Source organism: Stenella coeruleoalba, assembly GCF_951394435.1.
Source record: "Stenella coeruleoalba genome assembly, chromosome: 2".
Lineage (NCBI taxonomy): Eukaryota > Metazoa > Chordata > Mammalia > Artiodactyla > Delphinidae > Stenella > Stenella coeruleoalba.
In genome coordinates this window covers 103,369,332-103,946,047 of record NC_137147.1, presented here as the reverse complement: position 1 = coordinate 103,946,047, position 576,716 = coordinate 103,369,332, and the positions used below count along the sequence as shown (strand labels likewise).

At 41.6% G+C, this 576,716-nt stretch overlaps 3 protein-coding genes, 1 long non-coding RNA gene and 1 pseudogene across 24 annotated transcripts; 4 read left to right on the top strand and 1 right to left on the bottom strand.

Moving 5' to 3' along the window:
* Window positions 1–161,290: 161,290 nt before the first annotated feature.
* Window positions 161,291–491,992, bottom strand: TJP1 (tight junction protein 1; the record flags this gene model as incomplete). 18 transcript variants are annotated; one of them, XM_079914047.1, is made up of 31 exons in its annotated part: window positions 161,291–162,997; window positions 165,609–165,752; window positions 166,886–167,103; window positions 168,595–169,075; window positions 172,110–172,285; window positions 177,993–178,220; window positions 179,481–179,578; window positions 179,727–180,590; window positions 181,434–181,673; window positions 181,999–182,349; window positions 185,578–185,678; window positions 185,979–186,189; window positions 186,787–186,869; window positions 190,401–190,496; window positions 190,597–190,781; window positions 191,063–191,282; window positions 192,254–192,362; window positions 194,658–194,808; window positions 197,958–198,063; window positions 198,984–199,123; window positions 210,497–210,644; window positions 210,949–211,117; window positions 211,699–211,802; window positions 216,099–216,375; window positions 226,244–226,346; window positions 227,031–227,155; window positions 252,522–252,578; window positions 397,088–397,220; window positions 468,548–468,667; window positions 486,555–486,678; window positions 491,844–491,992. In XM_079914047.1, the coding sequence occupies 27 exons, from the start codon at window positions 252,567–252,569 to the stop codon at window positions 162,903–162,905; spliced, it is 5,271 nt and encodes a 1,756-aa protein (XP_079770173.1). In that variant the 3' UTR covers window positions 161,291–162,902. The 18 variants fall into 18 exon arrangements, with proteins under 18 accessions (XP_079770173.1, XP_079770167.1, XP_079770177.1 ...); XM_079914041.1 differs by lacking the exon at window positions 491,844–491,992 and having other exon boundaries at window positions 486,555–486,778; XM_079914051.1 differs by lacking the exon at window positions 491,844–491,992 and having other exon boundaries at window positions 165,648–165,752; window positions 486,555–486,778.
* Window positions 166,593–168,698, top strand: LOC307182638. The gene is made up of 3 exons (XR_013827224.1): window positions 166,593–166,615; window positions 167,766–167,801; window positions 168,647–168,698. It is a non-coding gene; the product is annotated as an uncharacterized lncRNA (long non-coding RNA).
* LOC307182637 (large ribosomal subunit protein uL23-like) lies at window positions 227,181–228,869 on the top strand (annotated as a pseudogene). The gene has a single exon. The product of its transcript is annotated as a large ribosomal subunit protein uL23-like (transcript).
* Window positions 491,993–505,787: 13,795 nt separating the features above from the next.
* On the top strand, window positions 505,788–558,333 carry TARS3 (threonyl-tRNA synthetase 3). Of its 3 annotated transcripts, none has more exons than XM_079914063.1 (19): window positions 505,788–506,253; window positions 507,193–507,258; window positions 507,970–508,166; window positions 514,723–514,846; window positions 518,110–518,231; window positions 519,799–519,916; window positions 521,477–521,541; window positions 524,437–524,515; window positions 525,415–525,561; window positions 526,391–526,489; window positions 534,955–535,121; window positions 537,027–537,189; window positions 543,267–543,404; window positions 545,563–545,640; window positions 545,725–545,825; window positions 552,430–552,534; window positions 554,751–554,823; window positions 555,451–555,565; window positions 556,887–558,333. In XM_079914063.1, exons 1-19 carry the CDS (start codon window positions 505,951–505,953, stop codon window positions 557,033–557,035), a joined length of 2,409 nt encoding a protein of 802 aa, XP_079770189.1. In that variant the 5' UTR covers window positions 505,788–505,950; the 3' UTR covers window positions 557,036–558,333. The 3 variants fall into 3 exon arrangements, with proteins under 3 accessions (XP_079770189.1, XP_079770188.1, XP_079770190.1); XM_079914062.1 differs by having other exon boundaries at window positions 505,788–506,319; XM_079914064.1 differs by lacking the exons at window positions 552,430–552,534; window positions 554,751–554,823; window positions 555,451–555,565; window positions 556,887–558,333 and adding an exon at window positions 550,769–551,476 and having other exon boundaries at window positions 505,788–506,319.
* Window positions 558,334–559,248: 915 nt separating this feature from the next.
* TM2D3 (TM2 domain containing 3) lies at window positions 559,249–571,208 on the top strand. Its single transcript, XM_079913508.1, has 6 exons — window positions 559,249–559,356; window positions 559,750–559,842; window positions 561,348–561,505; window positions 566,685–566,859; window positions 568,319–568,394; window positions 570,309–571,208. The coding sequence occupies exons 1-6, from the start codon at window positions 559,266–559,268 to the stop codon at window positions 570,472–570,474; spliced, it is 759 nt and encodes a 252-aa protein (XP_079769634.1). The 5' UTR covers window positions 559,249–559,265; the 3' UTR covers window positions 570,475–571,208.
* Window positions 571,209–576,716: the final 5,508 nt, after the last annotated feature.

Genomic DNA, 576,716 nt, shown 5'->3' with positions numbered 1-576,716 from the left:
AGAAATGGTGAGTATTTGCTCCAGCTTAGAGGTACTCCCTCTGGACGCTGCCTGTCTGTCCACATCCCACAAGAGCATCCCAACCCGAATGCAAACCCTCAGCTTAACGGACAACACTCATCAGCAGGAGCATCTCCAAGTCCACGTCCTGGTCTCTGAGGTCTGGAGGCACAGAGATTTGGGGCACATTCATGTAATCAATAGATACTAATGAAGGGCCTGATTGGTGGCCAGCACCGGTCCAGACCATGGGTGGACAAAACAAACAACAATCTCCCCTTGTGGGGCTGACAGTCTATACGAGAGACGTCCTAAGTAAGCACCTAAGGAGGTGATGAGTGCTCCAGGGGAAAAGCAGAGACCAAATAAGGGGACCAGGGGTGATGGGGGGAGGCCTAGGTTTCCGTTTTCATTTTTTCTATTGTGCTAAAAGAACACATAATGTAAAATTTACCATCTTAACCATTTTTAAGTGTATAGTTCAGTAGTTAAGCACATGGACACTGTTGTGCTATGAATCTCTAGAACTTTCTCATCTTGTGAAACTGAAACCCTGGACCCACTTCCCCACCCCCGCCCTGGCAACCGACACTCCACCTTCTGTCTTTATGAATCTGACTGCTCTGGGCGCTTCGCGTAAGTGGCATCATACAGCGTTTGTCTTTCTGTGCCTGGCTTATTTCATGTAGCAAAATGTCCCCAATCTGTGTTGCAGAATATGTCAGAATGTCCTTCCTTTTGAAGGCTGCGTCCTATTCCACTCTACGGACAGATCACAGTTTCTTCATCCATTCGTTCTATCCGTCCATGGACACTTAGGTGGCTTCCACTGAGCACTGTAAACAGTGTTGCCATGAACGTGGGTGTGTGGGTGTCTCTTCAAGATCCCGTTTTCAGGGAAGGCCTAGTTTTAAACAGGGCAGTCAAGGTGGTTCTCATTGAGAAGGTGGCATCTGAGGAAAGACTTGAAGGTGATGAGAGAGAGGGGGCCATGCACTGTCTGGGGGCAGGGGGAGTGGACAGGTCATGACCAAGGCTCTCAGCTGGGAGCATCCTGGTGCAGTGGGAGGACCAATAAGAGGGCTGAGAGGCTACACGGGTAGGGGTGGGGGATGGGGGAGAGAGATGGAGACAGAGATAGAGAGAGACAGAGAGAGGGAAGAGGAGACTCGAGGTCAGAGCGGGCTGACCACGCAGAGGGAAAGGGGGACAGACTGATGTCCACGTTAAAAGAGGTTGCAGGCAGGGTGGAGAGGTACTGCAGTCATCAGACGAAGATGACCATGGCTCAGACCTGCAGGGGCAGCAGAAGAAAGAGGCAGACAGTCACCTTCAGGTGGACTTTACGTTCCCATTAACAGGGGGATGTGGGGTCAGGGTCAGGTCCCAGGTGCGCGGCCTGGAAAGAGTGGAGCTGCCCGCAGCTGGGGCAGGAAGCCTTCCCAGGGGGCGGGGCGGGTAGACACCCAGCCCGGGCTGCCCACCGATGTCCCTGTCACTGACCCGCCCCCCCTCCTGCCCCCTCCCCAGGCCCTTCCCCCTTCTCTCCTTGCACGGCCTCTGTGGCTCCGTGCCACCTTCAGTGGAGGTGACAGTCCCCACTGTTAAACTATTTCCAGTCACTCTCTCATCAGTAGCTCTGCACCCTCACCCACATTTTCAGAGCAGCTCCCACAGACGTCCGTGAGCGCAAAATCACCTACTTTCTAAAGACGGATGTCTTCAAAGCCCAGGGCTGTTCGGGCCAGAGTGCATTAAGAGAGTAAGGAATGGAGATTGAGAAAATTAGTTATGGACACAGCAGACGGCTAAAGATCTTCACAGGCAATGTCAGTCCCCACCCCCTGCAAGACATCCCCTTGTACTTTCCCTGTCCGGGTAAAGGGACAGGATGCCACCATCTCAGCAAGGCCCCACTGTCCTCATTTCCCATGAAAGAACAACCTTCAGTAGAATCGCAAGGTCCGCATGAAAAGCCAGGTTAAAGGCTTACTTTAGAATTTTGGAAAGAAAAGTTGTGACACCCATTCAAGGAATTCTAGGAATTCACAATTAAAGGATTTCTTAAAGTTCTGAGTAATCACGATGCAACCTACTCAGCCATCCTACAAATCCTGACTAAGGGGCAGGACACGAGGCGGACAGTGCAGGGGCCAGGATGGGTGGCACCTGAGTCCTGAGCTTCAGCCCACACCTCCTGGTGGGAGACAGGAGACTCCACAAGCTCACAGTGAACCTGGCTGTGGGGTACGTTTATACTGAGCTTCAACAGTGATGCTTAAAATCGTTTACAGTATTACATGCAACAGTGATAAAGGAGACAGTCACCGAACCGTGACCCTGAGACATGGCAGACAACGGCGACCCAGTGGAGGAATCGGAACACAGCAGGTCAAGACTGACTCTGAGCTGAGGATGCTCCGGTCACGGCCCAAGAAGGGCACGGAGCCAAGAAAGGACGCACGCAGGACTCACCCTTCAGGCCAGCACGCACAGGTGAGGGCACAGGTGACACCGCAGGGCAACCCACTCTCCTCGCTCTGCCAACCGACGACTTACAAAGTCAACTACGAAGGAGGAGGTCTTGGAGACAGAAAGGTTGGGCCCGCTCCTTACGCAGCACAGGAAAGAGTGTGAAAATAACACACTCGCATCCTCATCCTGACGCTGATGCTGCCACTGATGAGGTAGTGACGTCCACTATGAGTCTCAGTCTCAGAAACAAGCCCCCAGTGAGTCAGTTGCCTGGTCTGTGATGGTGGCTGCGTTAACCTGATGAGGATTTCAAATTCCAGGAGACCTCCTTCCCAAGAGCTCTCATTTCATATATAAATGTATACACATACATATATATATGTATTGTTTTAATTTGACTCTAACATTAAAATTTACCTTAAAGGCGACCTGCTTGGAGAAGGAGCTCATCAACAGAGTCTGACTTCCCTCCCCCACTCCCCTCCACCTCTCCCTGTGCAGGGGGTGGGAGGGGACAAGGAGGGGGCCCTGCAGCTGCCCCTGGAGCCGCCCCGGGATGGCCCCGTCCCTGACAGAGGTTTGGGGGCAGGGAAGTGAGTGATCTGAGGGGCGAGAAATGGTTAAAAACTCAGGGTGACAGGCTATCAGGTCCAGAACTCTTGGCCTCATAGTATTTCTAGTGATTGCCATTCAAGCTATCCATATATGTTGGACTTGCAATCTGAGAAGAAAAACAACAAAATACCTTGTTTGACTTTGTGGATATATTAATTGGAGAAATGTGATTGTTCTTAATTACTAAATCTATGTTGTAATACCATGTTTTTCATTAAACACATCAGACTGAATCTCATGGGTTTTCATTTCAGCTCTAAACCCCAGTTCACGTCCTTTCTTCACAGCCTTGCTTTCTTCACCATCGATTTACTGGACACCTACTACGTGCCAGCCACTGTTCCAGGCACTGCAGATACAGCAGAAAACAAAACAGACAGAATCCCTGCCTTTGCAGAAGAGGAGCAAACAAAAAATAGTAACCAAAAATAATAAACAATACCCCCAAATAGTAAACAACCACAGCAACACATGGGTTCTGTAGCGCCTTAAACCAATGAAGTTGACAGTCTCACAGTCCTGGAGGCTGAAGACCGAGATCAAGGCGTCTCCAGGGTTGGTTCCTTCTGAGGGCTGGGAGGGAGCGTCTGCTCCAGGCTTCTCTCCATGACTTACAGGTGGCTATATCCTCCCTCTGCCTTCCCATCATCCTCCCCGTGTGGGTCTGTATCCAAATTTCCCGTTTATAAGGACACCAGTCAGACTGGATTAGGGCCACCCCAAGGATCTCATTCTACCTTGATTACTTCTGCAAAGACTCTACCTCCAAATAATGGCATATTCTGAGGTGCTGGGGGTTAGGACTTCAACATATGAATTGGCAGGACACAATTCAACCATAACAACAGGAAACAAAAGTCACCCTAAGAAAAAGAGAGGCATTCAGACAACCATGGATGTTGTGGTCCCCTCTCAGCATCCATTCCTTCCCCCACCACCCACAAAAATGAAACAGCCATACTGAGGACAGACCCACCCAGCTCCGGGAGCTCCCTCACAGGTGCAAGCCAATCACCATAAACTCTTCCCCTGGCCAGAGCATTGGACGTGGGATGGACATACTCTAGGACCTGAGCAAAGGTGGATTCAGGGCAGTCCTTGACCACTGTGACGGTCAGGGAGTAGGCCATGGCCTAAGTTGGCCCACTTAACACAAAGTCTAAAACGCTTGCTCAGACAGGGTGGTGTGAAGGTGTGAGGCCTGGAACTGTTGCAGCCATTTTGCCGCTGCGAGGCCAAAGCTGAGCCTCAGAGGAGGACAGAACCAAGAGAACAGCAGAGAAAAAGAATCTAATCTCTGATTAATAAACCCACTTGAAGCTCATCCTGCCTGCAGAGATCCACAAAGCCAGGGCGACAGGAATGCCAGGAAAATCTGATATAAAACTATCAACACAAAGCTTTTACAGGTGAACTTAATCACATTTAAAATAGAGAACTCATCACTCTCACTAGTATTCAGGGGATAGCTCTGTCCACTCGCACTGGCGAAAAAGTGAAAGAGTAATAATACTAAGTGCTCATGAGCATGTGGATAAAAAGTAACTCTCAGACGCAGGCATGGATGTGTAAATCAGCATGGACCGTACAAAAATGACCCCCTTCTGCCTCCCTCCCTCCTGCTTCATCAGAAGATGCCTACACCCTAATGCCCTGTGACTATGCAAAAGAGACCCTGAAAAGACGATAAAGGTGAGGGATCTTGAGATGGGACGACCACCTTGGACTATCTGGGTGAGAGGATCCATCTAACCCCACAAGCCACGAGAGCCCTTAGGAGCAGAGAACTTTTCCCGTTGGACTCAAGGTTGAGGCAGGAGAGATGTGAGAAGCCACTGCTGCTGGCTGTGCAGACAGAGTTGGAGGCCACTAGCCAATGAATGTGGTGGCCTCCAGAGTCTGGGAATGACTTCGGCTGACAGCCAGCAGGGACAGAAGGATCTCAGTCCTACAAACACCAGAAACGGAATTCTGCCAGCAATCGGAACTGCTGGAGTAAGGAAATGGATTCCCCCCAGGGGTCTCCAGGAAGGAGCACAGCCTGCCCAGGCCTTGACCGTAACCCAGTGAGACATGCCACGGGATTGCTAACAGAACAGTGAGACCATAAACCTGAGTTGTTTTAAGCCACTAAACGTGGCAATTGCTGCAGCGGCCCGAGAAAACACAGACAGCTGCCTGGAAAAGCAGCACATCCGAAGCCAGCACAGCCAAGGAGGGGCCTCCCCTGCAGCAAGTGCCCACCCAGGTGTACACCCTACAGCAAGTGCTCCTGCCACCACTGGTGGGACTGTCCTACACCTGTGGAGGCACCAGCCACTGAGGGCTCTTAGGCACTTGAAAGGCAGTTAGTACAACTGAGGAACTGCAGTCTTTTTTTTTTTGGTACGCCGGCCTCTCACTGTTGTAGCCTCTCCCGTCGCGGAGCACAGGCTCCGGATGCACAGGCTCAGCAGCCATGGCTCACGGGCCCAGCCGCTCCATGGCATGTGGGATCTTCCTGGACCAGGGTATGAATCCGTGTCCCCTGCATCGGCAGGCGGAGTCTCAACCACTGCACCACCAGGGAAGCCCCTGCAGTCTTAATATAGTTAGTCTAAATTAACTTAGACTGTAACCATCACAGGCGATGCGTGGTTCCTCCATTGGATGGCGGTGCCCACAGCAGAGATTCTCTAACACTGCTGCACATTAAAATTTCCTGGGGAGATTTTTAAACGCTGATGCCCAGGCTGTGTGCCAGACCAATGACATAGAATACCTGGGGGTGGGAGCGAGACACATCAGCATTTTTTTTAACTCTCCGGGGATTCCAATATACAGGCAAGTCTGAGACCCAGTGCCCCAGGGAGACACCCCACAGGAGCACACGTGGTCAGATACAAGGATGGTGGCTGAAAACCCCCCCCGCCCCCGCCTTGTAATAAATACTAAACGGAAAACTGTAAGGTTCCCATTCATGCAATGGAATATTAAGTACACAGCATTCAAAGTAAACGATGAGATCTACACGTATCACCACGGGTAAGTCTAGAAAGCAGCGTTGACTAAAATGAAGTAGAGGGAACACCACTGACAATAAAATACCATTTATATGAATTTTAAAAATACACCAAACAATGATACATGTTGATTATAGACACACACACAGAACTGATACCAAGTTCAAGATGGCAGCACCTGCTAAGGAAGGAGAAAGCGGTGGCTGGGGGCCATGTACAAAGGGAGCTTCAGTTGCATGTGAACTTACTTCATTTTAAAAGATTTGAAGCAATTACAGCAAAATATTATTTGTTACAACTGGATGTTAGGACCCAAGTGCATATTATATATATTTTCTCTACACTCTTCTGATGCATTAAATTTTCCATCATCACAAAAAAGAGGACGGAGGAGTAGATCCCATGGTGGGCAGCACAGGGGATGGTGTTTCTTTGGTGGGGGAGGGTGGGGGCGGGGCGGTTGGCTGGACTATATTATCTAGAGGGAAAGAAACTAATTCCTAGTGTTCCTTCAAGTGGAGAGCCAATTCTCTTCAAGAATTTAAGGACTAAAGCAATTATGAGCCCTTCTTAGAGAAAAAAAAACTACTGGATAACAAAATCTGGCCATGCACACGTCAACCAAAATAAGGGAGCTAGGGATGCCCTTGGTAAAGGAAGCAACTTCGGAGGATAGAGGCTGTGGTGCAGGGCTGCTGGGGAGCACCAAATGCCCTCAAATATGGGATGATGGTGAAATGCTGCAGCCAGTAGGGGTGCAGAGGAGAATACAAACGTTACTAGCCCTGCCCCTATAAACGCTAAGATCTAACTAGCAAAAAACAAGCTGAGAAAGGGGAAATAACAGTGTTAATATATATCAGACACAGCCTATAAATTATAATACTAACTCCACCTTCAAAATAACTCTGTGACAAAGATACTGTTACTACTTCCATCTTACCAAGGAGGGAAATGAGTCACAGTGAGGCTTCACGATCTGCCCAAGGTCAAGCAGGCAGTGCACTTGGGCAAGTGCCCGAGGGACTTGCACCCAAGCTGTCTGGGTGCAAGTGTTAACCCCTGTGCTACACTGTTCCCTGAAATACAGTGTGCGTCTGCTGATTCTCTCTGCAGTGGTATTCAAGAGACAGTGTGCAAATCTGAGCTTCTAGTTTTTAACTTCTAGTTAGAAAAAGAATGACTGGATAAACAACAAGGTCCTACTGCGTAGCGCAGGGAACTATATTCAATATCCTGTAATAAACCATAATGGAAAAGAATATGAAAAAATATATGTATGTATTGGGTTGACCAAAAAGTTCGTTCGGGTTTTTCGTAACATCTTACGGAAAAACCCCAACGAACTTTTTGGCCAGCCCAATATAACTGCATCACTTTGAAGCAGAAATTAACACAACACTGTAGGTCAACTATACTTCAATAAAATAATTTTTTAAAAAAATATTTAACTGATATAGTGTTAAAATTTTTTAATATAAAGAAATAAAAAAAATGACCCCAACCACTAAAGATTTCTCATAACCTTTTCTACTGGACTGTAAAGCATATTCATATTCTATTTCCTGTTAAATTAAAGCAAAACCAAATTTACATTTTAATATTCATCCTTAAAGTAAAACATAAATACAGAACTCTCTATACCCATCCCCTCTGCTTACATCCATGCACAGAGGGATGCCTGAAACGCTGCTCCCCAGGCATCATGGGTAGGCTTGTTCTTGAAGGCGGCATTTTGCATGTGTGGGTTTTTTTCCTTTATTTTCTTATACCTTTCTATATGGCCTGAATGTTTGATAATGGGTATTTATCATTTTTCACAACAAAGTTACTCTCAATACAATTTCCACTTGATGATACTTTGAAAAGACCAAGTAAAAAACACCAGTCAACGTGCCTCCTGTAGAAACAGAAGGAAAAGGAGGAGCATATGGACATTAAGAGGAAGAACATTCCTCCAAAAATAATCACAGGATCAGAAAGGTCTTTCAAAGACTGGCATCCTGCATGCGCTGCAGGCACACAGCACCCTGTGAGCCCAGGGCTCCTTCAAAGGAGACGGCAGACTGTGCTCAGAAGGCACCGGATAAAAGAGCAGGCATGCCACGGAGACTAAAAATGTAAGTTCAGGAGAAGAGTCCACAAAGAAGGAAATACAGATCAGAACTTACACCCTGCAAAACCAAACCACTGGTAGAGGGAAAAGCTTTGGAAATTCTATCAGACTGCAAAAACAAAAAGAACGCCACTTGACAAAAGACTCCTGTAGTGAGACAAAACAGGAGATGTCACAGAATATGAGAACAAAATGTGTAGAAAAAAGTGTTTCACGATGAGCTGCTATTTTCCAAAAAAATACAACTGTGGTACAAAAGCAGACAATTATTTTATGGAAGAAAATCTCTCTCCACAAGCATGTATTATAGATACTGCCGGAAATGCTCTCTAGGCTGTATAAAGGGACCTGTTTGTCTTACCATGTCAAGAAAACATGTCGGTACATTTACTTGGAGCATCACATTTCTTGGTATCTAAAATAATAGACACTTACCATTGCAACAAAAAGAATAAAATATCTAGGAATAAACCTACATAAGGAGACAAAAGACCTCTATGCAGAAAATTATAAGACACTGATGAAAGAAATTAAAGATGATACAAATAGATGGAGAGATATACCATGTTCTTGAATTGGAAGAATCAACATTGTTGATGACTCTACAACATTGAAAATGACTCTACTACCCAAAGGAATCTACAGATTCAATGCAATCCCTATCAAGCTACCACTGGCATTTTTCACAGAACTAGAACAAAAAATTTCACAATTTGTATGGAAACACAAAAGACCCTGAATAACCAAAGCAATCTTGAGAACGAAAAATGGAGCTGGAGGAATCAGGCTCCCTGACTTCAGACTACACTATAAAGCTACAGTAATCAAGACAGTATGGTACTGGCACAAAAACAGAAATATAGATCAATGGAACAGGATAGAAAGCCCAGAGATAAACTCACGCACATATGGTCACCTTATCTTTGATAAAGGAGGCAGGGATGTACAGTGGAGAAAGGACAGCCTCTTCAATAAGTGGTGCTGGGAAAACTGGACAGGTACATGTAAAAGTATGAGATTAGATCACTCCCTAACACCATACACAAAAATAAGCTCAAAATGGATTAAAGACCTAAACGTAAGGCCAGAAACTATCAAACTCTTAGAGGCAAACATAGGCAGAACACTCTATGACATAAATCACAGCAAGATCCTTTTTGACCCACCTCCTAGAGAAATGGAAATAAAAATAAACAAATGGGACCTAATGAAACTTCAAAGCTTTTGCACAGCAAAGGAAACCATAAACAAGATCAAAAGACAACCCTCAGAATGGGAGAAAATATTTGCAAATGAAGCAATTGACAAAGGATTAATCTCCAAAATTTATAAGCAGCTCATGCAGCTCAGTAACAGAAAAACAAACAACCCAATCCAAAAATGGGCAAAAGACCTAAATAGACATTTCTCCAAAGAAGATATACAGACTGCCAACAAACACATGAAAGAATGCTCAACATCATTAATCATTAGAGAAATGCAAATCAAAACTACAATGAGATATCATCTCACACCAGTCAGAATGGCCATCATCAAAAAATCTAGAAACAATAAGTGCTGGAGAGGGTGTGGAGAAAAGAGAACACTCTTGCACTGCTGGTGGGAATGTGAATTGGTACAGCCACTATGCAGAACAGTATGGAGGTTCCTTAAAAAACTACAAATAGAACTACCATATGACCCAGCAATCCCACTACTGGGCATATACCCTGAGAAAAACATAATTCAAAAACAGTCATGTACCAAAATGTTCATTGCAGCTCTATTTACAATAGCTCAGAGATGGAAACAACCTAAGTGTCCATCATCGGATGAATGGATAAAGAAGATGTGGCACATATACACAATGGAATATTACTCAGCCATAAAAAGAAATGAAATTGAGCTATTTGTAATGTGGTGGATGGACCTAGAGTCTGTCATACAGAGTGAAGTAAGTCAGAAAGAGAAAGACAAATACCATATGCTAAAACATATATATGGAATTTAAGAAAAAAAATGTCATGAAGAACCTAGGGGTAAGACAGGAATAAAGACACAGACCTACTAGAGAATGGACTTGAGGATATGGGGAGGGGGAAGGGTAATCTGTGACAAATCGAGAGAGTGACATGGACATATATACACTACCAAACGTAAAATAGATAGCTAGTGGGAAGCAGCCACATAGCACAGGGATATCAGCTCGGTGCTCTGTGACCACCTAAAGCGGTGGAATAGGGAGGGTGGGAGGGAGGGAAACGCAAGAGGGAAGAGATATGGGAACATATGTATATGTATAACTGATTCACTTTGTTATAAAGCAGAAACTAACACACCATTGTAAAGCAATTATACTCCAATAAAGATGTAAAAAAAAAAGAAATAAAAATATTGAATCACAAAAAATAAATAAATAAAATAATAGACACTATTCCCTCCCTTCCTCCCTCCCTCTCTCTCTCTCTCTCTCTCTCTCTCTCACACACACACACACACACACACACACACACACACACTCACACTCGAGATAAGAAGGTCCCTTTAAGCTAAACAGGAGCTCAAATATAACTTGAGGATTGTCAATAAACATAACTCCATCACATGAATAAAAATGAATAGCTTAAAAAAAAACAGTGGTGATGTGATGGCAGCAAGATGGTGGAATGGTTGTCTATAATCATTCCACACAGAACATCGATTTTGACCCACCACCCACGGACAAGAGTACCTTTGTGGGAGTTCAGGAGTCCAAAAGTTCCAACACAGCATTGAAGCAAAAAATCCAAGAGCAGAGGCACTGAAGAGAGTAATAGGAACAGTTTCACTTTGCCCGTGTCACCCTCCCACAAGGTGGCAGTGCTCAGTGCCAATGAAGGCCCCTCAGCCTGCAATGTCTTCAGGAGGGAAAATTAGAGTTTGAGAGGGCTCCTGGCTTCCCCAGCTCTGCAGGACACAGTCCTAGAGGCCCACTCCTTTCTTGCCCTGCCCAGAATACTGAGGTCATCTGCTCTTAGTACCTGCCCTGGCTTTGCGGGACTGAGAGATGGCAGACAATCTTAAAAACTCCCCGCCAAGGGGCTTCCCTGGTGGCGCAGTGGTTGAGCGTCCGCCTACCGATGCAGGGGACGTGGATTCTTCCCCCGGTCCGGGAGGATCCCACATGCTGCAGAACGGCTGGGCCCGTGAGCCATGGCCGCTGAGCCTGTGCGTCCGGAGCCTGTGCTCCGCAGCGGGAGAGGCCACAGCAGTGAGAAGCCCGCGTTCCACAAAAAAAAAAAAAAAACAAACAAACAAAAAAACAACTCCCCGCCAAGAAGGAACAAAAAGTATGGAGGAGGCATACCCACAGAAAAGGTCCGAGAAAGCCTCAGAATCCCTAGCTGGACTGACTGGTGAAGCTATTTCTCCCCCAAAGTCAGTCAGTAAAGACCAGAGGAGGTGACTGCTTCTTCAAATGCAGGAACAGGACAAGGATACCCACTCTCACCACTTCTATTCAACACAGTACTGGAAGTCCTAGCCACAGCAATCAGACAAGAAAAAGAAATAAAAGGCATCCAAATCAGAAAGGAAGAAGTAAAACTGTCTGTTTGCAGATGATATGATCTTACAAATTAAAAATTCTAAAAACTCCACCAAAAAAAACTGTTAGAACTAATAAATTCAGTAAAGCTGCAGGATACAAAATCAATATACAGAAATCAGTTTTGTTTCTGTACACTTCACAATGAATTATCTAAAGAAAAAATTAAGAAAACAATCCCATTTAAAAGAGAATATATATATATATATATATATATATATATATATATATATATGAGTAAATTTAACAAAGGAGGCAAAAGACCCGTACAATGAAAATGATAAGACACTGATGAAAGAAACTGAAGAAGGAACACATAAACTAAAAGATATTTCACGTTCATGGATTGAAAGAATCAATACTGTTAAAATGTCCAAACTACCCAAAGTGACGTACAAATTTAATGCAAATTCCCAATCAAATGCCCTGTCAAATTCCCAATGGGATTTATCATAAAAATGGAAATAACAATCCTAAAATTTTTGTGGAATCATAAAAGACCCTGAATAACTAATGTAAACCTGAGAAAAAAGACAAAACTGGGGCATCACACTTCCTAATTTCAAACTCTATTACAAAGCTACAGTAATCAAAACAGTATGGCATTGGCATTAAAACAGACACACAGACAAATGGAACAGAATAGAGAGCCCATAAATAAACCCACACATATATGGCCAACTAATCTTAGACAAGGATGCCAAGAACACACAACAGGGAAGGGACAGTCTCTTCACAAAGTGGTGCTAGGTAAACTTGATATCCACATGCAAAAGAATAAAACTGTTCCCCTATCTTACACCACTCACAAAAACTTACTACATATAAACTAAAGACTTAAATGTAAGACCTGAAACTAAGAAAATTTTAGAAGAAAACATAAGGAAAAAGTTCTTTGAGATTGGTCCTGGCAATAATTTTTTGGAAATGACACTAAAAGCACTGACAACAAAAGCAATAACAAAGAAGTGAGACTACATCAAACTAAAAAGCTCCTATACAGCAAAAGAAACAATCAACAAAATTAAAAAGCAAACTGTGAAATAGGAGAAAACATTTGCAAACCATATATCGGATAAGGGATTAATATCTAAAATATACAAGGAACTCACACAACTCAATAGCAAAACAACAACAAATAATCCAATTTAAAAATGAGCAAAGGACTGAATAGACATCTTCCCAAAAAAGAGATACAAATGGCCAACAAGTACATGAAAAGGTGCTCAACATCACTCATCATCAGGGAAATTCAAACCAAAACCACAATGAGATATCACCTTATGCTTGTTAAAATGGCTTCATGAAAAAGACAAGAGATAACAAGTGTTGGTGAGGATGTGGAGAAAAGGGCACCCTTGTGCACTGCTGGTGGGAATGTAAATTGGAACAACCATCATGGGAATGATTGTGGAGGCTCCTCAAAACATTAAACATACAACTACCATATGATCCAGGAATCCCACTTCTGGTTATTTATCTGAAGGAAACAAAATCAATGTCGAAGAGGTGTTTGTACTCCCATGTTCACTGCAGCATTACTCACAATAGCCACAACATGGAAACAACCTATATGTTCAGCAACAGAGGAACTGATAAAGAAAATGTGTGTGTGTACCCACACACCACACATGGAATATTATTCAGCCATAAAAGGAAACCCTGCCATTGCGACAACACGGATAAACCTAGAAGACATTATGCTAAGTGCAATAAACCAGATAGAGAAAGAAAAATACTGTATATGATCTCACTCATATGTGGAATCTTAAAAAAAGATTTTTTTTTAAATTTCAACGGATAGAAACAGAGAATGGTGATTTCCAAGATGTAAAAACATCTTCCCATTTCCCCTAGAGGGTAGGGGAAATGGGAAGATGTTGGTCAAAGTGTGCAAACTTTCAGTTATAAGATGAATAAGTTCTGGGCATGGTGACTATAGTTAATAATATTGTACTGTACACTTTAAATTCACTAAAGAAGTATATCTTCAGCATTCTCACCACAAAATTTAAAAAGGCAACCCTGTGAGTTGATGGATGTGCTATTTAATTGTGGTAGCCATTTCACAATGTATACATATATCAAGTCTTCACATCGTACACTTTAAATATATACAACTTTATTTGTCAATTATACCCTAACAAAGGCGGAAAAAACAACGGCAAAGTCCAAAATATATAAACTGAAGATAATTCTGGTTTTATCTGAAATATTAAATATTATAAATAAAATAATATAGAATAGAAATAATCTCAAAAAAGATGACAAACAGATGTATACTTTACAAGTATTAGCTAAAGCTGACAAAAGTAAATAATCTTTTATTTGGATAATTAGAGAGCAAAATGACCATCAAACAGCCATTCAACTCTGTGAACTCACTTCCCACTTTCATCCTTCCAGAATTATTTACATTACTATTTATAATGGCCAACAAAAAAACAATGCAATTCCAAGCCTGGCAAGTTGACCCTGTATTAAATTTACCCATCAATTCTACACAAACCTCCCATGTTTCCTATGAAAAAAGAGATTTTTCATAAAAAAATAAGAGTCATCCACATACAACTTAAACCTAAAAAACAGCATTGAAATATTTTAAATTTGAAAAGCCTATTGTAGAAATCTACAAGAACTAATAAGTGAGTTCAGCAGGGTTGCAGAATACAAGATCAATACACAAGATGCAGCTGAATTTCTATATATTAATAACAAGTACTCAGAAACTTAAATTTAAAAACAACATTATTCAAAAATTGTGAAATAAACAGGGGTAAGTCTGACATAAGATGTGTAAGACCTGTACACTAAAAACTAAAAAACACCTTTGAAAGAAATTTAAGACCTCAATTAAAGACCTAAATAAATGAAGGGGTATAATGTGTTCATAAGACATAAAACTCCATATTGTTACAACATCAATTCTCCCCAAATTGATCAGAAGTGATTTTTCAACACGGGGTGACTTTGTCCCTCCGGGAGATATCTGCAACGTCTGGAGACATTATTAGTTGTTGTAACTTGTGAGCAGGGGATAGTTCTGCTATCTAGTGAGCAAAGGCCAGGGATGCTGCTAAACAACCTGCAATGCAGAGGACAGCTCTCATAACAAAGCATTATCCCCGCCCCAAATGTCAACAGTGCCAGTGCCAAGATTGAGAAAATACTGATCTATAGATTTAATGCAATTCCAAAATCCCAGCAGGCTTCATTATAAAACTGAAACACTGCATCTGAAATTCACATGAAAATCCAAAGGATATAGAACAGCTAAGACAGCTCTGAAAAATAAGATCAAAGTTGGAAAATTAATACATCCTGATTTCAAGGTTTGATATAAAAGTTACCGTATGTTGAGAGAGAATTCTCCATTATTTCTACAGTCTGGGCTTTCTGAGCAATCAGCATGGGAATAACACAGTGAGAGGGTGATGTGAATGTCTTGAAAGCCAGAGAGAGATTTAGAGAGATTTAGAGACTCATCTCCCCTGTAACCATTTGCTTATATTCCAGTGTAATAAACCTGGGAGAGAAAGAACAGAGATGCCAGCCACCCTACATGAATCCACAGCTCCTCTCCTAGGGTGCAGCTCCCCCATACTTATGGGGAACAGCTGGGACTCACCATGCCGCCCCCCAGGGGAACTGACACAAGATGCGCTATGAGTAATAAAACGTTTGTTCTTGGCTCCAGAGACCTCATTTCCACACACACACACACACACACACACACACGCGCACACACACACACATGGGTTTTCGGGAATTTTTTAACACAATAATCAAGGCAGTGCGGTGTTAGCATCAAGATAGACAAATAGACCAATGGAGCATTGCAAAACTAGACCCACAAATACAGGGACAAAAAATGTTGACAAACATACGAAAGCAATTCTGTTGAGAAAAGCCAGTCTTTTCAACAAATGGTGCTTGAAAATTGGATCTCCTTATGGAAAAAAATGAAATAAACTTCAGTGTTTATCTCATACTACAAAAAAAAGAGTTAATTTCAAATGACTCACAGACTTCAATGTACTATAAAATTTGCATCAAAAGAACAAGAGAAAATCTTTGTGACCTTGGATCTGGCAAAGATTTCTTAGATACAATACCAAAGCATGAATCATAAAAGAAAAAATTGAAAAACTGGACTTCGTAAATATGTTTAATGTTTTGTTTTTTAAAAGTCTTAGTGTCCAAGACACTGTTAAGAGAATGAAAAGACAAGCCATACAGTAGAAGAAAATAATTGCAAAGCATATATATTGCACAGGATTTGTTCCCAAAATATATAAAGAACTCAGAAAATTTAATAAAAAGAGGTATGACGGCAAAAGCAGCAGAGTAAGGACCAATGAAAAGTCTCTCCACCATAAAAGCAATGAAAAACTTGCTTTTTCATGGCCAAAAAAGGTCAGAATCAACTTTTCCAGAACTTTAGAAATAAATAAGAGGTTTGCAGCAATCTAGTGAGTATTTATTAAAGAAAAACAGCTCTATCTCAGTAAAAACAATGAGCATTTGCGGCATTTTAGCTTGCCCTATTCCCATCCTACCTCCCAAGCTCCACTGTAGCCTTGAAACTAACAGCCCACAATCATGGTGCATACCAGCAGTCAGGCAAAGCACAGCAGAAGCTGCCTCAAAGCCCCATTCCCAGAGAACTGTCACAACGTGACCTGTCTGCTCGTTCTCTGGAAGAACCCACTCAGAAGGCTGCCTTTATTTGACCTGATTCAGAGCCCACTCAGCATGAAAAGTCTTTTCCCTGGGAATATTTGTGGGAAACAATGGAAGAAAACTTAATAATCACAGCTACTAGAAGCAATGGATAGATAACAAAGGGGCACAAAATAGGCTGACCAAAAAGCTTAAAGGAAAAAGCCATGGAACGAGACGTCCATTAGGCCTTGGAAAAGCTCCAACATACTCCTGAAAATCTAGAAAGCCACAGCATGAAAAGGGTTATGCACGAGACAGGGACTGTGCACGTGCTCAGGAAAGGCCTGAGAAAGCCCTAAGCACTTGTCTCTGACTGACCTTGAGGTTCTGTGCAAGCAGGAAGTGAATGGAGCTGTAAGCTAACTGGTTGCGTGTAGAAAGTATGGCTCAATATTTACACACAGCCCTTCTGTAAAGACCTCTAGGACTCTAACTCATTCCAGGTATTTAGGAAATTTCTGTCTGATCATTGGTTGACCCCTAAGCTAACTGAGCAGAGAATTCAGTAGTGACACATGACAAAGAATACTAACTTTACAGAATCAGTTTAAATCACTGAACAAGCAACAATAACAAATAAACTAGGAAGGGGGAATGACCAAATATCCAGAGTTGCCACATTATATTATTTAGAATGTCAAATTTTCAACAAAAGATTATGAGGCATACAAGTAAACAAGAAAACATAATCCACATACAGCGGAGAAATACAGTAATCAATAGAAACTTCCTGAGGAAGCCTAGATGTTGGACATACTAAATAAAGACTTTAAATAAGCTATTTTAAACATGTTCAAAGAATGTTGTCTCACCAAATAGAGGATATCAATGAAAACATAAAAATAATAGAAAGAATGAAATGGAAATGCTGTAGTTGAAAAAAGTACAATAATTTAAAAACTTCAAATCAACTGCAGATTTGAAAAGGCAGAAAAAAAATGAGTGAACTTACAGATAGGTCAATTAAAATCATGCAGTCTGAGGAAGAGAAGAAAAAGGAATGAAGGAAAAGGAACACAGTCTCAGCCTCAGAAATCTATAAGACATCATCAAACATACCAAGACACATATAATGGGAGTCGCAGAAGGAAAGGAGAGACAAAAAAGGGCAGAATGGATATCTGAAGAAATAATGGCTCAAAGTTTTTATGAAAAACATTAAATAGGAGGTATAGCATCCAAGAAGTTCAACAAATTCCAAATAATATGAACTCAAAGACAAGCACACCTAGACAAAGCATAAAAAAGTTGTTGAAGGACAAAGACAATGAGAATATGAAAAGCAGCAAGTGAGAAGCAACTGATCATGGACAAGAGAGCCTCAATAAGACTAGCAGTTAATTTCTTATCAGAAGGCAATGAGATGAAATATTCAAAGTGCTGAAAGAAAAACTCTGAGCCAAGAATTTTATATACAAAAAAATTATCATTCAATAAGGCGAAATTAAGAAGTTCCCAGGTAAACTAAAACTGAGGTAGTCTGTCACTAGCACACTTGCCCTACAAGATATACTCAAAGGAATCCATTAGGCAGAAATGAAAGAACACTAGATAGGTAACTAAAATCCACATGAAGAAAAAAAAGCACCAGTAAGGTAACTACATAGGTAAATATTAAAAATGGTATAAATTTTTGTTTGTAACTCTTTTCAACAATCTGATATAAAAGACATCTACATAAAGCAACACTTAAATATCTCTGTTGATGTAGTTCACAATAGATAAAGATGTAATTACATAACAGGAACAGAAAAAATGATGGGCAAGGAATAGGGACACATAAAAGCAAAAATTCTGTAAGCTATTGTAATTAAATTTACTTGAACTAGATTCCTATAAATTGTTCATTTCAATCTCCAGTGCAACCACTATAAAATAACTCAAAAATGTAGTAAAAGACAAGGGAATAAAATGACACACCGGAAAATATGCATTTAATGCAAAAGGCGGCAGTAACGGATGAACCAAGAAAAAAAGAAGACATAAGACATATAGAAAACAAACAGCAAAATAACAGATATAAATACTACCTTACTAATAATTACATTAAATGTAAATGGATTAAACACTCAAATTTTAAAAGGCAGACATTGATAGAACAGATTTTTTTAAAATAACGCAATCCAACTATAAGCTATCTCTAAGGGAAACACTTTAGATTCAAATACACATATTGATTGAAAGTAAAAGGATGGAAAAAGATATACCATGCAAACAGTAACCAAAAGGGATCTGAAGTGGCAACACTAATATCAGACAAAATAGACTTTGAGAGAAAAGATATTACTGGAGACCCCAAAAAATTTAATAATGATAAAACTATCACTCTAACTAGAAGATATAACAATTGTAAATATATGTGCACCTAAAAACAGAGCCCCAAGATATATAAAGCAAAAGGTGGAAGAATTTAACATAGAAATAGATAATTTGACAATAACAGTTCCAGCGTTTCCACCTTGAAAATGGATAGAATATCTAGACAAAATATCCACAAGAAGATAGCAAACTTGAACAACTCTGTGAACCAACTCAACCTAACGGACACCTATAGAACACCCCACTCAACAAAAGCAGAATATATTCTTCTGAAGGGCATATGGGACGTTCTCCAGGATAGACCACATGTTATGCCCTAAAACAAATCTGTGTAAATTTGAAAGGACTGAAATCATATAGAGTATGCTCTCTGACCACAATGAAATGAAATTAGAAATCAATAATGAAGGAAAACTAGAAAATTCACAAATATGTAAAAATAAAACAACCCACTACTAAATAATCAATAGGTCAAAGAAAAAAATCTCAAGAGAAATTGGGGGAGGGGGGGCCCAAGATGATGGCTTAGGAAGATCCTGAACTTACCTCCTCCCACAGACACACCAAATCTACAGCTACACATGGATCACTTCTTTCTGAAAAAGTTCTGAAAACTAGATGAACTGCTTCTCCACAACAGATAAAAAGGCCAAACTGAGACAAGTAGGAAAGGCAGAGACATGGTCTTGCAAAAATCCCACCCCTGGTGCAGCAGTGTACAATAGGGAGGGGTCTCACCACTCCAGCACTTCTCCCGGAAAATCGAGGGGTTTGTGCCCCACATCAGGCACCCGAACCCCTGGGATCTGCATGAGAGAGACAAGCACCCCAGATGTCTGCTCAGTAAACCAACAAGGGACCCAAGTGCTATAGAAAACTGAGATTCCCCCTTTAAAGGGCGTGCATGCAATCTCACTCACCCCAAGACCTAGCAAAAAAAAGCAGTTTGAAAGGCGCTTAGACTATACGTGAAGAACACTAATTCTGCTAATCTAAAAGCATACACTGGAAGGGCAGGGGTCGGCTGAAATTCTTCTTGGAGACAGAGGTGCTGATGGACACTGTTATTCCACTTTCCACCTACCCTGCCAGCACAGGCGGGCGAGATTGAAGGCAGCACCACCTCTCTACCTCACTAAGACAGGCAGGGGTGAGTGTTGGTAGCACTATCCCACTGCCTTGCTAAAGCCCGAGAGTGTGGGCAGGTGCAGAATTCCCCCACTCCCCGGCTGGGGAAGGTGAGCAAAAGTGGCCATGGCATTCTCTGTTCCCAACCTAAAGCCAACATGTGCACAATGGCAAGGCACTGTCCCAATGCACTGCTGAAACCCGGGGGCACGTGTAGTCAAGATGTTTTCTCATTGCCTTGCTGAAGCCGGGGAACATGTCCTGCCCTCTGCACTCTTAGGCTGCCTTGCTAAAGCCAGTGGGCCCATGCAATCCACACAGGGGGCACCCCTTGACCACCTGGCTCTGGTGGCCAAGGGGACTGGCGTTACTGGGCTCCAGGGGGCTGTAACAATCAGAAAGACAGTTCTCGACAGGCCACCCCCCCCCCCCAAGGCACTGCAAAGGCAGCGGACTGAAACACAACCCCAGTCTTCTTATGAAAGGCCTGTTTAGTCAGCCTGGAGCTTTCCCCTGAGGCTTCAGATTTCCCACACATCTGGAGGCTAAGGAGGCACTCCCAGGGCACATAAGTAGGGAGACATCACTCTTGCACATACCTCTGGCCTCACTACAGATCAACAAAACCACCCAGAAAGGAATTATTGCACTCATCTGGAGACCGGATTTTCGCAACTGTCACCGAGGGGACACTTCCAGATCTCCTAGACTGGAGGCCAGAAGGGATTATGACCACGGCCCCACAGGGGCCACGTATGTATTTTCATACTTTAAAAGCTGCTGCCTGAGGGTGTGACTCCCAGTCAGCCTGAAACTAGGTGACAAATAAGATTCCTCCCCTTGGAACACTGACAAATCTTGGCACACCCTCAACACAGGGAATATCAAGAACAAACCAGGCAATTTAGACAATCACAAAGGTACTAGAGACAACCAAAAGCTAGGACAAGGTGGAACAAGAAGGTTCATCATCCAAGCAAGGCCACTCCTTCAAGGCTGAGAGAGGTAGCTGTTTCCTTTAATACAAAGACACAAACGCATGAGGAGACAGAGAAACATGTTCCAAATGAAAAAACAAGATAAAACCTCAGGAAGAGATCTAATGATACGGAGATAAGTAATCTACCTGATAAAGAATGGAAACTAATGGCCATAAAGATGCTCAACAAACTCAGGAGAAGAATGGATGAAACAGCGAGAACTTCAAGAGATTGAGGGCTTCCCTGGTGGCGCAGTGGTTGGGAGTCCAACTGCCGATGCAGGGGACACGGGTTCGTGCCCCGGTCCAGGAAGATCCCACATGCCGCGGAGCGGCTGCGCCCGTGAGCCATGGCCGCTGAGTCTGCACGTCCGGAGCCTGTTGTCCCGCAATGGGAGAGGCCACAACAGTGAGAGGCCTGCGTACCACAAAAAAAAAAAAAACATGTATGGACCTAGACTGTATTATGCTAAATGAAATACGTCAGACAGAGAAAGACAAATACCACATGATTCCACTTATGTGTGTAATCTGAAAAACAAAACAAAACCCAGACTCATAGATACAGAGAACACATAATGGTTGCCGGAGGTGAGGACGTTGGAATGGGTGAAGAGGATCAGGAAGTACAAACTTCCAGTAATAAAATAAATAAGTTATGGGGATATAACGTGCAGCATGGGGAGTATATAATAACATTGTATTAACTTTGTATGCATGTATGCATAGTAACTAGACTTATAGAGTGGATTATTTCACAACATACAAATACTGAACCACTAATATAATATTGTATGTCAATTATATGTATGTATGTTATATATATGTGGAAATTGGAAAATGCTTTCATATGGATGAAAACAAAACCACAGCATACCAAAATTTATGGAATGTAGCAAAAACAGTGCTTAGTGGTAAATTTAGAGCTATAAGTGCTTATATTAAAAAAGGAGAAAAATCTCAAGTCAACCTAACCTTCTACTTTAAGAAACTAGGAAAAGATCCAACTAAAGCAAACAAAGGAAAGAAACAGTAAGACTTAGAGTGGAAATAAACAGAAAATTTTTTTAAGTAGAGAAAAATCAATGAAACCAGAATTTGGTTCTTTTAAAAGATCACATTTTAAAATTGAAAAACCTTTAGATACACTGACCAAATAGAGAGGACGAGGGAGGGATAAAGAGAAAGAGAAAGAGGACTCAAATTACTAATGTCAAAAATTAAAAGTGAGCATATTACTACTGATCTTACAGAAATAAAAGAATTACAAGGGAATACTACAAACAACTGTATGCCAAAAAGTCAGACAACACAGATGAAATGGATAAATTCCTACAAAGTTACAAACTACAGAAACTGATTAAAAAGAATAGAAAGTTTGAATACACTTATAATAAGAAAAGAGATTGAGTTAACAATCAAAAACCTTCGTTTAAAAAAGGCCCAGAATCAGATGGCTTCACTGGAGACTTCTACAAAACATTAAAGAAGAATTAACATCAATCCTTCACAAACTCTTCCAAAAATTAAAGAGGGAATAGTTTTCAACTCATTCTGTGAGACTAATATTAGTCTGATACCAAAATCCACAAAGACATCACAAGAAAACTACATAACAATATTCCCCATAAATAAGACTGAAAACACTCTCAACAATGTATCAGCATATCAAATCCAGCAACATACAGCAGGATTATGCACCATGACCAACTAGAATATATCTCAGGAATGAAAAGTTGATTTAACATACAAAAATCAGTCAATATAATACAAAATATTAATTAAAAACAGGAGAAGGAAATGGTATGGTTATCTCAATATACACAGTAAAAGCCTTTGTAAAAAAACAACTTTTCATGATTTAAAAGGAAAAACAAAACAAAACCTCAACTACTAAGAAACAGAAAGGAATTTCATCAACCTGATAAAGGGCATCTACAAAGAACCTACAGGCTACTTTAGACTGAAAGCTTCCCCATTAAGATCAAGACCAAGACAAGGATATCTGTTCTTACCACTTACTCTTTTCTATTCAACATTATACTGGTGGTGCCAGCCAGGGTAATTAGGCAAGAAAGTGAAATAAAAGGCAACCCAATTGGAAAAGAAGAATTAAAACTATATTTTCAGATGACATGATCTTCTAGATATAAAGATCTTCAGGAATCCACAAAAATATTACTACAGCTAATAAATGAGTACAGCAAGGCTGTGAGATACAGAAATCAATAAACAAAAATCAATTGTATCTCTGTACATGTGCAACGAACAATCCAAAAATAAATTTCAGAAAATAATTCTGTTTACAACACCATAAAAAATAAAAAAGGAATAAATCTTTAGCAAAAGAAGTACAAGATGTGTACACTAAAAACTACAAAATATCATTGAAGTAAATTAAAGAGTAGTTAAATAAAAGGAAAGACAGCCTTTATTCCTGGACTAGAGAACAGTGGTCTCCAACTTTTTTGGCACCAGGGACTGGTTTCACGGAAAACAATTTTTCCATGGACCGGGCCGGGGCAGAGGGATGGTTCACATGGTAACACAAGTGATGGGGAGCGGCAGATGAAGCTTCGCTCACTCAACCGCCACTCACCTCCTGCTGTGCGGTCCACTTCCTAACAGGCCACAGACTGGTACCAGTCTGTGGCCCGGGGGTTGGGGACCCCTGGTTTAGATGGTGATACTCCCCAAACTGATCTAAAAATTCAATACAATCCCAGCTAGACTTTTTGCAGAACTGGATAACATGGATCCTACAATTAATATGGAAATGCTAGGGATAAGAATAGCAGGATTCACATTTCCTGATTTTAAAACTCACTACAAAGCTACAGTAATCAACACAGTGTCATACTTGTATAAGGATAGATAAATCAATGGAAAAGACCTGAGAGTCCAGAACTAAACCTATACATTTATTGTCAATTGATTTTCAACAATAGTGCCAAGAAATTTCAATATGGAAAAAAACAGCCTTTTCCACAAACAGTGGAATAACTCCATGCAAAAGAATAAAACTGAACCCCTATTTCACACTATATATAAAACCTAAGTCAAAATGGATCAAAGACCTACATATAAGAGCGGAAACTATAAAAGTCTTAGAAGAAAACATGGATAAAAACCTTCATGATGTTGGATTAATGGTTTCTTAGATGGACACCAAATACAAGCAACCAAAGAAAAAAAAGATATTTAACCTCATCAAAATTAAAACTTTTCTTGTTCAATGGACACTATAAGAAAGTATAAAGACAATGCACAGAATTAGAGAAAATATTTGCAAAGCATATATCTGATAAGGGTTTAGTATCCAGAATATATAAAGAACTCTTATAACTCAATAATACAAGACAAGAATACAAGGTGTGTTCTTCCCCGGGAGAACACACGGTGCGCCTCAGGCTGGTGCAACATCACTCCAGCCTCTGCCGCCACAGGATCACCCTGCATCCGTACCCCTCCTTCCCCCCCCCGGCCTGAGTGAGCCAGAGCCCCTGAATCAGCTGCTCTTTTAACCCTGTCCTGTCTGAGTGAAAAACAGACGCCCTCAGGCAACCTACACACAGAGGTGGGTCCAAATACAAAGCTGAACCCCAGGAGCTGTGCGAACAAAGAAGAGAAAGGGAAATTTCTCCCAGCAGCCTCAGGAGCAGAGGATTAAATCTCCACAGTCAACCCCATGTACCTTGCATCTGTGGAATACCTGATACACAACGAATCATCCCAAATTGAGGAGGGAAACTTTGGGAGCAAAGGTATATTCTTATCACTTTTTCTCTTTTTGTGAGTGTGTATGTGTATGCTTCTGTGTGTGATTTTGTCTGTAGAGCTTTGCTTTTACCATTTGTCCTAGGGCTCTGCCTGTCCATTTTTTTGTTGTTTTATTACTTTAAAAAATATTTTCTTAATAATTATTTTTTATTTTAATAACTTTATTTTATTTTACTTCATTTTATTTTATCTTCCTTCTATTTTTTCTACCTTTTATTCTGAGCCATGTGGATGAAAGGCCCTTGGTACTCCAGCCAGGCGTCAGGGCTGTGCCTCTGAGGTGGGAGAGCCAAGTTCAAGACACTGGTCCACAAGAGACCTCCCAGCTCCACGTAATATCAAATGGCGAAACTCTCCCAGAGATCTCCTTCTCAACACCAGCACCCAGCTTCACTCAACGACCAGCAAGCAACAGTGCTGGACACCCTATGCCAAACAAATAGCATGACAGGAACACAACCCCACCCATTAGCAGAGAGGCTGCCTAAAATCATAATAAGGCCACAGACACACCCAAACACACCACCAGACATGGACCTGCCCACCAGATAGACAAGATCCAGCCTCATCCACCAGAACACAGGCACTAGTCCCCTCCACCAGGAAGCCTACACAACCCACTGAACCAACCTTAGCCACTGGGGACAGACACCAAAAACAAGGGGAACTATGAACCTGCAGCCTGTGAAAAGGAGACTCCAAACACAGTAAGTTAAGCAAAATGGGAAGACAAAAAAACACACAGCAGATGAAGGAGCAAGGCAAAAACCCACCAGACCTAACAAATGAAGAGGAAATAGGCAGTCTACCTGAAAAAGAATTCAGAATAATGATAGTAAAGATGATCCAAAATCTTGGAAATAGAATAGAGAAAATACAAGAAACGTTTAACAAGGACCTAGAAGAACTAAAGACCAAACAACCAGTGATGAACAACACAATAAATGAAATTAAAAATTCTCCAGAAGGGATCAAGAGCAGAATAACTGAGGCAGAAGAACGGATAAGTGACCTGGAAGTTAAAATAGTGAAAATAACTACTGCAGAGCAGAATAAAGAAAAAAGAATGAAAAGAATTGAGGACAGTCTCAGAGACCTCTGGGACAACATTCAACGCACCAACATTCGAAATATAGGGGTCTCAGAAGAAGAGAAAAAGAAAGGGACTGAGAAAATATTTGAAGAGATTACAGTTGAAAACTTCCCTAATATGGGAAAGGAAATAGTTAATCAATTCCAGGTAGCACAGAGAGTCCCATACAGGATAAATGCAAGGAGAAACATGCCAAGACATATATTAATCAAACTATCAAAAATTAAATACAAAGAAAAAATATTAAACTCAGCAAGAGAAAAATAAGTAACACACAAGGGAATCCCCATAAGGTTAACAGCTGATCTTTCAGCAGAAACTCTGCAAGCCAGAAGGGAGTGGCAGGACATACATAAAGTGATGAAGAAGAAAAACCTACAACCAAGATTACTCTACCCAGCAAGGATCTCTTTGAGATTTGATGGAGAAATTAAAACCTTTACAGACAAGCAAAAGCTAAGAGAATTCAGCACCACAAAACGAGCTATACAAAAAGTGCTAAAGGAACTTCTCTAGGCAGGAAACACAAGAGAGGGGAAAGACCTACAATAACAAACCCAAAACAATTAAGAAAATGGTAATAGGAACATATATATTGATAATTACCTTAAATGTAAATGGATTAAATGCCCCAACCAAAAGACATAGGCTGGATGAATGGATTAAAAAACAAGACCCATATATACGATGTCTACAAGGGACCCACTTCAGACCCAGGGACACATACAGACAGAAAGTGAGGGGATGGAAAAAGATATTCCATGCAAATGGAAACCAAAAGAAACCTGGAGTAGCAATTCTCATATCAGACAAAATAGACTTTAAAATAAAGACTGTTACAAGAGATAAAGAAGGACACTACACAATGAACAAGGGATTGATCCAAGAAGAAGATATAACAATTGTAAATATTTATGCATCCAACATAGAAGCACCTCAATACATAAGGCAAATGCTAACAGCCATAAAAGGGGAAATCGACAGTAACACAATCATAGTAGGGGACTTTAACACCCCACTTTCACCAATGGACAGATCATCCAAAACTAAAATAAATAAGGAAACACAAGCTTTAAATGGTACATTAAACAAGATGGACTTAGTTGATATTTATAGGACATTCCATCCAAAAACAACAGAATACACATTCTTCTCAAGTGCTCATGGAACATTCTCTAGGATAGATCATAGCTTGGGTCACAAATCAAGCCTTGGTAAATTTAACAAAATTGAAATTGTATCAAGTATCTTTTCCAACCACAATGCTATGAGACTAGATATCAATTACAGGAAAAGATCTGTAAAAAATATGAACACGGGCTTCCCTGGTGGCGCAGTGGTTGGGGGTCCGCCTGCCGATGCGGGGGGCGCGGGTTCGTGCCCCGGTCCGGGAGGATGCCGCGTGCCGCGGAGCGGCTGGGCCCGTGAGCCATGGCTGCTGGGCCTGCGCGTCCGTAGCCTGTGCTCCGCGACGGGAGAGGCCGCAACAGTGAGAGGCCCACATACCGCAAAAACAAAAAAAAAAAAAAAAAAAAAAATATGAACACATGGTGGCTAAACAACACACTACTTAATAACCAAGAAATCACTGAAGAAATCAAAGAGGAATACAAAAAATATATAGAAACAAATGACAGTGAAAACAAGACAACCAAAAAACTATGGGATGCAGCAAAAGCAGTTCTAAGAGAGAAGTTTATAGCAATACAATCCTACCTTAACAAGAAACATCTTGAATAAACAACCTAACCTTACACCTAAAGCAATTAGAGAAAGAAGAACAAAAAATCCCCAAAGTTAGCAGAAGGAAAGAAATCATAAAGATCAGATCAGAAATAAATGAAAAAGAGACGAAGGAAACGATAGCAAAGATTAATAAAACTAAAAGCTGCTTCTTTGAGAAGATAATCAAAATTCATAAACCATTAGCCAGACTCATCAAGAAAAAAAGGGACAAGACTCAAATCAACAGAATTAGAAATGAAAACGGAGAAGTAACAACTGACAGTGCAGAAATACAAAGGATCATGAGAGATTACTACAAGCAACTCTATGACAATAAAATGGACAACCTGGAAGAAAGGGACAAATTCTTAGAAATGCACAACCTGCCAAGACTGAGCCAGGAAGAAATAGAAAATATGAACAGACCAATCACAAGCACTGAAATTGAAACTGTGATTAAAAATCTTCCAACAAACAAAAGCCCAGGACCAGACAACTTCACAGGAGAATTTTATCAAACATTTACAGAAGAGCTAACACCTACCCTTCTCAAACTCTTCCAAAATATAGCACAGGGAGGAATACTCCCAAACTCATTCTATGAGGCCACCATTACCCTGATACCAAAACCAGACAAAGATGTCACAAAGAAAGAAAACTACATGCCAATATCCCTGATGAACATAGATGCAAAAATCCTCAACAAAATACTAGCAAACAGAATCCAACAGCACATTAAAAAAGATCATACACTATGATGAAGTGGGGTTTATCCCAGGAACGCAAGGATTCTTCTGTATACACAAATCAATAAACGTGATACACCATATTAACAAATTGAAGGAGAAAAACCATATGATCATCTCAATAGATACAGAGAAAGCTTTCAACAAAATTCAACACTCATTTATGATAAAAATCCTCCAGAAAGTAGGCACAGAGGGAACTTTCCTCAACATAATAAAGGTCATATATGACAAACCCACAGCCAATATCATCCTCAATGGTGAAAACCTGAAACCATTTCCACTAAGATCAGGAGCAAGACAAGGTTGCCCACTCTCACCACTCTTATTTAACACAGTTTTGGAAGTTTTAGCCACAGCAATCAGAGAAGAAAAGAAAAAAAATGAATCCAAATCAGAAAAGAAGAAGTAAAACTGTCACTGTTTGCAGATGACATGATACCATACATATAGAATCCAAAGATGCTACCAGAAAACTACTAGAGCTAATCAATGAATTTGGCAAAGTAGCAGGATACAAAATTAATGCACAGAAATCTCTGGCATTCCTATACACTAATGATGCAAAATCTGAAAGAGAAATTAAGGAAACACTCCCATTTACCACTGCAACAAAAAGAATAAACTACCCAGGAATAAACCTACCTAAGGAGACAAAAGACCTGTAAACAGAAAATTATAAAACACTGATGAAAGAAATTAAAGATGATACAAATAGATGGAGAGATATACCATGTTCTTGGTTTGGAAGAATCAACATTATGAAAATGACTCTACTACCCAAAGGAATCTACAAATTCAATGCAATCCCTATCAAACTACCAATGGCATTTTTCACAGAACTAGAACAAAAAATTTCACAATTTGTATGGAAACACGAAAGACCCCAAATAGCCAAAGCAATCTTAAGAAAGAAAAACGGAGCTGGAGGAATCAGGCTCCCTGACTTTAGACTATACTACAAAGCTACAGTAATCAAGACAGTATGGTACTGGCACAAAAACAGAAATATAGATCAATGGAATAGGATAGAAAGCCCAGAGATAAACCCACGCACATATGATCACCATATTTTTGATAAAGGAGGCAAGAATATATAGTGGAGAAAAGACAGCCTCTTCAATAAGTGGTGCTGGGAAAACTGGACAGGTCATGTAAAAGTATGAGATTAGAACACTCCCTAACACCATACACAAAAATAAACTCAAAATGGATTAAAGACCTAAATGTAAGGCCAGACACTATCATAGAGGAAAACATAGGCAGAACACTCTTTGACATAAATCACAGCAAGATCCTTTTTGACTCACCTCCTACAGAAATGGAAATAAAAACAAAAATAAACAAATGGGACCTAATGAAACTTCAAAGCTTTTGCACAGCAAGGGAAACCATAATCAAGACGAAAAGAGAACCCGCAGAATAGGAGAAAATATTTGCAAATGAAGCGATTGACAGAGGATTAATCTCCAAAATTTACAAGCAGCTCAATTTCAAAAAAACAAACAACCCAATCTAAAAATGGGCAGAAGACCTAAATAGACATTTCTCCAAAGAAGATATACAGACTGCCAACAAACACATGAAAGAATGCTCAACATCATTAATCATTAGAGAAATGCAAATCAAAACTACAATGAGATATCATCTCACACCAGTCAGAATGGCCATCATCAAAAAATCTACAAACAATAAATGCTGGAGAGGGTGTGGAGAAAAGGGATCACTCTTGCACTGCTGATGGGAATGTGAATTGGTACAGCCACTATGGAGAACAGTATGGAGGTTCCTTAAAAAACTACAAATAGAACTACCATATGACCCAGCAATCCCACTACTGGGCATATACCCTGAGAAAACCATAATTCAAAAAGAGTCATGTACCAAAATGTTCATTTCAGCTCTATTTACAATAGCCAGGACATGGAACAAACCTAAGTGTCCATCAACAGATGAATGGATAAAGAAGATGTGGTACATATATACAATGGAATATTACTCAGCCCTAAAAAGAAATGAAATTGAGTTATTTGTAGTGAGGTGGATGGACCTAGATTCTGTCATACAGAGTGAAATAAGTCAGAAAGAGAAAAACAAATATCGTATGCTAACACATATATATGGAATCTAAGGGGGAAAAAAAAGGTCATGAAGAACCTAGGGGCAGAATAGGAATAAAGACACATACCTTGGCTTCCCTGGTGGTGCAGTGGTTGAGAGTCTGCCTGCCGATTCAGCGGACATGGGTTCGTGCCCCGGTCCGGGAAGATCCCACATGCCGCGGAGCAGCTGGGCCCGTGAGCCATGGCCGCTGAGCCTGCGTGTCCGGAGCCTGTGCTCCGCAACGCGAGAGGCCACAACAGTGAGAGGCCCACGTACCGCAAAAAAAAAAAAAACAAAGACACATACTTTCTAGAGAATGGACCTGAGGATATGAAGAGGGGTAAGTGTAAGCTGGGACGAAGTGAGAGAGTGGACATATATACACTACCAAATGTAAAATAGATAGCTAGTGGAAAGCAGCCGCATAGCACAGGGAGATCAGCTCAGTGCTTTGTGACCACCTGGAGGGGTGGGATAGGGAGGGTGGGAGGGAGGGAGACACAAGAGGGAAGAGATATGGGAACATATGTGTATGTATAACTGATTCACTTTGTTATAAAGCAGAAACTAACACACCATTGTAAAGCAATTATACTCCAATAAAGATGTTAAAAAAAAAAGACAACCCAATTGAAAAATAAGCAAAGTACCTGAATAGATATGTCTCCAAAGAAGATATTCAAATGATCAATAAGCGCACAAAAAGATTCTCAAAATCTTTAGTCATTAGGGAAAAGCAAATCAAAACCACAATGAGATACTATTTCACAACCACTGGGAGAGCTAAAATCAAGAAACTGCAAAATACAAGTGTTGGTGAAGATGTGGAGAAACTGGAGCCCAAAACAGTGCTAGTGGACATGTAAAATCACGCAGCCACTTTGGAAAACAGTTTGGCAGTTCCTCAAAATGTTCAACACAGAATTACCTATGACCCAGCAATTCCACTCCTAGGTAAACATCCAAGAGAACTGAAAACATATGTTCACTCAAAAACTTGTACATAAATATTCATAGCAGCATTAGTCATGGTGGCCAAACAATGGAAGCAGCCCAAATGCCCATCACCTGATGGATGGATAAACAAATGTGGTATATCACTACAGTGCAATTTGTTACATGCTACAACTTGGGTGAACCTTGAAACCATTTTGCTAAGTGTAAGAAACCAGACACAAGAGGCCACAACGAAGATGTCCTTTAATAGGTAAAGATAAACTGTGCTGTATCCATCCAACAGAATACTACTAGGCAATTGAAATGGATAAGCTACTGCCACATGCAACAACATGGATGAATCTCAGAGGCATTATTATACTGAGTATAAGAGGCCAGTCTCGAAAGGTTACGTACTGCGTGACTCCATTTAAGTGACATTCTCAAAAAGACAAAACTGTCGTGATGGAGAACACGTCTGTGGTTAGCAGGGGTTGGAGTGGGGGAGAGGGTGTGAATATAAAGGAGCCACATGAGATAAGGGTGCTTTTTCAGGTAATGGAACTGTTCTCTATCTGATTTTGATGGTGGTTATAGGAATCTATACATGCGTTGAAGTTCATTGAACTGTACACCCAGCCAGGAAATAAAAACGAAAACGTAACCACAAACAGAAAATAAAGAAACAGGAATAAGTCCCTAACATGCACATTCTTATTTTTGTTTGTTTTTTTTGGCCGCACTGTGGCATGTGGGATCTTAGTTCCCTGACCAGGGATGGAACCCACGCCCCATGGAATGTAAGAGCAGAGTCTTAGCAACTGGATCACCAGGGAATTCCACCATGCACATTCTTTAGTATTTAATTGGAAGAAATGTTCGCAACTCAAAAAAGAACAGGTTTGAGACTTATTTCAAAAATGAGCTAATCCATTAAGTATGTATTAAATCCAAACGTTTCCAATGGGTAGATGTAATACGCTATAGCAGGCAAAAGGTGCAGGCTATATATTGAAGTACAAGAATTAACTGTTGAAGTGTGGGTGAAAAAAGTAAAATTAAAATTCCATGTATATGACATAATGCTAAGCTTGGGGAAAAAAGCCTTCCTATATAGATTGAACTGAAAAGCCTTTGCAAACATTTCAGTCACCTGATAAAAGAAAACAAAAAGAGAAAAACTAGGGTCACAACTCTGCACTATGATAGTGAAAATGTCCCTCTTCCTAAAATCAAGCACTCCCCTCAAGCTTCTAGAAGATGGTGTTTCTCTTAGGTAGCCTCGGTCTGTCCAAATCACCCTGCCCAACCCCACTGACAAATTCCTGGCTTCAAGACAAGCCCTCTCCCCCAGACGGCTACCTCTAACTGCCTCCTGAGCAGACACTTGAGAGCAGCCAGGTAGCAAGCCCCCCCCCAATGTCCCAGCATGTCACCCCACACCCACCTTGTGCCACCCCATTTTTCTAACGTTGCCAGAGGACCACGTCTGCTCCCGCGCTCCCATCCTCTCGTCCATCATTCCCATCTGGCTGTATCACCTCATCTTCCTCAAAACCTGTCCTGCAATAGTCACCAACCATCTCCGTGCTGTGGGACCCAAGGGATGCATTTCTGTTCTCTTTGCCCAACTTCTCAAATGTCATCAACCCAGCTGAACGCACATTCCCATTTTCTGCTCTCAGCCTCTTTTACACCCCATTCTCCTGGTGTCTCCTGCTCTGGCCACTCTGTTGGCCGCTTTTGCTGACTCAGCCTGCTCCCCTGGGCTTCTCGATATTACAGTGTTTCAGGTTCCAGGCAAAGTCCCTCATTTCTCTGCACTCTCCCCTTTGTGGCCCACCTCTCCTGCTCCCGGTGCCACCTTTATGCCCCTGCTCAGTTTGTTTCAGGATGTTTTCTAATCAGTCTGAGATCTGAGTAAATGTTGCAATAAAATGAGGGTTGCATTAAAAAGAGGGAAAACGAGCTTGAGAAGTACTGCTTCACGTGACCCTCTCCTCAACGAAACGAGTAGAAAAACAAATACGTCTAAAACATTCTTAGAAAAATAAACCAGTCAACCAGTTCTCTGCCCTCTTTCACCCAGGTATTTGGCAAAACTTGCAACCTTCTTCTCATCTGCTCTTACTGAAATTTAGTCCTCTGTGAAATGAAAGACAGAACTTACTATGGTCATCCCTCAGTATCTGCGGGGGGTTGGTTCCAGGATGCTGTTCGGCCACCAAAGCCTGCGGATGCTCAAGTCCCTTATATAAAAGAGCACAGTACAGCTGGCCCTCCGTGTCCATAGATGGGGAACACCTCCCTCGCTTCCTCACCAGGGTGCAGAATCAGAGGAGTGCCGACAAGAGGGCTCTGCAGACCCACCAGTTTTACCACCTGAGTTCTTTGTGGGCCGTGGAAAAGCTGACGAAAGCTGTGATGCTCTCCTCAGAAAAATGAACACACACACAAGACACAAGCTTCTGTGCACAACGTCAAGGGTCCACGTGCTCAAGCTCGTTCCCTGACCCACAGACTCAAGCTCAACACCCTGGACTGTGGATTCCTGGGGGCTCCCCTAGACTCACACAGACCTCCACCCTATCAAGTTCACTGCTAAGACTACAAGAAACGAGGCCCAACGAGAAAGATCATCCACAACATAACCAAGACCTGACACGTCCTGCAGAGACCATGCCATCCATTCACTGAGTCCAGGTTTCCTGAGCTCATCTTACATCCCAGGTGCTCTTCTAGTTGAAGAAGACAGACTCCAGGACCCCTGTCCTCAGGGAGCAGACATCCTAGTGAAGGAGTATTCTTGATCTTGGGTGGTCAGTGGTATCACTTGACAGCCTTTGAGATTCCATTCCATAAAAAATCCCGTCAAGATGTGTAAAGCATCTCTAAGTCCTTCAAAATAAGAAGCTATCGTCTCAATGTTAAGGGTTGACTGAGAAGAAGAAATAAAAAAAAAAAAAAGATGAGCTGGCAGAGCAGCTGCATATCCTTCTAAACTAATGAAGGGATGCTCATCCTCCCAGATGCCCACTCCCAGCAGAAATCTAGCCTCCATCACCAAGCGAGAGTCACACATTTCTGCCACAGTCACAGGCATCTGGTACGATGGCCTCGTGCCACTGCAGAGACAATGAGCCAGTTCCAAATGGTAAAGGAACCCAAAACTAAAGACGTAAAATCAGAGACCCTAAAATGAGCCAAGTGATACTTCCTCAGCAAACATCTCCTGATGGCAAATCAAGCACAAAGGTCTCATTAACAAAGAACTGTAATTCTAGACAGTGGGAGAATTAGTTCCACCATGAAAGGCTATATGCCAAAGCTCTTGTTTAATTCATTTAATTATAGGTCTCTGCATTTGAAAATTATATTCTTGTGTTTCAGATAGCCCCAAAAAATGAAATGCCTAAACTCCATCAGTAAGAGAACGGTTACATAGATGATGTTTTATAAAACAGAGTAATATGCAACCATTAAAAATAACTGGGTACACACTACTATATAAAATAGATAACTAATAAGGACCTATTGTGTAGCACAGGGAACTCTACTCAGTACTCTGTAATGACCTACACGGGAAAAGAATCTAAAAAAGAGTGGATATACGTCTATGTATAACTGATTCACCTTGCTGTACAGCAGAAAGTAACGCAACATTGTAAATCAACTATACTCCAATTTAAAAGAAAACTGGGTAAACCCCTATTACAGTTGACCCTTGAACAACGTGGCAGTTAGGGGCACTGACCCTTCATGGAAGTCCTTGTATAACTTTATAGTCAGTCCTCCGTATCTGCTGGTCCGCATCCTCGGGTTCAGACAACCATGGATCGTGTAGTGCTGTATTACTGAAAAGAATCCACATATAAGTAGACACACAGTTCAAACCCATAGTGTTCAAGGGTCAGCTGTATATTACTCAAGTGACGTGTATTGTTTTATCCGCCTAAAACTTTATTCTTCTCATAAACTCTCCTTCATCCCTTGTGATTCTACCTGGAACTTGCAAATCATACGGCCGCTGTGACTCATCCTGGGATAGGAATCACAGCATGAAAAAATAAGCTATTAGTCTCCCTTAGGACTTTCCCACCTGGAAAACAATTATGGGGCTGTGAGCACATGAGCTTACAAGAGCTTCGAGTGGCAGAAACCCACATAAAGGGTGTGTGCACGTGTGTGTGTGTGTGCGCGTGTGTGTGCGTGTGTGCCATCCCAGTATAAACATAGGATGACTGCCCTTACACAGGTTTTAATAGTGTGGGAGGCAAAGACAGAGGAAATGCTCCTTCTTTATGAAATTCAAAAGAAATTTTAGGATTATCAGTAATATTTTTCTTCCTCTTTAATATGTTTCAAATTAAAGGAAAGGCACCAGTGTACCACTGTCAAGACCCCAAGCTGCATTCCGTAACTCCACTTAGGCGTCGGTTGTTTGGAACTGAAAACATTTTTCCAGAGAAACCCTGCTACAAACAGCTGAGGTTAGAGCCCAAGCCAAATCCATAAATGCTTACTTAAACCATCATTTACTTTGGGAAAACTACATTTGTTAAAGTCCTTCCTATGTGCCAGACATTACGGCCTCCAAAAACATTAACTCATGTATTTCTCGAAACAATCACGGATGGGGTTTTACTTCCTAAAATGAGCATCTGTGAAGCATGAGGTAACAGGCCCCCTGGAGCTCCAGGTGATGGGTCTTCACTTCATTTCCGCCATAAACTCACCCACAACTGGGACGCTCCCCGGGGTGGGGGGCACGGTAGATAGAGCAGAGCTCCCCTCCGGTGGAGACCAGGCTCCCAACATGCATCCTGGATCCTGGGCCTCCGCTGGTTTCCTATGACCCTCCTCTCTACTATCTGTACAAACGCACACCACCATTAAGCCCTGCCCTGCCTCCCCCTCCAGCCACCCTCCACTCCCTCCTTCCTGTCTCCCCAATCCCACCCCTCTCCGCATCCTAGCCTCTCTCGTGCCATCCAGCTTCTGCCCCAGCTGCTCGGGCCCTCAGTCCTTTCCTTGCCAAACCCAGTGGATGGATGCATTGTGGTCCTCAGATGCTCTGGCCTGTCTGCAGCATGGGCACTGCCGTCACACCTCCCCTGCCTCCTGCAACACCTCTCTCCTCTTCTCCCAGTCCTGGGACCACTCCCCCATCTCCTGCTCTCATTTCTCTCCTAGTTCTCCTTAGGACACCGCTGGTTCCTGGAGTCCCGTCCTCGGCCATGAGTTCCCATCACACATGCTCTTCTCGGGTAACTGCATCTATTTCCAGAGCCTGAGCCCCCCGGCACGGAGACAAAGAATCCCAGATCTTTATCTAGGGACCTGCCAAGAAAGATCCATCAGGATCAGGAGTCAGCTGCCTCAGCCCTAAAGACCCCAGGCTGAAACCAAGATCCCTTTTCCACCTGCCTCCCGGCTCGGATCCTGTCCCACTTCAGGAAGGCCACACATCATCGGCATCTCAGTCTTCAGGCTTGCAAGTACTATCATGCACATTCTCCCATTCAATCCCCATGAAAACCTGTGGACAGGCAGGACAGGCATCGTGTTCCAAGGGTTCCCGGGATTTGTTTCTATCAGGCACGGTTAGACATGCAGACGCAAAATGCCTCTCACAAGGAAAGAGCTTCGAACTCAGTTTTCTAGAAAGAGGAGGCACAACAGACCACGCAGGGCCACACAGGGAGGCACCAGTGTCGGTCAGGAGGCAGAGGGATGGGAAGCAAGGCCTTTATTGTGGACTCTGCAGGACGGAAAGGGCGAGGCAGGGTGAGGGGATTAGCCTTGGCTGATTTCGATAATTGCAGAGTGCTCCAGGGGGTAGAGGCTGTCCCGAGTTGTCTAGTACCCGGCCCTGGGGTGGATACAGCAGCTGGACAGGCAGACAGGGGTCCGGAATGTCAGAGCCCCATAGAGGAGGGGGTTGGGAACACGCACTCTGGACTGGCTGGTCTGGCTTTAAAAGCCCCGCTCGCAGAGGAGTTATTTGCCATCTCTAGGAACTAGCTAGTCCTGGGAGGGGCCGTCTCTCCAAGGTCGCAAGATGTCAAAGCATCAAAATATAGAAAATAAAAAGGCATGATTAAGACACACTGAAACCCTGTCTTACAGGGAACATCCTAAAAAGTGGTTCACTTTTTTTGATGTCATTTATTTTTCTTAATTAATTTTTATGGGAGTATAGTTGCTTGAGGTTCACTGATGTGACCAAGTTCAAATGGGCTAATAAAAATCCTACCTTAGAGTTTATACAGCATTTACATACATTAGATACATTCATTTTTTTAATTGAAGTACAGTTGATTTACAATGCTGTGTTAATCTCTGCTGTATAGCAAAGTGATTCAGTTATCCATGTATATATATTCTTTTTATATTCTCTTCCATTATGGTTTATCACAGGATACTGAATATAGTTCCCTGTGCTATACAGTAGGACCTTGTTGTTTATCCATATATAATACTTTGCATCTGCTAATCCCAAACTCCCAATCCATCCCTCCCCCATCCCCTCTCCCTTGGCAACCACAAATCTGTTCTCTATGTCCATGAGTCTGTTTCTGTTTCACAGATAAATTCACTTGTGTCATATTTTAGATTCCACACATAAGTGATATCATATGGTATTTGTCTTTCTCTTTCTGACTTAATTCAGTTAGTATGATCATCTCTAGGTCTATCAATGTTGCTACGAATGCATTATTTCATTCTTTTTTATGGCTGAGTAATATTCCATTGTATATATGTACCACATCTTCTTTATCCATTCCTCTGCTGATGGACACTTAGGTTGTTTCCATGTTTCGGACATTAGCTCTGTTTAGATCTCACAAGAACTCGAGAGCATGGCAGCTTTATGACCCTTCTGCTTCTGAGGGGAACGGAGCTCAGAGGTTGACGCAGTTTCCCCTACGTCCCCGACTAAGGAAAGGCGGGACTGAACCTAAGCCAGGCCTTCCCTTCCAGCCTTTGCATGAGGGCCTTGCCACACAGCCTCCCAGACCCCAGGCCCCATCAGAAGCCCCGGGGTGTATCACGCATCTCTCAGTTATGAGAGTGTCAGCAGGGGTTGCCTTTCCCGCTGTCGTCTCCCACACTCAGATATGCTGAAGACACCTCTGTGGGGATAATATGCTTCAGATCATGCATTTTTATTCCAGAACAAGGCTTCAGATTCAGTCTGGAGCTGTGTTCTCATCCAGGGAACAGGACTGGACAACACACTACTCCCTGAGCCCAGCCCCACAGCAGTGGTTTCTGGGGGGTAGGGGTGGGGGACTGTGGGGACCCAGAGGGGTCTTCATATGACCATGCTGTTCCTGGCATTTGGGGAACAGTGTCCAGGCCAGAATGGTGACCATCCTTCAATACAAGAGGCACTAACCTTTAAATATTAATGTGGGTGAAAACATCAGTTTATATAACAATCTCAACCCAAAACTCGCTTCCACAATTAAACCCAAGGTGTTTTCCATTGTTCTACACACTGGAGTTGCCCAGGAACGCAACCCCTACCGGGTCAGTCGAGGGAACTGTAGTGTTACCAAGAGCTAGGCACCCTTCTGGCAAATCCTATCATTGGCGACAGCACCTCATCCTGGCTGCAGGGGCAGCTGTCACATCCATGGTGACCGTAGGCATAGGTGCAAGGACGTGGTCATTCATTATGTGTCTTAGTGGGGGCTGTCCTAAGCAGCAAATATGTATTATTTTATTGAAATGGACTTTCATTTATTTTTATACTACATTTAGGGCTGTATCATGCTTTTCGGAAATCATAAGTGAGACTATATTAGGCTTTCTACGACTCCCATTTGGGGAGATAACAAAAATATTGTATCAATGGGCAGTGGAGTTGGATGGGGTTTGGACCACCTGCAGCCTTTCCTCTGGGTCCCACCCTGGATCCTGTTAGCATTTCAGAGCTCAAATGCAGATCCATCTCCAAAATGGCTCTCCACATAGGTCTGGGATCAGCAACAGAGAAAGAAAAGAGAAGAGAGAACTGCATTCCTTTATTCCTCCTCTCTGTGTCCCGAGCACACTTGTCCCTGTGCACATTCTCTGCCCCCAACTGGCTGCATCTTATCGTCCTCTAAGTTTTCTTACTACCTGCAATGGCTCTTTATCACTCCTGCCTTTGCAGATTCTTTGCTTATGCCTGACTCTCCTTGAGGAGATGGGGACACAGTACGGAGGGGAGCAGGCAGGTTTTTTTTATTTTTATTTTATATAGGAGTATATAGTTGATGAACAGTGTTGTATTAGTCTCAGGTGTACAGCAAAGTGATTCAGTTATACATATACCTATAATCATTCTTTTGCAAATTCTTTTCCCATTTAGGCTATTACAGAGTATTAAGTAGAGTTCCCTGTGCTATACAGTAGGTCCTTATTAATTATGTATTTTATGTATAGTAGTGTATATATGTCGATCACAATCTCCCCATTTGTCCCTCCACCTCACCTTTCCCCTTTGGGAACCGTAAGTTTGTTTTCTAAGTCTGTGAGTCTGTTTCTGTTTTGTAAATAAGTTCATTTGTACCATTTTTTTTTGATTCTGCATATAAATGATATCTCACTTCACTTAGTATGATAATCTCCAGGTCCATCCATGTTGCTGCAAATGGCATTATTTCATTCTTTTTAATGGCTGAGTAATATTCCATTGTGTGTATATACCACATCTTCTTTGTCCATTCATCTGTCAACGTTCATTTAGGTTGCTTCCATGTCCTGGCTATTGTAAATAGTGCTCCAGTGAAAACTGGGGTGCATGTATCTTTTCGAAGTATGGTTTTCTCTGGATATATGCCCAGGAGTGAGATGGCTGGATCATCTGGCAATTCTAGTTTTAGTTTTTTAAGGAACCTCCATACTGTTCTCCATAGTAGTTGCACCAATTTACATTCCCACCAACAGTGTAGGAGGGTTCCCTTTTCCAGGAACAGGCAGTTTTATCCACCCATGCAGGAAACATTTTAAGTGCCTAGTATCTTTTTCACCAGAACTCCTCACAGACATTCCAGACTCTGAAATTGACCATGAAATGTAAAATAATTCAGATTTTCACATTAAAAGTGTTTAATACTTGGAAAATGGGCAGGTGTGGATTACCAGCCATCTTCCACCTTGAGGAGGGCCTGGGAGGTCAGGCAGACTCCTGGCTCAGAGCTCAAGAAACTTGAAAGAAAAAAAGCAAAGCTGACTTGGGAAGAGCCAAACCCAGGGGAAGGATGGTTGAAGGCTCAAAAGCCTGCCTGAAACCTTCCGTTTTTAATGTTTATCCTATATTATGGACAGCAGTTTTGAACTTCTGTCGCTACACTGTAACTTAAACATTTTATTCAGAAAACATCACTGGTAAACAAAAAGCTCACGAAGTGAACTTGGTTTACTAAAACTGGCGAGTACATTTTAAATATGTTCTGCAAGGATGAAATGCAGTTAACACAAGAAGGAGAGGGTGTTTCTAACATGGGGTATTCACCACTGAGACGCACGATAAAAAAAAAAAACCTGCTTGATGATTTAGGCATCTCTTCAGAATCACAGGCATAAAACACGACCATACCTTCCCACTGGCAGACACACAAAACCAGAGCCTCCCAAACACTTGCTGTAGCAGCTCCAACACCAGCTGTTCCAGCAAGTTCTGCGAGAAGCTGCAGTCACAGACGGCCCTGGTCACTCATGTGCCAAACAGCAGCCTCTTCCAACCCAAAGCTAACGTCTCACGTTAACAAGTGGGCTGAGCAAATTAAATGAGCTAAACCAGTGCTTAGCCTGAGTTTCAACTTTTACAACTTTCTGTACATGCTGTACAGTCGTCCCTTGGTATCCGCAGGGGGTTGGTTCCAGGACCCCCATGGATACCAAGTCTCTCATATAAAATGGCACAGTATTTGCACAGAACCTACACCCATCCTCCCACACACTTTACTTGTTTTGAACTTGATGAATTGAACTTTATTTTTTTACTGAAGTACAGTTGATTTACAATGTTGTGATAATTACTGCTGTACAGCAATGTGACTCAGCTATACATATATATATTCTTTTTCATATTCTTTTCCGTCATGATTTATGACAAGATACTGAATATAGTTCCCTGTACTATACAGTAGGACCTTGTTGCTTATCCATCCTATATATACCAGTTTGCATCTGCTAATTCCAAACTCCCAATCCATCCCTCTCCCACCCCCAACCCCCTTGGCACCCACCAATCTATTCTCTATGTCTGTTTCTGCTTCATAGGTAAGTTCATTTGTGTCATATCTTAGATTCCACATATAAGTGATACCATATGGTATTTGTCTTTCTCTTTCTGACTTACTTAGCTTAGTATGATCATCTCTAGGTCCATCCATGTCTCTGCAAATTGCACAATTTCATTCCTTTTTATGGCTGAGTAATATTCCATTGTATATATGTACCACATCTTCTTTATCCATTCCTCTGTTAATGGACATTTAAGCTGTTTCCACGTCCTGGCTACTGTAAATAGTGCCGCAATGAACACTGGGGTGCATGTATCTTTTTGAATTATGGTTTTCTCCAGGTATATGCCCAGAAGTGAGATTGCTGGGTCATATGGTAATTCTATTTTTAGTTTTTTTAAGGAACCTCCATACTGTTCTCCCTAGTGGCTGTATCAATTTACATTCCCACCAACAGTGAAAGAGGGTTCCCTTTTCTCCACACCCTCTCCAGCATTTATTGTTAGTGGATTTTTTTTTTCCTGCGGTACACGGGCCTCTCACTGTTGTGGCCTCTCCCGTTGCGGAGCACAGGCTCCAGACACACAGGCTCAGCGGCCATGGCTCATGGGCCCAGCCGCTCTGCGGCATGTGGGGTCTTCCCAGACCAGGGCACGAACCCGTGTCCCCTGCATCAGCAGGTGGACTCTCAACCACTGCACCACCAGTGTAGCCCCTGTTAGTGGATTTTTTGATGATGGCCATTCTGACTAGTGTGAGGTGATACCTCGTTGTAGTTTTGATTTGCATTTCTCTAATACAGATTTACATCATTTTAACAAAAAAGTAGAGACTGGAATTTATCCCTACTAGATTTCAAAACCTACAAAATCCAAGATCTTCCCAAGAATTAAAAGCAATTCTCAGATTAACATACTTATCAAATAAATAAATTCCATTGGTATTTCAAAGAAAATGAAGAAAAGACATTAAACAGAAGGACAGAGATTACAGCCAAGATTCTCAACTATCACCCTGAAACTGGGTGGCATATTCACCACCCAAAGACGGCAGACCCCTCCATGCTACTCTGGTCTCTGCTGGAGCAAAAGGAGGGGAGCATGTACTAAGCACCTGTTCTGTGCCCTGTAGACAGACTATTTCACTGAATTCTCCAACTTGGGGTTTCCCACAGGGCAGGCTCCTCATCACCACTCTGCAGGGGCAGAAACTGAGGCTGGGCAACTCGCCCACGGCTGCCCAGGCAGGAAGCGCCAGGCGGGTCTAGTGAGGCCTCCATCCTTTTCCGGGGCACCATGTCCATCTGCCCCTAAATCCACAGCATATCAAACTTCAACTCCAGAAGAATTCCAACCAACCTATGTTTTTCTCCTACCATAAAAAGTATGCATTTTGGTTATAGTAAGTAAGTATACACTTTAAATATAACAGATGCTGTGACCCTAAAGAAGGGCTCTGGGCTGCAGATGTACTTGTAACCAGTGGGAAGAGAGAAGCAGTAGCCAGAGAAGTGACCACGAAATGGTTGCTGGACCAGAGTCAGGGACAAGAGATACCTCTTTAATGTTTTCCAAATGAAATACTTCTCAGCCTACGCCTGTCAATCTGGTGGGAAACTCAATTTCCCCATGTCGTGTAAGAATCCCAGGGTGGATTACGCAGCCCAGAAAAATGTGGGGAAAGGTCCATGACAGTCATCACTGAGCCTCTCATGTTCCAGATCCATATGGTCCATCCCAAAGGCACTGATGGTGGCAAGGATTCTGTCTCCAGACATCTACAGCCATCCACACTGTGGAATTTATACCCCAGCAAATAAGAAGAGTCTGGCATTTCTCCCTGAGAGAAAGGGAACTTCCCACTCTGGCTGACCAAGGCTCAGTGCTCTCCGTGAGGGGCAGGAGAAGGGAAAGACCACCCCTGCCTCAGGAATGCGCCAGGAGCAGGCGTGGCCCAAGCAAAGAAAGCAGGTCCACATTTGGGTCTGTTTTAAATTGTGCTTTGCCAGGACCCCAGGAGGCCCCAGGACTCAGGCACTAGAGAAGACGCATCAGGCTGAACTGCACACCGCTGCCCATACTGGACCACATGTGACCCACAAAAAGGGCAACTTCTTAGATTCAGCCCAAGACCACACAGTACAGGTGGCCCTGGGCTGGTGTGGTCTTTTCCAATAAGGAACATGTGGGGATGTTTGAGCCAACCCAGCTCTGACTCCAATCTTCCTCTCACAATCCTAAATACTGAGAATCGACTCCTCGCTGGGGCCTTTGAGAGGATGGATAGGCCCATAACTAAAAAGAGTTCTGTGGCAACATTGGGTTAGACTTTATAAATGTGGCTCAAATTCCCGGGCAGCCCACTGGTTAGGACCTTGCGCTTCCACTGCAGGGAGCACGGGTTCGATCCCTGGTGTGGGAACTAAGATCCCACATGCTGCGGGGCTCGGCCAAAAAAAAAAAAAAAAAAGTTATATAAATGTGGCTCACGCATCCCAAAACCCGTAAATAGAAGACTGAGCTGCCAGGATATTATGATGACGGTTTTGTACTTAACTCTTTTATTTACATGCCTTCTTGTTCTGAAAAATATTTCAGGGGTTTTATTTCACCATGACAAAAGGGTTGCTTTAGCCACAGTACAGAAGGAAAGGATAAAGAAGTATACTTCTTTTTTTTTTTTTTTTTTTTGGTACGTGGGCCTCTCACTGTTGTGGCCTCTCCCGTTGCGGAGCACAGGCTCTGGACGCGCAGGCTCAGCGGCCGTGGCTCATGGGCCCAGCCGCTCCGCGGCATGTGGGATCTTCCCGGACCGGGGCACAAACCCGCGTCCTCTGCATCAGCAGGCGGACTCTCAACCACTGCGCCACCAGGGAAGCCCTAACAGTCACTTTTTAAATTGATTTTATTAAGGTTTTTTAATTGTGGTAAAATATAGTACATAACATAAAATCTACCATCTTAATTCTTTTTAAAAAATTTATTTTATTGAAGTAGAGTTGATTAACAATGACATGTTAATTTCTGCTGTACAGTAAAGTGACTCAGTTATACGTATATGTATTCTTTTTCATATTCTTTTCCATTATGGTTTACCACAAGATATTGAATACAGTTCCCTGTGCTATACAGTAGGACCTTGTTTATCTATCCTGTAAATAAATAGTTTGCATCTGCTTAACAACTCTTAAGTATTCAGGTCTGTGGCATTAAGTACATTCATATTGTTTGTAGCCATCACCACTCTCCAGTCACAGAACTCTCTTCATCCTACAAAACTGAAACTCTGAACCCATCAGACACTAGCACCACACGCCCCCTCCTCCCAGCCCCTGCCACCCATTGTCCTACTCTCTGTCTCTATGGATTTGACTAGTCTAGGGCCCTCCACCATATAAATGAAGTCATACAGTATTTGTCTTTTTGTCTCTGGCTTATTTCACTTTACATAATGTCCTCAGAGGTCATCTACGTTGTAGCAGACTTCTGCATTTCCTTGCATTTTTTTAAGGCTGAATACTATGCCATTGTATGTATAGACCACAGTTTGTTAGCCATTCATCCATCGATGGACACTTGGGCTGCCTCCACTTTTTGGCTACTGTGAATCATCCTACTTTGAACGTGGATGGGCAAATATCTCTTCGAGTCCCTGTTTTCACTTCTTTCGGGTGTATACACACCCAGAGTAACTTCTTACTTTTAAAGACACCCTCTACACTGAGTCAGTCATATGTGGTTTACAATAGGAATCCGGCACAAGCTGAACGAAAAACGACTGTGTCAACTAAAGCAGCACGTACACCAGGGGGCTCCCACCGTGCCTGTGAACAGACGTTGACCCCTGCTCCCGGGACACACCTCCGGGGCTCACACCTCCTGGGACACACCTCCGGGGGCTCTCACACCTCCTGGGACACACCTCCGGGGGCTCTCACACCTCCTGGGACACACCACCGGGGGCTCACACCGCAGCTGACACAGGTCATGACCTCAGTTCTAACATGCGACATAATTTGGTCTTAGGAACCTGGTGAGATAGTTTCCATTTTTCCCTTCAAAGTTACCTAGTGGGGAAAAAAATGCTGTCTTTGACTTTTTTTTGCAGAATTTAAAATTTAGCTACCAATTTAAAATTTAGAAGCCAATGACACATTTCAGGCTTAGAAAAGACACCAAAAATTTCCCCCAAAGAACTCTGCTCAAACCTGCAATCTCTCTTTAAATTTCATAATGAAGGTGACCAACAAGGTTGGCTTGATTCTACTACCAAAAGAGTCTCAAATTTTCTATCCTCTTTGTTCTTTTTTTTAAATTATTATTCATATTTTCTGTAAATAAGTGTTTATTTTTTAAAACATTTTTTATTTTTTTAAATTATTTATTTTATTTTTTATCTTTTTGGCTGTGTTGGATCTTTGTTGCTGCGTGTGGGCTTTCTCTAGTTGTGGAAGCGGGGACTACTCTTCATTGCAGTGCATGGGCTTCTCATTATTGTGCCTTGTCTTTGTTGTGGAGCACAGGCTCTAGGTGTGCGGTCTTCAGTAGTTGTGGCATAAGGGCTCAGTAGTTTTGGCTCATGGGTTCTAGAGCGCAGGCTCCGTAGTTGTGGTGCACGGGTTTAGCTGCTCCGCAGCATGTGGGACCTTCCCAGACCAGGGCTCAAACCCGTATCCCCTGCATTGGCAGGTGGATTCTTAACCACTGCGCCACCAGGGAAGTCCCAATAAGTGTTAACTTTAACTAGAGGTGTTTACAAAACACATTCTCTTAAATATAACTTTAAAAAATTTTTATTTTATTATATATTTATTTTGTATAAATTTACTTTATTAAAATATTTCTACTCTGCATAATTTTATTCTACACACTTAAATGTGAAAAATTGATCCAGGGCCCTTTAAGGAACTCATTAATTTTATAAAATACAGTAATACTGCAGAAGAATGACTCAGAACATTCTCCAAGCCAGATAAATAGATACTAGAGTAAGGATATTTGCACATTCAGTATTAAATGGCACACAGAACAAAACAATCCATGGCTAGTTCAAATTCAAATTCATAGAGACAGAATGTAGAATGGTGGTTGCCAGGGGCTGGGGGGAGGGGAGGGTAAGGAGTTGTTTAGCAGATATGGAGTTTCAGTTTTGCAAGATGAAAAGTGTTCTGGAGGTTGGCTGTACAACAATGTGAATGTGATTAACGCTACTGGACTGTGCACTTAAAGGTTAAGATGGTAAATTTTATGTTATGTGTATTTTACCACAATTTTAAATTTTTTAAATTTTTTCAAATTAAAAAAATAATTATAGTTTTTGCATAACTAATGCTAGGCAGGACTGGCCACTGGTCAGCAGGAGAAGACTGCTCACAATTACTCATAACTCCACAGGCAAGAAGCAGAGATCCTGGTTAGAGTAAGGTGTTAACGTCCACTTTGGAGAAGAAGGGGTGCAGCTCTGAATTCAGTCCTGGATTTCCTTAAGTGTAACAGTGACATTTCCTTACACTTAACAGTCCTGATGCTAAGGTGCCTCACGCAATCAACGTCAAATAAATCTGCTACCTGCTAAGCAGATGTGTAGATTGAGAAAGAGCTGTGGCTGGCTGTGCATGCATAAATGTAACCAGGCATGAAAGGTACTGGTTCCTAGTGACACATATCTGCACTGGTGGTACCAGGTGGTTGAATGTGAGCTTAAATTTGAATACCTAACTGGCCCTTCGAATTTCTTCAAAAACAGTCCCTATGATATATAACTAAAGCTAAATATTATCCTGTGGACAGAAGGTTGCCTTTCACACATCTAAGCTGTACAACTAAAATAAGCAACAGCTGCCCAGTCTTGTGGGTAGATCATAAAATGTTCAAAGTTGGGACCAGTTGATGAAATTGACGGATGCACTGGGACACTTCTCTGTCCAAAGTTCCAGCTGACTTTCCAGAGCAGCTGTTTAATTTCCACAGATACATAATGCAATTATGGAAAAAGGCGAATTCAGAGATTAACCAAAGAGGGAATGCAGGCATCTCATAATTTTCAGTATGCCTTGAAATTATGCTGTCAATCCTAAAACTGTGCGAGAGGTCAAGAACAAGAGTATGGAATATAAAAAGTATCCTGATAAAGGCTGCCAACACAACCATAGTGGGCCAAAAGAGATAACAGAAAAAATTATACTATGAATGATAGGAGAGTTTAAGACTCAAACTTTGTGACAGTGAAGAAGAAAACAGAATGAAGTGAGGGGATAAATGCAGCTACCATTGGTTAGTTATTTTATGGAAACGACATTTATTATAGTGTTTCTTTTCTCCAAAAAGATGCTGCTTAACAGAGGGTGGTCTTTATAAGAGAAGGTATGTCATTGGTTTTACGCTATGGTCATTTACTATGTGGTGAGCCCAGTCACTTTTGCCATAATGAAGAACAGTTTGTTGCTGAAGGCCACACTGTCTCTCACTTTTTTATTATTAATGTGATGCAAACTCTTCTGATGAAGCGAGAATACAGACTTTTTTTTAAAATCAGTCAAATATGGACACTGTAAAGTCAACCTCTAGTACTACTAATAAACAACTGTTTAACTGAAAACTGTTACTCCTAAGCAGATCCTAAGCATTATTTAACATGTTTAAGATTGGTGTCATTGACCACGCTTACCTGAGAAGAAAACACGTGATCAATTTAGGAAAACACTGAAAGTACACGTAATAACTCTACATCACTACTAGACATTTAAATTTCACAAAGACAAAAGAACTGGGAGTAGGAACCAAATTTGGAGTAAAGATAACAGAGGCAAAGAAAGGTGAAGGACCAGATACAAGTGGCAGACTGGTGAAGAGGAGGTAGATCTCACCAAATACATGGCCAAGGGTGCTGTCACTTCATGAGAACAGCAGAAGAAGGTGTGATGGAGCTATGAAACTATGATTAACCTATCTAGAAACGCAGATAATAATAAAACTAGAAGATAGAAAACAGGAAATTTTTAATAATAAAAAGCAATGGAGCAAGAGATAAAGAGCATTCAAGAGAAAGTCATTCGGAAGACAGGTAAAGAGGGTCCAACATATATATATCTGGAGTTCTCAGCAAAAAGAAACACTAAAAATTATAATTCCTGGGTTCACTAAAAACTATAATTCCTGAAGTTAAAAAAAAAGATTTAAAACTAGGTATCAACTCAATTTTTTGAATGGGTAAAGTACTTGATTAGACATTTCTCCAACGAAGATATACAAATGGCCAACAACATGAAAAGAGAGTCAACATCATTAACCATCAGGGAAATGCAAATTGAAGCCACAATGAGGTATCACCTCAAACCCATTAGAATGAGTACAATAAATAAATAAATAAATAAATAAGTAAATAACAAGTGTTGGCAAGGATGGGGAGACCTGGAATCCTGTGCACTGCACATGGGAATGTGACATGGTGCAGCCACTGTGGAAGTTGCATGGCTGTTCCTCAAAAAATTGAAAACAGAATTACCATATTACCCAGCAATTCCACTTGTGGGTATACACCCAAAAGAACTGAAAGGAGGGACTCCAAGAGATACCTGTACATCCATGTTCACAGCAGTATTATTCTCAACAGCCAAAAGGTAGAAACAACCCAAGTGTCCACTGATTGATGAACAGATAAACAAAATGTGATCTATGCATACAATGGAATATTATTCAGCCTTAAAGAGGAAGGAAATTCTGACACCTGCTACAACGTGGATGAACCTTGAGAACATGATGCTAAGTGAAATAAGCCAGTAACAAAAATACGAATACTGTATGATTCCATTTATATGAGGTCCCTAGGAGAGTTAAATTCATAGAGACACAAAGCAGAATGGTGGTTGCCAGAGGCTGAGGGGAGGAAGGAACAGGAAGTTGTATAGAACTTCAGGTTTGTAAAATGAAGAAGTCCTGGAGATTGGTTGCACAGCCATGTGAATATACTTAACAAGACTGAAATGTACACTTAGAAATGGTTAGGATGATACATTTTATATTATGTATATTTAACCACAATTTTTAAAAACTAAATTAAATTAAACTACATATCAAAAGAGCACATCATGTAGCTAAACACAGACACACACACACACAGACACACACACACACACAAACATACATGCAGCAGACCAGCCACACTAAGACATATTCCAGCAAAATCATTAAGGAAGAAAGGATAATGGTACTACAGAAGCACAAAAAGTTACCTCCAACACTTTTATACTTTAGTTCTTTGGGGAAAAAAACTGTACCTTGATGCAAGTAAGAAAAGAGTTATATTTTTCATTGTAGGAGGTACATAAATGGGGATTTATTATATTACCCTCTATGCTCATCTGCATGCTTGAAATATTTGATCACACATTCACACCTATTGGCTCCCATAACTGAAAAGGTCCGAGATTAATGCTGTCTTCAGGACAAGTTTGAACCAGGAACTCAATGTCACCAGAGTCCCAATTTTTCTCTACCTTCTGCTTTGAAGTCTCATCCTGGGCCCCACAAAGAAATCCTCAAGCTTTTCTTTTATGGTGACTAAGTATCTGTGGTGGTTCCCAGTCTCAAACCACCGTTCCATAGCAAGCCAGAGCATTTCTTCTAGAAATTCCATTTAGGTCCTGGAATTCACTCTCTCACATTGACTGAAGTTGGGTTCCTGAAGCAACTGCTATGACAAGACAGTGGGTACAAAGATGAGTTTAAACTTACTAGGACCCACTCATGGAGTCAGAAGTGGGGTCAACCCTAAGAATGGAAAAGGGAAACGGAGATGAACAAAGGAGAAACGGATTCCGTGAGGCACCTGCAGCATCTCTGACAGGGACCGTTGTCCTTGTGGTAGCTTCTCAGCTTCACAGACACTAGCCCTCTGCTGACCCCTCTGGGACCCGCAGACATGATCAGACACACCTGTGTTTGCTGTGAGGACATACGAGGCCCCTGCTTTGCTACACATATATAGTAGCATTCATATAAAAAGCACAAGGTCCTTTAGAGATAGGACAACTTTTATAATACTCACCTGAGGAAGACAAAACAAATTAGAAATAATTTTCCCTCACTTCCTCCTAATCCTGACCAAGAAAAAAAATGAAGGGAAAGCCAGCACATAATTAAAATAGAGTTGATAGTCAATGAACAAGTCCTACTCAAAGATGAGAGAGGCTGAAAACTTCCCCTGGGTACTCACTCCATGAATACTCATTCATCTACTGCAAAAGCAACTCATCAATAATTTAACTCACTTAAGAAAGGCTCTTTCCCATTATTTTATCTGGGTGCTATCTTATCGTGATGTTTGGAAGTCTGACAGTTACCAAAGCAGATAAAAATACTAATGCTCTAAATGCTAAGCTGATCATTAATAATACATTTGGACTGAAGCTTTCTTGATGACTTTTGCTTCCTTGTTCTTGCCATAAATTAGCTTTTTTTAAAAAAGCTAAAATCTAAAGCATTTGCAGGACTCTAAAACCACCAGAATGTAACTGAACTAAGTCAGAGAAAGACAAATATATGATATCACTTGTATGTGGAATCTAAAAAATGATACAAATGAACTTATTTACAAAACAGAAATAGACACACAGACATAGAAAAACAAACTTACGGTTACCAAAGGGGAAAGAGGGGGAGGAAAATACTAGGAGTTTGGGATTAGCAGATACACACTACTATACATAAATAGATAACCAACAAGGACCTACTGTATAGCACAGGGAACTAGAGTCAATATCTTATAATAACCTATAATGGAAAAGAATTTGCAAAAGAACGGATTTATGCACATGTATAACTGAATTACTTCTGTACACCTGAAACTAACACAACATTGTAAATCAACTATACTTCAATAAAAATAATAATAGTAATAATAAAAACCCACTAGAATGTAAGCACACTCTATTTATTTTTTTATTGGTAATATTATTTTTATTTATTTTAGGCTGTGCTGTGCAGTTTGGGGACTCCCAGCATTGCTTGATCACCCCTCCTACATCTGGACAATGTCCCCAAGGTAGAAGCAAGATGCTGCTGTGCAGGATCTAGTTCCCCGACCAGGGATCAAACCTGGCCCCCCTGCACTGGGAGCACAGGGTCTTAACCACTGGACCTCCAGAGAAGTCCCAGCACACTCTAATTTAAAACAAAATTCATCACCAAAAGTTAACCCACCTAATAGTGATGTTCTTCATGCTCATTTATCTTTCTCCAAGGCCCGACTGACAACAGACTCATTCATTCATTCAGGCGGCAAACATTTACTAAGTGTCTTACACGTTCTGGAAGGGATCTGAAACACCACACTTCCTGAGCCCTTTTTCACAGATGAGGAAAATCAGGTCAAAGAGTGTAAGTGATCTGCCCACAGGCACGGAGCTAATAAACACGAGAAGTCACAGAAGCAATCACGTGTCCTCAACTCCGCCTGATGCCCTGGCCGTCCTGGCACGCCTCCTCCCTTGTGCCTCCAACTCGGTCCTCCTCCCGACAGACAACACTACTATAGGAGGCGTTACTATAGGAGGCGTCTGTCTCCAGTTTGGGGACTCCCAGCATTGCTTGATCACCCCTCCTACATCTGGACAATGTCCCCAAGGTAGAAGCAAGACCTCATCCAGCCCCCTTGCAGTTGGGCCTCAGGCTTGTGACTCAGCTTTGCCATCGGTGGGCACAGCGGGGAGGCAGCGGTGGCTGGTGGAGCTGCTGGCACTCGATCCCCAGCAAGCACGGTGTCTGTGCTGAGTGGTGGTCACAGAGCTGTCTTCACTTGTCACAGCCCAGCGCAGTGCTCCTGGCACTGGTCCTGGCTACATGGAGTTTTGCGAAATTGGCTACAAAAACGGACTCTGTTTTTGGCAACTAAGAACCCTGACTGCTATTCCACCTATGTACTCAATTATCCAAATGCTCAGCAGATATGCCTCAGAGCTATATTCAAAGTAAAGGGAGCCTCTGCTCGGAACTTCACTATGCATCCCCAGTTCTCATCTACCTACCCAAGTCACAAACCTTAAAAAATATAAATGCTTCTTTTCTATAAAAAAGACAATGATGGAAAGAGAGAATGGGCTTGTGCCAAAATGTTCCTGTAGGCATATTTGGGGAACCTGTACTTCTTTGCTTTATCGAACAACCTTTATTCATCCTTTTATAAACAAAATGTCCCATTCATAATTGCAAAAACACTTTCCTTCAGTGCAAAAAGAGTTTTTTTGTTCACATTTTCAATAAACTTATATAGATCAAAAACAGACAGAGGGGGACTTCCCTGGTGGTCCCGTGGTTAAGATTTCACCTTCCAATGCAGGGGGTGTGGGTCCAATACCTGGTCGGGGAGCTAAGATCCCACACGTCTCATGGTCGTAAAAACAAAAAATAAACCAGAAGCAATACTGTAACAAATTCAATACAGAGGGCTTCCCTGGTGGCGCAGTGGTTGAGAGTCCGCCTGCCGATGCAGGGGACACGGGTTCGTGCCCCGGTCTGGGAAGATCCCACATGCCGCGGAGCAGCTGGGCCCGTGAGCCATGGCCACTGAGGCTGTGCGTCCGGAGCCTGTGCTCCGCAACGGGAGAGGCCACAGCAGTGAGAGGCCCGCATACGGCAAAAAAAAAAAAAAAAAAAAAAAAATTCAGTACAGACTTTAAAAATGGTCCACATAAAAAAAAATCTTAAAAAACAAAACAAAACAGTACATGTACTTTTAGCAATATGTACTGAATTGTCAAATGCCTCCTTACTTTAAAGAAAAAACATTCAGAAGATGGCACAGTGAAAACCAATACCAAATATCTTTCCCCCCAAATTTAACAACACAGCAAAGCTGGGCCCAAGCCGCCATCCGAGCTGCACAGCAAGTCCCCACAGCTCCGGCGCTGCCCTCCTTGGAAGCAGGAAGCAAGCGAGAAGCAAGTTAATAAAATCCTGAACAACCTCACTAACAGCCACCAACTTCAGAGAATAGCGGAAGGGAAACAGCTGATGCAGCCTCCAGAGAATAAGGAGAATTTCCCCCAACACTTCTGTGTCATCCCAGAAATAGAAAAAAAATACTGCGACTCCCACAGAGAGGAAAGCAAGACACTCTTTCTAAGGGTTACAGCAGGGAAATGTTTAAAAATGACATTGCAAAAGGAATCGTCTTCTCAACTGGACAGGATGGAGGGGGGAAGGCAAAGATGTCTAAGGGCCTTCATTTCCTCGTCTGTCTAAGATAGGGCCTAAAACTGGTAAACCCAGAAAGAGTCTTCAACTTGGTATTTAAAGTTAAAATGTAACAACAATAACAACAACAACACAAAAACTAAAAATAAGAATATAAGAAACAAAACTCAGGAAATAGAAAATGTGATAATTTTTTCATTTTCATAGCAAGCAAACAACATATAATTTAAGAATTGCTAAACCATGAAGGAGAAGGTTATATCTAATAAATACACAGATTTAGACCAGTAACCACTGTAAAAACTAAAAGGAAACTAATGCACCAGGAGAAACACCACAAATATACACTCAGGTAACAAAAAAGGAGGAAAAATGCAATTAAAAAATGAACGATATGGCAGCCAGGGTGATAGAATTCGGACCCAATGTATCTGTTTTATCCCCAAATGCAAGTGACACAGAATTAGGGTAACTGGCAAATGATAGGTTGCATCTGGTAAGCACAAGAGAAAAGAGAAAGAGAAAGAAAATGAGAAAGAAAAAAAAAAAGAAAGAACCAAGGGGGAAGGAGCACCATCACATTTTAACACATAGTGAATCGAAGTCCATCCATTAATTCATTGAACAAATGCACATCAACTGTGTACAGGTTCTCACAGGCCAGGCTTTACGGGCAGAGTAGTGTACAGAACCTTCGTCTTTATGGGGTTTCAATTTTAGTGAGACAGACAAACAAACAGAAATTAACAAAAATTAATTTCAGGTAATATTAAGTGCTCTGAAGGAAAATAAAAATCGGGATAAGAGAGTGGAAAGAGGATGGTCAGGGCAGGCCTCTAGGAGGAGGTGATGACAGAGCAGACCCCAGCGAAGGGTTTGGGGCTTTCCCACTTACTTGCTAGGTTTATGAACCATGCAGCCTGTTCTTGGGGCAATTTGCAAAATCTGCCTCAATCTAAAATGCACGGACCCCTCCACCTAGAAATCTGCTGGCTAGGAAATTCCCTATGAAGGTGCTTACCCAAGTCAGCATATACTTTCAAAGTAAGTTTTAACAGGAATGGAAATCACCAAAGTGTCAGATCAATAGGCGTTTATTAAATAAATGATGTTCTAGTTATTCAATAGAGCACCACGAAGATTTAACAAGAAGTACGCTGAAAACCACAGAGCCACATCGTTTAGTGACAGTAGGAGGCTGAGAACAGGGCACAGGGTATCTCCCCTTCTGACTCACCCAGGGACCAAAAGACGTCCTCTTCCTTGGAACACCTCTGGGGAAGGGAAGGAGACTTCAACCTCTCATTCTGTACCTTTCTGAGTCCCTTGAATTTTCTAACAAGATGCTGTACGCTTCCCGTTTGTCCTGTAAACACCCACAGCAGTTATCTGGGCTGTGGATACAACACATGTGACAGCTGGGGCTGTGTGACAGCTTCTCCCCAGGGAAAGAACTGAGGTTGCCATAGAGGCGTGTTTCCTCTTCTGGGAGTCTTTATATTCTCAAAAACTAACAGAATGATAGTTTTTAAGTAGAAAAGATTTAAGGAGAAAAGCACTCTAACAACAAAAGACGAAATGGTGCTGAAATGCTGCCATTCTCTTGATTATATGAAAGCCTGCAAAATCCTACCGCAGAGCCCAGGCAGTGAACACTGCTCTACGTAAAGGCAGCCCTTCCCCACTGTTCAGAGGACCCCTACCCCAGTGATCCGGCCCCCGACGTTCAGATCCCCCACCCAGCCCCGCTGGCACGTGCCAACCAGTTCAGACCTGGGAGAGAAGAGCTGTGGGCCAGGCCCTCCCGATGACCCTCCGAGGGCAGCCACTTCTTCCCCCGCCCCCCCCCCCCACCGTCCCCTCTTTCCAGAGCTCAGCAGGACCTGGGTCTCCCTGAGCAAATCAGACACACCTCTGGTGATACACGGAACAATTCTTTATCCACCACCGCTCTGCCCACACCCTCCGCTGCAGCCCCCCAAATCTTCTGCACGTGGGCGATAGCTTCTCCCCAAAGAAAGAATCAAAATTCCCCAAGAACAGAGACAATAAGTATTTCCCAACTCATGGGTTTATTCAGTATTTTCATCACCAGAAAACGTCAGGAACCAGTTTTTCCACGAGTGGTGAAAACAAAACTTTACACTGAGCCTTGCCTGCAAGATCACTCGGGGTAACCCCCCAACCCCCCGGCTGACTCGTTCGTGCAGGTGTCTGGCGCCCTGACCTCCTCCGATTTTCCTGTCTCCATCATGATCTCCTCCTCCATTCAACGGTTTCTCCCCTGAAGGGTTCTCTCCCCTGGCTTCAGCCCTACGCGGTCTCTACATACACAGACACCTGTAGCACCGAGAATGTTCGGAAGTTCACCACTCCAAGTGTGACTCGGGGGGCCGGGCTGTCGTAGGGCGAGGACTGGAGCAGCCATCTCAGGCCCAGAGCCTCTGTCCCATGACCAAAGGGATGGACACTCTGTCCCTGGACACCTGGTTGTGCATGATACACCGTGTGGCCTTTCAAATGTGTCCACATGCAAATAACCCAGGAAGAGCTAGCTTCACTCACTTACAAAGAACACAAAAGTACAAGACGAGTCTTTCTACTGCTTGCGTGATGTGAGTTCTAGGCGGCTCCTCATGTCCAAACCTGGCAGCCCCTCCCCTCCCCCCCATGCCCCACCCTTGCATTGAGGGAGGGTCCCCAGCCAGGCTCCCTGCATCCCGTATGGTGCCCCCACTGGGCTCCCGAGGGCTCTTTCAGGCCAACAGACTCAGATCAACACCACCTTCGGTGACCCTGACTTTGACTCGCAGGGAGCTGGGGTGGGGTTTTGGTTTCTTGCTCTGAAAGCTCAGAGCCAGATGCAAACGGATCCACCCCATTCCTCGCCACTGGCTTCGCAGAAGGGGTGGCAAAGGGTAGAGCAAGAGTGAGACCCGCTCCCATCCCCGGCCCCTCTCCCCACCTCCAAGCCCTCCCTGCATCGATGCAATGAAGGGACCCGTTCCAGACTCTAGCCGGGATAAAGCAGCTGCCCCGGAGCGACCCAGGTCTCCATGTGACACAGGGGAGGAGGGGCTGGCAGGACTTCTCGACGCCCACACCCACTCGACAGTCCACTCGACAGGCGGTGTGCAGTGCTCACTCGGGACCGAGGGGGAATACATCACTCCTCGTTGAAGGGTCTGCAACGTGAGCCCACCTCAGTGACCCTGCTCCACTGCCAGGACCCTGGGGCAGGAGCCGGGCCCTCCGCAAGCTCCCCTGGGCGGCCGGGTTCCCACGCTACCCCCTTGCCAGAGCACCGGGGTCACAGACCTGCCCCGATGCCCAGAAACCTGTGCCCACTGCTCTCATTTATCTTAGAAGGTTACGCTGTTTACATTCTCCAGTAAGCTTAATGAGTAAAATGACCATTTTCTATGTATTTACCAACCTATAGCAGAGTCTGGCTTGGAAACAGACTCAGATCCAGTCCCCACTGTCCACAAATGAGAAAAGCGGTGCTCAGAGGTGAAGAATTAGCCAAGTCTTTCTTCAGTCAGTCCAAAGACTTTTTCTTAATTATTTAAAAAAAATTTTTAATTGAAGTATAATTGATTTATGATGTGTTAGTTTCTGGTGTACAGCACAGTGATTCTGTTTATATATATAATATATATATAAGTAATATTTTTCAGATTCTCTTCCATTATAGGTTATTTTAAGATACTGAGTATAGCTCCCTGTGCTATACAGACGCTCCTGTTGTTTACCTAATTTATACACAGTAGTGTGTATCCACTAAACCCAAACCCCTAATTTATCTAGTTCTTAAAGGCTGGGTTAGTCCAAACTGCTGGGTCCACCACCCCGGAACTCATGTGACCTTTCACATATGCATTTTTCAAGATGACTCTGGACAAGGTGTGAAGGGCAGACGGGGGGACAAGAGTGGAAGTGAGAAGAAGCCAGGTAGGGGCCATGGGAATGATCTGGAAAAGAGACACACATGGGGGACAGGCATAGATACTTGAGAGGAAGAGTCAACAGGACTTGGGGACCGACAAGACGTGGGTTAGCTGCTTTGAGGAACCAGGTGGGTGTTGAGTGGGGAGTGGTGAAAGCACCCCCGAGACCCAGGAAAAGACACCTGCATGGAGGGAGGATGAGGAACTTGGGTGGGGACTCCTGAATTTGGTGCTGAGGCTCGTCCAAGTGGAGATGGGAAGGGGGCAGTGCGTGTCTCAGAGGAGGGAGAACGGTCTCAAGTGCGAAGAACTCTGTGAGTGAACCAGGCGCCCACTGGTGCAGGGCGAGAGGAGCCCCCCGGAAGGTGTAGCCCACCCGGGCGCATCCCCATCCTGCAGGGTCAGCCCCGCCCTCGGCGAGTCTGTGGCAGAGGTGGACCTCAGGGGACAAGGCAATGTCACCAACCCCGGCGAGCGTACCACTGGCCCTGCTGCCTCTGCCCCAACCTCACCGCATCTTGTGGGGTGGTCCTGAGGATCCTAAGCCTGGGCCATGGTCTGCACAGCGCCCACTGCAGATGCTCTGACCTATCATCTCATCTAGGGGCGTCTCTCTGCCTCCACCGAGGGGCCCTCACTCCGAGCTTCCTCTGACATGCCTCACATGTACACAGAAACCTCCAGACGTCTTTATCCCACACACGGGCCACGGGAAATCTCGGGCCCAATCATTTAGATGAGAGGTGAGCAAACAGTGGTCCGTGGGTCAAACCTGGCCTGCTGTGTTTTTGTGAACAAAGTTTTGTTGGGACACAACTACACCCATTCACTTACGAAGTGGGTAGGGCTGCTTTCACACTGCAGTGGCAGAGTGGAGTCCTTGCCATGGAGATCACCCCGCCCACAAGGCGTGAAATACCTACTGCCCTGGACAGAAAGGTTTCCTACCCTGGTCTAGACACTTCCTTCCCCAGCGATGCCTTGTGGCTCCTGCATCAGACTGGAAAGCATGAAGGGTGAAAGGGCTCCAGCAGCCCTCCGAGAGGGGGGGCAGTCTCATCCACCCACCTGGAGTCCGCCATGTGCAGTGGGGTGAGATGCCAATGTACCGTGTCCCTTCTCGGGGACCCTTTCTCTTTAATTTCAAAAAGAGTCTTTTAATTGTTCAAAATTGCACAAAACAACATCATACCATGGTAATATTGAGTCACTGGGGTTACTCTACAATAGATGCACGGCATACCGTTTCCAGAAACGAGAAATCAAAGGGCGCTCGGGTAAAGGGACGGGGTGTGGGGGGGGGAACAATGGGACCAGGTGATGGGCTCCAAAGTAACTAAACGTGATGTTTCCACAGCAAAGTACACTATAAAACAACAAACCAGAGGCCAGAGGGAGCCAGTAGGGGGCAGGGGTTGCAGAGGCTGGGGTCTCCGCAGCCACAGCTGCGTCTCCAGGGCAGAGAAAGGGGCTTTGAAAAGATTGGCGTAGCCTCTTCGCTCCAGCTTCTCAGGGTTCTTCTCTTACCCCCAGAGGGCTTTCTGCCTCCCCTTCCTGACGGCGTCCTGCTAGATGGAAAAACGCTTCCATCCTCCGTTTACCAACACAGTGCTTAAGACTAAAACAATCTTCAGGCCTTTAAGCTTTGCTCTCAGTAGATAAAGAAGAGCTCCCAGCACTGAAAGATTCCATTTCTCGTAAAAACGCCTGGTTTTCATGACTGTTGTCTCTCCAGAGACTCAAGGAAGTCAGTGTTGGGACTCAAAGCTGAGGAATGAGTTCTCTGTTCTCTTACCCTAAAGCCATGAATGTCCTCGAATGAATGGGTGAAAGAGCTGCAGGGTAATATGATTTACAGGAAGTTTAAAAATGGGTCCCTTTAAATTCTCAGAAATACTGTTCTTGCAATAACTAGAGTGAGGGCCAGAAAGTTGACACCAGGCAGTGGAAAGAGGGGTGCAATGCAACTTGGGGAGCTAGCCCAGGATGCAAGGGAGGAGTTCTGCCATCCAGTCCCAGATCGTGTGAGCTGGTCCCCCTGAAGTTCTCTGCCAAGGCAGCTAATCTGGGTGCCAGAGAAGAAAAACAAGATCACTGAAAGATGTGAAAAAAATTTAAGCTCAGTTAACGGTGAAGGAACCGGAGGGAAGATTCTGGATCAGTGTATATGTGAGAGAAGGTTTTGGAGATGAGACCCCAGACCACAGGTCCCAAGGGCAAAAGCAAGACATGGGACCCAAAGAGCAAGTGACTACAGTCTGTCTGCAGAACTACAGATGGGCCTCAGACCCCCAGACCCCCTGCTCTCAACCCAGACTTACAGCACTGGTGTCTGCTCTCAGGCGGAAACCAAAAGAATGCTGTACGCACCAAAGAAACGAGCTTTCTGCCTCGTCTGCTTCCAAAGCGAGAATTCACACCCCAGAGCAGATGCTCTCTCAAGCACATGGGAGGAGAGTTCCCACCCAACATCCAAAGGTGAAGCTGCCAGGTGACCTGCTTTGCCCACACCTAGACAGAGCGAGGTCAAGCCCCTGTTCAATGGGTAGGACAGGAAAGCAAGGAAAACATGCCAAGCACTGCTATGAATCAACTAGTCCCTCAATGATAAACCCCAAAGGACACCAAGAACAGCCAGACCATTAGGGATAATCAAAACCACAGAAGAGGCAGATTCAGAAGAAAAAAATAGAAAAACGCTAGAGCAAACAATTCGAGAATAAGAAGAAACCTTCTTGACTTAATTAGTACCCTCAGGCAGAAATGGAAAATAATGCAAACAGAAAATAAGAGGAATATTAAGAAAAATTAGCAGAAAAGATGAAAGACAGCATCACAATCTTAATTATGGTTACTGTATCAATACAGGGTTCATCTCCCCCGGGTGGTTACCAAGCTGTGCTGGTGTCCAGAGAGGCTTGGAACAAGGGTGCAGACAGTTAGCCAAATCAGAATGAAATGCACAAACTTGCAACTGATGTTGACCCATGCTGGAGTCCCAAACAGAGCAGGGGAGACCTACACCACTTTGTCAGATGGTTTATAGAAAGTGTTTGCACCTGTTCTCTAGGTTTTTGTTTTTGAACCTGGTAGCCTCGTTTTGGCTCTGTAATCAGAAGGATAGAAAAGACCCCGCCTCAGATGAGACAGTTGGTCTCAAACACCTTGGACTTCACAATTCAAAGTGCATCCTGTGTGGCAGAGGAAGGCCCCTGGGTGGGGGCGGGGGGGGGGGGGGGAATCCAACTTCTGTGATATCTGCTTCCCTTGCCCTTCAGAAAAGCCTTGGGATTGACATGTACACATTACTACACTTAAAATGGATAACCAACAAGGACCTACTATAGCACAGGGGACTCTGCTCAATATTATATAACAACCTAAATGGGAAAAGAATTTGAAAAAGAAGAGATATGTGTGTTTGTATAACTAAATCACTTTGCTGTACACCTGGAACTAATACAACATTGTTAATCAACTATGTTCCAATATAAAAAAATTAAAAGAAAAGGGAAGGCTTACTCAAGTGCAGCCTGCAGACCCCCAGGGAGTCCTTTCCATTGGCCAACCCTGTCTCTGCTGCAATTATTTTTTAAAATTTCAACACCTGATCCAGAAGCTGAAGCTGAAACTGAAGAAATCTCTCAGAGGATAAAGTAAAAAGTAGTGGCATGGCAAATAGGAGAGAAAAGTTAAGATGCCCAGAAGATCAACCCAGGAGGTCAAACAGCCAACAAACAGAAGTTCCGAGAAAATAGAAATAAGGAAATAATCAAAGAAAAATATTTCCAGTATCAAAGGGACACACTGAGTGCCTAAGTCCCTTCACGAAATACTGTGAAATAATCAGGACACCAAGAATCAAGAGTAGACCCTAGAAGCTTCCAGAAAGGAAAAACAGGCTAGGTCACCAACGGAAGAAGATGAATCAACACAGGATCAGACCTCTCGTCAGTGACATCTGATATAGAGACAATGGCGCACCTGCCACCAAAGAAGTAACAACAGGGGGCTTCCCTGGCGGTCCAGTGGTTAAGACTTCGCCTTCCAATGCAGAGGGTGCAGGTTCAATCCCTGGTCAGGGAGCTAAGAGCCCACATGCCTCCCAGCCAAAAAACCAAAACATAAAACAGAAACAATATTGTAACAAATTCAATAAAGACTCTAAAAATGGTCCACATCCAAAAAAAAAAATCTTATAAAAAAAAGTAACAACAGAAAGGTTGAAAATATTTAACTCCAAGGAATGGGGAAGGCGGGAGCTAAGGGTTCGATTTAGCACTTCGATTTGCACCATTCCATGCTGTTTTAATTTCCATGAAATTAAGTCAATAATACTTTTATCATCATCATCACAATCACCATCAAAAAACAGAGAGAGATACGTTGCGTGCTTTCACCAGAATATGTGATATCACGGCTCTTTCTCTTAAACTCTGATTTTATGCGTCTCACCTGAGAGGCACACCATCTGGACCACAGGTGTAATTCTTGAAGTCAACGGGCAGGTGCCTTGCTCAGGGGCTTTCTGGCTTTTTGTTTCATTTTCTTTTGGTTTTTATTATTCTTTATACAGAAAAAAGATAAAGCATCATATATATATACACACACATACATATATATGTATTATATTTACACATTCTCTTTTTTCGAAGAGAAAGTCAATCTTCAGAAGCTATTTACCACTAGTTATGACAGACTCCAGCTCTCTTAATCCACTCACACCTCTTGAGTGTTACTTCCTCATCTTGAAAAGGGTCAGCTCTGAGCCTCACAAGCTGCCTCGGCACCAAAAGGCAATGACAAGCATGGAGAGAGGCCCCGGGGACACCAACGCTGAATTTAATGAATTGGCAGGTGAAAAGCAGATGCTTTGACTTTTTCTGAGACTGGGTCAAACGTTAGTTTCTACAAAGGCAGCATCCCTTAGTGAACAGTTGTAAAGAGCTCTGGGGGGTATAATTGAAAAAAAAAGATGTATTCTTTTTAAATCACAAGATTCTGATGAGTATATGCTCTTTATTATACGTATTATACTTAATATACATATATAGTATATGCTGCTTATTAACATGTTAAACAGGACCATTCTCAGAGTCCTTTCAAATTCTGAGGGTTCCAAAAATGTATTTCAAAATCGTTATTTGTATCACTATCAAAGCCATTAGCTACAATTTCTCATTATAGATGAGAAACAATACCCATCATTACGTCGCATCAATGTTTCAAAGAAAAATTTGCTTTTTCGTGAAGTCCTAAATTCTCTATACTTTTTCTGTAAAAGGATGAGCTGAAATGTTAAGGGTTTATCTTCGAACAATTAAGTTGCTTGTCTCTGTGATAGATAGTTACGTAATAGGCTCTGGTAGCTGCTGATGCAAAAGAAGTAGTTTGTTTCCATTTATCATGTACTTGACTGAAGGCATCCCCCTCCCCACAAAATGCCAGTATCCCCAATTCCTGTGGTCTCCACCTCACTGTACCGCACCCTTTAAGTGAAATAGGACACTTTCATCGTCACTTGGATGCAAAGGAGGTAAGAGCAGGCCATAACGATCAACTGAAGCTATCAAGGTTAGATGGGTAAACTGCCTAAATGCAGAAACAGAATCAGGCAGGCCTGAGCCTGGGCATGTCTCAGACAGTGGGCCCGGAAATCTCACCTTCCCTAGGAATTGTACCTCGTCGCTGGAAAGGAAGGTCTCAGGGCTGCACTTGGTCAGCACACAGGCAGGCGTGCCTCCAGAAAAGAGAACAGGGGCCATTACACGTATGGCCCCTGTGGGGAAGGTAAAAGTTGTTCTCCCAGGACCAGAGGGTCCTCACTTCATCAGGCAAACTTCTCAGCAGAGGGTGTGGTCCTGCAGGCTGGAAGGCAGCCCTGTCACAGCCGCCTCTGCATCTTCCCTGCGGCCCACCATCTCTCCTTCCATCACTGTCACCCCAATGCCAGCTCTGCAAGAGCAAAGTGCTCGCATGTGGTTTTAACTCATCAACAAATATGGAAATAATACAGAGTCGTCTTAAGAACCCATCACCAGCTTTATTATATTTTCCTGACTCTGCAATAAGACCCTAGGATACACTACTTTTTGAACTTTTCAAGATTCAAATTCAAACTTATCCAATAAAAGACTGAAATCTGAAGCAAAAAAAAGTTCTCCCTCACATACTCAAATTATGTAGACTATATAATGTTCAAAGTCTGTTTTCTTTTGAACTCATCTTTCAGAATGAATCAGGGACACAGAAAAGTTCCAAAGGTTTCATCCTGTGGGGTTTGCAGGATAGGAGGCGAGGGGGTGGCCAAACTAAGGGATGAGAAATTACAAAGAAACCATTTGGCTTGAAGGAGAAGGCTAGCAATGATATCTATCATTCAATTGGGTGTGCTAACAGAAAATTCAGATTTCAATCGATTGTCAAAGATGAAAATATAACTATTAGGAGAATGGAGACACACAGGAGAAGGGGTCTGGGGAATGGAATAAAAATCAAAATGGGCAGAAGATCTAAATATTTCTTCAAAGAAGACATACAGATGGCCAAAAAGCACATGAAAAGATGCTCAACATCACTAATTATTAGAGAAATAAAAATCAAAACCACAATGGGGTACCACCTCACACTGCTCAGAATGGCCATCATTAAAAAGTCTACAAATAACAAATGCTGGAGAGGGTGTGGAGAAAAGAGAACCCTCTTGCACTGTTGGTGGGAATGTAAACTGCTACAGCCACTACGGAGAACAGTATGGAGGTTTCTTAAAAAACTAAAAATAGAATTACCATATGATCCAGCAATCCCACTCCTGCACATATACCCGGAGAAAACCATAATTCGAAAAGATACATGCACCCCAATGGTCATTGCAGCACTATTTACAGTAGCTAGGACACGGAAGCAACCTATATGTCCATCACCAGAGGAAAGGATAAAGAAGATGTGGTACATATATACAATGGAATATCACTCAGCCATAAAAAAGAATAAAATAATGCCATTTGCAGCAACATGGATGGACCTAGAGATTATCATACTAAGTGGAGTGAGTCAGACACATAAAGGCAAATATACAATATTGCTTATATGTGGAATCTAAAAAAAGGGTACAAATGAACTTATTTACAAAACAGAAGCAAAGCCACGGATGTAGAAAACAAACTTATGGTTACCAGGGGATAAGGAGGGGAAGGATAAATTAGGAGATTGGGATTGACATATACGCACTACTATATATAAAACAGGTAATAAGAACCTGCTGTATAGCACAGGGAACTCTACTCAATACACTGTAATGGCCTATATGGGAAAAGAATCTAAAAAAAAAAAAGAGTGCATATATGTATATGTATAACTGATGCACTTTGCTGTATACCTGCAACTAACACATCATTGTAAATCAACTATACTCCAATAAAAAAATTTTTTAAAAAGCAGCTTGAAAAGAGATATGTGTACACCCGTGTTCATAGCAGCATTATCCACAGTAAGCCAAAAGGTGGAAGCAACCGAAGTGTCCATCAACAGAAGAATGGAAAAACAAAATATGGTCTATCCATACAACAGAACATTATTCAGCCCTCAAAAGGAAGAAAATCCTGATGCGTGCTATCACATGGATGAATCTTGAACATATTATGCAAAGTGAAATAAGCCAATCACAGAGGAAATACAACTGTATGATTCTATTACACGAGTTGCCTGAAATAGCCGAATTCACACAGACAGGAAGTAGAAAGGTGGCTGCCAGGGGCTGGAGGTGGGGAAATGAGGAGTCATTGTTTAATGGGGACAGAGGTTCAGTTTTACAAAAGTTCTGGAGAGGCTGGTGGTGACGGTTGCACAATCGTATCAATGTTCTTAATGCCACAGACCTGTATGCTTAAAATGGTTAAAATCATAAATTTTATGTTATGTGTATTTTACCACAATTTTAAAAATACATATTTTTTTAAAAAATTAATTTTATCAATCCAGCAAAAAGAAAACAGAAAACAGTAAAGTATAATAATAAAGTAAAAAGGAATGACTAAATCTATCACACATCTTAATAAATGGGAATGGCCTAAATTCCTTGAGCTGTCTAACTTAGAACAAATCTTTCCTATGCTAGTCCGCAGAAAAATACGGAGAGCTCACCAATTTATGTTACAAAGCCAGCACAACATAACAAGGTTTAATAAAGATAGTGTATGCTTGTGTACATGTGTGAACGCACAAACTCCAGACCAATTTTGTATGTGGCTATGGAAGCAAACATCTTAATATTACAGCACATGGATTCTAACAATATCTTAAAAGAATAAGTGATAAGGATGATTCCAGAAAGCCAAGGATAATTCAACATTAGGAAATCAATCAACATCCTTCAGTACGTCAATTACTGAAAGAGAAAAACCAAGGGATTACATAAATAGATGACACCTGAAAATTTCAGCAGTCATTCCTTGTAAGAATTCTAAACAGGAAACTACGTAAGTTTGACTTTTAAATTCTTAATTTGAATACTGGACTAGAGAGCAGGTGAGGGGAATATTTATAAAGAACATTCTGGGGACAACTGGCAAAATTTGAATATGGACTGTGGATAGTGTTGTATCGATGTTAATTTCCTCACTTTTACGGTGGCTTCACGTTTATGTAATGCCTATTTAGGAAATATACACTGGAGTATTTAGGGGCAAAGGGGCATGCAACGTACTCTCCAGTGATTCAGAAAATATATGTAGATGGAGGTATCAATCAGTCGACCAATTGATTGTTCAGGGGGTTTGGGGGTCTGGAAACGACAAAATGAAAGGGGCAAAATGTTAATAATTGGTGAATCTGGGTTAAGGATATATGGCATTCTTTGTACTTTTTTGCAACTTTTCTCCCAGTTTGAAATTACAGCAAAATTTAAGTCATCAAAATTACCTACCTAATAAGAAATAAAAGCAATGAAACTAAAGCTTTTCCCAGTAAATTCAAGAGCAAGACATGAATGCTTCCTTTCACAGTACCATTAAAACTGAAGATTCCGATTAATGCAATAAGGACAGGAGTACGCAGCATATGACAAATATTGAGATATGAAAACACTGAATATAAAGAAACAATTATTTATAGATGATATGGATGTAGAAATGGAAAGCACAAGACATTTACTTTAAAAAGTAGAATAAATAATTTCAAAATAAGAGAGAAAAGTCAACAGTTTCTCTGTATAGGAGCAGTAAGTCCTGGAGAAGGGGAAATTTCAAAGACAACACAAACACACACCACAAAAGCTTGGAGCACATTTGACAAGAAAGGTACAGCAGCCATAGGACAGAGGGTTAGAACACTGCACCTGTTCAAATATTTAACATTCATATTAAAAACGTTAATCACTGAAGCAAACTACAAAGATCCAACATTACATTGTATCACGAATAAGCAAGAATATATGAATCCTACCTTGCCTGGTACCAAGAGTGAGGCCTCAGACATAGAGAACAGACCTGTGGTTGCCAACGGGGAGGGGGATAGGGGAGGGAAGGATTGGGAGTTTGGGGTTAGCAGATGCAAACTACTATACATAGGATGGATAAACAACAAGGTCCTACTGGATATATAGCACAGGGAACTATATTCAATATTCTGTAAGAAACCAAAATGAAAAAGAATGTGTATATGTGTAAAACTGAATCACTTTGCTGTACAGCAGAAATTAACACAACACTGTAAGTCAGCTACACTTCAATTTAAAAAGAGAGAGAGAGAGAGAGGCCTGCTTTCTTTTTATTTGAATTTGCCCGGTATATCTTTTCCAGTCCTTTTATTTTTGGCCTTTCTAAATCTCTTCATTTTAACTCTATCTCCAGATCTTGCTTTGTTAAGTCAACCTGAAAAACTTTTTAAACTAGGTGAATTAAGCCCATTTATATAATGTTAGTACAGTCTGTATGTGTGGCATCAGCTTTGCAGATTTTTAGCCTTATATTTATAACACTGACGCACAAACTCAGTCTTTTTGTCCGTGGGCTGCAGTCTACTTGCTTCTCTCTCTGTGTTTCTGTAGGTACGTAGGAAGGATTTGGTTCTAGTTGCTCCTTTTATATTACTACCTTATATAACTCCCTTAGCACCCTCCACTTTTAGATATCATTACCTCCCTCCTATGAGCAATAATGTAATTAGCTAGTAATTGCTTCTTCATCTCCCCCCGCCCCCTGTCTCCCCACCCCCACCCCCGCCACCTGCTCTTCCTAAAGCATCCATTTTAGTCACCAGTATTCAATCTGCTGTTAATCTGTATGGTCTTCAATAAACTTAACCTTCCACTTCTTGCTTTGTCAGTTTCCAGAGACATTTTTCCATCCCAGCTCACCCCAATGTGCCAATTAAGGAGCTGATTCTACTTCTCCCTCATCTCCTTCCATTTATTTTTCTAGCTGTACGGTTCCACATAACCCAAACGTCTAATGCTATGTATTACTCTGCCTCCCTTATTGCTATCTTTGAGTTTTAATTTTACAGTGAAACCTAGTCATTGTTCTTCACTAGACCTTATGAAAAGCTTCACCATCATTGAACAGTTTTCTGAAGCTCACTCTCTAGTACACAACTATGAAAGGGCTCACTAGGGGGAACCAGTCCCAGAGTTCTTGCAAATTCATAACCCTCTCTCTGTTCCTGCTTTGTAAATAAGTTCATTTGTATCATTTTTTTTGATTCCTAGAAGTGATATCATGATATTTGTCTTTCTCTGACTTCACTTAAAGAATCTGAAAAAGAATGGATACATGTATATGTATAACTGAATCACTTTGTTGTACATCTGAAACTCACACAACATTGTAAATCAACTCTACTCCAATACAAAATAAAAAATTAAATTTAATGAAACAAAACTCTATGTCTCTGGCCTTTATATTTAAAGGACAATTCTCTGAAGACAGGATGCTTGGCTCACAAAGGAAGCAGATTAAAAGCACTGAGGTTTTATCCCAGGTGGAGGAAGCACACACCACCCTGTGTCTCCCACTGATTGCAGCCGTGGACCTGATGGGATGCAGAGAATAGACCACTGGGAAACTCAGAGCAAAACAGCAGGCAGATGGGTGGAGAGCGATGGAACTCCAGTTACCACCACAGTGGCAGAGGGTTGTCATTGCTCCCTCTTGAGCATGCATCCCCCAGCCAAAATGCAACACAGCCCAAAACCCACAATTGAGCATGCGGGCAGACAGACAGGGCCCGGGAGAAGCCCCCGAGCTCTGGCTCAAGGATTTGGAAATCGGCTCCCTAGTGCCCAAAGAGAGTGAGCAAATCCCCAGTGTTTTTGCTTCTGGGTTTCTCTCTCTTCTCTCTGCAGCACTCTCACACCCCAGCACCCAAGCAACACCACAGCAGAAACAGGAGCTGGCAACGCACAGAAGACCCTTCCCCTTTGCCTGCTCCAGAGGAGGGGCTTGGTCCCAAGAGGGCGGGACAAAGCCTTGTTGCTGGTTCTCTCGCTTTGTCCCCCCACTGCACAGCCCCTAAGCAAGACAAGGTAAAGCCCTAGCATTCTTTTGTTTATTTTTATTTCCATTATTCTAGGATGTGGGTCGAAAAATATCTTGCTGTGATTTACGTCAAAGAGTGTTCTTCCTATGTTTTCCTCTAAGTTTTATAGTGTCCGGTCTTACAAAAGGGACCTAATGAAACTTAAAAGCTTTTGCACAGCAAAGAAAACCATAAACAAGACAAAAATACAACCCTCAGAATGGGAGAAAATATTTGCAAATGAAGCAACAGACAAAGGGTTAATCTCCAAAATATAAAAACAGCTCATGCAGCTCAATAACAAAAAAACAAACAACCCAATCAAAAAATGGAAGACCGAAACAGACATTTTTCCAAAGACATACAGATGGCCAAGAGGCACATGAAGAGATGCTCAACATCACTAATAATTAGAGAAATGCAAATCAAAACTACAATGAGGTATCACCTCACACCAGTCAGAATGGCAATCATCAAAAAATCTACAAACAATAAATGCTGGAGAGGGTGCGGAGAAAAGGGAACCCTCTTGCACCGTTGGTGGGAATGTAAACTGACACAGCCACTGTGGAGAACAGTATGGAAGTTCCTTAAAAAACTAAAAATAGAATTACCATATGACCCAGCAATCCCACTCCTGAGCATATACCCAGAGAAAACCATTAATCAAAAAGACACATGCACCCCAATGTTCATTGCAGCACTGTTTACAACAGCCAGGATATGGAAGCACCTAAATGCCCATCGACAGACTAATGGATAAAGAAGATGTGGTACATATATACAATGGAATATTACTCAGCCATAAAAAGGAACGAAATTGGGTCATTTGTAGAGATGCGGATGGACCTAGAGACTGTCAAACAGAATGAAGTAAGTCAGAAAGAGAAAAACAAATATCATATATTAACGCATCTATGTGGAATCCAGAAAAATCATACAGGTGAACCCGTTTGCAAGGCACAAAGAGACACAGATGTAGAGAACAAATGTATGGACACCAAGGGGGGAAAGGAGGGGGTGGGATGAATTGGGAGATTGGGATTGACGTATATACACTAATAAGTATAAAATAGATAACTAATGAGAAGCTGCTGTATAGCACAGGGAACTCCACTTCGCTGCACAGCAGGAGCTAACACAACATTGTAAAACAACTATACCCCAATAAAAAAAAACGTCACGCATTACTCCTAAAAAAATTTTTTTTAAATAAACTTAATATTTACTTGAAAAAAAAAAAAAACAAGCCCTAGCATTCTTGGAGGACTGGATAAGAGAAGCCCCAGGGAAACAGAAAACATCAGGAAGATCACAGAGGGAGGAACTGCGGGAGGTGATCCCTGAAATTTGTTTATCAACTAGTGGGCTCATCCCTGAGGTGAAGACACGACCCTAAACAGAATCCTTTCTTGTTTTTTTAATTTTTATTGGAGTAGAGTTGATCTACAGTGTTGTGTTAGTTTCAGGTGTACCGCAAAGTGAATCAGTTATACATAGACATATATCCACTCTTTTCTAGATTCTTTTCCCACATAGGCCATTACAGAATGTTGAGTAGAGTTCCCTGTGCTATACAGAACTACAGGAGAGATCACCATCCCAGAACCAGACTGGCCACTGGGCGTTGTATGTGCAGGACAGGCTGAAAACTACTACAAGGACTTTGAAAACTGGACTGACATCAGAATGACAATCCACAGAAGGCTGGGCTCCACATGGTCTAAATCGGAGAGAATGGATAGCCTGTTAACACAAAAATAGCAACATTCTTTTTTAAAAAATTTTATTGAAATATAGTTGATTTACAATGTTGTGTTAATTTCTACTGTACAGCAGAGTGATTCAGTTATACATATATAAATATATATTATTTTTCAGATTCTTTTCCATTATGGTTTATCACAGGATATTGAATACAGTTCCCTGTGCTATACAGTATGACCTTGTTGTTTATCTATTCTATATATAATAGTTTGCATCTGCTAATCCCAAACTCCCACTCCATCCCTCCCCCGCCCCCTCTCCCTTGGCAACCATAAGTCTGTCCTCTATGTCTGTGAGTCTATTTCATAGATAAGTTCATTTGTGTCATCAAAAATAGCAACATTCTTAATTGCATTTAAACAATGTACAGAGACTCACAACATAATATTCAAAATGTCCAGGATATAATCCAAAGTTACTCAGCCTACAAAGAATTAGGACTGTCAACTCCCAGGGGAAAACACAATCACTGATAGATCTTGGAATGATCAAAGACTTTAAAGCAGTGAAGATAAAAATGTTCCAGTAAGTAAGAGTGAACGTTTTGGGAATGAATGAAAAGCTACAAAAACTAAAAGGAAAAAAAAAAAACGAGTTGATATGAAAGGAAACCCATGGAAAGTTTTAAAACTGAAAAACAGACTAACCAAAGTAAAAATTTCACTGGGTGAGTTTAATAGCAGAATGGAGATGAAAGGAGAAAAAGTCAGTCAACTCACATGGGAACAACAATTTAAATTACCATGGACTGCTCATCAGAGAATACGGAAGACAGAAGGAATTGAAAGAACATCTTGCACCTCCATTCTGCTTTTCATTCATTTCCAAGAACGCATAACCCAAGAGTGGCCATGAGGATAAACCGGATGGACCCAGGTTCAGGGTCATCCTATGGAATAATAAGGCTTATACTCTTTAAGACTATGGAAAACACAAAGGAAGACTGAAAAGCGCAAAGAGAAATGAGACACGCATATTCCTGGATAGGATCCTGGGCCAGAAAGGGGAAAGGAACACTATTTGGACAGTTGGTGAAATTGCAATGGAGTCTATGAATTGGGTGACAGCGTTCTTTCAATGTTGATTTCCTAGTCTGGAGGAGTTTGTGCTGGTAATACAGAACAGTATCCTCGAGTGGCGGTGATATACTCTGAAATTATTAGGGGTGATGGGGCATCACGTCTGCAGCCTGCTCCCAAAAAGGTCAAGAAAAAAACTAATGATAATGGATTTTTTTTCCCCCACTGAGGAAGAGAGACAGGGTACACAAGGGCAAGCCATGGGGCAAATACAGTAAAACGGTTACAATCAGGGAACTTAACTGAAGGGATACAGCACAGGAGTTCTCAGTTCTGTTCTAAAACTTTTCTACAAGTTGGAAATTTCAACTTTTTCCCCCCAAAATTTACTTTTTAAAATATTGCTTTGGGCTTCCCTGGTGGCGCAGTGGTTGAGAATCTGCCTGCTAATGCAGGGGACACAGGTTCAAGCCCTGGTCTGGGAGGATCCCACATGCCGCGGAGCAACTAGGCCCATGAGCCACAACTACTGAGCCTGCGCGTCTGGAGCCTGTGCTCCGCAACGAGAGGCCGCGATAGTGAGAGGCCCGCGCACCGCGATGAAGAGTGGCCCCCGCTTGCCACAACTAGAGAAAGCCCTAGCACAGAAACGAAGACCCAACACAGCAAAAATAAATAAATTAATTAATAAACTCCTACCCCCAACATCTTAAAAAAATAATAATAAAATATTGCTTCACCTTTTCTAGCAAAGAATTTATTTGGCTATGAGAATTCCAATGCACAATACAAATGACTAGGACTTTTTATCTGGATGCCCAAAGGATTTTTTCCTTATCTTTAACATTCATTATTTTACAGGGATATATCTCAATGTTGATTATTCTGCATTGATTTCCCACCCACCCACCCCCAGTTACATGGTAGACACTTTAGGTCTTCTTTTATTTTTAGGAGAGTTTTCTTGCATTATAGTTCTAAATATTTATTTTATTCCATTGCTTTATTCTTCCTGTCTTAGACACTCTAATTGTATATATACATATATGAGATCTCTTTTGCCTGTCTCCTATACTTTCTAATTCACTCTATCCCTTTCTTTATTGGCTATTGTTTTCATTTTTCTCCTTTTCATCCTGTATTTTTACTCCTGTGCTGTCTATGGAAACCATTTGCTTTTGTGTTCCTTCTGGACACAATTTAGCCTTCCTTCCTAAAATTCATTTTTTCCTAATTCTTTCCTGACATCAATCTGTTCTCATTTCATAATTTTCTGTTACCTAGCCATATCCTTTGTCATTTCTAAATTTCTGCTGGATGTTACTCTTTCAAATTGTTTTTTCTTTTAGCTTATCTTGAAATATTAGTTTATGATTTTTCTGGTGTGCTCTCATTTTCTGTAGCACCATTATGTTCATTTTCATCATTTTCCTTTGAATCTATTTTGCATAAAGTTACCTAATGTTCCATTTTTTGTTCCCCATGTATGAATGAGGTGGATTTTCCCGATGTGAGAAGAGAAAGCTCCTAAAGAAGGGAGGATGGGCTAGGACAGCTTTCCCAGCCGGGCTCTATGGATCTGTAAAGAACTCAAGTGTGAGATCTCTACGTATCCACTTATTTGTTTCTCAGAGTTAAATCCAGAACCCTCATAAAGCTCACTCCCACCCTGGCCCTTTGCTCCAGCTCTAGACCCCCGAAGTCCTTAATTTCCAAGACCACACTCTCTGCTCGGGGTCTTCTCTTTTGCTGCTGGAGCAGTTTCTGAGATCTCTTTCCCCCGACCTGCACCGTCTGAACCTCCCCTGCCTTGCCGTCTGTGTACCCGTCCTGCTCAGTTTGGTTTATGTTTCCAGTCATTCAGCTCAGGGTAAGGCTCTGACCTTCTAGGAGAAAAGACTCACTGTGCATTTGTCGGATGCTCCCAGGCTTGTGCTCCATGTCCCTGCACGGCTACTGTTCTCACCCACAACCAGAAGCCCCAGAGCACCTCTCCGGCGCCCACCCACTTTGCCGCTTGAGTAACTCGTGGTGATTTTGGTTCCCACAGCCTGTCAACAGCTCCCGTTCACTGCCCACCACCCACGCCCCGCCTCCCCTGCTGTTCATCTGCAGCTCCGGCTGCTGCTGGTAGACTGGCTACACCGTCTATGTCCTGACCTGTGGGCGTCTCCCATCTTTCATCAACCTGTCCTTGCTCAGCTTTTTCTAGGATGATCTTAGAAACTGGTTTACTTTTCAAAAGCAGTTTAGGGGAGACTGAAAATCTGTCCCCATGAACGCATCCCCATAAAAGATTTTTCTGAAAGGTATAAAGACAAAGGACAAAGAAATGAAGATGCAAACCATGTTCCTGAATTGGAAGTTTTCATATGATAAAACTGTCAGTACTTCCAAAATTGATCCATCAATGTAATGCAATTGCAATCCAAATCCTAAGAGGGTTGGGCTTCCCTGGTGGCGCAGTGGTTAAGAATCCGCCTGCTAATGCAGGGGACACGGGTTCAAGCCCTGGTCCGGGAAGATCCCACATGCCGCGGAGCAACTAAGCCCGTGTGCCACAACTACTAAGCCTGTTCTCTAGAGCCCGCAAGCCACAACTACTGAGCCCACGCACCACAACTACTGAGCCTGCGCTCTAGAGCCCACAAGCCACAACTACTGAGCCTGCGCTGTAGAGCCCGCGCGCCAAAACTACTGAGCCCACGCTCCTAGAGCCTGTGCTCCGCAACAAGAGAAGCCACTGTAATAAGAAGCCCGTGCACCCCGCTTGCCACAACTAGAGAAAGCCCGTGCACAACAACGGAGACCCAATGCAGCCAAAAAATAAAATAAATTTTAAAAAAATCCTAAGAGGGTATTACTGGAAACTACTAATTTATGAGTAATAAACACAGATATTTTAAAGTTAATACAGAAGAAGAGCCAAGGCACTTTTGAAAAAGAAAACAGTATGGAGGGACCTGCCTGACCAAACAGCAAAACTCACCAGGATGTTGCCTTAATCAGAAGTATGCGGTATTGACCCTAAAACAATGAAGAGAGTAAAGTTGTCACGGGATGTGACGTACAGTATGGCGACTATAGTTAACAACAATCCTGTACTGCATGTTTCGAAGCTGCTAAGAGACTAAATCCTAAAAGTTCTCATCCCAAGAAAAAAGAATTTTGTCAACTACGATATATATATGGTGATGAATATGTAAGTAGACTTATTGCATAAGTAGACTTATTGTGATCATTTTGCAATACATACAAGAATCGGATCATTATGTTGTGCACTTGAAACTAGTATAATATTCTGTGTCAATTACATCTCAATGAAAAAAAATAAAAGACAGTAAAACTGAATAGAATCCAAAACATAAGCATAGGTACATAGGAACTTTGCAAGCAAATAAAGTTAGGCCCTTTTTTCATACCATATGCAAAACAAATTCTGGATGATGTAAAATTTGAATGCAAAAAATAAAATAAAAACATTAGAAGGAAATGTAAAGGAATGTTTGTGTGACCTCTGTAATGACAACCATCTTAACTAAGAAAACAGCCCTCACACTGCAGAAGAGAAAACTAACAGATTTGACTACATAAAAAGTTTTAAAATTTTATATACGGTAAAAGACACCAAAAATTAAGCCACATGAGAAATGAAAAACTGCAAGAAAACATTTGCAACATATGAGAGAAATAACCATGGAAAGTCAGATCAAGTGAAAACAATGAAATATGTTTTTCTTCATCAGAGGAATAAAATGTTAAGGAATGCTAACAGCCTGGGCTGGTAAGAGGGTGGCAAAAGGGCACCCTGGTGTCATGCTTCTCTGGGCAGGTATGACTGCAACCTTTTGTGGAATTAATCTGGCAATATCTAATGAAATTCCAAATTTGAATACCCTCCGACAAGCCATTCCACTTTGGGGAATTTATGCTCAGAAAACAAGCACTGGTCTCTAAGGCTAGATAAGCAGCATTGTTTATAGAGACACAGAACTGACACAGAGTATTCCCAGCAGGAAAAGAACTGAATAAATTATAAAAATTCATACTATGGACCCTTATGCAGTCATTAAAAATAATGGGAATAATAAGAATAATAAATTATGGCTGGGAATATTTATTATACACGAAATAAAAGAAAAAAAAGAAGCCACGGAGTAAGGTGTGTAGTATGACCTCTTGTAAAGATTATTTAAAAGAAAACAAACATATCCCACACATATACATAAATCCTAATATTTTTGTGATTGTAAAGGAAAGTATGGAAAGGTCACATGAAACAACACCATCAATGCAGGTTACCTGTGGGTACAGAATTGGGAAGGAAGAAGGCACTGTCGCCATTTTCTTTATACCCTTCTGTGTTTTCAGTTATTGCAACAAGCATCTGTTGCTTTTGGAGTATAGTGTTGCTTTTAAAGGAAAAAAAATACATACACACACGTGCATAAACAGTCAGCTCCTAAGGGCTATGTCTGGCTATGTCTTTATCAACACGGGTAACTGGCAATGTGGATAATTCACAGGGTACTTATTTGTCGCTGATGTCCTGGGCATGAAGAGAACCTCAAAGAAAAAGAATGAGGCTGGTCTATCAAAGGATACCTACTCAAGACCTCCACTAGTGCCAGAGGCAGCACTGCAGATTTCCTTCCCCTCCCCTTTAATTCCATTTTTAATATGTTTTATTACATATACTAACCTGTTTAGTCTATTCTATGATATAAGGTTCACTTTTTTAAAAAAAACTGAATTCGATGATCATTTAAAAAAACACACACAGCCCTGGTAGTCTTCTAAACTGTTCATATAGATCATCATCTCTCAAAACGGGCCAAGCATTTATCCCCTGGGGAAGTCAGCCCACCCCTAATTTCCAACTGGATGGCAGGGGCCCAGAACAGGACCACCATTTGCAGGTGGTTCTCAAGTCACTGAAACAGCAGCTGCTCCCTGTCCAGACCTGCCGCCCCTTCCCGTTTCCAACCTTGCCAAGGACCCCCCAGCCTTGTCCCCGATCCTCAGACTTCCTCAATTTCCCTAATTTCATGCCTCCCCAAAGTGCTCTTGAATCATCACCTTTCTACACATATTTTGTGCTTTTCCTAAGAAACAGGTGTGTCCTCCCTGTGGAGGCTCTACCTTTGACCCTTTACACCTGCTCTATTCCACCACCCCACCACCCCCATCAGCCTCTGCCTGGGGGGCAATTAAGTCTAATGGCTAGGACTGTGGCCTCACAAGTCAGAGCAACTAAGCGCAAACCTGCGTCTTTATTGCTGTCCTGCTCCTAGGTTCATCAGAACCATTTTTTTTTAGATTCCATATATATGTGTTAGCATACAGTATTTGTTTTTCTCTTTCCAACTTACTTCACTCTGTATGACAGACTCTAGGTCCATCCACCTCAGGGAGATCAGCTCGGTGCTTTTTAACCCCCAGAGGGGTGGGACAGGGAGGGTGGGAGGGAGGCGCAAGAGGGAGGGGATCTGGGGATATATGTATACAGACAGCTGATTCACTTTGTTGTACAGCACAAACTAACACAACATTGTAAAGCAATTATACTGGAAAAAAGATGTTAAAAAAAAAAAAAGTGCAAACCTGACATTGGCCAGGTGTGACCTTGGGCAGGCATGAAGGTTAATTTTATGTATCCACTTGACTAGACGAAGGGGTGCCCAGATAGACAGGAAAACATCATTTGGGAGTGTGTCTGAGAGGGTGTCTCTAGAAGAGATTAGCACTGAAATCAGCAGACTGAGTAAAGAAGGTCACCTTTATCCACGCAGATGGGCCTCATCCAAGCCAGTGAGGGCCTGAGTAGGACAAAAAGGCGGAACAAGGGCAGATTCACTCTCTCTGAGCTGGGACATCCATCTGCTCCTGCCCTCGGCCATCAGCACCCCGGGTCCTCAGGCTTTGGGGCCAGGCTGGGAATTACACCACGGGCCCTCCAGTTCCTGGGCCTTTGGACTTGGACTGAATTATACCAGCAGCGTGCCTGGGTCTCCAGCTTGCTCACATTTATTGGTTCTCTTTTTCTGGAGAACCCTGACTAATACAGCAAGTTCCTTAATCCCTCTTCACCTCAGTGGACTCTGCAGAAGCTGCCAGGACATCTCAGGGCTTAGGCCTAGCCCTGGAGACAGCCTTAGTTCTGCTGCATCCCACTGGCTAAGGCCAGTCAGAGGTCCAGTCCAAGTTCAAGTGCAGGGAACTGTGCAAGAGCAGGGGCGCCAGGGGCCACAGACGAAATGTGCTATCGCAGCACGAAAAACACTCAGCTTAACGCCTGGCACACAGTATGTGCTCAATAAATGCAAGCCATTTTCTTGGGTATTGTTTTTTCTTCAATAAAGGAAAATTATTTTTACAATGGTTCTTCACCATGGACACACCACAGAGAAGGCCTAGCAACCTAGAAAGTGCTAAAGAGCCCACACTTCTTATTTCAGGAAATGCAGAGGAAACACAGGGCAGCCCTAAACCACGCAGAACAGATTTTGGTGTAAAGCCGGCCATCTTAGTCACCATTCGTAAAAGAAAACTATCCTTGCAAAGTGGTTTCCAGGTCCAGGCAGGCAGGCACATCCATGGCAAGGGGCCAGTGTTAGCGCCGAAAGCCACGCCAACATGCAGACCTGTCCCAACATCACTGGAACCAACCACCATGTCTGCAAAGGGCAGAGGTCATATGTAAAAAATGGTATATACTGTTTGGAAAGAAGTGTCAAGGTGCATGTGGTAGATTCAGTTTCAAGAAAGAAAACTAGCACATGAAACAGTGGGTGTAAAGAGGCGGGGAGCAGGACGTGGACGGAGAGCAGAATCTACAACCTCTAAAACGTAAGCAGAGAATGTTGTTCACTGTTGTCCCCAGAGCCTAGAGGCACGTCTGCACACAGCAGACACGTGTGGAATTATTCTGAATCGCAGGAAGTTAGGACTAATAGGTTATAGCTGTGGAAAGGAATAACCATGAATCACCCAAACTGAATCCATGGATTACATATTTATTTAACTCTTTAGACTAAAATGCAGTGAATGTACATTTTTCACATAAACAGCTTTTCTACCGTTTTTGACGAGTGTTTTCCCTTCTAAGTTTATTATTAAAAGGCAGCTCTTTTTCCATGCCCTTTGAAAGTGCCAAAGCCACATAGCTAGGACTAGGTGGAGAAGCAGAGGCCCAGGGAGAAGCCAGGAAGAGAAGCTCATTTACCAGTCTGCCACCTGTAGGCCGCTCCAGCAGACACAAACTCGCGCCCACTAGACAGACCACATGGAAACAATGCATACTAAATCATGCTAAAAACTGAGCTACAGAGGTAGGAAGACTATACAGGGGCCCGTTTTAATCATGATTTCTGAGTCTTGCTTCCAAACCCCTGTCTTTGATTAGAACACTGCGAGCTATGGCCTAATTAGCTATAGCTGATGTCCTAATCAGCTCTCAAAGACTCACCCCTGGTCTGAAATAAGCTTTGAAAATTAATACCCCCATTAGGATGAACCACCATACCTGTATCGATCAGGGTGTCACAGAGTCAGTTCTGCTCAGATCTCATTTTACCAGCCGGGCATCGGACTTAGAGAACAAAGGCCATTACAAAAGAACAACAACAACAAAAAGCGAAGCTGGACAGAATTTTTAAATTTCAAAACTCAACAACAAATAGCAAACATTCGTCACAAAGGCTTGGTTTGGATTTCTGGAGATGGAACTTAAACACACTGGGTTTACAGTTTAAACCTATAAGATGTACTCCGGCACCAGAAACCAAATGTAGTTACAGATGTCAAGAGTTCGCAGGACAAGTGCCTCTCTTTATAAAGACTATCTGCTCTGCATCGATTATTACCGTTTCCATATGTCCGTTCTTTACTAATACAGGAAAATACAACTTCAATCAAAAAAATACCCCCCAAAATTAACTCTTGGAGACAATCATTTCCTTTACTGGGATTTCCTGGTGGTTTTGCTCCTATGGAGGTTTGTCAGCCACTGGATTCTCTAATTTGGGGGTCAAAATCCTGAAAATCGGTCACCCTCGCGGCGACGAAGCTCACTGAACACGCCCCCCGACGCCGCCAGCATTCGCTCGCCCAGGCCCGCCGCCCGCTGAGCTCGCCGGCCCGTTCCCGCCAAACGCGGGACGCGCCAAGTCCTGGACGCCAAGCGGGTGGGCGGCCAAAGCGGGTCCGGCCGGTTCCCGCCGCCTCGACTGACCCGCGACCCGACGCGACGCGCCCTGCTCCCCAGTGCCCGGCCAGAGCCGCCGCGGAGGCCCCGCGCACGGAGCCGCGGCCCGGCACCAGGCTCGCACCCCTGCTCCCGCCTCGCTCAGGGCCGCCCAGCCCGCCCGGCGGGTCTCCGGCCCCCGGGAAGCCGGGGGCCCCAGGGCGCAGCCGCCCGCCTCGGAGCGCGCCCGCCGCCCACCCTCACCCGAAGGCCCCTCGGGTGGTCGCGGGCGCCTGGCTTCTGCTTCCTCGAAGAAAAGTTACTCCGGGACCAGCGCGATGGGAAAGGGAAAGCCACGCTCCCAGGGCGGCGAGCGGTGAGTCGGGTCCCCGGAGTTATCCTGCCCGAGTTTTGAACCGCACCCCGGGCTGCGGCAGCTCGCCCGGGCGCTTGAGCCCCGAACCTGGCGCCCGCGGGTTGGTGGGCTCGCCCCCCCCGTAGCCCCGTGCGCGCCCGACGCCGACACTCACCGAGAAGCCGGCCCAGAAGGGGCAGGAGTGGCGGACGCGGGCCGAGGTGGTGAGCGCCAGCGCAGCGAAGCTGACGGCCACGATGAGGCATCCGAGCGCCATCTGCGTGGCCCCGAGCGCCAGCACGATGCGAGAGCGGCCCGGGCACTCGCGCAGGCGGGACAGGCTGCGGGGCAGCGCGGCGGGGCGCGGCGCGCGGAGACCGCCGGCCGGAGGCATAGCGCCCGCACGCCTCTCCTGCTCCCGTCCGGCCCCGCGCGCCGCCCCTCCTCACCGAGGGTCCGAGGCAAGTTGCTTCAGCTGCGGGGTTGGCCTCCCCGCGAGCCGCGGGGGCTGCGACGGCAGCGCGCTGGGAGCGGGCCGGGCCGGGCGGGGAGCCGGGCACCCGCAGCCCTCGCCGGTGCCCGCGCCCATGCCGCCGCCGCCGCTCAGCAGGGCCGCCCGCCGGCCGCGCCGCGCTGCGCCCTCTCCCGCCCGCCCGGCGCGCTCCCCAGCTCAGGCGCGGGAGCGAGCCGCCGCCGCCGCCTCTGTCCCCGGGCGCGAGCCCCGCCGCCGCGCGCGGGGCCGGGGCCGGGGCCGGGCCCGGAGCTCCAGCTGGGCCCGAGCGGGGCGGGAACGGGCTGGCGCAGGTGTGGTCCCAGTGGCTGGGCCTCGGCGCTCGCGCCCCTCGCCGCGGAGGGGAGTGGGGATCGCGGGCGCTTCAAGGGCGAGGGCGGCAGGCGGAGCCCCGGGCCAGCGGCGGGTAAGGGGCCTGGGAGCCGGGCCCGCGGCCCGGACAGGGGGCGAGCCGCCGCCTAGCCTGGGGCAGGCCCGGGGCGCCGGAGGGGCGTGCGTGGCGGGGCGGGGGTCGGGAGGATGTGAATTCCGAGCGCTCCGTCCCAGGTGTGGCGAGCAGGAGCCGCTCTCGAATGCGGAATTCCAAGATCCAGAATTTCTGCAGTTCCAGAATTTCTCAAGGCACCACTGAGAACTCGGCCCTGGAGGGCTCGGCATTTAGAATATTCTCAGCTCACGAACGGATGTCTCTTGCCCACCTTCCATTTGCAGGGCTTTTGATACAAGTAAAAAGTTGGGGCTAAAAACAAATTGCACAAAACGAATTTAAATGAACTGTATCATGAAGGACCTACGAAATCGTCTCTACTCCCTTTTGCCCGTATTAGGTTTTAAACACCTGACTGTTGGCTTCCTTAGGGTACCAAGAAAGCTTGGAAGTTTTGTCACAATTTACCTTGTGGCCCTGTTGATGTGACCACTTTAAGACTGCCAGTGTTGAAAAGGCTTGTGTTGACATGAGAGGCCCACGAGTGTCAGGCGACCTAAGGAGGTTAGACACAAAGAGGCAACGTTCACAGTAATAATAGTGGGAAATGGTGGGTCAGTCTTACACAGCCTCAAGGCGGGACTGAGGGAGTCCGCCTGTTGATCTGGATCGGCGACACTGCAGCGTCTCGCCCCCAAATATTTCAGTTGCTGTGATGGAAAATTACATCTTTAGAAGAGATACTGATTCCTTTGGGGCTGATGAGCCTCTATTAAAATGCAAATTCCTCTTGAAGGGGCAGTAGCTCAAGCCTTTATCAATCAACACCTGAGCAGGGGATGGGATTTATTTTCCAATTCAAAGGGATGGCCCAAGGATGAACAGGTGTGGGAATTCCACAGGTGAAGTGGCTGACCTCAGAACGCTGGCCTGTGGCCAAAGCTACTCCTCCTGCAGTTCTTACCTGTAACAGGACTGAGCCTCTGACTGGCATGGTTCTGAGCACTGGAGTACAAATTCAAATTTCCTGGAGACATTCTCTATCTAGAAATGTGCAGGCCAGCACTTTTTAAGGGCTTGGAATTATACCAAACAAGATCCTGGACTGCCAGGAAGTTAGGTTCTCACTGTAGTCAACTCACTCATTCATTCATTTATTCATTCCTCCAACAAAAGATCACAAAGGGCCCTCTAAGCACTGGGCCCCCTTTTAGGCTGTCAGAGAACATGGGTGAACAGAACAGCCAACCCCTTGCCTTCCAGGGGCAAGGTGAGAAACAGATAACAAGCATAACAAATAAGTAAGTTACATAGAGTTTATTGACATTATGTAGTATTTTAAAAAATATGTTAAACACTCACCGTGTACCAGACACTGAGGGTGTAAGGATGAGCAGAAGCAGACCAGCTTCCTGTACTCAGAGACCTTTCAGTGTAGTGGGGAGACCAGCAGCATATGGATAATTGCTCCAAGGCCAATTGCAAATGGTTCAGTGTTACGGAGAATTCTACACGGTGCCAAAAAACAGATGATAAGGAGCTTTGGAAAGAGCTTTCTGACCACAGTATAGAAAATGGATTAAGGGATCCCCAAGGGAATGTAGAGAGATGAGATGCTGTTGCTGTCATGGAGGCAAGAGGTGACAGTGTTTTGGATTAACGTGGAGAATTGGATGGATTTGAGGCTGTATGGCAGGTGTCAGTGGTGAATTAAACATGGACTAAAAATATAGGGGGCCGCCAGTTGACACACCATGGGAAGAGTGACCAAGAGTTGGAAACCTCCAGTGAACTCCCATTTACGTATTAGATGTGCTTCCAAAATATATGTGAATCAATTCCTTCTATGTATAAATGACATGGAAAAAGCTCCAGGCAGGACAGCAGGGGATTTTGGTGTAGGTGGGTTAGGATAGGGATCTACCTCCTTGGTGAAATTTGATTTGGGGGCTGACGGAGAGACTGATCTAGAAATTTAAATTACTTTGCTCTTTTAAAAATCAATTCTGTATTTTAGAAAATCTTAAAGTTCTGTCGTATTAAATGCAATAAATAATTAAGGTGAGTCAATTTCCTAGAAGTGAATCATAAAGAAAGGAAGGAGGGAGGAGGGGAAAGGGGAGGAGAAAAATAGGGAGGGTAGGAGCTGGCAACTCCTTGGCCCTCTTTGCTCCTCAGTGCTTTTCTCTTGTGAAAGGTTGTAGTAATACATGTCCTAGTGTTATGGGAGATTCCTGGAGACCCCTGGAACCACCTTATAGCAACTTTTTCTTCTCCCTAAATCAGATAAGACTAATAGACCATTGTTCTTTTTTAAAAAATTTTATTGAAATATAGTTGATTTACAATGTTGTGTTAATTTTTGCTGTACAGCAAAGTGACTCAGTTATACATATATATGTGTATATTCTTTTTCATATTCTTTTCCATTATTGTTTATCACAGGATATTGAATATAGTTCCCTGTGCTATATAGTGGGACCTTGTTATTTATCCATTCTGTATGTAATAGTTTGCATCTGCTAATCCCAAACTCCCAATTCATCCCTCCCCCACCCCCCTTCCCCTTGGCAACCACAAGTCTGTTCTCTATGTCTGTGAGTCTGTTTCTGTTTCATAGATATGTTGATTTGTGTGGTATTTTAGATTCCACCTGTAAGTGATATTACATGGTATTTGTCTTTCTCTTCCTGACTTACTTCTCTTAGTATGATAATCTCTAGGTCCATCCATGTTGCTGCAAATGGCATTATTTTATCCTTTTTAATGGCTGAGTAATATTCTATTTTTTATATATATATATGTATATGTATGTGTGTATATATATATATATATATATATATATATACACACCACATCTTCTTTATCCATTCATCTGTCAATGGACATTTAGGTTGTTTCCATGTCTTGGCTATTGTAAACAGTGCTGCTATGAACATCGGGCTGCACGTATCTTTTCGAATTGTAGTTTTGTCTGGGTATTTGCCCAGGAGTGGGATTACAGGATCATATGGTAGCTCTCTTTTTAGTTTTTTGAGGAACCTCCATACTGTTTTCCATAGTGGCACCCACCAACAGTGTAGGAGGGCTCCCTTTTCTCCACACCCTCTCCAGCATTTATTATTTGTAGACTTTTTTTTTTTTGGCGGTACGCAGGCCTCTCACTGTTGTGGCCTCTCCCGCTGCAGAGCAACAGGCTCTGGACGCGCAGGCTCAGCAGCAATGGGTCACGGGCCCAGCCGCTCCGCGGCATGTGGGATCTTCCCGGACCGGGGCATGAACCCGTGTCCCCCGCATCGGCAGGCGGACTCTCAACCACTGCGCCACCCAGGAAGCCCTATTTGTAGACTTTTTAATTATGGCCATTCTGTCCAGTGTGAGGTGGTGCCTCATTGTAGTTTTGATTTGTATTTCGCCAATAATTAGTGATGATTAATGGGGAGCAGCTTTTCATGTGCCTGTTGGCCATCTGTATGTCCTCTTTGGAGAAATATCTGTTTAGGTCTTCTGCCCATTTGTCGATTGGGTTGTTTGGTTTTTTACTATTGAATTGTATGAGCTGTTTGTATATTTTGGAAATTAAGCCCTTATCGGTCGTATCATTTGCAAATATTTTCTCCCAGTCCGTAGGTTGTCTCATTATTTTGTTTATGGTTTCCTTTGCTCTGCAAAAGCTTATAAATTTGACTGGGTCCCATTTGTTTATTTTTGCTTTTATTTCTATTGCCTTGGGAGACTGACCTAAGAAAACATTTATGTCAGAGACTGTTTTGCCTATGTTCTCTTCTAGGAGTTTTCTGGTATCTTGTCTTATGTTTAAATCTTTAAACCATTTTGAGTTTATTTTTGTGTACAGTGTAGGGGAGCATTCTAACTTCATTGATTTACATGCAGCTGTCCAATTTTCCCAGCACCACTTGCTGAAGAGACTGTCTTTTCCCCATTGTATATTCTTGCCTCCTTTGTCGAAGATAAATTGTCCATAGGTGTGTGGGTTTATTTCTGGGCTCTCCTTTCTGTTCCATTGATCCATATTTCTGTTTTTGTGCCAATACCATGCTGTTTTGATTACTGTAGCTTTGTAGTATTGTGAGACCATTGTTCTTAAGCAAAGAAGGTGGCTGAGCTTTTTGTGAAAGGCAAGCCTCACGCCTTCTTGCACAAAGGGGAGATAAGTAATTCTGATGCCTCCCTTACAGGCCCCTTGTTCCAGATTCCTGCTCTTTTCAACATATACCTCTCCATAAATGGATGAGAAATGAACTTGTCCCTTTGTGTCTCCTATAAGACAGAAGAAATTTGTACTTGGATCTCACAATCCCTACCTCTGGAAAAGTAATAATCAGCAGAGAACTCCTCTTCCAGGAACAGCAGGCTAGCGAATTCTCCTGCTGAAGACAACTAAGAAGCCAAATGAAATATTTTTTAAATATGTTTTTTTAAAGCATCAAAGAATTATGGGGATAATGAGAGAATACCAGGCCAAGATCTAGGAGGAATCCAGAGAGTTATGCAGCACTTGGACAGCTTCTGCCCTGAGCACTTGCATTCTGGCTCTGGCAACCACACAGGGTTAGAAAGATGAGTTTTGAGTCCAGGTCCCTCCAAGGGTGGGAACCCAGGAAGCCAGTCCCCTGCTTTGTGATGGGCCCCCAGATGGCTGTGCCTGGGGATTAAGGGAGTAAGCCAGCCTTCTCTCTGGTTGCAGGTGCCCAGAAATCCCAAACTCGAAATTTGAATTAAAATAATTCTGCATTGCTGAAGCCTCTAGGAGCTGACAAAAGCAACTGAAAATCGTCTCTGGAGAAAAATAACACCAAAATAACATCATCCTAGGCCTCAAATTATTTCTAAAAATAACATTTTAAAGAGTCACTTTCCTTTAACTTCTTCACTATGATAAAGGACATTTATGAAAAACCCACACCTAGCATCATACTCAGGGTGAAAGACTGACAGCTTTTCCACAAAATCAGGAATGAGATAAGGGTGTTCATATTCACCACTGCTATTCAACATTATACTAGAAATTCTGACTAGAGCAATCAGACAAGAAAAAGAAAGAAGAGGCATACAAACTGGAAAGGAAGAACTAAAATTGTCTCTGTTCACAGATGATATTATCCTATATTTATAGAAAATCCTCAAAGAAGCCACAAGAAAGCTACTAGAGGTGATAAATTCAGCCAAGTTGCAGGATACAAGATCAACGCACAGAAGTTAGTCATTTGTTTATATACCAGCAAAAAACAACCTGAGGAGAACATTAATAAAGCAATTCCATTTACAATACATGTAAAAGAATAACATACCTGGGAATAAATTTACCCAAGGAGGTGAAAGATTTGTATACCAAAAATTATAGAACATTGCTGAAAGAAATTAAAGAAGACCTAAATAAATGGAAAGACACCATGTTCATGGATAGGAGGACTTAATATCAAGACATCAATACCCAAAACACTCTACAGATTCAATGTAATCCCTGTCAAAACTTAGATTTTTTTTTTTTTTGCAGAAATGGAAAAGCCAATCCTCAAATTCTTCTGGAATTGCAGTGGGCCCCAAATAGCCAAACAGTCTTGAAAAAGAAGAATAGAGTTGGAAGACTCACACTTCTGGATTTCAAAACTTACTATAAAGCTACAGTAATCAAAGCAGTGTGGTAGAGGCATAAGGATAGACAGACCATTAGAATAGAATTGAGGGTCCAGAAATAAATCCATCCATTGAACACCAGTCGAGTTTTGACAAGGCTGCCATTCAATGGAGAAAGAATAGTCTCTTCAACAGATGGAGCTGAGACAACTGGATTTTCACAGGCAAAAGAAGGAAGTTGGACCCCAGCCTCACACCATGTACGAAAATTAACTCAAAATGGATCAAAGACCTAAATATAAGAGTGGAAACCATAAAGCTCTTAGAAGAAAAAATAGGTATAAATATTCATGATCTTGGATATGACTGTGGATTCTCAGCTATGACACCAAAACCATGAGCAACTAAAGAAAACCTAGATAAATTGTACTTCATCAAAATTAAAAATTTTTGTTCATCAAAGAATACTATCAAGAAAGCAAAGGGACTTCCCTGGTGGTGCAGTGGTTAAGAACCTGCCTGTCAATGCAGGGGACCCAGGTTCGATCCCTGGTCTGGGAAGATCCCACATGCCGCGGAGCAACTAAGCCCGTGCTCCACAAGTACTGAGCCTGCACTCTAGAGCCCACAAGCCACAACTACTGAGCCCACGTGCCACAACTACTGAAGCCCACATGCCTAGAGCCCATGCTCCACAACAAGAGAAGCCACTGCAATGAGAAGCCTGCACACTGCAACAAAGAGTAGCCCTCGCTCACTGCAACTAGAGGAAGCCCATGCACAGCAATGAAGACACAACACAGCCAGAAAAAAAAAAAAAAAAGAAAACAATAGACAAACTATAGAATGGGAGGGAATATTTGCAAATTATATAGCTGATAAGGATTTAATATCCAGAATGTATAAATAACTCCCACAACTCAAAAACAAAAAGACAAACAACCCAATTTTTAAATTGACAAATATCCGAAATAGACATTTCTCCAAAGAAAATATGTAAGTGGCCAATAATCACATGAAAAGATGTTCAACACCACTAATTAGAGAAATGCAAATCAAAACCACAGTGTAATACCACTTGGCATCCATTAGGATGGCTATTAACCAAAACAAAACAAACAGAAAATAGCCAAGTGTCATTGAGAATATGGAGAAATTGAAACCCTTGTGTGCTGCTGATGGGAATGTCAAATGGTGCAGCCACTGTGGAAAACAGTATGGAAGTGCCTCAAGAAAATTAAACATAAAATTACTATACCCAGCAAACCCACTTGTAAGTATATACCACAAAGAATTGAAAGCAGGGACTCAGAGAGATATCTGTACTACTATCTCCTGAACCTTGAGGACATCATGCTGAGTAAAATAAGCCAGTCAACAAAGAGACAAATATTCTATGACTCCAATTATATGAGGTGCCTGGTGTAGTCAAATTTATAGAGACAGAAAGTAGAATGGTGGTTGCCGGGGGTGGGGGGAGGACAGATGAGGAGTTAGTATTTAATGGGTGCAGGGTTTCAATTAGGGAAGGTGAAAAAGTTCTGCAGATGGATGGCGGTGATAGTTGTACAGCAATGCGAATGTGTTAGGTATATTATACCACAATATGAAAAAACACAATGAAATACCACTTCACACCACTAGGATGACTATAATAAAAAATTAAAAATGAAAAAACCCTGCAAATCACAAGAGTTGGCAAGGACATGGAGAATTTGGAACCCTTGTTCATTGCTAGTGGGAATATAAATTTATCACATGACCCAGTAATTCCACTTTTGGTGTAGAATTGAAAAACAGTGACTTGAACTTGTTCCCCAGTACCCTCTGTTCATCACCAACAGCTCTGGAGCATGTTTGTTCAGATAACTGTAACTGGAGGGGTGAAACCATTACAGGCATCTCTGGGCTTTGATAAGAGAATAACTCATGTATGAAAACTTTGACTTGTCTCTGTTCATTGGGTTATAAAATGTCTATCTCATTATCACCTGGGAATAAATTTAACCAGGGAGGTGAAAGATTTATACACTGAAAATTACAAAACATGGCTGAAAGAAATTAAAGAAAACATAAATGGTTGGAAAGACACTGTGTTCATGGATAGGAAGACTTAATATTAACATGTTAATACCTAAAATGTTCCACACTTAAATAAAATAATTAAAGTACAATTTAGTACAGAGAAGGAAGAAATCTAATTTTGACAGGCCTTGAAACACTCATAAAACCTCATAGTTTCTGTGATGAGATTTAAATTAGATCGCAAATAGATAAAAGTATTTTGCAAACATAAAAGCACTTTGTGAATGCTGGGTGATGTTATTCCATCAGTAATGAGTTCCTTATAAACAGGAACACAGTTTCATTCATGCTTTCAATCCCTTAATGTACCTGGCATAGTCCTTAGCAGATTGTAGTATTTAATTACTATTTATTTCAATTGAATTCTCTATCCTAAACTCTATGTTAAAGTTAAATTTTTTATATATAGAAAGGATAAAAAACAAGGTCCTACTGTATACCACAGGGAACTATATAGTCAATATCCTGTGATAAACCATAATGGAAAAGAATATAAAAATGTATGTATGTATAACTGACTTTGCTCTACAGCAGAGATTAACACAACATTGTAAATCATCTATACTTCAATTAAAAAATGAAAAAAAATGTAAAGATAAAATAAGTAAATCCAAAGTTAAGTCTTTAAGACTTCTGAGCTACTGACTAGAATTTTGTGAGAAGCCCCTGAGAAATAAATGATGTTGGATTACTCAGGAAGGGCAATGAGGCTAAGAAGTAGGTTCCCCTTAAATTAACTCAACCAGCACCATTAAGTCAGGTTATTAGAAACATATATTGTAATGATTTCGTTAGAATAAGCAGTTATTCATATTCACACACACTGACTCAAACAAAATTATGCATGAAAGAAATGTTTCGCCTTCAGGGAAAATGTATCAAAATTACAAGTCAAGCCACATGAGATTTGGTAATTCTCAACCATCAACTGAACAGAAAATAATGGAGTAAAATTTGTCATTTGGTTTTGAAGGATGAGAGTCACCTTCAACGAGAACTCCTTGAATAGCTTTTTTATTGTTTAAGTATGAAACAAAAGTAAAGCACTTTGCTCACGGATAAATGGGAAGTCCCTGGAAAAATAAACATCAGGGCTCACTGATCTTCAGTGTCAATTACGTCATTGGCCCCACTTTTCACAGTGCAGATATAATTCTCAGGGGATAGTTGGCCTTTCTCATGCAAGTAAGCTGTATGCTCAGTGACAGCTCAGACCATCCAGCAGCCCCCACTTCTCTCTCTGCTCTCCCAGACATGTTCCCCAGCCCTCCGCTCCAGCAAGGCACTGGCCTCTGCTTTTTTAGCCTCTGGATATCAGTGGGCCATTCCTGCTGAGAATGACCTACTTCATCAACTATGCAAACTGTATCTCTAAATGCTTTCTCACATCTAAAAGGCAGGCAGGCCAGCAGAGTAGTTAGGGCATTGGTGCCTTAAATGCTGGTGTCATACGGCCTTGGTCCAAACCCCAGCTCCATCACTTCCTACGTAATGTAATAACAGTACCTGCCATATAAGCTTCTTGTGAGGATTCCATGATTTAATTCATCTAGAGTACTTAGAACAGCACTACCATACAGCATACACTAAGTGCCCATTATTCTTCTGTGATCGTGACACCGTCCTGTATGAAAGCAGTCCTGTTGGGTTCAGCTGATCCTGGCCCAAATCAGCAGAAAAAGTTAGGTCAGAAAAGACCAAAACGTAAGTTAGATGCATAGGATATGAAACCAGAAGGTGAAGTTAGGTTAGGACCCAAATGCCAAACCAAACCAAAATAGGAGGAAGGGTAAGCCTTAACACCATTGGTAGACAGAGCAGAGTACAGATGTCCAGCAGAGGTGACTTGGTATCTGGAAACCACCTTCCAGGACACTGTAGGGAAAAACAAACTAAGCTGTTTCCTCAAATACTGTATAGTAACTTTAAGGAGAGAATTCACAGTATTTCTTTGGATTTCCCACAGTTCTCAGAATAGTGCCTTATTAGAATAAAGCTATAGTAAGTATCTTTTGTTTGATATTGATACAGCTTTCTTAAAATAATTTATATTTTTCCTGATGTCATCCATCTATTCTAAAATATTATTAGTGGTATATGTGCAAAGCATTGTCCTAAACATGTAAAGATCAATAAGACTCAGTGCCAGACCTCATATTTATTTTTTTAATTTTTTTTTGCGGTACGTAGGCCTCTCACTGTTGTGGCCTCTCCCGTTGCGGAGCACAGGCTCCGGATGTGCAGGCTCAGCGGCCATGGCTCACGGGCCCAGCCGCTCCGCGACATGTGGGATCTTCCCAGACCAGGGCACTAACCCGTGTCCCCTGCATCAGTAGGTGGACTCTCAACCACTGCGCCACCAGGGAAGCCCTCATATCTCTTATGGATTAATTTCTATCTAGAATTCAAAAGGCATTATTGTAAGGCCTTTATTAGTTCTACTCTTCCAACTATACAATATTCCGATAACTTTAGGATAAATGGACAAAGTAATGAAACTTCAGAAATCATTGAGTGATTTAAATGTGGGATCCAGACCAAAACCTCTTCCTAGGAAGTTCCAGACTTGATTATAATGATCCCCCTAACCTGGAAAGGTGGTAGAAGTCCCTTTTCTACTCTTGCAGAATTCCTTCTTGTTCGGGGCAGTGGGGTGGGGGGGGACATTCTTTGTTCTAGTAAGGCCTTCAACTGATTGGATGAGGGCCAGCTGCCTTATGGAGGAGAATCTGTTTTGCTCAAAGTCCACTGATTTAAATGTTAATATCTTTCAAAAAATACCTTCAAAGAAACATACAAAATGATTTTTTATCACATATCTGGGCACTATGGCCCAGCCAAGGTGACCAGAAAATTAACCATCACAATGATGAAGTCAAAAAATACCTAAACAGGGACTTCCCTGGTGGTCCAGTGGTTAAGACTCTGTGCTTCCCATGTAGGGGGTGTAGGTTTAATCCCTGGTCAGGGAACTAAGATCTCACATGCCACATGGCAAAAAGAAAAAAAAAAGAACTAAACAAATGGAGAGACACACTGTGTTCGTGGATTGGAAGATGCAACATAGTAAAGATGTCAGTTCTGTCTGAATTTCCCTATAGGTTTAATGAAATTCATGTCAAAATCCCAGCAAGGCTTTTTTTAGACTTAATTTTAGATTTGTGTGAAAAAGCACAGGCCCTAGAATAGCTAAAATAATCTTGAAAAAAAAGAGTAAAGTGGGAAGGATCACTGTACTCAATACTGAAACTTACTATAGAGATATAATAGTCAAGATATTGTGGTTAGGGCAGAGGGATAAACACACTGAACAGTGGAACTGAATAGAGAACTCAGAATAGACCCAAAACGGTATGTCCAATTGATTGTTAAGATAGATGTACAAGCAATTCAATGAAGAAGGAGGGATAGGCTTTTCAACACATGGTGTTGGAGCAATTATCTATAAGCAAAAAAAGTGAACTCCATGGGCTTCCCTGGTGGCGCAGTGGTTGAGAGTCCGCCTGCCGATGCAGGGGACGCAGGTTCGTGCCCTGGTCCGGGAAGATCCCACATGCTGCGGAGTGGCTGGGCCCGTGAGCCATTGCCGCTGGGCCTGCGCGTCTGGAGCCTGTGCTCCGAGACGGGAGAGGCCACGGCAGTGAGAGGCCCGCGTACCGCAAACAAACAAACAAACAAAAAAAAGTGAACTCCAGCTTAACTTCACACTTTATACAAAAGTTAACTAAAAATGGATCACGGGATTAAATGTAAAACAGAAAAAGAAAAAAAGAGAAAAAAAAAAACAGAAAAAGAATAAAAAGATTTCAGAAATAAAGGCTATGCTAGAAAAAGTTACAAGAGTGAGTAAATACAATTGCTAATAACCTGAGAGAAATAGTAAAAAGGAAGATGAAATTTAAATCATTGGGACTTCCCTGGAAGTCCAGTGGTTAAGATTCTGGGCTTCCAATGCAGGGGGCACGGGTTTGATCCCTGGTCGGGGAGCTAAGATCCCACATGCCACGTGGTGTGGCCAAGAAAATAATAATAATTAAATCATAAATAAAATAGGTAAGAAAAGATTTGTGAGAAAGCATATACTGAACAGTATTAAAGAAGATCGAACATATGACTGAAAGGAGCTCCTGAAAAAGGAAACTAAAGAAGATCGAACATATGGCTGAAAGGAGCTCCTGAAAAAGGAAACTAAAGCAAGGGAACAACACAAATATTAAAAACTATAATTCAAGAAAATAATACTAAAAAAAAGACTTGAAATTGCATATGGAAAGAGTACACTCTGTGCAAGAGACTATCAAACCAGTATGGTCATTACCAAGACATATTGTAGTAAAATTACTGAACTCTAAAGAAAAAGGAGATATCCTTTGGGTATTGAGGCAAAAAGAGCAAGTGGCTCTTAAAGGAAATAATATATTTAACAATAATGCATTATGCCAGAAAATCAATGAAGAAGCATTTCTAAGATAGTCAAAAGTAAAGAAAATGTCACCCAAAGATTTTATATCCAGAAACTGAACTTCAAGTATAAAGCTCACATATAAACTATGATCAGTGTGCAAGAACTCATGGAATATTGTCCCATGAGCCCTTGATGAAGAATCTTATTCGTTCATGAACCTCGAACAAACAAAATAACTAGAGAAACTTTAACATAAGTACAGGCTGAAGAGCAATAAATATAAATTTCCTTTTAGAACTAAGACTAAATGAGGACCCTACCTCATAACATATATAAAAATTAACTCAAAAATGCATCAAAGGGCTAAATATTAAAACTATGAAACTCTTTGAAGAAAACATAGCTATAAATCTACGTGACCTTGATTTAGGCAATGGTTTCTTAGCAATGACAAGCACGAGCACCAAAGAAAGAACAGATAAACTGGATTTTATCAAAATTAAAAATTGTCTTCAAAAGACATTATCAAGAAAATGAAAAGACAGTCTATGGAAAGGTAGAAAATATTTACAAATCACATATCTTATAAGAGTCTAATATTCCAGAATACATATTCTTTTAAACTCTTGCAACTCAACAACACAAATAACCCTATTAAAAATGGGCAAAGGGGGCTTCCCTGGTGGCACAGTGGTTGAGAGTCCGCCTGCCAATGCAGGGGACACGGGTTCGTGCCCTGGTCCAGGAAGATCCCACATGCCACGGAGCGGCTGGGCCCGTAAGCCATGGCTGCTGAGCCTGTGCTTCTGGAGCCTGTGCTCTGCAACGGGAGAGGCCACCACAGTGACAGGCCCGCCTACAGCAAAAAAAAAAAAAAAAAAAAAAATGGGCAAAGAATCTGAATTGACAATTCTGCAAAGAACATATAGAAATGGCCAATAAGCACGTGAAAAGATGTTCCACATCACCAGTTGTTAGGGAAATGCAAATCAAAACCACAATGAGATACCACTTCACAGCCACTAAAAGGGCTGTTATTACAACGATTACGAGAGCAGGTATTGGCGGGATGTGGAGAAAATGGACACTTTGGATGTGCTGGTGGGAATATAAATGGTGCATCCACTTTGGAAAACCATTTGGCAGTTTCTCAACGTGCCCAGCTTAAGTTACCACAGGACTCAGAGATTCCACTCATAGGTAAATACCCAAGAGAATTGAGAACATATTTTCACACAAAAACTTGTACATGAGCGTTGATAGCAGTATTATTCATAGTCACCCAAAAATGATAACAGCCTGTGTATCTCCAACTGATGAACAGGCAACATATGGTGCATCCAAACAATGAAATGTTTTCAGCCATAAAGAGGAATGAAGTAGTGAAAAATGCTATAAGATAGATGAACTTTGAAAACATTATATGAAAGAAGCCAATCACAGAGGACCACATAATTGTATCATTCCATTGATATGAAATGTCCAGAAGAGGCAAATCCATGGAGACAGAAAATAGATTAGTGGTTTCCAGGGGCCTGGGGAAGGAGGAATAGGAGTTTCTCCTAATGGGGACAGGTTTCTTTTTCAGGTGATGAAATATACTAAAATTAGGTCGTGGTAATGGTTGCATTCTGCTGTGAACACACTAAAAACTACTGAATTGCACATTTTAAAAGGGTGAATTTTGTGCTATGTGAATTATATTTTAATAAAGCTGTTCTATTTCAAAAGACCAAATGAGTGTTAAAAGAAAAAGTGTAGTATGTACTGGTTATGTGCTCCACTATAAACTGAATGTTGTGAACCTCCAAAATTCATATGCTGAAACCTAATCCCCAATATGATGATATTTGGAGGTGAGCCTTTGGGAGGTGATTAAGTCATGAGTGTGGAGTCCTCATGAATGGGATTAGTGCCCTAATAACAGAGACCCCAGAGAGCTCCCTCGCCTCTTCTGCCACGTGAGGACACAGGAGGAAGATGGTCATCTATGAACTAGGTAGCAAGCCCTCACCAGACACTGAGTCTTCTGGCACCTTGATCTTGGAATTCCCAGCCTCTGGAACTGTGAGGAATAAGTGTCTGTGTTTATAAGCCACCCAGTCTGTAGTCTTCTGTCATAGCAGCCTGAATAGACTAAGACATGCTCTGACAATGTAGCTATAATACGACTATTTTTTAAAACTGGGGTTGAATGGGAAGAGCAAATGCAAAAGCTTTAACTGTGTCCAGTAATTAATTGGTTGCAGTAGGATTTGCATTATTATTATGAGACTCTTTGCACATAATACCAGATTAAGCAAATGAGGAATTATGGGACATTCTAATTCTATCATTTTTTGTGTCCTTGAGAACTAGGATTCTCAGTGTAGAGAAAAGCAGTTAGAGTTGCAATATAGATGTTAGATAAAATTCCTGCAGTCCAGAATTTGAATTGGAAATAACAGTATGAATTTATGAACTATTTTGTCTATCTGTGTAGCTTACTCTGTGTGTGTGTGTGTTTCTCTTCATTCTGTCCCCTGAAAAAGCCTAGAAACAGTGACCAACCCAGTTGCAATGAATATCCCTAGTGCACTGATTATGGTCTTAAAATACCAGTTCTCAGTAAAAGAATTGGCTGATCCCAGGTTTGGGATCATACCAGATAGCAAAAAGCCATGAGAGATTATTAGAGTAATGGCAAAAGGAATCAGAGCTGACTTCAGAAGTTTTTACTTGCTAACAATGGGAAATTTTGAGTGTCAATTAAGATGCTCATTGCAATGCATTGGAACTTATCAAATATGTTTAAATCCATAGGTTCATGATGATATTTTTTAAAAACTCATTGGTTGCTCTCAGAGGATGATAGGGAAATAACTCATAATCTTAAAAACTGGCAAATAACAAGAAAATTATCAGGCATTTATCCTGTCTTTCTTATATAAAATGTACCCTTGGGTAATCAGATAGTAGGTGAGGGGAAGTATCATTGTATAATAATATCAATTATTACTGACAAGTGATCATTGAAAAAAATATTGAATTAAGATATCGCCACTTTGCATCCCACAATGAATTAATAGATACAGGAATTGAGCACCAACAGCTGCTGACATCAAAAAGAGAGTGAGGGCTTCCCTGGTGGCGCAGTGGTTGAGAGTCCGCCTGCCGATGCAGGGGACACGGGTTCATGCCCCGGTCCGGGAAGATACCACATGCCGCAGAGCGGCTGGGCCTGTGAGCCATGGCTGCTGAGCCTGCGCGTCCGGAGCCTGTAACGGGAGAGGCCACAACAGTGAGAGGCCCGCGTACCGCAAAAGAAAAAAAAAAAAAAAAAAAAGAGTGAAAACCAGACATGATGGTCCTCCTGATGGAAGGACACATCATTTGTATCTTGTGAAAGGGATTGAGCCTGACTCCAATCCAGTCTTTGGATCCAGCTGCCAATTGACAGGACACCCAGAAGGCAGAGTAACATATTGAATTGTACCATGAGAATGCAGTCAGCAAAAGCCAGACTGTCAGATAGTCCAGGTTCCTCCACAGATAAATTGTAGGGAAAAGAGAAGGATGGTGGGAAACCTGGAGATTGAGACTTGAAAGACATTACAAAATTTTTAATGGGCAAGACTAGCCTGTAGTGTCTAGGGAGAGATGCTTGAATGTTAAAATTACAAAGAAGTGAAAGGAAGTGATGACTACAAGTCAGAAAGTGGTTACTTTGGAGGAGGAGGAAGGGGTTATCATCAGGATGGGGCAGGTGGGGGGAACTCTGGTGTCGTTTGTGGTTAATTTCTTCACCTGGGGGCATGGTTACAAGGCCACTCACCTTATAATAACTTACCCAGCTCTACACTTGATGTGTGTGGTTTTCTGTATCTGTTTTCCCTTCCCTTCCCTCCCCCACCCAAAGCATGTTTATTTACATGAGATGGAAAACCTCACATTCTTGGCTTGTCAAGTTCGTCATGACCTTCCTGTACCATGACTTTTGTGCCTGTATCGGAGAGAGGGTGTGAATTTTTAAACAACTCCATTTTGTGTCTGACATCCTTGAACAAAGATGTATGTGCTGCTCTCCTGCGACGTGCCTCTGTGCGTCTTCATTCATCCTGGAAAAGGGGCTGCGTGTCATCTGCCAGATGCTTCTTGACAAGCAAACCCTTCATAGAACGAAAGGAAGCCACGGCTGGGAACACCTCCTTCAGCCCCGCCCCCCGCCGCCCTGCCCCACCTCTGCAGTCTTGTAGATGCTAACGTACACTGTGTGCTGTGCCGTGGATTTACAGCTATTTGGATGTCGACTCTTTTTTTTTAATTTTATTGAAGTGAGTTGATTTACAATGTTGTGTTAATTTCTGCTGTGCAGCAAAGTGACTCAGTTATACACACATGTATATATATTCTTTTCATATTCTTTTCCATTATGGTTTATCACAGGATATTGAATGTAGTTCCCTGTGCCATACAGTAGGACCTTGCTGTTTATCCATCCTATATATAGTATTTTGCATCCGCTAATCCCAAACTCCCACTCCATCCCTCCCCCATATTCCCTCCCCCTTGGTGACCACAAGTCTCTTCTCTATATCTGTGATCTGGATGTCAACCCTTTATTCCTCCCAGACTTAATCTGCAGCAGATTTGTCAAAACAGGCAGCTGTGAAGCAGAGTGGGAAAAAGCAATAAGTTTGGAATCCAAACACATGGCCCAGCCGGCCACCCCTCCCTGCCCTATGACCAGGGCCAGGCCACGTGCCATTCCTGCCTCCATCACCTCATCTGGAAGGTGGGGGTGACTCATTGGGTTTGAGGCTTCAGTGAAGAGACGAACATAAAAGCAACTTGTAACCTCAGCCGTGGAATGTCTGCCTCACTCTTCCACACTTCCAATGAATTTCTTTCTCTGTCAGTACCTATGACTCTACAATGGGTCGCATTATAACTCTGCCCATCAAACACAAAAAAATGGCCCAAAGAGCTTGACGCCCTCGCAGCAAGACCACTGGGAAACCGAGGATCGAGAGGAAGAGCCTTGGGATGTGAAGACTCAGAGCCATCCGGCCCAGATTGTCAGGCGGGTCCCTCCTGAGGAGCCTGGGGTTCACGGCCAGCGGCCACAGCTGCCTCAGGGCCAGGAAGAGGAAGCCAGCCTCTGACCCCACCCACTTCTTCCGGAGCTGTTCTGCGTCATCCAATCTATTTCTTGGTGCCCTGTGTACGGGTTCATTCTACAGGTTTTGAAAAGAACACAAAACAGAACAGAAACATAGCCATTCTAATTCTCATTTTACAGATGAGTACAAAGACCTAGGAAAGCTTAGAGACTTCTCCGGCATCTTCCAATGAGTGACAGGCACAACTGTGGCCAGAATGTAGTTCTTCCAGATTCCAGGCCAGCATCCTTCCCACCAGGTCCCTCTCCGTGGTGCCTCAAGGCTCTGTCTTGCCCTCATGGACAAGAAATTGAATGGGCAGCTGGGCCACCAGGGGTGGCTGTTCCCTGCACAAGGACACCCTGCCCAAGGATGCCCCGTCAAGGGGGCTCGGTGAACCGAGTGGGTCTAATTCACCCCCACTCACCAGGCCAGGCACCCTGGCCTGGCGCTTGTCCCTTTCTCATTTTCTGCTTGGCACCAAGGTGCTGTGCATACTGGCCTCAGCCCTGGCCACCAGTGTGACCAGCTCTGTGTGCCACAGCCCTCCTGCTTTGCTCCTCGGACCACTTTCAAGGTGTCCTTCCATCCAGCCTGCAGCTGATGTGTGGCCATGCAGACAGGTGAGTTTTGGATGAAACACATCAATAGAGTTGTGAATAGAAGTTGTGAAGTCACTTTTCCAACAGGCGATGTCCTTGAAATACTGGTAGGACTGGAAACTGTAATAGCATGTCCCGGCCACTAGGGTACCATTTAGGAAATTACATCCTCAGTAAAATTTAGTAAATTATGGTTGTAGTTTAGTAAAAGTAGGCTACTCTTTGGTAAATTAGTGTTTCAGGGCAGTGGAATCATTTACTGTACAGCATAGTATCCAAGTGACCTAAAATCCTTAATGCTCCTTCCAGATGAGCCTGTACAAAGGAGAAAGCTTCCGTGTCGGAAAAAAAATACTCAGTTTAATTATAATTCATGGAGAAGGGAGAAACCAAGGGTCCTTGGAGGTCAGAGGATCCCCCTGTGTTCTTTAAGGAAGACAGCTCAAAGCACAGTAACTGTGCGTGTAAATGTCTCCAGAATGGATCCAAGATGCTAAGCCTTCCACAGCCTCACAACTTCCAGGAAAAATTAATTTGGGGGGAGGAAAGAAGGAAGAAAGGGAAATTTTTCATGACTGATATAATGGGTTATTTAAAGATGTAACACAAAAGGCTTTTAAGGGATCCAAATATTCATAAACATGCTGATAGGATGACTGTGCTTTACAAACGCTCTAACATAAATTATTGTTAATATGCAAATAACACCCCAGAGGACCTATAATTTGATTCTCCTCAGAATTTTAACAAACTGCTGTGTCAATTAGCTATGAATACTGTCTCCATTAATCTTATACATTAATTAAACCTTCAAACGTTACTGTCATTTATCTTTTGCCAGTCTCCCGTCAGTCATTATTAAATACAACTTCTCATTTCTTTCTTCTTAAAAAACATTGCTTTTGGGCTTCCCTGGTGGCGCAGTGGTTGAGAGTCCGCCTGCTGATGCAGGGGACACGGGTTCGTGCCCCGGTCTGGGAAGATCCCACATGCTGCGAAGCGGCTGGGCCCATGAGCCATGGCCGCTGAGCCTGCGTGTCTGGAGCCTGTGCTCCGCAATGGGAGAGGCCACAACAGTAAGAGGCCCGCGTACCGCAAAAAAAAAAAAAAAAAAATCGCTTTTTTTCTTAAATCTTTCCAAAAAGGTGTACCATACTAAAAGAGTTGAGAAAAATCTGTCTTTGCTAAAAGATGCCCATTGCAAGTCGATTCCTTCGAAAATAATTAGTTTTCTTGAAATCAATGCCTAACTCATTTTTCAGTCTTCTTTGAAAAGATTCACTTAATTTTAGAAGACTCTTGTAAGGAGAACTTCTTTCCTGTCTTCATGTCCCCAAAAGGGCTGTATGGCATGCACAGTTCAGGTTTGTCTACTTCTTTGCTCCTCCCCATAAGAGAGGAGTGAGTTACTTGGTTAGTGATTGGACCACATTACCTGTAGGACAGTGATGCCCATCTCACCTGCTATGCATTGAATTGTGTCTCCAAAGAGGGTGTGTTGATGTCCTAAACCCTGGTACCTGTGAATGTGACCTTATTTTCAAATAGCGCCTTTGCAGAGGTAGTCAAGTTAAGATGAGGTCATTAGGGTAGACCCTGATCCAGTGTGACTGGTGTCCTTATAAGACCAAGAGAAGAAACAAGATGCACCTACAAGCCAAGTGGTGCCCAGGACTGCTGGCAAACACCAGCAGCTGGAAGAGGCAAAGAAGGATCTTCCCCTACAGGTTGCATAGGGAGCAGAGTCCTGCCAACACTGACCTTGGACTCTTGCCTCCAGAACTGTGAGAGCATAAATGTCTGTTGTTTCCAGCCACCCGGTGTGCAGTACTTTGTTACAGTGACCCTAGGAGACCAACATGCCACCCTTGTTCCCTCTGCCTCTTGGATCTGTTTGCACCCAGCACGGTGACGGCCTGCTCCAGCCACATCTGATCTTTCTGATACAGCTCTCACCCGTTGCAAAACTAGGAAAATCAGGGTCATGAAGTGCTAAAAGTCTAGGTTGTGGGAGAAGGGTCCCTGCCCTCTCTCTAATCCACACCTGTCACTTACCAGAGGTGCTCCAAAACTTTGCTTCACTTTGTTCCTTGTGTCCATTTGCAGATGCTTATAATGGGGAGGCAGCTGCTGCTAGGCTGTGACATGCTCCCCATTTGTGTCTTCCTGCACACCCTGTGCTGGTTCACAAGTTTGAGTCAGCCCCAAATCCACCCGCTAGGCTCTGCTCTGCATGGTGGGTACATTCCAGGGTTTCCTGCCTTCTTCATCCAAGTCCTGCCATCTCTCGAGTAACTTCAACATCCTCATGACAGCCCAACCAGCAGCCTTGACCTCTCACCTCCTGCAAAGCCTCACCTCCGTGTTCTGCTCCACTGCATCTCAGCCACCCCCCTCCTGGAAGCACACCCAGATTTTGCCTTCACCAGAAGCAGCTCTCTTCCAAGATAATGACCATGAAACCCATCCCCTCCCTGAAGTTTCCAGCTTGATCACTCAACCGTGACCACCCTTGGACCGCTGTTTCTCCTGTGGATTCTCTCCCATCTGTCCAGGCCCCTCCACTCTGCACAGCAGCAAACATGTCATATTTGGTCAGGTCACTCTGAGCATGTCAATCTGCTTCTTAAAAAGTAAATCATAAAAAAGTATATAGAGATGGAGAGCAGAACAATGGTCACCAGGTTAGGGAGAGGATGATGGTGGGTGTGGCTACAAAGAGGTACCACAAGGAAGCCTTGTGGTGATGGGACAGTCTCTTGATTGAGGTGATTACATGAGTTTCCCTCAAGTGATTATTTTTTTTATATTTCTTTAATGATTAGACTGGGGCAATATGTTTTTGGGGAGAAAGACCACAGAGGTAAATCATCATTCTCAGCACATCTTACCAAGGGGACATACTATCAATAAGACCCATCACTGTTGATGTTGACCTTGATGACCTGGCTGAGGGAGAGTTTGTCAGATTTCTTTCCTGTGAAGTGACGGTTTCCCTCTCCCATGCTGTGCTCTTTGGAAGGAAGCCACCACACACAGCCCACAATTAGGAGTGAGAAGTTATGTCCCTCTCCTTAAGGGCTGGGTATCTACATAAATTACTTGGAATTCTGCCCGGGAGATTTGTATCTTCTCTGCTATTTACTTATTTATTCAATCATTTATATAAATGTGGACTCGTGAATATTCATTTTGTGGTTTGTATACTACTTAATTTTCTTGCTCAGATTGTTCCAACTTGAGCCACTGGGAGCTCTTCAGTTGGCTCCTGTGTCCCTAGGACAGGCCTTCATCACGGTGGGTATTTGGGTTTTTTGAGCACTTACTTTCTGGACCACAAGATGCTCCTAGCTCATCTCATATATTTCAAGCCTGAGTCCTGGATTTAGCCATTCTCTGGGGAGCCCTGGTCCCTTCTGTTGAAGAATGGTATTAGAAACCAAGGTCCGGACAGTAGGCATGCTCATTGCTGCTGCGGAGTCACTGCTTATAGGCCCTCAGCTCACAGAGCAAGGAAATGCGTGTGTGTATACTAACCTGTGTACATACACATATCTATAAGTATTTCTATATGTAACCATCTCTAACTGTATTAAGATAAACATGAGGTCTCCAATTCTAATCCATTACCACGTGGATCCCTCTAGCTACTGCCCTTGCTTATCTGTAACCTCTCACTCCTACAGTGAGAAACCTAACTTCTACCATGTACTTCATTAATCATTTAATTCCAGGAAACCTGTACAGTGGTTTCAGAATTGTTCACTCATACCCACACGGGGAACAACTCTGTTAGCTAGAGTACAGCACTTGTGCACGGTTCTTTGTGCCTTTAGTCTTAGAGACTCCATTCATTTCCAGTTACTTAGGTCAGCACTTTATTCCCTACCCTCTTCTGTGAACTCGTTTCATACATTTGTTTTATATTTAGATTCTTTTGACACATTATGCATTTCATCCTAGGACCCCCTAACCTCCTAAATTTTTTTTTTAATTTGCGTAATTAAGGTTTACTCTCTGTGCTGTAAAGTTCTTGGGTTTTACCAATGTTTGTCTTCACCATTATAGTATTATACAGAGTAGTTTCACCACTCCAAAAAAATCCCCTGTGCCTCACCTGTTCAATCGTCCCTCAGACTCCTAAATTTCTGGCAACCACTAACTGTATAGTTTTGCTTCTTACAGAATGTCATATAATTGGAATCATACAGAATGTAGCTTCTTTCACTTAACACTATGCATTTAAGATTCATCCATATCTTTTTGTGGCTTGACTCCTTCTAATTGCTGAAGATACTCCATTGTCTGGTTGTACTACAGTCTGTTCATCCACTCTCCCACTGAAGGACATCTAGGTTGCTTCCAGTTATTGGCTATTATGAATAAAGGTGCTCTAAACATTTGCGTGCAGGTTTTTGTGTGGACATAAGTTTTCAGATTAGTTGGGTGATACCTGGGAGTGTGATTGCTGGATCCTATGGTAAGACTATGTTTCATTTTGTAATAACCTGTCAAACTGTCTTCCAAAGTGGCTGTATTTGAGTGTTGCATTCCAACCCAGCATGGAATGAGAGTTCTTGTTGCTCCACATCCTCTCTAGGAATTGGTGTTGTCAGTTCTTTGGATTTTAGCTGTTCTAGTAGGTATTGTATGTAGTGGTATCTCGTTGTTTTGATTTTCAGTTCCCTGATAACAAATGATATGCTACAGGTTAATTATTCTAAAATCATCCCTGTGAGCAGATACCCCCCCATTATTTAAGTGACTTACAACTAATAACCATATTGATTCAAATATTGATTCAGCCAGTTACTGAAGGGAACGTTTTGCAGCTACTTTTGCTTGGACTGTTCAACAGTTTATTACATGGTTTAAAGTTGGTATTCTATATTTTTTTATTGAAGGATAGTTGATTTACAATATTGCATTAATTTCTGCTATACAGCAGAGTGATCCAGTTTTATTTATATATATATATATATATATATATATATATATAAATTATGGCTTTCACAGGATATTGAATATAGTTCCCTGTGCTATACAGTAGGACCTTGTTGTTTATCCATCCTATATATATAAGAGTTTGCATCTGCTAATCACAAACTCCCAATCCATCCCTCCCTCACTCCCCCTCCCCCTTGGCAACCACAAATATGTTCTCTATGTCTGAGTCTGTTTCATAGATAGGTTCATTTGTGTCATATTTTAGATTCCACATATAAGTGATATCAGATGGTATTTGTCTTTTTCTGACTTCACTTAGTAGGATAATCTCTAGTTACATCCATGTTGCTGCAAATGGCATTATTTCATTCTTTTTAATGGCTGAGTAACAGTCCATTGTATATATATATATATACCACATTTCTTTATCCATTCATCAGTCCATGGACATTTAGGTTGTTTCCATGTCTTGGCTATTGTGAATAGCACTGCTATGAACATAGGGGTGCGTGTATCTTTTTGAATTACAGTTTTGTCTGTATGTATGCCCAGGAGTGGGAATGCAGGATCATATGGTAGCTCTATTTTTAGTTTTTTGAGAAACGTCCATACTGTTTTTCATCATGGATGCACCAGTAAAGTTGGTATTCTGTAACTGCATTACAGAGATATTTTTATCACCAAGATTATATGTGTTTTAAAATTTTCAAACCAAAATGACTGAATGTATGGTAAAAATTTGAGGCTTCAATGATCTATTCATCCATTGCTGAAGTGACTAAAATCTTAACTCTGCAAAGTTACTCCCCGTCCCATCTCCATACACGAATGTTCCTCCTTTCAGAACCCTTTCAGCAAGTCCATCATTTTTCATAAGTGGATTTTGAACCACCTACTCATTAAATTATGCAACCCTGAACATAATCAGCAACATGCTTCCCAAGACTCGTCAGGGAGGACACCCTCAAAGGCACTGCTGCTGGACACACAGGAAACTTAGGTAAGAGAAACAGTAGTAATGCGGCATTACTTGAAGGCTACATTGACCATCCACTCATTTAGACACATGAGAACAGAAATAGATTAGAATTGATTGTCACAATGACAATGCCCTAAAAAACAGACCATGAGGTCGTGCTTCCCAGATCCTCAGAGCTTTCCTGGTCCATCCAGGCTCCTTTGGAGCCCTGGTGGTTGAGATTTTCATTTGGTTCTTACAGCTGATAGAGCAAACTTCAGGAAGCAGAAGTAGAGGAGGAAAGATCATGAAATTAGGCACTGGATGACTGGGCCCAGCACCTAATACCAGAGCTTCCTTGGGCAAGTCACTCACGCTCTAGAAGCCTGTTTCTGAGTGTGAAAATCAGAAAGTAACTGTGTTATAACCTCTGCTTTGTCAGGATTCAGTGAATACTACATACAAAAAACAGCACCATCGTCTGACAGTCTCGCAGCCTGAGGGAGCACAGAGATGTGCTTTGTTTGCCCTGCTCCGTGATACATTGTTTGAAAGCTGGAGTCAACCTCTTCAAATTGGGAAATTTCATGTATAGCTGAGATTGCTGGCTTCTTTTAAAATCGTTAATGGACCTCACAACTCCTGGGCCTACATTTCCCAGAGCTGAGTAGGAGCCTTGCCCTTTAGACAGAGCGTAAGCCCTCCAGAGCACCTGTACAATTATAAGTTGTTGTTATTGTTATTCTTGGAGAGAACTTAGGGCAGACTTCCTAAAACCTAAGAGGCCACTGGACCTACATCTTGCTCAGAGTAAAGCTGAGAGTGGTCTCTCCAATGAGAGAAGGCGCAGTTCAGTTGGTTGAGCGGAATCATTTTGTGCTCCACTATTCCACATCTCTGCTCTGAGCATGCTCGGCGTGAACACCACTTTTTAGGCAACACACTCTGACGTCAGGCAAGATGCTTGAACAAATTCCACAGCCAAGCAACCCACCTTGTTAACATTGTTCCTAAGGCAATGGTATTGCATGGGCTGCTATGTTGTTCTGCTCATACCTTTCCATGCTCCTGCCACCTTTCTTTCTCTGGGTTTGTCCAAATTGGAACTGTTGGCAGTGTCCACATTCCCATGGTCAGCTCTGTCTTCTGTGAGTCCCTGATTTGTTCTAGAATGCCAGTCACATCCAGCTCAAATTTCACTTCCATCTTTATCGCTTTGTGTTTCTTTGTTGCGCTTTCATCTTTGTTGGCCAATTGTTTCTTTTGATTATCCATTTTCATAAAGTGCCGGCTGATCACTGAGAAGCAAGGAGGCACCACAACTGCACACTTCGCTGCCAGTGCATGAGCTGAATGATCTGCTGGAATCAGGAGGTTCGCCCGGCAGTTGGGGTTTTCACAGCTCTCTGGGGGATTCTGACTCTCGGTCAAGTGTGAGATCCACTGGAATAGGTGATAGAACAGAGAGAAGAAACTCCAAAGGCAACTTCTGAACGAGGGAGGCTCCAGCTGAGAGCCTGGGTGGTAGCTATTCTCTGCCCAGGGCTGGCTTAAAAAAGCAAAAACAAAAACAACTCTGTCAAACACAAAGCAAAAAGACCACAGAAGCCCTTCTTAAACTCTGATTAACGTGCAACTCTGATTTTCTTTTCCACAGGACCCAATTGACAACCTAAAAATTAAATATTTCTATATGGCAAGATTTCTCACCAAAAATTAAGATGAGCAACAGGAGAGAAGATACTTGTAGTTACAATAGGGGGAAACGATCACTATCCTGAATATGCAAAGAACTCACAGAGAAAACTTAATAGAAAACTAGATAAAGGATGTGAGTGGGCATTTCACAGAAAGAAGAAATACTGGCTAATTCTGAATGGAGAGGTAAGCAGTTGTGTTAGTAACGAAGTAATGCAGTCATGGCAACAGGATAGGCTTCTTACCTGTCAGAAGGCAAAATAATTTTTTAGGGCTGATAACATCCAGTATTAGAGTTTCAGAAAATTGGGTGAATGGGCCACATTCTGACACTGTTGGTGAGAATATAAATTGGTACAATTTTTGGTTCTGTCAATTTGATAATCTTTTAAAACTTAAAAATGCACATTCTTTGTGAACCAGAAAAAAAAAATTTCCACGAGACATGCACCACAATATATTTTAAAGAAATCAGCTATTACACAGTTTAATTTCAATAAGATACCTTCTTATTCATAGCATATTATATCAAGTAATTCTCAATTTACTTTCTGAGTAATTGTGTCATAAATTCCTGAGGTCATGGTGCCTCTCACCCAGGGAATTATTATATCTAGCAATAACAAAAAGCATTGAAAAGGAGTAACCTACTCAGAACATTTCAAATATTTTGAAATTCAATGTGGAATTTAAGCTGAGTGTTTTTATTGCTTTTGGTGTCGTAACAGAGAGCTATTTTCCCAGGGGAAAAAAAAAAAGCTTTGGTCCCCTATTACATCCAGTCCATTCTAAAGAAGCCAATTAGAGGAGAGAAAGGAGTGTGGTGAGTGGGGTAGAGGGGGTCCTGGAGCAGAGAAGGAGACAGTCCCTACTAGTGGGTAAGAAAGGCGGGCAGTGGCCATGCCCTGTGCACTCTGGGCTCACTACACAGGGGACACGCGCCGTGGTGTTTATAGGGAAATTCAAAGGCAGGCGAACCCCAACCACTCCCAGAAACGTGCAGAGAATGTTTTGGGGTTTTTTAACATTATTTATTTATTTGGCTGCACCGGGTCTTAGTTGCGGCACACGGGATCTTTAGTTGCGGCATGCAGAATCTTAGTTGTGGCATGCGGGATCTTAGTTGCTTTGAGTGAAGTCTTAGTTGCAGTAGCGGGATCTAGTTCCCCAACCAGGGATCAACCCCAGGCCCCCTGCATTGGGAGCGTGGAGGCTTAACCACTGGAACGCCAGGGAAGTCCCCTGGCTTTTTTATAGACTCACTTTCTGTAAGCTGCTACCTGGTTATCCAGTGGTATAGCTCATATAGGAAAGACAGGAAAATGTTGGATTCTTTCCTTTGATTTTCAGGTTTTCAAGATAAAAGACTTGGTGCCCTAACATCTGAAGGTGATCAATTCTTTTTGTCTTAATATTACTATTAATTCATGGATTTAACATATTTGATGGATTTCAATCCGTTTCAATGATTATCCTTTTTAAAGCTTAAATGGCTCAATCTTGGGCCAATCTTTGCCTCTTCAAGTTGGCGCCTAGGTCCCTATGATCTGACTCTCCTGGTCCTCGACAGCTTCTCTGCCGTCTGGTGTCACAAGATGTTCCAGCCTCATCTTGTATGTTTCCTGCTCCAGCCCTCAAATCAATTATTTTGAAGCCCTTGTTTCTTTTGCTAAGAAGTAGTATTTCAATGCCATAGAATGGGTCATTATTTCTGGGCTGTTTTGGCAGACAGGGTTAGAAAAACAAAGTAAATAAATAAAATACCTCTTGAGTTTATATTTATATTAGGCAGGGTTCTCCAGAGAAACAGAACGAATTGGAGAGATATAGATAGATATGTTTGTGTGTGTGTGTGTGTGTGTGTGTGTGTGTGTGTGTGTGTGTGTGTGTGGTGTGTGTAGATAAAGATAGATAGATAGATAGATAGATGGATAGGCAGATAGGAAGGAAAGAAATTGGCTCACAAGATCACATGATTCTGAAGGCTGAGAAGTCTCTATCTCCAGCCAGCTGGAGACCCAGGAGAACTGATGGTATAAGTTCCACCCTGTGATTTATGTTATAGACTCCACACATGGGAGGAAGGGAGCTCAGGGTCTTCTACTCCACTATCTTGTCTTCTGCCTCTAAGAAGGAATTGTTAAAGATGATATTTATGAGTCCCACCACACACCTGCAGATTCATAACTTCTTAGAATGGGGAGCTGATCACAAAGGGATTTGTATTCACTTTAAAGCTTCAGAAAAACATGTTTAGGTAAGTGGTTACCTTCCAGTTTCCCATCAGGATCAGATGAGCCGTATTAAGAAATAACATCACCTGTTCCCTGCCCACAGAGTCTGTTTATTCCTCCTGTGAGAGAATCAGTGTTGTACTAATTAAGTGCTCCAGGTGATTCTAAGGTGAGGCCAGGGTTAAATACGTGAGCTCTTGGTATATTTGTGAGAGTTAAGCCCAAGCTTTAGTCCAAGGAGAAGCAACAGTGTCTGTTCTGAGTTTGGAAGAGTGTCAGTGCATCCCACATACTTCATTGTAGTGGAGTTTTTGGACATCTATGAGGAAAGAATGTGTGTAGACAACAAAGGGAAACTTCAGTGTGGTCTCCATGTAAGACCTGATTATTCCTGAATCTCTCCTGAGACCAAGCGTGGGAGAGGTTGGCCTTTTCAGCATTTCAAGGTCCTTCTCCCTGTGGGTGCAGTGGGAGCAGGTGAGGAAGCTGTGCTGACACCTTTGAAGGTATTCAGTATATTCTCAAGATGCTGTTGTGATTCCTCCACATAATACTGGTGAGAAAACAACCCAGAGCAGGAGGAAGAAGAGGAGGAAATGGCGGCTTCTCAGGTAACTGTCCTGTCCTGGGTCAGAGGCTCTGCTTGCTTTTCCTCCTGATATGTCTTGGATTGAGAACCTGCAAAATTTTAATTATCTCCTTTTGATCTTTCTGCCTCATGAGGTTGTTTTCAAGTACTTATTTTTCTTTTATTCTTATGACCCTCAGGATCAGCCTTTTAGAATAATTCTCTGTTATTTCCCAGAGCCTTATTTTGGTAGTCGACCTCCTTGTTTCCTATAGAGTCTGAAGAATTCTCACCATGATTTAGTGACATCCAAGTATTGAAAATATTCCCTTTGTGAGCGATTAACACAGAAATTCATTGACATCCAAGATTCCCATAGGGATGTGGTTGGGTTTTGGGCTCCTAGGGTAGAATGAGAAAATGTAGTTATTCTCTCACATCCGGATGCAGGGTCAGCTTTTTGGACAGGATTAAGAAAATGCATGTATAGTTAGGATGACCTTAGTGATCTTGAAGTTCTCAGACTTATGGAAAAAATTAAGAAAGTAGCAGAGTCTTTTCCCTATATTGATAAGAATGCTTTACTTTTTTTTTTTTTTTTTTTTTTTTTGTGGTACGCGGGCCTCTCACTGTTGTGGCCTCTCCCGTTGCGGAGCACAGGCTCCGGATGCACAGGCTCAGCGGCCATGGCTCACGGGCCCAGCCGCTCCGTGGCATGTGGGATCTTCCCAGACCGGGTCACGAACCCACGTCCCCTGCATCGGCAGGCAGACTCTCAACCACTGCGCCACCAGGGAGGCCCTGTCTTACTATTTAAATGCACTATTTGGAATACAGAACATGGAAGGCATATAAGGATTAAAATTTTCATAAAACTGGCCTTTAAAAAAAACTTTATTGATGTATAGTTGATTTACAATGTTGTGTTAGTTTCTGGTGTACAGCAAAGTGATTCAGCTATATGTATATACACATTCTTTTTATTTTTAATATTCTTTTCCATATGGTTTATCATAGGGTATTGAATATAGCTCCCTGTCCTATACAGTAGGACCTTGTTGTTTATCCATTCCATGTATAACAGTTTGCATCTGCTAATCCCAAACTTCTAATCCACCCCTCCTCCAAGCCCCTCCCCCTTGGCAACCACAAGTATGTTCTCTATGTCTGTGAGTCTGTTTCTGTTTCATAGATAAGTTTATTTGGGTCATATTTTAGATTCCACATATAAGTGGTATCATGGTATTTGTCTCTCTCTTTCTGATTTACTGCACTTAGTATGTAATCTCTAGTTGCATCCATGTTACTGCAAAGGGCATTATTTCATTATTTTTATGACTGAGTAATATTCCATTCTATATATGTACCACGTCTCTTTATCCATTCATCTGTCAATGGACATTTAAGTTATTTGCATGTCTTGGCTATTGTAAATAGTGCTGTTATGACCATAGGGGTACATGTATCAGTGTCTTTTGGATTATAGTTTTGTCTGGATATATGCCCAGGAGTGGGATTACAGGGTTATATGGTAGCTCTATTTTTAGTTTTTTTAAGGAACCTCCATACTGTTCTCCATAGTGACTGTACCAACTTACATTCTCACCAACAGTATAGGAGGGTTCCTTCTTTTCCACACCCTCTCCAGCATTTGTTATTTGTAGACTTTTTAATGATGGCCATTCTGATTCGTTAGTGTGAGGTGGTACCTCACTGTAGTTTTGATTTGCATTTCTCTAATAATTAGTGATGGGGAGCATCTTTTCATGTGCCTTTTGGCCATCTGTATTTCTTCTTTGGAAAAATGTTTATTTAGGTCTTCTGTCCATTTTCTGATTGGGTTGCTTTTTTGTTGTTGAGTTGTATAAGCTGTTTGTATATTTTGGAAGTTAAGCCCTTGTCGGTCTCATCATTTGCAAATATGTTCTCCCACTCCTTAGGTTGTCTTTTCGTTTTGTTTACGGTTTTCTTTGCTGTGCAAAAGCTTATAAGTTAGATTAGGTCCCTTTTGTTTATTTTTGTTTTTATTTCCATGCTTTCTTTTTTATGATGTGTTTCCCCCAAATTAGTTAATTTCACTTTCTTTTTAACCTATATTTCATGACTGTAAATGATAATTTTCAACTCAGTACACTTAAGACAATGTGGTGTTGAATTCAAATCTGACTTTTCCATATGTCTATTGCCAATAAAATATGTGATTGTTTATTCTTACCCCTACTGTTTACCTGATTTATCAATATTATTTGTCTTCTTGGTTAATGACCAGTGTTTGTTTTATTCTGACTTGGTGAGTAGTTATGGAAATAATCTTAATCTCTCATCTATTTTTTAATGAATTTATTATTTTTATGAGAAAATTTTGAATTAAAAGTATTTTTTTAAGTTTTTTACACTTCTATTTTGGGTATTTAATGTTTAATTATGAGAAACATATCACAATATGTATCATCTTCACCATTTTTAACTGTACAGTTCAGTGCATTAATTATATTCACGTGATTGTGCCATCCATCTCTGGATAGTTTCACCTTGAAAAATTGACTGAATACTCGTTAAACAAACACTTCCCCATTTGCCTCTACTCCAAGCCTCTGTCAACTAACATTCCACTTTTTAAAATGAGGTTAACTACATTAAGTTGCTCACATAAGGGAAATACTATACTTTCTGTCCCTTTGTGACTATTACGTATCACGACATAACGTCTTCAAGCTTTATTCATGTTGTATCATGTGACAAGATCTGTTTCTTTTTCAAACTTGAATAATAATACACTGTATGTATATGCTACATTTTCTTTAACCATTCTTTTATGCATGAATATGGGGCTGTTTCCTCTGTTACTGATTTTGTGAGTAATGCTCCAGTGTAGCTGAGTGTGAAAATGTCTCTAACAGATCCTCCTTTGAAGTTCTTTATATACATACCCAGAAGTGGGAGAACTGGATCATATCATAATTTTATGTTTAATATTTTGAGAAAACTCCATATTGTTTTTTATTCTTGTTATATACTTTTTTATGTTTCCTTGAACAGTAAATAAGGATCCTAATTTCTCCATATCCTTGCCAACATTTGCCATATAAATATATCATAGATATAATATAGATACATAATATAATATAGATAGAATATAATATATAAAATATATGTGTAGTGGTCATCCTAATCACTGTGAGGTGATACCTCATTGTGGGTTTTTTATTTCTCTAATAATAACTTATTGTGAGCATCTTTCACGTTTCTGTTTTTATTTGCATATCTTATTTGAATTAATGTCTGTTTAATTCTCAGCCCATACATTATGGTACTTGTTTTTTGAAGTTGTGTTCTAGGAGTTATGTATGTATTCTTCACTTTGCTTCCTTATCAGATATTTGCTTTGCAGAATTTTCTATTCTTCCACAGGTTGCCTTTTCACCCCATTGATTGTTTCCTCTAATGTGTACAAGTTTTTCATGTGATGTGATCCTTTTCAATGCCACTGCTTTTGTGGCTTGATCTTTAATTTCATATCCAAAAAATCACTGCCAAATCAAATGGCATAAAACTTTTCCCCTATGTTTTCTTCTAGGAGATTTATAGTTATATGTTCATATTTCAATCTTCAATCCTTTTTGAGTTAACATTTGTATGTGGTATTAGTTAAGGGTCCAACATCAGTCTGTCACATGTAAACATCCAATTTTTCCAGCTCCATTTCTGTATGAGACTATCCATTTCCATTTGCTTGTGATAGGCACCCTGGTTGATGATGATTTGACCATAAACATGAGAGCTTCTATCTGTGCTCTCTATGTTGATCCATTATTTTGTTTCTGTCTGAGGGTTTGTACTACCCTTTTTTTGGACAACTGTTGCTTTGTAGTATGTTTTAAAATCAGGACATGTCATGCCTCCAACTTTCTACTTTCTTTACCAGGTTATTCAGTATTTTATGATATTCCACATACATTTTAGAAGGAACTTTTCTATTTTTGCCTAAATTGTCATTGGAATTTTTTTTTTCAGTACACGGGCCTCTGACTGTTGTGGCCTGTCCCGTTGTGGAGCACAGGCTCTGGACGCGCAGGCTCAGCGGCCATGGCTCATGGGCCCAGCCACTCCGTGGCATGTGGGATCCTCCCGGACCATGAACCCGTGTCCCCTGCATTGTCAGGCAGACTCTCAACTACTGCACCACCAGGGAAGCCCTGTCATTGGAATTTTGAAAGAGAATGTTCTGATTCTATAGATCCCTTGAATAGTATTGACAGTTAATGATATAAGTATTCCTATCCAAGAGCATGGAATGCGTGTCTGTTTATTTACATCTTCTCGAGTTATTTCCAGAAATATTTATAATTTTCACCATACAAGTCTCCATTTCCTTCATTACATTAGCTCCTAATATATTATTCTGTTTTAAGCTAGTGTAAATGAAAATATACTCTTAATATCTTTCTTGGATTATTTTTTGTTACTGTATAGAAACACAGCTAATTTTTGTTTAATTTTGAATTTTGCTAAATTTGTTTATGATGTCTATGTTTATTTGCTTTTTAACATAGATGCTTTAAGTTTTTCTATGTAAGATTTTGTCATCTGTAAACAGAAGTATTTTACTCTTTCCTTTTTTTCTTTGCAGGATCATTTTGATTAGGCAATCCAGTACGGTGTTGAATCCAAGTGATGAGAGTATGAATTCTTACCATTTTCTGAAATATAGAGAAAAAGCTTTGTCTTCTACTATTGAGTATACTGATAACTGTGGCCTTTTTGTATGATTTTTATTACATTCTGATAGTTTTCATTAATTCCTATTTTTAGTGTTTTTAACATGAAAAAGTCCTGAATTGTCTATTTGTCTGCATCATTTGATATGTAGTGTGACCTTAATTCTTTGTATGTGCTCTTAATATATTTTTTAAATTTCCATTTGTTGAAATACTTTTGAATTCTACAAATAATTCTGAATTTTATTGGTGTACAATCCTTAAACGTGCTTCTGAATTCATTTTTCTAATATTTTATTGAGGACTTTTGTGTCAGTATTCAGCACAGTTATTGGCTTGTAGTTTTTTTCTTTTCTTTTTAAATTTGTAGTATCTTTGTCTTTGATATTGGGTAATGTTGGCCTCATAGAAAGTGTGATAATTTCTCTCCTCTTCACACTTTGGAAATATTTGTTGAGAATTGGTGCTAATTTTTCTCGAAATGTTGCTGGAATTATCCAGTTAATTCATCTGGTTCATAGATTTTCTTTGTTGGGAATTCTTTAAAATTGGTATTTTGTCTACTTAATAGTTGTAGGTTTGTTGTGATTTTTTAAATTCCTTCCTGCTAAATTCTAAGTAGGCTGTATCTTTCTAGAAGTCCAATTAATTATTCATAGTAGCCTCCTTTAATTTCTTTTATTTCTATAGTATCATTTTTTTATCTCTGCTTTCACTTCTGATTTTAGTTGAGTCTTTTCTGTTTTATCCTTAATCTAGCTAAGGGCTTATCAGTTATACATAAAATTGTATGTATCTTCACCGAGATTACTAGGTGGGATAATTTATTATTTGGTATCTTTCAGCTGTATCTTCTCATGATATCCAGGGTTTGATGCCAAAAAAGCCAGGCATAGAGGATTTATTCCAAACCATGCTGGTCAGAAAATATGAAAGCTATTGCCTTGGAAATTTAAACTTAATGAAAGACTGGGAAAGTAAGGGGTCATGTGAAGGGCTGAAAGTATGTTATTATGGACATAATCATATTGGGACAGTTTCCCATAATAAAAGCATTACTGCCAAAGGAAACCAAGGGTATAAATGAAAGTGGGAGAAACTATACTTTACGTCAATATCTTTGGCAGAAAATTATGTTTTTGTAAGCAAAGACCCACATCATTTTTTTTACCATACACATTCTCTGAATGGAAATTTGGAAAACCTGTAAAGTCATCTAGTCTATACTGCAAATACTCATTCAGGCAATTACGAATATAGGCTTGGATTAAACATTCATTTAAACTTGTCTGAAGACAAGGGATTTTATTTTATTTTATTTATTTATTTATTTTACGTTACTGCCATTTATTCCCTGGGCCCCATGCAAATTTTTTTTCAAGACAAAAATCAATTTATTGTTTTGTTCTCATCTCCTCAAATTTAGTGCATTTTCACTTACATTCAGTGTCCAATATTTTACAGCGCTTGATTAAAAGGTACACACTCCTACATAAAATAAAGACAAGAGATTTTAAAATGAAGAAAAACATCCCAATGTGACCAATTTGAGAGATCCTTTTGCAAGTGTTCTTAATTCCCTAACCAAGAAATATTTTCTCCATGTTCCAAAACCTGTAATGTTGATAATAATGGGAGAGTCGTTATTCAGCCAGCATTGTTCAACAGGTATCATAGTGTAGGTAATATGTAACAACTCTTCTTGGGTAGTAAAATGAGTAAGGCCTTAAGCAAGAGTTCTATTTTCAACAATCACAGGAGTGTTTATAATGGTGCAAGAAGTTATCCATGCATTGAAACTTGGAAAAACTTTGACCAAGACTCAAATCTTATGAGACGTCAGAATTCAACTTTCAGAGAACCATCTTAAAAGTAATAAATGTAGAAATGTCTTTTATCAAAGCTGAAATCTTACTGTGTATAAGAGTGTTCATATTGGAGACAAGGCTTACAGATGTAGTGAATACGGTAAAGTTTTTAACCAGTCTTCAAAACTTACTCAACATCAGAGAATAGAGAGGAGCATTACAAGTGCAATAAATGTGGGAAGGGCTTTAAGCAGTCATTAAATCTAAGAAGACATAAGAAAATCCATACTGAAGGGGAATCTTACAAATGGAAAGAATGTGGTAAAGACTGTAAATTGTGTTCAAACCTTAGTCAACATCAGATAATTCATCCTGGGGAGAAACCATACAAATGTAAAGAACATGGCGAAGCCTTTACCCAGGGCTCAAATCTTAAGCAGCATCAGAGCTCTTATATTGGAGAGAAACCTTACAAATGCACAGAATGTGGCAAGGCTTTTAAAAGGCATTCAAAACTTTCTGAACATCAGAGAACTTATATTGGGGAGAAACCACAGGACTGTAAAGATTGTGGCAAAGCATTTACCCAGGGCGCAAATCTTAAGCAGCATCAGATGCAGCAGAAAAGCCTTACAAATGTACAGAATGTAGCAAAGCCTTTAAAAGGCATATGCACAGTTTACTCAGCATCACAGATTTCACACTGGGGAAAAACCATACAAATGTAAAAAATGTGGCAGACCTTTCTTTAATCAGCGTTCGTGTCTTACTCAGCATCAGAGATCTCATACTGGAGAGAAACCTCCCAAGTGTAGCCAATATAACAAAGCCTTTAACTGGCTCTCGAAACTTTCTAGACATCAGAAAATAGGTACTAGGGAAAATCGTACAAATGTGGAGAATGGGACAAAGCCTTTAACCAGAGTTGTCACCTTGCTCGACATCAGAGTCCATGGTGGAGAGAAACCCTGCAAATGTAATAAGTGATGAAAGATGTTTGTCTTAAATACATACTTTAGGAAACACCTGAGAGTTCATAATGGAAAGAAATTTGAATGACAAAAAAAAATTAAGTCATCAAAAATAAATACTAATCCAATGCCAGAATACATAGTAGAAGCATTCAATCAATACCGCTTTTCTGGCATTACCCTAAATCAGAATATCGTAGAAAATAATCTAAAGACAAAACACTTATAGAATTTATTTGTTGGTATTGATTACGGGATAAAGGGGATGGATGTTTGGACAAGTAAATCATTATCAATACCTTTATTTATATCAGCACTACTTGAGATTATTTGAAAACAAAAGTTAATACAATTCAACTCTCAAATGACTACATGTTATGCTTTTCTTTCTAGTGTGAATATATACTTATTTTTTTTTAATAGATCTTTATTGGAGTACAGTTGCTTCACAATACTGTGTTAGTTTCTGTTTTACACCAAAGTGAACCAACCATATACAGACATATGTCCCCATATCCCCTCCCTCCTGAGCCTCTCTCCCATCCTACCTATCCCACCCCTCTAGGTCATCACAAAGCACCAAGCTGATCTCCCTGTGCTATGCTGCTGCTTCCCACTAGCTAACTATTACGTTCGGTAGTGTATATATTTCGACGCTAGTCTCACTTCGCCCCAGCTTCCCCCTTTCACCCCGTGTCCTCAAGTCCATTCTCTATGTCTACATCTCTATTCCTGCCCTGCAACTACGTTCATCAGTACCTTTTTTTTTTTTTTGCAGTACGCGGGCCTCGCACTGTTGTGGCCTCTCCCGTTGCAGAGCACAGGCTCCGGACGTGCAGGCTCAGTGGCCATGGCTCACGGGCCGAGCCGCTCTGCGGCATGTAGGATCTTCCCGGACCAGGGCATGAACCCGTGTCCCCTGCATTAGCAGGCGGACTCTCAACCACTGCGCCACCAGGGAAGCTCTGTTTCTAGGTTTTTTGATAATAGCCATCCGGACCGGTGTGAGGTGATACCTCATTGTAGTTTTGATTTGCATTTCTCTAATAATTAGTGATGTTGAGCATCTTATCATGTGCCTCTTGATCATCTGTATGTCTTCCTTGGTGAAATGTCTATTTAGGTCTTCTGCCCATTTTTTTTTTTTTTTTTTTTTTTTTTTTTTTGCGGTACGCGTGCCACTCACTGTTGTGGCCTCTCCCGTTGTGGAGCACAGGCTCCGAACGCGCAGGCTCAGAGGCCATGGCTCACGGACCCAGCCGCTCCGCGGCACGTGGGATCCTCCCGGACTGGGGCATGAACCCGTGTTCCCTGCATTAGCAGGCGGACTCTCAACCACTGCGCCACCAGGGAAGCCCTTCTGCCCATTTTTTAATTGGATTGTTTGTTTTTTTGATATTGAGCTCCATGAGCTGTTTGTATATTTTGGAAATTAATCCTTTGTCTGTTGTTTCATTTGCAAATATTTTCTCCCATTCGGAGGGTTGTCTTTTTGTCTTGTTTATGGTTTCCTTTGCTGTGCAAAAGCTTTTAAGTTTAATTAAGTCCCATTTGTTTGTTTTTGTTTTTATTTCTGTTACTCTAGGAGGTGAGTCAAAAAAAAGATCTTGCTGTGGTTTATGTCGGTGTGTTTCCTATGTTTTCCTCTAAGAGTTTTATAGTGTCTGGTCTTACATTTAGGTCTTTAATCCATTTGGAGTTTATTTTTGTGTATGGTGTTAGGTGGTGTTCTAATTTCATTCTTTTACATGTAGCTGTCCCATTTTCCCAGGACCACTTATTGAAGAAGCTGTCCTTTCTCCATTGTATGTTCTTGCCTCCCTTGTCGTAAATTAGGTGGCCATATGTGTGTGGGTTTATCTCTGGGCATTCTATCCTGTACCATTGATCTATATTTCTGTTTTTGTACCAGTACCATATTATCTTGATTACTGTAGCTTTGTGGTATAGTTTGTAGTCAGGGAGCCTAATTCCTCCAACTCCTTTTGCCTTTCTCAAGATTGCTTTGCCTATTCGGGGTCTTTTATGTTTCCATACGAATTGTAAAATTTTTTTGTTCTCATTCTGTGAAAAATGCCATTGGTAGTTTGATAGGGATTGCATTGAATCTGTAGATTGCTTTGGGTAGTATAGTCATTTTCACAATATTGATTCTTCCAATCCAAGAACATGGTATATTTCTCCAACTGTTTATGTCATCTTTGATTTCTTTCATCAGTGTTTTCTAGGTTTCTGAGTACAGGTCTCTCACCTCCTTAGGCAGGTTTATTCCTAGGTATTTTATTCTTTTTATTGTGATGGTAAATGGGATTGTTTCCTTAATTTCTCTTTCTGATTTTTTGTTATTGATGTATAGGAATGCCAGAGATTTCTGTGCATTAATTTTGTATCCTGAAACCTTACCAAATTCATTGATTAGTTCCAGTAGTCTTCAGGTGGCATCTTTAGGATTTTCTATGTATAGTATTATGTCATCTGCCAACAGTGACAGTTTTACTTCTTCTTTTCAAATTTGTATTCCCTTTATTTTTTTTTTCTTCTCTGATTGCTGTGGCTAGGACTTCCAAAACTATGTTGAATAAGAGTGGTGAGAGTGGACATCCTTGTCTTATTCCTGACCTAAGTGGAAATGCTTTCAGTTTTTCACCATTGAGTATGATACCTGCTGTGTTTTTGTCGTATATGGCCTTTATTATGTTGAGGTTGTTTCCCTCTATGCCCATTTTCTGGAGAGGTTTTATCATAAATGGGTGTTGAATTTTGTCACAAGCTTTTTCTGCATCTATTGAGAGGATCATATGGTTTTTATTCCTTAATTTGTTAATGTGGTGTATCACATTGATTGATTTGCATATATTGAAGAATCCTTGCATACCTGGGATGAATCCCACTTGATCATGGTTTATGATCCTTTAATGTGTTGTTGGATTCTATTTGCTCGTATTCTGTTCAGGAATTTTGCATCTATGTTCATCAGTGATATTGGTCTATAATTTTCTTTTCTTGTGATATCTTTTTCTGGTTTTGGTATCAGGGTGATGGTGGCTTCGTAGAATGAATTTGGGAGTGTTTCTCCCTATGCAATTTTTGGAAGAGTTTGAGAAGGATAGGTGTTAGCTCTTCTCTAAATGTTTGATGGAATTCTCCTGGGAAACCCTCTGGTCCTGGACTGTTGTTTGTTGGAAGATTTTTGTCTTTTTTATAAATTTATTTTATTTTGGGCTGCATTGGGTCTTTGTTGCTCTGTGCAGGCTTTCTCTATTTGCAGTGAGTGGGGGCTACTCTTCATTGCAGTGCACGGGCTTCTCATTGCAGTGGCTTCTCTTATTGGGAAGCACGGGCTCTAGGCGTGCAGGCTTCAGTAGTTGTGGTGCACAGGCTCGGTATTTGTGGCTCACGGGCTCTAGAGTGTGGGCTCAGTGCACAGGCTTAGTTGTTCTGTGGCATGTGGGATCTTCCCAGACCAGGGCTTGAACCCATGTCCCCTGCATTGGCAGGCAGATTCTTAACCACTGCACCACCAGGAAAGCCTGGAAGATTTTTAATTACAGTTTCAATTTCATTGCTTGTGATAGGTCTGTTTATATTTCCTAATTCTTCCTGTTTCAGTCTTGGAAAATTGTACTTTCGAAGAATTTGTCCACTTCCTTGTGGTTGTCCGTTTTACTGGATATAGTTTTTTGTAGTAGTCTCATAATCCTTTGTATATCTGTGGTGTCAGTTGTGATTTCTCCTTTTTCATTTCTAATTTTATTGATTTGCGTCCTCTCCCTTTTTTTCTTGATGAGTCTGGCTAAGGATTTATCAATTTTGTTTATCTTCTCAAAGAACCATCTTTTAGTTTTATTGATCTTTACTATTGTTTTCTTCATTTCTATTTCATTTATTTCTGCTCTGTTCTTTATGATTTCTTTTCTTTTACTGACTTCTTTGGGTTTTCTTTGTTCTTCTTTCTCTAGTTGTTTTAAGTGTAGGGTTAGATTGTTTATTTGAGATTTTTCTAGTTTCTTGAGGTGAGATTGAATTGCTATAAACTTCCCTCTTACAACTGCTTTTGCTGTGTCCCATAGGTTTGGGGTCGTTATGTTTTCATTGTCATTTGTTTCTATGTATTTTTTTAATTTCTTCTTTGATTTCTTCAGTGATCTCTGCGTTATTTAGTAGTGCACTGTTTAGCCTCCATGTATTTGTGTTTTTTTACAGTTTTTTTCCTGTAATTGATTTCCAGTCTCATAGCATTGTGTTCAGAAATGATGCTTGATACGATTTCAATTTTCTTAAGTATTCCACGGCCTGATTTGTGACCCAAGATGTGGTCTATCCTGGAGAATGTTCTGTGTGCACTTGAGAAGAAAGTGTATTCTACCACTTTTGGGTGGAATATTCTATAAATATCAATTAAATCTATCTGGTCTATTGTGTCACTTAAAGCTTGTGTTTCCTTATTTATTTTCTGTTTGGATGATCTGTCCATTGATGTAAGTGGCATGTTAAAGTCCCCTACTATTGTTGTGTTACTGTCGATTTTTCCTTTCATGGTTAGCATTTGCCTAATGTATTGAGGTGCTCCTATGTTGGGTGCATAAACATTTATAATTGTTAAATCTTCTTCTTAGATTGACCCTTTGGTCATTACGTAGTATCCTTTGTCTCTTGTAATAATCTTTATTTTAAAGTCTGTTTTACTGGATACGAATATTGCTACTCCAGCTTTCTTTTGATTTCCATTTGCATGGAATATCTTTTTCCATCCCCTCACCTTCAGTCTGTATGTGCCCCTAGGTCTGAAGTGGGTCTTTTGTAGAAAGCATATATATGGGTCTTGTTTTTGTATCCATTCAGCCAGTCTGTGTCTTTTGGTGCATTTAATCCATTTACATTTAAGGTTATTATTGATATGTATGTTCCTATTACCATTTTCTTAATTGTTTTGGGTTTGTTTTTGTAGGTCTTTTTCTTCTCTTGTGTTTCCCACCTGGAGAAGTTTCTTTAGCATTTGTTGTAAAGCTGGTTTGGTGGTGCTGAATTTTCTTAGCTTTTGCTTGTCTGAAAAGCTTTTGATTTCTCCGTCAAATATGAAGGAGATCCTTGCTGGGTAGAGTAATCTTGTTTGTAGGTTTTCCTCTTTCATCACTTTTAATATATCCTGCCACTCCCTTCTGGCCTGCAGAGTTACTGCTGAAAAATCAGCTGATAACCTTATGGGGGTTCCTTTATATGTTATTTTTTGTTTTTCCCTTGCTGCTTTTAATATTTTTTCTTTGAATTTAATTTTTGTTAGTTTTATTAATATATGTCTTGTTGTATTTTTCCTCGGGTTTATCCTATATGGGACTCTCTGTGTTTCCTAGACTTGGGTGACTATTTCCTTTCCCATGTTAGGGAAGTTTTCGAGTATAATCTCTTCAAATATCTTCTCAGACCCTTTCTTTTTCTCTTCTTCCTCTGGGACCCCTATAATTTGAATGTTGGTGCGTTTAGTCTTGTCCCAGAGGTCTCTGAGATTGTCTTCAATTCTTTTCATTCTTTTTTCTTTATTCTGCTCCTCAGCAGTTATTTCCACCATTTTGTCTCCCAGCTCACTTTTTCATTCTTCTGGCTCAGTTATTCTGCTATTGATTCCTTCTAGTGTATTTTTCATTTCAGTTATTGTGTTGTTCATCTCCATTTGTTTGTTCTTTAGTTCTAGATCTTTGTTAAAAAATTCTTGTGTTTTCTCAATCTGTGCCTCCATTGTATTTCTGAGATTCTGGATCATCTTTACTATCATTACTCTGAATTCTTTTTCAGGTAGATTGCCTGTTTCCTCTTAATTTATTTGGTCTTGTAGGTTTTTACCTTGCTCCTTCACCTGGAAGATATTTCTTTGCTATCTGATTTTTTTTTTTTTTTTATGAGTGGCATTGTGTTCCTGTCTTACTGGTTTTTTGGCCTGAGGCTTCCAACACTGGAGTTTGTAGGCTGTTGGGTAGAGCTGGGCCTTGGTACTGAGATGAGGACCTCTGTGAGACCTCACTCTTGATGAATATTCCCTGGCGTCTGAGGTTCTCTGTTAGTCCAGTGGTTCCGACACAGAGCTCCCACAACAGGAGCTTTGGCCCAACCCCCAGCTCGTGAACCAATATCCCACAAGCTGTGTGGGGTGGCAAAAAAAAAAAGAGAACAATAACAAAATAAAAAATAAAATTAGACTAGGAAACTAACAGATATGTTAGAAAAAATATAAAAATTAAAATACAGATGAATCAACATCCGTAAGGTACAACAGTTCCACAATAGCAAGAAAGAGGAGGGAAAAGAAAAAAAAAAAAATGGGGAGCTTCCCTGGTGGCGCAGTGGTTGAGAGTCCGCCTGCCGATGTAGGGGACACGGGTTTGTTCCCGGGTCCGGGAAGATCCCACATGCCGCGGAGCGGCTGGGCCCGTGAGCCATGGCCGCGGAGCCTGCGCGTCCGGAGCCTGTGCTCCGCAACGGGAGAGGCCACAGCAGTGAGAGGCCCACATACCGCAAAAAAAAAAAAAAAAAGGGGGTTAAAATGGGCTGTGGAGGGTGGGGCCTAAGCAAGGGCGAGGTTTGGGCAGTGGGCAAGGCCTTTGCTTAGGACCCACAGGGCTGGAAAAGGCTTTGGGGGCTGTGAGGGGTGAGGCTTAGGCTCAAGGAACAGAAGGGGCGCAGGCGTGCCCCCCACCTCTGGTCTCACGGGTGGGGGATCTCAACCGGGAGCCCAGCAGGCTTCCTGGGCTCGAGCGGGTCGGGCAAATGCCCTCCTCTCCTGTCCTGCTCCTCCTGTCCCGGAGGGCCCCTCCCACCTGCCTCTCCGGATTTCCCTGGCCTCCCTCCTATGCCCCCAGGACCCACACGGCCTGGAGGGTCTTTGGAGAGCAGGGGACCGGCCTGGGAGCTCAGCAGGCTCCCCAGGCCAAGTGGGCCAGGCGATCTCCCTTTTCTCCTCTCCTGCTCCTCCCAGAGGGCCCCTCCTGCCTACCTCTCCTAATCTTCCCAGCCTCAGAGATGCTGATCCTGTCTGGCCTCCACTTCTTCTCCCCTCTCTGTCCCCCTACATCCTACCGGTTCACTTGGGGGTTCCTCCCATCTCCTTGGGCGTCAGGGTCCCCCACCAGCAGCCGGCAGGTGCCCCAGTTGTGGGGAGACGCTAACTCGGTGTCTTCCCACACCACCATCTTGACTCCATCCTCTACACACGTTTTTGATTGTTGATGCCTCCGAGGTAAGAGAAGTCCTTCTATATTAGGTGGCAATCGTTTATTTTTACTACCATGTGTGTTTAAAGACCCTGTAATGTAAAATGTACAATGAAAATCTAAATGGACATGATGTTTGTCATTGATTTAAATCATTCCTGTAGATCCCCGTTAGTTAAGTGTTCGGGGAATCATTCTTTGTATTAAAGACAGACCACTCTTAAGTTTTAAATAGTTTTGCCAATTGCTTTTTGGGATAAAAAGATGGCAGTTCATTAAAATCCTGATAAACATTCACTGAATCAATAGATAGAAGTCATGAATATTAGTTGGCATGGTTTTTTTTTTTTTGGTTTTGGGGTTTTTTTTTGCGGTACGCGGGCATCTCACTGCTGTGGCCTCTCCCGTTGCGGAGCACAGGCTCCGGACGCGCAGGCTCAGCGGCCATGGCTCACGGGCCCAGCCGCTCCGCGGCGTGTGGGATCTTCCCGGACCGGGGCACGAACCCGTGTCCCCTGCATCGGCAGGCGGACTCTTAACGCCTGGGAAGCCCTAGTTGGCATGTTTGAAATAAACACATCTTCATCCATATCCAGAAAAGCATAGGTAAACCTTGTATTAGAGATTATAAAATTCGTGTACATCCATGTTTACTAAATAATTAGCCTCCCTTTTGTAAACCATCCAAATCATAATTCTCAGATCATTCTACCAGGAGAAGAAAAATGCTTCTGAATGTCTGTAATCTGTATTTTGATAGAGAATCATAGGTGGATTGTTAAAGGTTTATTTAGGCTCTATGTGAACTTGTATGTTAATTAACAAAACTGAATGGTTTTTAGTATGTTAAACTTGATGTGTAATGAATGAAAATCAACTTCTCCCACATTATTTAAGCATTATTTTGGGTAACAAATAACCACAAAAAACTATCTGAGAACATACTGGGGTGACATCTGTAGTAATCCCTTTCCTGTTGGCCTTAAAGCTCAAATAATTTGAGATTGTATTTTTCATAATTTCTATATTGTATTTTTCCTCCTTTTTGTAACTACTGGCACATTGTGGTGGTTATAATAAGGATAATACAGGAGGATTGTTGAGAGCTGCCGAAGCTACTGCCTAATACTGCTTCCTCAGCAATTTTGTGTAGCCAGGCAGCCTCCAGGTGCCTTGAACTGACACCAGCCATTCGTATGAGCACGTGCACTAGAAAGCAGGATACAAACTCACACGCAAATGCAAGTTCTTGCTGTGTCTTCCCCAGTAGCCCTTGTGATCAGCAGTCTTCCAGAAACCCTGGTCCCTCCTCTCAAGTATCCTTTCAGTAAGACCCTCAGAGCTTATGAAAATCCTGCTCAGTTGGTTTTAATACAACAATACACACTTAACCCTGGAAACCGTAAGAATTTCACCCATTGTCATAAAGGCATGAGCCCAACTACTGTGACGCTCTCTGCCTGCATCTTGCCTTGGCCTCCATGAGTGAGCCTTCAAGGTTTGCTATTAATTATTACAGGACCTGTGAGTAATAAACTCATTTGCTTCAATTTCCCTTCTGGTCTTTTACTAAACCTGGATTCACCGCGCATTACTGAGAGCTTTATTTTTTTAAATGTTAATTTAGCAAAGTCACAAGTATAATGAAAATCCATACTTTGAGCCAATATTTTAAATTTTGACACTATATTTTTCTTTGCACACGTTTCTTTGCTCAGCAGATGGAACACAAACTTTTTCATGATTTTGATATACAGGGAATGCAATATGTAAATATATGGAGATATATTTAGGAGTAAGAAAACTAAGAAGGAAGAGTGTGTGTGTACACATAGTATTAGAAAGAATTTAGAAATAATGGATCATAACTGGTAATTTCAAAATTGTGGATGAATTACAAACTCGACACAGATATGTAATATCTATTTTGTCTGCTTTACATTGAATTCATTTATTTCCATATGTCACAAGTCATGATTGAGATGCTCTCAAACCATCTTGTTTACTTGCCTGTTTATCATGAAAAATCTAGTTTATGATTTTATTTTCAAAAATTCGTAAACAATTGCTTTCATGATATGCTGAGACATTTTAAGGATGGTTTTCATTAAATTTAATGGTGTTCAGAAATTAATTTAAAGATGAGAATAACTCCCCAATGAGCATATGAAGTTGATTTTGTTTAATTAATACATTATTACTTCTTAACTGGAGAGGAACACTAAAATGACTTTTCTTCAGTTATTGTTTCTTCCACTTCTTATAAGTAACATTATCAAAGTTATTCATTTTAGTGTGACAGTTAGATCAGGTGAAAACCTGGAGACTTCATGAGTCATGGGATTGTTTAGGCATGTGCGTGAGGTGAACAAACACACCTGATGGTGATGGGTGTTTAATAGATATTGTAAAATTAGAAAAATATTCTAATTTGAGTGAGACAGAAAATGTGCAAAAGAAAGAACTGCGTGAATCCTGCATGTGGAGAGAGGAGACCTGTTCTCTTGTTGCACAACTGACCCTCAGAGTTTAGGAGAAAAATCTACTTGTTTCGTTTCCTGATTATTTCCAGGTTTTTAAAAAATTTAACCTTGTTGTCATCCTTGCTAACCATGAGTCCCAGTCATTGTCCTTCCTTGCCTTCATTATGGACACAGAGTTCTCACTGCTTTCCTCACCCCCAGTCATCCATGCAGGGCCTGGTAGTTTCTGATGTGTACTTTCAATTTTTTCTAAAGCAATGAGAAACTTAAGTGATGAATTTGAGGTCACTTATAAGATTCAAGTGCAACGTTGCGATCACTTAATTGTGGTAAGAGTGGAGCAGCTTCAGTGGACCAGGAAGACCTGGTCCTGGACCTGGACCTGGAAGCTTCCAGGACTCAGAAAGTTAGCTCTAGGAGACGTGTGAAGGCTGAGCTCTGCTCAGTACTCTGTAACAACCTAAACGGGAAAAGAATCTGAAAAAGAATAGATACATGTATATGTTATAACTGAATCACTTTGCTGTATACCCAAAACTAACACATTGTTAATCAATTATACTCCAATATAAAATAAAAATTAGAAAATAAAAAATAGACACATAAGACTTGCTGAAAGTACATATGGGGAGTTCTTTCAAAATGTAGGGAGGCAAGCACAAGGGGGCTCTCTTTAATTCTCTAAGGTCCTAGGCAACTGGTGGTGGTGTGCAAATGACAGAGATGGAGACTTGCCAAATGTGCTGGATTCCTGAGAATACAGGAAATCAGATACTGTCCTCTTTATTTAAAATATTTCCTGGGAAGTACTGAGGACTGGATGCTGTTAGTAGAGATTATTACATTTTCCCAGGCTCAGATCAGTGGCAGTTGGATGGAGAGGGGTGTGGAGTGAAAAACTTTCTTAACATAGCTTTAAAATGTCCTGTGGCAGACTAGATGTGGAGATGAGGAAGGATTCTGGACACTGTGATAGGCAGGTCAGCACGGCATGTGCTGTGGTTTTACAGAAACCTAGGTGCCAGGTATATACCTGCAACATAAATTATATCTCCTTTAAATGAGTGACCTTCCAGGGAAGCTGACCTGCAGATGTCAGGGACCCTTCTCACTTCCTCTCAACAGAGTGATGGTCTTATGATGAGTTCTGGGTTCTGTACCAAGCGTCACTTAGTTGGGTGAGAAGTTCACCATAAGAGGCAGTGAGCATTTCTTTTTCAAACAGTTTATTTAGTTTTTAAGCTAGAAGTTCTCAAGGTTTTCACAGCCCATTTTTTCTTTTAACGCATCTTGATTGGAGCGGAAGGACAATATTTTCAGTTGTGGTAGTTGATACAATGGAGTTGGTATCAGGTTATGCTCATGTTTAACATTGGTATAAATGAAATATAAGAATCTGTGTTTTTCTGTAACTGGTAGTTTGTTTTCAGTTATACCAAGAACAGACTAATGCATATGTATAGAAAAGAAGATGTATATTTGGTGCTGTGTACACAGGGAATAGGTAGACGTTCAATGGCTGCGAAAACAAAAGGGACCTTTTCTTCACTTCTTCTCTCTGACATGGTTTACATGCAGTGTTGTGCGTGTTTTTGTTCTCTCATAACCCCAGTATGTATGGTTGCCACACTGTCAAGCATCAAACCATGTTCCATGCAACAAGAAGGAAGCTGTGTGAATCTGATAGGACATAGGGGTTTTGATTTGAAGCCACTCCTTTTTGATTTGGGGAACAACATCCCCCCCTGCCCTTCTCGCCCCGTATCATTGTTCAGAATTCTATCAAGTGACCACTCTAAGGAAATACGTGTTCTGTAGCACAGGGAACACATGAGAAGATATTTGTGAATGGCTGATGTTACTTGCACTCTTTCACAGAGCCTGACACAAAGGATATTACAGATGGTTAAATGTTTGAATTCAGGATTGTGTGGCCAGTGCAAAAAGGAGGGGTGTGTAGGGGACTTTGGCTTCATTTGGGCCAATTACCTTTCTCTGTTGTGAGTTCTGATGTCACCCCTTGAAGGACCATCAACTGTCAGGAGAGGTTATGATGATATTGATGATGATGACAATGATTTGTATGTCTTTGAACTTAAGAATAAAATAGTTTCTAGTATAATTGTCCCAGAAAATTGTGTTTATGTTAAATTGCTTTTATTTCACTATATAAAATAGGCAGGGAAGTGACTAAATGGGTTCAAATAGTGTGACTCTGGAGGTTAAGTTTCTGTTGGTCAGGCTTAGGGAAGGACGGTGAGGGAATGCCCCGGAGAGCCGGCGAGAGCAGTGCAGGGAGCCAGCTTCTTCCTCAGCCCCGCCCAGATCTGCCCCCTCAGGAGGCTGCATCCAGGTCTATCCTCACCCTGGGTCCTCCCCTCGCTGCACAGGTTACAGGAGATCAGAGTTTGGTTGGCTGTTCCTCCCACACTTCAGTGGCAGATGCTCCCATTTTGCTGAAACCCAAAAGCAGATATGTGAGAGCAAAGACCTGTATGTTTTGGAGTCTTAATTTCTCATTAAATCCTGCATTTCAAGAGCCATCCCATCCAGTACCCTGCTTTCCATTCCTGCAGATCCAGTATTTGCTCAAGTTCAAAAATGTAAATAAACATGTATGTTGTGAAATGATTTCCACATTCAAGCTAATTAACCTGTCATCTCACTTATTTGCATTTTTTTCTGAGAACACTTCAAATACACTCTCTTAGCAAAAGTATAATATACCCCATAACTAACTGTTTCACCAGGCCGTACTTAGATCTCTACAATTCATTCACCCTGCCTAAGCAAATTTTTATACCATGTGACCAACATCCCCTGTCTCCCCACAGCAAGTTCCTGACAATCAAATTTCTGCTCTGTTTTATGAGTTGCACTTTAGTAGTTTCCACATATAATTGAGGTAATACAGTATTTTCCTTTCTGTGTTGCCTTATTCCACTTAGCATCATGTCCTTCAGGTTCATTCATGTTGTCCCAAATGGAAGGATGTTCTTTTTTTAAGGCTGAACCATATATCACATTTTCTTTATGTAATTATGCTAGTCACCAGGGGAACAATAGTGAGATGCCACTTCAAATTTCTAGATGCCTAAAATTAATTAATTAAAAAAAAAACAAAAACAGGGCTTCCCTGGTGGCGCAGTGGTTGAGGGTCCGCCTGCCGATGCGGGGGACACGGGTTCGTGCCCCGGTCCGGGAAGATCCCACATGCCGCGGAGCGGCTGGGCCCATGAGCCATGGCCGCTGAGCCTGCGCGTCTGGAGCCCGTGCTCCGCAATGGGAGAGGCCACAGCAGGGAGAGGCCCGCGTACAGCAAAAAAAAAAACAAAAAACTGGTTACATCAAATTTTAGTGAGAACAAAGAGGAACTAAAATTACCCTGTATAGGGGCTTCCCTGGTGGCGCAGTGGTTGAGAATCTGCCTGTCAATGTAGGGTATACGCGTTCGAGCCCTGGTCTGGGAAGATCCCACATGCCGCGGAGCAACTAGGCCCGTGAGCCACGGCCACTGAGCCTGCGCGTCTGGAGCTTGCACTGCGCAACACGAGAGGCCGCGATAGTGAGAGGCCCGCGCACCGCGATGAAGAGTGGCCCCTGCTCGCTGCAACTAGAGAAAGCCCTAGCACAGAAACGAAGACCCAACACAGCCAAAAATAAAATAAATTAATTAAAATTACCCTGTATTGCTGATGGGGGTATAAAAAAATACATCCAGTTAGGAAAACTGATTGGCTTTTACTTATAAACGTAAAACTATACGTAAAACTTTATCTACCCTATCAGAAAAAAAAGTAAGTAGGACACAATGAAAACTCTCTGAACTTCTAAGATACCCTTCCTTTCTGTATTCCTCCAGCCATCTATAGAGATCTTCTGTTGTATGCAAATACTTTAAAAAACCAATGATAGGGAAACAGAAGAAGAGACAGAAATGTGAATCCCAGTATCTGCATCGTCATGGTTACTATGAGACTCCTAGTGCCCAAATCCCAGGGTATTATGAGGGTTAACTCCAATAATACCTGTGAGGTCCCCAAAACAGTGCACCATAATCTACTTGTAAACACATAGTAGATGCTCGATAATCGTTGCACTAATGACTATATACATGTTGTCGTTTTCCAGATAGAGACTTACTCAGAGGTTACAGCCTTTATCGGCCTTGTGTAAACTTTAAAGTGCCAGCAAAACTTGTGGTCCTTCAAGATGGTGATGGTGGTCGTTAGTGGAACCAACAGTAGTCGTGTTGAGATAAGCTGGTTGGTACAAGGGGCTGAGGTGTGGTGTGCCTGCTTTCTCTAGTGTAAGGACACTAAAAATGGGTCTCGGAGAGTAGCATCAGCACAAGGAAGAAACCTGATAAAGATGCAATCCATGGGCCGCACTCCAAACCTGCAGAATCACAATTTCTTCAATGGGTGCTGGAAAGCTTTGTATCATAGGAAAGTTTGAGAGGCAAGATTTACATACGTGCTTATCACTCTAGGCTTACAATAAAGATGACATGGTGAGTTTTAATAAGTACTATCACCTGTGACCTCCCTCACAGATTCTGGGTGGGGGTGGTTTTTTAAATGAAGTAGAGTTAGTTGAGAGTCCGCCTGCCGATGCAGGGGACACAGGTTCGTGCCCCGGTCAGGGAAGATCCCACATGCTGCGGAGCAGCTGGGCCCGTGAGCCATGGCCACTGAGCCTGTGCGTCCGGAGCCTGTGCTCCGCAACGGGAGAGGCCACGACAGTGAGAGGCCCGCGTACCGCAAAAAATAAATAAATAAATAAAATAAAATATTGTGTTTGATTCAGGTGTGCAACATAGTGTCAGGTGAACATAATTTATATAGATTACAAATAACTTTGTTTTGATTAGGTGCTCCAGGCAATTACAGGGTGAAACCAGGGTTAATCAAGGTGGCTGTCAGGTGTATTTGTGGTGTGAGAGTTGAGTCCAGCCTTTGGTTCAAGGAAAGGTAATAGAATCTGTGTGGGCACATCAGGTCCTTGCAACCCACGTGCGCCATTGCTATAGTAGAATTAGTTGTTGACTGTGGGACAGGCGGGCCTGTGAAAACAGGGCAGGAGAAAACACGTTTTGCTTTCCCTGGAGGAGCTCATTTTTTTCTGAATCTGTCACGTGACCTTTTCTGCATTTCAAGATCCTTCCACCTCTGACTGGGGTCGTAGCATGTGAAGGGGCTGGGCTGATGCCTTCAAAGAGGTACAGGTGTGATTTCTCTCCACAGTATCGCCTGAGAAAGAAACCTCAAAATGGAGGGGGAAGAGGAAGCAACGGCAGGTTCTCAAGTAAGTATTGTGACCCAGGTCAGCGGCTGTGTCACCTTTTTTTGCTGAAATACCAAGCATTTAGAACTTGCAAACATTTACTTCTGTAGCTCTGGTAGTCCTAACAAATTTGTCTTTGATATTTTTCTGTCTTTCCTAATGACAGCCATGGGTAAGTCTTCCGGATATTCCTCTCTTATATCCCAGAGACTTCTTTCTGTTTTCTCCATCCAAACTCGCTTTACAGCATAAAGAATGCCTACCGTGAATTGCTGACTTGTAAATGTTGAAAATGTTCTCTTTTTGTCAAATCAGCTTGGGGGATGTGTTGATACACAAGATTCCCACTGAATATGGGGTTGGGTCCTGAGATATCAGTGAGGAAGGAGAATGTGTAATATTTAGGTCCTGTCTGGATCCAGCATCCGTATATGTAGACTAGGATTATGAAAATGCACCAATAATGCAGATTGATATATGGTCCAGGGTAACTCAAAGTTCTGAAAAAAAACAAAAACAAAAAAACCCAGAGCTGTCAATTGCCTCAAGGAAAGACTTACTTATTTAAAATACACAAGAATACAGGATATCAGAATTATGTGTGGCTTTAAATGTGCTTCACCCTGTTCTCATAATTAGATTAATTTTTTTTGTTTGTTTGCTTATTTGCAAAACTATCATAGCAATGATGAGTCCTGCGTGCATGGGGCAGCTGCTATCAATTTGTCCCATTATAGTTGATGCTAATTTTGTTCACTTGGCTCAGGGCCTGTCTGCCGTATTCCTTGACTGAGAAGCTAACAATTTTCCAATTATCATTAATAGGGTCTTGGAGGGATTTACTGAGAGATGTGCATAAACCATTGCATTTAATCTGAAAACTCCCCCTGTCTAGTTCATTTCCCTTTACTTGTAGATTGCTTTGGAATGGTTCTCACCTTTGTTCAGCCTTTTGTTAGTAAATGTTCTGTAAATTCCCTTTCTTTTTTTCTTTTTGCGGTACACGGGCCTCTCACTGTTGCGGCCTCTCCAGTTGTGGAGCACAGGCTCCGGACGCGCAGGCTCAGCGGCCATGGCTCACGGGCCCAGCTGCTCCGCGGCATGTGGGATCTTCCCGGACCGGGGCACGAACCCGTGTCCCCTGCATCGGCAGGCGGACTCTCAACCACTGCGCCACCAGGGAAGCCCTATATGCCTTATTTTGAATAGAGTAGTATTTGGAGGTAGATTTGAGCATCTGCAGTTTAGAAATACTTCCTAAGTGTCTTAAAGGGGCTGTCAGGAAGTAGTATTTGGTGAAGTAACTTTCTATGACTTAGAATGTCCTCTCTTCTCTGTTGAACACAGTATTGGATTGAAAATTGTAGAATTCCCAGGATGAGTCATGTTCCTTTTTTTTAATAAAAAAGGTCTTGCTGTCTCGAAGGGGAACCTGGCCACTTTTTTGAACAGAGAAAAGAACCCCGGGATGTGAAGAAAAGGAGACAACAGTCATACACCCAGGTATGTGGGAATGAATGAAGCAGATAGCAAAGGTATGATGTCCAAAGGTGAAGGAGGAAGCTAGGCTTTAAAATGTGGGTTGGGAAGCTCTGCTTCAATGGAAATTATTTTGAGAAGCCCAGGTTTATGTCTCTTGCTGTCACAGAGGTACATCTCCGTCTCCTGTGTGAAGGTTTGGGCTAAAGAAAAGGCAAAAAAGCGAAAGGTTGTCAAAAACCCTAGGGGTAACAACATGGGTCAGAGGGAGAACTGGTCTGTGCTACAGATTGTGGTACCAGCTTCCAGCTTGCCTGAACTGTGAACTCTAGGGTGTGGGGCTCGTTGAAATGGGATTCAAGACTGGTGAGCTGGAGCCCCGCCCTGGGGAAGGGAGGAGACTGCGAGTGGAGGTTCTGGCCCTGGGCGGGGCTGGTGTGTGCCACAAGTCCTCTGTGCGCTGCTCAGCATGAGGTGGGAGACTCAGTGCGGGCGTTGTGGTGTTATTATCAAGGGTGGAGTCTGGTCAGGTGAGGGCATAGCGGTGCTGGTGTGTTGCTGGCGTGAGAGAGTGGGGGCAGGGAGAAGTGGGCAAAGACATCACACTGAGTCCTCAGGCCACGCTGCACCTGGGTGAGGTGTTCAGGGACTACGTGAGGAAAAAGCGCAAAAGGAGGTGTGGCTCTATGTGGTGTTAAAGATAAAATGATGCACATTCACAGTTTCAAGAGTTAATTTGAGCATCCTTCTACTCAGTTCCAGTAGCCTCAAATCAAAGGTGGTTAGGAGCACTTTATCTGCAAAAGCTAGGGGAGAGGTTTTTCCAGAGAAGACACCACATCAAAGCAAGGATAATATTTGACTGTATCTTTACCAGTCACCTTGTGTTTGGAAAGCCTAGTTGGCTGTGTGTGATTGGTTGTTCTTAATTTATTTTCTCAGATTAAAGTGCCTTGACTCTGGATTAAGTTTTGTTTGCTTATTATAGGCTACCAAAGCATGAAAGTCACCTGAACCTAATGGCCTCCTTGTTTAATTACTTTAACACTGGAAACGCAGTGTTATAATGGGACATTATACTTTTCACTCATTCGCACAGTAATTTAGCAATGCTCCACATAGTGTAGAAATGCACAGTCACGTTGGTGCAAAAATTTCATGTCCCAGAACCACCCAAGATAAGCCACATGTGTACAAATCAAAGATCCACGTTCTGTGATCACAAGAGAAAAACACATGCAACTATGCAAATGCATAACCAGGGAGTGTCTCAATAAATTCATTTTATTCATAATTACCATGGAATATGATGTCGTGTGTTTGGGAATGCAGGAAACCCATTTCTACTGGTGCGACGATATCACCTTCATATGTCATTGGTTAAGGAACGTAATCTGATAGAAAGTTTGATTTGACAATATGTATGTAAATATTCAACCATGTACATAATATTAAGTGTCTATGTGTGGATGCATATTATACAAATTCAAATATAATTTCAGTTACACATGGAAATGCATAGCAAGGAGGATATACTTGGAACTGATGATGTTATATCTGGAGAGAAAACTTTTATTGCCTTTGGGAATGGTTAATTAATGGGCACTGTTACTTGACTTTTGTTTATATTTTACAATATTTTATAATGTTTATTATTTTATAATTAAATTCATTCCTATGCATAGTACTTTCCTATCACTGCCATCACATATGACCACACATTTAGCAGTTTAAAAAACATTCTTCAGTTCATAAGTTAGAAATCCAGTTGTTTTTGCTGGGCTTTCTGTTTAGGGTCTTCCAAGGTCAAAAATCAGGGTTTCATGAGGCATAGGTTCTTATCTGCAACTTCCAGGGTAAAATCCACTTCCAGGACCATTCAGGTACTAGACAGAATCCATTTCAATCTGTGAGCCCTCTGTGGTGACACTTTGCACCCGATGTCCCTAAAGGAGAGAAGAAATATTGTATCATTGTTTAATATTTTTTTTCTCTAATCCTTTACTGTGTATTCAGTTGAAGGGATCATCACGAGTATTTTATATAAATAAGGTTATTACCTCAAGGTCTCAAATTAGAAACTATTCACAATTAAGTTATGATTTGAATGCAAATCATGGAATTAATGAATAGGAGAAAAAATGAGTGACCTTCAGTCTACCCACTGCAACTACCATCACCCCACCTCCACCCCTCTGCTCCATCTTTCTCTATTCCTCTGTGACCTTTATCTCCAGAACTAATTCTTCCCCTTCTAGGCATCTTTGTTGCTCTCCCATGTCCATCCTGTGCACTTTAGACCTCCATTCCCATGAAACCTCTATCCCCTGGATTCCAGAGCTCTCAGCCCAACCCAACTCCCCCTTCTATTGCTCCCAAACCTTTTATCCTTCATATCTTCCTTCTCCCTTGCCCTTTATCCTGCCCTCATTCCAATGACTTCAGCCCATTTCTCATGTCCTGTATGTCCAGTGCCCTCAAATGTTCCAGGCATCAGTATTCACATGTCCTTGGTTTCCTCATGATCCTGCACCCATTTCCTCCAACGCTATAATTCCTGACCCTGCAATTTCCTCTGCAAGTTTTTGGAATAGTTCGAGAGAAATAGGTGTTAACTCTTCTCTAAATGTTTGGTAGAATTCACTTGTGAAGCCCTCTGCTCCTGGACTTCTGTTTGTTGGAAGTTTTTTATTTTTTAATTTTTATTTTACATTGGAGTATAGTTGATTTACAATGTTGTGTTAGTTTCAGGTGTACATCAAAGTGCTTCAGATTAATATATACATATATCTATTCTTTTTTAGATTCTTTTCCTATATAGATTATTACAGAATATTGCATAGAGTTCCCTGTGCTATACAGTAGGTCTTTGTTGATTAGCTATTTTATATATAGTAGTGTGTAAATGTTAATCCCAACCTCCTACTTTATCCCTCTCCCCGACCTTTCTCCTTTGGTAACCATAAGTTTGTTTTTGAAGTCTGTGAATCTGTTTCTGTTTTGTAAATAAGTTCATTCATATCATTAGATTCCACATATAAGTGATATCATATGGTATTTGTCTTTCTCTGTCTGACATACTTCACTTAATATGACAATTTCTAGGTCCATCTGTGTTGCTGCAAATGGTATGATTTCATTCTTTTTTATGGCTGAGTAATATTCCATTGTATATATATATTCCACATTTTCTTTATTCATTCATCTGTCAGTGGACACTTAGGTTGCTTCCATGTCTTGACTGTTGTAACAGTGCTTCAGTGGACATTGGGGTGCAGGTATCTTTTCAAATTACACTTTTCTCTGGATATATGTCCAGGAATGGGATTTCTGGATCATATGGTAGCTCTATTTTTAGTTTTTTAAGGAACCTCCATACTGTTCTCCATAGTGGCTGCACCAACTAACATTCCCACCAGCAGTGTAGGAGGGTTCCTTTTTCTCCACACACCCTCTAGCATTTATTGTTTGTAGAGTTTTTGATGATAGCCATTCTGACCAGTGTGAGGTGCTATCTCATTGTACTTTTGATTTGCATTTCTCTAATTAGCAATGTTGAGCATCTTTTCATGACCTTTTTGGCCATCTGTATGTCTTCTTTGGAGAAGTGTCTATTTATACCTCCTGCCCATTTATTGATTGGGTTTTTGTTTTTTTGATATTGAGGTGGATGAGCTGATTGTATATTTTGGAGATTAATCCCTTGTCAGTCACATCATTTGCAAATATTTTCTCCCATTCTGTGTGTTGTCTTTTTGTGTTATTTATGTTTTCCTTTGCTGTGCAGAAGCTTTTTTATTTTTTTTTTTTTTTTATTTTTTTTTTTTTTTGCAGTATGTGGGCCTCTCACTGTTGTGGCCTCTCCCGTTGCGGAGCACAGGCTCCGGACGCGCAGGCTCAGCGGCCATGGCTCACGGGCCCAGCCGCTCCGCAGCATGTGGGATCTTCCCGGACCGGGGCACGAACCCGCGTCCCCTGCATCGGCAGGCGGACTCTCAACCACTGCGCCACCAGGGAAGCCCTGTGCAGAAGCTTTTAAGTTTAATTAGGTCAAATTTGTTTATTTTTGTTTTTATTTTCTTTAGGAGGTGAATTGAAAAAGATATTGCTGCAATTTATGTCAAAGAATATTCTCCCTATGTTTTCTTCTAGGAGTTTTATTGTATTTGGTCTTACATTTAGGTCTTTAATCCATTTTGAGTTTATTTTTGTGTATGGTGTTAGGAACTGTTCTAATTTCATTCTTTTACATGTAGCTGTCCAGTTTTCCCAACCCCACTTATTGAAGAGACTGTCTTTTCTCCATTGTATATTCTTGCCTTCTTTGTCATAGATTCATTGACCATAGGTATGTGGGTTGATTTCTGGGCCTTCTATCCTGTTCCATTGATCTATAAGTCTGTCTTTGTGCCCGTACCATATTGTTTTGATTAATGTAGCTTTATTGTATACTCTGAAGTGAGGGAGCCTGATTCCGCCAGCTCCATTTTTCTTTCTCAGGATTGCTTTATCTGTTCTGGATCTTTTGTATTTCCATACAAATTTAAGATTTTTTGTTCTAGATCTGCAAAAAATGCCATTGGTAATTTGATAGGGCTTGTAATGAGTCTGTAGATTGCCTTGGGCAGTATAGTCATTTTGACAGTATTGATTCTTCCAATCCAAGAACATGGTATCTTTCCATCTGTTTGTGTAATCTTCCATTTCTTTCCTCAGCATCTTATAGTTTTCAGAATACAGGTCTTTTGCCTCCTTAGGTAAGTTTATTCCTAGGTATTTTTTTTTTTGATGCAATGGTAAAAGGGATTTTTTCCTTAATTTCTCTTTCCAACCTTCTGTTGTTAGTGTATAGAAATGCAACAGATATCTATGTATTAATTCTGTATTCTCCAACTTTACCGAATTCATTAATGAACTCTAGTAGTTTTCTGGTAGCATCTTTAGGGTTTTCTATGTATAGTTCATGTCATCTTCAAACACTGAAAGTTTTACTTCTTCTTTTCCAGTTGGGATTCCTTTTATTTCTTTTTCTTCTCTGATTGCTGTGGCTAGGAATTCCAAAACTATGTTGAATAAAAGTGGCAAGAGTGGACATCCTTGTCTTGTTCCTGATCTTAGAAGAAATGCCTTCAGCTTTTCACCATTGAGTATGATGTTAGCTGTGGGTTTGTCATATAAGACCTTTATAACGTTGAGGTATGCTCCCTCTATCCCCACTTTCTAGAGTTTTTTATATTTTATTTATTTTTGGCTGTGTTGGGTCTTCGTTGCTGCGTGCAGGCTTTCTCTAGTTGCAGCGAGCAGGGGCTACTCTTCATTGTGGTGTGCGGGCTTCTCATTGCGGTGGCTTCTCTTGTTGCGGAGCACGGCCTCTAGGCATGTGGGCTTCAATAGTTGTGGCACGTGGGCTTCAATAGTTGTGGCACGTGGGCTCAGCAGTTGTGGTGCATGGGCTTAGTTGCTCCATGGCATGTGGGGTCTTCCCGGACCAGAGCTCTAACCCATGTCCCCTGTGTTGGCAGGCAGATTCTTAACCACTGTACCACCAGGGAAGTACCCTCTAGAGAGTTTTTGTCATAAATGGATGTTGAATTTTATCAACAAAAAGCTATATGTGCATCTTTTGAGATTATCATATGATTTTTATTCAATTTGTTAGTGTGGTGTATCACACTGATTGATTTGATATATTGACAAATCTTTGCATCCCTGGGGTAAATCCCACTTGATCATGGTATATGATACTTTTCATGCATTGTTGGATTTGGTTTGCTAGTATTTTGTTGAGGATTTTTGCATCTACGTTTGTCAGTGATATTGGCCTGTAATTTCCTTTATTGGGGTATCTTTGTTTGGTTTTAGTATCAGGGTGATGGTGACCTTGTAGAATGACTTTGGAAGGCTTCCTTCCTCTACAATTTTTTCAAATAGTTTCAGAAGGATAGGTGTTATCTCTTCTCTAAATGTTTGATAGAATTTGCCCACGAAGCCATCTGATCCTGGACTTCTGTTGTTAGGAGTTTTTTTTAATCACACTTTCAATTTCAGTACTTGTAACTAGTCTTCTTTTCAAAGAATCAGCTTTTAGTTTTATTGTTCTTTTCTATTGTTTTCTTCATCTCTATTTCACTGCTTTCTGCTCTGATCTTTATCACTTCTTTCCCTCTACTAGCTTTGGGTTTTGTTTGTTCCTGTTTCTCTAGTTGCTTTAGGTGTAAGGTTAGGTTGTTTATTTGAGATTTTTCTTGTTTCCTGAGGCAAGATTGTATCACTATAAACTTCCGTCTTAGAACTGCTTTTGTTACATCCCATAGGCTTTGGATCATTTTGTTTTCGTTTTCATGTGTCTCTAGGTATTGTTTGATTTCCCCTCTGATTTCTTCAGTGATCCATTGGTTTGTTGGTAGTATATTGTTTAGCTTCCATGTGTTTGTGTTTTTTGCAGTCTTTTTTCTTTGTAATTGATTTCTAATTTCATAATGTTGTGGTTGGAAAAGATGCTTGATAAGATTTCAATTTTTTAAAATTTATCGAGGCTCGCTTTGTGGCCCAACATGTGATCTTTCCTGGAGAATGTTCCTCATGTACTTGAAAAGAAAGTGTATTCTGCTACTTTCAGGTGGAATGTCCTATAAATATCAATTAAGTCTATCTGGTCTTAATTGTGTTCCTTGTTTATTTTCTGTCTGGATGATCTGTCCATTGGGGTAAGTGGGGTGTTAAAATCTCCCACTATTATCATGTTACTGTCGATTTCTCCTTTTATGTCTGTTAGTATTTGTCTTATATATTGAGATGCTCCTATGTTAGATGCATATATATTTACAATTGTTATATCTTCTTCTTGGATTGATCCCTTGATCATTATGTAGTGTCCTTCTTTGTGTCTGGTAACAGTCTTTAATTTCTATTTTGTCTTAAATAAGTATTGCTATGCCAGCTTTTTTTGATTTCCATTTGCCTGGAATACCTTTTTTCATCCCCTCCCTTTCAGTCTGTATGTAGCCCTAGATCTGAAGTGGGTCTCTTCTAGACAGCATATATATGGGTCTTGTTTTTGTATCCATTCAGCCAGTCTATGCCTTTCGGTTGGAGCATTTAATCCATTTACATTTAAGGTAATTATCACTATGTATGTTCTTATTGTCATTTTGTTAATTGTTTTGGATTTGTTTTTCTTGATTTTTTTTCTTCCCTTCCTCTTTTATTCTCTTCTTTTGTGAACTGATGACTAACTTTAGTGTTGCGTTTGGATTCCTTTTTCTTTTTTGTGTATCTATTGTCGATTTTCAGTTTGCAGTTACCATGAGGTTTTGATATAGCAGTCTGTCTATGAACAAGATTGTTTTAAGCTTCTGGTCTTTTAATTTCAAACATATTGCCAGTATCCTGCGTTTGTACTCTCCTCTTGTCACATTTGTTGGTTTTGATATCATATTTATGTGTGAATGATTTCCTACTATTACTGTATGTTTGCCTTTACCAGAGAGCTATCCCATTTTGTAGTTTTCTGGTTTCTAGTTGTGGCCTTTTCCACCTAGAGGAGTTCCTTTAGCATTTGTTGTAAAGCTGGTTTGGTGGTGCTAAATTCTCTTAGCTTTTACTTGTCTGTAAGCTTTTGATTTCTCCATCAAATCTGAATAAGAGCCTTGATGGGTAGAGTATTCTTGGTTGTAGGTTTTTCCCTTTAATCACTTGAAATATATCGTGCCACTCCCTTCTGGCCTGTAGTTTCTGCTGAATAATCAGCTGATAAAATTATGGGAATTCCTTTGTATGTTATTTGTTGCTTTTTCCCTTGTTGCTTTTAATATTTTCTCTTCGTCTTCAGTTATTTTCAGCTTGATTAATACATGTCTTGGCATGTTCCTCCTTGGGTTTATCCTGTATGGGACTCTCTGCACTTCCTGGACTTGTATGACTGTTTCCTTTCCCATGTTAGGGAAGTTTTCAGCTATTATCTCTTCCAATATTTTCTCAGGCCCGTTCTCTCTCTTCTCCTTCTGGGACCCTAAAATGCAAATGTTGGTGCATTTAATGTTGTCCCAAAAGTCTCTTAAACTGTCCTCACTTCTTTTCATTCTTTTTTCTTTATTCTGTTCTGCTTCAGTGATTTCCAACATTCTGTCTTCCAGCTCAGTCATCCATTCTTCTGCCTCATTTTTTCTACTATTGTTTCCTTCCAGTGTGTTTTTCATTTCAGTTAATGTATGGTTCAACTTTGTTTGTTCTTAATATCTTCTTGCTCTTTTTTAAACATTTCTTTTACTTTCTTGGTCTGTGCCTCCATTCTTTTTACAAGATCTTTGATCATCTTTACTATCATTACTCCAAATTCTTTTGGACAGATTACCTATCTCCACTTCACTTAGTTTTTCTGGGGTCTTATCTTGTTCCTTCATCTGGAACATATTCCTCTTCTGTCTCATTTTGTCTAAGTTACTGTGTTTGTGGTCTCCGTTCCACAGGCTGCCAGATTGTAGTTCCTTTTGCTTCTTTTGTCTGCCCCCTGGTGGGTGAGGTTGGTCCAGGGGCTTGTGCAGGCTTCCTGGTAGGAAGGACTGGTATCTGCCCGCCGGTGGGTGGAGCTGGGTATTGTCCCTCTGGTGGGCAGGACCATGTCAAATTGTGTGTTTAGAGGCAGCTGTAGGCTTAGGATGACTTTAAGCCGCCTGTTTGCTGATGAGTGGGGCTATGCCCCTGCCTTGTTGGTTTTTTGGCCTGAGGCCTCCCAGCACTGGAGCTTGCAGGCTGTTGGGGGGGTCCAGGTCTTGGTGTCAAAACTGTGACCTCCAGGAGAGCTCACACCAATGAGTACTCCCTAGTACCTCCACCACTAGTGTCCTTGTCACCACAGTGAGCCACAGCTAGCCCCCACCTCCCCAGGCCACACTCCAAAACCAGCAAGTAGTTCTGGCCCAGGATCCTATGAAGTCACTGCTTTTGCCCTGAGTCCCAGTGTGCATGAGACCTTGTGTGTGCCCTCCAAGAGTGGAGTCTCTGTTTGCCTCAGGCCTGTGGAATTCCTGCAGTCATGACCTGCTGGCCCTCAAAGCCAAATGCTTTGGGGGCTTCTCCTCCCGAGGCCAGACCCCCAGGCAGGGGAGCCTAGTGTGGGGCTGAGAACTCTCAGTCCTGTGGGAGAACCTCTGTGACTATTATTATTTTCCATTTTGTGGATTGCCCGTCTGGCCAGTATGGCATTTGATTATCTCATGAATGCACCCCTCCTACCATCTCATTGTGGTTTCTCTGTCTTTGGATGTAGAATATCTTTTTTGGTAGGTTATAGTCTTTTTTTATCAATGATTGTTTAGCAGTTAGTTGTGATTTTGGTGTTTTCATTAGCAGAGGTGAGCTCAAGTACTTCTACTCCAGATCTTGTCTCCAGCCTATCCATTGTAGATCCTAGCATTGGCACTGAAGGTGGAAGTGTGTTGTGGGTACCAAGGGAGAAGATGGAGGAGCAAGCTTCAAGGCCTATGGAGAGGACTGGCTGGAAGAGGGCAGGCATAACCTGGAAGTTTGTTTTTTTTTTTTGTAACTGATTCAGTGTCATTACTGGTAATTCATTGGATTATATTTTCTGTTTCTTCTTTGTTCAGTCTTGGGAGATTGTGCATTTCTAGAAATTTGTCCATTTCTTCTAGGTTGTCGATTTTATTGGCATATAATTGGTCATAGTAGCCACTTTATGCTCACTGGTATTTCTGTGGTGTCAGTTGTTACTTCTCCTTTTTCATATCTGATTTTACTGATGTGGGCCCTCTTTTTTCTTAATGAATCTAGCTAAAGGTTTATCAATTTTGTTTATCTTTTCAAAGAACAAGATCTTAGTTTCATTGATCTTTTCTATTGATTTTTAGTCTATTGATTTCTGCTTCATCATTATGGTTTTTTTACATCTTTATTGGAGTATAATTGCTTTACAATGGTGTGTTAGTTTCTGCTTTATAACAAAGTGAATCATTTATACATATACATATGTTCCCATATCTCTTCCCTCTTGCATCTCCGTCCCTCCCACCCTCCCTATCCCACCCCTCCAGGTGGTCACAAAGCACCAGACTGATCTCCCTGTGCCATGCGGCTGCTTCTCACTAGCTATCTACCTTACATTTGTTAGTGTATATATGTCCATGCCTCTCTCTTGCTTTGTCACAGCTTACCCTTCCCCCTCCCCATATCCTCAAGTCCATTCTCTAGTAAGTCTGTGTCTTTATTCCTGTCTTACCCCTAGGTTCTTGATGACATTTTTTTTCTTAAATTCCATATATATGTGTTAGCATACGGTATTTGTCTTTCTCTTTCTGACTTACTTCACTCTGAATGACAGACTCTAGGTCTATCCACCTCATTACATATAGCTCAGTTTCGTTTCTTTTTATGGCTGAGTAATATTCCACTGTATATATGAGCCACATCTTCTTTATCCATTCATCCGATGAGGGACACTTAGGTTGTTTCCATCTCCGGGCTATTGTAAATAGAGCTGCAATGAACATTTTGGTACATGACTCTTTTTGAATTATGTTTTTCTCAGGGTATATACCCAGTAGTGGGATTGCTGGGTCATATGGTAGTTCTATTTGTAGTTTTTTAAGGAACCTCCATACTGTTCTCCACAGTGGCTGTATCAATTTACATTCCCACCAACAGTGCAAGAGGGTTCCCTTTTCTCCACACCCTCTCCAGCATTTATTGTTCGTAGATTTTTTGATGATGACCATTCTGACTGGTGTGAGATGATATCTCATTGTCGTTTTGATTTGTATTTCTCTAATGATTAACGATGTTGAGCATTCTTTCATATGTTTGTTGGCAATCTGTATATCTTTGGAGAAATGTCTGTTTAGGTCTTCTGCCCATTTCTGGATTGGGTTCTTGGTTTTTTTGTTGCTGAGCTGCATGAGCTGCTTATAAATTTTGGAGATTAATCCTTTGTCAGTTGCTTCATTTGCAAATATTTTCTCCCATTCTGAGGGTTGTCTTTTCATCTTGTTTATGGTTTCCTTTTCTGTGCAAAAGCTTTGAAGTTTCATTAGGTCCCATTTGTTTATTTTTGTTTTTATTTCCATTTCTCTAGGAGGTGGGTCAAAAAGGATCTTGCTGTGATTTATGTCATAGAGTGTTCTGCCTATGTTTTCCTCTAAGAGTTTGATAGTTTCTGGCCTTAGGTCTTTCATCCATTTGGAGTTTATTTTTGTGTATGGTGTTAGGGAGTGATCTAATCTCATACTTTTACATGTACCTGTCCAGTTTTCCCAGCACCACTTATTGAAGAGGCTGTCCTTTCTCCACTGTACGTTCCTGCCTACTTTATCAAAGATAAGGTGACCATATGTGCGTGGGTTGATCTCTGGGCTTTCTATCCTGTTCCATTGATCTATCATCCTGTTTTTGTGCCAGTACCATACTGTCTTGATTACTTTAGCTTTGTAGTATAGTCTGAAGTCAGGGAACCTGATTCCTCTAGCTCCATTTTTCGTTCTCAAGATTGCTTTGGCTATTTGGGGTCTTCTGTGTTTCCATACAAATTGTGAACTTTTTTGTTCTAGCTCTGTGAAAAATGCCATTGGTAGTTTGATAGGGATTGCATTGAATCTGTAGATTGCTTTTGGTAGTAGTCATTTTCACAGTGTTGATTCTTCCAATCCAAGAACATGGTATATCTCTCCATCTATTTGTATCATCTTTAATTTCTTTCATCAGTGTCTTATCATTTTCTGCATACAGGTCTTTTGTCTCCTTAGGTAGGTTTATTCCTAGATATTTTATTCTTTTTGTTGCAATGGTAAATGGGAGTGTTTCCTTGATTTTCCTTTCAAATTTTTCATCATTAGTGTATAGGAATGCCAGAGATTTCTGTGCATTAATTTTGTATCCTGCTACTTTACCAAATTCATTGATTAGCTCTAGTAGTTTTCTGGTAGCATCTTTAGGATTCTCTATGTATAGTATCATGTCATCTGCAAACAGTGACTGCTTTACTTCTTTTCTGATTTGGATTCCTTTTATTTCCTTTTCTTCTCTGATTGCTGTGGCTAAAACTTCCAAACCTATGTTGAATAAGAGTGGTGAGAGTGGGCAACCATGTCTTGTTCCTGATCTTAGTGGAAATGCTTTCAGTTTTTCACCATTGAGGATGATGTTGGCTGTGGGTTTGTCATATATGGCCTTTATTATGTTGAGGAAAGTTCCCTCTATGCCTACTTTCTGCAGGGTTTTTATCATAAATGGGTGTTGAATTTTGTCGAAAGCTTTTTCTGCATCTATTGAGATGATCATATGAATTTTCTCCTTCAATTTGTTAATATGGTTTATCACATTGATTGATTTGCGTATATTGAAGAATCCTTGCATTCCTGGGATAAACCCCACTTGATCATGGTGTATGATCCTTTTAATGTGCTGTTGGATTCTGTTTGCTAGTGTTTTGTTGAGGATTTTTGCATCTATGTTCATCAGTGATATTGGCCTGTAGTATTCTTTCTTTGTGACATCTTTGTCTCATTTTGGTATCAGGGTGATAGTGGCCTAATAGAATGAGTTTGGGAGTGTTCCTCCCTCTGCTATATTTTTGCAAGAGTTTGAGAAGGATAGGTATTAGCTCTTCTCTAAATGTTTGATAGAATTCACCTGTGAAGCCATCTGGTCCTGGGCTTTTGTTTGTTGGGGGATTTTTAATCACAGTCTCAATTTCACTGCTTGTGATTGGTCTGTTTATATTCTCTATTTCTTCCTGGTTCAGTCTTGGAAGGTTGTACTTTTCTATGAATTTGTCCATTTCTTCCAGGTTGTCCATTTTATTGGGATATAGTTACTTGTAGTAATCTCTCATGCTCCTTTGTATTTCTGCAGTGTCAGTTGTTACTTCTCCTTTTTCATTTCTAATTCTATTGATTTGAGTGTTCTCCCTTTTTTTCTTGATGATTCTGGCTAATGGTTTTATCAATTTTGTTTATCTTCTTAAAGAACCAGCTTTCAGTTTTATTGATCTCTGCTATTGTCTTCTTCATTTCATTTATTTCTGATCTGATCTTTAGAATTTCTTTCCTTTTGCTTTGGGGGTTATTTGTTCTTCTTTCTCTAATTGCTTTAGGTGTAAGGTTAAGTTGTTCATTTGAGATATTTCTTGTTTCTTGAGGTAGGAATGTATTGCTATGAACTTCCCTTTAGCACTGCTTTTGCTGCATCCCATAGGTTTTGGGTCGTCATGTCTTCATTGTCATTTGTTTCTAGGTATTTTTTGATTTCCTCTTTGATTTCTTCAGTGATCTGTTGGTTATTAAGTGGTGTATTGTTTAGCCTCCAAGTATTTGTATTTTTTACAGATTTTTTCCTGTATTTGATATCTAGTCTGATAGCATTGTGGTCAGAAAAGTTAGTTGATATGATTTCAATTTTCTTAGATTTACCAAGGCTTGATTTGTGATCCAAGATATGATCTATCCTCGGAATGTTCCATGAGCAGTTGAGAAGAAAGTGTATTCTGTTGTTTTTGGATGGAATGTCCTATAAATATTGATTAAGTCCATGTTGTAGAATGTATCATTTAAAGCTTGTGTTTCCTTGTTTATTTTCATTTTGGATAATCTGTCCATTAGTGAAAGTGGGGTGTTAATGTCCCCTACTATTATTGTGTTACTGTCGATTTCCCCTTTTATGGCTGTTAGCATTTGCCTTATGTATTGAGTTGCTCCTGTGTTGGGTGCATAAATATTTACAATTGTTATATCTTCTTCTTGGATTGATCCCTTGATCATTATGTAGTGTCCTTCTTTGTCTCTTGTAATAGTCTTTATATTAACGTCTATTTTGTCTGATATGAGAATTGCTACTCCAACTTTGTTTTGATTTCCATTTGCATGGAATATCTTTTCCCATCCCCTTACTTTCAGTCTGTATGTGTCACTATGTCTGAAGTGGGACTCTTGTAGACAGCATATATATGGGTCTTCTTTTTCTATCCATTCAGCCAGTCTATGTCTTTTGGTTGGAGCATTTAATCCATTTACTTTTAAGGTAATTATCGATATGTATGTCCTATTACCATTTTATTGATTGTTTTGGGTTTGTTATTGTACATCTTTTCCTTCTTTTGTGTTTCCTGCCTAGCATTTGTTGTAAAGCTGGTTTGGTGGTGCTGAATTCTCTTAGCTTAGCTTAGCTTTTGATTGTCTGTAAAGGTTTTAATTTCTCCATGAAATCTGAATGAGATCCTTGCTGGGTAGAGTAATCTTGATTGTAGGTTTCTCCCTTTCATCACATTAAATCTGTCTTGCCACTCCCTTCTGGCTTGCAGAGTTTCTGCTGAAAGATCAGCTGTTAATCTTATAGGGATTCCCTTGTATGTTATTTGTTGTTTTTCCCTTGCTGCTTTTAATATTTTTTCTATTTATTTATTTGTTTATTTATTTATGCAGCGGTACACAGGCCTCTCACTGTTGTGGCCTCTCCCGTTGCAGAACACAGGCTCCGGACATGCAGGCTCAGCGGCCATGCCTCACTGGCCCAGCCGCTCCGTGGCATGTGGGATCTTCCTGGACCGGGGCACGAATCCGTGTCCCCTGCATCGGTAGGTGGACTCTGAACCACTGCTCCACCAAGGAAGCCCTGTATTTAATTTTTGATAGTTTGATAAATACGTCTTGGCATGTTTCTCCTTAGATTTATCCTGTATGGGACTGTCTGCGCTTCCTGGACTGGATTGACTATTTCCTTTCCCATATTAGGGAAGTTTTCAACTATAATCTCTTCAAATATTTTCTCAATCCGTTTTTCTCTTTTTCTAGAACCCATGTAATTCGAATTTTGGTGCGTTTAATGTTGTCCCAGATGTCTCTGAGACTGTCCTCAATTCTTTTCATTCTTCTTTCTTTATTCTGCTCTGCAGTAGTTATTTCCACTTATTATCTTCCAGGTCACTTACCCATTCTTCTGCTGCAGTTATTCTGCTATTGATTCTTTCTAGAGAATTTTTAATTTCATTTATTGAGTTGTTCATCATTGTTCGTTTGCTCTTTAGTTCTTCCAAGTCCTTGTTAAACATTTCTTGTGTTTTCTCCATTCTATTTCCAAGATTTTGGATCATCTTTACTATCATTACTCTGAATTATTTTTCAGGTCGACTGCCTATTTCCTCTTCATTTGTTTGGTCTGGTGGGTTTTTACCTTGCTCCTTCATCTACCGTGTGTTTGTCTGTCTTCTCATTTTGCTTAACTTACTGTGTTTGGGGTCTCCTTTTTTCCAGGCTGCAGGTTCATAGTTCCTGTTGTTTTTGGTGTCTGCCCCCAGTGGCTAAGGTTGGTTCAGTAGGTTGTGTGGGCTTCCTGGTGGAGGGGACTGGTGCTTGTGTTCTGGTGGATGAGGCTGGATCTTGTCTTTCTGGCAGACAGGACCGCGTCCAGTGGTATGTTTTGGGGCGTTTGTGACCTTATTATGATTTTAGGCAGCCTCTCTGCTAATGGGTGGGTTTGTGTTCCTGTCTTGCTAGTTTGGCATAGGGTGTCTAGCAGTGTAGCTTGCTGGTCGTTGAGTGTAGCTGGGTCTTAGCATTGAGATGGGAGATCTCTGGGAGAGCTTTCACCATTTGATATTACATGGAGCCTGGAGGTCTCTGGTGGACCAATGTCCTGGACTTGGCTCTCTCACCTCAGAGACACAGGCCTGACACCCAGCCGGGGCACCAAGACCCTGTCAGCCACACGGCTCAGAAGAAAAGGGAGAAAAAAAGAAAGAAAGAAAATAAAAAGTAATAAAGTTATTAAAATAAAAATTTTTTTAATTATTAAAAATTAAAATGTAATAATAAAAAAGAAAAGAGCAACCAAACCAAAAAACAAATCCACCAATGATAACAAGTGCTAAAAACTATATTTAAAAAAATAGAAAAGAAAACAGACAGAACCCTAGGACAAATGGTAAAAGCAAAGTTACACAGACAAAATCACACAAGGAAGCATAAACATACACACTCACAAAAAGAGAAAAAGGAAATATATATATTTTTTTTAAAAAAAAAGGAAGAGAGCAACCAAATCAATAAAGAAATCTACCAATGATAGTAAACTCTAAATACTAAACTAAGATAAACATAAAACTAGAAACCAGTCAGTCGCATACAGCAAACCCCAAGTCTAACATTGCTCCCAAAGTCCACTGCCTCAATTTTGGGATGATTCGTTGTCTATTCAGGTATTCCACAGATGCAGGGTACATCAAGTTGATTGTAGAGATTTAATCCGCTGCTCCTGAGGCTGCTGGGAGAAATTTCCCTTTCTCTTCGTTTGCACAGCTCCTGGGGATCAGCTTTGAATTGGCCCTGCCTCTGCTTATAGGTTACCTGAGGGTGTCTGTTCTTGGCCCAGACAGGATGAGGTTAAAGGAGCAGCTGATTAGGGGGCTCTGTCTCACTCAGGCTGGGGGGAAGGAGGGGTATGGAGTGCAGGGCAAGCCTGTGGCAGCAGAGGCCAGCGTGGTGTTGCCACAACGTGAGGCGTGCCGTGTGTTCTCCCAGGGAAGTTGTCCCTGGATCACGGGACCCTGGCAGTGGCGGGCTGCACAGGCTCCTGGGAGGGGAGGTGTGGATAGTGACCTGTGCTTGCACACAGGCTTCTTGGTGGCTGCAGCAGTAGCCTTAGCGTCTCACGCCCGTCTCTGGAGCTCATTTAGGCAGTACTCTGAATCCCCTCTCCTTGCTCACCTGGAAACAATGGTCTCTTGCCTCTTAGGCTGGTCGAGACTTTTTCCCAGACTCCCTCCCGGCTAGCTGTGGCTCACTAGCCCCTTCAGGCTGTGTTCACACAGCCAACCCCAGTCCGCTCCCTGGGATCTGACCTCCGAAGCCGGTGCCTCAGCTCCCAGCCCCCTTCCGCCCCCGCAGGTGAGCAGACAAGCCTCTCGGGCTGGTGAGTGCTGGTGGGCACCGATCCTCTGTGCGGGAATCTCTCCCCTTTGCCCTCCGCCCCCCTGTTGCTGCATTCTCCTCTGTGGCTCAGAAACTTCCCCCCGCCCACCCCCTGTCTCCGACAGTGAAGTGGCTTCCTAGTGTATGGAAACGTTTCCTCCTTCACAGCTCACTCCCAGAGGTCCAGGTCCCGTCCCTATTCTTTTGTCTCTGGTTTTTCTTTTTTCTTTTGCTCTACCCAGGTACGTGGGGAGTTTCTTGCCTTTTGGGAATCTGAGGTCTTCTGCCAGCGTTCAGTAGGAGTTGTTCCACATGTAGATGTATTTCTGATGTATTTGTGGGGAGGAAGGTGATCTCCACGTCTTACTCCTCCGCCATCTTGAAGGTCTCCCTCTTTTCCTTAATGTGTAGCTAGAGGTTTATCAATTTTGTTTATCTTTTAAAGAAGCAGATCTTTATTTCATTGATATTTTCTATTATTCTCTTAGTCTCTATTTCATTTACTTCTGATCTGATCTTTATGATTTATTTCCTTCTACTAACTTTGTGCTTGATTTTTGTTATCCTCGTTACTTTGGTGTAAGGTTAGGTTGTTTGACATTTTTATTATTTCTTGAGGTAGACTGGTAATGGTATAAACTTCCCTCTTATAACTCATTTTGCTGTATCCCATAGATTTTGATTTCGTTTTCCTTTGTCTCTAAATATTTTTAAGTTTCATCTTTGACTTTTTCAGTGATCATTAGTCGTTTAGTAGCATATTATTTAGTCTCTACATGTTTGTGTTTTTTGAAGTATTTTTCTTATAGTTGATTTTTACTCTCATGGATTTTTGGTGAGAAAAGATGCTTGATATGATTTCATATTTCTAAAATTTACTGAGCATTCTTTTGTGGCCTAGCATGCAATCTATAATAGAATATTCCATGTGCACTTGAAGAATACGTGTTCTGCTGGTTTAAATGGAATATTCTATGTGTCTAATAAGTCTACCTGGTCTAATGTGTCCTTCTATTCCACAGTTTTCTTACTGATATTTTTGCCAGGATGATCTGCCCCTTGAAGTAAGTGAAGTGTTTAAATCTCCTACTATTATTGTGATACAGTCCATTTCTCTATTTATATTTCTTAATATTTAATTATGAATTTAGGTGCTCAAGTGAGTATTTTGAAAACTTTGCTCTGAGAGAGAGAGTATCAGGGTCTATGTCTGGATGAAAAGGAATTTTTCTGGAGTGCCATAGTCACACATGAAGAGGGCATATTCCTAAGAAATGGGCTGAGGTTGTGGGGATAGACTAGAGGTGTGACATTCCACACCAATTTCTAATTGGTCCTAATATGTTTTAATATTATTCTTTTTAAAAAAAATTTATTTTATATTGGAGTATAGTTGGTTTACAATGTGGTATTTTTTCAGGTGTACAGAAGTGATTCAGTTATAAATATACAAAGATATATTCATTTTCAGACTCTTTTCCCATATAGGTTATTACAGAATATTGAGTAGAGTTCCCTGTACTATACAATAGATCCTTGTTGATTATTTTATATATAGTAGTGTGTATATGTTAATCCCAACCTCCTAATTTATCACTGCCCCCCCCCAACCATTCCCCTTTGGAATCCATGGGTTTTTTAAAATTGGATTATAATTGCTTTACAATGTTGTGTTAGTTTCTGCTGTACAGTGAGGTGAATAGCTATATGTATACATACACCTGCTCCCTCTTGGACCTCTCTCCCCCCCATCTCACCCATCTAGGTCATCACAGAGCACCGACTTGAGCTCTCTGTGCTCTACAGCAGGTTCCCACTAGCTATCTATTTTACACATGGTAGTGTATTTACGTCAAACCTAATCTCCCAATTCATCCCACCCTCCCCTTCCTACACTGTGTCCACACGTCCATTCTCTGCATCTGCATCTAATCCTGCTCTGCAAATAGGTTCATCTGTACCATTTTTCTAGATTCCACATAATGTGTCAATATACGATATTTGTTTTCTCTTTCTTAGTTCAGTCTGTATGACAGACTCTAGGTCCATCCACATCTCTACAAATGACCCAATTTTGTTCCTTTTTATGGCTGAGTAATATTCCATTATATATATGTACCACATCTTCTTTATCCGTTCCTCTGTCGTTGGACATTTAGGTTGTTTCCATGTCCTGGCAACTGTAAATAGTGCTGCAGTGAACATTGGGGTACATGTGACTTTCTGAATCATGGTTTTCTCAGGGTTTATGCCCAGTAGTGGGATTTCTGGGTCATATATTAGTTCTATTTTTAGTTTTTTAAGGAACCTCCGTACTGTTCTCCACAGTGGTTGTATCAGTTTACATTCCCACCAACAGTGCAAGAGGGTTCCCTTTTCTCCACACCCTCTCCAGCATTTATTGTTTGTACATTTTTTGATGATGGCCATTCTGACCGGTGTGAGGTGATACCTCATTGTAGTTTTGATTTGCATTTCTCTAATGATCAGTGATGTTGAGCATCTTTTCATGTGCTTCTTGGCCATCTGTATGTCTTCTTTGGAGAAGTGTCTATTTGCATCTTCTGCCCATTCTTTGGGTTGTTTTTTTGGTATTGAACTGCATGAGCTGTTTATTTGTTTTGGAGACTAATCCTTTGTCCGTTGCTTCATTTGCAAATATTTTCTCCCATTCTGAGGGTTGTTTTTCATCTTGTTTATGGTTTCTTTTGCTCTGCACTCTTTACTTAGGTCCCATTCACTTATTTTTTTAAATTTCATTACTCTAGGTGGTGGGTCAAAAAAGATCTTTCTGTGATTTATGTCAAAGAGTGTTTTTCCTATGTTTTCCTTTAAGGGTTTTATAGTGTCTGGTCTTACATTTAGGTCTTTAATCCATTTTGCATTTATTTTTGTGTGTGGTGTTAGGGAGTGTTCTAATTTCATTCTTCTACGTGTAGCTGTCCATTTTTCCCAGCACCACTTATTGAACAGGCTATCTTTGCTCCATTGTAAATTCTTGCCTCCTTTGTCATAGATTAGATGACCATAGGTACGTGGGTTTATCTCTCGGCTTTCTATCCTGTACCACGGATCTGTATTTCTGTTTTTGTGCCACTACCATACTGTCTTGATTACTGAAGCTTTGTAGTGTAGTCTGAAGTCAGGGAGCCTGATTCCTCCAGCTCTGCTTTTCTTTCTCAAGATTGCTTTGGCTCTTTGGAGTCTTTTGTGTTTCCATACAAATTGTAAAATTTTTTGTTCTAATTCTGTGAAAAATGCCATGGGTAATTTGATAGACAATGCATTGAACCTGTAGATTGCTTTGGATAGTAAAGTCATTTTCACAATATTGAGTTTTCCAATTCAAGAACATGGTATATCTCTCCATCTGTTTGTGTCATCTTTGATTTCTTTCATCAGTGTTTTATAGTTTTCTGAGTACAGATCTTTTGCCTCCTTAGGTAGTTTTATTCCTAGGTATTTTATTCTTTTTGTTGCAGTGGTAAATGGGATTGTTTCCTTAATTTCTGTTTCTAATCCTTCATTGTTAGCTTATAGGAATGCCAGAGATTTATGTGCATTAATTTTGTATCCTGCAACCTTACCAAATTCATTGATTAGTTTTAGTGGTTTCCTGGTGGCATCTTTAGGATTTTCTATGTATAGTATCATGTCATCTGCAAACAGTCAGAGTTTTACTTCTTCTTTTCCAATATGTACTTCTTTTATTTCTCTTTCTACTCTGATTGGCCACTAGTAGGACTTCCAAAATTTTGTTGAATAATAGTCGCCAGAGTGGGCATCCTTGTTTTGTTCCTCATCTTAGAGGAAGTGCTTTTAGTATTTCACCACTGACGATGATGTTTGCTGTGGGTTTGTCATATATGGCCTTTATTACGTTGAGGTAGTTTCCCTCTATGCCCACTCCAGAAGAATTTTTATCATAAATGGGTGTTGAATTTTGTCAAAAGCTTTTTCTGCCTCTATTGAGATAATCATATGATTTTTATTCTTTAATTTGTTAATATGGTGTATCACATTGATTTTGTGTATATTGAAGAATTCTTGCATTGCTGGGATAAATTCCACTTGATCTTGGTGTATGAGCCTTTCAATGTGTTGTTGGATTCTGTTTGGTAGTATTTTGTTGAGGATTACTGTATCTATGTTCATCAGTGTTATTGGTGTGTAATTTTCTTCTTTGTGATATCTTTGTCTGGTTTTGGTATGAGGGTGATGGTGGCCTCATAGAATGAGTTTGCGAGTGTTCCTCCCTCTGCAATTTTCTGGAAGAGTTTGAGAAGGATGGGTGTTAGCTCTTCTCTAAATGTTTGATAGAATTCACCTGTAAAGCCATCTGCCCCTGGACTTCTGTTTGTTGGAAGGTTTTTAATTACCATTTCAATTTCATTACTTGTGTTTGGTCTGTTTATATTTTCTAATTCGTCCTGGTTCAGCCTTGGAAAGCTATACCTTTCTAAGGATTTGTCCATTTCTTTCAGGTTGTCCGTTTTATTGGCATACAGTTGCTTGTAGTGGTCTCTTATGATCCTTTGTATTTCTGTGGTGTCATTTGTAATTTCTCCTTTTTAATTTCTAATTTTATTGGTTTGAGTCCTCTTCCTTTTTAAAATTTTATTTATTTATTTTTGGCTGCATTTGGCTTCATTGCTGCAGGCAGGCTTTCTCTAGTTGCAGAGAGCGGGGGCTACTCTTTGTTGCAGTGCATAGGCTTCTCATTGCGGTGGCTCCTCTTATTGCGGAGCACGAGCTCTAAATGCATGGGCTTCAGTAGTTGTGGCATATGCACTCAGTAGTTGTGGCTCACGGGCTCTAGAGCACAGGCTCAGTAGTTGTGATGCACAGACTTAGTTGCTCTGTGGCATGTGGGATCTTCCCAGACCAGGGCTTGAACCCGTGTCCCCTGTACTGGTAGGCATATTCCTAACCACTGTGCTACCAAGGAAGTCCCCCTTTTCTTATATATAAATTTATTTATTTATTTATTTATGTCTGCATTGGGTCTTCATTGCTGTGCGTGGCTTTCTCTACTTGCGACATGTGGAGGCTACTCTTCATTATAGTCCACAGGTTTCTCATTGCGGGGGCTTCTCTTGTTGCGGAGAACGGGCTGTAGGCGTGCGGCCTTCAGTAGTTGCAGCACACAGGCTGAGTAGTTCTGCCTCGTGGGTTCTAGAGTGCTGGCTCAGTAGTTCTGATGCACAGGCTTAGTTGATCCACAGCATGTGGGATCTTCTCAGACCAGGGCTTGAACCCATGTCCTCTGCATTGGCAGGCAGATTCTTAACCACCTAGCTACCAGGGAAGTCCCCTGTATCTTTTTTTTGTGATGATTCTGGCTAAAGGTTTATCAATTTGTTTATCTTCTCAAGGAACCAGCTTTTAGTTTTATTGATCTTTGCTATTATTTTCTTCGTTTCTATTTCATTGTTCTGATCTTTATGATTTCTTTCCTTCTACTAACTTTGAGTTTTCTTTGTTCTTCTTTCTCTAGTTGCTTTAGGTGTAAAGTTAGTTGTTAATTTGAGATTCTTCTTGTTTCTTGAGGTGAGCTTGAATTGCTATAAACTTCCCTCTTAGAACTGCTTTTGCTGCGTCCCATAGGTTTTTGATCGTCATGGTTTAGTTGTCATTTGTTTCTAGGTACTTTTAAATTTCCTCTTTGATTAGTTCAGTGATCTCTTGGTTATCTAGCAGCGCACTGTTTAGCTTCCATGTGTTTGTGTTTTTTTACAATTTTTTTCCCCTGTAATTGATTTCTAGTCTCATAGCATGTTGGTTGGAAAAGATGCTTGGTACGATTTCAATTTTCTTAAATTTTCCAAGGCTTGGTGTTTGAGCCAAGATGTGATCTATCGTGGACAATGTTCTGTGTGTCCTTAAGAAAGTGTATTCTGTCACTTTCAGGTAGAATGTCCTACAAATATCAATTAAAAGTATCTGGTCTAGTGTGCCATTTAAAGCTTGTGTTTATTTTCTGTCTGGGTGATCTGTCCATTGGTGAAAGTGGGGTGTTAATGTCCCCCACTATTATTGTGTTACTGTCAATTTCCCCTTTTATGGCTGTTAGCATTTGCCTTATGGATTGAGGTGCTCCTATATTGGGTGCATAAATATTTACAATTGTTACCTTTTCTTCTTGGATTGATCCCTTGATCATTATGTAGTGTCCTTCCTTATCTCTTGTAACAGTCTTTATTTTAAGGTCTGATATGAGTATTGCTACTCCAGCTTTCTTGTGATTTCCATTTGCATGGAATATCTTTTTCCTTCCCCTCACTTTCAGTCTGTATGTGTCCCTAGGTCTGCAATGGGTCTCTTGTAGACAGCATATGTACAGGTCTTGTTTTTGTATCCATTCAGCCAGTCCGTGTCTTTTGGTTGGGGCATTTAATCCATTTACATTCAAGGTGATTATTTATATTTACGTTCCTATTACCATTTTCTTAATTGATTTAGGTTTGTTTTTGTGGGTCTTTTTCTCTTGTGTTTCCCACCTAGAGAATTTGCTTTAGCATTTGTTGTAAAGCTGGTTTTGGTGGTGCTGAATTCTCTTAGCGTTTGCTTGTCTGTAAAGCTTTTGATTTCTCCATCAAATATGAATGAGCTCCTTGCTGGGTAGAGTAATCTTGGTTGTAGGTTTTCCCTCTTTCCTCCCTTTAAATATATCCTTCCACTCCCTTCTGGCCTGCAGAATTTCTGCTGAAAAAATCAGCTGATAACCTTATGGGGATTCACTTGTATGTTATTTGTTGCTTTTCCCTTGCTGCTTTTAATAATTTTTCTTTGAATTTAATTTTTGTTTGATTAATATGTGTCTTGGTGTGTTTCTCCTAGGGTTTATCCTGTATGGGACTCTCTGTGCTTCCTGGACTTGGGTGACTATTTCCTTTCCCATGTTAGGGAAGTTTTTGACCATAATCTCTTCATATGTTCTCAGACCCTTGTCTTTCTCTTCTTCTTCTGGGACCCCTATAATGCGAATGTTGGTGCGTTTACTGTTGTCCCAGAGTCTCTGAGACTGTCCTCAAGTCTTTTCATCCTTTTTTCTTTATTCTGCTCTTTGGCAGTTATTTCCACCATTCTATCTTCCAGCTCACTTGTTCGTTCTTCTGCCTCAGTTATTCTGCTATTGATTCCTTCTAGTGTATTTTTCATTTATTATGTTGTTCATCACTGTGTTTGTTCTTTAGTTCTTCTAGGTCTTTGTTAAACATTTCATGTATTTTCTGAATCCGTGCCTCTATTCTGTTTCCCAGATTTTGGATCATCTTTACTATCATTACTCTGAATTCTTTTTCAGGTAGGTTGCCTATTTCCTCTTCATTTATTTGGTCTTGTAGGTTTTTACCTTGCTCCTTCGTCTGTAACATATTTTCTTGTCGTTTCATTTTTTTTGATAGGTGGGGCTGTATTCCTGTTTTGCTCGTTGTTTAGCCTGAGGTGTCCAGCGCTGGAGTTTGCAGGCAGCTGGACAAAAGCTGTGTCTTGTTTCTGAGATGAGGACCTTCAGGAGACCTCACTCTGATTAATATTCCCTGGGGTCTGAGGTTCTCTGTTAGTCCCGTGGTTTGGACTTGGTGCTCCCACCACAGGAGCTCAAGCCCAACCCACTGTATGGGAACCAAGATCCTGTAAGCTGTATGGTGCAGCAAAAGAAAAAAGAAGGAAAAAAAAGAGTACAATAACAAAAAATAAAAAATTAAATTTAAATTAGGGAAATAAAAAATATATTAGAAAAAATATAAGTGAAACAGTAACAAGTTAACACAGAAGCACAAGAGCAAAAAACAAAAACAAAAACTGGAAAAGGCCTTAACTGTGGGGGTGGGGCTTAGGCGGGGGCAGGGACCTACGCTAAGGACTTGTGCCACTGGCAATGGCAGCATGGCTGGAGGGGTCGTTGGAGTGTGGAGTGTAGAAGTAAGGCCCTGGGTGGGGGTACGTGGACAGGGCTTAGGCTCAGCGCACCTGGAGGGGCCCTCTGAGTACAGAGGATCAGGCCCGGGACCGCAGCAGGGTCCCAGGGCCCAAGTGGGCAGGGGAAACGCCAGCCGCATTCCCTTCCGATCCTCCCATGTCCCTAGGGTATCTCCCCGTACCCGTTGCTCCCCTCACCATGGGTGGGCCCCTCTGGGCATGGGAACCCCTCCTGTCCCCCAGCCGCCCCTCCAGGGCACTGGTCCCATCCTGCCTCCACTTCTCCTCCCCTGTCCGCCCCCCTCCCACGTCCTACCTGGTCGCTCAGGGGTTCATCCCGTCCCCTTAGGTGTTCGTTGTCCCCCACCAGTGCCTGGCAGGTGCCCAGTTATGTGATTCAGTTATAAATATACAAATATCTATTCATTTTCAGATTCTTTTCCCATATAGGTTACTACACAATATTGAGTAGAGTTCCCTGCACTATACAGTAGATCCTTGTTGGTTATTTTATATACAGTAGTGAGTATATGTTAATCCAGCCTCCTAATTCATCCCTCCCCTCCCCTTTCCCCTTTGGAAACCGTGAGTTTGTTTTTTGTTTTTAATTCAGGCATATTTATTGAAGATAAAAAACTAGAAATTAATAAAAGAGTAAGTGGATTTCCACAAATGGCTAACACAAATGCCTGAGTTTGTTTTTGAGGTCTGTGACTATTTCTTTTTTGTAAATAAGTTCATTTGTATCCTTTTTTAGATTCCAAATATAAGTGGTATCATATGATATCTGTCATTTTCTAACTCACTTCAATTAGTATACTTATCTCTAGGTCCATTCATGTTGCTGCAAATGGCATTATTTCATTCTGTTATGGCTGAATAGTATTCCTTTGTGTATGTGCACTTCTTTATCCATTCATCTGTCGATGGCTACTTAGGTTTCTTCCATGTGTTTGCTATTTTAGATAGTGCTCGATGGACATTAGGGTGCATGCATCTTTTGGAATTAATGGTTTTCTCCTTATGTATGCCCAAGTGTGATTACTAGATCATATGGTAGCTGTATTTTTAGTTTTTTAAGGAACTTCCATACTATTCTCCATAGTGGCTGTACCAGTTTACATTCACACCAACAGTGTAGGAGGGTTTCCTTTACTCCACACCCTCTACACCATTTGTTTGTAGACTTTTTGATGATGGCCATTCTGAACAGCGTGAGGTGATACCTCATTAGAGTACTGATTTGCATTTTTCTAATAATTAGGGATGTTTGAGCATATTTTCATGTGTTTGTTGGCCTATATGTCTTCTTTGGAGAAATGTCAATTTAGGTTTTCTGCCCATTTTTTTATTGGGTTGTTTTTTTGATATTGAGCTGCATGAGCTGTTTGTGTATTTTGGAGATTAATCCTTTGTCCGTTGATTCATTTGCAAATATTTTCTCCCATTCCTAAGACTCTCTTTTCATCTTGTTTACGGTTTCCTTTGCTGTGCTAAAAGCTTTTCAGTTTAATTAGGTCTCATTTGTTTATTTTTGTTTTTCTTATTACTTTAGGAGGTGGGTCAAAAAAGATTTTGGTGCGATTTATGTCAGAGTGTTTTGCCTATGTTATTTTCCTGTATGCGGGCCTCACTGTTGTGGCCTCTCGTGTTGCAGAGCACAGGCTCCGGACACACAGGCTCAGTGGCCATGGCTCACGGGCCCAGCCGCTCCGCGGCATGTGGGATCTTCCCAGACCGGGGCACGAACCCGTGTCCCCTGCATCGGCAGGCGGACTCTCAACCACTGTGCCACCAGGGAAGCCCTGCCTATGTTTTCCTCTAAGAGTTTTATGGTGTCTGGCCTTACATTTAGGTCTTTAATCCATTTGGAGTTTATTTTTGTGTATGGTGTTAGGGAGTGTTCTAATTTCATTCTTTACACGTAGCTGTTCAGTTTTTCTAGCACCACTTATTGTAGAGGCTGTCTTTGCTTCATTGTATATCCTTGCCTTCTGTTATAGATTTGGTGACCACAGGTGTATGGGTTTATCTCTGGGCTTTCTATCCTGTTCCATTGACCTGTATTTGTTTTTGTACGAGTACCATAGTGTCTTGATTACTGTAGCTTTGTAGTAGTAGTATAGTGTGAATTCAGGGACCCTGATACCTCCAGCTCCATTCCCCCACCCCCACCCGCCCCACCAAGATTGCTTTGGCTACTCAAGGTGTTTCCATACAAATTGTAAAATTCTTTGTTCTAATTCTGTGAAAAATGCCACTGGTAGTTTGATAGTGATTGCATTGAATCTGTAGATTGCTTTGGGTAGTACAGTCATTTTCACAACATTGGTTCTTCCAGTCCAAGAACATGGTATATCTCTCCACCTGTTTGTGTCATCTTTGATTTATTTCATCTGTATCTTATACTTTGCTGCATACAAGTCTTTTGCCTCCTTAGGTATGTTTATTCCTAGGTATTTTATTCTTTCTGTTGCAGTGGTAAATGGGATTGTTTCCTTAATTTCTCTTTCTGATCTTTCATTGTTAGTGTACAGGAACGCAAGAGATTTGTTTGTTAATTTTGTATCTTGCGACTTTACTAAATTCATTGATTAGCTCTGGTAATTTTCTGGTGGCATCTGCACAAACTGCAGATTAAATCCCCATAATCGGCCCATGTTATGTTTTTCTAAAACTATAAGGGAGGAGACAAAACCATATAACAAGTTGGCCCTAAGGAACATGAATAAACACATACATCCACATACACTTACAGGCACAGTGGGAAGACTCCGCCTTCCCCCCCTTCTCCTGCTCTGTCTTCTGCCAGGATGCACTGGCAACAGGGGCTCACTCCAAATCCCCCACCCCCACCAGGACCAACGCGGCAGCAGGCAACTGGGTGATGAGGATCAGTGTGCAGGATTTTCAACTAGGATTATGAAGTTAAACAATACTAGAAATAGCGGGCAAACAGACCAAACCAGCACTTTATTTTAAAAAGTTTTATTCTGCAGATTTAGAAATTTGAGATTTTTTAATAACTGCAAAAGAAATTCAGTCACACCTACTGATTAACAGAATGTAGCGGTGTATTATCTAAACAGAAATTGTGCTGATGTGCCACAATAAATTGTCTATTAGTAAAAAAATACACTTTAGGGCACAGCATCATATCACAAATTACAATAGGGATACTTTGCAAGAATTTATTCAAACTAGAGAATTCTGAGTAACTGTATCTTTTGAATGCAGCATTTAAAAATGTAACAACTCTGTGCATTCTTTTTCTTAAAAAACTGACCTTGTGTGTGTCATAGAAATGCTGCTTTATTGCTGCAGAGGTCAAAGTTCAAGGCTCAAGAGGTACAGGAGAGAATACAAAGGTAGCCTTAAGAAACTTGGTTTTGTTTATGTATAAAAAAGGTAAAGTTTATAAAAGTTAATTTACAAACCAAGAACAAAGTGGTATGCACGCCTTATGTACAAGCATCCTTAAAACATCAAAAGTTTTTAAATGCATAGCCTAAAAAAAAAAAAAAAGAGAGAGAGAAAACAACCACTGCCCCTTGCCAAACAAACAAAACAAAAAAAACCCCACCCCAAATCACACCATTATTTTCTTCTGGGTGATTACACATTTCTGAAACCACCAAATCCACAATTCACTCAATCTTTTCATGATACAGTATCTAGATGTGCACAAAAGCCATAAAACCTTAGTAACACACAGAACGATCTAAGAATTAAAAACACAAGGGTAAGGCATTCCTGCTGGTTAGTATGTCTATGGTGATGTGGTTAACTTATAGATCCAAAGAGGCCACAGAACCAGTCTCACATGCTTTGGTGTCCTTCCCTAAGAAAAATGAGTTTTCATATACAGTAAGTAATTGTCTTCACTTGCCCCGCCCCGCCAAGAAAAAAAAAAAAAAAAGCTATAAATTCCTCTTGCTGTACATTTCTGTTAAATCCACTACACTGGTTATACATTTGAGGTGCTTTTTAAAAACGTGTGATTACCTCATGCATAATAAAAATGTGTATGCCAGGCCAGGGCCATAATAAAGTCTGAAACAGTGTACTTTGGAAAGAACAAAACTCAAATGCACCCCATTTACTGGCTGGTATTTTAACGGAAATCAATATGTGAAGTTAAGCAGTGACCATATAAAAGTACAAAACTCATTACAAAGCATCACATCGTGGAGCCTGTAGCCAACACCGACCCCCAACATGCAGCAGGCAGCATGTTTCCCAAGCACGGTTCAGGGGATGTTCACTCAGCCTCTCCAGTTCAAACAAAGCGTGTGATACTAACACACTGCAGTGTCAATTATAGGAAAAGTATATAATACTTGATGGAGTGGTTCCATTTAGATTTAGTAAGTTTAACCCAGTTTCACATTATTTAATCAAGTTCCTATATTTTAAGAATTAAAAGTGGTCAATCAAGACAGAAACACAGTTTGCTCCAACAAGATAATTTGGATCTCCAGGAAGACACTTGTTTTGCCAGGTTTTAGGATCGCCTACGAGAGAAAAAAAAGTTCATGTCATTTCTGGTTGGTTAAACTGCTATCTGTAATGCTTTGCAATCATGGGACAAACACAAACATATATATTTAGATACAATTTTCCTCTATTTCTTCAGCATACCGCACTTGTACCAAAACTCTTAGTGCTATATATGTACTTCATTGGAGACCCACTGGAATCTAATGATCCAAAAGCTGTTGCAGATTTCTCGTTTATTTTTTATGTTTTCAAGTTTGAGCCTTTTAAAAAATGAATAAAAGTTAGGGTGATCATGTGCCTGGGACAGTTCCAGTTTGCCCCTGAGTATTATTATTAAGAGTACCCTTCTTGGGCTTCCCTGGTGGCGCAGTGGTTGAGAGTCTGCCTGCCAATGCAGGGGACGCGGGTTCGTGCCCTGGTCTGGGAAGATCCCACATGCCGCGGAGCGGCTGGGCCCGTGAGCCATGGCCGCTGAGCCTGCGCGTCCGGAGCCTGTGCTCCGCAACGGGAGAGGCCACAACAGTGAGAGGCCCACGTACCACAAAAAAAAAAAGAAAAAAAGAGTACCCTTCTTTCACTTTCAAAAGTTTAGACAATAATTATATGATTACCCCATTTGAGCTGAGTATGAGAACACATTTCTCACACTTGACAGACCAAATGAAACCCTCAACACTGCAGAGTTCAGTTAAGGAGCCTCCTCCCCTTTACAAAAAAAAAAAAAAAAAAATCATTGAGACTGGGCCAGAGATTCTTAGCCCTGATCCTGCTGTACAACAAAACCATTCATGATGCTTCCAAAGTCATTGAACTGAGTAAGACTGAAGCAGGGCCTGGGCTTTGGAGTTTTTAACCAGCTTTTAACCAGGTGATTTGAGATTTGCAGCTACAGCTAAGGAGCCCTGGCAGTGGACTCAACGTAAAGAAGGCTGGGACAGCCATACACCTCTTGTGTCCATGGTAAGTGACAGTCGAAGCTGCTGCCTGTAAAGCAACAGTTCTCCACCAGGAGCAGTTCTGCCCCTCAGGGGACAACGTCTGGAGGCAATTTTGCTTGTCACAACTGGCATCTAGCGGGTGGAGGCCAGGGAGGCTGCTAAACACCCCACAGGGCCAAGGCTGAGAAGCACTGCAGACTGTAGGCTGTCCGTTACCTAAGCAACATCTGAGTCATGGTGGGCTCAGCAGTTTAAAACAGAGGGGTTTAACTTCACAGGTACATGTGGGCTTGTGCCATACTGCAGATAAATTGTTTAGGCAATGAGATAGTTACGACAACTCTTGGGAAAAACTTTAGGTTCAAAATTCTTTCCAATATACTAATAAATGCTTCTTGGAATTAAGTCAGTAGCTATCAAAATCTACCTTGACTTTTTAAAACAGAAATTTATAGTAGCAAAAGCATTCCGAAGCCACACAGAATTACATAAAATTACATTTCTCTTCTAGGTGTACATACTCAAATTTAACACAGGAAAAAGTAAGTTGTTTCAATCTAACAAAATAACATGTTCTGTGGCACAAAACAAATTATACGAAGCATACTGGTTTTTTTCGTATCTGGAAAAAAAATCGCTTATAAAACAAGTAACAACATAGTTACTTTAAGGACCCTCAACCTATTTTGGGTTAGAGGACGATCACAGCCCACACTAAAACCTGACTTTTGGAATATATGTTTTAAATGCAGTTTTATTCATTTTAATTCATTAGTTCAAACTAGGCTAATAAAATGTTTCTCAGTGGAGTTCCTGAAGAACTTTTCCCAGAAAATGGGGTAGTTGTGAATGAATATATGTAATATTTTATGTTGGGTAATAGTAAAATATGTTCTTTACACCATAAAACTCTATTTCATACTGTACCAAACTAAAACTGTATAATGCTCATCTGATTTATCAAAAATTCAGAAGAACTTTAAATTCTTTTTTTCTACATCAGGTTCAATTAAAGTGTTCTGTGCCATAAATATAGAAAGTTCTGACTTTAGTCTAACTGACTTAGTCACCCAAGGAAGTGAGAAATGTGAAAATGCAATGGAAGCTTTGAAATTATGATCTTGACAGCAATAAGCCATTTTAAAAGTGTATTACAGAAGTTATTTTGAGTTTTACATGGAAAAACCATGGCCAAGTATGATCACAGTGTAAGGTCTTTTATCTTTCAAGTTTCTCTAGTGTGTGTGTGTATACACACACACACACACCCCTACAAAGTATATATATATATACTTTGTAGACTGAGAAATAGTAACCAAAAATAGAAATTATTACATAAAGGAATCAAATCATTTTAGTATAAAGATGAAAATGCATATATATGTAGGACAATATCAATTCTTCCACCTCATCTTAAAAATTTTGACAGAATAATTTTGTTGAACACCAAGAAACAGTCAACCTTTGGCCAAATCATCAATGTTTACAAGGCAGAAGCTTCTCTACCTTTCAGTTTTCATTTACAATATATGTACCACAAATAAACTCCACAACACTGGTGATGCCTACAAGGCCACAGGAACAGAGGGAGGATCTGTGCACAGACAGCACGGGTAGCTCCGTCAGCCCACGGGTCAATCAACGACAGTACCCAAAGCCCCCAAAGGACAGAGTGAAGACAGCATACCCGACGAGGAGTCGGATGATTTTAGAGCAAAAGACCAACCGTCAGGAGTCATGGACGCACAGTGTGGTAAGCGCAGCTCCACGGGCTTCAGGAACTTGAGGCCATGGGGCCCGCACATCACTAAGGGGCTCAGCAGGGTCTCACCTGGGGCGGGGGGAGAGAGGTTTTAGACGGCTGGCTTCCTTCTAGACCCACACCCTCCTCACCCTCCTTCTAACCATATGCTTTAAAGCCAAAGAGGGTTAGTTCTCTGTAGTAGCACTGACCAAGAAAAATGTAACAGGAGCCACAGATGTAACTTAATATTTTCCAGTAGCCACATTAAAAAGGAACAGTTGAAGTCAATTTTAATATTTTATATAACCCAATATATCCAAAACATGTGAGCAATATACTGAATGTTTGAAGCTGGTGTGTATTTTACACTTCTAGCCCGTTTCAATTAAAACAGCCACAATTCAAGTGCTAAACAGCACAACGTTGCTGGTGGCTACTTCATTCAATCACAGCATTCTTATGGTATAAGACATACTCAAACATTTTACAAATGTTACTTATATCTTGTGTTTTTAATGTTGTATTTGCTACAGACGTGGTTTAAGAGATTCACGCAGGAGGGCCAACATGTTAGTATTCTGGCAAAATGTACGAAAATGAGCTAAAATAATGTATTTAAGGAAGCAAAGCACTGCTAAAATATTCTAAAAGACGTTGCAACATGGTTCATTATCATTTCATCCTGACAGATCTGGAAGACTGTGAAAAATAAGAGCATTCCTAGATTCCTGAAGCAGCTCAGAAACACACACCGCGACAGCCGATGGGGATGCTTCCTCCTCTGCAGCGTGTTTACTTGTGCTAGGTCTGCGCAGTGAGGAAGATCTGACCCGAGAGCCTTGCATTCCACCAGCAGGTGGCAGCACAGAGCAAGGCCTTTGGAGCGGGTGTTACCTAATTCATCTCTAGAGCTGCAAGGCAGGAAGGAACGACTCAAAGACAAAAATCTGGTGAGGTCGGCTAAGACTGGCGACTGGCTGGCAGGTACAGGAGTGCCCAATGACCCATCCCCTATTGTCACCGTCACAGTAAAGGTAGCACAGGCTCCCCTCTCCACAGTGCTCATTAGAGAGGCCCTCCCTTGTAGAAGGAACTTGAGGGCAGCCAGGGTGGGGGGAGAACAGAGGTCTAGGGTATCCTGTCTACTGAGCACAATAAGCTTTGAAAAGCACACAGGGCAACTCGAGTTATTGAAACTAAGCAGGAAATCACACACTCACCTTTCTCCTTATCCAAAGGCGGGAGGATGCTGTTGTCTCGGCAGACCTTGAAATAGATTTCCTGCTCGACTCCCTCAGGAATGGCTCCTTGTGGGATAATGATACTAACGCCGGTCTCTATGGAGCTCAGCACCCCGCCGTTGCTGTTAAATACGCCGCGGGCGGTGGCCACCACAGTGTGACCATCCTCATCTTCATCCTCTTCTACAGCTGAGGGACTGAGAGTTCAGAAATGGCCAATGAGTACATTCCTAGTCACATACAGGCACTTTCACTGCTAGTCTAGTCGGTGGTTTCATTCTCTTTCTCTCTCCATATAATCAAGCAGTTACTTACTTTAATAAGTTTTCAGTGACTGACAGACTTTACTCACAGGGATAACTAAGCATATTCTTCCTCGAGAAGTCAATGTCACTTTTAAAGGTAATAGTCACGTTTCCTTCATTACTGATTTTTTGCGATCAGAACATGTAAGGCCTGATACAGTGCTCACCCAATATTTTACAGCCATGAAACTGGTGTTTTAAAACTGATGGCACATCATGGTTTAATTGGTAGCATGTTTTTTCCTTCTTAGTGATACGTAAGACAGTGGTGCATCTCACAACTGATGGCATCTTAGACCTGATAAAATACACTAATTAGGCTCGCTCTCTCCTGAGGATTTCTGGTGTGCATACTATGGCCTTCCCTCCCCACTCCCTAAGCACAGACGCCCAATTCCATGAGGTAATAAAGACTCCGGTGTGGGCAATCGCTCATGGAGAGGAGATGGTCCATTCACGCGGTTCACACAAAGACGCCTGAGGCAGAGGGGATGTGGTACCAAATCTCCTTCAAAAGTGCAGGCTCTCAGGACTTCCTTTTTTTTTCCCCTCAGGACTTCTTGAAGCAAAATTTTGAGCCAGGACTAAAGGTGAGCAGAAAGATGGGCCAACAAAATGAAAGTGAGTGCAGGGAGCTGCGGCTTCACTCCTCCGTGGCCAGAGCGGTGGGCATGGGCTCCCCGGGGCAATGGTACCGCGGGGCCCCTGTGAGGGGGCCGCTCCTCCACATCCCCTGGCTGGCCTGTCCTTCCGCTCGGGAGGCAGCCTGCCCGTGGCCCGCGAGTACTTTCTGCGTCAGTGGCTTAGGGAGGTTTCTGCATGGCCAGCACGGGTCTTGTCGGTCACTGTGCAGATGAGGGGAGGGGTGTAGGGAGTGTGGCTCCAGGCAGGCTGGGTTCATCTCATTTGCTCAGCCATCTGACCAAAACTATTAAGAAAGCTCTTTTTTAAACAACCATTTTGAGGTTATTACATCTTCTTTTCAAACTCACTGCTGAATAAACAGTGGATGAGGAATACAGATACTCTATTATTTTTGAGATATTCTCCAAACGTGCCGCCCCAGCTGGAGGTCAGAGGTCATGGGAAGCCAGGGCTGGTTAGGAGTCTGGCTCTGAGGTCAGAAGTCAGACCAGTGGCTGGGCCTAGGCTCCCTGAGCATGGCTGTGTGACCCTGAGTGAAATACAGTGCCTCTCAGCCTGGGTTCTTACACAATGGAGATAATGAGCACCAGCTTTAGTGCCTCTTGCAGAACCTTTAGTCATTCCAACATTTTGGACAGCACCATTCAGCTTAAAGTTTGAGTTGAAATCATCAGTCAGGTTCCCAAAACTACACCCAACTCATATGAGAGACATCACCAGGCCAAGAAAAAGTCTTACCTCACGGGCACAGCTTTAGGCCCTGTGCTGATACTGTTTACTTGATATTTAGGCTTATTATCTGTGTGGACAGAGAACGTCTCAACTCCACTGTCAAACTCCGGAGGCTGCGTGGAACTGTGTGCTTTCACCAGAGTTTTCGGAGAAGTGGGGGCTTTGGAAGACAAGTCAGGTTTATGTGCAGTTTCGCTCGTCAGGAGATTGTGACTGAATTTAGGACTTTCAAACTTGCGTTCAAATGGCCGCGCAGAACTTGTATATGGTTTTGGTGTGAATCGATTGTATGCTGGAGTGATCGTTTTCTGAGTCTGTTCGGCCCCGTTAGCTGGGGCTTTATCTGGGAAACTTTTCTGGGGATAGAAAGCAGACTGGGCAGCGTCTTCTCGGTTGGCTGGTCTGTAAGCTGCTGGCTTATTCTGAGATGGAGGTGGGTCTGGTTTGGACACTAAAGAGCTCTGAAAATCCAATGACATGGAATTACCTGTAAAACACACACATATAAGTATTTCAAAAACTTCCTGAAAACAGCTACTGAATACTATGTTGTACATCAAAACTAATATTATAAGTCAACTATACTTCAATAAGAAAAACAATAAAGTACATTCGGTGGCTTGAACAAAAAAAGCATTACAAACCCATCTCTAACTGACTGTAATGGTTTGTGAGATGGAAAAGATGTTATAATGGGTCAAGAATAAAATCTATCCAGATGAGTAATTCATTCATGAAAGTTATCAACAAGTGATTCTGTGGGAGACCGTGGTGACCATGTTAAACTAAGTTTTTAGGAATAAACCTTGAAACAACTTTTCATCCATACAGAAAACAAAAACCAAAACGCCCTTCCTGACACAAGTTCTAACAGTCATCTGATGTCCCTCTCATCTTAACCTGTCCTGGTGTCAGAGTCAATGACTGACTGGGTCTGGGTCAGCAGTCTGAGGACACTCTTGACCCCTGGTGGCTGTGTGTGATGCTGAGGGGCCAGGAGGTAGCAGGGACACCTGGGACAGTGTTCATGTACCTGCTGCCTGGAGTCAGGGTCATGTGGCTGGGAGTCCTGGCCTCCAGAGACTGGCATCGGAGTGACCCCGCTCCAGTGTCCACAATAAATTAGAAACAGAATGACAAAACTGGCCATGTTAAAAAAAAAAAAAAAATCAGTACTACAAAACTTACCATAATTAAAGTTAAAAAAGAAAAGTCACAGATTGGCAGAAGCTATGTACAACACATATAACTGATTTTAAAAAAAATTAGGATCCAAAACCTATGAAGAATACCTATACATCCATAAGAAAGAACCAACCAATAGGAAAATAGGCAAAGACCTGAACAAGCAAAAACGCAAGTGAAGACTAGACTAACCAGTAATCATACAATAAGATACTCAACATCACTATTAATTAGGAAAATGCAAAACAAAAACAAAAAACATCATTTCACATCCATCAAATGGGCAAAACTTACAAGTCTGGTAATGCCAAGCATTGGCAAAGATGTGGAATAACAGAAATTTCCATGTACAGATCTTCCTCGACTTCCCAGGGGAGGTTCAAAGTAAAAAATGTGCTTAATACACGGGACCTACCAGAATCGTAGCTCAGCCCAGTCTCCCTGAACGTGCTCAGAATACTCTCACTAGCCTACAGTTGGGCAAGATCATCTAACACAAAATATTATAATAAAGTGTTAAATATCTCATGTGATCTATTGAATACTGTCCTGTAAGTAAAAAACAAGACTGGCTCTCTGGGTCCAGGACAGTTCAAAGTGTGTCAGTTATTCACCCCCGTGATGCAGCGTCTGACTGGGGGCTCTTCTCACAGCCGCTGCCCAGCTTCACGAGAGATTGTATTGCTTATTGCTAACCTGAGAAAAGATCGAAATTCGAAGTAGTTTCTAGTGAATGTGCATCGCTTCTGCACCATGTAAAGTCAAACCGTCATAAGTCAGAGACCCTCTGTACCGCTGGTGGCAGTGCAAAATAGCACCAACTGAATTCTATGAAATAATTAAGGAAAAAAATCATATCAGTGCTATACAAACTCTTCCAGAAATGAGAGAAAGAGGGAACACGTCCCAGCTCTCTTTCATGACGCTAGCACAACTTTGATACCAAAACCAGACAAGGACATTATAAGGAAATTATAAACCAAAGCTCCTTGTGAACATAGTAAGATAACTTATTACAGAAACAAAATGAAGGAGACAAATCTTAGGATCGTCTTCGTGCGTTTGGCCCTCTGTATCTGCGGATGCAGAGCCCATGGACACAGAGGGTCGACTGTACTACACCAGTTACACAGGGGACGTGTGTATCCGCAGATTTCAGTGTGCGTGGTGGGATGGGGGTGAAGTGGTGGTGGTGGTGGGGGTCCTGGGATCAGTCCCCTGCGGATACTGAGGGACAATGTACATACAAGAAAAAAACAGTTGACAAAATGCTTTCAGCAAACTAGGACTAGAAGGGAACATTCTAAACATAATAAAAGGCACCTACAAAAACCCCTACAGCTAACATTGTAACGGTGAAACATTCAATCGTTTCTCCCCACAATGGGGAACTAGCAAAAGATGTCTGCCACCATCATTTCAACTCAACATTTTACTATGATGTCTCAGCCAGTGCAAAAATGGCATAAGGTTTGGAAAGTAAAAATTTAAACTTTATCGGCAGACATGATAGTGTGTAAAGAAAATCCTAACATAAAGTAATATCAAATTATACCCCTGGGATTGGACTCCTACATAAATACAGAGGAGCACTGTCTCTAGGAGCAAAACATCACCAGGAGATGGGTGAACTGTGGTGTACCCTTTGAAAGCACCAAATGAGAAGAGAGATGTTGGTTGGGAGGGTGGAGGCAACAGTCCCTTCCAGGACGTCTAATGGCTGTGGAGCTGGGAAGGTGGCATGAGGCAGTGGCACTTACTGGAAGGCAAAGGGAAGGATTATGGGGAAGGGGAGAGGAAGATGAAGGAAGCAGGAGAGCGGGGAGAGGAGCTGGGCCAGTGGCCCGGGAAAAGAGGCAGTTACTGCTCAGAGATGTGAAGGAGAAGACGTGGGTGCACACGCAGGGACGCCACCCTGAGGTGAGCGCTCTGGAGCTGATGGGATCTATCTTGATGAGCCTCCGCCACAGAACACAAATGCAAAGACGAGGTGCTCAGGGACACGTATTATGTGAAACTCTACGGCCGCCCTATATCCACATGCGAAGACGGACATCACCATAATTTTTACGAACCACCATTCAAACATTTAGTTTTGGGCATACTGGTAAACAAAAACTACTTTCAGAAATTAAGCTATGTTAAGGAGGCAGGTTAAAATCTATTTAGCTAAAAGGCTTGTCCGATATAACTGTCATTATCATAAAAAAGAAGAGGTACTTTTAACAAAGCCCCTTATTTTTCGCTGTTCTCAGCCCAGAGATTTCTAGCACGTACTTTTCATCTTGTAAGTGTGAGTCTATTACAGTGGTCCTGCCAACTCCTAAGCCGCCTACCTTCGCCGAGTGTCCCCTTGGTGTGTGAGTGGAGGCTGAGGGTGGTGCTGGGGCCGGGCTGGGTGGCCTGGCTGTACTGGGCGGGCGGCGGCGGAGGGGGTGGTGTGGCCTGCAGTGGGTCATAGCGCTTCTCCCCAAACGGCCTGTCCACAGCTTCAGCCTCAGCAGACTTCCCCCTGTGGAAAAATGAGGAAATGCCAACACCTACAGACGGATCCACATTCACAAAGCAAGTTCCCCTTCTTCTAAGTATCCCTGAGGGGTTTTTTTTGAGAATTTCACAGTTTACCCTTATGAGTGTGGGTACTCTACCAAAACACACAAACAAGTCCAACCAGTCACCAGCACAAGAGGTGTAAAGGCAGCACAGGTATTTTAAGAATATTAGTAAAGCATCCAAAAGACGGCAACCAAAAGGCAGATGGAATTCGGGGTATACTTGTACTATTCAACACTGTGGTCTACAAAAAATAGTAATGGCTGGTAGGTTTAATGAAGTCGTCCAAATATTCTGAAAAATATTTATTGGCCCAAATCCTCATTAGATTCCCTTCTGGTGTAGTGCCTAAGAAGGCATGAAGCACCAGCTTCTGGTGCAGGCTAGGCACCACAGAAGGTGACGTCACGGGCCAGGGGCTGGCAAGCCCTTAGTCAAGGGCTGACAAGAAATGCTATCAGCTTCTTGGCCATACGGCCTCTGTCACAGCTATTCAAACTCTGCCCCAAAGCAGCCAAAAACAGCTTGTAAATCAAAGGGTACTGCTGTGTTCCAGTAACACTGCACCTTTTTTTTACTTCAAAATTTATCCTGGATTTACCAGATCCATTTTTTGTTTAGCAATTGCTAGAGCAGCAAATACTGCTTGATTTTTAAGGCTCATTTAAATCAAATTGTGAATGTATGCTTATTTTTTCAGATTCCCAATTGTTAATATAGAACACATAAAATTCACACAAAAGAAATCTTTAAAACAGGACCCATAATTGCAACACTGCCCTCTGAGCTCTGCAGAGCCAAAGCTGTACACTGGCTTTCCGTGCACACGCAGTCACACAGACGCCTAGAATGTACTTTCACAGAAGACTACTGTCGCGGAGTCTAGTCATGATCAGCTTTAAAGCCGCGCCATTATCTCATTTTGGGTGTCTGGACTAAGCACTGAAGACGACGTTAACACCTGCAAGTGCACGTAATGCCAGTGCCACAGCGAGGGACCCTCACGTCACAGCCTCACACCAGCGCCCCGTCTTACCACATGAAGCTCCTTTCCAAGTAGTCAGAGCTAGTATAAGAGCCAAGAAATCTAGGTGATGGCAAAGCAAGCGCAACAGAAAAATTAAAGAAAACGATCAATCTAAGTTTGCAGCAAACAGAACTCAAATGTCATTTTAAAGCATCAACCAAAAAACACACATCCACCATTTCAGCATACTTCAGTCTATAAAGGAAACCACCACTGGCTCTCATTTAGCTCGGGACACCAGCAGCCGGTGGAGACGTGGAACGCAGCTAGGCCCCGCCCGCCCACCCTCCACACACATGGGGCTCTGGTGGGCAGCAGTGTGGCTAAGCTTCACTCCTTGGCCCGCTGCCCACTCCTGGTGCTGAACAAAGAAATGAAATAAAGCAGCGGGTTCTGAAGAAGTGGGGGTGAGTGCTCTGTTGAAAGAAAGGGGGCTAGGCACAGAAGTCCAGAGTGAAAACACAGAAGTGATGCAGCACCACACCTAGCACGGTACGGATACACGATCAACACGTGCTCCTTCCGAGCCTGACGCTGAGCCCCGAGGTGGGCAGAGCTGCCACGCTGACTCCCTTGGTCTCCACCTCTCTCATCTAATAATGCTACATGCACACAAAACCACCTAACGCCAATCTTATGCTTAATTCTTGTAAGCTGAAAACCACCAACATTTATCTTGAGACCTGGAAGTCTCACGGTAGGCTGCGTCTTCAGAGGTAGATATTCCAGTGACAGAAATCACATTAGATGCCCTGAAGGAGACAACTCAATCTCTGAGCTGCAGCACGTGCACAGACCCAGATGGAGCCTGCTCTTCTAGCCCTGGCCTGGAATCCTGGCAACTCCTAACTTGCTTTGGAGGTGATGTCAGGGCTGCTGTCTCCTCACCTCTCCAGCATCAATGTGGCTCAACAGACTGTGAGACTGGGTGACAGCTACCTGCTTCTGGGGCACTTATCCTGTGCTATCAAAGACTTCTCCCTGCTCTAATTCCCTCCATTTTTAAGGTGTGCTTTTAAGTGGAACAAAAGCACGCATTATCTGGAAGACGGTGACTTTGTTATTTCTATGTTTTACTTTAGAGAATAAGGCCTGTAGGCAATCTATTGGTGACAAACAGTAAATAGTTTTGAAATGTAAGACAAAGAGGGCCCCATATTTTAAACTATTTTCCAATTATTAAAGTTGTATTAATTGGGCAAAAGAGTAAAACAGCATTAGAAAGGGAAGGCATAGAAACAACTTCCTGCTGAGTTATCTTCTAGGACACTCGAGTCTCCTTTCCAACTCTCTAGCCATTAAAAACCTATATGGGAGGGCTTCCCTGGTGGTTCAGTGGTTAAGAATCCACCTGCCAATGCAGGGGACATGGGTTCGAGCCCTGGCCCGGGAAGATCCCACATGCCGTGGAGCAACTAAGCCTGTGAGCCACAATGACTGAGCCTGTGCTCTAGAGCCCGCGAGCCAGAACCACTGAAGCCCACGCACCTGGAGCCCATGCTCTGCAACAAGACGGCAATGAGAAGCCCACGCACCGTAACAAAGAGTAGCCCCCACTCGCCGCAAATAGAGAAAGCCCGCATGCAGCAAGGAAGACCCAACGCAGCCAAAAATTATTTTTTTTAAAAAACCTTATTATATGGGAAAATGCAGCATTACTTTCATATACAAAGGAAGGAAAGGCATCCTAGTATCCATCTCAAGTTAGACTTTCTCACCCCATAACACTACCAACAGTAAACAGTAATATCAAACCGAGTCCGCAGTGAATCTACAGGGACAGACATGATCTCTTTCTCATGGGACCTCTGCCCAGCAAACACTGGTTCCTCCCAGGGCTGTGGACGTGAGGAGGAGTGCGCCGGGGCTTGTGCTGAGCCTTGGTCACTCCACATGGAATGACTGAGCCCCTCCACCGCCAAGTGCTCGGCAGTGTTCTAGACCATGTCTGAAAGCTATACGTCATAGATATATTACTGAGTCTTCTCTCCAGAGAACAAGATTCACACAAAACCAAAAAATACCTTGTCATCTGATTCCCTAGCAAAACTTTTAATTTACTTTTTAGACCTAAATGTATCCTGTTAAGGCTGTATTCTATTTACCAAGTATGTAAAAGGATAAATAAAATCTCTCTTTAAACTGGACTCCCTTCTGAGAGGAATGAATATGTTTAAACAGCTTCAGTAAAAGTGGTGACGCCCTTCCATCTCATGGAAGGTGAGCTTCTCAGGCTCCACGCCTAGCTCATCCTGGTCTGGACTCTCTCCAGATGCACTGGGCACCTCTCTAGGCTTGTGTTAGGGGAGGCTCACAACACTCGTGCAAGACTGTCTGCTTCAAACAGAGCCCGAACTGCACCACTCACAGTTCGCAGCTGTGTTTCTCATAAACTGCTTTCTTCCGTAGACAAAGATTTAAATGGATAACAGTGGAAAAGGTTTTAAATCTTCACTTTAAATGATGTCTTAGAAAGCAAGTGGTAATTGAAAGTAGGTTTTTAGGGACTTCCCTGGTGGTGCAGTGGTTAAGAATCCGCCTGCAAATGCAGGGGACACGGGTCCGAGCCCTGGTCCGGGAAGAGCCCACATGCCACGGAGCAACTAAGCCCGTGCACCACAACTACTGAGTCTGTGCTCTAGACCCTGCAATCCACAACTACTGAGCCCGCGCACCTAGAGCCTGTGCTCCGCAACAAGAGAAGCCACCGCAATGAGAAGCCGACGCACTGCAATAAAGAGTAGCCCCCGCTCGCCGCAACTAGAGAGAGCTCGCGCGCAGCAACGATGACCCAATACAGCCATAAATAAATAATTTTTTTTAAGTAGGCTTTTAATATTAGAGGTTTTAAAGTATATTCTAAAAGAATTTTCACTGATCAGCAAGTGACAAATGATATGTTCAGACAGTCCGAAGCATCTAATTCAGTAAAAATCTTCATGATTTTAAACTTAGGCACAAAAGCGATTTGTGGTTGCTTTTTTTTTTTTGCAGCACGCGGGCCTCTCACTGTTGTGGCCTCTCCCGTTGCGGAGCACACAGGCTCCGGACGCGCAGGCTCAGCAGCCGTGGCTCACGGGCCCAGCCGCTCTGCGGCATGTGGGATCTTCCCGGACCGGGGCACGAACCCGTGTCCCCTGCATTGGCAGGCGGACTCTCTACCACTGCGCCACCAGGGAAGCCCTGTGGTTGCTTTTTAATGTCTCATCTTGGCCACGCAGAACTACAGTCCCAGTTATTCACTCAAACACTAATACGGGTATCCCTAGGGAGATTATCTAGATGGGCCCTTCTCAAGAGGAGTTAACAGCTTCCCTGAGCTCCGAGACCACTAGGCATTTCCCTTCCTGCCCTGCAGACTTAGGACTTGCTCAGCCTGGCCCCACAACTGTGTAAACGAATCCCTTGTAATAAATCCACATCTACTTCCATTCTGTGGGCCTGTTCTGCTCAAGTATGAACCCACCTGTGCCTGTGTGTGTTTATACTCCACTCTCAGAACCAAATTCACCATTAGTCAGGGCTCAACCAGTGGCAGAACCAGAACGGGATACAAACTCACACGGGCACATGTGGGTTTGTAGTTTGTACCCCAACAAAACACACAAGAAAGAAAACCAAAAAACCCAGTAGACAAGCAAACAGAAGGGAGCAGCACAGACAGGAAAAAGACAGCAGGAACCTGGGGCTCACTCCTAGCTCTGCCCCTGTCACAGCCCCTCGCTGGAGCTTGGGTTCCTCATGTTTACAGCTAGACCAGAAATCTCTAAAGTCTCCTCAAGCTCAAACAATAATAAACGACAAGTTTTCTCTTGACTTGGAAAAAAATTTTTAAAAACTCTTTAGTATCGTCCCTCAATGTCACTCCCCAACACAACCCTACTTTTTTTTTTTTTTTTTTTTTTCCGGTACACAGGCCTCTCACTGTTGTGGCCTCTCCCATTGTGGAGCACAGGCTCCGGACACGCAGGCTCAGCGGCCATGGCTCAAGGGCCCAGCCGCTCCGTGGCATGTGGGATCCTCCCAGACCGGGGCACGAACCCGTGTCCCCTGCATCGGCAGGTGGACTCTCAACCACTGCGCCACCACGGAAGCCCTAACCCTACTTTTATTTTTAAAAAACAAACAGAAGAGAAGGATGAGAACATGTGCTGCACAGAAGGGAGAGACTCTTAAAAATCAGGGTCTTAACCGTTTATCCTCTCTTACCTCAAAACGCTTTGATTTCAAAATCCTTTGATTTTAACATATTTTTAATGCAAAAAATTTACATAGCTGACGCTAGAGTTTAAGAACAAAAAACACACATCCCAGAGCTAGATAGAACACACACTGCTGAAATGCTAAGAGCCTACAGAAGTCATGTATTACATAGCTAACTATTTTCCTTCAAAATATACTGAACTTAGGACTTCCCTGGCAGTCCAGTGGTTAGGACTCTGCACTTCCACTGCAGGGGCAAGGGTTTGATCCCTGGTCAGGGAACTAAAATCTCGCATGCCAAGCAGCAAGGCCAAAAAACAAAACAATACACACACGCGCGCGCGCGCACACACACACACACTGAACTTTGTGTGATTAACTGCACTTTATGTTTCATCTTATTTTTAAAAGGTAAGTCTTAAACAAAATAACTCACTTGGAAGAGTAACTAGAAAACTGTGGCTGACTCTGAGAATGAACCGGCTTGGCGGGCTCTGAGAGGTGGCTGGCAGGGACATGTGCAGAAGGCTTGCTCTCAAAACTTCTTCGATCAAAGTAGGAGAGCTGTTTTCGATAGTATTCTTCATCTTCCTCAGGATCATAATGATTTGACCGAACAATGTCTTCAGGCGGCTTCATTTGAGGTTTTTGCGGTTCGGGGATCCTGATAATGAATGATAAATGAAATAACTTTTGAGAAGTTAATTTGACAAATAAAATGGAATACGTAAGTTTCACCTTGACCTTCCACTGACTGCCGTGGTTACTCAGGATCTGGCTGAGCAGTGCAGCAGTCAAGGTGGACATTCCCAGTCCCGTGTCCTCATACATTATACTCGATGGCAACACTCTCCTGGCCCGTGAGTCCTAAACACAACCTATCTATTGAGCTTGATAGTGACCTCATTAGAAGCAGCTCATCAGAAAAAGAAAAGTAAGCCAGACAGTGGAGGGCTTCCTCAAGTACATGCACCATCATCGTCAGCAACAATAAAAACCAAGAGCTGAAGAACTTTACAGCAGGATCAATAAATGATCCTCATATAAGGAAAGAGCTCGACATGTCCAAAGTTCCAGAGGACACAGGAAGCACGTGGCAAAGAAAGTACATTATCAGCAAATTAAGGCACTGTTACATAGGCCCTAGTTAGCAAATTTCAGAAACTCCGCATCAAAAATGGATAAACTTAAATACGTTTCACACCAAGAAGGGGGGGCTAAGCTTTCAGTTAGTACATGTTTACTCTGTGTAGAAGAGCTTATTTGCTAGTGATCCCAGCTAAAGGAGACATCACAGTAGTTTACATTTTCATGAAGAGCAACAGACATTAAAATCAGAGGAAAATGTACATGTTAGACAGTAGTTCCTCTTTATTACAAGCACAAATATAAGCGAATGAAACATATTAGGCCAAAGAACTGTATTCAAATGCAGCCCATCAACTTAGCAGCAGCCAAATCAGGCCACAGCTAAGAGCACAGCTGGCGGGTTCCTCTCCCAGCAACTCCTGTCAGCCTCAGCTTCATCCCTCCTGGAGCTTTCTAAAGGATTAAGTTTAGTTATCTCATAGCTATCTGAGTCTGTTTCCTCACCCCTAAAAACTAACAGTTTGCATGTCCAAAAGCACTATTAAACTAAAAAACACAGTCCAAAAGTAATTAGGGCTTTAAAAACTGTACTTTAGCCATTTGCTAGAGAAATATGTGTTCGAAAGATTTGTTAACTGAAAGAATAATAAAGATGTGTTACAGAAGGTATAATACATAAAGCTGTTTACTTTTCCTTCTAGGACCACTGTTTTAACTGCAAAAGCTGGAGGAGTTCACCTAAGGACAAGGGAGACCTCTGCCTTCCCTGCCTCCTCTCTAGTAAGAGGGCCACACTCTCAGTCAGTTGTAGGCCACAAGCCTGCAAAGCACCCACCTGTGCAGTGTTCTGTCGTGTTCAATGAGCTGATTCTGAGCAGGGGCTTTAGGACCTAGGACGGGAGCACCTGCAGGTTTAGACATGACCTCTGGAGGCTGCAGAAAAATAAGACACACGAGCCTCAGGGAGAGATCATGAGAAAACAGGCTTCGTTTAAGGGGGAGGGAACATTATGAAGCGTTACGCACAACAGTCACTGAATGTGCTCTGAACGTGAGGCAGGAGACACAATCACGTATTTACCTTGAAACCAGAGTTATGGTTTTCATCCTTCTTGCTCTCCACTGATGCAGACCTTTTGTTTTCAAACATTTTCACTCTGGTGAGCACTGACTGTGGCTTCATCGCTGGGTCTTCCTCTTCCTCCACCAGAGCTGGGGGTGGAGGCAGTGGTTTGGTACTTGCGGGCGGCACTTCCGGCTTGTGCTGAGGCGGGACAAGGGCAGCACCGTGGAGAGGCTCGTAGTGGCCCGGGCCTGCTTTGGAGGTGAAGCCTTGGGGCGGGACCTGCTCATAACTCCGTGAGTACTGGTCAAAATACTGCTTAGGCTCGGACGCCTTGGGGCCTGTGGAGGAGTAGGGCTGCGCGTCTGGCCTGTACCTCCCATGCACGTCAAACCCAGGAGCGGGCTGCTCTTCGTGCCGCAGGGTGGAGGTCCTGAGTGGCGGGTCGTAGCGCGGTCGGCTTTCATAGGACAGAGGGGTTGGCTCCTCGAAACGTGGGAAATACCCTCGTTCTGAGGACTCCTCGGGATGCTGTCTGGAGTCCAGGTCTCGCGGGTGCTGATTATCAAAAGAAGGCCGGGGCTGGTACGGCTGTTTGTCATCATAATAGGACCACTGCTCCTCATACGCAGGGATGCGGTCGTCATAGCGCAGACGATGGTCGTAGTTTCGAGGAAACTGGTCCGTGTAGTTTGAGGAGTCATATCTGTAGGCAGGCTGCTCCAGGTCCCTGCTGGCCTGTCTCTCTGCGTATGGGGGCTGCGGCTCATAGCTCAGACTGGGCTCCTTGTCTAGCCTCTGCCCTGGGTGAGCAACAGCTGGCTGCTTCAAAACATGGTTCTGTCTCATCACTTCCTCAGGATAGGGATCCTTCCTATATACCTGTATAAAAAATCCACGCGTAAGGACACAGGCTTGTTTCAAATTCTAGTCTATTTTAAGACAAACTATGATTTAATATGTAAAAATGGCATGTTCTACCATTTATTACCAGGACAGAAACAGATTAGTGGAGAAAGCCAGTTTAAGTGAAGCTCAAACTTTACAATGCAAGTAGGGGCTTTTACTTTTCAGCATACTAAATGAAAAGTGAGTTAAAGATACTTTAACTTTTTAATTATTAAGTTTAGTAGAAAATTAATGCACTGAACTGTTGATTCCACTTGATTTGGACACTGAAAATAAAATCAAAAAGAAAATTTATGGACACCATAATTTATAAAACATAAAGAAGTTTAAAATGGGTCTGAACTATAGATTAAGAAATTCTGACAACCTAAAGGGGTGGGATAGGGAGGGTGGGAGGGAGACGCAAGAGGGAGGGGATATGGGGATATATATATATATCCATATAGCTGATTCACTTTGTTATACAGCAGAAACTAATACAACATTGTAAAGCAATTATACTCCAATAAAGATGTTTAAAAAAATAAAAAGAAAAAAGAAAGAAAGAAATTCTGGAAGATTCTGAAAGCCAAACATTAAAAAATAATAAAAATATTAAGTACCAATCCCAATTAAAAGGCCTATTTTAAAATAATCAGTATATCACTGGAAGCCATGCAAATTATAGAACCGAAATGATTTGTACTGATTTGAGAACAGTATGGTGCATAAGCCCACAGTAAAAAGCAAAAGGAACACGTAAAGGGCAAAGCAAACACAATCATGTGCTAGACTGATGGAGAGCAACAGATTAGCGCAACACTGCAGCACAGGTACCTTTGCTGGATCTACATGCGACGACAATGATGGCTCTTGACCTCTTAGCATTATGTGAGCTGCCTCAGTGCGTGGTGCTCTTAAAGAATCAGCTTGTGGTGAGTCAGAGGTGAAAGGAGCTGGGGTGGGCTCCTCCAGTCTGACATTAGTTAAGTTTACATTAGGATTAACAGCAGAGGTTGATGATGCTGGGTTTGTTTCAGGCGAAAGGTAAGGGCCTGGAGATGAGGCTTCTGCTTTCTGTGAAGTGTTTAAAATATTTTAAATATAGTGTTTCTGTTTACTGCTAACTTCCCACTTCCATTTATAGTGGTTGATAGACATACATTTTAAGTGTGCTGAATAACAAAACTATGACCTCATGTCCTGAATTTTTTAAATTTCAATATACTGCTGTCTAAGATAAACACACAAAGTTTAGAATTAAGTCCTTGGTATTCTCAAGTTGAAATTAAAGATTAATTCTTAATCTGGAGAAAGGACAATATATTTTTAATTCAATCACCATATCCTAGACTTTAACAATGCACCTCTAACTGCAAAACGTTGAATGCTTGCTGCTTACCTGTTGAGAGGCTGTCTTAAGTCCAGGGGAGTCTATTCTATGAACTGGCTGTGGCTGCGCTTGTGGTGAGTAAGTAGGATATGTCTGGTGGTCATGATGCATTCCAGAGGAATCCTCTCTGACAGGCTCAGAGGACCGTGTAATGGCAGACTCCGGGGGAGTCCCCACCTCATCATTAAGAGTCTCATCTAGTTCTTGATCAGTGTAGGCCCCGCCTTCTGTATCTGTATCTTCATAGTCAGAAGTATGTCTACTGTCCGTGCTATACATTGAGTATTCACTACCTGGGGCTGACAGGTAGGACAGACGATCATCATGCAAATCAAGGTCATCACTTGTAGCACCATCCGCCTGGGTCAAATAGAAGTAAATTAAAAATTTATTCAGTAGTTCTTTAAGAGATGGCCTTTATTTTACAAGGGAGACTGAAAAGGATACTTTTCTTTGCAGAAATCACATCTGTTTCTTGAAACTTCTGGTGAGGAAAGGTCAAGAAGATAGTACAAGCACACATGCAGACACACAGAGCATCCTTTGAGATCTGAAGGGCTTGGATGAGTGGAACGTCGGCTGGCCGGCCGTGACAAAGCCCCAGAAGACAGCGAAGGAGCCCTGGCCCCACTCTGATTTTGAAACCTAGTCAGTCACTAGCTTGTCAGCCCAGAGGAGGGTGAAGAGGGAGAGTGCTGCCAGACCAAGCTCACAGAAACAAAGACACAGTGACTGACAGAACAGCGCACGTGAGAATAACCAGGAAAATAAACGCCACGGTTCAAGCTGAACAAGAGTTTATGTATATATAAAATCTATATATTAAAGAAAACAGCTTCTTAAAAAACTTGGTATTTGGCCCTAGAGCTTTATAAAACACAACGGAAAAGCATCATCTAAGTGCTGGCTGCCTAATTAAACTAAGAACTTTTAAAAATTATTCTTCACAGATGGATGCAGAGAGGGAAGTGCAGTTATGACTCTCTTTTACAGACAATTAAGAGCTGAGTTAGCCTTCAGTCTGCACTGATTATCTTCTGAGCAGACCAGAAAGAACGGAAGTATTTGAGGGAAAGGGAAGTACAGTGCTGCAGTCAACAGGCTGTCATGGATACTAATTTGAAGCTAGTACCCGTATTACACACAACAGTCCTGGAAGACCATGCCTGGACCCTGCGCCCAGAGAGGCACGAGAGCTGGAGGATCCAGAACCCAGAATTCTGACGGCATGGACTGAAGGATAAACAAGGCTCGAGCCGCCTGAATGGTGCTTCCCCCACAGTCCCAATCCTGGCTCTGCAACAGCCTGACCCTGAGCCCTCCCTTAATGGGAAAGACCAGCCTTCCGTGACTCTGGCTTTCAACAGATCACCTGCCTGGTTTGGAGAGTGAGCGCACTAGGGCTATGCTCTATGTTCCAGCAGAGTCTCTCCCACTGAAATCTCAATGGCTTGAAACCTTCTTGCTATCTACTTTGATCTCTGACTCGCGGGGTCTGGAAGACTATAACCCAGGAGCCAGCCAGGGAAGTATTTAAGGCCCTGGGGAAGAACAACTCAACTCACTAACCTGCTCAGCTTTTGCAGTGGTATGAAATGCAGCTTTTGCAGTGGTATGAAATGCAGAAGTGAGCAAGAACCAGGAGTGCTCTGAACCAGAAATGACATATGCTTACATGTTAAGAAAGCCTCCGGATGATTTTTCTTGGTTTAATAGGGAACATACAAGCCTGTCACAGAAATTGCAAAAAGGAACTCTTCCTAGCAATCAGATCAAAGTAGTTAGCTCAGGAGAGTCGATGTGAAATGAAGTGGTTTTAGTTTAAGAATCTATTTGGAGAAAATATACTTGAATGGAAGGGGGGCATAAATCAAACTTGATTTAAATTGTAACACTTTTTCTGATTTACAAAATGCATCAATCTATTCTAATAGTAAATGACCTATTAGACCTATTAATAAAGTTAATAAAATTAATTGAGATGACCTATTTTCCTCACACAAAAAGCTGGGAGAGCTAGACCTTCATTTTAAAATCCAAGCAAAGAAAGGAAGCACACAATAGTATCAAAGAAATCACAGAAAATTAAGATTTGTGGATTTAAAAAACCTCTCAGATAGGTAGACATGTATACCTTGTGCATTTATAAACTAATATTATTTCAAAAATCACCAGTGATACCGCAAAAAAAAAGAAAAGAAAAATCACCAGTGAAAGCTATTAACATTCTACCTGACCAAGGCTGCTGGCAGAACTGTGTTGTCATAGAAGATTAGTATGGAGAGGACGGTAATCCTTTTAATCAAATGCCACAAGAGTTAAGAATTAGTAACAGTGTGTCGTATAAAGTGGTGTAGTGAGTTTATTCTACCTGCCTCTGTCTATAAAGCGTCCCGGCTGATATGTCAGTTACTCAAAGTGGTCTCAGGTTCTCATGTGTACGGTCCACCGCCCAGAGTGGTACTGAGGAGAAAAGGCATGGTTCTGACACAGGACCACAGGTGGGAGCAGCAGACACTACCTCTAGATGTCAGCATTTCAACATCTCTTCTTGGCAGAGGTTGTGTTTTCTGGGTGAGGGGCACGGGGGTTCTAAGCATGCAGCATGCACGGCCACAGCACCTGGGGCCATAGCCAGGCAGAGGAAAGGAGGGGCCATGCAGGGGCAAAATACAACAAAAACCAAGCCGACAAGGAAATACAAAAAACAAAATAAGAGAACAGATATTCTCAATCTTCCCTAGCAACTAAAATATATTAATATTGTGTTGATCTGAAGGTAAAAGACATTTAAAACAAAAGATTCTTTTAACTGTATACTTTGAGAAAATTATTATCTCTCCCAACAAAATAAACAGGACTTTCCCATCAAGAACTGCTAAAAGACCAGAAAGACTTAACAACAGAAAGTAGTTATTTTAATCTTTATAAAATCAAAATTCAAAGCCAAAAGGATGTATTGCTTTGTCTAACATTTTCAGTACGTTTTAAGAATGTTAACAGGTGCTGAGTGAAAAAAAAATTCCTTAGGTAAGGATTTAGGGAAATGCTTAAAGTAGCAAAGTAAGTCCTTTACTTCAGACCTCTCAGAGCCATCACCACGCTGGTGGGTACTGTGCTGCTCCAGGGCGCTTGGTTTGCAGCACGGTGGTCCCCAACCATTCCTTGCCTTCAGAGTGCCTCTTCTTCAGGGCGAGTCCTGGATCTCACATGCTGAGCACAGCACTTTGGGGACCACTCATCTAGCCCACCCATTCCCCTTGTTTCCAGAGGAAGAAACAGAAGCCAGGTTCAAAGTCATTCCTCAGTCAGACAGGGGCAGAGTCAGAACTCAACCCTGCTCTTTTAAGTTACCCTCTGAGAATTCTCTGAGAATACCACTGAATGGTAATTCAGTGGGGAGAGAAACTTCAGAATCTTCTACTATCAAAAACAACTTTCATAACCCTTACAAATTATAAAAACCTAAAAGCTAATGCCCCAAATTACTTTAATAAGTTGATCCAATTAGAAAACAATGGTGACTCAAAGGCTTCTCTGATTAGTTATATAATTTATCAAATGGGTTAAAAACAGGAAATTTCTTACCTTTCCCTCAGAAACCCACACCAACTGGTTCTGTTGTTGCTGAATTGCTTCTTTCAATGCACCATACCAACCGTCATTCATTGAATTTAAATTAATTGTAGCTGCAAATAGATAACATTGTTCTATGATTACAACACGGCAAAAGTCAGAATTCACTCAACCATTGCTTAGAGTTCAGTCACCACTACTGAGTTATCTGACAGATAGTATTGAGGACACACCTCTGGAAATGTCTATTTTGGCACTGAACCATTTCTTTCAATCAACAGCAGCCATTAACACAACAACAAGCATAACAGGCAAAGGTTATATGAGTTTTAATATTTGAACAACACGACATTTTTGCCCACATATTGTTGCATAGACACTGTAAGCTGAAAGAAGGCCCTTAATATACTCACTTGTAAAAAGATGGTGATTATTTTTACGAAGTTTATGAGACCGCTCATATAATTTCCTGGCGCTTTTCCTAGATTCTGGACATAACCTCATCCTCATTGTTTTCACACCTTGCTTAGAATCAGGGTTAAGGAACACTACAATTGGATACCACTGGGCATAATTCAGACGATCAACTGCATTTGGTGTTACATCCAATAAAGCATGTTTATCCTGAAGACACAAGAAAAAAATAAACAAGGACGCAAGACACGGTAACTAAGAAGCATCACCTTCAGAAAGTCACAGCTGAGACTACATTCCAATGGGAATGGACGTTTAACTGTGCTCCAAAATGTCTCAGGAGCACACATTAGAAAAAGGTGTACTCAGAAGTTAATGCAATATAATTTCTAGTCCAATTTAAAAAAAAGTTTTAACTAGCTCACTTTTAAGATAGCCCAAATACTTGCAAGCAGAGAGTGAAAATAAGTGTAACAATTTAATGTTCCTGATATGGCCTTGTGAGTAGCAACACATTCCTAACATATAAATATCAAAGTGCAACCTGAATTGTCCTGATGCGGTATCAAGTCTATCGACATATGTGAACACTGTATACTCTTTTGTGGTAATGAAAGCTCATCTTTTCAGGCACGTACTACCGTTCCACTGAAAGTGATTATTTTAATGTCTCAGTAATTTACTTACGGTATACCAGTAATAACTTTAGAAAAACTACCTTCTACTTTCAGTTTAACCAAACCCATCCCACTGAGAAACACAAAATTCACAGCTTACAAGGAAACGGGTCAATTTCTAATAACTTACTTGATCTATTATTTGCTTTATTGTATGAAGGCGAATAATACCAGAGCTCCGTTGGTCAGTTCCAGCATCTCGAGGTTCACTTTCTAGTCGTGCAGTCAGGACAAAAACAAAACACCAAATTTCCACTGGTTAGGTCAGTTTCTCAACTGCTGGGCATAATGACACGCTGGGCTCCATGACGTGTAGTTGTGGGGGCTTCCCGTGCACCACGGCCTATTGAGCAGCATTTCTGGCCTCCACCCACTGGATGTCAGTAGCAGCCCCCCACCTCCCTTTTGCTCCCACGGTGACAAACAGAACTGCGGTCAAATGTCGTCTGTGGGACAGACCCACCCTGGCTGAGAACCCCGGGTTACATCAATGCTTCCAACACTGCTGGGATCAGACGGCAAGGGGGAGAACTTCCCTGGTGGTCCAGTGGCTAAGACTCTGTGCTCTTGATGCAGGGGGCCCAGGTTCAATCCCTGGTCAGGGAACTAGATCCCACATGCATGACGCAACTAAGAGCCCACATGCCCCAACTAAAGATCCTACATGTCACAATGAAGATTCTGCATGCCACAACTAAGACCCAGCACAGCTAAATGAATAAGTAGGTAGGTAGGTAAGTAAGTAAATAAATAGTTTTTTGTTTTTTTTTTTTTAAAGCAAGTGGGCCACTCACCCTGGTGCAAAATTCAAGGGAGTGCCCCCAAACCTCAGAAGTCCAATAATATTTGGATGCAATATGTTCACAAAAGCAAAATAAATACTTCAAAATGAACATTTTAAATAGAATCAGTAAGTGGAGGGACTTCCCTGATGGTCCAGTGGTTAAGAATCCGCCCTGCAATGTAGGGGACGTGGGTTCAATCCCTGGTTGGGGAACTAAGATCCCACATGCCACGGGGCAACTAAGCCTGCGTGCTCTAGAGCCTGCATGCCCCAACTAGAGAGAAGCCGGCATGCCACAACGAAAAGCTCGTGTGATGCAACTAAAACCTGATGCAGCCTAATTAATTAATTAATTATTTAAAAGAAAAGAATCAGTAAGTGGAACGTGAGCAAAAATTATTTAGGACTGTCACTTGGTCAAGAGAAACAGCCAAATATGGCAATTCTCTCAATTGAAAATAAGCTTAAAAAAAATGTAGATTTACAAAATAATATTGATAAATTTGCTTCCATTAAAACCAGAAAGGTAAAATTATAAGTTATGTGTTTGGTCTAAATAAAATATTTAAATTTAAAATGATGTCAGTTTTAATACTCATGTCTTCAAAAATTTTCCAACTATTTTCATGTTCTGGAAAAAACAGCCATTAAAAAAATATATATAATATAGATATAAAAACATGTATATAGGGATTTCCCTTTTTCTTTTGCTCCAGTGTGGCCTGGCATGGCACTGTCTGCAAACCTTTTTCACATTGTGGCATGTGAGTGGCAATGGTTCTGTCTGTATGGCACACAGATACCCTGAGGAGGCCTCCCCACAGCAGGGCCCGCCCGGCCGCAGACGGCTGCTCAATACCCGGGCAGGCCCACACTCAGCAGCAACAACTACAGCAGACTGGCTGGGGAGTCCTGGGTTAGGGACCTCTTTTCACATCAGCAGAAGGGGACTTGGGAGCAGAGAAGGCTGTAACTTGTGACTATGACACAGCCTGTGCTTTCACACTGGCAACCTGTGCCTCCCTCCTGGCGCAGAACACGCCAAGGCAGCTTGGGCTGATTTCTAACCACGCGTCTCAGAGGTCCACTGACATGAAGGCTTTCACCGAAAAGGCACAGCGATGTCTGAGGCTCTGGTCACAGGAAAGCTCAGAAGTTAGAGCTCTGGTTGTTCAGATCAGACAAAGACAGAGACATGGAAGTTCAGAGGTCAGGCTGAGGGACAAGGGGATGATCTGGGAGAACAAGGCCATCGCGAGACAGCAGGGCCAATCTCCAATCTGGTGGACATGGGAGAACGACGGAGGGAGATCAACTGGGAGGTTCTGGGTGGAGAAAATGCTACTAGTCTCTAAACTCAAAATACTCTCGTTAGGGCTTCCCTGGTGGCGCAGTGGTTGAGAGTCCGCCTGCCGATGCAGGGGACACGGGTTCGTGCCCCGGTCCGGGAAGATCCCACATGCCGCGGAGCGGCTGGGCCCGTGAGCCGTGGCCGCTGAGCCTGCGCGTCCGGAGCCTGTGCTCCGCAACGGGAGAGGCCGCAACAGTGGGAGGCCCGCGTACCACCAAAAAAAAAAAAAAAAAAAAAGAGTGGAAAAAAAAAAAAATACTCTCGTTAGATTCAAATAGGATACATAACTAAGCGATCTGAATCCCTTTCGTAAGAGTCTGGTTGTAGAGTAAACCCAATTAATCAACCAATTAGTCCTTAAGACAGAGCTTTCTAAGTCTTCACACTTGCTTTTCCTAAATTTAAAAGCCCTAAGTTTGGTTACAGGTGGTATCTATACGTATCAACTTCTTCAGGCAAAATGTTATCTATAAGCAATGACCAAAAAAAGATCTCTTCTGAAAAGACTAACAAACTGAGTGATGAATCAGAAATGAACATTTTCTAAATTGCCCAAATTTTACTATCATTTGTCTGCAAATCTTCTGAGTTTCAGAAAATATCCTCATTCAACTTCACCAGCAACCAAATGAAAAGCAATATATATAATATTAAATCAGCACTTGGGAGTTTATAGTGCCAGCAGGAACAACAGCTGCACAACCCTCTGGAAGCAGCCAAAGTTACACAGCAGCAGCCAGGAGTGCTCGTGTCTTGGGTCATTCCTTCCTATCTTTGGTAATTCTGTCTAAGAAATTCAGCATATATATGGAAAAAGCTATATTCTTGAGTATTTAAATCCTTTGCAGAACAAAAGCAAAGCATAATATGGACAGACAAAGCAAACAAAATATGGACAGATTTCTGCACCCTTTGTATTAGTAAAATATAAATTTGAAACGGACGATACAAATAACTTAAAGCAAGCCTAAGTGATAACTAAGTCTGTGTATTTAAACTACCATAATAGCTAAAATAATGAAACAATGAAAGAATCTGCAAGCAAAATCTGTAAGCATTTAAAGCACTACTTCCTCGATATTTATATTTAATACTAACCTACTATATCTGTCTGCAATAAGCAATAGCATGAATCATGCTTTTATTACTCTTCTGACATATCTGAGTATTTGTTTGCTTAATGACTGAAAGCACTGGGCTGGAGTCAGAAAGAGCTGGGTTCAGAGCCAAGTGTGTGACTCATTAGCTGGGTGTCATCATGACACCCCAACTAAAGAGGCGGGGCGGTGGTCTCCGTCACAACCACCCTACAGCTCAACTCGCCCAGCTTCAGCTGGACATTCTGACACCCGCCCCATGGGATACTGTCAGGATTAAACAAGACTGTGTGCTAAGAGATTCTCATAAATGGTGATTCTTTTTCTTATGAAAGGGAACTGGCAGAGCACAGACACAGTCACTCAGGTTTCCCTCATGGGGTCAATTGCAAATGTTCACTTACAAAAAGTGTTATTTCTATTAAGTGAATGGATCAGACCCACCCTTTAGAGAAGTAATTAGTAAAGAAACACGCTCAATCTCATCTGAAGTCCGTATGGAGACTACTTACTTGCAATCTGATAAATATCTGGTTCTTCTCTGGCCAGCTTTTCTCTGGCAACATCAGCTATTGGTCCAAAGATGGTTACAGGCCTCAGAAATCCAGCTGGGGAGATTCAAATGAAAAATAGCACAGTTTATACTTCTTCTTTCTTAGGCAAACTGACATTAAAAGGTATTAGGTTCATCTGTAGAAAACAGACTACCTTCTCGAAGAACAACTCTCTCATATGCTGGGAACTTTGTCTGAACCGGCTGGGCTGACAAATCTTCTCTGCTCTTGCGCAGATTTCTCTTGGAGCTACGCAGACCTCGGAATCTCCAGAAGTCGGCGCGGTCTCCTCCTGCCGTCTTTGGAAGTGTGTACTGTACACTGGCTAACTGCTCAGCTCTGGACAAGAAAAGACAAAAATAAAAATAAGGGTATTTTAAAAACAAAATGGAGAAAGACTTATAGTGAAACAAAATGTCAAAACACTGGATAGAACTTCACATGCAGTTTAAATCTTAATGGTTAAACTAAAATAAAGGAGTTTATACAACTAAGTCAGTTTTAGATATGGTAAATACAGTGAAAATTAATTCTTTACGTTACCAAAATTTCCCAGTGGGACTGAAATATTGTCATCATTTCCTTAATTTGTTCTGTAAGAAGTATCCAAACATTCATACCTGTTCTTATTAGGGATGATGCCTCGTTCTACCTCCTTATGATTTTTGCCAATTCGAATAGCAAGCCAAGAGCCCAGTTTTCCGTTGTACAAAGTATCCACAACACGGAACACCTCTCCTTTGTTAAAACTAAGTCCATAGGGAGATTCCTTTTCGTATTCAAAATGAGTTCTAATATAGAAAGAATCTCCTACATCTGATTCTACGATGCGACGATAAACTAAAAGGAATCAAAACAAAAAATTATCAGTAACTAGTGGGAAAAGATATTAATCTGAAGAGAATACATTACGTGAAGATTCTATTGATAATATCAACAATAACAAAAACAACAGTTTCCAACAAACGGTGGCTCCTTACTAATTACTAAGTATTCTGTCTTGTGGACATCATCATTATCTCACGAAATGGGAACTCTTAGCACTTCCATTTCACAAATGAGGAAACTACTGCAGATACAGATCAAGCAACTTGTCCAAAGCCACACATGCTTTCTATTTAAATCATCTAACTTAATTTCGCTGCAGCCCCTGCAAACCTCATCTATGTCCCATTTTCTAAATGAGTGGTTCTCAAATGAGGGCAATTCTGTTCCCCCCAGGGAAGAGCTGGCATACATGGAGACATTTTTGATAGTTGCAATTGTGTGTTGAAAGGAGGTGTGTGTGCTACGGACACTTAGTGAGCAGAGGGAAGGATGCTTTTAAACAGCCTAAAACACACGGGATAGCCTTTACAACAAAGAATTATTTGGTTCAAAACATCAACAGTGACAAGCTTGAGAAACCCTGTTCTAAATGAAAATGTATCTGCTTAATCACAGAGAAAATCAGGCATTCCCTTGCATTAATGCTAACAAACATCAGAGTATATTGCTTAGAAAACATGAATACAAAATTCAGAAGCTACCCATATGCACTTTTGTGTGGAATACTATAGGATTTTTCCATGCAGATGGCACTCTACTTCAATAGAACGCCAGAAAGGTTGGCTGGTCCTATTACTGTGCTGTGTTAACAAGCACAGTGTAAGACTGTGTGCCCCTAAATGACAAAATAAACAAAATCTGTGAGATTAACAAATTCATTTATCACTTAACTTTGATTTATTAAAAACATTACAATTAAAATTCCTATTTAAGTCCTCAAACTTCTCCAGGTTTATTTTCTCAATATTCTGACAGTATCTCACCATCCTTCTTCTTCTGAGCCAATATGGTCACTTCTTCTCCTTTTGGGAGGTCAAGTAGAAAAAGGACAGCTTCTTCTCTTATGATATTTGTGAAGTCTACATTGTTTACCTGTTAAAATACATTTCACAAATTACTACTGGTCATATTTTAAGATTATAAAAACATTTATCTATGCAGGAAACAAATATATCCAGAGTTTATCTAATTTGAAAATATCACATCTTCAAAAGCGAAAATTTTCATTTTACTTTGGAGAAAAGAATATACCCTAATTTAAAACAAGCAGGAACCAAGTAAATAAAGTGAGTGAAGGTGTAAAGTCACTTAAAGAGTAGTCACAATGCATCCCGACATTAGAGATCATGCACTGCAAAATCCAACCAATTCAGACCAAAAAAGACAACTTCTAATTCCAACTGTTTATTATTATTGCAAAATCTCGGGATTTAAAATTTTAAATTATAAGTTCTATGAATGTATAATAGAGCTCTACTTTTTACTAGGCTCTGAAAAAGAAATCAAAAGGAAACAAGATTAAAAAGAAAGAGTGCATGCATTGTGCCATCTCTGTAAGAGCATCTGTATGGTGTAAGCTCAGTGTCTGCCAAATCAATGTTTAATATTAGACGCTCCTAAGGACCAAAATGTAACTTATCAAAATGTCCCCAGTGACTATGTGCAGGATTACAGGTAGATTTTCTTCTACTCATCTTCTGGAAATTTTCCGCATTAAAAAAATTTTTTTTTTATACATGTACTACCTTTATGATATGAAACAACAAAAAAACTATTAAGAAATATTTTTTGAATGATGTATGATTACTTCAAACAGGATATGGGGTAGGTAAGAGAATAACAGGTCTGTTTAATTATCCATGTTGTATTTGAGAAAATGTAGACATCATTTGGAGGAATCATAACACAAAGTCAGGTGGAAACCAGTGAGTCAGGAGACAATGCCCTGACTTTCTGACATGTAAGTCTGAAGCGGGAGGAGGAGGACGGGAGTGGCCATAGGCAGCCAGCACAGTCTGAAGGGGCTTGCAGAGGGCTCAGAGGGCAGCTTCTGACCGCGGGCTGCTGCCAAAAGCGACCAAACCCAAGATAGAGATACGAAAGCAAGATAGAAGCAGGGGGCCGCTGACACATCCCAAGTTTTAGGAAGAATGATTAAAGAAGGTAGGAAAAGAACTGAAATGATTAGAGGAGCACCAGAAAAGCACTGTTATGGAATCCAAGGAAGAAAGCACTTCAAAAAGGACTTGTTAAGAAGGTCAAAACACTAGCAAGAAATACAGGAAAATGAGGGCTGAAGATGACATTAGGTTGGCAATGCCTCATGAAAATTCACATTCAGTCGTGGTTAAGGTGGAAGGCAGACTACACAACTTTATGACACAAGGACTGAAAAGCAAGCAGGGAAGGGACTCAACCAAACCTTCAACAAGTTCAACAGCCAAAGGAGAAAAGACAGACAATGGAAGGCTGATGAAGAACCAAAGGATAGGGAAAGAGGAAAACATGAACAAAGCAGCCATATTCTGGGGCAGGAGGAGAACGAATGCAGGACACGGGCAGGAGGCAGCCTGAATGCAGGAAGAGACCAGAACAGAGGTGGCAACGACAATCTGAGGCAATCTCCTCTGGCAAGAGGAGTAGAGCAGATGTAGGAACTCCCACTTGAGAGATCTGATCTTCCGATTAAAACAGCACATAGTGCATCTGGCAGAAAGTTTGGATATTTTAAAAAGAGGAGAGAAATAAAGATGGTACTACGTTACTAGGCGGCATTGCTTATGGAAAAGAAACAAAAACATACACAAACAAAAAACAAAAGAAAAAGACCCGATTGGCACCCTGCATCTAAACTAGGCTTTCCTGGACTCTCCCCTCTTGTGGGGTATGAAGCTTCAGAGCCCAGGCAGCTTACACATGTGCCTGATGGAAACCCCATGTCTGCACACCTGAGCCATCACCTGTGGTGAAGAAGGTCCTACAGGGCTCTGTGGGCTGCTGCAAAGACTACTCCCACTGGAGAGGAACACCCGCCGCTGCCCTAGTGGCAAGTTGTGGCCCACGGCAGAGTCTAGCCAGCCTGAATGTTTAATTGAACTTAAAATAACTGGTGGATGTTATGGGGCTCTAAGACTTACTTTTTTTAGGTTCTATGAACATGAGTGATTAACACGAGACCAAAGAACCACACTGTGTAGTAACAACACAGCAGTGAATAAGAGCAAAGGCAGGAATGAGAGACCTGATGGATTCTCAATCTGCATGCTAAATTGGTTCTAGACGCTACAACAGATTACAAGCTAACTGCGATAGTGAGTCTCCTGTGTCTGATGCCTTTTTCTAAAGATCTAAGTACTTTGAAACCACATAAGTTGACCACTGACATACCCTGAGAATCTGATCACCCTCTTCCAAGCCTTCTTTGGCAGCAGGGCTATCTTCAAGAACGCCAGCTACAAATATTCCAACATCATTTCCACCAGCCAGCCGCAAACCCACACTATCTCCTTTCCTGAATTTTACTAATTTCATGCTGGGCCTGTTAAGACAAATATTTCATTTGAAACAGTTAAGAGAAGCTTGAAGAGTTATAGCAAACTACTACAATAAAAACCATATTTAGAATAAAACAAAGGACCATCATCTCTAAAATTTGCCCTACACCTCTAATTTACTGAATAAAATTTATCATTAGAATACCAAACCAGATTTAATAGCACTTTCTTTTAATTTTTGATTAACAAAATAAGTTTCGAAATATCCAAATTCAATATGTAAGTACTGTTTTACATAATAATTATAAAATTACTTCATAACAATGCTTTCCCAACTCTGAGTCTTGGATTTATGTGGTACATTAACAATGGCTAAAAAATCTTCCATTTCTCCCACCCCAATTCATACCATATCATCTCTACTGAATAACTAAGAAGCACTATTGTACGAAGGTAGAAACTGAGCATAAACTGACAAATTTCCCTAATGCCAGAGAGTCAAAAACAGGCTCTAAGCACTGTAATCTCTATACCCAACAGACAGCGGTTTTGAAACTTTGCAGTTAGGGGACTCCTTCAGTAGTTCACACAGATCACTTACTCTGCAGCCCCTTTGAATTTTAAACAAAAAGCTTATCATCATTCAGCCTTTTGGGATTAGCCCCATATTTAAGCTCTGCCCCCTTCTTGCTAGAGAGAATGGAAAGGAATTAATGCAGGCACATTCCTCTACTATCAGTGTAGTGTCAAAGCTCTGTGACACTCCTAAAACACCAAAGAATGCCTTAGAAGAATGGCTAGACAGAAACACATCGTAACTAAGCATTACCCTTTTGGGTAATTAATTACAAATTACATACATAATTACAAATTTCCCTTCTAGGTTTCTATAACCATCCCACATTCCAAGCCAAGAAGACACACAATTCTACCTATTCTGACACGATGTGTGGGAAAAAGTCCTTTTCCTCTTAATTCACTAAGTAACAATGAGCAAATAATTAGAAACTAGTAGTAACGAAAAAAACACAAATCAAACGAATGAATGAGTTGAGGGAAGAGAGATGCCTCATTCTTTAAAACCAACTAAAGACCACCTTAGCTTTCAGAACGTACAAGGTAGTCACATTTGACCTTGTTTCTTCATGTAGAACTAACATTAGCTAGATGGAAACCTGAGAGTCTGTAGGTCAGATGAGGTCACTTACTGCCAGGGCTGGTGGTACCCTCAGTGCCCCAAATCCATTTTCTGGCTTTACCATGGAGGGTGTGAGTCCCTCAGCTGTGATGGATCCTACTTTTCCAACTGCATCAAGAGCCTTCTGACAGACTCCTCTCCCAAACCAACTGTACAGACAGCTCTTTTAAACATTTCCTTAAAGACCTTAAGGCGCCAGGTCCCTCAAGTCCTCTCCTAACACTGACCCATCTAGTGCACCTCAAAAAGTAAAATAGCTGATTGTAGTCTGCATCCTTTAGTAAAACCTGGCTTTTTATTGATAAAACCACTGTTCAAGGACAGCTCTACGCCCCATCTTAGGGTCATGTGCCCTACATGCCTAATATTTTATACTCTGCCCTGTGTTATGTCAACCACATGCAATAGCAAAAATCCTTCTGCCTCGAATCCAGTCACTGAATCTGAATGAATAACTAAACCTTTCCTGGCTAAGCTACAAATCCTGCCCACATTCTCAGTTCTCTTTGGTATCTGTCCTTCAGTGCTCCCTCAGGGAAACAGGTCTCTGGAATCTAGTTATTAAAGTTTTCGTAAAACTTACAGAGTTAGGAAAGCTCTCAGGCCATTCTCTTTTTTTTTTTTTTTGGCTGCACTGGGTGTATGCTACTGCCCACGGGCTTTTTCTCTAGTTGTGGTGGGCAGGCCTCTCATTGCGGTGGCTTCTCTTGTTGCGGAGCATGGGCTCTAGGCACGCGGGCTCAGTAGTTGTGGCGCACGGGCTTAGTTCCTCCACGGCATGTGGGATCTTCCCGGACCAGGGCTCAAACCCGTGTCCCCTGCATTGGCAGGTGGATTCTTTTTGTTTTTTTGTTTTGTTTTGTTTTGTTTCTGCGGAACGTGGGCCTCTCACTGTTGTGGCCTCTCCCGTTGCGGAGCAACAGGCTCCGGACGCGCAGGCTCAGCGGCCATGGCTCACGGGCACAGCCGCTCCGCGGCATGTGGGATCTTCCCGGACTGGGGCACGAACCCGTGTCCCCTGCAACGGCAGGCGGACTCTCAACCACTGCGCCACCAGGGAAGCCCGGCAGGTGGATTCTTAACCACTGCTCCACCAGGGAAGTCCTCAAAATGTATAATTTTAAACTTGTGATACTTTCACCTATTTCAGGAGCCATTTCTCTCTACCAAGCTAGGTCTTATGGTAATAACCCAATTTTCTTTAGCAGAGAAAACAGATGAGAGCAGAGGTCTACATCTAATCTACTTTAGGAAATCTGGTAATTTTCCATTATTCATGTCATGTCTCTTTTACCAGAGAGGCAACAAAAACTAATCTGATGATCATGATAGTTTGAAATCTGGATATAAAATCTACATCTCAATCTCAATGTATAAAATATAAAGTAATAAATGTTGTGAATATCAAAAACTTACTTGTGAGTTGCTAACTAATCTAGAACAGGTTTCTCAACCGGAGGTGATTTCGCCTGCAGGGAACATCTGTCAGAGCCTAGAGATATTTTTAGTTGTCACAACTGGGTGTGTATGTGTGTGCTACTAGCAGCCAGTGGCCAGGGACGCTACTAAGCATCCACCATGTAAAGGACAGTCCACCACAATAAACAATTATCTGGCCCCAAATGTCAACAGCGCTGAGATGGAGGAACACTGATTTGTTTTTAAAATGCTAGGGCTTTAGAATGCCTGTGAAAATTCTGATGTTTAAATAGAAAGCAATTTTCTAGTTTTGTAATTCCTAATCTAAAAACTAGGTAGAGAAAAAAACAGTGGTGAGAAAGAAGTAAACATCTTAAATGTTTCTTTGTTGTTCTCTAATCTCTAACTATTCTATCATATAAATAATTTTAAAAACCAAAACAAACACTAACCATAGCATTTAACAGTATACACTGTCTTTAAAAGCATATATAATATGGTTCGCAATTGAATTCTCAATTTAAATAATCCTTAGTAACGGGCAGAGGAGACAACACAAGTTTAAAACCACATTACCGAAGAATCCCATCTTCATGAGTTGCATTAGGCAGGATCCCATCAGATGGACTGACAGGTAAATCCACGTCTGGCTGTCCAACCTGAGCATACACAGGCTTTGGTTCTAAAAGAAAAGAAAATTTAAATTATGCAGGAATCACTTTACAAAATGGAATAACAAAGCAAGCAACCACTGAAATAACCAAACAATAAAAAGTCTGCAAAATACAGCAAAAATGTAAGTTCAGAGAACCTGATCAGGAACATATATACTACATATGCATATATCAGGGTACATTTTACAGTTATAAATTCTGGGATCTTTATAGCATGTATGCACGTTACATGGTCACCTATGCTTTCTATAGCTCCAGCTGTTACAGTCTGAAAAATATACTTTTTAGGGAAGAATAACAGAGGAAGAAGAATATAAGAAGAGAGAATCCCTACATTTCTCTGTTAAGACTGTCAAAGTAGCCTTCTTTCTTCACTCTGATACAGTTTATTTTTAAATTTGCACATTCCTGCCACTAAATAATCAGAGCAGAAACAGGTTTTGAGAGAAGGACCTGAGAGACAGTAGAACCAGGACCTCCAGGCCTGTCAAGCAACTGGATCTCAGAACCTTGCAGATTCTTATGTGTGGTCTTATATACAGGTCAGCAAGGTATACTTCATAAAATGTTTCTTAAAACACTTTCAATAGACAAGAGAACTTTAAACAGTGTCTAAAGCCAATCTACTGTTTCCCTTAATGAGCAGTACTGGAAAACAACCTCACTCAGTGTGAACAGCTGTGAACCACAAATAACTTCTATCTGGAAAATCTGAAAAACATTCACGAACGTTTACTGATATACGGCAACCTCCCACTTACAAAGAAAATGCTGGAAGTACAGAAAAATTCACACATGGGTAGTAGGTAGCAGCAATAGTAGTAGTAATAATAATTGCATCTTTATATTTTCTGTAAATATAATTCTGTAAATTGTGAAACAATTTAGTCTGAATGCAAATGCTTCCTGCACTCTAGGCTAGGCTTACCTGGAAGATTGGGTGTTTGTTTCTCATTTCTTTCAACTGTAACTTCTTCCACTGTTTTAGGTGTGTGATCATCTGCATGCTTTACAGGAGTTGAGACAGCCCCGGGTTTAGAAATTCTCTCTTCCTCTCTGCTCCGGAGACTATACATCAGTAAAATAAAAACTTATGAGCATGCCAAGACAATGTCAAAAAAGGGTGACAAGGGACTTGCTCTAAAAGATAACAAAATATTGTAAAAACTTAGTAATTAAAACTAGAGTGCTACTGCCACAGAAACAGATAAATAGATCCATGTAACAAAACAGAAAATGGAGAAATATATCCACAGTACCAAAGTTTATTACGGAAGCAGCAGCCCAAAACTGCTGGAAGAGAACACACTGTTTAATAAACAGTGTTTAGAACAACTGTCCACAAATTTAGAAAAATTAGATCTCTATGCATATCAATGACATAAGTATAAATTTCAGATAAAGTCTTAAACATAAAATATATTTTAAAAATCTTATCAAAAATAGAGGACTCTTAAAGTAAGATTCAGTGCACAAAATTAAGTGAATACATAAAAAGTTTAAAAAGGTGTGAAAATAATTTGAAAAAATATGTCTTAGGTTGAACCAAATGAATTTTTTTTAAGTTCAAACAACTGAACATTAGCAATTTGACCAAACAAATGTAACAGGAGTTCAATTTTAAGACTATATATTGATCTAACAATACATATAATAGGAATTTGATATTTAGAACAAACACACTTTTTAATTATTTTAGAATAAAAAGAGCCAATATGTGAACTCATGGACAAAAATGAAAAAGACCTTGGGCTTCCCTGGTGGCACAGTGGTTGAGAATCTGCCTGCTAATGCAGGGGACATGGGTTCGAGCCCTGGTCTGGGAGGATCCCACATGCCGCGGAGCAACTAGGCCCATGAGCCACAACTACTGAGCCTGCGCGTCTGGAGCCTGTGCTCCACAACAAGAGAGGCCGCGATAGTGAGAGGCCCGCGCACCGCGTTGAAGAGTGGCCCCCGCTCGCCACAACTAGAGAAAGCCCTCGCACAGAAACGAAGACCCAACACAGCAAAAATAAATTAATTAATTAATAAACTCCTACCCCCAACATCTAAAAAAAAAAAAATGAAAAAAACCTAGAAACAGACTTCCCATAATATGGAAAATTTCTCATCAAAGGAATAAGCTGGAAGGATGCTCACCTGTGTTAAGTGAAACAAACTACTATCTGAGGAATATGTGCAGAGCCTGATCTTTTCAAATTATTTTTAAAACACACAGAAACTCTATGATGCTAAAATGTTTGCACGAGTACGGAGGAAAGCTTAATTCAAGAAGGAGATCTGGGATGAGGTGGAGTTGGCAGATTTGGCCTATTTCACCTAGAACGTTCTAACGAGCATACAATGCTTTCATAATTGAAGATTAAAAATTAAAATATTAAAGTTACAATGAAATAGAGTTATATCTGGAGACATGAAAATAGCCCCAAAATAAAATGTGAAGAACAAACTGCAGAATATACGTGGTGTGACATCACTAAGGTATTAAAGAAAACTCTCCACAGCTACACAAACACATGTCGACGCCACATGCAGAAAGACCCAGACGGACAGAGGCGACAGAGGTTCTCGGAGTGGGGAGCAGACAAAACAGCAGCCCAGGGAAATCTGAGATTTATCTCCACTATTTCAGTTTTCCTAAGAAAATATTTACATAGTACTTATGAAGTAAAGACTGAAATGTTTTTAAATATTTTAAAATAATGTTCATTATTTAAAACAATGAATTTGATTCTATTACTGCATATTATTAGCAGTCTCGTACCAGGAAAAAATTTCTTCCCGTTATCCTCTTGAAAAAATAAAACATAAGCACTTTTCAGAGTTTCTATTTTCATGTTCATCTAACTACTCAGTGGGGCTGTATTCCAGTTTTAAATTATATGTATTAAATGAGCTGCATGTAAGTAGAACAGTCTTTCAGAAAGTAAAGCCAAGATATCTTCTAGCTCAAACCAGAATGAACTTTCTAAATCATAAAAGGTTAAAATTTTTAGCCACTGCTTATGTAATAAAATCTTACATACAATTTAGTCTAAGTATAAATAAATACAGTTAAACTCTATCCCCAAACTGCTCTAGGCACCTCAGAATATAAAGGGAAATACAAAATAATAAATTCTCCTTGCATTCTTTGCACTGAAAAATGCAAATGATGCATTCTCATTGCATCTTTATAGATGCAATGAGATGCAAATCTCATTGAAGAGAATGCGATTAAAGAACTACATAATTTTAGTAGTTCTACAGATTTTGTTGCTCTGCAACAGACTTTAAAGACTATTTGCTTAAAAAAGATCAAAAAACAAACGTTTCCAATTGATTTTCTTGTTTCTTGTAACTTAAAAATTCTAAACTTAGAATGTGACCAAGTGACATTAATGATAACTAAGAATCAATGATAATATTTTAATCTGAACGTCCTCCTCAGTGATAACCAGGACTGTCGTGCAATAGGGCTCTTGCTCCGTACATCACACGGAACTCCCGCTAGTAGAGTTGGCTAATTTTCATACTCTATACCACCTTTCTTTAATATAATTATTATGACTTAACATTGCAGATGGGTGGAACGCACATCATTCTATTAAATTTTTCATACAATTAATATTTGGAAAAATCATTGTTCATTTTTAGTGTATTTCCATTATCTACCAAAAGATGGAAGCATTATTCAATACATGCAGATTTGGAGCCGTGCTGTTAATGGAATTGTGAAGCAAGTCATTTATGTAATTTAAAATTTTCTAGAATCCATATTAAATAAATGAGGTGAAATCAATTAATACATTTTATTTAACTCAGTATACCCACAATATTATTTAAGTAATCAATATAAATGATTAATGAGGTATTTTACACATTCTTTTTTGTGTACTCAGTCATCAAACTCCAGTGTGTAGGTTCACACTTACGTCTCTATTTAAACTGGCCACATTTCAAAGGCTCCACAGCCACATGTGGCTAGTGGCAATGGTGTTGGGCAATGAAGATCTAGAGTAACAGTATAGAACAAAATAATCAACTTTTCCAAACATTTAAAATGTTCTACTATGAGCATGTATGACCATTAAGTCTATTATAAGACAAAGAATAGAATTTAGACACACAGAATCAGCCTACAATCAGGGGCAGTTATTGAAAGTGAAGCCATAAAAAAGGAAAATATATTTTCCCCAAACCTTCCTTACATAGTTCTACCCTAATGGCTCCCATGTAATATTTAAGCTTTAGTAAAAAACAACTTTTGCTATTATGAGTCAAGCCAGCTTTATACAAAAACCATCTTTGTCCTGAGTTGGACTCATGTTTATCTACCACACTCTGGCTCCTAGTAGCCTAGAAAGAAACTCCAGGCATTCTAGGGGACCTTGAGACCCTCTGAAGGGTGTTTTTGTTTTTCCCCTGGAGGGTAAGCAGATAGGTTTTGTTTTTCAGATTTTTCACTTGTACATATTAATCTAACGGTAATGATCCATTAATCTAGAGACTTTGGGCTGGTTAAAAGCTCTGCGGAACAGCTGTTAAGACAAAGTCTCTGAAAGAGAGTTTTTACAGTCACATAAATGGGCTCATTGTAAACAGAGCCTTAAATTGTATCCAGTCAACTCTGTAAGTACAGTAGCAGATTAACACACATTCAACCAGATCAGCAAAGGGTAACAGATTAAGTGCAAAACTTCAGGTGTAAAGTCACAGCTGTTTGGGACCACTTAGTGCAGGCAGAGGGCAGGCAGCGAGGTCAGGAGAGGGACCTGGAGAGACACTGCAGGAAGAAGGGGCTCTCCTCCGTCCCCTCGGCAGCCCCTGCAGGACACAGGGGCCAGAAGCACTCAGTGGCCAGCAGCTTTCCCCAGACACTTCCTAGGTTGGTTTTACAGTGCGCGGTCTCTGACAAGACACCTCCTCAAGATTGGCTTTCCCAAGCCCCTTGGAGGGCAGATTTCCTGCAAGTTCATCCAGTGACACCACAGTGAATTCTCTGCCATGCAGTGGGCCTCAGGTGTTGTGAGGACAGGTGGGGAAGCTTCTTCCTTTGGCAAATCCATCTCAGCACCAGGGGAAGGACCTGCTCCTTACATCTGATTCTTATATTTTTCAGTTCTCTTTGTTTATTACTGGCGAATCCCTTGTCACTCCACTCTCGTTATATTTAATCTCTTTGTATTAAATTCGCTCTGTTCACAAGAAACTGTGCTTTCTGTCTTTTAGACGCTGATGAAATATGTCAGACTGCCAATTCTTCAAGGAGTTTTATTTCTGATTTCTAGTTCTCAAACACCTCCCCATCTGACTGGTTACATCTTATTTAAAACTAATCTTAATACAGGAAATAAACTGAGGCTGAATGTTCACTGTAATAAAAAATCCTTTTATAAAGCTAATTTCCTCTTATATAATAAATGACTCATCCTACATAAGCCAATTTATAATTTCTTTTCAGAAACTCATTTATTGCATAAAGGTAGGCAAGATCTACACAGCTTAGGATGAACACAGCAACTAGGTACCGTTTAAAGGCCACTGGACTATCTCAGCCCCAATTATCAATAAAGATAGAAACTTAGAAAGTAACTTAACCAGACTCCAAAGTTCTTCTCCACTGGCAGGGACAGTTCGGCATGGAGGGCTCCTAATACATATGAGAAAGAAAAACTAAGGCACACTCAAGTCTGACTTCTCAGAATATTGCAGCCATTGCTAATCTTCTAAATTTCATATGGAAACAGATATTTACATACTGCGGTTCCTCCTCGACAGCAATTCAAAAATTACAGCATGGCACACAGACGATTATAGGGATGAAAAAGGCAGAGAGATGTGGAGATTCTGGGCTGGTACTTGGGCAGAGAAGTGAAGAGCTGCCCAGGGAGTATGCTGAGAAAGCAGGGGGAATAATTACCTTATATCTACTTGGCTACATTTGCAAGCAAAGTTCTCACAATTTAAATTTGTTCTTTACACATTGTAATCTATTTTCAAAAATATATATATGTGTGGTGTACGTTTTTGAAAAAATATGAGTGTCTGTATTGCTCACTTTGACAAATGGCTTTCTGGCAATAACCTAGCTACATATTTATATGAAGCCTATCAGCTTGTACAGAGATTCTCATCTTGCATGTTCCTTTATGATGATAATGACTAACCTAGTCCATCTGAATTAGAAAACAGATCTGTTGTTCAACAAGTGTAATTGAAAAAATGATCAATTTTTAGTAAGGAACAACTGGGGAAAGACTAAGAAGGACCCTTCTTTCACTTAAGGGACAACAGCATCATCAGGGCTTCACTGGTGGTATGATTATTACATACTTAGATTAATATTTAGAGTAAACCAAGCCTTGATTGTGCAGTATGTTTGGCTGATTTTATAACAAGAGACCAGTGTTACCATACTCTTCATTTTTTATTAACATTCTCTCAAAGGCAATAAAGAATTGTCCTACGTTATTTAAACTAGAAATAAGATTTTTCATATACTTACTACTTTTACACGTGAGTGGAAGTCTGTTTTTATAATATTTTATGTTTTATATTGTACAAGAAAATAGTTCTCAGCTGATGGAGTAAATAAAATGTACACTTTTACTTTAAAAATAGTGACTATAAAGTATAATATTTAAGCTTGCCTTGCTGTCATTAGGTCCATGAACTCCTCTTAGGGGTTAAAATCCATCACCAATCACTGAGCACAACACTACTAGACCTTGGTCTATATTAACTAGAGAAATGTATCAGCTATGGTCCTCCCTCAGCCCTTCCCCTTACAAAGCATATGAAAACAAAACCTCAGTTTGGAGTTTTAATCCTGTAACCGAAAATTCCCAAGGATTGAAAGTAACAGTTGGCTCTTATCTGAATAACAGAAGTTCAGGATGGGTCTTTAATCCACTCACTTTGAAAGGTTAGACAAAGAATCTTATTTTAAAAAGATTTAGTAACAATTCAAGTGATAAACTTTGAAGTTTCACATTCTCCCTAACCAATTTTCCAAAACAGGAAAAAAAAAAACGTTTAAGAACTCCAAATCCCTGGCTATGTTGCCCTTGTGGTCCAGCCACACCAGTCACCTTGCTGTTCTTCCAACAAGCTGAATGTATCTCCATCTCTGTCTTATTCTGGAATGATCTTCCTTTGGCTGGCTCCTTCTCACTCACTCATATCAAGATAAGTTGACCGTAGAGAAGCCTTCTTTCTGCCCAAGCATGTCTCTAATACTGCCCCCTCTTCCTGCACTGTCACATCACCCTGATTTTCTTTACCGCTAATGCAAATTACTGTTTCATATTTCAAACGCATTTATCAGTTTTATTCACTTGGATATAAGCTCTATGGTACAAGGGATCTTGCCTAGATTGTTGAGGGCATAATTTATAATCATACACTGACAACATGTGCATTATCAAAAAATACTTCATAGGGGTTTCCCTGGTGGTGCAGTGGTTGAGAGTCCACCTGCCGATGCAGGGGACACGGGTTCGTGCCCCAGTCTGGGAGGATCCCACATGCCGCGGAGCGGCTGGGCCCGTGAGCCATGGCCGCTGAGCCTGCGCGTCCGGAGCCTGTACTCCACCACAACGGGAGAGGCCGCAACAGTGAGGGGCCCGCGTACCGCAAAAAAACAAAACAAAACTTCATAAAGGAAAAATGAGCGGGGTAATGTCAAAATTACTGGTGAAGGAAAAAATCTTTCAACCTTCACTGAAGAACACTCACTGTGCTGACTGCTGATCACTCACCATCAACTGTGCACGGCACAGGAGGCATAGAAAAGGAGGCATCAATTGTTGATTAAATTCACTAAGATTTAATAAGCTGAATCTCTCTACCTGACTATCTCTGAGGTGAAAGCGGGAGGGAAAAAAGGATGCAGGACTCCACAGCATGTCTGAAAAAGAAAATGTAATAGTACCTGCACCAAATTAATTACCAACAGTATCACATATAAATCTTGTTTTGAATCAAGCATCTTTCAAATTGGAGGTAATAAAATCTTTTCTACCTAAGACAAAGGACTAAAACCAAGGATCAGGGGAAAAAACCCTGAAATTCACCAGTCAGAAGAAGGTTATACTTCTCTACATTTTGAAACAGTAAAAAGAAATGTTCAGCTTATGTATATGGATGTTTCCACAATAATTTTTAGCCTATTGGCAAAGTTCTATGTATGTTCCAAACAGAACTACACAATATCTAACAGAAACGATATATACTAGGGCAAAAGAATATTTACAGCTCTCTAAACTCAAAGAAAACAACCATGGAAGGTGACATATAAGGTGTGTAAATAAAAAAACTAGATCTTTAATTTAAAAGCCAAGGCTTCTCTAAGGTATTTAAGCAGAAACACCATATGCCCTACATGCATGTGTATGAGGACTCACCTGGCACTCTGAGAGAACAAAGGCATGAACCTGCATTCAACCCTGATGATATAGGTGGACTGTATAGTTAAAGGATTTTTGATCCCATTATTTAACTTGATTATTTAACTTGGCTCAATGCTCGGATTTAGGCTAGAAATTCGCATTCATAAGAACAAATTTAATCATCATATATTTGTTACACCATAAGCAGTATCAATACTGACACCACTAACTTCAGAATTCAGTGGAGACATTTCTCTCAAGAGAAACAAACAATGAAACAAGTATTTTAAACTTCTACAGTTTTAATCTCTAGACTGCTTTCAAGTACTTCAGAAGCAATCATTTTTATGAAATAGATATGCTAAATATAAATCAGACTTTTTCCTGTTTGTTAAAATATACAATTCCCTAAAAACCTTAAACAGCTTATTCTCAGATGCACCTTGTCAGTTTATGGAATGACTGAGTATAAGAAATACAAAATACAAACCTTTACAATGCAAATTTTCTACAGTTGAACCTTATCCTAATTGGTCTGAGCTTTTACTGTAATAGAATTTTTTCAACAATGCGACGGCTTATGATTAATCAGTAGCATGAGAGTCACTTTTATTAAAATAGTTTATAGAACAGAACCAAAAACGTAAACATATGTTGCTCCTCTAGGGAGAAAACGCATAAAATGGATCTGTTAAATTAACTGTAAATACACTAGGGAGAGTACAATATAACCAAACAGAGGCTTAGAACACACTCTGCAAATCCAATACTCTCTAGTCATGCAGGGACTGCAGTGAAATCAGTGAAAGAGTCTTCTCATTGACAGCCCCTGACAATCGCCATGAGGCAGTGCCACCAGCCAAGGACTCTCAGTATGCCCAGCTCCCTCCTAGAGAGGGAGTCTCGGCCCAGAGTGGGCAGTGAAAAAACACCGAATAAAATATACAAAACAAACTTAGCAACAGCATCAAGCTATAACAAAATCACTGTAATAATTCTCTATACATATATTATTTTTCAATTTAAAAACAAAACTATTTTAACATCCTAGACCAGGGAAGGACTGGCAGACTTTTTCTGTAAATGGCTCTGTGGGCCATGCAGTCTCTGCCACAACTTAATTAGGATGAGTTCCAGTAAAACTTTATTTGCAAAACCAGGCAGCAGTCTGGATTTGGCCCACAGGCTGTAGTTTGCCAGCCCATGTTCAAGACAACAGTAAGGGTACACTGCTCATCCAATTATTATGAAGAAACACGCTCATGTGTTTTTCTCAGAACTCAGACCATATAACATTTGTTCTCCAAGAAAAGAACATCACACAGAGGAACATAAGTAGGTCATGACAACAATGGAACACAATGGAATGCTTTATAGATTTCTGCTCCCTTAAGTAACCTTCCACTTTTTTCTTTCTCTACACCCATAAGGTCAAACACTTAAGTCAAAAGGCCAAGAGCTTTAATCCTGGCTCTAATCTCTTGTCAACTACATAACCCTGGACTTTATCACAACCACTCAGCTTAAGCTGACTTGCCTACAAAACGAGCAAATCTTCTTAGAAATGGTTTAATATGAGCAGATGTGAAAGCACTTTTGGAAACTCTAACTGATGATACTATTACTACTACTACTAATCACCATACTAATGAGAGCAGCCAATATTTGCGCCAGGTGTTCTAATAACTAATTTAACTTTCACAACTTTGTAATGCATGATGCCTTTTTTTACAGCAAATGAGAAAACTAAAGTGCAGAGAGGTTTCAAGGTTGCGCAAGTAACCAATGGCAGGGTGGGACTTAAACCCAGGAAAACTTGCTTCAAAGCCCAAAGAAATCACTATATTCTATTGCCTCTGACAAAATGAAAGTTACTATTCTCAACAGATAACTGCAGTCTTACAAACATACGAAAATACTCAGAAATCTAGGAAGAGAAAAAGGTGGGGCTAGTGTTTTACACACTAAACTGAAACTTTTCTCACCAGTCTTTTTTGTTTCATTTTTTAAACAAGAGCATTTAAAGAACATTTGTAAAACAAAGACATCTGTACAAAATTAAATAACAAAAAGAAAATGTCCCATGTGTTTTTTAATACTAGGATTTTACTCTCTTACTATATCTAAGTTGTTTCTCAAAATGCAAGGCACCCTCTATATTAAAACTCCCACAGTTATCTGGATTTTAATATTAACTTTAGGGGGGAAATGAAAATGAAACCTTTAAGCAACTGGTACTACTTTACATCCTGTCTTTTGACAGGTCACTTAATTTTCAGGAATTATATTCTCAGTACAAACATTTGGAAAAGAATCTGAAGACTTTTTGTCTTCTGTACTCAAAATACTATCTTTTCCTTAGTATATGCTACATGTTCTAACCAGAAGTTCCCAAATCTGGTAATGTATAGAAGAGAATGCTTTCAGGAACTTTAAAAAAGTATTCCCTGCCTCCACCTCAGATGAACTGAGAAGCAGGCCCAGGATTCTGTATTTTTAAAAGATCTCATATAACTGGTGTTACCCATAAAGAATACTTGAGGTTCCCAAGAGAGTAAAACAACCCAATATAATATGAAGATAGTTAAAAAAATTTTTAAATCCTCTTCAACTTTTAAAGTTACAGATGTCAAGTGTTTAGGAAATCTAAATGGAAAAAAGTAAGTATCAGAAAGAACTTTCTAAGGTTTAGAATTTGATTACAATAAATACAAATGGCCAAAGTTTTGATGAGCATTTCTTTCTTTCTTTTTAAAGGAAAATCATGTCCAAATTGCTTGATGCCAGCCTAGCTTCTAGGTGAGAGAACTGTGTTACAATTACAGCCACTCCCCGTGACTCATCAGGGATGTTAGCTCTGTCACTGTGTACATGTTGCAGCAGCTGTCCTTTTCCAGATAAGGTCTGTACTGTGTCAGGGAGATTTTTAGAATTAATATGTTAACCTGCAGCAGTTAAAACTAATAATCGACTATAAGTCCATTTTGCATGTGACATACTATAATATTCCTTAAAAAAATTATAACATTAATTACAAAGATCAGGGTTAATACAATTTATATGTCTAAAATCTGAAATTCAGAGAGAATCAGCCTCACAAATATCTAAACTCAGGGGTGCATAACAACTGTTATCTGTATGATTTCTGACAATCTTGAGGACAGCTCTCTCCCAGGGAGGGACTTCTCCCTTGCCTCCTCAGGGAACACTCCCTGTGGTCCACCTCTGGGCGTTCTATCTATATTGTTTCTCTTGGCACTTTTAGTGACTTCTATGGCTTCAGCTAACACCCTCATGCAGTAAGTCCCAAATCACCACCTTGAATCTTAAACTGGTCAGCTCTGGACCTGAAATTTCAAGTGTCTACAGAAGATCTCCATATGGATTGCTGTTAAACCCTAGGTCCACCCCTAGGTGGCCTACAGAGCCCTGGGGAATGTCCAGAATTCTTATGTAAAGTGCTACACGTATGTGTACATGTGCATTTTTCTGGAAAGAAGAGTCATAATTTTCCTCATATTCTCAAATGTATATGTGACCCCAGAGACTATAAACTCAGGTAAGTCATATACTACTAGCATAGCAGACCCTTTGGCATAAATACCAGACAGTGTACTTTAAAGCAGAAAATAAAGTCCAGGTTAATCTCTCCACTAAAGGACTTCTACTGTATACAGTTAACTTGTCCTAAAGCTTGCTAGCATCTTCTAATGCAGTGGGTCAGCAAATTGCAGCTGAGAGCCAACTTTTTAAAAATAAAGTTTTATTGGAAAACAGCCATGCCCATTTATTTACATACTGTCTACAGTTAGTTTTGTGCCACAAAGACAGAGCTGAGTAGTGACAAGACTTGGCTCACATGCCTAAAATACTTACTCTTTGGCCTTTTATGAAACAGTTTGACCTCTGTTATTCTAGATAAGAAATACCTAAATTGATAAAGAAACACGAACCTAATTTAAGTAATCCAAAGACAACCTATCTTCTAATTTTATTTCTAAGCAAAACCAGAAACATGTACCAAGCACACACACCTGTTTTATTTTAAACAACAGAGCATGATTACCTGCCATTGCTGGGCTGCTGTGGAGACTGTCTAGAATGGTCAGAAGGCTCTGACCGCTGGTCAGGAGATCGTGATCGGCTGTGACGGGGAGGCCGGTCGTGTGATCGACCAGAATGATCTGATGCCAGTGACTGAATTTCTGAAATGTCTGTTAAACAAAAGAGTGCTGTTTATTTTCCCATGAAATGACTACAGTAAAATATAAGGTACTCCAATAATAATGGAAATAAGTTACTAAATATAACTTCATATAAAATGGTTGATTTAAGCATTAACTTAATCAGCTACTATTCGATATTGGTGAGCTGTCAACAGAAAAAATTTTTTTTGAATTCTTATATTTTGAAGGTGTCTGGCTTATAGAAAATTATCATTTCATTCTAAAATGTCAAATCTTCCCACTTTAAGAAACAGGTCACTTAAAGGGTCTCTGCAAACAGAGCCACACTCACCATCTCTCTCAGAGGCATTAGCAGAGTGGATACTGTCAGAAAGATCAGGGACATTCAGCAGGGTAGCCCGCTCATCTCTCTGAACTACCATCTTTAACTTGCCTTTAGACCTCTCTATCAATGTCTTTGCATCTGTCAATGACATATTTTCCGTCACGGTACCATTTATCTGCAACAGAAAAGAAACTATAGGTTGAAGGTAAATGACAAAAATACAAAGGTTAACTTAGTCTGACATGAACAGGAATATCTAGACTACTCCTGGGCTTGCTCTGAGAACCAAAATATTCCCTTTACACTTTTCCTAAACTATCAAAGTACTCCTCCTTACTGAAATAATAAAATCTGTACTACACTGCTGCTCTGCCAGAAAAGCCCAAATTAGCATCTTCTACCTCCTCCCCATCACTTTCTATTACTCATGGGCAAACTAACAAAACACATCAATAATATCCGGAGGAGTTATCAAAACCACTTAATGTGGAACAACAAACAAATCTATCTACAAAAGTAACTCCTATTAGTGAAAAATACACATTTGGCGCTATTAATTCTCTAGGATGACTCTATGCCCAAAGAAAAGCGTCAGTGTTGACATGTAATAATAGCCAGTGGCAAACTATCTAGTCCCCAAATACTGATTTTTAATTCTTTTTGGCAAAATCGCTTCAAGCATGAACAGGAGCTATGTGGTCACACTAGAACTTGTTTTCTACTGCAGTTCATCAAAATGTAAGAATATGACTATACCTTCAATACAACATCGCCTTCTTGAATATTGCCATCTCTTGCTGCCAAACTATCTTGTGAAATTTCCTTTACAAATATATGGCTGGCCAATCGAAGACCATATTCTGAAATAATATATTTAAATGTCTTTAGTGTAAAATCCCAAGAGTAAAATCCCAAGACTCTTAAATAGAGTTTAAAAGTATGAAACTAATAATCACCGCACAGAGTTTTTAAGTACAATCAGTAATAAGAAATTATTCTTGGCCTCCCTGCAAAGAAGACATTTCCTCTAATCATCAGAAAGTTTTCACTGTCAGTGTGAAAGCAAAGGGAAAGTGCGTGGTTCAAACAAAAGATTGACACATCGTGCTCTCACTGTACTGAAAGAGAGAAAAATCCGAAGAGATAACCATTTCTCTCTGATGGTGTCATGCTGATGCACTAGCTTCTCAGAAGGTTTAAAGAATAAAATTCTGAAAAGGAAAACTCTGGAATCCTTTATGATTTTGTTGATGACTTTAACACCTCTCTGAGAGACATACACAGAGCATCAGTGTGCACCACTCAAACGAGGGCTTCAAACAAGCCAAGCAGATGTGGGGAGGAGTTAAAGATGCCAGTCCTTCCAACAACCGACAAAGTGCCCAAAGTGCCCAGGAGCGTGGCAACATTAATTGCACCTGGGGGTGAGGGAGTGGTCAGAGTTAAAGAAGTTACCAGGAGAGTCCAGAAAACTGTCCAGGGGGCCTGCAAAGCTGTACAATGACTACAACTAACAGTATAATGTCAATAGAACAGGACTGCCCCGGTTGCGTTAGGATAAAGAGTAGGACTGAGTCTTACTGGGAAAGAAAAACAAAACAAAAACCAGAAGGGAAACAAAACTGTTTTTAAGATGGGATAAGTTAGCAGACCTGCTACTCAAGCTTTTAAAAGTTACATCAGTTACAGTTCAACTTAAGGCAAATATACAAAGAGTGTTCACAAGCAGGAATAGAATCAGGGTTAAAAAAAAGAAAATGACCTTCTAGGGGATCTAGGCAGTCAACTATGTGTGCTTTAGAAATGGTGACTATATCTCACAGAAAGAAAGTATTGATTAAAAGACTGTCCTTATTTAAGACTTAAAAATTATAAATGACCAAAATACAGAGATGACTCTAAAATATTCCTTGTATATTAATGTATTCGTTTATTCTAAGTATTTCCTTAGTAAATATTAACTAGGTGGTAGGCACTAGAGATAAAAACCAGCAATTGAGACAGTCCCTGCACTCTGGTAGCTTCCCTAGTCAGTAGGGAAAAAGACGTTACCACAATTACCTGTGTGATGAAGAGTTTGGATGGAGCAATACATGATTCTGTGCCTAGTGGGGGTCAGAGAAGGCCTCCCTGAGAAGCTAATGCTAAAGCTGAAACTCTACCTAAGAAATACTAACACTAAACCTGAGAAATGGACTTCCCTGGTGGCGCAGTGGTTGAGAATCCACCTGCCAATGCAGGGGACACAGGTTCGAGACCTGGTCTGGGAAGATCCCACATGCCACGGAGCAACTAGGCACGTGAGCCACAACTACTGAGCCTGCGCGTCTGGAGCCTATGCTCCGCAACAAGAGAGGCTGTGATAATGAGAGGCCCGCGCACCGCGATGAAGAGTGGCCCCTGGTTGCCACAACTAGAGAAAGCCCTCGCACAGAAACGAAGACCCAACACAGCAAAAATAAATAAATAAACAAATGTGGGTTTAAAAAAAAAAAAGAATATAAACCTGAGAAATGAGGTTGGGTGGGGGTGGTGGTGTGTGTGTGTGTGTGTGTGCGCGCATGCGCGTGGGTGTGGGTGTGTGCGTGCGTGTGCACACTGGTCGAGACAGAATGGTTAAAAACAAGTGCACCAGAAGGTATGAAGGAAAGACAAGACAGGTTTGATGAAGTCATAAGTGTAGGGCAAGAGTCAGACAGAGAAGAAGCAGCCCAGAGGACCCTGTAACCATGTGGAGCAGTCCACAGAATGGACCAGGGAGATCCAGAGACTGCATCATGAGGCTGGGTGAGTCACTTAATAGACAGTGGTGTGATGCTCCTCACCCGCCGTGCCCCACAACACAAAAAAGGAAAAAGTAACGATGTGTTGATTAACTTGATTGTGGTGATCGTTTCCTAGTGTATACATACCTCAAACCATCACACTGTACACACCTTAAATACATAACAACTTTACATATTAATATACAATGTCAATTACACCTCAATAAAGATGGAAGAAAAAAAAAGATGCTGGTAGCTTGGATGAGGGTGGTGGTGGTGGAGAAAGGAGGAGTAGGACAGTCAAGTGTGGTGTTTAGGAAGTTAGAAGGTGTTAACCGGGCATAGGAAAGCAGGGGAAAAAAGATGTCACGGAAAACTATACCATGCTGCCCCCGGCTGGCTTGAGAGACCGGGTAGACAGGAATATATGCAATGGGATATTTCATAAAAAACATTCCACGAGGGAGATGTGCTGTATCTGAGGGATGCAGACGAACACCTAAGTGTACATGCCTATGAGTCAGCTGGGGCACCAGGGTACACACACTGGACCTAGGGAAGGAGCTGTGCCATCATGAGCAGCCCACGACACTGAGAGACATGAGATTTCCTAAAGATGTTATATGAAGTAGAAAAGAGATTCTAGAACAGAAATCCACAGAACACTGAAAGGTAGAATGAGGACAAAGAGATTGCCAAGGATACAGAAAAGAAAGAGGGAGGAACCCCTGAAACCCACAGCATTACAGGAGCCAAGAGAAAACATTATTTCAAAAAACAGGGAGTGGTTAATTATTAGAGAAATGCAAATCAAAACTACAATGAGGTATCACCTCACACCAGTTAGAACGGGCATCATCAGAAAATCTACAAGCAACAAATGCTGGAGAGGGTGTGGAGAAAAGGGAACCCTCTTGAACTGTTGGTGGGAATGTAAATTGATACAGCCACTATGGAGAACAGTAGGGACGTTCCTTAAAAAACTAAAATAGAATTACAGTATGACCCAGCAATCCCACTACTGGGCATATACCCAGAGAAAACCATAATTCAAAAAGACACATGCACCCCAATGTTCACTGCAGCACTATTTACAACAGCCAGGTCATGGAAGCAACCTAAATGCCCATCAACAGATGAATGGATAAAGATGTGGTACATATATACAATGGAATATTACTTAGCCATAAAAAGAAATGAAACTGAGTCATTTGTAGAGACGTGGATGGACCTAGAGACTGTCATACAGAGTGAAGTAAGTCAGAAAGAGAAAAACAAATATGGTATATTAACATATATATGTGAAACCTAGAAAAATAGTATAGATGAACCGGTTTGCAGGGCAGAAATAGAGACACAGATGTAGAGAACAAACGTATGGACACCAAGGGGGGAAACTGGGGGTGGTGGGGGTGGGATGGGATGAACGGGGAGACTGGGATTGACATATATACACTAATATGTATAAAACAGATAACTAATAAGAACCTGCTGTATAAAAAATAAATAAAATTCAAAAAAAACAGGGAGTGGTTAACTATGTGAAATGGTACTGAAAAGGCAAGTAAGATAAAGACTAGAAATTTCTACCGGATTTAGTATGACCAGTTCTAGGAGCAGATACCAGAGAGAGAGGGCTGAAGAGTGAGTGGTGAACAAGGAGAAACAGCTCTGAACACAGACAGTCTGACTGAGAAGTTGGTATGGATGAGGGCAGAGGGGAGCAATAACCAGGAGACATGTCAGGTTTCAGTAAAGCGGATCAGAGCCAGCCTTCAAATACTCTTACACCTTTTTATCAAAATGATCAGTCATCAACGCTTTCCTGCATGGGAGAGACACGCCCACGGCAGCAAGAAGCCACAATCAGACTCATTTGTATCAAATGTGATTACCTGAGGGGAGGCAGCTAGGCTTCAGTTTCAAAATTTTTTGACAAACAAGTCCTTTGCTTTTAGAGCAATATCCTGTGGCGGGTCCCTCCGACTCTCCATTTAGAAAAGGCAGCCTGCCCTCCCTCCGAATCCAATGATTTCTACCCAGATGTAGGTACTACTGATCCTGACAGCTAAGTAAAACACTGAACTGCAACTTGGTGATGGCGTGACATTTCTTGTATTAGCCTATTCTACTCACAAGAAGTAATCCAAAATCCAACTACTGGACAATTTATGTGAAGTACTATCTGCTACAACAAAATGATTCAAGAAGAGGAAACAGATGACCCCTGAAGCCTGACATCACAGGATTTGATTTAAAGCAACAGGACACAAAAACGAAGATAACAGAAGACAACAAAGCAAAGATATAAAGTGATGGCAAACTTACTTCTCATTAAAATTAGTCTTAAAATTTTCATGTGAAAATGATAAACGAGTTGGTAGAAAATACCTTCGTTTTTCCGGGATTTCACCAGTGTGACTTTGGTGGGTCTGGCAGGTTGACTGGAAGCCACAGATCGCCTATCAGATCGCGGAGACAGACTCCTCTCTCGACTTGCACTTCTATCCCTGGCCCAGCTCTTCTCACTCCTCCTGTTAACCATGCCCCCACGGCCACTTCTCGGGTCGTGTACTTCCTCATCATAACTATCTTCTTCATTCTCAGATACTGGTTCAGGATCAGGACGACTTACTGGTATCTGAACTTTCTTTTTCCTTCGAATGGTCTACAAATAAGAAGGATTAGAATATGAGCTGATTTTCATATATGTACTTTCAGTTCTTAAGAGAGGAAGATCACATTTTTCTGGTCTCATACTCATTATAAATAAGAGATATAATACACAAATATAACAAATTAATAAGGAATACTTTTCTATATTGGTTATCTTTTCTGCTCTCCTGGTAAACAGATCTGGTTAAGAAGCAAATTTGGAATAGAGGGCCTAATAAAGTTCTTAATTAATTCAGAAGATCTTCTATGTGTAATAATTACAAGCTTACAGGAAAACTAATAATTACTGGTGGTTTGAATAAAGGAGGGAGCACTGTACTCTAATACAATCAAATATACTGTAGTTGTTACCACACCAGAGCAAACTTGCAGGCCCAACTTGATTCCTTAAAAATTTCAGAATCCATGAGTATCAAGGCCCACAACTGTCCTACTGGAACTCTAAGAGAGAAATTTATTGTACTTCCACACTAACACTGAACTTAGTGTTGTGTTGGAGCTAATAACTCCATGATACTCCACCAATACAAACTTTGTTTCTCTCTCTCCAAAATTTGTAATTTATGGTCTATGCATAAATTCCTTCTTCTGGCTTTCTTTACTCAATTGACTCTGATACTGGTTCAATTTTCCCTGTCCACTTATTTCCTTTACTTTCTGTAAGATCAAGATCTATTTGCGTTGCCTTCTGACTGAGTGGCCTCTTAATCCCTGGACTGCACTCTGTCTTCTCACACCAGTATGCATTTGATCTCATCAGAGATCTGCAAGATCTTCTTGAGTAACACTCCTTGTCTTCTACTTCTGACACCCTGATCTACTGAAACTTCTCCATGTCCATCTTATGTCTGACTCCTCCATGCCCTCCTATTCTCCTAGTCCATCAATTCCCTCCTGGTTTCAACTGTCTTCCTCCCAAGTTTGATGAGTTGTCATGCTTCGATATTTAAATGATTTTCTCTAGCCCCGGGATACCACAGCCCTGTACCTGCTGAGTCAGGACCCAGCCCACCCCAGTAGGCTGGCACCAGCCCCTGGACCCCCAGGGCCCTGCAGCCAGAGACTCCATGACCAGCCTGCCTACGCTGGGCACTAGCCCTGGGACACATAGGACCCTGACCCTGTCCACCAGTAGGCCGATACTAGCTCTGAAACACCTTGGACCCATCAGCCAGCCACTCTGGGATCCAGCCCCACTCACCAGTAGGCTTACAAAGCTTTGGAACACCCCGAACCCTGCAGCCAGTGATGTCTGAAACCAGCCTGCTCACCAGCAAGCCTACACTAGGACCCCTGGCCGCACAACCAGCCACCCAGCTCTACCCACCAGTGGGCCAGCACTAGAGAGAGTGGGCCCAAATCAATAATATCAGAAATGAAAAAGCAGAAGTTACAACTGACAGCACCGAAATACAAAAGATCACAAGAGATTACTGTGAACAATTATACGCAAATAAAATGGACAACCTAGAAGAAATGGACAAATTCCTAGAAATGTACAACCTCCCAAGACTGAACCAGGAAGAAATAGAAAATATGAACAGACCAATTATCAGTAATGAAACTGAATCAATAATTTAAAAACTCCCAACAAACAGAAGTCCAAGACCATATGGCTTCACAAGTGAATTCTACCAAACATTTACAGAAGAGTTAACATGTATCCTTCTGAAACTCTTCCAAAACATTGCAGAGGAAGGAGTGCTTCTGAACTCATTCTATGAGGCCAGCATCACCCTGAGAGCAAAACCAGACAAAGAGAAGAGAAAAGAAAATTACAGGCCAATATCAATGATAAACATAGATGCAAAATTACTCAACAAAATATTAGCAAACTGAATTCAACAATACATTTAAAGGATCATACACCATGATCAAGTGGGATTTACCCCATGGATGTAAGGATGGTTCAATATCCACAAATCGATGTGATATATACCACATTAACAAACTGAGGAAGAAAAATTTTATGATCGTCTCAATAAATGTTGAAAAAGCTTTTAATAAAATTCAACATCTACGTATGATTAAAAAAACTCAACAAAGTGCATATAGAGGGAACATACCTCAACATAAAAAAGGTCATATATAAGCCCACAGCTAACATGGTGGGCTCAATGGTATAAAGCTGAGAGCATTTTCTCTAAGATCAGGAACAAGACAAGGATGCCCACTGTCGCTCTTTTATTGAACTTAGTGTTGGAAGTCCTAGCCCCAGCAATCAGACAAGAAAAAGAAAAGGAATCCAAATTGGAAAGGAAGAAGTACAACTGTTACTGTTTGAGGATGACATGATACTCTATAGAAAATCCTAAAGGCATCATGAATAAACTGCTAAGAGCTCATCAATAAATTCGGCAAAGTTGCAGGATACAAAATTAATACAAAGAAATCTGTTGTATTTCTATACACTAACAACGAACTATCAGAAAGAGAAATTAAGAAAACAATCCCATTTACAAATCGCATCAAAAAATAAAATCCCTGGGGGCTTCCCTGGTGGCGCAGTGATTGAGAGCCCGCCTGCTGATGCAGGGCACACAGGTTCGCGCTCCGGTCCGGGAAGATCCCACATGCCGCGGAGCGGATGGGCCCATGAGCCATGGCTGCTGAGCCTGCACGTCCGGAGCCTGTGCTCCGCAACAGGAGAGGCCACAACAGTGAGAGGCCCACATATCGCAAAAAATAAATAAATTAATTAATTAATTAAAATCCCTGGGAATAAATCTAACTAAGGAGGTAAAACACCTATACTCGGAAATATAACGACACCAATGCAAGAAACTGAAGACAACGGGAACAGATGTAAAGATATACCAAGTTCATGGACTGGAAAACTTAATATTGCTAAAATGACCATACTATCCAAAGCCGTCTAAATATCCAATGCAATCCCTATCAAAATGCCAATGGCATTTTTCACAGAACTAGAACAAGTAATTCTAAAATTTATATGGAAACACAAAAGACCCCAAATAGCAAAAAACGAACAAACAAAAACAATCTTGAGAATGAAGAACAAAGCTGGAGGCATCATGCACCCAGATTTCAAACTATACTATATGGTTACAGTCATCAAAACAGCATGGTACTAGCACAAAACCAGACACATAAATCAATGGAACGGAACAGAAGGCCCAGAAGATGAATCCACACTTACATGGGCAATTAATCTATGACAAAGGAGGCAAGAATGTACAATGGGGAAAAAACAGCCTCTTCAATAAATTGTGCTGGGAAAACAGGACAATTACATACAGAAGAATCATACTGGACTACTCTCTCATATCATGCACAAAAATAAATTCAAAATGGATACAAGATTTAAATATAAGCCCTGAAACCATAAAACTCCTAGAAGAAAACATAGGCAGTACACTATTTGACATCAGTCTTAAAAATATTTTTTGGATATGCCTCCTCAGGCAAGGGAAACAAAAGCACAAACAGGACTACATTCAACTAAAAAAGCTTTTACACAGTGAAGTTAACTATCAACAAAACAAAAAGGCCGCAGACGCAATGGGAGAAGATATTTGCAAACAATATGACCCACAAGGGATTAATATCCAAAATATACAAAGAACTTACACAACTCAACGTCAAAAAATAAACAAACAACTCAATTAAAAACTGGGCAGAGGATCTGAATAGACATTTTTCCAAAGAAGACATACAGATGGCCAACAGGCACATGACAAGATGCTCAATATCACTAATCATCAGTGAAATGCAAATCAAAACCACAATGAGATATCACCTCCCACCTGTCAGAATGGCAATTATGAAAAAGAAAACAAATAACAAGCACTGACAAGGATGTGGAGAAAAGGGAACACTCATGCTCTGTTGGTGGGAATGTAAATTAGTCCAGCCACTACGCAAAACAGTATGGAAACTCCTCAAAAAATTAAAAATAGAACTACCATATGATCCAGCAAATTCTACTCCTATTCACCCAGAGAAAATAAAAACACTAATTAGAAAAGACATTTATGGGAATGCCCTGGTGGTCCAGTGGTTAGGACTCTGCACTTCCACTGCAAGGGGCATGGGTGCAATCCCTGGTCGGGGAACTAAGATCCTGCATGCCATGAGGCCAAAAAAAAAAAAAAAAAAAGGAGGGGAGGGAAGAAAGGAAAAGGAAAAGACATTTGCATGTCTCTGTTCATTGCAGCATTATTTATGATATCCAAGATATGGAAGCAAAGCAAGTGCCCATCAACAGATGAACGGATAAAGAAGATTTGATACACACACACACACACACACACGAATACTACTCAGCCATGAGAAAGAGTAACATCTTGCCATCTGCAACAACACAGATGGACCTGGAGGGTATTACACTAAGTGAAATAAGTCAGACAGAGAAAGACAACTACTGTATGATTTCACTTATATGTGAAATCTAAACAACAAATGAACGAACATAACAAAACAGAAATGGAGTTACAGATACAGAGAACAGGCGGCTGCCAGAGGGAAAGGAACAGGTGAGACAGATCAAACAAACTTCCAGTTGCAAAATAAATGAGTCATGGGTATGAAATGTACGGTGTAGGAAACACAGTAACTACCTAGTATCTTTGTATGGTGACATATCGTAACTAGATTTATCCTGGTGACCATTTTGAAATGTAGAGAAATATAGAATCACCATGTTGTATAACAGGAACTAACAGTGTTGTAGGTCAATTATACTTCAAAAACAAACAAATTTATAGAAAAAGAGGTCAGATTTGTAGCTACAGAGGTGACGGGGGCTGGGGGGATTGGATGAGGGCAATCAAAAGTGCAAATTGAGGCTTCCCTGGTGGCACAGTGGTTGAGAATCCGCCTGCCAAGGCAGGGGACACAGGTTCGATCCCTAGTCCGGGAAGATCCCACATGCCGCAACAACTAAGCCCGTGTGCCACAACTACTGAGCCTGCGCTCTAGAGCCCGCAAGCCACAACTACTGAAGCCGGCGTGCCTAGAGCCTGTGCTCCGCAACGAGTGATGCCACCGCAATGAGAAGCCTGCGCACCACAATGAAGAGTAGCCCCCGCAACCAGAGAAAGACCACGCACAGCAACAAAGACCCAATGCAGTCAAAAATAAAATTATTATTATTTTTTTTTTAAAGTGCAGACTTCCCTTCATAAGATAAATAAGTACTAAGGACATAATGTACAACATGGTAAATATAATTAAAGTTGCTAAGAGAGTAAATCCTAAGTGTTCTCATCACAAGGAAAAAATGTTTTTTTCTATTTCTTTAACTTTGTATCTATATGAGATGATGGATGTCATAATTTCATGAAGTCAAATCATCATGCTGCACACCTTAAACTTACACAGTGCCGTATGTCAACTGTATCTCAGTAAAGCTGGGGGGAAGTTACGTTCTCTTGACCCGTTGGTCCTGTGCCAGGTCAAACCCTGTCCTGTATTATCTTCCCCTTCAGATGGCTGCATCCCCACACCGGCTGGTTAGGTTCTCCTCTATAAATTCATTTTACTTGAAAGAATTCTTTCATTTATTCAGCAATCCTTTCATCTACCTCTTGTTGCCTCAAATTCCATGGAATGTGCTAACACAGGTATCCCGAAACCGTTCTCTGAGATGCCAGTCACTAGGCCTGATTTATAGAGATCAGTGCCACTTCACCTCCCCACTCCCACATGCTTTCAGTGTCTCATTTATTTGGTCTTCCTTCCTGGTCTCAGACAATTCGATCCTCTTCCTGCATGAACAACACCCTTTCAGAGGGGCTTATTCTCATCCCTCCCCACCTCCAAGACCTTTCCTCATCAATTACCACCCCCCCGCAAGCCAGGTACCAACAACTATAATCTCTCCCTATTTACCTCCAGTCTGTCCTCTGCCTACTAATCTGCAAACTCATCTTCGATTCCCATCTCGCTACTCATTTCCAAGCTATCATCTTTTCTCTTCCTTTTGTGACTCACTTTCTTCAAAGGGCTGCTCCACACTTAATACCGCAGCTTCTTACCACCAAGAGTGATCAGAGAAGGCCTCCCTGAGGACACATCGAAGCTAAAGGTCAACAAGCAGCAAGAGGCCAGCATGTGGAAAGGACAGGCAGCCAAGGCCCTGTTATGAATGAAGAAAAGGCTGCCTGCCTTGCTACTCTTGGTGCCTCATGGCTGAGGCCCTTCTCGGGCAACATTTACTGTAAAGCACCCCTCACTGCCTCCCTGAGTCTTACTCTCACCTCTATTTCCATCTCCAACATGTTGTATTAGAAGCAATTCTTTGTGTTAGCACTTCGATCTTCAATCGCTCCCTAGTAAGGTATAAACAAAATAACCAGTTGAGTCCTCAAAGCTTTCCCCGTCACTCCCCTAAGAGAGTGAGCACCACCTGTCTGAAATCTGCACCTGACGCACCCTCCATCTCAGATGATTTGCATGATGGCTGTGACTGTGTGTACCCATCAAGCCTACTGAAATTCAAGTTCCCTGAGGAGAAGGTCCTGGCCAGGTCATTTTAACTGTACCTGTAATGAAGTATTTGCACGTAGTAAGTGTTTAACTCATTGAAAAATATCCAATCCTGCTATGATTCCCCATTTATATTATGAGTTAAGTACTATAAACCCACTCAGGCTTGGTAATCATACTTGATTTTAACACTGAAAATTGTGAAACAAAAATTTTGGGAAAAAATGCCTACTTCAAAACAGGTCAGCTGAATTAAACATTCAAATATAAAACAAAACAATGAAATTATGTAAGTACTAGAATAAAATATAAGATATATGTTTTTATAACTCTGGTAAGGTAAAGACTTTTGTAAGCATGACACCAAAGGCAGAGCCAATCAAGTGAAAGTCTGACAGATATGACAGGATAAAAATGAAAACATTCCCATGATGATGAAATAAAATGATATAAAAGCAAACCAAAAAAACACTGTAAACAACGTACACACACTCACAAAGAAAATGGAAAAACAATATATGCAGTGTATACCACAAAAGGCTAATCATCTTAATACACACAACACTAGTGTGACAGTCATCAACATAAGAATAGGAACAGGCAAAGAAACATAACGGGAAGTATACATACCAGGTGAAGATCAAACCCACTTGTAATTTGAAATACTATGTTTAGTCCATCAGTTTGGCAGAGATGTAAGCGTTGATAAAATTGTACTCTCTCAGTAGCTTATTGGTTTTCTAATGGGCAAATTGGCAATCCATGTATCAAAAGTCGTTCATGCCATCTGACTCTAAAAAGCTACTCCTAAGAAGTTATTCTTAAAAAGTAACTGAACAAGTAGATAGAAATACGATGATCTTTATTATTTTTAAAATAATAAAGATTATTTAAAAAATAATCTTATTAAAAATAATTTTAATAAGATTATTTTAAAATAATCTTAATTTTTAAAAAAATACTTGTGGAAACTGGACATTGAAATGCCCATCAGTGAATGCACTGAGGAAGTGTGCACACACACTGAAATGCTATGCAGCCATGTGGGTAAATACTAAAGTGTTCAGAGTTTATCTCTAGGAAGGTGTTTTCGCCCATTCGCTTCATAATGCTTTTTTAGTATGTTCAGAATTTTAGTAAAAACTACAATGTTCACTATGTTATAAACAATCTTTTACTATCTTCTCTTCACCTACTGTTAAACAAAATTAAGCACATTTATGGTAGTTATATTATCAAAGGAGTTCTAACATTTTAATTCAACGGAAAAGAAATTTATTGAGCCTAATGCCCAAGGGATCTTAGTTTATGGGAAGATATAAACTAAGAACCATCAAAATATAAGAGCCCAGGGCCGGGGAGGGAAGGAGCTAGCTACTCAGAACTGGGGGGAAAAAAAACATATATAGTGACCTGAGGTTCTGGTTATGGCAGGAGATGAGTTAAGGAAGACATCCTACAATGAAAGGCCACATTTTAAAACACTACGGTTTTATTCTCAATGATGAAACCTTAGCGTATGTTGATGACGTAACCCACTCTCTTCAGACGCAGGAATGAACAGCTACCCTCTGCTGACTGAACATGCTTCCACCCAACCCTCCTACAGCTTCTCCCTGAAGAGCAAACTACTTGCCCAACCTTCCTGAGTTCCACCTTTCCAAATGATGTAGCGAAGCACAGTGAGAGGAAAACTCATCCTTCTTACATGTGCTATTTCAAATACATAACAGGTTTTGGACTGTTTCTTACAAAATCATTTCTATGGTTAGAAAAGTCTGAAGTGTAGGAGTACAACTTTCTTGGTTGTATTATTGATGTGGGGCATGTGTACTAAACATTTTGCATGGAAAAACACAAGAGTTCAATATTCCAAAGAATGAAGCTGGAGCTATGGGTGAAGCTCACAACCTCAGACACAGGGAGAAAAATCCAATTTACCTATGGTGCTCACCTTGGAATATGCAGTGACTCATCTGAAGAACACTTATTCAATTTATAAAAACCAACAAATATAAAAATTAGCAATTTGCTTCTGTAAATGCTACAATCTCATGTTATAAAAACTGTTTAAAAATTGTACCATCAACTAGCCAGTCTGTACACGAACTGCAATTTAAAACAACACTAGAGTTCCAAATGTAAAAATACAGTTACAACAAAAAGCTGTGAAAACACATGCACAGTAGAAGATGCCTGTCATCTGGAATGCAGTAACTAAACTCTGGGTCTACTGCCACATGAGAAAACTCACTTAACCAGCAAGGACACTGGTGCGGAGATGAGCCATACGGCACAGCAGCCTACACAAGGTGAGAGGGCCTCCAACTGTGGGTATACAGTCTCAGGAAATAGCCCTTCTGGCTCTCACCATAGCTCCCAGAGGTCAAAACACCATGCGGGCCTCCTCACTCCAGCCCTCTCCTTTCTGTTGGGTCCACTGTGGCTCTGACTGTCTGCTGCAAAGTAGAAAGGTTCTCAGTGGACAACGCAGGACAAACCATGTAGCCGCCAGCCTCTTCCTCCTACTCTATACACCTGAGCTAACGCCTCAAGCAGTACCTTAATTAGGCCTTTCAGAGTCTAGATAAGGCAGAAACAGGGGCAGCAAAGTGGTTAACGTGCTCCTCTATGCATTGATAGATATACATATATATATATATTTTTTTTTTTTTGGCCTCATGGCATGTGGGATCCTAGTTCCCCAACCAGGGATCAAACCTGTGATTCCTGCAGTGGAAGCACAGAGTACTAATCGCTGGACCGCCAGGGAAGTCCCTATGTAGATAAAATTTTACGTAGGATTTTAATGTTAAATCCATTCTCTGCTACATGTGCCTAGTTTTAAATGAAACAGAAGAGTCTAGCAATACACTAAAAAACATATGAACCCTGAACAACTCTATAAAACAAAAAACAGAAAAAAAACAAAACACACAGAACAACCAAAAAAATAAACCCTTACCACTCTCTCTTTCCTCAAACTATATCACAGTAACAAAGTAGCAACAATATACGTGTTCAAGGGACAACATAAAATTTGTCCACTGAACAAAACCTATAACAGAAAATACTTTAAACTGATTATACGCCAAGATTCAGTCTAATGTAAGTATTTTTTTAAAGAGGAAGCATTAAGCCATAAAGAGGTAACCATTCAACCAGGAGCTCCTTCCTTTCTTTTTCAATCAAAAAAAAATCCTGGTATCTGAGCTTTGAGAAAATACACACCAGTGACAAAACATACCACCGGTATTAGAAGAAAGAAACATTCTTACTTGTAAACAACTAACTTTAGAACTACTGTTCCAGATTTTATTTTCTTAAATGGGAAGAATGAATTCAAACACCAAAAACATACCAACAGTAAAGTTGGTATCTTTATAAAATTAAAGGTAAAAAACACTTACAATTTTTGCATTTTTTCCACTTTTCCTTAGTTGCTGAACAGCAAAAGCATGTTCAACATTATCCATTGAAACGCCATTAACCATCGCGACTCGGTCATTTTCCCTAAGGAAAAAAAGTGACCAAAATAATAACAAGTTAGACGAAACCATACAAATAAGTTTATAAAGATATTTTTAAGATAGGATCTTTAAAAAAGATATTCTAATTATGGGCTAATTAACCTGTCTTCAGATCAATGATAAAATAATGTCCAGCTATTTAATTTTCAAATCCCCCACAAAAAATGTTTAGCACTTGTAACTAACCACAGGTCATTAATTTTTTAACTATTAACACAATGTTTCCCAAAAGGACTGAACAGGTACCACAATACACATAATGACTTCTGGTGGTACAGTTACAGGCATTCAATGATACTAAGTCATAAGGCTGGAAAAAGTTATTCCTTCTTTAAAGATAAAGTCTTTCTCCTTCCAATTTTCTTTCAGTCCTCTACTCATACTCTCATTTTTTTGCTAATGTACCTTTTGCCTCTCTTTTATCTTGCTAATCTTCTTGTTGAACAAAAACACTAAGACTCAGGGTGAGAGGCTCCTGAAGGCTAGATTCTACCCCAAACTTAGTAACAAGTTTTCTTTTCACTATCTTTATTTTTTACAGTGACCTTCTATTTAAGTTTAGTGATACTAGCTTTCCATATATGACAGAGATAAGCATAGACGTATATTAATTTAGAAAAATCACTAGCATGGCATGCCAATGGCTGAGGGTAGGAAACATGCTTACTGCAGCTGCCCTTCTGCGGGTCCTCCTTTAAGCACATCTGAAATCACAATCGAGGTTTCCCCACTCTGGAAATGAGGATTATCTCTTCCACCAGATATTGCAATTCCAAATCCAAATCCAGGAGCCTAAAGTAACAATTATAGTAAAATGTTATGATGTCATACTCTACAATCTAAAAAAGTTCAAATATAAAAATTACAATCCTATTACAAAATGCTCACTCACTTGTATGGAAACACATCAGAATGACCTATCCTGGTATGGGAATGCAGGCTTTAATAAATTTAATGCTGGGCATAACAGAATATCGAAAACTGTCAATTACATGAATGTTCTTTAAGAACTAAAACACATTTAAAAATTCTGAACACTGAAATCCTGAATTCATTTTTGCTTATCAGAAGGGTTCCTGAGGGAATTGGCAGTGCCCCCCAGCCCCCCAGCCGTGATCATCACAAACACTGGCAACTGATTTGCAGAATGACAGATTTAATGAGCATATAAACCGGGTGCCATTTTATATAATAGAATATCAACAGCTGTGAAAATCAACTTCCTTCACTTACCCTAAAAATCTCTACTGAAGTAATACACTATAATGTCTTATACACACTGCATACAATAGAAAGTATACATTAATCATATCAAGCATTTTTTAATTACTTATATTGTTAATTAAACAAAATCGTAATTAATTATATACTTCTAAATGAGCTGAGAATCTTTACCATGGTGACTAAGGACAGCCCAGCACAGAAACAATCAAAATACTACCAAGTTATTTAAAAATTACCTAATCTCGCTTTTTTCACGAAGATGGCGCCAAAGGTGAAGAAGGAAGCCCCTGCCCCTCCCAAAGCCGAAGCCAAAGCAAAGGCTTTGAAGGCCAAGAAAGCAGTGCTGAAAGGTGTACACAGCCACAAAAAAGAAGATCTGGACGTCACCCACCTTCCGACGGCCCAAAACACTGCGGCTCAGGAGGCAGCCCACATATCCTCGGAAGAACGCCCCTAGGAGAAACAAGCTTGACCACTATGCCATCATCAAGTTCCCCCTCACCACCGAGTCAGCCATGAAGAAAATAGAAGACAACACCACACTGGTGTTCACTGTGGATGTCAAGGCCAACAAGCATCAAATTAAACAGGCCGTGAAGAAGCTCTATGACACTGACGTGGCTAAGGTCAACACCCTGATCAGGCCTGATGGAGAGAAGAAGGCATATGTTCGACTGGCTCCTGACTATGATGCTTTGGATGTTGCCAACAAAATTGGGATCACCTAAACTGAGTCCAGCTGGCTAATTCTAAATATAGAAGTTTTCACTCTAAAAAAATAATTAAATAAAAATAAATAAAAATAAAAATTACCTAATCTCAAAGAAATCCACACCATTCCCTAGAAAGGAAATGAAGTATTCAGAGTAGTCTGAAAGAAACAGCCAATATTCTCCTAGGGCTCCAGAATCAAAAAATCAGAGGCTATGTTTTCATATAACGTTGTACTACACTATGCTCTACAATCCAAACCACCTGAGGACAAAGGTAACAACTTCCTTCCACTACTGTCCCATCCACAAAGACCACACTCACCATGGACAGGGGATACATCATGACCTCCCCTTCTACCCCAAAGTCTACTGAAATAGCCAAAGAAGAAGAAAAGAGAAAAACTCTTATTAAAAAAGAATAAACACCAGCAATTCCACGCCTAGGTATATACCAAAAAGAAATGAAAACGTGTGCAGAGATTTATACCCACACACAGCAGCATTTATTAATAGCCAAAAACTGCAAACAACCCAAATGTCTATCCACTGATGAATGGATAAATAAAATATGGTATATCCATTAAATGAATTATCTGCAATAGAAAGGAGTGAAGTACTGATACATGCTACAAAATGGGGAACACAGAAAACATGATGCTATCTAAAAGAAGCCAACCATAAAAGACCACACATATCATACCATTCCTCTTAGATGAAACGTTCAGAAAAGACCAATCTGTATGAAACAGAAAATAGACTGGTGATTGTCGACGGCCAGGGTGTGGAAAGGGATGGAGACATTGGGGAGGGATGGTTTATGACTAACATTATTTTTTTTAGGGTGACGGAATGCTTAAAAAGTGACTCTGGTGATGGTCTTACAGATCTGTGAATATACTAAAAATCACTAAATTGTACATTTAAATGGTGAATTGTATGGTATGTGAATTATACTGCAATAAAGCTAATACCCCCCAGAAAAGGTTAATGTGAAAAAACAAATAAACAGGAAAACATCTGGGTGGCAGAAGATAATGGCAACTGCCTGAATCTGTGTCTCCAAAATAATACAAAACAGATCACTACACAAAACCATAGCCTTAATATAGCTCAAAACCAGAGAATATGCAAATCTCAAAATAGCTAGAAGTAGGCCTAAAATTTCAAAAATAAAGAAATGATTAGAAAGAAAACTATTAGCACACAATTAGAAAACTTAAGAGACTACAGAACAAGTTCAAATAAATTTGAAAACTTAGATAAAACAGATAATTTTATAGGGAAATACAGATTATTGAAATTGACTCTATTAGAAATAAAGACTTAAGCAACCCCATCGCTGAAGAGGAAACAGAGATAGTTATGAGGGAATTATCCCACAAAAAACACCAGGCACAGATGATTTCACAGGGAATTCTACCAAAACATCAATATCCAGATAGCCTCAATGCTCCATAAATTGTTCCAGAGCATCCTAAAATGAAGGAAAGCTTCTAACTCTTTTCAAGAAGCAATTATAATATTGATATCTAAATCTGATCATGACTATCCATGATAAAGACAGGGCTTCCCTGGTGGCACAGTGGTTAAGAACCCACCTGCCAATGCAGGGGACACGGGTTCGAGCCCTGGTCTGGGAAGATCTCACATGCCACGGAGCAACTAAGCCCGTGCACCACAACTACTGAGCCTGTGCTCTAGAGCCCACACACCATAACTACTGAAGACCGCACGCCTAGAGCCCATGCTCCGCAACAAGAGAAGCCACCGCAATGAGAAGCCCAAGCACCGCAACAAGAGTAGCCCCTGCTTACTGCAACTAGAGAAAGCCCACAAGCAGCAACAAAGACCCATCACAGCCAAAAATTTAAAAAAACAAATTAATTAATTTTAAAAAGACAGAGCCCCCCTCCAAATACTAAAGCCTAACATCATTTATAAAGGCCAACACCATACAAATATTCCATGACAAGGTGATTTATTTCCAAGACTGTTGTATTAGGAAAGCCACTATATCGGAGACCCTATTAATAAACGTAGAGAAAAAAATTCAGAGACTATATCCATAGACCCTGGAAAGGCCTTTGACAAAATCCAACATTCACGACCAAGGGAAAGAAAAATTCAAGAAAATACTTTCAATCTGTTTTAATATTTCATTTTATGTTAAAGTACATGAAGAACCTTACCCACACACATAGTTGAAAAGGAGAAGAGTGATTTTAGTAAACCTTTTAGATGATTATGGATACTCCTGTTTGATTTTATATCGGTAGGTGATAGTTTCTTAATGGGTGGCTACAATGTGCAACCTAAAACCGTATCAGTGGACTTTTTGTACTTACTCTGTTACATGAATACCCATCCACTGGCCTATTTTGCACTTTGAATGGATTATTTTATCCAATGTGATTTTATAATACATTTCTTGGTCATTTGGAAAATATTTAGGTAAATCTTTCAAATGATGACACATTTCACTATACAATATTTTTTTTTCTTTTTTTTTTTTTATTCTATACAATATTTTTTAAAAATCATACTTTAAGTAGTGAAAAGTACTGAGCTCATCTCATGGTGGCAGATAAATGTTTTCCAAATTTTAATTTCTGTTTTAAAATTCAATTTTCTTCATTGGCAACAACTATTATCAGAGTTGTTTTCCTTGAAGCAACAGGTACTCATCACTTGAGAAAAATGTTTGTCAAATATTCCAGTCTGGATAACCATTCCTTCAAGTGAAAGTGGTGTTACACACACAAATACACAGCTGGTTGAGCTTCCAATTCAAACAATCATGCAAGTACTTCAGTATAAAGCAGAAATACCTTATGCATATTTCCCATTTCAATATACAGATTATTTGTTAAATGTCTATTCAAAAGCTGACATGTGGTAAAATTAGTAATTTTTACTGCTTTGAGTTATTCTGCAGCAAAACTGGGATTGTTCTTATAAACTCTGAGTAAGTCCAGGAACTATTATTAGGATGGTTTGGGGCTATGAGGCCAGTTTTACCTCATACCACTGCTTTTGTACCTTCACTACAACTATCAACACAGTGAAAAAGACAAATAACATTTCTGTGCTGTTATGAAAATAGTTCGTCCTAAGCATAAAAAGACTTCAGAGGTCTTTTGGGGTCCTCAGCCCATACATTGATATTAAAAACCACTGAAAAAAGAACAAAACAAAAAAAAACCCAAAACAAACAAAAAACCCAACGAAGCAATTTACAAAAGATATGAAATGTTAAAACTCATAAGAAACGCAAATTAAAACCACACAACAACACATTTTGTTGAGGCGGCTGTAGAAAAATAGGCACCACTGCTAATGGGCATGCAAACTGCTACAATTCTTTAGGAGAGGAATTTGGCAATCCTAACAAAATTACAAAAGCATTTATGTATGTATGTATGTATGCATTTACTTATTTGTATTTTTGGCTGCGTCTTAGTTGTGGCACGCGGGCTCCAGAGCGTGGGCTCTGTTGTTGTGGCACACGGGCTCTCTAGTTGTGGCACAGGGGCTCAAGCAGTTGCGGCACAGCCTGTGGGATCTTAGTTCCCCGACTAGGGATCAAACCCAACCCATGTCCCGTGCGTTGGAAGGTGGCTACTTAACCAATGGGCCACCAGGGAAGTCCTCAAAAGCACTTTACCTTTCAACAGAGTGAACCAGTTTCTAGCAATGTACACTGAAGATTACATATACAGCTCCAAAAATAAGAAAATACATATGTACATAGTTATTTACTGCAGATTGTAACTGCAAATACTGGAAAAAACCTAAAACACCCAAGGGTTACCTCCAAGGCAGTTTGGGGAGGGGTGTGTTATTCTCTGGCTCTTTTTCCATCCTTGGAGGAGGCTAGCACTAATCTTTTATTCTGTATACTTTTAAACTGTGCATTTATATCTTGCTTGATAATTCTTTTATTTAAAAATTAAAAACATAATACAAAAATATTAAAGAGGGCTTCCCTGGTGGCGCAGTGGTTGGGAGTCTGCCTGCCGATGCAGGGGACACGGGTTCGTGCCCCGGTCCGGGAGGATCCCACGTGCCGTGGAGCGGCTGGGCCCGTGAGCCATGGCCGCTGAGCCTGCGCGTCCGGAGCCTGGGCTCCACGGCGGGAGAGGCCACAACAGTGAGAGGCCCGCGTACCGCAAAAAAAAAAAAAAAATATTAAAGAAATGCCAAAAACATAAGGACCTTTCAATAAGGAAGGCGGAGGTGAGTAGATACTTCCTAAGATTTGCTTGTGAACAAGTAAGTACAGTCTTGGCTGCATGAGCCAGGCATCAAACCCAGGCAGAACATACTGCTTCCATGCAGTGCCAGCACTCTGTGGGGCATGTCATCCTGCTGGATCAGCACTGGCTGCAGTTCATTTAATGACTACCCAGGAAGTCTGTGATTCCCAACCCTGTCTACAGATGAAAATCATTTGGGATCAGTCTCAAAACTGCTTGATGATTTCCAAACCCCCCACCCCACAACCATTAAATAAAACTGGAGGAGGGCAGATGGCAGGCGTTTAAAAAAAAAAAATCTCCTAAGTGATTCTAATGGGCAGCCAGGGCTGAGAACCCTAGCCTTAAAAGCTTTGTGAATTTAAGACCAGGGTGATCATCAAAAACTATAAAAGGTTCGACTATCTCACACTTTCCCTTCCCTCTTAGGGAAGGTTTCTCTCCAAAACCTTTTTAGGCTTAGATCTCCACACGGTCCTATTTTTGGCCTTTTCAACAGATTTCTTACCTCCACTGAACTACAATTTACCCTCCATCGTGTTCAAAGGATTATTATTCTAAAACAAACCCAATTCTGTCATTCCATTGCCCAGAGGTCCAAGTTCCTTAACATGCAATATCCTGAAATGCAACGCCAACTTGCTTCCCAGCACCCCAGTCTTTACCCTAAACACACTTAACTACTGACCCCTGCTTAACCATGCCATGCATCATCAAGTTCCAAGCTTTCACATTTCTTCTCTGCCTAGGACTCCTTTAACATCACACCCTTCAACATCCAGGTTCAACGACACCTCCTTCATAAAACCAACCTAGCTTTTCACAGGCACCAGTGGCCCATCCTGTAGGCTCTCCGGCCACATAGACACACTTCAGCTACTTAACACACAGCACTGTAAATAGCCTGGGTATCAGAGGTTCGTTTGGGAGGGGTTTACATATTCTTCTACATATCCCACCTGAGTACAACCCTGCAAGGGCCTAACACAAAGTGGCTCATCAATGTTAGGGCACTAAAACAAGTATCTAGCTAATTATTCAATTTAATTTTAACTCAATTTCCCTTTATAGAGTTGTCTTTTAAAACTCACACTAATTTGAGCACTAAAACCTCATTAGCAGCCAGAGTAGTAGCGTGGATTTGGAATTTCTTGAATTTCCAAATAAAAACAAGCAGGGCAACTATACAGCAAACCAAAAACCGTATATACAGCAAAAAAAAAAAAAAAAACCCACAGGCAACCAATGTACCCTCCTGAGGAAGCAGATAGGGATGAGCAACACCTATGAGACTTGTGTGTTCCCAAAACCTACTTGGAAAGAAAGCCACAAGGCATCTGACACACCTTAGACCTGAAGAACCTCCCAAATAACTAACAGGTATTTACTGGGAAGAACGGCAAGGCAATTTTAGAACAACAGCTGAAACTGGGAGGGATTTTGCCTCTCCAGTTGTCAGTGAGAGCAAGGAGCCTGCAGTAGGGCGTGAATGGGCTACAGCAGTGTAACCCCTAGGAATTCTCAACACAGACCTGCCAGTGGATTCAGACTAGAGAGGGACAGAACAGCAAAAGATGAAAGGGTACAAAAGGCATGAGCCTAGGAAATGTCAGAAAGCAGCAGTTATGTTTCTTTAGTGCATGCACACATACAAGAAAACTAAGCCAATTTCTAGAAGCTCAAGAAAGGTAATTTCCCATAAAATTGAGCAAAAAAGGGATTATGATCAAATCCCTTAGAAAATTACTATAGAACACAATGAGTAGCAGAATATCCCTACGGAAAATGAAAGCATGCCAAAAAGAGTACTCAAAAAAAGAAAAATAAAGGATCAAAACTGTTACTATTATAAAACAAGTGAAAAGGCATTACAAAAATACACAGGACATGAAAGAATATAAATAAGAATTTTAGACAATCACAGAAAGATAGACAAAATGAAAAGGCAGAGGACTTTGTACCAGATGAAGGAACAAGATAAAACACCATAAAAACAACTAAATGAAGTGGAGATAGGCAACCTTCCAGAAAAAGAATTCAGAATAATGACAGTGAAGATGATCCAGAACCTCAGAAAAAGACTGGTGGCAAAGATCGAGAAGATGCAAGAAATGTCTGACAAAGACCTAGAAGAATTAAAGAACAAACACCTGGAAGAATTAAAGAACAGAGATGAACAATACAATAACTGAAGTGAAAAAAAAAAGAAAGCTGGAGTAGCAATACTCATATCAGATAAAACAGACTTTAAAATAAAGAATGTTACAAGAAACAAGAAGAGACACTACATAATGATCAAGGGATCAATCCAAGAAGAAGATATAACAATTAAAAATATATATGCACCCAACATAGGAGCACCTCAATACATAAGGCAACTGCTAACAGCTATAAAAGAGGAAATCGACAGTAACACAATAATAGTGGGGGACTTTAAGACCTCACACCAATGGACAGATCATCCAAAATGAAAATAAATAAGGAAACAGAAGCTTTAAATGACACAGTAGACCAAATAGATTTAATTGATATTTATAGGATATTCCATCCAAAAACAGCAGATTACACTTTCTTCTCAAGTGCGCACGGAACATTCTCCAGGATAGATCACATCTTGGATCAAAAATCAAGTCTCAGTAAATTTAAGAAAACTGAAATCATATCAAGCATCTTTTCTGACCACAACACTATGAGATTAGAAAAGAATTGCAAGGGAAAAAAAACATAAAAAACACAAACACATGGAGGCTAAACAATATGTTATTAAATAACAAAGAGATCACTGAAGAAATCAAAGAGAAAATCAAAAAATACCTCGAGACAAATGACAATGAAAACACGACAATCCACAACCTATGGGATGCAGCAAAAGCAGTTCTAAGAGGGAAGTTTATAGCTATACAAGCCTACCTCAAGAAACAAGAAACATCTCAAATAAACAACCTAACCCTACACTTAAAGGAACTAGAGAAAGAAAAACAAACAAAACCAAAAGTTACCAGAAGGAAAGAAATCATAAAGATCAGATCAGAAATAAATGAAATAGAAACAAAGAAAACAAGAGCAAAGATCAATAAAACTAAAAGCTGGTTCTTTGAGAAGATAAACAAAATTGATAACCGTTTAGCCAGACTCATCAAGAGGGAGAGGACTCAAATCAATAAAATTAGAAATGAAAAAGGAAAAGTTACAACAGATTCTGCAGAAATACAAAGCATCCCAAGAGAGTACTACAAGCAACTCTATGCCAATAAAATGGACAACCTGGAAGAAATAGACAAATTCTTAGAAAGGTATAACCTTCCAAGACTGAACCAGGACGAAATAGAAAATATGAACAGACCAATCACAAGTAATGAAATTGAAACCGTGATTAAAAATCTTCCAACAAACAAAAGTCCAGGACCAGACGTCTTCACAGATGAATTCTATCAAACATTTAGAGAAGAGCTAACACCCATTCTTCTCAAACTCTTCCAAAAAATTGCAGAGGAAGGAACACTCCCAAACTCATTCTATGAGGCCACCATCACCCTTATACCAAAACCAGACAAAGATACCACAAAAAAAGAAAATTATAGACAAATATCACTGATGAATATAGACGCAAAACTTCTCAACAAAATACTAGCAAACAGGATCATATACCATGATCAAGGTGGATTTATCCCAGGGATGCAAGGATTCTTCAATATATGCAAATCAATCAATGTGATACACCGTATGAACAAACTGAAGAATAAAAACCATATGATCATCTCAATAGATGCAGAGAAAGCTTCTGACAAAATTCAACACCCATTTATGATAAAAACACTCCAAAAAGTGGGTATAGAGGGAACTTACCTCAACATAATAAAGGCCATATACGACAAACTCACAGCAAACATCATTCTCAATGGTGAAAAACTGAAATCATTTCCTCTAGATCAGGAACAAGACAAGGATGTCCACTCTCGCCACTATTATTCAACAGTTTTGGAAGTCTTACCCATGGCAATCAGAGAAGAAAAAGAAAGAAAAGCAATACAAATTGGAAAAGAAGAAGTAAAACTGTCACTGTTTGCAGATGACATGATACTATACATAGAGAATCCTAAAGATGCCACCAGAAAACTACTAGAGCTAATCAATGAATTTGGTAAAGTTGCAGGATACAAAATTAATGTACAGAAATCTCTTGCATTTCTATACACTAACAACAAAAGATTAGAAAGAGAAATTAAGGAAACAATCCCATTCACCATTGCAACAAAAAGAATAAAATACCTAGGAATAAACCTACCTAAGGAGGTAAAATACCTGTACTCAGAAAACTGTAACACACTGATGAAAGAAATCAAAGATGACACAAACAGATGGAGAGATATACCATGTTCTTGGACTGGAAGAATCAATATTGTGAAAATGACTATACTACCCAAAGCAATCCACAGATTCAATGCAATCCCTATCAAATTACCAGTGGCATTTTTTACAGAACTAGAACAAAAAATCTTAAAATTTGTATGTAGACACAAAAGACCCCGAAGAGCCAAAGCAGTCTTGAGGAAAAAAATCAGAGCTGGAGGAATCAGACTCCCTGACTTCAGACTATACTACAAAGCTACAGTAATCAAGACAATATGGGGGCTTCCCTGGTGGCACAGTGGTTAAGAATCCACCTGCCATTGCAGGGGACACGGGTTCGAGCCCTGGTCCAGGAAGATCCCACATGCTAAGAAGCAACTAAGCCGATGCGCGCCACAACTACAGAGCCTGCGCTCTAGAGCCCGCGAGCCACAGCTACTGAGCCCGCACACCTCGAGCCCATGCTCCACAACAAGAGAAGCCACCGCAACGAGAAGCCCATGCACTGCAACGAAGAGTGGCCCCCACTCGCCACAACTAGAGAAAGTCCTCACGCAGCAATGAAGACCCAACGCAGCCATAAATAATTAAATTAAATAAAAATTAAAAAAAAATACAATATGGTACTGGCAAAAAAACAGAAATATAGATCAGTGGAACAGGATAAAAGCCCAGAGATAAACCCATGCACCTATGGTCAACTAATCTATGACAAAGGAGGCAAGGATATACAATGGAGAAAAGACAGCCTCTTCAATAAGTGGTGCTGGGAAAACTGGACAGTTACATGTAAAAGAATGAAATTAGGACACTCCCTAACACCATATACAAAAATAAACTAAAAATGGATTAGAGACCTAAATGTAAGACTGGACACTATAAAACTCTTAGAGGAAAACATAGAAAGAACTCTCTTTGACATAAATCACAGCAAGATCTTTTTTGATCCACCTCCTAGAGTAACAGAAATAAAAACAAAAATAAACAAATGGGACCTAATGAAACTTCAAAGCTTTTGCAAAGCAAAGGAAACTACAAACAAGATGAAAAGACAACCCTCAGAATGGGAGAAAATATTTGCAAACGAATCAATGGACAAAGGATTAATCTCCAAAATATATAAACAGCTAATGAAGCTCAATATTAAAAAAACAAACAACCCAATCAAGAAATGGGGAGAAGACCTAAATAGACATTTCTCCAAAGAAGACATACAGATGGCCAAGAAGCATGTGAAAAGCTGCTCAACATCACTAATTATTAAGAAATGCAAGTCTAAACTACAATGAGGTATCACCTCACACCAGTTAGAACGGGCATCATAAGAAAATCTACAAACAACAAATGCTGGAGAGGGTGTGGAGAACAGGGAACCCTCTTGCACTGTTGGTGGGAATGTAAATTGATACAGCCACTATGGAGAACAGTATGGACATTCCTTAAAAAGCTAAAATAGAATTACCGTATGACCCAGCCATCCCACTACTGGGCATATACCCAGAGAAAACCAAAATTCAAAAAGACACATGCACCCCAATGTTCACTGCAGCACTATTTACAATAGCCAGGTCATGGAAACAACCTAAATGCCCATTAACAGACGAATGGATAAAGAAGATGTGGTACATATAGACAATGGAATATTACTCAGCCATAAAAAGGAATGAAATTGGGTCATTTGTAGAGACGTGGATGGATCTAGAGACTGTCATACAGAGTGAAGTAAGTCAGAAAGAGAAAAACAAATATCGTATATTAACGCATATATGTGGAATCTAATAAAATGGTACAGATAAACTGGTTTGCAGGGCAGAAATAGAGACACAGATGTAGAGAACAAACATATGGACAGCAAGGGGGGAAAGTGGTGGTGGTGGTGGTGGGATGAATTGGGAGATTGGGATTGACATGTATACACTAATATGTATAAACAGATAACTAATAACCTGATGTATAAAAAATAAAACTCAAAAACTCAAAAAATGAAAAAAAAAGAATTTTAAGAATTCAGAAATGAGGCTGACAGAATTCAAGAGTTAATTAGAAATTTTAAAAAGCCATTTTAGACAGGAACACAAATAAACATAATACCATGAAAGAAACAGAAAGTAAAAAAGATAAATCTTTTATAAAACAAAAAAGAAATGTTTCAGGAGATTTTTTAAAAAGGATTTGAGAGAAAATTACAAATAATGAAGACAGGCAAGAGATACAACATACGGATAGTAGGAATACCTGAAGACTAAATTGAAGTAGGAGGAAAAAAACAGTAAAACTAAAATTAAATAAAGAACTTTCCTGATATATGTATTTTATATATCCTTCCATATATTTATATATATAATTGAAACTGTATACTGAAAGGACACAAATCACTGTAGATACCTGAGAATATCAATTCAGAGGAAATGCCAAAATATATTCAAATAAAATGAGTAGATTTTAAGGCAGAAGATTCTTTGGCATCTAGGCAAAAAGAGCTATAATTTTAAAAGAAATATAAATTAGATTATCATCACACTTGGGTAGCAACACATTATGCCAAAAATAACATCGTTAAGATACTTAAGGGAAACAATGAGCCATGGATTTTATATCCAGTAAAGCTAATCTTCAAGTATAAAAGGGCACAGAAAAGCTAATAAACATATAAGAAAAACACAGGGAACACTGTTTTTCATGATCCTTTCCTAATAGAAAATAACTTTCTGACAATCAAAATGACAAGAGGCACATGGAAAGGACTGGTGATAAGCATTAAATATACACCTACTTACAGCATTAAATATACACCTACTTACAGGATTAAATGTGGATTAAAGGGAGAAAGGTTAAATTATATAATAGCTATATGGTCTACACAGAGTAAAACCATTTCTTTAAATGGGGAGAGGAACAGGATAGAATAGAGGAATAGTTAAAAAATTTTAACACTGTTTCCAGTAATCAAAATTGACAGTAGTAGAATTATTATTATTGAGGTAATCGTATGCTCTGTACTGGATTTACAAAAGACTAACATGGTGCTTTTCAGAGGGATTTTCAAAAGAAATGGAAAATAATCCATTTTTCTCATATATCTTTACCATAAGAAAATTGTAGGTGTGTCAAAATATAGTTGATTTTTATGTTTACATGAGAAAATGTCCAAGATAATGGTTTTTTTTTTTTTTTTTTAAGATAATGGTTTTTATTATGGTGATGGGAGAAGTAGTTTAAAGCAGTATAATATGATCTCATTGACCTGTATGTGCACACACACACATGATTATAGCTTTTGGATGGAATTAAATGCCTCAAAGAATTTTACTTTCATCATATTTTGTCCTTTCGACATCACAGGCAGCCATAAGCAACAATAATATGTATTTCTACCTGTGCCTGGTAGTGAAACTGAGTTTATGATAAACAAGAGGCCTGGAATCTGTTCAGTTATTTGCCCAGTTTCACTGGACACTAGCCATGCCCATTCCTTTACATTTCATTGTAACTGCTTTTGCACTGAGTACTTGCAACAGGGAACATATGGTTAACAAAGCTGAAACTATTTACTATCTGACCTTTTACAGAAAAGGTTTGCCCACTTATCTGTTATAGTATTTCTTGATTCCTTAAAAGATTTTTTACAAAAGGAAAAAAATTCCTGAAGGTTGACTGTTGATTCATTTGCAGAAATATAACTGCATAATATGAATAACCTCTCCTCCAAAGATTTTTCTGTTTCCTTCAAATATGCCCAATTCTCTAGTTAAAGATTCTCCCCGCTGCCTTTTTTTCTCCTGTTTTTCATGCCAAATTTCTACAACCAACTAACTTAATTCTAACTTTTCTCACCTTATACAGTTTTACTCCTATAGTTTTTGTAGTTTGACTCCTCTCCCCTTCTTCTCCCAATCTACCCTCAACATTCTATGGAAACTGTTCTAGTCATGTGTTTTCACAGTGAACACGGCGATCAAAATTTTTTTAAATGAATGGATCCAATTTTTTCAAATGGTTCCTCGGCAATCATTTGTTCAACTTCCTTTCTACAAATGAACTCAGAAGGCCTGGAATCCTATGTGCCACTCCACTACCTGCCAACTAGACCTTATGTAGGACTTCTCTGTGGACTTGGTCAGAGAGATTAGGATTTTATCACCTCTGGTAACATTTTAATTCTATGAGGTCCCAAGAGATCTGAAAGGCCTGTTCAAAATCAGTTAGTGGTAAGCCCAAACTAGTTCAGAAGTCACAAGACCCCTACAGTTTTTCCACTGTACCTTGGTAGTTCTCAAAATGTTGTTTAAATGTCTACGACTGTTAGACTGGTTCTTTTTTACCTCTGCGTCCTTCATCAGCCCGTTGGTTACTCGCTCTTGTGGCTCTGTTTCCAAAATTATAGCTTTCATTTCTAATTCTTATTCCACTTTCCTATTCCCAGCTTCTTAAAGGACACCTCCAATTGCCCTTCTCCAAACTGTCATTTTCGCCAAAAAACTGACCTCACCACCAATGTTCTAAACTTAAAAAAAACAAACAGAAAAAAAAACAGACAAAAAGCCAAAATTCTGGCTCCTTCCTTAACAAGGTCACTTTTTATTAATTTTATTACATATATATGTAGTTTATGTGGTAGAATTACGAGTTCTGAATTTCAGATATTATATTCCATAAGTATTTCTAATATTTAAAATTAAATTTTACATGTAAGTGAAAAGAGCATTATATGATGAGTCCAGAGACCTGCGTTCAAGATGTACCTCTTTGGGACATTTCACTAGACCTTTCTGAGACTCAGTTTATTCCATGTGGTTATTAACCCCTATTTCACAGAGAATTAAATAAAATAAAGGATTTGAAACATTCATAATACACTCTATAAATGTACACAATGGCCTTCAACCAGATAAAACAAGCCTAGCTTTGCTTACACGCTTACCTTCTACCCACCATACACTTGCCTGGAGCTACAAAACAGATATGTAGGATTCCCCTTCCCTGGCCCCTTTTCTTAGAATAGCTTTATTGACATGTAAATTACCTATCGTAAATTCACTCTTCAAAATGTACAATTCTATGTTTTTTGTGTGTTCAGAGTTGTGCAACCATCATCACAATCAACTGCATAAAATTTTCATCACCCTGAAATGAAATTCCCTACCCTTTAGCCATCATCCCTGAATTCCCGCATCCTAAAAACCACTAATCTTTCTGTCTATTCACCAGTTCTGACCATTTCATATAAATGGAATTATACAATAATGGTCCTTTGTGACTGCCTTCTTCGAGTTAGGGTAACGTTTTCAAGGTTCATCCATGTCACGGCATGTATCAGTACTTCATTTCTTTTCACTGTTGAACAATATTCCATTATATGGATATACCACATTTTGCTTATTCATCATTCATCAGTTAATGGGCATGTGGGTTCTTTACACTTTCAGGCTATCATGAGTCATGCTGCTATGAACAACCATGTTTAATAAGTTATTATGTCGGTATTTGTCTCCACTTCTCTTGGGTATATGCCTACGAGTGGAACTGCTGGGCCATGTAGTAATTCTACATATGTTTACCTTTTGAGAAATACCTTACTTAGTTTACCACAGTTGGCTCCACCAGCCAACATCCACATCCTCATCAACACCTATTATTGCCTGCTTTTGTGATTACAGCCATTCTAGAGGGCGTGACAGGGTATCTCACTGTCGTTTTTGACATATATTTCCCTGATGGTCAGTACTGTTGAGCATCTTTTCATACGTTTATTAAACAGTTCTGTATCATCTTTGGAGAAATGTTTTTCAAATCTTCAGTCCATTTAAAAAACTGAATTATTTGCTTTTTTACTACTAAATTTCTATATTCTGGATACAAGTCCCTTATCAGATATGTAACTTGCAAATACTTTCTCATTCTGTGGGTTATCCTTTCACTTTCTTGTTGAGAGTTTCTTGGTTTCCTTTGAAACACAAAAGTTTTAAATTTTGATGTGGTCCAATTTTACCTGTTTTCTCTTCTGTTGCTTTTATTTTCAAGATTGTATCTAAGAAACCATTGCCCAACCCAAGGTCATAAAGATTTATTCCTGTGTTTTCTTCTAAAAGTTTTACAGTTTTAGCACTTACATTTAGGTCTATGATCCATCTTAGGTTAATTTTTGTTCCTGGTGTGAAGTAGGAGTCAAAATTCATTACTTTCCACGCTGTTGACCAGTTGTCCCAGTACCATCGGTTAAGACTACTCTTTCCCTCACTGCATTGTCTTGGCACCCTTGTTCCAAGTTTACTTCCTATTGAATCCCCTCCCTATTTGAAACACTTAGCTGCTTGCCCTTAGATGATCTCTTAACTAGATTCCTTGCTTTCAACATACTTTCACCATTTGATTTTTTTTTTTTTTAGTTTTAGGTGTACAACATATTGTTTAGTATAGTTGATTTATAATACAATATTAGTTTCAGGTATACAACATAGTGATACAAGTTTTTATACATTATACTCCTTTTATAGTTACTATAAAATATTGGTTATATTCCCCTGTCCTATATAATATATCCCTGTAGCTTATTTATTTTATAAATAGTAGTTTGTATCTCTTAACCCCCTACCCCTATCCTGAACCTCCCCCCTTCCCTCTCCCTACTGGTAACTACTAGTTTGTTCTCTATATCTGTGAGTCTGTTTCTTTTTTGTTATATTCACTAGTTTATTTTTTTAGATTCTGCATATCCATGATAACATACATTGCCTTTTTCTCTCTAATAAGCATAATACCCTCTAGGTCCACCCATGTTGCTGCAAATGACCTTATTTTATTCTTCTATATGGCTGAGTAATATTCCATTATATATATATGTACCACATCTTCTTCTTTTTTTTTTTTTAACATCTTTATTGGGGTATAATTGCTTTACAATGGTGTGTTAGTCTCTGCTTTATAACAAAATGAATCAGTTATACATATACATATGTTCCCATATCTCTTCCCTCTTGCGTCTCCCTCCCTCCCACCCTCCCTATCCCACCCCTCCAGGCTGTCACAAAGCACCGAGCCAATATCCCTGTGCCATGCGGCTGCTTCCCACTAGCTATCTACCTTACTACGTTTGTTAGTGTGTATATGTCCATGACTCTCTCTCGCCCCCTCACAGCTCACCCCTCCCCCTCCCCATAACCTCAAGTCCGTTCTCTAGGAGGTCTGCGTCTTTATTCCTGCCTTACCCCTAGGTTCTTCATGACATTTACCACATCTTCTTCATCCATTCATCTGTTGATCAACACTTAGGTTGCTTTCATATCTTGGTTATTGTAAATAATGCTGCTATGAACACTGGGGTGCATGTATCTTTACAAATTAGTGTTTTTGTTTTCTTCGAATATATACCCAGAAGTGGAACTGCTTGATCATATGGCAGTTCTATTTTTAGTTTTTTGAGGAACCTCCATACTCTTTTCCATAGTGCCTGCCCTAATTTACATTCTCACCAGTGTACTAGGGTTCCCAAATTTCTCCACATCCTCACCAACACTTGTTATTTGTAGACTTTTTGATGATAGCCATTCTGAGGGGTCCAAGGAGTCCTGGGGCTGGTGTCACACGGTGGGTGGGGATGGGGCCCAGGGGATCCCGGGGCTGATGCCCACCCACCAGTGAGTGAAGCCAGGTTCTAGGGCTAGTATTGGCCAACTGGTGGGCAAAGGCAGGTCCTGGGGTCTCTGGCTGCAGAGCCCAGGAGTCCCAGAGCTGGTGTGGAACCACTGGTGAATGGGGCTGAGGCCCAGGGGGTGCTGGGACTGGTGCATGCCCACTGGTGTGTGAAGCTGGCCCCAGGGCTAGTGCCAACTCACAAGTGGGTGAAGCCAGGTCCTAGGGTGTCTGACTGCAGGGCCCTGTGGGTCCTGGTGCTGATGAGCTAGAGGGAGGGTTCCACAATGACTCTTGCCAGCACCAGTGTCCATGTGGTAGAATGAGCTCCCCTAATGTCTGCTGCCAATGTCTACGTTCCTCGGGTGCACTCCAGTTGTCTCCTGCCTCTCTAGGAGGCTCTCCAAGATCAGATGATGGGTCTGATACAGGTTCCTTTCAAATTACTGCTTCTGCCTTGGGTCCCAGAGGATGTGAAATTTTATGTGCACCCTTTAAGAGTGGAGTGTCTATTTCTCATAGTCCTCAGGGTCTTCAGAAAGTGAGCCCTGCTGGCCTTCAAAGCCAAACATTCTGGGGACACGTCTTCCCGGTGCAGGACCCCTGGGCTGGGGAGCCTGATGTGGGGCTCAGACCCCTCACTCCTTGGGGAGAACCTCTGCAATTGTAATTATCCTCCCATTTGTGGGTCACCTACCTGGGGGTATGGGTCTTGACCATGACTCCACCCGTCCTACCCATCTCACTGTGGTTCCTTCTTACTATCTTTAGCTGTAGATCTTTATGCCTCCAGTCTTGCTCATCAATAATTGCTCCGTAAACAGTTGTTAATTTTGGTGTACCCGTGAAAAGAGGTGAGCTCAGGGTCTTCCTACTCTGCCATCTTGGCCAAGCCTCTAACTTCTCTCAACCCTTTAATTCTTTAATACAGAAATATTCACTTAATCTTTCATGTAATTTTTTTCAGAAAATAGAAAAATAGAGATGACCAACTCATTCCTGAGTATTCATTTCTCAAAGAATTATAAAAATATGTGCATTTTCTAAGGGAGAACATCTGAAACTAAAGAAAGTTGTGGGTATGTAATGGGTGGGAGGGGTGGAACACAAGACCCTCTGGATGCAACTACCATCTCAAGCTGCAGACCTGCACTTGCCAATACTACAGCCACTATACACACAACTACTGAGCACTTAAAATGTGGCTAGTCTTACCTGAAAGGTGTTGAAATTACAAGATGTACATCAGTTTTTTAAGACTCAGTATGGGGAAAAAAAGCAAAGTATGGTATACCAATTTTTAAATATTACATGTTGAAAATGACAACATTTTGGATATACTGAGTTAAATGAGATCTATCATAAAATTCACCCATATTTTACGTTTTTCAATGTGAAGACTAGGAAAATTTTAATTACATTGTGGTTTGCATTATATTGCTACTAGACAATGCTGCTATTTGATCTCCTAAGACTTTGTTGAATAGATTGGCCTCCTGTGAAAATAAGTTTTACTGGGCATAACTAAGTACACTAAGCCCTTATCTGGCAAGACACAATATCTGTAACTCCAGGTTATTGCCAAAAGCATATAGTCTCAAATTATCTCGGTCACTTACTACTATTCCAAAAGCTCATTTGGCTCACCTCAAGGAGAATAACTTTCTCTCATTCCTTTGTCAGCGTTTCTTAAAAATGTGATGCCAGAGGACATGGCCCTCCATTTCAAACATGCATTTTTAAACATACATATTACGGGTCCCATCCCAGACCAAATGAATCAGAATCTCTGGTAGTTGGGCATGATCCAGTTGATTCCTCTTTACAATAAACCTTGAGAGCTACTACTCTAGATCAGCCGTCAGCAAACTATGGCCTGCAGGCTAAATCCAGCTAGCTGCCCATTGTTGTAAATAAAGTTTTACTGGAATATAGCCACACCCATTTGTTAACCTACTCTCTACAGCTGCTTCTGCAATACAGCTACAGAGTTGAGAAGTTGTGACAGAGATTTATGGCCCGCAAGGCCTGAAGTATTTATTTATCATCTGGTTCTTTACAGCAAAAGTTTGCTGACAGTGCTCTAGACAGTCTAAATTTTATTCTGTAACAACTCAGAATACCAAAGGAAAGATACCTGAAAGTATAGTTCTGCAGCCTCGGAAAATGAAGTCAACTGAATTATGCTTTGGCATAAGTTTCTGGGCTTACAATGACAGGTCTATTTTTAAAAACCTTCAAAAACGATTCCTGGAGGGATGGTTGTTGAGGACTTCCATTCTGTCATAGTCCCTCTCTGATGAGGCCCAGAGGCAACACAGCTCTGTGTTTCCAGCACAATAGTTAACATGTTTGAAAACCAAAGAATTATGAACTATATACTCATCTTTTCTCCATGTATCTTTTGATGACATTTTTCTGGGCTAGTACCCCCCTCCCTCAGGGCAAAAGAAAACCGAAGCACAAGAAGAGCCCAGCTACAGAGTGGAGTTTACACTGACCTTCTTTCTAGACAGGAGTTCCAGACTTGCCTGAGTATTACAACTACCATGATGAGTTGGTGTGACACTTTTAACACATTCAAAAAATCAGATTCTGTTTTCTCAACATTCAGAATCTTTTCCTACTTTGCCTAAGTTCTGTAGTAAATAACCTAACATTTCCCCACAACTGACAAAACCAGGTAAAACTGTAGAAAGGAGAAACGTACTTTAGCTAATTTAAGTGTCTTATTTTATTTTCCTTATTTAAAAACTAAGAAGGTATTAGGAAAAAACAAATGTAATGTGATACGGTCAAATTACACCTATGGTCCCAAATGATCTAGCTTCTACCTTAAGAAATCATAAAAAGAAGAGCAACTTAAACCCAATGTAAGCAGAAGAAACATTAAAATAAGAGCAGAAATCAGTGAAATACAAAGCAGAAAATAAAAAATATCAATGAAAAGAAAAGCTGGTATTTTGAAAAGGTCAATAAAATTGTTAAACCTCGGGCTTCCCTGGTGGCACAGTGATTGAGAGTCCGCCTGCCGATGCAGAGGACACGGGTTCGTGCCCCAGTCCGGGAAGATCCCACATGCCGCGGAGCGACTAGGCCCGTGAGCCATGGCCGCTGAGCCTGCGCGTCCGGAGCCTGTGCTCCGCAACAGGAGAGGCCACAACACTGAGAGGCCCACGTACCGCAAAAAAGAAAAAAATTGTTAAACCTCTAGCCAGGTTGACCAAGAAATAAGAGAAGACACAAATTACCAATATTATAAATGAAAATGGGCCACCATTACAGATCCTAAAATATTAAGATAAGAGAATGACATGAACAATTTTATGTCTATAAATTTGACAACTTAGATAAAAGGAACTAATACTTTGAAAGATACAAACTACCAAAGTTACCAAATAAATCTCCAAAAGCTAACAAAGAAAAAATACATAACCTGAATAGTCCTATATAAAATTAAAGAAAATAAATTTATAGTTAAAAGCTTTCTCACAAAGAAAACTCCAGAACCAGATGGCTACACTGGTGAATTCTACCAAACATTTAAGGGAGAAATACCTTCAGTTGTACACAAACTCTACCACAGAACACAATAGGGAAGAATACTTCCCAGCTGCTTGTTTTGAGACTGGTAGCTTTCCTTACTCCAAAACCAATAAAAACACAAGGAAAAAGTACTAACCAATATTCCTCATGAACACAGAAACAAATATCTTCATAATACATTAGCAAATCAATCCGGCAATATATAAAATGAATAATACATCACAACTAGGTAGAATTTATCTTGGGAATGAAAGGCTCTTCAACATCCAAAAAGCAAGAAACTGACCACACCAACAGACTAAAAAGAAAACTCGTATGATAACCTCAATCAATACTTACCAAAAAAGCACTGGCAAAATCCAACATCTATTCATGATTTAAAAAAAAAAAAAAAAGCCTCTTAGCAAAGTTAAGTATAAAAGGGAACTTCCTCAACCTAGTAAATAGCAAAACAGAAATACAAGGGAACTTCCTTAACCTCATAAAGGGCATCTACAAAAACCTTACTGCTAACATCATACATAATAGTGAAAGAATGCTTTCATTTAAAATTTGGAATAAGGCAAGGATGCCTGCTTACTGTCCCTATTCAACAACATCCTGGAAGTCCTAGCAAGTACAATAAGGCAAAAAAAAGAAATGAACAGCATATAGATCAAAAACGAAGAAATAAAACTGCCTCTCTTCACAGATGAGATGACTGCATAGAAAAAGGCCAAAGAATCTACCAAAGGAGTTCCTAGAAAACTTAAAGTTCACTATTTAAAAAAAAACAAAAATCAATTGTATTTCTACATATTAATAGACAATCAAAAACTGAAATTTAAAAAAATACCGTTTACAATGGCATGAGGAAACATAAAAAATATACTTGAGTAGAAATCTAACAAAACGTGTAGAATCTGTATGCCGAAAACTACAAAACCGTAATGAAGAGATACATCACATTCAGTTTGGAATACTCAATACCGTTAAAGTGTCAATTCTCCCCAAATTAATCTGTAGATTCAATGCAAACCCAATGAAAAATCCTGGCAGATTTTTTTTAATTTGACAAACTTATTCTAAAGTTTATATACAGAGACAAAGGAACTAGTCAAAATAATTAAAAATAATAATAGTAAGTTTGGAGGATTCACACTATCTGATTTCCAACTTAATATAAAGCTACAATAATCAAGGCAGAAGTAACTGGCAAAGGACAGACACACCGATCAATAGAAGAGACTAGGGAAAGGCCGACACACATATGGTCACTGATTTTTGACAAAGGGAGAAAGCAATTAAATGAAGAAAGGATAACCTTTTCATAAATGGTTGTTCAAAAAATTGGACATCCGTATTAAAAAAAATCCCCTAAAAAGAAATCTTAATACATACAAATTTTAATTAAAACAAAACAAACACAAAACAAAACCTTCCAGAAGAAAACAACAGGAAAGATATTTGGGACCTTAGGTTTGGCAGACTTCTCAGATACAAAACCAAAAGCAAAATCAATAAAAGCAAAAACGACTTTATCAAAATTTGAAACTTATACTCTGCAAAAGACACTGTTAAGAGAAGGAAAAAGGCAAGCCACAGACTGGGAAAAATATTTGCAAAACAATACCTATTAAAGAACCTGTATCCAGAAGATATTCAAGACTCTCAAAACTCAGTAACAACTTCTGTGCAACAAGGGACACAATTAACAGAGTACAAAGGTAATCCATGGAATGGGAAAAAAAACATTTATGAGTCATATTATCTGATAAGGGGTTAATGACCAAAATATATAAAAACTCCTACAATTCAACAGATAAAACCCAATTTAAAAATGGACAAAGGAACTGGACAGATGGCAAATTTTGTTATGTGTATTTTACCACAGTTTAAAAAAACAGTAAGTATAAAAATTAATAAACAGAAACCTCAATTAAAATAGAGTTGGGGGCTTCCCTGGTGGCGCAGTGGTTGAGTCCGCCTGCCGATGTGGGGGACGCAGGTTCGTGTCCCAGTCCGGGAGGATCCCACATGCCGTGGAGCGGCTGGGCCCGTCAGCCACGGCCCCTGAGCCTGCGCGTCCGGAGCCTGTGCTCCGCAACCGCAAAAAAAAGAAAAGTGAGGCCCGCGAACTGCAAAAAAAAAAGAAAAGTGAAGAAAAAAAAAAATAGAGTTGGGAGGCCAGAAGAGGGAGCACTCATGCACTGTGCTGTTAGCAGAGCCTAGCAAGAAGAAAGACTTCCTCTTCTTGCCTGCCAAGAACTCAGCCAATGACAGACTGTCACAATTCAGCCAATGAAAAACCACTACACTCTGGACTCTCAATTCCTCCAATGGACTCTGTTTACTACAGCCCTCCCAACTTCCTTTTCCCCTCTATAAAAGAGTTCTATTTTTGCTGGGGTCTTGCACTGTGTCTTGCAGTAGCTGCAGACTCTGAATTGCAATTCTTTGTTGATCCCAAGTAAACCCATTTTTAAGGTCAATATAAGAAAACAAAAAACCTAATTAAAAATGGGTAAAAGATTTGGACACATTTTACCAAAGAAAATAATGGATGACAAATAAGCGCATAAACAGATATTCAAAATCATTAGTCTTTAGAGAACTACAAACTAAGAACAATTCCATTCCTAGGAATTTACCCAAGAGAAATGAAAAGCTATGTTCATTCAAAAACCTGTACACTAGAGATTTATTCACAATCACCAAAAACTGGAAACCACCCCAGGGTACCAAGACTGGAGAATGAATAAGCAAATTATTCTACATTCATACAACGGAATACTATTCAGCCATAAGAACTACTGATATAAGTACATCACGGAGAAATCTCAAGTGCATTAGGCTAAGTGTAAGAAACCAGTTTCAAAAGGCTATGTATTGTATGAGTTCACCTACATGAGAGAAAAAGCAGGCATATAGGAACAGAAAACACATCAGTGGTTACTCAGTGCTCAGGGTAAGCGGACGGGGTTGACTACAAATGGCAGAAGGGAAAATTTCAGGGCGATGGAATTGTTCTATATTGTCTGTAGTGGTGGTTATATGACTTACATGACTAAATGCGTTTGTCAAACTCAGAACTGTACACTAAGGATGAATCTTACTGTGTGTAAATTATACCAATAAAAATAATAAAGGTATTAAGAAAATAAATGTAATGTGGTAAAACACCAAATTATTCTATAAAAACCAGCCAATTAAACATGTATAAGGTACGATGGCATATGTTTAATCTGATTTAAATATGCTATCAGCACATTTCAAATAAATTCAAGCCATACCTTAGCTTTATAAATTAAAAGTTAAGGTTAGTATTATTAATGATTTCTTTCACCGTTTAGGGAGACACAAAAAAGTCTTATCTGAAATCACTGTTTTTTAATAATTAATTTACCCACTGTCTATTATGTGTAGATTCAAAGATTCACGAGACAGTCAGGTGCAGGGTGGTTCAGGAACATGATTTTCCCCCTTTCCATTTTCCTAGTAATGGATATAGCTGGTAGAAATAGTAAGTGTAAAATATTTAAATATTCTCTAATCTCTTTCTGTACATTCTCTAAGGAGAAGGGTAATCAGTAGATTCAGCTCTCTTCAAAGGGAGGATAGGAGAGATTTATGGGAGGCACTACTTTATGTCAAGCATGAGGTGGCATAAGCCCCATTTTTAACACTGAAAACCAATGCTTTAAAGGCCGTTTGGTCACTTGCTCATTTCTAAAAGGAAGCAGGCAGTAGTAGGATTCAAATTCAGGGCAGTCTCATTTCAGACAAAGCTCTTTTTTTTTTTTTTTAAAGCTATTATTTATTTAATTCTTATTCCAGAATTTTCCATCTATTTCTAGTGCCATGTGGCATGCGGGATCTTAGTTTCCCAACCAGGGATCAAACCCACTCCCCCCTGCATTGGAAGCGCGGCGTCTTAACCACTGGATCGCCAGGGAAGTCCAAAAAAGCTCTTACTCTTACCCAGCTCACTGCGATTTGCTCTCTGCCCATCTGCAATTGCTTAAGCAAGAGCTTGGCTCTGCATGTTTCAAATCAAGGAGTATCTTTTAAGATTTTATTACTCGCATGACCCTGTTCAATTTTAAACCCCAAGCCTACAATACATACATATTACTCAGAAAAGCTGAAACAGTTTACAATTTACACGAAAATACGGTGACTTTTATCTGATCAAAGTTTTAAAAATAAACCACTTAATTTCTTAAGTCATGATTAAAAACAGCAATATACAAATAACAACCAAAAGGATATATGAAAAAGTAATCATGTTCACTTTTGACCTTAATAAAGAATTTATTGCAACTCTAATTTTAAACAAAGGAATATAGAAAAGTTCTTCCCCTTTCTTCTGGCTTCCTGACATCTGGCTTTCCTCTATTGTTTTCAAAAGCTGCCAGTATCCTGACCTACACACAGATTATTTACTTCAACAGAACTCACCCTGTGAAGTGTCACCGTGTGTTGTTCCCATATAGCTGTTTCCTCCATTGCTGTGTTCTGATAAAGAAAAAGAAAAACAATAATTATCATTTAAGAAAATGTCTAATAAAGTGAATGAGAACAGCCAGCAAACAATTTAGCACAGTAAAAAAACAAAATTCATACTTTCAATATTAGATACTCTAAAAAGAGCTTAATAATTATTGAAGGTTTTTTGCTTGCTTTTGTTTTTGTTGTAAGAGACAGGAAATTACACACAGGAACTTCCTTTGTTTTTAACTTAATTTGGACAGATGCCACTCTATATTCATTTCATGCCAGCTGAAATCAGTGTTCAAGCTAATTCTGCAACTTTATACTTAACATCAGATAGAAATGAACAGAAGTTGGAATAGTATTTTAAAATATCTAACGAACAACACATAAAACATTTAAAAGTATTCCTTAATGTTGTGCAAAGGAAGGAAACGTCAAATACCTCTGAACTCAGTAATTATAAATACACGTATCACAGGAAAACAGATAAGACCATTTGATAGGTTTGGTCAATGGCTGCTTCAGTATCAGTTAAAACATTACTGCTCTACCTAGTTTCAATTTTACTACAGAATTATCTTCAAGCTTTGTGTATAACCCTGAAGGAAAAAAAAAGGCTTTTCTAACATACATATCATGCACACATGCCCATGCCACACACAAAAGAAACAAAAAGGAAAAACAAATAACAATTCCAAACTCCCTGCCCCAAAGAACTGCCTTAAAATAAAAGTGATGCAAGCTCCAATAGAGGTGCTCAAATGTCAGTGTAGTTCAGGTTCTTCTCCTGTCAAGAACTTTTTACTGAAGAGAGAAATAAATCACTATCTAACAGATAGACACTAAAGAATTCAAAGTGAATTTCTTATAAATTGGGTTAATTGCTCTTGGAGGCTTAAAGTAATTCAATCTCTTTTAATGTTACCATTTTCTGTAATTGGGGTTCCTGAACATATATATCCACAATTTGTTTAAAGTCTTTTTCAGAGGTATCACAAGGTAAGGTAGAAGTGAGAATGCTGAGCACGATGCTTCCAGGACATCACTTGTCACCCAGCCTTATCAATGTCTATTCCACAAATAAGGTTTGTTTTCTACTGCACTGCTGTCACTACCATCATGAGAACATGTCCACCAAGGGGCCCTGGACCCATTTCTCCTTTCCCACAGCAACTTTAATCGAACATTAATGCCACTTTAGAAAAGGAATCCCTATAAAGAAAGCCTGCTTCCCTAAATACAAAGCAACTAGATTAACTTTCCTGCCAGATGAATAAGAGAGGGAGAGAAAGGATCCCTCTGTTCACTCCCATAGATAAGAACTGTCAACCAGCGTTTTGTTTCAATCTTTCAGTCAAGTGCAGCAAAACCTCCTTTTAATGAGACCTCTGCTGGAAACAAAGCTGTTTTGTTTTTTAAAAAAATTGACCAGCATTTATGTATTTTAAAATATACCTCCATCAATGTGACACAGTGATGATATGAGTAATTCTGCTAAACATCAAGAGTCCTACTAAAATATACAGGATAAAAATATCTGCAATTGCCAGTTTGTCCAATCTTAGCTGACTTATTAAAAATGAGAACTGCTTGCATGGCTTTAAGCTTGTCTTGCCTTGATCTACTTCTTAAACCAGCAGCACTGCTTCACTACCCTTTTAATTCCTTTCCTATCAGTGCAAACTGAAAGTGATCTGATAAACAGAGAGGACCTCCATAACATACTCTTTGGAACGAAAATTTATCATCCTCCATATGGTTTTAATGGCCACACAATTTACCATTTAGTAAAAGAATATGAATCAAAATGAGAAAATTCATTTAATGCGAAGGGAGGAAAAGCAGATTATGAAATGGCTTGTATATTGTTATCCTTTGTTTAAACGTGAATATGAAAAGAAAGGCTAAAAGGATATACAAAATGTTAACACAAATCATCCTCAAAGTGAAGGGATTATGGGTAATATTTTTTCATTAGGTTTTTTTTTTTTTGCTTTCCTTTCTCCATTCCCAGTCAGAATAAACTGCCAAAATATTTTAAGCCACATTCATCAAATCCCACTTGAAACTTCAAATATCTATTTTTAACTTTGCTTTTAGGAAAAATCAAGTAATATTTAAGATTCTTTTATGTTTTATTGTTAATTATAAAAAAGTATCCTGTTAGTAAGGGATTTATAGAATAAGGTCTTAATGTACAAGCTTCTAGGAGTACAATAAGAGAAATTTAGATTATTTTGTTTATATAAGGGGAAAAATAAAAATACTAAAACAATTGTTCTCAGCATTCCAATCAAAATTAATGTTTCTTCAGAAAAGTACACAACTCAACCAACTCAATGGCTTCCCCCAAATGGGTAATACAATAGCTCCCTTCTCTATTAAAGCCAAACACAGCCTTATTAGCTTGATTTATCAGAAGGGAGACCAATGTGCAAGAAAGAAGCCGAGAGAACGAAACATCAAAAAGGGTGGTCAGTTAGGCTCTTAACCTGTGCTCTAAAGCAATTGAATCCATAATATAAATAAGTTGTTATGCCTTGATGATCCTAATCACTTAAAACACACACACAGAGAAAAAAGTGTTACTAGTTTAAACCATGGACCATTCCATCTCTCTCCACTCTCAGGCCTTTGGTTTCCTTCAGTGGCAAAAGCAGCAAAATTCTATCCATGGCTGTTTATATAACTAGGCAGACTTTATGAGGAGTTCTGAAGGAACTGAGAATACAAATACAGTAAAATATAATAGTAGAATCTTACTTGACGGGATTCAAGTACCCACTGTAATTCTTTCAACTTTGCTATGTTTGAAAGTGAACATAAAATGTTGGGAGGTGGTGAGAGGAGATTCTTATTAAATCACTCAGAAACTGAAGGCTAAAATGGATATAAAAAACTTTTAGTACTACTAAATGTGATACTTTCGAAATTTGATACTTTAGATTTTAATGCTAAAATTTTGATACTTTAGAAAAAGGAGAAAGGGGATTTCCTTTGATAGAATACCTAAAAAAACAAGTGGCCTCTGGGGTGGAGAAAGAGAAATTGGGGCAGGGAGGTAGGGAATCTTACATTTTCACTGTGAGCCCTTTTGTAATGTTCTATTATGTTCATCTACTACTTACTCAAATAATTTTTGAAACATCATCCTTATTGTAAAATTGCTTACTTGTCATTTTTCTTACTGGTAAAAAAAAGCAGAATGCCTAACTGGCAGAAGGATTTTCTGGTAAATGAATAGTCTCATTCCCAAAACATTTAGGCTTGTGGGGAGACCGCAAGTAAAAAAGTGTCACTCCTCTAAGAATGATTACAGCACTATCATTCCCTATAACTATGAAAGATGCTGTTAAACAGAAAATGAACTAAGCCAGAAATATCAAGATCACAGCCCAAATCTGCCATTAACTAGGTAAGTAAACTTAGTGTTCCTCATTTAGGGAATGGTATGACATTATCTCAAGTAAAAAGTCCTGTCCAGCTCCAAAATTCTATTAGACTGTAATTTCAATTCCAAACAGGCTGCAAATTCAATAATTAGTGAAGCACTGTAGGCATCCAGAGGAACTGTAATCGTGGCCACTGGACTCTGAGTTCTACATACACTTCTAAGTCAGCGTCAACTGACCAGAATCACAATTTCTGAAAAAGCAAAAAGCTGCATTTCAGAGAGTGCCAAGAGTTTGTTTGGTTTCTTTGTTCTAAGCTCCAGCTGGCAAAGACACTACTCAGATCACCAACTCTGAAGGGCTTCCTGCCAAAACTTAAGATCCTAATTCTAGGCAGTTTCACTGTCCTTTAGGGCTGATTACACATCAAGTGGGGAAAAGACAGGAGAACACAAGAACGGACAAGAAGGGATGAACCTGTAACTGGGAGAAGACCAAATCCAAGACGGAATAAAGCCAGTGTTCTCCAAATGAAGGAAAATCTTAACTCCTCAATATTCACTGAGTATATAGCCAGTTAAAATTTACCATCCTTACGGCTGTAATTTTAAAAACAATCCATTCATTTATTCAATCCAGACATTTATGCTAAGTGCTGTAGAGGTCAAAAATAGGTCCTTCTTCCTCCTTAAGGACTCAAGGAGAGGCTTATAACACTAGATAAATGTGTATACAAGGTGCCACGGGGGATGGAGAAGACGCTGCTTGCTGAGAAGATGGGAGACTGAGTCCCCGAGAAAGAAACATCTGAGTTCAAGCTTGAAGGATGACCAGGAAAGAAAATGGGGAAAGATGTTTCCAGAGAAGAAACAGGGTATCAGCAAGGCTGTTGATGCTGCACATAAAGCTGGCTTTGATGTGGCTGAACAGTACCATTTGTGGAATAGGGAAAGGGTAAAATAAAAAGAGAAGCTGCAGAAGTACATCCCAACAGGCCTTGTAACAAATCTAACGCTAAGGACTGTAAACTCAATGGGAAGACACTAAGGAACTTTAGGCTGTCATATTCCATAGTCAGGACTCATTCTGATGGCTGTGATGTGGAAGAGGGAGTTGCGGCAGGGAGACCAGTTAGAAAGTGGAAATAAGGAGGGGGAGGAGCTAACGATGGCTGTTACAGGTTCTGAATTGACCATCTGCGTGAAAAAGCCAGCAGAAAAAGAGATTACAAATTCAGTTTTAGTCACCTTTAATTTAAGGTGCCTGTGGAAATACTGAAGCAGAGATATAGGCAGGTGGATATAGGAGATCTGGCACAGATAAGGATCTAGGAGTAATCAACAAAGTAGTATTGAATCCAAGAGAAAAGATCCAATTACCAAAGGACTAAGATGACCCTGTGCACCACAAATATTCTGAGGGGAAAAAAGGAAGAACCTAAGGAACCTGAAAAGGCACAGCCAGTGAGGAACTAATATAAAAATGTCATTTATTGTCCAGAGAATACACCAAAACAAAATATAAAAATGGAAGATACCATAAAAGAATAAAATTTTCATGTTTTTTAAATTGTTGGACCCTTACATATCAAATATATACTTTAAATAGTTTATTCAGTACTATCTCTTAAATAAAGCACACTGAGCTCCTTCCTGATGCCTTGTGGTCCTCCACTAGGAATATCAACTAGCAAACACAGAGGTAACACTGGTGGCTCTGAGTTTTTCTTCTCTATGCAAAGTTGTTATGCTGAATTGTTTCTGAATTCTCCTGCCCTCCAAAGTGTTTTGTTTTTTGTTTTTTTGCTTTCCATCCAAAATAGAAAGCAAGATTACCTACTGAGATAAGGTTGAGCCAGGAACTTAAGAAGTACAACCTAAGTTTTAGTGAATAAAACAAATGACCCCTGCCCCTCTTTGACCTTTCAGTTAAGCATTTAATTTCAAATGTGATCACTGCTATGCAAATAAAGTACAAAGAAAGAGACTAGTGTATGTGCTAAAAGGTGGGGAAAATATACATTTGGATTGATCTGAAGGGCTGTCAAGTAAACTCTCAAAATGGAGATGTCCTGTCCAAGACAGAATAAAAAAGATAAATCTGAAGTCAAATGAAGAGTGGTCTTGGAGACACTCAGGGAATTCAACAAATCTCACAAACAGGATAAGAACTCACTAAGCATAAGAACTAAAAATAATGATCAAAGTAACACTGAAGCAATTGTGGGATGACAGCCTCAACAGAAAGTAAGTAAATCGAGCATCTGACATCCCACTATTCTCATCACCAGTTAAATTTTCAAATACTTTACTGTGTGTTCACTACTTGGCTGACAATTCAGGAGACAGATGATGAGATGGATAGGATTAGAAAATATTAAGAGCTGGAAGAAGGACACAGGTGGGCCTAGAATTTTTTTGGTTGATCAAAGCTAGAGATTTGCTTAAGTAACTTCACAGATAAATTGCTATATTTGCCAATGTCCTAAGATCAAAGTGAAAGTGTTACCAAGTCCAAGCTCGCTCCGCTCGCCACATGACAGGCCAATGAATCGGAGACGAGGCATTGAGGCAAAGGAATATTCGGAAAGCCGCAGACCGAGAAGATGGCAGACTAGTGTCTCTGAAAAACCATCTTATCGGGGTCTGGATGCCAGTTTCTTTTATAGAATCAGAGAAGGAGAAGCAGTGAGGAAGTAAAGTAAAAGGGCCATCAGTCTTGCAAAACATCTCCTGGAATGACCAGCCCCATTGAGGGGATGTGTTAGTTTCTTTTTTCTTGCAGCCAACTGACAGGTGGGCAGAGTTCCCTGAGGCAGGCCATTATGTGTGATTATAATAACAAAGGCAACAAAAAGCAAAGGTTGAAGTCCAAGAAACAGATCCTACGTGGAGTCCGATTTAGCTCTTCCCTGTTACAAAAGAATATCAGCTTAAATAAGTTACCATTAAACCTTGAGAAATTCTCATCAGGGACAGTTACAGATACCCTCGAAAACTTAGTGCTTTCCAGTTATCAAAAATAAAACTTTTTAGGTTGACATTTTCTAATGGCTGAAAGTGGATAAAAGACCTTTCAAATTTTTTCCAGGTAGAAAGGGGAAAGGAAATGGGGTAGCATAGATGAGGAAGTGATATTTCTGAGTGTATCTTTTTGTGTAGCAGTATTGTTCCATGATATATTATCCTCCATATATACAAAAGTCTTTCTCCAGGGGTGAGGGGAGAAATGGGTAAAAAATTTAAACTGTTTTATGCGTATACTAGAAGTGAAGAAATAATAGATAATGAGAGCTGGGTTTCTATTGCTGGAGAAAAAAACTATAAATAAGAAAAGGAGGGAGGCTAAACTGAACTCTATGATGTGAGATCGGAATCTGAGGTCAGTATAAACCCATGGTTTTCAATACACATGCAGATAGATACAGAAATAAGAGTCTCGTAGATATGCATATGCCTACAGGATTCCTAGCTCTGTCTGCTGAGAGCCTAGAAGAAAGAAAGACTGCAATGAGCACAGCTAGCTTGGAGATCTTAATTTCTAAATACGAGTCTTTAATAAAACAAACCAGAATTTCTCAGAGAAGGGGTTGGTTGCAGGGCTGGGTCAGGAAAATGCAGCATGAACCTGGAATATCATGTGGCACTAGAAATGAAGGTACTGCTCAAAAAATTATGGGGGTTTGTCAAGAGAACACCAGCTTGAAAGAGCTTCTAAAGGCCAAAGCTGGAATAATGTGAGCAACAAAATAATATTAGACTTTAACCCACAGAATAATAACCCTTGAGTCCATACTGATGTAATCAAACAAATAAATGGGAAAGGGACAGCTCTTCATTAGAGTGGAATTTCAATTAAATGTGAAAGGAAATGGGAAAACAGAATTACCATCAGCCAAACTCCAGAAACTGTTCCAGATAAAGATCCACCCACAGATGATAAAACTAGTGGGTGAATGTTTGAGGACTAACAGTTAAATTAAGCACAGCCCCAAATTATCTCCTCCAAAATATTTATAAATTACAGAAACACAGTAACTTTACAGTGGAGAAATACCATCTTAACCAAGGTAAACATTACCAATAATAAGACAGATCAATATCATGAACCCCTTGAGATGATGAACAACATGGTTTTTGTAGTATTCTTGCCAAAAATGCACGACCTCATTCCAATGATGAAAAAACATCAGACAAACCAAGTTGAAGGGCATTCTAAAAAATAACCAATCCTCTTCAAAAAGTTATAAAAGACAATGGGAAAACTGAGGATCTGTTACAGAGTCAGACACCAAAAAGAAGTAACAACTAAATGCAAAGTGGAATCCTGGAAGAGAAAAAGGAAGAACTAGCAAAATTCAAATGTGGTGGGTAATTTACTTATTATTGGATCATTGTTCATTTCTTATCCTTGATAACTGTTCTACAGTTGCAGTTATCTAAAACGTAAGGGGAGTGGAATGAAAGATATAAGAGAACTCTAATATTTTTGCAACTTTTCTCTAACATTAACTCAAAATTTAAAAGTTTTTCCAAACACAAAACAAAAAGACAACTTACAGACTAAGAGAAAGTATTTGCAAATGATGTAACCGATAAGGGCTTAATTTCTAAAATACACAGACAGCTCATAAACCTCAGTATCAAAAAAACAACCCAATCAAAAAATGGGCAGAAGACCTAAATAGATCTCTCTCCAAGGAGGACATACAGATAGCCAAGAGGCACACGAAAGGATGCTCAACATCACTAATTATTAGAGAAATGCAAATCGAAACTACAATGAGGTATCACCTCACGAACCTGTCGAATGGCTATCATCAGAAATTCTACAAATAATAAATGCTGGAGAGGGAGTGGAGAAAAGGAACTCCTGTACGTTGTTGGTGGGAATGAAAATTGGTGCAGCCACTATGGAAAACAGTATGGAGGTTCTTTAAAAAACTAAAAATAGAGCTACCATATGATCCTGCAATCCCATTCCTGGGTATATATCCAGGGATTAACAGATATATACCACTATATATAAAATAGATAAACAACAAGGATTTATTGTATAGTACAGGGAACTATATATTCAATAGCTTATAATAACCTATAATGGAAAAGAATCTGAAGCTGTACACTTGGAACATGACCTTGTAAATCACTACAGTTAAAATAAAAATAAATAAATATTCACAGAGCAAAACAAAAAAGGAATGGTAATGACAAGATTAATAAGGAGCTGAAAATTGCTAGGTACAAAAGAATGCCATCTTGACCACATTTGCCTTGGGCAGTAGAACATCTAAGTCATATTCTGAACTATCATATATGAGCAAATTCATCAAATTCTTATCAAAATCAAGAACATTCTTTCTTTAGCTGCTAAAATGAAGAATATAATTAACCTATTAAAGGAACCTGAATGGGTAGTTAACACGTCTGGTTTTGGAGTTTCTTTGGTTATTCCTCCTCCTTACTAAATCACTATCTGATTTTCAAAAAAAAAGAAAAAAAACTAAAAAGTTTTAGGAAGTCTTTTCAATTTCTAAATAATAAAATATATGAAAAACCATGATACTTCTCTAACAAAGCACTCAATGGAAAACAGCAAATTTGTACACTCGACAGGCCACATTTCTTTAAAACCAGCCTCCTTACTTCACCTCCACCCTAAAACTATTTTAAACAAATCACAAAATGTCTAAGGTAAAGTAACAAGCTGTGTTTCAACTGCTAAGCCCCACTTGGGCACACTCCACCAGGCAGCTCCCTGGTTCCCAGACCAGGCACCTTGAGGCTGAAAACTTCACTATTACGGTGGAAGTTGCGATAGATCAAGGTTCGGTAAGAAGTAAATATACCAGTCTGAATGCAAGCTGTTTGGTTATTAAAACTTAGAACTTCTTCCATACAAACAAAGAAGCAGTATCACTTATTTTCATGTAAATCTGGGCTTTTAAAGTTAACCTGCTAATATCTATCTAACGAATCTAGTATTCACAGCCAGAAAATCAATAAAGACAAAGCACCTAACAGAAAAGATGGGCTGAGGGCTTGAGGAAGCGCTTCAAGCAAGAGGACAGTAAACACGTGGGAAAGTGCACAACTTCCTTATTCAACAGGGCAATACAAATTAAAAACACAAGTAAAGGCTACTACACAACCATACAATAAGCTAAAAGAAAATAATAATGAACACTCTAATCAAAATGCACCACTAGTGGACTTCCCTGGTGGCGCAGTGGTTAAGAATCCACCTGCCAATGTAGGGGACACGGGTTGGAGCCCTGGTTCGGGAAGATGCCACGGAGCAACTAAGCCCGTGCGCCACAACTACTGAGCCCAAGTGCCACAACTACTGAAGCCTGCACACCCATAGCCCGTGCTCCGCAACAAAGAGAAGCCACCTCAATGAGAAGCCACCTCAATGAGAAGCCCATGCACCGAAACAAAGAGTAGCCCCCGCTCGCTGCAACTAGAGAAAGCCCACACGTAGCAACGAAGATCCGACAGGGCCATAAATAAATAAATAAATAAATAAATTTATAAAAAGAAAAAAAACCTCACCACTAGTAGGAGTGTAAATTGGTATCACTGCTTTGGAAAGCTGGGTAAAATAAGCATACTGTATGTCAATCAACAGAAATGTAACATATATTTACAAGAATGTTCACAAAAGCACTATTCTTTTTTTTTTTTTTTTTTTTTGCGGTACGCGGGCCTCTCACTGTTGTGGCCTCTCCTGTTGCGGAGCACAGGCTCTGGACGCACAGGCTCAGCAGCCATGGCTCACGGGCCCAGCCGCTCCGCGGCATGTGGGATCTTCCCGGACTGGGGCATGAACCCGTGTTCCCTGCATCGGCAGACGGACTCTCAACCACTGCGCCACCAGGGAAGCCCAAAAGCACTATTCTTAACAGCCAAAAACCAAAAACAATCTAGATGTCCACCAATCATAAAAGTGAAAACAATGCAACATTCACTCAATGGAAAATTACAGAGCCATGAAATGAATAAACTCTAACTACACAAATCAATATGGATGAACACTGATCAGTGTTGAACAAAAAAAGCCAGACATAAGAATATGTTTCCCTTTAAGTTTAATAACAGGTAAAACTGAAAAAAACACTGCAAAAGAAAAACTACTAGGGGGGAACTAGCCCTATCAAGTATGGCCTCTTAATTAAGACATCCTATAAGGCATCTACAATTAAAAATGTGATACTGGGGCACGAGCAAATAGACCAGTGGAATAAAATGGGAAAATTCATAAACAGACCTTCAAATCACTGGAAAAATCAGTGTATGAGAAAGGTAACATCTCAAATTACTAAGGTAAAGATGCACTTTTTAATAAATGCGGCTAGAACATCTGGGCTGTCATTTGGAAAAAACATATATTAGATCTATATCTCACCACACACAAGAATAAACTCGAATGAATTTAGGAATCTAAAGGTAAAAAACAAAACCATACGAGTACTAGAGAAAACCTGGGTGAATTCCTCTTTAATGCTGGTGTAGGGAAAGACTTTCTAAGCATAACTCAAAATCTAATGGAAATAAAACAAAGTATGTAAAAAATTTTAAATGTCTGCTTGACCAAAAAAAGAAACACAAATACAAAACACCATAAACAAAGTCTTAAGAAAAGTGCAAGATACACCATGAGAGCCAGTATCTCTAAAACATAAAGAAGTCAAAAACTGCAGAGAAAATTCAGCAGAAAAATGGGGAAAAAAATACATCACAAAAAGGATATTAAGATTTGAAAAAATGTTCAAACTCAGTCATAATTAGAGAAATGCAAATTAATATAACACCAAGATGCCATTTCTCACCTGCCAAAGCAGTCTGAGGCCAAGACTGTGAGGCTATATTCACTCACAAATATTTCCAGGGGAAATGCAAATTCATCCTGCCTTTCTGGAGGTATATCTGGCAATACTGGGGCTTCCCTGGTGGTGCAGTGGTTGAGAGTCCGCCTGCCAATGCAGGGGACACAGGTTCGTGCCCCAGTCCAGGAAGATCCCACATGCCGCGGAGTGGCTGGGCCCATGAACCATGGCTGCTGAGCCTGCACGTCCGGAGCCTGTGCTCCGCAACGGGAGAGGCCACAACAGTGAGAGGCCCGTGTACCGCAAAAAAAAAGTAAATCTGGCAATACCTAACAAAACTGAATGTGTACCTAACCTTCTGACCCAGAGATCCCACTCTTAGGAAATCTGTCCTGAAGATAAACCTCCAAAAATGCGACTATACATATGTACCAGGTATTCATGGTAGCAATGTTGTAACTACAATACTGGGAACAACCTGTATGACCAAACTTGGGAGAATGGATGAATAAATTACAGCACATCACAGAGCGGAGTACTATGCAGTCATGAAAAATGGAAGATCTCTATGAACCGACATGGAGCAATTTCAAAGACAGACCTTTAAAAGAATAAAGCAAAGTGCACACATATCAATAGTATTCCATCCTTCATGAAGGAAAGAAGGGAATATAAGATTATATACATGTATCTGCTCATTTGTGCAAAAGAAATATAGAAATGATAAACCAGAAACTAAAGAAATTGCTTACAGATTAAGTAGGAAAGGGGTGGAAGGGAGAGGGTGGTAGGACTGAGGAAGGAATGATATTTCTTTGCAACACTGAACTACAGTAACGTATCACATACCCCAAAATAACAAATAAATAATTAAAATTAACCAGGATGAGGTGGTGGGAACCAAAATGGAATACAAACAGTAGCAGATAAACCTATCTATTACAAATGAATACCACAAGCGAAGAGGATGGGTAGAAAAACACTCAGCTAAGTAACTGTGGAAAACACTATTCTGACTGGATACTGTAATGTTAAAGACACAAAGAACTGTACACAAACACTGTACTCGAGTTAAGTCAATCTGTTTCTCAGAAGGATAGGATGGGTTAACAATCTGCTAACTACTGGACAGGTACATGAGGATTAAACAAATAACTGAATATACTGTAGACAATGAGCTGATTTCTCACTGTCAGAGAAAGAAGTTACAAGAAAGAGTGAAGGCTAGAATGAAGAGTGCTGGATAGGAATCATGGCGTCCATATAAACCCATGGTTTAAAACATACACATACAGATAACTAGATACATGAGGAAGAGGAGGCAGCTCTTCCTTACAAAGGAATGTGGAAGAAATGAGAGAAATACAAGATCACTATTTTAGGGAAAAAACATCGTAATAACTGCTGCAGGCAAGATCAAAGAGCATAACCAGTGGGCAAAAGTTTGAAGAGAAACAATCTCAAAGTATCTTGCCCAAGATATTTATCAATTACAAAGGGAAAAACAGTAAGTACCTCACCAAATGTTCAAGGTTATCACACCAGTAATAAAACATAAATATCACATACCCTTTCCTAATCTGATGCATAACCTCAATCCAATCATGAGACAACATCAGACAAACCCAAATGGAAACATTCTAAAAAATAACTGACTGGCGTTCACTGAAAGTGTCCAAGTCATAAAAGACAGGAGAAGACTGAGAAACCCGGAAGGGCTGTCAGAGTTAAAATGATAATATATTGGATATATGCACAAATAAAATATTAAAATTATTTTCACCTGTTAAACTTTTTGATGTGGTTAACAAAATTTAAATCATGTATGTGGCTCATATGATATTTCTATTAGACAGAACTGCACTGGCTCTAATCACCAATTTTCAGGAAGTACAGAGAGCAAGAAACATTGTAACTATGACAGGGAAAATCCAGACCAAGAAATTGCATAGGACAAACAATTCTGTTCTTCACCAATAAAACTGCACCGTGGGTGGGGAGGCCAGGGCCAGGGCCAGAGCCAGATGGGAGAATCCTACAGTCTAAAAGACTTAGGATGGGCTTCCCTGGTGGTGCAGTGGTTGAGAGTCCGCCTGCTGATGCAGGGGACACGGGTTCGTGCCCCGGTCCGGGAGGATCCCACGTGCCGCGGAGCGGCTGGGCCCGTGAGCCATGGCCGCTGAGCCTGCGCGTCCAGAGCCTGTGCTCCACAACGGGAGAGGCCACAACAGTGAGAGGCCCGCGTAGCGCAAAAAAAAAAAAAAAAAATCTTAAAAAAAAAAAAGACTTAGGAGACACACCAATCACAATGGGAGGACTTTATTTGGATCCTGTTTTTTCTTAAATATATTGAAAACAGAAGGTGATACTTAAGATAATTAGAAACTCCATTGACTAAATGGTGGATTTTTTAATTTACAATTTGTTTTTAAAGTGTGATAATAGTAATATAGTTATTTTTTTTAAAAGAGTTCTTATCTTTTAGAGATATATACTCAAATATTAGATGAAAAGACATGTCTGGTGTTTGCTTCAGAATAACGGGGGAGAAAGAATACAATGGGTAGAAGTATAGATGGAACAAGACTGGCCGTAAACTGACAACTGGAGCTGTGAGGCTAGCATGGGGATTCATTACACGCCTCGTATACTTCTGTATGGGCTCGAACTTTTTCCACTTAAAAAAAAGGAAGGCAATTGAGGGGACTACAAGTTAATTATTGAATCTAGAAAAGACCCAAACTAAGAATCCTACGACCAAGATGCCAGGCCATTATGCAAAGTTTCCATGGGCTGGCTCCTCAGCAGCTGCCTCCCCTTCCAGGAAAGATAAGTGCAGCAGGTCCTGGAGATGCACTAGGACCTTCTGGGAGTTTCTTGGCTGAATGTAACCTGGTCTATTACCAGTAAGTGAGCAACAGAGTGAAAACAGTGCCTCTGGTCCAGGAGGGATGTCAGATTTTAATCAAATAAGCAGCGGACAAATAAGTACAAGTTGTTGTACAGTGAAATACAGGTAAAGCACAGGGAGCTTAAAGCAGAGTTCTGAACTGTCTTCTGGGCTCAGGACAAGGTTCTCGAGGTTTAGTATTGGGACATGGCTATCTGAGGAAGACAGGTCCTCAGAGCTCTGCCTGCTCTGGCTGGGGAACAAGGCGGGCAGGAAGCCCGGTTGCAGCCGCAGCAAAATGCGGGAAGGACCTGTGGGAAGGACCTGTGGGACCAGACTTGGCAGTTCAGGGAATTACAATCATCTTCACCAGCCTCAACACTGACTTGACCAGAGGCACAAAGGAAAAGCATCTCAAAGTGAAAGGACCAGTTCAGATGTATATACCAAGACTCTGAGAATAGCTACAAGGAAAATTCCTGGTGGTGAAGGTTCTAAGACTTGGGATGGTTTTCAGAAGAGGCTCCACAGCGACTCACTGACTTGCACAGTCCTGAGATGGTTAAGCAGATTACCTCCATCAACACTGAGCCAGGAGTCAGGGCTGAAGTCACCACTGCAAATGCTGAAATCAACTTTTAATAAGTTGATAAGCACTTGTCAAAAAAAAAAAAAAATTGGCACAGATGCTGGGTGAATGAGGGACAGAAGTGGGGAAGCTTTCCAGGTAGAGAAAACAGCATGTGCAAGAGCCCTGGCGTAGGAAAGCACTTTCCACGTTAATTCAAACAATACTTGAGTTTATTATAAGCTAGACACTCTGTTAAGCTCTGCGATGACAGGACACACCAAGATGACCTTTGTTCTCATGGAGCTTACAGTCTAATGACAGAAATGGATGATCAAAAAATGTCACAACTGAATATATTACCACAGGCTTAAATAAATACTACAAAGAAAAGAATGAGTGCCGTGAGAGGAACTCAAAGACAAACCTGGCAGGAAGTTCAGTACCCGCTAGGAACTAAAATGAGGACAGCACAGGTTGAGAACAGAGACCAAGAGGGGGGAAAAGATGCAAGGTGAGGCTAGAGCAGTAGGTAGGGGTCAAATAATCCTGTAGCAGTTTACTGATCATATTATGGATTTTGGTCTTTTACTTCTGAAGTCAATTAAGAAGCCTAGGAGTTTTAGAATGAGCATGTGTACTGGGGCACAGGGAAAGAGGGGGTACTAATCAAACTTGAATTTTGAGACGATCGTTTCAAAAAGACAGACTGTAAGGGACAAGAAGGGGTATGATACTACTTAGGAGGCTATTACAGGAGTACAAAGAGAAGAACAGAATGTGTGTATGTGTGTATATATCTGTTTTGGAGGGAGGGGGGATGTAAATGGTAGAAAGTACCCATGGAACGAGTGGAAAGATATGAGGTGCTCAGGAGTTAAGAACTGAACAGAATCTGCTAATCCATCAGGTCATTCACCCTACCAGATATGTAGCCCAACTGAACCAGGTACACTGGAGTAGGAGTAGTCTTTAGTCTCTATTCCCTAATTCGTCAAACAAAAGAGTGCCTCTCTTACTTAATACTACCGTAATAAAATTTTCAAAAGTATCTCGGGAGCTCAAGGACTTTCTCTGACACCACAACACATCTTGCTGGTCTGGGACTCAACTAACCCTTTGTCCAGTATCAAATACATACATACATACCTAAATATGTAAAGTAAGTAAATGTTTTAAGAGTGCACATTCACAGAAATACCATAATTCCTATACACCTCTTCCCTGATATTAAGGTGGGCTTCACTTAAAATGTTTTTATTAAAAGATACAGCCAACATAACAGCTCACCCTGTTCTGGGCACTGTGCTGAGTGTACAACCACCCTGAGACGGGTCCCTGAGTGTACTGTGATCATCTGAGCTGTACAGATGACAACACAGTATTAACTGGTAGACTCAAGATGCAGATTCCAGAGCCTAAACTCACGTAATAAAGTAACAAAGACTTAGGGTTATTCAATGATAAAACTTTTCAGTTCTTATATTGCTTGACCTCTCTCTGTGCAGGGTCTGGCCTACCAACAGGCAGGTCCCTCTCTGGAAACTCTCTATTTCCTTGCTGGCCTTTCTCTTGTGTCACTACACTCAGACCACATTCAAATGAAGAGCTTGTATTCATCAAAAGACCATTAAGAGAACTACCACATTGGAAAATATACCTACAATATATATAATCAACTAGCTTTTATCCAAAAAAAAAAAAATACAAAGCAAATCAATAAGATAATCCCAAAGAAAAATAGACAATAGACTCAAACAGGGCATAAACATGCAAAGTTGCTCAACTTCATCTAGTCAAAAAATGCAAATTAAAATCTCCAATGAGATTCACTAAAGACCAACCAGAAAGGGCTAAAAGTATCTGCTAATACCAAGTATTGGTCAAAATGCAGAGCAACAGAAACCCTCATTCACTGATGATGACAAGTGTAACTTGGTATCATCTCTTTGCAGAAGACATCGTCTACTGAAAGTGAAGACACACTAAACAATCCAGCAGCAATTCCGTCCCCAAATACATCTTAGAGAAAAACGTGCACATGTTCACCGAGATGAACAAGTGTTCATCTTAATAGTGGAAGCATTATTAATAGCCCAAAGTAGTAAACAACCCAAATGCCCATCAATGGTAGAATAAATAAACTGTAGTACATTCACAATAAAATACTAAACAGCAATGAAGATGAATGAATTCATGATGCAAAAACACACGAATTATAAAAACATAAAGTCAGAATAGTGGCTGTCTTGGGGAAAGAATGGTGCTGGCAGGAAGATCCTAACGCAGGGGCCTTACTGTCGGGACAGTGGCTCACTGGCAGGATAAGGTTATCAGGTAGAGGGCAATGAAGGAAGCTGAAGAGCTGCCAATACTCTACTCCTTGACCTGGGTGGTGTTTACATGGGTGTTCACTTTGTGATAATTCATTAATGTACATGTGCTTTCTGCTCTTTTACATAGGTGTTACGTTTCACAATAAAAAGGTATAAAAAATGAAGTCAGCTCCCAACAAGTAAATCAAGGTAATTTACATAAAATCTGGATTTACAACCAGTTCTGGAAAAAAACGGGAAGATCCAGCCTGCTGTCTTCACCACCAGCAACAATCAGCTGGGGCGGGGCAATCTTGGCCTCCTTCAGAGGAGCTCGTGCTCTCTGACCCCACAGCACCCTCTCACTCTCACTCGCCTAACACCTAACACCATTCCATACTCGTCTCCTTGACACTCCTTACAGCACATGAACGTAAAAGCATGCGCATGTGTGAATTATAAAGCCTAGAAGCAAGTGTGTCACTAGCCAGAGCAGTAAATTTAACCTCAGATTCCTCACCTATGAAACAGAGGTCACAAGAGTACCTACCACAATTGTTAAGACCAGATGAGACAATGCACATGAAACAGCTAGCTTAGTATCGTCACAGAATCAGCACTCAGTATTAGGAGGCTATTGTTTATTATTAATACACATTTCTCATATTTACAACTAGGATATAAATCTGCTTGCCATGGCCAGAGTCTTCTGACTTTACAGGAAATACAGCATCAAAATATGGGTTGGTATACATTTAATTAAATAGTCCAACATGTATCACTGTTTAAAAAAGAAAAACAATAGGGACTTGCTGGTGGTGCAGTGGTTAAGAATCTGCCTGCCAATGCAGGGAACATGGGTTCGAGCCCTGGTCTGGGAAGATCCCACATGTCTCAGAGCAACTAAGCCCATGCACAACTACTAAGCCTGCGCTCTAGAGCCCACGAGCCACAACTACTGAAGCCCATGCACCTAGAGCCCGTGCTCCGCAACAAGAGAAGCCACCGCAATGAGAAGCCCGCACCATAATGAAGAGTAGCCCCCGCTCGCTACAACTCGCGCAGCAACAAAGACCCAACACAGCCAAAAATAAATAAATAAGTTTATTTTAAAAGAAAAACAGTAAATAAATCTTCCAAAGTTCCTTTACATGACACCACTGGGAAAGATTTCTTACAATTATACTTTGAAAAGTACACTTGTGTTTACTTGTTTTTGCCGAACCACAAATTTCTCCCTATCAGGGCTTTCACTGGTCTGATCAGCGTCAGGTAAATAGATACCTATGAAAATACACTTTAAGATAATGGATTTTAAGATCTTAGTCATAAAAAGCCCTCAAAATTAAAACTGGCTTTTCAAGGTAAACATCATATGAACACCAAAAGCAGCTCCCTATTTTTCACATAGCTGTTAGTGTTCCAACGCCTAGCCAATACACTTATCTAATTCTTGCCCCTCAGACAAGTATACAACATTTTTCCCCCAAAACCCACAAAAGTCTAATTCAAACTACTTTTTCCAGAAGCCAATCTGACAGTAAGCCCTCCTAAAATGGAAGACTACGAATTTCACCCACGAATATAATGACAGCTAATGAACTAGTCACCCACGATGTCCATCGTCTCACAGACACAACACTGAGCAAGAGAAGCCATATACAAGAGTCCACACCAGAAGATCCTGTTTGTGTAAAGTTCACAGGCAAAACCAGTGTTTACGGAATGCGTAAGTGGTAAAATTACACAGAAAAACTAGAAAATAAGTAATATAGAAGACAAGATACTTATAATCTTTGGGGAAAGCAAGTTATGATCCAGAAATGGCCTGTTAGGGATTCTAAGTGCTCATCATCATTTTATTTACAGTATTTTATTTGTTGCTTTCTGCCCACACCATTAAAATGGTCCACAAGTACAGCATAGTGATATGTTCACTGCTCTATTTCTAGCACCTAGAACAGTGCCTGGTTCATACTAGGCCAGCAGTGAGTATCTGTTAAATATAGAATACAGCTTCAAAAATCCAAATTGTTACATATTTAACAACTGGCTAGACCCTAAGTATAATAGTAACAGCCAGCTTACTGTCCATTTTCCATGTCAGTATATTCAAGGAGTTATAAGTATGTAAATAAATTCTAATTACTTTATAATTCTTAACCTTCTTCTCTATTTAGACGTTTACCAAATGCGTGAATGTATCCAGATTCAACTGAAACTTTTTTTTTTAATTAACAAGGGAAAATGCAGAAACTCATGTGTTACAGTAAGCCCAGGCTCTAGATGGGATTCTACCACCTTCCCCAACCAAAAAAGCACAGCAGAGTGCTATGCTTTTATAAGATGACCTGAAGTGTGCTCATATTTAAGAATAAAAACTCAAATCCTTTGGATCTTAAAAATGAATTACACATTTCACAACAGATTATTACAATACAGGGCAGCTAAAACCTATAAGCCTTTAGAGGACAGGGATCCAAATCAAAGTGTGCTCAATAAATACTTGCTGAACTAACAAAAAGAATCTCATTACTGATAACCTCCTGAATTTTAGCATTATGTACTGAATTAAGAGATCATAAATTAAGTTTAATTCAGTTATCAAAAACTGTGTACAAACCCAAAAGATTACTAGCAACAATTCGAAAGAGTGAAAATTCCTAAAATAACCAAGAAAAAAATGAACTTTCACTCTTTGGGAATGTACACTATTTTAAAAAAAACAAAAATAATACTTCAGCAAATCAAAAAAAATTTTTTAATCAAGCCAGGAATATGCTAATCTTATGTTCCTAATTAGCATCCCTGCAAAGTAATATTCATTCCAGTTTTCACCTCTCTTCTGGGCATGATAAACTAGAATGAGGTCACTCACCAATCAACTCACTTCCCAGCATTCTACCAGCATGAAAGAGTTAAGACTGTTCTAATATATACTGAAATGCACCTACAACACAAATTAAAACATACCTTTTCATCTATCCCAAAGTTAAGGGCTTTCTGTGATTCAGTATCAACACTACATATGTAACAGGGTATTTTGTGGTATGAATTTTGGAAACATTGGTTTCCTCATATTAAAACAGTACTCTGTGGGATAGTCGATCATTCAGAGTCCATTATTTTCACACATTTTTAGGATATAACATGAAATTCCCTACCCATGAACTCATCGCACACTTCTCATTGTTAAGAATGTATCTGTTTAGGAAGGCACGGAAATCAAGCACCTGGCTAACCCATAAAGAAGCAACCTGAAGCCACTCTTCTCTGCAATAAATAAATTAGGAAGCACTCTAGGTCAGCAGTAGCAAAAGGCCTATTTTTATTGCTGGCTTATATTAGAAATACTATACTGAAACAGACCAATTTTAGATTAAATTCAAAACTTGGTAAACTGTTCTAACGTGTCTCTTTCTACAAGATTAAAAGTTAAGCTAAGGAGGTTTTTCAAGATTGTCTTTCAAAATTCAGAGATACAAAGCAAGTTCTAGTCAAATATTTCAGAAATATCGTACTAGTCATAAACTATCTTTTAATCTTATTTAACATTTGATCAAAAACTCTACAAATAAAAAATAACTCTGCTTGTCCCATGGCTGGTCTCCAGCCCTACCACGCTCCATCAGTGCTCGATCCTGAGTGCGTGATTGGCACGGAGCCTGCAGTGAGCTGTGGCTGGGCGGCCAGGGACCAGTGGCACCACACGTGGATTTACAGCCGGACTCGTGGTCTTTCATTAGACTGAATTTTTATCATGTCAGAACTATGTCAATAAACAGAATTACACTTCCAATTTTGTCACCAAAATTATTATTTTTAATGACACTTTCCTTAGCAGCTTGGTAATGTCTTGTTTATACTCAGTTTTATTCTTAGAACTGTACTGAGTTTACATTTGGTCTCTAAATAGAGAAAAGATTAAAGATCAAGTAAAAGTCAAAGCCAGTACATTGTTACCAGGATTGGAAAAAAAAAAAAAAAAGCAGTGAAACTACTGTAATCTTTCTCCTTCAAACCAAACAGGAAACAGTACTATATATACTACATTACAGCTCTCAAAGCCACAGATTGGTTTTAACCTCATTATTTGTTGGTGGGGATGGCTGACCTCCACTATCACTCACTAGTGGGTAAGCACTGTAGATTTGAAAAGTACCTGTCTAATGGAGCTGTCCTAAAATGAACTTAAGAGTTATAAATGCAGTCAGGATTATCAACCAAGCACATAAATGACAGGTTTAACCACAAGCATCTACCATGTCAAACACACTAACATAAAAAATTAAGTCTTTACCTTAAATACTATAAAAATATTTCTAGTGAAAAACATTGTACAAATTTGGCAGGTAAAGAAAAATATTACTACAGTGAAGCCCAATAAACGTTGGCACACACAATTAGTGAATTCTCATAAAGCACAGTGAGTTTTTAATTTACCTTTAAAGCAGTATGAAGCGAATACCAATCACTAAGTACCAAAATTAAAACTACGTCATAACAGCCACTGAGGACACAATTCCTATCTATAAGGACTAATTTTGTAATTAGTTTTGTTCATTTAGCTTTATTCTACAGTTTTTAACTTTCAAATGTTAAGCTGTTAAGGAAAGTTCATTGTGCCTTATTTGATAACTATAAATCAATTCCTAAGAAGTGCTGTAAATAATTTCCATACTAAACTACATTATAATTTTAAAAATAATCAACCAGGCGAAAAAAATTCTGTTCCTGAGACAAATGGAAACTTTTAAGCAGCAAAATCAAATAAGCATACAGTACAATGTTACATTTTATTGCTTCCTCTGAAGTGAAACAGCTTAAAAATCCAGAAGCCACTGTACTTGCTTCAGCCACTTTCTGTGATTCAACAAATGGAAATGTTCCCAATTATTCATATCATTTTCTTACATAACTAAACAATTCCTTGGTGAGACAGAGAACCGCCCTCAAATTCCTGTTTTCAACTTTTGAATCATTTCATATCAGGTACACTAGTTAATTCTGTTTGCAAATTCAGATGTATATCTGAACTTTTCCTTTATTACTTAAGTTAATATCATGCACTGAGAAGCCCTTTCCAATTTAAGTATTTATTTTTTAAAAGCATCCTATACTTTCTTCTAGTATTTTATGATTTATCTTCTTTGCACTTTTTCAAACATTTCATTTGGACTTTTTTGGGGGGGGGCCCTAAAAATTTCTTTTTTTTTTTTTAAAGAGGATAACCAACAGTCCCAGCACTATTTATTGAATAATCCATCCTTTCTCCAGTAATCTTCCATGTTATTTTTATCATGCAGTCTCAATTCTCCCTCTTGCTGGCTAGGTGAATTTAGGCAAGTTACTTTATCTCTCTGTGTTTCAATCTCCTCATCCATAAACTGGGGAATAACAGTAGTACTCACTTCATATGGATACTGAGAACTACATCAGTTAATTCATGTTAAGCACTTAGAACAATAGCTGACACACATTAAATGCTGACGATCATAATCACTAAAACCTCATAAACACACAGATGTTTCTGGACTCTGTGATTCCAATGTCTATTCCTGAGCTAAAAGACTGCCTCAAATTACTTTGAATTTATAACACATTAGGTTTTCTAATAAAGTATTCTTTTTCCAAAAATTTCATGGCTATCATCCATTTATTTTATCAGATAAACTTTCTCATCAGTATGTCAAGTTTTCTACAATACTGCACTGGAATTCTATTTGGAATTGTGTTAACATTTATACACCAACTCTAGGAAATTTGGTATATTCTACAAAAGTCACTCTCCCCCAGTCAGAGAGTATATTTTCTCATCTCGTTTACTGAGGTTTTATGTCCTTTAAAATTAGGTAAGTTACCAACAATTGTTATATTTATTCCTAGGTACAACCGTTTTGGAGAAAGATTTAGTGGCGTATATCAGAATTTTAAATGCACATACCCTTTGACCCAGAAATTCCACTTTTAAGAATATGACATACAGTAATACTATATAAATGCAGATATAAAAATATAAGGCTACTTATTACAATAAAATCCTGGAAACAAATTAAATGTCTATCAGTAAGGCAATAATGACCTGCAGCATATTCATGGGATGGAAGAATATTCAACCATTACAAAGAATATAGAATCAAAGGTACTGGTTTCGAGAAGAGTTCTACAAACTATTATGCTAAAAGCAATAAAAGCAAGCTGCAAAATTAATGTCTTCACTTTTTAACTGGGAAGTGGAGGAAACAAAAATATACATACAGTATTGAGTACACAGCCTGGTTCTTATTAAGCATTTTAATCACCTTACAAAATTAAACGTGACTTGGTTGGTTGAATACTATTTCATTTCATCTATCTTTTACAGCCTGCCTTGCTCTACATAAGATTTAATGGTGGCCCCATAACACAGCATTTCAGAAAAGTAAGCTTTCAACTGACATTCTACTCATAAATATTTAAGAATGCAAACGTCCCTAAAATGTAGTGTTTAACTAGGGATATTTTTCAATATGCCATAAAATCTCAACACCATGATTCAGGAGAAAATGTATGACTCCTTCTAAATCATCATTTTACCATGGCAATCTATTGAAAACTTACTTCTCTCCATACATGAAATAACCTTTTTAGAGTGTGTGGTCTTGTATATTAAGTGCCAGAGATCACAGTGCAGGAACACAGTGACATTCTCTGTAATACGGCAACGAAGCCTTTCCTCCCAAGAAAAGTAAATAATGAAAGCTTATTTTAAAATCATGCAAAATTCTGCCTTTTATTCTAAATCTTTAGATTGTGCTTAATCAGTGTACGGTCAAAAAGGTACACATGAAAGTTTTCTTGTACACATACAAGTTTTCTTAAAGAGAGAACACTAAATTCCTTAGAAGACTTTATTCACTACTAAATGTATCCGCTAACTTCTGCCAGCCAGAAAACAAGGTCTTGAGATCAGAAACTCCAGGGCCTTATTATACCTGGTCCGAGATACTATGAATAAACATTTCAAACAGAAAAACAAACAAAAAAAATCAAACCAGTACCTGCGTAAGCACTTTGATACTGTTTCAAGTAATGAATTGATTTTTAAGGGAGAAGATTTTTACTCTTCACATTTCTCTATTCCCGCAATCGTTTAAAAGAGCAGGTACTATTTTATGGTGAAAAAGGTTAAAATGTACAAAAGGAGAGGAGAATATTAACTGATTTTTAAGAACTTCAGGGAACTTCCTTGGTGGTTCAGTGGTTAAGAATCTGCCTACCAATGCAGGGGACACGGGTTTGAGCCCTGGTCCGGGAAGATCCCACATGCCGCGGAGCAACTAAGCCCGTGGGTCACAACTACTGAGCCTGCGCTCTAGAGCCTGCAAGCCACAACTACTGAGCCCACGTGCCTAGAGCCTGTGCTCCCTAACCAGAGAATCCACCGCAATGAGAAGCCCGCGCACCGCAACAAAGACCCAATGCAGTCAAAAATTTTAAAAAATAAATAAATGTATTTTAAAAAAAAGAACTTCAGCTTTTTGATGTCATATACGAATTGGTTTGAAAGCACTGAGAAAATGGCATAATACTTCAAAGCACATGGAAAAATTGATAAGAAAAAGTGTTACTTTTTTGAGGAAACCACACGTCTTTGCCAATTTTTATTGTTTAGAGTTCATCTAATTGTCCATTTTTAAGGTTATTTTGTGGTACTTCTGAAAGTTTAATTCAAACTAAACTATTAAAAACTGTTAAGAGATTAGTTTTTTCAATGTTTCCGTAAGTAAATAAAAGAGTTAAAACAACAAAAATCCAGCCTACTCCACACGGGCTGAGTGTTTGCCGTCCCAATGTCTTGTCGCGGGCGCGCGCATACCAGCGACAGTGACATCAGATCGAAACCACACGGTTTCGCCAGGGACCAACCACTCCCGCAAAGACAGCAGCCGCCGCCCACCGGGGTGGCTCCGGCCCGACCTCCGCTCCCCGCGCCCGGCTTCCCGGCGGGACCTGTTGCGCGTTCCCGCCCGCCCTGCTCCCTCCCCGAGCAGGCATGAGCCGGGGACTGCCAGCGACGCCGCCGCGATGCACCTGCCTGGGCCCCAGCCGTCCCCACCCCCGGCCAGCCGCCCGCTCCTCGGGCCCCGGCCCGGCAGCCAGCCCGCGGGAGGAGGGAGACGGGCCCCCGGCGGGACGGGCCCCCGAAGCGCTCACCTTGGCGGCCGCGGCCCTGGCGGACATCTTGTCTCTCCGGTGCCACAAGACGCTCCTCGGACCCGAGACTCCTCGCCGCCAGCCACCGGCTCCTCACGCAGCTGCCCAGATAAACATCTCCCGGGAGCGAGCGGGGCGGGGGCGCCGGAGAGGCCCGGCCCACGGGGAGGGGACTCAACTAGGACAAAAGTCCGCGCCGCGCCAGCCCCGCCCGGGGCTCCCCGCGGGGCGCGCCCGGCCGGCACCTCCCTCCGAGCGCGGCGGCCGCAGCCCCGCCACCGGCACGGGCCCGCCCGCTCAACGCGCGGCAGCACCGAGCCCTCCGCGGCCCGCCCGCCGTCTCCCTGCGAGCCGCTTCCGCATGTAACTTCCCAGGAACGAGCCGCAACGACGGGACGTGGCGTCGGCGGGCTGAGCCGGCGCCGGCAACCACGGACGGCCACGCAAACCTGCCAACCCGACCCGGCCCACTGAGCATGCCCGGCCGGGGGGCGGGGCCAGGGCCAGGGTAGGGCCAAGCGCGGGAGGCGGGGCCGAGGCGGGGGCGGGGCCACGAGGGCGAGGGGCGAGCGGCTGGTCAGCTTCCTGTCCGGACGCGACCCCTGTTGCGGAAGGAAAAGCCCAGTTTCCGAAGTAGCTTGGAGACGGAGTTTCCTGTTTGTTCGCATCACGGGTCCGGCGGAAAGCGGCCCCCAGGAGCGAGCCTCCGTGTATCCAGCCTTTGCGACTTGAACAGAGACACACCTGGCCGCGGCCCCCGCCGCTCGCCTGCCTAGGCCTCGCTGTGAAGTGCGTCCTGGCTGTCGTTGTGGACGGATCGACTGCCCCGCGGACACTGGTCACGGGCACCAGGGGGCTCACGCACACGAGGCCTCGATATAGACCCAACACCCCCTTCTCCAGCCAGTACAGACAGGGATCCCAAAAGCATATTTTTGGCATAAAAAATGTTGAAATTCTTAGTGGCGAGAGAAGGGGAGGCGCCCAGCAGAAAAGGCTGCTGTCCGGCTGATCAGCCCGCTGTGCAAACGCCCTCGCTAGACACCAAGTATTTAAGAAACCTTTCCCGCCTTCATTATTCTACACTCTGTAAAATGTAAAGCTCTTCACAAATGTCAGGAATTCTTAGTAACATTAAATGGTAAGCTCCTGAAAAGTACCTAGTATAGTGCCATAAAAGGTACACGAGAAACAGAAAAAAGCAGAAACATCAGGTTTTAAACGATGATTTTCTCTAGAATTCAAACTGTATGAAAAGACCTAATTTACCGTAACCAAGAAATATCTGTATATCATACATAAATATCAATTAAAATTTCAAAGTAAAATACCATACATTTTGCAACCTGAAGCTATGGAACTAGAAAAAAACATTCTGCAAATCAAACCCTTATTCCTTCCTTTTTTTTCCCCATGCACAGAAATGGTTACAGTCTCTTTTGTTTTAAAGTCATGTTGGATGTAACTTTTGTTTTTGGACAAAGTATTATTTATTCTTTTAGGAACTGTAATTAAAATTTCCTTATGAACAAATGCTATTTTTTTTAAATTGTGGTGATATTTTTTTATTTGAAAAGGTGGCTGTGGAAGACCTTCCACATTATCTTTATTAGTCTTCCCATTTAATAAGATGTGCAATCAGCATGACCTGCCTAGAACTAGACATCGTACCTTTAACAGACCTAAACCTAGAAATGTTATCTACAAATGCACTGAGACCTTTCCTCTTTCCTCATTTGTCACTCTTCATCAAGCCTACCGTATGTAAGTTACATGCTAGATTACATAATGATCTGTCAAAGATCTAATACATCTGATGGCAATTTTAGTTTATTTTCCTTTTGGCATGGTTTTAAAAATAATGAAATCAAGCAAGAAATTTAACCTTGAGAATACTATGCTTTAAAAATTACATTGATAAAAATATTTCAAAGAATAATGGTATACTTTAAATTTTTTTCAATGGTAGTTATAATATCTAAATTAAGCTGTACGAATGGGAGAAAATATCTGCAAATGAAGCAACTGACAAAGGATCAATCGCCAAAATTTACAAGCAGCTCATGCAGCTCAATAACAAAAAACCAAACAACCCAATCCAAAAATGGGCAGAAGACCTAAATAGACATTTCTCCAAAGAAGATATACAGATTGCCAACAAACACATGAAAGGATGCTCAACATCACTAATCATCAGAGAAATGCAAATCCAAACTACAATGAGGTATCACCTCACACCAGTCAGAATGGCCATCATCAAAAAATCTGCAAACAATAAATGCTGGAGAGAGTGTGGAGAAAAAGGAACCCTCTTGCACTGTTGGTGGGAATGTAAATTAATACAGCCACTATGGAGAACAGTACGGAGGTTCTTTAAAAAACTAAAAATAAAACTACCATACGACCCAGCAATCCCACTACTGGGCATATACCCTGAGAAAACCATAATTCAAAGAGTCATGTACCGCAATGTTCATTGCAGCTCTATTTACAATAGCCAGGACATGGAAGCAACCTAAGTGTCCATCGACAGATGAATGGATAAATAAGATGTGGCACATATATACAATGGAATATTACTCAGCCATAAAAAGAAACAAAATTGAGTTATTTGTAGTGAGGTGGATGGACCTAGAGTCTGTCATACAGAGTGAAGTAAGTCAGAAAGAGAAAAACAAATACCAGATGCTAACACATATATATGGAATCTTAAAAAAAAAAAAAAAAAAACGGTTCTGAAGAACCTAGGGGTAGGACAGGAATAAAGACGCAGATGTAGAGAATGGCCTTGGGAACACGGGAAGGGGGAAGGGTAAGCTGGGACGAAGTGAGAGAGTGGCATGGACATATATACACTACCAAATGTGGAATATCTAGCTAGTGGGAAGCAGCCACAACGTACAGAGAGATCAGTTCGGTGCTTTGTGACCACCTAGAGGGGTGGGATAGGGAGGATGGCAGGGAGATGCAAGAGGAAGGAGATAATGGGGATACATGTGTATGTATAGCTGACTCACTCTGTTATAAAGCAGAAACTAACACACCATTGTAAAGCAATTATACTCCTATAAAGATGTTAAAAAATTAATTAAGCTGTACAATTTTTTTAATGTACCTCCTTTTCTCTAAAGAATCAAGAGAAAGTTTTTGTCATTTGTAAAAATAAAGGTAAAAGTTAGTTGTCAAGAATTAAAAGCACATATCCATTCCTACAGTTTATTTCCGGGGAGATGGTTTGATAAGAAGTGGAAAGCATAAAGCATAATCTCAGATAGTTGCCCCTTTAACAATGAAGAGTTTATCCTTTCAACATCAAAAAAAGGTTCACATTATACCACAACTTTAATGCCTACATATGGATGTGATTATAGCTCTTCTAGATCAATTATATGGGAAGAAATACAAGCAAATTTGAGATTCTCATTTAGAATTACAATAAAGTTTAACCAAGAATCTCTTTCGATAGCACAGACTATTTCTGATCATCTAATGCAAACTGAACAGGAAACTAAAAAACCACAACACTTTCAAAGACAACTTCCTGTGGGACTTTTGGTGTCTGTGGCTCAGAATGAAAAAACAGCATGTATGCGAAATCTTTATAAATCTTAGAACCATTTATTAAAACAGCTTTGACCAAATGAACAACTATAACCACACCCACATTTTACATATGTATATTTATCTTTCTGTTACCAAAAAAATCCTTAGAAAAACATAGCTATTTTTAGTATGAGCTGTGAATTTACACATGAACTATAAAGGGGAAGTATGGCACTGTGGCAGAAAGTGAGACAGTCTTGATAATGTCACAAAAGAGACATATATACAAAATACTGGAATTAGGAGAACTTTATCAGAGCACTGTAAAAACAAAATAAAATAAGTAATCCTAATCTCACTCTTATGCCATATTTTTAAACATTCTATAAACTGCTTCCAAATTTTCCTCTGCCGATAAGAGTCATATAACACTGTTAAATAGGAAAAAGTTTTTTAAGGCTCATAAAGTTTCTAGATTTCAAAGACCAGTAAAATTTCACAAAAACAAAAGAAACAAAAAAACCCACTTTAGGGGTACAATACAGAATGACCAACTTTTAATCTTATTTTATTTTGCAAAGTAAAGAACATTTAAAAACAAACATTATGAACTGTACACACTTAAAGATGTTTAAAATGGTACATTTTATATAGATTTTTGCCAGAATAAAAAAAAATACCAAAAGAATGCTACTTATCACCAACATCATTTCGTTTTTTTAAAGAACGTAGAAACACTAAAAACAAGTCATTTTTTATTCAGTTCAAAATAAAGAACAGTCCTTCCTAAGAAGAGTTCCTCCTAAGGAAGAGTGGCGCCATCCTTCCTCTGACCATGGCAAGGTAGAGCTTTCTCTTTTTAGGGTCGTGAATGTCACACAACCAGGCTGACTAGAAAGTTCATAATTCCGTGGACTCCATGACTCCAGCTGGACTGGAGGGAGCAGTCTGCCCCTCCTTCACAGCTCCTGTTTCCCACTTCTACCCTCTCCTAATGACCCCTCAAAGACCTCCTCCCCAGCCCAAGCAGATAATCCATAGAGAAAACAGAAATTGAGGAATGGAAACTCCCTTCCCTTCCTGCCAAATATGACACACCTATCCTAACATTGGCTTTTCTTCTCTTTCCCTCCCCCCTGGGCAGGGAATCCCATCTGGGGGCCTGGCCCTATCAGCCAAGTTCTCTGGCCATCATCTTTGTCCTCTCTCAGCTAAAGGATTCTACCTCTCAGAATTCAAGCTTCTCCTAGTTTCTCCCATCTTAAAAACGGAGGGAAAAAACAAAAACAAAAGCCCCTGACTCCACCCAGGCTACCTTCAAAGGTGTGCCAGCAGTGCAGCTGTACAACCCGGCGCTCAGAAGCCCCTGCACTTGGGGTTTAATGCTCTGAATCTGAATGATTTTCGCTTTGGATTTGTATTTTGTAAGTGAAGGTGGACAGAGCGCACGCTGGGGTCCTGTGGTCTCAGCTCACACTGGTCCTGGCTCCTGTGGCCTCTGGGGCGGGGCTCCAGGCTGCCTGCTCCCAGGACTCCTGAAGACTGGCCTGTTCCTCCCTCCCTGACAGGGATGGGCGAGGGCTGGGTACCACAGCATCCTGGGTGGGGCAAGAGTCCAGACAGGCAGTGCTGTTTCCCACCTTGGTAGGGGGAGCCTCTCTCTCAGCTCCCACTCGGGTACCAAGCCTTCGCGGCCTGGAGGTTTAAGGATCCCTGGTGGTTGCCGTCTGCTGTGGGCTGCAGCAGCAGGCCAGGAGCTCAATCCCCCCAGACCCTGTGCCCAGCTAGGGCATCTTGGTCAGGCAGCTTGTGAGAAGGGGGTTCTGCTAGGCCCAGCAGGCAAGTGGGACCCCCAGGGCCTTGGAGGGTCTTCTGGTTGTGAGTATCCCAGGCCCAGGGGTGCTCCCCCTGCCTGTGGGTCTCTGCTTGGGAGTGGGGTCCTCTCTCCTCCCAACCTTTCTGAGTTTGCTTGTGCTTGTCTCTTCTGGCTGGCTTGAGGGACAACTCCAGGGAAAAGCCATGAAATATCAATTGTATAATTCAACTAATTCCTCATACGAGTTAAATGTTCTGATCTTTGCATTTAAAACTAGCCTGAGGGGGCTCCCTGGTGGCGCAGTGGTTGAGAGTCCGCCTGCCGATGCAGGGGACACTGGTTCGTGCCCCGGTCTGGGAGGATCCCACATGCCTCGGAGCGGCTGGGCCCGTGAGCCATGGCCGCTGAGCCTGCGCGTCCAGAGCCTGTGCTCCGCAACGGAAGAGGCCACAACAGTGAGAGGCCCAAGTACTGGAAAAAAAAAAAAAAAAAAACTAGCCTGAGGGCTTTCCTGGTGGCGCAGTGGTTGAGAGTCCGCCTGCGGATGCAGGGGACGTGGGTTCGTGCCCCAGTCCAGGAGGATCACACATGCCGTGGAGCGGCTGGGCCCGTGAGCCATGGCCGCTGAGCCTGCGCGTCCGGAGTCTGTGCTCCGCAACGGTAGAGGCCACAGCAGTGAGAGGCCCGCGTACCGCAAAAAAAAAAAAAAAAAAACTAGCCTGATATAAAAATAAATGGAAAAATTATATGTACTGTTAATGACACTTTTTTCTGCTTTTTGAGCAAAGGGTTCCACATTTTCATTCTGCACTGGATCCCACAAGTGGCACAGGCAGCTTCGAGTCCAGCCCCTCTAGACAGTGTTCTACCGGTTCATGATGAGCTTCCCGAGAGTTCTCTCACCTCTGGGTCTCTCTGTTGTCAATGCCTGCCCTGGGCTCTTGGCATTCTTTCTTTTCCCCCTTAATTTCACAACTAATACAGGGGTACATTCCTCCTGTAAAAGACTCAAGCAATAGGTATTTTTTAAAAGTCCAACTGGCCTACATCCCCCATTTCCACTACCCAGGAATACTGGTATTTAAATCTAACTAGAGAGTGATATCCAAATGGCCTTTTTTTTTTTTTCGGTACGCGGGCCTCTCACTGTTGTGGCCTCTCCCATTGCGGAGCACAGGCTCCGGACGCGCAGGCTCAGCGGCCATGGCTCACGGGCCCAGCCGCTCCGCGGCATCTGGGATCTTCCCGGACCGGGGCCGAACCCGTGTCCCCTGCATCGGCAAGCGGACTCTCAACCACTGCGCCACCAGGAAAGCCCCAAATGGCTTTTTTTGATTGAAGTATATGCTTATTTAAAATAAAAATGCTAAACTGATACTGTTGACTTGCCAACCAAGAATATTAGATCAACCTATCCTGTTTCCCCCACCCATATGAACGCTTGATATTAATCATACATTTTTGCCTGTCTGGCAGACAAAAACAGTATATTACTTGACATTTATTCATTTACCCCCTTTTTTCTGTTAGGTTATTTATCTTACTGCTTTGTTGAAGTTCTCTAAGGATCCCTTTGTATTTAATGCATTCTAAGACTTTTTAGTCTGCTGCCTGTGTGTGTGAGTGTGTATGTGTATACGAAATAAAATTTCTTTTGGAATAATTTTAGCTTTACAGAAGAGTTGAAAAGATAGTACAAAGACTTCCTTTATACTTTTCACCCAGGTTCCCCTAATGTCAACATTTTATATAACTATGGTAGATTTGTTAAAAACCAAAAAAATTAACAATGTTACAACATTATTAACAGAAGTACATCAAGTTCTGCCCGTTTTCTCTCTTTAATTTCTCTGATATTCTTCCAATTTTGCCAAGCCTCCTCCTTTCCAAATCTTATGAAAACTATTTTGGCCATGTCCATTTTGAGCCTCTAGAATTTCTTAAGTTCAAGTCTGTGAACATGACTATGAATGAGGCAGAGGGTAAATTAAAAAGTCACAGAGGGGCTTCCCTGGTGGCGCAGTGGTTGAGAGTCTGCTTGCCAATGCAGGGGACACGGGTTCGTGCCCCGGTCCGGGAAGATCCCACATGCCACGGAGCGGCTGGGCCTGTGCGTCCGGAGCCTGTGCTCCGCAACGGGAGAGGCCACAACAGTGAGAGGCCTGCGTACCGCAAAAAAAAAAAAAAAAAAAAAAATCACAAAGGACAACACTCAGGGCACACCTGGAGTTTCATGGTTCTTATTATAGTCAAGGAACTTATTTTCTCAGACTCATCATTGTAAAAGAACTTCTGTGAGATATTTTCTCAGCCTCAAACAATAAATGGAGATCAGAAGAAATCTTTCTATCCCACTTTAGTTTGGCATCTGTCTTTCCCAGATGGCAGGGAGTACCAAACTCATTGGATTAAAAAAAAACAACCAGATATATTCCTTAACAGAAGCTAAACAGTCTGGTCTCCCAAAGTACAATGTTTGGATTTTGTTTACAGTTTATGCATGTGTAAAACCTTTACAATAGTAGTCTTTTAAAACAAATAATAAACATAAAATGTAGAAAAGTTAGTGTAACTCCACTGAAAAAGAGGTAAATATATTTTTATATTTAACATAATTTTAAAAGGGAGTAAAATATATACATATATTTGCAAAATAAACAAATAAAAGGAATTGCCTTTAGAGGAGGGAGAGACATCAATAATCTGAGACTTTTCTAGACAGACTCGATATTATAGTTTTGACTTTGGAAACAAAAATGTTTTGCATATTTTTAAAAAAATGAAATCAAGAAGAAAAAAGGCATCTGTAAATACTGGGGTGAGAAAATAAACACTACTTTCGTGCCCTAACCATACAAAGAAAAGAACTGTTCCCAATGACTTGTCCAAAGTGCTTTGACTGTATTCTCAGTGGAATATCTTCTAAGGAAAAGGGCACTGCAGAGAAATCTTAAATTTCATCCAGTAGTCTGTTAGTAATAATATCAACATTATTATTTTGAAACTTTTATCTACGTGTGTGTGCACATTAATATAAAACTGACATACTCATTAGTGTATTAACTAATATATAGAAATTAGCTGTTTTATATATGTATTAATACATTAGTATATTTAATATTTATTAGTATTATTAACATACAATAATTTACAATATTAGCATTATCACATTATGTGTATAACAGTTTCAAAGTTAAATGTAAATATACAACAGTTTCAAAGTAATAATGTTAATATTATTAGCATTAGTATATGCTAGTAATGCTAAATTATAATATATGTTTTCACACTAGTTATATATTAGTTAATATATCAATATATATTAGTGTATGTTAACACAGTTAGGAACCAAAATTTTCCACTGAAAAGAGAAAAAAGCATAAAATTGAAGAAGTTAAATAAAAATTTTGCAATTCTAATTTAAGTTAAAAAATCAGTATAACAACTTTAAAAATATACTTAAGAGAAAAAGAAACATATATATGTATCTATATGTTCCAGGACCCTTGGAGATACCAAAATTCGAGGATGCTCAAGTCCCTTATGTAGTATTTGCATATAACCTATGCACATCTTCCCATACACTTGAAACCATCTCTAGATTACTTATAATACCTAATACAATGTAACTGCTATGTAAATAGTTGCCAGTGTGCAGCAAATTCAAATTTTGCTTTTTGGAAATTTCTGGAATTTTTTTTCCAAATATTTTCAATCTGCAGTTTGTTGAATCCATAGATGCAGAGTCCACAGATACAGAGGGCTGACTATATATATATATATATATATATATATATATATATATATATACACACACACACATATATATATGTTTCCCAGCTCTTGCCATCGAAAGGACTAGAAATAATAAAAACTCAATAGCATTGAGCCCAACCAGTGCCCATACTGTAATCTCCAGCCAGGAATGGCTGATTACAGGTCTGGAGCAAGAAACATACAAGATAATCCTGGGATATACTGTGCCAGAAAGCAAGGAAATTCTCAAAGAATAATGGATCAAAAGGTGAGAGAAGCGACCAAGTAGCTTCCACTGGCCAAAGATGAAACAATTTGAGCCTCAAAAAAAAAAAAAATGCGATTGAAACACACTGAATATTGAAAACCCATGAATTCATAATACAAGCATACCTCGTGTTATTATACTTTGCAGGTATTACATTTTTTTATAAATTGAAGGTCTGTGGCAACCCTGCATTGAAGGTCTGTGGCAACCCTCCATTGTCAGATGGTTAGCATTTTTTATCAATCAAGCATTTTTTAATTAAGGTATGCACATTCTTTTTTCAGACATAATGTTATTATTGCACATTAACAGACTACAGTATAGTGCAAACATAATTTTTATATGCATTGGGAAATCAAAAAAATTCATTTGACTTGCTCTAGTGTGATACTTGCTTTATTGCAGTGGTCTGGATTAGAACCTGCCATATCTCTGAGGTCTAGCTGTAATATCAAAAAAGAGAGTAAATAAGCAAGAGAGGCCCCCAAACAACTACGTATTGAGTAGCTCTAGCTATAACTCAGGTACCAACTCCTTATGCTCTAAGCTGTCAATTAAAAGGAAAGAATATATATTCTGTCTGGATATTATTGCAGATAACCAAATGACTCTAACTGGTGAGGGAAAGTTCCTTATGAAAGAAACTCCACCTAATAAATCTGGAAGGAATGACGGAATTAGGAAATCATCGTCTTGTAACACTGAAATAACAGATTCGGGTACTGATCATCAAAGGATCAACCCACCCATCACTGTTATAGCATTATTGAAAGCAAGACAAGCCAACACTGATGCCTCTGTGTGATGCGACTGGAAGCACACAACCCTCTCTACAAAGGACACCTGCCCCAAGAGTGGCACCTGAATGAAATTCACCTATAGGGAGACTTCCACAAACAGAAATACAAGAGCTGGAGATGCACCTTAAATGACTCCACGAGGAAGCAGACAGACAAACGCAGAATGTGGGAGGTTCTATACACTATATAGAACTATACTATACTATTCCTATAGTATATAGGAAAACTCAGCCAGTTTTCAAAACAAATTAATAGGAAAAAAGAAAAGAAAAGCAAGTTGGGACTGCTATGGACCTTATGTGGATGGAATCCTTTTCAAATCTACCTATTGTAAAAAGACATTTTTGAGACAATTGGGGAAATTTAATTATGGACTAAGTGCTAGATGATACCAAGATATGATCATGGCATGTGGCCACATAAGTAAGGTATCCTTTTTGAGGAGATGCATATTGAAACATGCAGAGCTGAAACAGCACCATGTTTGGGACTTGCTTTAAAATACTTCAGCAAAGAGAAAAATTTAAAAATACAGGCAAAAAAAAAAGCAGCAAAATATTGAAAATTGTTGAATCCAGGTGATGGGCATATAAGAGGTTTAATGTATCATTCTTTTTACTTTAGGGTATGTTTGAATGTTGGTGTACATTTGAAATTTGTTATCATGGAAATCAATAAAAACAGAAATATTCCCATCAGCAAAGGTAGGGAGATGACAAATAATTGTCAGAAATTCTTGCCATCCCTGTTTGGATGCCCCATTGCAATGTGACAGAGCAGCTCTTCTCAACAAGAGGTAGAGTCTTTCTTTTCAACCTCCTGAATCTGGGTAGCAGCATGACTTGTTTTAAAGGGCAAACATGACACAAGCAGAAGCCTGAAAAGCACTTGGGCATCAGGGCTTGCTGTCTCTTGCTGCTGAGGACCCTGCAACCTCCAGGGGAAGAAGCCCAGGTTAGCCTGCTGGAGAGGTCACATGGAAAGGAAACAAGATGCTCTGGCTGAAAGTCTGCCAACCTCCAGAGACATGAGCAAGGGAATTCTAGACCATCCAGTCCCAGCCAAGCCACAAACTGACGGCACCAACCTAAGTGAGCCCAGGCAAGTCTAGCAAAAGAACCACTTAGCTGACCCGAGCCCAAACTGCCAGCCCATAGAACCATGATGATTTTTTTTTTTTTTTTTTTTTTTGCGGTACGCGGACCCTCTCACTGTTGTGGCCTCTCCCGTTGCGGAGCACAGGCTCCGGACGCGCAGGCTCAGCGGCCACAGCTCACGGGCCCAGCCGCTCCGTGGCATGTGGGATCCTCCCGGACCGGGGCACGAACCTGTGTCCCCTGCATCGGCAGGCGGACTCTCAACCACTGTGCCAGCAGGGAAGCCCTAGAACCATGATTATTTTTAAAGATGCTTAGTATTGGGGTGGTTTGTTACACTGCAAGGACAAACTGATATGTAAGGCTAAACCTATAGGAGTACTACACAAACACATGAAAAAGATTAGCTTCTTAGTACTGTGGGGTACGTGGCATGTGCTCTGTAAGTGTATCTGAATGGGAATTCCACATCGCTAGAAAATGATATATATAGAAACTGCTCTAAAGGCAAGAAGGCTTAGGTAGACTGCCTCCCTTTGTATGTATAATAAGGGCTATAAAACCAAGTAGTCTCTCCACTGATAAAGGCAGGTGTGACCGATAAACGTAGAACTTTCTGTTTTCTTCTAAGGACTAAAAAGGTCTGGCTCTGCCCCCTGGTCACCTATGATCAGACACTACACAATAGCCTTTGGGATTGCTGGCAGACGGCCCCGCCTGTCTCCTCTGACACAATTCTGCAACCCAAGTAGCCAGTACATAGAGAGAGCATACACTCTCCTGTCAGAGTCTGGCTGACCCGCTCTCCCCTAAGGGCCGCGCTGGGGCTACCCAGCACCCAGGAACACATCTGGGACACTTTCCAACAGGGCATATTTCACCCTGTGGACCCTAAGGACCCTAAACAAATCATGTTTCCTCTTTACGACAGATGTTCGCCAGCAGATGCTGGATTCAGACATAAGGATTAATTAGAGAGTGTTTAGGGTGCCACAGACAAACTAAACCAAAGTCACTGAGGTGCATAGTGATGTTTTAGCTAAGGTATTTTTTCACTAAAACAAAATATTAAAGGATTTTAAATTGACTGATCAATTTAGCTGAATCACATAGCTTTAAAATAATCTTTGTAAGGATTCTGTAGCTCATCTTAGTATCATTAGCAAAATACTGTACTTGTAAAAGAAAAATTCAACATAGTTAAATATTTCTCCATAATACTAGCTATTTATTTGGAAATATTTGAAAGTTAATTTGATACTTTAACTTTTGATGAATATGGCTACTTTCAGTACATTAGAATTACTTTTCACACAAATGCCACCCACATTTACATGCTAATTTATCCAGTCTCTTCATTTATATTTTTCAAGGTGCAGTATAATTTTTCGTAAGTACATTTTTTAAAGCACAAGAATCTTATAAGTAAATGACCATATTTTATACTATTCTGAATTAGCAAACTATTATTTAGTAAATGTTGCAAAAGCCTTTTTGGACTATGGGCTTGGAATTAACATTATTCAACAAGGTTTAATGATACAAAAAGATGGTATTGGGGAAGAATGGACTTTAAAAACTAAAAAATAAATAAGTAAATAAATTGGTGGCAGCTTCATTATTTGTGGAACTAAACTTAAAGGGGACAAATGAAAACTTGAGGCTGAGCTGAAGGTACAACAGAAACTAAGGGCAGCAGGCTGATCCCTCACTTGAGGGAGCGCTTCTGAGCTCCTGCTCCTGGCAGTTCTACCTTCTCTTTTTGAAAGGACCACACACAGAGCTAGGAAAAGCCGTTAGATTCATTATCTTTCTACTGAAAACCAAAATAAATGTTCTCTTTGGTTAACAAAGTGTGGACACACATGGTGAAGGCATCAGAAAGAACACGATGGAAATATCTGGGAAAGGTCTTCTGGGACTAAAGTTTCCTCATCTACACAATAGTGGGGGAGGGCCGTTAGGGGTGGGGTAACCCGGAGGGATTGATGTGTGGGTGGGGATGGGCTGGGTTAATTCTCAGACCCTTTCCAGCCATAACTTTCAGTGATCTGAAGAGTCAAAAGCTGAAGATCTTTTTCATCCCTGAAGCTATGAGTCCACTGTGGGATGTGGTTATTCATAGGTCTTACAAGTTTTGGAAAGATACATATTATAAAACCATATAATTTGTTTCTATGAAAAGCTAACTTTAAACAAGTTTAATTTTAAATGTGATTAATATTTCCATGAGAGTACCTTTATGAAAATGAAAAGTTTTATAAAAGCTGGGCAAATTAAAAAACATGTAAAAATCCAGCTTAACTTAAATCTGTGTGGGAGAGTGTGTATGTTTTGAAAGGGTGTGGCTTCCTGACTGGATTGTTTGGAAACATTCTGACAAAGCCAAATTCACTTCTCTGATATCCTGAAGGCAGCAACGGAACTGGCACCTAAAATAGCACAAAAGACCATATTCCTATACACATAATCAATTTAAGTCAACTGAGAACTGTGATTTTAAAAAGATTTCTAATCTGTATTCTCCTAATTCCTTTTCAGAGATAGTCTACACCAGGGGTCCCCAACCCCTGAGCTGCAGACAGGTATGGGTCCTTGGCCTGTTAGGAACCCGGCTGCACAGCAGGAGGTGAGCGGCAGGCAAGCAAGGGAAGCTTCATCTGCCACTCCCCATCAGTCGCATTACCCCTGAACCATCCCCCCACACCCCTTCCATGGAAAAATTACCTTCCACGAAACTGGTCCCTGGTGCCAAAAAGGTTGGGGACCTCTGGTCTACACAATAAACCGGATTGGAAAATTTAGCAACACTTTGCATGCTTTTCACTCATTCACTCATTCATTCATTAACTCACATCTATTCAACAAATATTTATACATCTCTTTATTTTTTACAAACATTTATACATCTCTTAGTATATGCCAGAAACAATGTCTTCTAATGTTTTTCCCAATTTTTCTTTTTCATACTCCTTTACTCTCACTTCTGCTTTTGTTAGGTATGATGCCATATTCCGATTACTCAAGAATACATTTAATGGGACTTCCCTGGTGGTCCACTGGTTAAGAATCCACCTTCCAACGCAGGGGACGCAGGTTCGATCCCTGGTCAGGGAACTAAGATGCCGAGGGGTAAATAAGCCCACACGCCACAACTAGAAAGTCCATGCACTGCAACTACTGAGCCTGCATGCTCTACAGCCCACGAGCCACAACTAGAGAGAAGCCCATGCATCGCAAAGAAAGATCTGCATGCCGCACCCAAGACCCAACTCAGCCAATAAATAAATAAATAAATAAATATACAAATAAATAAATATTTTAAAAAAAGAATACATTTACAATTGAAGTACAGTTGATTTACAATGTTGTGTTGATTGCTGTACAAACAAATAATATTTTTTTAAAAAAGAAGACGTTTAAAATGTGGTACTAAAATCACAATGCTCTCTTACTGAGGGAAAAACACACACCCCTGGGTCAGCCCCTCATGCTGCGGTATCAGGAGGATTCTTGAGTAGTTTGGTACACTCTACTATCCCCCCTCAAGGGAACTACAGTCCTGGCTGGACTTACTTATGCTTCTTCCACTATTGTTAAGAGAAGTTATTCTTGGGACGACCAACTTTTAGAGAGTCAACCCAGGACACAGCAATATAGACAAAAGACATAATAATATAATATATAATAAGTAACTATACACATGTTACTGCTTTAACATAAAAAATTAGGTGCTGATGGAAATTGTATTATTCTGCATTATTTCCCTTTCTATTACATAAATGTTATTATTTAAATAAAACAACACTAGAACTAGTTAATAGTGTTAATCAGTAGTAATTAATAGGACTAATTAAATAATGTGTGAGAAAATATAACAATATTTTTTAATGTTTCTGTCCTCTGATACAGCACTGTAACTCTTTTTAAATTATTTATTAGATATTTAAATTTTGTAGGCTTTATACTGTGTACTTTTAAGATATACGAATGTAAGACTTCTTAAAAGGAAAATATAAATACAAGGCTAAACAGATATTCCTTATATTTAACCACCACCACCACACACAGAAATATCCTGTTCCTTTCTGCTCCATGATACAGTAGGGTATTTTTACTCTTTCTGTTTCCTTTCCCCATAATACCTGTCTGAACCGCCTGCAGCTGCTGAGATACCCCTCTTCTCTTCCTGTGGTGGCAACAATGAACACAGTCACATGAAAAATTCACTCTGACTTGCCGCTCTGCCTTTGTCAGGCCCACAGGACAATGATGCCTGGTGTCAGTCCAGTGCGATGATATCAAGCTAAACATCCTCTCAACAAAAACATTTCAGCGCGGAGTAGTTACAATTTTATTTACTAGCAAGAGCAGGTTTTTAGACTTGTGGGAATTCATTTCAACCCTTCCAAAACCATCCATCCACTTTGTATCTACAGGCTGGTTTGTTAATCAGGTCGTCTGCACCTATAACTTCATCAAATAAGCTACATCTAAAAGATCCACTGTTTTATAAAACTCTTCATTTTGAAATAATTACAGATTCAAAAGAAGCTGCAAAGAAATGTACAGGGAAGCCCCGTGTTCCCTTCACCCAGCCTTCCCTGAGGTCAGCAATGAATACAACTCAGTATCACTCTGATACCAAAAATGCACACTGGGACAATCCAAAGACTGTATTTAGATTTCACGAGCTGTACGTACGCTCGTGCACGCGTGCCTGCACGCCTACACCACTTGTATAACCACACACAGCAGCCCCCACTCACACACTCTGTCTTCCCCACAGGGCTCCCTCCTGTCAGCCCTTTATAGCCACACCCGTCCGGTCCCCCCATCCCCTAACCTGGCAACTACTAATCTGTTCTCCATCTCTATAATTACATTACTTCATGAATATTAGATAAACGGAATAACATAGTATGTAACCTTTTGGAATTGGCTTTTTTCACTCGGCACGATTTCCCTGAGGTTTCTACAAGCTGTTGCATGTACCAAGGGCTCCTCCCTCCTTAGTGCTGAGCAGTGTCCCACTGTATGGATGGATCACAGTCTGTTCAACCATCACCCACTGAAGGACATCTGAGGAATTTCCAATTCTTGGCTGTCATGGATAAAACTGCTATGAGTATCTGTGTACCAATCCCTGCATGAAAATAACTCTTCATTTCTCTGGGATAAATGCCCAAGAATTCAAATGCTGAGTCTCTATGGTGAATCCACTTTTAGTTTTGAAAGGAACTGCCCAACTATTTTCCAGAGAAGCTGTACCATGTTACATTCCTCCCAGCAATGAATGAGGGCTCCAGTGTCTCTTCATCCTTGATGTTATCACTATGTTTCATTTTAGCCATTCTGATAGGTGTGTGATGATATCTCATGTGGTTTTAATTTGCGTTTCCCTAATGGCTAATGATGCTGAACGGCTTTTCATGTGCTTTTTTAAATTTAAATTTTTATTTTTATTTACTTATTTGGCTGCATTCGGTCTTAGCTGCAGGATCTTCCTTGCGGCATGTGGGATCTTTCATTGTGGCATACAGGATCTTTCATTGCGGCACACGGGCTCCAGAGCGCACAGGCTCAGTAGTTGGGGCGCGCAGGCTCTAGAGCGCACAGGCTTAGTTGCCCAGCAGCATGTGGGATCTTAGTTCCCTGACCAGGAATCGAACCTGCATCCCTTGCATTGGAAGGAAGATTCTTAACCACTGGGCCACCAGGGAAGTCCCTCACGTGCCTTTTCCTTTTTTGGTCGCACCATGCAGCTTGTGGGATCTTAGTTCCTGACCAGGAGTTGAACCGGGCCCTCGGAAGTGAAAGCAGGGAGTCCTAACCACTGGACCTCCAGGAAATTCACCCATTTTCTCATCAAATTGTTTTTTTACTGTTGTTTTGAGAGTTCCTCATACAGTCTAAATACAAGCAGTTTGTTGGATGCATGGTTTGCAAATATTTTTTCCCAGTAAATAGCTTGTCTTTTCAGCCTTATGGATCACACTTTTGGTGTCCTCAGCCCTGTTCTAAGTCCTGAAGATTTTCTTTTATGTTGTTTTCTAGAAATTCTATAGTTTTACGTTTTACATTTAAGCTTGTCTATCATTTTTAAACCATCTGAATGGACAAGTTACACCTCTCTCTCAGAGAAAATAGTTTTAAAGCAAAGATGTAATTTGAACTTGTGAGATCAAAGTTTTAGTTTAGTTGAGAAAGTTGCCCTTTTCTGATGACTTATAAAAAAATTTTAAGCAATCATTTCAAAAAACGAGTCATTTTCTCACCATACGAGTTTTTACCTCAACTAAACATAACAGCAAACAACTCAGGTACAGTCGCTCCATCCTTTTCTAGGCTTCTTATACATCATCAAAGACCATTAAGCAGTTCTAAAGAAAGAGCATACAAATGTCTGTTTTACTGTACCTCTTTTCTCCATTCTCATCTTCAATGTATTTCCAAATTAGAGAAGGACATTCTTTCTGTCCTGCACTTTGAAAATATGATTTTATGACAGGGCAATATTTTAACATCATTTGATGGCTGAGAACTACGATAGCCATTTTGTAGGCACATGTGCTAAGGAGGCTATCTCCTTCCATTTCTATAAATTCAAACATCTCATTAGGTGCTTCTAAACATTTTGAGGAAGCTGAAGAGCGACCAAACACTTGTATTATGAAAGTATCGCAGGTAAATCTTTTTTACCTCATACACAACACTCTTAAAAAGATTTACCTGCGATACTCTCATAATACAAGTGTTTGGTCGCTCTTCAGCTTCCTCAGAGTGCTGTGTATGAGGCGTGCAGGCATTTACTAGGTAAGATCATTTCAGTTTCTTTGGTAATAAGTTTATAGACTAACTGGGATTTCCAAAATTTACATTTGCACTGCCTGCTGAATAGGCCGATGGATAAGCAAAGTAGGACAAGATATCAACAATCTTGTACAGTCTGTTTACTGAGATCTCATTAAAACCTTCATAGAAATGAAGATGATCTGAAACTTCAATTTTCCAATCAAAACACCTAATAGCTGGGCAGAACATTTTTGCTGCCCTGATCTGATGCATCACTTGACATACTGTAGACGCAGGATGGTGGATGAGCCCTGACAGAATCAGCTCTACGCCATAAGGGCCCAACACATCTGGAATCAAGATTTCCTCTCTTTTTTTTGGCCCACATGGCACTTTATTGCAACCTCTGAATCAGGAAATATAACTTTACTCAGTTCCACAGAGTAACAGGGGAATAAATCCGTGATGCATTCCTATGGTATGCCCAAGATTATTCCATGCCAGTTATTTTCATTTGAGTATTGGTGTCTTTGGGGGAGATGAAAAAACTTTTGATTGATTCAGAAATATATATATGTATATACTTGCCTATCTCAGCCCAAGTTCATGAGATCCGGTGTCCCTGTGTTCTCACCCTGCCCCTCCTGATGCCCTATTCCAATTCTGCTCTGTGTATTGCACGTTACCTCTGTTTGATCATCCCGCTCCCTGATCCAGTCCTCCTGATCCTGATGCATCCCTCCATCTGTCGTTAAAACATCACAGTCATTCAGCCTTCTTTTTCAGTGAGGTCTGGGCCAAACTGTCTCCGCTATTGTAATCGTATTCATCTTAATTATCTGACTCCTTAGAAAACATGATCAGAATGTTCACAATGTTAACATTTTAACCATCCCTATCTTGACACAAAGCACAACAGTCAGACAACAGTCTGAGTCAAAGCCGGATTCTTTAACGCTCGTGGTTGCAATGGCCTTAATTACACACTTAAGTCTCCTTGCTCGCTGAGGAAACAATGGGTGATGCTTTACTGTGACCTGCAAATCATGGATGCCATCAGAGGTCAGGGTAAAAAGAGTGACAACAACCGCAGAAGGCAAATAATCCACGCAGGACCCAAGAGACACTAAAATGGCATTGTTTCCAGCCCATATTTGGGGCGCCACCTTATGGGCTTTGTAGTTTTCCCCAACCTTCAGTACCCATCACCAGAAGCCGGGGTGTTTCGTGTCCCAGGGAGTCGTTTCGTGGGACACAGGATCTTCAGTGCTAGAATTAGGACACTCCTCGCTAAGGAAGTCAGTTAGTCCCCCCACCGATACTGTAGAAGAGCCTTCTAGAGGGCCCTAGACCAGGACGGCCCCGCTCACTGGCTCCAGTCAGACCTTTCCTGTGCTCATCGTAGAGGACCGGGGGAGAGGTTTCAGAGAGCAGATAAATGGGCATGTCTCCTTCTCTTCCTCCTTCTCAGCCACATCCCCACTTCATTCTTAGTCCAGAAGTTAAAACTGGTCCCAGAAAGGAAGAGGCAGAGATCAGAGGGGCAAACTATAAACTTGGAAGGCGCAGTGTGCAGATTCCTCCAGACATTTCTACTCAATGCACAGAGAAAAGTCGCACGCAGTAGCCGCATCGTGAATACAAAGCAGCCTTCTCCATCATCCACTAATGTTTCCTTATTAGGTGCCATTCACTACTCTACACGTTTGGGATACAAGAAAGAATCTACAGTCTAGAGAAGGAGACGCTATAAGAGATAAGAACCAGAGAGCGCGGGCTAAGAGCAGGTCGGGGCAAGGGAAGCAGAGAAGAGAAGGGAGGTTTGCTTGGGTGGAGGCTTCGGGGAAGGCGTCCCTAGGAGATGGCTTGAGGGGGAGGGTAAACATGTGAAACAGAAAACCATGGACCCAAGAATAAGAGTTCCTGCATTTCAAAGTCCCTGAAGTACCCTTCAAAGGGTACCACCGGTTTGAGGGCTGCTCTTCCAAAAACAGGACACTGGCATTTCCCGTGAGCAGCAAGAAGAACCCACCAAGGGTAGATGTGACTGCCTATGATTGACAAGAAGGGGAAGCAAGCCTGGCACCAACCCCACCAGCCTGGAAGGCTGGGTTTCCACCGTGATGGTCAGGGGCTGAGCCCCAGTCTGGGCTGAAGTTTAGTCTGGCGAGTCCATGACAAAAAGCTTACCAAGCAGAAGGGCAGAGGGAAAATATTTCAGCAAAACTATTTAACTCACTGAAAATAATTTATATCTGTGTACAAACAACCTGCTGATTAAAATTGATCCTTAACTGCTCATCAAAAGGAGGTCCACCCTTCAGGACCTATACTTTGCAACACTTAGTTACCATTAAATTGGAGTTACAGTATCAGCAAAATAGAAAAAGGCTGCATTTCTTTATATGCTATAATTTTACTTTCTTGACTAATTCCAACTTTCTCTGTGCTCAATTAGTCTGACTTAGTGATGTTTTGTCATGTATAAGCTGTAAAGTCCTGACTTGTCTTTCAACTTTCCAGCCAGAAGTAGCAGGATTAGTAAATTCTTCAGATTTTTTAAAAAGGTCAAATTTTCTTTACTAATTTTAAATGACTGTAAGCTCTTGGGAAAATAATTATTTATCATCAAAAATACAATCTATATTCTTCTTGACCTCAACTTAGCTATGACTGAGAATCAAATTTGAGTTTGTGGTCTCTGTCTTATAATGTCCAGAATGCACTGTACATAATAAAGTTGGGTTCATCTGGGGCTTCCAAAGCCCAGAGACCCATTAAGAGTTCCCATAAATAAGGACATTTCTAGAGGTGGAGGGTATAAAGCAAGGTTTTCTGATCTTCTGGTAAACTTTTAACTGGGAAGCCCAACTTTAGGTTATTTTATTTTGAGAGAGGGATGAAAATTTTAGCAAGTTGTAGCTTCCCAACATAAGTATAGAAGGGAGACTGAATGCATGATCACAAGTGCAAATCTCTGACAAGGAAGTTAGGAAGAACCACTCTGCTGTTCCCTTAACACCTGCTGCCCACAGCAAAAAGAATAATCAGTTTTCTTAAGTCACACATTTCTCTGCCATGTGTGAGAAGAAAATTTCACTTCTGAAATGCTAAATTAATGTGTGGTTTCCAGCGAGCAAAGTTGCATAACGGTCCTGGCTTTGCCAGACACATGCTGTGTATGTGTGGACAAATTGCCCAACTTCTCTAAGCCACACTGTTCTTCTCAATAAAGGTGGTAATAGTCACTGCTTTTTATAAGCTGATGCCATGAGGAAGGATTAAATGAGCTCATGTATGAGAGAGTCCACCGGCACTCAATAAACATCTGCTCATTTCTTTAAGAATTATTCTTTGCTTTGTTCTTAATTTTGACATGCTACTTGCTATTTACTGATGTTCTTATTTTTCATTTTTGTATCAGTGTAAAGTCAGAAGAGTCAAGCAACCATTCTAAGGATGACACGAGTTATTTTCTAGACCCAGTTCAGTGATCAACCATCTGTTACACTCTACATGCTGAGGACTCAGCCATGGACAGCAGACAAGAAGTCCTTCCCCCACATAGCTTCTACTGCAGTGGAGAAACAGAAACAGATAAATAAGAAAAATATGCAAAATGTTAGACATAGTAAATGCAAGTGAAGAAGACTGGGGAATCCATGAGGAAGGCAGGGGACAGCTGGATCTGTGGATTCAGGAAGGTCTCATGAAGAAGGCGACACCTGAGCACGGGGAGTGAGCCCTGCACACGCTGTGGAAGACCCTCCAGGTGGAAGGGGTGGCACTGCAAGGTCTCTGCGGAAGGACGGGAGGGGACTCAGTGTGTCAGAAGCAGCAGGAGGCCAGTGGCTGGAGCAGAGGAGAGGAGACGGAGCCGACAGGGAAGTGAAGGGTGGGGCATGCTGGCCAGCAGGCTTTCCCTGTGTTGGATGCAGGCCTGCTCAGGAATTTGATGGGGTGACAACGGAGCCACTGTTTGACAGAAATGCTCTGCTGCTGTGCAGAGAACGAAGGGAGAGAGCAACAGGGGAGGCAGGGAAGCCAGCCAGGGGCACCCACAGGGGCCTGGACCCACATCAGTGGCGGTGCTGTCCGTGAATCCCATGTGGGGTCTGATGGTAGAGCCCATAGGGTGTGCTGAGAGAGGAGATGCAGGGTACACCGGAAGAGAGGAGTCTAAGATTTTTGATCTGAGCTACTGAAAGTGTGCAACTACCATAAAATAAGATCATAAACTGTGTGGAAAAAAGCAGGTTTTGGAGGCTGACATGAGGCGCTAGTTTTGGACGTGTTGAACATGAGACTTGTGTGGACATCCAAGGAGAAATGTTGGGTAGGCAGCGGGAAACGTGACTGGACTTGATGTCCAGCTGGATGCAGTGATCATCAATGTGAGATGGTCCCTGAAGCCACAGGTGGGTGAGCTCATAGAGGAGTGGGTGTACATGCAGAAAAGAGACCCAGGACCCAAGACCAAGCATGCCAGGGCCAGAGGTCAGGGAGAAGCAGCCCAGGTTACTAAGAATGAGAAACCAACAAGACAGAGGACAGTGTCTTAGAAGCCAAGTGAAGATGATGTTTGAAGGAGGAGGGGCTGATCAACTGTGAACCATGTCAAATGCTGTCACCAGGCTAAGAGCAGAGAACTGAGCAAAGGGATACCCCAAATCCTCATAAAAAGGTAAGTTAAACCAGTTTGTAATGTTTTAATAAGGTCTTACAATTAAACACAAGATTTACATATGAATTTATCTCTTTACTAAATCTCACTAAAATGACAGTAAGTTATAAACACATAAGGACAAAGAGACAACATAGGTCAGGAAGTGTCTCCTTCCTTGCCCTCTCCCCTAAAACTTTAAACAGACCCTGGAATCTATTCCAAACATTCCAACAAACAATCTGTACACCAAACAACAGAGCCTCAAAACGCCTGAAGCAGAAACTGATAAAGCTGAAAAGAGAAATGGATAAGTCCACATTTGTAGTTAGGAACTGCAGGCTCCCCTCAGCAACTGAGAACTACTAGACAGAAAATCAGTAAGAACAGAGAAGATCCACACAATCTCACAGGATCTTACTGACATATGTAGAACACTAACCCAAACTCAGCAGAATACAAATTATTTTCAAGCATTCTAGGAACATTCACTGACGGACCATATGTTGGGCCATAATCCATGCCCCCCAAAATTTAAAATAATTGCAATCATGCAAATGTGCTATCTGCCATAATGAAATCAGACTAGAAAATGATAATAGACAAGAAAATATCTAATCATGTGGAAATAAAACAACACTTATAAATAATCAATCTGTCAAAGAGGAAGTCACAAAGAAATTTTAAAAATACATAGAACTAAATGAAAATGAAAACACATTGTATCAAATATATGGGGTGCAGCAATAGCAGTAACCAAGAGGAAAACTTATAGCACTAAATACTTAAATGAAAAATGCAGGGCTTCCCTGGTGGCGCAGTGGTTGAGAGTCTGCCTGCCTATGCAGGGGACACAGGTTCGTGCCCCGGTCCGGGAAGATCCCACATGCCGCAGAGCGGCTGGGCCCATGAGCCATGGCCGCTGAGCCTGCACATCCAGAGCCTGTGCCGCAAAAAAAAAAAAAAAAAAAAAAAAAAAATGCAGAAAGGTCTCAAATTAATAACCTAACTTCCTACCTCAAGAAACTAGGGGTGGGGTGGGGGGTGGGAAGAAGAGAGCAAAATCAGCCCAAAGTGAACAAAAGGAAGTAATAAAGAGCAAAAACTAGTAAAATTAAAAAGAGAAAAGCAAAAAACAAAAGGCTGGTTCTTGGGGGAGGGGGATCAATATAAAATTGACAAACCTCTAGTGAGACTGACAAAAACAAAAAGAGAGAAAACACAAAAAAAACATTATCAGGAATGAAATATGGGACATCACTACAGATCCCACAGTCAGCGATAAGATTACAAGGGAATGCTATGAACAACTTTATACTCAGAAATTTGAAAACTCAGAGGAAATGGACCAATACCTCAAAACCCACAAACTACCAAAACTCAACCAAGAGGAAATAGTCAATCTGAATAGTCTTATCACTTTTTTAAAAAACTGAATATCTAACTTTAAAGCTTCCAAAAGATAAATTTCCAGGGCCAGAAGGATTCACTAGGGATTTCTACCAAACATTTAAGTAAGAATTAACACCCATCAAAATCCCTGCAAGATATTTATAGATATAGGCAAGATTATTCCAAAGTATATATGGATATGAATTCAGATGTCTCTGACTCCAAAGTGCTTTTTCCTTGTACAGCATGTTAGGGTTTGTGTATAATCATTTGCCTATTTCTTAAAACCCTTTGTGATGTGAGAATCCTAGTGTGCAAGAAATTAGACATCTTCCATTGTTTCACTGTGCATTTTAGAAAGAGTTGTTCCATTGTAAGCCAGTCCTCAACAAACCCATAAGTGGTTACATTCCTAAATGGGAAAAGAATTTGAAAAAGAATAGATACAGGTATATGTATAACTGAATCACTTTGCTGTACACCTGAAAGTAACACAACATTGTTAATCAACTATGCTCCAATATAAAATAAAATTTTTTTAAAGAGTGGTTAAAAAAATAGTATATATGGAAAGGCAAAGAAATGAGAATAGCTAAATTCATTTTGAAACAATAAATAAATAAAATGGGAGGAATCAAGTCTGTGAGATTTCAAGACTTATTATACATCTATAGTAATCAAGACTGTGTGATATGGACAAAGATCAGTGCAATCCACACAAATATGTCTGACTCATTTTTAACAAAGGTGCAAAAGGCAATTCAATGGAAGGATAGCCTTTTGAACAAACAGTGCTGCAGCAATCAGACATTCATGAGCAAAAAATGAACCCAGACCTGAATCTCACATCTTACACAAAAACTAATTCAAAATCAATCAGATACTTAAATGTAAAACTGTAAAATCTTTAGGGAAAAAAAAGAGAAAATCTTCAGGATCTAGGAGTAGGCAAAGATTTCCTAGACACAGCACCAAAAGGACAATCCACAAAAGGAAATACTGAAGAATTGCACACCGTCAAACTTAAAAACTTTTCCTCTGCCAAAGACCCCGTTAAGGGGATGAAAAGACAAGCCACAGACTGGAAGAAAATATTTGCAAACCACGTATCTGACAGAAAGACTAAAATATATAAGGAAAAGACATTTCATTGAAGGGGATATTCAGATGGTTATTAGCATGAAAAGATGTTCAATGTCCTTATCCCTCAGGGAAATTATGCAATGAGGTATCACTGCCCATCTATCAGTTACAAACCTACTTGGAGACAACACCGAATGCCAGAGAGGACGTGGAAAAGCTGGGTCACTCATACACCGCTGGTGGGAACGCGGTATGGTCAAGCCACTCGAAAGTCACTCATACACCGCTGGTGGGAACGCGGTATGGTCAAGCCACTCGAAAGTCACTCATACACCGCTGGTGGGAACGCGGTATGGTCAAGCCACTCGAAAGTCACTCATACACCGCTGGTGGGAACGCGGTATGGTCAAGCCACTCGAAAGTCACTCATACATCGCTGGTGGGAACGCGGTATGGTCAAGCCACTCGAAAGTCACTCATACATCGCTGGTGGGAACGCGGTATGGTCAAGCCACTCTAAAAAACAGTTTGGCAGTTTCTTATAAAAGTAAACATGCAACTAGTATACCGAGAAATTGCACTCTTGGGCATTTATCTCAGCAAAATGAAAATTTATTCTCACACAAAAACTTGTACATGAATGTTCATAGCAGCTTTACTTATAATAGCCCCAAACTAGAATCAGTCCAGATGTTCTTCAGCGGGTGAGTTAAACAAGTTGTGGTCTAGCTATACCACGGAATATTATTTCGTAATAAAAAGGAAAAAACAATTTACATATGCAACAACTTGGATGAATCGCCAGGAAATCATGTCAGTGAAATAAGCCAATCCCAAAAGGTTCAGTCTGTACTGAATGCTTGATTCCATTTATATAACATTTTGAAATGATAAAATTTTAGAAACAGAGAATAATTAGTTGTTGTCAGGGGTTAGGGACGTGCCAGGGGAAGGGAGAAAGTTGCGTGTGATTATAAAAAGGCAACATGAGAGATTCTGGTGGTGCTGGAAATATTCGGTATCTTGACTGTAGTCCCCTATTTAATTAGCCATTCTAAGTAGGTCACTGTGTGACCGACCATCCTACTCTCTGGCGGCTGCTCAGATGATGATTTAGGGGGGTGGGGGGGCCAGTGATGTTTACTCTCTAGAACTACCCAGGTCCCCACCCCCCAGACGCTGTCTTTGGTTTAAAAGACCAAAGATGGGGAGGGGACGCAGCAGCCTGGGCAACAGCAGGCTCCTACTGGGGGTTCAGGATTGGGGATAACCCTTGAGAAACGTCTCCTCTCTTCCCTGCCCTCCCTGCTCCTTGTGGGCATGGGTTCCCATCACTCACACATGTCTGTGCACTGATGGGCTGGGATAGCTGGGGCGGTGGGTGGGACTATCTCCACAAGTCAGATGCACACAACTTTTTCAGCCTATGAGACAAGTTATGAAAGTTCAGTGACCTGTATTTAATACTGACCTACTGCTATACGGTATTCTTTTTTTATATGACCTCAGAGACTCTTCTGGACTAGGACACTCTCCCTCCAGTGTCCGGCATCCAGTGCCAGCCCCAGAGCATGGGGCAGATTTGCATATTTATTTGTCTGTTTGGTAGGCTTCCATGTTCAGGATCCTGTTTAAGGTTTTAGGATGCCTTCAGTACACTAACTTTTTGAAATAAAAATATTTCCTGGGCTTCCCTGGTGGCACAGTGGTTGAGAGTCCGCCTGCCAATGCAGGGGACACGGGTTCATGACCCGGTCCGGGAGGATCTCACATGCCGCGGAGCGGCTGGGCCCGTGAGCCATGGCTGCTGAGCCTGCACGTCTGGAGCCTGTGCTCCGCAACGGGAGAGGCTACAGCAGTGAGGGGCCCGCGTACCGCAAAAAAAAAAAAAAAAAAAGTAATATTTTATATACCATATAGAAAGTATAGAAATACAAAAAAGATAGAGAAGTACCAAAAAACTATAAACAACAGAGACAGTCTATGTACTGGCAACTGCAGAATGGCTCCTGTAGTAGGGTAGATGGTGGCCCCAACAGATAGGTCCATACCCTAGTCCCCAGAATCTGTAAAATGTGACCTTATTTAGAAAAAGGGTCTTTACAGATGTAAATTAAGGATTCTGAGACAGGAGACCATCTAGATTATTATTGGGCCATAAATCCAAAAAGTGTCCTTACAAGAGGGAGGCAGAGGGAGATCTGACAGAAACAGGGGAGAAGGGATGTGAAGACAAGGCAGAGACTGGAGAGCAGGGGTCGCTAGCCCACGAACACCCAGGGATGCTGGGCAGCCACCCAAACTGGAAGAGACAAGGGTCAGATTCTCTCCTGGTCTCCTGGAGGGAGTACAGCCCTGCCAGATTTTGGACTTCTAGCCTCCAAAACTGTGTGGTGATTTGTTACAGCAGCCACAGGAAACTAATACACTCCCTTTACCAGGGAATACAATCCACACACCTGCCAATCAAAGCAAAACATGAAAATCACTATCTTTCAAATTCAGGATAAAACAGGTCTCAGGAATACCTTAGGACTCTAGCTCACAAAAGTGTGAAAATATGAAACAGAGTATCAAGGAATAACTTCAACCAACTTTGCATGGACCTATATGAAAACAAAGAAACAAAAAAGTTCATTATTATTTTATTAATTATTATTTATACTTGTTTATTTCTTCAAGTCAAGAAGTGGGACACACCCAGCTGCTGAGTGGAGGACTAAACACTGTAAGATGCAAGTTAGTCTCAAGTTTGTTTGACACAATGCAAAAAAAGTCCCAAATATATTTTTCAAAGGAATTTAAATGACTCCAAAATGCAAAGGGTGCAAAAATCTAGTGATAAAGGAAAGATCTATAAGGTAAACTAACAGATATGATGATAACAAGATCTGCTAGATATTAGACATAATATAAAGGTATAACTAACAAAACATAAGGATGAAGCTAAATGAAGCAGAACAGATAACAGAGAAATAAATCTTGTTATGTAAGAGAATTAATCTATGGTAAAACCAGCAACAGGAAAGAAAATATCAAATCAATAAGCTTTATAAGGACACTGGGCTAGCAGCTGGGTGGAGTGGGGGTAGGGAAGGATTCATATCCTTGTATCATACTGTATATGACAATAAACTACAAATGAACTGAAGACTTAAATGCTAAAAATTAAACAACAAGCCAGAACGAAGGGAAAATGGACCAGATCTGGAGGCAATGGGGTGGGGGTGGGGGGGTTAAGAGATGAAAAGGGAAGGACTTTTAAATGCAGTGGGATAAGCCAAGAGGAAAAAGATGGATAACTCTTACAAAGCCAAACTTTTTAGACTGAAAAAAAAAGACAAGCTGGAGCAAATATTTGCAATAAATAAGTCAGAAAAAGGATTAATATCCTCAATATGTAATAAGTTCACTCAGAGTAAAAAGTACATGAGAAAAAAAGAGAAAATGGAAGAAAAATATTAATAAACATATAAAAAAAGAGCATGAAGAAATCCTACAATCCAAATAAAAAGACAACCCAATTTTAAAATGGGCAAAGGATGTGAATAGACGTTTCTCCCAAGAAGATATACAAATGGCCAATAAGCCCATAAGAAGATGTTCAACATTAGTAGTCATTAGGGAAATGCAAATGAAAACCATAATGAGACAACCCTTCACAACCACTAGGATGGCTATAATCAAAAAGACGGACAAAAACAAGTACAAGAGGATGCAGAGGAATTGAACTTCCATATATCACTAGTGAAGATGTAAAATGGTTCAGCTGCTTTAGAGAACAGTCTGGCAGTTCCTCAAAATGTTAAATACAGAGTTACCAGCAATTCCACACCCAAGAGAATTGAAAACATATATCCCTATAAAAATTTGTAAACAAACATTCATAGCAGCATTATGTCACAACAGCCAAAGAGTAGAAACAGCCCAAATGTCCATCAACTGATGAATGAACAAAATGTGGTCTATTCATGCAACAGAATATTGTTCAGCCATAAAAAGGAATGAACTATTGCTACAATATGAGTAAACCGTGAAAACATCATGTTAAGTGAAAGAAGCCAGACACAAAAGGCCATATATTGCAATATTCTATTTATATGAAATGTTCAGAATAGGCAAATCCACAGAGACAGAAAGTAGATTGGTGGTTGCCAGAGACTTGTAGGAGGGGAACTGGGGGGTGACTGCTAATTAGTATGAGGTTCTTTTGGGGATGATGAAAATGTTCTGGCATTATAAAGTTTTATTTTTACCTTGTACCACGTCATGAAATAAATTTCAGTTAGAATAAAGACTTAAAAATAAAAAATAGTCTTCCCTGGTGGCGCAGTGGTTGACAGTCCGCCTGCCGATGCAGGGGACACGGGTTCGTGCCCCGGTCCGGGAAGATCCCACATGTCGCGGAGCGGCTAGGCCCGTGAGCCATGGCCGCTGAGCCTGCAAGTCCGGAGCCTGTGCTCCACAACAGGAGAGGCCAAAACAGTGAGAGGCCCGTGTACCACACAAAAAATAATAATAATTTTAAAAAATATATAATAATATAAGAATATTTCAATAATCTTTAATTGGGATGGGTCACTCTAAGCACAGCATGGATTAAAGAAATTATAAAGGATGGATAGACTTAAGTTTATAAAATTCACAAACTTTTACAACAAAAGAGACTTCCTGAATGGATACTGTTGGATTATAAAAAAAGGTGGTTTCTATTTACATTTTTTAAAAGGCCAGTATAGTCAACACCTGCTGGTCTGCCTCTTATATCACATGGATCCACCTTGGGCCTTGGTCATGTTTTTCTGCCACAAGGACAAGAAAAGCAGAGGAGGCCTTTCTGCAGACAAACAAGAAGAAGAAAAGATTCGTGTGGGAGGGAAGACACCAACTATGGGGAACTGAATGCTGATGGCGTTCAAGTTCCTGCTCCAGCCGTTCCCCAGTCAACATGCATCCTGCCTTCAGGAGCTGGGAGACACTAGGTACTCTCAAACGAGCCTGTATTTCCAGTCAGTGGCTCTTAACAAATGTTGCTTTGTTTCCAAGATTATTATTACTAGAAAGTGTTCTGTTGACAACGATGGCTTTATTTTTATAAAATCTTCAAGTGAATAGTGTTTACGCCTTTGTTTTTTTGCCCAGTGTTTCTGTATTAACATTCAAATTTTAACATTTCAGGTGGAAACAAATATACACAGATTATAATAAGTCCACTTAGTTTCCATAAGAGCTGTTTGAAAGATTCTGAGAGTGTGAAAAACAGCTTTAAAGGACAGGAAATACACTCAAGGCCGAGACGCTCTGGCATTGTTTCTGCAATGACAAACCATGGTGGCCAATAAAAATTAAAACAGTTTCAGAGCCAACAAGATTTTTCAATTTTCATGCTTAAGTTTTAGGATCCCTAAAACATCACAGTATCCCTAAAATCTGGAAGGAAAAACAAGTGAGGTACAGCCTGAGTGGCTGTGAGGTGGACTGTTTGATTTTTAAGATAAGAATGAGAAACGGTGTCATTTTCTTAAAGCCCAACCAGTAAGATCAGCTCTAACGTCACATCTGAAAGGATGTCAAATTGCTATTGGATGGTCTTGTTCATGGGTCTATCTTGTTTATAGGACCATCTAATTTAGAGAGCAAACTGTTTTGTGCCATACATTTCTCCCTATGTTGGAAATTAAATGAATTTTTTGGTTGGTTTTTATTTTTACATTTATGCTCAATGATTTTATGACTTTTTAAATGAAGTATAGTTGATTTACGTTTTGTTAGTTTCCACCGTATAGCAAAGTGATTTAGTTATGTGGGACTTCCCTGGTGGCACAGTGGTTAAGAATCCACCTGCCAATGCAGGGGACACAGATGTGAGCCCTGGTCTGGGAAGATCTCACGTGCTGTGGAGCAACTGAGCCTGTGCGCCACAACTACTGAGCCTGCACTCTAGAGCCCACGTGCCACAACTACTGAGCCCATGTACTGCAACTACTGAAGCCTGTGCGCCTAGAGCCCGTGCTCCGCAACAAGAGAAGCCACCGCAATGAGAAGCCCGTGCACTGCAACCAAGAGCAGCCCCTGCTCGCTGCAACTAGAGAAAGCCCGCACGCAGCAACGAAGACCCAAAGCAGCCAAAAATAAATAAATACATAAATTAATTTTTTAAAAATCCAAAGTGATTCAGTTATGTGTGTGTGTATGTATATATACATACACACACATATGTAATATACATATATGTATTTATTCTTTTAAAGATTCTTTTCCCTTATAGGTTTTCACAAAATATTGAGTATAGTTCCCTGTGCTATAATGATCTTATAACTTGCCAAGAAAATATCTTACGGAGAAAAATTGATTGCAGGACATCTTCAAAGATACACTGTCCACCAACCAAGTGAAGCCACAGGCACACATGTCCCGCAGGCAGGCCCTGTCTCCCCCGCTCTGCTCCCCACAGAGCGCTGCCTCCACATCACTGTCAAGGGGATGACGATCTTAGACCTGCTGTCCACACCACATCCTTGCCCTGGGGACTACATCCCACGCTCTGGCCTCAGGAGGGCGGGCTCCTTGCCCTCACTCTTCCTGGGAGTCCTGTGTACCATTCTGCCTCCCTCCCTCCCTCCTGCTGCCTGGTTCCAGACAGCAGAATAGAATCACAGGACAGCTCTGCTTTCCACTCCCTCCTCAAGTCATCCAGGGCACCCTCAGATTTGCACAGTTATACTTACATACCTAGAAAACACTTCATGCTTGCTCTAAGGTAACCCAAGTCTGTGCATTGCTAGTCAGAACTCCTGGTTTATAACATCATCATGAGTATTGCAGATGGAGCCCTAGACGTGTTCCAGTCCTACTGAATCTGAACCAAGACAACAGGACAGAAGATGGTACGTGTATACTTTAGGAAAGCTCTCAAAGGGATTAAAAAATAATAATAACAGCTTTCTTGAGATATAATTCAAATACCAAAAAGTCAACTTCTTAAAATGTACAAATTCAGTCACGTTTTGAAAGTGTACAAATTCACAAAGCTGTACAACTATCACCAGTATCTAAATCCAGAACATTTTCAGGACCCCATTAAGAACCTCATTCCAAGTAGCAGTCACTCCCCAATGTGCTCCCCTCCCCAACCTCCTAGTCCCTGGCAACTATTAACCTATTTTCTGTCTCTATGAACTTGCTTACTCTGAACATTTCATATAAATGGAATGATATAATATGTGGCCCTTTGTGACTGCCTTCTTTCACTTGGCACAATGTTTTCAAGGTTCACCGATGTTGTAGCATGTGTCAGTACTTCTTTTATTTTTATGGCTGAACAAGATTCTATCATATGGATATACCACAACTTGTTTATCCATTTATCAGCTGATGGACATGGCGGTTATTATGAAATAATGCTGCTACGAATGTTTATATATGAGTTTTTGTGTGGACAAATGTTTTCAGTTCTTTTATGTATATACCCCTAGGAATGGAATTGCATATATGCTAATTATATGTTTAACATTTTTAGGAAATGCAAACTTTTTTCCTCCGCAGTGGCACCATTTTCCATTCACACCAGCATCCATGAGGGCTCCAATTTCTCCACTTTCTAGTTAACACTTGTTACTGTTCATCTTAATTATAGCCAATCTAGTGGGTATGAAGTGGTATCTCAATGTGATTTTGATTTGTGTTTCCCTGACAACCAATGATGCTGAGCATCTTTTCACATGCTTATTGGCCATTTGAATATTTTCTTTGGAGAACTGTCTATTCAAGTCCTTTGCCATTTAAAAAATTGAGTTGCCTTTTAATAGGTGACTTGTAAGAGTTCTTTATATATTCTGGATACTAGACCCTTATGAGATGTATGATTTGCAAGTATTTTATCCCATTTTTTGAGTTGTCTTTTCACTTTACTAATGGTGTCCTTTGAAGCACAGAAGTTTATAATATCCATGAGGTCTAAGGTATCTATTTTTCCTTTGGTCACAAGTGACCAAAGAACCATTGCTTATTCCAATGTCATGAAGGTTTACTCCTGGGTTCTCTTCTTATGAGTTTTATAGTTTAGTTCTTATATTCAGGTCTATAATCCACTTTGAGTCAATTTCAGTGTTTGGAGTGAAACAGGGCCCCAACTTCATGACTCTGCATGGGATGTCCATCGTGTTGTCTAGCACCACGGGTTGGACTCCAGGTGACTATGATGTGCACCTGCAGTTAAGAACCACCAAATTCTAGCCCAACACTTCCAGTATCTTCATTTCATAGATAAGAAATTTTAGGCTCAGAGAGATTGAGGTAAAACTGCTCTGTATTTGGAATAAAGGAAGTTACAGAAAAAAAGAGAAGTTGGTTCCCACATTTTAGAATTTCAAAGTCTGGTGAGGAAGGCAAACATCACAATGTCGGAATATAAACATCATAATTCAGGAATAAGCACAGAAATATACAAAGTGGCATGAGATCGCAGGGAAGGGGCTGATTAAGTAACTGTCTGGTGATTTCAGCTAAGATTCACTGGTGAGGGTCACTCCAGCAGAAGAAAGCTCACTTATGAAACCTTTAGGCTGAAGTGCTGGGGGAAGCACACACAGTCACCGGAGCAGTGGGGTCTTAAACCAGGGCCAACAGGACAGGGAGTGATAGCAGACGAGGCTCTGTGCTCCGGCTGAAGCCCGGGCAGCAGGGAGCACTCCACTAGACATATGCTTCAGGAATCAGCGGCTGGCGACAGGGATGGCGGGTCCCGGGCAGCAGGGCCGGGAGGAAGGCTTCAGGAGATCCTGTAACAGCTCCTGACGAGGGCCCGAAGCACAGTCCTCAGCCCACAACCAGTTTTCTGATACGGCCGGCAGATAAGCCTTGTTTGGCTAGAACAGCATCTTTAAAACATCTTGAACTCAAATGCCTGCTGGGGAGGAGGGGGTGCAAGATCTCCCTGGGGTGCTGGAACCCAGCACTCCCTCCTCAGGCCTGCCCAGCAGGAGCAACCAGGGATGCAGCCAGCCCAGCCCTGTAGGCCTTTCAGTTCACAACCTGGGCCTAGACTAAGGTGGCGATGACGCGAGAGCAAGCAGCTACGGCAGAGTCCCAGGATAGCGAGAAAGCGGCTGCCGCCCTGTGCGGGTGAAGGACCGCAGGGTGAGGCTGACCTCTGGACTTGGGTGCGCCTCACGCACCCACCCACCCTGCTCCCGGGAGGATGACAAAGCCTCTGCTGAACTCACCACTCTAAATCGTTTGCACTGCTGGCTCCTGGCCTCACGTGTCAAGAATAAGAATACATGAAGTCTTTCAAAATGGCTTGTCAACTGTGGGGTTTTTTCCTGCTGAAGTTTTATGACGGAAAGCTGTGGAAAGTTCCCACCTTCCAGTTCCCTGGGGACTACAGATTTCAAATTTCCAAGGCTGTCCGGAAATGCTGGTGCTGGCCAGTGATAGGGTATTTACTTTACTTTCATCTGTCTTCAATTGATATCTCTCAAAAGAGTTCTCTCTCTCAAGATGAAAGGGTGTATCCTAGTTTCGACAGAACGGTCTGTTCTCTTCTGAAGTCTGCTCATGCATGTCCTTCTTTTAGAGCGTAAGTTCCTTAAGGGGAGGGACCGTGCACCTCATTCAGTTCAGTAACCTGGGAGCTTAATGAGGTCCCAGAGCACAAGCGGTGGTTACTGTTGAGAACTGTACAAGACTCCTACTGTCAGGACAGTTATCTGCAAGCTCTTTTTGGCTCCATTCGCCTGCAGGCCTCTGGGCCAGGTTCAAGTCCACAGGGCTCTCATCCGAATGAGGGGAATAAAGGCTGTGGAGGAAGGAACCTGGCATCTGACCCTGAGGGTCTCCAGCTCTTTTCTGTGGGACTGTGTCTCTGAGTCCTGCTGCCTTATCACCATCCCCACCTTTCTCATCAGTTGCCTCTGTGGGCACTTTCTCTCCAACAGACCCTTTACACCTGGCCCCTCTGTCTCTGTCTTACTGGGTACTGAGTGGTAAACATTTGTAGACTATTTATTAATCCTTTTAACTTTTTGCTTTACAAACACCTGTATTTTGTTTGTAAATCTCTTTTCTAAAATCAAAACAAAAGTTATATGCTAGAAAGCAAACATTACGCTAAATTTAGAAGGCTTAAAATAACCTTTTTATCTCCTTCTCCAGGAGCGACATAAGAGGGCTCTTCCAACTCTGTAATTTGAAGATTCAGGAAACCATGAAAGCTCATGTGAGCCAAGATCTTCATAGTTGGAATGGGAATCTACAAGTGAATTTTAACAGGATAAGCAATATGTAACAAGACCAGGAAACTATTCAAGGGCAAGATTAGATGGCTGTTCTTGGTTTTAGCTGCACAAGTCAACACCAATCCCTCTGACAGGATAAGAATTCCTCTTTTAGCAGTTACTGACAGCAGCAAACGGTAAGATGTTAACAAAGAGCATCCTCAGTGCACGTGGAATGAAGCAGACGATTCTTACAAATGTTAACGTAAGCTCTGTAGTTCATTCCACTCCGTCTTGTTGAAAATTTTACTCTGCCAGGTCTGGTGCAAACTCAAAATACAGTTTTCCACAAAGAATGGGGCTGCAACTTCCTTCAACTTCAGAGTGATTTTTATGTGGAAAGAAATCTGTGATATCCATAAGAACTTGGGGGATTTTCATAATATGATCATCTTCAGAAGTGCATTTTTTTATTTGTAAAAATTATCTTAATAGATATTTGGCAAATACATGAATGAATGAAGGTGCATAAAGTGGTGAAACATCTGGAAGCCACTGGCACACACCCAGAGGAAGACTGATCCAGATACACAGGGCCTTGTCAGCAAAGAGGGCTGGTGAAGATGTTCACACACCTGGCAAGATCTCTCGTGAGGTCTGAGCCAGACATCATCACCAATGCCAAGCGGGGAATGGATCTGGCCCTCCAGAGCCTTAATAGCTGTTGGAGAATGTAGAAAAGAAGTGAGGGAGTGAATTAGAGAGACAAACAGAAAGCTAAAAAGGCAGAAGTGGAGTGTTGAAGAGAAACAGGGATCCAGTCTCGTCCAGGATGAATTCTCATCTCCAGGTTCTGCCTAGGAACTAGGGGACACAATGTCTCTACTGAGAGAAGTCTTCTGCCCTTGACCAGTAATGAGACAGAAAAAAATTTGCAGATAACAACTGCAAAAGCATACTTCCATCACAGGCCCTTGGAAGAAAGGAAACACAGAGAGCTGACATAAATTTCAATGTAAACACAGCTTTAAGCATTTTTTCTTTTTCTTTTGGTGATCTGACACCTTCTCCTTTTCAAAACTAGCAGCACATTAATTCTCTGTTAAATCTTCTCTTTGAAATCTATGTTTCTGTCAGGCATGACTTTATCCCCATGTCACCTAGTCCTGCCCCCCACATTCCTGTTCCTTCTGGTAACATCCACCTAAATTTCAACACATTTTCCCTCACAAATGTAGCATTAGCTTAAATCATTAACTATATTTAGAGCTTGCCTTCACCCTTACTGAGACATAAAGGCTAGCTGCGATAATGGTTCTGTTTGTTTATGAAGAAAAAGTGTCCATTTTCAATCAGTACTTTTAAATACATCACTCTGTATTGGAACACAGCTTTGACAAATGTCCGGTGGGATGAAATCTCCACCCTGGTCAGAAAACAAACAGGCAGCATTCTTCATCTTATTATGTGAACTCCCCACAGAGCAGGCCATGTGGAATTTGTGTGGGATCTTATTTACTATATTATTACAAAAGCTGTCCTTAGTGTATGTTTTCTGCAGGACAAGAAAAAAAAAGGCTGCTTTTATAGAAGTCAAATGTCACATCAGAAAATAGTAGTCTGGAATGCTTGGAAAGCATTCTAATGCTTTGGATCCATTGAAAAATATAACGTGCTCTTCACAACAACAAATTAACTGAAGGGGAAAGGCATGTTTAATAAAAATAAAGACGTCTTCTGGTTGGGAGTGAGCTGTCAGGAGGCTGAGAAAGGAGGTGAGGCCTCCCGTGGGCCTCCTTCAGCAGCCACCCTCACCCCAGCTGGCCTGGGGGGCGGAGGGCCAGGGGCACAGAGACCGCAGGGAGCTGGCATCAGGAGCCCCCAGCCTCTCGAGGGGGAAGGGGAGGGGGAGGGGAGGAATGCTCAAACTGAGCCCAGACGCATGGTCACTCAGGTCCTGTCCTGTCCGTGTAGGGGCCCAGAGCTGCCTGTGCTTCTCGTTGCTTCTGTGCTCCCTAGGTCTTCCTGCAAGACCAAGCGAACTGGACTCAAGACATTTATTCAGAACAAATAAGATCAATCATGTACTATATAGACTGTAAGAAGTGCAAAGAGCAATTTCTGGCCAGCACCAGAGCTGCCCTGGACACAAGAAACTCCACCCCATCCAAGCTGACCAACGCCCGGATCAGATACACCGTCTGTTCATGGCCAATATTAGAACTTGGTCTTTAACTGTAAAAGCCACGGGCAATGGATAAACAAGAAATCAACTAAAAAAGATGAATGACCTAAGTGATGGCCATCACAAGAGGTGACGGCAAAACTGTAACCCTGTTTGTTGGAGAGTCCAAGCAGGCATCCCTGTAGAAAGGGGACCCACCTTGCTGCCTCACACCCGACTCAGCCCACTTGCTCAGGGAAGGAGAAAAGCATTTCCTTCCCTTCCACGACATGGAGGCTCCGAATGCAGCTCTCCACTCTTTCCAGGAGAAAGACAGGGTGTGTGTATTCCCTTGTAAACTGTCTCAGTGAGTAAAAATTATATTTTGAAAACATTTCTAAGTAGAATTAGCTGAGGATTAGAGCAACAGCTCCTAATTCCTTCTCTGTAATTTTCCAGGCATTAAAAATCACTGGTCAGGTATAAGGTTGCTAGTCCTGCCTGTGGTTGTACAAAGGCTTAGGATAAGATGCAGGAACAGTTGCTGAGGAGGCTTCGTTCCCTTTTTTGCCTTTTCTGGTGATCCGGACTCTAAATGAGCTCTGAGACCGGGCCCTGTGTGTGGCCCAGGCCCAAGGACGAGGCCAAGCTCGAGGTGCTCTCCGTGAATCCGAGGCTGGTCCTCCTCTCCGTCCCCGGCCAAGTTCAGTGTCCACACAGAGCAACACGCAATAAATGCCGAGGGAGAGAAGGCAGGAAAAACAAATCAAGAGAATGAAACTGTGTCTGGCATTGGCAGACACTAGCTTCCCAATATTTGTTGAGAAAATGAACCCCCTAAGGAAAATAGCCCAAATTTAAGTTTTTTTCAAACTTCCTTTATAGACTGGTTCTGAGGACCTAAGCGAAAGATTTTGCTACTGCTAACAAACTTTGCAAAAAGAAAAGTTTTCACCATGGAAAGAAAATCTGAAGAAAAAAAAAAAAAAGGAATGAGTAGAAGCTAGCCCTAGCTGATAATAAAACATATTATGAAGCTTCAATATCAATACAGTTTAGAAGAAATAAAAAAGAAGAAATAAACAAGACAGATGACTGGATCACTAAAAAGATTAAAATATATAAGAGAATTTAATTTACTACAAAGGTATATTATATTACTATAACACAGCATTTCAAGAAAAGAGATCACTTAATCAATGTGTTTAAATGTAACCAGGTAGCTATCTGGAAAAAGTAAAGCCAGATTCCTCTCATGCTTTATATCAAAATTAATTTCAGATGAAATTAAAGTTTCTGATGTAAACATGAGCCATAAAAGAAAGCCAGGGAGAACAGTGAATATGTGCATCATCTCAAGATGGGAAGGATGGTCTCTTTCCATGCAGGACATAACCTCAGAATCAAACAAATAGGGAAAACATTTGCAACACAGATACAAAGGGTAATTTCCTTAATCTAGAAAGTGCTCATATGGGGACTTCCCTGGTGGTCCAGTGGTAAAGGACCCACCTTCCAATGCAGGGGACGCAGGTTCCATCCCTGGTCGGGGAACTAAGATCCCACATGCCGTGCGGCAACTAAGCCTGCAGGCCACAACTACTGAGTTCTCGCACCTCAACGAAAGATCCCACGTGCCTCAACAAAGTTCCCACATGCCGCAACTAAGACCCGACGCAGCCAAAAAAAATAAACAAAATAAATAAAATTTAAAAAAAAAGAAAGTGATCATACAAACAATAGATAAATAAACCAACGGAATAATGGGGAAGACATCAGAAAATTCACAGGAAGAGAAACACACATCTCAAAAACAAAACAAAAATCGTAAGAAGATGCTCAACTTCACACATACTTAAAGAGGTAAGATCAAATAAATAATGAGATACTGTTTATTTTACCCATCACACTGCAAAATGGTGGGGAGAGCCTGGAATAACGCACTGAGACACCCCTGAGGGGAGTATATATTAAATGTAATGTTTCTGGGGAATGTGGCAATGTTTATCCAAATTTAGAAAACATGTATCTCAGCAATCCCTGGACCACGAAGAATTTACCCGACAAATATACTCCCCTGATCCAAGGTCCGTTCTAAGGTCAAGGTTGCAGAAGCAGCAGTGCTGTCTCCAGGTGAGGAACTGCGCTCAGGTTCAGCCCCACGTCCCTCAGACACGGCTCGGTATCCTCCCCGATGGTCCCAGGATGCCCTGGGCATACATCTCACCAGGCTCCAATATTAGTATACCTAATATTATATAGCCCATAGTAGGTGTGCAAAATAACATTTGTTGAATGAATGAACAAATGAATGAGTGAACGTGTCAATGAGGAAAGTTAGCTAATGAGAAATACCAGTGGGCAGATTAGAGACAGGACTGAAACACAGGTGAAAGGTTAAAAAGAGAAAATTTTAGAATAGTTCTCTAATGAATTTAACCTGAGTCTTGTGTGTAAAAACGACTTTTATATTGAGTATGCAAAATTACCTTACAATAACAGAGCAACATGAGTAGACAGTAATGATCTTACAAATGGAGCAAGCAGGTTGGGTTAGATGGGATGAAACCAAAGACCCTCAAGCTTTGGAGACGAGCTTGTTAAATAACCAAGCTCCTGTAAACAGGCAGCTAGATTTATCGTGCCCCCGGGAAACTCTCTGGAATGAGAACAGAAAATGCTGCTGTTGATTAGCCCTCCTAGCTGGCGGCGGAATGTTGACCTAAAAGGGAAAGGCTTGCCCTCCAGATTTTACATAACGTGTGCCCTTATCAACTCCCACCCGGGACTGTCCCTCGCAGGGACATGAGGAAGGCGAACCCTCCAGCCTCAGCAACAGCCTGTGCTCCCAAGAGCCTGCCACCCACCAGAAGCTGTGTACACCCGCTTGCGGACCGGCAAGAACAACTTTAAATTGAGGGCAAAAAGAGAAGGATAAGGAAGGATGAGGAAATTAACACAATGAACAAGTTTACTGACTGATGTATTCAGACAAAGAGAGGAAACCAGGGCCATGAGTGTGTGACCACCTGCCCCAGGTCATAAGGGACCTCGGGGGCAGCAGGGCCGGTCCTCCCCCCAGCCAGGCCTTCTCCGGCCACCTCGAAGGCAGGCTCAGCGGCAGGGAGGGGGCATGTCCACGAGGTACCTCTGAATACCTCGCAGTGTTTTCACTTGACAAAGCAAAGCAAAGAGGCTCCTCCAAACAAGACACTGACCACTCACTCAGAGCTGGTAACTGACGTCTCTGGCTGCAACTCAAGGCTCACTTTAACCAACTTTGGGGTTACTTCCCAGACAGTTCTAAAAAAGTACGCAAAGCAGGAAATGGAGTCAAAGAGAGATACTTCAAATCTTGTGAGAGTGACAATAAAATGAGAAGACTTTAATGTCGTAGGAAGCACTGTAAAATGTGGAAATGTCTATTGTTGGTTTTCTGGCTATTGTAGCCAATCTCCAAGGATGACACCCAGTCCCAACCCCCACCATGGCCACAGGGAGAACCCCCTGTATTCACCTCCGTGTGGCCCCCTGTCCCTGAAGGCAGCGAGGCGGAGCTGTGTGCCTTCTGAGACTGGATTCCTAAGACATCTCACAGCTTCCATCTCTGGGGAGGCCTGCTGTGGGGCGAAGCGCGCTGCTCACGAGGGGGCACAGCCCGGAGAGGGAGGCCCTCAGCCCCCAGCAGGCACCCAAGAGGCCGCCCTGGACGCCCAGCCCACATCACAGGAGCCCAGTCCCCACCCCATCAGAGCGCCAGCCCAGGACAGACCCTGGTGAGAACCGAGACAGAGAACAAGAGACAAGCCACCGAGTTCTGGGGTGGTTTCCTATTCAACAACAGATAATAAAACATTAGCTAACCACAGTGTGGAAAGTACTGAAGTAGATTTCATGCTGTAAGACGTGAGAAATGTAAACCAAAAAGGTTAATAAACGATGACTGCGCTCTTATGCTGCTTCTTTGAATGGAAGGCCTTAGAAATGCTTCTCTATTTTGGGGTCTTTTGAAGGGGCGCAGGTGTGAACACACAGCAGCGCCAGCAGGGGAAAGACGGCCAGGAGCTGACAGGACGTACTGTGGGGTAGGGAGAGAAGGATGGTGACCACAGGGGCACAGGCAGGAGGCTGGCAGCTGAAGGACTCAGGACAATACTTGACTTTCAATCGGAAACAAATTCAGCCCTGCCGGTTATTTCTCTTACAAACTCTAGAATGGTCTAGGGTTGCAGAGGTATTTATACTGTGAGCATAAATGTGCTCGTACTGTCAAATTGTGTGGCAAAATCTTTATTCTGTACTTTCTCCAGATTTATATCTCTTTTTTTAGACTTAAATCTTATTGTACTTCAAAGATGATTATGAAGTGCCTTGAACTCACGTTCAAGTTTAAAATATAAAACAAAGATGAAAGCACAGACTAGAACAGAAAATAAAAAAGCAAACAAAACACAATTCAAGGATAGTATAACCAAAACATGTTTCAGATCCTGGAGAAAGCTGGTACTTTGCGATAGGAGGTCAAGTTCCAGGGGTACCTCATCCTTAACAACCAGATGTGTCCACCAGTCACTTCGGCCAAGTCATTTCTGCGTCTCAGAGCGGCACTGAAACGGGCCTCACGGGACGAGTGGGATTTGGAAGAAAGCTGTGCAAGAGCAGGTGTTCATGTGAAAGGCACACACACCAGGGGCCTCAGGTGGTGACGGGCAAAGCTCTGAGCTCAGGAACTTCAAGCAGTTCTGAGCGTTTCTTTTGATGTCTGTTTGGCAAAAGAATTTCTTTTTAAACAGACCAACTCACCGTGTTTTGCCAAATATACTAAACACTTCTGAGACATTTTCCGGATCTTTCAGGTTTAAAAAATTAATTCTGGATATTAGTTGTTCCCAAATTCAAAGGTGACATCCCTTGCCGTTAAAACCTAATCCAGATGCGGGAAACACCTGGGGGAAGAGAAGTGACCAGGGCCCAGGGGCTGCCACCCCTCCCGTGTAAGAGCAAACTGCTCCTCAGGATGAGCTGGTCCCTTTCTGAATCAAATCAGAAACGTAAAGAAAAGATAGAGGTCTATTCACGTATGATCGAGGCAATTTTTGGCTACGCTTGATACTATTTTTCAGTGTCATGTTTTCATGTTCTCATTGAGTAGCTGTCAAGCACGGCTCAGCGGGGGTGTGAAGGCAGCTCCACCTGCCCAGTGAGGCCCTGGGCTTTGTGGCCTGGTGATTTCCTAGGGGACGGACCACACAGGTATGCTGCTCCAGATAAACCTAGAAATCTTACGGTGTAAATGCAACTGCTGTTCATTAGTCCACATTTTGCTGAGGACAAAAGTGCATTCGATACTGCACAGAGCACAGCATTAGACAAGCTCCCACCCTAGAGGCTCGAAGTCCACATTAAAACAAAACAAGGAACAGAAAAGAAAGCAGTTTTCTGTCGCCCACCTCCCCCTCTTCTACCTCCTCCTCTCCCCGCAAGTGCACCACCCACCCTTGGGGGGTTTCCTGGTCACACACTTCAGTGCACAGAGATGACATGCCACGCTCTCCTCGGGTCCCGGTTTACAGCCGTCACCACCATCACAGCAGCAACAATGACAGGGTGCGGCCACATGAGTAAAACAAGAAGGGCCTGTTCTGAGGCCACGCGGCGGGGCCCGTGTCCTGGTTCCTCTCTCTCTGAGAAGGAAGGTGACAGGGTGAGAACGGCCCTCAGGGGGACGGTGGGGCACGAGTCACCGACGGGGCTGCAGAGCCCTGCGAAGTCCCCACTGTGCACTGTCAGAACCAATCAGGCGCTCAGCTTGTTAGAAGTTGGTTGCAGAGCAGTGGGTGGCGGGGTGCAGGGTAGGGAGGGCAACCTCACCCACACATCTCAGTCACGGGGCACAATCGGGACTGGCGTTGGCAGCCCTGAAACCAGCCTGCAGTGATGCAGCCAGAGACAATGCCCCGGGTAAAGCAGGAATGCACCCTATTATGAAAGAGGAGAAACCTCAGCAAATCGTTGTCTATGCTCTTTCTGAGCTGATAAAACGGCTTTACAATGAGCCAGGGGTGGCTAGTCCCTCAAAATCCACGTTAATGAAATTTCCTAAAACAAGTAAAAACTAGCAAAATCATCCTTTTAAACAAATTTAGAATTAAAAATTCTTATTTGTTTGCAAACACGGTCATAAGCTTTTGAGATGAAAAGTCTAATTCAGCTCCTTATTTAACAAGGAGTAGCTTTTAAATACAACTTAATGCGTTGCTGTATCAATATTACAACTACTAATATACGTGCTGCTTCTAATGATGCCTATGCATATATACACACACACAGATATCATGTAAATAGTGACACCTAATTGATTTTGACATGCATATGTATAAAATAGGACCATTTGGATAAAGATCGAGTTCATGATTACAAGAAGCAAATAACACCCATTAAAACGACTTTTAGGGCTTCCCTGGTGGCGCAGGGGTTGAGAGTCCGCCTGCCGATGCAGGGGACACGGGTTCGTGCCCTGGTCTGGGAAGATCCCACATGCCGCAGAGCAGCTGGGCCCGTGAGCCATGGGCGCTGAGCCTGCGCGTCCGGAGCCTGTGCTCCGCAACGGGAGAGGCCACAGCAGTGAGAGGCCTGCGTACCGCAAAAAACACACACACACAAAACAAGAAAAACAAAAACGACTTTTAAAGGGTGTTAGATTTTCACTCTCTTCCTCAGTAGAAAGTAGCATTTACTGCTATCTACATGTTACTGGGGCTGTAGCAGCAAACACCTGACTTGGCTGAAGGATGAAATCCATTACATAAGGAACTCCTACTTTAAATGGAGGCCCCTCCCCAAGTCTAAGTCTGGCAGCCACTGCAGACTTGAAGGCAACCTTCCACTCTGTCCCAGTAAGTGTGCAGCCACAGGGGCACCATGACCATCTGCAGACCAAGCGTGAGGCAAGCCTCTAGTATGAACTTCTCAATCAATACCCGAGAGGCTTTTTTTTTTGCGGTACGCGGGCCTCTCACTGTTGTGGCCCCTCCCGCTGCGGAGCACAGGCTCCGGACGCACAGGCTCAGCGGCCGTGGCTCACGGGCCCAGCCGCTCCGTGGCATGTGGGATCCTCCCAGACCGGGGCACGAACCCGTGTCCCCCGCATCGGCAGGTGGACTCTCAACCACTGCGCCACCAGGGAAGCCCCCGAGAGGCTTTTTAAAGAGTGATTTCCACCTCGTTTTCATTGGTTTGATTTTATTCTACTCAAGTACCTTGTTGCAGTTGAAAACTACAGCTGACTTTATTATCGTCAACTTCGAGTCCTCTTTTCCACCTATAATTCTATATAAATTCCTAAAACAAATCATTTGTGCAAGTTATCTGAGGACTAACTTCTCCTGGAGATGCAGTGTTCAAGTCTATGAATAACCCCCAAGCACAGGTTGTGGGTTTGGGTCTCCCCGCAGGAGGAAAGTGTCACCTTCTTCCCTACAGGCCACATCTTCAGTGACCAAATGTAGTTGTTACTTCAGCCAAAACTTGACACCTTTGCTGTCTAACGTGGTGACCTCCAGCCACATGTGGCTATTTAAAGTCATTCAAAGTACATAAAACTAGAAATTATGTTCCTCCTACACACTAAAGCCAGATTTCAAGTGACCCACAATCATGTTCACCAGCACGGCCACACGGAGAGTGCCGGAAAGCCTCCTGGGCAGCACTGGTCTTCGTGCCGGGAGATGGCTGTGGACTTCTGGCTAATTAATACACGACGCTGTCCACCAGCACACACACAACTAGACATACCCACGGCCTCCAGAGAATTTGGGGGCACCATGACCCCCAGCAGCCCTGTGGATACAAACCTGAGGGACCAGCACACTCTGCTCAGAAGTCGGAAGTCCTCCCACACCTGCTCCTGAGGGGTCACTACCACCCCTGAAGCACTCACCCCACACATTCATGAGAACACAGTGAGGCCTAAGGAGCGAGCATGCCCACAAAATGGAAGAGTTTCAGTTCATTCAAAGTTAAGGTTAATTTGGTTTTTCCTCACTTCTGTCAATTTTCTGTACAGCACATCAGTTTCCTTTCCTGCTTTAGTGTGGCACCCTCTACACCTAACCTTAACTAATTCAGGACGTTACATTAATTGAGGCTCACTGTTTTTATAATTTCTTGTAAAGCAATAATAGATGTAAAAGATTTTAGAAGATCTGACTTAACATTTGACTCTAGGACATAAAAATGGAAGATTATTTCTTTTAAAAACAAATACTTTGACTTTTTAAATTAAAATTTGCCTGTTTTCTCTAAAAGTAAAGTATAGTTTTTTAAGAGCTGGTTAATCAAGTGCAATGTACACTGACTTGGTCTCCATGGGCAGCCTCTGGACTTCCCCAGAACCATGAATTCCTTCAAGGAGTCGATATATGCTCCAAAAAGTACTTCATTTTATGTCGGATCATTCTGACATACTCTCATTTTAGGAAACAGGCCATAGTTCAGTCTACAGCCACCATCTGTCCTTAGAATACAAATGAGCAATAAAAGGAAGTCTCTAGAAGCATCCTTTGAAAGGTGTCCCCACAATTCTAGAGCCCCACAGCTTTGTATAGTTTCTAATCACGCATGTAAGCAGCTGAAATGAAAAACAATTTCCCTTTTGTATGTGCCCGTTTCCACATTTGCTTGTACAACATTCCCATTCTGCCTGGACCAGCAGGGAAGCTGGTGTGGGAGGCAGGGCTGGCCTGGGACACGTGCTCAGGAGAAAAGGTGACCTGCAAGTTAATTAATGTCCCCTCCCCCAGCACCCCCCCCCCCACATTCATACACAAGGGGTTAAAGCAGGATAAAGAGAACAGCAAAGACAGCGTTAGTGGGGCAGCAACTCTCAGAAAGGCGGGAGGCTAAACCTCGAGGTCGGTTTGCTGTCCCCTCCTGCTCTCCGCCCGCCCCGCCCCCCAGGCGTCTCCACGACTCACTGCCTCCCCAGGGCCCACGCATCAGGCCAGATTCCCCACTGCCTTTTTTCCTCCCTTGAATATTTCCTTAGGTGTGTATTTCTAATGCTACATTTATGATTTCATCGGGTCAGTTTTAGTGGTTTAAAGCTAAGTCTCAGTTTCTAGGAAACGCCATCTTGTCATCAGCATCAACTCCAGTCCTCTGACCTCTGGTATGTCAGTAACAGGACCCTGATGTCAGACGCGCACTCTTCCACACGTGGTTTGGACCAAGTGACAGTGTTAACTCATGTATTAAAAAATATCTTCAGGGCTTCCCTGGTGGCGCAGTGGTTGAGAATCCGCCTGCCAATGCAGGGGACACGGGTTCGAGCCCTGGTCTGGGAAGATCCCACATGCCACGGAGCAACTAAGCCCGTGAGCCACAACTACTGAGCCTGCGCGTCTGGAGCCTATGCTCCGCAATGGGAGAGGCCGTGACAGTGAGAGGCCCGCGCACTGCGATGAAGAGCGGCCCCCGCTCTCCGCAACTGGAGAAAGCCCTCGCACAGAAACGGAGAGCCAACACAGCCAAAAATAAATAAATAAATTAAAAAAAAAATATATATATATATATATATCTTCATCTTGCTAGCTACTTTGAAATATGTTGAGTATTATTTTAAGAAAACAATTGCTTCTCATTAATATAGAGTTAATTTCAAAGTTACACAAGCTTTTACTTCATTTATTGCTTTCGTCTTCACCATATCCTCACTAATTTCTTTCTTGGTGCAATTTATTGCGACAATTGATTCAACCATTTATCTCTGTGTTAGGTACTTGGAGGGATTTTTGTTTCTTTGTTATTTGTTTTGTCTCTAAAAACAATGCAATAATAATAATAGTAATAATAAAACATTAATGCCCTTGTGGTCTGTTGCATCCTTTGCAGGCAGGTAGTCCAGTGAAGCGGGTAAGGAGGTAAAGCTTATAGCTTCATTACCTGAGTGCAAATCCTTCCAGTATCACTGTTTAGCAGAGGGCAAGTAACTGACTCTTTCTGCCTGGTTTCCTTCTCCCCTAATCTGGGGTAACATTAACTGAGAGACACAGGATTGCATCTACAAAGACTTTATCCAATTAATGTTCATCTCCTGTTGTGACAGTAGATTCAAATTTGACCCACAATTGGGATACTTTTCACCCCTACTCAGGAAGCTTTGTGGATATTTAGTAGTAATTCCCAGATACTCAAGTCAATGAAATTTTAAAAAGTGTTTCCGGACAATAAAGTCTGATGTCCTTGCCTCATCCCAATCCGGCCTTAAACTGCCCCAGTGCACTGACCAGGGAGACCTAGCGAGCCCCTCATTAGCACAGTTTCCCCATCACCAAGCATCAGGCAGAATTCTTACCATATGTTTTACTTGTCTGTGTCTCAGTTTGGGGAAGGGGAAAAGAGGGGTCAGCGAGCTCAAAGCTATACCACGGAGCAGACCTTAAATATGAAAATGACTCTCATGCCCCCATCACCAGTATCAACGATAAAAGACTTCCTGATAACACTTGGAGATCTGAGAGACCTTTCTAAAATGACTTTGTGACTTTCATTCTAAATCGTTAGACAAACAACTCATTCAACAGACTGCAGAAAATGGGCCACAAAATGACCAGGAGGCACATGATATCACGCAGAGAAGAGGGAACAGGGACCACAGTTAAATCTGTAACTAGGTTTAAGTACAAAATCCCTAAGAGACTTAGGTGGCCGGATTACAAACGAAGAGCAACCGTCCCTGCATGAGTAACAAAGTCCCTCCCTAACAGCCTTCCCCAAATTCACAGTCATGGGTCCAATCCAGTGTGATCAATAATCGTTAAAACAACAAAAGCAACACCACCACCACCTTTAGATCAATGTGGTGGAGGGTGATTTTGAGAGTCACTAGAAAAAGCGAAACAGACCCAAGATCTGACTAATGGGCTGCTTGCTCACTTGGTCTTGGTGGTGACTTCATCACTGTGGAATGCCGTCTCACTTTTGTCTGTGGCCTTCCTACTGCCCCTTCCGATTCTGCCACTCCCAGGACTTCTACATGGGAGGACTACAAACATGGCTAAAGCACTTAAAATTATTTTAAAATGGTTGTTTGAAAGAACTAATATAATTAATGAAAAAAAAATATGCCTCAATTTGAGTTCCAGGACTATTACTTCTGCTGGAAAAGAAAGTCTAGTAAATCTTCTTTCAGTGCTAAAATGCAGAGACCCCTGTTTGGCTGTATACAGTTTGCAGCCCACTGGCAATCTATTCGCTTCCTGTGACTACAGTCAAAGAAATTTAACTTGGAATCTAATGAAAGAAAACATTTCTTTCAAGTTGTAGGCTTGCCTTGGGGCTTAGAGTTAACACTGGGTCCACTTCCTGCAGCCTTGGAAAGCCTGCGAGGGAGGCCTTTAGGGCAAGGCTCGGGGCTTCTGTGCACAATGCCCAGAGAATGCAGAGAATGCAGAATGTTCTGTGTTCTCTCTCACTCTGAATTGTTTATACTTGCTAAATAACCTATATTTACTCCTCAATTCAAGATGACTTGTGTATGTGACTGAGGCGTAAAATGATACAATCATCTCACACACTCAATGTAGCAACGATCTCCTTACTGCGCCACCCCCCAACCCCTGCCCACAACTTTTTAGTGGTGAAATGATGTTTTTATTTCCCTTTTAATCCTGACATCATTTATTCTATCAATGCCATTTAATAAAATGACCAAATGATAAAGGAGAAAAAGAGGTATTTTGAGAAAGGGTTTCATTTCTGGCTTTAATTATAAGGATAGGGATTTTTCTTTTTTTTTCAGAGAAAAAAATTCTAGTGATAAAAGAACAGCATTTTAATGAATGCTAACTTTTAATAAATCTTTTATAATCTGTGGATATATTCTACTCATAAAATATTTACAACTCAATGAAATGAAGGAATAGACAAGCTATACACGGAGCTTGACAGCCTCATGTGCTTGGTGGTGAAATTATCACAACCATGGGCCACTACTATAATGTATTAATAAAGTGAACAAATGATAAATATGGAAACTCCTGAAAGGTAAAAATTCTTCAGAAAAAGTCTTTAGGCCGAAAGCTATACAGGGTATCCCTGCTAAAACAAGGCCATCCTACTGACCATGCCGTCCTTGTAGAGAATCTGAAGACACACCTTTTTCTACTAAATGATGAGGCACCTGCTCCTTATCTGTACTTGCGGCTGCACTGAACTCACAATAGGGAAAGGAAACTAAACATTTTCTGAAAGAAAGTAACTTTACAAAGAGATGTCCATCATGTCTAAGTGTTCTTTTAAAACAGAGCTGGAGAAACCACAGAGATCACCCTGTTCAGTGGTTCTCCACAGATGCTGCATGGACCACGGAGGGGAGCGGGGCTGCCGTACTCACACGGCTCAGCCCTGCAGCTAGGCCTGACAAATCTTGGAAGGTAGAGCCCAGACACCTACAATTTTAATAAGCACCTTATTTCATTCTTCTCTACAGTACCTGTTTTCCTAGTCCCTTTTCAAACACAGAAACTCTAATCCGGGTTGTCCAAGAAGGTAGAACCAACTGTCTCACAGTGACATCGTGGGTTTTTCTCATTCATTCTTCTATTCCACAAACTTTACTGAATGCCCACACTACACAGGCATCACTGTCACAGCAGTAGGGGCTACAGAAGTGCCCTCAGGGAGCTTACAGTTGAGCAGAGATAAGACATTTACACAAAGAGGTAGGATTCAAGGTAGCCTGCAACAAACACAACAGGAGTAGGCTAACTAAAGGGATCCAAGGCTTCTAAGTAACTAGCCCTCCTCCTGGTTCAGGTGATCAAGAAAGACTTCAGGGAATTCCCTGGCAGTCCAGTGGTTAGGACTCCGTGCTCTCACTGCTGGGGCTGGGTAAAGGCCAGACGGGCAGGAAGGATAGGCAAGCAAGGACAGGAGGGGCAGGGAGAACTCAGCTTACCGTCTCATGCGCTGCCCAGTGTGGACATCGTGGGCGGCTGCAGCCTTTATACAGAAGTGCTCCAACTGAACGGAATAGGATGGGGTGGGGAACAAGACCGTCCCTGTACACGGGGGTGGCGTCTCCCCCAGGCTGCCAGCCTGCCCCGCGGGACTGCTCTCCCTGACTCCTCCGACTGTCCTCTTCTCAGACTCTGAGGAAGATCTGGACCCTGCCCTCCCCACACCCCCAGTTCTGTAGGGAACCCCCATATTCACCAGTGTCTTACATTCTTTTATGATGTGAACCCAGGCTCAGAGGGGACTGGCCCCTTCCCTGGGGCCCCGCTCCCTGCAGGAGCGGCCTGCAGTCTTGGGTTTAGATGTCCTACCTCTCAAGCTGTGCTCCCCCAACCTCCCAGTTCTCTTTAAGATCTGGCTGTAAGGGGCTCCCTTAGACAGCGTTCCTGAGGGGAAAGGGAAACCCAAGCAGCACTTCTGAAGGCCGTGGGCTTCAGGCCTTGAGGCTTTGTTTCATCTTCCTTCTCCTTGATCAGTAAACGCCCCCAGGCATTTACTGAGCACAGGCAGCAGAGGACTGCCCTTGTGTTTTTCAGCTTTAGAACAATAACAACAAAAACTGATAAACAATCAGATTTCTTTCCTGCTTTGGGCCAGTAAATTAAAAAAAGAAGTGAGCAGGGGACTTCCCTGGTGGGCAGTGGTTAAGAATCCACGTGCCGGGGCTTCCCTGGTGGCTCAGTGCTTGAGAGTCTGCCTGCCAATGCAGGGGACACGGGTTCGAGCCCTGGTCTGGGAGGATCCCACATGCGGAGCAACTGGGCCTGTGAGCCACAACAGCTGAGCCTGCGCGTGCGTCTGGAGCCTGTGCTCCACAACAAGAGAGGCTGCGACAGTGAGAGGCCCGCGCGCCGCGATGAGGACTGGCCCTGACTCGCCGCAACTGGAGAAGGCCCTCGCACAGAAACGAAGACCTAGCACAGCCAAAAATGAATAAATAAATAAATTGAAAAAAAAAAGAAAAATCTCACTCACTTAAAAAAAAAAAGAATCCAGCTGCCAATGCAGGAGACACAGGTTTAAGCCCTGGTCCAGGAACATCCCACGTGCCACGGAGCAACTAAGCCCGTGCGCCACAACTACTGAGCCTGCACTCTAGAGCCCGCGAGTCACAACTACTGAGCCCGTGCACCTAGAGACCGTGCTCCCCAACAAGAGAAGCCACCGCAATGAGAAGCCCGTGCACCGCAACGAAGAGGAGTCCCTGCTCGCCACAATTAGAGAAAGCTCGCACACAGCAACAAAGACCCAAAGCAGCCAAAAATAAATAAAATTTAAAAAAAAAAAGTGAGGGGAGGAAAACAGAAAGCTGACCTAGAATTGTCAACCTTTTATTTTGCCATCTAAGAATATCTGGGGAAATATTTCCTATTTTATACAAATAGGAAAGTCACTATTTTAATAGAGAGCAATTCTTTAAGTAGAATAAATTCAGATTATGAAAAATATGTTTTACGTATTTTATTTTATTTATTTAGCCTTGGACTAGTGGCTGGTCCAGGTGGCCCCATCTGTAGTACTTAGAAATGAGTTCAGGCTGAGAAATGTAAACCACAGCTCAGAGATTCAAAGAGGGCGCAGAAGGGGGCTCATGAAGAGCAGGGAAAAGAGCAGAAGCATCAGAGCTTCTCAGGACAACAAGCACAAGTTCAGATCTGAAAACCCCTCATCAACTGTAATCCAGGCTACAAAACTGTTCCCTGAGCCAAGAGAACCAAGCTGGACGAGAGGCTGATTTTAAAATATAGTGTGCTGTAAATAAATTTAAACATCAGCAGTGTAGGAAAACCAGTTTATGTCAAAACATACTGTTTAATAAAGTTCTTATGGAGTGTCTCCACAAGACACAAATGTTGGCAAGGATGCAGAGAAAAGGGAACTCTTGTACACTGTTGGTGGGACTGTAAATAGGTGCAGCTACTGTGAAGAACAGTGTGGAGGTTCCTCAAAAAACTAAAAATAGAGCTACCATATGATCCTGCAATCCCACTCTTGGGCATATATCAGGACAAAACTATAATTCAAAAAGATACATGCACCCCAATGTTCATAGCAGCATTATTTACAAGTGCCAAGACATGAAAGCAACCTAAGTGTCCATCAACAGATGAATGGATAAGGAAGATGTGGACTATATATATAATATTACTCAACCATAAAAATAATAAAATTTCGCCGCTTGCAACAACATGGATGGACCTAGAGATTACCATACTAAGTGAAATAAGCGAGACAGAGAAAGACACACACTATCATATCACTTATATGTGGAATCTAAAAAAACAAACAAATAAAAATAAAAACAGAAACAAACTTACAGATACAGAGAACAAACAAGTGGCTACCAGTACGGAGAGGGAAGGGAGGAGGCGCAAGATAGGGGTAGGAGATTAAGAGGTACAAACTACTATGTATAAAATAAATAAGCTATAAGGATCTATTATATAGCACAGGGAATGTAGCCAACGTTTTTAAATAATTTTAAATGAAATATAAGCTATAAAAATATTGAATCACTATGCTATACACCTGAAACTAATAATATTGTAAATCAACTATACAATAAAAATAATAAAATTTTACTATTTGGCTTTTTAAAAAGTTCCTATTTTAAAATTTTTTTTCAGGAAATCAGTTCAATAGTAAGACATGAGAAAGAAACAAAAACTTAAATATTAAGAAAGAAGATAATTTTTGCATGTGTTTCTAGGAATCAAATGGGAAACTATTAGATTTAATTTAAAAGTGAGTGAATACAAGATACACAAAATTAAAATACCAAGTATCGGTCTGAAAATATGATGAAATGAGATTGAAACACAATCTAAAATAAATAATAATAAACATAATGAGAAATGAAAGGACCTATTTAAAGAAAATTGGAAATTTTGGTGGGAAATACAAAAAATATGATTTGAGTTAAATGCACAGTCCATGCCATGTGCTTGATTAAGAAGACTAAACATTTTTAAGTGGCCAGTTTTCTCAAAATAATTTGTAAATTCAACATAAGTATTCCAAAGTTCCTCTGAAAAAACAAACAGGAAAGAATCACAAAGAAAATTTGCAGAAGAATCCTGAAGGGGGTTAGCCCTATCAGATACTAAATTATTTAAACAGGGTGGCACTGGCAGAAACACAGATAAGCAGAACTAGAGACAACGAAGAAATAAAACCTACTCATATTAAAAATATATCACATGGCTTCCCTGGTGGCGCAGTGGTTGAGAGTCCGCCTGCCGATGCAGGGGACGCGGGTTCGTGCCCCGGTCCGGGAGGATCCCACATGCCGCGGAGCGGCTGGGCCCGTGAGCCATGGCCGCTGAGCCTGCTCGTCCGGAGCCTGTGCTCCGCAACGGGAGAGGCCACAACAGTGAGAGGCCCGCGTACCGCAAAAAAAAAAAAAAAAAAGATATCACAAATCAATCAAATAAAATGGGGGAAAGATTGAGCCAACTTGGTAGCAATTCAAAAAGAAAAAAAGGCCCCTCATCCAATTCCATATACTGAAATAAATTCCACATGAATTAAAGAGTTTAATAAGAAAAAGCTTTAAGGTAGAAAAATATATTGGATACCTAAAACTTCTGGAAAAGAAACACCAAACTGCAAAAAATATTTGCAGTTAGAAATGATTATCAAGACTAATAGCTCTGCAATAAATAGAGTTATAACATTTGTATTAGATTTGCTAGTACCATGGTAAACTAGTATAAACTTTTGGGAAGGTAATTTGGCAACACATGTAATTGGAATCTTAAATATATTCGTATCCATGATCCAGTAATTCCACTTCTGGGAATCAAGCCTAAGGAAACAATCACAGATAATAAATACTCTCTGTGCACAAAGATGCTCATCACATGGAAAAGAACTAGAGACAATCTAAAAAAGCATTAAAGAACAATTAACTGTGCAGCCTTTAAAAACGATGCTTAGGAACAATGTGCAATAATATTTAAGTTTTATAATGTTAAAGAAAAAGCCTAGGTACTAATTGCATATTCAATGAGGAACATAACTTTATTTTTTTAAACCTAGATTTATGTATAAAATACTAAACTATTTCATTAAAATATTTATTCAAACACTATATATACTCATTATATATGTGTACATATATAATGTACTATATATACATTTACATATATTTTATATAAACATTATATATAATACACACACCCATCACCTGTTTAATGCCTTTAATTTGTTAAAAAAACAAAGCATAAGGCCAAAAGTACATTAATGTAGTACCCTGACTTACCAGGGTTCAACTTAACGATTTTTCACCTTTACGACGGGGCAAAAGCAACACGCATTCAGCTGAACTGTACTTGGAATTTGAATTTTGGTCTTTTCCCAGGCCAGGGGTGTGCAGTGTGATCCTCTCCTGCGAAACTGGGCAGCAGCCCCCAGTCAGCCATGCGATCATGGGGGTAAACAGCTGATATACTTAGAACCATCCTGGACTCACAGAACCATTCTGTTTTTCACTTTCCGTACAGTATTAAACAAACTATTCAAAACATAAGCTATTCAACACTTTAGTATAAAATAAATGGGCTCTGAGTTGGATGATTTTGCCCAACTACAGGCTAATGTGAGTGTTCTGAACACGTTCAAGGCAGGCTGGGCTGAGCTACGATGTCTGGTAGGTTAGTGTGTATTAAATGCATTTTCAACTTAGAATATTTTCAACTTAAGATGAGTTTATCAGGATGTAAGCCCCACCTTAAGTCGAGGAAGATCTGTATTACCATTCATTTTGAAGGGTAATATTATAATTAATCCCAGAGCATCCTTAAGTCCCAAATTTTTCACCAAAATAAAGTCATTAAAAAAATACCCCATTATGAATTAAATGTATTATTAAATAGTACTTATATTTAAAACAACAAATCATTTAAACCTTAAATACAATTCATTAGTCTCCTGAAATGGGTGAATAACACACAAACATTCTCATAAAAGTTCTTTTTTGTTTCTGCCTCCACTAGCGTACATCCTAAAACTACATTCCGTAAGGAATGGCTCTGGCCCAGTGTGCCCAGAACTACAAGGGCATCTCCACTCATTTTCACTCCTGTCACTACAGTGACACCCCAACAGAAGCACAAGAAGAATGCCGAATGCAGTGGGATGCTATTAAAAGGACTAAACATGGGGCTGAAAGCCTGGCAAGAAAATAGGAGAAGGAGGAACCCAGGGAGGCAGCAGACAGACTGGATCTCACCAAACGCTCGAGCTGACAAATGCCCAGAAAATGTGCTCCACGGAACCCAAGGACTCCTGCTCCGCGGGACCAAGAGGTGGCAAATCCACTCCCCTGGCTGGGTAACCAATCCCGGGAAGGAAATGAGACGAGAGGCCTCAAAGTAAATCAGACTTGTAGAACAGATCCATGTATATGGTTTCAGTGTTAAGTGCAAGATAATCTCTGAGTGACTGTCATTTAAAGTGTTTAATATTTTAGAAGACCTGTCAGAATGGTCTTGTCATCTGTAAGCTGAAAGATGTACCAGAAGTGTATTGTTTATAAATAATACTGTTATGTTTGAGATAACTTGATTATTGTACTAATAGTTTACTATATTTTGTTTGTTTGAGACTTTTTTTTTCTATTGCGATTGTAAATTTGCCTCTCACACATTTTAAAGGCTTAAAAATAGAATATACTAAACCCATAAATGTAGTTTAAAATGTTGGAGGAAAATCCAATTAACTAAAATTAATCAACAATTAGTCTAATTTTATGCAAAATAATTAGATTCATTAATAGAAAATAAGATTTGTAAACTGAAAAGGAAAATTAGCTTTTTAAAAGTAAAACCTCCACAAACTGAACACCATTTTTAAAAACAAGTAACTACAAATGTCCTTTGTAAGGACAGCAGTCCCTCTGGACATTGTGACCTATCACTTACTCCTCCCCAGCCTCTCCTGCAGCCACGGGAGACTTCCTGTGAAGGCTAGCCAGGCCCCAGCCCCTCCGCAGCCTTCTCCCACTCTGAGGTCACACTAAGTCATTCATCTCACCCTCCAGGGAGACCCAATGCCAAAAGGCATGATCAAGTCATAGTCATTTTACTAAAGATTTCACGGGGAAAAGGTCAGCAAAATTAATACTTTTTCCACATACCAAAAAATTTTTAATTTTAATTTCTTCCATTAGATATCTCCTTTCTTCTGCTCAAAAATTCTCTTTCCTACCAGTTTCATTAACTCTTTTGGCCTCTCCCACACCTCTCTTCAGATACAGTTCTGACCCTCACTTGCATGCCCCACTCAGGAGAACAAAAGTTCCACGGTGGCCAGACAGTGGCCCTGCTCCCCCACCCACCCTGAGTCCACCACTCCAGTGTAAAAGCCCAACAAAACTGGGTAAGATAGGATCCCGCTGCCAAGGAAATGAGATTTTTCTTATATCATTTAAAATAAAATCACTATGATAAGCCAGTTGAAACAAAACGAGAGTTAAGGGGATACAGGCCATCATAAGGGAATAGAAATACAGCCACTCCACTATTTTGCAACGCCATCAGTTAGATCTTTATGCTACCCAAGACAATCTACAGATTCAATGCAATCCCTGTCAAATTACTAATGGCATTTCTCACAGAACTAGGACAAAATTTTTTTTAATTTGCATGGAAACACAAAAACCCCCAAATAGCCAAAACAGTCTTAAGAAAGAAGAATGGAGCTGCAGAAACCAGGCTCCCTGACTTCAGAATATACTACAAAGCTACAGTCATCAAAACAGTTTGGTACTGGCACGAAAACAGACATATAGATCAATGGAACAGGACAGAAAGCCCAGAAATAAACCCATGCACCTACAGTCAATTAATCTAAGACAAAGGAGGCAAGAATATACAATGGAGAAAAGACAGTCCCTTCAATAAGTGGTGCTGGGAAAACTGGATAGCTACATGTAAAAGAATGAAATTAGAAGATTCTCTAACACCATATACAAAAATAAACTCAAAATGGATTAAAGTCCTAAATGTAAGACCGGATACTATAAAACTCCTAGAGGAAAACACAGGCAGAACACTCTTTGACATATATCACAACAATATTTTTTTTTTGATCCGTCTCCTAGAGTAATGGCAAGAAAAGTAAAAATAAACAAGTGGAATCTAATTAAACTTACAAAAGAAACTATGAACAAAATGAAAAGACAACCTACGAACTGGGAGAAAATATTTGCAAATGAGGCAACTAACAAGGGCTTAATTTCCAAAATTTACCAACATCTTATACAGCTCAATATCAAAAAAACCCCCCAACAATCCAATCAAAAAATGGGCAGAAGACCTCAATAGACATTTCTCCAAAGAAGACATACAGATGGCCAACAGGCACATGAAAAGATGTTCAACTTGGCTATTCATGAGAGAAATGCAAATCAAAACTACAGTGAGGTACCACCTCACACTGGTCAGAAAGGCCATCATCAAAAAGTCTACAATCTGTAGACTTGTAATAACCTATAATGGAAAATAATGCTGGAGAGGGTGTGGAGAAAAGGGAACTCTTGTACACTGTTGATGGGAATGGAAATTGGTACAACCATTATGGAGAACAGTATGGAGTTCCTTAAAAAAAATAAATGAAGAACTACCATATGATCCTGTAATCCCACTCCTGGGCATATATTCAGAAAAGACTAAACTCTAATTTGAAAAGATACATGTACCCCAGTGTTCACCACAGCACTATTCACAATACCCAAGATATGGAAACAACGTAAATGTCCATCAACAGATGAATGGATAAAGAAGATGTGGTACATATATACAATGGAATATTACTCAGCTATAAAAAAGAATGAAATATTGCCATTTGCAGCAATATGGATGGGCCTAGAGATTATCATACTAAGAGAAGTAAGTCAGACAGAGAAAGACAAATATATATCACTCTTTCGTGGAATCTAAAAAAGTGATACAAATGAACTTAGTTACAAAACAGAAACAGACTTACAGACTTAGAAAACCAAATTTTGGTTACCAAAGGGGATAGCGGGGTGGGGGAGATAAATTAGGAGTTTGGGATTAACAGATACACACTACTATGTATAAAACAGATAAACAACAAGGACCTACTGTATAGCACAGGGAACTATATTCAATACCTTGTAATAATCTATAATGAAAAATAATCTGAAAAAGAATAGATATATATATGTAAAAATGAATTACTTTACTGTACATCTGAAACACAATAAATGAACTATACTTCAATAAAAATTTTAAAAAGACTAGAAAAGCTGGAAATAGGTATGGGCATTCTAAACAAGCTCAAAGCCCAGGTGAATCACTCCCACTGCAATGAAAAGCAATTACATATGTTACACCAACAGAGCCACTGTTGGTGTGGTTTCCTAATGGAAAAAATGGACAGCTGTCAAGAAATGGAAACCAGAGGAATATTTTCCCAGTTTTCAGAAAAGAGCAAAGAGTAAAAATACGGAAATTGCAAACTGGTAAATATGACATTGATCTCTAACAAAATTCTAGAACAGACAAACCAATGTTCTGCTGTGAAAGGAATAGTATATACAGTTATGTTCAATACAAAATGCATTAAAAAATTATTAGACACCCCCTCTCCCACAGCCCTTCACAGAGAACTTGATGTGATAGTAAATCTCTACACAACTGCTAAAGGAGGAAAGAGAATCCTCCTCTACTATTCCCTCATCTACTGTCAAAAAAGCAGAATCCCTAGAAAACTGATACCACAGAAGAGTGCAAAGGCCATGAGCGAGGAGAGACACTGCCAGGGGAAACGTCTGCCTGTTCCACTGCAGCCCTCCCTCTCAAGCCTGCAATCCAGGCCTCCATGCACGTGAGCCCTGCCTGGGGGCTGCAAGGGCGCGGCTCCCAGCCCAAGTTCACCCCCTCCCCTCTACACTGCCTGCCTCGGTGCAGGACCAACATCGTGCTGGGGCAGCATCCTGGGAAAGAATGCTTTCTGTGGCTGGATGCACATCTAGAGTCCGAAGCCTGGCATTCACTCCTCAACTTGAAACCCTCCCTGGCTTCCGTCCTCCTATTAAGGGTGAGAGTAAGCCTTGCAGGTTGATGGTGAGGACCCAATGCCAACAGGTATGAGGTGAACTGGACAGAGTGCCAGGCGCCACCCTGAGAAAACCCCGAGGGTCTTAGACCAGACCTCTGTGGTCTAGAACTCTAAATCTGAGATCCTGTGACCAGAGTTTGGAATCAGAAACTCTTGACTCAGATCCTTTTGGACTGTAATCTTTTCATTACAGTTAAAATTTAAAATGTGAACAACTGGAAAAAAGAGGATTCTCTGAACACAAATTTGATTTTCTATTCTTCCCATTTCATAAAGTCAACTATAAAAACAAAAGCTTCTGAAATAACTGGTTTATTATACTTGTTCTCTGTGAAAACAGTCATAAAGTCATCCTCTGCACCGTCCCTGCCCATTTTCCTCTCTGTTTTAATCAGATTCTATGAAGCCACATTTATGCAATAAGTAGATTTTTGTAAAAAAAAAAAAGGGGGGGAGGTCGGGGGGAGGATTCCTATGTGACCATGTCTTGAGAAGCAAGTTTTCCACGGATGGTCTCATTAACGATGTGTCTGGGGCCAGGTGGACAACAATGACGTCACCTGAGGGACAAATATTGAAGGATGTGCTGTGTCCACACAACTGACAGGTGGTGGTTAGAAGAGACTCCAAGTGCATAAAAGTCTGTACATAAAGGAATCTGAACACAGGACACAGCTATACAGAATCTCTTCAGATATGTTCTGAAAGCAAAAGTTCTTTCGTTTCAATCAATAGTTCTATTTAATGAATATATTTCAGAATGTTTCAAATAAAATCTATCCAATAAAAGAAATACAGCACGTTTGTTACATAATGCTAATATAATAATTCTTAAACTGGAAGAATTATTCCCACCACGAATTCTCGCAGGGTATAGGAGGCCTTGTCCGATGGGGAGCCCAGGCCTGTCCGGCCAGACATGTGGTTCCGGAAACCGGCTAAGCCTCCGGGTACGATGGCCACTGCCACGTCTGCAGCAGCACAGGTCTGCCGGGGAGGTTTAAAGCCACTGGAAGGCACATAAGCAGTTCAATTATCATAATAAATTCGTTGAAAAGGTGGGGTTTCTCTTTTCCTCCTGATCAAGGTACAGTCCTTGATGAAAATCATACAGCCAAGAGGATCCCATCCTCAAAGAAACCCACCAAATAATCATCTAATAGCAGGGAACTGGACCAGCGAATTCATTTCTTCACCAAATATGCCTTAAATATTTGTTCTGTGCCAGATGCTGTCACAGGTACTGAGGATACAGCAGGGAACAGGCACAAAGCCCAGCTCTCCTGCAGTTTATATCCCAGTAGGGAAAACACAACTGACAAAATAAATATGTAAGCACAGGGAACTCTAGTCAACATTCTTTAATGACCTATACGGGAAAAGAAACTAAAAAAGAGTGGATATATGTCTATGTATAACTGAATCACTTTGCTGTACAGCAGAAGCTAACACAACACTGTAAATCAACTATATTCCAATAAAAAAATATGTAAAACATACAGTTTACTAAACGGTGCTGGGGGCTTTGAGGAAAAAAAATAAGGCGGGGGAAAGTGAGAGGGGACGGGAAGTGTGACTGTAACGGGGGTTCTGGCACAGGTGACACTAAAGCAAGACTGAAGCACTGAGCATCCCGGTCATGCAGCTATGCAGACAGGCCGAGCGGCTGCAAGGGCTTGGCACAGTGGTGCATGTCCAGACGGCCGGGGCAGCCGCAGCAGACACCAGGGCAAGGGAAGGTGGGCAGACAAGAAGGGACAGCCACGGGCTTTACCCAGCGTGAGACGGGAGCCCTGGCGGAGCTCTGTGCGGAGGAGTGACACCCACAGCTTCCCTTTTCACAGGATCCTGAGGTCCTCTGAAGAGTGTGCTAGGAAAACTGACTGCAGGAGGGCAGCATGAGAACCGGAAGTTGCCAATGAGCCACTGCACCAACCCAGGTGAAAGGTAGTGCCAGCTCAGGCGCGGGTGGCAAATGCAGGCGGGGAGAGGCAGTCACAGGGGCATCAACTCTGAGGTGTGGCCAGGAGAGCCCTGCTGATGGACTGAACACAGCCGAGCACGAGAGAAAGGGGGCAAGGATGAGCCCAGCGTCTCTGGCCTGAGCAAGAGCAAGGACGAGGTCACCACTAACTGAGATGGCAGGTAGGGGAGAAGTCAGATCTTGGTTTTGGACTCAGTTTGAAGCGAGGGCCTGTGTGATTCTGGAGTCCAGGAAAGAGGTCCCTATTAGCATTTGGATGTACTAGGTAAGCCATGAGGCAGGCTAAGGCCAGCAGGGGAACGAGTCCAGGGCGAAGGGGAAGCCCAGGAACCAGGCCCGGGGCCAACACTGAGATGTGGGGCAAAAGGAGAACCAGAGGCGTGTGGGTCCTGGGGACATGCTCCCAGGCAGAGAGGGTTTCATTTGTGCCGAGGACAGTCCAGGAGGTGGAGGCTGGCTGACCAACACGACTGTGACCTTGGCAGCACGAAGGTCTGCCAATAAGCCACTGGTGACTTCCCAGGAGAGCGGTTTCAGGGGAGCAGTGGAGACAAGCGCCTGATTCAAGTGGATAGGAAAGAGACTGGGACACAGCCGACTCTTCTAGGCTCCAGTGCTGACTCCTGTCCGAACTGTGGAGCCTCAGAACTCCAAAGCCTCCTTTGCTCTTAATTCTCACACAAGACTTCCTTGTTTCCAATTAAACATCTCCTGTTTTAGTTTTTAACACCATTTCCTTGTATTTGGTCCTCTATAAACTGGGAAAAAATATTCTGTATCTCTCTAACATGGACAAAAATCTGTTAACGTTTTATATTCTTAAAAACAGTAAGTAGTCAAGGGACTTCCCTGGTGGTCCAATGGTTAGGAATCCGCCTTCCAGTGCAAGGGACACGGGTTTGATCCCTGGTCAGGGAACTAAGATCCCACATGCCATGGGGCAACTAAGCCTGCATGCCACAACTAGAGATCCCGCATGCTGCGACTATAGAGCCCACATGCTCTGGAGCCCACGCCCCACAACTCGAGAGCCTGTGAGCCACACAAAAGATCCCACGTGCCGCAGCTAAGACCCGACACAGCCAAAAGTAAATAAATGAATGAATTTTTTTTTTTTTAAATAGTAGTCAGTAAGAAAATAATTCCATTTACAATAGCATCAAAAGGAGGGGTTTCCCTGGTGGCACAGTGGTTGAGAGTCCGCCTGCCGATGCAGGGGACACGGGTTCATGCCCCAGTCCGGGAAGATCCCACATGCCGCGGAGTGGCTGGGCCCGTGAGCCATGGCCGCTGAGCCTGCGCGTCCGGAGCCTGTGCTCCACAACGGGAGAGGCCACAACAGTGAGAGGCCCGCGTACCGCAAAAAAAACAAAAACAAAAAAAACCCAAAAGGAATACGATACTTAGGAATAAATTTAACAAAACAAGCACAAGATTTGTATACTAAAAATTACAAAACATCCTTGAAAGAAATTTTAAAAGACTGAACTAAAAGGAAAGACATCCAATGTTCAAGAACTGGAGGCCTTAATACTGTGGAGTTGGCAGCATCGTACCAATCGCTCTACAGACTTAGCGCAGCTCCATCCAACTCCCAGCTGTCGACTTCCCTGGCAGTCCAGTGGTTAAGACTCTGCACTTCCACTGCTGAGTGTACGGGTTCCATCCTTGGTCAGGGAACTAAGTTCCCACATGCTGTGTGGCATGGCCAAAAAAAAAAAAGTCCCAACTGCCTTTTTAAAAAAAAGAAATTGACAAGCTCATCCTAAAACCCATATGAACATACAGTGGACCCAGAATAGCTAAAACAATCTTGAAAAAGAAAAAAAAAGTGGGAGGATTGACATTTCCCAATTTCAAAACTTACTGCACAGAGTGGCTCTGGCCTAAAGAGGGACACACAGATGAATGGAATAGAAGCTAGAGTCCAAAAACAAGCTGTACAAACAAAAATGTATTTATTGTCAATGGATTTTCAACAAAGGTGCCAGGACAATTCAACAATTTCAACAACTGATGCAGAACAGCTGGATAATAACATGCAAAAGTATGAATCTGGACTCCTACCTCACACCATCTACAAATTAACTCAAAGTGAGTCACCAACTTTAAATGTAAGAGCTAAAACTAGAAAACGCTTGGTAGAAAACAGAGGAGTGAATCTTTGTGACCTCAGATTTAGCAATGGTTTCTCAGATATGACACCAAAACAACAATCAACAAAAGAAAAAGCAAATAAATTAGACCTCAAAAGGATTTTTAAAGTTTTGTGTTTCAAAAGACAGCATCAATCAAGTGAAAAGACAACCGATGCAATGGGAGAGAAATATTTGCAAATAATATATCTGATAAGCGACTTCTATCCAAAGTATATAAAAAATGCCTATAACTCCATAATAAAAAAATAAATAAGCCAACTGAAAAATTGGCAAAAGATGTGAATAAACATTTATCCAAAGAAGACATACAAATGGCCCAAAATCTCACAAAAAGATGCTCAACAAGATTAACCATTGGGGAGATACAAGTCAAAACCACAAGGGAATTCTAATTCTCAGCCACCAGACTGGCTATAATCAAAAGATGAACAGTAAGGAGCGCTGGTGAGGGCGTGGAGGACCTGAGCCCTCAGACATGGCTGGTAAAAATGGAAACAGTACAGCCGCCATTCAGCAAGGCACAGAACTGTCAGATGACTTCGCAATTCTCCTCCTAGGTTTACATCCAAGAGAAATGAAAACATATGCCTACACAGCCACAAAACATACATCCGTACACAAATGTTCACAACAACATTACTCAAAATAGCCACAAAAATAGAAACAGCCCAAATGTCGATCAATTGATATATGAATAAATAAAATGTGGCACATCCATATGATAAAATATTATTAGGCAACAAAAAGGAATGAAGTACTGATACATGCTACAATATGAACGAACCTTGAAAACATCACACTAAGTGAAAGAAGAATATATTATTCCATTAATATGAAATGCCCAGAACTGGCAAATCTACAGTAGAGACAGAAAATAGATTAGTGGTTCTCTAGGGCTGGTGGAGGGGATGAGGGAGGGAACGGGCAGTGACTAAGCCCAGGATTTCTTTGTGGTGATGAAAAAGTTTTAAAATTAGATTGTGGTGACAGCTGCATAACTGTTAATATATTAAAAACCACTGAAATGTATACTTTAAATGGATGAATTGTATTTTATGTGAATATCTCAATAAAGCTGCTACATAAAAAACAGTAATCAAAGCTCTAACCGACTCTATGTTAAATAATCCCGATTTTTAAAACTCTGAATAATTTTCATTATTTGTTAACTTTTCTATGATCCATTTTTCTGGCTTTTTTTCCCATAACCTTTAAGAGATGATAGCTTAATTAAAGTGCTCATTTAATCTAGAACAGGGGTCAGCAAACTACAACCTGAGAGCCAAACAGAGCTAAGAATGGTTTTTATTATTTTAAAGGGTTAACACACAAACAAAAAAAGAATATCCAACAGACACCATATTTGGTCCACAAAGCCTAAAATATTTGCTGTCTGGTCATTACAAAGGTTTGCTGACCCATGATCTAGAACAACAAAGTGAGTCTGCACAGTACACTCATCACAAAATATATTAGAAACATGTTCACTTTGATCCATATTCATACTGTGATTAGCTATGTTTAATGCATAGAGGAGGAATAAAGGGACTGTATTAAACAAACTCCCTTTCTACTAATATAATCTATTTTAAATGTCTATATTCCAGGCTGTGAGTAACCACAGGTAATTTGGAGAAACTGTAACTATATACACAACTGCCCCGTCCAGAAGACAAAAGAGATACTGACTCAGGCAGGTGCTACAGTCGGACCTTAGAGGTTATTGTGCAAAATCCGACAGATTTTGGCCAAATCGCTTTGCGACGATAAAGTCAAGGATGTACTATCTTGACTGTGAACATGTGTGAAGGAAACCTGACTCAGAACTGGAGGCGGGAAGCTGGGAAGGAGGGTGCCGGCCCAGCCCGCAGGGCCCAGCAAGAAGGAGGAGGGTCTCCCGACGACACCACAAGCTGCAGGGTCCTTGCCTGCAGCCACGGGGAAGCCGCCACCATTCTGTGCTTTCGTTTTCCTCCAGTGACTTTTATTCCAAACATCTTCTGTCAGCCTCCTCCTTTCCTCCACAAAGAACGTTCTCCTCTGTTCACTGGACTAGCCTAGGGGCCACCAGTTTGCTTGTCTCAATGGCAATTCCTCTGCTATTCCCAAATAAATCTTTTCTGCTTAAATAAAATTGCTCTTTGCGCTGTTAGACGTTGACATGACCTGAACCCTGCGAGTTTTCAAGTGCATTATCATCTTACCATCCCCACTCTTTAGTAGGTGTAATGCTAGCAGAGTCAGGATGCAGGCTCTGCTTCCAAGCTGCACAGCCTGTACCTGTGATGTAATTTCTGACTCTGAGGATTAGATGAGTAATGAGCACAGGTCAGCACACAGCCTGATGCCGGGCACAGTGGGCCCTCAAGTTAGATTTGGGTTCAAATCAACAAAACCTACTGAATGTCTGCTCTGTGCCTGGTGCTGAGTCTGCTGGTCCAGAGATACAAACGGAGAAGATGTGGAATCCACCCTCCAGAAGTTCACAATCTAGTGAAAGAAAGAAACCTTCCTCAGTAGCACAAGAGTCAACATCTGTCACAGGAATGCGCATAGATACCAAAGTCAGGCTGGGAAGGCGAGGATGTCTAGGAGGGCTTCTGAGAAGAGGTGTCAGCAGAGCAGTGAGCGGCCTTCACAGAGGAGAAGGGATGAGAACTGGCACACCTGGGGAAAGACTGTAGAGAGGGACAGGACGCTGAGCGTCTACCACTGAGGACAGGCCATCTCCCCTTTATGTGTCACAGCGCAACAGTGCCGGTCACCCGTCCTGGAGATCACAACACAGACACAGGTCCCTCTGAACGATCCCTGACCGGCACATAGCTGCTGTTTGGTTTGACCACTCCTGCTTTCATAATCATAGCTGGGTTCAGCCAATGCTAGCCGGCAGCATAACTCTGCATTTCAGACCTCCAGAGCAAAACTGCAGAACTACAGCTGTCTGAGGAGGAGGTCCCTGATCCACACCACTTGGGCTTCCTCTTCCCATAGCTTCCAACAACCACAGAAGCCCCTTGCGCACTCTGATCCTCAGCCATGAACTAGTGTCTTTTTTTTTTTTTTTTTTTTTGCGGTACGCGGGCCTCTCACTGTTGTGGCCTCTCCCGTTGCGGAGCACAGGCTCCGGACGCGCAGGCTCAGCAACCATGGCTCGCGGGCCCAGCCACTCCGCGGCGTGTGGGATCTTCCCGGACTGGGGCACGAACCCATGTCCCCTGCATCAGCAGGTGGACTCAACCACTGTGCCACCAGGGAAGTCCTAGTGTCACTTTTAATAACATTTCTCAATTGGTGATATGTTTGCTTCATGGTCAATCATAATTCAGATTTTTTTTTCCAGTTATACATATATACATTCATATTCTTTTCCATTATGCTTTGTTACAGGATATTGAATATAGTTTCCTGTGCTATACAGTAGGGCCTTGTTGTTTATCTATTTTATATATAATATAGTTTGTATCTGTTAATCCCATAGTCCTAATTTATCCCTCTCCTTCTCCTTTTCCTCCCCTTTGGTAACCATAAATTTCCTTGCTATGTCTGTGAGTCTGTTTCTGTTTTATAACTAAGTTCATTTGTATCATTTTTTTAGATTCCACATATAAGTGATATCTAATGATATTGTCTTTCTCTGCCTGACTTACTTCACTTAGTAGGATAATCTCTAGGCCCATCCATGTTGCTGCAAATGGCATTACTTCATTCTTTTTTATGGCTGAGTAATATTCCATTGTATATATCTACCACATCTTCTTTATCCATTCATCTGTTGATGGACATTTAGGTTGCTGTCATGTCTTCTTGGCTATTGTAAATAGTCAGATCTTTTTATACTGTTCACATATTAAGTACCAGCCTATAATTGTGTACTTAATCTGATTTTTCTTAGTAACACAAAAGGACTACAAACATTTTAAATAATATGGAAAAATAAACCATGAATTTCTGTATTAACCCTCTAGTTCATGCCACCCACCCCCAAAACAACTCTATTTCCAAGGGTTGGAAGATAAATAGGAAAAAAAAATCCAGATAGTAAATGAAAATTTTAAAATGTCACATTTGGTTCTTTAATTAAACCATGGAGAGCTTTGAAATTTTATTTTGTGAGAAAATCGTAAAATGGGAAACAAACAAAAACAGGCCATAAAGAGATGCAATTTTAAAAACCTTTTCACTGAAAGAAATGCAACATTATATTTTTTCCCTTGCTGGTTATTTGAAAGTTACAGGTTCAACTGCTTGAGAAATTAAGTTAATACTTCAGTGTCATTAGTTTGTATTTTGTTCTAACAGTACAAACAGTAGAAGAAATCATTAGTAAAGTGAGGGTAAAACAAACTCAGTTAATTACAGTTAAAAACAGCTAAAAACAAACAAACAAACAAACAGTTAAAAACAATCAAGGGTCAGGCTTAATTTTAAAAAGAACCTTTCCAGGGCTTCCCTGGTGGCGCAGTGGTTGAGAGTCTGCCTGCCGATGCGGGGGACACGGGTTCGAGCCCTGGTCTAGGAGGATTCCACATGCCGCGGAGCAACTGGGCCCGTGAGCCAAAACTACTGAGCCTGCGTGTCTGGAGCCTGTGCTCCGCAACGAGAGGCCGCGACAGTGAGAGGCCCGTGCACTGCGATGAAGAGCGGCCCCTGCTCGTCCCAACTGGAGAAAGCCCTCGCACAGAAATGAAGACCCAACACTGCCAAAAATAAATTAATTAATTAATTAATTTAAAAAAATATATATATATTAAAAAAAAAAACCTTTCCAGAATGTTAAAAATCAATGTTACCTCAATTTAAAAAAAAGTTTTTAATAAAAAATAAATTTAAAAATAAAGTAAAGAAAAAGAAACTTTCTATCCAGTCACAATACTCATGTAGGTTTACGGGGGTAGATTCCTAGTCCCATATATAAACACCTTTTAAAAATGACCAGGAATATGGGAATCTTCTTCATTAATGCTCCTTTTTGACCATGAAGCAGTTCTGTTAAGACAGAACTTCTCTACTCAATAAATTGCTCTAAAGTACCATTTGCCCTGCCCTAAAGGAATTAGTTTGATCCAAAAGAAACTGATAAGAGCTAGAGAATGTGGAAACCAACAGTTCAGCAAGTTAACAACAGTTACATGCCATTCACTTCCAAGGAAAAAAACAACACAACTGCCAACCCTATTTAAGAAAAGTACGTTTTCTATCTCACAGGCCAGGTCTTGACCTGAGTGATTTACAGGCAAGCCAAGCCTCAGTGAACAAGGCCAGGCTTCTCACAAACACACCTGCCCGGTCCCCTCCACCGCTCTCACACCCATCTCCCATCTTCATACACTCAGAGGAGGGTGAGCCTGAACGAAGCAAAACTTTCCAACTCATCTATGTGTCATCTTCCCCAAGCTCTATATGAAGCTCGAGATGAATACTTTACAAAGGCACAACACGCATACCACAAATTTAATATTTAGTTTCCTTCCAGGATCAAATGTACTTATAATATTGTGTAATATTTACCTAGAAGGATCTCCTTAGCATTTGGTAAAACAGTACATAAAGATTAAAGCCTTACTCATTGAGAAATTATTAAGTGTTCACTCTGACATGTTTAATCTTACCAAGTTTCAAAATACTAAAAAATCAGAAAATTTCCCTTTGCAGTCTTGGAGATATTTGTCCTTTCTTTCTCAGGAATCGGAGTAGAACTTTTGTGAAAAGCAGCAGTCTAAGCAGATCATAGCAATGGGAAATTCCTTTATGGGAATTTAACTTTTAAAACTCCAAATGAAGACATGTATTTGCAGTAGGCAACCTGAAGGCAAAATACCACGCTCAAACAAAATGAGCTGCAGAGCTGGGGAACAGGTCTGCTCGGGAGCAGCTCCATTTGTTATCAATTCTTTGACCTCTCCAAGCTGGGTCTGAGGCCTAAAATACGCAGAGCAGATTTCAGCAGAGTTGCCTGAAGGCCTGTATCTGCAAACAGGAGGGAGGGCTGGGGCAGAGGGGCAGGAGAGGAGGGGGAGGAGGTTCAGACCCCAGGACCACAAGCGGGCCTCAGGCTTTTGTTCCAAATGTGAGCAGATCCATTGAAGGGCTTTGAGCAGAAGAGCAACAGGGTCTGATTTACATTTGAAAAGGACTGTTCTGGCTGCTGGTTGAGATCAAACTGGGTGGAGAAACAAAAGGATGGCGTGGACCTCGCAGGCAGTAGAGGAGGGGTGAGAAGTGATCAGATCCAGGATATAATTAGAGGGGAAGATGCAAGATGTAAGAGGAAGACAAAGGTACATCTCTACCTCTTTTCATAAATAAAAATAAATTCCAGATTTTTCGATGAGTTAAGGTAAACCATTGAATTGAAAACTAGGTAAGGGCTACAAACAATTTACAAAACAAGAAATACATGCAAATAACCATACCAAAAGATTTCAACATCACTAGTAATACGAATTGCACTATATAAATACAAATTAGAAAAAAAAAAAAAAAAAGGATGCTTTCCCCCCTGCTCTGATTAGAAAAGAAATTTAAAGATAATCGTAGTGGTATGGATAGTATTCCCCAAATTCATGTCCACCAGGAACCTCAGAGAGTGACCTTATTTGGAACAGGGTCTTTGCATATGTAATGACTTAAGATGAGATCATAGTAGATTAGGTGGGCCCTAAACTCAATGGCTGGGGTCCTTCTAGGAAGAGGAGAGGACACACAGAGATACAAAAGCATGGGAGAGGCCATGTGACAATGGAGGCTAGACTAGAGTGATGCAGCTGTAAGCCAATGACTAACCAGGACTGTCAGAGCATCAGAAGTAAGAAGCAGCAAGGGAGAATCCTTCCCCAGAGCCTTCAGAAGGAGCACAGGCCTGCTGACACCTTATTCTGACTTCTAGTCTCCAGAACTGTGAGAGAATAAATTTCTGTTGTTTAAAGCCCCCAAAATTGTGCTACTGCAGCCCTGGGAAACCAGTACCGTAATACATGATGTTACCGAGAGTGTGGGAGGCAGTCAAGTCTCGTTCCCCATTGGCAGAGCCTAAGTCCGGGGTACAACCTCTGGGAAAGACCATGTCACAGTGCTTACACAGTTCTAAATGATCAGATCTCTTGGACCAGGAATCCAATTTGAGAGATTTATATTCAGCAAATAATTAGCAATGTGTGCAAAGATTTAAAATGAAGAATGTTCATCCCAGGGTTACAGTTGGAAAGAATATAAATGTTCAAAAATTTGGAATTAGTCAAGTAAACTATGGTGTAAACTTACAATGAAGTATCACATTGCTATTGAAACGGATCTTGACTGGAAGACAGTTTGGTAGTTTCTTACAAAACTAAACATATTCTTACCATACAATCCAGCAATCACACTCATTAGAATTTACCCAAATGAGCCGAAAACTTAGGTCCACACAAAAACCTGCACATGGATGTTTACAGCAGCTTTATTCATAATTGCCAAAACTTGGAAGCAACCAAGACGTCCTTCAGCAGGTGAACGGATAAGCTTTGGTACATCCAGACAATGGAATATTATTCAGCAAAAAAAAAAAAAAAGAAAGAAAAAGAAAAAGAAATGCACTATCAAGCCACAGAAAGACATGAAGGAAGCTTAAATGCATATTACTAAGTGAAAGAAGCCAGTCCAAAAAAGGCTACATAGTATATGATTCCAACTATATGACATTCTAGAAAAGGCAAAATTTCAGAGATAGCAAAAAGATCAGTGGTTACCAGGGGTTAGGGGGTTGGGGAGAGAGATTAAAAGGTGGAGTGGAGCACAGGACATTTTTAGAGTGGGGAACTATTCTGTATGATACTGTAATGGTGGGTACATGTCATTACACCTTGCCCAAACCTACAGAATGAACAACACAAAGAGTGAATCCTGGAACTTCCCTGGTGGCGCAGTGGTTAAGAATCCGCCTGCCAATGCAGGGCACACGGGTTTGAGCCCTGGTCCCGGAAGATCCCACATGCCATGGAGCAACTAAGCCTGTGCACCACAACTACTGAGCCTGCACTCTAGAGCCCGCGCGCCACAGCTACTGAAGCCCGCGTGCCTAGAGCCCGGGCTCCGCAACAAGAGAAGCCACCACAATGAGAAGCCCGTGCACCGCCGCGAAGAGTAGCCCCCACTCGCTGCAACTAGAGAAAATCTGCACACAGCAACGAAGACCCAATGCCGCCAAAAATAAATAAATAAATAATTTTTTAAAAAACCCCAAAGTAAATACTAATGTAAACTATGGATCTGGGGTGATAATGAGTTATCAATGTCAGTTCACCAATTTTAAGAAATGTAGTACCCTGGTGTGGCTGTTGATAGTGGGGGCGTGAACACACGTGGGGACAGGGAGCATATGGGAAAACTCTGCACTTTCTGCTCAGTTTTGCTGTGAACGTAAAGCTGCTCTAAAAAATAAAGTCTATTAATTTTTTTTTAATTTGAAAGAAAAAAATGATCTTGAAAAAATATTTAAAGCGAAGAATATTCAAAATATGTGATGCATTGTTAACTGGAAAAAGAATATAGAAACGACCTACAGTCAGATTCTAATTTTGTTTTTAGAAGGAATATATATATTCATGTACTATTAGAGATAACACAGAGAACACTCAAATATTAATAATGGTTATCTCTGAGTGGTGGGATTCACACGATTTTTATGTTTTTCTTTGTGATTTCTTGTATTCTCCAAAATTTCTACAATAAACATGTATTACTTTCGTAGTCAGGAATGTAGAGTTAATGTCATTTACAAGTAATAACCAATGCAGGGGTCTAAGAAACCTAAGAACATTAATCTGAGAAAAAACAAACGTCCTTTAAACTCCTTTTCTTCTACTAAGCAGCCTGCCTACCTCTTCAGGGATGCTGAAATCCATGGAGTATGAACAACCTCTGATTCCCTCGCTTGCACAACGAAGTTTCCTGGAATATTCACCCGCTCTATCTTCCATTCCTCTGTCACTTACTGCTCTTTAAAAATAGAACTGAGAACAAAAGTGCTCTTGAAAACTAAAAATATGGGAGAAGGGGAAAAGGAATCAATGGAAATTTGGAAGATAAAGTTGTGAAATTATCTCAGAAAGCAGAAAAAATAAAAGGATAAGGGAGGTGGGAAATAGAGATAAAAAGAGAGAGAAATTAAAAGATAGTCCAACAGTCCCAACAAGAGAGGAAGAAAACACCACTAAACAACTTCCCAAAGTCTGGAAGATATTTTCTGGTTTCAAGTTTCTACTTGGAAGTTTCAAGTGCCCATCACAATGAATAAAAAAAAGACCTACTTCACAGCACATCAGAATACTGGGGATAAAGAGAATTTCCTAAAAATTTCCACAAAAGAGGGAGGAACAGGAACACCCAAAGGGTTGAAGATGAAAACTCCATTTAGGGACAAGACTGGAAACTGGAAGGCTGCAGAATGAGGGGGAAGTGACCTCTGCCCTGGAATGGTACCCCCAGCAACCATCCAGTGGGTGGGTGACAGGGACGTTCTCGAACGTTCAGTTTACCAAATCCTTTGACACGACAGCAGCTGACGGCCTACTCAACAACCATCCTCCTCTGTTCTTGCTAACAAACCCTGACTTTATTCCTCTATTAAGTGGTCGTCCGTTTTGCAGGAAGGGGGGCATCGGCCCCAGGAAGGCGAATCCTTCCTAGAAACCAGTTATGGCGATTCCATTCCCTGTGCTATGGCCTGAGATGCGAGTGTCTCTGTTACGCTCACGTGGTAACTCCCTGGATGGGGATGGCTTCCGGCTGAGGGCTGGGCACCAGGAAGACCAACTCTGTGATGAGAGGGCTGGCGGGACTTTCTGCTGCCTGACCTCCACGGAAGGAGGAGAGGGCTGAAGGCTGATTTCAATCACGTGGCCCATGATTCAGTCAATTGCGCTTCTGTAATGAAACCCCAGTAAAATATCTGGACCATAAAACTCAGCAGAGCTTCCTGGTTGGTGAACACACAGATGTGCCGGGAGTGTGATGCTCGCTGACTCCATGAGGAACGGCGCAGAAGTTCTGCATTCCTTCCCAGACGTCAGCCTATGCATCTCTTCATTGGGGGGGTCCTCTTTTTAATAAGACTGCAATCATAACTACAGTGCTTTCCTGAGTTTTAAGCATTGTTCTGGTAAGTTATCTAGCCTGAAGGGATAATGGGAACCCCCTCACTTATAGCCACTTGGTCAGAAGTGCAGGTGGCATCTGAAGTATTGGAAATCTTTTTGGCTACCAGGCCCTGTAACTTGTGGGGTCTGTGCTAATTCTGGGTGGTTAATTCCTGAATGGAATGGCAGGAGACCCAGTTAGGCCTGGTACAGAATAGTTACTTTGCTAAATTAATTTTTTAAAGGAAAAAAGAGTAAACCTCATCAGCCTAATCACTGGAGGGTTCTGTGGCATGTGTATGAAGGCCCACCCAAGGGTGGAGGACCACAGCTGTGGCAACACTGCTGATGGCCAGTGAGCACTCACGGCAGGGAGCATGCCTGGGGTGGGTGGGGCAGGGAATGCAGGCCTCGCTTCTGAACAAGGATGCAGAAAAGGAGCCTTCTTGAGACTTTTCATTTAATTCCACATTCTTCAAAACAAATGTCCAGTAGTCCCCTTGTGGCTGCAGTTGGCCAAAGGTAAAGTAAAAAAAGCAGCTTGGGGCTTCCCTGGTGGCGCAGTGGTTGAGAGTCCGCCTGCCGATGCAGGGGACGCGGGTTCGTGCCCCGATCCGGGAGGATCCCACATGCCGCGGAGCGGCTGGGCCTGTGCGCCATGGCCACTGAGCCTGTGCGTCCGGAGTCTGTGCTCTGCAACGGGAGAGGCCACAACAGTGACAGGCCCGTGTACTGCAATAAAACAAACAAAAAAAAACCACAAAAAAACAAAACAAACAAACAAAAAGCAGCTTGTCCTTGGGATCCTCTGTTCTCCAGGCCTTCCTTCCTCTGCCTTTGGGGAACCTCAGCATCCATCTGAGCCAAGCCCGCTGAGCTGGGCCTCTCCAGGCCACTCTCCTTCTCCTCCAAAGTCTCCCTTCCCCTGCCATCCTCCTCCCCTTTAAACCTCAAAGACCTGGATTTGGCTATCTGGTAGTGGGAAACTCATTTATTCATTCACAAATAAAAACAAGTGACTGCTTTATATAGGTGTTAACTTTTTAAAAGAAAAGACTAGATAATTTAAAAGAGATATTTCAGAGCTTCCCTGGTGGCGCAGTGGTTAAGAATCCACTTGCCAATGCAGGGGACACGGGTTCGAGCCCTGGTCCAGGAAGATCCCACATGCCGCGGAGCAACTAAGCCCGTGCACCACAACTACTGAGCCTCCGCTGTAGAGCCCATGCTCCGCAACAAGAGAAGCCACCACAATGAGAAGCCCTCGCACCGCAATGAAGAGCAGCCCCCATTTGCTGCAACTAGAGAAAGCCCGTGCACAGCAACAAAGACCCAACACAGCCAAAGATAAATAAATAAACAAAAACTTATTTAAAAAAAAAGGTGATATTTCAGAGAGAAGAGATTCTGATGCTCTTCAAACCAATTTAGGGACAAACTGGTTAGGAGTCAAAACCAAAATCATCCTTCCTGGTGCCGAGAATCTCAGCAGCTCTGGGTGTAAGACTGGCCTCCGCCGTACACGGGCTGCTGCTGCTCCCAGGACACTGGGCCCGGGCAACTCCCACTTGCACACCACGCACACATAACATTCTGAGGGGAGCTGGGCGCCCCTTCCCACCAAGCATAATGTCTCTGTGCACTGGCGCCAAGCTCGAGTCTGCAGATTAGAACCCCAAGGGGTGCAGTGGCTGAACCCTTCCAGGGCTAGCCACGGCTGTCAGGGCCCGGGGAGGCCTGGGCTTCACAGGGAACCCATCCATGGGTTACGGTGTAGCAGGCAGAGGTGGGAAATTAAGTAAGCTCTTTAAGAGTTCTTTAAGTCTTCATCGTTTATGTCTGTCAAAGCATAGTTTCTAGAAGGATCCAGATTCATGCTCCACAAAGGGCTGAGATATCTGCACTGAAATCGGAAAATGCTCTAAGAGCAACGTGATATTTGTTTGTTTGTACTACTAGAAACCAATGGAGAAAACGCCTTATCTGGAAACACAATCTGAACTTTTACTCACCTCCCCAAATCTAAATTGATATCTAATACCCACTTTCCTCGCAAAACAATAGCAGGCAGTGGGGACAGAGCCTTTCATAGTAAGAAATGTTATAATGTCATAGAAACCTGACACGATATAGATAATGGGACTTATTTTCTGTCCACTCACTTTCTCTTTAACATCAAAGCCTGCTTACATTGCTAAATACTGCAGTGGAAAGACTGACCTTACTATGTTCACTCCACCCAGGTTCATTGCTACAGTTACCTGAATGTGTGCCAAAGCGCCCGGCCTATCGCTTGGAAACCCTACATGCAGCCCTGTTTTTGAACACTTTTACCACTCCCTTAACCTTTCCACTTTAAAAATATTTTCTGATATTTTGTTTACTTTTATATTTTAACCACTGTTCGTATGAAAGAAAGCATTTTAATTAAATCAAGCAATGGAGCTCATGCTTACTACCTGCATGTAGATGTTCTATAATATTTTATTAAAGTCGAAAAGACATACATCGTAGTATACAGCTCTAACAACCCTGCTAGTAATGCTAGTGACACAAATGGACTTATGAGTCTGTTTTTAGAAGTCCTGATATGTATAATGACCAACATCAACCCCCATCCCAACGGCTCTGAAGACATGAGACTCATCAGCTCCTCTCCTGCAAACATAAGCAGGAGACACAGACACCACATCCTCAGTGATGTGTAACAGGTTGCATGAAAGGAGAGCAAGACATGCCCTGAGCCCGGATCGGTGGGAGGGACACCTGAGAGCAGGGGTGCCCAGGACTGGTCGCTGGCTGCCACCTGCAGCCCCAGGTGGCTCTGCTGCTCTCAGAGCACATGGGGCAAGTAAGCCAGGCCACGAGGATCTCAAGGAGCACGGAGGCAGACAGAGTGAAGATGAGGGGACACTCTCTCTCTAATTCCTTCCCCTGCGGAGGTGTCTCCTGCAGTAGTTAAGAATCCGCCTGCCAATGCAGGGGACATGGGTTCAAGCCCTGGTCCGGGAAGATCCCACATGCCGCGTAGCAATTAGGCCTGTGCACCACAACTACTGAGCCTGAGCTCTAGAGCCCATGAGCCACAACTACTGACGCTGTATGCCAGAACTACTGAAGCCTGCGCACCTAGAGCCCGTGCTCTGCAATAAGAGAAGCCACCGCAATGAGAAGCCCACGCACCCCAATGAAGAGTAGCCCCCGCTCGCTGCAACTAGAGAAAGCGCACACACAGCAACGAAGACCCAACACAGCCAAATTAATTAATTAATTAATTTTTAAAAAGAACTCATTAAAAAAAAAAAAAGACGATCTTGTGAGTGACAATCATGTCATCAGAGCTTTGAAAAAGTAGATGCTTTAAACAGACGGAGAAGGGGAGGGTAAGTAGATAAGCATTCTAGGTACAGGAACTTCAATGAGTTGGCAAAAAGCTATGCAAACTCACAGTATGTCAGGCAGGAGAAAGTTCGTGAAAGCGGGGAAGCCAAAAAAATGGGACAGAATTAGGTGATGGAGTTCCCTACAGACCATGAGGAAGAGACTAGAATTTATTCTACAAAGACAGTCAAGTTTTTAAGCAGGGGAGGGACATTATTACATCTACTTTGGAAAGATAGCCTTGGTGAAAATATGGAGGATTTATGTGTTGCAGGAGCTATCAGAGACAGGAAAATGGCCCTGACGAGGTTTTCTCAACCAGGGTCTGCGAATCTCTCGAGATGACTGAAAAATTGTGTGTGTGTGAGTGTGTTTGTATGTGTGTATACGCGTGAGTATACGCGCTTTCTCAGGAAGAGGGTCTATGCTTTCATCAGATACTTAAGGGGTCACAATCTCAAAAAAGGTGAAGAACTAGAGTTAACACTCATGTGCACAGTGATGGAGAAGGAGCAGTATGTGTGGAGAGAACAGAGTAAATTCATGAGAGTCTTTGTAAAGACTGCATTTCTGGACCTGCAATCAGCTAGTGGGTGAGAGTGAGAGGAGAATTTAATGATGACAGTAAAGATCCTAAAGATTCTAGCTCAGTGATTCGGAAAGTGTGAGGAGGAGAGGAACAGAGGGGGTGTCCTTACACTAAGAACAAAAATAATAACAATTCCACTTCAAAGAATCAAATACTTAATATTTTCACTTAGCTGGAGGTTTTGGCCCATTTTTATGGGCCAAAGCATTTCTGGCTAAAGACAGAGATAAGATGAACTGCAGAAGACTCTGTTTGCATATAAAAATAAAAAGCAGATGAGAAAACAATCTTCAAAGTCTTTTCCAGAGTGGTTTCTCTTTCTGTATTCTCATGGCATCAGGAAACCTCAGGGAGATGGCAACGAATTTAGCATACATAAGTAAAGTAAGCTAAAGACAGCAGTCCAAAGAGTTACTTTTTTTTCAAATGTAAAAACTTTTTGTATTACTTGAGGTTTTCACAAATTAGGGATTTGACTCTCCAGTGTGGATTACCCCTTGAATGAGTATAGGTTCACCCTTGTTTTTATACACATACCATGTATGATGAAACAAATTCACGTCTTTAGTAAACCTTTGTTAAGCATACCCTTAAGGCCCTTTTCAGTGTCCCCTTCTCTGTATCCCAACCTCCAAAGTTAAAATAGTCACTGACACACAGCAGGTGCTCAAAGTTGGGTCCAGAACAATGTAATTTCTCACCTCTAGCTTTTCAATTTCTAAGTAAAACAAAAATTTCTATGGATTTAGAAACCAATTTCAAAGCTACCTGCTTTTGTTACATAAGTAAGACATGGAAGAATTCCAACTGTAAAATAACCCCATACTGGCCTAATATGTGTTCCATTACAGGAGCCAGCAAAGTGGTCCAAGGACCATGGAGCCAAAAGGTCCAGGTGTGCTTGTTTAAAATGCAGATTCCTGGGCCCCCACCTAGACTCATAAGTCAGAATCCCTGCAGTGGGGTGGGGAGTCCAAATGGTACAGTCACCCCCACATGTTTCTTGCTCGCAGGAGTCTGAAAGCCACTGGTCTAAGAAATAGGTGGTAGGGAGAGAAAGAGCGGGGTGAGGACTAGCAGAAAAAACCAGTACATCTAGAAAGACAACAGAGAAAATCCGCCTGTGGGTCTGGCAGGAGGTGGTGGGGTTAGAGCACCACAAACTTTGATCTCCGGGACAGTCAAGGAAACTGGTCCCACAGATTTCCTTCCCGACTGTTCTTAAAGAAACGATTCTTCTGTGACTTTTTCTGATTCCACTACCTCTGAACTGGCTCTGCTGTTTGAAAACCTGTAAGTCAAGGGCTGTAAGAGAAGACGCAGCAGAAGAGGCAGGAGTAAGCACACTGTTTCCCTCACCCTCACTCCCCCCCACCCCACCGCCCACCATGGAGACCTCGCCAGCGGGTCTCCCGCTGTCACAACGCCGCGCTCAGGGCCAGCACTGAAGCGCACCTCCTGCCACTGCACCCGCTGACCCAGGCCCCCACTTTCTCTCAAGGAGGCCCTCAGGGGCCACACAGTCTGGCTGCAAAGGAGTTTGAAGCCAAGTTTACAGAGAGCTTCACATGGCCTGGGAAACACTCATTAAAACTGGGGGAGTGGAGCCCGCGTTCACTCTATGAGCGGTTCTCAAACTTCAGCCGGAGTCAACGTCACCTGGAGGGGTGGGTTTCCGATACAGCAGGTATGGGCACATCCGAGATCCTGCATTGCTAACCAGCTCCCGGTGCTGCTGCTGCTGGTTCAGGGCTGGCCCTCTGAGAACCGCTGGGCTTCACTGTCACCTCTGCTGACGCCTCCTCTTTACCACCGAACAGCTTGTTTATCAGGCAGTTTTTTGGCACATGCCAGGGAAAATGTAGATCTAGAGCCAAAAAAACACTTTAGCCCTGAGTGCTAAAGGAGTAAGCAAGGGTCAGGCAGCCGTGTCCGGACACAAGGTTCCAGCAGAAGAGGAGGAGGGAGAGGGAGCAGGGCAAAGCGGGGTGGGCCGCGGAGGGATGAGAAAGGGACAGAGAACGGCTTTGGGAAGGGGTGCCTTCCCTTACCCTGGAGTCCTGGAAGGGCCTGAAACTGCGTGAAAAGGCTGCAGGTCTATGTGTATTTTTTTCCTGCAAAGAGTCCATAGTTTCCTCATGGTCTGTGCCCCCAGAAAAGTTTGTGATCTTCTGCTCTGAGCCAAGCTTCCTCAGAACAGGGCAAATGCGAGTGACAGAGCCCACCATCTGGCCCATGTGCCACCCAGTCTGCTCCCGTTCTGGGCAAATCAGACCATCCCCAGCCAGAAGAAGGAGGCCTTTCAGGTACCCAAGGCTGCAGGCCCCTCCGAGGCCCTGATTTAGCATTCTGGCCATCCCTACATTTAAGAGCCTCCCCTGTCCTCAGAGGCTCCTGTGCCCGTAGCCTGGAAGAGGCTGCTTTATAGAGAACTGCCCAAACGACTCTGTTTGCTCTGTCTGACCCACCTCCCAGGACCGAGGGTCCAGAAAGCGCAGCCTCGGGAAGCCTGGAGAAAGCTAAAAGGCGAAGGCCAGCGAGTCTGTGTTAAACAGACAGGCACTGATGGGCAGACACCCTGACAGTGTCAGAACGCACAACGGTGCCAGGGGCTCTCTGCTTGTGGATTCAGGCTCAGCCACGCAGGGCAGGCCCCGGAGGAAGAGCCTGCCTGGTTGGGAGGCCAGGGAAGGCTGCTCCTGGAAGGAGCCAGCTGCCACGTGGAGCTGAGAGGGGCCAAGAAAGGAGACCTCGGGGAGCGAGTGCGGCTCCCAAACACTCACATCCACACTAGACAGCAGGGCCCTCCTACCCAGACTCCACGCAGCAGCTCAGCAGATCCACCACCGCCCTCACCTCCTCGGTGAGGAATCACACCCGCCCAGGACCGTGGCCCACAGCGCCCTCCCCCGCCGCCTGCAACACACATGCACACCAAGCATGCCTGCACACACACACACAGACACACGCAGGCACACACACTTCCACTCTTAGCAGCCGAGCTCTATGAATACAACCTTAGCCGACTTCACTGTTCCATTTGTACTTATTACTGTAACTGATGAACGGGTGCAAAAAGAATTGTTCAATGAATGCTTTGGAAGCACCTGATGAAGGCAAATTACTAAAAAAAAGAAAAAATGCTGTCAAATTTAGCGTGGAAGAGATTAACTGTAAAAAGGAGGAAGGGAAATTATTAAAAGTCATGAAGCCTATCAAGGTCTTTCCACTTTAAAGAAAACCCACCTGCACTATGGCTGTGCTTCACGGAAAAACAAAGAGGCAGAACTAAGCAAATCTATATTCAAACAAAAGGCCTGGGAGCTACATCCAAAAACTGGTAAATAAATGTGCATTTATAGGTACTTAATTAATATAAAATGTTTAAGGAGCATATGGAACATTTTTTTATGATTTTCTGCTCAACATTTTTTGCAATTTGCTGGCCAACTACCATAGGAATTAACCAAAAACCTAGCAATTCTCCAATTCCTCTTCCTTTTATTAATTAATTAATTAATTAATTAGGCTGCATCTGGTCTTAGTTGCAGCATGCAGGATCTAGTTCCCTGACCAGGATCAAACTCGGGCCCCCTGCATTGCGAGCATGGAGTCAGCCACTGGACCACCAGGGAGGTCCCTCCAATTCCTCTTCTGCAGGGATTCACCCCACCCCACATGACCAGCTGCTCTCCCTTTCAACTGGAAAATCCTTGGCCCTGTTACCAGACTGTACCAAAGATGATTTGCAAACCATGCAATCTCATTTACTGTGCTCTGCGTTTAGCTTTACTTGATAAAAAGGATTTTAGGGCTTCCCTGGTGGTGCAGTGGTTGAGAGTCCGCCTGCCGATGCGGGGGACACGGGTTCGTGCCCCGGTCCGGGAGGATCCCACGTGCCGCGGAGCGGCTGGGCCCGTGGGCCATGGCCACTGGGCCTGCGCGTCCGGAGCCTGTGCTCCGCAGCGGGAGAGGCCACAGCAGTGAGAGGTCCGCGTACCGCAAAAAAAAAGAAAAAAAGAAAAAAAAAAAAAGGATTTTATATTAAAACTTAAACCTTAACCACTGCCAAACCTTCCTTAACCTTATCTAATAAGATTTCATAAAACTTAGAACAGGATTGATAAACTGAATAAATATATGAAGAAGTCTATCAAAGCAATTTCTTACTGCTTATTATTATTTGTATTCCAGTTACAGAATTTTAAATATTGAAGATTATCTTTAAAAAACCTTTTAAAATTAATTTGTCAATGCAAAAATTTTGATTACTTACTTTGTTTTGATATATTTCAATCTGAGATACTATACAGTAACAAAAACATTCAAGTTGCAACTACGGAAATGAAATCTGATAAGCAACCTGTCATTTTATTGAACAATTGCCTTGCTCATGTTTTTTGAAACATTTAGTTGGAGAAGCTGTCTTCCTTTAAAAACTGATGCTTTAAAATCCATGTTATTCAAATATCGTATATTAATGCATATATGTGGAATCTAGAAAAATGGTACAGATGAACGAGTTTGCAAGGCAGAAACAGAGACACAGATGTAGAGAACAAACATGAACACCAAGGGAGAAAAGTGGGGGTGCGGTGGTGGGATGAATTGGGAGGTTGGGACTGACATATATACACTAATATGTATAAAATAGATAACTGATAAGAACCTGATGTATAGCACAGGGAACTCCACTTCGCTGTGCAGTAGAAACTAACACAACATTGTAAAACAACTATACCGAAAAAAAAAAAAATCCATGTTATAAAAAGATTACTAGGGAATAGCAGCTATTCAGTAGCTCTTCATAATGTGTTTAAACACCAATTTAATTATTCAGTACACTTCTAGCATATTTGTAAGATCTCAAGAGCACTATGGAATGCTCTGGACTGTCTTAACACACAGGATTCAATGTAACAGAGCGACTTGAGAAGCTAGAACTGGATTTCCTGACTGGTTAATGGGATCTCTTAAATTTAATCCACTGGAGGCCAACGAACGTCATCCTTAATTAAAAAAGAAAAGAGTGGTATTATTAAAAAAACATTTACTTCAAGGGATAGGCAGCCCAAATGGAAACTACAGAGTCCTGTGAATTTTAAACCATACACAAATGCTGTTACACAAACTCATTTTTCTCCGGTCTTCAAAGTGCTGCCCAAGTTTTTTACACGTAAGCTCCTGCAGACCTGAGAGGTCTGCTTTACAATGGCTGTTGTCAATTCAAAGATGAGATTCCTTTTTAAGGATCACAATTAAAAGGGCAGATGTACCTAAAAAATGTTAATATACGGCCATCATAAGTTAGTTTTGAAACGACCTCACTACTTAATTTTAGTGTATCAGTCTACAGCATCTATTAAGCAACTGGTATAAAGCAGGGGTCTCCAACCCCCAGGCCACGGACCGGTACCAGTCCGTGGCCTGTTAGGAACCGGGCCACACAGCAGGAGGTAAGCAGCGGGCAGGCCAGCAAGCAAAGCTTCATCTGCCGCTCCCCATCACTTGCATTACTGCCTGAATCATCATCCCCCCCATCTGTGGAAAAATTGTCTTCCATCAAACTGGTCCCTGGTGCCAAAAAGGTTGGGGACCGCTGGTATAAAGCATTTTGAAACCAACAACAAACAGTGAGTGATGATGTCATGCACATGTTCCTTTTAAGCCCTTAGTCCACCTTTCCAACAGCTACTACACACACACACACACAGCACACAAAGACATACACATCACACAGATCCCCCCACCACCACCAATTTTTCATGGCAACACACACCAATCTTTCATGGATATATTTATGGCTTAAATTTAGCCAGATTTTTAAAAATTTTTTATTGAAGTGTAGTTGATTTACAATGTTGTGTTAATTTCTTCTGTACAGCAAATAAATTTAGCCAAATTAATGTTAATTTCTTCTGATAACCTTGGAAGTATTTTTCAACACTCTTTAGATAATTAACAAAAAGACATTTAGGACTCAGCTCTATAAAGGTATCATTGTTGTTACTGCTGTTTTCTGTCTCCTTTAAGAACGTCCCATGCTTATCAGGACACAGAGCTGTCACTCAGCTGTGATGAACAGACGCTGCCTTGCGGGGCCTGTCACTCAGCAGAGCCTGGGTTTAGCAGGCTCCCAGGGGATGGCTGTGCTGAGGTGGACAATAATATCAACTGAAGAGCTGGCTGAAATAAGCACTTTGAATTTTCATTTGTATGTGAGTAGATTAAAGAGATTAAAGTGGTATATCCATAATTATATCATTACAGCTATTAAAAAATAGCTATGCCGACTTCTAATTTAAAAGGTAGATAGTCCATGTATGTTATCTCTTCTCTCTCCTGAATCACTGCTCCCCGCCCCCCCGCCCCCCCAAACCCCCCACCCCGCCGCAAGAAGAGATAAAGCCACAAGGAAAACAGATCCAAATGAGTGGGAGACAGCCACACATTGTGGAAGAACAAGAAAAAGCAGAGTCATCAGCCCTGGGCCTCCAGTTTGCCTTGAGACCCAGGAAAGGCTCCGGGGTCCGGGCACCCGGACCAACCGCAGGGCAGGGGGACAGGCTGAAGACCAGGGAGTCCATGAAGGCCAAGATGTGAGGACTTGGATCCCCAGGTCCCCCCGCCCCCGCCCGGGCTGCTCAACGGCTTCAATCTGCTTGTTAGTGACTCACTCCTTCATATACACTTATAACTAAGGATTAGACAAGTTTCAGTAAAACTTTCCAACATTAAAGCCAGAAACCAAAAGAAATGAGAAAAGAGTCTTGAACATTTAAAATAGTACAAATAAATAATTTTTAGCATGGTTGTATAAAAAGATCAAACGTTGCAGACAAAAGAGAGGAATCAATATTTTCCAACGTCAAATTAATAGAGAAGAAAGGTGTTTATCAAGAAAAAAAAGAAGACCTTTCTCAAAATTAGAAAATGCCAAAGGGCTTTCTAAGAGGCCGGCCAAGATGAAAATACACTGTTTGAGGCACATCACAATGAAATACAGCAAGAATAAAGAGAAGATGCTAAAAGCTTTCACGGAAAATAGCATGTCACATCAAGGCTTAGGAAATGGAACAGAATCAGAGGTCTCAACACCACCACTCAAGCCAGACCAGAGTAGAACAATGATTTTCAGGTTCAGAGGAAAACACTTTTCAAGCTAGAATTCCATAACTAAGCAAACCACCAACCAGGAAAGAGGCACGAAGGGCCTGGTTCACATCAGAGAGGCAGAGGAGCTGGCAACCCCAGAGCACAGCGGTCAGAGCAGGGTGTGGAGGCCTCCCACGTCCCTCGGTCACGTTCCTGAGGGTCTCCTCTGCCAGGGCTGTCTGTCGGGGGACAGAAAGAGCTCTCCTTCTCCCGGAACTTTCATTCCAAGGGGGAAGGGGCAACTAACAAACAAACATACCCCGTTAGGTAAAGAGCTGAGGTAAACGAGCAGGATGGGGGACAGAGTGTGACCCAGTGGACAGAGCTCTGGGGGTCGATGTGCAGTCAGTTAGGGGGATGCCAGGACCACCTGCTCCCACCAAGGACAAGGTTTCCCACTTGTCCCCAGCCATCTCAGCTCTTCCCGATTCTCTGGGAAGCTCTGCCTGGAGCCCAGGGACCAGGCTAAGTGACCCTAGTCACCACACATCTGGGCCCTGCCAGGCTGATCCTCTGTTCCCTCCCCATGCTGTGGGGACCTTGCAAGGGAGATGGAACCCCGGACAGAAGGACACGAGCAGTTAAGTCTAAAGCGGTAAGTCCAGGCCCAGACGGGTCTAGGCAACCTGCCACCCTCTACTTCCGTAGCCCTTTATGTGTGTTTCCACAAGCCAGGGAGGGCAGAGCAGGTACCACCATCTTCCTCTACAGACCAGAGACTGAGGCCCTGCCAGGCAAGGAACTCGCCCCAGCTCACAGAACACGGCTACAGAGCCCAGACGACAACATAAACCTGCATCAGAGACCAGTCCACACCGTCTTCCCATTACTCTTCATTTTCTCCACCCAGGTAAAAATGAAGCTGAAGCTGTAAGTGGCTCATGAGAACAAAAGAGCTCCCAGTTCAGCGTTTAATAAGCTGTAACTCTGCTCCTCCGGGAACTTCTCCTTGACTTGTCGTTTTCTCGCTACCCATGGTAAGAGACAGGTACCAGAACTAGGCTAGACTTAACTCCACCTCAGATAAGAAATAACTACGATTCAGGAAAGAAAAAAAAAAATGCTACAGGATGGAAAAAGGACAACCTGGAAGAAGAAAGATGTGTCAACGTTTGGATCACCAGCATCACCCAAGTCCCTCCTGGAGCCCAGCACCCTGGCCTTCCGAACTCCCCGCTCCCCTTCTCTCCCTGCCTGCGGGCTGCCTGGATCCTGAGAGCATCCGAGGGTGCAGGATGGGAGGGGCCGCCCAGGCCCACACGTGGAGTCAGCAGCTGGCCCTGCTGAGCAAGGAAAGCGGGGTGGCCTGTCTCCACCTGGGTCTGGCACAGCTCCCGGAGCTGACTCAAGAACTGAGTCGTCATTTGCAACCTGAAGTCAGGCAACTTCTTAGCCAGGTTTAAAACATCCTGTATTTCTACAGCATCTCACAGTTAAACAGTACTTTCACATTTAATCCTCAAAACTCCTGCCTGAGAGAAGCACAGTGGTGTCTGCAATTTATCTGAAATAAGTCAAAAAAGTAAAATGGATGGATGGATGGGTGAATGGATGGATGGATGGATGGAGGGATGGATATGTAACAAAACAAGTAAAATGATCATGGTAGAAACCAGGTATCGGACGTATGAGTATTCACTGTAACATGCTTTCATCTTCAGTGTATTTTTGAGATTTTTCATGATAAAATCTTGGGGGTGGCTCGCCCTGAATAATTTCAACATCCATGTGAATGATTAACTCAACAACCTGGCGTCCAGCTTTGTGGCCCTCAATACCTGGGGGGCTCCCTCAGCTCACAGACCTTATCCTCACGCAGAGCAGCGCTGCCTGTAAAGACGATGCTGCTTCTTCAGACCAAATTCCTCTCATTCCAGCTCACTGTCCTCACCCGCGCTTCCGCCTCAGGAAGAGGCTGAGGGCCCCAACCCCGCCTTTCTCCACGATTTCTCTTTCTTCCATGCCCAGCAGAGACCCCGTGGATCATTAACCAGCCACGCACACTCTTATCAGCTCCCTCAGCAACTTCCCTGAAAACAAGCAGGGCCAGGCACTGTTAGGTACTAGGGATGCAGAGGCAGGAAAAAACCTAAACAGCTCTGCCTCTGGGGAGCTTCTCTGGAGCTGAGCAGCCAGACGTCCAGCAAGCTGTTCAAGCAGGGACAGGGCCGGGGGGGGGGGGGGACCCAGCTCCCACCCTCACCCTTGGCCCCCGGCAGGCCCCGGGGCACACTTGCCTCTCCTGTGGTGGACCTCCTCTTTTCCATGGTCCATATCTTCCAGGAGAGCTTACTTTACTCTCATTTTGATAGAGCATGCCTCTCAACTGCTTCAACACTTTTTATTATGAAATATTTAAAATATACTCAAAAGTAGAAAGAAATGTATGATTAAATGCATCCCTCAAACTCAGCAACATCAAGATTTTGACAGGGACTTCCCTGGTGCTGCAGCGGTTAAGAATCCACCTGCCAATGCAGGGGACATGGGTTCAAGCCCTGGTCTGGGAAGATCCCCCATGCCACAGAGCAACTAAGCCCGTGTGCCACAACTACTGAGCCTGTGCTCTAGAGCCCGCAAGCCACAACTACTGAGCCCACTTGGCACAACTGCTGAAGCCCGTGCGCCTAGAGCCCGTGCTCTGCAACAAGCAAAGCCACCGCAGTGAGAAGCCCGCACACCACAATGAAGAGTAGTTCCCGCTCGCCACAACTAGGGAAAGCCCACGCACAGCAACGAAGACCCAATGCAGCCAAAAATAAATTAAAAAAAAAAAAGATTTTGACATATTTGCTTCACTATCTCATTTTTCTTTTTCTTTTCATTCTTTGCTGAAGTACTTTAAAGGAACTCTCAGCTTTTCGATATGCCTCTAAAAATGTGGAATTTGAAAAACATACCACAATGTCACTATCACATATAACAAAATTAAACATAACTTCTTGCTAGCATATAATACTTAGTCCACAATAAAAATATCCTGATTGTCTGAAAAATGTCTTTTTACCCAAACAGGTTTTAAGCAGGATCCAAGCAGGGTCCCCGTATTTGTTCCCTGTAGCTGCAGGTCTCTTAGGTCTCTTAGGGCCTCTGTAACCCAGGAGTCACCCCCGCCCCCCACCCTCTTTGTTCATTTAATACCATTAATTCATTGCATTTGTTCCAGCTGACCTGGACTTCTCTGCTTGTTTCCTCACCGTGTCATTTGTTTAATTTATTCCTTTCTCTCCATGTCTTCTGCAAATAGAATTTAGCTCCAGCAGCACGATTAAACTCAGGGTACAGTGTTTGGCATGTATGATTCTCGGGCAGCGCACTGTGCTTCCTCCTGCATCTGATCGGAAGGCCTGCAGTGTTGCAGGCACCTATCCTAGGATCCAGCAGTGGACTGAGCTGGTGATGGCCTGGACTCTGCACCGTGAAGCCCCCTCAACCTTTCACCCAGTGCTTTCACTACCTCCATCTGTTACCTCACCAAGGGTCGTACAGTGACGATTTTCTAAGTCTACCATCCTTTCCACAGCTCAGAGCTGGAATTCTTCTACAAAGAACAACTTTCCCTTGTGAGTTACAGTTATTTACCTGTATTACAGTTCATAACACAAAAGGCAGGACAAGGGCACAATTCTTTCCTTTTACTTACTAACTTTCAGAGTAAGACTACGACCCTAATTCTGAAATAATCCAATAGGGCCCAATGAGTTGTTTGACTTTCTCTCTTTTTTTAAAGTATTCTTATAAACTCACAGGATTTTACATATTCTTTGTTTTAATTAATTGCATTTTTATGTGTGTGACTCCCAAACAGCCCCATCTTTGTCTGATGAGAGCTCCTTCATGTTGGGTCCTATGTCTCTTGACATGACCCCATTAGTCTTTAGTAACTTCTTGGCTTTCTGGCACAATAAAATGTTCCAGGCTCATCCTGAATATTTCCTGCCCAAACCAGAACTGGCCACTCCTCCAAGGAGCCCTGGCTAGATGCTACAGTCTGGGTGATGGATGTGTTCACTGCTACAGTTATCACCGCTTCTAAGACTGTTGTGTAAAGAGAGGTAGGAGAAATAATTTTAATTTTAAAAAATCAGTTCCGGGCTTCCCTGGTGGCGCAGTGGTTGAAAGTCCGCCTGCCGATGCAGGGGACACGGGTTCGTGCCCTGGTCCGGGAAGATCCCACATGCCGCGGAGCGGCTGGGCCCGTGAGCCATGGCCGCTGAGCCTGCGCGTCTGGAGCCTGTGCTCCGCAACGGGAGAGGCCACAACAGTGAGAGGCCCGCATACCACAAAAAAAAAAAAAAAAAAAAAATCAGTTCACACTGATATTTCCAATTGAGATTTCACATCACAGGGGTTTTATTTAAGATCTGCCAAAACAGAAGATTTTTAACTCTTTCTTTCCAAGTTGTAGGCTTCTCACATTCCTGACTTTAAAAGGAAGGCCTCTAGTTTTTCCCCACTAAGTAAGGTGCTGACTTTGGGGTGTGTGTGTATGCATGCACGTGAGAACGTTTAATCATGCCAGGCTACTACGCACTGAGTCCTATTTTAAAACTGAGCATTTTTAAAGGGATGAGTGTTGAATGTTGTTAAATGCTTTTTTGGCATCTATGAAGATGATCACGTAATTAATTTTTTTCCTTAAATCTACTAATCTAATCTGATAAACTACATGAATGGATTAATAAATCACATTTGAATTCCTGGAATAAACTGTACTTGATCATGAGCTATCTTTTTTATGTACCATCAGATTATATTTGTTAGCATTTTACTTAACATTTTTAAAGTCTCCATCAGACTTTAGTATTAATGTTATATTCACTTCATTAAAAGAATTTGGAAAGGAGAGGGGAGCGGCGATCTGAGAGGACGCTGAGCCTGTGACCTCTTTCTTTCTTTTATTTAACATAAAACCGGTGTGTCCACCCACAGGGCCCCGCGGCCAGGCGGACCCAGTGCAGATGGGCTAGCTCACCTGGCCCCTTGGAAGGCGAGGCGAAGCTGCACTAGGAGAACGAGTGAGCCCCTCCACTACTTCCTCTCCTGGAGTTTGGAACTGTCAAGCTCCAGCTCCCACCCTCTCTCCAGGTTCAAGACTCCTGCGCGGCCCATGCCATGGGCCCAGCGGCGCTCGGGGGCCGGGCCGGGCCTGCCTGGCCCGTGAGGATCTGCACCAGCAGGTCGGTGGCCAGCATGTGCGACGGCTCCTCGAAGCCGGTGGTCAGCAGCTGCTCGTAGTCCCCAGGAGGCTGCGTGGACAAAATCCTGGGGGCTGGGGAGAGACAGGCCTGGATGTGAGTGCCCCCTGCTACTCGGGAGCCCCTCCCCTTGAGTGAGAGGCTGTGGCTGAGAGAGGCTTTGTTTCAGCTAGGGGTGGGAAAAACCCTGGGGGAAAGTGAGTTTCTTGTTGATGAGAAACATAGAAGGTAATGGCTCTGGGAGGCTGAACAACTCTAGCCCTGACCTGGCCAATTATCAGCTAGCTGTGTGTCCTTGGGCTGGTAATTTATCCTCTCTGAGCACCTGTTTCCTACTTTGTAAAATGGGGCTAGTAGTATAGACCTCAGTGGGTTGTTACACAAGTCTGCATAAAGCGCTTTTCAGGGCACAATAAAATGCTATCGTTATTTAAAAAAAAAAAGAATTTGGAAATTTTCCTTCTTTTTCTGTGCTCTGGAACAGTTTAAGTAGTATTGAGATTATCTGGGCTTTGAAGCTTTGAAAGAATTCCCCTGTGAGACCATCTGGGCATGGTACTTAAGTTCTTCTACAGTTTTTCCTACTTCATGTATTGCTGGGCTCTTCAGATTCTCTGTTTCTACTGGGATAAGTTCTAGTAAATTATACCTTCATGAAACACTGTCCATTTCATCTAGGTTTTCAAATATATTTGAATGGAACTGTGCAAAGTAATCTCCTGTTTTAAATTGCTTCTGTTTTGATGGTTATTTCTCTCTTGTCATATCTTATTTGGATACACATTGTTTTCTACCCCCACTTTTTTTAGATTAGGGGGGCTAGTAGTTTTTATCATTTTTGTTAAGTATTTATTTATTTATTTGGCTGTGTCGGGTCTTAGTTGCAGCATGTGGGCTCAGTAGTTGCAGTGCGTGGGCTCTCTAGTTGTGGCACTCAGGCTCTAGAGCAAACTGGCTCAGCAGCTGTGGCACTCGGGCTTAGTTGCCCCACGGCATGTGGGAATCTGAGTTCCCCGACCAGGAATCGAACCTGCATCACCTGCATTGGAAGGCGGATTCTTAACCACTGGACCACAAGGGAAGTCCCAGTTTTTATCTTTTCTTGAGCTTCACCTTGAGAACCAGATTCTTGATTTAGTCATTCTTCTGTTTTTCTGTTTACTAATCAGTTAATTTCAGTTTTTATATTTACTAATGCCTTCTTTCTGGTTTTTTTTTTTACTTTGTTGTTTATTATACCAGAGTTTTGCTGAGTTCATTTTGTTCATTTTTTGTTTTGATTTTTGTTTATGTGGCTATTTATGCTATGAATCTTCCTAAACATTGTTTCATCCACATTGACTCTGATACAGCATGCTTTTAATATTGCTATTTTCTCAGAATTCTGTTCATGTTTCCTTTTTGATCCAAGAATTATTTAATAAAGTTTTAAATGTTCCAGATTGAAGAGTCTTTTTTCAATAAATAAATGACTGTTATTTAAGACTGCACCCTGGAGCAAATGGACATTCTTACTCCACTCTAAAAATTTCCACGTAAAGGAAGTTTTGCTTTTATTTTTACTTGCTTTATCTTTTTCTTTGTGTGTGGTTATCCCTCTTCTTCTGGTCCTATTAGTTTTACTCCAAAGATGTGATGCTTCTGATGTATACTCCTGACACAAAACAAAGTCAAACCATGGCTCCATCACTAACCAGCTGTAAGACTTGTTAGTCTACAACTAACCTCTCTGGGCTTCAATATCATCCTCTGTTTAAGTAGGGCATCGACTCCAAGGTTTATTCTAGGTCTAAGTTCTATAGCTTCACTGGGAGTGATAATTACTTCCATTTTCTATTTGGAATAAATTGGCACTCAAGTAATATGCTACTCCTCACCTGTTCTTGAACTTTAAAGCAGAGGAATTTGGAGTCTTGTGACCACTTTTTGCATTTCCCTCTTGACAATCATGTTAGTATCTTCTTTGAAGACAGGCTTTAAAAAAAATTGTGGTAAAATACACATAACATGAAATTTACTATACCATTTTTAAGGTATAATTCAGTAGTGTCAAGTACATTCACACTGTGAAACTAGTCTTCTTTTTCTATTAATTTCTAATTTTATTCAGAATATGTTGATTTATTTCTTTTTTTCAAAATTATATGAAGTTTTTTAAAATCAACTAATATAAGGTCAACTGGTATCAATGATCCACGTGCACGTGAAATCAAGGTACAGTCCCCATCCCTGGGGTACACAGTTCAGCATGTGTCTACAGGTCTCCTAGCTGATCACCTACTTAGGCATCTACACCCTCACACGCTTTTGCACTTGATCTGTGTAATCAGAGAGCACGTTAAACGCCCCTACTTATCAGCATGTGCTATTCCTCCTTGCAGCAAGAGCTCCTGCTTTAGGAACATTGTTTCTGCGCTATTAAAAGAATAGATATTAAAAACTGTCATTTTTTTCATTGGAAATCATAGCTTTTTGCATTATACAGTATCTCTGTCTCATGTGATCTTTTTTGGCCTAAATTCTACTTTGTCTGATATCAAGACTTTCTTTTTACATATATTTTCCTGGAACATCTTTCCCAATCCTATATTTCTAACATTTCTCAATCGCTTTAAGTGTGTCTCTGTACACAGCAAAGAGTTAGATTTTACTTTACCAATCGGAGACTCTTTAACTTTTAATAGCAACTTAGGTCTATATACATTTATCATTATGACAGATTTCCGTAATAATACTCAATATATATTGTGAGGTCTGTTTTCTTTGCTCTGTTTTTCCTTTTCTAGTATTTCTTTTGGTACTTAGGAAGTTTTGTATTTGTGTTCTACTAGCTTCTTTATACTAAACCTCTATGTAATATTCTTAGTCATCTCTTTATTCAGCTATTACCTATTGGCTTCACAACTGGAAAATTCCAGAATTATCATTCAGAGATGGAGATAGGCTATTTTCACCATGACTACTCATGATAAAGTAACGCGTGAAATAAAAAGGAAGATTTTCGGACTTTCCTGGTGGCGCAGTGGTTGAAAATCTGCCTGCCAGTGCAGGGGACACAGGTTCAAGCCCTGTTCTGGGAAGATCCCACAGGCCGCAGAGCAACTAAGCCCATGCGCCACAACTACTGAGCCTGTGCTCTAGAGACCGCGAGCCACAACTACTGAAGCCCACACGCCTAGAGCCCGTGCTCCGCAACAACAGAAGCCACTGCAATGAGAAGCCCACGCACCACAACCAAGAGCAGCCCCCGCTCGCCATAACTAGAGAAAGCCTGCACACAGCAATGAAGGCCCAACACAGCCAAAAAATAAATTAAAAAAAAACAAAAAACAAACCTCATTAAGAAAGGAAGATTTTCTAGTGAGCATAAAAAGAATGCAACTTTTCCCTCATTCCAAAGAGGGGAAAGAGGGAAATTCAGAAAAATGAAGAGAGTAGTAGAGAAACTAAAAAAAGAAGCCATTCAGAAATATGGGAAATTAATGCAGAAGTCAGCAAAAGTTACAGTCTATTAAGTTGATATTTAGTAATTTTGGTTTGTAAACTAAGAGATTAACCCTGAGGCTATACATACACAGTGTATTTGTAAAGGGCCATGCTTTTAAGTTTCTAAGAAAATCTTCAGTTACCAGTTTAGAGTCTTCTAAAATTAAAGTAAAAAGAATTAATTAGTGTGAAAATACAGGGTTAGCCGTGTGGGAAAATGTCTAATTGAGGGTTGTAGGTTTCTTGTATCTTGAGACGAATAAATATTTTGAAGAGTAACACTGAAGGTGGCATTTTAAAAGACATTAAATGCTTATTAAAAGCCACAGGAAAAGTAGTGGAAAGGAAATGGTAATAGAACAGTCAAAGAAAAGGATAATGGAATAATAAGCAGATTAACATTAGAAAAATGATAATTAACAGTAATAAAAAGATATCACTACAATTTCAATTAAACATAAAGCAGTGGAAGGAAATACTGAAATGCTTGACTATATAAAAATTCTAAACTTTTACTTATAAACTTCCAACCTTATATATTTGAAATAAAAAAGCATAAATGGTCAAAATGTAAATTGGCCATATCCTTTCAACCACCAAATCTACTTCTAGAAATTTACCCATAGAAGACAATCACATAAATATTCAAAGATATATATGAAGCAGTGTTCAAAAGAGTGAAAACTAGGAAATACTCAAATATCCACAAACAGTGGATAGGGTAAGTAAACTATGGTACATCCGTGAAAAGGACTACTGCTACAGCCATAAAAACATACAGATGTCGGAGAAAGTCACGTTAACAAAGAAACTTAGTGCCATAAACTCATGACCATTCCTCCCAAATGGGGCCCCTACACACTCCCTCTGACCACACAGACTTACAGGTCCTTCTCCTGAGCTGACCAAAGATCTCCTATCAGCAATAGAAAGGAATAAAGTACTAACACATACTACAACGTGGAAAACCATTGAAAACATCACGCTAAGTGAAAAAAGCCAGACACAAAGGGCCACATAGTGTATGAAATGTCCAGGGCTGGGGCGGAGGGTTTGGAATGGGGGAATAGGGGAGTGATGGCTAAAGGGAGTGGGGACTGGGGGGGGAATGAAAATATTCTAAAGTTGATTGTGATGATGGATGCACAACTTTACAAATATACTACAAGCTGCTGAATCATACATTTTAAATGGGTGACTTGTGTGACATGTATTATATCGCAATAAATGTATTAAAAAAAAACAAGTTCTCCCATATGCTGAATATCTTTGCAATGCCCCGTTACCACCTCAGCACTCTTTTTTTGTTTGTTTTTTGTTTGTGGTACGCAGGCCTCTCACTGTTGTGGCCTCTCCCGTTGCGGAGCACAGGCTCCGGACGCGCAGGCTCAGCGGCCATGGCCCACAGGCCCAGCTGCTCCGCAGCATGTGGGATCTTCCCGGACCGGGGCACGAACCCGTGTCCCCTGCATCGGCAGGCAGACTGTCAACCACTGCGCCACCAGGGAAGCCCCCACCTCAGTACTCTTATCCTTACAGCTGAATATGCCTTATTTGTTTATTCTAGTATATCTGTGAGTTTTATATATATATATATATATATATATATATATATAATATATATATTCTAGTATATCCGTATGCAACAAGCCAGCTCTATGCTCATCTGTTACTCCACCTTTCTAGAAAGCCATCTGACAAGACATCCCAAGAGGTAAAATAACACTTCTAATCCATTGATTCAAATATTCTCTTTTAGAAATCTATCTTAAGGAAATATAAATTTAGAGACTTATATTCAAAGAAGTAATTTTTTAATTTGGGAAAAAAATGCAAGCAATCTAAATGTTTAACAATCGAGGAATCAATAAACTGTAATACGCACATATAAGGAATAGCAAAAAGTCATTAAAATGTCTTCAAAGAATATCGAATATTAAAAAAAGTGGAACACAAAGAGTATAGACAGTGTGCTCCCTGTTACGTACATTACACGTGCCTGCGACACGGATGTGGGGGACGTCCATGCCGTCTCTGGACACCAGCCCCCCAGCCCTAGCACCACCGTGCTTGTGTAGTGTGACCACACTGCCTTGCCACAGGGACAGGGGCTGATCTGGGGGCGGGATGGGCAGTCAGGCACCCTTCCCCGGAAATGTGCAACTGAGACCATGAGATTCAACCCGGCTGCTCCCCTGAACTGCAGAGGCCTGACCCGTTGGCTGGGCCTGCAATTATCTGAGGAATGCTGCCAGGGTCTCCGGCTCTGCCCTGACACTTGCTACACTTGAATGTTGTGTTCTCAGCGTTCACTGGAAGGCAGGGCCAGGAGTCTCCCAGCACTAGACGGCTGGTTGGAAACAGCAAAGCTCACCCCCTGGGAGCATTGCTGGCTAGAATCCACCTGTGCCAGCAGCTCCCTGCAGCATCCTCTCGTTTAACCTGCTCCAACCATAGAAAATAATCCAAGAGCCAATTCTGCTACACCAACAACTAGAGTCCAGGCCAGCGAAGCTTTCTATCCACTGGTCTAAAGCGTGGGCCGTGGGTTCAGCCACACGTCCTGTGGGCTGAGCGGATTGTGCACTCTCGCCCAGGGTTGTGGTCGGACCCTCAGGCCCTGGACATCCCGGGCTGCACGTGTCTCCCTTCAGCTTCCTCCTGTCCTGGGAAGAGAAGCAGCACAGCAGAAACAGCGAGAAGTGCCATGAACTGTGAAGGGGAATCTTCTCAGCCTCCCCAGCTAAGCACCCTTCTCCGAGAGCACTGGATCTTTGAGAACAGAGCAGACCTGCCGCTGGCACGTGGGGATGGAGAGAGGGAGGCCGTCCGGTCCCTGAAACCAGGCTGTGTCCTCTCCTGTCCTGGTCATTAAAGCCAGTCACTCAGCACCTCCAGAGACGCAACACGGGGACACAACGTGTGCCTCACCGAAGGCTCTCATCAAACAGTACTGCTCGTCCCTCTTCTGTGCTACCTCCTTTTCTATTAAAAAATACAACATTTAAAAACAGAGATACCCACTTGCTGCTGTGGACATAATAATTACAACCTGTAAACCATGGCATTCACCAACAGCCCAGGAAGTCATTCCTACACACACACACACACACACACACACACACACACACACACACACACACACACACACACACACACACACACACCTCTTCCTGCTTGTACGTATTGTACTTGGAAATAACTGTCACACTGAGTCTGGGCTTCTGGAATTCACGAGCAGGTGAGTCAGCAGTTTCTGATGCATTCTCCTTTATCTCTCTGACCGGCAGATCTTCCTCTTTTACAGCTTGATTGAGGTATATCTCACATATCATAAAATTCACCCATCGAAAGGGTAAAGTTCAGTGGTTTTTATTATTTACAGGCAGATCCTGACCAGCATAGAGTGCAAGATGATAAAAGTGTGTTCTCAGCCGGCATCTTCGTCTTCCCCTCTGCTCTCTTTTCCTGGGTGCTCCATCTAACCCCTTGCCATCTTCAGCCCCTTGGGGGCCACAAGCCTGGGAGGGAGCCCTAAGCCAGGGCAGCAGGCTTGGCTCACTATGCCGTGACCCCAACACTCCCCACGAGGGAACAAACTCTAGGCTCAGAATACATGATCTTATTGAACACCAGAAAAACAAGGATAAAAAGCAAGTGAAAGAAATAAACACTTTTGTATACTTTTAAAGTATAGAGAGCAAGTTGAGAGTTTATAAGCAAAAGCTGAGTTTTTTAAAAAGAGCTTTTTGCATAATCTTTGCCCTTATTCCTACAAATAATTAAAATCTCACAAATGACCATAGGGACCCATCAAATAGTAAAGAATTATTTACTGTATAAGGAATGAGTTATTTACAGTATAAGGAATGAATTCACATGTGTGATGGACAATGAAAGGCCCAAAGAAATGAAAATCCCAGAAGAAGCAGGGTAAAAACAAAGCGTAGGGAAACACGATAGAACTCTCTCTAAATACATCATAAATCACGGTAAGTATAAATAAATGAAATGGGTCTGTTAAAGTGGATAAAAATTTAGATTCTGTAAAAAGAAAAATAAACCCCACAAAATCCACAGAGACACATACAGAGACAGAGAGGTTAAGAATAAAAAGAGGAAAAAATACATCTATGAGAGGAATTGAGATTCTGGGAATGGTGGTCTGGGTAATTCAGATTAAGCCTCCCTCTGAACATAACTGGAAAAACATAAAGAACATTTTCTTGAAGGAATCACAGAACCAACCAGATAGCAAAGAATGGCCAAGCCAAATCCTGCGAGAATGGAGGTCTGGGAAGGTGAGCCAAGCACATGGCGGCCACTCTCCCCTGCGGGTGTCCTCTGATTCCGGGGTGTGGCTGAGCAGCTCTGTGACTCCATCCAGGAATCAAGGGACAGAAACTGGAGTCCATGGTCCACCAAGTCAGAGTGCCTGGGAAATCCTCCTTAATTTGGGATGGGATTCTGAAGGAGTGCTCCCTCCAAATAAAGAAACAACCAGGTCTTCACAGGCACTTCACAGGTTCAGTTCTGAACCACCTAAGTCCTTGGAATTGGACCCAGGAGTTGCAACAGATTCCAAGCGCCTGGCAGAAACACACACAACTGCATTGTGGAAGAAGACTAGACCTCAATTTATTTTTAATTTTTTAAATCTTTTTGGCACTCACTCAATAAAAAATAACCAGACATACAAAAAGACAAGACTCTATGGAAAAGACCTCACAAGCAATAGAATACTCACACAATCACTCTGAATATTAGAGAGTGAGACACAAAGTGTAAAATAACTTTGTTACTGTGTTCAACAAGATAAAAGACAAGACTGTTCAGACAGAGAGTTGGAAACTGCAAAGGAGGACCAAGAAACATATGAAAAGAGGCTCAATCTCATTAGTTATTACAGACACGCACACTAAAACCACAATGTGCTACTATCACACCCCAACTACGATGGCTAAAATTAAAAACCTGACAACACCAAGTGCTGCTAAAAATAGTGTAACGGGAACTCTCATGTAGCACTCGTGAGATTAAAAACTGTTTAAACCACTTTAGAAAACTGTGTAGTGTCATCTCATAAAACTGAACACATGCACAAGCTAATATATAGTAATTCTACATCTAGGTAATACAACCAGCAGATACACACGCACATATACACCAAGGAACTTACACAAGTAAACTTCTAACAGCAAAACTTGATCACTGGAAGGAACAAATGGATAACCCCAACTACCACAGTAGCAGGAGTTAACACGCTTATTTCAGTAAATTAATTGATCAAGTAGAGAAAATCTGAATAGCAACTAATAAGCCTAATGTAAAGAGATTAGAGAACTCATTATTTTCAACCCACAGGCATTTTTTAAAAACTGACTTTATTAGGCAATAATGCACATTTCAACAATTATCATAGAATAATTATCACACAGACCACATTATCTTACAACAATGAAATCAGAAATCTGGGGCAAAAAGGTAACCAATTTGTGCCCTTCTTCTTGGAAATTTATGGACACAGCTCCAAATAATCATAGGTCAGAGAAGAAACCATAAACGATATTAGAAAATAACTTAAAACTTTAATGACAATGAAAGAACTAAATATTGAAATATATAGGACTCAGCTAAATCACTACTTAGAAATCTGGTGTTTTAAGTGTATATTAGAAAAGAAGACTGAAAACCACTGAGCTAAATGTGCAACTCAAACATGAGAGGAAGAATGAGCAGAGAGTAAGAGGGTATGAGCAGAATGATGAAACTAAAAACAAACCATAACAAGAAGCAACACAATCAAAAGCTGGCTCTTTTACTAAAGAAAAATATAGAAGGTATAAAGAAGCAATATCAGGAATGAAAAAAAGGGTCACAACTACACATACAGCTGACACGAAAAAAAAAAGACAGAATACAGTAAACAACTTTTTGCAAATACAAGTGAAATTTTGAGGGAGAATGGATAGTTTTTAAGAAAAATATAACATCGAAATTAACTCAAGAAATTGAATCAGCAGTTCAATATCTACTCCTCAAAACATACTAGAAACAAACAAACAAAAATCAGCTCTCGATGATACTTCAGGCAAGTTATATCAAACATCCAAGATGCAGAAAAATCTCTACACAAACTACTCCAAAGAAGAAGAGAAGGAATCATTCCCAACTCATATAATGAAGATAGGAAAACCCAGAAACAAAACACATAAGAACAGCACCAACATCTCAGTTTCTAACAGATGTAAAAATCTTTCTAAAAATGTTAGGAAACCCAATTTTGCAAAGTCTTAAATAACAACAACAACATTTTCAAGTATAATTTATCCAAGTAACACAAAAACAGTTTCATACTAGAAATTACAATAGTAGAATTTTGTAATTCACCACATTGATATGAACATGTCAATTAAGATCAGGGGAGAAACACTGCATTATCTTAATAGGTATAGAAAAAGTACTCTTTAAAATTTAACACTCATTCATGACACAAATTCTTAGAAAACTGAGATGAGGAGTTCTCTAATCTGATGAAGGTGATCTACAAAAATATACAGCAAATGCCACCCTTATGGACGAAGCATTAGAAGCTAAGGGGTCATTATCATGGCCCCCATCCAGCCGTGCACTGGAATGCCCGGCACAGACGGAAGACGGCATGGTGGCATGAGGACTGGGACCAGACAAACCCGTCACAACACACAGGAAGCAGCAGAGTATACAGAGAATCACCAAGAAATCCAGACACTATTAGAATTAAAATGACAGGCTGCTGATTATAACACGAAAATATACAAGTTGATTACACATCTATACATCAGCAAAGTTAGAAAGTGAAAATAAAATTTAAGCCATTTACAATGACCAAAAACTCTGTAACAAATCTAACAAGTCATACAAGATACAACTTTATTGAAAACCATTTTAGAATAGATAGATGTGCTCTATTCAAGTATAATAAGAGTCCAAACTATAAGAGATTAATTCTCCCCCATTCTAATTCTATATATTCAATGTAATTCCAATCAAACTCTCATGGGTGTTTTGTGTGGAATTTGATAGATTGATTATAAAATGTGTAAGGAAGGTCGAAGGGCCAAGCATAGCCAAAGCAACTTTAAATAAGTAGGGTGAGGTGGGAAGGCACCTACCAATTTTCAAGATTAGTTGGTAAGTTATAGTAATTAACACAGTGTGGTTTTAACACACAACTAGGTAAACAGACCAATGGAAAAGGAAAGGGAGAAACACATCCACACATACGTGGGAACTTTCTGTTTGACAGACAAGGTATTACAGATCAGTATGAAACGATATAACATTCCATGTATAGTATCCATACTGAAAATAATAAGGCAATCTCTACCTTTCACCACACCCAAAAAGTAAATTTCAGGATTAAAGACTCAAATGTGAAAAGCAAACATTAAAATATTTTTAAAGATATAAGGGAGAACATCTTTATGGCTTGGAGAAAGAAAGGGGTTTTTAAACAAGACATTAAAAGAATAAAAATCATAAAGGAAAAGACCAATAAACATTCCTACATTAAAACTATGAACACGAAATAGAAAGGTAAACCACAGACAAAAAGATATTTGCAATGCATATTACCATTAGAGGACTAATAACTACAACATACAAGGAATTCCTACAAATCAATAATCAACCTTCTCTCCAAATAACTTAGCTATTTTTACAAGTGTGAAACGTCTCCATTTTTTTGCTTCCATTTTGAAAAATGAATATTTAGCTTCTCTGAGAGTATTCTTTTTCTCTTACTGTCATTTCCAACATAGAATTCTAAAACTGATTTGAATAGTATTAGAACCATTAAAAATATATTAAAAGTAATGTATTTTAACTATTTTTATGATTATAAAATAACTCATAATTGTAGAAATTTTATAAAGGTATTAAAATATACATTTGAAATATTAAATAATTAAAATGTTAAAATTAAATGGAAAAGAAACAAATATAGAAAAACATAAAAATCATTAAAAATCCTTCATGCACACACACATCTTTGTTAATATTTTGGAATTTTTTTCTAGACTTTGTTTGTATTAATATATACAGACATGTATCCATACATTACACTGTAATGTATACATTAACCTAACATGCACGACAAGTTGGGTCTGAAGTGAGGGCAGGTCATTTCAAGTGATGACACCCATCAATCAGCAGGAGATGCAAGCTGACTCAGGAGGTCTTCTTAGAGCAACAGGAGTTAAAACCACTCTTGGAGGAAGGAACTGTAACAGGAGTGAAGGCTTAACGCCGGGATAAGGACCACATTAAGATGGTGGGTTAAAGAACTCCTGGACAAACAGAAGGCAAAATCGAAGAGGTTAGGACGAGAAGCAGGATATTGTGGAAGAATTTCAAGAAGAGGATACTGCTCAAATGCCAGATCCTGCAAAGAAGTTCAGGAGAATGAGTGAAGAAAAGGCATCCAAGAGGGCCATGGTGAAAATACCAGATTACAAGGATGTGAAGAAAACAGGAGATAAAGATGTGTGTGTGGACTTCACAGTCAGCAAATCAGGCAGGAAGCGAAGGTGACAAATCAGCAGAAGTTTAACCCAATCCACTGAGAGACTGCGGATGCAGGAAGAGAAAGAAAAGGAGGACCCAGAGGCCCGAGGGCAGCGGGAGAAAAGGATTGGTGTCACCGCAGAGCTGTTCCCAAGCTGATGACAGACGGGAGGAGAGCCTCAAGCCAGGTAAACTTGGTCATTTTACCACTAAAATCTGGCATGGGACAAAAGTCTATTTGAATCAAGACGCATCCCCACCAAGCTGCTGTATCGGACAGAATACTAGAAATACAAAAGAAGAAAAACAAACCCTCATGTCTTTGCTTCAAGTCACTCATGGCAGGAGAACCAAGATTTGAGAGAAACTTCATAAATACTGATGCTAAGGGGGATTTTTAAAACTAGCTAACCACTGACACAAATGACTGACAAGCTCTTATTTCCTTAAAAGAAGGAAAGTCCTGATTTATTTAATATTATTTTTTGACAGTATCTATCCACACGACTGGAGAATGCTACACGTAATGAATGTTTCTGTGCTACCTGGTCAACTGCATAATTGCTAGTTTAAGATACAAAATTAAAAGCAAAACAATTCAAGGTGGAATAACCCAACCCATGTTTTCCTAAATATCTGTGATTGTAGCAGGAATGTGGTGACTCACGGTTCTCTGTAGGTAACAGGGACGCACGGCTGGGGCTGTGACCTTCCCAGCTCCCTCCACATCCTCTACATCCCTCCTCACCTCGCCCCACCTTGAATGACACCAAGTTAAAACACTAATGAAGACACCCCCGTGCCATAAACCCAATGAACTGGAGAAACAAGAACGCTGACCTCTTTAATTACTCCTCAAAAAAAAAGATCTAAAATTTATGCATAATAAAATTTTAAAAAGAACATTTATCTTCTAAGTGTATATCTTCTAAGCTTATGACTGAAGTATCTTGAACTTCTAAAGTGGTTTTCAACTTCAAATACAAACATTTATTAGAGGCAAAAGCTAATTAGCTTTATTACAAGGAGGGTGTGAAGAGTTGATGTGATCTGAGGAAGTAAATAAAGTTTGCAAAGATTTTCATTTGACTGTGGATTTACAAAATGTTCAATAATTCTAATTTCTGAAATAGCTGTCATCTTCCTATAGGATAAGATAAATTAGTCAGCTAAGGGTGGAGGTCTCTGAGGTAATATCAAATCCATGCCACTAGAGGGAAACTCTCAGAAGTGTCTGCAGAAGGATCTTTGAAATGAAGTCACAAAGTACCCACATCCTCCCACCTTCCACGCATGCTTCTTCTGCTTACCTACACGTGCCCCTCGCAACACCTGTGCATCTCCTAACACTCAGCATTTAACTCTCCAGTTAGTTGATACCACTCCACAAACCATTTCTTCTCTCTTCCTTCAGAGGTTCCTTATCCTCAAATTTCTCAAATTTTGTTCAATTTTAAACTCTTTATATTTACCTTCTAAACATTTTAGTCACCTCCTCTGCTCCAATCAGAGGAGCAAGTACTCGACTCTCTAAGCCCCTATCGCTTTCAGCAATTACTGTCAGACATTTTCTTAAAATTCTTGTGTCTCCAGTAAGGTGCTGGTGGCTTGACAAGAGTCGTCCAGAGCAGTGTCAAACGACCAGGGAAGGTCAGTGGGGAATTGCCATTTCACCGCCCGCGGCCCCTCACTCCAAATGACTTGACCAGCTCTGGGAGGACCCTGACCCCCACTCCATTCCAACTGTCCACTCCCAAAGCCACATCTGGTCTCAGTCGCCACTACTCCCCTGACAACTTCTTAAACTTCTACGCGCAGAACTCAAGCCAAAGCTCTTGAATTCTGCACCAAGGCCCCAGCCGCCCAATCCCTTCTGATTTCACGTCCTGGTCCCAGGGACCATCATCTCCGTCATCCTCTCACCTTTAATCTCAATTCCCCCCGGTCCTTCACTGCACACTCCCTTCTGAACCGGCCAGCCCTCTTTCCACTGCGCCCCCCAGGCTTTGGAGCCCTTCTGGAGAGAATCACACAGGCTCGCCCCACGCGGTCATGGTCTCCGACCTCTGGGGTCCCTCAACCATGCCCGGCAGTCCCTACTCATGTTCCCAGTCATTTCCTCTCTCTTTGTCCCTCCGCAGAGGTGACATCATCACCTCTCTAGAAATCTTACCTACTCCTTCTCCCTCGACTGGCAATCTCAATGCCCTCTTAGAAAATGAAACTACCTCCCAGCCCCACCTTACCTCTATACACAACTATTCATTCAGTTCCTCCTCTCTGGGGGGGTGGGGTCCTTACTCTGTGCTGTGAATTCCATCCACCACTGTCCCCCACACCCCGTCCCCACAGCAGCAGCCCTCCATCTCTGTCCCTGCTCCCTCTGGTATCTCTGAAGGTTCCACCAGGCATATAAAGATGCTCAATACTCTACCATTAAAAAAAATAGCATCTATTGAAAATGACAAACTTCTATAGAGTATGTTTAACTCTCACTAAATACAGTGGTCTGCTCACTCTTCACTGTATTATTTTATCTGTGTCGTCAGTACCTGGCTCCCCTGGTCTTTACTGTAGACACTGATGCTCATCCCTGTTGCTTTGGCTCCAGCAAGTTCCTAAGCTGCTGACCAAGCGTCCAGCCTTCCTGTGGGATCTCGAGGGCCACCCACTGGCTCTCCAAATTGAGCGCTTCTTTCTCACACCTGCAACTCTGATCACTCAACTCCCGGCTTGGTTTCAGCTTGGACTCCAGGTACCTGCTGGGACTGCAGTATGACCCTGGACCCCCACTTACTGCACTCATTTCCAACCAATGTCCAGGCAAAGGATCAGCTTTTTTCTGCTGAGGGTCCTGATTTCCTCTTAAGCCCAGGAATTATTAGGGGTTCCTTCACTCTCAATTTCACATCACTACACTTAGCTGAAAAAAACCCTGGCCTTTAAACTGCTCTACCCTGGGTTGACAGTTAGACTCTGCATTCAGGACCCTGGCTGCGCTGCTGGAGTCCAGCTACATGGCTGCTGGTCTCCTCACCCCTGGCTCCCTTGCTTGCAATTTCCTCTCATTTTCTACTGATTCCAACCCATCTCTCATCAAATCATGGGCAAACACCCATGCCACAACAGGTGGTCATTTCAGTCACTACTTATTTTAAGTTGTGGTAAGTGTTATAACCAAATTCTGAAATCTACATTACTCTTTTAGGGGTCAGCAAACAACACTATTACAGACTCTGTTATATTTCATAAGCATATATTATATATAACGTGAATGCTCTAGGATTTATGTCAGAGAAGATCATCATTTTAAGAGTACAGTATATGTGAAACTGTTCAGTCAGTCAAAAACAAAAGGTTAATATCAGGTGGTCATATACCGGAAAATCAAATCTTGAACAAAGATTTAGGGATCCTTAGACTTACAAGTGTATTGGTTTCTACTGGATTATTTCTTGACTGTCTCATCTTATACCATCCAAACAAAGGAATTGATATTATGTTTTTAAAAAAATGATCCAGAATAAATCTGAGAAATCAGAAAAATTTTATGTATTGTATATTCTGAAATGAAAACGAAGAAAAAGCCAGCATGCTAAAACCCAGTGGCACTACCGTACTTCTTCATGATCACACCACAAAGCAGAATTTAATAGCTTCAAAAAGCAGTTATCGGGGACTTCCCTAGTAGTGCAGTGGTTAAGAATCTGCCTGCCAATGCAGGGGACATGGGTTCAAGCCCTGGTCCCGGAAGATCCCACATGCCACGGAGCAACTAAGCCCGTGCGCCACAACTACTGAGCCTGCACTCTAGAGCTCTCGAGCCACAACTACTGAGCCTGTGTGCCACAACTATTGAAGCCCGCGCACCTAGAACCCGTGCTCTGCAACAAGAGAAGCCACCGCGTGAGAAGCCCATGCACCGCCAACGAAGAGCAGCCCTCACTCACTGCAACTAGAGAAAGCCTGCATGCAGCAACAAAGACCCAACACAGCCAAAACCATTAAATAATTAATTAATTGATTTTTTAAAAAAGCAGTTATCAGATACCATCTGCACAGGACATACAAAGGAAATAACAAGTATACAACCTAAAACAGACAACACTGACCCTGTCCAAGACACAAAATGACATGCAAAGTCACACTGAACACACCATCTTCCTGAGAGTAAGTCAGGAAAGGCAATGGCATGACTCTGACACTTTCCTAAAGGATGGTCTTGATAACTCAGAAGCTTCAGTAAAGCTCTTCTTTTGCCCTGGTCAAAATGCACTTAAATATGAGAAAGTACAAGGAAAAGCATTTCTCTTGACTAGAAAGAAATCTAATCATCAGATGCTAAATCCAAGTATTACACGAAAACAAAATTTAGATGAAATAAAATATGGCCCTGCCTCAAAGCATTAGCAAGTCTTGCCAGTCTCAATGTACCTCACTAACAATTTCAAGGCGGAAAAAATAAACATTTGAACCATTTAAAATTACACAGTCCATTAAACATTCTGCTGTGCACACAGAACACACAGTGTGCTTATTTTACTTGACATGTAAAAAGAATAACATTTATGTGGAAGCCAAAGGTTAAACAGATTTTAAAAATATGAACAGTAGTAACAATATACTGAATTATATAATATCCAAAATGTTGAAAATGAATTTTCATGCCAAATAGTAGGAAAATGCCAGTGATTATGAGTTACTGAAATAAAATGCAGTAACTCAAAGTATATAGTTAGATCAAAAGGAAAAATGTAAAATATTTAAAAAGCTAGTTCATGATTTTCATTCTAATTATAATAAATCTTTCAAAATTGAATAACACAATAGAGAAACAAAGTTAATAAATGCATACAAAGATGGTTCATGTTACATTAAAATATGGAAGTGACTATCAAAACATGACTTTTAAAATAATCAAAAGCTAAAGTCATGTTTGGAGTACAGGTATATAGCTAGTTTTAAAGAATTTCAACTAAGTTACTTTTTTAAAAACATCAACAAAAAAGCTTGACTTCTTTCTGGCAGCACAGAGTCCTTAAAGAAGGGTGGAAGCACTTTCACTTTTCATTGCAAAGAGGAAAACAGTCACTGCTGTCATTCTGCTACTAGTTATCCTCCAATCATCAAAAGGCCCTGGCATTTAAATCACCTTCAGACAAGCTCAGGTGGCTCCAAATTCTACTCCGCCCTAAGCAGCACCTTCTAAATATCAACAGCTTCCAGAAATTCAAACAACCAAAACAACTTCAAATTGGAAAGGCCTTCCACTTTCATTCCACATTAAAGTCCATCAGTCACAAATTTAAGCAGAGATGTGACTGTCGAGAAATACGAAGAATGAAGCTGTTAGGCAGCCAGGCCCCAGCGGCTGTCCCCGCCTGGGCGGCAGGTCACTTGCTGGGGAGCCCTGCCCCCAAGTGGCCACCAGCTGCCCTGCCCAGGGATGAAGGGAGAAGGCCACCCGGGCTGTCCTCCTACGAAGACACTCTCCCTTCCCAGGCTCAGGCCCGGTTTCCTGGACCATGTGAATGCGCGCAGGTACCTGACCAGAAGGAAAACAGCCGCCGGACCTGCAGGTGCCTCACAGAGGGGCCCTCGACGGGGATTCAGCCAACCTGGACTTTCAAGTTCTGAGCCTGTTTGTTCTGGGAGTCAGAGTGGGACTCCCAGAACAAACAGGCCACACCGAGATCTGGGGAGGACTGGGTCTTGTGCCCACACCCATATCAGGCTCTGAAGAACAAGCCCTCCTACAAGCTACGATGTCACCACTGAAGCGAAATGACTATAGTATTGCCCTCCCCCACTTGCCACAGGAAAGAACACAGTAAAGCACTGAGGACACCAAAGGCTTCCCTCCGCCTGGTGTCTTCTCTCAGGGCCGCCCCAGCTCAGGCCAAGAGCTGGCACCCCGCTGAGCATGCCTGCACCCCGTCTGCACCAGGCCCACAGCCAGCCCTCACCACTATCTGGTTACCACAAAATGTTGGGCTTCTCTAAGATAGAAGACAGCATAGAGATAGAAAACTACACATTCTGAATCTTCCATTTGTCATCCTAATGCTCAGAAGTCACGGAATAACCAAATAAAATGCTTTTACTTAGACTAGCAAGCACAGAACATCTGCTCCAAAGACAAATATAACTAATTTCTACATATCCTTGAAATTATAGTGTGTGTGCATACTGACACAGGTAAGTACATTATTTGTTATGTTCCCCAGAGATTATTTATTCTGTTCAGTAACAAATACGGAAATCAAACGATTCAGTTTCTTGAGTTAAAAGTAATGAAATAATATAAGATCACCTCTGAAAACCTGAAGCAGATCCATTTTAGATAAAAAACAATTATGTCCATAGACTTACTCATTCAGCACACAGGAACATATTCTTTTTATTTCTGGAATTTCAACCTCCTTTGGCCTGCCTGCCTGTCACCCCACTGCCCTTGGCTAATGTCACCAGCCACCTCAAAAAGCCCCCCACCCCGCTCACCACTGTAAGCACAGCACCTGGAGGGTGAGTTCCACTGCCATGTGCCCCCTTCATAGCCCTGGGGGAGGGGCTGTCAGAGAGGTGATGGAACTGTCAGAGCCCATGACATCAGCTCTGGAGATTTTGAAGCAGTGATGGCTCTCTTTGTTCTGTGACTGTATGAAAAATTACATTATTCCTCCTCTCACGATAAAAAGTAAAAGAAAAGATAAACTCTAATTCCCACTCCTTAAGTGACCTTCTCTGACCGCTGGAAGGTCCAAGTCGCCTTTGCCCTCCCCCACTATCTGAGGCTGCACGTATCTGCTGGTCACTCACTCCCTTCTGGAAACTGCCCTCCTCAGCTGCTCCATCACCCACGAATGAACTCCCCTGCTCGCTCCCCTCCTGCTGCCCACCCCTGAACTGGCCATGTCCTCTGGTTCTAGCATTAGCCCTCTTAGTTCACAGAAGCATCATCATGGCGGAATCCTTCTTTGTAAGTGAAATGGTGCACATCCCCCTGCCCTCCTGCAGCGGAACAGATAAATGCGGAGCTCCAGACAGGAGGCGGGGTGGGGGCTCAAGACTGACCCTGCCCCTTGGGGTCAGAACAACCTGTGGTCCCTCCCACGGCCCTGGCAGCTCTCAGCTCATCCCCACTCCCTGCCCTGCTCCCTCAACCTGGGGACATCCTCCCCGCTCCCTCCCCCATGAAGTCAGATGCATCCTTCAGGTCCAGTGAAAGAGTCACCTTCTTCGTGACTCTCTTCTGCACCAGGAGGGCGATGAGCACCCGTATTCCCCAGGGGTACCCTGCACTGCCTCTACTACTGTCCATGGTGTGGTGTGTTTACATTTCTGCCTTCTCTATTAAACTGAGACCATTTTAGAGGCAGGCGAGACGGTGGTGGTGGTGGTGGTGGTGTGTGTGCATGAGAGAGAAAGGTGTGGGGAAGAGGGGTCCCAGGTGAACCGAACATGAGGCTCAGGCGTGTTCTGCTGTGGGCTGGTGTCCCGCATGAAGAGAAGTGAGGCCGTGGGGCGGGCAGTGACTGGGAGCTGGAGGGGAAAGCAGCCGCTGGTCTCCAGCCCAGACAACGAAAGGAATCGAAGCCCTAGAGAAAGAGATGGTCAGGCAAAATCCAGGAGCAGCCTTCCCAGGAGACTATGAGACACAAATTAAGGCAGAAAACTAAAGGCTTCTCGTTCTCTTCTTGGTAATCCTATTTTCAATATTCTTTTCCTTAAGACCTAAATTCTAAAAGCCCTGTGTTTTCTACTCAGTTCTGATGAATAAAATCCTGCCTAAAATCAGAGCCAACAAAGTTCCCAACTAGCAGTTGTTAGTGAAAAGAAACTCTAAAGAGATAAGCAATGTGAGCATAGGTCCAAGATGGAGACAAAATTCTGAGCTCCTGAAACAATACAAAAGATGGAGGCTGATAATGTTCACAAGAAGAGTACTTGTAGCCGTTGTGTTTATTAACCATTTAAAAAAACAAATGTCCTTGTAAGGCTGTCTGTAAAAGTCCCTTAGAGATAACTGGACATTCACATTTTAATGAAGAAGTAACCATTATGGGCAAAACAGCTCCTACTAATTGGTTGTCAATTGGCAAACTGCATTCCAACTGGTCTCTGGATGCCCTAAAGTGACATAAATAGCCCGATTTTTTTGTTCTCCCTACCTGACTCTGCTCACTCTGGAAAACTGATGAGGGTGGTAATTCTGGTGGATCCCTGTACCCTCCAGCCATGCCTCTCCCCACAGAGGGTTGGGACTGGGCCACTCCGGTGTCCAGTGATGAGGCCAGACCTCAGTGAGCTGGGACTAGTGAGGACAGCCCCTCAGCTACTGGTCGGAGCACATAACCTGAGTCTGGTCATGGCGAAACACAGAACAGCCCCGGGCTGAGGATTCTTTAAAACTGCCAAGGAGGAGATATGACACCTAGAAGCAATGCATGTTCCTGGGCGGGATCCTGCACCAGAAGGGAAACAAGACACTGCTGGGACAGCAGTGCCGTTCGGATGGGATGTGTGGACTGGACAGAACTGCCGTGCCAACGTTGACTTCCTGCCTTGGTTACACGGGTTATATCATGATTAAGTAGAAACTGCCCTTGTTTGGGGGAACTAAACCCAAAAAAGTTTAGGGGCTGTGGGACACCATATCTACAGCTTGATCTCAAGAGTTCAGCAAAAGACTAATAACAAAGGGTGTATTCACACACGCACATACACATCTCTACACAGAGAGAGTGGGCAGTGGAGCAAACACTATGAAATGTTAGCAGTTGGGAAATTTGGGAGAGTGGGGTTATGGCAGTTCTCTGTACTGTTCTTACAATTTTTCTTTAAGTTTAAAAATATTTCAAAATGACATTTTAAAATTCTCCCTATTGTTCATTCTAGTACTTTTTATCTTCTCCTTTCCTTACATCTGACAAAGCCCACCAGCCAAAGACCCCCAGACATGCCTGTAGTCAAACAGAGTGAGGTCGTGAACTTGCTGCAGCCAACAAGGAAGCTGTCCACACAGAACCGTAAGTATGTTTTGCAAATTGTGGTTTCCATTGCCATTCACAGTGCCTCCTCCCGGTCTACCTGCCAGGGAGGGCATTGATCCACCTAATAAAATCTCTTCGTTCATTCAACAAATATTTATCCTGAGCTCCTCTAAGTCCTTAACATGTTAGGCATTAGGAAGCTATGTAGTTTAATGACACATGATCCGTCTTTGAAACTGGTGAGGCAATGTATAGACATAAATGATGATATAAGAGATCCTTGTAAGGCTGTACTGAAAAAACGAAGTCTTGATGGAATGAAGGAAAACCTGAGGAACAATTTGTTCTGGATAGATAAGTTTTCATAGAATTAACTGAAAGTACCACTTCAGGCACAAAATATTTTTGTATTTTAACCATCAGGTTATATATATTTTTCTAAAATGTATTATAAACTTTCCTGCCTTAAACCAAACATAATTTGATATGTTAAGCAAATTTTAGTTGTGCAAATCTCAATCATGCAACATAAAATATTAATGGTCCCATTTCATACACAAATCTGAAATTATGCAAATGCCCCAAATTAAGAGTGACCAGTGAGAATTGCATAACTTCAAACCAGCAGGCTGAGTGACCTATAGCCTATGAACTCTAACCAGACCACTTTATCTGGAAAACAGAAATAAGCCACCATATTTTGTGAGTCCTCTGGGAAAATGGGTCTTACAATTGTATGAATTTTGAATATGTAGAGGCCTCAGAAGCATACATCTTTTACTGGGGCACCCCACTGATGCTGGGGCAACATACATCTTTCATAAAATGCCATATCAATTGTAATTTAACCCATTTATGATTTGGCTTTTACTGGGGCATTAACTTTCTGGTCTGTACAGTGGCGAGTTCCAGACCTGCTAGGGTATGTAAGTGGACTTTTCTAGTTACTGATGAAATGTCCATTTCCTTCTTCTTCCTCACCAGCAGAACCCCATTTTTATCCCCTGCAGCCCTGTGCTACCAAAATTTCCCATTTTTCAACCTCCCTTAGAACTGGAGATGACAACATGACACAGTTCTTGCCAAAGAGATGTAGGAAGATGTCCCTAAGCGGGCATAATCTCCTCTGAAATAACCGGACAAAGCTTCCCTAGGACAAAGTCTGTGCCTTTACTCTGCCGCCTTCTCCTCGCTGGAGACCCAAAATATGAGGGCAGACCCACAGCAGACACGTAGAGACCACAGAAGACCAGCATGAGGACCCAGGCCTGCAAACTGAGGGCAGCCTGGAAAAGAGAAAACTAGGTCTCATCACAGAGCTGCTGTACCAACGACTGTCTACCCTGAGACTCCCACTGAGAAAAAATTCCTGGCAGTTGATTTTAAATGACTATAATTCAATCAGCCAACTCTTACATTCATATAGCTGTTATTTATGGATTTGAGGGGGTTGGGGCACTTTTTTGGTCAAAGAACCCAGCTAAGCAAATCAATACACGTGATCCACCAGGCCAGATCCTGGTCCAGGAAAAGGCTCAGCGAGAGAAATGGGAAGGAGCAAAGGGGGCTTCAGGGAAGGGTTTCCATGCTTGTAAGAGAGAGACTCCCCTTCCTTCCTGACTTTATCCATGTGGATGTGAGGCCCAGAACTGCCACACTCACCATGTGACTAGTCTACTGATGAGGTCTATGCAGAGAGGAGAGTAGACCTAAGATTCCCAGGAAAATGGAACTGGACCCATGGGATTAAATCAGGCATGAAGATCACCCTAGTAGACTTCTAGACCTCTAGGAATGTGACCTGATAAACATCCTTAATATTCAGGTCACTCTGAGTCAGCGTTTTGTAACATGCAATCAGGAACATTCTCACTACCTCAAAATGTGAAGGACCTGGCCACTGTGAGAACAGAAGCTGCCACAATCATCTCCTCCACCTCTACCTGCATCACCACCACCACCTCCACCATCATCACCTAAACCAGCATCACCTCCATCACTATTACCATCACCACCTCTATCACCACCACCATCACCACCACCCTCTCCATCACCACCACCATCACCACCCCAGCTACCATCTCCATCACCACCTCCATCACCACCGTCATCGCCATCACCTTCACCACCACCACTGCCATCACCACCATCACCACCTCTACCACAACCACCTCCATTAACACCACCATCACCACCACCACTGCCTCTACCACCACCTCCACTCTCACCAATACTACTCCACCGTCATCATCACCATCACCACCACCACCTTCACCTCCACCTCCAACACCACCAATACCACTACCTCTACCTCCTCCACCCCCACCACCAACATTACCTAAATCCCCTCCACGATGATCTCTACCTCCATCACCCCACCACCACCTCCACCAGTTACCTCCACTACCTCCATCAATACCACCACATCTACTCCGGCTATTCAAAAAAATGTCCCCCTTACTTCTTCATGGTCAGGCATGTTCATCATAAGAGAAGTCAATACATGAAGTTGCTTCCTTTTCCTGTGTGTCAAGTGAGTGATGTGATTTTACATGTCCTCTTGCTTCTCAGCCCCACCACTTTAACATTTAATGGTCGCTCAGCTTTCTTCTACTCAGCTACCAAAGTTATTGGAGCAGTACGTCAACCAACAATAAATCAGCAAATACTTAATGAGCATAGACCTGACATGCTTAGCACTGGGAAATACAAAAGACATGCTCCCTGCCTTTGAGGAGCTGAAACACATCATCAATGGAGAACAGGACACACACTAAGAGGCGAAGGTGCAGTGAGGAGATGTGTAGGTGGCCTGGGGTCAGCACCCACAATGACATGGAGATACCTAAAGTGAACGGAAAGATGCCAAGTCACCAGAGCTCAGGGTGAGAAGAGCAGAGGGCACCCACGATGCTCACTGCTGTTTCTTCTAAGCTCTCCTCCGGTGAGGTGGGTGGTGGTGATCAGAGAAGAGCAATGAGCAGGGAGTGGCTGGCCCTTCCCACCAAACCAGGAAGCAGGGTAAGCTGGTGTTCAGTGTCCTTCACGTCTTCTCCCTCTACTGACTCAGCACCTTCAGTGCCAGCTCCTTATTCATCAGTCAGGCACCAAGAAAGCACACTTGACATATGGTCAAAGTCAAAGGGATATTTAGTTTTAAAACAGGCCTCTGGGGTCTCAGCATCCCACACATCTCATAGTAGGAGGTCTTGGGTAGAGAAAGAACGAGAAAATTTCGATCACTAATATCCCGACAGGGTTGCATAGATCCTCCAGTAGCCTACACAGATGCCTCTTTACCAGGAGAAAAAAGTTTCTTTTCAAATGTGAAAAACTGCTGATCATTAAAAAACCACAGAATTATTATTCAGGCAGCAGTGAAATGTGGCATATTAGCCCCAAAAGGTAACACTCCAAATAATATCTTCACATATTTTCCCTCCCATGACAAAAACTCCTGGAAGGGGTTTGAAAAATGTATCATTTTGCCTAATGGTTCTCAGTGATGACTGAATCCTTTTTACTCAAGGCTAAAGGAACAGAGACATAAATTATTAATTAGTTCATTGTTCCTATTTAGTTCATTGTTCCTATTTATTGTATATAGAACTTCTTTGTAGTATTTCTGTTGGCAGAAAGAGAAAACTGACAATCTAGGTTTACACCCACAAAGCAAGAAATAAATTACTTAAGTTCACGTTAAGGACAGCATTCCCAAACTGAAGGAATCCCACTCAACTGGCTCCATCCTCCTATTTTAGGTAGGAGGTATAATCAAGAGAAGCTGTAAAATTTCAAGCGATCTGCTGAATTTTTAAATTACCACTTAAAATTCTTTGATAACACATTTAGAATCTGAGAGAGAGGAAGGGACAGAAGTGAAAATGCAACCTGATGACTCTAAACCTGATGGCAATGGCACCACAGTGATACGGAAGAGCTAAGAACGGAAACATCGTTAGCTAAATCTAAAGACAAACGGTTGCTTTTCTTCTTCATACTGATTATCAATACATCCCTCCTTCACCCGAAGGAAGAAACAGAACTTGTCACATGGTTTATATAGCATTTTACTCATTAAAGTGTTGAAGAAAGGCTCAGGTTTTCTAGGCAAAACACATCATCATAACAGACTTGTCCATTCCAGGCCTCGCCTAAGAAAACTGTACCAAGTATCCCTGGGACACTGTCTCAAGGACCTAGGGAGAGTGGATGGATTCCAGGCCCCCTCAGTAAACTAGGTTGTCAATCAATTACGCTGCAGTGTTTACAGAATGAACTAGAAAGCCCATCCCATTTAATCCCCACAGAGAAAGCTGAAACAATCAACTCTCCCCAGGGGTGAAATGGCATCGATCTGATGCTGGGACCAAAGCCAACAGTCTCAGCTGGAACCTGAGGCTTATCGGCCAGAAACTGGGACCTTGAAACCATGGCAAGTGGACCTCCTGCTCCACTTGCTAAGTTCTTCCAAAAGCAATGAAAATTGCATTTTTTCTCAGGCAAAGTTAAAAGCAAAATGTAAAAATATAAATGTTACTCTGTTGGTCATGCAAATTTGATATATATGTACATGACAGGAGACCATGAACTAAGTTTCAGTCTGTCTATTTTAAGGTTTTCTGTTTACTTTGGTGGTTAAAGGAAGCCATACATTTAATAAGAATTTTTACAATTTAAAAAAGTGTATAATATGACAAAATTTTCAGTCTTTTTGCACTAGAAGAACATTTATGAAGAGATACATACAATGGCTAAGCTATTTCCTGAAGAGAATAAGGGTTATGTATTCCTATACAATTAGAAGTCATTACAGACCCTTTCCCAAGGATCTTCTTCCCTTTAAACTTTGCGGCAAAGATTTTAAAATTTGGTTCTCCACGATTATATGGCATAGCCAACTGCATTAGAGAAACAAATCTGAACACTTTTTACCTCCCATGAAACCCTTTTCTAAACCACATTTTTAAAAAGCGGAGTACTCCCTTTTTTAAAAAAAAGAAGATAAAATTTTAGAAGTGGAGGGGAAGGGAGTCCCTGGTGGCTCAGTGGTTAGGAACCCACCTGCCAATGCAGGGGACACGGGTTCGAGCCCTGGACCAGGAAGATCCCACATGCTGCAGAACAACTAAGCCCGTGCACCACAACTGCTGAGCCTGCACTGTGGAGTCCGTGAGCCACAACTACTGAGACCACGTTCCACAACTACTGAAGCCCGCGCGCCTAGAGCCCATGTTCCGCAACCAGAGAAGCCACCACAATGAGAAGCCCGCGCACCGTCATGAAGAGTAGCCCCGGCTCGCCGCAACTAGAGAAAGCCCGCGCGCGGTAACGAAGACCCAATACAGCCAAAAATAAAAACAAATAAATAAATTTTTTAAAAAAGGTAGAGGGAAAAAGTCCTTTTTCAGCCCCATACCAAAGATACTCCATGTCCCTATACATTCTGAATATTATAGTATTATCTGACCATAGCTTATGGTAGAAAGTGTGAATAGCCAAGCTGGGAGAGTCTTCTATTATTTTATTTTTCAGAAAATCAGTTTATTGCTTTGCTAAAAACGGAACATGTTCATTGTAAAAATTTCTGACAATCTAAAAATGTTCAAAGAACAAAACACTAAATTGCTGCCCCACCAACCATGACTATAAGAACCTGAGACAGAAAATGAACTCAAATTGCAAAAAACCCAAATTGATTGCAGTAATTACATTTTGTTAATACATTCCCATTACTGACAAGTAGATGAACTATCAGTACATGGCCTTTCAATGCACTCTGCAGAAAGTAGAACACCAAAGTCACACACAGGACAGCTCATACAGCCGAGCACACCCCACACCAGAACCCACAGCTCTACCCAGGAATCCACTTTCCCTACCTCAGCTTTACCTCTCTTTGAACCTCAATGTCAAAACCTCTTCCCTCCAGAGATGCTTAAACATTTCACTTTTGACATAAAGTCAAACAGGAAAGATCATCAAAAAGAAATAAATTAATTCTGCACCTGGCTAGTGTTATTCTTTTCCTTGCTTGTACTGTACACTAACTTTAGCCAAACCAACTCTTTCATGGAATGAGACAGGAAATTTACTATCAATAATTTTTAGACATGTTCATCACAATAAAAAGATAACTCTATTCACCAACTTTTCCTCACAGCTGAAATAATCTATTTCTATTTCTGAGAAACTGAAGGCAATCTTATGTGAAGTTAAGCTCTTCTTCTGTCATATTCTAGAAAACTTTTAATATCTTCCCCCTCCACAATAATTCTATTTAAGCAAGTAAATATACTTTATGACACGCAAATTAATTAGTTACCTGATTATGCTTCAGTAATGATAATATTTAACATCATATAAAATAACGTGATAAAATTTAAACTCCCATTTTTATGTTCTAACAAATAATTCAAATTTGTTTCTCAATTAATTCAGTGTTTCACTTTTGAAAAGCAATTTGCTTTATTTTAAGCCAGACTTATACTTTCTTCTGTCACTTTAAGTCTACTTAGCATGAATTTACTGTCTTTTAACCCCTTTTTTCAGTTATTGCTTAAATGTCTTCTGATAGGTCACATTTCACCTTCTTGACTTATATGGTCAAGCATAGTTTTAAGTAAAATAATTGGGTAAAATTATTTTAATAAAAATAATTACTAAAATTTTTGAAAACTAAAAATATAGAGTATTCACAATTACTGAACTTTTGTTTTCATCAATTATAGGCAAAAGATGCAGTAGGGCTTCCCTGGTGGCGCAGTGGTTGAGAGTCCGCCTGCCGATGCAGGGGACACGGGTTCGTGCCCCGGTCCGGGAAGATCCCACATGCCGCGGAGCGGCTGGGCCTGTGAGCCATGGCCGCTGAGCCTGCGCGTCTGGAGCCTGTGCTCCGCAGCTGGAGAGGCCACAGCAGTGAGAGGCCCGCATACCGCAAAAAAAAAAAAAAAAAAAAAAAAAAGATGCAGCAGTCATATCCTCAAAAAAGATAGGCTTTACTTTCACACTGTTACCACCTTTTGAAACAATAATGGTCAATGGTACTTTTATAATTCTGAATTCTTCAGCGCTCAAGGGAGAAATGATCACATCTAGTCTAAGCATCCCGAACATCCATTAATTTGCCAATGAATGCTACAACATATACATGTGAATAAGACCTTCTTATAGCTAGGAAAATTCTAGTGTTTCCTTTATGGCATTGCAGTAGCTCTTCCAGGACAACACAATTAATAGAAAAGGACAGTGGGTCCTGAAAGGGCCAGTGCTCCTCTAAAAACATGCATGAATTTACCATATACCCAAGTGAAAACCTGTCACTAGGCCTGGGGAAAAAAAGGTCACTAATGTTAATCACTTAGAATGAGAAGAAAACCCCATCATTAACTGAACTGGGATCTGTCCTAATAATAAGAGAGCACCTCTATTTTCTGGAACTACAAGGAAGTTGGGTGTTTGGGGTTCATCAAATACTTAGGTCTGTACTTACGTTGATATGTGGATTTGTGATTTTCCGAGAAATTTACATTATCCACTGAACTTAATTCAATTTTTTTTTTTTTTTTTTTACAGTACGCAGGCCTCTCACTGTTGTGGCCTCTCCCGTTGCGGAGCACAGGCTCTGGACGCGCAGGCTCAGTGGCCATGGCTCACAGGCCCAGCCACTCCACGGCATGTGGGATCTTCCCGGACCGGGGCACGAACCCGTGTCCCCTGCATCGGCAGGCGGACTCGCAACCACTGTGCCACCAGGGAAGCCCCTTAATTCAATTTTTGTTGTAGAGTTCAGGAAACATTTGTTTATTTTGGTCTTTGAACCAGAATCATCATTATGAACCGCTTATCATAAATGTATCTATGGATATCGGTTAAGAAAGTTATGCTGGTCGGTAACCTGTTGGATAAACCAGTTTTTACCGAAAAATGCTTACCACAAAATAAGCCTGTTGCATTTTTATGAAAATATTTAAAAATCAAATTTTTCATATTCTTTGAAAAGGAAGAAAAGCGTGAAACAATCCACTTACAGTGAGTTCACAGAAATCGATGCTATCAAGGCTTTTGCTTCTGTGTAGTCTCCCTTTAATTCGTCTTAGAGAAGGTTTTCCTTGGCTGACACTAGAAGTAGCACCATTAGGATTTTCAGAGGATGGTGTTACCCTGCAAGAAGAGGAAAATTCTTAAGAAGACAGGTTTACAGGTGAATACTTTTCTCAAGTATGAGGTAAGCATTTACTTGAGAATAGCTTTGGAGATGTCATACTCCTTTTTCAACCAAAAAGCTAAGAATCACAGTGGAGCTACATTCTACCAGATACCTTTCTAAATATTTCTTAGCAGCTTGCTAGTTTAGAAATCTTTCGTGACAGTACAAATATTCCAACATTAAGATTCACTAAAAGTCAACTCTGTAACCATCAGAAAAGCAAGCAAGACCAGACTGAAGTTTCCTAGGTAACTGAGAGGCACTGCTTCCCTCTGGGTGGTTATTTATCTAGTGCTCAGCCTGGTGCCTGGCACACCAGTGCACAGCAGCCATCACTGTCCCCAACCACAGAAACTGTTCAGGAGGATTCTGTTAAGCATGAAAATAGCCTTTAAAAATTTAAGCATGAGACGTAGCATGGACTTGAGGACACGGGGAGGCGGAGAAGGGTAAGCTGGGACAAAGTGAGAGAGTAGCACTGACATATATACACTACCAAATATAAAACAGGTAGCTAGTGGGAAGCAGCTGCGTAGCACAGGGAGATCAGCTCAGTGCTTTGTGACCACCTAGAGGGGTGGGATAGAGATGGGTGGGATAGAGAGGGTGGGAGGGAGATGCAAGAGGGAGGGGATATGGGGATGTATGTATACATATAGCCGATTCACTTTGTTATACAGCAGAAACTAACACAACATTGTAAAGCAATTATACTCCAATAAAGATGTTAAAAAAAAATTTAAGCATGACAGTCGACACTTAATTCAGTATTACTATGGAACCAAGAAAATTCAGATAAGAAACAGCACACAAACTAAGCCATCTACAGAACGCACCCTGGGCAACGTGTTCACACATACACACACACACTCCAGACTGCCATGTGTCCTCCCATTTCTGTGCCACTGCTGGTGGCAGCCTTGGAACAAGGTGCCTTGGGAACCTGGGAGGACACTGCTCAGTGGATTATGGTTTTAGAGATAAAAAAGATTATAAAGTAATGAGGCTGATTTGTAAGTGTGGCTGTGTGGTTTGTGAAAAACATAATCCTTATTTTATGATCAGATCTCCTATTTGTAATACATTCCATGTTCATATATTTATTACCCTTCATGGCCTATTTAATCTTTGGTATTTAAAATGTTGTCTGAGGGACTTCCCTGGTGGTGCAGTGGTTAAGAATCCACCTGCCAATGCAGGGGACACTAGTTCTATCTCTGCTCCTGGAAGATCCCACATGCCGCAGAACAACAAAGCCCATGCACCACAACTACTGAGCCTGTGCTCTAGAGCCCGCAAGCCACAACTACTGAGCCCACGAGCCATAACTACTGAGCCCGCATGCCACAACTACTGAAGCCCACACATCTAGAGCCGGTGCTATGCAACAAGAAAGGCCACTGCAGTGAGAAGCACGCACACCGCAACGAAGAGGGGCCCCCGCTCACTGCAATGAGAGAAGGCCTGCACACAGCAACGAAGACCCAAGACAACCAAAAATAAATAAATAAAATAAATACATTTAAAAATAAAATAAAGTGTCTGAAAGGGATAAATGTCTCTTGTTGCTTGAAAAGGACACAAAGGATGGACTACTAGCAAAATTAATTTGACAACAAAAATAAGATAGAATACCATAAAATAGACTAGTTTAGGTACATCTACAGCTTAAAAGTACTCCATCCATATAGTCAGAATATTTGAAGAGTACAGAAAGATACAAAAACAACAAGTAAAAGCCTCCCTCCTCCCCCTCATCCCAAATCCCCATCCCTCTTCCTAAGGACAATCATTGACAACAGTTCTTTGTATAACCTTGCAGACAAATGCTCATGTTTATCTATGTATGTGTTAATCTCCTTTTGAAACTTTTAAGGCAAGGCACCAAATTGTTTATATTGTCCTGCATCTTATATTTTTCACTTAATTACCTATCTTGACGCTTTCCCCATAATAACCCATACAGATCTATTTCATTGTTTTTTTTAACGGCTAACCACTATTCCATAGCATAGGTGTACGGCAATTTATTCAATCATTCCCTTGTGATGGGCATTTAGTTTAGTTTTCAAACGTTTGCTATCAAACCACAAAGCAATGAACTCCTTTTTTTGGACAACATCTTTGGGTACAAATGCAGTATTTACTTAGGAAAAGTTACTAGAAGTTGCTAAGTATTGCCTTTCAAAAAGACCTTACCAGCTTACGCTTCCATCAGCAGTATAACAATGCCCATTTGGTGGTCCTTAAATACAAGGACAATTTTACCATTTTATCTTATTAGCTAAAACTCAACTTCTCCGTGTGCTTCATTGTATTTGTCTTGCTGAGTTGATTTCTATAAAAGAGACTAGTACCGGGGGCTTCCCTGGTGGTGCAGTGGTTAAGAGTCCGCCTGCCAATACAGGGGACGCGGGTTCGTGCCCCTGTCCAGAAGGATCCCACATGCCGCAGAGCGGCTGGGCCCGTGAGCCATGGCCGCTGGGCCTGCGTGTCCAGAGCCTGTGCTCCGCAACGAGAGACCACAACAGTGAGAGGCCCGCGTACCGCAAAAAAAAAAAAAAGAGACTAGTATCGAGCTCCCCAGCATGAATATGGATTTGTCAGTTGATCTTTGCATATCATTAGTTTTTCCTTTATATGTCTCAAATCTATTTTATTAGATGCCTTAATGTTTGTAACTCAGATCTTCTTAGGGATTTAACCCTTTAGCATATGAAAAGTCTCTGTGCCAATTCAAGATTTTACCCTAAATGCTATTTTGTCTGATAATGTTTTCCATCTATATTTTTACATTAAACTTTTCCTGGCTTATCTTTTTCTGTGCTTGTATTTTCCACCTTTCCAAGTGTCTGTCTATCTCTCTCTTTTTAGCTGTACCTTTAACTCCTGGTAAACAGCACGTAGCTGTATTCCTTTTCTTTTTTACCCAATCTGGAAATCAGTATTTTTTGAGAGAACCTTAATCCATTCAAAGTACTCTTTACTCATATGTTTAGATTTATGCCTATCATCTTTGTTTTATGGTTTGTGTGTGTGTTTTTAAATTTAAATACTTTGGGTTTTTTTTCTGCCTTTTCAGTATGATTGAGTTTTCTTTGCCCCGCCAGCCCACAGACTCTTCGCCCTTCCAGTTAGTTTGAAAGTTGTACATTTTATAAGGGCAACTCTAACTCTAGCTAACTAACTATATGCATACATTTATGTATTTATATGTATATACACATACATGTATATGTAAATATACATACATACATACATGTTTAAACTCATATTTTTCTATCAGCATCTCTGGTTCATTGGTTTTCTTACCTCCTCTTACACAAGAAATGACATTAATACATCTTCATTTTCCTTCTTTGCCAGCACCACCACATCCCTGCCAAAAGTCCAGCCCCCTCTTGGATATTTTTTTTTTTGAATTTTATTTTATTTTTTTATACAGCAGGTTCTTAGTACTTATCTACTTTATACATATTAGTGTATATATGTCGATCCCTATCTCCCAATTCATCCCACCACCACCACCCGCCCCCGCCCCCACCCCCACCACTTTCCCCGCTCGGTGTCCATACGTTTGTTCTCTACACCTGTGTCTCTATTTCTGCCCTGCAAACTGGTTGATCGGTACCATTTTTCTAGGTTCCACTTATATGTGTTAATATACGATATTTGTTTTTCTCTTTCTGACTTACTTCACTCTGTATGACAGTCTCTAGATCCATCCACGTCTCTACAAATGACCCAATTTCGCTTTTTATGGCTGAGTAATATTCCACTGTATATATATATATATACCATATCTTCTTTATCCATTTGTCTGTCGATAGGCATTTAGGTTGCTTCCATGACCTGGCTATTGTAAATTGTGCTGCAATGAACATTAGGGTACATGATTCTTTTTGAATTATGGTTTTCCCTGGGTATATGCCCAGTAGTGGGATTGCTGGGTCATGCGGTAATTCTATTTTTAGTTTATTTATTTATTTATTTATTTTTTTAAGTAGAGGGAAGGATTATTTATTTATCTATTTATTTATTTATTTTTGGCTCCGTTGGCTCTTTGTTTCGTGTGAGGGCTTTCTCTAGGTGCAGCAAGCAGGGGCCACTCTTCATCGCGGTGCACAGGACTTTCACTGTTGCGGCCTCTCTTGCTGCGGGGCACAGGCTCCAGACGTGCAGGCTCAGTAGTTGTGGCTCACGGGCCTAGTTGCTCCACGGCATGTGGGATCTTCCCAGACCAGGGCTCGAACCCGTGTCCCCTGCATTGGCAGGCAGATTCTCAACCACTGCGCCACCAGGGAAGCCCTATTTGTAGTTTCTTAAGGAACCTCCATACTGTTCTCCATAGTGGCTGTATCAATTTACATTCAGACCAACAGCGCAAGAGGGTTCCCTTTTCTCCACACCCTCACTGGCATTTGTTGTTTGTAGATTTTCTGATGATGCCCATTCTAACTGGTGTGAGTTGTAGTTTTGTAGTTTTGTAGTTTGTAGTTTTGATTTTCATTTCTCAATTAGTGATGTTGAGCAGCTTTTCATGTGCTTCTTGGCCATCTGTAAGTCTTCTTTGGAGAAATGTCTATTTAGGTCTTCTGCCCATTTTTGGATTCAGTTGTTTGTTTTTTTAATATTGAGCTTCATTAGCTGTTTATATATTTTGGAGATTAATCCTTTGCTGGCTGATTTGTTGGCAAATATTTTCTCCCACTCTGCGGGCTGTCTTTTCGTCTTGTTTGTCATTTCCCTTGCTTTGCAAAAGATTTTAAGTTTCATTAGGTCCCATTTGTTTATTTTAGTTTTTATTTCCATTTCTCTAGGAGGTGGAACAAAAAAGATCTTGCTGTGATCTATGTCAAAGAGTGTTCTTCCTATGTTTTCCTCTAAGAGTTTTATAGTGTCTGGTCTTACATTTAGGTCTCTAATCCATTTTGAGTTTATTTTTGTGTATGGTGTTAGAGAGTGTCCTAATTTCACACTTTTACATGTAGCTGTCCAGTTTTCCCAGCACCACTTATTGAAGAGACTGTCTTTTCTCCATTGTATATCCTTATCTCCTTTGTCATAGATTAGTTGACCATAGGTGCGTGGGTTTATCTCTGGGCTTTCTATCCTGTTCCATTGATCTGTATTTCTGTTTTTTGCCAGTACCATATTGTCTTGATTACTGTAGCTTTGTAGTATAGTCTGAAGTCAGGGAGTCTGATTCCTCCAGCTATGTTTTTTTCCCTCAAGACTGCTTTGGCTATTCAGGGTCTTTTGTGTCTCCATACAAAGTTTAAGATTTTTTGTTCTAGTTCTGTAAAAAATGCCACTGGTAATTTGATAGGGATTGCATTAAATCTGTAAATTGCTTTGGGTAGTATAGTCATTTTCACAATGTTGATTCTTCCAATCCAAGAACATGGTATATCTCTCCATCTATATGTGTCATCTTTGATTTCTTTCGAGAGTTCCTAACTTCTCTTTCTTTTCATCCCTTTCTTTTGTGAGTCTTTAGCTTACTTCTCCAGATTACTAATTTGTTTTTCAATTTTGTCAATTCAGCCATTCTTTTACTCCAATGAGTACATTTTAAATCTTTAAAGTGTCTAGTATGCTTTTTTATTAGTAGAATATTCTCTTGCATCTTTCTGAAAACCATGTTAATCCAAAGTTTTTCCTTTTTCTTGGAGATTAGTTCCTCTGTTTGTTGAATGTGGTATTCTCTTAATACTGGCTTTTTCCACTTGCTGTGTGATTTTTAAAGTCTATTTATATTTCTATTAGAGAACGTCTGTTTCCCCACAGCAGTGCTTAAGGTGGCCTGCCTTTGGCAGCTCTGGCAGAGACAGGACACACTGCCGGGAGGTCTGTGAGGCAGCTTCTCTTCTGCGTCAAGGGATGCAGTGGACATCTCAGGTTCAGCCCTGTCTCCCTGGCTCTAGTGCCCACATCACTGCCTCAGTGAGAAAGCAACACTGCTGTCCCCTCTGTGTCACACATCAGTGAGGATGAGGGAGTCGGATCTGATGAACCCCCCACCCCCACATCCCCTGCTCCTTCTATCCCTTGATCTGCTTCAAGTCTCCCACCCTTAACTTTGCAGGAATCTTCTGCACATTTTCCGGACAATGGTTTCTGCAAGGTATTTCTCTCAGTAGATCTGTCCCTATCTACTAACTACTTCTCAGACATTCCTCAAGAATGCTGGTCCATCGACGGTATTTTTTATTGTTTACTCAGACTGTTACTATTTTTGTTGTAGCTTTTTAAATTTATATTTTTGTTATTTCATTGGGTTCCAATGAGTCCACCTTTCAAGTCATCTCCCAGAGTAAAATTTGGGTGATGCCACTTTCATTATTCTTAACACAAAGAGCAGCACCCTGTACAGTTTTGTTCTCCTCTCTGCAGGGTAAAAGTTTCCATAAAAATAATGAAAAACTCTGCTCAAGAAGAGGGCATATGGTCACTAATTATTAGAGAAATGCAAATCAAAACTACAATGAGGTATCACCTCACACCGGTCAGAATGGCCATCACCTACAAACAATAAATGCTAGAGAGGGTGTGGAGGAAAGGAATCCTGCTGCATCGTTGGGATCCCTCCTATACTCTACACTAAAAACAGAGCTACCATATGATCCAGCAATCCCTCTCCTGCACATATATCTGGAGAAAACCATAATTCGAAAGGATACATGCACCCCAATGTTCATAGCAGCACTATTTACAATAGCCAAGACATGGAAGCAACCTAAATGTCCATCAACAGAGGAATTAATAAAGAAAATGTGGCACAGGGACTTCCCTGGTGGGTGCAGTGGTTAAGAACCCGCCTGCCAATGCAGGGGACATGGGTTCAAGCCCTGGTCCAGGAAGATCCCACATGCCATGGAGCAACTAAGCCCATGAGCCACAACTACTGAGCCCGTGCTCTAGAGCCTGCATGCCACAAATACTGAAGCCCACCCGCCTACAGCCCATGCTCCGCAACAAGAGAAGCCACTGCAGTGAGAAGCCTGTACAGCGCAATGAAGAGTAGCCCCTGCTCACCGCAACTAGAGAAAGCCCCCGCACAGCAACAAGAACCCAATGCAGCCAAAAAAATAAATAAATAAATTTATTTTAAAAAAAAGATGTGGTTCACATATACAATGGAATATTACTCATCTATAAAAAAGAACAAAATAATGCCATTTGCAGCGACATGGATGGACCTAGAGATTGTCATACTGAGTGAAGTAAGTCAGAGAAAGACAGATATCATATGATATTGGAATCTAAAGAAATGGTACAAATGAACCTATTTACAAAACAGAAGTCCAGTCACAGATGTAGAAAGCAAACTTGTGGTTACTGGAGGGAAAGCAGGGAGAGGAATAAATTGGGAGATTGGGATTGGCATATACACACTACTATGTATAAAAGAGATAACTAATAAAAACCTACTGTATAGCACAGGTTAGCACAATACTCTATAATGACCTATATGGGAATAGAATCTAAAAGAGTGGATATATATGTATGTATAACTGGCTCACTTTGCTGTACAGCAAAAACTAACACAACATTGTAAATCAACTATACTCCAATTTAAGAAAAAAAAGAAGAGGGCACGTGGGAAAGAAAAACAGAATGGTAAAACAATATACAAGGCTTAAATTTTCTTTATTTCCTCTCTCTCATTTCATATTGATAGCACTGCTTATATGGTTTGATCATTTATAAGAAATTAACACAAATGTAATATTAACTTTTCTCCACAAAGAAAATTTTCAAAAGATTTTCTTCTCATCTGACTTAGACAGGCATCACTATTTTCATTTTTTCCAAACCTAAAAGCCTAAAACCTAAAGTCTGCAATAAGTATTTATATCCACCAAATTTTATAAATGACTAAAAGCCAAGAAATTTATCAGACTTAACACAATGTAATATTAAATCCAGTAACAAAGTAAAAGAGAAAAGAAAGATCCTAAATATAACTAGAAGAATGGACTCTCCCCCTCCCTACCAGGATCATAATAAAAACCTTTAATAACCAGGAGGGATGAGCTGGCATATACCAGGTGAATATGAGGTCGGTACCCGCCCTACCCACAGACTCACAGGGAGGATGGTGTCTTGTCCAAGAACAGAACCAGCTCCTAGAGAGTAATTTTAGTAACTTTAAAGCTCAGACCAGATCTCTGTGAAGCTAAGAGGTCAACTGTTAAAAAGCATATGGCTCAGTCATGGTCCCCCTTTCTTTGATGGGAGATAACGAAAAGGAATAAACAGGTCCAGATAATAATGGACCAGATTATTATGCAGAAGGAGTCGAGGTATAAGGGAATTTTAAATGTCACTTCTCTTTTGTTTTAATATTTCTCGAGAATTAGTATTTGTCCTGGGGTGGAAATACGTGTGTTCAAATAGTTCTCTGCTAGACATGCACAAGAATACAGAGGTGCATCTACAACTCACGTGGGGAGTACTGCCTTTGCGTACTCGTGATGTGGAGTAAAAGGAGCCTCTGTCACCCCGAGGCACCGCTCTCCCCCAACCTGAGGTATTCCCCCACTGAATACCTCAGACTGTGGAGATCATTCCCCAAATATTTAGGAGAACAGCCTTTGATGACAGGGAAATAAAGTTAGGAAGTGAGCTGTAAGCAGCTTGGATGCTTTCCCTTGAACTCTGGAGAAATCAACACTTGGCCTACAATGAAGTTTTTCTTTTCCTAATTCTTAATTCCATTTAATCATCCTTAGGGGGTAACTGGGGAGAAAATGTCTGCCTCTCTCCACTCGCTTCATAACTTCTCTAACAGCGTCGTGTTTTTATTTGCAGCCTTGGCTGACAGGCTTAAAAGGCAGAAACCCGGAGTCCATCCTCTCATTTTGTTATAACTCAGCAGATTTGGCTCACGACCAGTTTTGACCACAGTTCACTTGGGACAAACAGCTCCCAAGCTCATCTACCACACCCATTTCTAATTTCTAGTGGAAAAGAACTCAACAATAACAAAGAATTGGGCAAAAATAATGAAGATCGTAAAAACAAAGCAGTTATACAAGAACTATCAACAAAATATCTAATAATCCTTCTACAATATATTAATTATAAAATATAAGCAACTGACAGCTACAACCAAGTCAAGATAACACTTATGAGAGAGAGCAAAGCATCCTTCCCCCAAATGAGGGGAATTCCAAACAAGAGTGTGAGAACAGGAGCCTTGAGATACTGCTAAGTATAGCAGGGCAGCTGACTTTATAAGGATACTGAGTACTTCTGAAGGATTCTTCAGTAGTGCTAGCAAAATGTTAATTTTTGTTTACGAGTACCAGACTTCAGAAACCTTAATAGCTCACTGAAAAGGTTCATATTAATGGCCCTTAGTTGTACTTATAAATAATAATGTGTGTAACTGCCTACAGTTTGCTCATTAAAGAAACCAAGGAAGGACTTGGATATTGGTCCCATCCAATCAGGGGACTCTGTGAGCCGTGAATGGGCCACAGGTCACCCTGGGAGAAACAACATCCTATAAGGGACATTTCCATCCTTTTGTTCCTGTCTTCAGTCCGTCTCTCTTTCTGGACTGGCAAGTCCTCGCTCAAATACGTTTTTAACCCCAAGAACTGGCAAAAAATCTGAGGTGTGACTCTGGGCAAGCCAATGACCTCATCTGTAAAGTTGGGGAGATACAGCCCCCACCTCATAGAGGGATATAGGGCCAGCACGGAACAAGTTCAATGAACAGCAGCTCTTCTTATCTTATTTCTGGAATCTGACTATTAGATGACAACTTCAGTGGACGAATGGATACTGCATGGCCTTCAATACTTACTGACTCAACTGGGAGAAACAGACTTAGAAGCATGAAGAAAATGATATGACACTCTTTTCCCCTAAGATCCGTGTAAATGCTCCTGAAAGCACTCAATGCAAAAATCAAGGCTCTGGGGAGACATTCAAGATGGCGGAGGAGTAAGATGTGGAGATCACCTTCCTCCCCACAAACACATCAGAAATACATCTACGTGTGGAACAACTCCTCCAGAACACCTACTGAACGCTGGCAGAAGAGCTCAGACTTCCCAAAAGGCAAGAAACTCCCCACGTACCTGGGTAGGGAAAAAGACAAAACAGAGACAAAAGAATAGGGACGGGACCTGCACCACTGGGAGGGAGCTGTGAAGGAGGAAAGGTTTCCACACACTAGGAAGCCCCTTCACCGGTGGAGACGGGGTTGGGGGCAAGCTTTGGAGCCACGGAGGACAGCGCAGCAACAGGGGTGCAGAGGGCAAAGCGGAGAGATTCCCGCACAGAGGATCAGTGCCGACCAGCACTCACCAGCCCAAGAGGCTTGTCTGCTCACCCACCAGGGAGGGCGGGGGCTGGGAGCTGAGGCTCTGGCTTCAGAGTTCAGATCCCAGGGAGAGGACTGGGGTTGCCTGCGTGAACACAGCCTGAAGGGGGCTACTGCGCCACAGCTAGCCGGGAGGGAGTCCGGGAAAAAGTCTGGACCTGCCGAAGAGGCAAGAGACCATTGCTTCAGGGTGCGCCAGGAGAGGGGATTCAGAGCACTGCCTAAATGAGCTCCAGAGACAGGCGCGAGCTACTGCTATCAGTGCGCACCCCAGAGACAGGCGTGAGACGCTGAGGTTGCTGCTGCCGCCACCAAGAACCCTGTGTGCAAGCACAGGTCACTATCCACACCTCCCCTGCCGGGAGACTGTGCAGCCCGCCACTGCCAGCGTACCGTGATCCAGGGACAACTTCCTGGGGAGAACACACGGCGTGCCTCAGGCTGTTGCAACAGTCATGCCAGCCTCTGCCTCCACAAAGAACAGACGCCCTCAGGCGACCTACACGCAGAGGCGGGGTCAAATCCAAAGCTGAACCCCAGGAGCTGGGCGAACAAAAAGAAAGGGAAATTTCTCCCAGTAGCCTCAGGAGCAGCAGATTAAATCTCCACAATCAACTTGATATACCCTGCACCTCTGGAATACCTGAATAGACAACGATTCATCCCAAAATTGAGGCAGTGGACTTTGTGTGATTTTGTCTGTAGAGCTTTGCTTTTAACATTTGTCCTAGGGGTCTGTCTGTCTGGTTTTTTTGTTTGGTTGGTTGGTTGGGGGATTTTTTAGTATAGTTTTTAACAATTGTTATGATTGATGGATTTGTTTTCTGGTTTGGTTGCTCTCTTCTTTCTTTCTTTTATTTTTATTACTTTTTCATTTTTAATAATTTTTTTATTTTTTAATAACTTTATTTTTTTCTTTCTTTTTTACTCCCTTTTCTTCTGAGCCATGTGGCTGACAGGGTCTTGGTGCCCTGGCCGGGTGTCAGGCCTGTGTCTCTGAGGTGGGAGAGCCGAGTTCAGGACACCGGTCTACCAGAGACCTCCCGGCTCCACGTAATATCAAATGGCGAAAGCTCTCCCAGAGATCTTGATCTCAACGCTAAGACCCAGCTCCACTGAACGACCAGCAAGCTACAGTGCTGGACACCCTATGCCAAACAGCTAGCAAGACAGGAACACAACCCCACCCATTAGCAGAGAGGTTGCCTAAAATCATAATAAGGTCACAGACACCCCAAAACAAACCAGAGGACGCAGTCCTGTCCACCAGAAAGACAAGATCCAGCCTGATCCACCAGAACACAGGCACCAGTCCCCTCCACCAAGAAGCCTACACAACCCACTGAACCAACCTTAGCCACTGGGGGCAGACACCAAAAACAACGGGAACTACAAACCCGCAGCCTGCTAAAAGGAGACCCCAAACACACTAAGTTAAGCAAAATGAGAAGACAGAGAAACACACGGTAGATGAAGGAGCAAGGTAAAACCCCACCAGACCAAACAAATGAAGAGGAAACAGGCAGTCTACCTGAAAAAGAATTCAGAGTAATGATAGTAAAGTGATCCAAAATCTTGGAAACAGAATGGAGAAAATACAAGAAACCTTTAAGAAGGACGTAGAAGAACTAAAGAGCAAACAAACAATGATGAAGAACACAATAAATGAAATATGTTCTACATGTGGAACAATCAATAATGAAAGGACATATTTAAAGTGATGAAAGGGAAAAACCTACCACCATGATTACTCTACCCACCAAGGATCTCATTCAGATTCGATGGGGAAATTAAAACCTTTACAGACAAGCAAAAGCTAAGAGAATTCAGCACCACCAAACAAGCTTTATAACAAATGCTAAAGGAATTTCTGTAAGCAGGAAACACAAGAGAAGGAAAAGACCTACAATAACAAACCCAAAACACTTAAGAAAATTAAGGAACATACATATCGATAACTAACTTTAAATTAAATGGATTAAATGCTCCAACCAAAAGACAGAGACTGGCTGAATAGATACAAAAACAAGGCTCATATATGTGCTGTCTACAAGGGACCCACTTCAGACCTAGGGACACATACAGACTGAAAGTGAGGGGATGGAAAAAGATATTCCATGCAAATGGAAATCACAAGAATGCTGGAGTAGCAATACTCATGTCAGATAAAATAGACTTTATAATAAAGACTGTGGCAAGAAATAAGGAAGGACACTACATAATGATCAAGGGATCAAGCCAAGAAGAAAACATAACAATTATAAATATTTATGCACCCAAAATAGGAGCACCTCAATCCATAAGGCAAGTGCTAACAGCCATAAAAGGGGAAATCGACAGTAACACAATAATAGCGGGGGACTTTAACACCCCACTTACACCAATAGACAGATCATCCAGACAGAAAATAAATAAGGAAACACAAGCTTTAAATGACACAACAGACCAGATAGACTTAATTGATATTTATAGGACATTCCACCCGAAAGCGGAAGAATACACTTTCTTCTCAAGTGCACATGGAAAGTTCTCCAGAATAGATCACAACTTGGGTCACAAATAAAGCTTGGAAATTTAAGAAAACTGAAATTGTATTAAGCATCTTCTCTGATCACAATGCTATGAGACTAGATATCAATTACAGGAAAAAATCTGTAAAAAATGCAAACACATGGAGGCTAAACAATAAACTACTAAATAACCAAGAGATCACTGAAAAAATCAAAGAGGAAGTCAAGAAATACCTAGAAACAAGTGATAATGAAAACACACCGAAGCAAAACCTATGGGATACAGCGAAAGCAATTCTAAGAGGGACGTTTATAGCAATACAATCCTACCTAAAGAAACAAGAAACATCTCAAATAAACAACCTAACCTTACACCTAAAGCAATTAGAGAAAGAACAACAAAAAACCTCCAAAGTTAGCAGAAGGAAAGAAATCATAAAGATCAGATCAGAAATAAATGAAAAAGAAATGAAGGAAACAATAGCAAAGATCAATAAAACTAAACGCTGGTTCTTTGAGAAGATAAACAAAATTGATAAACCATTAGCCAGACTCATCAACAAAAACGGGGAAAAGACTCAAATCAATAGAATTAGAAATGAAAAAGGAGAAGTAACAACTGACACTGCAGAAATATAAAGGATCATGGGAGATTACTACAAGCAACTCTATGCCAATAAAATGGACAACCTGGAAGAAATGGACAAACTCATAGAAAAGCACAACCTTCCAAGACTGAACCAGGAAGAAACAGAAAATATAAACAGACCAATCACAAGCACTGAAATTGATACTGTGATTTAAAATCTTCCAACAAACAAAAGCCCAGGACCAGATGGCTTCACAGGCGAATTCTATCAAACATTTAGAGAAGAGCTAACACCTACCCTTCTCAAACTCTTCCAAAATACAGCAGAGGGAGGAACATTCCCAAACTCATTCTACGAGGCCACCATCACCCTGATACCAAAACCAGACAAAGATGTCACAAAAAACGAAAACTACAGGCCAATATCACTGATGAACATAGATGCAAAAATCCTCAACAAAATACTAGCAAACAGGGCTTTCCTGGTGGCGCAGTGGTTGAGAGTCCGCCTGCCAATGCAGGGGACACAGGTTCGTGCCCCGGTCCGGGAAGATCCGATATGCCGCGGAGCGGCTGGGCCCGTGAGCCATGGCTGCTGAGCCTGCACGTCCGGAGCCTGTGCTCCGCAACGGGAGAGGCCACAACAGTGAGAAGCCTGCGTACCGCCAAAAAAAAAAAAAAAAAAAAAAAACTAGCAAACAGAATCCAGCAGCACATTAAAAGGATCACACACCATGATCAAGTGGGGTTTATTCCAGGAATGCAAGGATTCTTCAATATACCCAAATCAATCAATGTGATACACCATATTAACAAACTGAAGGAGAAAAACCATATGATCATCTCAGTAGATGCAGAAAAAACTTTTGACAAAATTCAACATCCATTTATGATAAAAACCCTCCAGAAAGTAGGCATAGAGGGAACTTACCTCAACATAATAAAGGCCATATATGACAAACCCACAGCCAACATCGTTCTCAAAGGTGAAAAACTGAAACCATTTCCTCTAAGATCAGGAACAAGACAAGGGTGTCCACTCTCACCACTGTTATTCAACATAGTTTTGGAAGTTTTAGCCACAGCAATCAGACAAGAAAAGGAAATAAAAGGAATCCAAATTGGAAAAGAAGAAGTAATGCTGTTACTGTTTGCAGATGACATGATACTATACATAGAGAATCCTAAAGATGCTACCAGAAAACTACTAGAGCTAATCAATGAATTCGGTAAACTAACAGGATACAAAATTAATGCACAGAAATCTCTTGCATTCCTATACACTAACAATGAAAAATCTGAAAGAGAAGTTAAGGAAACACTCCCATTTACCACTGCAACAAAAAGAATAAAATACCTAGCTATAAACCTACATAAGGAGACAGAAGACCTGTATGCAGAAAACTATAAGATGCTGATGAGAGAAATTAAAGGTGATATAAACAGATGGAGAGATATACCATGTTCTTGGATTGGAATAATTAACATTGTGAAAATGACTATACTACCCAAAGCAATCTACAGATTCAATGCAATCCCTGTGAAACTACCAATGACATTTTCCACAAAACTAGAACAAAAAAATCTTAAAATCTGTATGGAGACACAAAAGACTCCAAATAGCCAAAGCAGTCTTGAGGGAAAAAAACGTAGCTGGAGGAATCAGACTCCCTGACTTCAGACTATACTACAAAAGCTACAGTAATCAAGACAATATGGTACTGGCAAAAAACAGAAATATAGATCAATGGAACAGGATAGAAAGCCCAGAGATAAACCCACGCACCTATGGTCAACTTATCTATGACAAAGGAGGCAAGGATAGACAGTCCTTCAATAAGTCTCTTATTGAAGACAGCCTCTTCAATAAGAGAGACAGTCTCTTCAATAAGTGGTGCTGGGAAAACTGGACAGCTACATGTAAAAGAATGAAATTAGAACACTCCCTAACACCATACACAAAAATAAACTCAAAATGGATTAAAGAGCTAAATGTAAGGACAGACACTACAAAACTCTTAGAGGCAGAACACTCTATAACATAAATCACAGCAAGATCCTTTTTGACCCATTTCCTAGAGAAATGGAAATAAAAATAAACAAATGGGACTTAATGAAACTTAAATGCTTTTGCACAGCAAAGGAAAACATAAACAAGATGAAAAGACAACCCTCAGAATGCGAGAAAATATTTGCAAATGAAGCAACTGACAAAGGATTAATCTCCAAAATTTACAAGCAGCTCATGCAGCTCAATATCAAAAATACAAACAACCCAATCCAAAAATGGGCAGAAGACCTAAATAGACATTTCTCCGAAGAAGATACACAGACTGCCAACAAACACATGAAAGGATGCTCAACATCACTAATCATTAGAGAAATGCAAACCAAAACTACAATGAGGTACCACCTCACAGCAGTCAGAATGGCCATCATCAAAAAATCTACAAACAGTAAATGCTGGAGAGGGTGTGGAGAAAAGGCAACCCTCTTGCACTGTTGGTGGGAATGAAAATTGATACTATGGAGAACAGTATGGAGGTTCCTTAAAAAACTAAAAATAGAACTACCATACAACCCAGCAATCCCACTACTGGGCATATACCCTGAGAAAACCATAATTCAAAGAGTCATGTACCACAATGTTCACTGCGGCTCTATTTACAATAGTCAGGACATGGAAGCAACCTAAGTGTCCATCGACAGATGAATGGAAAAAGAAGATGTGGCACATATATACAATGGAATATTACTCGGCCATAAAAAGAAACGAAATTGAGTTATTTGTATTGAGGTGGATGGACCTAGAGTCTGTCATACAGTGTGAAGTAAGTCAGAAAGAGAAAAACAAATACCGTATGCTAACACATGTATATGGAATGTTAAAAAAAAATGGTTCTGAAGAACCTAGCGGTGGGACAGGAATAGAGACACAGATGTAGAGAATGGACTTGAGGACACGGGAAGGGGGAAGGGTAAGCTGGGACGAAGTGAGAGTGTGGCATGGACATATATACACTACTAAATGTAAAACAGATAGCTAGTGGGAAGCAGCCGCATAGCACTGGGAGATTAGCTCGGTGCTTTATGACCACCTAGAGGGGTGGGATAGGGAGGGTGGGAGGGAGACACAAGAGGGAGGAGGTACTGGGATGTATGTATATGTATAACTGATTCATTTTGTTATAAAGCAGAAATTAACACACCATTGTAAAGCAATTATACCCCAATAAGATGTTAAAAAAAATCAAGGCTCTGACAACAATAAACTTATTATGAAAATAATTTTTGCATTTCACCTAAAATAGACCGGAGTAACAGCTATTTGGGCCTCACACCCGCTGAACAGCAAGGAGCCGGCCATGGTTCCCGCAATGGACTGAACTGTGCCCCTCCTCCCCCCACCTCCTAACAACCCAGTGGATGTGACCCTGTTTAGAGAAAGTGTCTTCACAGAGGTTACTATGGTGAGGATCTCGAGATGAGCTCACCCTGGATTACCCAGCTGGACCCTAACTCCGATGACAAGTGGTCTTATAAGTGGTCTTATAAGAGACACACAGACAAGACCACATCAGGGTGCTGAGAGAGACTGAACAGGAACCCAAGGAACACTGGGGCCACAGACACTAGAGGAGGCAGGAAGGATTCTCCCCAGAGCTCTTGGGGGAGCGTGGCCCTGCCGATGCTTTTATTTCAGACTCTGGCCTCCAGAACTGGGGGAGAAGAAATTCCTGTTGCTTTCAGTGATCTGTTACAGCAGATCTAGGAAATACCGTGCTCTACTGCTTCTGTCCAGCAATGGTACTGGTTCTGTCCATCTGAACCATTATCTGAGGCCCTCAGAGCAGGCAGCAGCCGCACAAACTCACATCTCCCTCGGGTAACAGGCCTGAGTTCCAGGTTCATGAACAGTAATGATTCAGAACCAAACACTGCAAACACTCCTACTTACTAAACTTCTTAGAGAAGGAGTCAAGGAGAAGAGGGCTCCTGCAGGCTCCACTGATGCAGGTCTGGCTGTGTGTCCGCTTCAGTTTCCATGTAAAATGGCCTGCAAGTGCTCTACTCCTTAAAGGATTTGTAGAGCCAGTTAGAAAGACAGAAAGATATTGCAAAGAGGAAAGCGGATGAGCACAAGTGTCCAAACTACATACGAGTGTGGGGCCAAAGCACTGGTCCATTCAACCATAACCTTCACTTAGACAGGCATAAGCTTTGCAGGTATGCAGTCTTCCCATACAGACTGTAATAGTTAAAAGAGAGAGAAACACAGGGAGCCTACACATCTTCCTAAACGTCTTCACATAAACCTTTATATAAGCCATGAACAATGACTGTGGTATGTCCTCACATCTTGTAAATGGACATAAGCTGGTGCACCCCAAGGTCTGAATGCACTATCGATGTCGCCTGTGGGTTCCCACCAACCACTCTGGAGGCAGACCCCATCCTCTCATCTTCTAGCCAAATAATGGCCCCATCCATCTCAAATTCTCCACATGCAGTTGCTAGGGCACTGGCAAAATGAAATGTTATCTAGAAAATAAACTCCAGAGACGTAAGAGATAGATTTACCAGGCAGCACAATATTCTCCAACAACAACAAAAAAAGACTATACATCTATGTCCCAAAGTACCACCCAGTGCCGAGTTTTGTAGAGTGTGCTCTTCACTTTGCCACTGGAGAAAGTAGATGAACATTTGCAAATCCGCTTACCACTGAGTCCTGAAATGCTCATTTAAGATTGTGGGAAAGCTCAATGAAATCCCCCTCTTTCCAGGCTGTCTCTTCATAAGACGGTTCTTAATGCTGGTCCCAGGTCACTGCCTGCCTCAAACGTGAATCTCTAGAGTACAAATGTTACCGGGATTTTATTTCCTTGTGTTCTCTCTTCACAAACTCTATACTCGGGAAACTAGTTTCAGAAGCAGCACTCCAATGATAAGAAAGAATAAACCAAGCTTCTTGACCTTGTGACCAATTGCTGCTAATATTCATGCCTAACAGCTCCTCAAACCTTATTTCCACATCTTGGTGTTTAAGTGTAACATGAAGAAAATTTCCTTGGGAATTCCTTGGCGGTCCAGTGGTTAGGACTCTGCGCTTTCACTGCCAAGCACGCAGGTTCAATCCCTGGTCAGGAAACTAAGATCCTGCAAGCCGTTCAGCGCAGCCAAAAAAAAAAAAAAAAAAATTCCTTAACTTTCTTTTCCAATTATGCATTAAGAATTCATTTATTCAGCAGTTATCTTTTGCGAACCTATTTTGTACCAGACACTGCTTGAAGGGAATTTAGTAATCAACTAAACAGACTAAAGCCCCGGCCCCATGCTACTTAACATTCTAGGGCGGGGGGAGAAGCGATATATATGAAAATTAAGTAAAATAGGCAGTGTGTTCGATACTGATAAGCACTCAGGAGAAAATCTGGGTGGGGGGTAAGACTGTTGGTGCTGACCTCTCCTTTTTTTTTTTTTTTTCCTGTAAACCATCCATGTGAAAAGTCAACTTCAAATGTTACCGCTTCTTGCTTCAGAATAATGACATATTCTTGATGTATTTGCTAAAACTTTCTTCCATGGACATTTCTTAATTCAATCACTGTCAACTTTTACCAGCCTAGTCTTCCAGGTGTTGTCACTTGATGTTCATCAAATTAAAATATTTTGCAGAATAAATTTATCTTTTTTTAACAACTGGGCGGGAGTGGGGGGTGGGGGGGTGGAGGAAGACAATAATATTTACTCAGCACCTACTATGCAGCGGGGGAGAGTGGCCAGCACTTTGTATTTACCATCAAAGTTGGTCTACACATGGCCCCATGAGGTAGAGAACATTGTTCCCATTTTACAGATGAAGAAACAGATTCTCCAGCAACTTGTCTATGGTCACACAATAAGTGGCACAGATGAAATTTGGACTTTGCTGCTCATAATTTTTGGTCTTACCTCCAAAATTCTCCACTATTGACAGTTTCCTTTTAAGCTTTTTCCTGGCTGCTCAATCCTTATGTTCCTTAGATCGTTATTCCATTTTGCCTTACATAGCAGACATTACTCTTCCCAATGCTTAGATACAGCCTCACTTCCTCTCCCTATAACCTTAAAATTAAACTGAACTATGTTCAGTTGAATTGAATCAACCTCTATAAACTATATTAACCACGCATTTTTTAATTGAAATAACCACTGAATACCACAATCACCGGCACCTTTTTTCTACAGTCACCACCCCTTTACTGGACCATTCCTCTTGTGACAGAACCGCACACCTAAGTCCCAAGTGGATGGAACGCCTGGGTCGCCACTGGGATTCCCTGTGACATGTTTACATGCTAATAAAACGCGATACAATCCGATAGATGATCCGGTGTCCACACCGGTTCCAGGTGACCCTAGACACCTTTCTTTAGGGGCGTTCTTCCCGTTACCCCGAGAGCGGTTTCCAGGTGGGAGCACCAGACGGCCTACAGGTAAAGCCCAGTCACCGACCCCGCGAGGATGACCCCGCCGGCCGCGGACGTCCCGACCCGGATCGGCGGCCGATGGATCCGAGGCGCCGCAGGAAACGCACGGCGAGCCCGGCGGGACGTTCGGAGCCAGAACCTGCCGGCGCGGCGCCTCCCTCGGCCGCGGTCCCCGCCCCGCCCGGCCGCGCGCTCTCTGGTTACCGAGGGGGTTGATAGTGCCCACTGCCCGGACCCCGGCCTCCGGCCCGTTGTCCCCCGCCGACCCCCGCCCCCGGGCCCCGCCCTCACCACAGCCTCCTCCTGAGCGGCAGAAGGCTGCCGCGGTTGGACGGCGTGACGCCGATGGCCATCTGCAGCACCGTCAGGTACTTCTGGTACTTCATCTTGTCCCCGCTCCGCTCGCGGCCCGGACCCCGCCGCCGCCGCCGCCGCCGCCGGCACAGCCCCTCCAGGCGCCGCATAGGTCAGCCCTGGGCCATCCGCCGCCGCCCGCACCTACCACCCCGCGCCCCTGCAGCCGCCGCTGCCGCCGCCACCGCCGCCGCCGTGCGTCCGGCCGTGCGTGCCGGGTCCCGCGCCCGCGTGCGTGCGTGCCCGCCGCTCCCGCCGCCGCCGCCGTGCGTGGCCCGCGCCCCGTCGTCCCCGCGCTGCGCACCGGCTGGCGGGGCTCTGGTCCGGAACGGCGGGCGAGGCCGGTACCGCCCGCATTGCCCCCCCCCCCGCCCCGCCCATCCCGTCCTTCGCCCCGCCCCCGCGGCCTCGCTCCCCTCAGCGCTTGGCGGGAGCTCGCTTTCCAGCACCTCACTCCCACAGAATCCCAACCACAACCTTCCAGAAAGGGAAAAATTACTATTTTGTATTTATAATTACCCCCGAATAGCTGTCACCGTCACTTACGCTCTACCCTGAAGTGTGTGGACGCGTGCTGTATATAAAATACACGCGTGTCTGTGTGCTGTACGTGTGGATACTGCGTGTGTACACGTGCGGGCCTCACTGGCGGGCAGGCAGGCGGTGGACAGGACCCTGAACCGTGCAAAACCATCTTCATCAAGGGGAAAATCAACATTGTTCCACGACCTTTAAAAATGTCCAAACATGCTGTTCATTCATGGTTATAAATGTGTAGGGAAACGAAAAAAAAAAGCAAACCAATCATTTGTTATGCTGTAAAGCATTACAAACATGGAGACTTGAAGTGTTTTATTTCTGTGTAGGAAAAACTTAACAAGAGTGGCTTGAACAGTGCTTGTCTTTTCCTGAGAGTCGTTATATGCCGAGAGAGCACCTTTTCTGTGTCTTGGCAAAGCGTCCTGTTTGGGTCACTTTCAACGTTTTATCCTCTGGGCGTTCCCCATCGCGGAGTGAGTCCGAGTTCCTTCAATGCGATGTCCTCTGGGACGTCCCCATCCTTTTGTCACAGCCGCTTTCTTCATTCAAGTTTACATTCCGTGCGATTCCCCCAGCAGCGCATCTAAAGGCTCTGGAAAGGTGGCAACATCTGCATTCCCACAGTTGCCTATTTTTTTATAACTCCAATTACATTCCATTCATATTTCATGCCACTTCCATCTTTATCGTTTTTTGTTTCTTTGCTGCACTTCCATCTTTGTTGCCCAATTTCCTCTTTCAGTTACCCTTTTTCTGTTTTTTAACAAGGCTCTGTGAGTATATCACTGGGAGAAAAGGAGGCAACACAACGGCACACTTTGCTGTCAGTGGTTAAGCTAAAAAATGCTCAGAGACCAAATACTGACAACTGTGAAAGAACTGCTGTCACTGATCGTGATGCACATGTTATGTGGTGATTTCTGGACTAAAGAGCTGGCGTCAAGTTTGTACTGTATGTATTGGTACTGGATGTATTTACTCACAGTATGCCATGAGTACTGAAATTTCACCCATATTGTTGAGCAGCTGGTATTATTTAATTAAACCGTGGTAGCTGACATCAGGCATATCTGAACCTGCAAAGCAAGGGCGGCCTGGAAGCAGGTGTATACTGTATGTGTATGTGAAGAGCACAGATAACAAGTGCCTATGCACCCACCAGGCAGAATGATCAAATGTCAACCCACTCCCACTACAATGCATCCCTCCTGTACATCTACTTAAACACTTCATTTTCAAATTAATTAGCACACAGGAGAATTAGAAAAAAACAGTCTCCTGCTGGTTTAGGCTCTCAACATGATTTCACAGTCACTTCGGTAGAAAAGCAGGTCTAAATCTATTTCACTTTTGTTTATTCAGAGGTTTTAGCTCTCACATAAAATGAGGAGTTGGCAGATCTTTCACACTGCAAATGTATATTCATAACTGGGAGAGGACCTTTTAAAAGGTACTGGGAGCAGTACTTTTAAAAGACATCAGGGTCTGTACTTATCTATTCACCATTTCTTAGATGTGCTCATCCTTTTGCATCACCTTGCTATACTGTTGTAAGGTATTTGATGAAAATACTGCACTGTACTCAAGGATTTAGATAACTGGAGGTTGAGGGGATCTATTCAGGATAACAAGGGATAAAAACAAATCTGGCAGAAGCACCATCCAGAATGGCAGAAAAATCTGCTTCTCCATAAAAAGAGAGTGCTGGCTTAAATTGTCAAATCAACCTTTTCAGAACCCCAGAAATCAACCAAAGGCTTGCAACAATCCCAAGATTGTTTTTCAAGAAAAATGACTGAATCTTGATAAGAACAGTGAGCCTTATGGGATTTTAACTTGCCCACTTCCCAACCCCTTCTACCCAGCCCTGTGGTAGCCTTGGAAACTAATAGCCTCATAACTACAATAGCTTTGAAACCCAGTAGACTAGCAGCCACTGGAAGGGAAGAATGGGTTTAGAGGTCCCCAAAAGCCTTATCTCCAGAGAACTGTCATTATTTGACCTGTTGGCAACTCCGCTCACAAGGCTTGTCTTTATTTGACCTGCCTCAGAATTCACTCTGTGCAACCAGCCCTATCCTTAGGGCATTTGTCAAAAACAATCAGCAGCAGTTGTTTAACATCACAGCTGCCTGAGGTGGTGAAACCAGTTGGGGCTAACAAGAGGTTAACCAAAAAAATGCAAAAATGGGGAATGAGAGTCCATAGTGTGCCTTGAAAGCTCTGACATATTCCTGGGAATCCAGAATGCCATGCACGGTGCAGGACTGTGCACACACTCAGGAAACACCTGAGAAGGCCCTAATCTCTCACTTCTGGTTGACTTCGAGGTTCAGTGCAAGCAGAAAGTGAAGGCTAAAGAAGAGTCATAACTTACCTACCAGAATATTGAAGGCATGCCCCAACACACACACAGCCTCTCAGCAAAGGCTAGGAGATTTACTGGTTCAAAGCATTTAAGTAAACCTCTGTCCAATAATTAGCTGACCACTAAACTACCGGATCAGGGACGTCAGTGGCCACACGTGACAACGAATACAGACTTTACAGAATTAGTCTGGAAAAGTCACTAGACAAGCAACAACAATGAACCTTGGGGTAGGAGGAGGGATATTATTTCTAGAATGGCCACATTTTGTTATTCAAAATGTCCACACTCCAACAAAAAAAAATTACAGGACATGCAAAGCAACAGAAAAATACAGTCCATATATAGGGGAAAAAGTTGTTAATAGAAACTGTTCTTGAGGAAGCCCAGGCATTGGACTTACTGGACAAAGACTTTAAATCAGCTATTATAAATATGTTCACTAAAGGAAACCATGTGCTAAGAATCAAGGAAAGTATGATAAGAATATCTCACCAAATAGATAATATCAATAAACAGAAATTAAAAAAAAATAGAAACCTGGAGTTTTGAAAAACACAATAACTGAAATTAAAAATTCAGCAACATATTTGAACTGGCAGAGTAAGAGTCAGTGAACTCTAGTATAAATCAACTGAGTTTATTCAGTCTGATGAATAGAAAGGGAAAAGAATGAAGAAAAACAAACAGATTCAGAGACCTATGGAAAAACATTAAACATACCAATATATGCATAAAGTCCCAAAGGAAAGGAGAGAGAGAAAGGACCCAAAGAATATTTGAAGAAATAATAACTAAAAACTTTCCAAATGTTGTGAAATATATTAATCTGCATTCAAGGACATTCAAGGAGTACAAAGAATTCCAAGTAGAATATACTCAAAGCAGTCCAGGGACTTCCCTGGTGGTACAATGGGTAAGACTCCACACTCCCAATGCAGGGGGCCCAGGTCCAAACTCTGGTCAGGGAACTAGACCCCGCATGCATGCCGCAACTAAGAAGCACGCATGTGGCAATTAAAAAGTCCGCATGCTGCAACTAAAAGATCCTGTGTGCCGCAGCCAAGACCTGGTGCAGCCAAAACTAAATAAATAAAAATAAAATCTTTAAAAGAACAAAAAAAAATACAGCAGTCCACACCTAGGCTAATAGTCAAACTGTTGAAAGCCAAAAACAATAAGAGAATCTTAAAGCAGCAAGAGAAAAGCAACTTATCACATATAAGGGATCCTCAATAAGATTAACATCTGACTTCTCATCAGAAATGGAGGTCAGAAGGCAGAATGAAGACATTTAAAGGGCTGAAAGAAAAAGACTATCATCTGAGAATTCTACATCCAGCAACAGTATACTTCAAAAATGAAGAAGAAATTAAGGCATTCCCAGATAAACTAAAACTGAGAAATCATGCCTAGCATATATGCACTTTAAGAAATACCAAAAGACTCCTTCAGGCTGAGATGAAGGATACTAAACAGTAACTTGAAGCCACATGAAGAAATATAGAACATTTATAAAAAATAACTATCAAATTGAATATAAAAGAGAGTATAAAATATTTTAAATTTTTTAATTTTTAAAATCTTTTAATTAAAAATATTTTTATTTGAAACTCTTTTATCTGATTTAAAAGACAAATACATAAAGCAACAATTATAAACTGTATTGATGGGCTTATAATGTGTGCAAGTACATATACATATTTATGTATTTATATGTAATTTGAATGATAATAACAGCACAAAGAAGAAGGGAGAGAATGGGGCACTATTGGGGCCTAGTTTTGGTGTCCTATAGAAATTAAATTAGTATTAATTTTACCTAGATTATTTTAAGTTAAGAAGTTAATTGTAATCCCCAAGACAACCATTAAAAAAGCAACTTTTTAAAATATAGTAAAAGAAACAACAAGGAAATTAAAATACTACACTAGAAAATATACAGCAAAAACAAAGGCAGTAATAGAGAAACAGAGGAACAAAAAGACATAAGATATGTAGAAAACAAATAGCAAAATGGCAGCCATAAATCCTTCCTTATCAGTAATTTCATTAAATGTAAATATACTAAATATTCCAATCAAAAGACAGAGATTGACAGAATAGACATAAAAACATGATCCAACTATATGCTATCTACAAGAGACATACTTTAAAGTCACAAATGGGTTGAAAGTAAAAGGATGGAAAGACATGTACCATGTAAAAACAAAGATGAAGTGGCTATACTAATATCAGACAAAATAGACTTTCAGAGATAAATTGTTCCTAGAAACAAAGAAAAACATTTTATACTGACAAAAGCGTCAATCCATCAAGAAAACATAACATTTAAGAAACGCATTGCACATAACAGCAGAACCCCCAAATAGCAAAATCTGACGGAACTGAAGGGGAATAGCAGACAATTCAACAATAATAATCGGAGATTTCAATATCCCCACTTTTCATAATGGATAGAACAAGGCAGATGATCAACAAGGAAAAAGAAGTCTTGAACAATACCAAAGTCTTGAACAAAACCCAACTAGACCCAACACATCTGTGGATCATTTGCATCCAACACAGTAGAATACACATTCTTTTCAAGTGCACATGGAACATTCTTCAGGATAAATCATATATCAGACCACAAAACAAGCCCTCGATACATTTAAAAGTATTGAAACCATACAAAGTATGTTCTCCAACCACAATGGAATTAAATCAAAAACCAGTTACAGAAGGAAATTTGGGGAATTCAAAAATATGTGAAAATTAAACAAAACACCCCTAAACCTAAATAATCAATGGAACAAAGAAGAAATCATAAGAAAAATTAGAAAAAATTATGACTGAGACAAAAAGCATAACATAGGACTTGGATGCAGCTAAAGCAGTGCTATGAAGGAAATTTATAATTGTGATCCCAATATTTTAAAAGATGAAAGAGTTAAAATTTATAGCCTAACCTTCCACCTTAACAAATTAGAAAAGAAGAACACACTAAACCCAAAGCAAGCGGAAGGAAGGAAGTAATAAATATTAGAGTGGAAATAAACAAAATAGAGAATAGAAAAATAATAGAGAAAAATTAACAAAACCAAAAGTTGGTTCTTAGAAGAGATAATAAAATTGACAAACCTTTAGCTGGACACCAAGGAGAAAAGGGAGAAAACTCAAATTACTAAAATTTGGGATGAAAGAGAGGACATCACCACCAATCTTACAGGAATAAAAAGATTTTAAGGGACTACTATGAGTAGTTGTATGCCAACAAATTAAATAACCTAGATGAAATGGGGAAATTCCTAGAAAGACCAAACTGCTGAAACTGACTCAAGAACAAACAGAAAATGTGAATAGAACTATAACAACCAGAAAGATTGAATTAAAAAACTTCCCACCATGCAAAGCCCAGGTCCAGGGGAAAGGGTTGATGTCAGTGTTGTTCGCTGCTCTATCTCTAGTCCCGAGAACAGGGTCTGGTATACAGTAGGCACTCAATAAATATTTGTTGAACTTGAGTGAGGGCATGAATGCAAAATGAAAGATTCCATGACTTTTCATAAAATGTATCATTTTCCTAACAAATGAGACAAACTACCCGTAGAGTTTTGCATGCAGTGTAGGTAAACATTACAGCTGGAAAGCTGACATCGATTTACAAAGTCAAAGAAATAAAAATGCGCTATTAGTTCTCAGAGGATAGCCAATGCTTCAAAGGAAAATGAGGGGGCTGCTACAATGACACTGTGCAAGACCCACGGGAAATCTTCCAGCAAGCAAGTCGCTGGGGATTATAGCACCTATACCTGTTGCCCACCTTCCTCTCAGACAGGGTCCTTCAAGTTGTTTTGACTACCATCTCCAGTAAGAAGCACATTTTAAAAAATTTTTTTAATTTATTGAAGTATAGTTGATTTACAATGTTGTGTTGATTTCTGCTGTACAGCAAAGTGATTCAGTTATACATATATATATTGGTTTGGCCAAAAGTTTCGTTCTTTTTTTTCCGTAAGATGGCTCTAGTAGCACTTAGTTGTCTTTAACTTCATTCGAAACAATTTTGTTAGATTGTATGTGACAGCTGTCATATCAGCATGTATTTAAAAAAAGACTTATCAAATTTGATGAATTTTTGTGTAGTCATTTTAATATTGAAGATGGAAGAAAAAAGCAACATTGTGGGCATATTATGCTTTATTATTTCAAGAAAGATAAAAATGCAACCAAAACACAAAAAAAAATTTGTGCAGTGTATGGAGAAGGTGTGTGACTGATCAAATGTGTCAAAAGTGGTTTGCAAAGTTTTGTGCCAGAGATTTCTCGCTGGACGATGCTCCACAGTTGGATAGACCAGTTGAAGTTGATAGCAACCAAATCGAGACATCAACTGAGAACAATCAATGGCATACCACACGGGAGATAGACGACATACTCAAAATATCCAAATCAAGCGTTGAAAACATTTGCACCAGCTTGGTTATGTGAATCACTTTGATGTTTGGGTTCCACATAAGTTAAGCGAGAAAACCTTCTTGACCATATTTCCGCATGCGATTCTCTACTTAAACGTAACGAAAACGTTCCGGTTTTAAAAAAATTGTGACAGGCAATGAAAAGTGGATACTGTACAATAATGTGGAACGGAAAAGATCATGGAGCAACAGAAATGAACCACCACCAGCCACACCAAAGGCTGGTCTTTATCCAAAGAAGGTGATGTTTTGTACATGGTGCGATTGGAAGGGAGTCCTCTATTATGAACTCCTTCCGGAAAACCAAACGATTAATTCCAACAAGTACTGCTCCCAATTAGACCAACTGAAAGCAGCACTCGACGAAAAGCGTCCAGAATTAGTCAACAGAAAATGTGTAATCTTCCATCAGGATAATGCAAGACTGCATGTTTCTTTGATGACCAGGCAAAAACTGTTATAGCTTGGCTGGGAGGTTCTGATTCATCTGCTGTATTCACCAGATTTCTGTTTATTTCTATTTATTATTACCTTGAGATTTCTATTTATCTCGGCTTTTTACAAAATTCTCTTAATGGAAAAAATTTCAATTCCCTGGAAGACTATAAAAGGCACCTAGAACAGTTCTTTGCTCAAAAAGATAAAAAAATTTGGGGAAAATGAAATTATGAAGTTGCCCGAAAAATGGCAGAAGGTAGTGGAACAAAAGGGTGAATACATTGTCAATAAAGTTCTTGGTGAAAATGAAAAATGTGTCTTTTATTTTTAGTTAAAAACCAAAGGCACTTTTTGGCCAACCCAATATATTCTTTTTCATATTCTTTTCCATTATGGTTTATCTCAGGATATTGAATACAGCTCCCTGTGCTCTACAGTAGGACCTTTTTGTTGATCCATTCTATATGTAATAGTTTGCATCTGCTAATCCCAAACTCTCAATCCATCCTTCCCCCACCCTACCCCACTGGAAACCACAAGTCTGTTCTCTGTCTGTGAGTCTGTTTCTGTTTTGTAGATAAGTTCATTTGTGTCATATTTTAGATTCCACATATAAGTGATATCATACATTTGTCTTCCTCTGTCTGACTTACTTCACTTAGTATGACAGTCTCTAGGTCCATCCATGTTGCTGTAAGCAGCATTATTTCATTCTTTTATGGCTGAGTAGTATTCCACTGTACATATATACCACATCTTCGTCATCCATTCATCTGTTGATGGACATTTAGGTTGCTTCCATGTCTTGACTATTGTGAATAGTGCTGCAATGAACATTGGGGTGCATGTATCTTTTCGAATTAGAATTTCTCCAGATACATGCCCAGGAGTGGGATTGCAGGATCATATGGTAACTCTATTTTCAGTTTTATAAGGAACCTCCATACTGTTCTCCATAGTGGCTGCACCAATTTACATTCCCACCAACAGTGTACAAGGGTTCCCTTTTCTCCACACCCTCTCCAGCTTTTATTATTTGTAGACTTTTTGATGACAGCCATTCTGATTGGTGTGAAGTGGTACCTCATTGTAGTTTTGATTTGCATTTCTCTAATAGTTAGTGATGTGGAGCATCTTTTCTTGTGTCTGTTGGCCATCTGTATGTCTTCTTTGGTGAAATGTCTATTTAAGACTTCTGCCCAATTTTTGATTGGGTAGTTTTTTTGTTTTGTTTTTTTTGATATTGAGCTGCATGAGCATGAGTTTGGTTTTGGTTTTGGCAGGGTCCCCCGTGGAGGGGGGAATCCCTGCCCTGTTTCAATTTTTAATTTCTTGTTTTTACAAGTTTTATTTGGTTGTATTTCAAATACATCTTGTCATTTTTATTACTTTTATTGTCAAATTTGTTATCAAATTAAGAAATTTTATCAAATTGAGAAATCTGAACATTGATATGATACTATTATCTAATATATAGTTCATATGAAAATTTTGACAATTATCCCAATACTATCTTTCATAGTAACTTTATTTTTACTTCCTTTATCTCCTTTAATCTGGAGCAATTCTGTGGCTGTTCTTTGTTTTTTATAACACTGACAATTTTGAATAGTACAGGTCCATTGTTTTGTAGAATATCCTTCATGAATCATTTTCTGCATTTTTCCCCCAATTTTTAAATGCTGGTAAAGTACACATAACATAAAATTTACCATCTTAACCATTTTTAAATGTACAGTTCAGCGATGTTAAATACACTCATTATGTGCAGCCGTCACCACCATCCATCTCCAGAACTCCTCTCATCTTGTAAAATTGAAACTCTATACCCATTAAACAATAACTCTGGCCTCCAGAACTGGCAACCACCATTCTACTTTCTGTCTCCATGATTTGACTACTCTAAGTGCTTCATATAAGTGGAATCATACAGTATTTGTCTTTTTGTGACTGGCTTATTTCACTTAGCATGATGTCCTCAAGATACATCCACCTCATAGCATATGTTAGTATCTCCTTCATTTTTTAAGGCTGAATAATAATAATTATTATTATATACATAATTATATTATGTATATATCATAGTTTGCTTATCCATTCATCCATTGATGGACATGGATTCCTTCCATGTTTTAACTATTGTGTATAATGCTACTATGAATATAGGTAAACAAATATCTCTTTGAGACCCTGCTTTCCAGTCTTTTGGGTCTATACCCAGAAGTGGAATCACTGGATCATATGGTAATCCTATTTTTAACTTTATGAGAAACTGCAACACTGTTTTCCACAGCAAAGGAAACCATAAACAAAATGAAAGGACAACTTACGGACTGGGAGAAAATATTTGCAAATTATGCAACAGACAAAGCTTAATTTCCAAAATATACAAACAGCTCATACAACTCAATAACAAAAAAGCAAATAACCCAATCGAAAAATGGGCAGGAAATCTAAATAGACATTTCTCCAAAGAAGATGAAGTAAGAGTGAAGTAAGACAGAAAGCGAAAGAGGAATATCATATAATATCACTTATATGTGGAATCTAGGAAAACAATACAGATGAACTTACTTGCAAAGCAGAAATAGAGACACAGACATAGAGAACAAACTTACGGATACCAGTGGGGGAAGTGGGGGTGGGATGAACTGGGAGATTGGGATTGACATATATACACTACTATGTATAAAATAGATAACCAATAAGGGCTTCCCTGGTGGTGCAGTGGTTGAGAGTCCGCCTGCCCATGCAGGGGAAACGGGCGTGCCCCGGTCCGGGAGGATCCCACATGCCGTGGAGCGGCTGGGCCCGTGAGCCATGGCCGCTGAGCCTGCGCGTCCGGAGCCTGTGCTCCGCAACGGGAGAGGCCACAACAGTGAGAGGCCCGCGTACAGCAAAAAAAAAAAAAAAAAAAAAAAAAAAAAAATATATATATATATATATAGATAGATAGATAGATAGATAGATAGATAACCAATAAGACCCTACTGTATAGCACAGGGAACTCTACTCAGTGCTCTGTGCTGACCTAAATGGGAAGGAAATCCAAAAAAGAGGGGATATATGTATACATACAGCTGATTCACTTTGCTGTACAGCAGAAACCAACACAACATTGTAAAGCAACTATACGCCAATAAAAATTAATTAAAAAAAAAGACTCCCTTCCCAGGTGCCAAGGCCATACTGGCTCACTGTGTACGTGCTGGTCTGTTTTTTTTTGAAACCTTGAAGGAATGTGTTCCTGACTTGTTTGATGCTCTTTGTTTTGTGCTGAAAACTATGCTTCTCCAGAACAGTTCCTCAGAGTTACCTGAGAAGCTGTCTTCCCGCCTACAGTCCTCAGTTTGGCTCAAGTAAAACTTTTTTCTATTCCTATTTTTTTAAAAAAAATTGAAATAAAAAACAAATGGATGAGTTTAACAGAAGATCAGATGTAGCTAGAGAGTTAGTAAACTAGAAGTAGACACAGTGCTTACCAGAAGTAGGCACAGAGACAAAATGATGGAGAATATGAAACAGTGATTAAGAGACTTGAAAGTTGCAGTGAGATGTCCAACGTAAGTAGAGCAGCACTGAAGGTGGGGAAGGGGAGAAAGGGGGCAGGAAGCAGCATGCGGAGAGGTGTTCATGAGTATACTCTAGAACCGATGGAAGGCCCAGTTCACATTTCCGGAAGCCCAGTGAATCCCAGGCAGGATCAATAAACAGAAATCCCCACCAAAATACATCATAGTGAAATTGCAGAACTCTAAAGAAAAGGAAAATCTGAAAATAGGCCAGAAAATAAAGAATGCTTACATTTAAAGAAACAACAATTAAACTGAAGCTGGTCTCTCAACAGCGGTAACGGGAGCCGGGAGCCAGTGGGAGGAGAATCAATGAACTGAAAGAAAACAACAGTCAAAGTCGAGCTCTACAGCCACTGAAAATGCCTTTTAAGAATATGGTGAAACAAAGACATTTTCAGTCAAACAAAAATGGAGGTCGTCCCCAGCAGACTCTCAATAGAGAAAATTGAAATGATACATGTTTGTCAGAACAAAAGTTTTCCTAGATGGAAGGTGTGAGAAACAAGGGATGAAGAGTAAAGAAAGTGGTGAAAATGTAGATGAATCTAAGCAAGTACTAATTAATAAAACAATAATAATAATGTCTTAAAGGGTTAAACAAGAATAGTTAAAATACGTGGAAAAATGATTTGTAAGTTGGGAAGTGTTCTAAGTTTCTTTTATTAATGCAGGGGAAGTTAAGGGATTTATTTAGACTTTATTAAGTAAGCATATTATAATTTCTAGGACAACTACTAGAAGAATTGAACATAATGCATAACTTTTAAACTACTTAGAGGAGACAACATTGGAATAACTAAAATAGTCAGTAAATACAAACTGAAGTAAAAAAGGAGAAAAAATATGCAACAGGTATGACAAGTAGGAAGCACAAAATATGGTTGCAGATTTAAACCCAAATATATACAGAGTGTGAATTGTGCCTCTAAAATGGTGCAATGTCATGGCATTAATAATTAAATTTTATGTAAATGAACTAAATGCTCCAGTTAAAAGACAAAGATTTTCAGACTTGGTAAAGACAAATTCTCCCCCTATGCTTTTATGAGAAATAAAATGTCTTAGAAATACAACGATTAAGGATACAGAAAACTTGAAAGGGAAATGATTAAATAAGACTTACCAACACATTCTAAACCAAAGAAAACTAGTGTAGCTATAATAAGGAAAAAAATATCTTTAAGGAAAATAAAATTACAGGAGTAAAGAAGGTCGATTCATGTTGATGAAAGGTTCCATTTGCTGAACATGTGACAATTTTTAATTTGTATATTCCCAATATATACCCTCAAGATATGTAAGGCAACCACTGATAGAACTTCAAGGAGAAATAGACAAATCTATAAACAAGGAAGGAGTGTTGTTTTTGGTACTACATCTCTCAGTTATTAACAGAAAAAACAAACAAAAAATGAGTAAAGACATGAAAAGATTTGAGTAAGATAATAAAATTGACATACTGAGATTACCACCTAACTACTGCAGAATACATATTTTTTCAAGCATACAGAACATTTACTAAATATAAATGAACCATAAAGCAAGTCTTAATATATTTCAATGGTTTAAAACCATAGAGCATGTGCTTGGACCATAAGACAAACTAGAAATCAGCAAAAATTTGAAAATGAAAAAATACCCCAGATGTTACAGACCTAAAACAATCATGCATCAAAACAAAATTATAAAAATATTTCAAACAGAACAATAACAAAATATTGCATATCAAAATTTATGAATTCCGTACAGAAAGGGAAATTCACAACCTCAAAGTGTGTATATTCAAACAGTCTGAAACTTAATTAACTAAACATTCATTCGAAGAAGTTAGAGCTATACCAGCAAGAAGAAAATAAGATAAAAGGAGAAACTTTAAAAATAGAAAACAATTACATAATGGAGATGTTCAACAAAGCCAAAAGTTGCTTGTTGATTTTAACAAGTTACAATATCTCTGTCAGTAGTGATCAAGAAACTAAGGCACAAATAACTAATATCCAGAAACAAAAAGGAGACATACTTACAGATGTTACAAATTATTAAAAAGACAATACAAGATTAACATGATCCTCAATAAAGTTGGTGGGGGGAGGAACACGTTAAATAAAAGAAAAAGAAGATTGACATGAAATCTTCATACCAATACATTTGAAAAATTTAGACAAAGTGGACAGGTTTTTAAAAATATATAACTTAAAAAATTTATTCAGGAAGAAATAGGAAATCTATAGTAAGAAATAGGAAATCTTACAACTGTAGTATCCATAAATTCCATTTTGCCCAGGACAGTCCCAGTTTATGCCCATTATAGATTAATATCCATTAATTATTTTAATGACGCTTTTAATTCTCAAAAGTGTTCCATTTTGGAGGGTAAGCCATATGTTCATCCTTCCTACTTACAATAATTAGAGAAACAAAATCCATAGTCCAAAATGTTCCTGCTGAAATAGTTCCAGGCTCAAATTCACCAGCAGATTCTACCAAACATTCATGAAAGAAATCATTTTAATCTTAAACTCTTTCAGAAAATAGAAAAAGAGGAAACACCAACTCCTGAGACTAGTATAACCTTGGTACTAAAATCTGGCAAAGACAGTGCATGAGAAGAAAATTACAGGCAATCTCATGCATGAACACAGATGCAAAAATCCTAACCAAATGTCTGCAAACTGAATCTAGCAGTATATGAAAGGATACTACCTCATGACCAAGTTGGTTATATCCCAGGAATTCAAGGTTGTTTTACATTTAGCAAATGAATTAATATAATCCACCATGTTACCATATTAAAGAAGAAAATCATAACATCTTCTCACTAAATGTAGAAAAAGCATTTGATAAAATTCAACATACATTCACGATTTTAAAAAATTATTCCCAAAGTGAGAATGAAAGGGAATGTCCTTGGTGAAAGTTATCTTCAAAAATCATATAGCAAATATTCTTTTTTTCGTTGGTTTAATTTAATTTAATTTTTTTATACAGCAGGTTCTTGTTAGTTATCTATTTTATACATATTAGTATATATATGTCAATTCCAACCTCCCAATTTATCCCACCACTGCACCCTGCCCCTGCTTTCACCCCTTGGTGTCCATACATTTGTTCTCTACATCTGTCTCTTATTTCTGCCTTGCAAACCAGTTCATCTGTACCATTTTTCTAGATTCCACATATATGCGTTAATATACAATATTTGTTTTTCTCTTTCTGACTTACTTCAGTCTGTATGACAGTCTCTAGGTCCATCCACATCTCTAAAAATGACCCAATTTTGTTCCTTTTTATGGCTGAGTGATATTCCATTGTATATATGTACCACATATTCTTTATCCACTCATCTGTTGATGGGCATTTAGGTTGCTTCCATGACCTGGCTATTGTAAATAGTGCTTCAATGAACATTGGGGTACAGAAAATATTCTTAATGGTGATATTTTGAGATCAGGACAAGACAAGAATTTCTACTATCATCAAGTCTATTTGACATTGTAGTGGTGGTCCTAGCCAATAAAGTAAGAAAGTAAAAAGAAAAAAAGTTATGCAAGAACTGGAAAGGAAAGAACAAAACTGTTATTATTAGAAAATAATGTTTATATAATAATTCAAAATAAAACTAAATAATATTTTATTAGAATTAATAAGAGAGATGAACAAGTTTACTGGATACAAAAAAAGTCAACTGCATTTCTATACACCAGCATCAAAAAATTGCAAAATGAAATAAAAGATACTATTTACAACAGTACCAAAATATACAAAGTACCTAGGAAGGAAATCTAACAAAAGATGTTATAGAGAAAATTATAAAATTGTACTGAGAGATATCAAAGAAGATATACAGAAATATAACAAACTTATGGATTGGAAGCTTGAATATTATAAATATATCAGTTTTCCCCAAATTAATATATGGATTCAATGTAATTGCAATAAAAACAGTAGTTTAGGGGACTTCCCTGGTGGCTCAGTGGTTAAGAATCCACCTGCCAATGCAGGGGACATGGGTTCAAGCTCTGGTTCGGGAAGATCCCACATGCCTCGGAGCAACTAAGCCCGTGTGCCACAACTACTGAGCCCATGTGCTACAACTACTGAAGCCCGTGCGCCTAGAGCTCATGCTCTGCAACGAGAAGCCACCACAATGAGAAGCCTGTGCACCTCAACAAAGAGTAGCCCCTGCTCGCCGCAACTAGAGAAAGCCTGTGCGCAGCAACGAAGACCCAATGCAGCCAAAAATAAATAAATAAATAAATAAATAAATAAAGATTCTCTTTGTAAAAAACAAAACAATAGTTTAAGTGGTTGTTAAAACTGACAAACATTCTAAAGTTTATATGGAACAGGAAAGGGCCTAGAAAGCTGAAACAAACAAGGTGGGAATATTTGCCCTGTAAGATGTCAAGACTTAAAACAACACTATAACAATTAAGAAGCTGTGTATTGGCTCAGGGACAGACAATTAGATCAATGGGCCAGAGGAAGCACACAGAAATAAACCTACACACATGTGGCCACTTGTTAGACGACAGAGCTGCCATTGCAAATAAGTGACAAAAGGATGGCTTTTCATTAACTGGTCCCAGAACAACTGGGATTTCATAAGAGAAAAACCCTGAATATGGTCCTGTACCTTGCATTACACACAAAAATCAGTTAAAAGCAAATATATGTGAAAAGCAAAACTATAATCCTTTCAATAGATAATATAGGAGGATATCTTTAAGACCTGGAAGGATTTCTTAAATAGTACATAAAAAGCATTTAACCATAAAGAAAAAGATTAATAAATAAGACAACAGTAAAATCAAGAACTTCATATCTCATCATCAGAAGGTATCTTCCACATCATCAAAAGACCCAAGACTAGAAAAAGATACTTGTAATGAATGAATATAATGGACAAAGGACTCATATCAAGAATATATAAATTTTTAAATGCCTACCAATGAGAAAAAGGCAGATAACAATAGAAAAATGCACAAAGGACCTGAACAGGCAGCTTTTCAAAAAGGAATTCCAAATGTGTAATAAACACATCAAAGGTGTTTAGCCTAATTTGTATTCATAGAAATGTACCTTAAAACCACAATGAGACCCCCTACAATCCTATCAGACTGGCCAAACTTATAAAATCTACAGTAAGTTTGGGAGAGGCTGTGGACTATTTTCATACACAATAACAGGGAAAAAAAATGTCTCTGTATTATAAAAACAGCAACTGAGTGTAGGAGAAGAACCCAGGGATTCTGGGGAGTGGTCTGCTCACTTCTCACCTTGGTGGATTTGACGAGCGGCCAGGCAATCTATTCTGGCTCTTGTCAGTCCCAGGGCTAAATTGTTCAGCTACCACTTAGTGGAAGTAACAGCTGTCATATTGCTTTAATAGTTTCCTTCCACTGACATGAGATGAGGAATTTTTTCCATGGGAATACTCAAGAGTTGGCAAACCTCCTAATGGCATCCTTCAGTTTTGACCTCCAGTGGCTCTTATATTCAGCTGAATTATGTAGAAAACAGAAAGAAGGAGTTATCGATCATATTCCTCTCTCTCTCAAGGAAATGTACCATTTTCTTCTTCTCTTCTATAGTCTGTGTGGCATTTTTTTCCCCAAGCTTGCTTGGTTTAAAACCTGCACACCTCACCTTCTTCAGGAAGCTCTCCTAAACTGATGTCTTATTCCCAGCTGTCCTCTGATCCTTTTCCCTTTCTATCCTATATCACTACTGAAGGGGGACATGTCTTAGCTCTTTCAGTAGACAGTGACTTTGTGGCAGACAGGATCCTTGTCTGATCCATTCCTGAGCTCCCTACAGAGAAACTTTCCCAGTTTCTTACACATAGTAGGTGGTTGGTAAATGTTTGTCTTATGAGTGAATGGATCTTCAGATTATTAGATAATAAACGTGCAGAGTTTTAGGATGTACCAGTTAGGAAAGGTGTTGGTGCTAGTACCGAGAACCTGTTGTAGTGGCTTGAACAAAGGAACATTTTTTTCCTCTCATGTAAAAAATGCCATTGGTCTGCCAGTCTGGAGTTGGTAAGGTGGTTCCACAAAGTCATGAGAGATGCAGGCACTTTTTAATTTCTGCTTTGCATTCTTTGGTATGTTGTTTCCATCTTCAAAGTCACAAAATGGCTGCCCAGAGCTTCAGCCAGCGTATCTGCATATTAGGAAAAATAGAAAGGGAAATACAGGGGGCAAACAGGCTCTTCTCTCATCCAAGTCAGGCCCCCTTTAAAGAGAGTTTCAGGAAACATTAACCCAAGACTTCTACTTAAATTTCAATGAATACTCCCTTAACTGCAAGGGAGGCTGGGAAGTAAAGTTTTTTAGCTTGGCACACTGACCCTCTGAACAAAATCTGAGTTATGTTACTAAGGAAGAAAGGGAGATAACATATTGGGTAAGCAGCCTGAAATCTGCTGCAGCGTTATCATTTTTTCCCCACAAGTGTTAATTGTTTCTTCAAGATTTTTATGTTTCTCTTCAAAGTCTGTAGGTAAGTTATTGATATTTACACAGACTCCAGCTTTCACATCCAGGGTTTTAATGTCATACAATCTATTTGATATTCTCCCCTCAACAAATGAACCTCATTTGTTTTTCCTGTATCTCTAAGTAGGTATGATACCATCTGGTGTTTTCCACGTTTGACCCAAAACCACAGCTGGTTTCGTCTGAGTAATCAGGAGCTGGGAAGGGGCAGGTTCGGGAATGGGTTAGTGTCACAAATCACTTGGTAATTAAAAAACCCCTTGGTTATAACACTTGCTCCCTGCAATAAAATATCCACTGTAGGATTCTGATAAAACTGTGTTAAATTAAACATCAGTAGTTGGAAGGTCAGGGTGTGAGTTTTATTGATGCCATGGCTGATATGAAGTATTAAGTTTCAAAAAGACAACCAGAGAGGCAGTTAAAGAAACGTTTCTTGTATGCTCATTCTTTGCCTACCATTTCATACATGTTAACTTCCTCCTAAAAATAATCTGGATGCTGTGGTACAAGCGACTAAAGATAATAATTGATCTATTTATCATCCATTTCATTCAATCACTAATTGTTCAGTACGTACTATTTGCCAAGCATTGTGCTTGTTCCTACAGATTTAAATGAGAATTTTTAAATGTAGACATTCAGAGATAAAGATATATTGAAAGTCTGTAATGGACAGCAGAAAACTGAGATGAGTAATCTGAATTCAACTTCCACAGACTAATAATCCTAGAAAGCCTACTGGAAAATTAATAGCAGAAACTGAGCTTGGACATTTTGTAATTCTCTTTTAGCCACACAAAATTAAATTAGAAATTCTCAGAAGACTCAGGCTTCTTCATTGTTAACATGAGATTTTGACACATACAAATTAGACTATCTTAATGAATAAAGAAAAGAAATACAAGTTCCTTATATGGCATAATATAGAAATAAGGTGTCCTAGATTGTCAACTATTCTGATTGAAAGATAAAAAGTTTTAATAGGTTACAGCTGAGTGAGTGGCTCAAAATTCCATTAGAATATTCTAAGCTTTAGTGCAGAAGTTGACACAAGAGTTACAGAAAATGAAATTTAAAACCAAGACCTGGAGAGCACTCATTAATTTAAGGGCAGGTCATTTTTTTTTTTTTCTCTTCTGCGATACACGGGCCTCTCACCGTTGTGCCTCTCCCATTGCGGAGCACAGGCTCCGGACGCGCAGGCTCAGCGGCCATGGCTCACGGGCCCAGCCGCTCCGCGGCATGTGGGATCCTCCCGGACCGGGGTACGAACCCGCGTCTCCTGCATCGGCAGGCGGACTCCCAACCACTGCGCCACCAGGGAAAACCCGCAGGTCATTTTTTGAGAGAAAAAAATCACTGGATTGTCAAAAATTGAAATAGGTTAATTTCAGCTGACTAACTGATACATTTGGTCAAATCTTTGAAAGTCATGAATTTAGAAGCTGCTGATGCTATGGTAGAGAAAATCTGCCTATAAGTAGGTGTTCAGTCCAGAGCTGCTGGGGGTCCTATGCCCCTTGGGTTTCCAGTATGTTTCACTTGGAGCTCAGGCCACTGTCCTGAGCTTTTGACCTTGGAACATCAGTTGGTATGACATGCTTGTTTCATCATTCATTAGTTGGATGAATAATTTATAATCTCTAAAACTCAGTGTACTCTTATGTAAGTGTGTTTAAATATAACCATTATGATATCCTGTACATATTCTGTTAATTTTCTTAATGATGTTTGAAAGGCTTAAAAGGATTTTATCTACAAAATTTATAAGGCTGATATAGTAGATTGACAAGAGTGGCTTAAATGCTTAGGAAGATTTTGTTTCTTACATTTGTAATCCTCTCTTAGTGTATTTGAAATGTTTGAGAGAGTCAATTGTGTTAAAATTGGACTTTGAAATAGCCAAGGGAATTTGATTAAAGTTAAATATCTAAATATGTTACATGTAGGAATTAACTGAAAAAGCACAAGTGAAAATGATTGTTCTTATTTTTGATTAAAATTATAAAATTTGTAAATGAAATAAAAGCTGTAAATGTTTAAGGAAAACAAGATTTTTACCTTTGTAGCTATAATAATACAATATGAATTAAAGCATGTTAATTAGAAGGATTCCTTTCTGTGCACAAAAGCCCAATTAGGATAGTAAAAGCCCCAAACACAGAGTTCACCAATAACAGAAGTAGGAGTAAGCTGTGGGTCAACCATTAGGGTACTTGAAGAAAGATCCTCATTCCTAGCAGTAGGGTCAGTGGGGCTCCACACATAGGTTCCAAGTGAAAGGATGAAAAAAGGTATTCCATGCAAGTGGAAACTAAAAGAGATAAGGGGTAGCTATACTTATATCAGACAAAATAGATTTTTAACTAAAAACCTGTAACAAGAGACAAAGAAAGTCATTATATAATTATAAAGGATTCAATGCATCAAGAGGATATAATAATTGTAAATATGCATGACGTACCCAGCATTGGAGTACCTAAATATATTAAACAAATATTAGCAGATCTGAAGGGAGAAATAGACAACAATACAATAATAATAGGTGACTTCAATACTCCACTCTGAACAATGGATAAAGCATTTAGACAGAAAATCAATAAGGAGACATTGGACTTGAACTATACTTTGATCAAATGAATCAACAGACAACTACAGAATATTCCATCCAACAACAGCAGAATATACATTCTTCTCAAGTACATAAGGAATATTATCCAGGATAGATCACAGGAGAGGTCACAAAACAAGTCTTAGCAAATTTAAGAAGATTGAAATCATACCAAATATCTTTTCCAACCATGATGATGTGAAACTAGAAATCAATAACAAAAGGAAAATTGGAAAATTCGCAAGTATGTGGAAGTTAAACAATACACTCCTGAACAACCAGTGGGTCAAAGAAGAAATCAAAAAATACCTTGAGACAAATGAAAATGGAAACACAACATACTGAAACATGGGATCCAGCAAAAGTAGTTCTAAGAGGGAAATTTACATCAATAAAATTTATATTAAGGAAAGAGGATGATCTCAAATGAAATACCTAACTTTATACCTCAAAGAACTAGAAAAATAAGAAAAACTAAGCCTAAAGTTAACATAAGGAAGGAAATAACAAAAATCAGAGCAGAAATAGAGACCAGAAAAATAATAGAAAAAAATCAAGGAAACCAAGAGCTGGGGTGTTTTTTGAAAAAAAAAAAAAATTGGTAAACCTTTAACTAGACTAAGAAAAAAGAGAATAACCCAGGTAAATAAAATCAGAAATGAAAGAGGAAACATTATAACCTGATACCACAAAAATACAAAAGATCAGAAGAGACTACTTGAACAATTATATACCAACAAATTGGATAACATAAAATAAATGGAATAATTCGCAGAAATATACAACCTACCAAGACTGAATCATGAGAAAATGGAAAACCTGAACAGACCAAAAATGAGTATGGAGATTGAATCAGTTATTTAAAAAGTCCCAACAAAGGAAAGTCCAGGGTCACATGGTTTCACTGGTGAATTTAACCAAATATTTAAAGCAGAATTAACTCCAGTTCTTTTCAAACTCATCCAAAACATTGAAGGGGAGGGAATGCTCCCAAATTTATTTTACGAGGTCTAGTACCCTGATACCAAATCTAGGTAAAGACACTACAGGAAAAAAAAATAGGCCAATATCCTTAATGAATATAGATGCAAAAATTTTCAACAAGGTACTAGCAAATTGAATTCAGCAGCACATTAAAAGGATCATACACCATGATCAAGTGGGAATTGTCCCTGGAATGCAAAGATGGCTCAATATATGCAAATCAATAAATGTGATACATCACTTAATAGAATTAAAGATAAAAATCATAAGATCATCTCCATAGATGAATAAAAAGCATTCTATAAAATTCAACATCCTTTCATGACAAAACTCTCGATAAATCAGGTATAGAAGGAACCTACCTCAACATGATAAAGGCCATACATGACAAGCCTACAGCTAACATCATATTCAGTGTTGAAAGGTTGATCAGGAACAAGAAAAAGGTGCCTACTCCCACCACTTCCATTTGAAATAGTACTGTGACTCCTAGCCAGAGTAATTAGGCAAGAAAAAGAAGTAAAAGGCATCTGAGTTGGAAAGGAAGAATTTAAATTGTCTGTTTGTAGGTGACATGATTTTTTATATAGAAAATCCTAGAAACTCTACCAAAAAACCTGTTAGAACTAATCAACAAATTCAGTAAAGTTGTGGGATACAAAATTAGTGTACAAAAAGCCACAGCAATTCTACAGATTCATGCAATTCCTGTCAAGATTCCAATGGCATTTTAAAAACAGAAAAGAAAAAGTAATCCTAAAATTCATTTGGAACCACAAGACCCCAAATAGCCAAAGAAATCCTTAGAAATAAAAACGAAGCTGGAGGCATAAAACTTCCTGATTTCAAACTATATTACAAAGCTATAGTAATTAAAACAATACAGTACTGGCATAGAAACAGACACATTAGACAAATGGAACAGAACTGAGAGCCCAGAAAAAACCTTCACATTTATAGTCAACTAATATTTGATAAGGGAGCCAAGATACTCAGTAGAGAAAAGACAGTCTCTTCAATAAATGGTGCTGGGGAAATTGGATATGCACATGTAAGAGAATGACTGGACCCTTATATTATACCTTTCACCAAAATTAACTCAAAATCAATTAAAGACTTAATGTAAGACCTGAAACCATAAAACTCCAATGATTTTTTGATATGTCACCTAAAGAACAAGCAACAAAAGCAAAAATAAACAAGTAGAACTACATCAAACTAAAAAGCTCTTCACAGCAAGAGAAACAATCAACAAAATGAAAAGACAACCTATGGAATGGGAGAAAATCTGTTCAAATCATCTATCTGATAAGGGGTTAATATCTAAAATGTATGCAACTCAATAGCAAAAAACAAATCATCCAATTAAAAAATGGGCAGAGGACTGGAATAGACATTTTTTTTTTCCAAAGAAGATATTCAAATGGACAGCAGGTATATGAAAAGGTGCTCAACATCACTAATCATCAGGGGAATGCAAATTCAAACCACAATGAATTATCACCTCACACCAAAAGAATGGTAATTATCAAGAAGACAAGAAACAAGTGTTGGTGAGGAGGTGGAGAAAAGGGAACACTTGTACATTGTTGGTGGGAATGTAAATTGGTGCAGCCACTACAGAAAACAGTGTGGACGTTCCTGAAGAAATTAGAAATAGAACTATAATATGATCCAGTAGTTCCACTTCTGGGTATATTCCTGAAGGAAATGAAATCATGATCTTGAAGAGAAATCTGCACTCCCATGTTCATTGCATCATTATTTATAATAGCCAAGACTTAGGAAACAACCTAAGTGTCCACTGATGGATGAACGGATAAAGATGTGTATATTTATATTTATACACACACACAAGGAAATTATTATTTCAGCCATGAGAAAGAAGGAAATTCTGCCATTTGTGACAATACGGTTGGACCTGGAGGGCATTATGCTAAGTGAAATAAGTCAGACAAAGACAAATACTGTATAATCTCACTTATATGTGGAATCGAAAAAAACTAAACTCATAGAAACAGAGAGCATGGGACTTCCCTGGTGGTCCAGTGGTTAAGAATTTGCCTTCCAATGCAGGGGATGCAGGTCCGATCCCTGGTAGGGAAACTAAGATCCCACATGCCATGGGGCAACTAGGCCTGTGCGCCACAGCTACTGAGCATGAGAGCCACAACTAGAGAGCCCTCAGGCCACAACGAAAGATCCTGCATGCCACAACGAAGATCCCGAGTGCCACAACTAAAACCCGACGCAGGCAAAAATAAAATAAATAAGTAACTATTAAAAAAAGAAAGAAAGAAAGAAAGAAACAGAGAACAATTTGGTGGTTACCAGAAGTGGGAGCTGGTGGGGGGAGAATGAGTGAAGGTGGTCAAAAGGTAACACTTCCAGTTATGAGATAAATTAGTTCTTGGGATATAATGTGCAGTATGGTGACTATAGTTAATATATTTGAAAGTTGCTAAGAGAGTAGACCTTAAAAGTTCTCATCATGAGAAAAAAATTGTAACTACGTGAGGTGATGGATGTTAACTAAACTTATTGTAGTAATCATTTTGTAATATATACATATATCAAATCATTGTGTTGTACACCTTAAACTTATACAATGTTATATACCAATTATATCTCAATAAAACTGGGAGAAAAAGACATGTTTTCATTCACTTAATCCATATTTTCCTCTACATTCTTTAATATGCTCATACCAGTTATTTAACATCCTTTTTTTTTTACCAACTCAAATAGCTACGGTATTTGTGGGTCTGTTTTATTATCTATTTTTTCCCCTTGATTTATCACTCATGTTTCTCTGCTTTTTTTTTTTTTTTTTTTTTTTGCAGTACGCGGGCCTCTCACTGTTGTGGCCTCTCTGTTGCGGAGCACAGGCTCCGGACACGCAGGCTCAGCGGCCGTGGCTCACGGGCCCAGCCGCTCCGCGGCATGTGGGATCTTCCCAGACCGGGGCACGAACCCGTGTTCCTTGCAACAGCAGGCGGACTCTCAACCACTGTGCCACCAGGGAAGCCCTATATTTCTTCTTTATCCTGCCTAAAAACTAAATACTTCCTTCTTTAATCTCTTTCTTCTTGCATTTTATAAATGCAGCTAAAAGAAGCCAGTTGCACTTTCTTTTTTATAATATGTGCACTTATTTATTTTTTTTATTGAGGTATAATTGACATATAACATTAGCTTCAGACGTACAACATAATTTGATATTTGTATATAGATATTTATATATATTGTAAAATAATCACCACAATAATTCTAGTTAACACCCATTGCCATACATAGTTATATAATCTTTTTTCCTCATGGTAAGAATTTTTAAGATCTTAGCAACTTTCAACTATACAGTACACTATTATTAACTATAGTCACCATGCTGTACATTACACCCTCATGAAAGCTGTACCTTTTTATCCACTTCACCCATTTCTCCCACCCCCACCTCCCACCCTCTGTCAACCGTCAATCTGTTCTCTGTATCCGTGAGCTTTTTTTTTTAGATTCCACATAAAAGTGAGATGAAACAGCATTTGTCTTTCTCTGTCTGACTTATTTCACTCAGCATAACACCCTCTAGGTCCATCCATGTTGGTGCAAAAGGCAAGATTTCCTTCTTTTTTGGTGGCTGAATAATATTCCATTGTGTATACAGACCACATTTTTTTTTTAAACATCTTTATTGGAGTATAATTGCTTTACAATGTTGTGTTAGTTTCTGCTGTATAACAAAGTGAGTCAGCTATATGTATACATGTATCCCCATATCTCCTCCCTCTTGAATCTCCCTCCCACCCTCCCTATCCCACCCCTCTAGGTGGTCACAAAGCACCGAGCTGATCTCCCTGTGTATAGACCACATTTTGAAGTCCATTCACACATTGATGGACACTTAGGTTGTTTTCATATCTTGGCTATTGCAAATAATGATGCAATGAACATAGGGGTGCAGATATCTTTTCAAGTTAATGTTTTTGTTTTCTTCAGACAAATATCAAGAAATGGAATTACTGGATCATATGGTAGTTCTAGTTTTAATTTTTTCCAGCACCTCCATAACTGTTTTCCATAGTGGCTGCACCAATTTGCATTCCTACCAACAGTGCACAAGTGTTCCCTTTTCTTCACATTCTCACCAACGCTTCTTATTTCTTGTCTTTTTGATGATAGCCAGTCTAAGAGGTGTGTGGTGATATCTCATTGTGATTTTCATTTGCAATCCCCTGATGATGAGTGATGTTGAGTACCTTTTCATGTACTTTTTGGCCCATCTGTATGTCTTCTTTGTAAAAAATGTTTATTCAGATCCTCTGCCCACTTTTTAACCAGATTGTTTGGGTTTTTTGCTACTGAATTGTATGAGTTCCTTATATATTTTGGATATTAATCCCTTATCAGATAGATAATTTGAAAATACTTTTTCCCACTCCTTAGGTTGCCTGCACTTTCAGTATTTTGCCTGGAAATCTCCTTATCCAGATCAGCAAGTTCATTAGCTGCAGTTTTCTATCTTCCATGGTACGGTGTGGCCAAAAATTCCACCAGGTGTAACACAGGTCACCCTTTTCTTGAGCCTCCAATAGCAATTTTCTCACTACTATTCCAGGCTTCCCTGACAGTTTTCTTGCTGCTCCTTCGGCCTTTGTTCCCAGTGTCAAAACTAATGATGTTACTGAACAAAAGTCTGTGTGCCCAACGCACAGTGAGGCCAAACACCACCAAAATGTGGGAGTTTGGAGCAGAGAAAGGATTATTGCAGGGCCACGCAAGGAGACAGGTGGCTCATGCTTTAAAAACCCTGAACTCCCCGAAAGCTTTCAGCAAAGCCCTTTTATACAATAGGTGAGAGAGGGATGTGGTTAGTTGTTGCAAACTTCTTGGTGTCAGATCCGTTGTTCCTGAGGTCAGGTCATGGTCAGGTCACCATCTTCCTGTAAACCTCCACCAACACAAATGTTATTATCTGTTCTGACAAGCAAGGGCAAGGTCCCAAGGCTCAACTTTCGCCCTCCAAGGTCCAGGCCTGGCTAAGAAGAGGGGGTCCCTGCAGGGGCCGGGTACCCTGCCCCGGAGCGCTCTTCCGACACCCAATCTGGGTCCTCACACCAGTGCCCAGGCCTGGCTGAAGAGGCAGATCTCAGCTGACAGCGCCCTCAGGGCCAGGTCCCCAGACCCTGCCCAGCGCCCAGGACACAGCCAGCCCTCAGGCTTCTCATTTAAACTGGAGAGAATCAGTTGTATAGGATCCATAGGAATAAGTATGGTAGCAAATACCCATCACGTTAATTCCCAGCTCACAGCAATCGCCCTTCTTAGAGAAAAGCCCCAGCCACACAGGTGGACCTGAAGTAACGATGTACAGTGTCCTTGCAACTTAACCTTGACCTCTGGCCACCTCCTGGGGTGGACAACCGATCCAAGCTGTACCAAGTTTTGAAACTTGAATGGAGAAACGAAAGCTGGTTGAGCTGTTATCTTTTTTTTTTTTTTTTTGTCTTTATTGAATCTGTTACAATATTCCTCCTGTTTTATGTTTATTGGCCGCGAGGCATATGGGATCTTAGCTCCCTGACCAGGGATCGAACCCACACCCCCTGCACTGGAAGGCGAAATCTTAACCACTAGTCCCTGAGCTGTTACCTTAATGGCCGTGTCCATATGTTCCAGTTGCCGAGGCCTCCATGGAATGCGACCCATGGAGACCGTCACCTCCATTAGGTCTCGGAGGAAGGGATGGGAGAGAGGTTCGCCGCTGCTTCAAGGCCTGGCTGGGCCCAGCCATTGGGTGGCCCTGGCAAGGGCTCTGGAGCTCTGAAGGACACAAGCCCCCAGCCTGTCCCCGGGCCCCCAGCTCACCCACCAGCCCGAGGTCGGAGGGCCTGGAGGGCCCTGGGGAGAAGGCCATGGTCTGCCTCTCACCTCACTCTCTGCCACAAGGGACATGGCCACGCTGACCACTGGCGGAGCAGGACCTCTAACAGCCGGGCTGCAGGTCTCGCACTTAGGGTCTGGCGGTAACAGTCTCGCAGTAAAGGCTGTGCACCTGCCCTGCCCCTATTACAGATATCTTCAGTTTTTATAATGGCAGCACTTTCCTCCCAGATACCAATTTCTGTTTCAGTTATCTGTTTCTGCGTAATAAACCAGCCCAGCATTTAGTAGCTTAAATCAATGTCACTTTTATTGCTCACAATTCTGTGGGCTAGGAACTTGGGCAAGGGTTGGTGGGAGCAGTTCTCCTCGGCTCTGGTGGGGACAGCTGGGGCAGATGAGGCCGGAAGATCCCAGCTTCTGCCTGCTGGTGCTGGCTGTCAGCTTGGGTTCCTTGGTTCTCCTCTGTGGGGCCTCTTATTATCCAGGCCCTCTTTCTGTCTATGTGGCCTCTCCAAGAGGGTCGTCTAGATTTCTGTACCTGGCACTTGGCTTCCAAGAGGCAGAAACAGAATCTGCAAGGCCTCTAAAGGCCTAGGCTGAGAAGTCATACAGTGTAACTTGCACTGCATCCCACTGGTCCAGTTCAGATTCAAAGGAAGAAATTTCATTTCTTTGTTGGTAAAGTCCCATTGCAGAAGGGCATACAGGATGGGACAGATTGCTGTGACCATCTTTAGAAACAACCTATCCCACAGATAGAAGGAAAAAGATCACAAACCCAAATGCTCTCTGAGGCCATTTCTATTCTGTATCCAGCAATAAACCTGATGTTCAAACTACCTCCTTAGCAAACTGGCTAATTAAGCCAAGGTAGGCAGAAGGAGGTTAAGACAAAACTAATCGACGCAAGACTGCTTTTACGGGACTTCCCTGGTGGTCCAGTGGCTAAGACTCCATGCTCCCAAAGCAGGGGCCCGGGTTCAATCCCTGGTCAGGAACTAGATCCCACGTGCTACAACTAAAGATCCTGAATGCCGCAACGAAGATGCTGTCTGCCTGCAACTAAGACCTGGCACAGCCAAATATTAATAAATAAATACATATTTTTAAAAAATGCCTTTAAAAATAAAAGACTGCTTTTACAACATCCCTATCTGTATTTTCTTGGACATTTTGAGAGACAAGCCACCTCAGAGGGCGACCTGTCCCATTGTTGAGCAACTCTAAAATCTAGAGCAGTCTTTCATTTGTGAGGCCAACACTGCCTTTCTGTGAGTCCTCCCAGGCTCAGAGATCTGCCGTCTGGAGCCAACTCCCTTCCAAATATGGCTTTCTTTTCTTTCTTTCTTTCTTTTTTGTAATTGTTCTTTTTTTAAATTTAATTTTTATTTTACATTGGGGCGGTATAGTTGATTTACAATGTTGTTAGTTTCCGGTATACAGCAAAGTGATTCACTTATATATACATGTATTTATTCTTTTCCAGATTATTTTCCCATCTAGGTTATTACAGAGTATTGAGTAGAGTTTCCTGTGCTATACAATAGGTCCTTGTTGATTATCTGTTTTATATATAGTAGTGTGTATATGTTAATCCCAAACTCCTACCAAATACGGCTTTCATTCAGATTTAGGTATTCTCAATTCAAGGCTCGACATCTCCCAACTTCTTTACTTGTCTGTCTCAAGTCATGATTTCCCAAACATGTGTTTGCCTGTATAATATATAACTCATAGAATGAATTTTGCCCAGTTAGTGTATTTAAGAACAGAGGAAAGTAACAGATTATTGAAAGCTTTAAAATATCTGACAATGCAAACAAATGGGCTGTTTATTGTTAAGTGTCTGACACACTGGCCTGGCTTAAACTTCGGTTTGATCTTGTGGAAATACAGTGCTTGAAATTTATCTTGTCCCCACTTTTTATTTTTTTTTCTTGCGGTACGCGGGCCTCTCAGCGCCACGGCCTCTCCCGTTGCAGAGCACAGGCTCCGGACGCACAGGCCCAGCGGCCATGGCTCATGGGCCCAGCCGCTCCGCAGCACGTAGGATCCTCCCGGACCGGGGCACGAACCCGCGTCCCCTGCATCGGCAGGCGGACTCCCAACCACTGCGCCACCAGGGAAGCCCCCAACTTTTTCATAAGTTATTCACTCTTAACCAAAATAATTATCTAACTGAACCATTTCTATAATTAGTATTCAGTGGGTGATACAAGTGGGGACCATTAATACACAAATTCTGAGAAAAGCTGAAGGTAAAGTTTACTGTTCTGTTACAACTGATGAAAAAAAAAATTACCCAGATAAGACAAACTCTGCTTGATGCTTTTTGTGCCAAATGAAAAATAGGAGCCTGTATGACTGGTTGAAGAATCATTTCTCCCCATGGGTGGTGCTTATGTAAGATGCCTCAGACCCAAAATTAGGGTGAAGCTTTCAGTAGTCAGGGAAGGTGGCTGTAAAAAGATAAGAATAATGAAAAGCTATGACCAATAAAAAGACAGAGAACTTAATCACAGCCTTATCAACCCCCAACCAGGGGTCACAAAAAGCCTTAATCACGTCCTATAGTATTAAGACAACAACCCTACATTTTCTTGACAACAATTTTTTGGTGCTAATATTTTGGTCTTTTGCCTCCAAGTACTAGCCTCCTAATAAAGTCAGAAAGCTTTAAAAATGTATGTGTGTATGTGTGTTTGTTTTATAAATAGAAATACATTTGAGGATATATGAAAGGAGCAAAGTATTTATCTCACCACACAGTTAAGGACTTTAAAAAATATTCATTGTTGTATGATGTCTTTTAAAACATTAAAATAAGCGGGACAGTTGCTTTGAATTTATGAAGAATAACACATATATAATTAATGACTTTCCTCTTCTGTCTGTATCATACTTGCTTAGTTTTTTTCAGGCTTAGTGAAAAGGCTATATATAGGAAAAATAATGTGTATATGTAATAATAAAGAAATAATGTGGACTATCAATGAAATGAAAAATAGTCATTTACATACATTTTGTTTGAAGATATTTTCAGATATTTCCCTACATTCACCTTTCATATTTAGTGCATCAATGGCATGAGAAGATCTTCAAAATTAGGTAACTCAAATGTGTTCTAGTTGAACACAAAAAAGTGAGAAAAAATTAATTTTCCTAAATATATAATAGAGGGTAGAAGATTGTTGGAATTGCAGAAATCTTTTTCAAAATTGATTCTGAAACTAGTTAGTGGCGATGGTTGTACAACAATGTGAATGGACTAAATGTCTCTAAATCGTATACTTTAAAATGACTAAAATAGTAAATTTTGCTATATGGATTTTACCATAATAAAAAAATGGTCTTTCCAAAAAAAGCCCAATAATTCATCTAAATAGGCAAAGTAGATTTCTAGGAAGCTAAAATCTGAGATTTGAAGGAAAGAAGAATAAACCTGGGTTGAATTTGCTGGGATTGCCCATCATTGTCTTTGTTAGCAACCTGCTAAATATTTACAAACTTCTGGACAAGTCTGAGGTCAGTCGGTATAATCAGCAAAGAAGTGAAGTGCACTTGGTCCCAGGCAGACTGGTACCCAGGGTGTCTCTGGACATTTAATTGGTCTGAGTTCCCTGCTGAGCCTGTTGCAGACAGGAGCAGGCAGGTTCAAGAGCTACTGTTGCTCAGAGTGTACAGCGGAGTCAGCTGATTGTGAACACGGCTGGTACAAGTGGCCTTTTATGCTAGAGCCCTGCTGGCCGCCCAGAGGACAATCCCCCATTCATTTTTCTCCTTTGGATGCTTGTGGTCTTGGGGCCTTTTGGATTTTTATTGCTGCAGATAACAGAAAACAGGCGTGGGTGTATGTTATAGTAGTGTCTTCTCTACACTTGCAAAAATTCCTGGCTAGAAATAAAATAACAACAACAACAAATGGGAAAGGTGGACAACACCAGGCAGTGTAGCTCCTGAGAAAATGACTTTATCCAGAATTCATCCTAAAATATAAGCTGGCTCACCACGACTCCAGGTCTGGCCATGGACTATATTAAAGTGTCATACATACAGGTGGCCAACAGGCACATGAAAAAATGCTCAACATTGCTAATTATTACAAAAATGCAAATCAAAACTACAATGAGGTATCACATCACACTGGTCAGAATGGCCATCCTCAAAAAGTCTACAAACAATAAATGTTGGAGAGGGTGTGGAGAAAATGGAACCCTCCTGCACTGTTGGTGGGAATGTAAATTGATACAGCCACTATGGAGAACAGTATGGAGGTTCCTTAAGAAACTAAAAATAGAACTACCACATGACCCAGCAATCCCACTCCTGGATACCCAGAGAAAAGCATGGTTCAAAAAAACAGATGCACCCCAGTGTTCATAGGAGCACTATTTACAGTAGCCAAGACATGGAAGCAACCTAAATGTCTATCAGCAGAGGAATGGATAAAGAAGATGTGGTACATATATAAAATGGAATACTACTCAGCCATAAAAAAGAATGAAATAATGCCATTTACAGCAACATGGATGGACCTAGAGATTACCATACTAAGTGAAGTAAGTCAGACTGACAGAGAAAAGAAAAAAAAAGAAAATGAAGATCTTTCCTGGAGGGCCTGGCAAACTTCTCAGCTTTCTCGTTGACCTGAATTGGGTCTCATGCCCATTTCTGAACTGACTTAGGGCAATGAGTATGGGTCACCCTCTGACCAACCACCTCCCAGGTCTGGAGGTGGAATCTACTTCCACTAAGGTACATGGGGTGGGGGTGGGGGGGGTCCCATGGTAGGGGTTGGGGGAAGAGAACTGCACAAAATCAGAGCTCTGTTAGGAAGGAGGAAGCAGTGAATGGGTGCTGTGTATGCACAGAAGGTGCAGAAGGAGGAAGGTGTAGAACAGCATGTCCAGCATGTTGCCAGTTTTTGTTAAAAAAAGATGTGGGGGCTCCTAGAGAAATGGAAATAAAAACAAAAATAAACAAATGGGACCTAATGAAACTTCAAAGCTTTTGCACAGCAAAGGAAACCATAAACAAGACCAAAAGACAACCCTCAGAATGGGAGAAAATATTTGCAAATGAAGCTACTGACAAAGGATTAATCTCCAAAATTTACAAGCAGCTCATGCAGCTCAATAACAAAAAAACAAACAACCCAATCCAAAAATGGGCAGAAGACCTAAATAGACATTTCTCCAAAGAAGATATACAGACTGCCAACAAACACATGAAAGAATGCTCAACATCATTAATCATTAGAGAAATGCAAATCAAAACTACAATGAGATATCATCTCACACTGGTCAGAATGGCCATCATCAAAAAATCTAGAAACAATAAATGCTGGAGAGAGTGTGGAGAAAAGGGAACACTCTTGCACTGCTGGTGGGAAGGTGAATTAGTACAGCCACTATGGAGAACAGTACGGAGGTTCCTTAAAAAACTACAAATAGAACTACCATACAACCCAGCAATCCCACTACTGGGCATATACCCTGAGAAAACTATAATTCAAAAAGAGTCATGTACCACAATGTTCACTACAGCTCTATTTACAATAGTCAGGACATGGAAGCAACCTAAGTGTCCATCATCGGATGAATGGATAAAGATGTGGCACATATATACAATGGAATATTACTCAGCCATAAAAAGAAACAAAATTGAGTTATTTGTAGTGAGGTGGATGGACCTAGAGTCTGTCATACACAGTGAAGTAAGTCAGAAAGAGAAAGACAAATACCGTATGCTAACACGTATATATGGAATCTAAGAAAAAAAAATGTCATGAAGAACATAGGGGTAAGATGGGAATAAAGACACAGACCTACTAGAGAATGGACTTGAGGATATGGGGAGGGGGAAGGGTAAGATGTGACAAAGTGAGAGAGTGACATGGACATATATACACTACCAGACGTAAGGTATATAGCTAGTGGGAAGCAGCCGCATAGCACAGGGAGATCAGCTCGGTGCTTTGTGACCACCTAGATGGGTGGGATAGGGAGGGTGGGAGGGGGGGAGACGCAAGAGGGAGGAGATATGGGAACATATGTATATGTATAACTGATTCATTTTGTTATAAAGCAGAAACTAACACACCATTGTAAAGCAATTATACTCCAATAAAGATGTAAAAACAAAACAAACCAAAACAAAAACATGAATAGGCAAAAGAAAACAAAAAAGAGATGGGGGAAAGAGAGAGAGAAATATATTCATGTATGCATAAAATATATTTGGAAGTGTAAATAAGAAACCGTTCATGTGGCTGCCTCATGGGAAATAACCAGGTGTCTGGAGACAAGTTTACAAGAAGTAAAATTTTCACTCTACACTCATTTATACCTTTAAAATTTTGAACCACGTGAATATATTGCTGATTCAAAGAAAAATTAATGAAATAAAAATAAAAATGGACTTTCAGACTTCCCTGGTGGTCCAGTGGTTAAGACTCTGCACTCCCAATGCAGGGGGCATGGGTTCGATCCCTGGTCGGGGAAGATCCCACATGCTGTGTGGCATGGTCCCCCCAAAAAAAACCTGTTAAAAATAAAAATGGACTTTCAGAAGCAAGTGGGACTTGGGGACTCCAAATCTAGACCCTTTCAAGGACTTTGCTCCAGATTAAATGGACACTATGCTTACTTATTCACCCAAGGGCCCAATGGATAACTGGGCATGTATTGTTTGTGTCAAATAATATCACACACACACACACACCACACACACACACACACACACACACACACACACACACACTCACCGAACGTTAATTTCCCTAAGTTCTTCTGATGGGAGGATTGTTTTCGTGACTAGGCAGAGAGGTGACAGGCCCCTTCTTCCACTGCCAGCCTCTGAAGCACTGATCCTCAACCAAGGGTGGTTTCACAGCCCTCACAAAGGGACCTTTGACAATATCTGGGGGCCTTTTTGGTTGTCAGATCTTGGGGGTGCCACAGGTATAGAGTGGGGAGAAGACAAGGATATTGCTAAACATGCTAAAATGAACAGCACAGCCCCCCAACAAAAAATGATGGCCCCCAAAATGTCAATGGTGCCACTGTTGAGAAACCCAGCTCCAAGGCAGAAAGCACAAGAAAAGAGCCAACTCTCAATGGCCACGGTGTAAGAAAATACCTGTCTTTGTAATTGCCATTTGTCTTACTCCCAGATAAGAATTCTTACTAGAATGCTGCCACAATAAATGAAGCGATGTGGAAAGTTGTGGTATCCAGGATTTAACGGAGTGGAGACACTAGTCTCCTAGTCAAAGAGGTTGGCTCCATCCCGTGAATGGAACATGGTGCCCACTGAGCTTCTGTACCGTGTTTTCCTTCAACAGCTCGCTGCTGAGAAGCAGTTGGAGGTTTTCTTTATACTAATGTTGCAATGATTGCTACCTACGTGCTAAGCATTCTTCTAGTCTGTATAAATATACCTAACCTTCACAACAGTTCCATGAGCTGACTACATCATCTCCGCCTCACAGATGAGGCTCAGGTGGGTAAGGTAACTTGTCACAGTCACACAGCTAGAAAGTTGCTGAGGTGACATCTGATCCCTGGCAGGCTGATTCCAGAGCCTGAGTGCCTAACTCACTGCTCTCCTGCTTTGGCACACTCAAACTAACCTACACCTCTGTGTACTCTTGTGAGAAGGAAAATTGTCCTCCAGGAAGATTATTCTGACATATTGTCCAATGAATTATCCATAGGAGTGACTGTTTCCCCTCATCCTCACCAACAGCGGGTATAATGCATTTTTAAAAACCTGTCATCCACCATTATTATTTCTATTTTTCATCTCCTGCCTTAGAATGAAATTATGCATCTTTTCATGTGTTTATATTTGCACTTTGTTTTTCTGTGAGATGCTTGCCTCTTTTTCTATTGGGATGTTTATTCTTTTCTTTTCAGATTTAAAACACTTCTTTGTTTATTAGGAACATGTAACCATTGATCATCATTGGCCACTTGGGCCAATATTTTGCCCAAATTTATCTTTTGTAGCTTTTATTGTACTTTTCTTTTTCTGTGCAAAGGAGCTTAATTTTTATGTCCTTGGATTTATCAATCTTTTCCTACTTGGCTTCTTGAGTCTGATGTCATCCTTGGAAACTTCTTACCTATAAAGTATTATTTAAAATATTTACCCCTGTTTCCTTCTTATAGATTCTCATTGTAGAACTCTCATCTTTAATCCATCTGAGATTAGTACACTAAATTTGCATATGAATGCGTATTTTGACACAGTAAGAATCACAGATAGATCATGTATATTCTTAACATAATGCAGATTTCAGTTGAGGTCACTCTGTATTTTGAGATTTACAAAAAATTTGACCCAAATCCCCATTGCACACCTGGAGGGAAGCCCAAACCCCTTTCCAAGATTTCTGTGGGCCCCACAGTTTAGTCTGATTCTCTGCTCTGGCTGAATCATTGAGCTCCTTTGTTTCCCTCAATCCTCACCGTATTCTGCTCTCTGTTCCCTCAGCCAGATGAGAAACTCAACCTACCCTTTTTCTTTGGTAGAAAGCCCCTCACATGCAGATCTCTCTATAGGGTCGGGGTGGGAGGTGGAGCTTCCCTGCTGCCACATCAATTGAATAGTAAAGTTCTTTGGTCAACTCACACAGTTGGGAATTTCTAACTGGCATATTCCTCCAGGAGTCTCAGGCTTCTACCCAGTTTGCTCAAACATATATACTATATTCTGCTTCCCTCCCATCTTTTTTCACCCTTCCCTGAACTTCTGCTTAGTTTTTGTGCCAAATAGTGTTACTATTTTCTTGTTGGGCATTCCAGGGCAAGCCACTCCCTCAGGGCTTTGCCTTCCAATCAAAATATTTTTGAAAACAGAGAGACTATTCCATCATTAAACATACCTTGGTACTATGTATTTAAAAATAAATTAGTCTTTCTGCTACAGTATTTGAAAGTCTTTTCAAATAATGCAAATTTTTCAAATGGCTTCGTAGAATTAAGGTAATCGTAAGGCTTTCATTCTTATTAATGAATGGAGTTCCTAAATCAAAGGATTTTTTCATTCTTAAATTAAGCCTTGCTTAGTAATACTGTGTGTTTCTTGAGATACATTTTCTTTAAGTATATGTTGGAGACTTGTAACTAAGTTCATAAGTAAGACTTTAAAATAGGGATGCTTTGTGAGTGTGCATATCTGTGTGAGAGCCACCTGCCTCAGCTTTTAGAAGCCATAATACCGTAACTTAGGAAATAAATTAGGAAGGCTCCCTTCCTCCTCTGTGCTTTAGAACAGTTTGAACGCCATTGGAGTCATCTTTTCCTAGAGTGGCTTTATTTATATAAGACAAAGTATACTTCAGAAGAAAGAAAATTACCAGAGACAAGGAGGAAAAACACTTTTAACTATAGAGGAGCAAAGATGAGAATTACATCTAACTTCATCTCTGAAACCATGTAAGCAAGAAGATAGTGGAATGAAATATTTAAAGAGAGTGAATGCTAATGTAAACTATGGACATTAGTTTTTTTAAAATGTTAAGTCCCTCCCCATTTAATAACTTTTTTTCTTCCAGTATATTTTGTCTTGTATTAATATGCCACTCTGGCCCTCTTACAGTTGCTGTTTGCACAATATATCTTTCCCAACCTTTTACTTTCAACCTCTTTGAATCTAAAGTGGATCATAGTTGTTTGTTTTTTTTTTAAAATCCAGCCTGACAATCTCTGACTTTTGATTGGAGTGTTTAATCCATTCACATTTAATGTTTTTATTTATCTAGTTGGAACTATCTCTGCCATCTGGACATTTGTTTTCTATACAACTCTATGTTTTGTTCCTCTATTCCTCCTCTACTGCCTTTTTTGTAGTAGGTAGATATTTCCTTGTGTATCATTTTCATTCTTTTGTCGACTTTTGGACTATTTTTGGTTTTAGTGATCTTCTTAGTAGTTGCTTTACATCTGAAGCAATTACTACTGAGGGGATTAGAGTTGGTGTCAGGAGACCCGTCAGAGTTACCACGTGAATGCAAACTGCCGTCCACGCTCTCCTGCCTGCTGGAGCCACCGGCTTCTGGAAGCTGATCTGGACCACTCTTCCTCTCTGGGGATTGGTTTTGCCTTTCAGTCCCAATTTGGCCTGTTGCCCAAGTCCTGGACTTCAGGCTGAGCCTGATGGAATCAGACCTTTTGACCTGGCTCTTCTTGCAGTCACTGACTGTGATTCCAAGGCTTTCTGAGTTTTGAGCAGCTCTACTCGCCTGCCAGAAATCAGTAAGGAAGCTCCTTTATAGGTGCTGAAGCGGGGGTCTGAATCAGACAATACTGAAAGGTTCTTTCTAATTCTTTTATTCCCCGATTGCCTTAAAATAGTATTTGAAATATTTCTCACCTTCTGCTGTTCCCACGCATCAACTCTTTGAATCTGGTACGAAACAAGGTATCTGTTGTGTGCTTTTAACACCTTTTTGCCTGAGTTCAGCTAAACTATTACTGAAGTTGTAACCCTTTTATGATATAATTATAAAATTATAAAAATTTAGTGTTAGATTTTTGTGTTATGAAACTACAGAATATCTTAAATATGTTTCCTGATAGATCTAGGGCAGCAAATCTCTTCTGGATACTTTTCTCTGAAATTACACTGAAAGAAAGAAACAGCTGTCAGGAGGTTGCAGGCTAAACTGTTAGATTGCTGACTCAGTGCTCTGGAAGTTACAATACATCCTAGAATGCAAGTCACTTGGCATGACATTCAAGTACTCATTTTCTTTTTTTGAAGGTTAACGTAAATTCGTTGTGGGAGGTTGAGAAGAGGACACGGGAATAACTGGAAAATGCAAATGCATGGGCCAGTAACAACTAGTATTCTAGCTGTACAGGCATGGTCAAACACACAGGTCATATGCAAAATATGATTCATGTCTAATTTATGATGCAGAAAGCCTTGTGTTAATAATGGTTCTCTTTACCCATTAAAGCTACTGAATTACATATTTCTTTGTTGCTTGGTCTTGTTTTCCCCTGAAAGACCCTATCAAACAGTTGTAATGAAAGCAGTATTTTACAAATACAAAACCAGTGCATTTTGTCCTTAAGCCATATTTCATTTCAACCTCTGTCATCTCATCTTGATGTAGAGTCAAGAGGCTTACTGCCCGGGGTAGAGAGCGTATATGCGCCCTCTTTCGCATGATGCTAGGCTTGAAATCCAGGCTTTGTGCATTTGGTCGATTCACTGAATGGCCATTCAAACAGGCCTAGACCTGACTTGGAGCTTAAACCATCTCCTAAAGTGAAAAGAGAAGAGGGTCCTTTTATCTATCTCTGCTGGGCCTCAGGGCTTTCTTCAACCTGGTACAAGGAAACTCTCGCAGAAGAGATGTAAAGGGAAGCCCAGCTCCTCCCCTCTGAGAGATGGGGGTAGGAGAGAGCAAGAAGGGTCCAGCTACAGGTCAGTCTGATGTCGGTGCCGAGTGGTCCTCACGAAGCGCCAGCAGGAAGGGGTGTAGAACGCACGGGCTCCGCAAGAGGCTGCTGGGTGGGGTCCCCTGAGCAGACATGAGCGGGCCCAGCCTCCTGAAGAGCACAGAGCCCAGAGCTCAGCGAGAGAGTTTTCCAATCCCCACCAGCAAGGCCCTGAGCTGAGAGCCACCGGGCCACCCTGAGTCCTGGTGGTGGGGCGAGGCCAGGCTGCAGGGGCCCCGAAGGAGCTGCAGGGAAGACGATGCAAGCTCTTGGAGGGGCTCAGCCAGTGAGATGGAAGAGAAGCTGGGTCCATCGGGGGCCATGCCACCCAGGTGGGAACCTGCAGGTCCCCCCCAGGAATGAGCAGCCGCAGCCCTCAGCTCGGAAGCCAGCAGGGAGCCCGGTGCCCACACAGCCAGGAGTATCACCAGGACCCGGAGGAGGACCATCCCGCAAGAGGACACTCGAACAGATGGAAACAGGGGAGGCTGGCCAGTGACCAAGCAACCGATTAAAGAATCATTTGCCTCTAAACCTTAAACCTCATGGGCCACTTAGTTGGGTTCTGTTGGTTTGTTTGCTCTGCTTCCCTGCAAACAGGTACTTGAGGAAGGCAGGAAATTTGTGTAAACACAATGAGAAACATTTTCTCTGCACATTCCAGCTGTGGCAAGTGCCGCTGCAGGTAGGTAATAGGTTGAAGGAAGCACATGTGAGTGCACATGCACTCACACTTGCTGTAACTCAGGAACGGAGCTTAAGGGAGTGAGTGTGAGGGGCTCACAGCTGCCTTCCGGCAGGAGGAGTCCTGGACATCCTTGCTCAGTCTTTTATACCGGGGCTTGCGGCACCTTTTCAGAAGAACGTCCACACACCATGTTTTTTCTTCTTTTTAAAACCACTTTACTGATGTATGACTGATTTACAAAAAGCTCTATATTTAATATATGCAAACTGATGAGTTTGGAGATAGGTATGCATCTGTGAAAACATCACCACAACCAAGTCCTTAACTCCTTCTTGTTCTTTTTTGAAAATTTTTTCATTTTATACTGGACTGTAGTTGATTTACAATGTTGTAACTTCAGGTGTACAGCAAAGTGATTCACATATATATATATATATATATATATATATATATATATACACATGTATCTATTCTTTTTCAAGTTCTTTTCCCATTTAGGTTATTACAGAATATTGAGCAGAGTTCCCCATACACCATTTTAAGAGAGGATTTACCAACACAGGAAGCTCCTGGTCCTTGAAGCCAAGTCAGCATCAGCCAGTTCTCCTCCAGAGGAAGAAAGCCCTGCTGTGCTCAAGGCCCTGAACCACTGCCCGCTTCCAGCATTCCAGGAACCCTGTGTCTGGGAGCTGGTCAGCCGCTCGAGAATCAGCATCTTCAAACACATGATTATGGGTGTTACACACACATGATTTTACTTCTGTAACTAATTTTTGTCAGATTAAGTGTTTACCCATCTTAGAGTTGTCAGAGCATAGCAGTGGGTGACAGACTGTCTCCTTCAGGGCATCGCAATGCGGTGAGGGGGTCTTGGGGGTCTCAGCACAGTGAAATTGCTCCCCTGGGGAGCTGAAGATGTTTCCCATCTTCCTATCTTCCCTCAGACCACGCCAGGATCAACACTGAATCACACTGACCCTCCCAAACACTTTCCGAAGTTTCCCAACCCTTGAACTTAATAATGAAGTTTGAAAAGCTACACATTATTTTCCCTTTATTGTATTGAATATACTTATCTCTGTATCCAGTATTTCACCTTTTTTTTTTTTTTACTAGTCTCTGAAACAACGGCTGTGAAGGCCTCTTTTCTACCACACTGTGTTGATTTGGGTTTTCCTTACCTTCAAAAATGTCTCACTGCATCATCCTTCTCTAACCCTGCCCTGTCACTCCCTTTTTCCCCATTTTATTTCTCTTATCTACATCTATTTTTATCTCAGCTCAGACACCAGAAGAATTTCTAATATGCTCATTTTAAAGTTTGACATTATCTGTTGGGATCAGAGGTCAGAATCTGTTTGACGTTAGGAAAGCTTGCGATGGCCAGCAAATTGAGGACTGTGGGATTCTTCCTTTTGTGGAAGAAGAATGTGCTGGGGTTTTTTTTTGTTTTTGTTTTTGTTTTTCTGGCCGCACCATGCAACTTGTGGGATCTTAGTTTCCCAACCAGGGATCAAACCCGGGCCCCCTGCAGTGGAAGTGCAGAGTCCCAACCACTGCACCACCAGGGAATTCTCAAGAATGTGCTGGGGGTTTGATAGACCCTAAGCCGTGGAGTTGTTTGTGTTTGGAGTCGGGCACACTGGTCATAGCGCCATTTTTGGAGCAAGGTGCCCCCAACAGTAGCACTGGAAAATGCCATCTCAAGGGGGACCCTGGACATTCCCTTTTCTGATTTTTCTTCCAGAATATCAATGATCCAGACTCTGTAGGACTTCCTGAAGTCTTTCCTGTTGAGCTCATCCTCTGTTGAGCCACGACTTTATCAAATTATGGTACCACATGCGGGCCTCTCTTCTCACTGGAAAATTCCAAAAGCAGCCAAAATTCTAAAAAGATAAGCTAATACACATGGGAAAGGCCAACTGTTCCAAACCATAAATTAAAAAAGACGTTCAAAGAACTGATTGGCTGAGGTCTCAGGCATGGGCACAGCATCTGTCTCCACTGGGGTTTGTCAGGTATCTTCGAGGGGCTCTCTTGGCATTTGGGGTGGGACAATTCTTTGTTCAGAACTATCGCACACATTATCAGACGGTTAGCGTCCTGGGCCTTCAGGCACCAAGTAGAATTTCCATGTTATCATGGCAACCATGATGACCCCTACACATTTCCGAATGCCCCCTTGGAGGTGGTCTCTCCTCCAACCGAGATCCGTTAGCTCTGTCCTAAAGAGTATGAATGAATGATTTCAGAGCACTTTGTTTAGTTAGAATTTCATGTTTGTAATAAATTCTTTAGATCAAAAGCTACATTTTTAAACTTCCAGTGAGTTGGTAGAACGACCAGATCCAGCCAGAATTGTGCGAGTCTCCCGCTGTCGGCCCTTAGTTGTTTAGAGCCTTTCTGCATGAAGTGTGTCCCCACAGGAGCAGCTCATTAGAGCTTGTTAGAAATGCAAAAGCTACTGGATTAAAAACTGTATTTTAGGCAAGATTGCCACTGACTCCATACGCACTTTAAATTTTGAGATGCAGTGCTTTAGAGAATACCCTGGACAGTCTTGTGACAGCTCTTATAGTTAGACTTTTCCCCACTCAGTGGCACAAATGATTTCGATCCCAACCCCAAATGGTATTAAACGCTTCCCATTTGCACTTTGCCATTGTGATGGGAGCAGCAACGACTCTACCAAAGACCCACTGTGTTCCTCACCAGCTTGGGCTCCAACCACATCAACTAAGCTCTCTTATAATTGTGAGAAAGCCAGATTATTAGGTGATCTCAAATATTCCTCTTGTCGTCTATGACAGTGTTTTTCATTCCCATTATGGTTTATCACAGGATATTGAATATAGTTCCCTGTGCTATACAGTAGGTTTTGTTGTTTATTTTACATACAGTAGTGTGTATCTGCTAATCCCCAACTCCCAATTTATCCCTCCCCCACCCCAGCAACCACAAGCCTATTCTCTATGTCTGTGAGTCTGTTTCTGTTTTGTAAATAAGTTCATTTGTGTCATATTTTTTTAATTTTTAATTTGTATTTATTTTTTTACAGAATTAACTTTCAGACATTTTCTCAATTAAAAAATTTTTTAAATTTATTTATTTACTTACTTATTTTTGGCTGCATTGGGTCTTAGTTGCGGCATGCAGGATCTTTCCTTGCAGTGTGCGGGCTCTTCCTTGCAGCGTGTGAGCTTCTCTCTAGTTGTGACACGTGGGCTCCAGAGCATGGGCTCTGTAGTTGTGGCATGCAGGCTTAGTTGCCCCATGGCATGTGAGATCTTAGTTCCCCGACCAGGGATCGAACCCGTGTCCCCTGCACTGGAAGGCAGATTCTCAACCACTGGACCACCAGGGAAGTCCCTGTGTCATATTTCAGATTCCACATATCGGTGATATCATATGATATTTGTCTGCTGCTGGCCATCTGTATGTCTTCCTTGGAGAAATGTCTATTTAGGTCTTCTGCCCATTTTATTTTTTTTAACATCTTTATTGGAGTATAACTGCTTTACAATCGTGTGTTAGTTTCTGCTTTATAACAAAGTGAATCAGCTATACATATACATATATCCTCATATCTTCCCCCCCAAAAAAAATGGTTCTGAAGAACCTTGGGTAAGGACAGGAATAAAGACGCAGACATAGAGAATGGACTTGAGGACATGGGGAGGGGGAAGGGTAAGCTGGGATGAAGTGAGAGAGTGGCATGGACATATATACACTACCAAATGTAAAATAGATAGCTAGTGGGAAGCAGCCACATAGCACAGGGAGATCAGCTCGGTGCTCTGTGACCACCTAGAGGGGTGGGATAGGGAGGGTGGGAGGGAGACGCAAGAGGGAGGAGATATGGGGATATATGTATATGTATAGCTGCCCTTTTTTTGATTGGGTTGTTTGGGTTTTTGTTTTGTTTTGTTTTTTGTTATTGAGTTGTGTGACCTGTTTGTATATTTTGGAAATTAATCCCTTGTTGGTAGCATTATTTGCAAATATTTTCTCCCATTCAGTAGGTTGTCTTTTCATTTTGTTTATGGTTTCCTTTGCTGTTCAAAAGCTTTTAACCTTAATTAGGTTCCATATGTTTATTTTTGCTTTTATTTCAATTACTCTAGGAGAGGGATTTAAAAAGATATTGCTGTGATTTATGCCGAACAGTGTTATTCTACCTATGTTTTCCAGTAGGTTCATTTCTTTTTTTTTTTTTAATGCTATGATTTTTTTAAAATGTTAAAATCCATTTGTTTTATTTATTCTTTTATTTAATTTTTTATTTTATATTGGAGCATAGTTGATTAACAACGTTGTGCTAGTTTCAGGTGTACAGCAAAGTGATTCAGCTATGTATATATACATATATATATACTTTTCAGGTTCTTTTCCCATTTAGGTTATTACAGAATATTGAGCAGAGTTCCCTGTGCTATACTGTAGGTCCTTATCTCTTTTAAATATAGTAGTGTGTACATGTCATTTCCTTTTGAGAGAGCTATGGAAGGGAATCTTCCTCACTTCCCTTGCTCATCCCTGTGTAGAGAAATGAAGATGACGTGACACTACAGGCATGGCCTTGGAGGAACTGGAGTGCTTCGATTAAGCCAATCCTGAAGGCTGTTCTACTGAAGTCCTTCCAGGTATAGGACAGAGGGTCTAGTCGACTAGGTTAGAGTCAGAAAGCAGTGACATGGGAGCTATACATGTAAATGTGAAGCCATTTCAAGTCCAACTCTGGTGTGGCTTCCAAGCTTTTGGTTTACAACAGTAAAATCATCTCTCTGATGTATAGTATGTTATGGTTTAAAATGTAGTCTCACATTCAGGTCTTGTTTGAGAGTAACTGTGCAAGGCAAGGCCTATGCCCCACTGCACAAGTGAGGGAAGGAAAACACAGTGGGGGAAAGTGCTTGTCCAAGGCCACTCATCTTGTAAGAGGCAGAACTGGAATCTGACCAAAGTTTGCTTCTACATCAAGGTTACTTTCCCTGACATTCCTCCAAACCCCAGGCTGCTCAGATCAAGGCACTTGTACCCACAAACGTGTAATGAGGGCCCAGGCTGCCCTCCAGACTGGCGGGACCAGGAATCTCTAGATGGTCAGCAAGTAGGAAAGGGCAGGAAAAGCCCCACTGGGATACAACTGCTGTCACTAAGGCTGCTGCCACCATGACAGTATGACCTCTAACATTTGACCCTGCTCAGTCCTCAAGATTCAGTGGCCCAGGAGCCAACATGTAGCCTCCAGGCTCCACTAGGGCAGGAGAAAACGACCTGGTGCCCCTCATCTGATGGAAGATTCCCCAAGATGAACATTAGGGTGCTATGCTAGGGACCCCTAAATGGCAAAGATTCCCCCAATCTCTAAGGCTCCTGCCATCTCCAAAACTCTGGTGGCAAATGCAATGAATAACCTTTAGTCATCTCCTTCCTCTGGAAAGTTTTCTTTCTTTCTTTTTTAATTAAGGCTTCAATTAATTTAAAGAGAATTTAATCCAAAAGATGAGAGTAGAGTTGATGATGGTGTCAGGGAGCTGACGTTAATCAAAAGTTAGGAAAAAGATACATGTGAGCAATAACATCGTTGGATTCAAATTTAGTCCCAGAGCTACAACTGAGTCTGTGAGTGTGTCATTTGGACACATGCTATGTGTTGCACATACCCTTTTGTTTCTGCATGAGCCCAGGCAGGCCACAGTGGTGTTGTTGCCTTTTGTTTTTAATCCTAGATTCGTTTTTAGATCCTAAAGCACAAAACGGAATTCAAGAAGTGTGAGGACTTCCCTGGTGGCGCAGTGGTTGAGAGTCCACCTGCCGATGCAGGGGACATGGGTTCGTGCCCCAGTCCAGGAATATCCCACATGCCACGGAGCAGCTGGGCCCGTGAGCCATAGCCGCTGGGCCTGTGCGTCGGGAGCCCGTGCTCCGCAGCGGGAGAGGCCACAACAGTGAGAGGCCCACATACCGCAAAAAAAAAAAAAAAAAAGAAGTGTGAATTTACTTGAACCAAACTGAAAAAAGGTTTTATCAGCCTCTGCAAAATGCAGCTGCAGAATTCTCAACAGTTTTTTTTTCTCTCAACAGTTTTAATTATAACACACTAAATAAATACAGTAAGCAACTCTTTGCTCTGAGGTTGAAATCTCTATCTATTTTTATCTCCAAGCAGATAACAGACCAGAAGGGAAAGTTACTACATTGTGAGTAGATTATTGAATCTAAGCATCAACAACTTCTTTGACATTATTTTGTACTGCATGCTGAAGAAAATCATTTACCTAAAAATATTACTGTAAACAGACTAAGCAAAAAAATTTAAGACTTTTTAGAAGAAATTTTCTTCCCACAGGCAAAGAAAGAGTAAGCACATGAAAAACACTGCTGTGTACATTGTGCTCTCTCCATACAATGGAATATTATTCAGCCTTAAAAAGGAAGGAAATTCTGGGGCTTCCCTGGTGGCACAGTGGTTGAGAATCTGCCTGCCAATGCAGGGGACACAGGTTCAAGTCCTGGTCTGGGAAGATCCCACATGCCGCTGAGCAACTGGGCCCGTGAGCCACAATTACTGAGTCTGCGCATCTAGAACCTGTGCTCCGCAACAAGAGAGGCCGCAATAGTGAGAGGCCTGCGCACTGCGATGAAGAGTGGCCCCCACTTGCCACACCTAGAGAAAGCCCTTGCACAGAAACGAAGACCCAACACAGCCATAAATAATTAAATAAATAAAAATTAAAAATATATATATATAGTGTGCCAACAATAGAGATATATTCTTTCAAAAAAAAAAAAAAGGAAGGAACTTCTGACACAAGTAACAACATGGATGCACCTGGAGAACATTATGCTGAGTAAAATAAGCCAGTCACAGAAACACACATACTGTATTACTTCACTCATGTAATGTCCCTATAGCAGTCAAATTCACAGAGACAGAAAGTAGAATGGTGGCTGTCAGGAGCTGGGAAAGAAGGTTATGGGGAGTTATTCTTTAATGGATGCAGAGTTTCAGTTTTGCAAGATGAAAAGAGTTCTGGACATGGATGATGTTGATGGTTGCACAACATTATGAATGCATTTAACACCACTGAACTGTACACTTTAGAAATGGTTAAGATGGAAATATAAAAAGGATCATACACCATGATCAAGTAGGATTTATATCAGAGAGGCAAGGATGGTTTGATATCTGCAAATCAATCAGTGTGATACACAACATTAACAAGGAAGGATAAAAATCACATGATTATCTCAATTGATGCACAAAAAGCATTGACAAAATTGAACATCCATTCATGAAAAAAATTCTTATCAAAGTTGGTATCAACTGTCACTATTTGCAGATGACATGACTATATATAGAAAGTCTCCACCAAAAAAACTATTAGAACCAATCTATGAATTCAGTAAAGTTGCAGGATACAAGATTAATATACAGAAATCTGTTGCTTTTCTATAACTAATAATGAAATATCAGAAAGAGAAAGCAAGAAAACAATCTCTTTTAAAATTGCATCAGAGAATAAAATACCTAAGAATAAATTTAGACAAGGAGGTGAAAGACCTATACTCTGAAAACTATAAGACATTGATGAAGGAAACTGAAGATGATACAAAGAAATGGAAAGATATTCTGTGTTCATGGACTGGAAGAATTAATATTGTTAAAATGTCCATACTACACAAAACAATCTACAGATTTAAACCAATCCCTATCAAAATACCCATGACATTTTCCACAGAACTAGAACAAATAATCCTAAAATTTATGGAACCACAAAACACCCTGAATTGCCAAAGCAATCTTGAGAAAAAAGAACAAAGCTTGGAGACATCATGGTCCCTGACTTCAGACTATACTACAAAGCTACAGGAATCAAAACAATATGGTACTGGCACAAAAACAGACACATAGATTAATGGAACAGAATAGAGAGCCCAGAAATAAACCTACACACTTATGATCAATTAATCTATGATGAAGGAGGCAAGAACATACAATTAATGAAAAACATTCTCTTCAATAAGTGGTCCTGGGAAAACGAAACAGCTATATTTAAAAGAATGAAATTAGAACATTTTCTCACACCATATACAAAAATAAACTCAAAATGGATCAAAGATCTAAATGTAACATCAGAAACCATAAAACTAGAATAAAGCATAGGCAGAGCAATCCTTGACATAAATCAAAGCAATATTTGTTTTGGATCTGTCATCTAAGGCAAAGGAAACAAAAGCAAAAATAAACAATGGGACCTGAGTAAAATAAAAGCTTTTGCATAGCAAAGGAAACCATAAACAAAATGAAAAGAAAACCTACTGAATGAGAGAAAATATTTGCAAATGGTATGACCAATAAGGGGTTAATATCCAAAATATACAAACAGTTCACACAACTCAATATAAAAAAAAAACAAAATTAAAGTTTTGAAAGAACTTTATTAAAAGAACCCAGTTAAAAAATGGGCAGAAAACCTGATGAGACATTTTTCCAGAGAGGACATACAGATGGCTAACAGGCACAGGTAAAGATACCCAACATCACTAATCATCAGAGAAAAGCAAGTCAAAACCACAATGAGATATCACCTCACATCTGCCAGAATGGCTATCATCAAAAAGGCCACAAATAACAAATGTTGGTGAGGATGTGGAGAAACCCCTACACTGTTGGTGGGAATGTAAATTGTTGCAGCCACTATGGAAAACAGTATGGAGATCCCTCAAAAAACTAAAAGGAGAACTACCATATGATCCAGCAATTCCACCCTGGGAATATATCAGAAGAAAATGAAAACACTAATTCAAAAAGATGCATGCATCCTAATGTTCATAGCAGCACTATTTATAATAGCCAAGATTTGGAACCAATCAACCTAAGTGTCTATCAACAGATGAATGGATAAAGAAGATGTGTCATATATATATATACACACACATACACACACACACACATATATACATATATATTTACATATATATATATATATATATATATATATATATATCAATATACAATGGGATACTACTTGGCCATAAAAAAGAATTAAATTTGTAGCTTTGCAGACTAGGATGGACCTGGAGTATATTATGCTTAGTGAAATAAGTCAGACAGAGAAAGAGAATGCTATCACTTATATGTGGAATCTAAAAAATGAAACAAATAAATGAATGTAACAAAACAGAAACAGACTCACAGATATAGAGAACAAATTAGTGGTTACCAGTTGGGAGAAGAAAGAGGGGAGGGGCAAGGTAGAGGTAGGGGATTAAGAGTTACGAACTACTATGTATAAATAAACTACAAGGCTATATTGTATAGCACAGAGAATATAGCCAATATTTTATGATAACTTTAAATGGAGTATAATCTATAAAAATATTGAACCAGTATGTTGTACACTGAAATTAATATAGTGTTGTAAACCAATTATACTCCAGTACAAAAATGGTTAAGATGGTAATTTTTTTCTTTTTGTCAGAGTACTCTTTATTTATTATTTATTTTTATTTTATTGAAGTATAGTTGATTTACAATGTGTTAATTTCTGCTGTACAGCAAAGTGATTCAGTTATACACACACACACATACACACACACACACACATATATATATATATATACATTCTTTTTCATATTCTTTTCCATTATGGCTTATCACAGGATATTGAATATAGTTCCCTGTGCTATATAGTAGGACCTTGTTGTTTACCTATTCTACATATAATAGTTTGCACCTGCTAATCCAACCTCCCAATCCATCCCCTCCCTACCCCCTCCCCCTTGGCAAACATAAGTCTGTTTTCTATGTCTGTGAGTCTGTTTCTGTTTTGTAAATATGTTCATTTGTATCATTTTTTTTTAGATTCCACATATAAGTGATATCATATGATATTTGTCTTTCTCTGTCTGACCTACTTCGCTTAGTATGATAATCTCTAGGTCCATCCATGTTGCTGCAAATGGCATTATTTCATTCTTTTTTATGGCTGAGTAGTATTCCATTGTATATACGTACCACATAAGATGGTAAATTTTATGTTATGTATATTTTTACCACAATAGAAAAATTGAAAACAGGGACGTCTCTGGTGGTCCAGTAGGTAAAACTCTGTGCTCCCAATGCAGGGGGCCTGGGTTTGATCCCTGGTCAGGGAACTTGATCCCACAAGCTGCACCTAAGAGCCAGCATGCTGCAACTAAATATCCTGTCACAACTTAAAAAAAGATCCGCATGCTGCAGTGAAGTTCCCACACGCAGCAAAGAAGATTTTGCATGCTGCAACTAAGACCTGGTGCAGTGAAAGAAAGAAAGAAGGAAGGAAGGGAGGGAGGGACGGAGGGAGGAAAGAGGGAAAGAAGGAAAGAAAGAAAGAAGGAAGGAAGGAAGGAAGGAAAGAAAGAAAGAAAGAAAGAAAGGGAAGGAAGGAAGGAAAGAAAGAAAGTAGGGAGGGAGGAAGGAAGGAAGGGAGGAAAAAAGGAAAGAAAGAAAGAAAGAAAGAAAGGAAGGAAGAAAGAAAAAATTGAAAAAAAAATAAAACAAACAAAAAACCCCATACTGCTCTGAAATAATTTTAAAGTGTAATTCTCCTCTTAACTTTCAGAAGAGCCCTTAGCAAGGGCAGAACGCTCCCTTTCTCACCTCTCCACAGTTGCCGGGGCCTTGGCACTCAGGCCATGAAAATGAAGAACTCTCCAGTCACCACCGCAGCTGGGTTCTGGGGACAGTGGGGATCCAAGAACAGAGCGCCCTGGCGTGGTCGGCTGGGGCCTTGGTGAGGGCTGCAGGTTGAGGGAAGGCCCGGGGGATTGCATACCTGCCCTTGGCCTCACTTCCCTGCTCTTCTCCTAGATGATTCTATCAGAAATGATTTGGGCCCAAGAATGGGCTTGTGATGCCAACTCTAGGCTGAATTCCTCCCCTGCATGTGGGCATAACATCGTAGACCCCGATCTTCCGTAGCAGCGTAAGATAGGGAGGGCAAAGCCGGGAGCAGAGAACAGACGTTGAGAGGTTCACTCACTTATTTTCAAAGCAGGCCACACTACCGATGAGGAAACAGGTGCACGGAGGTGAAGAGCCTTGCTGGAGACTGCGCTTCACCCCAGCTCTGTCTGACTCAAAGCTTTGAATTACATCATAATTTCTCAAAGAAAGGGTTAGGGAACCGTTGACCGTAACCACTTGCCTTGGCCAGGCATGATGATAACCGTTTGCCTGAGTTTTCTCACAATAGGACGTCCCGATAAAGAACTCAGTGCTGCCACCGAAAACAAACTGGGAGAATTCGGGAGGGGCCGAAAGGAGGGAGGGAGAGGAAGATATGTCCAGAATCCTCCTCACCGGAATCCATCTTGGCTGAGCCATGTGCGAGCCACCAGGAAGGACCCTGAGTCAGAGGGATTGGCCAGAGACAACCCGGAAACTAATCCCATCACCATAAAACCCTGAGACTGCAAGCCACGTGGAGAGCGGTACTCCCGGCTTCCCTTACCTGCTGCTCTCCGCCCAGGCGCCCCTTCCCAATAAAGCCTCCTGCTTTGTCAGCACGTGTGTCTCCTCCGACAATTCATTTCCGAGTGTTTGACAAGCGCCCACTCTTGGGTTCCCCTTCCTGCAACAAAAAGGTTGATCCTCACAATTACGATAAAATTAACAAGCAGCCTAAAGGGCTTGTTTGGGAAATTCAGTCAAATGGCTACATAACAAGTTTAACATCAAAGGCAGCCTCATTGAATGCTTACATTATGTTTTACCATACGCAGTTATTAAACCACTTAAAGATGTTTCAGGACTGAACGGGTTATTTCTCTATGATGCATTTCTAATGAAAGGAAGCATGAACTATTATTATTCATTATAAAATGTAAAACAGGAGATTTCACAGACAATCAAACCAGAGTTTAGAACTGGATCCTCTTGCACTTTCCCCCACATGATGATATGTCAAAGCCATTCCCTTCTGCAGGCTTCTGCTGGCCTCTAAGCACCCTGGACCACCAGCTACGGGGTGCTGCCTGCCTGATCCAGCCAAGAACACACCAGGAACACGCCCCAGGGAGAGGCATCATCTTCCACGGAGCTGTTGAAAATACTGGGGCTTGTTGCCATGACTGCCTTCACCTACTCTAAGGATTTATCAAGTGAACAAAAATACATTAAAACCTCAGTGCTTGGCTTGGGGTTTTGAAGATCAGTGGCATCTATTGTTGGGATAGATCCTTGGGACTTTCCCAGCTCCTACTGATTGATTGATTAATTGATTGTGGTACGGATGCCCGAGGGCTCTGTGCGCAGCCCAGCTCTCTCTCCGTTGCCAGTTCTCCCGCAGATCCTCAGCTGCAGCTCTGGTTCTTGCCTCTTCATTCACACCATCTGGGACCTGAAACTTGTCTGTCCTGTGGCCCCGGAACCTTGACTGGGCAGCCTCTCCTGTCGGCCCCCAGGGAGGTTTGGCTGCCTTTTCTGATTGAGGGCTGCGTGACTGAACCACACAAAGTTGCTGTTTTTGTTGGCTATTTTTGTCCTGCAAAAAGGAGAGTTTCACATCCTTCACTTTCATACTTCTGGAGGAGTAAACAACCTGCTTTTGTTGCCCAATTCAGGGAACAAATGGTTCCTTCGTCAAAGAACTTTTGTGAGCCAAACAATGCTTGTTTGATGCCTGTTTCCTCTTCAGTGACACGTGTGGCACCATCACAGGAGGACCATACTCTCTCCTGCCTTCCTAGGGAGCTCCTGCCCTTTGTGTGACAAGTGCCCTTCCTCTGGGCAGCTCCACTGTGATGAACTTTTTCTGAGGGTGCAGTGACAAGAAAAACGTGAAATATTGTTCCTGTTACCTTAAGTAATAAATCACAATTTCTTCCATTTTCTCATTGGCTAAAAGCTTTACCCAACTTTAACCTTTCTTCTCCATTATGTAAATAGCAAAAAGAATGTGATGTGTGCACCCAAACTTAGACTGTTTGGAGCTGGAAACATCACTGACCTCTTTGTTTACTGTCTTAGAATCTTTGCAGCTGATAAATGTGTTTCTTCTTTCAAATGAACTGGAACAGATGAGTTGCCACAAAGCCTGGGTCTGAGCACATCGTAGGAGAATGTGCAGCTTCTCCACGGCTGGTGCCGGCCCATCTCGTAGAAGCTCAGAGGCCCGAGGAGGCCAGCCCCAGCTGGTCCCAGGAGAGGACCATGGTCAGCTCCGTATGCGATATCTCACTGCCGGAAAGGGATTTGGGGTGCATCGTATGAATACATACATACAATTATAAAATAAAAATAAAATAAGCAAAGAAATGGAGATGGAGGAGAATGAAGGTAAAAAGTTGAGGCCACGTTTTTCTTTTTGCTTATTCATATTTTGAGTTTTCTCACTTTCCTTATCGACTTGTAGGAGTTCCTTGTATATTCCAGGTCTGTGCTCTCTAGTGAGGTAGCCACTGGTCCCATGCGCCTGTTAGAATGACAATTAACTAAAATCCAGCTGCTCAGTCACACTGGCTGCATTTCAAGTGCTCATTAGCTGCCAGTGGCTTGTGGCCAGCACAGACCTGGAACATTCCCGTGAGTGCGACAAATCTTCTCAGACAGAGTGGTTGTATCTATGAACCCCTTGTCAATTTTATCCATTTCAAATCTTCTTCCAGATTATTGTTTTCTGCTAACTTTGACTAAGACGACTTCACTGAACCACAGGTAGAGTTTTTAGATGGTCTTATCCCTCCTATTTTGCCCTGTCGTTGATGCATTGAGGGTCTTGTTTGAATAGTCTCCTCCCTGAGGTCGCCAAGACATTTCCTTTGACCTTTTTGCATCTGTTATATGGTTTTACTTTTCCTATTTTTTTTTTAATTTGTATTGGAGTGTAGTTGATTTACACTGCTGTGATAGTTTCAGGTGTACAGCAAAGTGAATCAGTTATACATATACACATATCTATTCTTTTTTAGATTCTTTTCCTATATAAGTCATTACAGAGTACTGAGTAGAGTTTCCTGTGCTGTACAGCAGGTCCTCGTTGGTTACCTATTTTATACACAGTAGTGTGTGTATGTCAATCCCAAACTCCCAATTTATTCCTCCCTCCCCTTCCCCCCTGCTAATCATAAGTTTGTTTTCTACATGTGTGACTCTGTTTCTGCTTTGTAAATAAGTTCATTTGTACCCTTCTTTTTTTAAGATGTTGGGGGTAGGAGTTTATTAATTAATTAATTTATTTTTGCTGTGTTGGGTCTTCGTTTCTGTGCTAGGGCTTTCTCTAGTTGTGGCAAGCGCAGGCCACTCTTCATCGCGGTGCGCGGGCCTCTCACTATCGCGGCCTCTCTTGTTGTGGAGCACAGGCTCCAGACACGCAGGCTCAGTAGTTGTGGCTCACGGGCCTAGTTGCTCCGCGGCATGTGGGATCCTCCCAGTCCAGGGCTCGAACCCGTGTCCCCTGCATTAGCAGGCAGATTCTCAACCACTGCGCCACCAGGGAAGCCCTGTACCCTTTTTTTTTTTTTGATTCCACATATAAGCGATATCATATGATAATTTGTCTTTGTCTGACTTCACTCAGTATGGCAATCTCTAGGTCCATCCATACTTTACCTATTAAGGTATTGAATCCAACAGGACTTTGCCTCCTTTACACAGTGGGAGGGAGGAATCCATTTACTGAGACAGGTCTCCCCATCACTGCTGCAAACACATGGGTCTTCTCGCCACTGGTCTGGAGCGCTGCTGCTCTCCCGAGCCTGTCCCAGGCCTGCGTGTGACTTGTTGGTCCGTGGCTCTGTCCCGGGCTGCATCCACCTCTTTGCTTTTCCTCTGCTGGAGCACGCTGCCTTCTTGCTACAACTCTGTGGTGTGACTTCATATGGGGGTTGTGCCCTGCAACCCCTGGCTCTTCTTTTGCCAAAGTGTCTTAGCCATTCATGGACCCTACCCATCTACATGCATTTTAAAATCCATTTTGTGAGTTCCTCAAACATACATATCTATCTATCTATCTATCTATCTATCTATCTAAAATTGGCAATACTAATGAAATACGCTCCTTTAATTTTAAAAGAGTGTACGTATGGGGCAAGCTCTGAGATCTCCTTTTGAACCTAAGAATGAAGCTGCAAGTGTTAACAGTGATTAAAAATCCATTCCATGGAGTTTCAATGACTCTGGAGCACCTGTAAATGCTCATTTCCAAAGTGCTTTGCTTTTGGAGGCTCCCAATGAAGGCAGTGTGTTGCCATGGTAACAGTTACTTTTAGTTAGTACTTTTTATAGATTTAAGGGTGACACCCTGCAGTCTCTTCCTACAAATGAATAAATCTTAAGGCAGTGTGGTACTTCATTTAATGTAGATATTTAATGGCATAGAGTTGACTTGAAAGAACCAGAAATGGGAAATTTTGTATTTGATGTAGACACACTGTTACCAGGGCTACAACATTTTCATCAATTTTTTTCTTTTTTTTTTTACAAAATACAAGTTAATCTTTTTATCCAATGAAATGTATTAAATATGGATTTAATAAATTATGGCAGAAATATATACGTGTGTCAGGAGTTTGCCCAGATCACTGTTTTTTACCTTGGGGCAGAATCCCCAGTTGCTGTTGGGAATCTGAAGACTTGAAGAACGGTGTCTCCTGACCTGATGGGGGGAGGTTACAGGCGCCCGGGGAGGAGGGAGCTGGTGGGCCTGGGTTTGGATACTAGCTCTGCCCTTTACTGCCTGTGAAGGCCTGAGCTTCAGAAGATACGGTAACCCCCATCTTCTACTCTGCAGAGCAACATGATGACTGAAAGAGATCCATGTCAAAAGTGCAGAGGGAAGGCAACAGAGAGTGGTCCTCGGGGGTACCCGGCACCAGGGAACAGACTGGACCCTCTGTTTCCGTGCAGGGGCCATGGAGCACAGAGGCAAGGCCTCGGACAGGGGGCAAGGGCCTGGGCAGAGGGCCTGGGGCTGGTGGGGTGAGGATGGTCAGTGAGGACAACGGGGTGGCGATCAGAGGCCCCAGTGTAGGCTGAGAGCTCTGTACTTTACACAGCAGCCAGCTTGGTGACCAGAGTGTGGCAGAGGGAAGACCTGGCAAAGCTAAGGGGCACAGAGAGGCTGCCACGAAGGCCGTGTGTGCCCCCGGCCCGAGGAGAGCAGGGGTGACCTCAGGCAGGGATCTGGGAGGGAGGTGACACTGTGAACCTCAGTCACCAAGAGGAGGCTCCTCTGGGCATGGAGAAGCAGAAGGAGTGGAAGGAGCCAGGGCTTATCCTGAAAGCTTTCAGCTTCGCTGATAAACAAGTGTTTAAAGAACAGCGACAAACATAACAATATGTGGTTTGAATATCTGACATCTGTCCTTTAAAAAAAAGTTTCAAAATGCATTTATGAGCATTATCTCATTTGGCTCCCACAAGAGCTTTGTGAGCTAGAACAGGCAGACTTTACATCCTTGTCTAAAATAGGAAGAGACCGTTTCTAGAAAAGTAACAACCGCAATGAAGGCAAAACAATTTCCAGGCCTTATTCTGTCTCCAAAAAAAAGAAAAAAAAAACTGGCTTCTTTTGCCTCTGTGGTTCCACATCATGGCCAAGGTCAGTCTCATATCAGTTCTCTGGGAATCAGGAGGAAATTGCTGAAGAATGGACACGCCCAGGAGCGGTCCCTTAGACTTCTCAAGGACAGAGCTGGTTGTCCAGATGACAGACCAGTTCATTGTGCAATGAAATGAAGTATACATGTCCTACAGGTGGTGAAAACAGGGTGCTTCCCAATCTATGAGCTCTCCCACAACTCACATGGGTGTGGGCTGAGGTTTTGGGACACCTACTGGGAATACAACTCAGCCTATCATCTGGGTCCATGTGACCTCCATCCCAGCTGCCGTATTGTGGTCCCTGATGTTTCCACTCCTCCAGTCCCCTAGGGAGTTAGGAGCTTCCCACACGGCTGCCAGTGACACCCACCTCCTGGTATTCATGACTTTGTGTGTATGGGCTGGACCAGTGACTTGATTTTGAGGAACAAAATACAGCAGAGATGATGGGGTGTCACTTTTGAGAGGAGGTTATAAAAGACTGTGACTTCCCTCTTTTTCATATACGCTGTCTTTCTGACCCTCCTCACACATTTGCTCTGATAAAGTGGAGAAGGTCACATGGCAAGAAACTCTGGGCAACCTCCGACTAACTGCCAGTAAAGAAGGCAGAGCCTCATCCTAACATCTCACAAGGAGCTGAATCCTGCCAACCACCATAGGAGTGAGCTGGGATTTCATTGTTCTCCTTTGGAAACTTCAGATGAGACCACAGCCCCAGCTGACACCTTGATTACAGCCTGTGAGAACCCCTGAGCTGTGTAACCCAGCTAAACTGTGCCCTGATTCCTGGCCCACAGAAACGATGAGATGATAACTGTGTTTTTTAAGCCACACACTTTGGGGTGATTTGGGGGTAATTTGTTTTGCAGCAACAGATAATTAATACACCTAGGTTCCAACACTTGGGGCTATCTTTGATCCTATCGATTACAATAAGGCATGTAGAAGTTCTCCCGCCCTTTTCTCAAGGCCCCTAAATTTATGCTTCTCTGGAATCTGAGGGAAGATATTGGGGAGGAAGATAATGCTTAGGGAGGAAAAGATCACTCCGTATCAGCCTCCAGGCACTCTTTCCTCTGCTGGACAACCACTTGTCCAGCTTTTTGCCTTCCTTGCTATTCTGCCTTGGACTTTCTATGTTCCAAAACTTAGCTTGAGTCCAGACTGTCTTCTTCTTCATCCTTGACCTGGATTCCAACTCCAGAGCCTGGGGTTGCTGGGGTTCTCAGCCTGACCTGGTCAGCAGATCTTTTATCGCTGCTGCATTTGATGGTTGGTCTGCGGTGTTCTTGTCCTCGTACAACACCCACACAGATCAAACCTCCTTAGCAGCCCTGCAGGATGGCCTGATTCCCCGCCCGGGCAGTACACTGCCAGGCCCCCGACTAGCTCCCAGTGCCCAGCCCTGGTGCATGGCTCCCTGACTGCTCTGCTCAAGCTTTTCATATCACTGGCCTTCGCAGCCCCGCTGCCTTACAAGGCTCACACAGTCTTTCAAAGGCCTGTGCCAAGTTCTGAGCTCCTTCCTCCTGTCTGTCCAGGGGGGTGGGATGGGACTTACGGACGGGCCAGCTCTTCGGGGGAGGTGTGAATGCAGCAGCTTCACGGAGAGTTTGGCACCAGGCCCGGCCACTCAGTGGCACCGCAGTGACTCACCAAGCACTGGGGAGTGGGGTGTGGTGTCAGAACCAGGCTCCAGGCCCTCTCAGCAATGACGAAGCAGACCGTTGACTTGGAGCCATGAAAACAGAGTAAAAGTTCCTTTTCCTGGCTTCCAGGGATTGCCGCAGATGGATGGATGCCAGCCACCCTCCCAATCTGTCCTCATCCTGAGCCCTCTGCTCCCGCCACTCTCTAGTCCAGAATTCTTTACTTTACAAAATATTTAGTGGGACTTCCCTGGTGGTCCAGTGGTTAAGACTTTGCCTTCCAATGCAGGGGGTGTGGGTTTGATCCCTGGTTGCGGAGCTAAGATCCCACATGCCTCACGGCCAAGAAATCAAAACATAAAACAGAAGCAATATTGTAACAAGTTCAATAAAGACTTTAAAAATGGTCCACACCAAAAAAACAATCTTAAAAAAATAAAAATAAAGAATAAAAAAAAAAGGATAAAAAAATAAAAAATATTTATTGAATGGGTGAACCCCACAGACATTATGTGAAGCAAAAGAATCTGAATACGAAAGACTAAATGCTGTGCACTTCCTTTAGATGGCATTTTAGAATAGGCAAAGTTCAGTAAAGTGAAAAAATATCCTACTAGTTGCCTCTGGTTGGTGAGGGATCGTCTCACCAGAGATGTGAAAGAACTTTCTGGACAGATGGAGATGTTCTCTGTCACAGGGTTGGGGCACCACAGGTGTATTCATTTGCCAAAATCGTACAGCCAGCTTTGTGGTTCTGTCACTAAGTCATTTTGATAGATGTAAATTTTACCTCCAATAAAACTAAAAAATAATATTAAGTCAGGACAGGGAGTGGGTGGGTTTACAAAAGAAGCAGAAATGGCAGAATGTGGATAATTCTTGAAACTGGGTAATTGGTGCACAGAGGCTCATTACATTATTCTGTTTACTTTGAATATGCGTAAACTTTTCCATAATAAGGCACTGAAAAATTATCTACCGAACACATATTCTGTACGAGACGCTAAGCTAAATGACACGGCCCAGGCAGACAAGGCTGCAGATACAAAAAGTCAATTAAAGATGGAATTTTTACTTACAAACATTAAGTTTCTTGAAAGGGGGAAATGTGGAAAGAAATGCTGACCATTATTAATATCTTAAATTGTTATTCATTAACAACCCCTAAGTGTCGTTTATAATTTGCCACAGATATGTATGCTTAGGAGGAATACTAATGATACTCTCATCAGATCTATAGACAAAATTGCTCTGAGATATCTTGTTTCTTCCCACTTCTATACCTTTGTTTTTGCTCTTTCCATGAATGCTTGCTTCCCTCTATCCCTCCAAACCTATGTAAATTCCACTCATGATTTAGCAGCACTACTCAAAACATGGGCCCAGGAAGATGCAGACCTTTTACCAGGGGTAAATCCACCTGCTGCTTCTTTCATCAAGATTGTCATGTTATGTTATCCTCATAAGAAGAGCAGCAGAACTAAACATTGTGCTGGGTGATGTAGTTGATTTACATTCTGATTCAAGCTGGATTCTTAGAGCAGCAGCCAGCCCTGGGACCAACACTAGGGCAATGGTTCATTAGATTCACCTGGGGAGCATACAGGTCCACTAAAGTAGAATCTCTGTTGTGAGTTCACCACGTGATTCCAACACACAGCCAGCCGTGTGAACCAGTGATTTATGAACCGCATAAGTCACTTCCCCTCCAGGAGTTTCTCTGTGCCGGCTCTGGAAGAGTTTTCTTTTATCCAACACCCTCCACATTGCTGACTTCCAATCTGCTGTCTAAGTGTCTGGGGCCTTGTACTGTTTCAAACCGTCATGCTTGGTTTCTTCAGTAAAGATATATGGGTATGTGTTTTTGAGGGTAGGGACCATCTTTTACTTCTTTGCATCCCTCCCAACACTTAGCACTATGGTGCTCAGTACACATTTGTTCAAAATGTTTTTTTAGAAAATGATCAAGTATTTCCTTATTAAAACTTGCCTGGGGACTTCCCTGGTGGTGCAATGGTTGAGAATCTGCCTGCCAATGCAGGGGACACGGGTTCAATCTCTGGTCTGGGAAGATACCACATGCTGTGGAGCAACTAAGCCCGTGCACCACAACTACTGAGCCTGCGCTGTAGAGCCCGCAATCCACAACTACTGAGCCCGCATGCCGCAACTACTGAAGTCCACGCGCCTAGAGCCCATGCTCCGCAACAAGAGAAGCCACCGCAATGAGAAGCCCGTGCACTGCAACGAAGAGTAGCCCCTGCTCACCGCAACTAGAGAAAACCCGTGCACAGCAGTGAAGACCTAACACAGCCAAAAACAACCAAAAAAACACAAAGAAAAACTTGCCTGTATTCTTTAATTATATATATATATATATATACACATATATATATTCCTATGGTCTGAATGCTTATGTCTCTCCCACCAATTCTATGTTGAAATTCTACCTCCTAATACCTGAGGGTATTAGGAGGTAGAGCCTTAGGGAGGTGATTAGGTGCCCTTACAAAAGGGACCCCAGAGAGCTTCCTCGTCCCTTCTGCCACATGAGGAGACAGAGAGAAAACAGCTATCTATGAATCAAGAAGCTCTCACCAGACACTGAATCTGCCAACACCTTGATCTTGGGCGTCCCATTCTCCAGAACTGTGAAAAATAAACTTTTGTTCTTTATACGCCACCTAGCTGAGGGTATTTTGCTATAACAACCCAAATGGGTAAAGACATATAGATATCTATAAATTACTCAAGAACTCTTTCTCAAGGTTTTGAACTTATGAACTAAATGATTAATCAATACTGGGACATGCTTTTTCATGAAGGAAATATAGAAAGAGGTAAAATTTAAACATAACTTCTCAGTTATTTAATTTTGCAATATGCCAATTCAATGTATTTCCTATTTAACAGATTCTGTCTATATTATTTTGCTATCTGTCCTCACGCAGACTATTTATATGCTGAGTTGTTTGCAGGGGAGAAATTTGTTCTAATGGAGTTACTGGAAGTTGAGGTAAACCGACTCAGGCTTTTGAGAACCATCGTTCTTACCGGTTGACCACAAATGAGAGGAACTATATGTACCTATTACAGATCAACACCAGAATGACCTTCACACATAATGGTGCAGAATTTTTTTCCCAATGAAACATGGAAAAATGTAGCAGCCCAGAGTGAAGTTGCCTTCAAAAGCTCTCTGGAGCGAAACCACTGTGTTCTCCTGGGTGACAGAGCCCAGTACTAACGTCCATCAGAGAGGCTCCTAGGAACGCCTTCCATTAAACAGTGTATTAACCAGAGCCTGGTTGCTTGTACCACACTGATAAAGACAAAATTCATCCTCTCTACCAAAAACATACTTGCCATACAAGACTTAGCAATGAAAATAAACAAAAGCTTTAGATGTCAACTACAGATACCACGAAGAATGGTGAATTTCGGTTTTTGTTAATGCTCATTTGTCTTTGCTTTTAATTGCTTAGTTGGCTGCAAAAAGTGTCGTTCACATTCCTTTACAATATTGTTTCACTTGAAGTTAATTGTGAAAGAAAAGAGAGAATTAATAGCACTTCTCAGAAGCCCACACGTTATTTAACCTAAAGAACTTTACATCAGAGATTTCAGTATGAGTCAAAGGCCATCATTGCTTCAAAATAGGGTGATTTAGCAAATTAAAGTTAGGAGAGCAGTAGATAGTGCTGATGAGAATGGCAAAAACGCATTAAGAGTGATTCATTCCTTGAAGAAAAGAATCACCGTCAATGTCAAGTTTAAACACTGTGGAATTTACTAACTATTGCAGAGCACCACCTAGTGGTGATGATATAGCTCCATCCTGGTGTTAAAGGAGGACTGGTTTACCTCGGCCTGAAATTGGCAAATCCAGATCCATAGTGGATGACACACACCATGACTGTAAACTATCAAAAAGGTGAAAGGAGAAAGGCATCTTTTATCACTCAAAATTTGTTTAGGGTGATGAAGTGCATTAATATAGATAAGGTAAGCAGGTTCCAGTAGCTTATATGAAATTTTAAAATGTCCAATATGGATTCTCAGTAAATTTTGTTTTAGGATATTGAACAAGGACTGTGGTTACTTTTCTCACAATAATTACTGCAATCTGTTTTATCTGTCTTGAGTTATACCATAGAATATTGAGTACTGCTTTGTTTTTTTCTTACTCTGAACAAGTGTAATTTGTGCATTTCTTCAAGTGCAATCTGAAAATCAAATGCTTTTGACATGGTAGGTGCCACAATTATCTTTATTTAATGAGATTTATGGAGGATGAAAAAAATGTTTAAAGGGATAGTTGTTTCTATGACAACTTGAGGGCATAGCTGAGAGTATTATGGGTAATTTGGACACTTTCTGATCAAATTCAGATATAACAAGGCACTTACACTTAGTTTACCAATATTTCTAATTATAAGCACGTTTTCAGACATATAGGGCTCACTGTATTTTAAACATAGACAAGTTTCAATGTGAATCTATCATTTTTCTCTTGCTCCAAGCCTTGTTTTATAAAAGACCCATTGATTTGTTTGGCATGGGTAAACCTAATTTAATCTATTAGATGTCCTTCTCAACAATAAAGGGTCTGAAGAAAAAATGTTAATGACTAGGCCTGAAATTATTTTTAAAATTCACAATGTTGTCTATTCTATTTTGCTTACTGATTTAACAAATCTTTAAACAACCTTCATGTGTATTATGGAGATATAACTTATACCATACAGTGATGTGATTTATTGAATGTGAGAGAAATTCTCACATTCAATCTTAATTTCCTAAAAAGAAAAGATGAGAACAGGTTACAGTGTTTAAATAGTGAATGCTTTTGTAAAAGAGCGGCTAAGTGCAGTCTTTCTCACAACTACTCAACTTTAGTGGCAGCATGAAAGCAGCCATAAACTTTATGCAAATGAGCAGACGTGCCTGTTTTCCAATAAAGTTTTATTTACAAAAACAGGCTGCGGGTTGGATTTGGTCCACTGCCATACTTCACTAACCTTGATCTCTATCATCAGTGGGGAAATTGGTATTTTGATGCATCTTATTAAACCTCTGTTCAATATTTTTTATTATTTATTATAACAAATATTTATTGAGCACCTACTGTGCTCCAGGCACTGCTCTAAGAACTAGGGATACAGCCGTGAACAAAATAAAATCTCTATCCTCACAGAGCTTGCATTCTACTGGGAGAAAACAAACGAACAAAGAAACAAAACATGCGATGCATCAGGGAGTGCTTGAAGAAAATAAGGCAGAATGAGGGATGGATAGTTCTAGAGGTGGGAGTGGCACAGTTCTAGAAGGAGTGCTAGGAAAGTCCTCCCGAGAGGTACAGGTACGTGAGGGTCAGAAAGAAGCCGCCCCACCCATCTGCTGTGTAGCGGGTGTTGGTGGCTGTTCCAGGGAAGACAGGAGGGTGGAGTCCTGAGCCAGGAGGAGAACCAGCCAAAGGCTGATGAGCCTGCAGCCCTGGGGGAAGTAAAGGAGGTATCCAGGGGCCAGGGCCAGGGCCTCCAAGGCCATTTTGAGGAGCAAGGACTTTATCTTGGTGTCATGGAGGCCCCTAGGGGCCTTTAAGCCAGGCAGTAAAGTGACTGATTGACGCGTTTATAATCTGTCTCTCTCCGCTGTGGCACCATGGGTTGTGGGTCCAGGACCAAGCAGGGCGGGTTAGGAAGCCCCACAGTCTCCAGGTGCGGGTGGTTGGACTTGGCCGCGTGGTGAGGAGCAGTCAGATCCCGGGAACAGCTGGGGCTGGGACGTGGGATGAGGGGAAGGGAAGCCAGGGCGACCGTCCAAAGACTTTGGACAGAAGTGCCATTTGCTGAGCCCTAAGCAGTCGTGGGCGTGGCACTTGGCAGGGGCCAGTTCCCAGGTACTTGGCTAGCATCGTTTGGGTTGCCTCTTAGGCTGGAGGCAGCGGATCGGACTGGGCTTCAGGGAGGAGATGCCAGTTGGGGAGTGATGGGTAGAGGCCCACAAGGTCATCAAGAGAACCACCAGGACCGGGATCCCGCGGGGGAGCAGGAAGAGTGGGGTGGGAGGGGGGAGCGCATCCAGGAACAGCCGAGGCGAAGGCCAGGGATGGAGGGAGGCGGGGAACACATCCGGGAACAGCGAGGAGAAGGCCAGGGATGGGGGGGCGGGGATCTTTATGGGAGGGGCAGGGGGAGGGGAGCGGGCTGCAGAATAGGTTCAAGAGGAACCGAGGTGTGTGTGGGGGGCGGTGAGGAAGCCAAGCCGGGTGAGTGGAGACCTGGGCCCAGGATGGGCAAGCTTTCACCTCACTGCAGGCCAAGCCGCGAGCTCCGTCCCAGGCTGTGCTGGGCTCTGAGAAGGAAAACGTGGATGTAAAAGATTCCTTCTTGTGAGCGTGTGTGCTGGGGGGCCGGGGGGCAGAAGAGGTGTGAGGGGAAACAACCCATCTATTCTGAGAAGCATGAAAATAGGGGCCAGAGTGTGTGGAAACAGAGCTGAGGGTCCCATCCCCGGGGAGGGTCCCATCCTGGCTGCCCAGGTGTGTTGCTGGACAGTGGAGGAAATTTTAGAGTGAGATTCCCAAGGGCTTGATCAACGAAAAAGTGTGGACCCCACATGGGTGGTTTGGCCGTTCCCAATCCACAGTGAGGCCTGGTGGGCAGGAGACCTTCCATCTGTAGGTGTAGGTGTTTCCTTCCATCGGTAGGTGTGCTAAGAAGCAGGCCGGCCGAGTCTTGGGGCTTGCATCCCGCACACACCCTGTGAAGGAGGAGCGCCAGGTCCTTGGAAGCCGTGGGCCTCTGGAAAGGGCACAGAACCAGGGGCCTGGAGCCAGTGCCTTCAGCCCTGAGCCTCAGCTCCTAAACCTGCCACTTGGGGATAATCGCACTTTGAGGTGTGGGGAGAGGAGTTAAGATAACGCATGGAAAACGACTGTGCCCCGAGGGGGCTTGTGGGTGTGTGACGAGAGTGTCCTCAGAACTCCCGCGGGAGCATCCAGACCCACCTGAGAATTATGACCTGACGCCAGAGGTGAGGCTTGTCCCTCATGAGTGAAATATTTAGGTATAGGACACGCCCAGCATTCCTTTCCGTTCATCCCTCATTGTCCCTTTTCAATGCATTTAATGATTGTAAACAGAAACACAGTGTCAGCTGGGCTCCTCCCCGCCTCCGGCGGCCTCATCCAGATGCAGCCTGCCTGCTGCCTGTGTCTGGGATGCCATCTGGGCGTCCTCAGGACTGCTGCTGCCTCTATCGGGTGGAGCCGCAGGTCCTGGATACTGTTGCCTTGGTGAATTCACAGTGCTGTGTGTGGGTGGGGGGGAAGAATCTCTGATTTAAGTCTCTGATTTAAGCAGAGATTTAAGTCTCTGCTCTTAAACATTGAGGTTATCCCTGATGAGGCTTAAAATTAAGACATCCTCTCTCTTTCGTTGTCTTTTTCTTCAGTATATGTGTCTGTGAGCAAGGGGTGTTCTTTTTTTGGCAGGTGAATGAACAGAAAAAGGAGAAAAGCACACACTTGCTGTGTCCAAGTCAATCCCCTCTCTCTAGCCCTTCACGGAAGGGAGAGAGAAACATCACGAAGCATGCGGGGTACTTTTTCTGAAATCAGGTCCCAGGGCTGAGTGGGAGGACCCACTTCCAGGGCCTCCACTCCAGCCTGACTTCTGCGCTGGGGTAGAGGTCCTGCTCCAGCCTCCTCTGCCGAAGGTGAGCAGGAGGGTGAGGGGAGAATGGTGACCCCACCGGGCACAGAGCAGGCCCTTCGCCACGACCGCTGTGCAGCAGACGTACGCGTGGATGAAATGTCTTCTAACAGTTGGTGGAACCCAAGTTGATTTTGCTGCTAGTGTGGCAAAACTCAGACAGGAAAGACACTTTCCCCACCTCCTAATAAAATCACATAGTGCATCTCTAACTTATTCATTAATTCACAGAACCTGGATATAAATTTGGGGAGAGGAATGATCATATTACTGCCCTTCTCAAGAGGCATATTTAGGAGCTGGCCATACAGGTGCTTAATAATACCTACTGTCATCACTATTGTGATGAAATAACCTAATGAGGTGTATGTTTCACAGGACTCTATTCAACATGAGTAGGAGATGATCAATTATTATTTTAGAGCAGTGTTTCACAGATGCAGAAAAATCGACATATTATAGGTTGTTTTCTAACGCAAATAGGATTTAGGTTATGCACTTTGCAGGTTAACCTAACAGACATAACTATTGTTCTAGAATGTAGAGCATGTTTATCCAATATGTAGGGCCATTTTACCTCTTTAAATCATGGCAAGATACAGTTGGGAGTCTGCAGAAATTGTTAGCAATAAACAGTGAACACAGAGGGAGTGATGATAAAATGATAAACCAACACAGACAGAATGTCCAGTGATGGCCCGGCGGCGAAGGTTCTCCACATGCTCTCCAGCAGGGTTGGGGGTACCCCGTTTAGAATTTCAGGCTAGGAAAGGACAGTGAGGTCAGAGAGAAGACAAGCAATGCGCAGAAGGGAAGAACAGGTCAGGGGAGGCTGGTGAGAGCATAGGTCACGGCTCTGGAGAGAAGGGCCAATCTAGAGATATGGGTGGGGTCGGCCGCAACTTTTCCTCGGGGAATGGCTAAAGTCTTGAGCTTAGTCTTCAGCTCAGAAGGGCCTGAGGCTGGGGGCAGGGGGAGACGCACCTAGACCACTCCAGGGCACATCTCACCCCACGTGCACCTGTATCCACACAGACATGGCCCTGGGGAATGGAGGAAAAAGAGAAGGTGTTGAGCCTCCCCAGGAATCAGGAAAAGCCAAAGCCTTAGAAGCTCAAAGAAAGCACGACCGCAGGGTGGCTGCTTTGGAGCTCAGAGCTCCCGCTCTCTTGGGGTCTGACAAGAAGTTATGACCCAAGGACCTTCTTTCCATCCTTACATTATCCCTGGGGTGGGGGTCCGGGGGCAAAAAAAGGAAAGGGAGACAAGAAAGAAGGATCTAGGCCTCAGGGAAAGGCAGGAGGGGTCAAGAAACCATAATCGAGACGCTGTGTTTGCACACAAGACAGAAAGTCGAAACCAGGATGTTCTGCTGATCGTATTAACTCAGTGCATGGGCCTCAGGCCCAGGGGGACTGAGGGTGCAGAAGTGGCCGCAGGCCCGGTGTGCGTGGCCAGAGGCACAGAGGAGATGCCGGCAGCCCCGGACTGGACCGTTGTCTTAATCGTAAAGAGAAGCCAAGAGGAGGACGCAGTGAGCAGGCGGCTGAGTCTTAGCATGAGTTGAGCGCCAACAACATGCCGGGCACAGAGTAGTCTGGGCACAAAGAGGGAAGAATGGATCAGGAGAGGCTGCTTCATGCATTTTTGTGCATTTAACCCTCTCTCCCCCCAGTACTTGATGAGCCAGCTACTGTTTATTATTCTCGTTTTCCACAAGAGAAACTCAGGGATGGAGAGGTTAAACAGCTTGCCCAGGGCTACACAATACTTGGCGATGCTTATTTTTATGTGTGAACTTGTCTAGGCCGCGGTGCCTAGGTGTTTCGTCAAACACCAGTCTAGACGTGGCTGTAAGGATATTTCTTAGGTGTGATTAACATCTAAACCAGTGGACTTCGAGTAAAGCAGGTTACCCTTCCGTAGTGTGGGTGAGCCTCACCCAATCACATGAATAAAGAATAAAGACAAAGCCTTCCTGAAATAGAAGTAATTCTCCTTAAGATTGCAACATAGAAACCTGCCAGGGTTTCCAGCCTGCTGCCCTGTGGAATTCCGACTCAAGCCTCAACATCAAGTCTGATCTGGATTCCCACCCTGCTAGGGCTTGCCCTGTGGGTTTTGGACTTGCCAGCTCCCACAAATGCACAAGCCAATTCCTTAAAATAAATTTCTCTCTCTCTTTCTCCGTAGGGGTGTGTGTGTGTGTGTGTGTGCACGCGCGTGTGTGTATCCTTTCGCCTTACTGAAAACAAGAAGTAGATGGGGAAAGAAACAAAAATCACCTCTTTGACAAACACTGCAGGCACCTGCCGCTCTGGATCCTGTTCTGGGAAGGGCTGGGATGCCTGGGGGCCAGCCTTGGGCCTGCTGGACACAGCTGGGAGGACACTGCGCTCTCCACAGAGGGGGCTCACCTGCAGGAGGAGTGTTCATCACAGGGAACCCAAGCCCACCCAGGTCAGCCTCAGGGACCCCGGAGAGCTTTGCCCCAAGACTAAATGGGTTCTCCACGCAGCCAGAAAAAGGATCAAAAGCAGGATGTATACTTTCCAAGTGAATAGACTATGATAATGAGGCCCCAAGTACATATTTAAGTTAATAAGCCCTATGAATGGAAAAATCGATTACATACGCTAATTAAATACATTAAATGTTGGCCTGTGTACTTTTTCCACAATGCTTACTAATTATCACAATGTAGCTATTTATAAGCAAGCCATAAGCAAATTAAAGAAAATGGATGGTTTACATTTTCCATGCCTTTTGGAGGGGGAAGGATTTTGACTGGAGTAGAAACCATTTTGACAGTTGCGTTCGGTTCTCGGTTTATTCAAATCCTTCCCATCAGAGTCTGTATCGGCAAGAAATAGCCGTGAAGGCTGAGCACAGTCCAAGTTTCATTGTAGCGCATAACATACGTAACCTGTGAGCCAGAGAAGCAGACGAAGGCCGCTCATATTAGAATACTTCCAGAACGTCCCATAAAAAGTTCAATATTCAGGGTTTTTTTGAGGGGAAAGCATTAGAACACATTTTAGTGGATCACTGCATGATTCTTTTTTTTTTCTTGGCTGCGCTGTGTGGTTTGTGGGATCTCAGTTCTCTGACCAGGGATTGATCCCAGGCCACAGCAGTGAAAGCCCGGAATCCTTCCCACTAGGCCACCAGGGAACTCCCCACTGCATCCAGGACATTCAGATGTTAGAATTTTACCACTGAAATGCAGAGTTATCCGGGAGGCTCTGAAAGTGTAGTTTGGGGCCCCAATAAGGAACAAAACCCTGGGGCAATTAGGAGCGTGCTTCCATGGCATCCAGGGTCTGAGATTCATGTGCTCTCCAAGAACCATTTTTCTATACCGTGGAACAACCCAAGAAGCCACACAGTGGCCTGGGCACATCCTCGAAGATATGGGCATCAGCAGAACGATTTGTAAATGGTCAGGGGTCAGGGTGAAATCAGAGCTACACAGGGAGGAAGAAAGTGGAAAAGAAAAACATAGGACTTTTCAAAAGCTGCAAACACACGCAGAATGTGAACATACTTGTTAAATAATTGAAGACTTTCTCGATCCTCAGTCTCAAGGACACTGCTAGGTTCGGGCTGAGTTCCAACCCTTGCTTTTTCCTCTGCAGCAGCTACATCTTGCAGGATCCTGCGGGTCTGCTCTGCATTGTAACATAAACAGGAATCACAGTTCTGGCAAGACGCTCTCCCACTCATCCCTGCCTTGCTTCCCTTCGCTAAAGTCATCTCTTGCTGGAGACATGGCCGTTTCAATAGTGCAGAGAAGGGCAAACAGGATTCAGGCCACACTTTTCTAAACAAACGCCTGTTAGTTCATTGACATACGGATGATTATAAGTCCTTCAATTGCTCCTTGGGGCTGGGAAGAAAGGGCGTTTTTCAAAAGCCCATGTCGGTATTTTTCTGAGCACAGGGCTTTGGAGTAAATAAATACTCACATTCCTTGCAATATGTACAAATGGGTTTCATGCAAACAGGGAAGAAGGAAAAGGAGGAGCCAGGATCCCTTTCAAATGTGGCTTCTCCCGAGCTGCTGACCCAGGACCCCCACGGCCTGTGCGGGTTTGGGAGGCAGAGGCACGTCAGGTTCGCCAGGAAAGCTCATCTTCTTCCTCTCTGGGACCCGACTGTGATTTGGGGCAGCAGCTTTACCGCACACCCGATTCAAAGCCTCTGAGACTTCGTTCCCTACAAGCCTCTCTGTCCCACCTCCCATCCGTCACAAGACGCCATCTTCCCTAGCAAAGAGCTGATGACACCCAATTAACACCCTCCGTGGGGCCCCTTCAGCATCCAAGGCCACCTGCCGACCTCTCTGCCCCCCCCCCTCCGCCTGCACCGGCCCTCGCGCTCACGTGCTCCTGCTTTGTCATGTCCCCCTCCCCCTCCCGCTCCTGGAAGGCAGCCCGCATCCTCCCGGCGGTCACATACCTGCCAGGTGCAGGCATGTCGTGATCTGTGTGGCCACAAGGAATCGCATCGCGGTGGAAGGGTCCACCCAAGAACCGGGCTGAGCGAGAGGCTGACTCTGCTCACACTTACATGGTCCTTCCAGTTCTAGATCCTGCCTGTCCTCCCAGAGCACAAGGGTGGGAATAGGAGAAACGCAGTGCCCGCCTTCAGGGGCCGTAGGGATGAGCCTCTCGCCCTGTGTGTGGGGTTCTCCCCCGTAGTTAGGGGTGTCAGGCACTCTTTTCATCTCTATGGGCACAAATGACCTGTTGTAACAACTAGTGCTTCCGCAAAGAATATTAAAATGTGGACACAGGGACTTCCCTGGTGGCCCTGTGGTAAAGAATCCGCCTTCCAGTGCAGGGGACGCGGGTTCTATCCCTGGTCAGGGAACTAAGATCCTACATGCCGCGGGGCAGCTGAGCCCGTGCACTGCAACTACTGAGCCCAGGCGCCACAACTACAGAGCTCACACGTTCTGGAGCCCGTGTGCCTCAACTAGAGAGAAGCCCGCACACCGCAAAGAGCCCTCACACCGCAATGAAAGATCCCACATGCCACAGCTAAGATCTGATGCCGCCGATAAATAAATAAATATATATATTTTATATATACATACATATATATATATAAAATACGGCCATAAAACATAGGACACTGTAGTGCTCCTGGGCCCTGGGATCTCATTAGCTGTTGATACTGAGTGAAATACAGTAACTTCATGCCTCCACCTTTACACCAATTAGATCGTTTTGCCTTCGCAGATGCTGCGAAGCATAATTGCTAACTTGGATCCTTTCCCGTGTGGTCACCCTGGGACATATTTGTTTATAGTATGTATGTCTAGTGATGGCAGCTGGCCTTGTGTGTATTCTAAGGATGGCAAGACCTCCTAGGCATTTACACAGGCTGATTCTACCCCCATACAGTGAGAGGAGATGGATTTCCTTCTGAAGGGAGGTGTCGTGATAGCCCATCATAAAGCAGCCCCTTCTGGGCACCTACAAAGGGTGAGCCCCATGGAGCACAGGTGGGTCACCCCATGCTGGAAGGAAGTGAACCTCTGCAAAGAACTTACAGAATAGCCCAGAATTATACCTATGGAATCACCTACAAAAATTACTTTAAAACTCTAAATTCTGACTGTTGACATGAAATTCAGGTAGCAAAAGAAGTTGAACATTTTAGAATTTGATTTTTGAAAAATAATCTCTCCAGTTAAATTCTGATAATGCTATTGCTACATTTTTTTTTACAACTTTTAATTTTCAAGCAGTTTTAGGCTCGAGTAGAAGTTGTAAATATAATACAGAGAGCTCCCATGTACCCTTCACTCTGCTTCCTCCAATGATAATGTTTTACATAATCCTAGTTATGTATTGAATAATGAATCAACCATTCAAACCAGAAAACTGATATTGGCACAGTACTAACCTATAGACGTTATTCAGATTGTACTAGTTTTTACATGCACTCATATTTTGTGGGTTTTTTGTGGTTCTTGTATAGTTCTATAAAATGCTGTCGTCAGTACAGATTTGTGTAACCACCACCACAAACACATTATTTCTTTTACAATTCAAATACTTCTATTTTTATTTTTGCTGAGGAACATGTTCAAATATGCAGAAAAGTATAGAAAATAATATAAGAAATATAAGAAATAGCCATGTTTCTAACTCTGTATTTAACAAGTGTTAACATTTTCATACATATGCTTCAGAATTTTTTTGTTACTTTTTAAATTTAAGTATAGTTGATTTACAATGTTGTGTTAGTTTCAGGTGTCCAGCAAAGTGATTCAGTTATATATATGTGTGTATATATATATATATATATATATATATATATATTCTTTTTCAGATTATTTTCCTATATAGGTTATTACAAAGTATTGAGTATAGTTCCCTGTGCTATACTGAAGGTCCTTGTTGGTTATCTATTTTATATATAGTAGTGTGTATCTGTTAATCCCAAACTCCTACATTATTCCTCCACCCCCTTCCGCCTTTGGTAACCATAAGTTTGTTTTCTATGCCTATGGGTCTATTTCTGTTTTGTAGATAAGTTCATTTGTATCTTTTTTTTCTTAGATTCCACAAATAAGTGATATCATATGATATTTTTCTTTCCCTGTCTGGCTTACTTCACTTAGTGTGATGATCTCTAGGTCCATCCATGGTGATGCACATGGCATTATTTCATTCTTTTTATAACTGAGTAATATTCCACTGTATATATATACCACATCTTCCTATTCATTCATCTGTTAATGGATACTTAGGTTGCTTCCATGTCTTGGCTATGGTAAATAGTGTGGCAATGAACATTGGGGTACATGTATCTTTTCAAGTTATGGTTTTCTCTGGATATATGCCCAGGATATGCTTCAAAATTTTTTAAAGAATTAAAATGTTAAAGATACAACTAATACTCCACCTGATCCTTTTCCCTCTCCCTCTTCCTTTTCAGCCAAGGTTATTTATTTACAAGAAAAAAATTAAGCAACAAATAAACAAAACTCACTGTGTAATTGACCCTTACCTAAAAAGTTAAATGATTACTGTAATAGATATTCAGACCATTTTTGACTTATCAACATTTTAAATTACATTGTAAAAAACATTCACCAAAGGGGTTTTCTTTTTTTCACTGTATGATAGATATTTAATAGCAATAAAGGACGTGGCACTAAAACTAAAGGACTGCATTGTTCTTGTTTACCACAGTACTGTATAAAGTTGTATAGCGTCAATAAATGAATGGATGAACAAATACTCCTCTGACAAATTTATATTAATTACAACCTGAAATATGTATCAATTATTTATATTACACGATAGCCTAAATAATGTATAAATAAGAAGCCATTTATAAATATCCACTTGCACCATCTTGACCTGGGCCATGGAGGGACCATTTTACTGAACATTATAATTCACGACTATCTTAAAAACCAAAAATAATTTTTCCCCTGAGACAAATTTTAAAATACAGGTAACTATCGTAAAGCTGGGATTCTTATGGTGCAGGCAAATGAAGACCAACAACCAAACACTTTCTGCAATTCTCGAAGACTTGAGCGGTACACATGTACTCAGGCCACAGAATCACGATAGGGATCTCCTTCGTTTGCCTCTGTTCCCATAGTCCTACCACTGCCCCAGAACATCTGCTGTCACTGCTGTTCCCAAACCCACCTCCTCTGTCCAGCTCTGTGTTGCTTTTCTCTCCCACGCTCACCTTCCCTTCCCCCACTCTTCATTCCTTTAACGTACTGGTATTGACGAACCCAAACCCTTTCTCTTTAGAAGGAAGGAGGTAGGGAAATCGGAACTGGCAATTACAGGGCTCTCTTTGGAAGGCTAGCAGATGAGAAACAGCTAAGAAGACTCCCACGCTAATTTTTGGAAATAACAGCTTTTTTGGAGATATAACATATGTACCATAAAATGCATCCTTTGAAAGTAATGCAATCCAGTGGGTTTTAGTATGTCATAGACATACTCAGCTTATCACCACTACCTAATTTCAGAACGTTTCCATCACCCCACAAAGAAACACGGTACCCAATAGCAGTCTCTCCCAATCCCCTTACCTCTAGCCCTGGGCAACCACGAATCTACTTTCTGTCTCAATGGATTTATCTATTCTGGACATTTCATATGAATGGAATCACACAATATGTGGCATTTTGTAACTGGCTTATTTCTTTTAGCATAAGGTTTTCAAGCTTCATCCATGTAGCATGTTTCAGGCCTTCATTCCTTTTTATGGCAGAGTAATATTCCATTGCATGGATATACCACATTTTGTTTATCCATTCATCACTTGATGGACATTCGGGTCATTATTTCTTGGCTATTATGAATAATGCTGCTGTGAACATCCTCACACAGGTTTTTTCTGTGGACATGTTTTCATTTCTCTTGGGAGTATACCAAGCAGTGGAATCCTGGGTCACATGGTAACTCTTACATTTTGAGGAACCATGGCAATTTTTGTGCCTTTACCTATAAAATGAAAGCTCAGGCCAGCTTCTATTAACTGAAACTTAATCTATTAATAGTTTATGCCTTGCAATTAAAAGTCCTCGTTAAAATCAGAAAGGTGCAAATCATTCTATGAGACAACTGAAGTCATCCCCTAGGCTGTGTTGTGTAAGATTTTATGTGACACCATAAGCATTTACTTCTGTATCATGAGACTTTAGAGAGAAGTATTGGATCTTTTTATTAAAATAAAAATCAATGCTGCATTGGAGCGCATTCTTAAAGAGTGTGGTTGTAGTGCCAGATATTTTGATTAGACCATCATTAATCTTAACACTTCTCAGAGCAAACCATGTTCTTACCTTGAAGGTAAAGAAAAAAGCAGGTGAGCAGGTAAGGGCAGAATTCCTCCAGATGAGAGCAGAAAGCACAGAAAGCCTTTGGCCCTTTGGAGCACAGCTTCAAGAAAAAAGAGTCCACTCTCTCCAGAGAGTCATCCCGGGAGAGGATCTGGTTGCATTCCTGCAAGGAGAACACACCATCGTACACCAAGTGTGGGAGCACCCAGCTCACGTCCAAGTCCCTCAGGATCCTCTCTTTGTAACTCCTGGGGATCTCCGAGAGCTGCTCGGCCCTCCTCTCCTTTTCTCTCCGAGTTGTTGGCTCGCAGTGATAGAACCAAGACCCGGCCCCTGTCTCTGCTGTCCTGGCACGTGGAGGGCCCGGGAAAGGGCTCCCTCCCGGTCCAGGCAGCTCCGCGGCCTCCGTGGGCATCATCCACACCGCACAGGCATCTGCAGGCTGACTCATCCCACCGTCTGGAGAGACTGCAGGTCTTCGGGGAGGGGTGGGGGGGGGGCCTCGGATTAAACCTGCAGTGCTGGCCGTCGTGGCCTAAGAGGATTGCCCTGCACCCGTGAGCCCCTTGCAGTGGTGAACTTGCAAAGATGAACAAGACACAGCCTGGCTGAATCCCCTTCAGCTGAAATTCGTCCCCTGGTCCCCAAGTGAGCACTTCCCCAGCCGACCCCTGCATCCCCCCAAACGATTATTTTCAGCATCGCAAATGTAGCAGGCTCATGGTCTATACTGAAGGGTCTCCTTGTGATGCTGGAAGCTGTGTCAGGACCCAACTACTCATCTCTCTGGCCTTCTCTCCCCTGTCGTCGGGGGTTGGACATGGCTTGACAGCCAGCCTGGCTGCGGACACGCGGAGACTTGGCCAAAGCCAGCCGTTCAACAGAGCATTTTGATTTTCCCAAACTGTCTGCTAAGTGCTGTTTCTTAGGGCATGGTTCTTTTTCTTTCAGAAATTGGTACACTTCTGTGTGATGGTTTGGTTAAATGATTCAGTCCCACAGATGACCCCCCTCCTCTGATCCAACCCTGGTGTCCATTTAATGGAGTTATTGCCGGGTCAGGGGAGGCCTCTGCCACGAGCCATGCGTCACTACGCACCACGCAGATGCAGGATGATTGCTCGCTCCACCTGCTGAAGCTGCCAGGCCTGACTCACCTCAGGATGCTCCCTGGCTGCGTCTGCAGGTGACCTGTTCTTCTCTGGCCTGTCCCTCTCCCTCTGCCCATGAGATGGAAGTATAGCCTTGGGGTCTTTCTCCCATTCACATTACTGTGTCTTCTCTCTAAAAGTCACCCTAGGATCATTCACCCAACAAGGACCTACTGTATAGCACTGGGAGCTCTGCTCAATATTCTGTGATAACCTATACGGGAAAAAAAAAATCTGAAAAAGAATGAATGTATGTATATGTATAACTGAATCACTTTGCTGTATACCTGAAACTCACAACACTGTAAATCAACTACAATCCAATAAAATTAGAAAAAAAAAAAAAACACAGATCATTCGCAGGTGAAGAGAAATGATTTAAAGAAGCCCAACTTTTATAAACTGCTTTCCAGTTAGGAAACTGACGAAAAGATCTGCAATTCTCGTAATATTCTTGCCAGTTCCATTTATAGAAGCAATTAGATATTATTCTACAGTATCTGGGTGGAAGATTTGCTTTTCAGAAATCCAAACTCCCTTGGGGTGTTCTGGTGATGGTGCTTTTCCTGGCTTTGCTTCCGACCTCGTGTGTGACCTTGAGAAAATAATTCTATGTCATCACACTCCTTGTGTTAACCATGTATTTCTGATGTTTTGACATCTTGGGGCCTTGCTGACTCCGAAGAGATTGCCCCCCTCCCCGCCCCGCCCCCAGGACTGGCCAGTTCCTAGAGACAGCAAAGAACTCGCCTGCAAGCACATCTTTTGTAGGCAAGTCACCAATCCGGAGTCCACACCCCCAAACACCTCCTTTATGGGACCCTTACACTTGGGGCCACTCTCTACCTGCCCTAATGACCCCAGGGCCAGGTATCAGACAACTAGGGACAGCCCCTCTGTTCCACAGCCCGCTGAAAGAATTCAAACTAGCCCATCGTAAGCCTGCTTACACTGCCTCACCTGTTCCTTCCTGCAGAAATCATGAGCCCCACACCTCCCCCCTGCTCTTCCTGCCTCCTGATGGACCCCCGGTGCTCCCCCATGTGCCCCTGCTTGGCACGGAGCGCCCCCTTCTCTTGGGAACTGTAAATGACAAACCATCTTTTCAGTGGCCGTGGTCTCCTGATCTGTTGGCCTCGCCCTGCCTGAGTAGCAATAAACTCGACACTTTAAAACATCCATCGAAAGTACAAAGCTGGGGCTGAGCTGTGACAATGCTGTGAAGCACTTTGAGTGTCGTAAGAACTGGACTGGAGGTCACAGAACCCCTAACCCTAACTACATTCTTCTGCACCAGCAGCAAAGATCATGTGCCCCCACATTGCAACTTCTAAGGGAATTAGTGCCATCTTGTGGTGTTTTTAGAGTCTCTCAGGCCATTTCTTTTTCTTAACAGACTTTATTTTTTTAGAGCAGTTTTAGGCTCACAGCAGTTGAACAGAAAGTACAGAGAGTTCCCATATACCCCCTGCTCCCACACGCCCACAGCCTCCCTATCATCAACACCTCCACCAGAGGGGTACGTTTGTTACAATGATGAACCTACATTGACACATAATTATCACCCAGAGTCCACAGTTCACTGTTGGTGGTTTACATTCTGTGGGTTCAGACAAATGTGTAATAACATGTATCCATCATTATTGCATCAGATGTAGTGCCATTGCCCTAAAATCCTCCTTGCTCCACCAGTCATCCCTCCCTCCTCTCTAACATCTGGCACCCACTGATCAGTTTCCTGCCTCCAAATTTTTGTCACAGGCCATTTCTACTCTAAGATTTTCTTTATTTTGTTGCCCACCTTGTGCTGAGCATGATACAAAATAATGGTGAGCAAGACAGACAACGTCCCTCCCCAGAGAAAAGGTCCAGGTAGGGAGAGAAAAAAGCCAGGTAACAAATAAATAAAATAGTTACAATATTGTTGAAAAAGATGCTGAGAGGAAATGGGCATAGGGATACCTTAAATAGAGTGGAGAGGTGGCACAGGAGCTAAAACTGCCAGGATGAAAAGAAGTCAGATGTTAAGAGTGGATGGAAGCTATGAGCAGGCAGAGACCCAGAATGTGTAAAATCCCAGAGCAGGAGAGCGTGGGAGTCATTGGGCATCTGAGGGCTCCACGAACCAGCATGTGGGGTTGGACCACGTGGGGTCAGGGAGCGACGATGGAAAGGCCGTCAGGAGGTCAATCTTGCCAGCCTGCTAGGTCCTGATAAGAAATTTGAGGCTTCCCTCGTGGCACCGTGGTTAAGAATCCACCTGCCAATGCAGGGGACACGGGTTCGAGCCCTGGTCTGGGAAGATCCCACATGCCGTGGAGCAACTAAGCCCGTGCACCACAGCTACTGAGCCTGCGCTCTAGAGCCCGCGAGCCACAGCTACTGAGCCCACGTGCCACAACTACTGAAGCCCGTGAGCCTAGGGCACGTGCTCCTAGAGCCCGTGCTCTGCAACAAGAGAAGCCACCACAACGAGAAGCCCGCGTGCAGCAACGAAGATCCAATGCAGCCAAAAATAAATAAATAAATATGTTTTTTAAAAAAAGAAAGAAATTTGGATTTTCCTCCCCTTGCAGTAGAAAGCTCCTGAAGGCTTTACCTGGAGGAGAGATATCATCTGATGGAAGTTTTCAGAACTAGTGTTAATTTTCAGAAGCCTCACGTTTGAGGCTGGTAACACTTTTTTTACCCTTTGCTTTATCATTTGTTCTCTCTCCCTCTACAATACTTCTTTCTGAACTATTTGGGTGTAAGTTATATACATCATGACCCTTTACCCCTAAATTCTTCAGCTTGCTTTTACTAAGAATGGAGATAATCTCTTTTTTTAAATTGAAGTACAGTTGATTTACAATGTTTCAGATGCACAGCAAAGTGATTCAGTTATATATGTATATATATCCTTTTTCAGATTCTTTTCCATTATAGGTTATTACAAGATATGGAATGTAGTTCCCTATACTATACAGTAGGCCCTTGTTGTTTAACTATTTTATATATGGTCGTTTGTATCTGCTAATCCCAAGATCCTAATTTATCCTTCCCCCACAACTTTCCCCTCTGGTAACCATAAATTTGTTTTCTATGTCTGTGAGTTTATTTCTGTTTTGCAAATAAGTTGATTCCTATCATTTTTTAGATTCCACACATAAGTGACATCAGATGATATTTGTCCATATTCTTAATTTTAGAGCTTTTGTCATATGTTTTAATATCCAGTAGGGCTGGCCTTATAGCTCTTTCTCTTCAGTGTTTTCCTAGCTATTATTATGTGCTTACTTTTCCATGTGAACTTTAGGATCAACTTTTCTAGGTTCATAAAAAAGCTCTTTGGAATTTTTTTTTTTTTTTTTTTTCCGGTACGCGGGCCTCTCACTTCTGCGGGCTCTCCCATTGCGGAGCACAGGCTCCAGACGCGCAGGCTCAGCGGCCATGGCTCACGGGCCCAGCCGCTCCGCGGCATGAGGGATCCTCCCGGACCGGGGCACGAACCCGTGTCCCCTGCATTGGCAGGCGAACTCTCAACCACTGCGCCACCAGGGAAGCCCTCTTTGGAATTTTTATGGGGATCATATTAAATTTCTAAGTACAGTAAGGAGGGCTGACCTCTAAATGATGTTGAGGTGTCCTAACCAAGAACAAAGACATTATACCATCAGTTCAAGTCTACCTCTGTGGCTTTCAGAAGTGTTTTAAGGTTTTCTTCATATAAGTTATAATATTTCTTGTGGACTAGATTATGACATAAAGCTAGAGAGTTTATGTAGCCTTGGGGTAAGAATGTGAAGATATTGCTAGTCGTTCCGGCTGAAAGAAAACTGCTTTTGATGGCCTTCAATGAACAGGTAGAGAGAAAAAGGCATTAGCCCGACCAATAGCTGCATATAAGGTGTCAGGGATGATGCTGATACACTCCACCAATCATAGCATATTGGGAAGAGCAGCTGCAACTAAAGTCACCATCTAATTAAATGTATGATAATCCACTGTAGTTCCTCAACACATATCTGTCATGTACACAAGCAAAATAGGGGAGGTAAACGGAGGTGTGATGAGAATCTCCACACCTGCACTGTTCGAGTCCTGGAGGGTGGTAGTCATCTCTGCAATTCCTCCAGGAATGCGGTGTTTGCTTTGGTTTACGATTTTTGAAGGTTGAGAGAATTCGAGTGGCTCCCACTTGGCCTTTCTTACTAGAATATCCTTAAGTCCGTGGGTCAAGGAACCACTGCAGGGATTCTGCCAGTTGCTGAATATGTCTATGCAAACTCTGCTTTCTGAAACTGGGCAAATGAGCACAGTGTGGGTTTGGGGAATGGATGAGCATGCTGTGAGATAGGTCCCAGACCAAACCCGGACACAATCCAAATGTCCAACAACAGATAAATGGATAAATGAATTGTGGTATAGGTGTACAATCGACTACTACTCAAGAGAAAGAAAGAAAGGGGCGGAGTCAAGATGGTGGACTAGAAGGACGAGGAGTTCCCGAACTCCGCAAAACTAGGGCATCTACCAGGCACTGGTGGGGGACCATGGACGCCTAAGGGGACAGGAGGAACCCCCAGTGACCGGGTAGGGTGTGGGGGGGAGCAAAGGGGGAGAAGAAGTGGAGACAGGACAAGACTGGCACCCCTGAGGGGCAGCTGGGGGAGGGGAAGGGATCCCACGTCTGGAGGGGGAAAGAGGGCTACCGTTGGGAGGGCAGAGGATCAGAAGGGAGCATGGCCAGCATTTCCGCTGTCCACACGGGCCCCGGGGAGCCTGCTGAGACCCAGGCCTGATCCTCTGCCCACTGAGGCCCCCACCAGCTGTGTGGGTCCTGAGGGAGTAGGAGGGAGGGAGGGGGGAGGAAAAGTAAAGGCCTGACCGATGGGACCTGCACCCCTGAGGGGCAGCTGGGAGAGGGGAGGATTTATCATACCCAGTGGGGCCCACCCATAGTTAGGGGTTCAGCAGCAATGGCAGAGACCCTTGGGAGGGCAGAGGAACAGAAAGGAGAGTGGCCAGTGCTTTCCCTGCCCACTTGGGCACCGGGGAGCCTCTTAGGCTCCCAGGTCTAATCCCCAGCCCTCAGAGGCTCCCTCTGGGAGCGCAGAGCCCGGCCCCCACCCCCACACCCAGGGCCTTACCTCTACAGGTGGCACTCGGAGACCCCCTCTGAGACCCCTCCAACTGCACTGGGCCTAAACCCTGCTCACACACCCTCACCTAAGGCCTTACCAACAAACTCTGGAACCCCACATTCTCAGGCACCCGCCTCTGGCCGTGCTGCCTTTTCCCTGCCAGGCAGGTCCTAAGCGTAGGCCCTGCCCCCACCCTAAACCCCACCCCCGCCTAAGCTCCGCCCCCCCCAGCCAAGGCCTTTAACCACCTTTTTTGTTTTCTTCTTCTTCTTTTAGGGTGTGGTTCTGTTTCACCTTGTTGTTCATTCATTTATATTTTTATTTTTTCTAATAAATCTTTTATTTTTCTAATTTTATTTTATTCTTTGTACTTTGTTATTGTTCTCCTTTTGGCGTATTCGCATTTTTCTTTCTTTCTTTCTTCTGTTGTGGTTCTGTTTTACCTTGTTGTAGTTGTTTCAATTATATTTTTATTTTTCTTAATATATTTATATATAAATATATAAACATATACAAATGTATATATTTATATATTTTAAATATATATTTTATATATGTAATATATTTTTTATCTTTCTAATTTTATTTTATTTTTTATTCTTTGTTATTCTACTGCTCCTTTTTTTTTTCCTTTGCCATGCTGCATGCCTCGCAGAATCTTGGTTCCCAGGCCAGGAGTCAGGCCTGAGCTCCTGTAGTGGGAGTGCTGAGTCCAAACTGCTGCACTAACAGAGAACCTCACACCCCAAGGAATATTAATTGGAGTGAGGTCACCCAGAGGTCTTTATCTGGGCACCAAGTCCCAGCTCTACCCAGCTGCCTGCAAACGCCAGTGCAGGACCCCTCAGGTCAAACAACCAGTAACACAGGAACACAACCCCACCCATCAAGAAACTGAGACGACAAAAAATACGTTACAGACGAAGGAGCAAGGTAAAAACCTACAAGACCAAATAAATGAAGAGGAAATAAGCAACGTACGTGAAAAATAATTCAGAGTAATGATAATAAAGATGATCTAAAATCTCGGAAACAGAATGGAGAAAATACAAGAAACGTTTAACAAGGATCTAGAAGAACTAAAGAGCAAACAAACAGTGATGAACAACAAATAACTGAAATTAAAAATACTCCAGAAGGAATCAATAGTAGAATAACTGAGGCAGAAGAATGGATAAGTGAGCTGGAAGATAAAGTGGTGGGAATAACTGCCAGGGAGCAGAATAAAGAAAAAAGAATGAAAACAACTGAGGACAATCTCAGAGACCTCTGGGACAACATTAAATGAACCAACATTTGCATTATAGGGGTCCCAGAAGAAGAAGCGAAAGACAAGGGTCTGAGAAAATACGAAGAGATTATGGTCAAAAACTTCCCTAACATGGGAAAGGAAATAGCCATCCAAGTCCAGGAAGCTCAGAGAGTCCCATACAGGATAAACCCTAGGAGAAACACACCAAGACACACATTAATCGAACTAACAAAAATTAAATTCAAAGAAAAAATATTAAAAGCAGCAAGGGAAAAACAACAAATAACATACAAGGGGATCCCCATAAGATTATCAGCTGATTTCTCAGCAGAAACTCTGCAGGCCAGGAGGGAGTGACAGGGTATATTTAAAGTGATGAAAGAGAAAAATCTACAACCAATATTACTCTACCCAGCAAGGATCTCATTCAGATTCAACGGAGAAATCAAAAGCTTTACAGACAAGCAAACACTATGAGAATTTAGCACCACCAAACCAGCTTTACAACAAATGCTGAAGAACTTCTCTAAGCAGGAAACACAAAAGAAGAAAAAGACCCACAAAAACAAGGCCAAACAATTAAGAAAATGGTAATAGGAACATACATATTGATAATTACCTTGAATGTAAAATGGATTAAATGCTCTAACCAAAAGACACAGACTGGCTGAATGGATAGAAAAACAAGGCTCATATATGTGCTGTCTACAAGGGACCCACTTCAGACCTAGGGACACATACAGACTGAAAGTGAGGGGATGGAAAAAGATATTCCATGCAAATGGAAATCACAAGAATGCTGGAGTAGCAATACTCATGTCAGATAAAATAGACTTTAAAATAAAGACTGTGACAAGAGATAAGGAAGGACACTACATAATGATCAAGGGATCAAACCAAGAAGAAAACATAACAATTATAAATATTTATGCACCCAAAATAGGAGCACCTCAATCCATAAGGCAAATGCTAACAGCCATAAAAGGGGAAATCGACAGTAACACAATAATAGTGGAGGACTTTAACACCCCACTTACACCAATAGACAGATCATCCAGACAGAAAATAAATAAGGAAACACAAGCTTTAAATGACACAATAGACCAGATAGACTTAATTGATATTTATAGGACATTCCACCTGAAAGCCAAAGAATACACTTTCTTCTCAAGTGCACATGGAAAGTTCTCCAGAATAGATCACAACTTGGGTCACAAATAAAGCTTGGAAATTTAAGAAAATTGAAATTGTATCAAGCATCTTTTCTGACCACAATGCTATGAGATTAAAAATCAATTACATGGAAAAAATTGTAAAAAACACAAACACATTGAGGTTAAACAGTGCACTGCTAAATAACCAACAGACCACTGAAGAAATCAAAGAAGAAATAAAAGAATACCTAGAAACGAATGACAATGAAAACACAACGATCCAAAACCTATGGGATGCAGCAAAAGCAGTTCTAAGAGGGAAGTTTATAGCAATACAAGCTCACCTCAAGAAACAAGAAAAATCTCAAACAATCTAACCTTACACCTAAAGCAACTAGAAGAAGAAGAACAAAGAAAACCCAAAGTTCGCAGAAGGAAAGAAATCATAAAGATCAGAGCAGAAATAAATGAAATAGAAATGAAGAAAACAATAGCAAAGATCAATAAAACTAAAAGCTTGTTCTTTGAAGAGATAAACCTTTACCCAGACTCATCAAGAAAAAGGGAGAGGACTCAAATCAATAAAATTAGAAATGAAAAATGAGAGATTACAGCTGACACCACAGAAATACAAAGGATCATAAGTGACTACTACAAGCAACTATATGCCAATAAAATGGACAACCTGGAAGAAATGGACAAATTCTTGGAAAGGTACAACTTTCCAAGACCAAACCAGGAAGAATTAGAAAATATAAACAGACCAATCACAGGTAATGAGATTGAAACTGTAATTAAAAATCTTCCTAACAAACAAAAGTGCAGGACCTGATGGCTTCACAGGCGAATTATATCAAACATTTAGAGAAGAGTTAAAACCTACCCTTCTCAAACTCTTCCAAAAAATTGCAGAGGGAGGAACACTCCCAAACTCATTCTACGAGGGCACCATCACCCTGATACCAAAACCAGACAAAGATATCACAAAAAAAGAAAACTGCAGACCAATACCACTGATGAACATAGACGCAAAAATCCTCCACAAAATACTAGCAAACATAATCCAACAACACATTAAAAAGATCATACACCATGATCAAGTGGGATTTATCCTAGGGATGCAAAGATTCTTCAATATACACAAATCAATCAATGTGATACACCATTTTAACAAATTGAAGAATAAAAACCATATGATCATCTCAATACCTGCAGAAAAAGCTTTTGACAAAATTCAACACCCATTTATGATAAAAACTCTACAGAAAGTGGGCATAGAGGGAACCTGCCTCCTCAGCATAATAAAGTCTGTATATGACAAACTCACAGCAAACATCATTCTCAATGGTGAAAAACTGAAAGCATTTCCTCTAAAATCAGGAATAAGACAAGGATGTCCACTCTTACTACTCTTATTCAACATAGTATTGGAAGTCCTAGCCACGGCAATCAGAGAACAGAAAGAAATAAAGGGAATACAAATTGGAAAAGAAGAAGTAAAACTGTCACTGTTTGCGGATGACATGATACTATACATAGAAAATCCTAAAGATGCCACTAGAAAACTACTAGAACTAATCAATGAATCCGGTAAGGTTGCAGGATACAAAATTAATGCACAGAAATCTCTTGCATTCCTATACACTAACAGCAAAAGATCAGAAAGAGAAATTAAGGAAACAATCCTTTTTACCATCGCAACAAAAAGAATAAAATACCTAGGAATAAATCTACCTAAGGAGGCAAAAGACCCGTACTCAGAAAACTATAAAACACTGATAAAAGAAATCAAAGATGACACAAACAGATGGAGAGCTTTACCATGCTCCTGGATTGGAAGAATCAATATTGTGAAAATGACTATACTAACCAAAGCAATCTACAGGTTCATTGCAATCCCTATCAAATTACCAATGGCATTTTTCACAGAATTAGAACAAAAAAGTATACAATTTGTATGGAAACACAAAAGACCCTGAATATCTAAGGCAATTTTGAGAAAGAAAAATGGAGCTGGAGGAATCAGGCTCCCTGACTTCAGACTATACTACAAAGTTACAGTAATCAAGACCATATGGTACTGGCACAAAAACAGAAATATAGGTCAATGGTACAGGATAGAAAGCCCAGAGATAAACCCACACACCTATGGTCACCTAATCTATGACAAAGGAGGCAAGAATATGCAATGGAGACAAGACAGTCTCTTCAATAAATGGTTCTGGGAAAACCGGACAACTACATGTAAAAGAATGAAATTAGAATGCTACCTAACACCAGTCACAATAATAAACTCAAAATGGATTAAAGACCTAAATCTAAGATCGGACACTATAAAACTCTTAGAGGGAAACATAGGGAAAACACTATTTGACATAAATCACAGCAAGATGTTTTTTGACCCACCTCCTAGAGTAATGAAAACAAACCCAAAAATAAACAAATGGGACCTAATGAAACTTAACAGCTTTTGCACATCAAAAGAAACCATAAACAAGACAAAAAGACAACCCACAGAATAGGAGAAAATATTGGTAAATGAAGCAACAGGCAAAGGATTAATCTCCAAAATATATGAACAGTTCATGTAGCTCAATATCAAAAAAAACAAACAACCCAATCAAAAAATGGGTGGAAGACCTAAGTAGAAATTTCAGCAAAGAAGACATACAGATGGCCAAGAGGCACATGAAAAGATGCTCAATAGCACTAATTATTAGTGAAATGCAAATCAAAACTACAATGAGGTACCACCTCACACTGGTCAGAATGGCTATCATCAGAAAATCTACAAACAGTAAATGCTGGAGAGGGTGCGGAGAAAAGGGAACACTCTTGCACTGTTGGTGGGAATGTAAATTGATATAGCCACTATGGAGAACAGTATGGACGTTCCTTAAAAAACTAAAAACTGAACTACCATATGACTCAGCAATCCTACTACTGGGCATATACCCTGAGAAAACCATAATTCAAAAAGACACATGTACCCCAATGTTCATTGCAGCACTATTTACAATAGCCAGGACATGGAAACAACCTAAATGTCCACTGGCAGATGAATGGATAAAGAAGATGTAGTACATATATATAATAGAATATTACTCCGCCATAGAAAGAAATGAAATTGGGTCATTTGTAGAGATGTAGATGGACCTAGAATCTGTCATACAGAGTGAAGTACGTCAGAAAGAGAAAAGCAAATATTGTATATTAATGCATATATGTGGAATCTAGAAAAATGGTACAGATGAACCTATTTGCAGGGCAGGAATAGAGATGTAGACGTAGAGAATGGACGTGTGGACACGGTAGGAAGGGGAGGGTGGGATGAATTGGGAGATTAGGTTTGACATAAATACACTACCATGTGTAAAATAGATAGCTAGTGGGAACCTGCTGTATAGCACAGGGATCTCAGCTTGGTGCTCTGTGATGGCCTAGTTGCGTGGGATGGGGTGGGGAGGGAGGTCCAAGAGGGAGGGGATGTGCATATGCGTATGGCCGATTCACTTTGCTGTATGGCAGAAACTAACACAACATTGTAAAACGATTATACTCCAATAAAAATAATGAAAAATAAGGAGAAAGAAAGAAGGAAAGGGGGGGAGGTAGAGAGGGAGGTGGAAGGAAGTAAGGAAAGAAGGAGAGAAAGAAAGAATTGATATACCCAACAACATGGGTAAATCTCAAAATTACTATGCTGAGCGTAAGAAGCCGAATAAAAGGAGTACATACCATATGATTCCATTTATAGAAAACTACAGAAAATGTAAACTAACCTATAGTGACAGAAAGCAGATCAGTCGTTTCCTGGGGGTTGGCGATGGGGCCTAAGAGAGACAAATTACAAAGGCCACGGCATCTGACAGTGCGTAGGTCACGCCAGAACGGGAGGAGCAGAAATCAGATGGGGGGAAGTGGGGAAGAGAATGGGAAGGCTGTGGAGCCTGTGAGTCTGTGTAACTCCGTCCAGAAGCTGATCAGGGGAGGGAATAACAAAGACGCACTGGTATTAGTGTCATACTTATGGAACCTCCTTCTGGGAGCTGTGTGTGACTCCAATCAGCTCGCCCCCTCACCTCCTACAGAGGCATTCATCCACCTCTCCTCCTTCCTAACACCTGCCAACCTTTCTTTTCCAGAGCATCTGCTCCCTTCCCAACTGCACCAGTCCAAACGAAGCTCTCCCATTTTGGAACCACGATGACATTCATGGCCTGCATCTCACCAGGCTACCTGTTCAGTTAAACTTCACCGCGGTCGAAAGGCAGCCTAGTGCTGAGCACGTAAACATGCCTCGGATGGTCGAAGCTTGAAACTCAGATGTACCATGCATAGGTGGTGTGACCTTGAACACTTAGCCTCTCTGTGTTTCAGTTTCTCCATCTATAAACGGCTATAACAATAGTGTCTCTCGCTATAAGTATTAAAGTAGTTAATATCTGTGTAAAGAATTTAGAACAAGGTTTGCCACATTCTAAGCCCTAAGAATGTTAATAAAAACCAACTTGTGTTCCTACTACGGGAAGGTGTGTGCTTATGGTTATAAGGGATACAAAGACCTATGTGGCATTTGTCCTACCCTCGAGGAACTAGCAATTTCTTGCCATCAGATTTAAATTTTTGTAGCGATCTGCGTGCCCTGGTGCAGCAACCTTTGCATTTGGGCAGCCTTGGCATGAGGCCAAAGAAGGTCAATTCTCAGTGGCCACTTTTTAGAACCTGGTGGCAAGTTAAAAGAATGGTAACTTCCAGGATTCACGAGAGAGAAAACAGGAGCCATTCTGGGAAGGGAGATGGTTTTGGACAATATGCATTTTGGCGACCTACTCGTAGCTTTGAAGGCACAGTGAGCCTGTTTAGGGCCCACTCCACTCTCCAGGTCACTCTACCTGTCTTGGCCCCCAGCCCCGAAGCGTGTCCAATGTGGGTACACCAGCCCCGCCCCAACCCGTCTCCCCCGCCCCGTTCCTACAGCCCTGCCCCTGCAGTGCACAGCCAGCCTCACCCCTCTCCTTTGCCCCGCCCTCTACAGTTCCAATAGCCCAGCCTCTGCAGTGCACAGCCGGCCCCACCCCTCCCCATCGTCCCTCCCTACAGTTCCTATCGCTCAGTCTCTCCCCTTCACTCCGCCCCCTACAGTTCCTATAGCCCGCCCCTGCAGTGCAAGCCGGCCCCACCCCTCCCCATCACCCCGCCCCTACAGTTCCTATAGCCCCACCCCATATCTCCGCCCTCCTCAGCTCCTATCTTCCCGCCCCTACACGGTACAGCTAGCACCGCCCCGCCCCGTCACCCCGTTTCCCCCAACCCGCCCCGCTATTTATATAGCGTCGGGCCCCCACCCGGACACCGCAGTGCGCCCCTTAGCTGGCGACTGTGTCCCACGGGGCGCCGGTACCTGTGTGAGGCGAGGCGGACACTATGGCGGCCGAGGCCCTGGCGGCGGATGCCGTGGCGTCGCGCCTGGCGCGGCAGGAGGAGGACATCCGCTGGCTGTGGACGGAGGTCCACCGCCTGAGAGACGAGCAGCTGAACGCGCCCGACCGCTGCCAGGCCGAGGGGCCGTGCCTCACGCGCGAGGTGGCGCAGCTGCGGGCCGAGAACCGCGAGCTGCGCCACCGCCTGTACCGCCTGCGGCTGTGCCTCGCGGAGGAGCTGAGCCACCAGGCGCGGCAGGAGAGCGCGCTGCGGCAGGAGGCCGGGCGCGAGGCTGCGGGCACTCAGGTACCGGGCTGGGGCCTGTCCGCAGGGCGTGGCGGAGCTCGTGCGCTGAGAGCCCTGGGGCGGCAGGTGCGCTGCGGGGGCGGGGGCGGGGCCTGCCCTCCCGGCCCCCCGCCCCGCGCTCTCACTCGGGCCGGGAGCCCGCGACAGACTGGACACGCCGGGGCCGCTGCGTCTCCAGCGATCGCCAGGCTGACCTAACGCTGTAATGTCTCAACTCTTCCCGTAAATTGCTCGGCGCACATTTTCTTCAGTGGCAGAAATAGCATTTTCCTGTCTGAAAAAAATGCTGCAGTGTTTAAAATTCACACTTATTTTCTTGGGCAGGAAGACCAACAGCTCCATGTAGAAACATTTCCCTTTCCCCTGGTGAATGGCTGGTCTGAGCTGTTTATGACAGGTGGTTTGGGGTGTTTAGTTGTTGCCTTGTTTTGGAGGTCTATCTTGAGATTTGCGTATTTAATATTGTCATTTAATAGCGTATTTTAATGTTTTGGTTCACTTACCTTCTAACGTAATGCATTTCTAAGTTCTGAAGGCCTTCTCAGACTGTGGGTGTTCTCAGTCCTTGTACCAGCGGACTGTGGTGCTCCTGGGCAACACCTTCTTGAAACAGTGCATTTAAAGTCTCTGGGAGCAGCTATGCAACCATTAATCCAGGGACATTATTTGTTTAAAATTTAGGGGGGGAAAACTTTAAAGAGCAAAATATATTAAGTGTACTTAGCAAGAATGTGAAAGTGCACATTCAGGAAGGACTGAACCCCAGAAAACGGCTTACCTGTTGAAGGTTGTAGGTAATGGTCAGGAGAGCCCCAGCCGTGAGCCTCTAAACATGGGACGCTTGCTGCCTGCTGGCCTGTCCCTCTCCTGCTTCGGGCTTCAGATATGTTGCTCTTTGTTGTCATTGGGATGAGTTGTTTATTTCCCTTTATTTCTCAGCCTCCTCCTAGTCAGAGCCAAGGAAAGGACATTAAAAAGAAGAAGGAAAGCGGGCCTGACAGTGAGGTAAGTCATTGCTGTGGAAATAATATAAAATACTACTTATAATTTAAATATGCTTATGTAGTTAATTGCCCAGGGGTTTTAATTAAACCAGTTGCTGTAAATTACGGCTTGGGCCACAGGAGTGTGTTTAAAATTTTGTTAGCCTTAGATACAAGATGTCTTAACTTAGAGGTGAGCCAGCCCCACAGCTGTAAAGGGCTCCTTAGTCTATTTAAGTTGAGAAAGCAGAGCTCTTCTTTTGTGTTAAGGAAACCGGCTTCTTTGCTTTTTAAATATAAATCATTAAAACAACCAGAATTGATCAGGCACATCAACATTTGGTAGGAGCAGAGGGATCTTGGCTTCAGGGATCCATCGGGTTGAGGAGTTCAGACAAACGGGAGAAACAACTAGAGAACAAAGTCAGATGGTGTATCAATAAAGGCTGAGTTGTGTGGCTCTGTGCACGAGCATGTTAAACCTGTAGAGAAGGGCGATGCGAGTGGGTGTGGTAGTTGGAAGAGGAGGGCTTTGCGCAGGACCCTGAGAGCTAGGAGGGAGTTAGACCCTGGGAGGGGAGTCTCCAGGGGGTGAGAGTGAACCCAGAGTCATAGGGGCTTGTGGGGGCCGTGACCTGAGCGTGCTGAGAAGGGGTGGGGCTTATTTAGAGCTGAGCAGTTAGAAAAAACTGGACTGTGTCTGTTAACCCTCCTGTATTCTAATGGTTTTCAGGTGAAGAATCCACCAAATTTTGTGAAGGAAAGATTGAAGCTTTTTGAAATACTGAAGAAAGATCATCAGCTCTTACTTGCCATTTATGGAAAAAAGGGGAATACAAGCAATGTGATCACAGTAAGAGTGGCTGATGGGAAAACAGTGGAAGGGGAAGCTTGGAAAACAACACCTTACCAAGTGGCTGCTGAAATTAGGTAAACCGTAGTGTGGAGCAGATGATCAGTACTAAGTGTTGGGCTAGAGCTTAGTGAAAATGTGTTCTTAGGGACTGCTAAAGTATTCTTTTCTTACTCAATTGAATAAATTAAATGTAATTAGGTAATTATTTACCTCTTGGCTTCTAAAGGGGCCATTTAATACGTAATTGAATATCAGAACACAATCTCCTTCTCTTTCAAGGGTCCAATTTTTAGAGTTCTAGTAAAAATACATAGTAGAGAAAAATGTGTAATCCTTGACAGGCGACATTACATTGACCCGGTTCATTATCAAGTTATTTCCATGAGATTTTACAGGTCTTTTGTTGGGCTTGACTCCAAGCCATTGTTCCACCAGTAAATAACTGTGGGTGGGTCTTTGGACCAATGTGGGCAGATCCCTCCAAGCCTGTTTTCTTAAATCTTAAGTGGAAATAATAATACTTTTATCGTTTACCTTACGGGATTGTAAAGATTAAATAAAATACTATATATGAGAGATACTCTGAAAATGAAAGCAACTCTAGAAATGTACAAAAAGGCCTATTAATTATAGATTGAAGATGTATGTGTTAGAGCTATGATCAGCCCTGGAAGCTTTGACCTTCCTAGAAATTAGATACTTCAGTGAAGTTGTGTTGTTTTGACTAATGTTAATTCCTGGCATTAAATAAAATTCTGTGGAAGCTATAGCTCAAAACTGCCATGTAAATAAACTTATTATTTAAAAAGCAAACTATTCAACAATTAAAATCTTCAGATTTCCTTTGAAAAATATGGTTAAGATTGTATTTTTCATCCTATTATATCATACACCCTAAAGGCCCCTCCCAACCTGTTCCTGTGCTTTCCAGGAGAGAGGAATAGATGTGCTGGGAACGGGCTTTGAGGCAAAAATAAGTTTATGTTTCCTCGTGGAGAGTCATTTGCATGTTGGTGGATTGAAGTCTGAGCCGTCCTGCACTGAAGAGACTGTCCAAGCTTGGGAAACAAGGTCATTTCATTATAGGACGTGTTCTCATTGTACAGTGACTTGCATTCCCACAGGTACTAGTTTAAAACCACCCTCGAGTTTTATGACAGAGGGGTTACAGGAGTGTCTAAAAAGTAAAATTGTCCAAAACTAAAGCATGGGCAAAGCTATATCAGGCAAACCTGATAAGAAGAAAGCAGTGGTCTTAATGTTACCGTCAGACAGCAGAATTTAGGGCTGTCTAAATCATTAGACAGAATCATTGAATGGGAGACTGAGGCTTATTTTTAAAATAGAAGAACAGTGTAATTCCCAATTTGTCACGCACCTTTATGAGTTATATAACGTAGCATCAAACCAGAAATACAAGATTATAGGAACTCAAGAGTGGCAGACTTTAACATGCCTTTCTCAGTTTTTGATCAAATAGCCCAAAATTAAGATTACATGGTCTGAATAACAACACTCTAAGGTAGGCTTCGTGGCTAGTCCCTGATCTCTGTGCTGTGGCCCAGATGGTGCCTCCTCTCTTGGCACCTGTGGTTGTGCTTTCGGTTCCTCAGAATCTTAATAAAATACAGAAACACACAGTTAGCATTCTGTGAGCAAAGTGAAATCCGTTGTGAACTCAGTAAGCATTAAATGACAACAAGACAAAACAAAGCTAGGAAACTAAAAAAACTTCAAAATACTCAGGTGAAAAGAAATAAAAACAAGTATTTTTGGAAATAAAAAGAGTAAAAAAGGAGTATTCTTAGAAAATACTTCTAATGAAGAGAATATATTTCAAAATCTATGTAATACATCTGAAGTGGTGATCAGGAACAGATTTATAGTGTTGAAGGCTTTTATTATTGAATAAAAAAAATGAAATGACTAAGAATTCAACTCAGGCAGTTAGAAAAAGAACAATTAAACTAGGAGGAAACTAAAAAAGTGAATTAGAGAAGAGTATTAACTGAAAAACTATTAAAATAAGTAAGGGTGCAGCAAGGTGTACAGTTATAAAAATAAAGTTAAAAATAATAGTTTTATTAAATTATACTGACTGTTCCCTTGGTTTACTGAGACTTGATTGCATGGATGATTTTCCCTGCTCTGAGGGAGTGTCGGCCTTCCGAAGTGTAACATGTAAGGTACAAATCATTAAGGAAAAGATGGACAGAGTCAAAAACACTTAGGAAAAATGGCTATGTGTAAAAATGACGCATAAAAAGGAGGAAAAGATAATCTTAGAAATGCAAATTAAAGTAATTGTGTATTATCTATTGGTCTGTCAAAGATTTATGAATAATGGTTAATATTGATACGATTTTGGGGAAATGGCACTGCTGGAGGGTGGATGCAGAGGCGCAGTCTCTTTCTTAAATGTGCAAACCCCAACCCTTGGATCCAGTCATTCTATACATAGCCATTTATCCCAAGGAAATACCCCAGCAGAAAAAATGAGCAAAGGACAGTTCATAGTAGTTCATTGAAGAGTAGTTCTTGGAATGTGGTCCCCAAACCAGCAGCATTAGCATCACCTGGGAACTTGATGGAAGAGCAGATTCTTGGGCCCCATCCCACACTTGCTGAATCAGTTAGTCATCTGTGTTTCCAGGAGCCCCCCAGGGGCTTCTGACTAAACTGCTGCAGGAAAGAGTCCCTAGAGATCATGGCTTAAATAAGGCAGATGCCACATTCTCCCCTGACAGACTCATGGTGGCCAGACTGGTGGGCGTCTCTGGTCTAGGCAGTCCTTCATGGGCCCAAGATCCCTGCATCTTGTCGCTCTGCCGTCCCCTTAGGTAGGGTTTGTCCACATCTAGGGGTGGAGGCTGGGTCACACCCATGGACCTGCTTGCAGGCAGGGGAAGAGCGGCTGGAGAGCAAGGGTGCTTTGAGGCCAAGACCCTGGAGCAGCATGTTTTAATTCCCACCTACAGCCTGTTAGCTCACGCTTAGTCACACAGCCACGCCGCCTGTAAGAGAATGGAAACGTAGCTCCTGCTGGCTGGCCACGTGTCCAGCCCAGGCACTCTCACCACAGGAGAGAGGAAGGATGGTCTTGGGGACAGCGTCCGCCACGGCGTGCTGCTGGGACCTCCAGACACCTGTGAGCATCCGCCGTGCATCATCCCCCACACTCCCTCACTCTCCCGGTGAGACGACTCCAGCCCCTGGCAGTAGAAAGCCCAGGATTTTCAGGTGAAGCACACAACACCCCCATCGGCTGGCTGCTCGTGCTCTAGCAGCAAGTAAACTGATAGACGAGGCTGCCCATGCCACGTGTATATGGTGGTAGGATAAACACAATCACGATTAAAGTGTCATTTGGAAAAAAGAGGAGTGATGCGGCAGACAGTGGTATTCGGGAGCCCCCAGATCTTGTCTGCAGCCTGGCTGTGGGTGGGGCTCGGGTCAAACCATCTGGCCACCCTTTGTCCTCTGGGAGCAGCTCTCTTGTCCACCGCCCTCTGTCGGCCCTGATTTTGCAATTTGGAGGGCTTGTCGTTGTCCCTGGCCTTCACTTGCCGCATCTGAAGTGCGGGCAGTTGTTCATGGTGGAGGCCGCGGGGTTTGCTGGTGCGGCTCCTGCTGGTGCACATGTGGGGCTCAGGGCTCCTGAGGATCAGTGACAGGTACTTGTAAGCTGGGCTTGTAGTTTGTTTGGCAAAACAATTCCCTCAAGCAATTAACTAGAAGCTTCTAGTCAGTTTCCCGTGAAAGTAACCATACTGAAGATTTCTCCTAGACAGAGACTTCTCACCCTTTTACTCCCTGGCCTTTGTCCTTTGCTTGTTCCTCCCTCCCTCAGTTAAATGGGCCAAGATCAGACAAAACTGTAGGTTGCGGGCTCTGATCCTTGTAGCTGGACCAGCCTGTGTTGTCTGTCTCTGTGCGGCCTTTGAGAAGGGCTGTTCCTCCTGCTCTTTGGGACAGAAGATTGTTTTTGCATCTTGCACAGCCTCACACTTCTGAACTCCCATTCAGTTCGGCTTACAGGCCACGTGCGGAGAGAGCCTCCCTCGCAAGGGGACAAATACCGTCTGAGCTTACCTTGGCCTGGCAGTATTTTGTTAAAAGCCACGAGAGTTACCCAGTGTATCCCAGCGTTTGCCTTTGTATAACCGTTTACTCATGTGCTACAGGCATCGTAAGCACATTATTTGCCTGCAAGTCTTAGGAGACACTTTGTTATGCTGTAACAGGGTTATTGGCTTTCCACGTCTGAGTACCTCTTTCTGTGTAACCCACCGCCCATCCGCTAAGCCAATGTCAGATGATTTGTTTTTGTTACTCACTTGCAGGCCCTTATTTCTGCGTTAGTTAAGGCACAGGCTAAGCTGCTGCAACAGGCCACAGAAAACTTAGTGCCTTAAATACGACTAGAGCCTCTCTGACAGCAGTCTGGGGGTGCAGGGTCCAGGTTGGCAGGCAGCGCTTCTCCATATGTTTATTTGGGGACCTAAATTCCTTCCATCTGGCTGTTGGGTGGTCTGGTACAGTGTTCCTTTGTCCGTATGGCCCAAAAGTCGTAGCATGTGTGCTCCATCTACAGAGGGCCGGATGGACAGGTGCCCTGTGTGGTGTTAAGGCTGAGATATGGCAGTGCTGGACACCGCTTCTGCCTCCACCTAAGCCACGTGGCTGCCTCCTGCTGCAAGGATGGCCAGGCACTGATTGTAGAGGACAGAGAGAATGGGCTTGAGGAGCCCTTAGCAGCCTGGCATGGCCAGCGAAGGTGAAGATAAAATTCTACTCCACTGATAACAATACTGAATGTGTATTAAGTTCTTATTATGAGTACACCTTATTTAATCCTTAGGATAAATATATGAGGAAGGTCCTGTAATTCCCATCTTGCTGACGAGGAAACCGAGGCTTAGAAAAGCTGAGTAAATTGTCCAGTGTTTAACCCCAGGTTGGCCTGACCCTAGAGTGTGTGCTGTTAACCACAGTGCTGTGCCCCTGCTCAAGTTACTCACAGAAATGCAAATGAAAACGTTACATTGTCAAGATGACACAATTTTGTACTCCTGAAGGTGAGAGCACAGAGAAAGGTATTTTGGGACCCTCTTCTGATAGGAAAATTTGGTAATATAGTCCAATTAAAGTCATTAAAAGTGCTTATCCCTTGACTCAGTAGTTTTACTTCTAGAATTTTTCCTGAGAAAATAATCAGGAACTGAGATGTATGTTCAAGAATGTCCATTGCAGCTTTATTTGTCATTGTCAAAATAAAACAAGAAAAACCAAAACCCACAAAGAAATAACCCAAATCCCAGCAATAGTGGGTTCATTAAGCAAATCTTAGTTCTACTGCAGCTGTCAAATAGCATGTTTTACAAGTCTGTTTGCTGTTCTACTGCAGCTGTCAAATAGCATGTTTTACAAGTCTGTTTGCTGTTGGGGAAAATGTCATGGTTTATTGTTAAGTTTAAAAAGTAGGTTATCATATAACATAAAGAGTAATACTATTAAAATTTTTACATTGGTGTATGTATTTATCCAAAAAAGTGGAAAGACGGACAGCAAATGTTAACAGTAATTTCTGAGTGACTGGATTGAGGGTGAATCTTTTTTTTGGCTGCACACGTGGGATCTTAGTTCCCCAACCACGGATCGAACCTGTACCCCCCTGCGTTGGAAGCATGAAGTCATAACCACTAGACCGTCAGGGAAGTCCAGAGGGTGATTTTTTTTCTTTGTGCTTTTCTATGCTTTCTAGGTCTCTTCTCTTAACATGTTATTTTTGTCAGTAATTTTCAAGCAATAAATGTTAATGAAAAGACACACACACACACACACACAAAGGAAAAGGATCAACACCTCAGTAGAAAATAGGCAAAGGACACGGACAGTTCATAAAAGTAAACTGGCCAGTAAACATTTATAATCCAATAAACCAAATTAAAACAACCATTTCCAACATCACATTGGCAAAGTTTGAAAAAATCGGGGTGCGTGGAAGTGGTACATTCAAACAATATTTATCAGCAGTCCTTCAGAGGTACATGCTCTTTGACCTGACAGTTTTACTTCCAAAGGCCTATTCCCAGAAAAGTCACCAAAGAACAAAGCCGCCTGTGCACGGATGTCTGTGCAGTGTACGCTCTGATAGCACACAACGACCTGGTGTGCAGGAGGAGGCTTCCTTAATCAGTGTGGTCCTTCCAGAATGTTCTGGGAGTCTGTCTGATGGCATGGTTGTGAAGAAAATTATGTAGGCAACTATGTTTTTTTATGATGGGGGTGTGTGCCTGTGTGTGTGGGGGGGATGAGTGTGTGAAGGAGGGGCGGGTATAGATAAAGACTGGAAAAACATGTGCCAGAATGTTATATGAGTGGTGATATCTGGATGGTGAGATTTATGTGATTTTTATTTTATTCTGTGCATTCTCTGTTTTCTGAGTTTTTACAGTGAACGTATCTTATTACTTTTGTACTTAAAATAAGTGTTACAGAATTTTTAAAAAATCTATCCTATTAGTTTACATTTGTACTTTCCACTAAAGAAAGAAACCCTGGAAATCATTTCCATCTTTTGTTTTAGCCTGTGATGCGTTAACGCCCACGTGACTGTTCTCTCACCAGTCAGGAGCTGGCAGAAAGCACAGTGATAGCCAAAGTGAATGGGGAGCTGTGGGACCTGGACCGTCCGCTGGAAGGGGACACCACCCTAGAGCTGCTCACGTTTGAGGACAAGGAAGCCCAAACTGTAAGTGTTTAAAGACCAACCCACTGTACTTCGGCTATTTATGTTGTCAGTTACATTATGTAATTATGACGCCACATACCGAAGTCAAGAATGATGGGTTTTGTGGCCTTCTAAGGTTTAAAATGCATTTGTTGGTGTTTAATAAATATAATATTAATAACACCATATTTAAAAGTGATTCAGAAAGAGCAGGTTTTAAATGAAATACATAGCTTATATGTATTATTTAGTTTTTCTCACTTAAGATCTAACCCAAACAGCTGTCACCTAACTATATGCCAGCTGTCACCCCAGAACTTGTGAACACGTATTGATTCCCTCAGTCAGCTGACCAGTATCTAAGCTGTTGGGTGCACATGCCAGACCTTGTGGGGCGGCAGAGGCTCCTGCTACAGAGAGTTCACTGGTGGGAGGGGTAGTGAGCAAGGGAATAAACGACTAGACACTTTCGGGTGGTGTCAGCCTCCAGAGAAGCAAGTAGGAGCAGCCATGGTAGCTGGCCCGGCAGTTAGTTTTAGCCCTCTCCTGAGGGCGGAATCCTGCCGAGACCTGAGCACTTTCCCACACTAGCTGGCTCTTGGTTGACCTGCAGACACTGTTCTCTAACAGATTCTTTAACAGTGGGCTGCTGCAGGCTTTCAGACTGTCAGGTGTTTGGTTGGGGGGCCGGGGGAGCTACCAAACTTAATGTTCCATGGAGGGGTCGACCTCTTTGGAGTTCTTTCCCCCTGTGTTTAGTGACATCATGAAAGAGAAAACTTATTTATCATAGTATCTTGGGGAATGTTTCTGGAGTGTCTCATCAGCCCGCCCCTCTGCCTACCCTGATACTAACATGGCACCTGGTGTCACATTGCATGGCTTCCGAAATACTTGTGGTTGTTTATGAAAATGAGAATGTTCCGTGCCAGGCACCAGCCCCAGCCCCTTGTGTACATTATCTCCCTGAGTCTGCACTTACCTTTTCACACAGGTACCGTGTTAATAGTACACAGGCTCAGGATGCTTCAGTAACTTTTCCAAGCCCTCAATGCTTCTTTTAGTGTAATTTAGTAACAGAGAGGTTTTTTTTTGTTCTTGGATTTTATTTTCCTGTTACTATGAACATATTAAGATTTTGAGCAGAAACCCATTTATGAATATTTAATGCATATCCATGAAAAAGAAATCCTAGAAAAGCAAATCTAGAAAACTCAGATCTACAAGATGATAAAATTAATGATTTTGTAAAGCATTTTTTACTTTACAGAAAAATCCGTCTCCTTTGTATAGCAAACTCTTAAACTTCTATTTTAAAAGATGCTTCTATTTACAAGACTATTTAGTGCATGATGTAACATAGGAAAGTAAATAGTCCTCACCCTCTAGGTAAATTCATGTTGAAAGTGACAGCAAGAATGTTCATGTAAAGTTGATAAGTACGCACACCAGAAACAAGGAGCATTTTATAAAATGGTAGAGCTTTCAAGTCTAAAATATATCTAATAGATATTTCCTTTTGCAAGCATGCTGTCCAGCAGGAGAATGTATGTGGGTATTCGTTCTGCTCTAAATCTTTGCGGAAGTCCCAGGAGCAGTCAGCGATGTGCTGCTGGGACCTCATGCTCAGGAAGCATAGGTACTTATCTGAGGTGTAAACAAGGTACTTATCTGAGGTGTAAACAAAACCAGATATATGTAAGAACCCAAGCTGCTAGTTCTGTGATGCCCTATGTTTTAAATGTAAATTCAATCATTTCTTTTCTGCTTAAAACCTTTTAATACATCCCACTGCATTAGAATAAAGCTCAAATCCCTCTCCAAGGCCTGCATGGTCGCTGGCCTGTTCTTACCTGTCACCCTTCCACAAGCTGCTTTGTGGTACATCCCCCCAACCCTAACCACGCTGTGAATACAGGGCGTCCGCCGTGATTCTTAATTACAGCACCCTGTTCATCTTCTTTTTTTTTTTTTTTTTTTTTTTTGCGGTATGTGGGCCTCTCACTGTTGTGGCCTCTCCCGTTGCGGAGCACAGGCTCCGACGCGCAGGCTCAGCGGCCATGGCTCACAGGCCCAGCCGCTCCGCGGCATGTGGGATCTTCCCGGACCGGGGCACGAACCCGTGTCCCCTGCATCGGCAGGCAGACTCTCAACCACTGCGCCACCAGAGAAGCCCTCATCTTCTTTTAAATACGCTTCTTGTCTTGCGATGATGCACTTAGAGGTTTGTTGCCTGCCCTCTCCCCACTAGGCTGCAAACCGCCTGAGGCCAGTGGCTCGCATTTCTTTCTCTCCTGTGTCTCCAGCACCTAACACAGTGTTTGGCTCAGGCGATTTCCAGGTGTGCACAATGCACCGAAGGAGGTACTTGGGCTGACGCTGGCAGCCAGCCTGCCATCCTGTACCATCCCAAGCAGAGGGTTCTGCCTCTAGGCCTGGTGCCCCGGGTCGGGATTGCACGGAGCCTGCTCAGCCAGCTAACTCCCTCTACTCCGGTTTATTATCTCAGACAGCTTTCTAATTGCAATTTGTTTCCTATGTAACTGAGGAAAGTGCTGCCAGAGGACTCGATTGTCTTGTTCCTTTGGCATCTATACTTATTGATATTTGGTGACTGGTTAGTTTTAATGTATCCATAGACCATTGATTCCTTGGTAATTCAAAACCCAGTCAACTTTCTGAACTTGTAGAGCTAATGACTGGCCCTTGGACTGCAGTGAATTAACAAATGTACACCCTGCCCAGGGGACCCCGGCAGCCAGCAGACAGTCCTCAGTGACCCCTCTGTCTTGAGTTATCTTTCAGACTTCCACAGCCACGTGCTACTCAGCACGTGAAGACTGCTGTGTAGACGCAGAATCTTGTTAACGTGAGTGATGTCATGAGCAGCCGCTGTGGCCTCGAATCTGATTCAGAGAGGCTGCCTGGAGGAGGAGGAAAGGGGCCCATGCCCAGCACTCCCTGGCGTTCCTCTGCGCTGGGCCTGGACCGGCTCTGGGCGGCTGCTCTGCTTGGTGGTCAAGGCACAGAAGGAAGTGGTTTAGGAGCTGGGCTTCAGTGCCACACAGAGCAGCAGCTGCACGTTAGAACCAAGCAGCCGGCTGCCAGGGATTCCAGACAGGGCTCAGGAAGCATCTCTCGTCAGCAGTCGCCAGAGATTGATGCTGCCTTGTGTCCCAGTGTCTGTCCCCTTACACTGTATCCACGTGCTTGCTTGTCCTCTTGTCTGCCTGATGGCTTCCGGTGACCCGTGGTCGTGGCCGCGGCCTCTGTCCTGCCTGCAGGTGTACTGGCACTCCAGTGCCCACGTCCTCGGGGAAGCCCTGGAGCTCCACTACGGGGGCCTCCTGTGCTGCGGGCCACCTACCGACTGCGGGTTCTACTACGACATGTTCCTCAAAGACAGGTAACGCCTCTGAGTGCATGTGTTTATAGTGGTTACACATTAGTGTAGTGAATACCTATTGCAGAATGTGATTATAGATTAGGTCACCATTTATGAACAGTATTATTTTTTATGAGTTTAGATTCAAGGGTAACTTCTCAAATTGTTTTCTTTCTTTTCTTGAGAAGGATGTGATACACTATTTATGTAACCTGAGACTTGGCTAGGGCAAACTACTAATTCGGACCAGAGTTGTAGGGTTAATCCCTGGAGAGGACATAGTTCAGCTCTGTGCCGTGATGGTCAAGGGCGCTGTCCACCCCAGCCACACATGTCCCACAGCTGGTGCCAGAGGTGCTGGTTCGCAGCGGCCTCATGTTCCTCAAGTAGATCTGTGCTTGAAATCACAAGCAGCAGGCCCAGCCCTGGCCCACCTCCTTCTCCATATCCCTCGTCGCCCTTAAGGAAACCACCAGCTCTCAAATCAAAACCTGAGGGTCTTCCCAAGCCCACCCTGCTCCTTGCCACCCCTACCCCCCCCAGTCACTCCATCCAGTTCTGCCAGTCTTATCCCCTAAGTAGTTCTCCCCCACCTTCTGCCTTAACATAGACCCCCAGCATCCTTGCCTCGACGACCGTGGTACATTTTCCCGCCATCTGCCACCTCCACGCTGTCAAAGTGACCCCTCCCTAACCGAGCGCCCGGCACTCTGCAGCTCCTGCTCCCAGCCTGTCCAGCGTAGTCCCCCCCGGAGTCATTCCGCAGGACGTGTTGACGCCCCTGTGTGCTCTGGGTTTGGTGCTGCTGACTCTGCACTGGACAGATCAGCCTGTCCTCGTGGGCTCAGCAGTCTGGATGGGGGAGACAGACATAGACAGACACGCAGCCGTCTGCTGTCGGAGGTGATGAGGTGGTGAGGGCTGTGAAGGGGAGGTGGGGGCCTGAGCAGGCAGCCGGTCAACTGAGAGCTCAGTGACCTTGAAGCAGGGGTGGGACGGAGGGAGAGAGGGAGCGAGCTCTGAGGCTGGTGGGGGAAGAACGTCCCAGGCCTCTGTGGAACAGCCCTGGGTCGGGGTGTGTGTGGCTTGTTTGAGGAATGCAGGTGGCCCACAGGGCTGGAGGGGTGTGAGCACAGACAGGGGTTCCTGAGAGGAGCCAGGACTGCCCAGCGGAGGCCGGCTGACCTGTAGTTCACACTCTCAGAGCTTCCTCCCAGCCTGGATCTCCTGGTCTAGGGCAGGGGCATGGCGCACGCTCCACACTACGCTTTTGAACAAAAACGTAAACATGTGAAGAATGAGGAAGACTGCCCAGATGATCAGGCCCCGGAGGAGCTTGTGGTCCAGCTGGGGAGTGTCCAACGGGGCTGTTCAGAGAACCGAGGGCAGTTCATCAGCTGACGCCTCTGTCTCCCTCTTTGAGAAGTAGGGTTACCTGCCTTGTGAAAGGATGACTGACCCTCTGAAGTCCTGGACAGTAAAGAACCACGTTCCTCAATGTAGAAGGCTAGTCAGCTGGTGACAAAGGCCACAGGTCTAAGGTCATGTCTGATCAATCTGTGCTGATTCTCGCTGCTTTTCCCTGCAGGGCCGTGTCCAGCACAGAGCTGCCAGCGCTGGAGAGCACGTGCAAGGCCATCATCAAAGAGCAGCAGCCTTTCGAAAGGTTGGAAGTCAGCAAGGAGGCCCTGCTGGACCTGTTTAAGGTGAGTTCGTGCCGGGAACGTGAACAATATTTAACACAGACGACTGGTTTTAACAAATAATTGGCCACTGCTCACCAAATTGTTCCAAACGGGTTGGTTGAATTTTTAATGCAGACATAGGTAGGTGAAGGGCCAGGGGAATAGTTTCATATGTGTGTTTTATAAATCTGATTAATTCTGAGTGTTGTTAGTACTCCGGCTATTGAATTCAACAATATGTATAATACCATATAAAATTCTGGGTTTTCCTCTTTCGTTTGGGGTTTTCTGCTAATTTTTTTTTCACATCTTTATTGGAGTAAAAATGCTTTACAATGTTGTGTTAGTTTCTACTGTTCAACAAAGTGAATCAGCTGTATGTAAACATATATCCCCATATCCCCTCCCTCTTGAGCCTCCCTCCCACCCTCCCTATCCCACCCCTCTAGGTCATCACAAAGCACTCAGCTGATCTCCCTGTGCTATGCAGCAGCTTCCCACTAGCCAACCATTTTACATTTGGTAGTGTATATATGTCCATGTCACTCTCTTACTTTATCCCAGCTTCCGCCTGCCCCCCGCTGTGCCCTCAAGTCCATTCTCTACACCTGTGTCTTTATTCTTGCCCTGCCACTAGGTTCATCAGTACCACTTTTTAAAATTCCATATATAAGCATTAGCATACGGTATTTGTTTTTCTCTTTCTGACTTACTTCATTCTGTATGACAGATTCTAGGTCCATCCACCTCACTACAAATAACTCAATTTCGTTCTTTTTTATGGCTGAGTAATATTCCACTGTATACATGTGCCACATCTTCTTTATCCATTCATCTGTCAATGGACATTTAGGTGCTTCCATGTCCTGGCTATTGTAAATAGTGCTGCAGTGAACATTTTGGTACATGTATCTTTTTGAATTATGATTTTCTCTGGGTATATGCCCAGGAGCGGGATTGCTGGGTCATGTGGTAGTTCTATTTTTAGTTTCTTAAGGAACCTCCATACTGTTCTCCATAGTGGCTGTATCAATTTACATTCCCACCAACAGTGCAGGAGGGTTCCCGTTTTTAATTTTTACGTGTCCTCAGAATTTTATTTACTTCATGTAGTTAAAATTGGAATCTTCGAGAGCAGTGCTGTCCAATAATGAGATCCACAAATCTGAGCCACATATGTCATCTTAAATTTTCTGGTAGCCACCTTTTAAAAGTAAAAGAAAGATGGAATTAATTTTTATAACATTTTATTTAACCCAATAAATCAAAAATATTGCTTCAACATGTAACCAACATAAAAAGTAATTAGTGAGCTATTTTATTTTCTTCTTTTCACATTATGCCTCTGAAATCCAGTGTTTTGCCCTTGTGGTACACCTCATTTCAGATCAGTTGCATTTCAAATGCTCAGTAGGCTCCCGTCCTGCATGGCACAGCTCTGGGCTGACAGCTCTTTGTATCCCCACAGTCTCAACACCTAGAACATAGCAGATGCCCATTCAGGGTGTGTTGAAAAAAGTTAACATTTTTTCCCAGTTAAACATTTTGTGTGATAATATGTAAATGTATTTTTCTTTGTAGTACAATAAATTTAAATGCCGCATCCTAAAGGAGAACATTAACACGCCAACGACCACAGTTTACAGGTAAAGTGTGTGTGAATTTTAAACACTGCTCAGTGGTACATCTGAAGGCATTAACAGTAGCAAGTCTGTCTTTGGTGGGTGGTCTGTTTATAAATTTGCATGGTTGGTATAGTACTACTGTAGGTGGGGACTCTGAAATGTTATCACCAAAGGGGAATTGTTATTTTCTCATTTGTATTTATTAGGATGGTACTAAAAACCCACATTCTGTTTTCTGGATGTTAGCTGTAGCAGCCTCTTTCTCCCTGTGGTTAAGACTGTGTTCTCAGGGCCTCACATTTTGGGGGACTGTTAGGGAAAGGAATTCTGTTTGTCCTCCCACATTCTTATTGAGGGGCGGTGGGAGCTGTCATGGGCCATCTCCTCGGGCAGTGATTCTCTGCCTCTTACCACGCTCTCCACTGCTTGGGGTCCAAGAGCATTACCCTCCAGGCGTCAGCTGGACTCACAGTGAGACAAGAAGTGGTGGGAAGCAGAGACCAGTGGGTGCCCCTACCCAAACCACTTAGTTTTGCTGGGCATTAGGCTCCCAACCCCTTTTACTGGCCACTTGTTCAGCTGCCTTGTGCGTACTGCTCGTCTCCGTTCCTGTGTGTCCTGCTCTCTGGCTGCCTGTGACCTTCACGGTCCCATCGGAGAAGACCTGGTCCCTGTATAAGTACGACCACAAATATCCTCCACGGGGAACTTCCTTTCCACACTCAAGTACTATGGTTCTCTGACTTAACTGTACTGTGAGTAAAATTATACCCCCTTTATGCACAGCTGTGCACAGTGCATTTCTTTTCTTTTTTTTTTTTTTTTGGCGGTTCGCTGCCTTCTCACTGTTGTTGCCTCTTCCATTGCGGCTCCGGACACGCAGGCTCAGCGGCCATGGCTCACGGGCCCAGCCGCTCCGCGGCATGTGGGATCTTCCCGGACCGGGGCACGAACCCGCATCCCCTGCATCGGCAGGCGGACTCTCAACCACTGCGCCACCAGGGAAGCCCGCATTTCTTTTTTTAAAAAAATTAATTTATTTATTGTATTTATTTATTTTTGGCTGTGTTTGGTCTTCATTGCTGCACGTGGGCGTTCTCTAGTTGCAGTGAGCAGGGGCTACTCTTCGTTGCCATGCGTGAACTTCTCACTGTGGTGGCTTCTCTTGTTGCGGAGCACGGGCTCTAGGCACGTGGGCTTCAGTAGTTGTGGCACGCAAGCTCAATAGTTGTGGCTCACAGGCTCTAGAGTGCAGGCTCAGTAGTTGTGGTGCACGGGCTTAGTTGCTCCGTGGCATGTGGGATCTTCCCGGACCAGGGCTCAAACCCGTGTCCCCTGCATTGGCAGGCGGATTCTCAACCACTGCACCACCAGGGAAGTCCCCACAGTGCATTTCTTAAATGATAATATGAACACATGGCCATTTTATGCTGAAGGTGGATACCATGCTTATCTTAGTTTTGCTGCTCTCCAATGACCTGATAAGATTTTGTTATTTATTACCTATAATACAAAAAAGTGTCAGTATAATCATTTTAAAGTTTAAAAATAAATGAAGAAATTGAAAAGGTATGCTAAGTTTTAAATTTCTGGCTTTTAATACTTGACATTTTGTTTTTTTTTTTTAACTTAGGTCAACATTGATGCTTATTCTATCAATTGGAATGGCTTGTATTTAATTTTTTGAAAATAAATGGCTTTTTTCTATGGAATTATTTAAAGATTAGCTTATTAAAGTCTTTCATGCTAATCAGGCATTTTTTTCCATTTCTCTGAGCATTGACTTACAACCTCCATCTTGGACAGAGAACAATACATAAAAGCCTGGTCATTCAGAGAAATGATGTTTTCATGTTTAAAGCTTCATTGTACTTTGGTGAATAATCCAGTCCCTTTATGTATTCATTGTAATTTTTAACTTTTTAACCAATGAACTTTAAAAATACTTAAAATTGGTTGGAATAGTTAAGGAACAACTTTTTTTCTTTACTAAATTTTCCTTAAATTGGTTGACGTTAAGTCACCTTCCCTCAGACCCACATTATTGGTATCTTAACTCTGTTAATGTTTCTGTACTTGGAGAAAAGTCTGCGCTTGTTAGGGTTTAGTGGTCCCTTGTTCATTATACGTGCAGGCGAGTCCCCACCTGCAGCCCCGTGTGCTTTAATAGCAGTGTCGTCTCTGATCTAAACCTTTGCCTGAGATTTACGTTGTTAAGTCAGTATGCTGTTTTTCTAAACCAAGAGACAATTAGACATTTTGTCATGAAATCAGAGGGCCTTAAAACAAACAAAAACCCTTGAATTTATTTATTTTTTAAGTAGACTATTTTTTAGAGCCGTTTAGGTTCGCAGCAAAATTTAGAAGAAGATGCAGAGAGTTCCCATACACCCTTGCCCCCATATATGCACAACTTCCCCATGGTCAAGATTACCCACCAGAGGTGGGAAATGAGTTACAATCCATCTACACCGATGCTTATAGCGTGCTTCACTGTTGGTGTGCATTCTGTGGGTTTGGTGAAGTTTATTTTTAATGTAAAATATCAACTTAACGCATTTTTTATAACTGTCATATAATTTTGGTTTTGAAAATTAGTGTAGAGCAGGGAAATGGCTATCTGATTTTAAGACAGTGAAGGTTTTTAGGAGCCTTAGGGTGTGACAATGAAAAGTGGTGTCTCTGTCTGCACAGTTTCTTTCCAAGGATTCTGTGGCTTTTGAATGTGAGCGAAGGAGGGAAGGCTGGGATCTGAGACTAGGTGAATCGCCTCTTTCTTGCTCCTTAAATTAAAAATTCATTTAAATTAAGTTGTTCCTAAATTAAACATTGCCCCAAAACATAGAACATGGTTTCTAATGAATAGTCCCAAAAGCTATAACTGTGCCTGGGCATGTTTTAAATATTTTATTACAGGTGTGGTCCACTAGTTGACCTTTGTAAAGGCCCCCATGTAAGACACACTGGAAAAATTAAAGAGATAAAAATTTTCAAGGTAAGTATTGATTTTTTTCTTAATATAGTAAACTTAAGATGAACTAGATATTCAATAATATCTTGTATAACCTGAACACCATGCCTCTTAGAAACACTACATCCATATTTGATTTTTATGTGGGCTTCTAAAAATAATATAATTTTTTAGAATTTTGGTAATTAGAACATTATATGTAGCCTTTAATTGTTTATCATTTAACCTTACTATACATGTTACAGTGCATTTCTTTTTTATCTATATTACAATATTGTTCTGCATACTATTGTTTTCTTGAATTGCCCTAATGTGAACAAGAATGTTTATCTGCATGTAAGAATAACGTACTGTAGGAAAAGGAGAAAATAAAGGGATAGAGTGGTATGATGCAGCAAACACACTCTGGAATCAAGAGGCATGAGACTGACATCACCGTCCTGCCCTTCCCAGGCCTTGGTTTTCTTACAGGTGGAGGAAGGGTGATGACAGTCAGCAAGGCTGGCCTTCATGTCCCCACACCTCTTCCTCCACTGCCCTCTCCTGGGTGATGCACTCGGTGCTTGGCCTTCCCTCAGTTCCACACTTTCTTTCTCACTTTTCATCCCTAGAATCCACAGCAGACTGAGTACATAATTTACTGATTAATGGTATAATTTGGGCTGGGAAGGTTTAGTTAGAAACAATTTAAGATTCCAAGTCTACAAAAACTCATCTTTAAGTAAGCTATGCTGATGTTAGGGTGAGGAATTGTGTACAGTCATCCCTTGGCATCCACGGGGCAGTGGTTCCAGGATACCCGGCTGATACCAAAGTCCACGGTAGCTCAGGCCCCTGGTATGAACCAGCTGTACATATTTCAGAGCAGTTTTATTTGTAACCAAGGGTTTGGTGTGTTTACCCAAATCTCATCTGATGTTTAGAATTCCTCAGCATATTGGGAGGGTAACCCTGAAATGGAAACGCTGCAGAGGGTCTACGGGATATCCTTTCCTGATGACCAGATGATGACAGCCTGGGAGAAGCTGCAGGAGGAGACCAAGACCCAGGATCACAGGAGGATTGGGAAGGTGCGCCGCGCTGAGCGCTGCTGAGCTGGCCTGTGACCGCGTCTCAGAACTAGGGTGTCTTAAAACTAACATTTCTTCTCCTCCTCTCCTGTCTTCTGTTTTGCTGGCGCTCATGGTTTGCTGCTGAGTTCTTTCACGCTCCTACCCCAATGTCTTCTAACCTCTTTCCTTCTTGTATTTTGTATTAGATTTAAAAAATTGCACCTTTCACTTTTATCATGATATAAAAATAACCTTTTTAAAAAAATTGTGTATACTTGATAATATACTTTGTATTTGGGAAGCAGAGCAGAAACAAAGAAGATCTGCAAGAAGGCAGACCTGGGTTTAACTCAGTCCTGCCACGTAGGAGCTCAGTCCTGCCACGTAGGAGCTGTTACACGACAGGCCAGGCACTCGCTGTGGAGCTCCATGTCCTCGGCTCTGCTGGGTAGCGTGCAAAGTGGCATGAGGACGGACACTGGGTGTTGGTGGCCACCAGGGTGGGCTCTCAGCATGACGGCCATGCTGATGTCACGTCACTCAGAGCCCACCTCCAGCCATGTCTCCCTATGAGATCCGTACTCCAAGGTGCCGAGGAGGAAATCAGCAGTAAATACTAGGTGAAATAAAAGCCAAGTTCAAAGCTAAGTAACCATAAATATGAGTTGTAATTTTACATGTGCTGTTACATGTAGTTAGATTCAAGTACAGTGTTGAGGGACTTTGGAATGTCAATATTAGAATCAGAAATAACTAAGTATATGTTTTATTCCTAGTGTATCATTTGTATACAGTAAATGTTATGCAGCGACAGTGAAAATGAAATGCAATTATTGTTTTAATCTAGGAACAAGAACTTTTCTTCTTCCATGATCTGAGTCCTGGAAGCTGTTTCTTTCTTCCCAGAGGAGCCTTCGTTTATAATACACTTATGGATTTCATACGAGTAAGTTAATTTTTAAAATATTCTATACTTATTCAACTCCATTTTACATTTTACTATTTTCTCTTATCGTAAAATGGCCAAGCATTTCCATTAATTTTATTTTAATAATACTAAGAATTTTGAACCTCAAAGAGAAATGCCACATTGTGCCTTCAACTAAAAACATTGAAACAATTTGTATTTTCCCTAAATATTTACATTTATACTTGGATTTCATTAAATGTACCTCTTGTCCATGTAAGTTTCTGGAACACGTAGGATACTAAGATAAACTTCAGACCAAGTGTGGAACTCCCCCTAAGAGAAGGAAGGAGGAAGCGTTCTGTGTGGCACAGAACACTAAACTGTGAAGTATCATTGCTTCTCAGGATGTGATCCCTGGACCACTGGTGCCCCCTGCCATTGTTTATTATGTGACTCCTAGGTGATTTGGCAGCTCCAGAGCAAAGAGTGAAAAAACAATTTTGTAAAATAGCTACTTGTACAATAGGACAAGTTCATAGAGTAGAAGGTCTTCATTAGGACTATGTAGATGTTGTGCAGAGGTGACCCAGGCAGACTACTAGGATTACTTTTCCTTTCTGTACTTTCTGTGTCTTTCCTGTAATTAATAATTACCTAAAACTTTCATTTCCTCACTTTTCTATGTGCCCATCACTAATTCATCCTCAACTTTCTATCAAAACTCTGAAACTCCTTGCAGTGTATTCTGATGATTCAGGTAATCTTTAAGTAAATTTTTTTTCTTCAAATTTGATCCTCTCCCTCCAGAATTGACTTGCTGCTAAGATTCTTGACAACTGATGTCTTAGGACTTCTGTTCGTCATCGCCCTGGCTACTCCCCTCCTGTCTTTCCTGTGCTGAGTCCCCTCTCCCCTGACCCATGTCTTCCTCTTCCTTGCTTGTCCCTCTCGTTGGGGGGACCACCTTCTGCAGTGCCTTCCTGAGAAGGTACGCGGCCTGTACTGGTTACTGTCCGACTCGCTTTCCTTCCTTTTCTTCTCGGCTGTGCGCCTGGAGGCTGACCTCTGTGGGCTGCATGCCTTCCACAGGGATTGACCACTGCTTAGCCATGGGAGGAGATCAGAGAGCAGGGAGGTAAGACCTGAAGAGTCTTTGAAGGGTGTCAGACTTCACCAGGTGGTAATGGCCATCACAGCTGCTGTTTGGGGTGTGCTGTCTTTGCTGGAAAATCAGCACAGCCCCTGGCACCTTGAACTTCCTGGGTTGGAGGTGGAATGTGTGGAGAATAAACAGGATGCCTCTATGGTGGCTTTAAAAGAATCTTTTATCTTTTATAGATGCAAGACAGACATGGCTGATGATCAGGCCCAAGGCCTGATCGTATGGGTTGTAGTACTGTACAGTCGTTTACATACGTAAGCCCAGTGGTCTCTTCTGCTGAGGTAAGGGCATTGGTGGGAAGGATGGGGGTCTCTGAGGCTTCGAAGGGGAATGGTTGGCAGACACAGATGAGGTGAAGAACTCTGAACCCCCAGATATCCGTGTCTGAGAAAATCGGCCTTTCCATGCAAAAAAGAAAAACCTCTCAGAGACTGCCTTCTCCTGGTTTCCTGGTATGCAGTCTTGCCTCTTTCCACAGCTGATCATTTTCTATTCTATGCTGGATATTGTATGTAAACATACCTGCAGAGGCTCCGGGTGACGTTTTCTCCCACTTGAGCAGTTACCCATCGCCTAGATGGAAGAAGAAGCCCTCAGTGCGGAGACTGAGCTCAGTCAAGGCTGGGCTTGCATTTGGTTGGGACACAGGCTGCCCTTGTGTCTGGGGCCTGGCCCCCGGGGCTTCCAGCTGAGCGTCTGGTGGCTCTTTATGTCTTCAGCCCCCAAAGGCTAGAGGATAATCAGCTCTGCCCTTTGAATGTGTTTTGAGTGCTGAGTAAAAGGTCTGCCGAGTCTCCTCTGGTTACCACATCAGCGCAGAAGGTAGTAACTCATCTCGGTGCAGAGGAGGCTTCTCAGGTGTAGCCCCTCAGGTAGAGTTCCCGTCAGTGTAAGACCTGTGGACTAAAGAGACAGGTTACCTGTGGGCCACCCCACTCCCCCCACCCCACCACATTATAAAATGATGATGAAAAAAAATAAAAAAAATAAAATGATGATGGAGGAGTAGGAGGCCGGGGACATTCCCACTCAGGAAGGGATGGGCGCAGAAGGAGGTGCTGGGGTCGGTGATCTGTCGAAACCCTGATTCCCACCCGTCTTCCCAGCTCCAAGGTCAGAAAACGCTTGTTTTTCAGGACTCAGTTCTCTTTCCTCTGGGCCCTGGTTCAGAGTCAGCCTCCCTGCCTGTGTGGACCTCTGAGCAGCTTTCTCAGTGTCCCCGGCCTGATTCCTTCTGTGAAGGTTGGGGTCCAGAGACCTCATTTCTTCTCGTGCTGTCTCTGTCCCTTTCAATCCCAGCTAGTACAGTTCCTTTAAGAGTTGGGGGGCGGGGAGCACTTTTACATACAGTGTTTATAATCAATGCTTAGATAAAAGCCATCCCTGCGTCTCTTTCTGGGACAGATTCTTCCCTACCCAGGGCTGCCTGGGAGGCTGCTGGGAAATGACACTTAAAAATGTAAAAGCCTCCTCTTTAACTGAGTGTACAAAGAGCAGTCCTAAGACTCTCAAAGCCCCATAGGGTACTCAGCTCATTCCGAGGTCTTTGCAAAGGGCAGACAGCTGCACCCTTAAGATTTGACCTTTGTCCTCAAGAGTCTTGTGACTCTTTTGCTGAGAAGGTCTGAGGGTGAGAAAGTTTTATTTTTGAATCCGGTCGGTCCTGCCACCTTTGTATTTCCTCTAAATTTGTCTCAGAAATGTAATAGTGCTCTCTCTAGTTTCTGTCTTCTTGTATTTTGTCACAGGCAGTTAGAAGTTGGCTGTCCCTTTCCACATTCTGCCCGGACACCCCCAGCTAAGTCTGTGAGCTCTTCAGGGACTCTCTGTTTTCCGTGTTACCTGGGGTGACAGGGTTACCAAATCTCTGGCACCACCTAACAAGGGTCCTCTTTTCTTCAACTTCCAGTAACATTTTCCTCCCTGTTAGTGTTCAACTCGTCACAGACAGTTTCTTTAAGGCCCTTCTAGCTTTGCCCACCACTTGGCCCTAAAGCCACAGCCCCCTGTTTTAGGGTTACTGGTACAGCAGCACCCATGGCCAGTGCACATTCTGTCCTGGTTGTCTGTTCTATCGCAGCCTAGAAAACCATCCTGAAACTGAGTAGCTTAAAACTGCTGATTAAAACTTCTCTTTCATGGTTCCAAGTGTTAGGCTCATTGGGGTGGTTCTTGCATTAGGTCCCTTATGTTGTTGCAGGAAGGGGAACCCCTTCCAGAGCCCAAGAGTGGGCTCTTGGCTAACGCTTGGAAATGAATTGTCCAAGAAGACACATGTGCTGACGAAGCAGGAGACTTTATTGGGAAGGGGCGCCCGGGCAGAGAGCAGTAGGGTAAGTGAACCCAGGAGGACTGCTGTCTACGTGGCTCGAAGTCTCGGGTTCCATGGTGATGGGGTTAGTTTCAGGTTGTCTCTGGCCAATCATCTTGCTTGGCCCATATTTGGTGGCTCAGGGTCCTTCCTGGTGGCATGCGCATCTCTCAGCTAAGATGGATTCCAACACGAGGGTTTCTGGGAGGTTGGCAGGACATATTATGGGCTGACGTCTCCTCCCTTCTCCTTTCAGCCCCTCCTGAATTCTCCCCGTTAGTTTTCAGTGGCAGCACGATGTTCTTTATCAGGACCTCCTGCTGTGAGACAACACAGGCAGGCGCTTATCATAGTGCCTGGCCAAGGCGGGCGGTTTCGGTCCACGGTTCCCTAACAATATTATTGTATTCGGAGGGAGGCTACTGATTGAAATATAAGTTACATTCATTAAAGTGGACAAATCTGAAGCATTTCACATGTGCACATCTACCAGCCACACTCAAATCAAGACCAAGAACCTTCCATCTTGTCGTGTGTCCTCTTGGGTCTCTTCCCGGATGGTACCTGCCTCCCCTTCCCTCCCCTGAGATCATCTCTATGCTGATTTTGGTTACCATAGATAAATTGCCCCTGGTTTTAAACTTCATAACATGGAATCGTAGTATTCACTATTGTGTTTCTGGCTTCTTTTGTTCAACTTAATGTGTGAGATTCATCCAAGTTGTGTGTATTTTGATTTATCCCATCTTATTACTATAGTACAATCTGTTTATTTATTCTCCTGTAGACGCACATGTAGGTTGTTTCCAGTTTGGGGCTATTACATATGAAGCTACTGTGAACATTCTTGATCATGTCTTTGGTGCTCCCAAGAACCCACTTCTCTTGGGTATTTACTTGGGAATAGAATTGCTAGGTCCTGGGGAAGTAATGACAAACTTTTAAAGAAAATGCTGACCAGTTTTTATGTAGTTGAACCACTTACTACTCCTTCTAGGATTATATGACTATGTAATTCTTCTACACTGTTAAAAACAAAATTCAACCAAGTAAATTTGAAGAACTAATTGGCTTTATTCAGAAATTCAAGAATCAGCAGCAGTAGGAGGGGTTGTACGAAATGGAGGGTTTTTATAGGTAGAAGGAGGGGAGGGGGCGAGAAGGTGTTAGCAAATGAAAAGAAAGGATTATTTTAGGCAGGCTGTCTTCTACTGGGGGAGGAACAGCAGGGTCTTTCTCAGGTAGTTACCTCACCAGTGCTGATCAGGACATTTCAGATGGGCTGTTGTAAAGGTCACATCTCTGTGGGGGTGGGGTTGAAACTGTCTTGGTTTTCTGTCCTGGGGGTAAGTGACCCCATTTGAGGCTTGTTATTTCTTTTTTAACACTTGGTATAATGGCACTATTTTGCATATCCCTGATGGATAGTGATGTTGAGAATCTTTTCATATGCTTATTAGCCACTTGGATGTTCTCTTTTGTGAAGCTCCTGTTTAAATATTTTGCCCATTTAAAAGTTTGGGTTGTCTTTTTATTATTGATTTGTAGGAATTTTTTTCTATATTCTGAATCTGAGTCCTTAGTTAAATATATGTAATAAATATATTCTTTCAGTCTGTGGCTTCTTGATTTATTTTTTAATGATGTCTTTGGACCAACACTTTTTATATTTAATGAAGTCCAGTTTATTACTTTTTCTTTTCTCCTTAGTGTTTTTCACATCCTGTTTAAGAAATCTTTGGCCGACTTCAGAGTCATGAAGCTATTTTTCTTTGTTCTGTTTAAAAACTTGCTTGCTTTCACTCTTAAGGCTATGATTTACCTTGGATTCATTTTGAGGTTCTGTGCTTATCCAGTAACTTCAGTACCGTTTATTACTATAGCAGAATCTTTGTCCCAAGCCAAATCATCGCATATATATTTTTTCCGGGTATTTATTCCGTTCTTCTGATCCCTTTGTTGTCTGGCCTTGCGTCAGTACCACACCGCTTTGATTACTGTAACTGTATTTTAAGTCTTGGTGTCAGTAGTTTAAGTTCATTAATTTTATTATTTTTGTTCAGGATTATTTTGGCTATTCTTTGCATTTCCATATAACTTTTACAAGAAGCTTGTCAATTTCCTAAAAAAGGAAAAAAACACTGCTGAGATGTTGATTGGAATTACATTCAATCTATAGATTAATTTGCAGATAATGACAACAATATTGAGTTTAACAATCCATATGTAAATCTTGTCAATTCATTTTGATCTTTATTTTCCCTCAGCAATATTTTGTTACTGCTACTTTAGAGGTCTTAACACATCTTTCATCAGATTTATCCCTAGATATTTGATTTTGTTAATGGAAACAGCAGAAAAAACACAAAAAATGCTCAACATCATTAGTCTTAAAAGAAATGAAATTTTCAATGGAAACCCTAAAATATAGAAGACAGGAGCAATACCTTAAAAATGTGAAACCAAGAAATCTATATCCAGCCAGAGTAGTCTTGCTTCTGGGATTCTCCCGTAAAGTTTCAGCTTTCCCAGATCTGCTGAGGCTGTTGCTCATCTGCTTTCCAGATTCATAAGTATATAGCTGTCATCTCCTCTCCTTTTTCTCTTTGGCCTTGTAGATTTATGCTTTTATTAAAACTCTGGTATTTTAGTGTGATTTTGGAAAGGATCTGTTTAAGTGGAATCACTTTAGTGTTTATAATGAAAAATTACTTAAGAGAATTTCTCTATGCACTGATATTTAGGTGCTATTTCCAGTGGCCAAATCACAGGTGCAGGTGGAGATTCAGTACCTTCTACGGTATGAAGTTATTACTTCAGGGATGAAATATGCTTTTTAATCTTCAGAATAAGCCTTCAGGATTTCTTCAGATCATACTGAGCTATAGACTGGTCAGTCATCATGACTTTGCTCTTTCTCAGACTTGATTTTCTTTACTCTTTAGAGAAAGAAATTGATGATATGGATTCAGATATATTTTTCCTCAACTTTTTCTTTCGAAAAGTTCAAATCTACAGAAAAGTTAAAGAGCAGTGCAGTGAGCATACATGTGTCCTTCATCTAGATTCATCAGTTGTTAAGTTTGCCAATTTGCTTTCTCTCTCTCTGACATGTATGTGCATGTGAGAGAGACAAAACAATATATATATATATTACACACATATAATATACAGAGATAAGGTGGTATACATGCAATATATGTGTACATTTTATGTATAAATGTAGCAGTTGTTTTTTGCTAAACTGCATAAAATAAGTTGCAAACATAATGACACTTGCCCTCATAGGGCATAGTTAAAAATCGTTTCCAAACACCTCAACAAAACAAATTCCTAACATGATTGTGTCCAGAGTGGGTTAAAAAAAAATCTATCAATTACTATCTCCTGAGCTTAGCTTTAAAAGTAACCTCTAGTAAAAAGAAACCAAAACACAAAAACCCCTTTAATTTCTGGGACCTTGTTTTTTGTTTTAAATTTATTTATTTATTTATTTGATTTTGAACTGTGTTGGATTTTCATTGTTGCACACGGGCTTTTTCTAGTTGTGGCGAGCGAGGGCTACTCTTTGTTGCGGTGCGCAGGCTTCTCATTGCGGTGGCTTGTCTTGTTGCAGAGCACGGGCTCTAGGCGCGTGGGTTTCAGTAGTTGTGGCACACAGGCTCAGTAGTTGTGGTGCACAGGCTTAGTTGCTCCGTGGCATGTGGGATCTTCCCGGACCAGGGCTCAAACTCGTGTCCCCTACATTGGCAGGCAGATTCTTAACCACTGCGCCACCAGGGAAGTAGCTGGGACATTGTTTAATCTGAGTATATGGAGCCATCTGACTTACCACTAAATAATTACTGCCATTCATAGTGACCTATAATTTTGTTGAAATTTTCCTATTTGGTAAGAACAAAGGTTAAGTAAAGAAGCTTAATGGATAGCTGAGACCCAGGCTCTTCACAACTGGACTGAAAAGATGCTCAGCTGAAGAGCGACAAATAATATATCCCTGTCAGTGATGCAAAACTGTTCTTTGTAGTAATTTTGAAATAGTATGTTTTATATTTTTTTAATTGTATAAAAATATATTTTTACTTAGCTAAAATATGGTGATCTAGGTTTGTGCCAGATGCCCATTAAATGATTAACAAATGTTGAAACTCTAAGAAACACTGAACAAAGATCATCAGATTGATGAAGAAAAAGAAAGCAAAGTTAAAGTAAAAGAAGAACTCTGCTTGAAAACAAGACTCTCTTTTCCTGACCCCAGTGATGGAATGAGGGAAGCTGTTAATTGATAGGGAGGGAGCAAAGCCAGCTCCTGACTCAGTAGATAACAACCACTTAAAATATTACAAATTCAAATTCCCAGCTTTAGTTCTATTTAAAACTAAATGGGTCAAAACTGTAAATAACATGGCACTCAGAGGCATATTGAGTTATAAAATTATTCTACCTCTTAAGTAATAGAAAATAAACTCCTGGGCTTCTCTGGTGGCGCAGTGGTTGAGAGTCTGCCTGCCGATGCAGGGACATGGGTTCGTGCCCCGGTCGGGGAGGATCCCACATGCCGCGGGGCGGCTGGGCCCGTGAGCCATGGCCGCTGAGCCTGCGCATCCAGAGCCAGTGCTCCGCAACGGGAGAGGCCACAACAATGAGAGGCCCGCGTACCACAAAAAAAAAAAACAAAAAAAAAAAACTTCTGCTGTTTATCTGGAATGTACAAGGATTTGGGAGTTTGTAGTTACAAAAAGTTTATATATATAGTATTTCAATTACTAATTCTCAAAGAATTAAAATACTATACACTATATACTATTATACTATAAAATAAATATACTTAATGTGAAAATTATACTGAGCATACATTAATCTTTCTTTCATGATCCATAAATTACCACCCTTAAAGCCAAGGGCATATTAACCATGAATTAATGTAAGACATAATCCTGAATTTAAAAATCTGTGTTCATAGAGTTATTTGCCTGGAATTGTGACCTGTCCCAGCAGATTTTAACTTTGCGTGTGCATCTCTTTTAGGAGGAGTACCACCAACGCAGCTTCATGGAGGTGCTCTCCCCCAACGTGTACAGCAGTAAGCTCTGGGAAACCTCTGGACACTGGCAGCATTACAGTGACAACATGTTCACCTTTGACATTGACAAGGACACTTTTGCCCTTAAGCCCATGAATTGTCCGGGGCACTGGTGAGTATTAAAAGTGAAGCAGATCTGTGCCTATAAACGCATAGCAGACTTCCTCACAATTAGTCTTTAATATTATTTTGCTTTTTGGAACTAAGTGATTCCTTTAATCTGAAGACTGGTGGTTAGAAATCATCTTTACCAAGTTATTTCATTCTGGAGAATAAATTTACTTTTTAAAATATGTTTGCTCTTTGACAGGTGTGGGATGGTAGCTGGAAACCATTTAGTATTTTGTGCTTCTCAGAGGATAATGTTACATATCAACTTTATAAATTATTGTAATATTTCTCTTCCTAATAGTAATACACTTCAAATATACATATTTGCAGAACATCTAGTTCTTACATACTATTTGGGTTGATTGTAACAAGAACAGTGAGGTCAAAATAAATGACTGGATTTCATTGATTCTAAGATGGCTTTACCCCTGAAATTGGGACACATCTTGTAATTGGTATCTTAACATTATACCATAATTTAATTAATGGTTATTTTCTTTCTTAGTGATGTATAAAATAATGGTACATCTTACAATCAAGGTTGTCTTAGAGTCTGTGAAAGAATGTAATTATCATAAAGTTGCATGGTATGCAAATACAACCTTGTAAGAGTAGCAGATTTTACAACTGGAAGTGAACAGATACAATTCTCCACAAAAAAATATCCCAACTATTGTAGCTTTGTATCATCAACTACATAGTTTCAGGTAAATTTACTTTAGAAGGTAACTACTTAAAACAAACCTCTGAACATTGAAGAAAGCTCTTTGCCCTTTTCAGTAAAGAATGAAAGAAGTTCAACTTTATGATGACAGCATGTAAAAAATATATATTTATCTTTAATTTTCTAAAAACTTGTATGTAAATATTCTATAACCTCGTTTTAAAAACAGAAGGTGGGGCTTCCCTGGTGGCGCAGTGGTTGAGAGTCCGCCTGCCGATGCAGGGGACGCAGGTTCGTGCCCCAGTCCGGGAAGATCCCACATGCCGCAGAGCGGCTAGGCCTGTGAGCCATGGCCGCTGAGCCTGCGCGTCTGGAGCCTGTGCTCTGCAACGGGAGAGGCCACAACAGTGAGAGGCCTGCATACCGCAAAAAAAAAAATAAATAAATAAAAAATAAAAACAGAAGATGGAGGCTAACCTTGTGCTTTGCATTCTCTAAAACACCTGTATTAACAACTTCTTAACTCAGTTTCCCATTGGGTACCAGTTGAAGCTGTGATTTCAATAGAATTAGAAGAAAGCTGAACACAAGTAGAGAATGTAATTTTGTATTTTCATGTCTCAGAACAAGGAAGAGCAGGACCACAGTGGCCTAGTGGTGATGGGATTTGGGAGCCAGGGGTGCTTCCTGCAGAAGAGAGGCCTTTCATTCAACAGAGAACATTAGCCGAGTGTTTCCAGTGCTGGGAGCTGGAAATGCAGAGGTGATTCAGACGCAATCCATTTCCCCCCGGAGCTCATGAGCAGATTGGGGAAGGAACAGATATATAGACAGTCAGTTATAAAAATAGCAAGACCAGTGTCAAAACTGTGGCAATTCCAGCTGTTCTTGGAGGCTGAGGCAAGCCTGACTAGCCCTTCTGGGGGAGTGTCCAGGGCTGCTTCACTTAAGAAGTAGCCTTTGAAATGGATTGTAAACGGTAAGTGGATATTCCCTGGGTGAATGAGAGTAGGGAACAGCATTCTGGAGAAGATAAGAGGGTTCTTTCTCAGAGTGTGCAGTGATGTAAGTTCAAGGTTCACTAATTCATGGGAGAAGAATTTTTGTAAAATTGGTGATCTAAGAACCAGAATAAGGTGTTTACAAATCCTGAGGCATTTAACTGTACCTTATTAACATCTAGATCATTACATAATCTTTTCCATGCTAAGGAAAAGCTGCGTGCCATTGTTTCTTTTCTAGTCTGATGTTTGCCCATCGTCCACGATCTTGGAGGGAAATGCCTATTAGATTTGCTGACTTCGGAGCTCTTCACAGGAATGAGCCGTCAGGAACTTTGCATGGCTTGACCCACGTCAGGCGCTTCCAGCAGGATGACGCTCACATCTTCTGCACTGTGGAGCAGGTAAACGGGGACACAGGGGAGGCGTGGTCAGCACAGGTCCGGTGTGCTACCTTGGACAGATCGCTGAGTCTTTCAGGGTCGCTGTGAAATGTGTTGTTCAGTCTAGTCTCTGAGGGCCCATCAGCTCCAACGTTTTGTGATTCTCTAATTTGGGTCATAGATCAGTAATCTCATGACATGAAAAAGTTTTTTTCAAACATGATTTATTTTATTATAAAGGAACATGATTCTCTGAAAATTCGAAGTTCTGTTTGATGCTATTTAAAAATTTTTAACAATCAGTCACTGACAGAAATCAAAAGTAAAGACAGTTTTATTATTATACATTGGAACATAAATCACATTGTTGTTTATCTATTTTATCTATCTGTAAAGTAGTGTGTGTCTGTAAATCCTAAACTCCTAATTTATTCTCCCCCTTCCCTTTCCCCTTTGGTAACCATAAGTTATTTTCTATGTCTGTGAGTCTGTTTCTGTTTTGTAAGTAAGTTCATTGTATCATTTTTTAGATTCCACATAGAAATGATATCATGATTTTTGTCTTTCTCTATCTGACTTACTTCACTTAGTATGATAAACTCTAGGTTCATCCATGTTGCTGCAAATAGCAATACTTCCTTCTCTTTTATAGCTGGGTACTATTCTATTTTGTGTGTGTGTGTGTGTATATGTGTGTGTGTGTATGTATATATATATAAATACACACACCACATCATCTTTATCCATTCATCTGTCCATGGATACATATGTTGCTTACATGCCTTGGCTGTTGTAAATAGTGCTGCTGTGAACATTGAGGTGCATGTATCTTTTTAAATTAGAGTTTTCATCTTTTCTGGATATTTGTCCAGGAGTGGGATTGCTGAATCATATGGCAACTCTATTTTTAGCTTTTTAAGGAAGCTTCATACTGTTCTCCATAGTGACTGCACCAGTTTACATTCCTGCCAATGGTTTAGGAGGCTTCCATTTTCTCCACACCCTCTCTAGCACTTATTATTTTGTTGACTTCTTGATGATGGCCATTCTGACTGGTGTGAGGTGATACCTCATTGTAGTTTTGATTTTCATTTCTCTAATAATTAGTGATGTTGAGCATCTTTTCGTGTGCCTGCTGGCCATCTGTATGTCTTCTTTGGAGAAATGTCTATTTAGGTCTTCTGCCATTTTTTGATTGGGTTGTTTGTTTTTCTTGACATGAAATTTATTATTATTTTTTTAAGTTTCCTCCAATTTTATTAACTTAAGTACATTAAGTGGACTGTTTTAAGGGGGTTGGTGGAATTTTGGATGTGTTTGTTTTTCAGTATTGCCTAGAAGTTAGTGTTTACTTTTTCAGGTTTTCATGTTAATTCAAATTAAAATTGTCATGCAAAGGACCACTATCAAATGGTTTGACCTAATAGACAGTTATAGAACCCTCCAATCAATAACAGCAGAGTACACATTCTTTGAAAGTGCACACAGAACATTTACCAAGGTAGACCATATTCTGGGCCATAAAATGAGTCTCAGTAAATTTAAAGGGATTCAATTCGTACCAAATATGTTCTCTGGCCACAATGAAATTGAAGTAGAAATCAATAACAGAAAGCTATCTGGAAAATCTCCAAATATTTGGAAGGTGAATCATACACTTCTAAATAACCCATGTGTCAAATAAGAAATCAAAGGGAAATTAGAAAATATTGTCCAGTTAACCCTTGAACAACACAACAATATAAATAAAAACCAAAGGCTGGTTCTCCTAGAAGATCAATAAAATTCATAAACCTTTAGTTTACTAAACTAAACCTTTAGTTTAGTTGTTGGAGAGAAAAGAGAAGATACTAATTAAAAACATTAGGACTGGGGACTTCCCTGGTGGTCCAGTGGTTAGGATTCTGCACTCTCACTGCATGGGGCCCGGGTTTGATCCCTGGTCGGGGAACTAAGATCCCACAAGCTGCATGGCCCAGCCGAAAAAAAGGAAAGAAAAAGAAAAACAAATATTAGGACTGATAGAAGTGACATTACTACAGACCCTATAGATATTAAAAGGGTAATAAGGCAATATTATGAACAAGCTTATGCCAGTAAATTTGACAAATTAGATGAAATGGACAAATTCTTTGAAAAACACAAACTACCAAACTTTACTCAAGGAGAAATAGATAATCTGAGTAGCCCTGTGTTTATTAAAGAAATTGAATTGATAGTTAACAACATTTCCACAAAGAAAACTCCAGGCCCAGAAGGAATCACTAGTGAATTCTACCAAACACTTAAAGAAGAAATCATACCAATTCTACTCATCCCTGCCAGGCATTAACAGGGATCTCCCTGCTCCCACCCCGTAATGTCAATGGAGACTAAGTGGGAGCCTTTACTTCCACCCTCACCTGGCAGTCACAAGGTGCCTTTTCCACTTCCTACTTGAGTGGAGAGACAAAACTTCTACCACCACTCCATGGTAATGAGGCTGTGCACCCTGGAGGTTGCTAAAGGCCACATGAGGAGCAGTGCCAAGATACCCCTGCCTCTCCCAGCTGAGGTGTTATCAGAGGAAACCTACTAAGGTGCAGAACTCCTACTTACCCAGCAGTAATGAGGAGCCTCTGCCTCCCTTGCGGTCCCCAGTGGGAAACCCAGACATCTGCTCCTACTTTGCAATAACCAGGCAGTACTGCTCCCTCCCTGTTGGAGCAGAGTCAGTGGAAGCCAGCTAAAATGAAGAGTTTAAATAAAATCCAAAGTCTTATAACATAATATCCAAAATATCTAGATTTCAGAAATCAAAAATCAATCATCACATTAAGAAAAAGGAAAATCTCAACTTGAATGACAAAGGGCAGTGTAGGAGCATTGATGTGGACATGGCAGGGATATTAGAATTATCTGATGAGGATCTTAAAGAAACCATCATAAAAATGCTTTAACAAGCAATTACAAGCACATTTAGAAAAAATGAAAAAATAGTCTCAGGAAATAGAAGATATAAAGAAGAACCAAATGGAAATTTTAGAACTGAAAAATGTAATAACCAAAATATTCAGTGGATGGATTCCTGAGCAGAATGGAGGAGACAGAGAAAAGAATCAGTGAACTTGAAGACACCAGTAGAAATGACACTATGTGAAAAACAGAAAAGAGACTGAAAGAAAAATGAACAGAACTTCAGAGACCAGTGGGACTATAACAGAATGCCTAATATTTATGTCACCAACGTTCTGGAATAGTTCTGGAAATAGTTCTGGAAATGTAGGGTGGAGGTGAAAAAGTACTCAAAGAGGTAATGGCTGAAAACTGGCCAAATTTGGCAAAAAACATAAGCTTACAGATTCAAGTAGCTGAGAAAGTGCACACAGGATAAACCCAAAGAAATTCACACCAAGACACATTATAGCCAAACTTCTGAAAACTAAAGAAAAAGAAAAAAATTTGAAAGCAGTGAGAAAGAAATGATACCTTACCATTAAGGAAAAAAATATTTTTTTAAAAAAACAACAGTTTTCTTATCAAAAACAAAACAAAACAGAGGCCAGAAGGAAGCAGCACAGCATTTTCCAAATGCTGAAATAACTGTTAACCCAAAATTCTATATCCAGAAAAAATGTCTTTATGGAATGAAGGTGAAATCAAGACCTTAGACCTACCTTAGAAGAATGGCTATAAGAATTTCTCTGAAGAGAAAGGAAATGATAAAAGGAAGAGTCTTGGAACATTAGGAAGAAAGAAAGAACAACTGTAAAAGTAAAACATGGTTAAATACAATAAATATTCCTTTTCCTTTTCCTTTCTCTCAGAGTTTTCAGAGTTGTGAAAAACTCACAGTTTTCTGAGTTGTGTTTGACGGTTGAAGCAAAAATTATATCACCACTGGGGAAACCTGAGTAAATGGTACAACGGTCTTATTTCTTACAAATGCATGTGAATCTCAAAAAGTTAAACTTTAAAAAATGGGCAAAAAGATTTGACCATTCAAATGGTCGAAGATACATATCTAAGGAGATACACAGATGGCAAAGAAGGACATGAATAAGGGGTGCAAGGTGATCAGTCACTAAGGAGATGAAGATTGAAACCATGAGGAGTTGCCTCTACACCAACTAGAATGGTTCAGACGTAAAAGGCTGACTCTGACACGTGTTGGGAGTGTGGAAGGGATGGACTTCTCACTCACTGGTTGTGGAAATGGAAGACGGCACAGTCACTTTAGAAACCAGTTTGGCAGTTTCTTAAAAAGTGAAGCAGAGACTTCCCTGGTGGCGCAGTGGTTAAGACTCCACGCTTCCAAAGCAGGGGGCACGGGTTCGATCCCTGGTCAGGGAACTGTATCCCACATCCACGCCGCAACTAAAGATCCCGCACACCCCAACGAAGATCACACATGCAGCAACGAAGATCCTGTGCGCTGCAACTAAGACCCAGCACAGCCAAATAAGTAAATAAATAATTTTTTTCTTTAAAGCACAAACCTACCATATGTCCCAGCCATCTTACTACTCCTTTTCCTTTTCCAAGAGAAAAAGAAAGTACATGTCCATACAAAGACTTGTCCACACGTGTTCATAGCAACTTTATTTGAAATAGCCGAAATATAGAAACAGCCCAATAACAGGTGAGTGTATAAAGGAACAGTGGTATATCCATACAGTGGAAAACCACTCAGCAAGAAAAAAGAATGACCTATTGATGCACACAACAGTATGAATGAATCTTGAAATAATTCTACTGAGTGGAAAAAGGAAGACAGAAAAAAGAGCAAGGGCTGCATGATTCCACTGATGAAAATCCCAAAACCTAATCCCTGGTGACATGCAGATCCTTACTTGTCCCCTCTCTCTACGTCTCTGTTTTTGCTGCCCCATCTCGTCTGCATTTAGATGTGCTTGTCTTTCTCCCTGTTAAGGATGCTGTCTCTCAGCCTCCCAGCCCGGGCCCTGCTTTTCTCACCCTGCGCTCTCTGGCATCGGTCCCTCTCCTAACCTCTGCTGCGTCTCAGCTGTCCCCCGTGAGCTCCAAGCCCTGCAGGGGCTGGGGGACGTGTCTGCTTGGCCATCACAAACACCCTCTCATTGGCCAGGCCCAGCGTCGGCCCCTCTTCTGCCTTTCACACCACGTCCTCCTCCTCTCAGCGATGCACCAGCACCCTCTTCATGGCCCAGGCCAGGAACCCAGGTGTCCTTTGGTTTTCACTTCTCATGTCTAGTTTATCACAAGCCCTATTCACTCTTCTTAAATATATTATTCTTGAATAAGTTCATTCATTCCTGAATTCCCAGCATCCAGCACAGTGCTGACGATGTAGGCAATTACTGTCTGTTAGTGAACGAAAGGACAGGTATCCTGCAAACGCATCTGATTCCCTGCATTCCAGCCACTTCTGTTTCAAGCTGCCATCCTCTTGCTCCTGAAGGATCCCAACAGCTTCCTAATGGGCTGCTCTTCTCGTCTTCCCAGTCTTTTTCCCGTACTTGAAATAATCACATTGAACTGTGTTAGTCCCCTGCTGAAACCTCCACTGGTTCTCCATTGCTCTCAGGCTAAAAAGTGCAGACATTACCCTGGCTTTGAAAGCACTGCATTTTCTCTGGCCCCGGCCTGCCTCTATCCTGACTGTCTGCCATGCTCCCTCTGTGCCGTCTGTCCCGTCACGTGCAGCTTCCCACAGCTGTCCTGCCCTGGCCCACTCCTCCATCCTGTGGGTCTTCACCCTCAGTGTTTCCTCTGCTCCGGGAGCTCCTGCCCTGCCTCCATGGAGAACGCTTAACCTCTCCTCTGGCTGCAGCTTGGCCATCACTTCCTCTGGACCTCCGCCCTTCCTCCTGTGTGGCATTGTGCACGGAGAGGTACCCTCCCCTGGGTCTTCGCCCAGCCCTGCGCTGGACCATGGGGGCCTCCAGCAGCCTGTGTGCATTGGCACCTGGCGGGCGTCCCGTGAATATTCGAGTGAGGAAAAGACAACAACCCGAACAGTGCTACTGACTATAGTAAAAGCACGCTTTATTTCTATCTGACAAGAAGAATGTTTTTTAATACCATAAATAGGTTTAAATTTGGTGTTATTTAAGGTTTTTCATTTGCTCTGATTTCAGATTGAAGAAGAAATAAAAGGGTGTTTGCAGTTTTTGCAATCCGTTTACTCAACATTTGGCTTCTCCTTTCAATTAAATTTGTCAACAAGACCTGAAAACTTTCTAGGGGAGGTTGAGATATGGGATGAAGCTGAAAAGGTAGGGAGAAACAAAGTGTTACCCTTCATTTTTGTGAATATGGAAAATACCTTGCATGAGGATGCGATGCTTTGCAATGGAAACTTAAAATTGGAAGTTCTGGGATAAATGTGCCCATTGTAGAATTTTGTTAATCCAGTTTTCTTCAAAACAATGCTAAGAGCAGTACCTTACATTTGCTTCACACCTTAGTTTATATCAGGTTTCCATTTATACTCTTTTCAGTGCTGGTCACTAATAACCAATTTCATAAGCTTTTAAAGAAGTTCTCTGGCTCCTTCTTCAGCAGCTCTTGTTTGGCCTCTGCCACTGGAACTGATGTACGTCCTTCAGCTCCTTGGAGCTGGATTAACCTCAGACCTCTGTTGGGGGCTTCCCTGGTGGCGCAGTGTTTAAGAACCCGCCTGCCAGTGCAGGGGACATGCGTTCGAGCCCTGGTCCAGGAAGATCCCACATGCCATGGAGCAACTAAGCCCATGCACCACAACTACCGAAGCCCACACACCTAGAGCCCATGAGCCACAACTACTGAAGCCCGTGTGTCTAGAGCCCGTGCTCCACAACAAGAGAAGCCACCACAATTAGAAGCCCACGCACCACAATGAAGAGTAGCCCCTGCTCACCACAGCTAGAGAAAGCCCGTGTGCAGCAATGAAGACCCAATGAAACAAAAAATAAATAAATAAATAAATAAATAATTTTTTTAAAAAAACCTCTCTTGGGTCCCACTTTCCCAGAGTTGCAGTGAGTCATTAGATCCTTAAGAACATTCCAGCCCCTCCCACATAAGCACAAGCAAACTGATGTGTCCGAAACCCAGCACGTCCCACAGCCTAGACCCTAGTGCTCTTGGGAGCCAGAGACCTGGCATGCGTGGGGCAGGACAGACAGCAGGGAGAAGAGGTGCCGGGCAGTGTGCCCGGGCCAGTCCTGGGAGCAGCAGTTCCAGCACTGCCCAGACGTCCCCTCTCCCCAGACCTCGTGTCAACTGGAAGCTTTCTTGGCCTCGGCCCCTCCCATCAGGCCTTCCTATCCCGGTGTCCCCAGGGAGAGGACAGAGCAGTGGACGCAGTGACCTCTGCTGTATGCTCTTCCCCCAAACCTGGCCTTTCTTTTGCTTTTAATTCCCTGGGAGTCCCTACAATTGCTGTTACCTGCTGTAGCAGGGCCTTGTTTTGTCTGAGAACATGGTTTCACAGTCTCTTCTCCCTTCAGAAACAAAGTCGGGGGAGGGCAGCTCCAGCTTGTGAAGTGCATCTGTGCAGGTGGCCTTCCCAGCCCTGAGCACAAGGGAAGCCTCTGCAGGAGGGTTGGGTCCCTGAGGGACCCCCTGGGGTCTGGCCAGGAGCAGCTCCTGACCTGCTGTGATTGAGGCCCTGGAGGAGGCTTTCTGGGTGATGCTGGCCTGGCCCAGGACACCACCACTGCTTTCCTTCCCTGTCGGGCGCTTCACTCCCAAATGTCACCCCCCTCACGGCTCCAGTGCGCTGGGGTGATGACAGGAGTCTGGCTGCTGTTCTGACATTCTTCTGGCCAGGGCCTTAGGGATGCCTGGGTGCTTCCCAGAGAAGCCATTTTCACAGGGAGTGGCCAGAAGACTCAAAGAGCCCTATCACTAATACTCGTGTGCATGCCCCGTCACCGTCAGTGTGGAGCGGCCTCACTGTGTGCTAACTTAGGTGACTTTACGTGGCTTAGTCTGGAGACCAGAGTGGGCCTCACGCTTCCACAGCCTCCGTGTCCCAAGGGGCCCTGCCCACCAGCTGCAGGCACAGAGGTGGGGGAGAAGCAAGAGCAAGTGCAAGGCCTGTCCCCCAGTCTTCTGAGCACAGAGTGCACAAGGAACAAGGCCCCAGCTTTCTTGCCTTTTATGGTGTGGAGGCGCCTCCTGAAAGGAGCTAGAGAGAGTAGGGCAGAGGGAGCCTGCACGGCGGAAGTGCCCAAAGTACCCCTCTATCACTTACCTGGAATTCAGTGGAACAGTTTAGTAAGTTATCTTTTTTCTCCCCCAATTAAAATGTGTATGTTTCTTGAGAGTAAGTACCATCTTAATTTTCTTTACGTAGTCGTTGCTCAGTAGTTTATTGAATATAGAAGAGGTTCAATAAGTATATGGTGATTAAGTGTAAGTAATGTTCTCTTCTTATTAAAAAAATAGCAACTACAGAATAGCTTGATGGAATTTGGGAAACCATGGAAGATGAACCCGGGAGATGGAGCATTTTATGGTCCTAAAGTAAGTAGGCCATATGCTTCAAAAAAAGTAAAATTTAACAGAAAAATAAAACCTGTCTCTAAGCAAACATCATTTAATTTACAGATTGATATAAAAATCAAGGATGCTATTGGCAGATACCATCAGTGTGCTACAATTCAGCTGGACTTCCAACTGCCTGTAAGATTTAATCTTACGTATGTTAGGTGAGTGATTGAATGTGATAAATAATGTAGGACTCATATCTTAATTATTGTCATTTGAGCATTAGCAGTACAGAAACAAGTGTCAGTGAATGTCTGTCTGTGTGCAAGATACTCAGTATGTATTTGTTTACCTGCTTGTAATCTAGTTGGAGGTCAGCTTTAGTTTTCTGGTTAGAGCTATGAACAAACGACGTGGAAACATGACCCAAACAGAGAAATCTCCCTGAGGCAGAGGGGGAGACTTCATAAAGGGCTGACCCTGGGTCTGTGTCTTAAGGATGGTATTTACCAGGGAAAGCAGAGGAAAAAAGGCAGTTTCATCACTGCAAACCAACAACTCCTTTAAAAATTTTTTTCTTAACTCACAGTAAAGTTGACTTTGTGTGTATATGTGTGTGTGTGTGTACAGTTCTGTAAGTTTTAAACATCGTATAGAGTGGTGTGCCCACCACCACGATTGTGATTCCATCAGGCAAGCAAATTCCTGTGCTGTTCCTTTACAGTCACACTCTCCTCCCACCCAGCCCTGGGCAGCCTCTGACCTCCTCTCCATCACTTTCCCAGAATTCCACAGAAGTGGGATCATACTGTATATCACCTTTTGAGGGTGGCTCTTCCTGTCAAGGGTGTGCATGGCATCAATGTGACTTGTCAGCAGTGATGTAACCTCCATCACTTGGTTAAAATAAAGTTTGCCAGATTTCCCCACTGCAGTTACTGTTAATTCCCTTTCCATAATCTGTTTTTTGGAATTGAGATTTTCCTGGTGATGAATATGCTGAGTAGGTTTGAATTGCATCCCAGACATTGTTAATATTATATTGTGAGATGCTGGGTCTTGTTTAAATCCTAAGGGGACTGTTGACTTTTTAGCAGTCATTCTGCCTGGGCAGGTTCAGGCTGTAATTTCTAACCCGCCTTCTGTGGTTCCAGCGTCAGCTCAGTTTTCTGAGCCTATACAGTCGACCCTCTGTATCCATATCTGTATCCGTATCTGTGAAGCCCATGGATATGGAGGGCCGACTGGGCTCACTGTACCAGCCATTGTATATAAGGGATATGAGCGTCTGTGGATCTTGGCCTCAGCGAGGCCTTCTGTCCTGTGTGCACCACCCAGGGGCAAAGTCCCACAGTCCAATTCTCAAGCCTTTTATGTGCTGTTAGGGTCGGATCCAAGCATGTGCAATGAGAGGTGAGGCCAGCGAGCTCATACACCCCTTTATGGGGCAGCTCTTCTGCGCCCCCTGTCTCTGTATTTTCCTGACACTTTTTGGTTCCCTGAAGTCCCTTTCTGTAGTCCTGTGGCCAGAACGCTGGGCTTTAGCTTCCCTGCTCCGCATGCTGTTTCCAGGGCTATCTGTTTCAGAGACCAGGCATCAGGAGGCCAGCCAGAGAGAGAGAGCACAGGGATTCACGTACGCTTGGGATCACAGCTGTTCGGGTTGGAGAGAAGGATCCCCTTCCTTGGAGTTTTAGGTGCCTGTTTAGTCTCTGTGCCACTGTGAGAATGCTGGGGGCTGGAGGAAGAGAGGAGAAAAAAGAAACAGAAGAAAACTCCAGGACGTCCCCCACCCCCACTTTTTCTGAAACTTAGCAGTTATTTTCTGGCTCTTGGCCAGAAAGTGAGGATTTCTCTTGAAGCTTTTCCTGTCTGCACCTGGTATGTATTCTTGCTTGTGGGCTGTCTCTGAGTCCAGGCCACACAACTGGAAGACAAAATTACAAAAAACTAAGTGCAGTTTGGTGGCACTTCAGATTCTGGTCTTCTTCGGCAATCCCCCGGCACCAGTCACTCCTCCCAGCCCTCGGATGGCTGTTCTTCATGTTCTCTCCAGGGTCCACGTCTGCGTTCAGAGAGAGAGTCAGGTGTGGCATGCTTACTTCATTCTGCCTGGAAGCAGCTTCTTTTTAAAGACCCTTCCACTGACTTGAATTAGACAAAAATCACAACATCATTTCTTTAAACTCTCCCCTTCTCACCATGTCCTGTTTTAGACATGTGGTGTTGATTAGATAATGTGTTGAGATCTCTTTCACTCAAGATTATTAATTTAAAAAATTAATTTAGAAAGGAAAAATTATTGGCATATTTTAAGTCTAATAATTTTTAATAGAATATTTTCCTAATAAGATTCTTATAATAAATGAACAACCACCAATTTCGCAGAGTGTAGGATTTTATGCAGTGATCTCAATTTATGTTCAACCAACAAAAATTTTATTTCGGATTCTCCAACTTGTGTTTTGATTAATGGTTATAGAGCTACACTGAGAGTTACATCCTGTGAGAAGGTAAAGAGCTGAAGAATAGTTGAAGTGTTCATACAGGGAGTTACATCAGGACATGAGAATAATAAAAATGCTCAAAGGTTAAAGGGGAAAGCACGGAACTTTCAAGAATAAATTCAGGCCTTTTGGAAAAGATGGTGTCTTAAGTTCATATTTGCAAAATCATCTTTCCCCAGTAACCTACCAAAATGAACAAAAGGAATTAGGGGTAGGGGGACTTTATGCAAAAATGACCCAACTAGTGCAACAAAATTTGAACACTACTAGCCATCCAAGGGGGATGTGGAGGAGCAGTAGATCAGGCAAGCCATCCACCCATCCATCCATCTACCCATCCACCCATCCATCCATCTACCCATCCACCCATCCATCCATCTACCCATCCACCCATCCATCCATCTACCCATCCACCCATCCATCCATCTATCCATCCATCCATCTACCCATCCACCCATCCACCCATCCATCCATCCACCCATCCACCCACCCACCCACTGATCCACCCACCCATCCACCCATCCATCCTTCCATCCATCCACCCATCCACCCACCCATCCACCCATCCTTCCACCCATCCATCCACCCATCCACCCATCCACCCATCCACCCACCCATCTACCCATCCGTCCACCCATCCACCCATCCATCCATCCACCCTTCCACCCACCCATCCACCCATCCTTCCACCCATCCATCCACCCATCCACCCTTCCATCCATCCACCCATCCACCCACCCACCCACCCATCCATCCACCTATCCACCCATCCACCCATCCATCCACCTATCCACCCATCCACCCATCCATCCACCCATCCACCCACCCACCCACCCATCAACCCACCCATCCACCCATCCATCCATCCATCCATCCATCCACCCACCCATCCACCCATCTATCCACCCACCCATCCATCCACCCACCCACCCATCCATCCACCCACCCACCCACCCATCCATCCACCCATCCACCCATCCATCCATCCATCCATCCATCCATCCATCCATCCATCCATCGTCCTAGGTGTTGTGTGGACAGTAGGGACTGGAAAGCAGAAGTGGAAGCAGTGGTCTGTAGGCCAGGTAAGAGATGATGACAGAACGTGGTGGCAGTGATACATAGAGATGAGAAAAGTGGAGGTATTTGGGGTATATTTTGGAGGTAGAACCAATGCGATCTGTTTGTGGCTTAGATATGAGGGGAGAAGAGGGAAGGAGCAGCGAGTTCATCACCTTGATCAAGTAAGTTTTTTACCCAAGAAAGCAGGGGTGGTTTTGGACTTCCCTGGTGGTCCAGTGCTTAAGACTACACACTCCCAATGCAGGGGCCCTGGGTTTGATCCCTGGTCAGGGAACTAGATCCCGCATGCTGCAACTAAAGATTCCACATGCCGCCAGGAAGATCCCGCACACAGCAACCTCAGCTAAGACCTAGGTGCAGCCAAATAAATAAATATTAAAAAAAAAAAAAAAGAAAGCAGGGGTAGTTTAACATTACAAAGTGTATTGTCACCCATTACCTTCAACAGCGCTGAAAGGCATTGGATAAACAGTAACATTCATTCCTGTGAGAGGAACAGAAATAAATTTTCCTGTAATGGTAAGGAGTATTTATTAGAAAACAACAATAACATCTCTACTTAGTTGAGAAGAAGGTGACTAGCCTATTTGTACTCTTACTCACAGTTGTTCTGGAATACGTAGACATATTGAAATAAAGAGCCAAATTTTCATTGTATGTAGATGCTAAGATGTCTAGAAATCCAATAGAATCAGATGGAGAAAAATTAAAACTGATAATAAAGTAAGGTACCTAGCAATAAGGTCAAAATGCAAACATCAATTTGCTTTCATATATATTAGCGACAACCTGCTAAGAAGTGCAATGGAAAAAAAATTTCAGAAACAGTAACAGCAACAATAACAAAAACCAAGCAGAGGGGCTTTCCCAGTGGTGCAGTGGTTAAGAATCCTCCTGCCAATGAAGGGACCTGGGAAGATCCCACATGCAGCGAAGCAGCTAATCCTGTGTGCCACAACTATTGAGCCTGTGTGCCACAACTACTGAAGCCCACGTGCCTAGAGCCTGTGCTCCGCAACAAGAGAAGCCACCACAATGAGAAGCCTGCGCACCTCAATGAAGAGTAGCCCCTGCTCGCCACAACTAGAGAAAGCCCGCGCACAGCAATGAAGACCCAACACAGCCAAAAATAAATAAATAAAATAAATTAAAAAAAAAAAACAAGCAAAATATCTAGGAATAAACTTAACAAGGAATATAAATATATAATATTTATTTGAAATATATACCATAAAACTTTATCAAAGGCCAAAAAAAACAGTTGTTTAAATGAAGATTCACACCACTGTTGGACTGGGAAGAATTAATATTGTGAAGATACGAATTCTCTTCAAATGTATCTCTAAATCTAATGTAATTCCAACTAAATCCACGAGGATTGTTTGGGGGAACTTGTCATTAATACTAATGTTTACCTGAAAGTATAGATATGTAAGCATAGTTTAGGTCACTCTTTGCCCTTCTTAAGACTAGACCTGATTTTAATTCTTTTAAAATAAATGATGGGACAGAAATTTCTGGTACCCAGGGGCCTGTGAAAGGATCATGCTGCTTCTCTTTGATTCCCTACACAGGCAACATTATGCGACATTCAGGAATATACCATGCTGTTTCCAGTTTGTAGAATGAATTATTTCTTCACATATCTGAGCAGGACTGGACTCAGGCCCCCCAGCCCCACCCCAAAGCTTCTGTAGGATCTGACAGAGGATTTGGCCTGCAGTCAGTCTGCCGTGGCTCTTAGCAGAAATGATTGGCAATGACGATGTCCAATGAAAACTCTTTTGAAGTGAGTTTAATGAATGAGTCTCTGTTTTTATTTGTCTGTTTGCCCTGTGTGTATATGTGTTTTAGTAGTAAATAGCTGGTACAACGTTTAGATGAAAATTTGTCCTAAGAACTTTGTAAGCATCACATATTATTACATTTGTTGCAGTAACGTGAAATTTATCTTTCTGGGAAAAGTGTGCACAGATCTTGGAGTGCCTGACTTTATTACAATTAACAGTTGTAATTTGCTTTTTACATCTTTTTCTGAAAGGGAGGAGAGAATTCTCAAATGTAAGGAGAATGTCATGAAGGTTTCAGGTCTGTAAACGGAATTTGACCAGTGGACTTCTGGAACAAGTATCAGGAACATTTTGAAATATATCAGTAGTATGGGGGCATAGTGTTTACAATATGGCAGTGTGTTTACAGTGGATGGTGTCAGGAATGGGTGCATTTGGACCAAACCAGGTTGGCTGTGAGTTGACGTTTGCTGGTGCTGAGAAAGGGTTATGTGGGAGTTCATTATACTATTCTCTCTACTTTTGTATATGTTTTCAATATTCTCTAATAACTACTAACTAACTAACTAAGGTTGGTAAATTTTTTGCCAGCCACCGTGGTCATACCATTAACCCAAACTAATAGAATACCAACATATTCTATTACAGACTACAGAAACCCATTTTCTTTATTTTTGCAATGTCTTTGATAATTGTTCAATAAATTAGTGGTGAAGTAAGCCATAGTTCAAAATAAAGTTAATTTAAAAAATATGATTTGTAAAATTGCCTCTCAATATGAGTAAACTGGTAGTTTCGAATAAAACTGGTAGTTTAGAATAATCAGTAGATTTGTAATAGAGATAGTGATCTAATATCACATTGCTTTTTCCTAGATGATATATTTTACTTCCCTTTGGTTTATAAAAGATACCATAGGGCTTCCCTGGTGGTGCAGTGGTTAAGAATCCACCTGCCAATGCAGGGGACACGGGTTCAAGCCCTGGTCCGGGAAGATCCCACATGCCGCGGAGCAGCTAAGCCTGTGCGCCACAACTACTGAAGCCTGCGCGCTTAGAGCTCATGCTCCGCACAAGAGAAGCCACCACAATGAGAAGCCTGTGCACCGCAACGAAGAGTAGCCCCCACTCACTGCAACTAGAGAAAGCCCACATGCAGCAACAAAGACCTAATGCAGCCAAAAATAAATAAATTTTAAAAATACTAAACTATTAAAAAAATAAGAAACATAATGCAAAATCTCTTTAAAAAAATAAAAGATACCATAATTTGAAAGAAAAAAAACCTTTATTTCTAATTAATGGCACATTTATGTTTAAAGATAATTTATGAGTAATCTATTGTTTACCTAGTTTGGGAAAATACCTTTTAAATATAAGGTAAGAAGATAAAGTTATTTATGAATCTTAAGAGAATAATTAAATGTATAATTTTCATTTTTTTAGTAAGGATGGGGATGATAAGAAGAACCCTGTGATCATTCATCGAGCCATTTTGGGGTCAGTGGAAAGAATGATAGCCATTCTCTCAGAAAACTATGGAGGAAAATGGTAAGTGATATGGAAAAGAAAAGCTATATGTCTACTGTTCTTAAAAATCATGTCTAAAAGATGAAATTAATATGAAAAAATTGGTGGCTCTTGCCTTATAATTAGCAAGTATCCAAACAGCAAATAAAAATTTTTGTGGCATCTGCCAGACCAGAAAACAAAACAAAGAAAACAAAGGCAGCGTGGCATAACACTATCATTTACCTTTTTGAGATCTCAGTAAAATTAAAGAGTAACCTTTTCACCTGTGTCAAACAAACCCCTCAAAGATCTAGCCGCTGGAACGTATATGGCCCACACTCTCAGGGCGCCATCTCTAGCTGTACTGCCCTCCTTCCTTCCGCTATGCTGTTGACCTCACAGCCCCGTGACCACAGACTTAGGAGGAAACATGTAAGCCTGGTTCACACATGGCCCCAAAGCCAAAGAGAACCACTGCAGTGGCATCCCCCTCCAGGGATGGAGGGGGAAGGTGAATGCCCTAAGTGCAGGCTTTTGGTGGTACGTCTGGTCACCGTCTGTGCCCGGAGGGAAAAGTGGCCAGATGTGGGTTACACTGATGCGTGGGATCTGGTTATTGCTTTGGCCACAGGGTCAGAGACTTAAGAGATAATTAGGTTGGAAACCAGATGACAAGTAGATTTGGTATGTGGATGGTCGCTCAGAATGGGCCATGGGGATGGTATTGCCCGAGTCTGTGTCTGTCCCTTAGATTTTATTTGCAATCCTAAAGAAATATACTGAGGTGTCATGGGGGTGTCCAATCTATTACAGGCACAGGGAATCCAAGACTGTAGATATGAATATGTGTGTGTGTGAATTAACATGTTTATATTTCTCTCCAGTTGATTCTGTTGTAAATAGTTAACATAGTGAGAGATGGTGGGTCTTGCAAGAGAGCAGTAGAACTAGGGGATCAGGAGATGGTGTGGGCACACCTCCCTGTGGAGACACAGTACCACCCTCTACAGTTTACACGGCAAGCCTTTGGACACCTACCAAGTTGTGGTGGAAATCTCCCTGAGAAATAAAAATAGAAATGTTTAAAATGTGGCTCTCTTGAGTTGGTAGGGCTGAAGCAGGGGTGAGAACAGAGTTCAAAAAGATACATTTACTTTTCATTTTATAATCTGTATTTCATCATGTATATAATTACATTTGTCACATGTATTATTTTGCTTTTGTAATTTAAGAATAAGTATGTAAAAACATATGCACGAAGTGCCATCTGGTAATAGTCCCCGTGCATTTCCTTCCACCTTCAAACTAAACATGCTGAAGAAAAAGGCAAACATTTCCCACATCAAACATTGCTTATACCCACCTTTCCATCTTTTAAAACATTTTCATTTTGAGATAACTGTAGAATCATTTACAAAGAGGTCCAGCACACCTTTTACCAGTTTTCCCCAATGGTAACATCTTGCAGAACTGAATACAACATAACTGGGGAGTGACAATCCACCAACCTCATTCAGGTCTTGCATTTGTGCACATGTTGTAGATTTGTGTACCCGCCAGTCAAGGTACAGGACAGTTCCATTACTTATAAGGATCCCTCATGCTGCCGTTTATTTTATGGCCACACACCTCCTACCCCATCCCTGTCACCATCCTCCGGCAGCCACTCATCTGGTCTCCATCTTCATAATTTTGTCATTTCCATAATGTTACATAAATGGAATCACAGCGTGCAGCCGTTGGAGACTGACTTTTTTCACTCCTTGGATGGAGTTGCCTTGAGATGCATCCAAGGCATCTCAAGTACCAGTCGTTGGCTCCCTTTCACTACTGATGGTGTTCTGTAGTGTGATGCACAGTTTGAGCATTCACTCGCTGAAGGGCATTTCGGATATTTCCAGTTTGGGGCTATTATACGTAAAGCTGCTATAAATGTTAGTGTGCAGGTTTTTGTGTGAACATGTTTCCATTTCTCTGGGATAAATACCCAGGAGAGCGGTTGCTGGGTTGTATGGTCAGTGATGTTTAGCCCTTTCATCTAGCTGCCAACCTGTTTTCCCTCCCTTTCCAACCAAAATGCCCAGTTTCCCCTTTTGTCTCCTCTGTTGCCTTTTAATATAGTTTGCTTTATTTCTACACCCCTCTACTGAACCTGCTCTCTTGTGAAGTCTTACTTAAAAAGAAAAAAGAGTCTTTGGTTGTTTTTTAATCTTGTAATAAATGGTCATTTTAAAAATACGTATTATATTTTTCAGGCCTTTCTGGCTGTCTCCTCGTCAGGTAATGGTCATCCCTGTGGAGCCAACTTGTGAAAAATATGCACTTCAGGTAAAATTAGAGACATTTAAAGTACATAATCTTGGCATGTGGTCTGTGAACGTCATTGACTTGGAATTCGCACCTTAAAATATTGCATAACTAATACATTAATTTACCACTTCATGTTTTCAATAAATGTTTTCAGTAACACCTGAGTCGTGTCTATGTAGCTGTATCAGAACTATTTTATTTCTTAATGTTTTTGAGAAATTGGTGTTTTAAAACATCTCATAGTTATTCTTTTCCTCGTGGCTCTATTAGGAAGAATACTTATATTATCTGTTGCTGTGTAACAAATTACCCCAAAACTTGGCAGCTTAGAACAATAAGCATTTATTATCTCAGTTTCTGTGAGTCAGAATCTGGGACAACTTGGCTGGGGACTCTGGCTCGGGTGCCTGGTGAGGCTTCTCAGAGGTCGAGGCAGGGGGAGTGACTCAGCACTTTAACCTCATCTCAGAAGTGGGGTGCCATCACTCTCCCTCCACTGTGGTCACAGAGACCAACCTGGTACAAGGTGGAGGGGACACACAAGGGTGTGAATACCGGGGGGTGGGACCCTGGGGGTCATCTTGGAGGCTGGCCACCACATTACCATACACAATGTATTAATGAAAGTGTCTCATTCTCTTATAGGTATCCACTGAATTTTTTGAAGAAGGATTCATGGCTGATGTTGACTTAGATCATAGTTGTACACTAAATAAGAAAATACAAAATGCACAGCTGGATCAGTATAATTTTATTTTGGGTAATCTAAATTTGTATATATTTTTCCCAAATGCTTGTTTTTTCACCTTAATTCCAAAAAAACCCAAAAAACAAAGAATATGGTATAACTGCTTGATTATGACAAATAGCTGTTGAATACTTATACACAAAGAAGAGTCTGTGATGTTCCTGGCTAGATACTTTTTGTTATTTGCCAGAAAAGAAGAGTTATGAAGTTTCACATGGATCCTGTGGTGTAGTATTACTAGGAAGAATTAATAACTCAAACTGACAGTGGAAAATGATCTTATCAGTAGAATTATACTCTGTATGTTTCAGTCATGTGATAGGCCTGAAATAATCTCCTTTGCTTTTCTGGTTTATTAGAAATCTTTAGGATTAAACTAATGACTAGGAGATGTTCCAAATTTAAGATGATCAAAAGAAAAGAATTAAGTGAAAAAATAAAACGTCCTTGAGGAACATGAGTAATTAGATGCAGAATCTAAAATTTTGACTGTAAAAATGATTCAAAATCAAGGGAAACTTATTTATATGCCTGCAGGCATGATATGGTTATGTCCTATAAGTTGAAAGTTTGTGTAGAAGGCAAAATAAATATGCACAGGGCTGTCCTATGAGCAATTTGTCATCAAAAGTGTTTGTAGTAGGTACTGTGATGCTTCAATCAGCCTTCTTGTGGTGACAGAAATTTCAAATTAGCTTAGACACGATGGAATGTATTGGAAGGGAGTTAGAGTATCTCGTGCCATGGAAGGTAGAATTAAGTAGCCAAATCATTAGAAAAGTAACTGGAAGGGGAACTCAACCCTTACCAGGACCATTTCTCCCCATTTCTGTTCCCTGTTTTGATCTGCTTCTTTATGCTTCTCTTGATCTACTTTATTCCCCTTACTTGCTGGCCAGTATCTTCGTTCCAGACAGCAAGAAACATGGCGGCAGAATTCTGCATCATCTCACAGTATGGGTCATTAGCGAGAACAAACCTTTTACATATATTCCAGAAAATTCTGTTGGCTGGTTGGGCACATGTCTGGTGCCCGCCTCTTGATTCATCAAGTGTGCCAGGTGGAGTCAGGGGGTCTTTAGGAACTCCCTCCTCCCACCTGTACCCCACGACCACCACAGGTGTTCTCAAAAATGGACAATAGAGAGATGGGATTAGAAGTCATTCCTTGTCTCAAGAAATTTACTCTTAAGAGGATGACCAAATGGACATTAGATTGATATTTGGTGATTAGTACTAAGAAGAAAACTTAATAAGACACATGCCATATGACTGCTGACTTAATATTTAGTAAATTGTTGATTGTAAATGTATTTCCCTTTGTTTTCTACAGTCGTTGGAGAAAAGGAAAAGACAAATAATGCCGTAAATGTTCGAACAAGAGACAACAAAATTCATGGAGAGATTTCAGTAACTTCTGCCATTGATAAATTGAAGAATCTCAAGAAATCACGTACCCTGAATGCTGAGGAAGAATTCTGAAGTCCTTTCCTTGTGCTCACATCTGTGTAACCTTGTTCTGAACCCTGAACATGCATTTTCCTTAATTACCATTCATACTTCTGAGAACTTAGGACCCACTATCTGGTCCACTGATGGGCACAGTGAGAAGTGAGATGGGGAATGAGTGGCTGATATGCACAAAATCTGATTCACTAATGTGTCTGCGGACAATGAGAGGACAAGTGTGGGAAATTTTAAATTTCCCAAATATCTTGAGAGACTTCAATGGGAAAATGTCATTCATCAAAGAGGGAAATACTAGGAAATGAGCATTATGAGATGTTACTGTTAAGAATTCTGATTTTCAAAAGATAAGTTTCAAAAGTCTGCAAAGCTTTTTGAATATGGGGTGATATCTTATTTTCTAATAACATTATGCCTCAGGTATTTTTTAACTGAAGTTTTACTAAAGTTCGCACTGAAACTTTATTTTTCTTATTTTTGGCTACACCCCACAGCATATGGAACTTCCCTTACCAGGGATCGAACCCATGCCCCCTGAAGTGGAAAAGTGGAGTCTTAACCTCTGGACCACTAGGGAGGTCCTGAAACTTTATTTTCAAAATCAGAATCAATTTGTTTTAACCAACCAACAATCACAAAAGAAGAAGCTAGTACTAAATATTGGATTACTAACAAAGGATTCTGAACTCAAAAGAAATTCAGTGTTGTGCAAATCTTCTGTAGTTTCCACTATAGGATAAGAGTTGCCATTTTAATGCTTCTAAATGACAATTGAACCTTATTTATCTTTAGAAAAAATAAACTCTCAAATAAAATGTGTTATGTAGTGCTTCCAGGGTTTCACCTATAGGTTTATACCATAATAATTTGCTCCCCTAGAGTTAAATTACTCTTCTGATGGGATGACATTCCACTGATTTACAGACTCAAGTGGATTTCTGATTTTAACTGAGAAAAATACCTTACTGCTCAAAACAATTAAAATGGCTTTATGTCAGTAGTGAATTTAGCTACCAATCAAGCAGTATTTTTTGTTTATTTGGTTATGTGCTGTGGAATTCAAAATAAATTTAAGACCTGCTCTCTCTTCTGTACACGCTTATCATTTAGCTTCCTGAAGAGTTGGAAGACAAACCAGCAGGGCTGACCGTGAACAACAGGATTGAACTGCACGGGTCCACTTACTCGTGGGTTTTTTTCAATAGCAAATACTAGAGTATACACAGTCCTACCCGCAGTTGGTGGAATCTAAGGAGGTGGAGTCACCGATAGGGAAGAACCGAATGAGGAGGGCCTGCTCTAAGTTACACTGCGCCCCTCACCCCAAAGTTGTTCAAGGGTCAGGCCTGTGTGATGGAAGGTGCAGATTGTGTGATGTACCTGTTTAAGCTAACTTTAATTGAGGCCAAGCACTATTCGATACATTCCTTGAATTCACCAAACATGCTAGTGAGGCAGGGGGCGTCAGAAGACTCCCCATCCCCACCCCAGACAACCTTGTGTTGGGTGGGCGGGGAGAGGGAAGCCCGTGCTCAGCCCAGCACGAATGTTGCTGCGGTGGGAACAGGTGCGGTGGGAACAGGTGCGGATCGCTGTGCCGGCCGCAGGGAGCCGCGGCCTGGGAGCAGCTCCCTCCCGGGGCGGGCCGCCTCCAGGGGGGTCTGGGGGCCTGACACCCGCGGCCGCACTTCAGTCCGGCTTCTCCCCGCCTTCGAGGAGCGTCTCTGAGGACTGGTTAGACATCTGAGCAGGGCGGGCCTGGAGAGATGCTCGCGGGACGCTGCCCGGGCCCTGGGGTCGCGGGGAGTGGGTCCTTGGGGGCCACCTGGCACACCTGGGGTCCTTACCGAGCAGTCTGGGCCAGTTTCCTCATCTGTAAACAAGAGGCTTTTTAGTCTGACAAAAACGTAACGTCGTCAAACCTCCGCACGGTACCAAGCGCACAGCAGCAGTTTTTGTCTCTAAACGTACAGATCCGGCCACAGGTATACAGCGGCCAACTTCCCACATTTCCCCCCCTCTGCTCTCGATCCCTCAGGTGTGACTTTCGGGGTCCAGGTGACCTTTCCGTGTCTCCATCCGCCGGGGGAGAGGTGAACGCCTTGTCACAGGCGCTGGCAGCCCTAGGAGGCGGGGCGCGGGGAACTCGGGAGGAGGGGCCGCGCCTGCGCCGTGAATCCCCTCCCCCCCCAACTCCTCTCGGCCCGGCGTCCCCCCGCGGCCCGGAAGTGTTTCCTCTGGCAAGATGGCGCGTGCAGGGGTCCTGTTGTGGGACCTACGCCGCCTGTGTCGAGTGCTGCTGTTCCTTTCGCAGTTCTACATCCTCTCGGGCGGCGGTGAGTTGGGGGCAGGGGTCTGCGCCGGGCCGGGCTGAGGGGTGGGGAACCCAGGACCGCGAGGACCGTCGGCCTGGGCCCTTGGGCGGAGGCTGAGCGCGGGCGGAGGGCGCGGGTTGCTACAGCCGAGTCCGGCTCGTCCTGCCGCCGCGCCTCGGCTCAGGGAGCCGGAGCCGCGAGCCTCGAACTGTGGGCCTGGGGGCTCGGCCTGGGACGCGGAGCTGGGTCTCGGCACCGCGCGTCGTCCCCAGTTGCCCGCAGACCTAAATTGGTGTCGACCCCATTGGGTTTCATGTTGAGTTTCCCGGTGGTCAGGCCGAGATGTTTGCCCGAGCAGCTGTGGGCCTGGCGCGATACACACATAGCCTGAGGTCTTCGTTTCTCTAATCATAGGATCCTTCAGTGTAGAGCCTTCGCAGCCGCTGGCTCAGTCCGACAAGGATCCGGGCCCCACACGTACGTTCACAGTAGTGCCCAGGGCAGCAGGTACTAGACGTTTTCTCTTCTAGTAAACGTGTATATTTGTATATAGTGGTCTCTTTCTTTTCTTTTTGGATAAAATTTCTTGTAGAATATGACATCATTTTCCATGTTTTGAACATTTTATTGATTGCATTTTAGATATGTGAACTAAAGGCAGATGCATACCTTTTCTGTAGACAGTCTTGGTATTTCAGTACCTTTTGACATTCCTGTCTCATCTTTTTCCAGTCCCAGGCTCCTCATTTCCATCTCTTTATTTCAAGTTTTTTCTTTTTTCCGCATCATCCATCAAGATAACCTTCAACCAACGCTTCTTTCCCTTCAGAAAATTTCTTGTGCTTTTGGAACCCTGTTCCTGATGTTGGATATTATTAAAGGCTCCCCCAGGGCTGTGTGAAATGGAGGGATTGCAGAAGGACTGGTACAGACCTGGCATCTATCTCTGGTGGTGCTGCTGGGAGCTGGAGCAAAATATTCACCTTTTGGGGTTTCCGTTTTCTCATCTTTTTAAGGTCGTGGGGTTGTCCTGGCCCTGTAAATTCTTGGCTTTGTGATTCTAAGTGCCCATCCTCCAGCCACGGTAGTAATAGGAACAAAAGAAAAGAAAATTTTCTTTTCTTTTGTTCCTATTACAAAAGGGTATAATAGGAATTATACCCTTTTGTAAGTATACCCTTTTGTAGGCATTTTGTAGAATTGCCCACTTAATAGTGACTTTAGGACCAGATTTAAATGAGTATTAGTGTGTTTTGCTAAATGGAACTTTGGTCTCTGTAGTTTCATCCCTTTAGAGTTCCATGACTTCAGTAAATTGAAACTGGCAGACGTATTTTACTGAGTCTATAAAAGACTGCTGGAAGACAGCAGCATACTTGAGTTTAAAACATAGATTATTTTATAGAGAAAGCACAAGAATTTTTTACTCTCTTGGACGTTCTTGAAAGCTTCTCTTCCTGAGAATACTGGTTGCAATTTTGATCCTCTCTTAAGTGATAGTAATATATTATACTCCCAGCTAGGCTGGCTGGAGAAACTTACTGCAACCCACTGAATAAGTTACTAATATAAAGAACTATTTTGAACTTTGGTACTGTAAAATTGTAAATGTTACTTGCAGATGGTGGCTTGTTGAAGTACCAAAGTGGAATAATGACAGGACGTTTTCCTAGGGTTGGTGCGTTGTTGTACCGATTGATTCACTTAGAGGGTTAGGGGCTTCACTTACAAATTCGTGAATTCAAGTGAAAAGAACATTGGATTGGAAACTGAGAGGTTTGGGCTCTGGTTCCAGTTTTGCCCTCCCTCAGTGATCTTGAACGAACTTTATCATCTGTAAGCTTTCGTTTTTTTCATCTTGTAACATGATAGACTTTTTGAGGTCCTAATTTATTCCTAGCACTGTATATATGTTATTTTCATGATTGTGTTCCTTAAGCTTAGAAAATTGCTTTCCTCTGTTATTGTAATCAGTATTCCAAGAGAATAAGCTTCTCTCTCACCTCTCACAGAAAGCACCGATATCCCACCTTATATGATGAAGTGTCCGAGCAATGGTTTGTGTAGCAGACTTCCCGCAGACTGTATAGAGTGCAAGACCAATTTCTCCTGTGTCTATGGGAAGCCTGTCACTTTTGACTGCACAGTCAAACCTTCTGTTACCTGTGTTGTAAGTACTGCAGCTTACTTATTCTTAATAAACTGATCGTAAAGCTCGAGTTATAAGTAGAGTTTAGACTTGACTATGGAGGAAATTCAGAAAGTGCTCTGCATTTTAAAAGTAAGATTTGAGGAATAAAGTCAGCTTTATCAGAAGATGGAAACTTCCATCTCCAAGTAAGGTTTGGTTGCAAGGGTTCAGATAGCAATTTTTTGACATGAGGATAAATTGAAGCAATTGTCAGACTTCTTACAAAAAGTAGGAAGTAAAAGCTCAAACGCACCAACTGTTGCCCATTAGAAATGACCCTGTTACAGTGGTCACTCCTGCAGCCCATCTCTGATATGTTGACAGCCAGGAAGGAGCCTACAAAGGCTTCCACAGTCGGTGTTCCTTAACATGCTCTCGGGATACCTGCTTCAGAGCCACAGACTCCTGGCGGCAGCCCCACACCTGTTGAATGTGACAAGGGCAGGGAGACTCGTGTATCTGCATTTTTGAACCGTTGGACCAGGGAAATTACTGCAAACTTCATTGTAGTCCCAGCATGTGGGTGAGATAGAGAGTAGAAATGAATAATGAGGCAGTGTTTTACTCTTGGACCTGCCATGACTAGCTCTGTGATTTAGTCATCTGTCTCTTGTTAAATCAGGAGATGGGCCCAGAACAGCTTTCCTGAAGTGTTTCCATGGTGCCCTCTTTCTGGGAGATGGTTGAGGAGGAAAACACAGATTCCATACCATATTCTCTATCTCTGTCTTTTTTCTTTTTTTTTAAGGGAAGCAGTAGGAAGTAAGATTTTTCTTTTAATTAATTTATTAATTTATTTATCTTTGGCTGCGTTGGGTCTTCATTGCTGCGCACAGACTTTCTCTAGTTGTGATCGGAGGCTACTCTTCGTTGCGGTGTGCAGGCTTCTCCTTGCGGTGGCTTCTCTTGTTGCGGAGCACGGGCTGTAGGTGCTCAGGCTTTGGTAGTTGTGGTACATGGGCTTCAGTAGTTGTGGCTCGTGGGCTCTAGAGTGCAGGCTCAGTAGTTGTGTCGCACGGGCTCCACGGCATGTGGGATCTTCCCGTACCAGGGCTTGAACCCCTGTCCCCTGCATTGGCAGGCGAATTCTTAACCACTGCGCCACCAAGGGAAGCCCACCATATTCTCTTTTGCAGATTCCCTTTGACCCAGTGATTCTAACTTACTTGAACAAGATACCTTTCCCTGTCGGTTCTTTGGAACTTGGTCTGCAGAGGGCTAGGTTAGAAAGTTCCTTCCACCCCCAGGCTCTTTCTCTATTTCTCCTGAGGTCTAGTATCAGGTGAGGGCATGAGGGAGGCTTCACTCCAAAGGGGAAATGAGATTTTATGTGTTCTCAGTGTCTGGACATAGTGTTTGTAACTGTCAGTATTTGTCATTTTCTTATATCAGAGTTACCTTTAAAGTGTGCTGGAAAATTGAACTAGTTGCTGGGTAATCTTCATGACTGCCCTTGGATTATCAGTTAGTCTCTGTTGCTGTATCTTACATAGAATTTTCTCCCTACTTACCTAATGGCGAAACCTGTTTGAAGGCTTTTGAAATTGCGTACTTCATTGGTCTGGCAGATAGTAGGTACCTTGTGAAAAATGAGAAAACTGATGGCTGAGGAGAGCTTTTCCAGAATTAGCCTCCTTTGTTTGCCTCAGTGTCTTTGACATTCATCTCTCACAGCTGGTTCCTGAATGAAACATAGTTCTCAATTTCTTCCTTCTTTAGGTGTTCCTAAAACAAGTAGTTTCATTTAGCGGAAAATAGCAGAGAATAGGAGAAATTACAAAGCTTAGGTAAGTTTCTGAAGTCCTGGGTGCTGGTCCCTGGTGCATCCTCACCCCTTGGCTGAGATGTGCCCTGGATGGGTTCCTTCCCTTCTCCTCCCAAGGTGCTTTCACCTCACCTGCTTCCTGACTAGCCAGTCATCGCGAATCCTGTAAAGTAGCAGATGCCCAGCCCGCAAGTGTGGCATTTGAAGGCAGCCCCAGGAGCGTCTGGTGGTCTGTTTCTTCTTAAAAATGAAGAGCAGTCAAATAATTGGCTGTCAGGAGCCACGGGCCCCAGGACTGCTGCGGCCAGGTGATCTGGGGCAGGCCGTGCATTCTTCCCTTGTTTGTTTAATGACCACCTGTAGGATCCTGTCTCGCTAAATAAGTTAGCATTTCAGGAAGAAATAAGCTGTGACCATCTGCATACGCAGGTGCACGTGCAAATGCTCATCCTTTCGCTGTGCTGCACTCAGCTCTCTCCCTCCCTCCTGCACCTTATTTTGAACTTCATATTAATGGAAAGAAAGAAACTCTTCTTGTCCTTCTAATGCATACTGCATAGGGACTCAGAGCAAGGGAACCTTACCTGGATTACACTAGTCAAAGAAATTGTTTTATAATGGCCCTGTTAAGTATATAAATAGAAATTAATGCAAAAATCCTGCAACCCCTTTCATATCAGCTAACTCCTGCTCCAGCTATGATGGGAACTATCAAGCCAGTTACCTCAGCTGGAAATGTGCTTGATAGAAACGCTGCTTTCTGTTCCTTGGAGAAGAGCTCAGTCTGCTAGTGTATTTGAAGCAAGTTTAATTCCTTCAGATAGGTTCTGTATCCTTACTAATGACAGCTGTTTCACAAAGGGAAAGGTAACAAATCTATTTACTACAGATGAGCTTTTTTGGGGATCTATACTTTTTTGTGGTGTGAAAATGGATTCAGTAAATGCTGGGGTGCCTGTGTAGCTATATGGAAAAAAGTGGAATCCTGTTTTATCCAAAGTAAATTCCAGATCAAAGATTTAATGTGAAAAAGTGAAACCACAAAGTACCAGAGAAAGCATGAGATAGTTTTGTTATAATCTCAAAGTAGGGAATATTTTTCTAAGTATGAAATAAAATTTAGAAGCCATAAAAGAAGGAATTGATAGATTTGACTACTAAAAATTAGAGATTTCTGCATGACCTAAAAAAAAGCATAAAGGCCAACGATAAATGACAAACTAGGAAAAAGTATTTCTAATACACGTGACAAATAATGCACTAATATCCATAATATATAAAGACTTCCAAAAAGCCAATAAGAAAAAGATGACAGTCCTGTAGAGAAATGGTTTTAGGACATGAACAGAGGGTTCATAGGAAAGGAAATACAATTGGACTTTCAATGCATGAAAAAAAGTTTAATTTTTCTCATGATTAAGTACAAATCAATGCGTTTTGTTTTGTTTTGTTTTTTTTGCGGTACGCGGGCCTCTCACCGCTGGTGCCTCCCCCGCTGCGGAGGACAGGCTCCGGACGCGCAGGCCCAGCGGCCATGGCCCATGGGCCCAGCCGCTCCGCGGCATGTAGGATCCTCCTGGACCGGGGCACGAACCCGCGTCCCCTGCATCAGCAGGCGGACCCCCAACCACTGCGCCACCAGGGAAGCCCAATGCATTTTTTAAAGTATCAGATTGGCAAAACAATCAAAAAGTTTAACACTCTGAGTTCTTAAGGGTATAAGGGACAAACACTCCTGTATCTTGTTAGCAGGCGGGTAGGTTAGTCAGCCTCTTGTGAGCACTTTGTCTTATCTCTGAAACTTATAGATGCACATAAGCTTTGACCCAGCAATTTCATATTTAGGAATTTATCTTACAGATATTACATATTGCACGTGTATGCAAATAAATATGCCTAAGGATATTCTTAGCTGCTTTGTTCACACAGGCAAGATTGGAAACAAGCCGAATGTACAAAAGAGAACAGTTTAATTTATGGTCCACTGTGTAGTGAAATAAATACATTGCAGCCATTGAGAAGGACTAGGCAGCTCTAGGGATATTTATCGATATCTATACAGTTAAGTGAAAAGTAAATATCAGTGGGAACATTAAATAAAAAAAAAAAAAGAAACGTATCTGATGTAAACGTGCCCATGCATAGAACAGACTCCCTGGAAGGCCAGAGTGGGTGAGCGGTGCTTGGTGCTGGGGAGGGCAGTGCTGCTGAGGGCTGGGCTGCACCAGCCTTCTCCCCACTCTCCTGTTGTCTCCGGGAGTTTGTACCACGTAAACTTATTACCTAGTTTTAAAAAACAATTGGTAAGAAACGTGTTATGGATGCATCACTAGAAGTATGCAGACATTTAAAACAATATTGCTGAAATCATGCAGTGCCTTACTCAGTTTCAAATACTGTCCATAATAGGAGTTTTGCATTAATCAAAAAAGTTAATAAATATAATACTTCCAGAGGTGATTGTGTTACCATTTAAATATGATTTTGAAAAATATTTATTACAATATAATGTCAAGTGGATACAAAATGTTTTCAGTGTAATTCCACGTATGTAAATCTGTACTATAGGAAGGAAAAATGAAAGAAGGTTAAAAGTGCTTGTCTCTGGAGAGGTTACAGGTTTTTTCTGTAATTTCCAAATGTGCAACATAAAAGAACATGGACTGCTCTTATAGGCAGAAAACAAAATAAGGACATTTAAAATTGAAATGAAAAATATCTCTGTTCTCAAAGTTCAGGGCCCACAGTGAACACTTGCTCATCAGCCTCTCCATGCAGTTCTTTCTAAGTTGGGAGTGGTTTTCTGGGGCTGCCTATGGGTCGGTCCTGCTGGGTGCTCGTGGGTGTGTCACAGCAGTGACAGCCCTGGGGCTCTGGGCCACTCGCAGGACGGCTCCTAGGGAAGAGTTGAGACCCGGTGGCCAGGCTGTTCCTCCAGGAACAGGGCTTCTGCGTTCTGCACGGGCTTGCAGCTCCGTGACCTTGAGCAGAAGGACTCATCTGCCCTTTGAACTCTCTGTGACTCCGAGGCTTTATAAAGTACATTTTCCTTTTTTCTGTGTTATAAAAGTACACATGTGCATTATTAAAAATTTAGCCAAAGTAACAGTGATGAAATAATCTTATCATTCTGAAATAACCTTTGTTACTTTGATGTGCATTTATCTAGATATTTTTTGTTAGGTATATATTTTTGGTTGTATATTTATGATCATAGGATCATAGCATACACGTTTGTATTGTGTACATATTGGTTTGATGCCTGTTTTTCTGCCACTTCCTCCTAGGTCATAAAGTATTTTAGACACTTGGTGCCATATGACTGTAGTTTTATTGACCTATTAACAAACTACTGTATTATGATTGAATAGTTCTGTGTCCTTTGGTACGTAGGATCAAGACTTCAAATCCCGAAAGAGCTTTGTCCTCAACATGACTTGCAGGTTCTGCTGGCAGCTTCCGGAAACCGACTATGAGTGCTCCAGCTCCACCAGCTGCATGGCGGTGTCCTGCCCGCGGCAGCGCTACACGGCCAACTGCACCGTGCGGGACCACGTCCACTGCCTGGGTAGGTCAGCGTTAAGGAAATCTGTGAGCAAGATATTTTTTCTATGCTTATTTATGGAACTGTAACCAGAAACTTAAGAATTAAATTTTAATTGTTTCGTCAGAAATATTTATTAGCACTATTTTTAGTTATGCCAGTTCTATTTTAAAATGTAATATTTGATAAAACAAAAAATGTGTAAGGTATAAAGCATAGTGTATAATTGAGTTTCCCCCAAATTAACAACTAAAGCAGCGTGATGCCATTGAAACTACCAGAGTATGTTTCCTGCACGCAGTTACCCTGCCTCTTCTTCAGAGGTAACCACCCTTTTGGATTTTCTTATCATCTCACTTCCTTTTCTTTAAATTTTTTGTAGTTCTATCACATGAATGTACTAGAATATAGTGTGGTAAATTATTCAGTAGTGCATGTTTTAGAATTGTATAATATAGACTGTTTATGGTCTTCTGAGACCGTCTTTCAACATCATGGCTCTAAAATTCTTCCATTTGTCTTCTCTTATTACAATTTTTTTTTCTTCTATATAATAACTTGTAAGATTGTGTCATAGTTTATCCTTTCTCCACTGTATTTGGATTATTTACAGGTTTTTTCCTTACAAATTGCGCTGCTGTTAAAGCTTTTGTCCATGTCTCCTGGTTGCACATGTTTGTCTGGCATACACTCTCTTGCGTGTGTTATTTTCCAGGACGGTTGTATCCGTTTACATTCCCACCAGTGGTTACACAACTGTTCGTGATGATCCACATCCTCTCCAATACTTGTTATCCCTACGTTTTGTTTTTTTTTCTTACAGACTTCTAGGAATTCTTTTATATTTTGGGTAGTAATTTTTTGGTGTCCCTAACATCCTCTCCCAGATTTTAACTCCCCCCACAACCCCTTTCTTTTGGTATCTTTTGAACAGAACTTTAAATTTTTAGTTAGTTGAAGTTTTTAGTCTTTCAGAGTTAGCCCTTTTTTGTTGTAAGAAATCTTTCCCTACTCCAGATTCATAATTTCCTGTATGTTCTTTTAAAAGTGGTAAATGTGGCCTTTCACGTTTAGGTCTCTAGTCCCCTGGGGTTGGTTTGGTATATGGTGTAAGGTGGATTCAGTCTCACTTTTTCTGGCTGGGACAGCCCAGTGTCCCAGGACTCCGGGCGGTCTGTGGGCCCGCTCCCTTCCCGGTGCCTGGTTTGTCTGTCTCAGCCCCACGTTACCCACGTTTTCACAGCAGGTGGGGTGTTTTACCTTCTTCAAGCTGTGATCCTCACAAAACTGATTTAAATGTCAAGTCTGTGCTCATAGACAGTCAGGGCTTTCTTTTTACCATTCATTGTAGTGAACATTTACTTTTGTAAAGAAAGTTGGCTTTTTACATTGTAAATCACAAGGCCCCTAGTTATAATTTAGTCTCTGTGTGAGAGTATTTTTATACCCGTGTTTTTATGTGGAGTGTTTTCCCTTTTTTAAGGTAACCGTACTTTTCCGAAAATGCTGTACTGCAACTGGACTGGTGGTTATAAGTGGTCTACTGCTCTGGCTCTGAGGTAAGCTCTGTTTCTAGTAAATCGGTTGCCATTTGGATTTCGTTGGGGTTGGTGGGCTCTTCCAAGCTCCTCCTCCATCCACTCAGATCCCGCCGTGTGTTAGGTAGACCATAGGGACAGCACTGTGGGAGGTTATTTAGGTGGTCAGACCAGTACCCTCGTGGAATTTAATGGCCCGTTGCTGATTTTCCTCCCTAGATGACCTGCACATTCTAGAGATGACTGTAGTCATTACTAGAGATCATTAGAACCAGTCAGTGCTTCCCATCCTGAGTGTACCCTGAATTAGTAAAATGCCATATACTAATTAAAGTCGGTAGGTTTATGATGTATATCTTTAATTTTCAGTAATTTTCTTCTTTATTACAAAAAATAATACATGCTCAGTACTGAAAACTGGAAAAAAATGAAAATGACAAAGAGAAACGTTGAAAATCACTTATAATTCCACTATTCAAACATACTTATAGACTTACAATTTTTACATAAAAATTTGCTTGTATTAGTTAAACTTTTCAACAGTTTGAAAAGAAAATTGTACCAGTTCTTCCCACCGGAGGGAAGGGCAGGTGGGGTGCTGGTTAAATGATTCTCTGATTAGGAAGGTAGGCATCTGCTGTTGGAGGTTTAGGTTAAGAGTCTGAGGTGGCCTGTGGCCTGTGGTGAGACGCGGGCAGGGCTTCTCAGCCTTGTCATTGTTGACATTTGGGCCAAGAATTCTCTGCTGTGGGGCGTCCTCTGCAGAGCAGGATGTTCAGCAGCATCTCTGGACTCCATTTACTGCGTGTTAGCAGTCTCCCCAACCCCCACTGAAGCTGTGAGAATCAAAAATGCCTCCAGGGGTGGCCAGGTGGCCCCTTGTCAGGAACCACTGCGTCAGGGTTTGGGCTGGGGAAGAGGAGGATCCTGCTGGCAGGAAAGCACAGCTGGAAAGTGAAAGACGGGTCCACGATAGAAAATTAAATGCAACGACAGATTTGGTGACACCCAGCGTCTTTGTAAGCAGTGGTTCATATTCAAACTAACAGCTGACTTTCTGCTTTTCAATAAACTTTTTATTTTGGAATAATTTTAGATTTAAAAAAAAGTTGCAAAGCTAGAGACTTCCTGTACACCCTTCACCCAGCTTCCCCCACATTGTTGACATCTTAAATTACCATGGCACATTTAATAGCTGATTTTTTAAAAATAAGAATAATTTCCTTCTCTGGGCTCAGCATGGTTTCTTTGAGAATATTCACGGTGAATGTGATAATGCCTGGTGTTTGCTTCTTGGTACTCAGGGTGGGGGATTGGAAGGGTGTAGATGAACCAGGGATGGACACATGTTGATAACTATTGGAGCTGGGTCATGGGTGCTGTTCTCTTCTTTTTACTTTTATATGTTTGGAATTTTTCATAATAAAAGCTTTAAAAGAAATACAATGAGAAGTTGTCCGAATATTGTTAGATCTTAGAATTTGAAGGAACCTTAAAAGTCATTTATTCTGAACATGAAATTTTTAAAGATGGGTGACTGACAACGTTCACGACTTGATCTGGGCGGCCATGTGGTGTTGGCTGCCTGGCGATGCCACCTTCGACCACCATGTTCCTGCACTGTCTGTAGGACTAGCCCCACTTTGCTCTCCTGGATGTGCCATTTCAAGGTTAAAAAAGCAACAAGCTCGATTTTCTTGAAAAGAACCATTAGATTTTATTACAGCTAAAAAGTGTTTACTTTTGACAATTAAACGGTCTTGTTGCCCATGATTGTTTAGTGTTGTACATTTGTGAGATAGTCACTGTGTCCTGATTAAGGGATCTGGTGATTTGAGGCCCTTTCCCACATGTGAGTTAGCGGTTACTGAGGCGCAGTAATGCAGGCGCAGTCGTGGGGCCGTTGATGGACTCCAGGCCTGTTTGCTGTTGCAGCATCACCCTTGGTGGGTTTGGAGCGGACCGCTTCTACCTGGGCCAGTGGCGAGAAGGCCTCGGCAAGCTCTTCAGCTTTGGGGGCCTGGGAATATGGACGCTGCTCGACGTCCTGCTCATTGGAGTCGGCTACGTGGGACCAGCAGATGGCTCATTGTACATTTAGCTGCAGTTGCGCGCTTCAGAGGGGAGCAGTGCTTAGAAAACGGCCTCTTCCCTGTAGGAGTCCATGTGCTGTGAATGGTGTATGTGTATGTTTTTAATGTACAGCATCTGTACTTTGCCTGCCTTGATGAAGGTAAAATAAAAAACACTGAACTGTGTTTATCTGGAATTTGTTTTTATTTGCCTGAAGTCTATTTTTTTTCCATGAAAATATTTAAACTTATTTAAACTAGAAGAACAACCTGTGCAGCGACTGAAAATCTGTTCAATTCGTAGACTTGAGTTTTATATTGCTTACCTCAAACTGTGCCACATGTATCTCCAGCCTGAGTGTCATCTGCCGTAAAGAGCTTTTCAACTATAATTGCAGAAAGTGGGAAATGTTTTTATTCTTTAGCTAAATAAGATTATCTACCTAAATTTTCAGTCATCTCTGAGCTTTGCAGTGTAATGTCTATGGAGTCTGGTCTTCATGTATGACTGTTTGAAGTAAACTGCCGAAATTTTGTGTCTGGTTCCTGTGATTGGAATTTTGTTAGTAATATAAAATGTTGCAAGAGTACTGGAGAATTAATAAAACTACAAGTTACTTTAAAAATTTTGCAGACTTCTTCCTGTTATGTTTTTTATATTAAAACATAATCTTGAATAATCCTAGCAACTTTTATTATTAAGAAGTATAATATTTATTTTTCAGGGCATTACTCCATTCTAATAGATATATTCATAATTGGCTGGCGCATTAACACACTGGAAGTGTTAAAAAATGTGTTGGTGTGATAAATGGTTTTGAGTCTTTGTAAGATCTGTTGTAGACCCTTTCTTGGAAATAAAAACATTTATTAATCCAAAATTTTTTAATTAACTTTTTTTTATTCAAATATAGTTGATTTACAGTATTTCAGACTGATTCAGTTATGTTTATATGTGTATATATATACACATATATGTGTGTGTATTTTTCAGATTCTTTTCCATTGTAGGTTACAAGATATTGAATATAGTTCGCTGTGCTGTACAGTAGGTCCTTGTTAGTTATCTATTTTATATATAGTAGTGTGTATATGTTAATCCCAAATTCCCAATTTATCTCTCCCCACCTTTCTGCTTTGGTAACCATAAGTTTGTTTTCTATGTCTGTGAGTCTATTTCTGTTTTGTAAATAAGTTCGTTTGTATGTTTTTTTTAGATTCCACGTATAAGTGATATTGTATGATTTTTGTCTTTCTCTGACTTCACTTAGAATGATAATCTCTAGGTCAATCCATGTGGCTGCAAATGGCATTATTTCATTCTTTTTTATGGCTGAGTAATATTCCATTGTATATATGTACCACATCTTCTTTATCCCTTCCTCCGTCAGCGGACACTTAGCTATTGTAAATAGTGCTGCTATGAACTTGGCTATTGTATATAGTGCTGCTGTGGACATTGGGGTACATGTATCTTTCCAAATCAGGGTTTTCATCTTTTCTGGTTATATGCCCAGGAGTGAGATTGCTGGATCATATGGTAACTCTCTTTAGTTTTTTAAGGATGCTCCATACTGTTCTCCATAGTGGCTGCACCAATTTATATCCCCACCAACAGTGCAAGAGGGTTCTCTTTTCTCCACACCCTCTCCAGCATTTATTATTTGTAGACTTTTTGATGATATCCATTCTGACCGGTGTGAGGTGGTACGTCATTGTAGTTTTCATTTGCATTTCTCTAATAATTAGTGATGTTGAGAATCTTTTTATGTGCCTGTTGGCCATCTGTATGTCTTCTTTGGAGAAATGACTATTTAGGACTTCTGCCCATTTTTTTGATTGGGTTGTCTGATTTTTTGACATTGAACTGTATAAGCTGTTTGTATATTGTGGAAAATATATACCTTCTTGGTTGCATCCTTTACAAATATTTTCTCCCAGTCCATAGGTTGCCTTTTGATTTTGTTTATGGTTTCCTTTGCTGTGCAAAAGCTTTTAAGTTTAATTAGGTCCCTTTTGTTTATTTTTGCTTTTGCTTCCATTACTTTAGGAGTAATTCCAAAAAAATATTGCTACAATTTATGTCAAAGAGTGTTCTGCCTATGTTTTCCTCTAGGAGTTTTATAGTTCATTTAGGTCTTTAATCCATTTTGAGTTTATTTTTTGTATATGGTGTTGGAGAATGTTCTGATTTCATTCTTTTACATGTAGCTGTCCAGTTTTCCCAGGACCACTTATTGAAGAGACTGTCTTTTTTTTCCATTGTATATTTTTGCGTCCTTTGTTGTAGATTAACTGACCATAAGTGCAGGGGTTTATTTCTGGGCTCTCTATCCTGTTCCATTGATCTATGTGTCTGTTTTTGTGTTCAGTACCATACTGTTTTAATGACTGTAGCTTTGTAGCAAGTCAGGGAGCGTGATTCCTCCAGCTCCATTTTTCTTTCTTAAGATTGTTTTGGCTACTTGTTCTAGTTCTGTGAAAAATGCCATTGGTGATTTGATAGGGATTTCGTTGAATGTATAGATTGCCTTGGGTAGTATAGTCATTTTGACAGTATTGATTCTTCTAATCCAAGAACATGGTATATCTTTTCATCTGTTTGTGTGGTCTTGCATTTATTTCATCAGCATCTTACAGTTTTCAGAGTATGGGTCTTTTGCCTCCTTAGGTAGGTTTATTCCTAGGTATTTTATTCTTTTTGATGTGATGATAAGTGGGATTGTTTGCTGAATTTCTCTTTCTGATATTTCATTGTTAGTGTATGGAAATGCAACAGATTTCTGTGTATTGATTTTGTATCCTGCATCTTTACCAAACTTATTGATGAGCTATAGTAGTTTTCTGGTAGCATCTTTAGAATTTTCTGTATATAGATCATGTCATTTGCAAACAGTGACAGTTTTCCTTCTTTTCTGATTTGGATTCCTTTTATTTCTTCTTCTTCTCTGATTACTGTGGTGAGAACTTCCAAAACTGTGTTGAATAAAAGTAGTGAGAGTTGACATCCTTGTCTTGTTCCTGATCTTAGAGGGAATGCTTTCAGTTTTTCACCATTGAGAATGATGTTAACTGTGTGTTTGTCATATATGGCCTTTATTATGTTGAGGTATGTTCCCTCTATGCCCACTTTCTGGAGAGTTATCATAATAAATGGATGTTGAATTTTGTCAAAAGCTTTTTTGCATCTATTGAGATCATGTTTTTTATTCTTCAGTTTGTTAATAGGGTGTATCACGTTGACTGATTTGTGGGTATTGAAAAATCCTTGCATCTGAGGGATGAATCCCACTTGATCATGTTGTATCATGCTTTTTAATATGTTGTTGAATTCTTTTTGCTAGTATTCTGTTGAGGATTTTTACATCTATGTTCATTAGTGATACCGGCCTGTAATTTTTTTTGTGTGTGTAGTATCTTTGGTTTTGGTATCAGGGTGATGTTGGCCTCATATAATGTGTTTGGTTGTGTTCCTTCCTCTGCAATTTTTTGGAATAGTTTCAGAAAGATAGGTGTTAACTCTTCTCTAAATGTTTGGTATAATACACCTGTGAAGCCATCTAGTCCTGGACTTCTGTTTGTTGGGAGTTTTTAAATCACAGATTCAATTTCAGTACTCGTGATTGGGCCGTTCATATTTTCTATTTCTTCCTGGTTCAGTCTTGGGAGGTTGTACCTTTCTAAGAATTTGCTCATTTCTTCTAGGTTGTCCATTTTATTGACATATAGTTGTTTGTAGTAGTCTCTCATGATCGTTTGTATTTCTGTGGTGTCAGTTGTAACTTTTCTCCTTTTTTGTTTTTGATTTTATTAATGTGGGCCCTCTCCCTTTTTTCTTGATGAGTCTAGCTAAAGGTTCATCAATTTTGTTTCTCTTTTCAAAGAAGCAGCTTTTAGTTTTGTTGATCTTTTCTTTTTTTAAATTTGTATTTCATTTATTTCTGCTCTGATCTTTATGATTTCTTTTACTAAATTTGGGTTTTGTTTTTCTTTCTCCAGTTGCTTTGGGTGTAAGGTTAGGTTATTTACTTGAGTTTTTCTTGTTTCCTGAGATAAGCTTGTAACACTATAAACTTCCCTGTTAGAACTGCTTTTGCTGTGTCTCATAGGTTTTGGATTATTGTGGTTTCGTTTTTGTGTGCCTCTAGGTGTTTTTTGATTTTCTCTTTGATTTCTTCAGTGATCCACTGGTTGTTTAGTAGCATATTGTTTAGCCTCCATGTGTTTGTGTTTTTTGCAAGTTTTTTCTTGTGCTTGAGTTCTAGCCTTGTAGCATTGTGGTCAGAAAAGATGGTTGATATTCAATTTTCTTGAATTTACCGAGGCTTGCTTTGTGACTCAGTATGTGATCTGTCCTGGAGAATGTTCCGTGTGCAGTTGAAAAGAACGTGTATTCTCTTGGTTTTTGGTGGAGTGCTCTATAAATATCAGTTATGTCCGTCTGGTCTAATGTGTCATTTAAGGCCTGTGTTTCCTTATTGATTTTCTGTCCATTGATGAAAGTGGGGTGTTAAAGTCCCCCACTATTACTATGTTACTGTCAGTTTCTCCCTTCATGGCTGTTAGCATTTGCTTTATTGAGGTACTCCTGTGTTGGTTGTATATGTACTTACAATTGTTACATCTTCTTTTTGGATTGATCCCTTGATCATTATGTAGTGTCCTTCCTTGTCTCTTGTAACAGTATTTTAAAGTCTATTTTGTCTGATATGAGTATTGCTACTCCAGCATTCTTGTGATTTCCATTTGCATGGAATACCTTTTTCCATCCCCTCACTTTCAGTTGTATGTGTCTCTAGGTCTGAAGTGGGTCTCTTGTAGACAGCATATATACAGGTCTTGTTTCTGTATCCATTCAGTGTATTTCTTTCGGTTGGAACATTTAGTCCCTTTACGTTTAAGGTTATTATTGATATGTATGTTATTTTCATTTTATTGTTTTGGATTTGTAGGTCTTTTTGAGTTTTAATAACAATTTCCCTAGAAACATTTACAAATTTTTAGCATTTTTCCATTTAAATTGGATATCTGAGTGTTACTTTTTAAACATCTGTGTCAGTAGCCAGCAGACTTAACCAGACTATCAGATCTTTAGATATAAAATATTTTTTGAGAATATCTCCATAAATCTCAGGTGACAAAAACATGTTTCTTCACCAGAATAAATTACAGTTTACCTGAAAAGGGAACTGAATTATTTGGTACAATAACTTGCCCTTTAGGAATCAAGAATCTTGTCTGGGGCTTCCCTGGTGGCGCAGCGGTTGAGAGTCCGCCTGCTGATGCAGGGGACAGGGGTTCGTGCCCTGGTCCAGGAAGATGCCGCGGAGCGGCTGGGCCCGTGAGCCGTGGCTGCTGAGCCTGTGCGTCTGGAACCTGTGCTCCGCAATGGGAGAGGCCACAACAATGAGAGGCCCGTGTACCGCAAAAAAAAAGAATCTTGTCTGTGCAGGTGTGTTGGTCTGGTTGAGTAGCAGTTCCAGCTCTGGCCACTAGGTGGGGCATCCCCATTACCGTTGCTTTCCCATCATATTCCCAGAAACAGCCAATCTTGACTTGTCGTCCCCCCCCCCCCCCCCCCCCCGGAACTTGACCCTGGGCACAGAGCAGGGCTGCACTTCCAGGTGGGCAGCCCAGTTTGCACGGGACTTTCTTTTCTAAAGACAGCACACTTTCTTACCCGACATGGGTACATGAGACTCTTGGCTTGAGCTGGTATTTCTTTAGAGGAGGACCTGTTCCTGCCAGGAAGCAGCCCCTTTGCTAATTATAATAAAGATTTCCCCAGAATCCCCTCAGTACTCGGCTCCACGTAGAAGAGGATCTCCACTGCTGTGCTCCCACACAAGGAGGAGCGGGGGAGTGATGGGAATTGCTGGCTGTTCCTGGTGTTCATGGGAGAGGTATGTATCTTGACCATTGACCATCTGTATGCTTTGTGGGCTGAGTTAAAAAACGAAGCTCCAGCATTTGAAAGGTGAAAGCTGAAATGATTCTGAATCCACAAGAGGAGATGGATGAACTTGTTCCTGAATCCTAAGAAAGTTTTTATATGGGGATAGTCTTTGGAACCTAAAGGATGTAAGCAAATCAGGGATTCTTCCTGTCAAGGATTTGATGGAGCTGATGGCCTCAGAGAGCTAGCAGGAAGATGAAGAGATTCCCAAATTTATGAGTGAGGAACTCATACATGCGTCCCTAAAAGGAAGTGTAACAGAGCTACATGTTCAAAGGGCACCAGAGAGGTGGATGTAATCTCTAGCCAGTTCCA

What these genes read in the sequence shown, in the direction of transcription:
- TARS3 (XM_079914062.1), top strand. Translation starts at nt 505,951, where the DNA reads ATGGCGGCCGAGGCCCTGGCGGCGGATGCCGTGGCGTCGCGCCTGGCG. An exon ending in CCCTGCTGGACCTGTTTAAG is followed by an intron (nt 519,917 to 521,476) that starts GTGAGTTCGTGC and finishes TTTTCTTTGTAG; the next exon opens with TACAATAAATTTAAATGCCG. An exon ending in GAAAACTATGGAGGAAAATG is followed by an intron (nt 552,535 to 554,750) that starts GTAAGTGATATG and finishes TATATTTTTCAG; the next exon opens with GCCTTTCTGGCTGTCTCCTC.
- TM2D3 (XM_079913508.1), top strand. Translation starts at nt 559,266, where the DNA reads ATGGCGCGTGCAGGGGTCCTGTTGTGGGACCTACGCCGCCTGTGTCGA. An exon ending in AGTAGTGCCCAGGGCAGCAG is followed by an intron (nt 559,843 to 561,347) that starts GTACTAGACGTT and finishes CACCTCTCACAG; the next exon opens with AAAGCACCGATATCCCACCT. An exon ending in GGACCACGTCCACTGCCTGG is followed by an intron (nt 566,860 to 568,318) that starts GTAGGTCAGCGT and finishes CCCTTTTTTAAG; the next exon opens with GTAACCGTACTTTTCCGAAA.